This window comes from Lagenorhynchus albirostris, chromosome 18 (genome assembly GCF_949774975.1).
Source record: "Lagenorhynchus albirostris chromosome 18, mLagAlb1.1, whole genome shotgun sequence".
Classification (NCBI taxonomy): Eukaryota; Metazoa; Chordata; class Mammalia; order Artiodactyla; family Delphinidae; genus Lagenorhynchus; species Lagenorhynchus albirostris.
In genome coordinates, this window is record NC_083112.1 from 11,674,281 (window position 1) to 12,250,996 (window position 576,716).

Consider the following 576,716-nt stretch of genomic DNA (forward strand, 5'->3'; position numbering starts at 1 on the left):
TCAGGCCCCCATTCTGAACGTGACACACTGCAGTAGAAGCTCACCGGGGGAGACACAGGGCTAGGGAGAAAGATTTGGTAACAGGAGTAAAATACATGTGTCGGACAGGACTTGGCCCAAAGAGAGAAAACAGCATCTCCCTCTGGATGGCTAAAGACAGTGCTATAAAAAGGTCATCTTGGGCTTCCCTGGTGGCGCAGTGGTTGAGAGTCCGCCTGCCGATGCAGGGGACATGGGTTCGTGCCCTCGTCTGGGAAGATCCCACATGCCGCGGAGCGGCTGGGCCCATGAGCCATGGCCGTTGAGTCTGCGCGTCCGGAGCCTGTGCTCCGCAACGGGAGAGGCCACAACAGTGAGAGGCCTGCGTACCGCAAAAAAAAAAAAAAAAAGTCATCTTAGGGAGTGGAAGTTTTATCCTCAGGAATACCCTCTAGGTCTCCCATTCCTGTTCTCCCTGAGGTAACCAAAAGATGGTAACCCAAAGATGCACATGGAATTATCTTCCCAATGGTTTATTTCTTTAAAAACCATTTTGAGACTATTCTAGATTGTTTGCCCACTCTGCTTTCTCCTCGGCCATCTTGCAGAGCACCTGCCTCTGGGCCCCTATGACCCGGTGCTCCTCCTTTTTACGGATTCCATACTCTATGTGGATTGCACACTGAAGACTGAAATGCATGAAAAAGCAGGTGAGAAAAAGAACAGGATCTTGTTGCCTCTTTCTGTTTGACATTCCAGCCCTATAGAGCACCTGGCAATTTATTGCTCTTTTCCACCAGTTGTGTGTTTTGTTTGTTTTTTCCTGTAGAGGTCTCATACTGAGCAGGCAGACTCTCACTCACCAAACACAGGACAAGATATGGTGCCTTCCTGAGGGTCTGCGCTGGCAGTAGCAGCAGCTGAAGTGGAAGCAGCATTTCTGGGGCGTCATCAGCACATCTTCATATGGAGGCAATTTGGGGGTCAGGGCACCATCTATATCCTGGGTCAGGCTGTTGGTCACAGGCCCAAGTCCCTCCACTCAGGATGCAGGACTCAGGGCAGCTGACAGTTAGACCTCCAATGCAAAAAAAGCCCCTTTCTTAATAGGATTGTGAAGAGGAAAGAGGGGGTGCTGATGCTTAAGTTATAAACCTGCCATGTTCTAAACCCACAAAAAAGGACACGCAAGATATCATTCTAGACACTCTTCTTGTCTGGACATCTCAGCATCTAATAACAACCCCTTGATCTGCAGCAAAGTCAAGAAACATGTGTGTATAAATCCAAAGGCCTGAAAAATCCCCCAAGGTTCCCCATAAAATCCTATGCACTCAGAGGGTTAACAAGTGCTATGTTACATACTGCAGATCCTAGATTGACTGATGAAAACATTCATTGCTTCTATGTTTAAAAAAGTTGCAAAGTAGCCTTAACCCTTTGAGGACCCGATTAGCAGCAAGTTGCCATCTCCACCAACGACAAGTCACAGTCTCATTCAGCAAAGGGAAATCGCTACAAGGATACCAGAAAACACACTGTTCTGCTCGGCCATTCAAGCATTGAGTGCTAGGTAGATCAGATGAAACTGTTTTACATAAATTTGGAAAAACAAATCTCAGAGTCTCAAAGGGTTAAGCTAGGACTTTGAGTAAAAGGGTCTTGTTAAAAGGGCGAGTTTGGGGAGCGAACAGTCTCGGAGGAGCTCGGGGAGTAGTCTTCCGATTCCGAGTTGAGTTCGGGCGGAGCTGGCTGGGCCTTGTACCGGCTCCTCACATCCGGGTGGCGTCTTCGTCGGAAAACCTGCCTCTCCTTATCAAGAGCGGTGGTCTAGCAGGGGCATAAAATGAGAAAGAGGACAATTAGGCTGAAGGAAATGGCAAAAGGAACGATTTCTGGAACTTTCTGAGGTCAGAAAAATATGCTGGCTAAGTTAACCTGTCCACGATGACTCACTTTTGGTGACCACAGTCACCACTGCTGGGGTGCCCTCTGCTCCCCCACAAGCAGCTCCTAAGGGCACCTGGTCATGACATTGCAGGCACAGGCAGGATGGATGATGTTGTGGGTTCAACAGCTCCCTGGCCCTCCCCAGACCTCCGCTAGCACCACATCTAATACCCTCGGTGGCTCCCAGCCTAGCCAGAGACCCCCTGGTAAATGGGAGCCTCAGGCCTGTGTGTCTGACACGTGAGGACGCCAGGCATGTCTCGTTCATCAACATTCAGCTCCAGGCAGCTGTCTAATAAAGATGAGAGGTGATGAAGTTGTCAGACATGGAAACAGAGCCACAAGCTCGTCCTGTTATTTTAGCACCTCCTCATTCTAAATGATCTTATTATCTGTTGATGAGGGAGTATGGCTCAATCTCTGGCAAGGATGGGTTTAATCTGAATGAACCCAATGCCTGAAATTGAAAACTGCTTTGAATGCAGTTAAACCTGATGGAAACCTTCCCATGGATTTTCCTTTACAAAGTTCATTTTCATTGTAGTGTGTGGTAATTTACGAAACTGAAGTTCGATGTTGTAGGTATTCCAACTCTTGGGCCCTATGCCTCCTTTTCCTGAGGAAACCTCATATGATCTCCAGGATGTGCTCTCTAGCCATAACTCTGGAAGTTATTATGACATCAGGATTGGGAAGGGCATGACTTCATTACAGATTTAATGGGTGTGAGGAGGAACGGATCATTACAGAGAAACCTTACACAGAGGGCAGAAGAGCAGGTACAAAGCCTGAAGAAAAATGCAGAACACATATAAAAGTTGAAGGCATCCTTGTTTGAAAGTCCCTCTTTAAAAGGATGTAGCCTGGAGGTTATTCTGCTTTTAAGAGATTACTTTTCCTCTACAGGGATATATACCACCATTTTTCCTCTTGGAAATTTACTGTTAGCTTCTTCAAAGAACAGAGATAAATTTATAGCCAGCCGGCTTCTGAGAACAAAGTGAAAACTAAGCCCCTCATACAATTGCAGTGTAGCATTAGAGCAATCTCAGATCTAAAATGGGGCAATCAAAGTTCCAGAATGAAGTAATAAAGAAAGAGAGGCAGTGTGTAGAAACCAGTACAGTAAATGGCTTCATGAGGCTGAATTGTTCTGCTTTAAAAACTATCTGAATAACAGTGTTACAAATCAATGAGGAAGATAAACTTTAATAATTCACTTCTCGTTTCACTAGATTGTTAATACAATGATTCAATAACTGGTGTGTCGAAATGTCTACCTTTGATTCTTCGAAGTGTCGAATTTTTAAGGACCCTCAACTCAACTCACATACATAGTTCTTGGTCTTATACCCACCGATTTTATGATATTTTTCAGCATCATAAATCCAAATTCCTAACTTTATTTAAAACATTGTAAAGTTACAACACATGGTATTTTGCTTTCAAAGCAAACTGAAAATGCTCTGTTTGTGTAGAGTTGAATGTAAAAAACAGGCGTCTATTTAGTCTGACACATAAAAACCACTCTGTAGTTAATCCAAGAGTAATATAAACGCTTCTCTTGGTCATAAAAAATATTTTTATTTCTACCTTCTTGAGAAAGAAAACAGTCACTGGCATGGGACTAATACTGACTGACTAGTGGACTGAGGTTCTCTAGTGTCGGGGAGAAAATTGCACAGCGGGTTTGTAGTCAGAAATTTTGAGTCCTGTTCCGTCCACTGCTGACCATGGGAACCATTCACTCAGTTCTCAGTTAAATAAGGAGCAGAGATAACACCCTCCCACCCTCCAGAGTTGCTATATATAAAAATGGATGTGCAAATGCTTTCAAAATGGTGAAGACTCCCAGAAATGGAAGGTGGTGTTTTGTTTTGTTTTGTTTTTCTTTACAATGTAAGATATTGTTTTGAAATGAAGGAACTGCAGGTCAGAGGAAAACAATGCAAAACAAAGCTCTCATTAGAACTTACCTCAGAGTACCTTCCCTCCCTGCCTACTCTCACTGGCACCTTCTCCATATTTACCTCATCTCCCCATAATTGACTCAATTATTCCAAGTCACTCTCTTGGCTGTCAGCACTGAAATAAGCCATTTCTCCACCAATACTGTAATGCAGTTTATGCAGACGCTGGTGGCACTCATGGGCTTGGATGGTCCCATCCCCCTTATTTTCATGTTCATTTGTCCAGATGCTCATAAGGTCAGTCACATCCTCTTCCTTACTTGTCCCTCTGCCTGGACAGCCCTTGCTCTGTCCCATTTAAGCAGTCAGTCCTGGCCACTCCTGCCAGTTTCTCTAGTTAGCAGCTTTTAAATGCTGGCCTTTGTTGACGGGCCTTCATGCTCAAATGCTCCTGAGCTTTCAGTTGTGCTGATTCACCAGTAACTTCACAGCAGCTATTTTTGGAGACATAGCATGTCATGATCACAGGTCATGGAAAAGGGTGTGATGGTTCTTTCTGTTGGATGTATAGACTCTTAGAATTGAAAGAGCATTTATAAAGCATTCTTCGCCCAGGGCTTTGCCTTTACAGGCAGGGAAACTGAGGCCCAGGTATGTGGAGAGACTTGCCCGTTTCGCATCACTGACTAGGAATAGAACTCAGTTCTCCTCCCACGTGAGGCCCAGGCAATTTCTTCCCATTTAAAGTCTATTGAAACAGAACTCAAAGGAGCCACCGCACTCCAGTGGTTCCCTCCTCCGGTCCTAGCCAGGGTGAGCCAGGGAGGAGATAGCACGAGCAGCGTCAGAGGCCAAAAGACAAGAGCTTCACGTGCTGATGGCCCGAGAGCTCTCTCAGGGACAGCAAGCCAGCCTCTACCACGTGGACAATCCCATTCTAGGCCTGTAAACTCCTAGGGAGACCTGGGTCTGCTGATTGATAGACAGGCAGTTCCTGACTCACCCAGGTCCTTGCAACATTCTCAAATGCTACACAAGCAATGCTTAGTGCCCCCAACAGACTTGCTCCCAAAGATGACTGAGAGGGCATCACTGTCCACAGACCTCTCCTCCCAGGGCTCTTGCTTATTCTGCTTCTGGCTCTATGGACTGTGGTTCATTTTAAGAACCTCTCTGTGTTCCCATGAAGCCCAGTACAGCGATCACTGTGCATCCTGCCTGCAACGCAATCGACTCTGATGCACTGTCTTCCCTGCCACATTGTAGACTCTGTGGAGGGCAAGATCAAGTCTGGGCATCCTGTCTGTGTTCCCCACAGCTCTTAGCACACAGGAGATACTCTCTAAGTGCTGTGGCTTTAGAAATATGAGAAAGCACAACAGAGGTCGCATTATTTCCCTCTAGAGCAGCCAACCCCCAGCCCATCCTGCACACAGCAGGTCCAATTTGTTTACAATTCCTCATAAAGTTGGACTCCTTGTCCTAACAGTCACAATGTGCTTACAATAAAAACTTCCAGGGTCTAGTTCCTGTTATTACTCAAAGCGATCACTGTGATATCAGCAGACCTCATGTCCCCGTTAGTGGGCACAGCATCCATTTAGCTTACGGTTAACCACACCTCGGTTTCCCTTTGGAAATCCCCCGCTCACGTAATCTGTGGTTCCAGTGAAGGGGACCCTACCTCCATCTCTGAGGGTGGGGTGCAGATGGGTTTGTGACCCAGAAGCAAGCCTGTGCTGACTGTGTTCGCCAATACCCGTGATTGGTTCAGGATGGGCACCCGACCCAGTTCACGGGACATGAGGAGACTTTCACTGAGACTGCACATTCACAGTGAATCCCAACTGAGAGGATAGCAAGCCTGGAGCTGCTTCCCACATCCTGGTACCACGTGAAGTTCCAGACTAAAGCCGGCACGGGGAGGCAGAGTGGAGGGATGGAAAGAAACCAAGCCCTACCGAGTGCTGAATCCACACATCACTGAAGCCAGACCCAACCTTTGGACCTTTCAGATTATATAAAATCATACTACTTCTTTTTGCTGAAAGCCAGTTTGGTTTGGGTTTTCTTCCCTTGCAATCCACACAGTCCAAACTGATATCTCCCTGAAGGTATTTTAATCACGCTCACCTCTGCATCCTGGCTTACCGTGTTCACCAACCTGACATCACCTCTCCCACTTCCTGCCCACTCGCATTTCTCTATTTTCCAAGATTTGATCAAATTTTACCTTCTGCATCACACTTTTTCTTTCTAAATTCCTCAGGCAAGTATTGTCTTGACCAAACCTTTGACACTTACTGCACACAGGCCTATTACCTTTCCTGTGCATATTTCCCAAATCCCATGCAAGCTGCTCTAGGGTAGGATCTGAAACTTCTTTGCATTTTTCCAGAATGCCTAGCCAACTGTGACACACATATAAGGGACATATTAAATGTTTCTCAGTTAATACAGAATTAGATTATTTTAGGTGATTATGTACTTTCCGAATAGCAATGACAAAAGAAAACAGAACCCCGAACAACTCTATAATACAAAAGAGTAAGAAGTCAAAGGTATTATGAGTCCAATATTTAAGAGTGCAATTTGTTTTAGATATGATCAAATGCTTACATTAGATAACATTAATCACCTCATATATTTATCTACTCAACAACTACATATTGTGGTCCAATTCCTTTTCACAGTAAGCACTGTTATATATGATACCTTTAGAATTTTAAGTGTAGCTGTAAAATTAATTGCCTCTAAAATCTGTACAGTTAAAATTTTACAGTTTAATTCTGTGGCCCAACATGTAGTTCAAGACAGATGAATTCAGCAAAGAAATAGAAATAATAGGCCAACACATAATTTTTTAAAGTATTGCTATAAAAATATATATTATCCAACTGGTAATTTTATCCCCAGAAAACATTCAAAACATAACTTTCCCTCTGAAGCGCTGTATCATAGATTTAAATTCAGGGCCCTTTCAACCATTTCTGAAAGACTGCTTTCCTCTTTCTCAATCACAAAAATTTCCCAGATATCAAGGAAATTGGGTCTCTCCTCCCTAATGCCTATCTTTGTAAGGTAAGGTGGTCCTAAGTCTTGATGTTCCATTAAAACTTAAGACTTCTTAACGGATTTATTATTTTATTGGTTATTTTGCTCACGGTTTGCAGCTTTGTGGAACAGACATGAATGGACTTGCAGTAGAATTCCCAAGTGTTTCCTCAGTAAGTTATCACTTCATTAAAAGCTCGTAAGACAATCTGAAGCCTGCATTATCACATTTTGGTGCTAAGTATCACAGGTTAGAGGTGAGCAAGAAATCTCTTGAGATTCTGGAGCTGACCAGTAGTAACCAAATAGGAAGCTCTAATCTAGTTATTTAAAATATGTACCCAATAACAACGGCTATGTCGTGTGCGGGGCTATAGCCAGCTAACAGTGGACTGGGGGATCCTGACAGACCAAATAACTGACCAAATAAAATGATATGGAGAAACTAATATAAACCTGCTCTACATGAAAGAAACACTGCATATCCCTACCTCAGACCGCAAGCTCTTGGTGATCAGAGTGTCCTTAGGAGATGCTAGATGAAGTGTGAAAACCGAGGAACGGTAAGATCATGCCAGTTACCTCAGCAAATCTGGGGGCGACACACATAGCAGTTGGAGCTCTTAGAGAAATTCATATCCATCACGTTTTGGTGCCTGCCCTAACACCAAGCATGCGCGAATCAGAGACGGTGCTTGCCTAATACCCAGAAAATGTATTCCAACAACAGATAGATCTTTGGCCTTTTCTGTTAAAATAAAACAACACTGTCCTCCACACAGTACTCAGATATTTTAAATCTTCTCTCTGACATTAAATTTGGAAATCAGCATAAATACCTAGGAGGTACCCATCTGGCCTATCTTTGCAATGTTATAGGAAAAATACAGCATGGAGGTGGAAGGTCAGGAATGAAGTGAGAATATGAATTGGAGCATTACTTTGTTTTTGCAAGTCTGAGTCACCCACATCTGTGTAATGCTTGCCTTGTCTGGTAGCTTTAGCTTAATCCCCTTGGTAGCAGCAGCAGGGGGAAGTCAGGAGAACCAGCTTTTTGTCCTAGCTCAGCTGATTATGTGACCTTGGACACGTTTTCTAACCACATCAAGCCATTTCCCAGTCCACAGCCTGAGCTGAAGGACAGTGCCTCACTCCTAGGGAAACTTCCACCTATGAAATACCTGAATATGCTTAATATCACCCTCAATCTACTAAAATGGGTTATGTTTTTCTCTTCGTAAACAACAGGCCTTCCAGTCTATGGATCAAAAATATTTCTGTTCTGCACTATGTGCAGGACCCACAAGAGATGTACCTCGTTTAAGTTCGGAGGCAATGTTTCCTGTCGTGGCAGTAATTATTGGATTTAAGTAACTGCATTTTTCAGAGGCGAACGGTGACTGTTTTTCCTTCTTCGCTTTTCTTAATTTATTGCCAGCCATCCCAAACAGTCTTCATTTCATTAATAAAAGAACATTATCGTGCATGTTGCCTTTGAGCCCATCCATTATTCATACTACCTAGGAGACTGAGCCAGGGATGCAGCTGTTGGGGCATTAATCTCAGGAACGCTCTCTCCTTTGCTTGCCCTTACTCTGTAGGGACTGAGTTACGATTTGCTTGCCACTTTGGAAATGTTTTGCTTGATAGTAAAATTAAACTGACACCTAGATTGATATATCCACCCTTCTCATTTTTTTTTTTTTGGCTTGCTGTCATGCTTATTATGGTTCTGTTTCGTTTTGCTTTAACATCCCTTTGGGGTCTCGCCAGGCAGGAACTGCACAGTATCTGGGTCTAAGACACGGTATTTCCCTAAAGTGAAGGTGACCATTTAAATGGCAAAAGCAGGCTTCATGAAACCAGCGGCCTTCAAAGCTCCTTTCTAGGTACCCATCTCTTAAATGTGATTCCGCATTTCCTGGGGCAGCGCGGCCCCATGCTTCCCCACCACGTCATAAATATAGGCTCCTCCCGCTGATCTGGTTCTTAATAGAATCCCACATTGGTCCAACTCTGCAGAGGGTTGCTGATGGCCTCCCATCAGGGGGTTAAAATGACAGCCACTTGCTGAGGTCAGGTTTCTAGAGGGCAAAATTCACGTGTTTCTTCTGCCCTACGGCCCCTGATTTTCTCACAGAGGAAGCTAAGCTGAGCTGCCATGTTGTTTTTCCTTCATCATGCCAGTAAACTAAAGGACAGCTGTAGGCACAGTTTATCTTAAGAAAATCTGAAAATTTAGAACTTACTAAGCAGGTAGATTAAGGGGTAACTCCTTTTATTGCAAAAACAATTTTTTTAGCTTTGCCGAAGAATTACTCTTGGGTTGCTATAGTGGGATGCTACTGTAGAGCATCTCATATGTGATTTGATTGTCCAAACTCTTAAAAAAACACATTTATCTTCACAATCAAGGTTTCTCTATAGTAATGGTCCCTTCATGGGAAAATTCAATCGTTCATTAATTTAACAAATATTTATTGAAGTGCCTTCTATGTGCCCTGCATTCCACTAGCTGGTGGTGATACAGTTTTTAACAAGCCTGCCAGGTGGTGCTTTTTTTCTTTCTTTTTTTTTTTTTTTTTTTAATTTGGCCACGCCACACAGCTTGTGGGATCTTAGTTCCCTGACCAGGGATCGAACCAGGGCCGCAGCAGTGAAAGCGCCGAGTTCTAACCACTGGACCACCAGGGAACTCCCTGTCTTTTAATTTAGAAACATTTTTCTCCTACAACAGGAATTGAGAAACTTTTTCTGGGAAGACCAAGAGTTAATACTTTAGACTTTGTAGGCTATATGATTCTCTGACACAACTACTCAATTCTGCCCTTGTAGAGTAGAAGCAACCATAGGTAATTTATAAATGAATGGGTGTGGCTGTGTGCCAATAAAACTTTATTTAAAAACCAGGCAGTGAGCTAGATTTGGCCCATTGGCTGGCTGTAATTTGCCAACCCCTGCCCTAGAGGATAACTTTTTAAACTTACACTTCATCAGGATTTGGGGGGCTATAGAGTAAGTAAAATTTAATGCCCCAATTCATGAATAATCTAACATATAAGTTATTCAACAGTTTATCCCAATCAGAACATCAAAAAAGGTCACGGTTCTCCTTTAATTACAAATGCTTGGATCTGGAGAGAGATCAGTCTTCCCAGGAAAATCTGTCTCTCGTGTGGTGTGGAGTGGATGACTCTATCTTTTCTGGGCTCCTCATTTGGGCTGGGTCCATGGAGGTGCTTTTGCACAGGCCACTCATGTCATCTTCATGACAGATGTGGAAGGTTGGTTGATAATACTCGTCTCATTTTTATAGATGGGGAAATTAAGAATCAGAGGAGGAACGTGTACCTTGCCCAAGGTCACAACACAGTAAGTAGGACAGGCTGGATCCAAAACCAGGGCTTCCTGACACCAAAGCCACAAACTCTCCATGCAACTCTCCGTGCACAGAGCTGCCAATCTTTAATCAAGTTGGTTTCATTTCAATTTTCAAGACTTTTTAGTTTCTAGAAGTGTCATGTGTTTGACATGTATTTGAGAATTGTTTGACTTCAGCATATGGATATTTACACTCTTTCTTAATAGAATAACAGTGTGTCAATACTTATGATTAAGTTCTTTATGATTATTCTTTCCTACACATTTATACCTGATAAAACCTACATCCTATCCGTAAACATCACTGAGGAACATACGGAGGCAAAGTATGGCAGGAAAGAATACATAGAATAGAGTGTAGGCATCTTTTTAAATCATAAAGGGGGAAAGAGGTTCTGAAGCAAGATGAAAATAAATACGATACCGCAAAATTGTCCATCAATACCGAATCACCAGGAATCTCAGGAAAACATATACAGTTTACACCCAATCAGTAAGTCGTGGAATGCCATGGAAATTTCTCATTTCTAATAGCAAGTACGTTAAGTTTTAAAAAGGCAAATATATATATATATTGTTGGGACCTGCTCTTAAGGGGGCTCTGAAGGTAAAACGAAACAAAATAAAATCTCAAACAGCGAGCAACCTGTTGTTTGACTTGGTAGAATAACACAGATGTCTCCCTAGCCCTGTGTCTCTCTCTATGACCATTTGTGGAACTATAATACAAAGTACTGTGGCCCAGCTTTTGAGCCTCCTGGCCAATAACTCACTTTTTAGCATCACGGTACAGCTGCCCTACCAAACCTCATACCTCCCCTATACTTTTCTCTGCAATCACAGTTTGGATGGTTTTGAAGTTTAAATCTATGCCTCTTCTATGTGTTAAGTGCTGGGGTACGGAGGGTGGTTAATCCCTTCCTAGAACAGAGGCCCCTCTCCTTCCTTCCTGCAGCACTTTTTACACTCATGGAGCATGGGGAGACTTTTCTCGATGGCAGAGCAAGGCCAAGGCCACCATCCCTAAAGCAACCTGTGCCCTGCAACTTGCTGTGTGCCTTTGGAACCCTCTTCACACCACGTGGGGGGGTTCCTCTCTGGCTTTTGTGGGAACTTCCAAACCTGCGCCGAGCAAGATGCCTTTAACTGACCCCACTCCTTTTCACACCCGAGCACGACAGCATTTAATAGCCTTGCAAGGGCTGCGTACGGCTGCTGCCGCTCTGCCTCGTTACTCGCTGTTTCAGGACAGTGCTTGAATCTAGTCTGCACACGAGTCACGTCAGGCCTGACCTCAACCCCCCTTCTGTCCTAGCTCACCTCTGCGTTATCTCTCATTTGGCATTCTTAGCGCGTGTCTTGTTTTGGTATTTGTTTCATTTAATCAGGTTCTGGCTGTTGCCTTGTTCTGCGTGCAGAAGATGCAGGAATTCTTCTCCATGTGCTGCTGGTACAGTGCCTGCCACAGGGGCAGCTTCACTTGAGAGAGGCAGGGATGTGTGTGAGAGGGTGGAATGGCCCAGGCAGCTCATTCCTGGGAGGGGCTCACCTCCAGACTCGGGGGCACAGGAGCAAAAGGTCTCCCGGAAAAGGAAGCTATGCAGGATGCTGCTGCCCTGGCTACCGCTTGGAAGCATCCCTCTGTTCGAGGCAGGAGAATGAATGCAAGGAGGAGGCATGGCCCCCACCATGTCTCCAATCCCCAAAAAGCCTACTAAGAGGGACATGCCAATTCTGGGCACCCCGAAGAGCCGTTTCCCAAGCCTCTGCCCTGATGTGAGCTGCTTTACAAAACACAAGCTCCTCTCCCAGGCGTTCCGCTCAGAGCAGTGAAAACAGCCAGGAGCACTCGTAAACACAACAATTGGGAGTGGGGATGTTTCACCTGCAATGATTGCTTATGTTAAAAAGTTGGCTGCCACCATGGTTAGACAAATGCTCCCACTTCCAAGGAGATAAAAGGCGAGCATCTGTAATCAGTGAGGAGAGTGTGTTCGTTCCGGGCTAAATGGCATTATAAAACTTCCTAATTAAGCATATACGCCGATGAGTTTTTAGCATCATTTCTCCAATTTAGCTTTACATACTGGGTGTGCTGTTTAGTACAGCATTATCTATAAACGTTGTTGTTACTGCCCCCAGCTGGAAAGCAGAGCAGTTTATGTGGGAAAGAAAAAAGAGATTATCTTCCATCTGCTCCTGCCCATTATTCAGGGATGTGTCATTTTGTCTGCTGATGGGAACCATCGCTAGGATTTTAGTCAAATGACCTTTTTATACTTGGCTACGTTTATTAATTACTGTTTATTTGGTGTTTTGCACTCACCCCTAAGCCCACCAATTTAGTAATATAATTTTCTAGAGGTTTTTTTTTGAAATTTATGTGTAATTTGTGTTATACAAATATGCACAACTGTAATTAGACATGTTTGATGCCTATTTTTAATTGTATATCAACTAAACTCATAAATGTTTGGTTAATATGCCTGAGGTTAGGAGACATACAATTAAAAAAGGATGGAGCATGATTCGATTTATAGAAAGAACAAAACCAGGCAAAGCTAATTAATGCGGACAGACTGCAGGTCAGCATTTACCCTTAGGGCTACGTTGAGATGTGCACTCTTCAAAATGTGTATTATCTTTCAGGAAAAAGTAAAAGATGGATGGATCATCTTCCATGTAAAGAGTCTGCACAAAGGCAAATCATGATTGATTCACACACCCCCCCACAAAAGAAAGGTGAAAAATAAAAAAGTTCTTTCTGTATCTATAAAGCTATTTATTTAGGTAAATAAAAAGGTGAGTGTGCAACTCCTGTATGCAGATATGTATAGAAGATACAAACAGCCTTCTGTGTAAAACTGACTTTGATATTTATTGAAGTTTGGGTATTTTCTTGCTTTCAGCAGGCTTAGAAATATCATGATCTTAGATATTTGGAGAGTTTGTCAAAGGGTGGCCTTTTCTGCATCTCTAATGCCTTTGATTCTAGTGTCTAATTAGACTAAAACATTAGGAGTAATAATTGGGGGTTAAATTGTATATTATATATGTTATTCTTTCTTTTCTTTCCTTTTTTTTTTTAAACAACTTGGTCTATTCCATGAACAGCATAAGGCACCATTGTTTGGGGGAAATGCCAAACCCAGTGGAATTTTTTCTTAGCAAACGCTAAGATGTGGAGCTTTACCTGGAGATCATTTCAGAAACATTAAGATGGAGGAGAAAAGTTGCCTAGCACTTCTCAGAGTTCATTCCTCATATCATCAAAACTCATCCTGCCTGTGGATAACTTAAAGAGACACAAACAATGCCCCTTGAAGGAAATGCCAGTGCAGTTGACTGGAATAGAAAACGATTGGATAGAATTCTTAACCCAGTTAAAAAAAAATCGATACCTCCCATAGTCCCTTTTGCTTGAGCAGATAAGCCAGCTAAGTAATCTGACCGTTACAAAATATCGAAAAATAAATTCATGCAATAGCTAGTACATAAAGGGATTTCCAGGGGGAGAGAGGTAACAATAAAACAAAAACAAAATGAAACAAAAAGGTGGAGGATTTGAAAACACAAGCTTACCAACACACACAATGCATTCTATAGCTCACTGTGCTCGGAGGAGCTTCTATGACTAAGGTGTAAATGCATTGTTTCATCCATCTACTAAGGTTAAGGTCGGGCTTGATGATTTTAAAATGACAGTATATACTTCTATAGAACATATACTAAGGTACTATTGTTCTTCCATTTGTTAAGGGACAAAACACTAGAAATCATTGTTTTAATTAGCAACATCAGGCAAATGCTTTGACATTAACACTAAATATACTGTCCTTTTAACTGTAAGGAAAATTGATACTGAGCATGTGCAATGGAAAGAAAGCTGGCAAATGTCAGTGTGAATAATGGGGTGAAAAAAAAGAATGAGGGGGTGTGGCATCTCAATCAAGATTAAAATGAAACTGATAAAGCAGCATATGGACTGGATAACAAATCAAAAGCATGTTTATCCACTGAAGGAACTGGTTAATGGAGACTGCCAGCACGTTGCCATGGAAACACTGACTTGAGCTGCACCATCTCATACCTTATCCAATACATTCCTGGTTGTTGGTAGTAGTCCAAAGACCCTGATCTCTTGATGGTAAACCCGTGGTCCAGCTGAGCAGAGAGAAATGGGGGCAACTCAGTGGATCGACATTGTGCTAAAGTATTAAGACTCCAGACCAAGCTGTTCTTCATCGACTATATATGTATATAGAGTTACGATGCCTCTTCTGCAGGGTGACTAGCTAATATCCTAAATCTGCACATTGAAAATAAAAAAGGCGAGAAAAGACACTAATCCCCCATGAATATCTCGGAGGCCAATTTGTTAGAAAAGATCTAATTTGTCAAACAAGGTTTTGAATGCACACTTAATAATATCCTCTCAATTTCAAAAGATATAAACACGTCTTCATATTCTAGAGCAATGGAAAATGCTTTACAATAAAGTGCTGAAATCAGCTTTAGCCACCTAAGAGAAAGCAGATTGGACGCCCACCCCCCAAATCTTACCCCATGAAGCTTAAGTTTGAGGCCTTCATAAATATGAAATAAAAGAAGAAAAGAATCAAGTTTTGAATCCCCATAAATCACAGCAATTTGGATTTCTTTCTTTAAGAGTTAATCTTCAGAAGCAGAGCTGTTCTTAAAGGTGAATCAATTACATTTCTGAACTAAAAAGGTATGGTACAAAACAGTAAATTTTCTCCAAGAAAATAAAATGAAAAATAATTTTCGCTGTATATTAAAAACGCATATGTACAGTTAAGTGCTTATGATTAACAAAAGGTACAATAAATAGAAGACAGGATAAGTTCTCAAAGTTGTTCCTCCTGGAATAAGTTGTTAGCCTTTGGCTACCTAGGAATAAAAGATTCAGTCCCCAGATTTGAGAAACAATAATCATGCTGTATGCCCACTCCCCCATTCTGCCCATGAGAGGATGCAAGTTGACCACCTTTCTTTCTGGAGAGGCTCATGAATGCTTTCAAGTGTGGTACGGGCATGATGCTGATGACAGTTTCTACTACAAAATTCACAAAGGCATTTCAAAAACATGCCGGGGCACTTGTTCAAACTAAAAACTGCTCAGAAGATTCGGTATTCTGATTATAAACTAGGCTATCCCAGTGTTCACGGAACAGCAATGTGAGATTTTAATCTTTTTAAAAATGTACAGTTCGTTTTATTTAGAAAAAAAAATTGAAGTACACTTGCTGTTAGGAAGATGAAGGCCTGCATTTCTGTTTCAGCCCAGGGATGGCTACTCAGTAACTGGCTCTTTATTGCCATCTACAGGCAAAGTGCCCCATAACTCCGCATTTGGGAATGCCCCAGTGCAGAGGCCTCTCGCTTTAGAAGGAAGCTTCCCACTATCACAATTATTTGCCCATTGATTAGTATGGATTTGTTCAATTAGACTGAAATGCTCTATTTGCATGACCAAAATGCAAAAGAAGAACTCAAAAGCATTAGGAAAATTGTTGGTTAAAATAATAAACAGCATTAAATGAGGAAAAATAAATTGGAAGTGACATCTGAGTCATCGGTTCTTCATCAAGCTGAGCAAATCTAATAATGCCTCCCTCCCATCCCTCGGCTCTCAAGAAGTCCGCCGTTAAAATGTCATCTCTAATTCCATTTTATGTCTATAAATTGCATTTTAATAACCTTTTGTTTCCCTTTCTCTGCTCTGTTCTGGGTTTCTTTGGTTTGGTTTGGTTTGGTTTTAATCCCCCGACCACTGGGAAAGGCAGTGGAGGAACAATGGACGCAGACTGTTGTAGTTATAAGGACAGCAATGGGTTTCCACCTAATCATGTCACCTGACCTAAATGTCAGATACCTTTTCTCCTTCGAGAAGGGCTCTATGATGCCCGTGAGCCTCCAGCTGGTAATTACTCTCCCAGCCAACTCGAGGACCTTAATATAAAGTTATCATTTGTCCTCTCTTTGATCTTAATAATGTAGGGGGTGGGAGGAAGAGAAGAAAAAAATGACAACACGAACAGAAAACATTAAGGTTCAGAACCATGAATGCATGTTAAACTACACTCATGTCATAAATTACACCTGTGATTAGAGTCTGTTTGTTATGACAGTATGCTCTTTTCTCCTTTGTCATTCCGAGAAAGAAAAAGTGTCATGAATTCTTTTATGAGCAGATAGTGAGGTTTCTAACTAAGGAAAGAGAACTACCGGTTAAAGACCAATGATTTAATTGCTGATTTTCTGAAAAAAACAAGCTGATACTCTGTTCTAAACAGTATATATATATTTTAATTTTAAAGGGTGTATATAATTTACGAAAAAGCACTCCTATAATAGAGGCAGTTTAAAATAAAATACATCATTTGATAGCCTCTGGGGAAAGCATTCATGCCCATGGGAAAAAATTCTGTCTGCATGAAATCTATGCTGAAATCAGGTTTTTTTCCTATGTCTATCAAATAGAAGTCATAATAGTATTATATTAATTACAGAAATTTCTATCATGTGGGTGAATCAATTATATTCCATTATTAAATTGTCAAATGATCTTTGGAGAATGCACCATTTATGAAAGCTATTCCTTCAACCTCTCACATTCTGTCTCACAGCAGAAGATTGTTCCTTTGCAATTATACTTTAGCTTGAGTTGGGGATATTATTTAATGCCAGGGCTCCTTTATCTTGTGATGGTCCCCTGAGTCTAATTCTGTGCACTTTAAGAATGGGAACATGGTTATGAGGTATACATTGACTTATCCAGTGCTATTTTGAAAGTTAATAACAAAGGCAGCCAACCTGACTCGTTTCTATCTCCCAGCCCTGCCCTGCACCTAGTGACCTACCCCAGGTTCTTATGGAGGGTGTGGACATTTATGAGGAAAAAGCATTCTGGACAAGATGCATAAATGCATATATTATGGCCGGCCAGCTTCTCCTGAAATACCCCCTGAAATTTACAGCCATATTCTCTTTCATGTTTGAACTATTGATAGCGTTCAACATGTGAATTGCGCAACATTAGAATTGACAAGGCGCTTTTTCAGATATTTCTCCAAAATGTCAATTATTTTGAGCCTGAGTTGATTTTTTCCACAACTTTGTAGTGGATAAAGAGATTAAATAAGCTTGCAACTAATGCACAACTCAGCATCACACGGCCCATTTTACAATTTATATTAACCAGTTGGTACAGTCTCCACGGAAACATATTAGTGATGAACTGAGAAACTGATATTAAATTGCATTCAAAATGGTCCAGTCATAGAAAAAAAAAAATCAGTTGGACCTTGAATCTTCAAATACTAACTGAAGTTTTTTTTGGAGATCTACTTAGCTGATGTTTTAATAAACTCACATGGATTAGGTTTCAAAATTTATCCAGGTTTGATTAAAGTAGCATTTCCCCTCCCATCTGTGTTGTCTGTTCATTGGAGAATGACCCTGAAGTTCCTGCTCTCAGTCATTACAAGTCTCCCAGAATACCGTGAACAAAGCATTCTTGAGCAACCAAGGCAAACTAACCAAAGACTAGTTAAACTAAAAGACCACGAAAAACGAAACAAAACCCAAAATGACAGAGGTGGAAAAAGCACCCTCTCTAGCAGTTGTAAGCCCTCAGCAGGAGCAGAAAAGCAGTTCTTTTCATGGACAAGTGTGCTGGCAGTCCATTCCAAAAGAAAATTGTGGAAACAAACATTTTGGAATATACTTGTGTCTTACATGAATGATGAAAACAGAGGATAGAATGTCTGGTTTCCCTGAGAAGCACCATGAGATTGTTACTTTCAAAAATTACTGATTGAATATTAGCTGATAACAAAGAATGCTGACGATCGATGAAGACAGGAAGGACACTGCGCTTCTACACTGAATTTCCTTAGAAAGAACTAAAGAGAGAGAGGGCCAGAAGAATAACTTGCAATGTTAAATCCCCAGGAGCGCTGAGGAGCACGGGGAAAGAGTATGCATTCTACTTAGCGCTGTCAGTGTACTCCTGAACCAGTAACTCATACTTGTGTAACTCCCTGCTGAAAGGGTTCAATCAAAAAACATGAAATGCAACTAGTCCAGAAAAGTATATGCATGCGTTCGTGCCACCTGCCAATTCTGGAAACTCCTATTAAATATTTAGTAACCCAGATCTGGGATTGGTTGTATCAAATAGGTCACTTAGTTATCTTTTGCTTTACCTGGAGTTCTAGCACCACCAAAAAAGAAAAAGAGAAAGAAAAGAAAAACACCCATGGAAGTAGTTAAATATTCAGTATTGCTGACGAGCATGATGTATGTTTAGGAGCATAAATATTTTTAAAAATTCTAGATCATAGTGTCTAAGTTCTTTGTTTTAAGAAAGAAAAACAGCTCAAGTGATTTCACATTGAATATGCTGTAAAAATGTATGTACTCTGAAAAAAAAAGGAAATTATTTAAAACTCAAGTAATCTGGGACTTGAATATATTTACTCTAGAATATGACACTGGGAAGTATGAGGTTTCATTATTTCTCTGCCCAATTTAATCTTTGCCTAGAGCTGCTATCAAATTGCATGTAGTGTATGTCTGCATGTATGGAACAGGAAAAAAAAATTCTCCTGCAGCCACATCAACAAAATGGTAAATGTTAAAAGACTCTCCGCTTTGAAAACAGAAATTTCTAAGGAGCAAGAAATCCTGATTTCTTTGGGTGTTCACAGCAATTCAGTTTCACTGAAAATCTCACTGGGTAAGCGTCCTGCCACGTTTTTGGCTTTCGTTTACGGCTTGTACAAAGATCTATAGTGTTCCAGTCTCTCTCTGCCATGTCCTCTCTTTCAGCTCCCCTCCCCTCCCCTGCCAGGTCCTGGCAAAAGGACACTAGGAACTCTTTTTCTCAGAGCCCAGAAGTTTGCATTGGCACAGAGTCCAATGTGGGGGAGGTTTTCTGCTTTAACAAATAAATCATGAAATTAATATATACTGCAAGGCACCCTGGAGGTGTTGGATAATGATGTGACTCCCAGGGAAATGATCAGCAAAAACACATCATATATATAAGCCCCAGACCTCCCCCAGTGCTTTAAATGGTCGAGCTGTCTAAAGAAATGACCCATTCTGCTGTCTCTGGGTGGAATCTCCTGAGTAATGCCCATCTCTTAGAGGGAGTGCTTTGAAAAAGTTATAGGTAGATATTTCAGATGCTTACTGCTATGACAGAAACTCCAGCTGCTGTGCTATTCGGTTTCGGTCCTGTGTTGAAATGCTTCTTTATCTTTCCTGCTACTGACAGCTGATGTTCATTTTCTGGGAGGCCGTCATCCTGGAAAAAAAAATAAAAAATTTAAAAAAAGGAGTAGAAGAAAAAAATGAGATAAATAGAAAATGAGGCCAAGATATTCTAGTAACAGGCAGTAATCTTAAAATTCATAACATTTCAGGAAGAAACCAACCAATGTCCTCTCATTAAACACTGTTGTAGCAAGTACTGCTTCAAGGGCTCCTTCATTTCCACATTTGCTCTAAAATTAATTTGCTGTGTCTTCTTACCCTCTGACTTTGTCCCTAAATAAAAAATTTTATTTCTGTTTTTGGTTTCTAATAAAATTGATTTCAGCCATCGCTCTAGAAACATATGTCAAAGAGCAAGTTAATCTGGACAACCAAAAAAAAAAAATCAATCTAAACATTTTTTTTTCTAACCCCAAAGTTTTATCCTCTTAGCCCATCATACCGACCCAAAGCCAAGGGAAACTGACGGACCTGGGCTCAGGCAGGAGCCCGTAAATAAACTCAAGCTGGTGCCACAGCTACTCGATCATCCATTCTATAATCCCACACAACCTTCCAGGTGGAAAGTTCTTCCTTAAGTTTTAAATCCTCCTTGCTGCCATCATATCATCTGTTATTATGACATATTCTGCATTGGAGCTCATTTTAACTAAGGCTTCTGCTCTCCGCCTGAGCCATCTATGATGGAGACTGGACAGATTTCTCTCCTTTGCTAAATACTGTTAGAATAACAAGAATCGGAGGCATAAGTATGTAACACCACTTACTAGTGTGTGATGAAGAGACTGCATGATCCTTGAAGACAGAGAGTGTGTTTTGTTCACTACAGAATCCCCGGGTCTTAGCATGTACTTTGGCACATAGTAGATGCTTAATAAAATTTGTGGACTAAGTGAATGAATGAATAATTAAGTGTTTGTTACTATCTATTTAAACCAAAATTCCTGGCAAGACTTCAATGCCATTCATCATTTTCTTTCTCTCCTTCCTCTCCATGACTTTGCATGGAATTTCTTGGCTCCACCCAAGAAAATAAATTTGCTGCTTTCCAAGCACAGCATGCTTTGCTCTTTTACATAACCTGGTCTCTCCATATGGGATTTACTCTTTTTTTCAGCATTTGGCTGGACCAGGCACTACAGTAACTGATGGGGAAATAATAGTGGCCAAAAATACTCATGGGCTTTGCTCTTAAGGACCCTGTGGTCCCTCTTTTTCTTCCAAACTTGAGTCCAAATCACCTGTTCCAAAACATTTTCTGCCTATTAAGCACAATCCATTAAAATTGTTCTATAAACTCCTAATGCTTTTTTCATTATATATATTTGCACTATTTACATTCTTTTTGGTGTTAGGTGATTGTGTGTGTGTGTGTGTGTGTGTATATATATATAAAACTTATACACATGTTTATATATATATAAATGAACTCTTGCCCTTTTGTACCACATCTTCCACGTTTTCTGTAATCTTTAATATAAGCACTTGGCTCAGTGCCCTGCACACAGTGGATGCTCAGTTTATGATATTCTTGGGCTGATTTATTAATGGCTAGAAGAAGGAACAATTATTATGTTTATTGAGTCACATCTGAAACCAAATCTAAAAGAAGGAGGCTTTCCAATGATGCAGAGTATATTCAAAATTTAAAAAAAAAAATTGTGGAAACAGAAAATGAAGGTCAATTAGGGTACCAGTGGGATGATACTCGGAATGGAAACAGGGTCATCTGAAGTACCTACTATATGCAGGGCTGCATTGGGGATGGCAGGGTGGGGAGAAGAAATGATTGCTGTCTGCCAGACCCTCGCGGGCTAACTGGGAGACAAAGTTTGCACACCCCACGTCAAACAGTAAAACAGACCAATAAGATAAGAAAGACCTGTTACCAGGCAGTGTGCCACATGGCTCAGCTAGAAACACAGAACTTCAGAGGAGAGAGGACGTGTTTTCAGTTAGCGCAAACTTCACGAGGAATACGGGATTCCAGCAGGTCCTTGATGGTGGGAGTGCACTGACAGGTAGAGAGGGGGGAGGTGATGTTGGTGCACAGATGTGCCTGAGTGGGAAGCCACAAGGCATGTTTGCCAAACAATGAGTCAACCATTCCACCTCTAGTTAAGAGTTTCCATGGGAGAGTGATGGCGAGAAAGCTGAAAGAGCAGGAGAGAACTGGCCACAGAGGAGTCCCCAGAACATCTGGAGCTGGAAGCCTTGGTCTCAATTAGGAATAAAGCAGTACTCTTTAATAAGAGGGGTGTAGGGCTTCCCTGGTGGCGCGGTGGTTAAGAACCCGCCTGCCAATGCAGGGGACACAGGTTCATTCCCTGGTCTGGGAAGATCCCACATGCCGCAGAGCAACTAAGCCATGTGCCACAACTACTGAGCCTGCACTCTAGGGCCTGCGAGCCACAACTACTGAAGCCCATGCACTTAGAGCCCGTGCTCCGCAACAAGAGAAGCCACCGCCATGAGAAGCCTGCGCACCGCAACGAAGAGTAGCCCCCGCTCACCGCAACTAGAGAAAGCCCGCGCGCAGCAACAAAGACCCAACACAGCCAAAAATAAATAAATAAATAAATAAATAAATATTTAAAACATTTAAAAAAGTAAGAGGGATGTAAGTGCAGGAAGTGTGAAGGACCACCCTCCCTTTATTCACTTCCCGACTCTACAAGTGAAAGAGAAGTTGCAAGCCAACCACAGAGAATTAGGATTATACAGTCTAGAGTTTTAAACACAAGGGTGAATTCAATGGTGTATGTAAAACACTTTTTTATTTTTTTTTAAATGGTGTATGAAACAACAGCCCTTGGAATCTAAATTAGACTTTGGGGAGGAGTTAAACATTTGACAAGGGACGAACTGATGTGCCTTTAAGTGTCATATCTCGGGCATAATTTGGGGTCCTGCCTGAAGGAAAGGGGGGCAGCCGGATACAGTGGTGCCCAATTGGGCCTCACTCCCCAAATTATACAGGTACTTCTAGTCATCTCTTAATAGAGCTCCAGGCTACGCAAGGCAAAGCAATTTGTATGAGCTTTAGATTATAAAATAGTAAGGAGAGAAAAGGGTAAGGAGAGAAGCAGAGTTAAAAGACAAATGCACGGAGAGGAAGGTGACATGAGATAACCATTATGTGGCTCACAAGTTACATATATGATCTCCTTAGTCCTCAGATTACCTTCTACAACATGCACTGTTAGTCCCATTTTGAAGATGAGCAAACTGAGGCTCTGCAAGGTTAAAAAATTTGCTTAAGGTCACAGGGCTAGAAACTGGCTGAGTCAGGCCTGAAACAGGTTGGAACTCTGTGAGACCACACTGCATTGCACTGTCAAGGGCATCAGGGGCACTGGTTACTAAAAGAGGTCCAGAATTGTGAAATGGAAGGACACAATGAGTCATCTTTTCCACGATGAAAGTCACACGATGGTAAGGAGGGCTGCATTAGGGGCTGAAAGAAACAGAGAATATTTGGACAGGGCTTTAAGGGAGCCTGGGAAGCATCTGGAGAGAGGTCAGTAAAAGGGATGCTGAGCACTTCTGGGGCCACAGGAATGTAGTTAGAAATTAGGGACTTCTCTGCCCAGGAGACGCTGGGCATCCACTCATCTGGGATACGGGAACGCGGCCCATGAGGGCCGGGGCTCTGGAATCCTCTGCGGAGCAGGCAGTGCCAGAAGGCCTGGCTGACACAGGGTGACAGGAAGGTGCCCTGGGTCACAGTGTGGGCCTGTGACTGAATGAGGGCAGATATGGAGGAAACAAACAGTAGGGACCCCATCGGAGCAGCCTCTACTTAACTTGCTGAGGGAGAATCAGCCCTTACTGCAGTCCCATCTCCTCACACCCCCACCACTGCCATCTCTGCCAGAAATTCCCCTTTACCTGGCTTTTTTTTCCTGCCAGTCTTCCAGCTAAAAGCTGGCTCTCTCACCAACCTCACGATGGACTTTGTTACCATTTCCCAGCTCTGTCCTGGCCCTAATCTCCTGTCAGACTCCTAGCAACTCTTTCAGATGCTGGGGCCTGGGGGTTCAGGCCTCCAGCTTTAAATTCTAGTGAAGGTTTTAGCTTCCCATGGGTTATTAGTTCATGTTGAAGCAATGAAAGTAGTGAAACAATCCTTACAAGTTGCCAGGGATGCTTTTGACTGCATAAATCTTAAAACATTTCAGGATTTTTTTTCCCAATGAATTAAGGTGCCTCCGCCAGAGAAGGTAAAACACATATACACGAGTGTGCACACACACACAGACACATAGACACACACACACACACCAGCAACTAAAAAATCTGCAGTCTCTAACAATTTAGAAGGCTTTGAGCATAACTGGATTAAAAGACAAGCAACTGGCTTAGCAGGGCCCTAAGCTGTACCTGAGGCATCCAGATTGATGATAGAGATTTAGCTAACTTACTATCTTGCATCAATAAAATAAATAGGGCCATTAAAAGCGTACATTTTTATATATACATCTTCATTGCCACTATTGTGAATAGATTATGTGCCAAAAATGTGCTATGAATTTTCCAAACGTGACAAACCTGGCAGTAGGCTACAGATAGTTCTCGTATTATTACCATACATTCTGGTGTGGAGTCTCCGGGAGGAGTTTCTGAAGTCTGACGCGGGCTGGTTGTGGTTTGTTAGCGGTTTTTGGTTTAGAAATCCCCATCCACTCCTTGGCAGAGCGTTGCAACCGACAAGAACAAAACTAGTTTGCAAAATGGAAAATGAACCCTCCCAGCTGTCTGGGGGAGACCTAGCCTCCTGGTCCCCGCTCCTCTAGTGGATGTTGGGGAGGAGCCGTCAGGAGGGCTGGGGGGCTCGGTTGTGAAGTCATTCAGCAGAGTGAATTCCTCTCTTTCCTCCAGGAAGCCATTCCAGGGGTCATGCTTTAGGAAACCCTCCTCCCTTCATGGAGTTTCGTTTTTGAATCATGGATCTGGTTTTCAGTCTACTCATTGCCAGACTCTAGTAGTAATAATAGCTGTAAATTTATGGGAAGCATGGCAGTCTTGAGCAGTCTGATATTCACTACCAGGATATCCCGACTTCATTTTAAACAATCCCAGGTACATTATCACACTCTCCAGTAGCGGGTCCATTTCACAGGCCAGAGTGTGCCCCCTTGACTCTTGTTAACCTTCCCCAGTTGTGCAACATCCCAGGATTTCTGAATCTCTCAGCTTGGCCCTATGTATCCTTTATGTCTACAATTCACTCTGCTCTAGGGGAGAAAATGTAAAGTAAATTAAGATCCACCTTAGAGAAAGGAGAGGGTGAGATGCCCCAATGGAACGTGGAATTCCATGTCATCATTTACAACTTTATTTATAAGTTGTACATACAGATAGGTGGTTTTATTTATTATTACAGTATCATTGGGGATTCTCTTAATTTCTAACAACAGTTAGAGGAATGCTTATATATTTTTGTATGGGAAGCACTGATTTTTATGAGCATAGACTAAAAAGCATATTATCTAGGCTTTTGTTTTTTCTTCTTCCTCGGGTTCTTTATTTCTCGTTGAATATCTTGGCTTAGCAGTATCTTTTCAAAAGAGGCACGTGAGAAAAAGGAGGGAAAATAAAATTTAAAGGCCAGGAAGATGATAGTAAGTCTTGCACCAGCTAAGTAACTACACTTGACTTATTTAAACCAGTCCTTTCCAGTAGGACAGAGGTTCTCTATATTGGTCTCACATTATAGTCACCTGGGAGCTTTTAAAATTCCCAATGTCTAGATGCCAGTGCAGATCAGGATCAGAATCTCTAGAGGCAAAACCCAGGCATCGGACCTCATGCTAGAGACCCCACTGAGCTTCGTGCTAGAGACTTCTTTAAGCCTCATCTTCCTCATCAGGAAAAAAATTGAAGGTAAAACACAGATGGTATGAGGAGAATAACAATGGGATAAGGTAGGTCAAAACTTTGAAAATAAAAATCCAATAATAGTCATCTTTTTGAAATAGACTGCTGATAATTTAATCCTAATTACACAGCAAAAAAAAAAAAAAAACTTTGGAACTGTCATTTAAGCTTATGAACTTAATCACTAACCTGCATTTTCTACCAACAAAATATCATTTGGGGAGAAAGTGACTCAACCTTCTCCCTAATCCCTGGAATGATCCAGATATATTATTACTGCCTATTCCACTCTCATATGATATGAGCCTAAATCATATGGTTCTCCACTATATGAGTAATAAGGTAAATAAATTTAGCTAGGGAAATTCCTGTTGGTTCTTTGCAGCTACCTTAAGAGATGGCTGTGACACTGGAGAACGCAACAAGCTGTTCATCACATTATCTACGTGGAGTTCGGAGCACACAAACAGGATCATTTTTTTGGATGAGGGGCTTCCACCTTAATCAAGTTTCTCACACGCCAGCGTTGATCACAGTTTCCATTCCATCAGCTCGTAGCTACAGATGATGGAGTTTCGGCCTTCCTCAGACTCAAATTCACCAAATATTTACCAAGTACCTACGGTGTATGAGCACTTAAGACTGTCTGCTCAGGACTTTCAGATATAAAATCCTCTCTCTATCCTCATAACCTGAGAAGTTGATTCTCTTATCTCCCATTTCACAGACAGAAAAACAGGTTCAAAGGCGTGAAATGACTGTCCCAAGGTTACCCAAGGTGAGCTGGCGCTCCTTCCGGAGGTCTACATCCCTCTCCCAGACACCTGGCTGCACACGCTGATGCTGCCTTTGTCCTCTGGCTGGTTAGAACCATCCACTGAGAGGCCTCACTCATGGCTCTTCCGATTAACAGAGCAGAGGTCCAGGACACCAAAGGGCACTCAGAGTGTATAAAAAATAAATGGGGGCCTAGAGGAAGCACCTGGAGTAAGGTTAAAGCAAGTGACTTTTGCTGACTAGATTTTTCTATTCTGTTGCCCTCGCGCTCTGCTCTGTTTCATGAGACTGCCTTTTCAATTCCAAGTGCGCCAGGTGAAAAGGGCATCGTTTATGCGATAAGAGAAAATTAGGACAAATGGGAATGTGGGAAGAGCTTTCTGACGACTTCCTTAGGGCTCACACACTTATTATTACTTTTCCCCCCTTAGGTAGCACCCTCTGCAGTGATCAGATATAATCTGATTGCCAAATGCGACATGTCTTGTTAAATGGGCTTCCTTTTACATCCCTAATTTATTTATTCTGATTGCTGGGTTGTTCATTTATTGCACTCGGAGACCTCAACAAACACTAAATGCTGGTTGTGAATGCTTATATACATATTTTTTTCATTTGTTATTTTGAGATAAAGAAAATAATCAATTTTCTAACTTAGTTATTTACTATGTAATTTCAAAAATTAAGCAATCACTTTATATGTTAAGTTTTTTGCCAAAATTGCTATCTTTTTTCCCCTTAGAATCTAAGGTCTGTTATAATTATATTAAAGGGTATTTAAAATTTTTAAATCTCCTAGACAATGCCTTAAATGTTATCCTTGCTCTTAGAAAATGTTTTTAGGGAATCTGAGAGGGAAAACTAAAATGACAGCAGAAGTCCAAGGTCCAGAGGGAGCTGTGGAACCTAATTGTCAGCAAAGTGGGACCACGTGCACAAAGCAGGTTGAGAAGGAAGAAAGTTACCGCTGAGACATGTATACACTGCCCTAGGAAAATGAACAACCTAATTTTTCAAAGGCAACAGCCAGAAGTCGTCTTAATTTTGTGTCTCTACCCAACTGAGTTGGAATATATTGACATAGGGTCATTTGGTCTGGAATCAGGGTAAGGGATTATTTTGTTTCCAATAACACCCCAGGCCTCTCACATGTATAGACAAATGTGCTCACATTCACAGTTATCTTATAGCAAATATCCACATCCTGCCTGAGCTGGCCCTGCAGGACATCTCTTCCCAGCCTCCTCCAGGAAGAAGCTCTGGCATCTCCTCCTCTGGGAAGCCTCTTAGGGCACCCTCCCCACACAGGCCAGCTGGGGTGGCTCTTCTCTCACTGCCATGTGACTGTTGTATCAGACAGAGCTCCTGGAGAGCGGGCCCGACAGGGGGTGTCCTCTGATGAAAATGTATTTCAAACTCTAAAATGGCTATTTGTAATCTCTCTCCTCCACGGCTCTTTGTGAGCCTTCAAAGGCCGTGTTTCAAATTCGGATTTTCCACTGTATTCTGTGTGGTCACACTCTCAGTGTTTCCAGCGCTAACATGCAATTTGACAGTTTGTGGACTGTGGACTTCTAATCAGCATGTAGATCAGTCCAAACCAGCTGCTGCCACTAGGAGAGCCTGCAGCTGGCCTGTGCCTTTTCCACCCTGCACGTCTAAGGGAGAGGCACCACGACCCAGGTAAGTTACTTTGGAAAGACTGCGACCTTGTATGAATAATCATTATAACGATGCTGGTGTACATATAGTGCACTCTTCTGCACTATTCACAGTGCTTTCATGTATAACAGAGAGAGGGTGATGCAGTGTGGTGCACGGGACTTTAAAGGAAATGGGCTTGAAGTGCCTGCCTGCAAATTCTGGCTCAACCATAAGCACAGCTACTTTGGAAGAGTCATCCATCACAGCCTCAGTCTTTCCATTTGTAAAATGGGTACAATAATACCCACCCTGCTTCTCTTGTAGGCGTATTATTAGGCTTACATGAGATGCTTCCTAACCTTTCCAACTCCATAGAAAAGGATAACTTTTGTTCAGCACCGTAGGGTAAATGCGAAGGTTGTAAGGCTGGAGGTGACAGCTCCTGGACTCTGGCAGCCCTGCCTGACTATCCCAAGGGCTGCGGGGATTAATATCTTCACACATCTGTACACCAGTTGGGAAGCTCTGCTGTGTAAAAATATTTAACAAACCTTAGCTGTATACCTATACACGCTCGCATTCCTGTATATTCTCCTGTCATATGTATGTATGTATATATATATATATATATATATATATATATATATATATAAAAAACCTCCAAGTGGGGTGGGAGGAACCAGGTTCAGGCATGTAAAGTGCTGGAACCTAGGACCATGGGCATCAAGTGGCAGAACATGAACAAGATCCCAAGCTCTTGTCACCTCAGATGCAGTCTGTCTCAACACTGTGCTTTTAATCACACTTCATCCTCAGTCATTAGTTATCTTGGGAAAATACACTTGACTTATCACCGAAGTGATAATTCAGAGAAGTGGAACATTTTGTTGCCTTCACCTTACAGCCAGATCCCTCAAAGCAGCTGGCAAAATTCATACCAATGAGCTAACGATTTTATACCTGTCCCATGTCTGTACCTATATCCAAATCTATGTCTGCCTTCTATTCTGGTAGCAAGAACCATTAGACCCAGGTATGGAACTTCCACACATGCCAGCAGGGGTTCCAACAGCCCCTGGGTTATCAGTTAATGTATGTGAGGTACTTAAATGGTCCTGGGCAGACACTATAAGCTAAGCACTCTAAATATTTATTATTATTGTTATTCAAAACAAATCTTTTCAATCAGTTATAGAGAGAGAGAGTCAAAGAATAATGACTCTGCTCTGGAGAATCCTTTCATAGCTAAAGAAATTTCGTCAGACCTTGTACTCAGATAGCAGCAGCAGCATCTGGGAGCTTTTAGAAACTCAGAGCCTCACATCTACTACATTACAATCTGCACTTTAATAAGCCTCCCCCCACCCCCCCACCACATGACTTGTGAGCACAGGTAAGTTTGAGAAGTGCTGCACTGGAGAACTCCAGCACTGATGCGGGGACCCTTGGGTCACTGGTATATTTGGTAGAAATGATGCAAAAGCAGCACTGACTCAGAAAATCTGCTCTGTATTATTGATGGATGCAGCCCTAATCTGGACCATAGGATGCAGTTCCCCGGTAGAAGGCAGTCCCGTCTGAATCAAATGAAATGCTCTGTGCAAGGGACCGTGAGAACACATGTCAGCACAGATACATCAGAGGCCCTTGTGGAACAAGGCTGAGATCCTGTAACTGTTCTGGCATGTTTGAGAGAGAGGAACAGACACAAACACAACACTTTAAAAGGAGGCAACATCATTAGGAAAGCTGCAATTTGAGAAAGGAATGTTCGGAGTAAATACAGGGAAGGGAGGAAGTTACTTACATTAACCCAGGGATGTTCGAGGACCTGCACGGCTGAAAATCGCTGATCTACATCCACCAACAGCATCATGGTAATGAGCTCCTGTGAAAGGAAACATTCAATGCCATTTGTGTCTAACACTGAAGGTAAAAATCCGGGCGTTTTCAAGAGCAGAGGTTCTCTTTTCGTTTGGAAAACATCTGTAAAAGCTCTAAACCTTGAATATATCGACTCAACTTACCTATAGCTACCTAACACCGTTTAAAGGAAAGGCGAATTTTTGGAATTATAAATATATAGCTTGTAGTTGAGAGGGAAAAAATAAATATTAAAATCAATTTCATAAAAATATTTTTAGTATAAAGGAAATAAAGTATTTTGCACTTTAAAGACAGATTCCAAATTATTTAATATAGAAATCACATTTTAAAAACACTTTAAAATTTCACTTTGGCAGCTGAAGGGAAAAATGGATTTTTTTCCTCCTAACTGCAAGAGGGCATATTTTGGTTTGAAAGAAAGGAATGAGGAAAGACATACGGAATTGCCAACAGCTAGTTGGTAAAATAGAAACTATTCTTTAGTAGCCGAAGAATTCAGAGGAAATCTGTTGAAAATGATTCAAAAATTTCCAGATCAATCAATAAAAGTAAAATAGAACCATCATGAAGCAAATGATTAAATGGCTCTGAAATTTATTTGCACCAGAAAAGCATGGCTTTGGCTTTAATGATGAGTCTGTCAGACATCTGTCTACTTTGGATTAGAAGTTCCCGTGTAACAAAATGGTTAGGTGCGTGTTACCTGGTCCCTCCTAAGCATAGGCTCTGAGTACCGCTCCGTGACAGGGACGATTTATTTCCAATGATGTAGAGATTCTACCTTCACTTTCTAACTTGGGCCAGAATTCAATTAAAGCAACTACTATCTATGTGTGATGCTGTTTGCAGGCGCCATGGGGGTGCGGGAGATAGTCCTATCGGTCAGTGACTTTGAGCCCTTGAGTTATGAAGTGACAGCACTGAGACTTGGGACAGGTTCCTGAACTGTCTGCTCACAGGTGAAAACACCTCCAGCCCCACCTCTGTGGCTATATCATCCCATCTCCTTTTACTTTTGTGGCTTTGACACTTCTCCCAATTCCCCACATTTTCCTATGGCTAGAGGTAGATTCCTGGACAGTTGAAGAAAATGAGAGATTTGGGCCCAATATGCATCATTTTCCATGGAAAGTGGCCAGGCCTAAGGAGTCAGATTTTAAATTGAACTCATACTCAGGACACAGCAAAAGGAAAGGCATGTATATTGAATAATCAAAAGATAATTAGTTCTCAACATCAGTTTTCCAAAAATTTAAGTCAATGCTTGGAGACATAATTTTAAGGGATCAATTTAAAAGTTTTCATTTTTGATTTCAGGGTCTACTAATGTCTCTGTGCGAGATTTTTAGTTTTCTTAGAGATTGATCTTTTAGTTTAATGGGACAAAAACCATACGCTTTGTTCCCCTCTGCCTCTAAATCCTGGCTGTCTTTCAAGGTCCAAGTTACATCATAGCTTCCCCATGATGTCTTTCTTGATCATCTTAACCCATGTTGTGCTTTCTCCACTTTAATTGATTAACTGTTTAATTCACTCATTCATTTTTTCATTCATTCGTGCAATAGACGTTGAGCATCAGTTAGTTGCTGGTCACTATCTAGACACTGATGATACAGAAATGAATACAATAGACAAAAATCCTTGTCTTGATAGAAATTATACCCTAGTGAGGAGAGTTAGAAAATAAACTACATAAATACAATATATCCACCTATCTATATCCATCTAGATAAGCAACAGATACAGAGAGGTAGTTAGATGGTATACCAGATGGACACAAAGTGTAAGTGTTACAGAGAAAGATAAAGCAAAGGACGATAAGGTCAGCCAGGTAGGGGTTAAGAGCTGCAACTGGAAAAGCTTCACTAAGAAGATGACATTAAGTCAAGATCCGAGAGAGGTGAAGCAATAAGCTATACAGAAGTCTGAGGTGGGCTCAAGCCAGGTATGGGCGGGGCATAACTAGAGGCTACAGCAATACAGCTGGAATGGCCACAGGGAGGGATGAGCCAGGGAAGCAGAAGCAGTCGATGAGTTGGGATGGCTACGGACAGATGACTCTTTGAATGTGAGCTCTTGGGAAAGTTAGTAATTATGACTAAAATGCATACAGAAATCATATTTACGATACCATTTGTTTCTTTGATTCAGAATCAATAATTCCATTGAGACACACGCTATAAGGAAGAGGAAAGCATTGGAAACCTACCTTTGCAGAATCAGAAACGTTATCCCAGTATGGAGAAGGGAAGTCCACTTGCCCCATCAAAATCTGATCAAAAAGCACCTCCTGGTCATCACCGCTTCTGTTTAGATGAAGGACAACAACGAGGAATAAACAGCAGGAAAATGCCAACTCAGGGTGTATGTTTTCATTCTTATGCATTGAAGCCCTTCCTTTCCCCACAAATGTGTAAAATGTGTGTTTTTAAGCAATTCAAAATGTCAGTATGGAACTGTTTTGGCAAATTAAGAAAGAATGAGTTTTTAAATTATATGAGGAAGATTTATGGAAGGCATGTAAATTAGCGTGCACAACATGGAAAAAATAACAAGTTCTTATGCTCTTTTCCAGCTGTAGGCTCCTTTGTGCGGGGAGGCCGAATGGATCATTCAGAGAAGGGAGAAATGCTTTGTTGGTGCTGAATAAAAGATCGCTGCCCATACCCACGGAATGGAGGGAAACCACAGAGCAGGATGTAAGTGATTACACCAGCTGCCCAGATGTCCACCTTGAGGCCATATCTGAAAAAGTAAGTGATGTCAGAGTTAGCAAAGTCAGGCCAGGACAAATTACGGGGCACGGTAAAATAAATGACTCTTCTATCATAAACCAAAACCCAAACCAAACAGAATTTTAAAAACCCACAACAAACACTAAACTACAACCCACTGGCTTAACAGAATTCAAGAAAAGAATAATAATAAAAAGAAAAAACTATCTAAGGCACATGACTAAAAATAAAAATGCCTACTTCATATCTAAATATCAGTCAGTGAAGGGTTTCAGCAAAAATGTTTATTATAGTCATATCAATTTTCAGATAGAGATGGACCCCTGAGACTATTTCACTCCTGAATTTTAGAAATAATAATTACACAGAAGACATTTTCCAATTTATAAAGCACTGGCATACATTATCTGATTTTGTTTTCCCAACAACTCTGTAATTTGTACAGGATGAATATTACTGCCTGTTTTAAAGAATAGAAACCCGAGGTTCAGAGGGTAAATAATTTTGCTCAAGATCTCACAATTAGTGGCACAGCTGAGTTCCAGCCAAGGTTTTTCAAGAGCTGAACCAAATCCTCCTTCGACCCCACACCACCCCTTCGCAGCAGGCCATCAGAGCACCCAACAGAGATAACGGCATTGCCTCGAGGGAGGTCAGGCATGGCTATAGATTGTGGGCTCGCAATTGACTCAAATTTGATGAATAAAAAAGTGCTCATTACCTCACACCTCACTCTGGGGATTTCTCCTCTCATCTGTTCTGTATTTCTGCCTTTCTGGTCTATGGTACAAGCAGAAAAACTATCTCCACCTGTCACAGTGGAAGATACTACCTAGATTGTTAGGTTTGGGTTGGTGCCACTAATGGGAATAAATAGTCAGGCTGTCTGTCCTTGCTGTGGCCCAACCTTCTGTTTAAGGACAGTGCTTCAGAACCCTGCTGCTGATCCTTGGCAAGAAATGGGGCTCTTCACTGAAAGAGCCTTTTACTCACCTAGACCTGAGTTCAAATGCTGACTCAGCTACTATCTAGTCATGAGCTTCTAAGTCAATCATCAGAGACTGAGTTTATTCAGATGCAAAATGGGAATCATTTCATCTACTGGAAGAGTAAGAATTAAGTAAAGGAGCCTGGCATATAGTAGTAGGTCCTTAGTTAAGCATTAGGCCACCCCACAATCTCCCCCCATTCTAGAGATTTTCATTCATCTGTGTCCGCTGCACTCAGAAACCAGCCAGTTCCCAGGGGCCCTCAGATGTCTGAGGGTATCTGCACTCCACAGATAATCAACGGGCTGCCAAGAGGACCAAAATGGGACCGGAACTGGAGAATAAGGACAGCTGAGAGAAGTAACCACCGTAGACTGGACTCACTCACTGCACACAGCGATGTCTGTTTCTTTTTGCTCCAATAGCTAGTTAATTACCATCATAGTTAATTACTATGTTTCTTTGTTAGTCCAAACATTTTTTACTAAGGGGTTAATAATTGCCATTCTACCTTTAACAAAGGCCAAAAGGAAGCCTTAAACAAGATGGTAGTAACTGGCAACTTGATGGGGAAAACAGAGAAAATGGCTCCCACTTTCAAGTCAAAAAAAAAAAAGTGAAAAATATATGATAACTAGTTCTGTGTGGATGGGACAGAACACTCCTATTTCTTCTATCCTTGAAGCCAACTAGCTATTTTTCTTCTATCCTTGAAGCCAACTAGCTATTTTGAAGCCAACTAGCTTCTATCCTTGAAGCCAACTAGCCAAGCACAGTACTGCAGTAAATGCACAAGAAGTGTTTACCCGGTCTCTGCAATGATTTCAGGGGCCACATATGTCGGGGTGCCACACACGGTGTACAGGGGGCCGTCTACAATGGTGGCCAGTCCAAAGTCGCCCAGCTTCAGCGATTTGCTGCCGTCTTGGTGTTCGTACACCTAAAGTAAAAGTGAAATTGCCTTAAAACCAAGAGCTCAAAAGTTCTTTCCTGAAGAAAGGAAGGGCACTGTGGTTTAAATTTAATATATGTTGATCTAAAACAAACAGACTGCCAGATGTTTCTCTAGCAGAGATGGGTTTATCTGGGATCAGCACAGGATTGCAATTCGGGGTCTGCACCCATGGCAAGTCATGTCCAAGTCCCCACATGGCAAGGGAGGGAGATGCATTTACAAAGAGGTAAAGGAAGTTGGGAGGGTTGTAGAAAACAAGGAGTCCATGGCTTTTCATGGGTTGAGTCCTTGCCAGGAAAAAAGAGGAGTCTTTCTTCTTCCTGTTGGGCTCTGCTATGATCACAGGGAGTGAGAACGCCACTTCTGGTCTCCTGACTCTATTTAATTGAGGTTTTGGTATATTAATATTTTACCTGTATTTATTATAAAATAAAAAATCAGGCAATTATGGAAGGATATACATACATCTTTATATTACTGCAGAATTGAAAACATGGTGAAGAACCCGCAAATGGAAATTTGTTAAATACATTACGGTATGTTCATACAATGGGAGGCTACATGACCATTACAATGGTGATGTGGGTTTACATTTATTGAAATGAATCAAGTTTGGGAAGTGAGGACAGACTTCAGACTGGTTTTTATAAAATGTCTATTAAAGAAAAAAATATGTACAAAGAAAAATGTCTGGAAGAGCATCATATTGGTGTGTCTGTCTCTGGGTAGTAAGATTATAGGAGATTTTTCTTCCTTTTGCTTATCTGTGTTCGATGTTTGCTACAATTCAAATTGATTTGCAGAATACAACGAAATACAGCAAGTTTCTAGTGTAAAATCTCCAATTTATGAAAATAATTACCTCTTCATTTTAATATATCAGAAGCTTTAAAAATGCAATTCTTTAGTAAATTGAACAAAAAATCCACACATCTATTAAAATACCTTATTTTCAGTGCCCCACTTTTCCAACAAGATCTATTTACATTTTTTTATTAATAATTGAAAGGGATATTAACATTTCATTTCACCTGTGGCAATTTGGGAAGATTTATCCGGTGCAGAGTCAGCATTCTGTCCAGGTTTCCTTATTAAGGCAGTAAAAATCTCTAGTCTCTCACCCAACAAATCAAGAAAAGGATGCATGTGACCATAGGCAAGTACTTAAACTGCTTTAATTCTAGCCCACGATCAAACCAAATGGATCTGTTCTAAAAAGTATGCCAAACAACGTCTATTATTTCAAAGAAAAGATCAAAGGGCATTCAGAATTCTAATTCAGAGCCCTCCACTGGAATCAAGAGATACAGAAAAGAGAGCCACAGTAAAAGGCAGTTGCCAGGAGACGCCTCAAGGAAATGGTGAAGTTTTTCACGTACATCAAAATAATTCATCCAGCCAGTCGAGGCCTGCATTTTCTCCTGTTATCGCTCTATGATCATCTGTACTTGCTACAGCAGTTGGAACCTCACGCACAGCAAGGCACATCTCCACACATTAGGAACACCGCTACCGTTCACACACCATGTCTGCCTTCCTTTGGAAAAAGCAGATTTCACTTTTCAGTTCACTGCAGCCTCAAGTGCAGATGTTTGGCCAGCTAAGCTGCAGTATCAGCAATGATCATTTGGATCTCACTGTTTTGGCAGAAAAAAGGCAGTCAGATCCTCCTCTCTGGAGAGACTGTGTCATTTCTGGGCAGAAAATATTTGTTTACATTTTCTCCAAGTTCAGAACATGCAGTCCTCTCCCTGAGGGCTCAACCACGATCAAGTCTGGGCTGCCCTCAGGCAGGTATCCAGAGGCTTTCAGGGCCACCTGCACCTGGGTTGTCAGGGCAAGGACAGCTGTATGTCCCCCACAGATGTGGCTTTGCCCAGTTGTCCTCTGAGATGGACACTGTCCTCCCTAGTTTAATGAAGCAGCCAACCAGCCCTGGTCAGCATAAACAAGTTTGAATCATGGACTTTGAGGCCTCAGAGCTACAAAGCATAATATCCTCCCCAGTCTAAATGCTCTCAGGCAAAAGAAATCCCTAAACTGTAGTCTTAGCATGTCAGCCATTCAGGTCATTCAAAAGACACGCGAATGTTTTTCATGAAAAGAAATCTGAGCTGGAAATACCTAGTAGATCATCTAGTTTATTTCCCAGACAGAGCAGAATTGTTTACTTCCCTAATTCCATTTTGTTACCAATAACCTTTCTAAAATGCAGAATAACCTCTTGCTTTGATGTTCTGTTAGGTCCAAACGTTCATGGTGCGTGTTTTGTGAGGTGGTGCAGATTTCAAACTACACAGCTCCATTTATACAGGGATTCTGTGGCTTTTTTTCTAAACATACTATCCATAATCACCCAACTCTATTCCAAAGTTGGACAAAAGCAGATATTGGCAGATGCAGTCATAAGTCACATTTTAGTTCAGAATATGACCACGTAATTCTCCTCCATGTACCAAAGGCTTTCTTTTAAGCATCTACATTTTAATAGGAATTCCATCATACATATAGCCATATGCCAGTTATATTTAATATAGCTGAGCAATAAAGTTCAAAGTTTCAATAACTAAGAAAAAAAGCACTAAAAACTTACCTAAAGTAAAGAAAATGAAGATTATTTAACAGTAATAATTCTCTTAAAATAAACCAGCATCATTTAAATGAAATATGTAGAATCTATCATTTTAATGTTCTTTTCATCTCTCTTTACTCACTTCTACATATCCCCTTTTTTTTTTTTGCTTTGAAAACCATATAGTAGAATTTTCATGAACATATAAAGAGGTTAAAGTGATGCTTATGAGAGACAGTAAGAGCTAAGAGACAAAGGTCTAATCCACATAATTGAAAACATTTCTAGACCCAAGTACATTTGAAATGCTTCAGCAAAATGTTTTTGCAGGTGAATAAATGCCCAGGCCTCTCATTTGGAATTCTGTTTAACTTACTTACCGTCAGGCAGGGCAGGAAACAAGGTTGCTTTGGGTTTTTCTCTGTCAACACTTGGGGAGAAAGGTACAGAAGAATATATTGTAGTGTCTCCTCTCCTCCCCTGGGAGAGCGCCTTTCCTAAGTGCTGCAATGGGCCCACCTCACAACTGGACTCCCCAGAGCGCCTGCTGCCGCCTGAAGTGTACTCACTCTTATTTCTTACCAAGCCATTTACAGAGGGGCAGGATTGAGGCCATTTAAAAATGTAATTAAAACTTCGTTAAAAATCACAGATTGCTGAATACATGTGTTTCAAACGTGCACGTGCACGCACACACACATCCTCACAAAACCATCTCCAGAAAGTATTTTCCCAAATGGCAGCTATAAATTCACTTTGAACTAAGTTTTTAATTAAACGTTAGGAGTCGGAAAAGCTTCTAACACATTCGCATCCAAAACACAGAGTCCTTGGCTTCTCCCACTCTCTGAATCGACTTCCTTAGCTTGTCTCCTCCCCCTGACCTTCTTTCAGAAAGAACCTTAACAGGCTGCAAGTCTAAGCTTGGACAGGCTGACCCAGCAAGTGGGGTTCTGGTGTAAGAAGAAAGTTTTTGCTGTGACTGTATTTTAAAGCCGCCATAACATATGCGCCACACGTGAGGTGGGGTACGTTAATTGCCAAAGAGTATTCACAACATGAGATATAATTTTATGTTCATCCCACGCCCTTTAAATACTGTAGATGCTCCCCCCACGTTTTAAACAACGAGGGCTATTAAAGAGACGGGGATTAGTGCAAATTACCCAGTATGTACTGCTTTCACTGTTTTAACTAAGCAATAAAACTGTGTAATTGTACAACACTAATTGAATGCAGCTACACATAATTGTGGGCTGCCATATGTATCCTATTACCATAAAGACTGTCAGTATTTTGTAAGCTACTCTTGTGATCACTGCAGATGGCTACAGTCAGAAAAGTTGTTCTCTAGGGTTTATTATATGGCTATAAAGACATCCCATGATTTGACAGACTAAATGTGTTAAATGGCAACAATTATGAAAAAGGTTCCAATTAAAAGCTGAAGGCATGTCCTACCAAGAATAGATCTAGTGAAAGGTCAGGTACGTAGGTTTTTGGCATACTGGTATTTTACACAGGAATTTTCTTTTTTAAAGAAGAGTTTTATTTTTGTTTCTTTTTCGTTTATTTGGGGTTTCGCAGTGGCTGTAACTTGCTGAACAGTAGATGTTTGGGCATATGCCTGATTTCCCTTGGATCAGAAACTGAGACCATCTGAAAAAGTTATTTGAAAAAATAAAAGATTTAATATAGTCATAAAATGCAGCCGGTGGCCATAAAATAATGTGAAAATTCACAGATAACGTGAACCCAGTCAAATGGTTTCTGAGATTCCCATAATAGAGAACTAAGAGCTGACTAATATAACAGATGTGTTGGAACAAACACAATTCTCAATGATAGTATGAATTCAAGGAAAACCTCGTTGAAATGCTGGCTAATGAATTGTTAGTAACCACTGAAATAGTTTTCACAGAGGAGCTCAGGAGGTACTAAAAATTATTTCACCAAATAGAATTTAACAAAACTGGCATGAAATTGAAAAGCCATGAAAAAAAAGTGAATTTAGTTTTTAACAAATATGGTATCTTTTTAAAAAAGACATTGATTTTCTTCTAGCCAAGGTATTTGGCCTTTATGATGTTTCCTAAAACCAGTGGATTAAATTTAACCTTTAATCTTTAAGAAGTAAAGTGTAACAACATTTATGCAGGGAATTATTTTGCAAAATGCACTTTATAGTCTCCATACTTTGAATTAAACTTCCTGGAAAAAAAATTAACTCTTAAAAGAACCAAATTCAAAAAAAAAAAATTCATTTTATACCCACATGTAAAACCTTTATGAAACAAAAAATTAAATGAAATAATAAAAATAATAAAAGTTGTACAGAAGTCAGAAGCGGGGCAACGTTAGAAGAAAAAATAAAATAGCTTTTCAAAGTGTTACCCTAGAGATATCTGGGAAGATGGAGAAGTGAATAGAAACTCCAGGAAACCTGATTCTCATCCCTCCTTTAAAACAGTCTTGAAACTATCTAGAAAGGAGTTCTATGCAGCTGCAGTGAGATGCACAAAACATGCACATTCTGAATTCTGTAGTAATTGCACATCCCAGGATTTTGTTAAAATTGTGGGAACTCAGTGTCACTGCAATTCTTAAAAACTGTTACATTTTTGTCACACAAGGAATATCCAATATGTCATTGTAGGAAAATTAGAAAAGACAGACAATTACAGAAAGAAAGGAATTAAACTCACCCATAATCTTGACACCTAAAAATAGCCCCTGTTAACCTTTGGGGTATAAACTTCCAAGAGCTGTCTTTTTCTCCCTTTCCTGTTTTTCTCTTTTCACTGGACAATATATCCTGAATGTTTGCCCAAGTGAATAAGCGTATATTTACATCATGATTTCCAGTGGCTGCTGGATACTCCACTGTATGGATGCACCATAATAATAATAATCCCCCAAACTACCACCACTGCTGTTTATTGAGCCCCTGCCAGGCCTCCTGTTCAGGACTTCATGCTCAATATCCCATTTGATCTTCACAAAAATACCATGAAGTAATATTACTGCTATTTTGCAGATTAAAATATTGAGGATCAGAGATGTTACGTAACTTGACAAATGTTACACAGCTAATAAGTGGCAGAGCCAGAACTTAAGCTCAGGCATGTCCAAGTCCATTATTCTAACCAGGATGTCCGCCTGCCTCCATATCATGTCATTATTTAAAAAATCAGTGCCCTGACGTAAGTTGTTTCTATATATATATATATATTTTTTTTCTTTCCATACCAAAAGACACTGAGATGACCATCCCTATGTATGTATACGTATCTGACACTTTTTCTTTAGGTTATGTTTTTAGAAGTAGAATTACTTGGTCACAGGGTGCACATTATTTAAGGCTTTAGTTACATATTATCAAACTACCTTTCAGAAAGGTTCCATCAAGTTAATCTTGCACTGATCCATATGAGATGATTGGTATCCTCATAAATTTGCCAACCCAGTATATCATTATTAATCTTTGCTAGTCCAGTAAGGCCATGTCATTTTAAAATGAAGTGAATGAACACACCATGGTAAAGCAATTATACTCCAATAAAGATGTTTAAAAAAAAAATGAAGTGAATGATACTACTCAAGTCCTAAATGACAGAAGAAATGGCTAGCAGAGCAGACAGGTGCTGATCAATCCTGGGGACACACTACACTTTTAATTCCTGCCTTCTTCCCCCGATGCAATCACAGATCCTTGGAGAAGAGCCCTCAGTGAATGCTTAGTACAGTAACTGGCATATTATTCTATTAAATCATGTTCGGGGAAAGTGTTCTTTTTCTTCTATTTTCCCTCAACTTTTAACCAAATTCAGAGAGAAGAAATTCTTTTTCTAAACACCTATGAAAAATGATCATTCTGTTTCTGTTTGGACAGTTTCAATGACTACAAGTGACCTGTAATAAAAGCCATTGACTTTTCAAACAGTTGTAATTGTTAGAAAGTTGTTCCTCATATCAACCTCAAATCTGTCATTAATGTCTTCTCTTGAGTTTACTGCTCACATACACAGCACAAAAACGTTCTCCCATCTTACATGTGGCAACCTTTGATGAGAGCCACTCCGTTCCACTTTCACCATCCCTTCTCTGGGCTGAACCCAGGCCCCTGACCGTGATGTGTTGGGGTCCCTCCCACCTGGTGTCACATGGTATTAGCAGGGCAGGGACTCTCTTGATGGCGACACTCTTTCAGTGAAAGGAGCCTAAGGGCACGTTGGTATTTGTGGCAGTCATGTTACACTAAGACTCACGGTGAACTTATGGTCAGTGAATAGCCTTTAAACTGGGCCAAATTTTCCCATCACTGTTTTTCTGCAATGGTCCTTAAAACAACTGTACCAAAACCAACTTAGTCTATAGAGATTTATGTTTATCTCTTGTTAAATTTCATCTTACTGATTTGGGGCCTTTATGGAGCCAAAGATAGTTTTGGATCTCAAGTCTGTCATTTGATATATAGAATACATCTTCATCTCGGCCCACTGGCATGCTGATGAGGGCGGGGCTGGTGACAGACTCCTGTGAGACCTGCAGCTCCCTCCTCAGGGTGGTCCCCAATCCGTTCATCAACACTCTGGTGGCTCAAGTTCCTCATGCAGTGGACTGACTACAAATCTACTCAAATGTGTTTCTGTTTACAACCTCCAGCGCTCCATCTGTGGCACTGGCCTTATCTCCCAGTGTAGTTAGTGATCCTATCAGAAAATGGGTTTATTTGGGGATTAAGGGTCCTGGGATTAAGGCAGAAGGAAATCCATTATCTGGTGAGCTCCGTGTTGGCTTGAAGTGGAAACTAAGAAGAGCTGGAGCACAACCTACGGTCATCACTTGGGGGAAAACGAGATAATTTATTACTAGATTCGACCCATTTCATGAAAATGAGGGTCATTAGCTGCACATGCCATTTTGATGGGCAGCGAGGAACAGGCACAAACACCTCGACAGAGAGTCGCTAAAAGGAAATTTCCGACCAAGAGAAGCAGTAACCCTGAGAAACTGCTTTCTCCCAGACAGTATTAAGGAGTTTAGAAGCAAAACGTTTCTTGAACAGAAATTTTTATATCTCAAGAAAATTACTGTGTTTACTTCTGGAATCTAATAAAAACTAGTGATGTCAGTTATTTGTTGCCATAAAGACTTTAATTTTCCTAAGAAGGAGGTATCTGCATATACATTTTAAAAAGACCCTCCCAGCTCCCTGCAAAAAAACAGGCTGCTACTGATGATTTTTGCTGCCAAGGGTACAAGCTTGCCATCTAGTGGTGACTCATGTAAACTGAAAGCAGTTGATCTCAGACAATTTATGGGTTGTTGGTTTTTTTTTAAAGCAAAAGGTTCCTTTTTGTCATAAACCATCAGGGCACTCGCACCCACCCACCCCCACACAAAATGGTTCCATGCATAAGTGCAGCTGGGGAAGCACTGTAATCTCTCCCCCTACTCAGAGAGTTTTAGTCTGTGGCCTACGTAAGTCCTCAACGTAATAGATGAATTGAGAAATGACTAGGGCTTGTCACGGTGGGTCTGTCCTCTATTATGTGAAGTATCACCATTCACTCACTCTCTTATCTAATCCACCCTCTCATTCACCTGTCCCTCATCCATACGATCACTAAGCACCAGGCCTGACGATTAAAGCAGAAAGAATCACGTAAAATCACTGGCATGATTCACTCATTTAAGAAAAAAACCCTTAGTCACAATGCAATAATAAAATTAGAAGAGCTATTCGTATTGGGTCAGTTCCCAGTTTTTGCCTAAAATGTAGCTGGAAACATCACTGTAAGTCAAATTTTCTCATTAAAATGCTTTGACTTGATCAAATACTCAGACTTGAATAAATCATCCGTATGATTAATATAGATCCTTAAGGCCAAGCTACGATATTTGTATATTGTTCTATAAGAATTAAAAATAAAAAATGCTAAAAGTTCTGCATATGCAATGATGCTGTATAAAATGAAATCTATAGCTGAAATGTCTACATTTATAAATAATTCTTTGCTACTTATAATAAACATTAAACACTTAATTAGCAAAAATTTATCAGCAGTCTAACAATTTAGGGGTTTTTTGAGGTCTCTTAATAAAACAGTAATGCAAAGTGTGCAGTAAGGCCTTTTTTATTTCTTTCAGTTTCCCGTTAGAAAATGGATTGAAACTCTCTGCATTAAATTTATTATAGCATTTTTCCAAAAATAGTCTCTAGCTCTACATTCTGCCACAAGATGGCAAATCCATGCCTGGGAAGATAGTAACATTTTAAAAGCAATGTCAAAAAAGATGAAAAATGATTGTTACAACGTAACATTGTACTGTTAAACAGTTTTATTTTTAGGGATAATTTAATTTTCATTACAAATAAAAGGGGAATAAAAAAGAAGGGAGCTAATAGTCCCATGGTATCTCTTTATCTTCATACAGTCCCCTTAAAGGAGGCTCAAAGAAGTTAAGTATCTTGTTCAAGGTCAGAAGACTAGACAATGGAAGAGTGAAGCCCTTGGTTTTGAACTTCTGTCCATCTGACTATAAATCCTGAGTATGTGATTTTGTGCTTCCCATGACGATTCTCTCTTATTTCCACATAAAGGTCAACAGAATATGACGTTAATAGAAGTCTCAAGTGCAATTAGTGATGTCATTCTAATTTTGTTAAAATTATTCTATTCTTCTACCGATTTTATCCTATAGTAGATTTATCCCTGCAAACATCACCAATCCTTACCACTCTCCTATAGAAAGAAATTACTATACTGGAGAAGCAGAATTACTTTAGTTTTTCATATATATATTTTAAACCTGCATTATGAATGACTGTAATGGTGTGTGCGTTTGTTTTTGTCTATATATGTGTGTACACACACATATATATATATATGTGCATATATACATTTTTCACATTCTTAAATTAGAAAAGAAAGGGAGAGAACTTTTTTTCTTTTTGGGTAATTTAAACTAAAATATGTTCAAATGAGCACAGTACTTAAAAAGTACCCTGCAAATTGTCATTTTAGTAAAAGCACACTGCTATGTAACCATTTATGGCATTTATAGAAACAGTGCTCTGGTGAAAAGCAGGTTGAACAATGGGTACACAAAACTGAACTGCAAAAGCGGGAAGGAAAATGAAACTTTAATTTTCAATCACTGAATTTTTGGAGCTTAGAGAAATTTTTCAACAAAGGCTCAGTTGTAAGTCCGTTCCCATGAGACAATCCTACATATGTCAGGACACAGGAAGAATGAGTGCAGACAAGGCACTATGCAGAAGAGAATGTTTAGGCTACTGTGGAGATGTGGAATTTGAGGGGCAATTAAGTCAGAACTCCATCATTTGACCTCAACCACCTTCATTAGCCAGTAGCTACAAGATTACTAACTTAATTGCAATTAACTAATTGCTTGTGTATTTATTTCTTGAATGCCTACTTTTCCTACCTGAATGCCCCTCTGTGAAGGCATATGCCTCTCTGTTCCCTGGCACAGTCCATGGCACAGAGCAAGCACATAGAAAACCTCTCTCCCTAATTCACGGCTTTATGTAGTCTAGTGGTTAAAAGCTTGGGCTTTGGAGTAGGACATAGGTTGTGACCTTGGCCCTTCCACTTAAGAGCTGTGATTACCTCGAGGGGGTCTTTCGACTTCTAGGCACCCCGTTTCCTCACCTGTGAAATGGGACAGTAATAGACCTTACCCCGTATGGCTGTTGTGAGGATGGAATGAAATACCAAGAGTGAAGCCCTTAGCATGGGGTGAGCACAGGTGGTCTCCACAGAAGCAGGTCTTAACAGCCTTTATTGGTGGTGGGAGTTGGGCTGTTCATCTGCCGTTAAACTTGAGCGTTCATTCAGCTCACGTGGGGAGCTGGCTGCAATGCAGATCTGCACCCTGTCACCAGTCACCAGATTCTGATTTGGTGGGGCTGCAGGGAAGCTCAGAAATTTACATTTTTAACAGGCATCTGGGAGTAATTCTGATGCAGGGCGTCTTTGGACCACCGTTGGAGAAACACTGCTTTAGAAAAAGAATCCTCATTTCCCAGATTTCTGAAGAGATGGACAAACTAACAGTCACAGAATACATGACTCTTGGGGTTGGATAATGAAAGTAAAAGAAGAACTAGCATCTCGGGTGGGGGTGAGAAACTGAATATATTTCATTAAAATTCCATCCTGAATAGCCAACAAAATTTATGATACTCCCACATTCACTAGTTATAGCTCCCCGATGCCCAGCCTCTGTCTCCTGAATTCTTTCAATACTGTCCCCTTAACAATGGGATTAGGAGAGCATCCTCCTTTCCTTGCATGGAGAACTCTCAGTGTTTCCCCAGAGACACAAAGTTCATGAAAAGCAAACCAAACGGGCCTAAAGGGAGGACAAAATATCTCTGATCTTTAAATCTGTCTTCATCATGGTTATTTTTATGCTGAGGGGCTGGTGTCTTGAAAACTCACAATGATTTATTCTCTTAGCTCTGAGATCAGATTATTAGGATGTAAATTGGGAGATTAAGACAAAGTCTAAAAAGGCTTCCATCTTTTTTTTTTTTTCCCAAGTAGAAGTTTTCTAACACAGAAGTGCTGTTGATAAATAATGTAAGTGTAAATACTCCTCGTGACTGGCCTGGCCCGGCCCATGGTCTTAACCACAGCCCTAGATTTCTTGAGCTCTATTCCTGTCCCCCTGCCTTGGGTTTTTATTTGCTAATAAATTAAGTGCTCCTAACGGTACACTAACCCTGACAGATCAACTTAAAAGACTAGTTTCCAGCTAGTTACTGAAGGCCAGCTGGAAAACAGCCTCTACAGTCATTTTTGATTTTAAGAAAATGAAAAAGAAAAAAAGAGAGAAATGCTCATATTCACTCATGAATGCTTGGAACTCAAGACATCCTGCAGTTGGAATCCCTCTTACCAGCAGATTCTCTGGTTTGATGTCACGGTGGACGATGTTGACGCTGTGCAGGTATTTGATGGCGCTGGCCAGGTTGTACAGCATCCCACTGGCGTCTCGCTCAGTGTATTTGTTAGTGGAAGTGATGGCATCGAAGAGGTCTCCTCCCTGAGACAGAACAGCAGGAGGAGAAGCACATTAACAGATGGTCCAATGGCGCTGCCTGGAGAGGCGCGTGACACGCTATAAAGGGAGTGAAGGATGCGTTCAGGGTCTCTGGGTTCCAAGGGCTTCTCCTGCCACCTCTCTCTCAAAGGCCCGGAGACCTTATAGTGATTTCTCTCCCCACTGTGACAGCCAGTGACATTTCCTCCAGAGCTCAAAGGAAAGAGAGAGGATTCTCTGCCTTTAAACTCCCAGCCAGGGAGAGGAAGCGGAGCCAGGTCTCCAGGGCAGAGGCCTTGTGACACCTGGGAATCCTGGTGGCATGTGCTACCTGCCTCATGCCAACCGCCAGCAGAAGGTCAAACTCTTAATCCCAAATCTCCCAAAATGAGAAACAGTTAACACTGCAAACTGCACCCTTAACAAAATGCTCTGCTGCCTTGTGAAATTACCACCACACACACACACACACACACACACACACACACGCATGCACGCACATGCACGTGCGCGCACACACGCACACACACACACACGCACACACACACACACTTCTCTTCTTCTCTAGATTTAGGTCTCGTGGAGTGGGCGTAGTGTTTTCTTTTTCAATAATGTGCTTCTTTGTAAGAACAGAGAAAAGGACCAGAAACTGTCACTCCAAAGATGAAAGAGAAAGAGAGGGAGGAAGGTGGAGAAATTTCAAAGAAAGTTTTCTAGTACCATTATTCATCTGAACTTTTGTTTCCATTGTTCCTGGCTAATATATCGTTATTTGGTGAAACAAAGATTTTAGGCTCCAATTTTAGATTCATTTATTTGAAATGCTTTCAGCGAAGTTGGGTCTGATTTACTGACAATGTGTGCATCCTTCTTGCACACGAGGTCCCAGGGAGCTGAGCCCAGTGGCTGGCTGTGTTCATCTGTTACCTAATGGGCTAAGAGGTTCAATTTTTCTTTTTAAATAGCAAACGCAAAATAGAGCACTTGTAGGCCGACAATTTTCAAATCCTGACCTGGCCCTCTGTGACTCTGTATAATCTCTGCTCAGGGGAGGGGAGTGTCTCCCACTGACCCTTCAGCCGCAGCAGTTCCCAAGCTAAGCACGTACGTTTTGTTCCAAATGAACACTTTCCCTCTCAACATTCTGTCTCGCGCAAAGGCAAGGCTGCTATGTGCGGGTTTGCAGTTGTTTCCATACCACCTTGGGAGGTGGGGTTTTCACTGCGGTTCGCGTGAAAAGCACGCCGGACCCTGTGTAGGGCCGTATGGGGTCACCCTGCCAAGCCTCCACCATTGTCCTGGTTATCTAGGCTTCAGGCAGCCTGTAAACTCATTTCTTCTTCACCTTCTGCAAATCAGTCAACAGATCTTACCAGTCCTCCCTTTAAGGCGTGCCTCTGACACAGCCTTCTAGGCCGTCCCCCGGCTCTTTACGCAAAGCACTGTGTGCACGGACTGTCACCTTCCCACTCGACGTTTCTTTCTCTTGTCATGAAATCAGCGTTCCTTTCCCACGGCTCTCCCCGCTCTGCCCCCAACCTTCGTTCCAACTTGCTTAACCTCATCTCCTGCCTCTACCTAGACCAGTTACATTAATGCTCCAGGTAGGGTATGTCTTCCCTGGTCACCCGAACAGGTCACACTCCCTCCTCACTCCATACCCGTCCTCAGTAGAGCCGCTTCCTGCAGTGTCCCCTCTACTCCCTTTGTCTTTCTCACTCGTGATGATCCCTTAGCAACGGGCCCCAGGGCCACCCCGTCCACAGGCCTCCCTTCCTCTGAACACACAAGCACTGTGCACGTGTTTACGTCTGCAGCCAGAAGCCTGAAGTCCCGTTCTTGGTAATTATGGAATTTCACTCTTAAGAACTGTCACTTCACTGTTTTCTGGAACACAGGCCTCATTTATCCTACAGCTTCAGGCCCTCCTGGGCATCCTACTGGCCTCTCAGGGTTTGACAAGCACAGGCCAAGCGAAATTCCTCAGGGGGGATGTCGTGGGAGACTTTCAGGTCAAGCCTGGGGTTGGCCTTCACTTCTCGGGATGCTTTCAGACCTGGCCTCACGGTGGTTCTCGGTCAGACTAAACGTAAGGGTACGATACAGTGGCTCAACTGAGGAGTCCCAGCTCCCAGAGAGAATTCACAAAGGCTGTTAATGGACAGTGTTGGTAATTACCAAACTATATTTGGTCATTAAGTGCCAACATGAAAATCTTCTGAATAAATGAAATTGACCTTTCTTTATTGGAATAAACTGTTAGCATTTTTATCTCCCTTACTCTCAAACGTGACAGTAACCTGTGTTACTACAAACGAAAAAGCCCTCACCCTCAGAGAAACAAATCTTAACTTGAAGTAGAAAAAGAACAGGCTTCACCTATAAACATAAATAACCACTAAGTTAAAAAAGGCCAACAGAAGTAAAGCAAAGAAATTCTGAATAATGAAAGTTTACAGGCCCTAGAACGAACATTCTTCTATATAGTAACAGATTAGTTGATTAAATGCTTGCCTGGTCTTAAATCTTTACAAAAGGAAACCCCATATTCCAGGGTGCTGATTCCCACCACCAGCTCCGCTGAGCGATTCTAAACAGGGTTCCTGGAGCCCTAGCTGCTCGCTGGTACACTGCTGATGGAGAAGATGATGTGACTAACTTATATCACTTTACAACTAAAGTAGAAATTACTTATGCCTCCAGTTAGAGTAACCTAATAGAAAAGGCTTGAGAAAACTACGACTTCATGAAAATGAAACATTCAATTTTTAAAAACTTCTAATTAAGAAATTTTCAAGTATGGAAGTAGAGGGAACAAGGGGGTTACCTTTCACCTAGACTCAACCATCGTCAACATTTGGCCATTCCCATATTCTATGATTGAGTAGAATAACAACTTAATTTTATGTGACAGGGTGAGATTGTAACCTTCAGCGAAAGGTGGTAGACTCTTCACATTATTATTAAGATGGTGCTATTTTTCTATTATGGTCGTGTCTAAAAGTTTAAAGCCTGCTCTTATAATAATGATACTTCCGGATGTAGTTCCTGGAAAAGTGAACGACTTCTACCACAACAATAACCACAACTGTATTGGCATCTAATACTTTCTGTGTCACAGAAGCTGGTGAAAGACATCCCTCTTACCCTCACAATAGCATTCCTAGCCATTTTTTTCCCTAGCAATTATTATCCTCATTTTACATAGGAGAGAACCGAGGTACAGAGAGGTACGCCTAAGATCAGGGAGCTATTTAGGTCAAGGCTGGGACTTGAACTTTTGAGTATAATTCTGGTGCTAATACTCTTAACCATTATGCCAATGCACAGAAATAAGAGACTGGATGTTGGTGGGAGGAAATAAAGGAGAGCGCTCTATTATATAGAAGAGTGGGGCGCCTTGTACAGGTTTATCTCTTTCTCCAAAATACACACCTTTACTAATTCCATGACAAGATACAGCTCAGTTGGTACATCCATCTCTTCGATCAGAAGAACGATATTGGGGTGCTTCACTCTTCTTAGAATAGACACCTCGTTCTGGATCATGTGCTCCTGTTCAAGGCAAAAGTGACCTTAATCAAGATACACATCAAAATACATGAGGAGCGGACTCGAATGAACAAAACTATACTATTTGAAGATCAAGGGAGATGTATTTTGGGTAAAATATATGGAATCTATCTTAAATTCTGATATTCACATAGCCTAGAATTGCCAAGAGATGCTGAAGGTCCTGAGAAGATGTTTGTAATTTCAGAACCTACCATGTTAAGTATAACTGCATATAGAAGGATGAAATGAAACTTAGATCACAAAAGTAATAGAAGAAGTAAGCCAAGAGGCAAACACAGAGAAAGAACAGAAATAACATCCGATCATTCCAACTAACTTTTATTCCAGGAATATTTATAGAATAAAGTTATATCCTAATACATATACAACATTCTGTTCCACAGCTCCTAGCGTAAATTTATGTTTATTCGGGAGCTCATCTTTGTGTTTCGTTCTGCCTCCAAAACACTGCATTTTCATAAGAATAAACCTTATACATACTTTGCCTCGACACTTGCTTTTCTTGATAATTTTCAGAGCATACTCCCTAGCAGTCGACCTGCAAAGAGAGAGTTTAAAAAAAATAAAATAAAAACAACTTAATTTCAGATCTGTTGCATCATCCTGTTAAGGATTCATTTCTTACCGCATTGATCTTGCATTGTGGTGTAACTGTTTTGTAAAAAATTCTCTTTTCCTTTTTTAAATGAAATAAGTGAACTTTAAGGGGCTGACCAAGTGTAAGGACAACGGACATGCTAGCATAGAAACATTCACAAGCTGCTAACACTGTCATACTTGTAATAAAATTGCTGCCATTGCTAGTCCCACGCATAAGTCCCCCTGCAAGGTGGCTGTGCTCTGCCCCTCCCTCTGAAGTGGTGTGGTCAGGATGTGAGTTTCTGCCCGTCTTCTTCCCAGTCTCTCTTGAAGTTCTCTCTCCACGAAGTGAAGTGTAGCTGTGACAGTTTTCTGAATGGCTCTCACGGCCACACTGACAACTCTCAAGACGCAGTTCACACTCTTCAGACCTGAGTTGTCTGCACCCCTGTGTGTTCCACTGGAGAACTAGCGGATGAGGTGCTCAAGGAATATAGAAAGGGATACAGCCATTAACTGAGCATCCCGTGACCTCCTGGGCCTTTCATCGCTGTCTCATTTGATAGAAGTGAAATGGAGGTGACGACGAAAATGAACTCGCTTTGCCAAAGCCTCACGGCAGCACTAAGGTCAGAAATTGGAGCTCTTGGGGTCTCTGCTTCGCATGCAGCCCCGCCAACATTGCCCCTCCTCCGCGGGGGGTGTAGGAAGGAGGGCTTAGTCACACTGCAGCTGTAAACAGCTTCCTCATTTGTGTCACCATTTCCCAGACACTGCAGTGCCAACCACGACAGGTCCACCGTCAAAGGACACAACGCATACTTCATAATCGTCAGAAACCACTACTCCACAAGCACTGCCATTTCATATCTGCTGGGGAAACCAAGAGAGTCTAGCTTTTCACCTACAGATAAAGGCCAATTTTAGGGGTCCAAATGAATACAATGGGAGTGAAGGTGATCAAGAACGAAAGTTTAAAATAGGGTTTTAAACGCTCCAGTATGGGGCTTCCCTGGTGGCGCAGTGGTGGAGAGTCCGCCTGCCGATGCAGGGGTCACAGGTTCGTGCCCCAGTCCAGGAAGATCCCACATGCCGCGGAGCGGCTGGGCCTGTGAGCCACGGCCGCTGAGCCTGCGCGTCCGGAGCCTGTGCTCCGCAACGGAAGAGGCCACAACAGTGAAAGGCCCGCGTACCGCAAAAAAAAAAAAAAAAAAAAAAAAAGCTTCAGTATGGAGAATTTCCTAGGTGTACATTACGGCAAGAGCAAGAAAGTGATGAGCCTCCAAACAAATCATGAGGCCAGATATTAACAGTGTGTTTCAAGGGCATCTTAGAAACCATTCCTGTCATTTACTTCTAAAAATACTTCTTCCGCTATACCTCCAGGACCTTCAGGGTCCTAGCCTGCGGAAAACCGTAAACATTGACCAAGTTGTTATATATAATTGTACCTGAGGAATGAAACTACATTGAAACAATAATTTTGAAGCTGATTTTCTCCACTAGAGAGCGCTGTGGTTCGGATGCGAGGAGGTTAAACCCCTCTGCCTCAGGGCGGCTCCCCTGCCCGGGTGCAGGGTACCCAGCGCAACCCGAATTGCCTCAGCCTCGTGACGAAATGGACTGAGAGCCCCAAGTATGCCTCTGTTGATTCTTCAGGCCCCCGTGTGGGCAGAGAACATGATGGAGGAAGGCTGAGTCAGCCTTGGCTAAATGCAGGGCTTGGGGTGCTAGATGACCCCACATAAACGCCAGACCTTCAGCAAGGCTGTGGGTGTACTATGGGATGGGGGTGGAGGAAAAGTACTTCAGTTAGAGGGCCAACAAAATACTTCCCATTCGAAATTTAAAATGTACGCGCAAACAGATAAATGAGAACGTGAAATTACTCATCTACGAGGGGAATCCTCGCATCACAGAAGGAGCACAGGGTCCCTTTCAGTAACTCTTCTTAAGAGGCTTCTGAAGGGTCTGTTTGCAAATTTGAAAATATTTAATCGAGGAAAACTAAAAGCTGAAGTGTTTCTGGATTCTGCTTTTCGTGAATCACTAAAAATGATGACAAAGCAAATCTAAGACTGGAATACATGAGGAATTTCCTATCTAGTTTAAGATGTTTCATTTGATGGCAGGGAATCTGGACTCTTGGTCTGACAGCTTTGATAAAAGCCAGCAGTCCCAGGCAGGTACAGAGAGCTAGAATGAAACCGACACTTGGACTCAGTGCCTCCACAAAGGGGATGGATGTGGGATGGTGCTGGTCAGAAGATCCAGGAATTTCTTGGCTTTGTCCTCTCCATGGCTACCAATTGATCCTCTGTTTCCCTAGAATGAGTAACACTTCAGCCTTGCTACACTCAAAGCAAAGAGCTGGTGTGGGACCCAGGAAGGCTGAAAATCCTCCTCTACAGCCGGATAGACAAGGAACAGAATCCCCAGGGAACAAGAGGGTGTACTGGCTTCCAGGACACCAAACAATCAGGTTAGATGCTAAGCCTACAGCTGAGGGGAAAATGCAAGCAAACCTGTGCTGCAGTGGCCCTAGAGCTTACTAGGAAAAAGGACCTTGTGGGTTGACTACCCAGAACCTTACAAAATAGGATTAAACACTCAATTAGATTTACCCATATTTTATACCAGACAGTGAGCCCTGAGGAGGAGCACCAAAATTAATACTGAAAGGTTTCTTTCTGGATTCCTTGAGGACAGAACTATAAAGTCACAAGAAAATCCTTAATTACTAGAAGTGCATGTTTATAGGAAAGTAGCTGAATCTGGAAAATGAGACTAAAAACAGGTGCTAGGACTAAATGTACACCATAAGAATAAGAACTTCACCGCTTGCTTTAAGTTGGTAAATGAAAACATTTGGCAAGAAATAAAACCTCAAATAAAATACCTGCCTTCCTCCGTACCCTAAACTCTGAGGACCACTGCCCGCAGGTAATCGTTCAGCAAGCAGTCATGAGCATGGTTCTTTGGTGGCTACAGAGGTGATGGAGACCTGGTCTTTGACCTCAAGGAGTCTACAGTTCCGTGTGTTGAGAAGGAGAGAAGACACCTGGGTTGCTGTGGAACGTCCAGGCCATTTGCTTGTATGCTCCTGAAATTATATTCTTGACCTTTCATGAAATTACAGAAACCTCAAATGCCGCAGCCAAAGCGGCAACAGGAGAACAAGCTTTGTTTTCCTCCTTGTCTGCAGGAACTCAATTTGTAAAGTCACTTTCCTATTAAGTTTGACCCAAGGCTAGAGCTCCAACTACTAGGGAGAAATGTCTGAATTTTACAAACTTGGACTAAATCTACTTTTTCAGGTTTGTACTAAAAATGGTTTGGAGAAAGCTGTCTTGTTTAACTGAATGATTCTCAGCCCTGGGGCAGTCTTCTTCTCACCCTTGCTCTCAGCCCTGGAGGGCAGCAGAATGTTTATGAAAAGGGTGCTCTGGACCAACGGGCTTTTGGTTGTTTGCTCTGTTTTGAAGATTTTTATCAAGATCATGTGGAAAAGGAAATGTGGCTTCCCAGGCATTCCTCTGACATGGCATTTACTGAATTTCAAGGCAGTCCTTTGCTTACGCGTCAGGTTCTCAAGCAAAGGGGCCCCGTCTTGACTCTCTTTGTAGCCCTGGAGATGGCCCAGCATAGGCCTGAACTAGCAGGGGCTCCAAACATGTTGGTGGAGTTGTGAAAACTCCAGAGGCTGGTGGCAGTTAGGACAGTGACAGAAAGACCCTCTCCCCCAGGAAAGAGGGGTTGGTAAACAGCACCCTTTGTTTACCAATTAATCATAATAAGGCTAAATCTCAGGGCTTCCCTGGTGGCGCAGTGGTTGAGAGTCCGCCCGCCGACACAGGGGACACGGGTTCGTGCCCCGGTCCGGGAAGATCCCACATGCCGCGGAGCGGCTGGGCCCGTGAGCCATGGCCGCTGAGCCTGCGCGTCCGGAGCCTGTGCTCCGCGACGGGGGAGGCCGCAACAGTGAGAGGCCCGCGTACCGCAAAAAAAAAAAAAAGGCTAAATCTCAGCCTCCTCTGTAAAGCAGAAAACGGAGGCATCCCAGTGTCTTGTCCAACATCCGCAGAGTAGAGTTTTATTTTGAATTTGAACTTGGGCCCTACGGCTATCAGGTGCCAGAGCATCTTTAGGGAGGAAAGAGGAAGAACGCTGTCAGGTAGCTGAGGGATACTTAGAGTTCTTCATGCCGGTTCATCCTCCAAATCCCACTTCAGAAGGAAATGCTTTCCAACTATAGGTACCCGGTTCTTGAAAATTCTGAAGATTGTCTAGGTGGATGCAACCCATGTTGCTGACGCTGAAGTCTTAGCTCGTTCGGGTGGGTTTGGGCCTGCCTACCTTCACTGCCAGCGCTTTCGTTGTGTAGTTCTTTGGGTTTACAGGTGGAGGAGAGACAGAGGGAATCATGAGCAGCTCGAATTTTAATCCAGTTCTGATGCCTACGGTGCCAAGACGTGCAAGCAGTGCAGGTGGGGAGGAGGGCCAGGAGCCACCTGCGACACTGTCCCTGCTCACGACCGCATTGCCGGTACCCGTGGCTTGAATGGTAATTAGTCCACACAGAGCCAGGAAGCCAGGGATGAAGGGCATCTCATTGTGAGCCCCCTACCCGGGCTCGGATCTCTTCTTAGTGCTTTTCAGCTTCTTGAGTTTTCTTTGGGGCTTCGAAAGGCTCCGCCAGACAGCTTCAAAAGTCCACCGACATCCTTTAGCATGTCCTCGGGGCTCCTGAGGCCACTCGAGACTGCTATGGGGAGATAGGCAGAAATCGAAGCAGACCTGGCATCCCCTACGATGGGATGTGCTGGCATGGGACCAGGGGAGGGACGGCCTCTGCAGCAACGTTACTGCATCCATTATTGCAGGAAAACCTTCCCTGTGACAGCATATCATTAACGGAGGAGAGGCGTACTTGCCCTTTTTAATACATATTCCTCCTTTAAAATATGACAGAATGTACCCCCGCAAGCAATGTGTGCCATTCAAAACATTCTTAGTTCCCTTATATTTTCCTGGACCTCTGGAAAATATTAAAAGATTGTTTCGTGATACCTCTGGGGAGAGAGGGCAGATGCCATATGTCCTTGTTCCGCGGGAGCGGAATACTAACACTTTTGGGGGGCAATCTGGTGTTTAGACTCTGATGATTCGTATGAGACCCAAGATGTGAACTCATGCAAAACGCACACAATGCAAACCAGAAAGAAAGAAATTAATTCAGGATGGAGAAATGATAAATTTCTATCATGGGAAGACCAGGACTGTGGGACTGAGATGCTATCGTGATCCGAGGACGAGCACATGGCCACCACTCCAGACTCAACAGATGACGCACCCTGGCAAGGAACCAGGCCCCGCGGGGGAAGGGCACGGGGATCTGCTAGACACCGGGTTTTCTGCTGCAGAGGAAATTAAGTTTAAAAGGGCTGGGCTTGCTATCAGTAAAAGTATCAATGAAATATAAAATTATATAAACGCACACACGCCTCCACCCATTACTCTGGGGATGGCTTTCCCGACTTAACTTCTGTCTTCTTTGTACAGGGACAAGCGTGTTGTGTGTGACTTTGGCTCAGCGAAGCCACTTTCTTACGGAAGACCCCTGGTCCGAGGCAGGAGGCACTGGTGCAGAGCGGTCCAAAGGTGTGGGTTTTGGAGCTGAACTTGAATCCTTGCCTTGCTAAGTACTTACTAGCTGAGTACTTAACTTACTTGGGCATCTAGCTTCTCCGGGCGTTCTTTATATGAGATGGAAACAGTTTGGGATTATATATAATAATCCCATAACTATGGGATTATTATGATAATTAAATGAAGTATCGTAAGTTAAGGGCCTTGTACGTAGTTTATGCTCAGTAAACAGTGGCTGCTCCTGTTTGAGGAGGTGTGAGGCCCAGGAAAGTCACGGGAAAATTTCTATATTTCGCAGTCATGCAACAGATGGTCAAACTTCACGGTGGGAGTGGGGGAACGAGGGGGAGGGGAAAGCGGGGCAGCAGGATTAGCAAAGGGAATTTTCAAGCTGCCTGTCACTCATGCCCGACCCCGACACACAGCGGCTGCTCTAGGGGTCGCTGTCACCGTCCTCAGGAATGACTTGGCCCAGCTGCTATGTTGAGTGGGGCAAAGTCTGAGACCCACTGCTCCAGGGGAGCCTAAGGAGGGCTCCACTACCTTAGTCGGGCAAAGGGTGAAGGGAAGCAAACCAGTGGTCACTGGCCAAACTCAGGACCCTCACAGTGTCTGAGGCCCTGGGCAGACGTCCAGCTCTAATGTGGCACGGATCTTCATTTCTAAGTCAACGGACTTGGAGAAAAATAAGTTCTGGGTCTTGCAGACAGAGCCTCTAGTCTGAGACATCCTCTCTGAGTGGAGGTGGAGATTAAAGCATTCTTTCCACACAGGGTTGAGAACTCGGGCAGCGCATAGGGCCCTCTCCCAGGGAGTAGGCGAAAGGGGAGCAGAGAAGAGCAGTGGGGAAGGTGCTCACCCCAGACCAGCCCCCAGGGCGCCAGTGGACACACTCCCTGAAGGAACCAGGTGGGAGCCCCCGCCTTTCCAGCACTCTGCTCAGCAGCCCTGAGAGGAAGTTGCCGGCTGACCGGGTCTCCCGTAAGAAACGAACTCCAAATCTCACGCTGGGCTTAGGGTTTGAGGCGGTCTTGATCTGGGCTATGACTATTACTTGTCACTTCTCCAACCAGTAGCCCCAGCTACTGTCCTTGATTAGGTATCAAGGTCCCAGGGGTAAACCTTTCACTCCAAGTCCTTCCCTTTGGCCCACAAGAGTGCCTAGTTCATTCATTTTAAAACATTTGAATGTATTAAATGCTGTTTTTGTCAGGATCAGAACAGATATATTTTGAAGTTTTTTGAAGTTACTGTATTTAATTTTATGAAAGTTATATGTCAGAGATATACACCCCATATAAGAATGTTCTGACCTTTACAAAATGTCTCAAAACAGTGCCGAAAAAGCTATTCAATAGTTCTTTTTGTTTGTTTGTTTGTTTTAACAAAATAAAAGGACTTACCTGAAAGCTCTGGCAAAGTTTTGCTGAGTACATTAAAAAGAAAAATCAAAGTCCTTAATTTATAGATTGTCCCCAGGAATCACTACATTTTTCAAATCTGTTGTTAGATGGGCTTTTCTTTCTTTTAAATATTTTTTACATCTGGAGTTGAGACATTAACCTATTCCATATGTGCCACAGACCGCAAATAAAGACGCTGTCTTGGAAAACATAACGCCAAGTGCTTCCTTTAAAGCTCAATGCAAATGATATCCTTCTCACCTTTCTACACATTCCTTGACAACAGCAAAATTTCCATCTCCTATTGTCCTTCCGACTTTATATCGTTCTGTTATTGTGGCTGGAATCTGGAAGCCTTCCTCCAGCACTTCTGAAAGAATCATTAGTATGTTTTTATTGGTAGAAAAGGGAACACAGATGTTGCACAAAAGAGACGTTTAGAAGTATCATCTAATAGACTGGAACTGATTCAGCGTCAATATGTCATTTTCTGTATAGGGAGGCCAGTCCCCGACTCCCACCTCCTTGCCGACATTGCATCATCAACCATTATTACTAAGATGAATGATAAACTAAAAGGAAACGTAAAATGTATGGGGTCCACTGCCACCTAGGTAAATGCAACTTATGCTTTTTGCCGCAGTGGGGATTCTGAGGAGGAAGTTTCACTTTTCATTTCATGCCAATTTGATCAATAGCGTTTACTGCATACCCATGGTGTCCAGAAAAATGACATTCCTAGGTAGGGAGGAAGATGCGGTTCGTAAGGGACTCTGGGCCGCTTGACATTGTACAAGCATGAGAAATGCCTGCTGTTTGGACACTTAGCTTTACTACATCCTGAAATAGAGATCTCCGTAAAATTCCTTATGAACTAAGCACTGATTGCTACCCCTCCCCAGTATCAATGAGCAGATTTTAGACAAATTTCTCACCGGATGTTGCGTTAAAACTGCAATATCTATTATGTCTGTGAACAGAACAGTTTTGTAGTTTCAACTATGTTAGTGCCACTACACAACGCATTTTCCCCCTTAAAATGCATTTTGAAATATTTTACAAATGCCTAATAATGCTTTAAATATCTAAGGCCATAAAACTAAATAAGCCACACTTAGGTCACATAAATATAGTGGATAACCTTTAACATCCTAGGGGTATAAAAAGGCTTTTATAGCTGGGCTCTAAAATTTACATGCTTTAAAGTTATAAATCCTGGCTTCCCCACAGGCAACCAGAATACAAAATGTGATGGAAGCCTAGTGTGCTTTCTAAATGTGCTCCTTTCCTGACCTTTAATCATAAACTGAGACTAAACATTTCTTCTCAAAATAAAATTAAAACCGTAGGTGGCAAATGGGCTTTCTTGGTGATTTCCGTGTTCTCATTGAGTTTAGTCTGCAGGGTTGGGGAACAGGAAATGGAAACTCACAATCAGCAGATATCTGCTTTAGGACCCTTACTTATTCTGGTTTTGTGATCATGTCCAGTCTGCACCACTCTGGATTCTAGAGTGGAGCAAATTTCTGGAAAGTGTGCACAAATGTAGGACATTTTCTGCCACTGCTTTTGTCCTTGGCATTTCTGCAACCTCTTCACCTCTTTACAGGTGACATTTTACATTTAACCCACTAGAAGCTATCTCAGTGGTCTCCGGAATAAAGCGAGACCTGGGGACTTACCTCCACTCCCCCCCACCCCCCTCCATCTCACCCCAAAGAAGCCACAGTTTTGTCTCCGTTTGAAGGATTCAGACTGGGGATTTTCGTCTAGCCCATGGTTATCACAGAAAATGGTCAGAGGAGTTTCAAATCCACTGCAAAGCACCCGGATTTACAAAATATCTCTCGGATGACGCGGTCTTAAGGCTCTTCACTACACGGATAGTAAAAGTAACCGTCCTTAGCTGTCAGCGGCAACCCTGGCTTCAGATGGGAAATGTAGGGAGGTACTTCCATCCTTCCTTCCACTGGGCACCCATCCGGAGCACATGGCTTGGGATTTTTTTTCCTGACTATTGAAAAAAATGTATCTTTTAGGCTTTTGGCTAAGAAGAGTTAGCCAAAAAGGCTCCGTCAAGGACCATTTCATTTCATTAGGTAAATAAAACACATTGGAACAAAAGAGGCTTCTGAATTTCATACTTCTGGAAATACCAAAAAAGTCTGATATTGCATGGTAGTCAAGAAATAATCCTTGGGTAAGTCAGGTATCTCACATAACATAATAAAAATGTTTCCCCCTAACGGTACTTTATTGGAAAATTAAATCATATTATTTAAAACAAATAAGGGGTGCTGATTCTGGAACAGTGTCTTGATCATATCAGTTTTATACTTTAGTTTCGAAATACTTTCTCATAATTGATTTGAGCCTGATAATAACCCCCAGGGAGGAAATAGGCATATATTACATCTCCATTTCGTAGAAGAAAAACTGAGATGTGGAGAGCCGAAGAGGCTTATCTAAAACAATCCAGGAGTTAGCAAAAAAGTCTATTCTGGAATCCACATCACCTCACCACTTTCTGAAGGGAATTCACTTAAGGTCCAAAGAATATTTTTGCAATTGCCATCAATTCATTCTTTCTGTAAAGCCAGATTTTCACATGTTGACTTCACTTAAGTTAGAGTGCCTCTGCAGGGCTATCACAGTCAAGCAAAAGAGTCAAGATGTTGGGGCTTCCCTGGTGGCGCAGTGGTTGAGAGTCCGCCTGCCGATGCAGGGGACGTGGGTTCGTGCCCCGGTCCGGGAGGATCCCACGTGCCGCGGAGCGGCTGGGCCCGTGAGCCATGGCCGCTGAGCCTGCGCGTCCGGAGCCTGTGCCCCTCAACGGGAGAGGCCACGGCAGTGAGAGGCCCGCGTACCGCGCAAAAAAAAAAAAAAAAAAAAAGTAAAGATGTCTTTCTTGTTCCAGAAGTGAACAGAATTTGGAACAACAAAGGCAACAATTACCCCCTTTTATTTGCAAAGTGGGCAATAGCTGGCTTTGTTAGGGTGCTTATACCTTCACAGGATGGGAAACGTCTCCACATTAGGCTAACTCCCTCTTCCTGGCCCCCGAGAGTAGATGCCGTCCCCGGTGGGAGCCACGTTCAATCCTACCCCTTGCTACGAGCCTCTGAAGCTGCTTCAGGCTCATGCTGCTGGAGGAGTGACCGTTTCCTGGTGGGTGTAAAGTTAGCCAGCCTATCCTCTGCCCAAGCACAAGCTGAGCCTTCTCCTCAGACACCAAGTCCAAAACTCACCACCTTCTCCAGGTCCGTCGTTCTCGTCCATAGAGCTGCAGACTTTGGTGGATGCCAGTGAAGTGGAGGAGCCGCCATGCTGAGAGCTCTGCGGGGGGGGGGAAACAGAAACAGAGAATAAACATCCTCGGTCCCACTACCTGAGTCTCCAGGTGCTGTGTCCAGCCCAGAATCTCGGGAGGTAACCGTACCCACCACCAGGGAGTAATTGGTCTTAACACTCGGAAAGGGAGGCTCTTAGACTATTCATTTGGGACTACCTCCCCCCCCACCCTATTACCCAACAACAGATGGCGTTAACTGAGTCAGGCTCATCACCGTCCTTTGGATGTTCCGTGACTTTTTATTTCTTTTTCTCAACGTTAGCATCCTTTTGCGCACTGTTTAGGTTTGGCAGCTTTGAGATATCTCACCTCACTCTTCCACACTCTCATCTGCAAACAGGCTTCAGATAAGGGGTCATTCTGATCTCTTTTTTTTTTTTTTCTATTCTTACCATAGAAAAAAATGTTCTTCAGTTTGTTTTTTATGGAATATCCTTTAAAAAATATTCAGCTTTGCCACATCCTTGGAGAAAGGTTGAAGAGTGGGTTTCTTAATTCCATTTTGAGATAAAGGCATAGCACTAAGCAAGTTATTGATACGTTAAATGTTACATAGCAAGAAACATTGACTTATTATTACTTTTATTCCTGAGGCAAAGAGAGAACTGAAAGCCTAAGCCCGTGATTCCTTTGTAAATTTGGGGTGTATTCGGACCCAAGACCCATGAGAGCAAACAGGGTAACAACTATATTACAAAGCTCAGAGGATGAAACAATACCAAGTATTTAATACTGTGATCAGCCACGAGGCAGTACTTTAACAATGAATCCTTCCATCCCTCTATCTATTCCTTAAGAAAGCAATTTGCACATTTCAATGCTATTTTTAAACAGTGAACACAGCTTGTCCTAAAAGATCCTCCTTCTGTTTCCTTGGGTTTATCCACTTGGTTGGCCTGATGGGAGCCTGGAGGCGGTGAGGGGCGGCATGGGCTCATGGTGCCGGCTGTCTGTGGAGCAGAGAGAAGGGAGAGAGCGTCTGTAGTTGAATTAATAATGAAGAGGTGGCGAGAAGCAAAGTTGACCTACTTCTGCTCTGCTTACCTGTCTCCCTTCAACCTCCTCCCCATTCCATCCAGCCTTAACTGTGCACAAAGTAAGTAGGAAGAGAAGTTTTACGTACTGTCATTGTGCCCAACAGTATCTTGCCATTACGCCCAACAATATCAGGAAATTCAAAGATTTAAGTCTTCACCCAAAGGATGAACATAATCGGGCAAACGCTGCTTCAGTCACTGCAGCGCCATTTGAGTCAACTGCCATAGCACATCCTCCTGGGTCCGCTAAGATGACCACGTTCCATGGGACGAGTTCATCAAAGCTGACAGGTGACACGATGGGAATAAAAGTTAAATTCATGGCATTGATGCATCTGCTTCCTCACAGGACTTTCTAGAAGTTTTGTGGTGACTCTAGTACACCACATGCCTGAAGGTCACCTAGTCTGTGTGATGTGCCTTTTACTTTCCAGTATGGTAATAATCCCCCAATCCATCAGCCTGGTGACTTGAGCTGTTTCCATCCTTATATCTCATTCAATCTCCCTTTGTGACCAGAAGCACGCATTTGTCCTGTGGCAGGCCAGAAAGGATTCAGATTGCGACCCTGAAACAGAGTTTTTCTTGCTGGGACACTAACTGTGCTGTCATAACCAACTCTGTCGAAGGCACTATAAATGTACGAGCCTCTAAGTGTGCTCTTCTGACTTTTACGGATGTTTGTTTGTGAAAACCTGATATCTATAATATTGGAATACATGGCTGAGACAAGGCAGATTTACGATGTCGAGGTCTGGAGAAAAGAAACATTAACGCTACCGCATCTGAGGGGAAGGGTTGTGTTTTCCAGAACAGGGAGATCTTTTATCCCTTGTGTCATTGCTTGTGCTGTAGACAAACGGTGTTCCAAGCAGAAAAGCAGTAAGGAAATGTCTAAAATGTAGACTTTCTCTTCTGGGCCTTCTGATCCTTGAATTTCTTCCAGCAGCATCACAAATGGTGTTTAATAATGCAGACACACTGTGGTTTGGGATGGCAGGTGCTGTCCTGTCATACGGCGTTTTAGATTTTAGAATACAAAGACACATTCTTTCAGAATCAAGCATTCAAGTTAATAGACTAGTAGCGTATTTCCTAGCAAAGATGTCCACGACTTATGGACTCAATTCCAAAATCTTGTTCTTTTAATAAGAACGTCAGATACTCAATACAGAATTCTGACCCAAATAATACGAAAACATCTTTTAAACTATAATGTTTAATAAACTTGCTGGATATTATTCACTAAACTGCCTTATCAACTAATGAATTGCATTTTCAACAGCGCCACCAAGTGTCTGATGCCCTCCAAGCTGGCCGTACTGCCAGCTGTGTTTTCTCTGCCTTATGAACAAAAACCCCTCAGGTTTTTTAGGCTCTGGTTAAAAAAAAAAAAAAAAAGTAGGGTTAGCACAAGTCTGCTTATGTTTAAAATTGCTTATTTTCAACTTTAGGTTTGAAAATATACTCCAAGTCATTTCAAATTTCATACTGTCTGAAGGTAACAGACAACTGTAAGAGAAAAACATTTAATTACAAACACGGTACTCTGAAAATGGAAAGTTCTCATTTTATTTACTATGCTCAAATGATGTAAAATAAATGTATTAAATTTCTAACGGTGTTATCTCTTCTTTTCCCCCAAAGAAGTAAGATAGTTAACATTATACACTTTTCCAAGACAATGACTGTTCATGGATTCAACGAATTTCAGGGACTGAAATGGACCTTAAATATTACCTGTTCTACCCTACTTCCACTGAAAGACCAAATGCCCACTACAAAAATCCCGGGCATGTGGTCAAATGGCCTCTGTCCAAACACCTCCAATACTGAACACATTACTTCCTAAGGCAGCCCCCTAACTGTTAATGAGGCAAAGAAAGTTCTTCCTTAAGTTACGTTCAAATGATGCCCCTCTACATCTCCTATTTGTGGTTCTTAGCTCTCACCCAGTACAGTGCATTTCCCAATAGGACAATGTTTCCGATATTTGGAAAGAGATACTTCGCCCCTTCTGTGTCTTCTCTTTTTCAATTTCAATAATCCCAGTTTTCTGGGTTGTTAGTCATCAGACAGGGCCCCCTGACCCCTTGACCCTCCAGTGGTCGATTTCTCTGGTTAATGCTAGTGCTCAAAACAAATGCAATATTCTAGGTGTACCCTGACCAGCACAGAGAGAGAGAAGGGTAGAGCTTTCTTCCTTGTGAATAGAATATTAATGCACTTTAAGATCATACTGGCTTAACAGTAACAACATGACTTTTAAGCCTACACTGAACTCACAGTGTGTTAAGATATCCTTATTCTGTATTTGAGAGGTTGGCGTTTTGGATCAAGTCTAAGACTTCGCATTTACTCATGTTAATGTCATATTTATTACATTCATATCCTTCCAGCCCGTTATTTTTGGATTCTGATTTCGTCACTTAACATTTTTGCTGTCTCTCCCAGTTGAAGTCATTCAGTAATCACCACAGCCCTTTGAGTACCCTGGTAACTACTCCTAAATATACTACCTTAGACGGCGTAGGAACATTTTGATTATTGCCCATAAGTCTGATTGAAGGATTTTGAAAATACTAAAGGGAAAATGTGTAGGTTCTTGTTCTTTAGAATTAACCCAATGAGATGAATCAGCCTCTATCTATGACCTACAGAAGCTAAAAGGCCCACTTATATTTTTGCATGCTTATAAATGAAATCAATTTACTTATTTGGTTTTTCTGAGAAGATAAACCATTTTATAGGATACACGATGATAATATTTTGTGTTTGCTTCAGTCAGTATGCGAATTCCAAGGCATAGGGGTGTACAGTGCAAAACACAGTAATTTTAGAACTTAACGCAATTAGCTGCTCTAAGAGAGATTCTGACATTTGAAATGTCATTGCTTCCAGGCAGATTTAATGGGAACCAGGTGGACAGGTTGCTGGCACCTGGATGCTTTCATGGCACACCTTCATAAAAGCACTGGCCTCAGTAAGAACACACCCTAAGTGTAGCTTTGGATCATGTAACAGATGGAGAACATATCACACTTTTTTGAAGTAAGTGAGAAAGCTGACATAACAGTTCTAACCACATTTTACCAAGATGTATCTGATGACTATGTAGTAAAAAAACAGTTCATTTCAAACATAAAATGGTACGAGTTCCTCCTGCCACTTGTATTAATGGCATTCAGCTGGGGTCCACACCGAATAATGACTACAAAAATATCCAATTGATCCAACTGACGTAATCAAGGTAGAAAAACCTCACCAGATAACTTTAGCTTTGTCTGGATAATTACATTGTTTCCACTTCACATTCTGTCTCGGCATGCAGTTATTACTTTGTTAACATTTTTTTTGGAAAATGGCAGTAAAAGAATTTAGAAATCAACTGGATCAATTTTATAAAGGAAACACAACCAACAAATATTTAACCAACTCAAATAATTGTTTTGGTGATCCTGACTTGAGGCCTACAGAATGTCTAAAGATGATCTCATATAACAAAATTAAATCACAACCTTTGTGTAGAGAGCTTGAAATCCAAGGGACTCTGTGTATATAGAAAAAAACATATATTCATTTACTTTCCAAGTGGGTAGAGAACAATAAGTTGATGACAATCTACAATCACTACAATCTACAATAACAATCTACAATAACAATCTACAATAACTAATAAGGCTCCATTACTTGAAGCAAGGCACAAAAGTCATTCCTTTTTCCAAATTCCCTTGTCTGCATTCTCCACAGTACGCATAACCTAAAGTTTACGGCATAGCAAACACGTGCATAACTCAGAACGAATACTGAAATGCGTGAAAAGTTATAAACATTTGGTCAAAGTTTTAAAAGGACTGTAGAACTGTCATTCATAAAATAGGTTTACTCAGAGGAAGAGAAAATGAAAATGGGAATACTGAAATCTATGTTAGTGAAACCACGGAGCCAAGATATCAAAAATAAACACGTTTAGTTACGACTATGTTGTATGGGGCAGTCTGCTTTGCTGCTACCGTCTAATCACTACGCTCACTTAGAGCCAGGATCTGTACATTTAGAATCTCAACCATTTGTCTTGGAGGGCACCAGGTCTCCTCTTAGGAGTTCCTCACTGTGAAATCATAGTTTGGAAGGGGAATCTCCTCTCAATAAAATAACTCCCTCCATGATTTACTCCTCAGTTTGGATTCCCAGCACTACTCTTTCAGGCACCTGCTCCATTTCACTTTGAAGTCTATTATATTCAGAAAGTAGAAGCACAATTTGGAATTTTATAAACTTGTAAACATTCCTTCCAGCTGTACCATTATTGCTTTGAGTACTGACTATATTTAGGTTATCATGGAAATAATAAAGAGAACCAATTACAGCAAACTATAATTTTAAGGTTAAAATGAACCTAGTAAAAATGTTAGATTTAAAACCATAATTTTAGACTTCTATAATAATGTTAATGTAAAAATTTTTTTTCTAACTAGGCCAGTAGAATTTTCTATTCTCCCTTATATACCATATTAAGAATGAAACAGATTATGGGTCTTTGTTCTATATTAAAGTTGGGTAATCAAGTTTGTTATTATAGTTATTTATGATATATTTATTTATTTAGCACTTTAAAAATACCTTTCATACACACACATGCACCTATATACACATGCACATTTTTTCCCCCTGCAAGTTAGATGACTTTGGGAAAAATGCCTTCATGCCCAGGAGGAAGTTACTATGGTTAAAATTTCTTTTTTTCAACCAGTTGCCAATTTGTTTGACATATTCACCATTAATGCAACCCTGAGAGGCAAGTGTATTAGTGATTTTAATATAACCAACTAAAACAGAATTCTTCAACAAAATAGTCTTATTTCATTGTTATTGTCAGTATTTTATACTTTGGATGTCATGCGATGTCATTCTGCAGTATCTCAGGTATCATCTGCTGATGCTAATTACATCATAAAACACCATAAATATGATTATGAATGTAACCCTTACCCCACACAGTCATTTCAGTTTCAATGTCTACTTATCAAGTTTTCTGAAAGAAACTCACTGAACAACGTAGGTGGTTTTTCCTGTTTATTATAGTTATTTTTAAGGTGGTAAGTGTCACAACATTAACTTTGAGGGGAATAACATGGTCCAGTGTGAAACACAAGGTACAACATTTTACAGTGAAGCCACAGTACAAAGTGATGGAACTTTCAAAATTGGGTAGGTCAATGAAACATTTCGTCATTTCGCTCTGTAAAACTCTGCTGATGGCCTCAACTGATGGATTTTAAAACATGTTGCTGTTTAAAACATTTTAACACCAAATGCTTTTTTTAAGAGAATGCACATCCGAGCAACTCAAACTGTAAGCAGGAAATACGTCAACCTCTCTGCAAAAATTTTATCCAAATTTACAACATTCATAGTGTATTTCAAAGTAAAATGTCCTTAGAACAAATAAACTCAATTCCTTGCTTGCTGATGAATATAAACTCAAAGAAACACATCACAAGAAAATTAACTTTCACAGTTCTTTGCCTATGACCTTTCAGATACCTACTTCCCTGCCTTCAAAACCATTTTGTGGCCATATATAATACAAACACCCATGTATAACATGCATCATTTATACTATCTTGGAATTTATCCATCGTCTTTACTAAAATGAACCACATTTTAAAGACACTATATATCATGCACCCTGAAAAATTACAGCTAGGGCCTCAGATTTCCTATCTTTTCCACATGCATTACAGGCACAAAGTTACAAATATTTTTCAGCTGACAGTATAACAAACTGCATCAGGCAATTGGTATTTCAAATTCAATATATCTCTAATTTTCACACTATAATGCTGTGGGATATCATTGTCACTGACATGCACAGTTAGAGATGCTAGCCAGGCTAATGCAAATACGCATAAATAGGAAATGTACGTATATACAGTATTGGGTTGGCCGAAAAGTTCATTCCCAATATATTCGCTCAATTAACATTTTCAGGAGTGTGTATATTTGTTATACACACATACAGGAAGTATAGTAGGGTTACTACTGAAAATACATCAATACTTTAGAATCGTGTTTTGAAAGAACATACAAAACTGCCTTACAGGTTATCTGGCTTTGCAATTCAACTTACTTCAAATCAAACACAGTTTGGATTCTCTTCGATTTATGTTTCAATATAATTACTCACCCACTCACAACCCTATAAATCAATACTTCCTTTTCTTAGTGAATACTGACTGACAATCACCACGTCATACACATTAGAGAAACAACAGTGATAGTATATAATCATTTTAATAATAGAATATCAGGATATAACAATATAAGCATTAATGTATGCTTATATTTAACAGTTAACACAATATTGGATTTATCTGAATTTGAAATTTTTGTTTAACTGGATTCCAAATTGTTTAAAAGAAATCAGTACATCTGCCTATTATTTGGAACCGTTTTGCCATACGAGTTTAGAAAACTACTTTTGAAGTTAAATATGCCTCAATTAATATGTCATGGGTAATGATTTATGACATGAAAGGTTTTACATACAATTCCACAAGAGCCAGTAACTTATAAGGCTGTGTCACAAATACCATACTCTACCATTTATGGTCTATAAACATACACAAATACTTACATAAGCACACCCATATACACACTGGGCCCTGCAAATTTACGTAAACACCTACACACCTGGGTAGATATATGGCCACATATGAAAAATTTAGTAGTCTAATAGCTAAAATATATGGAATTATTTTTAAGGATATTATTCTATATATTCATTCATTTGTATTAAGAAATGTGGCTTTTAGATTTCATTACTTTTAAATGAAAAAAAAAAAAATCATGTACAGATCTGCAGTGGATGCAACCAAAATACCCCTGCTGGTTAACATAGGGAACACATGTAGCACATGAATTCTGGTTCAAAATGTTTTTAGAAGATAGTATTTGATACTTTTAATATTTAGATGAGCCAATATAAGAACACAGGGATGTGTATAGATGGGTGTGGACCTGCCACGTCTCACAAGTCTATGACAGTATGAAAACATTGGGAACTCCTGCCCCACCCCACGTAATTAAGCAAGACGAAGAAGAAACAAACCACGTGGCTTTCAGAACCAGTCTTTTGAGTTCACACTGAAGTTTATACTTGATATATAATTAGGTTTTGCACTTCTAAAATGCTAAAAGCAGGGATACGTTTATTGTATCGTTCTCTACGATGTCTAAAGGTGAAAATGTAAGTGCCAATGACCAAATTTTTCCTAGAGTACAATGTCTTCACAGAACATTTAAGGTCTACCATAAGGACAAAAATGCATTGCTTTTGCTGGAGGTCTCTTCTGCCCAGTAGAACAATTTAAAAATTCAGTGTCTAATTTTTTTTTTAAAAGAATTCTATAAGTAAGTAAATATTAAGTGCCTATAAATCATCAATTTGGTTCCACCAATAAACTGAAAACTTCTGGTTTGTTGCTAAGCATTTTTTTTTTTTTAATTTCTGCTTTAGTATAATGGAATTATGCTCTGCACAGGAAGAGATCTCAAAGTCTATAAATGGTGTGCTGTTTCAATCTCTGAGGGATTTTAGTTTCAAAAGTAAATGATATATATTGCCCCTGAACAGTCGTTTAATAAAAGTCATATGTTCCAAAGATTAAATGCTGTGGAATAGCATTTCCCTCGGAACTGCTTGGATGGAAAGCTGGCCATGATATCTATCGGCAATTAGTACAAGTCCAGTTTCTTTTTGCCATGTCTAAACAAAGCCCTGGGCTTCATATCAATTGGCAATATCTACCACTTACCCAGAACAAATAGCGTTTATTGGACCTTTCTAAGCAGTAGTTGTCCATAAGATTGACAGTTCAGGGAAGCTAAAATTATTGGAATTTATTTTTTGTTCTGGACCATCTGACCCTACCAGATTTAGGTTAACTGTTCCACTGCTTTCTCTGCATTTTTGACAGTTCAGTCAAATACATACTAATCTTTTATGGACTCAACTGTATTAAGTAATGCATCTTACAAAGACATAACTAGAACAGACACCAGCATAGGCAACCTCACAGATGTTTACTGTTTCAGCTAAAACAAAGCAGCCTTTTGATCTCAGCAGGAGTCTCTGTTCATTTCTATTGGAAACAGTTTTAAAATCTGAAGTCTGGAACAGGTATTATGAACTGTTCTTTCAAGATGGAATGGTTCAGTTTGCAGTTCTCAAATAACCTGCCAGAGAAGTGTCTTTCTCTGCAACAGACAGGATAATGAGGCACTAATTTTTATAAGGCTAAGTTTTCAAATGCTGTTAGGCTGCCTGTACTGTTTTTTTTTCTTCTTCTCCTTCTTATGGTTGGAATATTTTATTCACTTGGAAAGTGAGATAGTAACATATGTAACTATAAACCAGATGGTAAAATTTGATAGTTGAGCAATTTATCAAGGAGATAAATGGATAACATTTAAAACAGTATATGACAACTGAAATTCTCTCCATTTTGAATCAAACATTTTGTTTTTAAATTCAATCTTCAAGTAAAATTTGAAAAAGAAAACCCCAAGTAAAAGCCTCCAAGTGGCATCATACATTTTTAATTTATCACCTACTGAGATATGTCAAGCCTGTAAAATATCAAAACCATGCTACACAAGTCTTAAATTGTTAGTGTTTGAACTAGTAAAACTAAATGATCACTAGGGTATGGCTTAAATACAATAGACCATACACATTAAATTAGTTCTTAACATTCAGATTAAAAATAATTGTTTTATGTTTAAGCAAAGCTGACTATAATTTTTAAACAGAGGACTAGGAAAGCAGAATTAGTAGGTTAATGATTAACAATAGGTTATAATCATAGACTTGCTTAGTTTAACACAAAGGAGTTTTGCATATGAAAATTTCCAAAATACCAGTAAGATCCAGGATTTATCAGAGTAGAGATTTGGATATTTGGGACCTGATTTACGTAGCAACATTTAAAAGAATTTTGCTTTTCAAATTGGTTTTTTGGAATAAGTCCAGACACAATTTTTTAGGTCTGTATGTTTTAAAAAAAGCTTCCTAGCTTCAGCATTTACATATCTGAAAAATTATATATATGGTTACAGGGAGGAATTATATAATTTATAGCAATGCCATTGAAAAAATTCTTCATGTTTAAGCTACACTTAGGCTGTTTTCAATGAAAGATAAGTTTAAAAAGTAAAATTTACTTTTTACAACAAAAATAAGGGAAGTTCCTATGCTTAACAAGAGAGTCTTCATGAGCTATGTCTTTGACATGGGTGTTTTTCCTCACCTAGACTAACCCACAAAATGACAAGTAGCTCTGAATATTGTCTAGGAAGAAGAAGAAGAACCCTACTCGAATATTTTGATTATTTTGCAATAAAAGTACTTTAAAATCAGCAATGTAAAGTTTAAGAAGAATATAACTTGAAGAAAAAATGTCTGCTAGTGGCATTTTAATCTGCTTAGACAGAAAATCTGTACAGAATTGTACAGAAAATTTGTATCTACATGTTTACCTATGATCAAAATGAAAACCCCATCTACAGAAATTATGACTGTCTTGCTACACCGTTAGCCTGTTCTGAAACTAAGATCGGGCCCATACGTGAAATTCATCTAGAGCCAGGCCTGGCACAAAACCCTCACCAACTGAGCCAGTCTGTGTTCAAGCTCCCTCAGTCAAATCAACGTAGGCAATATAAAAAAATATCTCTTTCAAGGATTAATATAAAATACCTGGATATTTCCTTCTATATGATTTAGTCTTCATAATTTCAAGGTATGCAAAACTCTTTTGTGTATTTTGCTGTTAGACGTTTGCTTAGGAAACGTGAAACCTTCACCCAACCACAAACCATATACACTGCTCCATTGTCTCTTTTACACTGAGTCTCCTACTGAATCCAAATCATCTGAGGAGAGGGGGCGATACAGGTCCTGTAAGATGAAGGGCAGGTACAGATTTGTTTACTCGGCTTTCTTAGGTGCCCTGCGCTCTCTCAGGAGTGGAACAACACTGAATGGGCATCCTCGGTTTCTGAGGTCATTGAACCCTTTAGAGTCGTCAAATTTGGATAAGAGGGAAGATCATGAAAGCATCTAAATAGATGAAAAGGGTGCTTATTCTGCCTTATTGGCTTGATCTGCTCATGAGCTTTTGCCTTCCTCTGTGTCCAGTTGGGTTCTTGGGCCCTTGGGGTCTGTCAACACCAACTCTGCTACTAGGTATCTAGGCAATTCTTCCTTGAACGTTTCCTTTCCATTCTGGGTAGAAGAGGAAGGTGCTTACCTCAGGCAATAATTTATTAGGAGCCCCAGCTGGCATTCAGGAAATTCTGGCCCCAGAGCAGCAACTCAAGGGTTGCATTTGCACCCCGCATACACCCAATAAACATTGCCTTTTCAAAATGGTATGTTTGGAAGACGGAAAGAATGCGAACTTGACCTCCCTGCTCCCTTCCCAGTGTTTATCCCGGTTCCCCAACCGCTCACCCGTCACCTTCCCTCTTCTCCCCTCCGCCCTTTTCTGCTAAGAGATCCCTCTGCTGGTCACCAGGCAACGAGCTCAGATCTGCAGAGAGTGTCTAGAATCCTGGCTTCTCTTCTATTTTGAACCACCCACTCTTCACATCAACTGACTGATCAGATAATCTACAAAAGTCAGCCGTGTGGGAGTATCATGGGGAGATTCATCCCACCTACACAATAAAACACTTTTCTTCCTGATATATTAAGAAATAGGACCCCAGAAAGTTCATGGATGGAAAAGATCCTCCCGGATCTGCATCTGTGACCAAACGCTTCTAGACAGCAATTTAAATAACAGTGTTTTGGAAAAATAGGGCAGTTGCTTGGTACACTGCCATCAGCGCTTTCAAGAAGAAAAATATCTGGCATGCAGACTCCTATTGTATAGGACTATTCTAAAATACCAAAAGAGGTAACAAAAATATTAAGGGAAGGAAAAAAGCTGATTAAACCATCATAATTAACATAAATAAAAATATAGATTTTCTTGTTTGTGAAGAAGCGGTCAAATGTCTCAATATTCCTTAAAAAAGAAAAGCAGCTTATATTCCTGAGTTTCAAAATGAGGTAGGAAGTGTGAGTGTGTGTTGCAGGGAGAGGCAGCCCACTCATTTCCCTGGCCATGTTGCTAGGCAACACAGAAAGAAAAAGAGAAGTAGCTACTGTTTTCCAATTTGCAATAAAAAGAGTTAATTTATTCCTTGATGTGTCTTCTTTTAGCACTTGCCATCTTTCACTTATTTCAGTATTTCCTGCATAGGAGTAGAGCCATTTGAGAAGAATATTAACCAAATTTGAAACAGGATCAGTTTTCAGGGATATTCTAGGCTCATTTTAACTGGGAGGGATTATTTGATGCAGTTGCCTCCACACCAAGATGAAAGCTCCTCTCACTAAAGCAGCTGGGAATGTTTCTACTCACTGACATGGTACAGGGATGGAGGATGTTCATTTACGGCCTCAATTCAAAAGCCTGGAAACTGAACCATCTCTAAACTATCTGGTGCTCTGCTCACAACATGTGTTTAATAAATGTTTTCAGATGATGATAAACCTTTTGTCTCCTTAAAACAAACGAGATTGTTTTTCCCTGTCAAGTACGGAGCTTGCACTGGTAGTTTAAATGACAAAATGAAGAATCTACAAGAGAACCATCCCTTATAAGCATTTCCCAAGCGCTGGCAGTGTTAATTACATAAGCCACTGGCCACACAGCTGCTAGGAGCTGGATGGAAATTTTCTGCCTCAGTTGGACAAAATCATAGTGAAGTAGGAAATACACAGGGCAGAAGAAGCAAATTCTAGCCTCATTCTGCCAACAAAGGGAGAGCTGAGCCCAGAGCTTTACATCCCCAAGATGGAGTCTGCACCATAAGCCAGCAGGAGGGAAGCTCAGATCTGTAGCAGGGAGTCTCACTCATTCTAATCTAATCTCAACAACGAAGCATGAGCTAAATCCTGAACCTAATTTAATTAGCCCAAAGGATGAAGAGGGATTTCTATGCCAGGTGGAGTCTCCAAAGTATACACCTCAAAAGAGAGACTATTCTATGTAAGAGGGCCCTAATCTGTCCTATTTCTTTTTCTTTTTGTTTTTAAAGTCTTTATTGAATTTGTTACAATATTGCCTCTTTTATGTTTTGGTTTTCTGGCCACATGGCATGTGGGACCTTAATTCCCCAACTAGGGATCGAACCCATACCCCCTGCATTGGAAAGCAAAGAAAGTCTTAACCACTGGACCACCAGGGAAGTCCCCAATCTGCCCTATTTCTAATGGCTGCCTCTATAGATGGGGGCCTCACTGGGTAACATTTATAAGAAAAGCATCACTCACTCCACTAGCCCTTCCTCCACTCAACCATAGACATTTAGGAGATTAAATGAACTTGGCCCATTCTTCTAGCAGTTCACTAATGATTCCTGTACTTTAAAATGCCAGATTAGACTGTGGCCATGAAGAAACCATAGTGAACACACTCAGCTGGAACTGGAGTTGCATTATTGGGTTTTCTATCTGGAAAGAGCCTTTTATTTTGTTTTGTTTTGACTGAAGCCGGGAGAGGATAACAGACTTATCAAAGATAACACAGCCATTTAGTGGAGGAGCTGGTGTCCAGCTCCAGGCCTCATGCAATAATCAAAACCAGCTGGACCTGATGCCAGGCGGTTCAGTGGAGCGAGCAGGACAGTACAACCTGCTAAGTGGCAGGCCAGGCTGCAAAGGGGGCTGGGGACTGACTCATTCACCCTCCCCCCAGAGGGTGTGTGGACACAACCTCGGCAGGAGGCTTGCAAAGAGGAGCTTCCCTCTTGGAGGCAGTTTAAATGTACGGAACATAAAGTCTCTTTCTTTTTTTTCTTTTTTCGGTACGCGGGCCTCTCACTGCTGTGGCCTCCCCCGCTGCGGAGCACAGGCTCCGGACGTGCAGGCTCAGCGGCCATGGCTCACGGGCCCAGCCGCTCCGCGGCATGTGGGATCTTCCCGGACCGGGGCACGAACCCGTGTCCCCTGCATCGGCAGGCGGACTCTCAACCACTGCGCCACCAGGGAAGCCCTAAAGTCTCATTTTAAAGCACGTAGTACAAGAAATGAAATTCATGAATCCAATCTTTGAGTTGAAAAGCTGCCAAAGAGCCCTAGCTTCTTAAAATGTCCTGAAACCTCCCTCCGCACCTTGCCTTTGAAATCAGGCCACTGAAAGGCCTCCTGTTGCCTCCACTGCGCCATGCCCCTCCTCCCCGTCCCACTCCTGTGATTCTTGCCTTGGTCTTACTGGGAAAGACAAACCGCAGAGGTTGTGAGGCGTCCTGAACAGTCGTTCTTCCATCCTGAAAGAAAAGCTAATCCCACCCCCTTCCTTAGCATAGAGAAGCGAACACTGTTTCCGGTAACTTTTTTGACTTTGGTCTCCAAGCTCAATCAACTTCTCCATTATTACACAAGAAGCTCAAAGATAAATGCAGGTCATGATGAAAGAGAAGGTGCTCCGTGTGGGTTTCATTCACAAAAACACAGGTCACATGCGACCATCTCTGCAGCACAAACCCTCAGGGGCTCTGGACCACCATCCTTTGCCCTAAAGCAACTCCCACCAGGGCCCGCCCACCTCCAATCCAGGCACTTTTCCTTTTCTTTCTTAAGGAAGGCTGGTGACCAGTGATGATAAACTCATTTCAGCTAAGGAAGCTTACAATCCAGTGCCATTAACGTCTTTGTGCCCTCGAGACAGAAAGAGTGAGGTATTTCAAAGTGGAGCAGCAACTGTCTATTCTCCCTGGAATTAAGATCAGGACAAGTTTACAGGGAAATTTAAAGCCCCGAGTCGTAGCTAAGAGAAACCGCAGCCGTGATAAGTGACCCAAGGCCGGTCACCTCCTGTCCTCGCCTGGTTCTTCCTTAGAGACAAGCAGCGCTATCGCGAGAGGCCTATTTGCCGGCGCCTGTACCATCTGCACCGAGACACGGACAGGTCTTAAACAAGGAGCGCGCTCATTTCCTTACCCTCTGCTTCCGCAGGCTCCCAGGGCTGGTGGGTGATGGGCTTGGAGACTTGCCCGAGCGCGGAGTAGAGAGCTGACTCCCAGGGGTTCCATTAACTAGAAACACAGAGGATCACAGAGTGAAAAAGTGGCTTACTAAAGAATTCTCACGACAAATCATCTTCTCAGAGCAACAAACAATTGAAGAGGGACATTTGCTAAAATTCCAGATACTTTTTATCTATAGTGCTGAAAAATAGCTTCTGGGAGAAACCTTCTTCAGAAACTCACTGCTTTGCTAATCCAGTGTTGAATATAGCAGCAGGTTACATTAAAAAGAATAATAATGTACTTTGCACAACTTTCCTGATGAATTTATGAATGATGCTCTTAGCTGTGCCCACGGAGATTTTAGGCATGCGGTTCTGAGACATTTTCAATGGACTTCATGCTTCCTTCTTTAGTTTAGCTTCCCAGTACAACCCAGTGAGAGCAAATATTAGCACAGCTCACAAGTGATAGTCCCAGTGTCTTGTGAAAACAGATCACTGTCTTTTTAGAGTTAAGAACTCACTTCTAGAAGTTCCCACATCCACTTGCGCCCGATGCAACCCCCAGCCTAACTCAGAAGGACCTGCCTCCCACAAGACAAAGTAACTGGTACAGACACTCAGGAACTCCTCACCGTTAATCTGTATTGCTGTCGAAAATAAAAGCTGCTTTTCAATAAGTTTACATCACGAATCAACCTGACTCTCAAGACTTTTAAACATTATCCCTAAAAGGAATCAAAGCCACAGAACTCACGTAAGCCATTCTTTTCTCTGAGTAACAACACCTCTAAGAACTGATAAAACACTTAAAGACATGACTCTGTAAAGATGTATCAGATCGCCACTATTTTGCCTGTAAAAATGTCAGCATTTTTACATGTTTTACATCCACAGCAACGAAGTAGGATTAGCAATGAGACACACATGTCCTCCAGGGCACAAAATAAACATCTTTCCGTGAGGGAGAGGGATCATGCATTTAACTTACCTTCTATGAGTTCTAACATGGACACAGTCTCAGTGCCTAACCTGACAAGAGCAAGAGGCGAAATCCCTTCTGAGCACTAAGCCCAGCACCGCAGGGGAGGAGGGAAGCGGTTGGATTAGTTAACGATGGCTAAGGCTGCTCCCAGAGCAGGCTGAATGAGAAGCAGGATTCCTTAGCAGATGCCTTTTCTGCGTAAGGCTGACGTCTTCCGAGCAGCAGTGGGAGGTGCGGGTTCTGTCTTAGGCTACATCAAAGGTGTCAATTCAGCCTCATGCCAACGCAGAACCACTGCAGCCCTCATCCCGCCCCTAACTCCCGGAAGCCGAGTCCTTTCAGGGCTTTACACTGAATCATAATGAAGTGCCTCTGGGGGCAACAAACCCAGTGACTCATCTAAAAATCAAAATGACAAGAACTCTTCTAAAGCCTGGAGACTACCAGGTAACAGGGGTAATAAGTCGACCCTCACAAAATTCAGTGGTGAGGTGCATGTTTGGTGATTTTTCACACACAGTGTTTGCACCAAACCTTAGGGGCCATGGAACTGGGAAGCACCTTGTTTTGTCATCTTCTCCAAAGACCTTTACCAAATGTCACAGAACTCATGCTGCACTAATTTGTGTGTTGCCTTTGACATGTATTTGGTGACTCCCTCTAAAACACACACATGCACACACCTATGTTTTGTTTCTTTGTTTTTTGGGGGGCAGATTGAAGTAGGAAGCACTGAGAATGCTTTAATTTGCTTGCATTCTATGGCCCTGTCTTTGCTGAATGAGCCTGATGCCTGGGCCTCCTGGCACTGCACTGCCTCGCCAGTGCCTCTAATAGGAAGGGCTCTGAAGCAGGCAAGGACTAAAGAACTGTGGGCAGAGGCAGAATCCACAACTAATAAGGCATGGGATCCCCTAGGAGTTGACTGGAAAACAGGCTTTGTGAACATAATATTTTCTTCGCCCACTTTCTACATCACTTTACGTCTTTACATCACTCCTACAGGCTACGCAGATTGGGAAGAAAGGAGCAAATGGGAAAGCAAACACAGTACTCACAGTTTTACTTTTGGGACTCTAATCTTACCAAGCCAATGGCACATAAAGAAAAGGGGAAAGTGCACTCCCAGGAAAACAGCTGTAGCAATACTCAGCTTAAAAACAACAAAACAAAGCGACAACAAAAAGCTTGCGTTTACTAAGTATTCATTGCGCGTGCATCTCAGTTTATTGAAGACTTATTTTCTATGGACTAGTTAACGCACTTAAACCTTTTATACTGATATACTGGGTTGGCCAAAAAGTTCATTTGAGTTTTCCGTAACATCTTACAGGAAAACCCGAATGACCTTTTTGGCCAACCCAATATACACACATATATGCATATATATACACACACATATTATCTCATTTAACTCTCAGGATAACTCTGTGAGGCAAGCAGTATTAGTTTATAGATGAGGAGGCATAAAGATGATAAGCAACTTGACCAGCGAATACAGGGTGGAGGCCGAAATCTCTGCACTCCTTACCACCACTTTCCCTACTGCACCGGCCTTCTAACCTGCAGGGAAATCACACAACTCAACTAGTGATCACAACAGAGTATTCTGAGAGGGGAAGTACTGCATGTTGCTGTTGGAATCCTAACCACCTATGGGGTCAAGACTGGCCTACACCCTACAGAGAGGGTAAGAGGCAGTGAAGCCAGATCTTAAGGATTAGGAGGAGTTTGCCAGGGGAAGGAGGGTAGGGCACAGTGAGGGCAAGCGTTCCAAGGCAAGAGGACCACCTGCTTCATGGCTGGGCACGGAGGAGGGAGCAAGTGTGGTGCTTTGAAGGGACCTAAACAAGTTAGCATAGCAGCCAAGTGGAGTTGGAGGGAAGGACCTTACAAATGAGGATGGAGGAGGTGGCAGGGGTCACATAACGCAGGGTTTTGAAATTCAAGTTAAGGAGTTTGGGTTTTATCCAAAGCACATTGAGAAGCCACTGGATGATTTTAAGCTGGAACCCAGGGGATCAGATCTGCATTTTAAAAAGCTCTGAAGAGCTCCTACCCTGTCAAGAATGCTTGAGAGGGGAACAATAATGGCAGCAGGGACACCCCTTAGCCGAATGTCCAGGTAGAAGAGACAGGGGCACATTTAAAAGGTCCTGTGGCCAGAGAGATGGTGCGGCTCCACCTAGGGTAGTGCAGTGGAGATGGAGGGAAATGGAAACATTCCAGAGAGATTGAAGAGGTAAAAGCTACCAGATGTGGTTAACTGACTGACTGAAGAGGATTAAGGCTAGAGGTGCACTGTATGAAGAAAGAGAAAGAGAGAGAGAGAGAGAGAGAGAGAGAGAGAAAGAGAGAGAGAGAGAGAAAGAAAGAGAGAAAGAGAGAAGGAGTGAGAGAGAGAGAGAGAGAGAGAGAGAGAGAGAGAGAGAGAGAGAAAGAAAGAAAGAAAGAAAGAAAGAAAGAAAGAAAGAAAGAAAGAAAGAAAGAAAGGGAGGGAGGGAGGGAGGGAGGGAGGGAAGGAGGGAGGGAGGAAGGAGGGAGGGAGGGAGGGAGGGAGGGAGGGAGGAAGGAAGGGAGGAAGGAAGGAAGGAAGGAAGGAAGGAAGGAAGGAAGGAAGGAAGGGAGAGAGAGAAAGAGAGGGAGGGACGGAGAGAGAGAAAGAGAGAAAGAGAGAAAGAAAGAAAGAAAGGAAGGAAGGAAGAGAGAGAGAGAGAAAGAGAGGGAGGGATGGAGAGAGAGAGAGAGAAAGAGAGAAAGAGAGAAAGAGAGAGAGAAAGAAAGAAAGAAAGAAAGAAAGAGAGAGAGAGAAAGAGAAAGAAAGAAAGAGAGAGAGAAAGAAAGAGAGAGAGAAAGAAAGAAAGAGAGAGAGAAAGAGAGAGAGAAAGAAAGGGGGGGGAGGGAGGGAGGGAGGGAGAAAACTTGCATTGTAGGTTGATGTCATTTTTCCTGTTGGAGATGAGGAAACAGGTTCAGAGAGGTAACTTGCCCAAAGACGAACAGCTCAAAGGCAGCAGAGCCAGAACTGAGTCTCACTCACATCTGACTCAAAGAACTGCGCACTTTTCCCATGAGCGTCCTGTCCTGGCACCTCAGGAAATGTCAAGGACGCTTGCCCCTGTCTGGAGAGCTGAGGATGTGGAGGTTTCTCTCTCACTGGGGCCCTCCAACCCACCTCCTTTATTGACAGCCACTAGGCTCACAGCTCCTACCTGTGTTGCCGTCTCTGTGGAGAAATGAAGCTCGAGTTCCAAAAAGTCATCTACAATCAAACATTTTTCGAACATGATCTGCTTGTAAGTTGGGAACGACTGCATTCTTAAGGTCAGAGCTCTGTTCAGACTCTTCCTCTTGGCCACCTAAAAAGCATCCTCCTGGCAACTTCTTAAACTGGTTCTTGACCTCCAGAAAACACCATACACCTTACGGCTGGATCACTGCTGGAATAATTAATTTCTTTTCATAAGTAAGTTTGACACATGTACTGAGTTCAGTTGTGTTTTAATCCTGTAATACCAGAAGTCCCTGAGTGCCAGTAAAAAAGGGCTTTGTCACTTATTTAATAGAACTCATTAAAATTCAACTAATAAACGGTGTTATTTTACAGAGGCCTGTATTAAATAATTCTTTATTTTGAATGGGAAAAATTCAACTTCATATGGTTGTTTTTAAATGGCCAAGCAGGTCTAACAATTAGTTATCTTAATTGAAGTCACTGACATCTGAATTACCGAAGTACTCATCAGATCCACTGCCTTATACCCAGTTCTGGTTTCCTTTGCTCAGATCTGTCTGGGCACATTTTAAACCCTGTATCTTTTTCTCTGCTTGTTACCTCCTGAATGAGAAGTGCTAAACTTTAGGCTGGCTTATTCTCATATCCCGTGATGATCAATTACATAACCAGCCACCAAAGGGCTGTGGAAGAAATCTGTGGGGCTGACTTCCACCATCTTTAGTCCATGTCCCTCTCAGGGGCACCTCAGCCCATCAGGGACACTACAGCTTGCATCTGTCACAGCACATCACTCCCCATGAAAGATCCGACCTCACCTCATCCTTCATCATTTCAGATGCATGATCCTACTCTACTCACTGGAGCCATGAATTCAGGATTCTGTAATCAACCAGTCAGCACACACGGCATGAACTTACCACGTGCCTGACTCCGTGTAGTGTTCCCTGTCTCCCGAAACTTACAATTGAATATGAAAGTTACTAAAAAAAAACTCTAGAATTGGGAAATACTTGGCTTCCTTGTTAGAATTCATTGCTTCTTTTAAATGACTCTAAGCTCATGTGTATGTTATGTTAGCAAACCCTTGGTGAATTTAAAGGGTTTCTTCCCTTTACAGTTTTGTTGGTAACAGTCTCAGACGGCAAGTGAAAACTAAATGTTTAAACGCCTCAAACTGGTCCCAAAGTTAGAACAACCTCTACGCAAGGCTATCTCATTACAAGGTGACTAACCTTTTGGACTTGAAAACCCATCTTGCTGTTTCCCGATCTGCTTTTTGCACTTAAGATGGCTCATTTATTTATGCCACTGCACTTGCAGGCAGGGGAGGAGGGATCGAGTTTGCATGTCTATGGGTCTATGTATCCGACTGTGTGTTCAGGGGGCGGTGATTCAGGCATGCTGCCCAGGAGATCTGGCTGCTTGCCCCAGACTTTCCCTCTCTCCCTGATCGTGGAGGAGGCTGTAGATACTCTAAAATATGTTTTCCCAGCCCTTGTCCATTGCCTGCCACATTACTGAGAAGAAAACAAAAAAGAAAAAAAGCAGATGGAGTCAACTGAGGCAAAGAGAAAATAGACAAGCGTCTAATGGGTGGGGGAATGCTTGAGAATAAATGCTTGTTTCCTAATTTTATCTTCGTAGGTGCTCACCTCATAGGTGAGATGGAGCCCTAATTTTCTCCATTCGTCTGCATTCTCTTAAACTGAGACAATGGGTCCAATTCAAAGGGACTATCTTATCTAGTGAGAACAATGGCAAGTGGGGAGGTCAACAGAAAACAGTGGGGATGGAGAAAGGAACATGGCTCTATGAATTAATTATTTAATAAATATTTACAAAAAGGCCCTTGAACCTCAGCAAGTCTAAGCAACTTGAAAAGATCCTATTGTTCCTCAATTCACTCATCTGGTCAACATTTACTTAGTAGGGACCATGAACTTGAAGGCACTGTAGGATGTGAAAAGAACACATGCCCTCAGGAACCTTAAGACTTGGGAGGGTAATACAGCATGTCACCTGTAGCCCAGTAGCCAAATCAACTGTCACAGGTCTGGGGAGGTGGGAAAGACCCTCACAGAGGTCGGCGGGGCCAACCTGGTGGTGTGCGCTTTTGACCAGAAGTGACAAAGGAAGGCTTCTAGAAAGTGATAGGAATAAAGGTAGGAGGTGGAAAAGTCCAAGGAGTATCTGGTGGAAATTTAAGTTGGTGTATAGGCTGGAGCACAAGTCCAGAGAAGACATGGGAGATACAGCTGCAAAGGAAGACTGTGGCCAAATCAAGACAGGTCTTCATCTGAGAATAGAGTCCAGACTTTATGTAGCAGACGGTAAGTAACGGCAACAAGTCTGACATCAGTGAGCAGGGCAGATGTCAGGGGCAGAGGACAAAGACAGGGAGGAGGCCAGCTAGCAAGTGGCTTCTGCAGCTGTGAGAAAGCAGAGTCCCAGGACAGCAGAGGAAGAGCCACGAAGACTGGTGACCAACGAAACGTGGAAGAGGAGGGGGAAAAGGAGTCAAAGACGATTTCAGGGTAAAAGGAAAGAGATCTCTAATTCAACAATAAAACAGAATCATCTAGAGTCCTCTGATTTAAAATTATGAAAATGTGTCAACCGGGATCCCAGAATATGCCGTGGTTATTACGAGGGAATCAGGCACTTAAGGAAGCAAGGATCAGGGTGGATGAGGGTCCTGGGACTGATGGGCTCTGGGTACTCTGCCCACACCCTACAAGGTACTGATTGCAGGGCAGCCTCTCCTTGGAGTTTAGCCTGGGAGTCAGCCCCGGCTCAGTCCCATAATGACCCCCTGGGAAAACATGCCCCCAGAAATGGACCTTGCACAGGTCACCAGTGGTGTCCTCGCTGCCAAATCCTATGACCTAGCTCCAGTTCTCATGACCTCCCTTCAGTTTTCATGCTACTTGCCCTCTTAACATTTCTGCCTCTTCCTCCATCTCAATACTTTCTGCCCCTTTGACTTCTGCTACTGCATTCTCATTGTCCCCTTGTCTCTGCTGATGTGTTTTTCTTTTTTTTTGCAAGATAGACAAATGAGTTTTTTTTTTTACATCTTTATTGGAGTATAATTGCTTTATGATGTTGTCTTATTTTCTGATGTATAACAAAGTAAATCAGCTATATGTATACATATATATCCCCGTATCCCCTCCCTCTTGCGTCTCCCTACCTCCCACCCTCCCTATCCCACCCCTCTAGGCGATCACAAAGCACCGAGCTGATCTCCCTGTGCTATGTGGCTGCTTCCCACTAGCTATCTGTTTTACATTTGGTAGTGTATATATGTCCATGCCACTCTCTCACGTCGTCCCAGCTTACCCTTCCCCCTCCCCATGTCCTCAAGTACATTCTCTACATCTTTATTCCTGTCCTGCCCCTAGGTTCTTCAAAACCTTTATTTTTTTTAGATTCCATATATATATATATGTTAGCATACAGTATTTGTTTTTCTCTTTCTGACTGACTTCACTCTGTATGACAGACTCTAGGTCCATCCACCTCACTACAAATAACTCAATTTTGTTTCTTTTTATGGCTGAGTAATATTCCATTGTATATATGTGCCACATCTTCTTTATCCATTCATCTGTCGATGGACACTTAGGTTGCTTCCATGTCCTGGCTATTGTAAATAGTGCTGCAATGAACACTGTGGTACACGACTCTTTTTGAATTATGGTTTTCTCAGGAAATATGCCCTGTAGTGGGATTGCTGGGTCATATGGTAGTTCTATTTTTAGTTTTTCAAGGACACTCCATACTGTTCTCCATAGTGGCTGTATCAATTTACATTCCCACCAACAGAGCAAGAGGGTTCCCTTTTCTCCACACCCTCTCCAGCATTTATTGTTTGTAGATTTTTTGATGATGGCCATTCTGACCGGTGTGAGGTGATACCTCACTGCAGCTTTGATTTGCATTCCTCTAATGATTAGTGATGTTGAGCATCCTTTCATGCGTTTGTTGGCAATCTGTATACCTTCTTTGGAGAAATGTCTATTTAGGTCTTCTGCCCATTTTTGGATTGGGTTGTTTGTTTTTTTAATATTGAGCTGCCTGAGCTGCTTGTATATTTTGGAGATTAACCTTAGTCAGTTGCTTCGTTGGCAAATATTTTCTCCCATTCTGAGACTTGTCTTTTCATTGTGTTTATGGTTTCCTTTGCTGTGCAAAAGCTCTTAGGTTTCATTATGTCCCATTTGTTTATTTTTGTTTTTATTTCCATTTCTCTAGGAGGTGGGTCAAAAAGGATCTTGCTGTGATTTATGTCATAGAGTGTTCAGCCTCTGTTTTCCTCTAAGAGTTTTATAGTGTCTGGCCTTACATTTAGGTCTTTAAGCCATTGTGAGTTTACTTTTTGTATACAGTGTTAGGGAATGTTCTAATTTCAATCTTTTACATGTAGCTGTCCAATTTTCCCAGCACCATTTACTGAAGAAGCTGTCTTTTCTCCATTGTATATTCTTGCCTCCATTATCAAAGATAAGGTGACCATATGTGCATGGGTTTATCTCTGGGCTTTCTATACTGTTCCATTGATCTATATTTCTGTTTTTGTGCCAGTACCATACTGTTATCATTACTGTAGCTTTGTAGTATAGTCTGAAGTCAGGGAGCCTGATTCCTCCAGCTCCGTTTTTCTTTCTCAAGATTGCTTTGGCCATTCTGGGTCTTTTGTGTTTCCCTACAAATTGTGAAAAATTTTGTTCTATTTCTGCAAAAACATGCCATTGGTAGTTTGATAGGGATTGATTGAATCTGTAGACTGCTTTGGGTAGTAGAGTCATTTTCACAATGTTGATTCTTCCAATCCAAGGATATGGTATATCTCTCCATCTATTTGTGTTGTCTTTAATTTCTTTCATCAGTGTCTTCTGGTTTTATACATACAGATCTTTTGTCTCCTTAGGTAGGTTTATTCCTAGGTATTTTATTCTTTTTGTTGCAATGGTAAATGGGAGTGTTTCCTTAATTTCTCTTTCAGATTTTTCATCATTAGTGTATAGGAATGCAAAAGATTTCTGTGCATTAATTTTGTATCCTGCTACTTTAGCAAATTCATTGATTGGCTCCAGTAGTTTTCTGGTAGCATCTTTAGGATTCTCTATGTATGGTATCATGTCATCTGCAAACAGTGACAGCTTTACTGCTTCTTTTCCGATTTGGATTCCTTTTATTTATTTTATTCCTTTATTCCTTTTTTCTTTTCTTATTGCTGTGGATAAAACTTCCAAAACTATGTTGAATATTAATGGTGAGAGTGGACAACCTTCTCTTGTTCCTGATCTTAGAGGAAATGGTTTCAGTTTTTCACCATTGAGAACGATGTTGGCTGTGGGTTTGTCATATATTGCCTTTATTTATGATGAGGTAAGTTCCCTCTATTCCTACTTTCTGGAGGATTTTTATCATAAATGGGTGTTGAATTTTGTCGAAAGCTTTTTCTGCATCTATTGAGATGATCATATGGTTTTTCTCCTTCAGTTTTTTAAGACGGTTTATCACACTGATTGGTTTGCATATATTGAAGAATCCTTGCATTCCTGGGATAAACCCCACTTGATCATGGTGTATGATCCTTTTAATGTGCTGTTGGATTCTGCTTGCTAGTATTTTGTTGAGGATTTTTGCATCTATGTTCATCAGTGATACTGGCCTGCATTTTTTTTTCTTTGTGACATCTTTGTCTGATTTTGGTATCAGGGTGATGGTCGCCTCATAGAATGAGTTTGGGAGTGTTCCTCCCTCTGCTATATTTTGGAAAAGTTTGAGAAGGATAGGTGTTAGCTATTCTCTAAATGTTTGATAGAATTTGCCTGTGAAGCCATCTGGGTCCTCGGCTTTTGTCTGTTGGAAGATTTTTAATCACAGTTTCAATTTCAGTGTTTTTGATTGGTCTGTTTATATTTTCTATTTCTTCCTGGTTCAGTCTTCCAGGTTGTCCATTTTATTGGCATATAGTTGCTTGTAGTAATCTCTCATGATCCTTTGTATTTCTACAGTGTTAGTTGTTACTTTTTCATTTCTAATTCTGTTGATTTGAGCCTTCTCCCTTTTTTTCTTGATGAGTCTGGCTAATGGTTTATCAATTTTGTTTATCTTCGCAAAGAACCAGCTTTTAGTTTTACTGACCTTTGCTTACTGTTCCCTTCATTTCTTTTTCATTTATTGCTAATCTGATCTTTATGATTTCTTTCCTTCTGCTAACTTTGGGTTTTTTTCTGTTCTTCTTTCTCTATTTGCTTTAGATATAAGGTTAGGTTGTTTATTTGAGATTTCTCTTGTTTCTTGAGGTAGGACTGTATTGCTATAAACTTCCCTCTTAGAACTGCTTTTGCTGAATCCTATAGGTTATGGGTCATCATGTTTTCATTGTCACTTGTTTCTAATGACAAATGTCCTCTTTGATTTCTTCAGTGATCTCTTGGTTATTTAGTAATGTATTGTTTAGCCTCCATGTGTTTGTGTTTTTTTGTTTTTTTCCCTGTAACTGATTTCTTATCTCACAGCATTGTGGTCAGAAAAGATGCCTGATACGATTTCAATTTTCTTAAATTTACCAAGGCTTGATTTGTGCCCCAAGTTATGATCTATCCTGGAGAATGTTCCACGAGCACTTGAGAAGAAAGTGCATTCTGTTGTTTTTGGATGGAATGTCCTATAAACATCAATTAAGTCCATCTTGTTTAATGTATCACTTAAAACTTGTGTTTCCTTATATATTTTCATTTTGGATGATCTGTCCATTGGTGAAAATGGGGTGTTAAAGTCCCCTACTATGATTGTGTTACTGTCCATTTTCCCTTTTATGGCTGTATTTGCCTTATATATTGAGGTGCTCCTATGTTGGGTGCATAAATATTTACAATTGCTTTATCTTCTTCTTGGATCGATCCCTTGATCATTATGTAGTGTCCTTGTTTGTCTCTTCTAATAGTCTTTATTTTAAAGCCTATTTTGTCTGATATGAGAATTGCTACTCCAGCTTTCTTTCGATTTCCATTTGCATGGAATATCTTTTTCCATCCCGTCACTTTCAGTCTGTATGTGTCCATAGGTCTGAAGTGGGTCTCCTGTAGACAGCATATATACGGGTCTTGTTTTTGTAACCATTCAGTAAGCCTGTGTCTTTTGGTTGGAGCATTTAATCCATTCACGTTTAAGGTTATTATCAATATGTATGTTCCTATTACCATTTTCTTAATTGTTTTGGGTTTGTTTTTGTAGGTCCTTTTCTTCTCTTGTGTTTCCTGCCCAGAGAAATTCCTTTAGCATCTGTTGTAAAGCTGGTTTGGTGTTGCTGAATTCTCTTAGCTTTTGCTTGTCTGTAAAGGTTTTAATTTCTCCGTCAAATCTGAATGAGATCCTTGCTGGGTAGAGTAATCTTGGTTGGAGGTTTTTCCCCTTCATCACTTTAAATATGTCCTGCCCTGCCTTCTGGCTTGCAGAGTTTCTGCTGAAAGATCATCTGTTAACCTTACAGGGATTCCCTTGTATGTTATTTGTTTCTTTTCCCTTGCTGTTTTTAATATTTTTTCTTTGTATTTAATTTTTGGTTGTATTTAATTTAGCTTGATTAATATGTGTCTTGGCCTGTTTCTCCTTGGATTTATCCTGTATGGGACTCTCTGTGTTTCCTGGACTTGACTATCTCCTTTCCCATGTTAGGGAAGTTTTCAACTATAATCTCTTCAAATATTTTCTCAGACCCTTTCTTTTTCTCTTCTTCTTCTGGGACCCCTATAATTCGAATGTTCGTGCATTTAATGTTGTCCCCAAGGTCTCTGAGACTGTCCTCAATTCTTTTCTTTATTCTGCTCTGTGGTAGTTATTTCCACTATTTTATCTTCCAGGTCACTTATCCATTATCTGTCTCAGTTATTCTGTAATTGAGTCCTTCTAGAGAATTTTTAATTTCATTTATTGTGTTATTCATCATTGCTTGTTTGCTCTTTGGTTCTTTTAGGTCCTTGTTAATTCTTCCATTTTCTCCATTCTATTTCCACGATTTTGGATTATCTTTACTACCATTACTCTGAATTCTTTGTCAGGTAGACTGCCTATTTCCTCTTCATTTGTTTGGTCTGGTGGGTTTTTACCTTGCTTCTTCATCTGCTGCATATTTCTCTGTCTTCTCATTTTGTTTATGTTACTGTGTTTGGGGTCTCCTTTTCACAGGATGCAGGTGCGTAGTTCCCATTGTTTTTGGTGTGTGCCCCCAGTGGGTGAGGTTGGTTCAGTGGCTTGTGTAGGCTTCCCAGTGGAGGGGACTGGTGCCTGTGTTCCGGTGGGTGGGGCTGGATCTTGTCTTTCTAGTGGGCAGGGCTGTGTCTGGTGGTGTATTTTGGGGTATCTGTAAACTTAGTATGATTTTAGGCAGTCTCTCTGCTAATGGGTGGGGTTGTATTCCTGTCTTGCTAGTTGATTGGCATGGGGCATCCAGCACTGGAGCTTGCTGGTCGTTGGGTGGAGCTGGGTCTTAGCATTGAGATGGAGATCTCTGGGAGAGCTCTCACCAATTGATATTATGTGGGGCTGGGAGGTCTCTGGTGGTCCAATGTCCTGAACTCAGCTCTCCCACCTCAGAGGGTAAGGCCTGACACCAGACCAGAGCATCAAGACCCTGTCAGCCACACAGCTCAGAAGAAAAGGGAGAAAAAAAATAAAGAAAATAATAATAATAATAAATTTTTTAAATTATTAAAATAAAAAATTAAAAAAATAATAATAATAAAAAAGAAGATAGCAACCAAACCAATAAACAAAGCCACCAAGGATAACAAGTGCTAAAAACTATACTAAGATAAACGTAAAAATCAGAAAAAAATCAGTCACGGACAGCAAACCCCAAGTCTACAGTTGCTCCTAAAGTCCACTGTGTCTATTTTAGGAGGATTCGTTGTCTATTCAGGTATTCCAGAGATGCAGGGTACATCAAGCTGATTGTAGAGATTTAATCCACTTCTCCTGAGGCTGCTGGGAGAGATTTCCCTTTCTCTTCTTTGTTCGCACAGCTCCTGGGGCTCAGCTTTGGATCTGGCCCTGCCTCTTCGTGTAGGTCGCCTGAGGGCATCTGTTCTTTGCTCAGACAGAACGGGGTTAAAGCAGCGGCTGATTAGGGGGCTCTGGCTCACTCGTGCCGGGGGAGGGAGGAGTACAGTAGTTATAATTGTAATGCTGGATGAGTCTGTGGCGGCAGAGGCCAGTGTGTGTTCAGCCTGAGGCGTGCCGTGTGTTCTCCCAGGGAACTTGTCCTTGGATCACGGGACCCTGGCGGTGGCGTGTTGCACAGGTTCCCCGGGGGATGTGGAGAGTGACCTGTGCTTGCACACAGGATTCTTGGTGGCTGGAGCAGCAGTGTTAGCATTTCATGCCTATCTCTGGGTTCCAAGCTGATAGCTTCGATTCACGCCCATCTCTGGAGCTCATTTAGGTGGTGCTCTGCCTTCTGCAGGCAGACAGGGGAAGAATCCCCTCTCCTCGCGCACCCCGAAACAATGGTCTCTTGCCTCTTAGGCAGTTCCAGACTTTTCCCGGACTCCCTCCTGGCTAGCCGTGGCGCACTAACCCCCTTCAGGCTGTGTTCACGCCACCAACCCCAGTCCTCTCCCTGGGATCTGACCTCCGACGCTGGAGCCTCGGCTCCCAGCCCCCGCCCGCCCCAGCGGGGGAGCAGACAAGCCTCTTGGCCTGGTGAGTGCCGGTCAGCACCGATCCTCCGTGCGGGAATCTCTCCGCTTTGCCCTCCGCAACCCTGTTGCTGGGCTCTCCTCCGTGGCTCCGAAGCTTCCCCCTTGCCCACCCGACGTCTCCACCAGTGAAGGGGCTTCCTAGTGTGTGGAAACTTTTCCTCCTTCACAGTTCCCTCCCAGAGGTGCAGGTCCCGTCCCTATTCTTTTGTCTCTGTTTTTTCTTTTTTTTTTTCTTTTTTTGCCCTACCCAGGTATGTGGGGATTTTCTTGCCTTTTGGGAAGTCTGAGGTCTTCTGCCAGCGTTCAGTAGGTGTTCTGTAGGAGTTGTTCCACATTCAGATGTATTTTTGATGTACTTGTCAGGGGGAAGGTGATCTCCGCGTCTTACTCCTCCGCCATCTTGAAGGTCCTCCTGATGTGCTCGTATAACTGCAGATGTTCCCCGTGGTTCCATTTTCATCCTTATCCTTACAAATCTCTCCTTGGGTTGAGGGGAGAGGTATTTTACATTTCTATTATTTAAATCACTACTATATGCCAGGGTCTCTCAAATACGCATTGTCGGCTCACATCTGACTTACACACCGTCCCTCACTACTTGCCCACTGGTGCTTCCGAAGCATCTCACATGGGACAGGTCTAAAATGGGACCCCTTCCCTACCTCTCCTCCTCGATTGGCAAACCTGCTCCACATCTCTGATGCCTCTCTCTTCCTCTGGCCTCATATCCAGTGAAATTCCTGGTTTCATTTCCCTTTTGAAGTCTCCCCCATTTTCAGCGTTGTTGTTTCACTTCTGTCCTAACAATTCTTTCCAGGATGACTTCATGGAGCCTTCCTGGCTCTTGGCTCTTCACGTGTAGCCATCCCCCCTACCACTGTACCACTGTTTCCAAAATTCAGATAAAAATCAAATCATGGCCTTACTAAAAATCCCTTTTCACCCCCTAATACCTACAACAAAATTATGCCTTCATGGCCCTGTGCAATCTCAGTGCAACCAACTAGGCTACCACCATCTTCTCCCTTTCCTGTAATGCTACCATTCATTTTTATTGGACTAGCCACTGCTCCTTAAACATGCCATATACTTCCATGCCTTTGTGCCTTAACTCTCATTGTTTTCTCAGGTGGTGATGTCCTCCTGGCCCTTCTCCTGGCAAGATCCTTCATGTCCCAATTTATAAGTCTTTTTTCTCTGACCCTATTAATGAGATTTAGCCCCTTCTTTCTCTGGGCTGTCACAGCCCTTACTACACTATTATAGTGTTATATATGTTTGTTTCCCAACTTGAAGACAAGAACAGCGGTTTAATCATCTTTGTATCCTTACAAACTAACACAAGCCTGGCACACAGTAGATGCTCAGGAAATACTTATTTAACTAACATGGAGCATGAGCAGTGAGGACTTTACAACAGGAGTTGACATACAATGCTGCCCCCACAAAGACGGTGGGTCAAGATAACCGTTCAAAGTTTGAAGGACTATCTTTGGAAATACTCACCTGCTGAGAGTGAGAGCTAGGGGCAGTTGATGGGTACAGGGAAAGAGAATGGAAGGAGGATTCAGCATATATGCAGCAAAAAATTCTAAAAACACAGGGAATGAATCTTCAGCCCTCTTGATTTTCTTGGTGCATTTTGTTTTCAACAATTCTCTTGGAATGCCAAAGCAGAAAAGATCCTCTACAGAAAATACATGGCTGAAATCTCTACACTAAGGGAAAAAGACTGAGCTAAAAAATTAATAGCTAGCAATCTGTCTTTGAAGGTGTTTGATATAAATTTTAACAACTGACAAATTGGACCAGTAAGCTGATTAAAATTATCTTTGCTTCCCCAGCTTTGATTCTTATCTGCATATGTTGCATAAAATATTTTTATATAACTGTAAAAAAGTAAATTTTGACTAGCATAAATAAAAAGACTTCAGGATTTCAAGAGTCACATACAAGTAAGTTTTAAGCCTGGGAAATATGGAATGATGCTTCTGTCATGGTAGAAGGTCATTAACTAAGGCATCCAGATTTCCCTCTTTCAAATGTTCACTCTTGCAACTCTCACATCACTAGTCCATGGTGGGTTCTCAATGCATATTGAATGAATGAATGGTTGTTGCTATGAGTGTTTCTACCTTAGACCATAAGCTTCTGGAGGGCAAGAAAGTGCATCAGCTCATGCTTGGATTGATGAATGTAAGGCACGACGGGGCACTCAGTTATGTTTGTCATGGCTTGTATAGATAGAGATTCTAAACAGAAGGAGTCACTCTACAAAAAAAAAAAAAAAAAAAAAACGGCCGTCCATCTAAATGGGAACAAAACTAAAACAAACACACAAACCCATGTTTTTCTAAGGAATCCAAGAAGAGGTCAAAATTTTGAAATCTCTTAAGTTTTTAAGGAGGACTACAGTAATGAAAATTCAAGATAGGTAAATGTGGTTTTCTTATACTTTTAATATTAAGAAAACAATATAAAGTAAAATGAAACCTTATCCATTCTTACTGAAATTGAATAAGTGCACAGAATACTCTTATTTGGGGAGATACTTTGTTATAACTTCCCTATGCAGACAAAGGAATTTGTTGAAAAGAAATTCACTTTTAAATTACACATTTTATGAGATGTCTGTGTTCCAAAGACAGACACATGAATAAAGATTCAACCCATATTAAACTCTCTTTATGATGCTCTTATGTATTCTTGTTCCTTTAAGAAGCTAAAACCCGTTTTCCCCATTTCTTAGTGATACCTCATTCAATGGCTCTGCACACAATTGTCTGGGGGGCCCTTATTCTTCTATTGTTATTAAGACTTCTGGTTTCTTTTCTTCTAGCTCCAATTTGCCTTCTTTGGACCCTTACTGTTACAGAGACTAATAATAATTCAACAGCTGTATGAATTATGTTATCTATAAATTATTTAGGGGGCTTGCACTGTGTGCTTCTTGAGCGGAGGGGCTGTTTCTTTCATCTCTGCATTATTAGCGCCTAGCAAGTTCCTGACACTAGCAGGCCTGACCTGGATATTTCTGAATGTCTAAATGAATACCTTACATTAATAAAACACCTCTAACTTCTTCTAGTCCCAAGAAGAGAAATGAGTAAGGAGCAAAGACAAGATTTACCAAGCATTCTCATTCTTATTCTAAGACTGACTTACAAAGGAAAGTTTCTGCCTACCACTGACATACATCCTGAAGTCAGGGTGAATCACTTCACCCCCCAGAATGCTGGTGTCTGGGACTAACGCTCAGGCTTCTGTTGCAAAGGGTTACGGTGTTGTAAATTTCAATCTTAAACTAGGTGCTGCATCAGTTATTTCCTTAAGATCAAAATTTTAATAAGCAGACGTGAAGAAGCAGGTATCAAGAGTGGCCAGCCTGCTGCATCCAGAGCACTGGAAGCCCCAAGTGCCAGCTCTGAGTTGCCACTATTAATTCTGTGACTCTGGGCCAAGCAGTTCCCCCAGCTCTACGCCTGCTTCCTCATTTAAAAAATAGAGTATATGATTATATAACGAAGAATAATGTCTTGTCTTGCTTGTTGTTGGGAGATTGTTGGGAGGATCAAAATAGATCAAAGAGATAAAAGTTCTACGTAAACTCTGACGTTTCATTTAAATGTAAGCCAACAATATGACCACAAACAACACGGGAACCTACAAACCTTAACTCTATACGATGCTCCAATCTCCGTATCATGCAGGAAGACGAATATTGGAAGGAGAAGTTTTAAAACTGACGGAGAAATCATTTCAACCTTTAGGTACTTGTGTAAGAGGGAAAAACAAAGATTACTTAATGTTAAGTCAGGTTCATGGTGGAATGGGGCTTGGGACAATATCAATGTTTAAGGAGTATTCAAGGAAAATTGTTCACATTCCAGTCCTACGATTTATGGAAAACAATGAATAGGCTATTTTCAGAAAATTCGGATACAGTCAATATAGAGATAATTCACTGCTCCTTTCCACGGTTTCAAGAGACAAACCTGAGTAGAGACAGGAATCTTAGGCTAGTTCAGTGGAGGGGCACAAGGCAGGTGATCCCCTGACATCCAGCAACTGCACTTTCCCCGAAAAGATACATAAACACCACCGGACTTCCTAAACCCTGCGTTTAGGTCCTGGGGAGAGGGAGTGATCTTGGGGTCCCTGGCATAATCTACTCATTTGCGACCGGGTACTGCTGCTCTATAAACCCCCTCTAAATTAGAATCATCCAGAGGAAGGTGGGAAGATTTGACAGCAAGTCAGAATCAAGAGACAGTCATCACATATTATAAGCTCTTATATAACCAGGAAATGATTGTATGATATCTTCTAAATCAAAATGCAAGAAGTTGAAAACTTGATATGTGTCAAAGGCTTATATTAAAGAAAACGTGAGCAGGGCTTTTTAATTCATTTTGGCCTAAAAGTTAAAGATACCTTGACTGAAGTGTTAATTCTTCAAGAACATATTGATTTTAGAATGGATCTGGATTCCGCTTTCTGTATGGAAACGATAACTCCCAGGCATGGCATACCTATCACACATTACAAGTGATTGCCGGTCAAACCAACCAGGTTCTAACTATAGCGAAAAAGAGGTTCAGGGAAACAACAGAAAATAGAAATGATTGTTTGAACCCATCTATCAATTTTGAAGTAATGTATCCTGTGCATTTTAAACTTCTAAAGGGAATGGTTCCAAACGTTGGCGGTGACAAATACAAATACATTTAATACAGTTGCCTATCTCCTCTTTTGAGTTTCCAAAATTACTTTTGGTAAATGATATATTCATCTTTATTTATAAGATTATAATTAAATACATTTATAAGACTTATATAATCTTAAAAGATGGTGAATAGTAACTATGTGACCAATTAATTCCAAAGTGAAACAATTTCCTATATTCATTATTATCTTTTTAAGATCAGATTTATGATTCTTTTTTCTTAACTGAAATTTTAGCTTCCTTTTTGAAATAAAATAGGCTCTTCACTATTTACACGGTTATTTATTTCTGAGCTGCAAAAATGCTCTCTCCCTTTTTTTGCTCTGTATTACCATCTTCTCCTCCTGTAGGCCTCCATTCAATCTTGGCTGCCATGATTAGACAGTCAGAAAGGGACATGGCAGCTCATCGGTGCCAACACAGAGTGAGGAGAAGGTCTTTGCAGACCTGTCTAGGGAATAGCAGTAATTAGCAACGCCCCCAGGGGAAGGCGACTCTTAGAGAACTAACATGGGCCCGGTGGTCTAGCTCTCCAGCCAACTAAGAGTCCCTTCCGCCAAGACTGACTTCGGAGGTTTCAATTTTAGCTTTTACGAGGAAAGACAGTTTATAGCACCTCCAATTTTAAATAGGGAGGTTATAACTCACACTGGGCAGTGGTGCCAGAGGTAGGCCCTGTAGCCTCCAGCCTAGAGCTCTTTTCACATCCCTCTGGGATCACACTGCTGAGTACAAGAAGGCTTCAATATAGACCCTACAGGTCTTGGTCCCTATTTCTAAGAGCTTCCCTGCCTTCATAAAATCAGGTGACTGACAATCACTTTGATGTATGTATCATTTAATAATTCACATTCAACAGTTTATAGCATTTAATAAATAAGTCCCTTCCACCGTGAAGTAGACCTTATACCTAAGACCCAAACAGACAAACCGATTCATGTCAGTTTTTTTTTCAGATTTTTTTTTTTTTTTTGACGTGGACCATTTTTAAAGTCTTTATTGAATTTGTTACACTATTGCTTCTGTTTTATGTTTTGGGTTTTTGGCTGCGAGGCATGTGGGATCTTAGCTCCCCAACTAGGGATCGAACCCGCACCCCTTACACTGGAAGGCGAAGTCTTAACCACTGGATGGCCAGGGAAGTCCCAATTGATGTCAGATTTAAGACCAAAGAAGGAAAAGGTAGGTCTGAGGCGGTCATCCTATAAGTACACATCCTGCTCCAACACCAGCACTAGAGCACAAGGACAGACAGGTCACAGGCCCAGAGTCACTGCAGCTACCCCAGCACCAGTCTCTCCTCACGGCTTTTAGCCCCAGAGCCATGCTGGGGCCAGAGTAAAAAATGTGTTAAACAAAGGCTCAGCAAATATAAACTGTAAACTCCTCACCAGCCAGTCCCAAGAAGAACAAATGCTTTAACAGAGATTTCTCACGCTGGGGGCCTTTATCCTAAAATATAATTTTTGCAGCAGAAATGATGCAAGTCAGAAGAGTACTTCTATCTGTGGGCAAGTCTGGGTTTTCTGAATCTTTACTAAGTTTTCCCGAACCTGATGCTTTTTCTTACAGCCAACATGCTAGACTCTGGCAAATCTGTTCCACCACTTCAACATGTTCTAAAATTATAAACCGGAATCTACACTCTCTTGAAATCTCACGCTCTGGGCTTCACACACCCTCTGTTCATTGTGCGTCAGAAACAAGGCAGCCACTGCAGGCTCCTTTGCAGCTTTACCTGAGCTGGTTGATGCCGGGGATTTGCTGCGCCGGGAAGGTCCTGGGCTCTTGGTGGTGCTCCTGCGGGATGATGAAGCTATTTTGGTGTAAGAAGTGGACTTCACCACTCGACATTCTGGGGAAAGAAGAAAGGCCACACATCATTACAGGGTCACGCACATACCATTCGAAATGTATAATAAACCTGGAAGTAGAAATACACAGGCATCCTCAGTCACACGTGCTTTCTGCCAGCCCAGTATGTATCTATGACGACAGAACCAAAAAAAAAAAAAAAAAAAAAACCAGAAAGGGCACAGTGAGCATCTTAGACAACACAGTAAATACGGTTGTCCCTCTGTATCCACGGGGATTTGGTTACGGGACCACACACCCCCAGCCACCACCGCCATTGGCTGCTTGGGTCCTGCCCAGGTGGACCTGCAGGAGATGCCAATTTCTTTAAAAAAAAAAAAAAAAAAGAACAAAAACAAACTACACATCAGCACAAATTAAAAGGTAGAAGTAAGCAAGAAGCATAACATAATGATATCAGAAGACACGATCAGAACCACCATGTGAATAGTGCCTGAGAGGGTGTCTACGGAGGTTTTAATTCCCAAAACAGATCTTTGGACCATGTGAAGAGGACATCCACTTGGCTCAAGGCTCTGTCCCCACAACGGACAACACATCCTGGAGTTTGTCCCAGCCTTTGGACGTTGGTCTGGCCTTTCAGAAGTACATTAGCAACCAAATCAGACTGCTGTAATGCTGCCTGCCCACTGGCGTGCTTCCAGTTACTTTTTTTTTTTTTGCGGTACGCGGGACTCTCACTGTTGCGGCCTCTCCCGCTGCGGAGCACAGGCTCCGGACGCGCAGGCTCAGCGGCCATGGCTCACGGGCTCAGCCGCTCCGCGGCATGTGGGATCCTCCCGCACCGGGGCACGAACCCGCGTCCCCTGCATCGGCAGGCGGACTCTCAACCACTGCGCCACCTGGGAAGCCCCCCAGTTACACTTTTACCACATGTCTGCTCCATGCCAGGTGCTGAGTTCTGCAGGCACGACAGGGAACACACACGGTTTGGGAACTAGAAACACCGCCCACCTGGTAGTCCAGAGTGGAATCTTTTAACCAGCGAGGGCTCTTTTCTGCTAATTTTTATTTTGCGGACCTCATGTTTGAAAAATGTTGGCTTATGAAACAAATTGCATAAAGTAACAATACATTTCTCAGTTTAAACGAAAACCAGGACTTTATAACGAGGGCAAGATGACCAAGACTTTTGGTCCTAGGTCCTGAATGTTTACAGGTCACATAAATTTAAGATAATAATTTTAAAAGCTCGGTATCTTGTTAGCAGGGATGAATGGGTAAAAGAGAAAGCTACCAGATGGTGCACACTGGTAATAACACCCATCCGTGAGCTGCAACATGAGTTAAAAAGTTGACTTTAGGGTTTGTCGCAGGCTGTTTGCCACAGGAGGCAGAGCTGCTGGTTACGGACCCCACCTACCAGCCAGGGCTCGGGATCGGCAGAACAGAACCAATCTCTCCACACCAAGCTGACATTCTTCCAGCTCCCAGAAAGAAAGTCGGTATTTTCGTCAGGTGGCTAAGTCTTACCAGAGCAAATGTAGGCGTTTTATTTGATTTTCAGAGTATTGAAAAAAACCTTGTGGACCCATGCCATGCTTCTCCAGCTTCTCCAGCTTCTCTGGAGCTTAGTTCTCACCATACTATTAATCTACCAAAAGTATTCATTTACTCCTCTGCCTCCCCACCCCCTACTCCCCTGGGTACCACCTAGGCCTGGCATATGGAAAAGGACGGAATAGCTGCTCAGCAAGTATGGGCCCACATTGTTATTGACCTTGTTACTACTTGTGTGAACTCTTAGTATTCATTAGAGTAATCCAACCTCCCATTTTACAGATAAGGAAACTGAGTCTCCGAGAGGCTAAGTGACTTGCATCAGAATCGAAGTCTCTCGGTTTAGTGGCTTCCTCACCACCCCAGGATCTGATGTGGTGGCCTAAGCAGGCTGCTTCATTGTGAATCAAGGCTGGAAAATTGTTATCAGTGCCCATGGTCGAAGACTGACAAGTGGGTGATGGCGGACAATGGGAAGGACGGCAAACAACCAGTTCTCGTGTCAACATTAAATTAAAATTTAAATACTAAAGCTGCAATTCAATCAACGTGCTTATTGCATTCCCCCCAAAAAGAAACAATGAACTCTCTTTCAGAAGTGGGATCGTAGTGAAGCGATCGCTTGGGGGAATCATGGAGTCTGAAAGATAACTACAAGTATTACAAATCTCATACCACTTGCCTTCAGTATAAGAGCGAAGCTTCATGAGTCATACAGAGGATTAGGATAATTCTGAAAGGCTAGGGCTGAATACAGGAAAACAGAAACAAAACAATGATAGTAACTGCTTTTTTTCCCAAGGTCAAAATAAAACCAATCGAAGAAAATTGTACTGCCAAGCCATAAATTATAAAAAAAAGACTTCAACCATCTTTCCCATTAAAGTTTAGATTTTAAGTATTTTAATTAATTTAAATGGGAATGGTATTTTATGGTGATAAAAGATGCCGTGAAGGACAAATGCTTCATTCCTTTGAGAGAATGCCAAAATCTTTGTCAGCTTAAAACCACAATTTAGAAACATTGTGCGTAACATGATGTACACGGCCAGTAAAGTAGAAAACCTTATTTGTTCTCATGAAGGACATTTCAGAGAGTCTGGCAAGGAAGGAGACAGCACCCTGCACCCTCCCCCCTCTTCTGGGGTCATTTGCCTTTGAGGGCAATCCCTTCATCCTGGTATTTTTGGCACTCTCACATTAAGCGGGCTGCACTTCCTTTGGCTGTGGGGATACTGGACAACATGGACACTTCTTAAGGAGGATGAGATTGAAGGAAGCTTCAGGAGAGTAATTTCTCTTGCTACTGAAGATCGCAGCCTACCCAAGTACAGAAAATCAGATGAAGCACATGAACTGGGTCTCTGATAACTGACCCCCCCACCCCCCATAGCAAGCAAGTAAGCAAGCAAGCTCTGATTAAATCTCTGCTTCAGAAAGTCCCTGCAATCATAGCTCTATGAGGGGGAAAGTACCGTTCTCCATATGGTCTGTACTAATGTTAGCTTTACAGACGTTCTCAGGATTTGGTAAGACAGAAGTTACGACATTTCCCACCTTCACTCTGGACCCCAACTCAAGAAACAGGCCTTCTGTGATGGCCAGATTTAGAGACAACCCAGATGCGGATGTAGAGGCAGGAAACTGGAGAAGGAATACATTCTTTGGCCACGTTCCCAGTGGCATGAGAACCTCCACGTATGCAAATTCTCCCGACTCAGAAACAGGTGGTAGGTGGGCTGATGTATAACGAAAGGTGCTAAAGAATAGAAATGATTATAGAACTCTACTGGCGGCACCAGCAGTTCACCTGAGCTCACACAGCAGAGATGCTCATGCATTCAAAGGAGCCCACTAGTATCTTTTGGAGAATCTTGAAAGACAAAGGTGATGTCCCCTAAATGCCTAGGCAGCTTTAGTGACATTTGCAGGCTGGCTAGAGGATATCCTTTAAACAAGGAATTTTTTACTCCTGTAATATCTTTTTTTATATATAAATTTATTTTATTCATTTATTTTTGGCTGCGTTGGGTCTTCATTGCTGCACACGGGCTTTCTCTACTTGCGACGAGCGGGGGCTACTCTTCATTGCGGTGCGTGGGCTTCTCACTGTGGTGGCTTCTTGTTGCGGAGGATGGGCTCTAGGTGCACAGGCTTCAGTAGTTGTGGCATGTGGGCTCAGTAGTTGTGGCGCATGGGCTCTAGAGCGCAAGCTCAGTAGTTGTGGTGCACGGGCTTAGTTGCTCTGCGGCATGTGGGATCTTCCTGGACCAGGGATCGAACCCGTGTACCCTGCATTGGCTGTAATCTCTTTTTAAAACCAGCAGAATAAAATCACTGTCAGGCAGAGACCTCTCAGTGATCACAACTCTAAATTCAGTTGTTCTGAGCTATTCAGGAGATGGGCAAGTTCATCTAGAAGCATCCATTATCAGCAGTAGATGCTTTGTGCTTTCTTCCCCATCCTGATTACAAAGACAAGCTTCCTCTTAACTTGGCAAAGGTAAGAAGCTTCCAAATGCAACAATAGTCCTGTCTGTGGCTATGTGCAAAAGACAGCTAGGGAGCACATTTAGTTCCAGAGACTTTGTATAAATATGGCGCAAGCTTGGTCACCAAAAGAGAGAATCTGCAATTCCGGCTCTCTAACTGTCCAATGAGTAGCTCTCACATGTTCATATGCTCTGGGTTGGAAGGAACCCTCCAAGAATATCAAGGTTGTCAATGGTTACCCAATCAACTCTCTGCTCAATTCATGAATGTCCTCTCCAACCGTCTCGGTAAGGGGCTGGCCAGCTTCTTCTTGATCACCTCCGGTGCCTGGGGGATTCACCACCTTCTGCCTCAAGGTTTTTGAAGCTCTGACCATCCTGCTTAGCCTCCAGTTTTGTCAGCATGGGTGAGCTGAAAGACCAGTCCTGGTATGACCTAGGCCAAAGTTTACTTCCTATAGAAACATGATGATTCTTGAACTTCAGGGCAGTATTACAGGAAAATCCAAATGCTGGAAGGGTTGATCTGTATCTCCCAGGTGCAATGCTCTGATAAGGGCTGAGGTCCATCCTCTTGTTTCTGCACCACCTAGATTCGGAGCCAATCCTGACACTACAGTGAAACTCCCTTCCCTACTGGCAATGGGGTTTGGAACCAGTGTTACTTTCCTAAGCTCCAAATGCAGCAGGTCCAGAATAAAAGCAGTGGAGATCGAAACACTTGAAACCATAGTCTTTAAAAAATAAAGCCTGTAGCAGATTGAGCTGGAAGCAGACATCAGCTGGAGTGGCTTAGCTGGAGAACAAAGTCCCAGAAACTGAGATTTTTAAAGTACCTTCTAAAAATATAGCCACGCGTGTCTAAAGCCAGCACCTAGACTGGCCCACCGCTTTCACAACCCCCAGCTCAGGACTCCAGATGGCACACACGTGTTCCCACGCGGCAGGGCTGCTGGCTGTGAAACTGACACGAACCAGCTCTGAAGGCATTTGCTGGCTGAGCGCTGACCCTTTCCATAACCTCTGCAGAAGCTTTTCTGGGGCTGGGATGTTCCGTCCTGACATCTCAAGAGTCACCACTCAGATCTACTGTTTTAATAGCACGAGTGATTCTCTTCCCCAAATTACTTTCTTTTCTCCTGATAGTCAAATAAAAGTTAATTTTCCCTAAGTACGAGCTGAGTGTTACGTGGGAGCTGCTTTGCTCTAGGAGATCGCCTGGTAACCCAGGTTCCTGCTATCTTATGTCTGTCCCCCCTAAGTGTCTTCCTCTACATGGTCCCAGCCCGCCCATCGTGCAGTCTCCAAGTTTTAGCCCTTGGGGAAAAGAGGGAGGCTTCCAAACATTAGACAGGAAGAGCTGCTTTGTGCCTGCTCCACCAGATCCTCATTTCTTGACGCTGATCTATCTCATTCTTTCCTTTTTCCCACAACAACTGCACTGTTCGGTGCCAGTCGCTAGTTGGATCCCTGGTCTCTACCCACTGGATGCCAGTAGCACCTCTCTAGTTGTAAAGACCAAAAAATGTCTCCACACGTTGCCAAATGTCCCCTGGGGGGAATAACCCTTGGTTAAGAACCACTTTTGGATCTCTCCATTAGTGATCTTTCCAACGGTCTTCAATAAATTCTTCAATTCTTCCTTGAGGGTGTTAATGAAGCCATCGCCAACCACTAGCCTGGGGCCCTAAACAATGCATTCTGCACGTTATTGCTGTAGATGTGGCCAACATGAATTGACAGTTCCGGGCATCTGTGCATCCACTGCAGTGTAGATGATGTGACTGGCAGTGTTGAAAGCCTTCCAATTGTCTGTTAAAATCGGATCAGCATCGATTGTTTTTGCCATCTCTGAGAACACGGTGACATGGGGTCTTGAAACGCTGGTGGTTTCCTAGTTGAGAGTTTGGAAAATGGAGGAGGTCATGGGGGCACAGTGTAGAGAAAGAGGACTTGCATGCTGTGCTGAGCAAATCTGAGGGTTGCAGAAGGGCCAGGAGCATTGCCCCTAATCCATTGCACTCTCAGTCCAGTCCTCTCCCTTCCAAGTACCACTTAACCTCTGCAATGACACGTTTGGAACCAATCCCCAAATAGTGCTACCCAAGCCATTTTAGTTGAGTGCAAATACCCAGGCAGGAGATTTCGGTTCTTACCTATTGAGACTGGAAATTTGCAACTCTATTCATTAAGCCAGATAGCACTGCCTCAAAACAATGGAGTTATCCCTCTTCCTGCTTCCCCAGGCCAGCAATCAGGGCACACCTGAAGCCTTCCCCTTTTCCACTATAAAGCATTCCCACTCCTCTGCCTGCCTTTGGGTCTCTGCCAAAATGCAAATGATGGTGGCTGACTCCTTTGCTTTAACAAGCTCACAGTAAATAGCCTTCCCTGGTTCTCATTGGTTGCTCTTTATTTCCACAACATGCACGGCTCTCCCTCTTAAGCTGGCCATAAAACGAAGTAACTAACTTGACTTGAGCATCAGGTTGTATGAAACAGGCTTACCTTTCTTCATTAGTTATGACAGCATCCACAGGAGGAAACAGCACATGAACATCTCCCATCTCACACTTGACCTATGCTCACTGAGGCATGACGGTACACATCATCTGAATGATGACTTTTTTCTAAAGTGCATGTATTGATTTCCTGTGGCTGCCACAACAAATTACCAAAAATGTGTTGGCTTACAATGACCAAAATATACTCGCACATAGTTCTAGAGGCCAGAAATCTGAAATCAAGGTGTTGCAGGGCCACAGTCCCTTCGAAGGCTCTAGAGAATCTCTTTCTTGCCTCTTCCACCTTCTGGTGGTTCCAGGCATTCCTTGGCTTGTGGCCCCATCATGGAGATCTCTGCCTCCATCTTCACATGGACTTCCCCTAGGCGTGTCTGTGTTATCTGCTTTTGCCTCCTTCTTAGGTGGATATTTGCAATGGCATTTCAGGCTCAACTGGATGACCTAAGGTAATCTCATCTCAAGATCCTTCAATTAATTATATCTGCAAAGAAGCTTTTTCCAAGTAAGGTAACATTTACAAGTTGACATCTTGTGGCCTTTCAACCTGTCAGAGGTGTGTGTGACGCAACTTTAGGACAAGACTTTCTTGAAAACTTTTGTCAGGATTCTGTTGTTACTCCCCCGCTTAAAACCCTTCTATGACTCCTTGCTGCTCTTTGTGAACAGCCTTAGTGCAGCCTTTAAGGCCCCTGCCCACCTCAGCTCCTCTCTCTTCCTTCCTCTGAACACATTATTTTAGTTTCTGACAAACACTAAGTATCTTCCTGCCTCTGGGCTTTAGGACATTAATTTCCCTACGCAAGGAACAATTCCGCCCTTGTGCTAGCTCACTTCAGCTCATACTTCCCGGCTCAGCTTAAATTCATCCACCTTGCAAATATTTACCAAGTCCCTGCTGTTTAAGTGCCGATGCAGCAGTAAATCAGAAGACAGGGTACCTACTCTGATGGGAAGTTGAAATGGGCCTTAAAAACAAAAACAAGAACAAGAGCTGATTTTCTAAGTACTTTGCCAAGCGGTGAAAGGAGGCTGTGACAGCGCCTGGGTGAGTGGTTTCTCGATGGTGATGGTCAGAGAAGGTCTCTGGGTATAGAGGACATCAAAGGTGAGCTCCGAACATAGAAAGGAACCAGCCACGGGTAGATTACAGGAAAGAGGTAGGCGGGGCCCAGATCAAGTCAGGGTTGGGGAGACCAAATGAGGGGTTTGGATTTTACTCTAAGCAGGATGGGAAGTTATAGAAGGGCTTTAAGCAAAGGCATTGTTGTGTTCTGATCTGTGAGCCTAAAAGATCACTCTGGGGAGAATCTAGGAGAGGAAGGGTGGTGGCTTAGACCAGGATGCAGGTAATAGAAATGGATGGACGAGAATGACTTGAGATATGATGTGGAGGTCCAGTCCACAAAGCTTGAGGGTGGACTGGGCGGTGGTGGGGAGGGCTGGGCAGGACAGTCCCAGCTAACACGACCTTCGTCAGGTATACTTCTGAGACCTACTGACTGTTCTACACAATGCAGTGGCTTCAGGTGCCAAAGGCAGGAGAGACCAAGAGTTTACCAAGGCCCATGGTCTTCCTTCAGGGTAAAGGACAGACTTTCCCACTCTTTAAACATGCAGAATCGTTGTTCTTCTTTTGACCAACAGAATTAGAATCACTGGAGGTAGAACCTGAAGCGTTAAGAAAAATCCCCAGGTGACCCTGACGGTGTGAGTCCACAGACCAGCAACTTTTTGCCATTCTCTGGTATATAGATAAGAAAATGACTGAAGAAAATCCGGAGGTTCAGCATTTGAAGTCATTGTGCAATGTGGCGTCTGGAACAAAGGACTAAACTAACAGCCCGAGGAGATAGATTAGCAAGATAAATCGGTCTTGAAAAAACAACAAACATCCATCCTATTGAGATTTGGTCCCAACTCAAATTTTCAAAAACAACCAACTGTCATCCTGAGACTTAGCCTAAAGCAGACTTTGGAAGAGAACAAGAGTTCACATTTATTAACAACGCATGACCACCTGGCTTTCATTAGCTACGAGATGGAAACGATCTGAAAGATAGATAAGAAATAGATAAATTACCCAAGAACCAAAAGGAATAAAATGGGTACAAGTTTCTCCTAGAGAAAGGAAAAAGAAACAAAAGAAACCCAAAACAATAAAAAATCATAGAAGCATGAACTGAAAAAAACTTGATAGCTTTCTCCTTGAGTAAGGCTACTTTTATGCCTGACTTTATCCCGCTCCTGCAGAAACAAAGATAAGTGTACATTCTTGGTCCAGTGGGTCCAGCCCAGGCCCGAGTGGTTCAGGAGTCGGGAGGTCTGGAAGGGTCTCACTGGGAAAGGTATGGAGTTACAGGGCAGCCCACGTGATGAACGCTGAGAATGCCAGGCGTGTCATTCACTATGGGTAAGGCTCTGTTCTAAATTATCCTGTGCCCCCTTAATGAAATTAGGACTAGTCATAGCTTAGATGGGGTCCACTCTTCTCCCATCAAAACAGAGTCACAGGCTCTATGCTGTCCAACAGTTTGGGGCATTTTGCTTAGAGAAGTTCTCTAGCATCTTGTGCTAATGTGGTCCATGGGCAAGCAGCCTCAACATCGCCTGAGAGCTTGCAGACTCTCCGGTCCCACCCCAGACCTACTGAATCAGAATGTGCACTTTACCAACGTTCCTAGTAATTTGTATTCACATTAAAGCTTGAAAAGAACTGCTCTAGAACTATGGATGGACGCCCTTAGATCAGTGGCTCTGATCTAGGGGAGTATGTGAAAAACAACAGGTCCCTCGTTCCAGTCCCCAGAGATTCTGACCTCAAAGGCCAGGCATCTGCATCTTGGACGAGCACCTCAGCCGATTATGATTCTGCCACTCAAGGAATAATTTAAGAAACAGGGCCATAGATGGTAATAAGTAGGAATTAGTAACTGTAGGAAGGCATTAAATAACAGACATAGGGCTTCCCTGGTGGCGCAGTGGTTGAGAGTCCGCCTGCCGATGCAGGGGACGCGGGTTCGTGCCCGGGTCTGGGAAGATCCCACATGCCGCGGGGCGGCGGGGCCTGTGAGCCATGGCCGCTGAGCCTGCGCGTCCGGAGCCTGTGCTCTGCAACGGGAGACGCCACAGCAGTGAGAGGCCCGCGTACCGCAAAAAAATAAAAAATAAAAAAATAACAGACATAGTCTAACATCTTCTTGAGAGGGCAATATTTTACAGTAGTGTCTCTAGCTTCCCCTATGATAAGAATCACTTGGGGGTTATTGTTGAACATTCAACTTCCCAAACCCCTTCCCCAGATGCTTTGATGCAGTAGGTCTGGGATGAGGTTCTGGGAATCTATATTTTTAACAAGTACCTTGGGTGGTTCTGATAATTAAAGAGGTTTAGGAGAACTACTGTATTGGAAAATATCCCGTCCCGGCCAGCTCATTATCTGTCGGTTAAAGCAGAAGAACCAGGTTCTTGGTGGGGAGAGGGACTTGTGTACAAAAGAAGTTTCCAGAAAGTCATATACCCTCATCTAAATGTTCTGTGGAGTGGACCTCAGGCCTGATTAGGAACAGAGATTTTTCGCCAGCAAGAGGTTCCTGCATTTGAGGAATAATCAGCTGAGTCTCATCCTGAGAAAAGACACACAAACCTGCATCAACAGGGGGTAAATGAGATTTGGGGGTCCCTGCTTTCATGTCCTGAGGTAAAGGCAAGGCTTGGGAAGATAATTCTCCAATGTGTTTGAGCCTCTGAGTCTGCCCTGTCATCTCAAGGAGAATTAAAAAAAAAAAAAAAACAAAAACCCAATAGGGAAACTAAGGGGAAAAAACCCTTAACTATAAGACCAGGAATAAACACTCAGACTCTAGTGCAGAAGAAAGTAATCAGACAGAATGACTGTCATGATAAATGAGAAGCTGAAGTTACATGGTTATAAAGGGACTGAGTGATACTCAAGAATAACGATGCAAATCTACTTCTAAGCAGAGTCTCACTGGGAAAGAATTTTATTTAGAGGTTTTGCCTTTAAGGAATAGGGACAATCATGGGGGTTGACAAGACTCAGCTGCTTCAGGGAAGAAACAGGTAACACAAACGTGTGCATGTGGCAGAGCAGAAAAAAATCAGGACATAAAGGAAAGCTGCTAGATAATAAAGGTTGACTAGGTTCTTAAGAGAGCTTTCATTTCCTTCCAAGGAGATACTTAAAAGTACGGCAGCCATTCGTTTTCCTACAAGCAGTTAGATATTGTTCTAAATATCAACAGGTTTTAGAATGAATGACTTCTTGGGATATTACAGAAATACCTACCCTGAAAAAACAAAATATTTGTAAAAGTCCCCCATTGGTACCACACAAGCAATGCTTCTAAGAATGTTCTAAGAGTGCCACCAGGGAGATCCACTGGAGAAATTAAATTAAGTGCTGCATATAAATTAGTTTTCTGGGAATCAGTTCTGCCTGTGGATTTCTAGGGTACTCTTTGAAGATAGCAGCATGAGAGAACACAGGACACGGGGATGAAATACATTCTTTCCTTCTTTTCACAATCAGTACAGAAAACAGACAATGCCCCCAACAGGACAGCTTTTACAGTCTGTCAATAGCTTTCCTGACTGTTATACTGCTTCAGGGAAAACAGAAAGTCAAGTTATTTCATTTAGAGATTAAATAGGATAAAAAAAATTTAATTGATACAGCCACTATGGAGAACAGTATGGAGGTTCCTTAAAAAAAACTAAAAATAGAACTACCATATGATCCAGCAATCCCACTGCTGGGCATATACCCTGAGAAAACCATAATTCAAAAAGAGTCATGTACCAAAATATTCATTGCAGTTCTATTTACAATAGCTAGGACGTGGAAGCAACCTAAGTGTCCATCAAGAGATGAATGGATAAAGAAGATGTGGCACATATATACAATGGAATATTACTCAGCCATAAAAAGAAATGAAATTGAGTTATTTGTAGTGAGGTGGATGGACCTAGAGTCTGTCATACGGAGTGAATTAAGTCAGAAAGAGAAAAACAAATACCATATGCTAACACATATATATGGAATCTAAGGGAAAAAAAAAAAGGTCATAAAGAACCTAGAGGCAAGAAGGGAATAAAACAGACCTACTAGAGAATGGACTTGAGGATACAGGGAGGGGGAAGGGTAAGCAGGGACAAAGTGAGAGAGTGGCATGGACATATATAAACTACCAAACGTAAAATAGATAGCTAGTGGGAAGCAGCCGCATAGCACAAGGAGATCAGCTCGGTGCTTTGTGACCACCTAGAGGGGTGGGATAGGGAGGGTGGGGGGGGTGGGAGACGCAAGAGGGAAGAGATATGGGAACATATGTATATGTATAACTGATTCACTTTGTTATAAAGCAGAAACTAACACACTACTGTAAAGCAATTATACTCCAATAAAGATGTTTAGCTTTAAAGCCCAGAGACAAAACTGCACAGGTTTAATAGAAATAAGAGATACATTTCTAGGTGCTACACTTTCTAGGATCATTAATATAGTCTAAGCTTCTCCAGGGCCACTCCCTCTTCAGTCCTGCAACGTTTGCTGAGAAGGCAACTGTGTTTTCAGCCGGATGGCAATACAAATCGAAAGAAGAAATGTTCTGAGTTGCTTCTATTTTTGACAAACTGAAGAGTTCACCTCAGTAGATATATCCTGCTCTTCCACAGCTGGCAATCACTTAGGTGACACACTTGTCAAATATAGCTAATAAGGCTGCACGTTAAAAGCTTGGGGGAAATTACAGGTTGTCCAAGTTCCACAAGTGATCTGTTTGGGTGGGCAAGGAAGTGAAGGGAACACCTGAAAAAGGCACAGCCAATGTGCAGTGGGCATTTCCTGGTGAATCTCCTAGCTGTTGCTGGCACTGCCTTTTCAAGCAGTTCAGATGGGTCTTTCAGTTCAGGATGAAACAGTTAAAAGAAACAGTGCACAATCAGACAAGGTATTTGCCATCATTTTTGTGACCCACTGGATTTCTGGCTGCGTGATCTGGGTTGCTCACAGACCACAAAAGATGCTGTATTCGCTTCTCAACCCTTCCCTTTCACCTTGTTTCACATGAGTCATTTTTCCATGAGGGAGAAAGTCTATGGGAAAGAATGATAAGGAAATGGAATCTGGGAAGAGCAGATATTAATATCAGTTTTAAACAAAAATTCCCTGTTCCTAACTCTGTGAAAACCTGAGGAAGACCATTATCTAGGACCTGATCTCAAGGAGCACAACTTAATCCCTTATGTCTGGAAGCTAGGTTATTTGTTAAGGGCAGAGTTATAGCAACATGAATAGGATAGGAATGGATTTTCAAAGGGAAGTATGTCCACACATATATAGGGAACGTAAAGTTATGAATGACAGAGTTTTCCTGGACTAGACACATGTCTGAACAATGTCTTCTTTCTAACTTCTTTCACATTCATGCAACGTGAGGGAGATATTTTAAGAGTGAGTTAATTCTGTGGGTAATTCTCTGTATCCTGTTCCGAAAACTTAAGATTTCCTTTCCTCACTTTCGCCAAAAACTGTCATATTTATTATCCTGTTTCTCATGTTTCCTTGTTACTTGACTTTCCTTTTAATGAGAAGTATCCTTCACATTAACTGCCTAGTAAAATCCTTGGTTGTACAGTTTAATTTTCAAGTACCCTCTTCATGAGCCATTTATCTATTTTCCCTTCTATTCCAGATGACAGACATTAAATTACATCTCTGGGTAGATGTGATTAATCTTGTATCCCAAAGTGAAGAAAAGAAGAAAAAGGTTAGAAACCTTTAAAGCCTCTTTTCTTTTTTACTAGGAGAAGGCAGAATATGGGTTGAAAACTTGATTTATTCCCCTTAAACCTATTTGAAGATCACCTTTAAAACAAGGGGTCAGATGTGGCTTGAAATGAATTCCCTGTGCAGTACTTACGTAAGTCCCTGGGCTATAGTATTTCAAGGCTGATAAATATTGTAGTCATATGAAGGTAGCCATCTAATATGACAGTATATAGCATTTTGGAGGGATTGCGGTCTTTCAAGTAAAAGGGCCTGGTTAGAAAGGAGGCATTAGAGTTGACTTGCTGGAAAGCTGCCTGAAATCAGATGATAATTCTATCTGCATTTGGCCCTCAGCCATCAAACGAGTAAGTCATTATTGCAATCTACTAGGATAGTTATCTCTGGCCGAGGAGGTCACTGAATCACTTCAGCAGATACGTCTAGACTTAGCATTTTCAAGTATTTACCCAATAAACTGCAATGTCGAGCTAAGGTAAACTTGTATTTTTTATGGCAAATTTGGCTCTTCATTTCCAAAATAAAGAGGAAAGTGTCAAGCCATATTTAAAGACATTTGATTTCACATGGAGAGGATTTTGTTTTCCTTCCCAAAAATATTAGCAGAAATGTATTTAAATAATTTTTAGAAGTCTGTTTGAGTTAGAAAACAGATGAGTAATCTTGTTCTCCCCATCCTTCCTGGCACATCATGTACCCAATAATTTTTATATTTATTTATTTGTTCATTTACTGGCTGCGCTGGGTCTTTGTTGCTGTGTGCGGGCTTTCTCTAGCTGTGGTGAGCAGGGGCTCCTCTTCGTTGCAGTGCGCGGGCTTCTCGTTGTGGCATCTTCTCTTGTTGTGGAGCACAGGCTCTAAGCGCACGGGCTTCAGTAGTTGTGACGCATGGGCTTAGTCGCTCTGCGGCGTGTGGGATCTTCCCGGACCAGGGCTTGAACCCGCGTCCCCTGCACTGGCAGGTGGATCCTTAACCACTATGCCATCAAGGAAGTCCCAATTTTTATTTTTATTGTTTTAAAAATGTTTTTAAATTTTATTTATTTATTTTTGGCTATGTTGGGTCTTCGTTTCTATGCGAGGGCTTTCTCTAGTTGCGGCGAGCGGGGGCCACTCTTCATTGCGGTGCACAGGCCTCTCACTGTTGCGGCCTCTCTTGTTGTGGAGCATAAGCTCCAGACGCGCAGGCTTAGTAGTTGTGGCTCACGGGCCTAGCTGCTCCGCGGCATGTGGGATCCTCCCAGACCAGGGCTCGAACCCGTGTCCCCTGCATTGGCAGGCAGACTCTCAACCACTGCACCACCAGGGAAGCCCCCAATTTTTATTTTTAAAGAAACTTTTATATTATAAAAAATATTATTATAATTTTTTTATTATTTATTATTTATATTTATTTATTTATTATTTATATATTTTATTTTTTATTATTATTTATTATTATTATAATATTTCTTTATTATTTATTATTATATTATAAAAAATACTTTTATATTTTAAAGAAACTTAAAACATCATTTAGGCTAAAAGAGACGATATCTAACACAATGGTCTCTCAACAATCACAGGATTCTAGAGAGGTCTACCGGGCCCCACTTAATGGAGAAAATATGATTATACATAAAAGTTTCAACATTTAATGCATAATTTCATAATTTTTCTTTGAAAATAATCTACCAAAAATGGATTTATTATTTGTATAAAGATGACCTTTAACCATTATAAAAATTCCAACAGTACAAAAAAGTTAAAAGAAAGCAATAAATCATCCCAAACTAGGAGTCAGAAGCTATGCCATGCTCTGCATGCCTATGTCTTTCCTTGGCAACCACTTTTTTCTTTTTAATTTATTTTTTTATACAGCAGGTAGTGTATATATGTCAATCCCAATCTCCCAATTCATCCCACCACCACCACTTTCCCCCCTTGGTGTCCATACATTTGTTCTCTACATCTGTGTCTCAATTTCTGCCCTGTACCAGTTCATCTGTACCATTTTTCTAGGTTCCATATGTATGTGTTAATATATGATATTTTTTTTTCTCTTTCTGAGTTACTTCACTCTGTATGACAGTCTCTAGATCCATCCACGTCTCTACAAATGACCCAATTTTGTTCCTTCTTATGGCTGAGTAATATTCCATTGTATATATGTACCACATCTTCTTTATCCATTCGTCTGTCGATGGGCATTTAGGTTGCTTCCATGACCTGGCTATTGTAAATAGTGCTGCACTGAACATTGAGGTGCATGTGTCTTTTTGAATTATGGTTGTCTCTGGGTATATGCCCAGTAGTGGGATTGCTGGGTCATACGGTAATTCTATGTTTAGTTTGTTAAGGAACCTCCATACTGTTCTCCATAGTGGCTGTATCGATTTACATTCCCACCAAAAGTGCAAGAGGGTCCCCTTTTCTCCACACCCTCTCCAGCATTTGTTGTTTGTAGATTTTCTGATGATGCCCATTCTAACTGGTGTGAGGTGATACCTGACTGTAGTTTTGATCTGCATTTCTCTAATAATTAGTGATGTTGAGCAGCTTTTCATGTGCTTCTTGGCCATCCGTATGTCTTCTTTGGAGAAATGTCTGTTTAGGTCTTTAATTTTTTCTTTATATTTTTCTGCATTTCCAATTTTCTGTACTATACAGTGTTGCTCTTTAAGTGTGAAGATGTTCTGAAGCTTTACAAAATGTGAATTTTGATAAGTGAATCCAAACAGTGAAGAAAGGCATGAAATAAAACTGTCTCTCTCCCTCTTCCTCTCTCAGTTCAGCACCCAGAGGTAATCACTGCTAACAATTTCTTGGGAGTCTATCATAAAAATCAGTGCATATGCAAGTGTGCACATATATATGCATTTGTGTACATATATGTATGTATGTGTTCTTTTGTATTACAATAGAAAATAATACATAATATTGATACTCTGATGTTTTTCCCCCACTTAACAATACATATTGGACAAGTTACCATATTGGCCCATTTAGGTTGGCCTAATTCTTATTAGTGACAGCACAATATCCCAATAAATGAATATATCGTAATTTTTTTAGCCAGACCTCTGTTGATAGCATTTACCTTTTTCTCTAGATTTTTGTGGTTACAAATAAACTACAATAAACTTTATACATATACTTTTGTACACTTGTGCACAAAGTTTTCTAGAGACACATTGCTAGATCAATGATCAAAGACAGATGTGCCTTTAAAGTTCTTACAGATTGGTGCCGTTTGGCACTCTCCACTCTCTTATCAACTCTCTTTCTTATGAGAGTGTGTTTCTTCATATTTTCACAACACTTTCTTTACCTGTTAAGTAAAAATGGGATTTCACTGTTGTGTTCATTTACAGTTCGTTACTACTTAGTGAATTGAAAGCTTACTTCCCATATATTTGTAAGTCATTTGGATTTTCTCTCTTGTGAACTGCCTGTCCACATCCTTCATCATTTTTCTGTTGTTTGTCCTTTTCTTTACTGCTTGATAAATACTCTTTGTGTGTTGCAAAATTTAGTCCCTTAAAGGGTATGTTTTACAAAAGTAGTGTTTTTTAATTTGTCTCCTGACTTTAAAATTTCATAGTGTTAGGCCATACAGAATTAATTGTTTTGCATTATAATTGGATAATCTTTTCTTTTATAGGTTCTGGGAATTAATTATTGCAAAGAACCCATCCAATATGATATTTAAACAAAAGGTCACAAAGTGTTTTCAAGGAACGTTTTCATTAGCTGGGTGGCATTATAGGTTCTGGAAATGACCACAAATGTATGTAAACATAGACAGACTATACAGTGGAGTTCTGTCTCTAGGAAATAGCACAAAATGTTGAAGTTTATAATATTTGTAAAAAATCAAAATGTTCATAAAAAACCAAGCTGGAAAAATCTTCCAACCTTTTGAGTTACCATTTCCTTGTAAGAGCTATAACAATCATAGTTGCTTTATCCCCAATTATAACATTACTTTTGTCACACAAAAAGGACTATATTATAAACCTAGGTTTATAAATACAGGATTCTTCTCCTTCTGTTTGAATAAAAATGAACTGTGGGACTGTTCAGGGGTAGGGGGTTTATTTCCGTGGTGAAGAAAATGTTCTAACCTTGATCATGGTCATGGTTAGAATTGTTTACACAATTCTGCAAACACACTAAAAGCCACTGAATCGTACACTCTAAGTGGGTAGGTTGTATGGTATGTGAATCCTGTCTCAATGATGCTTCTAAGAAATATTAACTGTGGTGAGTTTTGAGTGCAGCTGTGTGCAAAATAAATTACTGTGTTTTGTCCCCTTACTGCCCACAGCATCTTCTGTACCAGCTAGGACACAACTTCATTTGGAAGCTGGTTTTCGGTGGGCTCACCTTTGGAGATTCCTTCCCTCATTGTTTATTCTCATCTGCCCTCTTCCCCTTTTCAAATTCTCACGACTGGGGTAGGAGCCAGAGCAGATGGAGGGGGATTTTCTGACCTTCTTTCCATGTTTTTGTTATTCCTCTGACCCCTGGGATTATCATTCTTCCTCAGTGTAGATGCTCTAGAACTTGACATGCCACAGGGTGGGTTAGCAGGAGGTAAGTAACCCTGGATGAGTCAGAGAAATTCAGCTTGGTTGGTACCAGCTGGAACATCATAAGGGATTTTCGTGCTCTAATGTGCTCTCATCTTACTGAGAGGAATGTGACCCAACACATTAAACAATTAGTTACACAATCACTGTTTCTTAGAGAATCTCTTTCGCCTCTCTCCTTAAATACCTACGATGATTATTCAGTGGTAGACTTTTTCTGCTTTTTGCATTTTTATTCTTTAAGACCTTTCATTAAAATACAATACAGAGAATAAAACTATAGGCATTATTACATTATTTCCAGTAGCTTTGGATGACTGTTACCTTCATCGTTAAATTCTGAACCTCCAGAGTATGAGTCAAAATCAAGGTAAATGGCCTTTCTCTCTGGCACAAATCTGCAATGAGTCAGTGATGAGCAAAAATCTCTACAACTAATTTAATTCCGTGGAATCATCCTTAACACACGTAACTGGGAAACACTGTCAAGTTTCTTGATTCCATTGACTAACATATTTGTGAGGTTTCTAGTGCCTTCGACTTAGGAAAATGTTAATCAGACAGATGTCAGTATCTAACAAACAAATTTTATCAAGTATTCTGGAAACCCCACAAAGGGTCCCAGATACAATCTGTGTCCTTACAAGTACGTCATCCATGATCATGGCTTTAGTCTACCTTGTCATATGAAGGTGTTCTATGGTACAGGAACAGTCAACTATTTTACTAACACAGGCAGCTGCTGCTTCAACCACATCTTATTTCTCTGTTCCATACACAGGAAACTGTCTGGTAGCCCCTCCTGCCAAACACCTCAGGAGCTCTGCCTGTTCATCTGGAGATTTTAGCATAGGGTAAATAGCCTTGGATGATTCAAGGAAATTTTTCGTGGCTGAAAAGATAAATGGAAAGCCCCTGATATCGTAGAAGAAGAAAGAGGCATAACTAAAATATGCTAAAACAGGAAAGTGCACGGACTCAGCTCCATACATAAAAACACAATCTATTTTCAGCAGCGGAAAAGTGGAACTTTGTTTTCAGATGGGAAGTTGTGTCTGGACACGTAGGAGGAGCCCAATAGTACTTGTTTAATGAATACTGAATGAATAAATGAGACTCCAAACAAGGACATCAACTCTATTCTGGTAGTTTCTTTCAAGGGGTCTGAACTGGGGGGCATCGGGACACCAGCAGGCAAAGAAACAGGTGAAAGGGGAAGGCAGCTTGTCCAGAAGAATATGAAATATTCCTGCTGTTCACTCACAACCCCCGCTCCAAACTTATTCATTAATTCATCCACGTGGCAAATATTTCTTGAGCATCTACTATGTGCCAGACACTGTAGCTATTCAAAGATTAAAACTCCATCTCTATCCTTAAAGAAAAAAGGTCAAAACATTAACAACTCTGACAAAGTCATTAATAGTTACGATTCACGGAGCACTTCTTGAATGCCAGGTAGGATGCTAATTCCTTTACATGTGCTATCTTATTCATGGCTACATGCTAGGTCCAAGTGCGACCGTTTTTACAGATGAAATCAAGGCTTATCAAGACAAGGGACTTACCAAGGGCCATACAGCCACACAGTGGCAGAGCCAGGACTTGAACTTGGTGCAGTCTGAGGCCAAAGCCCCAGTGTAACTGTCAACCTACCCTGGAAAGGGCTCTCATGGCAGAAAGGGAAGGCCTGGCAGCAAGGGGAGAAGAAAGCCATTGTGCACAGAGCACCTACCTCTGCTCTACATTCTCATCTTTGAGCTGGGCCTACGAGTAGGAGTAAGAGTTTCCTCCAGAAAGAGAGGAAGCAATAAGAGGGAAGACACAGGGCTTCCCTGGTGGCGCAGTGGTTGAGAGTCTGCCTGCCGATGCAGGGGACACAGGTTCGTGCCCCGGTCCGGGAGGATCTCATGTGCCGCGGAGCAGCTGGGCCCGTGAGCCGTGGCTGCTGGGCTTGCGCATCCGGAGCCTGTGCTCCGCAACGGGAGAGGTCACAGCAGTGAGGGGCCCGCGTACCGCAAAAAACCAAACCAAACCAAACCAAACCAAAACAAGAGGGAACACACAAAGGCACAAAAGTGCACAGGTCACTGACCGCACCAGAACGTAAGTGTTTAGGGGAGATGGGAGAAGAGCGCTGTGTAAAGAGAAGAGCGCTGTGCTTGAGAAGAGCGCTGTGTAAAAGCTGTGTGCCACGTTACTCATACGCTCAGATTCTTCCTCTGTGATTCTTCTTGCCTCCTAAGCCTGCCATGGATATGCGAGCAAGAGGAGTACAGGACAGAGAAGATGGCCAAGAACCCAGATTTCAGCAGCGTTTCATCTCCAAACACTCCCAGACAACCACCCTCATCTTCAAACATTTCAACACTGCAGTAATGATGAACAAAAAGAGTGATTCCAAAAGTCAATAATATTCAAGATTAAAGATACGCATATTTTTTTCATAGGGAGGAAAACTTCAGATGAAAATTCTTTGGAAGGGTTTGTAAATATGCTTTGATCATTCAGAATTATCCTTCACATACCTTTATAAATAATAACAGAAGACCAATTATGATTTGATGGTTCATGGTTCTTTGGGACAGCATTTAGTTTTAGATGAGCCCCATTTAAGTCACCATAGAGGTGTATTTTTTCTAAGCTGTATCTATTTTAAAGCACAGTGGGTCCTTAACGTACATACTACCCTTATTCCCACTTTCCTTGAGTAAACTGTCTTCCTTAAATGGTATCAAAGATGGTTAGTCACATCTTCATGTTCATAGCGTGAGGTTAGCTATCTCTATGAATTATTTTATGTCAAGACTGTGGAGAACACAAATAAAGCATCTATTTTATGAGAACATGTAACCATCTTACAGTAATCTTTATAGCTCAGTATCTATATAGTACAGCAAAAAATCAGGGATGAGTGAACCCATGTGCAAGCTGAACAGGACAACATTGCTCCAGCTGTGGTAAGCAGTCTCCATGATACATATTCTAGGAGAACTTTTTTCCTATCAAAGGCTATTAAACCAGAGAGGGGAAAATGAGAACTAGACACATTTTTAAAGTAGTACATCAACTAACTTTCATCATTAGTTAGTTGGGGAATTTTATTGGTGGTGATGGTAGGCAGTGGGCTAAGTCTTCCCTTCCCATGTAACCGAAACATAAAAATTCCAAATCCCCCACATAAAAATAAAACAAAACTGAGAACAACAATCAGCTTGATCTCAGGAAATACTATAAAAACATACACATCTAACAAAGAAGAGTGTAACTGATAAAACTGCATTTGATGTTCAAGAACCTAGAGAATCTGTTTACTATATTCTAAACATTTTCATTTTTCTCTTATTTTTTTGTGTTTGTATTAATTAAATTTCATTCCAAATTGAGAGATCATCTCCAAAAGCAACAGGCGAGAATATTAATTTGGTAGAGGCCTTCAAATATATATACATAAACATTAAACTACTGGATCGAAAATATATGCTCTGTAACAAGGCAAGCCACCCAGGGGGGCCAGATGTGGCTGGTTAACTCTTTTCTTTTAGCTTGTTTTTCTTTGTTTCCCTTCCATTATTGCTTCTAAAGGTCAATTCTGAACATACACTTAAAGCCTATGAAAGCTTAAGTAAGTTCCAATTACAGGTACAAGATTATTTCCTGGAACTACAAAATGCCTATAAATGTCTTACCCTATAAGAGTTGGCTACAGTAAGATACCTCTTCAACTGTCAGCTGAATAGTGGTCCCTGACTAGTTTTCCGGGAAAAGTTTTGCAAAAGACATGAATCATCCTTCTCAGTACCCCAAGTTCTTGAGAAGAAGTCTTGTGAGTATACGTGTACATAGAAATGTCTGGAAAGCTTGCTCTTACTAATGAGTGAGAGGAAACATGAGCAGGAAGCATTTCCTATACTACGAAGATTTCATTTGTAAATAACGAGAATCAAAAATTGGCTGGAGTCTTATTATCGTAGTATATTTGCAAGAACAGTGAAGGAGAAAAAACTCGTACAGCCTGGCTGCTTTAAAACAAACTGTGAATTATAATTTTAAAATGTGTCCAAGTGTGAAAGGGTGTCCAAGTGTCCAAGTGTGAAAGCACAAGACAGTCCTTGGTTGGTATGACCCTTGGGGCCATTTTGTTTGTGTGCTGCAGCCTAGTTACAGTTACAGTTCTTGTGCTTTAGAACGTGATGTTTTACTTCCTAAATTACAGGCAGAAAATGACGCCCTGCTTATGGGGAGACACACATATACAACGACCGACACTGAGGTACACCTTAGGTTCCAGTTCATGGCCTCCCTTTTCCTAAACAAGAACAATGATTTCAACCATATTCTCAAAATGATCAAAAGGAGAGATACTAGTGTCATCTCCCAATCATTTCCTTGTTCCTAATGTTCCCAAGCCCCCGGATAATAATATAAGAGAGGGGGCAGCTTAAGTACGCTACTGTTTCCTGTAATTATGTGTCAATGAGAAAAAGAGGTGTGTAGGGGTGTGTGTGTGTGTGTGTGTGTGTGTGTGTGTGTGTGTGTGTGTGTGTGTGTGTGTGTGTGTGTGTGTGTGTGTGTGTGTGTGTGTGTGTGTGTGTACGAAAGAGAAAAGACAAAGTGTACACAGTACTACACAAGAGAGAATGTCAACCAACACTGATTACAGACACTGGCAAACTAAGCAAGCGGGAAAAAAAAAACCCCAAAAACAACCTTATAAAAATGTGGTTTGGCTGTGCAGAAGGAATATTAATTACAGTAATTTCTCTGAACTGCTTACCACATGCCTAATTACCAGGCAGTGCAGTGATGAATATGTAAATCGTGAACTAGATGTCTGATTAACTTGTGCTCATTTTAACCGCAAGGTTGAACTTTGTCAATGTGCAGTCAATTTTCATAACTTCTTCATAATGTATCACTCCTCTAGGATGGTCAGTGGCCCATAACTTAAAATCGTGGAAGCTTTTAAGAAATGACAAAGTGAGGAACGAATCAAATGAATAGTTAAATAATAATTTTGAAAAAACGGCATATATAAATAAGAACAAGAAGGAGGCTATTGGTAAAAGACACACTGTTCTATATCACAGGCTATTTCTACATGAAATTTATTTTAGATGTATTGATAGTGTGGGGAAAATGGACCCATTGGAATAAAGATCTAGCAAATTTTATAATCAAATTCCTAAAAAACATTTGTCAGGTATTTTTTAAAATATAAAAACCATTAAAAATACCCTCAGCTTTCTCTAAACTCATACCTATGCTATAACAACTAGTAATAAACACATTTACTAAGTATTTTTCTTCATTAATCAGAATGCAACATTGTGGAAAAATATGTCACAAGAATTAAAACGAAGTACTATTAATATAAGACAGAAAGAATCACTGAATACTATCAATGGAAATATCTAGAAAACTGGGGTAACATAATATGGTTAAAGAAATGTGGTTACAGGGGACAGCATAAGCCAATCCTTTAGCTTTAAGAGACCTGAGGCTCAACTAAAAAAACATTTTACAGAAATTATTCACCAAGTTTTCTATATGGGCATTGTACAGATTTACCCTAATTTATAGCAGCGTTTCTTAACCTTGGCACTATGGATATTTTAGGCCAGGCAAGTCTTTATCGTGGAGGCTGCCCTGTGCATTGTAGGATGTTTAACAACATCCCTGGCCTCTCTCCACTAGATGCCAGTAGCACTACCTCCCACCCCTAGAAGTGACAAGCAAAGATGTCTCCACATATTGCAAAACTGACCCCTGATGGCAACTACTGCTTTATAAATGTGGAAAGATGTGCAGAAATTAAAAGTTCTGTTAATGCGGTCATAGTTTAAAGGCACCAGCCGAGTTCCCTATTTTAAATGAGAATTCCCTTTTTCTTTGATAAGAATTATCAAGCCACATCAAAAAATTAACTCAGCACAATGTGTTTTATTTTATTTTCTTAAGGTAGGTGTTGAGAGAGTGAGAAAGAAACAAGAAATAAGGAAATGTTCTCTCTTGCTTGTAAAATTAAGAACAGAGGACATAAAATTAATTCAGTAGACCCAGCAGATTATAAAAATATACTTCAGTTCTGTATTATGGTTGAAATAGGGAGATGAAAACTGAAAGATAAACCAGAGGAGACATAAGTAGGAAAAGACAGAATATATAAGATGGCGGAGGTGGGTTGGCAGCGGGGGTGGAAACGGGGTAGAACGTTTAGAGGAAAGAGAGACAGGCCAGTTGGTAGTTAAAAATGGAGCTTCTCTTGGCCCTCCCGCTCGGCTTTCTCTCAAGTCTCTCTCCTCTTAGACCCGGAGCTCAGCATTCCTCAACCCAGGCTGCCAACATCCTCCTCCCAAGGCTGGACCCGCTGCCCTTGTGCCTGTGAAGGAGGATGTTGGGATAGAGACTAGAAAGTAGGAGAGAATCACTACCAGGAAAGGAGCAATGACCCACAGAAGGCTGGGAATTGGTGAAATGCCAGGATCAACAACCAGCTTTATCACACGGAACAATTTTTTGTGAGGAAGCGTTTGTGTGTGGAAAATAGTAAAGAAGCTAACTGTTGAAGAGAAAGTTAATGAGAGCCTATGGTAGGTTAGGGCGCTGGCAGAAGAAACTGAACATAGTGGCACCAATGACATTGTGCATAATATTTTGAAGGGTAACACCTGTTATTTGTTCCTATAACAATCAACAACAAATTTAAATTTGCTTTATGCACAGGAAATATTTAATAAATACTGGTTCAGTTTAATTCGATTCAATTCATTTTAAATTAACCTATGATATCTATTTCAGTCATAAGGAAACTAAAGCCCAGTGAAGATAAATGACTTGCCTATGATGAAATGGTCAGTAAGTTTTGGAACCAAGCATGAAACTGGTCTCCTCAATTCCTAAATCCAAAATCCACTACACTAATTGCAACAAATCTGTGGCCTGTGTGCTCATTCTCTCCATTTCTTTACCACTGCAGGCACTGCTAATTGATTTCCTACCAAGAGCTTGGACATGGTCTCAGGATCCTTCTGAAGAAAGGGCTCCACAGAGCTACCCTGAATCAATTTTTCTGTATCTGCAACGCACCAAGGTACCCATCCAACAGAAAGGAAGAAGATAGGGTAGAGATGCTTTGCTGGCAGAACCATTATCACTCGGTAGCTGTGGGAATAGATCCAGGGATGCGGGGGGAAGGATACATGTACATTAAGAATGACTAAGGAGCTAAGTCTGGGTGACTAGCGGGACGATGACACTGTTTACAGAAGTTAATGGAGCTGGGAACAGCAGCAGAGCTGAAAGTAATATTGTGAATGAGATTTTAGACCTGTGAAATTCATAGCGAGGGAGGAGGCCATCACAGTCACAGTTGAAGGAGGCTGTTCAGAGGAAAAAAGTAGGGCCTCCTAACGGGTCTGGTGGTCTCAGCCTCACAAACAATGGAAACTGTGGATCCTAAAGCTACACGTCCAAAAGATACTGGCCTAACAGTTTTAGGGGAGCTGAAATAAGGACATTCCAAAGTCTTGATTCAAAGAACACTGCTGTGAATCATCTTGTAAGGTGAGAAGATTCTCCTATAATTCAAATAATCACCAAATAATAAAAATCGGAACTCCTATGTGCCAGGTTCATTTAAATGGGAGGAGGGGAGAAGAAAAGGACTCTTCAGCAACTTGTAATTCTCCATGAGAATGATAAACAAGTTCTGTAAAACTTCACAAACTAAATTAAGTATTAAACCTTACATGCTTAATCACAACAAGATGTTTTTATTTAGAGGGAGTCTGGATGAACTGCTTCTATAATTTGTCTTTCAGCATAAGATTAAAAATGCAAGGATTTCTATCAGCTCTGTGATGTGCCTTAAATTTTATTATGTCAGGCACACTTGGCAAATTAAACAGAACACCATGGAAAATGTCTGGTTATAACTAAGAGGCAGGAATACTGCTTATGGAAACCTCAATAGGTAACTTGTTGAACCATTTCCTAACCTCAAAACAGATGTGTTTTCTGTTATTTGGCATTTAATGTTTCATATTGGTCTTTCTTTTTTTTTTTTAATCTTCAGCTAGTTTCTTCCCGTTTCATTGCCATCCACTTTATGAATGTCTTGCTTAAGTTATAAAATCAAGCTATAATGATCCTATTTGGCACCATATGGCTAATGTCAGCCAAACAGTCTTCAATATTTTCTAAGTAACAGGATATTGTAGTTAATGCTCTCAGAACTAATTTCAATCTAAAAAATGTTGAAAGGCTATCCACACACACACAAATGTTCTAGAACGGAGACTGTCCACCCCCTCCAAAGCCAAGCTTTAATTAATAGCCTAAGAAAATAATACCAACAATCTGAATATGCTCTTGAGACAGACTACTAAAACCACAGACAACATCATTTCTATTCAAAAGCATAAAATCACTCATGTTCCATTTGCCAAAAACAAAACAACAAAACATCCCTCAAGTTCATCAACGGACCTACCAATATCAATTTTTCTCTTTACTTTAGTGAATTTTATATAAATAATATATATATATACACACACACATATATATATACATATATATGTGTGTGTGTATATATATATATAAAAGAATATTTTGATCTTAAGAATTCATCATACGGTTAGTTTCATTTCCAGTAAAGCAAAGATCAAACAGGGTCTCATATACTTATTGCTAGGTATAAATCCACAAAAGGGATCTCAATCATACATATTTTTGAAAAGTTTAAAGCTATGTGTATATGTGCTGAGTGAACAAAAAGCATCACAAAGCTATGGATATTCTAAACCAAACACTATTAAAATAGCCTTTCAAGCAGCTGAAAACATCATGCAACATTTCCAGTAATATGGAAGTTTCAATAAGCAGTACCTTCAGCAGGGAAACCTTCTAAAAGTTCTGTTCAGCAAGGATCTCTACTGAGCACTGCACATGCCCCTCTGACAAGAAAAAAGGGGAATGGGGAGGTGCTGGCTGCACGAGGGAGTACGGCTGCAGCTCTTGTTCTACTTCTTCTTCCTTTGTTTCTGTGCTTCCAAAAGAAGGGCTGGACCAAGAAGGGGAAACACTGGGAAGGTCAGGAAGGCTGATCTGGGTTAGCAGGGACTTTGAAGACCCGGCAGAATTGGGGGAAGCTCCCTTTGTGACTTTCCAGATTGGTCTGGACACCTCAGCTCAGGCACTGACAACCCCCTCTGGGTGGCAAGTCAGCCAATGCCCTCAGCAAAACTGCAAAGGGGCAAAGTTTGGGTTTTCGTCCTCCTCTTCTACTTTCCGAAATCTTGTCATCTTTTCTCAAGTACCCTTCTCCCATCTCTGCAAGTCATCGCCATTTCCTTCCTAACTCTTGTCACCATCTGAAATTATCTTGTTCACTGAATTTTTTGTTTGCTTGTCATTTCCTTCCTCAACTGACTCTAAGTTTCATGAGGGCAGGGACCTGGTCTGTGTTGTTCACCTCACAACCTAGCACCTGGACTAATGCCTGGCACACAGCAGTAACCAATAAGAGGTTGATGATGATAAACGAATCCCTTGCCTACTCCCTGCCTCTTCTCCCCGACTCCCAGGTACCATGACCTTGTGTTGTCCTCTGGTTGGTCAGCGTCTTCCCATCAGCCCTACCCTCCATCCTAGCCTGGGGTGGACACTGTTTGCCATGCCAATATCTGTATTGTCTGGGTGGGATCAATATCACCCCCAGTTCCAGAGGCAGGACTTGATTGGACGAAGCCAATCATAGTTTTCTCCTGGCACTGTGTAGAGGCAGACGTGTTATAATTTGGGGCAATCAGAGAGAAGCTCAGGAACTCTCTTCAATGTTTGGGGCAAAAGAAGGCTCCCACCTCCCCCTTCCTCCACAGGAGCCAGGAAATATGGAGCCCTGGGAGCCCCCAGTGGCCATCTCACTCCCATGAGGTCAAGGCTGGCGCACACACAGGATGACAAAGTCAAGAGCATTTCAAAGAAATCAAGCCACGTCCCTGAGACCCCGTTAATCTCTGGCTCAAATCCACCTGAGGGCCACCTCTGGATTTTCCACTTTGCTGAACTCATTCAGATTCTTGCTTTGAAGCCTGCCAGAGGTGGGACTCCCTAACTGCCAACTATCCCCGTCAGAAGTCCCATTTCCCATGATAAATCCCAGCAAAGTATCATTTGATTAACTGGAAAAAAGCACAGTACAAATTAGGTTAAACTCTCCCAAAGAGTATTTTTACTTAAAAATGGAAACAAACTAATACAAACGATTCATTGTCTTTTCCTCCCTAAACCACCATCATCGTTAGTTTCCAGGACCACGCTATCCATCCCAATTACCTGATAATCCAGCGAGGGAAACAGAACCGGCAACCACACAGCATTCATCCCTCCTTCGTCATCTTTATAATGGGATTTGTAAGAAATGAAGTCACTAATAAATTTAGGAAGTAGATGTTTTCTAATTTTCACTTCATTAGTCGGTCAAAAATCCCCACTTTTTGAAATCAAGGAACAAGAGAACTATAGCAACGTCTCGTGCTGTTAGAGTACAAAACTGAATGAAAACAATGCATAAGAGATATATTTAAAGGTTGGTGAGGTTTCTGACAAGAGAATGATTACCTCCGACTTGAAGGTTTTCCAAGACTTCACAGAGGTTGCATTTGTGCTGGATTCTGAAAGGATGGAAATGAGCAGCAGATAGAGAGATGAAGGGAAAGAACACAACCGTGAATTACACCTGATGAACTGGGGGTGGCCCAGTTGGGTATGAACGCAGGGAGGAAACTACTGATGAAGTCTAGAAAAGTGAGTTGGGAGCAGGCTGTGTAGGACTCGGAGAACCTCTCTCAGTTCAATCGTCTCTGGGAACTCAGTGAAGACTTTTTAGCAACACAGTGACATAACCAGGGTGGGGTGGTAGGAAAGACCGACTTGGCATTTGGTGGTAGCCTGAAGAATGGTCAAGGAAGAGGTCACACAGACCTAAACTAGAATGGGTGGGGAGGTTTTGTGGACACTAGCGAGGAGTTTGACTCCCCTCTACTCCCACCCCGCAACCGGGCCAGGGCTCAGAGGAGACCCGGACTCGGGTTCAGTGTAGGTTAAACAGTCTTCTGTGAGCCTCAGACCCTAACCATCACCTCTACTGGCATTCCTACGGAAAAACGTTTTTTCCCCCAAAGGAGCAGCCTAAAATCAAAATTGTAGGGGCTATCGGAATTACTAATTGGTATTATTATATAAATTATCTCTAAGTTTAAAAATAACGTTTCTAAGAACATAATATTTTTTCCCTATATTCTAGGACTGCTTTGAGATTTTAGTCTAGACAGATTCACACCCTTAAAAATAAGCTTTTGAGCTTAGGATCTTAAAATAGGACTGTGCTGACATTATAATACAACTCAGGGAGGAATAATGGTTGGGGTAAGCTTTGTTTCTCCTTTCCTGGTGAGGTTTGAATTAGTAGGAGATGGATAACATAGAACAGATAAATTATGGAAGGAAATAAAATGTTTTATAGGTATTAGTATAAAAGATCTAAGACATTTTGAATAAGGCATAGAAATTAGGAAATTTCAGCCAATACTATCTATCATTTCTCAATAGAAGATGAGAAATTTCTTATCATCCAAACAGGACAGGCCATTTTGTTATTCAAATCAAGTAGGAGAAAATGCTGGGTTCAGGACAAAGAAAAAGAATGTGGATTATACTAATTCTAAACTAGGTTAGACAATAGAGGCTCCTCAATTCACCCCTTCTGGTAGTATAATTTGTGGGGCCATGATGTACGTAATCACCTCCTATTGTTGATTTAGCACACAAAAAACCCCACTTCTTTTCCTTACAATTTTGTGCTAAGAGACAGTATTCAGACGCACAGATTTTCTTGCACAAGAAACCATAAAGCTTTTGCAATAAAAATACATATCTCTACAAAGTATTAAGAAATAGAAAACCTGTTCCCAGAAGTTTGCGTGACTCTAAGCAGAGGCAGGCTCCTGAGCCGTCAGGAGCGCTTGTCATAGAAAGTTCCTATTGTGTCGGCACCATACAGCCCACGTCCTCCATATCATACAGAAGCAGCTATTCAGGCTGCAGAAAAAGAAATAAGGCTGCAGGATGGACAATATAACTGTTGGCGTCTCCTCAGCCTGGCCCTCTCCAGCTCTTATTCCAAGACTGGCCTCCTGGACAGGGTTCCGGACCAAATATTCATGAACATGAGCCGGCCTATTTAAATACCTACAACTTCAAGTCAGAAAGAAAAAAGCAAATATCGTATAATATCACTTATATGTGGAATCTAGAAAAATGAAACAGATGAATTTATTTGCAAAGCAGATATAGAGGCACAGACGTAGAGAATAAACGTATGGATACCAAGGTGGGAAGAAGGGGTGGGATGAACTGGGAGATTGGGATTGACATGCATACATGACTATGTATAAAATAGATAATGAGAACCTACTGGTACAGCACAGGGAACTCTACTCAATGCTCTGGGGTGACCTAAATGGGAAGTAAATCCAAAAAAGAGGGGATATATGTATACGTATAGCTGATTCACTTTGCTGTACAGCAGAAACTAACACAACATTGTAAAGCAACTCTACTCCAATAAAAATTAATTAAAAAAAAAAAACCTACAACTTCTTCCTCTCAACCTCATCTCTCCCCAGAGAGGGTGTTAGAAATCAATATTTGAGATAAAACTGAAGACGGTATATACGTGTGAAAATCAACCTCCCCACCTTTACCACCCCGCTACACACACACAAGTTAAAAGCATGGGCCCTGGATCCAGACAGCCCTGCTGGGAATCCTGGCTCCCCACTTTGTGGCCCAAAGCAGCAACATATACGCCGCTCCACGGTTTCCTCATCTGTGAAGCAGGATAACTACGTTGCAGCATTTGGGGTAGGATTTACGAGATAATGTATGTAACGAGGCAATCCCTGGCACACTCTAAACCCTCACGAAACTCTGGCTATTAACTGCTATTGTTATTTTTTTCACAAAGAGAAAAGATACTCAAGGCTTCCTAGGGAGGCACCTGGCAGGGACCTTAAACTCAAGGGTGAAGGAGCACAAGGAAGCATTTTGGGTAAGAACTAGTCTATTCCTTAACTTCTGAGAAGAGTGAAATGACACAAACCACCCTAGACTTTATTACTCCTAAAAAGAAAACAAAATCTCCTCTGGGAATAAGGCCATGTCACTCCTGCCAGAAACAAGCTTGCTCTACTGCTCCACCGGGAGAAGCTTCCAGCGACCAGCCCGGCACTCCCTCTGCCCTCACTAATAAACGGGAATGCACTGAGACCCGACACAATGATAACAGATTATTCAGCAGAGACTGAGGAGACACTTTTACATCTTTAAAATCAATCTGGGGGACCTCCCTGGTGGGCCAGTGGTTAAGACTCTGCGCTTCCACTGCAGGGGGGTGGGTTCGATCCCTGGTCAGGGAACTAAGATCCCGCATGCTATGTAACTCGGCCAAAAAATTAAAAATAAAAGTGAAAATTAAATAAATCTGGGATCTGCCTCTTTACAGGAGATGCATGAAAAAGACAAAAGAATTTGATAAAAAACAGAGAGAACACTCAGCCTGAGGATATACACTTTATTGTCCTGCCAGTGACTGTTTAAAAGCAAATTATCGATTTTGTGCCGAATAGAAATGAGAGAGTATCCCCAAAATAATTTGAATATTTCTGTCCTTTTTCTCCTTCTTTTTCCTTCCATGCTGGAAATAGGAGAGGTTGACAAGCCTTCCTTAATACACAGAGTTCCTTAAAACAGACCATTTCTTGAAGGAACAAATTCCTTTCCAATCTCGCAGGTCTCTCTTGGACAGATTATAAAGAAAACTAAGGCTGTGCTGGCCTGCTGGGGGCCACCATGGTAGCATCCTCCTGGCACAGAAGGAGCACGGAAGACCCTAAAGTGGCAAAGAGTAGACCTCTAGGGAACAGGCCAGAAATTGTTGGATTGTGGGGGGGTGTGGGCTGATTAGGGGAGGAGGCAAAAAAGAAGAGTATAGTTCACACAAAAATGCTATCTCTGTTCCTTGTGCAATTAATCATTTTTAGAAATTAACACAAGAAGACACTGATTCATAATCTACTAATAGAATGATGTGAGAAGAGATGAAATTTTTCAAATCAAACTTCTCGAAACATCCCCAGTGGTTTCAAACCTTAGAGCACAGATCTACAGAGATTGCTCAGTTTTGCCAGCAATAGCCACCTTTTCCGAGGTAAACTCCTGTCCCTGGGAGAAAGGGAAGGTGTGTCACTCAACGGCCCTGACTTCCAGGGCCAACGCAGAAATGTCTGTTTTTGTGATTAGCAGTAATCTTTTTTTTTTTTGCGGTACGTGGGCCTCTCACTGTTGTGGCCTCTCCCGCTGCGGAGCACAGGCTCCGGACGCGCAGGCTCAGCGGCCCTGGCTCACGGGCCCAGCCGCTCCGCGGCATGTGGGATCCTCCCGGACCGGGGCACGAACCCGTGTCCCCTGCATCGGCAGGCGGACTCTCAACCACTGTGCCACCAGGGAAGCCCAGCAGTAATCTTTTGATGTTTGACTACATGTTTGCTTTTTTTTTTTTTCCCCAGCAGAAAACTCCTATACCAGAAAAATCCTGGTTCCTCCCTTACCTCTTTAGAGCAGTCCCTCAGAGCTCTCTGAGAGGCTGTCTCCTGGGCTATCTATAGTCCTCAGTAAGGTCTCTGAATAAAAGATAACTTTTAGGTTGTGTGGTTTTTCTTCAGTCGACAACTGTATATTCTTTCAGCAGAGCCTATATAAAATATATTTTTCCCTTAGGATACAGTATTCATGTGCTAAATTATTTCCTCTTGACTTCCCATCTTCATGAATACTTTCCTGAAACTGTCCAACCACAAATGCTGTAGCACTTTATCACTTGGCACCATCTATTATATGCCTTTGTTTGGTAAAGAATTTTAAAATATTTGTTTCATTTTTTTCTTCCTACCCCTCTTCTCAAATAAATTATCTTTAATGGAGATACACGGAAAAAGGTTAGATACACTGCCTCTTGCCTACCACTGTTTAAATTTTCCCACTCAGTCACTTTTTTCTTCTTATCTTAAAACTATGGCAGCCCAGACTCCCTTCACAATATGAAGCAGAAACAGGATAAAGATAATTCTTGTTATAAATTGTTGCTAAGTGGTTTTACCTAGCTAACCCTGTGTGTGAGAATTTTGGAAATGTTGAAAAAGTTAAGGCTTATGCTTCTAGAAAAATAAAGTCACAGAAAGATAGCACAATATAAGAATATGTTGGCAAGAACTTTGTAGCATTGAACTCAACTTGCAGTTGGCAGGTGACCAGAGGCTACACAGCTGATCCAACGGCATTGACCAGAAAAGATGATTAATTTTCCTTCAGTTCTAGGCTGCATCATTTTTATTCTGAGTTGGTGTTGTCAGTATAGGAAAGAGGAAGGAATACTGAGAGACCAGAAAGACACATTAGCAAAATGACTGTTAATGAAAGTATTAGCCTATTATTTTCTAAGGCTGCCAAATTCTGAGTTGATTATGAGTTATCTCACCAAGAAAACAAGAATTCTTTGAGGGCAAGAATCACAGCTTATTCATGGTCACGTGCCCAGCATCTAGTTTTGTGCCTGGCAGATAGTAAAATCTCTTAATTCAATCAAATAAACAGAAAGGAGATTACTTGAAAGATGAGCAGAAGATAACGGGAGACAGCCAATGATTTTAGGAATTGTTTTATGAGGCACTAAGTAGCAAATAAATACTGAAAAGAAACATTTACTGTTGCATTATGCTTTGGAATCTCTACTAATTGTACCTCAAATTTCCCATGAGGAAGTTAAGTGTTCTGTTCAGTGACTGAGAAAACATAAAAATAAGTTAAGCCTAAGTATAACAGTATCATACTAAGCACTGAAAACAATTAATTTGTTAATCCTTGGAACGTATCACTTTTTTGCAAATTGAAGAAACAGAAGGATTTTTTTTTTCAGAGTCACAGAAATCCAACAGTTCTAGGTCAACAATAAAACCATGCTGAAGGATGTAACTTGTGAGTGCTCGTCCACTGAGGTTCCTTTAACCCCAGCATCCCTAATGTCATTGATCACAGAGGCTGCAGATCCCCGATCAATGTTTACTATTTTTGACTCCTGGGGTTAGCCATTCAAAGCTAAATTCTGAAAGTTTGATTCGAAAAAAAGGCTAAAGAGCTTATTCAAAGCAAAGTAAGCTATGTGTTCATGGAAACGTTATTGTCTTACTTATGTTTTAATTTCTCACTAACCTAGGGAGGCTACAACCGAATAAACAGTGAGGGCAGCTTTTATTTAAAGCTAATTCAAACCCTCAGGCATATGTGTGGCATACACATTGCAAGGAAGAATAAGAATAAGTGTTTTAAAACAAGTAACCAAGCGAGCAAATCAAGGGAATTTGATTTTAATGACAGGAGTCCCTGGGGAGCTGCAGGTCAATGGGCTTTTTACTCTAAATCTAACCTTCAGGCTCTGGGAGATGAGGTGCCCATCACCTGCCAAAAAGACTTCAGGTCCCAGTTTGTAAATTAACTGACATCTATAGAGAAGCCCGCACTAGATTTCCAGAACACCAGGGAGCAAAGCCCTAAGAATCCCAAGAGCAAAAGGAAAATAAAACATCCATAACAAACACACACCATGAACAGCCTTTGCATTTGAACACAGAAACTGATCAGCTTCTTTCCAGCACAGAAAGCGCCAAGGAGCACTTCAAAGGGCCCTCATGAAATCCAGAGCCCTGACACACCACAGATAGAAAGCGTGGATAATACCACTTGGAAATTCCAGGCACAACCTCTGCTTCTCCAGGCAGCTCTCTACCCCTCTCAGACTCTCCCTTCTCCCCAGTGGCCCAGTTTATCTCCCTTAGTCCTGGTTTCCTTCCTCCTCCGTGTAAGATGCCCAGCCTCACCTTTTAACAAGGGCACAGAGCAGATGCTCCTTAAATTTTATCTTTCATCCTCTCATCCTACCCTTCTCCTTGTTCTTTTATCTCTTTCATCTCTTCTTCAGCAATGCCTCCCTCTTTCTATCCCTTTATGTCCCTCTAGACATCCTTTCCTTAAGTGGTCAAAATTTCAAACTAAAATTAAATTATATGTACAGTTGACCCTTAAACAACGCGAGGATTAGGGGCACCGACCCCGCTCAGTAGAAAATCCACATACAACTTTCGACTCTCCCAAAACTTAACTACTAATAGTCTACTGTTGACTGGAACACAAACAGTCGATTAACACATATTTTGCATGTTATACGTATAGCTACATATATTTTATGCATTCAAGACATATCATTTTATTTTTTGATGTTTCTAGGCTATGCAGTTTGCGAGTTTTCAAATTGTTGAACATCTCCAAAGAATTTTTCCTATATTTATTGAAAAAAAGCCACATATAAGTGGATCTGGGCAGTTGAACCCATGCTGTTGAAGGGTCAACTGTCCTATATATAAATGATAGTGAACATCTGTCCGTCCCTACCTTTAAAACATGATCAGTGGATCGCATATAACTAAACAGAGATGCTGGATTGAGGCAGGGTTTTTGTTGGGTTTCTTTGTTTGTCATGGTTGTGGCCCTTGGTTCCCTGTTCATGTGCCCACACCCCATGTGGAAGCTTTCAAACGATCCCGTCCCACCTCTTAACAAAACGCACCACCAGGAATTCAGGAGGTGGAGGGCAATGCTGCAAAGACAAAGAAAAGCCAAAAAGGAAGCCAGCTGAGACTGGTATGATTGTTTTCTCGTTGCGTTTCAAATTAAACACAAACTGAAAACAAAAAGAAAATGGAAGCTTATAAGAACGCGGAGACATACTTAATCTGAATCCCAGCGGCATGACCCTCCACCTACATGTTTCAAGCACCATGGTAACGTGGCATTTTTAAAGTCATTAGTTATCCTGAGAGTATTTTCAGCAGAGATTAGCACAGCATTTCCTGTGGGCAGCCACCAGCTGGGAGGCATCCTCTAGCTGGCTGGAGACTGCACAATTGGCCTGACACACATTTCAAAATTCGATGGATTTCCAGAGGGTGAGGCAGCCCAGAGACCCTGCCAGCTCACACTCCTTAAAGCCAGACAGATGAGAAAACAAATACAGACCACATCCAAAACCCTGCCACTGATCTTTATTCTCTTCTCTAAACATTCTCACAAACACTAGGCTTATTCTTAATAGGCACACAAAGATGTGATCATTTCGAGTGACAGGCAAAAAGAATGAATCCTTTCTATAGCCTCACATAACTCATATAGAACTATAAATGTTTTTACATTTCTTTCTCAAATGCATCAAATAATAGATTTGGAAAAATCAATATAGCAACTCACTCTATAACTTGCATCAAGGTTTATAATGAAAAGAACATATGACTGTTATAGGTGGCTGCAATGACAGCTAACACCTGGCAATCCATTGTCAAGGAGATGGCATAGCTTCAAACCTGAGATGTGGAGGAGTGAACTGTGTGAGGAGAGATTCTGCAAGGTTATGCAACAGAAGAGAGCATTCCAAACATTAAATTGATAGATGAAACACAATAGGTCAATTTGATTTCCAATGTTGTATTTATACCTCCTTGCGGTGGTGGTTTCCCGCGGACTGAATTCTTGCCATATTTTAGGGAGACAGGGATAATAAAACTAGACCCGATTTTGAAGAGCTTGATTCCAACTGTATCCCTTACTAGCTACATTCAATCACTCAATTTATTCAACAAACATTAGTTGAGCAACTATTATGTTCTGAGCACTGCAGACAGAGCAGTGAACAAGACAAGCAGCAATCCTGAGCAAATTGCCTAGACTTTCTGCATCTATCACTGGCACAGTGAAATGGACACTAATGGTGACTAACCTTACCTACCTCACAGGCAGTTGTAAGGCTCAAATAAGTACATTCATGAAAGCATTCTGAAAATGGAAAAGATTGATTATAATACAAGTTCTCCTATTTAATTAGTTGACTTCTAATTTGTCAAAAGGACCAAAAAGAAACTTTCCTCCCCAAGTTTCAAAACAAGTAAACAAATTTTGTCACTAATTTAAGTTTAAAAACATGTTTTCTTTGTGTTTTCAATCTGGAGCTAGCAGACTCATTTCTTTGGGGATAATAAATATCCCTTCCTTTGTCTCGGGAAGACTTCTCTAGGCTTGTAGCATCTAAGCAGTGCCTAGGACTAGCTCTATAGTACCTTCAACAAGCCAAACAACTGAAATCCTTGGACCCCGTGATTTCAGAGTTTTTTTTAACGGAGGATCCTTTCTTCAAATCTTACGTAGAGCCCAAATGTACAGACGGGTGCCAGAGGGGCTGCTCTGGCTGTGGGAAGGGCTTGTCCTCTTGGCTGCGGGCTCTCGGGCTCTTCCTGGAACCCGAGGGATCTCTGAATCAGTTTGAAAATCACTCTCCAGTCCTAGCACTCGCCTGGACTCTCTTGTTCTTCCAGAAGACACTACAGCATAATGGTTAAGAGGGTGAGCTCTCCTGTTAGGCAGGCTGGACCTGCATCTTGGTTCCACCTGTGAATAGTTTGCCTTCTTTAACCTCGCAATCCTGCTCTGCAAAACGCAGAGGCTGACTCTCCCAGGGTGTCTGTGAGAATCACGGAAATTCATCCATGTGAAGTGCTTAGCACAAAGCCCGGCAGATAAGATGAACTCATTATTAACAATTGTTTTCCTCTTCTGATCTACCCGTGTGGCACAGCCAGATTAATCTGTAGAAATGACTGCATTCCACGTGTCACCTCCCTGTTTTAAACCTTACAAGCCTTCCCCCTCAGCTATCACACACCAGATAAATAACCCCCTTATCCTAGTATGTACGTGTGTGCGTATGCACAGGTATGTATCGATCAATAGCTATAACTATACCCACATGTGCAGATCTCCTATCAAACTCTCCAACCTCACCTGCCTCATTTTCATTCCACAGACCTGCCCTTCACATGTCCATGCCTTGACAGCTCTGAAACATAGCCATGCACAGAGCACTGTGGAAGGGTCTAGCCAGTGTAGTACGTGATTTGGATTTCCTAAGTACATACCTGATTTGGATGTCCTAAGTAAATCAGAGAAGCAGAATACATAAAAGGAGAAAATCACAAGAGGGTCGGGTGCTGTGTTCCAAGTGCTAAATGAATAGCAAAAACAAAAACCTGAAGTAAATAGGCTGGGACAGTTGGTGAGAGTATGTTTGAGGAAAGGCCGAAACAAGATTGGAAAGAACATGAGCAACGGTGAGGAAAACGCATGGGCTTGTGGAGGAACCCAATGAACTTTATGCGGGAGGCTGAGGAGAGAAGGCTGAGACCACGGAGGGCAAGGATGACCATGGCTGCACACACGATGGTTCAATGAAAGCATCCTAAAAGGGGGAGGATGTGGTCCAAATGGAATTTGAGTACCACTGATCTGCAGGCTAGATGTAGAAGGAACTGGGGTGGGAAGAGGTAGGAGGAAGGACACCTGCTCTGAGGACACCTCTCCCGGGTGTCTCGCATCTCTCCCCAATGTCTCTGCATCTCTCCCCGATGTCTCTGCATCTCTCCCCGATGTCTCTGCATCTCTCCGCGATGTCTCTGTCCCCACACAAAGCTCAGTGTATTTCCTTTCACGTGCTCCACCCCCGCAGTCGGCAGCAGTGACCAGCACACACCCGAGAAGAGGCCCAAGCAATGGGACTGCCCGTCGTCCCTCACCCCTTCTCTCCCTCGCCCCCCACATTCCGTAAGTCACCATGACCTCTCACCTCTGCTTTTACACGTTTCTTTATCAAGACATCATTATCAAGACATGATTCACCGCGCTCCCAAGGCAGGGGGCCCGGGTTCGATCCCTGGTCAGGGAACTAGATCCCACACGCCACACGGTGCGGTCCAAAAAAAAAAGGTAAATTGGATCATGCCACACCCTGGTTCCTGTTGTTCCCAAAATGTCGCAAAGCCTTAAAATGGTTTCAGAAGATTCACCACAGCCTGACTCCAAGCTCATTTCCTGCCACTTTTCCTCTCCATCCCTCCACTCCAGTCTTTCTGGATTTCTTTCAGTTCCTCAACCGTGACACTGAACCACGCTTTCTCTCTCTATGAAATCACTCTGCTGTCAGCGCACCCCTGGAAGCCGCCAACGACACACCGCACCCACACACTCACTTATCCAAGCGCACCTCGGTGGCCTGGCTGACACCTCCTAACCCTTTGGGTTTCAGCTTAAACCCCACACCCTCAGAGAAGCTCTTTCTTAAACCTAAACACGTGGTCCACAAGGCATGGTCTCGTAGCCCCCATACTTCCTTTTCACAATACACGTCGTTCCTTCAATTATTCATTCACTCTGTACCTCACACTAGACTTTAAGTTCCATGAGGCAAGGACCATGTCTGTTTCATGTAATATGGTAGGAACACCTAGAACAGTGCCTGGCCAAAGTGAAATGTGTGTTGAATGAATGAAGAGAAGAAGAAGGTCACTTAAGGGGTGCCTGCAGTGACTCAGAGAATAAAAGAAGGATTTGGAGACAGTTGGGAAGACACACGGATGGGGCTGATGGCTGTGGGAAGGGGCGAGGGAAGCAGAGGGAAGACCGGAGGACAAAGCAGGAATAAAGATGCCACCTCAGGAGCTGGGAGAAAATGACATTAATGACAGAGCCAGATATCCAGTCTAGAAACTGGATTTTGGAATTTAACATGTTGGGTCAGAGGTAAAAATGAAGAGAGGAATATTGTGCCCGCCGTTCCGAGTGTTCCGCATGACCTTGTTCACGAAGACGAACTCTGTCCAACAAAAAGTGTATCAAGGCTAGAAGCCCTGCCCTGCCCTTGAAACACACAGCTGAGGGCTTGTTTCTGCTTTTGTAAACTATGACATGAGCTGAATCAAGCACCACTTTCAAACTCTGTTTCTCTTAAGCTCGTTCTGAAAACGTGACTGAAACACTGGACTGCGTTTTTAAAAGTAAATAATAGGCACTATAATTTCACAGTCATGCACATAGTTGGCGTCTAATAAATATCTCTCAGGGTGATGGCGTCTTGTTTTAAGTATGTTCTGCCTATCACCTCCCTCACTCCCACCACATCCTCCAAACCCTCTGCACAGCACCCAGCCTGGAGTTGAGCACGTACCAGATGAACAATAAAAATTCACTGATTGGCTGTTAGATACAGAATGGAGCATTAACAGAAAGGCAGATCCGGGTTCTGAATCAGTGTCTTCAGCTGTGCCACGGTACTCAGAGCCTCTATGTCTATACAAGGTGGTTGTGAGGACTGGAGGAAACAGCACACACAAAAGCACTGTGCACGCTGTGCAGAACATAGAACTGGATGCTTTCCATCATTATCAAGACAGTTTGGAATTTCGGCACTGGAAGGGGGATGGAAGGAAACTGACATATACCAGGCATCAACCCAGGTCAAGGAGTGAGCCAAACCCCTGGCACGTGTCATCTTTTTTTGTCCTCACAAAAACCCTACGAAGAAACAGGCTCTGAGCTGTGAGACACTCCCCCAAAGTCACCCAGCTTCAAGTGGCCCAATGGGTGCCAAAACGGATGTCTGACCTCAAAGCCCAGTGTCATCCGCCTGGGGCACCGCATAGCTCCAGTCAGGGCACCATTTGCTCTAGATCTAGAGAAGCAGAGGCCCAGAGAGCTGCTTCCAGGGACCAATGCACAGACACAGAGCTTGAAAACCACACCTCTTGAAATGGAAAGCCTGGTCCTCTTTCCTCTGTTCCAGACAATGCCTGGGCTTCCACACTGGCACCTTATGAACCGGAATAACTGCTGTGAACCAGGAACCGAAGGAAAGTGAAGAGGTCGATGAGCCAGTAAATTAACCAGTGCAAGAATGAAAAAGAGCCTGAGACAGGAAGGCAGCTTGAAAGGTCTCCCCAGATTCTGCCTTCAGATAAGGAAGAAATGAGAACCGATGAGGACAGCCGAAAGGGACCTTAGAAACCAGGGTCTCGGGACTCCTGGGAGAGGCATGAGATGCCCTGCCTGAGGTCACACTCTCCTCTGGCTCAGAAGAGAACGCAGACCCCTCCCGCAACTCTGGAGCTACATCCCAGGCGGCCCCAGGCTTCACTATCTCACCACCTTTCCCCTGAGCTGGGCAAAGGGTATCTTGAGTCACTGGGAAGACGGCCAGGACTTGGTGGGCTGCCCTGGGCCTAAGAAACACGATCCATCCTGTGGGTGTTGGGAGGCTTATGAGGGAGCAGTGGCGGGCAGAGAGGCTACAAGACAAATGATAACGCTGGTGGTACTAAACATAAAGGACACGGGCTGGCTCAGCCTCCCTGAGTCACCAGTGAGTCAGTCTGTGAGCAGGAAACACAGCCTCGAATTGTGTTTTGGAAAAGGCCAGGGAGCTATACTTTCAGAAGGTCTCTGCGTTCTGTTTTATCGTCAGAGCAGAAAGAGCAACCACCGCCAATGATCATTAAATAGAGGCCAGACTTTTACATTAATTAAAAGCCATGCTATATATAAATATATATATATATATATATATGCCAATTTTTACATCACTGAGAGCTGTACTGGCCCCAACAAGAGATGACCTCAAGGCAAAGATTAAAGTCCTGGGGGGTAGGGGGTGACAGCAGGCGGATCTGGGTTCATATTCCAGCTCTGCTCTGTACTAACTCTGTGATCTTGGGGAGGCTGTCTTGCCTCTCTGACCCTCCACTTCCTTATTCCTATTCTTCTTGAGAAAATTAGAGATACTGTAAATAAATGAATACACACTGCCTACACAATATTCAGTCAATAAAGGACAACCGCAATTTGATGATTAGTCGTACAGGAAGCAATGATATTTCCATGCTGTATATTTTTACACGTTGCAATTGCTGGGTTACAAGGCATCAGTGTATTAGACAGAAGTCTCCCATACCCGTCCCAGAAGGGCACCAGTTCTAGGAAGAATACCCTTGAAGGAAAGAAGAGATCCAGGAGTCTACCACTGCTTTAGGTTCATGAAGGTTTCAGTGTGTCTGGGGTTCACCTCCTTCTAGAATAAGCGGCCAGGCAGTTAGAGCTGGAGTACGCTGTTAGCAGTACACACCTGCCCTCTCCATTTGTGATGATGGAGTTCTGCTAAGAAACAGAACTCCAGAGGTACCAAATGCAAATTTACGCAGGATTAATAATAACAAGGAAGCGTCGATTGAGTCTTACTTTGACTTGACACTACTCTTTATGCAGTCTATTTAAGTCTTACAGTAAACCTATGAGATACAAACTATTGTTAGCCACAGCTTATAGAAGGGAAACAGAGGCACGGAGCTAGTAAGTCTCAGAGCTTGGACGGGCCGGAGCTGGGATTGAAACCAGGCAACCCCAAGCCCATGTGCTTAGCTGCTGCACTATTCTACTAGCTTCTGACCAGGGAGAAAAGCTTGTAGTATGAAGATACACACGCAAGCCTACCTGTCTGTCACAGACACTGAGTGACAGAGGGGCAATAAGCTCTCGAGACTGTGTCCATCTTATCCTGGTGGTACTCAGGTCATCTGGACACTAGAACAGCATCTGAGCTGCTGTCCATTCCTTTGAGGTCAAGCAGACTCAAGCAGGGAACCCCACCACAGCCAATCGGGTCCTCACGCTGCCAGTGCTTGGGCTACCTGCCACAGGACGTGCACACAATCACCACCCCACAGCCATCCCGTCTGGAATACTGACTCCCAAATCTCACCTCCTGTCTTGCTCAGGGAGCTGCACCACTTTGTCTTACAGAGGAGAGCATCACCAGGGGGCCACGACACAGGGGTCCTTGTGTGGGGAGACCCTGTCCCAGACACCTATTCAATAGGGTAGCACAGCCTCACTGCATGCACCTCAGTTCAGCACATTTCTCCTTATAACCCCCCAGAAATTGAAATGCCCATCACTTGCCTGTCCAGCCATTTGCTCCACTAACAGTGCCTGGGCTGTGTTGCTGCTGGTGGCCTCCTAAAGGGGACGCACAGCGATGAGAACAGTACAATCCAATGTGATCAGATCACACCCTTGGAGCAGACAGTGCCACAGTAACACAAGAAACAGCCATGAGCTCTACCTCAGGGCTGGAGTGGGGTGGTCCCAGGAGATTGCTCAGAGGTGGTGACAGCGCCCTGGCTCTCAAAGGATGACCAAGAGTCCCCCAGGTGGAGGCGGAGAGGGGAGCCGAGTGAGCTGCACGGGTGAGGGTACAGGATCCCCTGCAGAACGAGGGTCAGGTGTGTCTGGGAAGTTGGGTGCGGAGGGGAGCCTCGGGAAGGGGAAGCGAGGTGCAGAATAGTAGTGTCGGGCACTGGGGAGTGGAAAGAGTGTATAAAATACTAACCGCTGTCTTCAACAATATCACAATAAATTCAGGAACTCTTGACACTAACACCCATGAGACAATGAGAGAAAGATAGAAAGCAGAATGCATGTAGATGGGATTCTAGACCCCATTCTAGCAAAAAGAGAGGGTGCTGTGGGCCAGGATAGTCTAAGAGGGGTCTTAAGGAGGCGGGACTGCAGCCGTGTTCAAAATTATAGGCCTGTACCCAAGTCACCCACTGTTAAGTGTCATAAGCAACCTGCCACCGACCGCCATCTCTTCCCAAAGTCTGCTTCTCTGCCTTTACAACGTGTCCGTGGCTGTTTCCTTTGAAAGCCCCTTGACGTCCCCTCTAGTGCAAGCCTTCTGCGTCTCCATATAAACTGCAGAGTCTGAGTCTGTAGTTTCTGATGTGAAGTAAGTAGGACGAAAATCATCTCTTTTTTTCTTTTCTTTTTCTTCCTTTTAAAGAATGGCTGTCCCAGGGTATCCAGCACATCACTACAAAAGCTCTGCCAGGAAAACACCACCCAAACCAAGAGTTCTTAACCTGGATCCATGGACGAGTTTTGAGGATATATAAGTTCTTGAAACTGAAGGCGCGCGCGCGCGCGCGCGTGTGTGTGTGTACACCCACGTGCATGGATGCAGTGTATACATACCTGTGCATGAAAATGTTTATTTTTCTGGAGTAGCATCCGTACCTCTCATTAAGTTCTCATGAAGGAGCATATTCCCCAGAAGATTAAAAATCAATGATTCAGACCAGGGCTCAGCAAACTGGAGCCTGCAAGCCACACCTGGCCACAGCCTGATCTTACAAATAAAGTTTTATTAGAACACAGCCCCACTTGTGTGTTTCCGTATTGTCTGTGGCTGCTTCCACGCAACAACAGTAGAGCTGAGGGGTTGCAACAAAGACCATATGGCTTGTTAAACCTAAGATATTTACCATCTGCCTCTTTATGGAAGAAGGTGCTGATCCCCCATTTAGACAATATTTTTAGAATCATGCACGACACTTGGGCAGTTGCTTGAGAATAATTTACCATCCAAATCCAAAGGTGAGCAAACAGAATCAAAGTTTCCCTGCCCTGATTAGCAAGTTCATAGACTAGTTGATGTGCTATAGCCTGGCCCTCCTGTCCCCCTTAGAGGCCTACTAGGCAGAGGAGTGGCCAAGAGCAAGACGAGCGAGAATTCTTCCAAGGGGACCCTGCCACGGGCGGCCCGGGCCAAGCTTCCTTTGCAAACTGCTAGAGAAGAGACAGTTAAGCAAGAGAATCATCATCACTCTAAATAATTCAAAGACAGAGTCCTGCTGCTGGCTACAAACCAAAAATGAGAAATTATATAATTACCCGCAGTGCATTTAAAGGACTATATAAAATATGCTAACGCTCTCACCACGTTAAGGCCAAACTGCAGAAACGATGCCATCTATCAACTGGCCTATAAGATCAGTCCAAATAAAGAGAAACATCCTAAGGGTATTTTCTAATATAATACTATCAGTGAGTCTGATAGAAAACTTTTCTTGGGCCTCAGATTAAGAAAAAGTCTTACTCCGTTTCAATGTGTTTTAGGTTGCGTATTTCCATTTTCAATGCATTTTTATCTTAATTTAATTATCTTCAAGTCAAGAATCTTTTTTGTGTATTTTTGGTTGTTGTTCTGGATAGCTCTCATCACGCCGATCTATCTGCTGGCAGATCGCATTATGTATACGGACTTGAACACGTGCACTGAGCACAAAGCAAGCAGACGCCATATAAATACAACCACGCGTGAACCTCAAGTTACGCAGCCTCATTCTGTCAGTGTCTTCCATGCTTGAAACCCCAAGAACTATATGCCTTACCTAAACGTGCAGTTTGTATGGGAAGCTAGGTGTGTGGAGTTAGGAGAGAGAGCTACATAGGAGAGAGAGCTACTTTGTGTAGTCAGCTACACAAAGAGCTACACAAAGAGAGAGCTACACAAAGTCAGGCTCTTTCTTGCCCAGAGGGGGAGAAATATTTGCAAATCCAATCTTTTTTTCTTCTTTTTTTAATAGATCTTTATCGGAGTATAATGGCTTCACAATACTGTGTTAGTGTCTGTTGCACAACAAAGCGTATCAGTCATATGTATACACATGTCCCCTATATCCCCTCCCTCCTGAGCCTCCCTCCCACCCTCCCTATCCCACCCCTCTAGGTCATCGCAAAGCACGGAGCCGATCTCCCTGTGCTATGCTGCTGCTTTCATGTCAGGGACCCTCGGGAGCCTTATTCTACGCAGCAGGGCACCATGACACGCTGGAACTTCTGAGCCTTCCTCTTTGGGTTGCCATGTGGCCCTCATACCATTTTCCAATCTGAGTTGATTAAGCACTGCTGCCTACCATGGATGGCCTCTTTCTGTGAGTTGGTGGTGGCAAAACATTTCATCATAAATTAGTATCTCCTATATTCATTCACATATTGTTCAGATAAACGTCTGTGAAACAGTTCAAAATGAAGATCTAAAACCTGTTCCACTTTAATCAAGAGATGACGGTTTCTACGTACCTAATAATAATAGTATCAAATCGTAATATTTATCTATTACATTACAACTCTGCAACATGATTTTCACCCACATCATCTCATTTAATCCTCATGGCAACGTTTCACGACTGGCCCCACTTCTGTCTCCATCTGACCAGTGGACGCTGACTCAGAGAGGGTGAGTACTTTGTGCAGGGTCACACAGGTGACAAGGGCAGGAGCTGGTGGCGACCAGGACCCTCCTTCTCCAGGGCTGGTGCTCTTCTGAGGGGGACTTTGAGGCTGATGCGGACGCACTGCCAGACTGACTGCAAGCTCACATAACGGAACAAGCCCCGGACTGGCCACCAGCAAGCCGGCTTCAAGCCTCATCTCTAACACGAGCCTGCTGGTTGACTTTGGGCAGCTAACGTAATTCCCCTGGGCCTTGGCTTCCTCACATACAAAATCAAAGAACTGAGCAAGACGTTCCCGAAGTTCTTCCAACTCCAACAATTAGGAATTTTACTGAGTCAAAGTAGTCTCGTTCCCAAATGATCTGTCTGATGGGAATGTACGTGGTGTGAAACACGAAGTACACCCAACAAGCAGATGGAAGGGATTCTGCATGTGACGTGTTGTTAGGCGATTCGTGCCACAGGTCCCTCTCATTAGTACAGTTCACTAAGAGCTGACTGTCCGAACAGTTGTTAAAACATGTCTATGACCCCTGTGCAGAAATCAAATTTCAAGATGGGAGTGTGAAATGGCAGGAGCCAGCCTGCCTCTCCTGAGTTGGGGGCTAGTCAATTTGCCTTTCTCTGTTTGCAAAGAACCAAAGTCTTTGATAAACTCTTTTTTTCCTTCCTCTGCTTGTTTTCTCCTTATTATAAGTGGTTGGTATTGTTACTGTTACAGAATTAACATGGATCTTTTCCCAGGATCTGGACACAGCTCACGTTGTATAATAAAAAAAAAAAAAATGTATCTGGTCTTCTTCCTGGGCTCCTGGGAGGGAATCTCTAAACCCCAAGAATTTCCCAAGTGATAGGAGTGGCCCTGTCACTCTTGCCCCTTCGAATCACACCTGAGTTTATGCTAATGAGATGACTCAAGATGGGGGCTGGTCACACCAAGAAAACCAACCATGTGATTTGAGGGTGGGGACTTTGAGTCACGTGATATCTTCCTGATCTCCCAGGAGTGCGGAAGCTACACACTGAGTTCAATCAGGTGGCTGGTGACGCAACCAACCAGGTCTGCGTGATGAAACCCCAGTAAAAACTCTGTATATCAAGCTCAGTGGAGCTTCCGGGTTGGTGAACACACAAAAGTGCCGGGAAGGTTACATGTCCTGATTCCACAGGGAGAGGATGTGGAAGCTCTACCTGTGGGACCCTCCCAGACCTCACCCTATGTGCCTCTTCATTTGTCTGTTCTTGATTTATATCCTTTGTAATAAAACTGTAATCATAAGTATAGCACTTCCCTGAGTTCTGTGTGTTCCACCAAACTATTGAACCTGTGGGCAATTTAAGAACCCTTCAACTGGTAGTCAGTCGGAAGTGTGGGTGGCCTGGGGACCCCTGAATTGGCAGCTGGCATCTGAAATTAGGGTGACCTTTCTGGGGACTGTGCCCTTAACCTGTGAATTCTGTGCTAACTCCAGGTAGTAAGGTCAGAATTGCAGTGCAGTCCTGCAGCCCCCCTGCCACTACAGAGCTTGCAGGGCATCCATCAGGCACACGCCCACCCCAGGCTCTTTGCACTAACTGTCCCCTTAGGATGGAGCATCCTTCCTCTCAGATCTTCATGCCTGGCTCTGTCACCTCCTCCAAGTCTGCTCAAATGTCACCTTCCTACTGAAGTATTCTCAAGCCACAGCTGATCCTTGAACAACACGGATTTGACCTGCACGGGTTCACTTATACATGGATTTTTTTCAATAAACACAGTACTTGTATTTTCACTTTACAGATCTTTAAATTAACTAAGTGTGGGGAAAAGTTTGTGTCTGATTAGAGATCACAATATGCGGAATCAAAAGAACTAGAGTTTGAGTCCTGATTCTAACCAAACTGTTTCGGTGTCCCGCCCTTGGGTGAGTCAAATTTCAACTGCTTTGGTTTTGAGGCAGAGAAAGCAGTACACATATTTTCAGCCATGTAGGGGTTGGTGCCCTTGAGCCCCGTGTTGTTCAAGGTCAACTGTACATCATTTACAGTTGCGCCCCCATCCACATCCTCCCACACACCCCACACACTTCCTTCCCTTCCCTTCCCTACCTCATTCTTCTTCACAGCACTTACCTTCTGATACTCTACGCAATTCACTTATGATTTTGCTTATTATCAATAAATACCTTCCTCTCCCAGAATATAAACTCCATGTGGGCAAAAGTTTTTCTCTCTTTAGTTCACTGCTATATATCTACTGCTCAGAATGGGGCCTGGCACATAGTAGATATTCCCTAAATATTAGTAGAACCTATACCTATATGCATACACACATACATGATAAAGATCAAGATCCTTGACATAATAAATTGAATTCATATTAATTGTCTCTAAACCCTCCTACACTTAGTTTATTCACCTACCCTACATTTCATATTTGGGAAACCCATTGTATATAGAAAAATTTTACATCTCGCTTGAGGAAGAAGAAACGACAGGACTCATTTTTCCGTAGGTTTTTAAAGCTAATCATAATGTAAACTAATCTTCTGACTTCTAAGGGGACGCTCAGAATCATTCTGCTGAAAGGCAGTCAAGCGTGAATGAACAACAGAAAAGTTATAAAAACAAAGATTTAGCTACGGTTGAGGGGCAAACCTACAAAAGAAGACATTTTGTATTTTCCCGAGATAATCACCTCAAAAGCTTTACCACCTCAGTTCTCAGTAGTTGGGCAGGGAGTTCTGTGGTCCTACCAGAGAAACGACTCAGCTGTCATACTGGTGGGAAGCTCCACAGGTGAACAAGAGACCGTCACTGAACCAGTTGGCCCTGGTGTAAATTAACAACTAAACTAAAGGTAGAGATTGATGTTGTCTTAGATCAAAAGGATGCCAGCTTTCCCCCTGACCGTCTGACAATGAAGGGTTTTCCTTCATGCACTCCCCTTCCCTGCACTTAGAGGTGTGGATTCTTTTGGCTCCATTGCTGGCATTTCTTGACAAGGTTGCTGAGTTTTTTTGGCTTTGTTCTGATGATTTGACAAGATTATTATTATTATTTTTTTTGCGGTACGCGGGCCTCTCACTGCTGTGGCCTCTCCCGTTGTGGAGCACAGCCTCGTGCAGGCTCAGCAGCCATGGCTCACGGACCCAGCCGCTCCGCGGCATGTGGGATCTTCCCGGACCGGGGCACGAACCCGTGTCCCCTGCATCAGCAGGTGGACTCTCAACCACTGCGCCACCAGGGAAGCCCTTGACAAGATTCTTATGAATTTAGAGAAACCCTTCTTCAGATCTGTTCGAAGTCTCCAAGAAAAGAGGGACTCCTGATTTCACAATGACTCTGTCTATTGAAACATGAAGATAGGTCACTCACACAATCATTTTTTTGACTAAGAGCTTTATCCATTTGCTTATTTTCCAGATCCATTGAGACAGCTTTAGGCAGCAAAGAATCATATAATATCAGGATCTTATTATATTTTAGTTATTCCAAACACTTACAATAGTGAAAATCTGTAAAGACAACCTACACCCACACACATATCAAATTATTAGCCAATCTTGAAACTTGATTTTAGAATTACCTTCACATCAAGTATTTTTCCACAGTAATTTTCACTTCATCTGCTTTCTGGTAAGTAGATATTTAACTTCCCAGAACTTTCTGTGGTGAAACCCCAAGAATGCTTGACCCACAGAAGGCTCTTAATACACTCTTGGTGTGGGAACTGAATTGGCAGATTTCAAACAGGAACAAAAGCCTGAGTGCATATGCCCTGTGGACCCATGTTAAGAGGAAAGTCCTAACTATACCCTCCTGTACTCAGGGGTATGTGTGGGTCCAGTGCAGGGGACCAAAGAACCTGCTGTCCTTCTCTGCAGGACTGTTACCCGGCTTCAGGGAGACAGAGACCCTGCCAAAGCTGGACATGGGATCTGAGGCTGGCCTGCCATTGCCACCCCTGAGGAAACATATGAAGGTTACTGTAGCTTTTCATTTCTTTTTCTTTTTTTGTCTGAGAGTTTGCAGGCAGCTATGCTACTGGTGGTCTATAGCTAAAAAATCCCCTGGCAGCATAACGTAGTTGGGAAGAGCAGGGGCCTGGAAACCAGGAAGACCTTATTTCAACTCTGTCTTCTGCCATTATTTATCCGCAGGCAGAATTTGGATGTTGAAGGCCCTTAAATGGCCAGAATTAATGACTAACATTAATAAGATGTTGGCTGGCATGAATACAATTAAAGTACTGGACGGAGGTTCAAATATGCAATTAGCGAAGGAGAACGTGGCTGACATCACGTCAGAAGCCCCAGAGAATTCAGCCACAAGATAACCATGAGCCTGCACTGTCTGACAACTATTTAAAGAAACCATCATCGCTCTTAGGCTGCATCTGAACAAGTCTGATGCCTCTATTTAGTAAGTTTATATTCTCTACACTATTTGAAGCCCCCAACGACTACTGCTTTCAGTTCTGGATTTATTTTAAGGAGGATATGGCTGACCATGAAGTATCCAGAGAAATGTAACTAGGATGGTGGCATGGTCTTAAGAGAGCACTGCCTAAGAAACCTGGAAAAAACAGCTTTGGGGAAGTACTGCGTCTCAGTCCTCAAGTATCTGAAGGGTTGACAGGTGGAGCAGATTCCTACACAGATTCAACCAAATTTCTTGGGCACTTACTATATTCAGGACACTGTGATAGGTCCTGTGTTATAGAAATTCATGACACACAGGACCAGTCTGAAGGCACTTGCGATTAAGTAAGATGAAATGCAAAGAGTCTGGGATCCCCGGTTTTCATACCAATTCTGTTCCCCACTAAGTATGTGACTTTAAGCAGTTTCTTATCTTAACTCGGCATTTTTTATTCATAGAGCAACACCACAGAGTTTTTCTGACAATTAAATGAGATAAATATCGATAAAAAGAATGAGAACTCAGTAACTGATTGGAACCGAGTAGATGGGGGAAGGCTTTACAAAAAGAGGCAACTTGTAAAGTGAACCTCAAAGGACAAGAGGGAGTTAATTCTGGGTGATACGGGAGAAAAGGAAGACAAGCATTCCAGGTGGATGGGCCAGTATGAGCAAAGGCAGAGATGCTGAGAATAAACAATTCTTTGGGGAGACCAGAAAGTAATACTGTGGCTGGAGTACAGAGGAAGAGTAAAGTGATGGTAACAGCTGGAAAGATACAACACAGCTGACTTATGAAGGCCCTAGGACGCCATGCCAAGGGGACCTGGGCGGTGGAGTGTCAGTCAAGTGAATTTAGGAGGGTCAATCTGTGTTCAAACATGGCTGGAGCCAGGCAAGCAAGTTAAAGAATCTTTATAAGTCTAAGCAAGAGATTACAAGGAACTGACCCAAGATAATGGCAATGACACCGGAAATCAGGGGGGCAAACTGCTGGATGGGAGGAGTGAAGGTGAGGGGAAAGTGAAAGACAGCTCCATGACTCACAGCCTTGTTAAGGAGAATACCGATGCCATTAACTAGCACAGGAAACCCAGAAGGAGAATAAAGGTGACCAAGAAACTGATGAGTTCAGCTGTGGGCTGTGCTGAATTTCAGGTGGCTGTGGAATAATCGTAAGGATGTTCATGATAGTTGGAAATATGGTTCGGGAGCTCATGAGAGGAGTTGGGGTTAGAGATGTAGGCTTGAGAGGAGGTACACTTAAGGAGTGTGTTGTCAAACATAAACAAACTTGGATTTGAACTCTAGTTAGTGTGAAAGGCTAAGTTCACCAAATCTCCTTTAACTCTTCCGTCAAGAGTTAAAACTTGGGACTTCCCTGGTGGTCCAGTGGGTAAGACTCTGCATTCCCAATGCTGGGGGCCTGGGTTCAATCCCTGGTCGGGGAACTAGATCCCGCATGCATGCAGCAAGTAAGAAGTCCGCATGCCACGACTAAGATCCAGCGCAGCCAAAATAAATAAATAAATACATGTTAAAAAAAAAAAAAAAAAAAAACAGGGGCTTCCCTGGTGGCGCAGTGGTTGAGAGTCCGCCTGCCGAGGCAGGGGACACGGGTTCGTGCACTGGTCCAGGAAGATCCCACATGCCGTGTAGTGGCTGGGCCCGTGAGCCATGGCCGCTGAGCCTGCGCATCCGGAGCCTGTGCTCCGCAATGGAAGAGGCCACAACAGTGAGAGGCCTGTGTACCGCCAAAAAGAAAGAGGTAAAACTTGGGTTTTAACTCTTGACAGAAGAGTAAAGGAGATTTGGTGAACTTAGCCTTTCACACTAACAAGCTGTGTGGCCTTGGACAAATTATTTATCACCAGAGGCTTAATTTTCTTAATTGTAAAATTGGGAAAATTATACATACTTCAAAGGCTTTGCTTATTGCATACCATCTGGTTGTCATTTGTCACTGTCACTGTTTACCATAACCATCATTGCTGAAACCATTAAGGCAGATGAACTTGGCTAGGAATAGAGAGTAATTAAGTAGAAGAAAAAGAGTTGAGGAATGAATCTTAGGGGACAATTATTAAGGGATATATGGCAGAAGAACAGACTTGAAAGAAGCTCAGGAATAGTCATGGAGGTGGGCAGAAGACCAGGACAGACCATGAAGGACAAGGGGGGAATCATAGAAGATATCAAATCCTTCAAAAAAAATAGGGGAGGGAAAAAAAATGGAGAACATGGGATTTAGTGATGTGAAAGTTACCCTTGTTTAGCGAACTACTACGTAAGCGGAGTGGAGGCAGTTACGAATGTAACAGGATTCAGAATGGGATTTTCATCCAGATCCCAAAGGGATGTGTATCAGATACCGAAGTGAGCTGTGAGCTGGATCAGCTTCTGGAAATGTCAAAGTAGATGTAAGCAAACAATGACAGGCCTTAGTCTTCTTACCCACTTTCAAAGGTATAAAAGGCTTAAGTTATTAGAGAGAAAGGGAATTTGTGAGATGGATTTCTTTAGAGAGAGCTGTGCTGTGAATACCCTAATTCCAAAAGAGCTGCTTCCCTTCACCTCAGCTGGGGCTTCCCTGGGAGGACTGAAGAGCTTGGTCAGCGGCATCTGTGGATGGAGGGAAACAGCAGACTGGTGTTTGAGTGTCTGGCTTTCCCCCGAGAACTTCTGACAGAAGAGTAAAGGAGATTTGGTTGCAATGAATGGCTTATTGTTGGGGCAAAAGACATACGAGTGTTGCAATGGATCTGAGGGAGTGGGCTGGCATGAAGATAATTGAAATTCTTCCCTAGAGGCTCATCTGAGGCCAACAGGGAGAGCTTTGGAAAACAGGGACTGAGGGAGAAATATCCAAAGCTGGAAGAAACTGAACTGACCACATCAAAGAAGAGTTGAATGTTCCCAGTGAGTGTCCCTGAAGAACCCATGAAAACACCCATAAGAGAAGTTGGCTTCGTACAGCATCTGCTGGCCCCATCACGGCACAGCACAGTCATGTAGGAGCCTCCACCCCTTTCTCATCACGCTGCTCCTCTGCCCCCTTCCCTACTCCAACCCTGGAAGGAGCAATAACAACACGGGGGAGGAGAGTAAAGAGAAAGAAGGTTAGCAACCCCGATTTTTTTCCTTCAGAGAAAGAACTCCCTACATTGGGCCCCAGACAGGTAAGGACAAAGAACTCCAATGTGGAGTGACTACTGTGTGGGACTAGATATTTCCACTTCTGCGCTGAGATGGTGACTTGTAGCTAGGAGAGTCCATAACACTTTTTACTATCTTAGGAGGAAGCAGAAAAGTCTTGAGAGATCTGCCCAAGTGTCATTCAGTGGCAAGAGAAGAACTTTCACCACCATATAAATTTAAAAGATAGTGGAGGACAATTTTGTAAATGAAAGAATGAAAACATGATTCTTGTGTTTTCAGTGTACCATTTACCCAAAGGTGTAAAAAGTGAGTCAGGATGAGTCGATGGAGGCTTCAAGGACAGTGATACCTTTTAAGCAGTTTGGCAGAGACAGAAAGAGTACTGTGATTTGATGAGATGATGGACAGCTCTTTTAGGATGGGGGAAATTTAGGCATGGCCATGAGTTGAGGAGAAAGAGACTGAAAAGCCAGGGTAAAACAACAAATCTTCAAGAACAACAGGAAGGAAATGTTGATAAGGCAAAGTCATCAATAAGAGAAAAGACAAAGTCAAGAACACTATCATCCCCATTAGAAAGGAAGACTCTTCTTCCTTTGAAAGATGGGAGAAGGAGAGGAGAAGATGAGTGAAGAGTTAGGGACATTTTGGTCTGGAAGGAAAGGAAAATAAAATAGTTTACTGCGAATGACTTTGAACATCCTGATGGTCTAGAAGGAAAGCTCATCTTCTAAGAATGAAGGCAGTGGGTGGTTTTTATTGCTCTGGAGTGGGTGGTTTTTACTGCTCTGGAGGACAAAATTAAGACCACTGTTGCACAAGCTACAGTGAGATTTATTTGGGCTCAATATAACACAGAACTTATTAAAAATCAGCACTACTGGACCGTGGAACTGGCCTTCTTATAAAGGTGTAAGTTGCCGGAACAGAGGGTTCTAGCTGGAGGTGGATGAACAAGTGTAAGGAGGGAGGGTGAACTCACAGGGCTCCAGGACTCTTAATGTACAGGGTTTATTCTCAGTGTTATATTTTGTAGGTTTTCCCACGTGAACAAGTCAGGTATCACTGTTACTGAATACAATAAAGAGAAGTCCATGAGGACTGGAAGAGAAAGTATAAATAAAAGACTGCATATGTTTGTTATACAATGTCTTGCTTTCCTAAGGAGAAAATTATCTATTTGTAGCAAAGGAACTAGCTTGTACTTGAGTTAGAGTCTGTCTCCAAAGTATAATATGTCTCTATATGTCTCCAAAGTATCTATATGTCTCCACAGCTTGGCAGTGGGTTAAATTAGAAAACATCACTATGTTCCAGGAGACTTTATATTTATGCATGAGCTAAAATGTAGCCATGGTGGAGGAAGTCTCCAGAACCCCTTTAGTTTTCCCACAGCTAAGAGGCAAATGGGAACTTGCTGACAAGAGTAAAGCACGTTAGCCGATGGGCTCTCTGTTTGGAACTCATAAAAAACACACTAGATTTTCTATTCGAAAATGAAATGTCACAGAAACTTGGCAATTATTCAACAAGACAGTTATAATTTTTTTTAAATAAGAACTTTAAATTCCTAATGTCAACATCTACTGAACCAATAAAGTATTCCAGCATCAGGTGTCAGCATCTCAAAGAAATCTGCCCACAGATTCGATTTAAAGTAGCCACACTGTGCAATTAAAATTCAAATCTATAAAGAACTGTCAGTCTGTTGTGACCCATCAGATATTTCACCGCACTATTTCTCCAAAGAGATAAAATACACAAGAACAACAAGCAACAATTAATATTCTAAGTCAAAGTTCAGCATCTAAGATCCTTTGACATTTTTAGACATAAGCAATATTAAAAGTCATATGAGGGGGCTTCCCTGGTGGCGCAGTGGTTGAGGGTCCGCCTGACGAGGCAGTGAAAGGCCCGCGTACCGCAAAAGAAAAAGTCATATGAAGGTCCTATTTCACGGAAGTGTTACCGTCTACAATTACTGGTGCCTAGAGCACTGCCTGCCACATGGTAAGTTAGTTTAGCTTACTGAATAAATGAATGGATACATGAAAGAATGAATGAATTTTTTTTTTTTTTTTTTGCGGTACGCGGGCCTCTCACTGTTGTGGCCTCTCCCATTGCAGAGCACAGGCTCCGGACCCGCAGGCTCAGTGGCCATGGCTCACAGGCCCAGCCGCTCCGCGGCATGTGGGATCTTCCCGGACCGGGGCACGAACCCGTGTGCCCTGCATCGGCAGGCGGACTCTCAACCACTGCGCCACCAGGGAAGCCCAAGAATGAATGAATTTTGTTAGCAGTAGCTCAAAAGCCACTTTGTGAGGAGGTCTCATCAATCCAGACACTGAGCATCTTCCCGGTGTTCCCAACGACCTTGTGGTTTCTCAGCATCACCAGCCCCAGGACAGAGCAGCCGGGCCATTAAAATTCCTTTGACCCAAATCAATGTGGACCTAAGGCCTGAGACTCCTAAACATTGTCAGTTTCAGAAGTCTGACTGGTTCTAAATGTGGTTTGGTTTAATCTTCCAGAGATTCCCTCCAGAAAAGAGTGGATATCTTCAAAGGCCTCTTAATTCCCCCTTACCTCCATCACAGGAATAAAAGTTGAGAGTGGGAAAAAGCAAGAGAAAATCACTTTTCTTGTTCTAAAGAGCACCAAAAGCAAATCTTGGTGACATCTGCCTCCAATTAAGCCCAACCAATGCATCTACGTGGCTGAGTCCAGCTGCAGTCCACCAGGAGGTATATTTCAGCTGAGGTGTCACTCACTAACATTATTCACTAAGTAATAAGGAACACAGTTTTGAACGTGCTTTGACATTTATTATCTCATTTGAGGTCCATTACAACCCAGGGGGAAAAAAAAAGGTGTTTTACAGAATAGGAAGCAGGCTTGGAGATGTAGAGACCACACAGCAAGTAGGACACGGAGCTTGGACTAGACCTTTGTCTTCTAATCCAGGGGTCCCCAACCGCCGGGCCGTGGACCGGTAGCAGTCCGCGGCCTGCTAGGAACTGGGTCGCACAGCAGGAGGTGAGCGGCGGGCAAGCAATGGAAGCTCCATCTGCCGCTCCCCACTGCTCCCCACCGCTCCCCACCTCTCTCCACTGCTCCCCATCTCTCTCCACCGCTCCCCACCTCTCCCCACCGCTCCCCACCTCTTCCCACCGCTCCCCACCTCTCTCCACTGCTCCCCATGGCTCCCCACCGCTCCCCACCGCTCACATTACCACCTGAACCATCCCCCCCACCCCCTGTCCGTGGAAAAATTTTCTTCCACGAAACCAGTCCCTGGGGCCAAAAAGGTTGGGGACCGCTGTTCTAACCCTGTCCCAATACTGTTTCTACTATACTAGGTTCTAACCCTATTTTCCTATCACCCAGAGTTGGGGAAAGCAATCAGTGGTGCAGGGCGCTTCTGCTTCATCTCATTCAGGACATGAGCCCTTGGAAAGTGGGCAGGATGAAATATTTCTAGAAACATTTATCAAGTGGATTCTGGGTACCTGACACCATGGGGGTCCATAAGAGAGGAAATATCCCTTCTAGAATCACATACCCAAAAAGAACACTATACTCCAGGGGCGTCTTCCTATTGCAGGAAAAAGCTGGACTGGCATTCCCCAGAGACAGGACCTGGTGTGTGTGTGGACACACACACTCAGTCTCCCCAAAGTCTTAGTGCAGTTTGAAACTTTCATAACTTCAAAAGTAAAAACGCTACACACACACACACACACAAAAAGAAAAGTAAAAACGCTACAAACGTAACAACAAACATCATGTGGAAGCTTAGTTATTCACCTTTCTTCTGTACTTTTATGCTAGACTTACTATACTTCTATACTAATTCTTGTGAAATTTGAGTAACACTTTTAATTTTTGTTTCAGTCAACATTTGCGATCTTCAATCAGAGGGGCTCTATGGTTTAATAATACGTGATGTGCCTACAACAATACAGCAAATGAGCCACATCTCATTAAGAAGCCTGCAGTCCACTAAAAGCAATCTTCACATGTGCCCCTGTTGAAATACACAGCTCCTAACCAAGCTTGTAGCACTGGCTTGTTTTTAAATAAAAAAAAAAAATCTCAAAAGCTCTACTTCCTGTCTATGCCAATTCAACTTTATCTTCCTAGATACAACCCATCCTGTTAAAATTCTGTGGATCCTCACCTGTCTTCTACCATATTAGTTCCCCTCCCAGACGATTTCACCCACACACCATCAACTTTCTCCAATGGGCATCTCTAACGATGCTAAACTATACAGAATCCAAGGAAGAACCTTGGGGTGTGACTCTCAGCCGACAAACAGCCCCTCCCTTCAGGGACCTTATGGGGCCCATTCTAACAGAGATCTCTCCCAGCATATTCCACCTATACATCAGTATTGACACTTTCTGGACGAGGCCGTTCAAGCAGTTAAAAACACAACCACCTCTATCCTTCAGACCGTACATTTTCATCTTAGTCAAAGGGATTTCAAGAGGGGCTCTGTCAAGTCCATTGCTGAAATTCTCAGCCCATCCCTCTGGTCCCCCTGGTGAGCAATCCTACCTATGAAAGGTAAGGGGAGAGGCAGCCTTATCACAGCTCTGTTGTTTATGTATTCTAATTATGATAAAGCTATAACTGTGCAAATCGAAAGACAGGACAAAACAAACAAGGGAAAATGAGTTTACTTGTAACTCAAGTTCAAATAAAATCTGGACAACTCCAAACAATACTTGTCTCCCCGCAAAAAAGATATGTCAGAGACCTAACCCTGGTACCTGTGAATGTGACCTTATTCGAAATAGAATCTCTGCAGATGTAATCGTGTTAAGGTGAGGTCATACTGGATTAGGGTGAACCCTAATCCAATAACTGGTGTCCTGATAAGAAGAGGGACATTTGGACACACAGAGAAGCCCAAGTGAGGATGGAGGCAGAGGCGGGAGTGATGCTACAACAAGCCAGGGATACCAAGGATTAATGGCAACCATCCACAACTAGGAAGAGCACAGAAGGATTCTTCCCTAGAACCTTGGGGAGGAGCACAGCCCTTCCAATACTTTGATCTTGAACTTTTGGCCTCTGGAACTGTTAGAGAATCAATTTTTGTTGTTTTAAGCCACTGTGGTTCTTTGTTACAGCAGCCCTAGAAAGCAAATACAACACCTAAGCAAAAATATGTTAAGTTTGAAGTCATGCTTATTAACACTGGAATCAAGGACACTTGGGAATTGGTAAACAGAGAGGATGAACAGAAAGGACAAATACCATATGATCTCACTTATATGTGGAATCTAAAATATGACACAAATGAACTGATCTACGAAACGGAAACAGACTCACAGACATAGAGAACAGACTTGTGGTTGCCAAGGGGAAGGAGGGGGCGGGGGAGGGATGGAGTGGGAGTCTGGGATCAGCAGATGCAAGCTAGTATATAGAGAACGGATAAACACCAAGGTCCTACTGCATAGCACAGGGAACTATATTTAATATCCTGTGATAAACCATAATGAAAAAGAATATAAAAAAGAATGTATACACACACACACATATATATATATATAACTGAATCACTTTGCTGTACAGCAGAAATTAATACAACATTGTAAATCAACTATACTTCAATAAAAAAATTAAATTAAAATTTACAAAAAAGGACGGGTGAGGTTTAGATACCTGAGCAGGTGTCAGGCCTGGCAGGGGTGAAGTAAGTTGGTGAGGAAACTGGTCAGGTGAGTTTGAGGGTGTTGGATTTGAGGCTGGGGGGTGAACAGAAGGTGGCAGCCTGTGACAGGCTCCTCACCAAGGAGGTACTTATCCCTCCCAGGTAAGAGGTAGGCATTTCTCAACAAAATCCGCTCACTTTTTAATGGCAGCAAATCATAAATTCATCAGTTTATCATCAATATACAAGCAAAACCATGTGAAGCTTCCTGTCTCCAGTTTGGCATTTCCCCTGACTATGTTTCATCATTTCTAAATTAGACCACAAGCCACACAGGGGAAGGATCTGTTGGCCTGTCTTGTCTCTCTATATAGTGCTGCATCCACCATGGTAGAAGGTGCTAAGAATCCAGTGATTGATGACGATATTGCTAAAATGGTTACATTCGGAGCTGGAAGAAGGAAGGCATTTTTTTTTCCATGTGAAAACAGGGGAGGAAGGAGGCTCCCTTGCAGTTTCTCATATTGATCTGGCTCTACTGTAGCCCCATGAAATAAATGTCTGTCATGGCAGAACGCCTCACTGCAAAGACCTTAAGAGCCATCTCCAGAAGCCTTCCCAGCAGTAATTAGGGGGATGTATTATTGCTAATCCTGAACACACTGGGAGCTGGGTTAATTTTGAGAGATAAAATAAAAGTGCTGCCTTGTGGCAAAGGACCACTTCTTGGCGCCATTAAATCAAGCACAGCCCTGCGCCAGTCTTAATTCAGTAGACTCCTGGGCCCCCTGCTGACGCTCCTTTTAGGAAGCTACTATGGAAGAGGCCAAATGAAGCCTCAACGTGCAAATACCATTTAGCAAGCACAAATAAGCTGGGCTAAATCATGCTCAGAGCACGTAAGAAAAGATTCAAATGTTAATACATTAGCACCAGAACATGCCGTACAAGCAACAGGGAAATTGCAGTTGTCAACGTGTGAATTTAGTCTCAGGGTAGGTTCATCCAAGGAAGTAAAAATCTCAGTTTAGACTTCTTTCTACCCCCTCCCCCAATCCACGTGTTTCTCTGAGGATGGGGGAGGACACTGTTACTCAGCAAATGTATTTCACACCAAGAAATGCTTAGGGTATACTCATCTCAGGAAAGGATGTGAAGTTCTCACTTTCTCACTCAAATAGTTTGAAGTGGTCCTTCAAATGGCCAAGCCATATGTGATGGTCAATATCCCTTGATGCGTGTGTGTGCGTGCACACGTGTGCATGTGTGTGTATATATATATGCATTCCTATTAATAAGAAAGGTTTCTAAAGGGAGAGTACAGGGATTTTTCTGTTGTACTTTTCAGAAAGCCTGCCTGCCCACCATCGCAGATGAACACGAGTAGGCTGCAGCGTTCTGATTTGAGAGCACATTGTCAAGAGGGAAAGCCCAGCACAAGGCCACACCAAGCAAGGCAGGGTCGGGGAGAAGCCCCAAGTCTACCTGGGGGCTGGGTAGAGATGGAGGGCTAGGGAACCCCAGGCCAACTCTGCTGATTTGAAACTGAGCTGTATTCCTGTTCGAGTCTGACAGGCTGCTTTCCGTATCAAAGCAACAAATGAAACTCTCATTTCAGAACGCATCTGGTCTCTCAGACCATTCTATCAGAAACAGCTATTTTCTTTAAATCGAAAGTCAAGGCAGTTTATTTTTCTCAAAACTGTGCTGCCGGCTCTTCTGCCTGACTCCTAACATTCAGTTGTTTTGCACCATGGCAAAGCTGCCTCATCCTGAAGAAGGCCCTCCCAGAGGACATTATATGTGTGACAGGTGTACATAAATCTGTGCCCCCAAGGACAGTCTATCAGAGATAAAGATGGACGGTATTTAGAGGGAAAGAGACACCAAACCACTCTTCCAGTTAAGCCCTTTCAACCAAAATGACTTAAATCTCTTCAAGGGATATATCTATATAAACTTTTATTGGGCATTTAAAGTTTTTATGGTAAAGGGACAATCTCTCTTATTCTCATCCCTCCCTATATACCCTAAGTCACATTAAAATGACGAAATAATTGTAGTGTGTTTAAATACATGTAACTCTACGTGATACGTAGATACTCTACGTGAATGTACATCAGCTGTATTGGAGCCCCAGTATTTCCCAGCCACTCACTCAAAAACTCACTGATTTACATGCATTCATCTAAGCAAGAAATTCACTATCACGTCAAAAAGTATTTCCAACTAGCAACAGTTTGAATTGTCAATAAATATGTACTATGTCCCTAATTAAACCAGAAGTAATATGATCAGGGAAAGGTCTCTGTTCAGGGCAATAATCTTCCCTGTGATGCTGTTAAGATTCTGAGATGATTTATGGTATCAGAAAACATCATCCTTGAAGTTACAACCTTTCACATTCATATGCTAAGATGCACCTTTTCCTCTTTATCAACTGTTCCTCCTCTAACAAATGTAAAAAGAAAATCACATTCCATTTTCAATGGAAGGGAGCTTCCCTCCTCTCTTTTGATCCTTCATAGATTCTAATGACTACAAACTCTGAAGCATTTAAAGGAAAAGGACACGAAACCATCTTTCTCAGTTAGGACCTAAAGGATAAAGGAGGCCGTGTGAAAGCTGAGTCTAGACATATACTCAACAATTTTATGTTACACATCTTTCAACTACGCATTTTGACAAAAATATATAATTAAAAATGTAGAAATCGGCACCATGATTTTTCTATAGAACATCAATTTAGTTATGAAATGGTTATAAATTAGCCACTGGTAATTTACCCTTTAAATGATTTAACCTTCCCAATGATCATTTCATCTGTTTTCTATATTAAAAAAAAATCAAAGAAATTCAAGATATGGAAAAGCCATGTTGGTTGAGGATCTGAAACTGATTTGGTAGCTTTTGAGTTGACATAATCTTGGCCTGGTGCAGCTCATTTTGGAAAGCTGCCTCAAATTTCCCCTGGTTTTGAACTTTTTTTTTTTTTCCTTACCACTTTCATCTAGCAAGAAATCATCCTGGTAACGGAACTTCTCCGGTCCACATGCAATAAAAATGTCATCGTCACCAAAGAAGTCCTGAAGGCACATCACCTACAAGAGAAAAGCATGGCACTCAGCAAGGGGTCAGCAGAACAGCAATTACAACAGTGCATCCCTGCAAGTGGACATCTGCATAAAGCCACTTCCCATCTAATGGAATCAACAGGGCAGCTTCTCCAGAGGAATTTCAAAAGAAGGTTGCAAGCATCTGTTACTAGTAAGAAACTTGTTCCGTTTCAGTGGTGCAGGAAAACGGGATAAGGAAAACAGAACCGGTAACTGTCACATTTATTACTTGATATATCAATAGGATATGAGGTAAGAACCCTTTATTTTCGTAACAGAGAGGATGCAGCAACATGTGGAAAGAGGAGGGCTCCTTCACGCTTCCGAACGTAACAGTCCCTGATAGCAATAAAAGTCAGCATCTGATTTTAGCAACAAATACATTTTCTAGTAACTGATGCCATAGTTGCCATACACACGATGATCATTGGGGTAACAAACGGAGAAGAATAGTTATATCCTAACAAGAATACAACAATCTCCTTGAGACCCATTCTACCTCCAGCTAAAACAAAAATCGTACCCTTCATACAAGGAATAATAGAATACAGTAATAATAAACAAATAAATAATAGAAAAAGTCATTTCTGAGATTTAGATACGGAGGGACTGTATGCCCTGCACTCAAGCTGAGCTAAACTTTAACACTCCTGTGGGCTCCCCAGCTTGTAGTCACCCAAATGGAAAGTTTTTTAACAACTTTTTGATATTTATTCAATTTCTTCTCCAATATGAACTTTGAGAGCTAAATGCCGCTTTCCAAGTAAATGTGGTCCAGATGAATAATTTCAAGCTTATTGCTCTCTGTCTGTGGATACGTGGACGTGCGGTGTAATACTTTTTTTGTTCACAGTATGTATAATGCCAGCAGAAGGCACCGGAAACACTGCTGATTTCTATCTATTTTCAATTTTCTTTGACTGCTTGGAGCAGATTGTAAAGCGGTCAACTGAAGGCACCATTCAGAGCTGCATGAAATCGACTTTCTTATTTATCTATCGCACTTTCCCTCGGATATTTAAGGACCAGAGACAAGCTTCCCTGTGTCTGATATGTGAGATATTTTTGGTCTGTGTTTCCTACGAGCCCCTCCCTTATCTGTTGGTAGCTTCATCCACAGAGCACCTGTGGGGTTCTGTTCCTATCAGTTCCTGGAGCATGACCCTGACAAGTCAAAGATGCTGTAGGACTTCCAGAAATAAGTTGGGAGAACACTTTAGAGCCCCAAATGCAATGCTGTGCAGGCTTTACATACTTTTTCTTAAATAATCTCTCATTTCCAAATAATCGCTTGGCTGAAGTTTTAAGAATGATATTTCTCTAACAGTTTGATGGTAAGCATTAAGTATGAGTGAGGGACATTCATGGCTGTCAGTACTTATTCTGTCTGCAAAAGCTTTGAAAACACAGGTGACTTAAGGGGGACCTTGAAATCATCGAGGAAGACGGACCCAAGGTCTTAAGACTCGTGTCAGAAGCTCTGTCTACTTGGGTTAAAAACAGGCTCTTTGAATTCAGAACCCACTCTCCGTTTCACTCCTGTCAGATTCCAACCAAGACCGTGTTCATTTTTACCTTTATGACGCAGCACTCCTCACCCCAGCTTTCTTTATCAGCATGGGTATCATCCCAACCAACCCTACATAGGCCGTTGTCATTTTACGTGCAGAAGTCCATACTGTGCCGACTGTATGTCCATTAGCATACAGCACACATGCATACAAAAATGAGTAAGAATGGGAAACCGTGTCTTTTTCAGGCAAAATGTGAATTAACCCTAAAAAAGCAGTATTTCTTAAAGTGAGAATGATTAATAGCGTTTGTGCCCCAAATGGTCCCATAGCCAAAGAGATTTGGGGAATATTCAACCAGTAGAAACAGGTTTCTTTATTTCTGGTCTTCTCAAAACCCTTAGTGTGCTAATGTACACTGCAGCTCCAAAGAGGAGATGATAGAAGGATATAGTGTTTCCCAGACTCATGTGATTCTGGAACTCTTCTCACCCGCATTGGTATGGACTCCTGTCTGACAGGGTCCCTTTGGTACCGTGCTGACGGCCATAAGTGAAAAGAACACACAAAGGAAATAAGAGTTACTTACCCTACTCCTGAGCTGCCATATTTCTCTAGCTGATAAATATTTATTGGCTAATTTTTAAATCATTCAAACATTTATGCCGGGCCTACTCTGTGCCAGGCTTTGCGCCAAACTTTATGATGACAAAGCTCTGATGGATGAAAAGGACTGTTTTCCAAAAGAAACTGTCCTTTCTTTCCTCACAGTCCCATCATTTGCATTTTAGAGCATGAGATGGCCAACGAGAAGACATTCACCTACTGGTGCCTATTTTATGCCACTGCTAAGCAGACAAATAACTATCAAAACTACAGTGTGTTATGAACAGGTTGCCAGCCAACTCCCATCCATCATAATCCCATGACCAGCCTCCCAGAAGACTCAGAGAACGGAACAGACAATGCAGCCTGGACAGTTTAGGTATAATTCTGTTGGCAAGTGGGAACTGAAAAAGGATGAACTTTTGATGTTGTTTCCAACTCCAGGATTCCAAGAACGTAAAAGGAACGCAGTGATGATTAAGGAAAACTAACTGTCATCGCTCAGCACAAAAAAAGGGAAAAGTCCTTTCAATGCCAAGCAACATGTATTCATTTACGTCTCAATTTTCAGTGACTAAAATCAAGAATTTGTTCAACTGTCAGAAACTGTGATGTTTTCTGTGCTTTCTGCTCTGGTACCACTTAGCCATTTCCCTGCTCACAACCTGCCACCAGAGAAGGTGGGAACGGTCAGTAGATCAAATTCAAATTTATAAAACTGCTCCCTGTTAGAAGCCTTGGTAAAACAGTTGATAGCAGAGGCTTAAACACAAGGTTACAATAAATATGGATTCAGGATAATCTATGCCCTTCAATTATCCGTGCTCTCACTCTTTATCACTGATATTGAGGTAGCTGTAAATGTATTCCATCTAACAATAAAGAATAACAGAGTAAGATTTATAACCCTTTTCTCTAGGCCAATATACTTTGAGAACTTTCCTTTAGGCATTACTGTACATTCTGATATCAAAAGATTAGAAAAGATAGACAAATGTAAAACCAATGTTGTGCGTAATGATCTGATTTTATATATTTACACATTGTTATTCCTTTTTAAGTTTGAGGTTCTCAAAAGTCAGAGTGGTAACCAGCTTTGAGAAATAAGTTCCACTTATGGATTAAAAAAAAACATGCTCCTTGCTACAACAAGGTAGTGAGAGTTGACCTATTCTTTCATGAACTCTCTGGTTGGTAGGTATCAGATGTTGGAATCATCCATCAATATTAGATCCAGGGAAGATGCAAAGGCAGAGATAAGAAGTTTGAGAAAAGAAAGTCCAACCTGTTCCTGTTTAACCATTATTCTCTTGCCCCCAGAAGAGTTGGTATTGTCAGCATACACCCGCCTCCACTGTCTCCATGGCCACAGATGCTGCCTCTGTACCGTCTCCCAAGCCCAGGCCTTTCCTGCCCCTCCTCTTCACCCCCATCACCACATCAGTCCAGAGCTTAGCCTCTCACCTGTGGACCTTAGCATTTCCCTCTCATGGTTTTTCTCACTCCCATCTCCTTTCTCTCCCACCGGTCCTATTTAATTCTCCTAAGCTCCTTCTCCTCAGAAAACTTTCACCATCTCCCTCCATGGCTCAGAAAAGCATCAATGGTTTATCATCGAATTAAAGTTCATCTTTGAGCTTGGCGTTCCAGACTCCTCAAAATCTGGTTCCAACCTATCTTTCAAGTCTATGGTAGGTTTACCCATGGCATGGTGCCTGATACTCAATAAGCATTGGATGGATGGGTGGGTGGGTGGGTGGATGGGTGGATGGGTGGATGGGTGGATGGGTGGATGGGTGGATGGGTGGGTGGATGGGTGGGTGGGTGGATGGGTGGATGGATGGATGGGTGGGTGGATGGGTGGATGGGTGGGTGGGTGGATGGATGGATGGATGGATGGATGGATGGATGGATGGATGGATGGATGGATGGATGGATGGAGAGATAAACCTAAGTACTATGCTCCAACCTGAAACATGTTCCAGTTGATCTGCTTTACTGAGTCTCCTTGGAAAAGCGCTTTTTCTTTCCTATGCGTGTGTGGCTTTGGTATGATATTTTTTTTTCCCATTAGGTATCCCCTCCTATTAACTCTTTACCTATTCAAATCCCTCCTATGAGTCAAAGCTCAGTTGAAGATCCAAGCCTTACCTTCTCTATCCACTCCAATCCAAAGTGCCTCGCCCCTGCTCTGAACACCTAATCTTCACTCAATAAATGTTCATTGGGCACCTATTATTTGCCAGCCACCCTGCTAGGCCTTGAGAATACGACTGCCCTCATCCTTCCCCTATTCATTTCCAGCACATATGTGCACAGACGGACACTCCTAACACACTGTGGTGAATTAGTAATTCAGCAGAGAGTAACCTGCAATACCTTCCAGTGGTTTGTCATGGGTCTGGAGGCAGGCGGCTGGGGTGCAGCTCGTGCTCTGCCATTACCACTGACTTGAGCAAATCAGGAAACCCTGCTTCTAAAGATCCTAAACCTTGGGCAGAGGCAGTGCCTCCCTGAGTGCGATTCTGTGTCACAATGGGAACATCTGCTCCGGCACCATTTCCCAAGAGCACAGCCCTGTCGTCAAAGCCCGGGTTCTGCATTAACCCAGCTCTGCCCCGTAGATGCTATTCTCTCTGTGCCTCCGTTTATCATATTGGTGGTTTTAAGAATTCGACTGTGAATCTGAAGGGAATAAATCCTCAATAAATTTTAGCTATTTTTATTAGCCCAAATATAGTTTTCCTTCCAAATAAGTATAAATCAAATGTATACCTAATATAAACAAATAAAACGTTAAAAAAAAAACTTAGTACGTAACTCCTGGGCACAACAAACAGCCTTCTTCTCTAAGTAGATTTGGGTCAAATGTAGCATATGGGTGCCCCTTCTCACTTTGAGAACAGGGGTTCTACTGGTATAATTATCTTGGTGCAAAGCACACTTTGAATTAGTATCAGGGAATTGGTGCAAAGCTGGTAGAAGTTGCTAACAAGAAGTTGGGTTCATGCCTCTGATTTCCACCAAGTTTCCACTGATGAAGAACCTAGGGGTAAGACAGGAATAAAGACACAGACCTACTAGAGAATGGACTTGAGGATGTGGGGATCAGGAAGGGAGAGCTGTGACAAAGCAAGAGAGAGGCATGGACATATATACACTACCAAACATAGGGTGGATAGCTAGTGGGAAGCAGCCACATAGCACAGGGAGATCAGCTCGGTGCTTTGTGACCGCCTGGAGGGGTGGGATAGGGAGGGTGGGAGGGAGGGAGACGCAAGAGGGAAGAGATATGGGAACATATGTATATGTATAACTGATTCACTTTGTTATAAAGCAGAAACTAACACACCACTGTAAAGCAATGATACTCCAATAAAGACGTAAAAAAAAAAAAAGTTTCCACTGAAATGATGCTGTGACAGTCACCTGCAAATATGTTTACCTGCTTCCACACATATATATATAGTTCTATGAACCATTATCTTAATCAGGGCCTATCGGGGTCTGTCACCAACTTTTAGTTTTGTGGGAACTGGAGATTTGTATTCCTCTGCAAAAAGTGTCCTTTGTTGAAATGTCCCTATACTAGAAACGAAATTACAGATGTACTGCATACAATTCATAAAGGAGGTAGTTTATGGCACACAAGGCTTAATATTCCATCAATTAATTTGCAGTTCTTACCTAACACTTTGGTTACTATGTGAACATCTAATCCCAAATATAAACACCACTGTATCTGAAAAAACATGGACGATTATAATTGCCAGATGTGCTGGAAAAAGCCTTTGAATGAGGATCAGGATACACAGGTTCTGAGCACAGATTTGCCATAGTCATCGTATACACTTGGACCGGTTACTTAAATCCTCTTACTTATCGGTTTCTGTAATGGTTCTGTTTTACCACGGTAATTATGTGATGAAGATATAAAGAAAAGATGAAAATTCTCTTCTGGGTGTGATATAGCAACAAGAATATTTCTATATATATTACTATACTTAACCTTCAATATACATTATTACATTTAAGCCCCTCTGCTATGAAGGAGACACACTAGTAAACAATAGTTAGATGCTACTATTTTCCCTATTTTAAGATTTAAAAAAACGTAGCCAGATTAAACAGAAGATCAATAGGAATTTGAAACCAGGTCAGTTAGAATTCAGATGCAGGCTCTTAACTACCAAGTTTCAGGAAAACAAGTCTATTCAAATTCATAGAAACATGTACCCTTCCAATTTTGTATTATAAATTTCAGTTGATAAAACCATTTAGTTATCCCATATATTGTACATTAATAGCTTATAATAAAAAGTATTAAAGCAAGTATGAATTATTTCTTTGACTCGAGGAAAACATTATTCAGTTTTCTGACATTCTTTATGTGAAATCTGAATTCATCTCTTTCCCATTAACTTGTCTTTATGCACTCTCGTCCCAGGGGACCAAGCTGCTTACATGGAGGGGGGGGAAAAAATCACAGCAGACAAATATGGACTTCCTCTGCTCTGAGCTTCCGGTTTGAGTTGCTCTACAAGGGCAGAGATTCAAACAAAGGCAATAAAAGCATCTGCTATTTACACGTTTCCAAAGCAGGACTGTGGAATCCATTCCCCCTTACTGGAATGAGATCTCCATGGTGACGCTGACATCAGGGAACAGGGCGAGATTCTCAGCAGCGCCTGTATGATGAGATTTTCTTTACAAGAGTGACCTCTACCAACGAAATTAGGGATATCTCTGCAGCCATGGCCTCATATGTTTGAAGCCATACCAGCCACTGTGTCTTTATCAGGTGTCTCCTGGTATGTTAGAGACGCTAAAAATATTTCAGTCACCTATTTAATGTATTTTAAGTGAAATTACAAACCACCACAAAAAACAAAAGCCAAGAAATTCAGTCCATTTATTGGAATCATTGAGTATCCCTATCCTTTCTGTTTCAATTTTCTTTTTTTAAAAAAGGATATAATACTAATTATAATAATTTCTCATTCTTCTTGATACCAGTTAAAGAGGGTAGCTTTAAAGGTTCTGTTGTCCACATTTTGATGAGATAATCTTTACCAAAAAGGAATACTTAGACTTTTGAAAAAAAGTCCAGTCGCCTGTGTATCTAAGGCACCAGAATCAACAATCTCCTTTCTACACAACTCGTAATATGACCATTATAATTAGCTCTCAGTTAAAACTTGACAAACATAGGCCCCCTCCTCCTGTCAAAACTTAATTTTGAGAAGATTTCTCTTCCAATTTCATTCCATACTTCGCTTCATTTCTTAACTCTTAGCATTGAGCATTGTTATGACACATGATATTATAAGTCAACCACTGTGAATTTTCCTGTTCTATAATCATGTAATTCCATACATTTCTAGTTCTAAAATATGTCTACAATTAGCTTATAGCCAAATATTAGGAATATGTTATATTATTGTCACAAAAATACATTCTCCATTGTTCCTTTATCACTTTTTCATTTCTTTGATGACAAACTTATACAAATGGTAGTTTATTTTACAATTGCTCTTCTAGCTATAAATTCTAGTGGGAAGCTGCTGCATAGCACAGGGAGGTCAGCTTGGTGCTTTGTGACCACCTAGAGGGGTGGGATAGGGAGGGTGGGAGGGAGCCTCAAGAGGGAGGGGATGTGGGGATATATGTATACGTATAGCTGATTCACTTTGTTATACAGCAGAAACTAACACAGCACTGTAAAGCAATTATACCCCAATAAAGATGAAAAACAAAGAAATTTCTAATAAGGAAAAATATTTTCAAGAAACTATGGTTCTTCCCAGAAAAAGATATAACCAGTAAGAAAAGCAATACATTATTCTAATAATAGTAAAATAATAGTAACAGAGAGAAGAAAAGAAAGCTCCTCAAACTGCTTTTTACAAGTTTAAAGCTCTAGGATCTTTTTTTGCAAAAGTGGATAATATTGTTGAAATTCAGAATTGGCTCGGAGCTAACACTGGAATAACACGCTGATGCTTAAAAGAAATGGAAAAAAGAAATGTTCTCTTTTGAAATGCAAGCAATTTAATTTGCTGGGTCAACGAGAAAAAAAAATTCCAATAATTATGGAATGGAAAGTACATCTATTCCTTAAGTGTGTTCTCAGCCACTGGCTCACATGGACATCACCTAGGGAAGACCGCCATGGAGCATCCTCTCTGATGGAGCAATGCGCTCTTCATACAGGGTCACCATCCTTCATGGGACAGCAACCTCTTCTAAATGATGGTTCTTTCATTACTTATCCTATTTTTTAAATACTAACATCCTCTTCTTCTTCTTTTTTTTTTTAGGAGTAAAGTGACCCTCTAGTACCAAATACTGACAGGGGGCATTGGCTCTGCCACCTAATAGGTATGTGACCTTGGGCAGCTATTAAACGTCCTCAGCCTCAGTTTCTGCATCTGTAAAATGGGGCTTATTGTGCAGAGTTCCTTGAGAATTCAATGAATGAAGGTAGTTACAGCCCTCAGTAACTACTGGCCCACAGGGAAGGCACAGGGGGACGGGCAGCTGCTACTATTAGTGCTGGCACTGGTCAGGCATGGTAGGTCTCTGGGCCAGGCATCATGATGAGGAATCTGGGGCTACCATTTGAGAATGGAATACTAAAACCTTTGAACAACTGGGAAAGAGGAGTGTGGAGAACAGAGCTGACCTCAGAGGCCTCCAATTCTGCCCTCTTGACAAGTTAATGTAACCTCAATCCCACTGCTGTGTTTGCTTTCTCCTGAGACTTCCCTCCTGTTGGCTACCACATCGTTAAAATAGCTTATTCTAAGGGCTTCCCTGGTGGCACAGTGGTTAAGAATCAGCCTACCAATGCAGGGGACAGGGGCTGGAGCCCTAGTCTGGGAAGATCCCACATGCCGTGGAGCAACTAAGCCTGTGCGCCACAACTACTGAGCCTGCAAGCCACAACTACTGAGCCTGCGCTCTACAGCCCTCGAGCCACAACTACTGAGCCCGCATGCCACAACTACCGAAGGCTGCGCGCCTAGAGCCCGTGCTCCACAACAAGAGAAGCCACCACAATGAGAAGCTCACGCACCACAATGAAGAGTAGCCCCTGCTCGCCACAACTAGAGAAAGCCCGCGCACAGCAACGAAGACCCAACACAGCCATAAATAAATAAATAAATAAAATCTATTAAAAAGAAGTAGCTTAATCTACCTGCCACTCTTCACTTAAGGAGTTAAACCATAGTGCAAGAACGTGGAAACTGTCACACAGTCATCTCTTTAAAGAGGGCACAAATAATCTCTGATCTGAGCTCAGAAGCAAATGCATACCACTTACCTCAAGATGGATGCTACGGTCTGAATGTGTCCACCCAAATCTATATGCTGAAATCCTAGCCCCCAGTGTGATGGTATTGGAAAGTAGGGCCTCTGGGAGGTGATTAGGTCATGGGATTAGGGTCCTTATAAAAGAAGCCTGAGGGGATTCCTTTGCCCCTTCTGCCAGGTGAGTTTACAGCAAAAAGACAGCCATCTAGGAAGCAGGCTCTTACCAGACACTCAATCTTGGATTTCTCAGCCTCTAGGACGGTGAGAAATAAATCTGTTGTTTATGACCCACCCAGACTACAGTACTATTTTATTTTTATTTTTATTTATTTATATATTTATTTTATTTATTTGGCTGTGTTGGGTCTTCGTTGCTGCGCGTGGGCTTTCTCTAGTTGCGGCGAGCGGGGGCTACTCTTGGTTGTGGTGGCTTCTCTTGTCATGGAGCACGGGCTCTAGGGGCGCAGGCTTGAATAGCTGTGTCTCACGGACTCTATAGTGCATGGGCTTAGTTGCTCCGCGGCACGTGGGATCTTCCCGGACCAGGGCTCGAACCCACGTCCCCTGCATTGGCAAGCGGATTCTTAACTACTGCCGCCACCAGGGAAGTCCCACAGTATTGTGTTACAGCAGACCTAACGGACTAAGGCAAGGGACGTTCAAGCTGAGGGCTGCCACGCGCCCAAGAACAGGGTTATTTAACAAGCCTGATTCAAGTCATTCTTTTCAGGGCTAGAAAAAGAGTTAAACTTACATGCTGTTGCTGAGAGGATCTTCTAAAAGATCCATGTAAATAGGTAGTGGAGATTGTGACTCAGTTTCTAATTAGGCAGAAACATTATACTACGGTCACTGGAAAAAGAAGACATAAACTATTATGAGACACATGAAGCCAACGAATACGGAGCTTTTCAGAGCAGATGAGGAAAAACAATCCCCAAGGGGAAAATGTGGCACCGGGAGTTAATACTGAGCTGTCTGCTTAACATGTGAACAGAGGTGCTGGGCATAATGGTAGCTTCAAACAAGTCCGAGAAATACTTCAAGCTCTCACTGCCAATGCCGAGAGGTGCTCTGGCTGCCCTCGGTGAAAGTCGCCACACAGGTCCAGCCTGGGCTTGGCAGAGAAAACAGATGAGGGAGGCGGACCAGGCAAACTTCAGTGGTGACTGTAGCAAAAAGGATAATAAATGCCACGTCTAAAGCCAGCAGCACCAAGCGCTGTGTCACCCTGCAGTACTTTATGACTTCACATTTAAATAAGAATTGTTGTCAAATTTCATATCCCCCAACTTTAAAATATATATATATATATATATATATATATATATATATATATATATCTGCAACACCACATAAATAAATCCATACAAAAGGTTCTTCTGGGCTGCATTCAGTCCACGCAACTTTTGATCTAGAAACAACCATATAAAGCTCCTTGAAAATAATTACACCTTCCAAAAAGATTACGAAAGTGTGTTCTTTCATGCGTGTTTATTCCATTTGCTTGTGTTTGTGGCAGAGCAGGGTCACCGTTTGTCAATGTCAAGAGGAAGGACAAAAAAGTGATGCTCTGAGATGCTTCCACTAAATGTTCGTAAGCCTGGGAACCCTGAACAGGATAGGTGTGCGGCAAATCAAACTTAGAACACTGAAAAGCTGGCTTAAGGTGCTCTGCGACAGGGTTCCTGGAGTGCAGGTGAATTAGGAAGCGTGGATCACAAAGGTTGGGCTTCAAACCCAGAGGGCCAAACACAGCCCACAAAACCTGTGCAAGGCAGCACTCTCAGATACGGTTTCTCTGATCAGGAGTTAAAGATGTACTTAAAGCATTTAGCTCTCTTGCAATTTTACTGACTCTTATCTCTATGTGCACATGACCAGTGAATCAGTGCATGACTTATTTCCCCCTTGATGTTTCAGGAGCCCAAGACCAGTGCAAAGGCCTATGATGGGCCAGGCCCCAAAGAGAGACTTAACTAACATTACGTTGATTCCTCACAAGTACCCTTTGGTAAAACCTGATTTTTTAAAAAAGGTTCACAAGAAAATCACAATCCAAAGAATTGGTATCTATTTGAGGGATAAAAATATAAAGACAAACACTCTACTTTTTATATTCTTGTGCACTGGCTTGTCACTTGAGGTTACAGGCAAAAAATGATACTCCCAAACCCATGGAAGCATGCTTCTTCCAGGAAAATTTGTAAATTGCTTGACATTAAAGTATGGAGTTGGTTGTTTTCAATCTTTCTGTTTCTAATCTACTTGTCTGACTTTACAGCTTGACATTAAAAGGGATTTTTTTAATAAAGCAGAAACTAACACACCACTGTAAAGCAATTATACTCCAGTAAAGATGTTAAAAAAAGGGATTTTTTACACGATTCAAATTAGTCTTCTCAAGTAAATGATGACATTCCCATAAATCTGAGATCTCCAAAATGACTGTTACCACCATCACCACTGCCCCATGACCATCAACACCATGGCCACCATCACCGCTGGTACCACCATCATCACCATCAACACCTCCACAATGGGAGCGCTCCTAAAACATTGGATTTTTTAAATGAGCTGAGGATACAGCCTTTTGTCTCCTGTGTGTTATGTGTAACATATTGGTCAGTGTTCTGGCTGGTGGATGCTTAACCACTTCTAGTTGAGCATAATGATTCCAGTAGTATTCAGTCCAAATGCAACCGAAAATTACATTCTAAAATTATTATATGAAAAAATTACTTTTATTGTACCCCAACTCAAACGTTTGCAGCTAAGACAAACATTTATATAGCATCAAAAATATTACTGGAGAAAAAAATACTTATTCTTCCAAAAATGTATTTGAGAATAGGTTTTTTAAATTGCTAATGAAAACGTTCTCTAGAATTGTTTGGAGTTGTTTGAATGATAATACTGTTTTGCATAATTGTAGTGAGATCTAAGCAAAACTGACAAAAGGCTGAAAGACATGGCAATAGTAAGATAAAAAATTTTATGACGTCTAAAATGAAGGATTGGTTTCAAAACATTGTTTGTTTGTTTGTTTTTGCAGTACGCAGGCCTCTCACTGTTGTGGCCCCTCCCGTTGCGGAGCACAGGCTCCGGACGCGCAGGCTCAGTGGCCATGGCTCACGGGCCCAGCCGCTCCGCAGCATGTGGGCGGGATCTTCCCGGATCGGGGCACGAACCCGTGTCCCCTGCATCAGCAGGCGGACTCTCAACCACTGCGTCACCAGGGAAGCCCCAAAACATTGTTTTTATAAATAAAGGCTGATATGGGTATACAACGATGAACATATACTTGCAGATGTTCCTTATTCAATGGTCTTTAAAAAAATTATATATGGTGACCAAAACACTCCAGGCCAATATTTCTTCTTTGTCTTCATCCTATAGTATATATATTAGAGTTTCTATAATCCTTTTTATCTACATACAGAGTTCGGTAAATAACATGGGGCTGGTTGCCACTTCCCCACAATGCATGAGCTGTAGGTGTACAGCATCACGACTTCAAATGCTTACAGAGGCCTGGAGGGTAACACAAACAGTGAAGTGGGCCAAGCATCATAAAACCCAGCGCAAATGGGGTGGAAAACGGCAGTTAACACAGGCAGACAACAGGAAATTGGTGGGGCTGTTATAAACCGAAACCCTCCTCTCACCTAAAAGGGTCACCTCCTCAACACCTGTCCTGCAGGAAGGTTAGTCCAGTGTTGCTAGATTCATTGATTTCCTGAGAGAAAGTGAAATCAGGTTTTTATTTGAAAGTCCCTGATTCTTAAAAGTTGGCAATGCATTTTTTTTTTAAATAAAAAAACACTGTGCATTCCAAATAAAACACACCGGTATCCTGAATTCAACCCATGGACAGGCAGTTTCCAATCTCTGGGGGAGAATTCCATACTAAGTGGTCATTAGCCATGGTTCATGTGCATAAGGCCAGTCCCCGTGGCTGTACCTAAGGTCCAAGGGAGGCCCCCAGGCCTCCTGATACACTCCAACTCTAGCAATCTCCAAAGGCAGTCAAGGTAGCCTGCAGTCCAGACCCACCAATTCTGGAAATGGGAGCCCATGAACAATCAATACAGTTGATGCTGTATGTGTCTGTGCGTGTGGGCGTGAGCGTCCTCGTGTGCTTACTCTGGTACGCTGGGAAAAGGGTGGATTTCTCAACTGAGATTATTTTTTGAGTCCTTCTTCTCTTGCCCATCCCTGACCATGACTCTCTTTTCTCCCTTCCTGGGAGAAAAGAGGGGAGAAGCAGATGATATGGAGAATCTATAACAGGAAATTTCAGACCAAATATTACCAGCTCAGTAGAGATGGAACAAAATTAAACCCCTTCGATAAAGGCCAGAAGCACATTCTGCCTCTCTTTCCTGCCCCTCAAGTCATCCCCTGGTTATAAGGGCTAATCATGGTTTGAAAGGCTGCCAGTTTCACCTTCCAAGGGAAAGGTCTCTCTTAAAAATAAAAATCAATCATACACAGTATTTTTTTTGGTCACATCTGCTCTGCCCAAATGTGAAAATCACCAGGGCCATTAAAAACTATTACAAATGTTAGCTCTAGTTGGAAGGAAACAGTGTAAATAAAACTCAGCCATCTGGGGAAATAGATTTGGGGCCTAAGACATCAAAGTGAGAGGATAAAAATCAAAGCTTTTCATAAATCATTTCTAATGGTTGATTTTTATTTATTAGGTATTTCACTAGTGAGAAGTAAGTTGACATGATTCTTCTTTCTTTCAGAAACTAGTCTTACGGTATCGATGGCCTTCTGTCGTGATTAGCTCTGAACGTCCCTAATGGCACATAAAGGGTCAGTGCATTTATCTAGGGAACATCCAGCAAGGACCGGGAGATACTCTCAATGTTTGGATGAGGACACGTTTATGTTTCCACATGTTTATGGTCTAATTTTCATTTCATGAAACACCAATACAGGACAACATATAACAGTAGCTTTGGATGGCTGTCGTAGCTTTGAAAAGCTTCGAAGAGTGGCTCTGGAATCTGAGGACATCTGATTTAAAACTCAATTCCATTCATTACTAGCTGGGTGACCTGGGCCGATTACTCAACATTTAGAATGAGAGAGAATGAAAATACGATTTTCTTCATAGAGAGAATGAAAATACGATTGCATCCACCTCCCAAGATGGTAGAAAGAATTTGATAAGATAATGTATGGACATGTGTCAGGCACAGAACAAGTGTTTAGCAGAAGGCAAGTAATTGTATGCAGCCCTGGTAAAGCATAAACTTCTAAGATTACTCTCAGAAAAGCCAACAATCATGGCATAGAAGGCAAAACAAATCAGCAGTTTCCAGCTTCTCTTTCCCTTGTACTGTTTTCATACTGAAAATTATTCCATCTAATGGCTGTCAGGCTTTAGGCAACTGTAAGGCATTAGAACTGCAATCAACACTAACCAACGTACATGAAAATAACATTTACTTTCCGTCTGTGTATTATCCAGTTTTCTTTCCCATGTGAAGAATACAGTGCAGTAACTATATAAGCTATCTCCTTACAGCCCCTGAAAATCACATTCTTTTGAAATACCTGACAAGTAGACGAGTGAACATTCTCCCCATGCTGAAACATTTGTCCATGCCAATCATAACTTCCTTGATGTTAAAAGAAATGAAATGGAAGCATGAACTGCCACAACGAGCAGCCAATTAAAGCTTTAAAACCACAGAAAAGGCATAACCATTCACCGTAAATCTCAACACTGAGGTTCTCTCCTTGTCTGTCATTTAGACAACCTCAAGTTTCAATATTCAGTCTCTGCCTCTAACATTCAGTCTCATCAGATATCAGGTTAGAACTACCAGAAACAACAGCCATGCTTATAAAGTGTATTTAAATGAAACCATTATGATAATTCAATTTCTACAGTAATTGAGCCACAAACTTCTTTGTGCAGTATTTGTAGTGTTATACTGCCCTTCAGTGTTCAAACACATGAACGGTTAACCAAAATTTTTAAACTCGAGAAGTGTCTTTGTATAAACATTTACAGTGACCAAAATAGTTATTTTTTTGCAGTCTCTTGGTGAAGGGTGTGACTATGGCTTCAACTTTGCCCCACAAAATTCATACACTGAAATACTAATCCCCAGAGCATGACCTTGTTTGGAAACAGGGTGACTGCAGATGCAGTTAGTTAAGATGAGGTCATGTTAGAGTAGAAGGGGCCCCTAATCCAGTACGATGGTTGGCCTTATAAGAAGGGGAAATGTGGACACACACACACACACACAGGAAGGACGGCATGTGAAGATGAAGGGAAAGGTCAGGGTGATGCTTCTATAAGATAAGGAAGGCCAAAGATTGCCAGCAAACCACCAGAAGCTTAGGAGAGAGACAAGGGACAGATTCTCCTTCACAGACCCCGGAAAGAACCAACCCTGCTGACACCTTCAACTGAGACTTCTGGCCTCCAGAACTGTGAAGCAACACACTTCTGCTGTTTACACACCCCAGTCATGATACTTTGTTACCGCAGCTCTGGCAAACCAGTACAGGTGTGTATCTTTCATGCATACAAAAATAGAGAATAACATACAAATACTCCACAAAACACCTGTAATCTCACTTTAAAAGTAGAAGGAGGAAGGCTTGAAACATACCAGATTACTGTTAAACTTAAACCTGGAGGTTTTTTTTTTTTTCGTAGCATCAGCTGTTAGTGGCTTCATTTTTCCATTAACTTTGAGTTCTAGAGGGTTTTATTTTTTATAAATTTATCTATTTATTTATTTATTTTTGGCTGTGTTGGGTCTTCATCGTTGGGTCTTTGTTGCTTTCTCTAGTTCTGGCGAGCGGGGGCTACTCTTTGTTGCTGTGCGCAGGCTTCTCATTGTGGTGGCGGGCTCTAGGTGTGAGGGCTTCAGTAGTTATGGCACGTGGACTCAGTAGTTGTGGTGCACGGGCTATAGGGCATGTGGGCTTAAGTAGTTGTGGACTGTGGGCTCTAGAGCGCAGGCTCAGGAGTTGTGGTATATGGGCTTAGTTGCTCCACGGCACATGGGATCTTCTTGGACCAGGGCTCGAACCTGTGTCCCCTGCATTGTCAGGTGGATTCTTAACCACTGCGCCACCAGGGAAGTCCCTCTAGAGGGTTTTAGACAGAAACTCCGAAGCCTAGGACATTCTATTACAACACTATAGATGTTGTGCTAACCTGAAAAAGGGCAACACATGATTTTTACTCATTTCTCATTTATGCCAGTTATCACCTATGCCACAATGACCAATTCTTGATTGTATGACAGTTGTTTGTACAGATCCTGGATTAGCCAGGCTCTCTTATTTTCTCCTTGTCTTTGAAGCTCTGTTTATTATTACCCAGTTGTATTATATTATATATGCAGGACAGAGTATTAAGAACAGGAAAGCCTTTCTGGGACACCTCCTTGACTTCTTAGATAGAAACCGGGAGAGATTAGTCAAGACAATGCCTCCAGAACAAGTGGGCTCTGGACAGAACCCTGGCCATGATGAATCAGTAAAACTGGATTCTTCTAATCTTGACTGTAAATCGCTCTCAGTGGGATCCTAACATCTCTGAGCACCAGTTGCGTCTTCTCTAAAGTGAGCAATTACACTAAATGAGGCGAGGCAGTGCCTCTTGTGGCTCTTTTGCTCCGTGATTTACAAAGGAACACACGCAAGAGACAAACTAAGCAGGCAAATGTTTCCTGCAAGCCTCCCAGGCCTGAGGTCCTAAAGTAAAAGGCACCTTTCTCACCATAGCGAGGGGCTTCCATAGTCAGGAGAGTGCGGAACAGATATAATTAATTCTACAAATTATTAGATGCTCTTACTGGATGTTTGGTAGAACAGGACACCATGTTTTTGCCATGTTTTGTCAATGTAAAGACTGAGATGGTCAAGAACTGATTTTATGCTGAGAGGTTAGAGGTCATTACTAAATTTTTGGCATGTGCTAGTCAATAACATTAAAACTTCAATGTTCTACGTGTTTCTAGAACCATGAAATAGTTCAGTTATTACTGCAGTATTATAACAAGTTGGGAAAAACCATTTATTTTAGACAGAAAAAGGCTTCTAGAACCAGAAAATAGTAGTTAAATGCTTCCTGTTGCATTATAAAGTTAAACTTGGGGAAAACAATCTCTTTTGAGATTAAAAATACTGCTTAAAATGTAGTAAAATCCTCTTGTATTAAATGAGAACAAGATAATTGGGAATAATCAGGAACTATTATGGCTCCTTTTCCATGCAGAACTTCTGGAAACAAATTAAATTTAGAAGATAAGAAGGTGTATAAAATTGCAGAATTAAAGCCATTCAAAAGTAATGTGGCATGCGCGAAGTGGCTGGGCCCGTGAGCCATGGCTGCTGGGACTGTGCGTTCGGAGCCTGCGCTCCGTGGTGGGAGAGGCGCAGCGGTGAGAGGCCCGCGTACCGCAAAAAAAAAAAAAAAAAAAAGTAATGTGGCATGAAATGCCAGGTTTTGAGAATTTATAATATAGGGTTGTGAGAGGAAACAAAAAAAAAAAAAAAGAGAACTTTCATGAACAATGAAACTATAAGAATTCCAGGAGCAAACATTTTGTAGGGACTTCCCTGGTGGTGCAGTGGTTAAGAATCCGCCTGCCAATGCAGGGGACACAGGTTCAAGCCCTGGTCCAGGAAGATCCCACGTGCCGCAGAGCAACTAAGCCCGTGTGCCACAACTACTGAGCCTGCGCTCTAGAGCCCACGAGCCACAACTACTGAGCCCATGCACCTAGAGCCTGCGCTCCGCAACGAGAAGCCACAGCAATAAGAAGCCCACACGCCACAACGAAGAGTAGCCCCCGCTCGCTGCAACTAGAGAAAGCCCGCGTGCAGCAACAAAGACCCAATGCAGCCAAAAATAAATAAATAAATAAAATAAAAAGATGAGCAACCTCTATTAAGAAAACAACAACAACACATTTTGTAAGAGGAAATGAATGTGTAAACTGTACGCATGCATGACTTCAGAATTCACAGACAGTGCCAGGGTTTTAAAGTCCTCCATCCTCCTCTCCTAGTTGGCAGGCTCCCTTTGCTCCCTAAATCTCTGCCTTCTTGAAGCCATTAAATGTAACCAGCCAAATTACACTAAGGCAGGTGGCCAGAAATGCTTACTTTCATCTCTCACATTCAAATCTTCATGAGTAACTTGATAGAACATACTTTTAAATTTGCTTGCATCTGAGTTTTTCTACACATATGAAAACCTCAGCATCAAAATAAACATTCCCGGGGACTTCCCTGGTGGTCCAGTGGTTAAGACTCTGCCTTTCCAATGCAAGAGGCACGGGTTCAATCCCTGGTTGGGGAACTAAGATCCCACATGCTGCATGGCGGGGCCAAAAAAATAAATAAGAATAAATTTAAAAAAAAACAGCTGGATATTAAAAACATTGAAAAAAAATAATAAACATTCCTGGAAGCTCTGACTTCCGCGAGGTTCATAAACTGAGACTCAAATCTGGCCCTGCTGCCTGTTTTTGCACAGCCCGTGAGCTAAGAATGGCTTTTATATTCGAAAATGATTGAAGAAAAATCAGGAGAATAACATTCTGTGTCAGGTGAAACTGATACGAAATTCAAATTTCAGTGTCCACAAATACATTTTCACTGGAACACAGCCATGCTCACACGTTTCGGGGATTGTCTATGGTGTCTTTAGCGCTACAGTGGCAGAGGGCAGTAGGACCCACAATGCCTAAAATACTTTCTCGCTCTAACCCTTTTCAGAAAAAGCTTGCCGATCTCTGATTTAAGTCCTAACGTAAGTTGCTTTGACATGAAATCAGTAAGTTCCTTTACATCACGCAGTAGAAGACGCAGTTCCTAGGTCACCGGTGCTGTTTGTTAACCCTTCAAAACCTAGAGTCTCCTGGACACAGGACAGCTACTTCACAAATGTGTTGTTAATGATGCTAATAATTGTTCAAAATAAATGCACACAACTGTCTCTCCACAAGCATTACAGGAAAATTCCTGTGCATGCCAATAGCTCACTACTCTGTTCAGACCAATGGTCCAGACTAGGCAAGCACTGACCAACTGTAACCATATGACCAGTCTATCCAAAGGCCCAGTGCCACCCATTCTATGCTCTGACTCCAACTCAACTGAATTCACACCAGCGTCAGGAGCTTCTGTACTGGGTACACAGAGCCCTCATTCCATGTGATACTGATATGCTCTTTTTTAGCCAAATTTTACTCATTTGGTTGTTAAGTGATGTTTCCACATTTAAAAATATTTACTTTTTAAAGGGATCTCATTTTGCCTTCCAATGCAGGGGGTGAAGGTTCGATCCCTGGTCGGGGAGCTAAGAACCCACGTGCCTCGTGGCCAAAAAACCCAAACATTAAAAAAAAAAACAGAAGCACTATTGTAACTAATTCAATAAAGACTTTAAAAATGGTCCACATCAAAAAAAAATCTTAAAAAATAAAATAAAATAAAGGGATCTCAGTTTACGCACTGCTGTGCAAAGCACAGAAAGAGAAAAATTCTGCTCAGTAAAACCTAGAAACGTCCTACCATGAAGGAAAGTTCATTTGAAAGCAACTAAGGGCTGGTTAAGAAACCAACTGCTCTCTCTCTTTTTCCAAGACTGACTAGAAGCCACTGAGAATCAACCCACACTTAGTCCTCTGTTTCCACGGCCCATTCCACGGGCATGCGGTCGGGAAGAGCACTTGCTTTTTCTTTTCTTTTCTTTTCTCTTTTCTTCTCTTCTCTTCTCTTTTCTTTCCCTCCCTCCCTTCCTTCCTTTCTCTCTTTTTAAAACTGGGGTCTTCTGCACTGTGACTGATGTGGACAGGAAGGCCGCCTGCCATATCAGTAAACGTAGGGTGTTGGGGCCCTCAAGCCATCAGCCACTGCAGTCACTCTGACTGTGCACCTGGAAGGGATCCAGGATGGAGAAAAACAGGATCCTGGTCCTAGGTAGCTAAGGTGCATATCAAAGGAATGATTGCAATGAGCTCAGACTCTTGCATCTTCCCATACATAAAAAAGTGCTAAATTCATTGACTTGAGTTGCCTGGTTTTTCTTTAATTAACAGTAATCTTTCAGTGTTTGATGCTCCGACTTCCTGGTTTTTGTTGCAAAAACTCTCATATATCCTGGTTCCTCCCTTAGCTCTTCAGAGCAGTGCCTCGGAGCTCTCTAAGCGGCTGTCTTCCAGGCTTAAGTCCTCAGAAAGTCCACAGAATAAAACGTAATTCTCAACTTTTAGGTTGTGCATTTTTTTTCAGTCGACACTGACCTTAGAAATATTCTTCAGGGCCATATAAAAATAAGAATGACCAAAAGATTAAAAAAAAACAAGGGCAATAAATCAATGAGATTTGAACCTCTCATTCCAAAGAGAGGGGGGCCACAGGGCAAATTAATAGAGGTTTGAAATGGTATCATAGAAGTTAAGGAAAACTTTGCTTTTGTCAATACATATGTGAGAAACCGAGAGCTCAAAGTAAGGGGACAGTTTAAAAATGAATGTAAGAACTTTCTGAAAATACAATTCATTACAAAACTGAAATTGGTTCATACTCACTAGGGTGGCTATCATTTAAAGAAACAACAACAGAAAATAACAAGTGTTGGTAAAGATGTAGGGAGGTTGGACGCCTTCTGCATCACTGGTGGAATATAACATAGTGCAGTCTTTGTGGGAAACAGTCTGGTGGCTCCTCAAAAACTTAAACATAGAATTACCATATGATCCAGCAATTCCACTTCTGGGTATACACTCAAAAGAAGTGAGAGTGAGGATGTGAAAAGGTACTTGCACACCCATGTTCACAGCAGCATTATTCACAATAGCCAAAGGGTAGACTCGATCCAAGTGTCAAAGAATGAATGAACGTGGTCAAGACATACAATGGAATATTATTCGGCCTTAAGGAAGGAAATTCTGACATGTGCTACAGCATGGATGAACCATGAAGACATTATGCTAAGTGAAAGAAGTCAGTTACGAAAGAACAAATATTGCATGATTCCCGTTTTATGAGGTACCTAGAAGAGTCAAATTTTTAGACATGGAAAGTAGAATGGTGTTGCCAGGGGATCGGGGAGGGGGAAAAAGACAGCTATTGTTTAATGGGTACAGAGTTTCGGTTGGAAAAGACAAAAAAGTTCTGAAGTTGGATGCACAAGAATACGAAAGTATTTAATGCCACTGAATGGTAAACTTAAAAATGGTTAAGATAGTAAATTTTATGTTATCTATATTTTACAATTAAAAAAAAAAACCTAAAATTGGCCTCCAGGAAAGCACTGATACACCCGTCAGACAAAATAGTGGTTGAGTCCAGCAGCAATATATACATAAGGAAAAAGTTTCATGGATTCACTTATGCATTGAGAGAAAAAAAAATTGGAAAATTACGTTTGTTAAGATGGCGTATGTACTAGAGTGACCTACTTGCCCCGGTTTTTGCCTGGAGAGCAGCGGGTTACAGGTCTAAGCACTGAAAGTCCCCTACCCCAGGAAACCCTCAAGTCCCAGGCAAACCTAGATGGTCAGTCACAGCAAGTGAATTTAAAAAGAAACATAATTAATAAAATGCTTATAACAACTGTTGGGCTTTCCTCCCCTGAAGGTCTTGAGAAAAGGAAGGAAAGGAAGCATCGCCAGGTAAGCATCAGTGGGGTCAAGGGCACTGTGACGTTTCCTTTAATTCCCGCAACGTCTAACGCAGGTGTCAGCATCTGCTCATTAGAGAAAGAGACACTGAGAGTGTCTGCTGAGTCACACACTGATAAAGGGCAGAGCTGGGACCCAGGTGAGAGCGGGGACGAGGCTGGGAAGAGATGAAGAAGGGGGAGGGGTGGGGAGAGAGAGTAATGACTGGGCAGGAGCGGAGGGGAGGGGGGAGAAGGGGGGAGAAGGGGGAAGAGAGACCCCCGGGGGAGGGGCAAGTGCAGAGAGAAAACCTGGAGCGTGATCGTTGTGACTACTTCCCACACCAGTCCCGGGATGCCTACACCCCACCACAGCCAGGTTCTGAGGGACTTCTCTGTGGCTTAATCAGCTCCCTGTGGCTTGAGCTGGTGTGTGCAGGTTCCTGCTCGGGGCACCCCGAGATACTGGACAAGTTGGTGGGTCCCAGGCGTGCCGTGGTGACCTTCAGCAGAGCTGCAGCCCTGCTCACCTCGAATTTTCGTGCAGGCATCAGGGTCACCTCAAAGCCCCTTAGACTCCAGGTCTGTGAGTACATCACAAGCACCGATTCCGCTCTCGGGACAGGAAGTAGTCCTGGATGACCGGAGGGCAGAGGCCCACAGAATCTCCCGCGTTTCCTGGAACTGGGAGGGGGGCTGGTTACAGAGCTTTTTGACCTTTGCGCCTGATACAGTATGTCCTTTGTAGGTTTCTGCCAACCCCTGGCTGCCCCTTCCTCACCTCCAGGGCCTGTCCGCCCAGCACCCCTCCCACTGACGGCCTGGACATGTGACGTCCCCAGGGCTCCCCTCGGGCATGGCTCAGTCAGGGAAGGAGGGAGGAAAGGTGACTGGGGGCATTCATCCTCAACGTGATGTTCCTGCCCCCCAGGGCCCTCAGGTGTTAGCACTTTGGGGAGAGGAAGGTTACTAAGCTAAGCACATATTTCACTGTGAAAGTTTCCCAGGCAACAAGGTGACGTGGGGAGCTCTGGCTGTCCCCCAGTCCACTCCAGACCAGCTCCCCAGCGCCACGAAACTGGACCGCTTCTTCCTGCCACAGATTCTCTAAAATGCATATCACGTTTTCTGGATCCCTGGACAACGTCCACTTCCTGTGCCCTGTGCTACCAAGTCACCTGTGGGGTGGGGCCCGGGAACGGGCGGGTCGACCAGGTGTGTGTGTGTTGGGGGCGTGTCTTAGGCATAAAGGACATCAACCACTGCTCTGAGGTCAGGACCTTTTTTTACACGCAGGTCACAGAAGACTCCAGAAGGGAAAGCCACTGGCCCTGGGGTGGGCTCGGGGTCTCCTTCTCAGCATGATGTATCAAGTGCAGGCCAGCCAGAAGCTGCTAGAATATTGGATGTAGGTTTTGGACCCACTTGGAGACAACTTCTTCATGCCTCCACACGCTCCCTCTCTCTGCACTCACTACTCACTATTTTCGCTCTCTCTCTCTCACCCCACCCCCCCATATAAGTGTTCTGTGGTTTTTGTTTGTTTGTTTTTGGCTGCACTGCATGGCTTGTGGGATCTTAGTTCCCTGGACCACGGATCGAACCCGTGCGCCCTACAGTGGAAGCACAGAGTCCTAACCACTGGACCGCCAGGGAATCCCCTAATTGTTTTGTTTCATTTTTAGCCATGCTGTATTCCCGTCCTGTCATCAGAGACACATACAACATAAAATTTAGTGTACACAATCTTGAATCTGTAATCTATACTTTTACTTCAAAATCATTAACATATATGAATAACAGTCTGAGTAGTTTTCTCAATTATGATCTCTAACAAACTAGAAGTCTATGTACCCACAAAGCGTGTGTTTTGGAAACCACACACCCTCTGGTCCAGGCCTGGGGCTAAGTGGAAACTTGGTTTACACCTCTCCACGTTCTCATGAGAAACAGTTGTCTTACATGAAAAATAAAGAAAACAGATGCTTACACAGATTTGAATAATACAACTGGAACAAATACTAAACCACATGCAATATGGATGATAACAGAACATGTAAGATCTGGGCAATAAAACCCCAAGGTAAAAACTCAATAATGTAAAATCTTGACCTCAAAAGCAATTCCAGAACAAGAGTCAAAGCTGAGCAGTGAGTCCAAAAAAAAAAAGAAGTGTTGTTAAGGTTTTGTGTGTTTTTCAAAAAATATAGTTGTGGGGAATGAAACATTTTCTTTTTTTTTTTTTTTTTGCAGTACGTGGGCCTCTCACTGTTGTGGCCTCTCCCATTGCGGAGCACAGGCTCTGGACGCGCAGGCTCAGCGGCCATGGCTCACGGACCCAGCCGCTCTGCGGCATGTGGCATCTTCCCGGACCGAGGCACGAACCCGTGTCCCCTGCATCGGCAGGCGGACTCTCAACCACTGCGCCACCAGGGAAGCCTGAAACATATTCATTTAAATCTCAAAATTGAAAGCATCCTTTCTTCTCAGCCATCAGGCAAGACATTTGATGAACACCTCTCACAGTTCCCATAGTGGTGCCCCTGCTGGCCTGGAAGGGGTCAGCTTCAAGGGCAAGAAGTGGAGACAAAGCTCGATGGAGCAGAAGCCCAGGAGTCCAGTGGGGGACCTGGGGCCCCGAGCCTGCTGAGAGAGTCCCTTCATCCACCACCTCCTCCAGCAGAATCTCCCTCTGCTTCCCTGTCCTGAGCCAGATGAGGATGGTCCTGATGGCAGTGACTAGTTTCTACGGCATCCCTGCAGTGCTCAGGGGTATTTTACTTCTCCTGTTTCTATAAGGATTACAGTTTTGGAACCAATAGTCAGGACACATAATCTGAGTGTCTGAAGTCATGAGTCCATTGGTGTGTGTAGTGGGTTGAATGGTGGCCCCCCAAAAGATATGTCCAAAACCTAATCCCAGGTACTGTGAATGTGACACTATTTTTAAAAAGTTAAGGGTCTTAAGATCATCCTGGATTAACTGGGATTATTCACCCTGAATCCAGTGACAGGTGTCCTTACGGGAGACAGAAGAGGAGAAGAGAGGAGAAGGCCACATGAAGACAGAGGTAGAGATTGGAGTGAGATCTGGAGGCATCAGAAGCTGCAAGGGGCAAGAAAACTCTCTTCTAGAGCCTTTGGAGAACGTGTGGCTCTACCAACACCCTGATTGCAGACTTCTGGCCTCCAGAATCTGTAGAAGAATAAATTCATGTTGTTTAAGCCAAGTTTGTGGCACTTTATTGCAGCAGCCCTAGGTAGCCAATACATCGTGCTCACCAGACACTGCACGTCTCCTCACCTGGTCCCTCTTTGCTGCAAAAGTGCTTGTCTCCACCGAACACATACTCACTCGATTGTGAAATGAGCAAAATTGATAGTGACTTAGCTGTTTAGTTCTCTTACCATCTAAAGACCCCCTTCCTCCTTTCCTGCAGGAGACCAATCCCCTCCCTTTTTTTTTTTTTTTAAAGATGCTTATTAGTGTTCCTAGGCTTTGCTAACCTTCCTAGGCATTAAAAAATTTTCACCCATGGCCCTAGCCAGAAATTAGTTGTTGAGGGCAATATCAGATTAAAATAACCCACTCTCCCACATTTGACACCCTTCACTTCGCTTTGATGAACCAGGCCTCTAACAGTATTTGCATTTTTTTTAAAAGGTAAGATTTTCCTAGACAATCCTACTCCTAATATTCTGCCAAAAAAAAAAAAAAAGTTAACTTCATAGATATTTTGGCTAGGGGAGAAGTAGCAGAGTAGGAAAGCAGGAAGAGTAGCCTCATTTCAGTGCCCTAAATGTCACTGTCAGGGCTCAGTCTACACACAGGGCAGCGAAAGAGCAGAACTGAGACTGAGCAGCATGGGAACCTCCGAGGCCATGGAAATGATACCACAAGGAAAGGGCCCTCCGAGGAACAGGGAAACAAGCCACCTCCTTAGGAAGGTTACATCCTTGATAAAGAAGAGTAAATGCCCCAGGAACACACCCAGTTCAGTTCAAAAGAAAATTGGGTCAAATCCAGCTGGGCAGCATCATGAAGCTCAAAGGACCGAAGTTAAGAGATTTCTGCTCCTCCACAGTGCGATGGGCTGTATCCACAGTCCATGAAGTATAGTAGATTTACAGTGTTGTGTTAATTTCTGCTGTACAGCAAAGTGACTCAGTTATATATATATTCTTTTTCATATGGTTCATTTCATATTCATTTGTATTATGGTTTATCACAGGATAGTGAATATAGTTCCCTGGGCTATACAGTAGGGCCTTGTTGTTTATCCATCCTGTATATAATTGTTTGCATTAGCTGATCTCAGACTCCAGTCCTTCCCTCCCCCACCCCCCTTCCCCTTGCTAACCACAAGTCTGTTCTCTATGTCTGTGAGTCTGTGTCTGTTTCACAGATAAGTTTACCTGTGTCATATTTTAGATTCTACATATAAGTGAAACCAGACAGTATTTGTCTTTCTCTTTCTGATGTACTTTGCTTAGTATGATAATCTCTAGGTCCCATTATCTCTTGAACATTTCTTGGCAGTGAGGTGGGCAGAGAAAGATAGATTGACAGCCATGTAACTGGAGCAGAGGCCCAGAGCTGACATAGCTCGAGGCAGGAGACGGTGCTTGGACAGAGTCCGTGACGAAGGCACCCTCCCGGGGCCCGGCGCTGGGCTCTGGAGCCGATGAGATGACTCTGGGATGAAATCCCATCCCTGTATCTTGTTTTCATTTGGCAGCAAGACAGGGATGGAGGTACACCGACTCCTACCTTCTAACAACGAATAATCACCCCCCCCCGCCGTGGACTTCCTTTCTACGTCTAGACTAAACTCTTCCAGGCCTTCATTGACTGCGCTCCCAGAAGCGTCTCCTTCTGTGACCACAGAATTAAAGTTCTCGTCCCTAAGCTGCTGACGGCAGCCCTGGACGCCTCTCCCCTTCGCACATCTCAATTACTTCTTCAGCCTCTGCCCTCCATTCAGTTCAACAGCAACGCACCCTAACCCGATCCTGCCCGCATCCCGGGACACATTCCTCTCTGCTTTCTTTCTCTTAGGCTCTTTACGTGCTTCCCAAACAACTTGTAGTGAATTCTTCCCGCCTGTAGATTCCCCATCATGCAAATCTATTAACCGTGAGATACCGACTGCCTACTAAGTGCTCAGCCCACATGTGTGCAGTGAGACAGGGAGGGAGGGAGACCAACTCCTTACCCTCAGAACTACACACATCGTGCTGGATACACATTTCCTAATGAATTTACAAATTAATCATTAGGATGGGGCCAGACTGCGAAGGATCTCGGAAGCTCAGGAGAGGCATTCTGCCTCCGTACAGTGCAGGCTGTGAACGCACGGCAGGTGGCCAAACACAGAGACGTGGTCAGCGTGGGCACGTTCCGCATCCAAGGTTTCAACCAACCGTGGATGTGGACCCCACGGATACAGAGGGCCGACTGTGATGACCAATACTGCAGTTACGAGGGACGTGAGAAGGCACATCCGAAAGATGGCCGGAGCGTACAGACTACAGAACTTGGTGCTTGAGCAGGTGTGAGGGACAAAGAAAAGAGAGCTGAAAACCTCCACCTTTCGGGGCAGCCCTGCCCGTTCCTCTTCTCTCTTCTGTCCACTGAACGTCACCAGTCACGAAACTAACAGTCCCCACGCTGAACAAATGCATCACGGCTCCCACCTTCCAAAGCCTGCTCTTCCTCCCGTCTTTCCACGACATCGCTACTCACCCAGCTGCCCGAGTCAGCTCCCAGAACATGCTGGGGGCCGCAGCAGAGGGGCTTTCGTGAAGAAGACAGAGAAAGAAAGTTGGGAAAGGGATGAGGACCACCGGATGAGGGTGCGAGCGAGGGAGAAGTGCTGGGAGGAGAGGTGGTCAAGTAAGATAAAAACGCAACAAATCCTCTGGGACCCCATGAAAATCCTTTCAGTGGAGTGGCACCCGCTGAGGCTAGCAGGCTGAGCAGTAAATGGGAGCAAAGAAACTCTGTTCACCAGAGGAACCCAGGTCCTCTCGCTTACAAGGAAGACCTCCCCCATGCGCATGGCCCACCTAACCCCTCAGGACTCATGGGCTTCTCTTTCTGGAAAGCTCTCCCCAACGCCTCTGGCCATTCCCTGATGGGCTGGATGTGCCCACACACCCCCATGGGCTCCTTGGGCTTTCCTCTCCCAGGGCACGTACCTCAGGATATTGTGATGATCTATTTCCTTCCGGGTCGTGGGACAGTGGATGGGCATCTTCGTATCCCCAAAACCCAGCCCCGTGTCTGACAAAGGGAAGATGCCCCATGAACAAATAAATGAATGAGGAAAAGGAGAAAGTGGGATGTGGACTCTCCCTCAAAAGCTTGGATGAGAAGCAGAGGAGAGAGAGAGAAGGAGGCTGGGTCAAGGGAGCATGTCTACGTCAGGAGGAACACATTCAAGGGCTGCAGTGAAGGGGAAGACGTCATGAGGGGAAGATACAAGAGAAGAACAATTGCCGGCTGGGGGTCCAGGAGGAGAGGGGTCCAAGGGGGCCTAAGCGTAGGAATGAGTTTGTGGAGGGAGAGAGAAAACTCACCTTCTGAGACTGGAAGGAAGGGAGGAGATGTAGGCAAGGTTTTGGGGGGTTGGAGAATGGGGAACAGTCTGGAAGTTGAGTGAGTTTATGCCCTGGTACTTCATTTTTCAAAACAGCAGGAAAGGTCATATATCAGATAGCAAAGTATTTGGAGATAGAGATTTACAGAGGTAACTAAGTGGAAAAGAGGTCATTATAGTGGGCCCTACTCCACACTGACTGATGTCCTTCCTAAGAAGAGGAAATCTGGACAGAAGCATAGAGACAGACCATGTGAAGACACAGGGAGAAGACGGCCATCCACCAGCCAAGACGCGAGGCCTCAGAAAGAACCAACCCTGCCGACACCTGATCTGGGACTTCTCCCCTCCTGACTTATGAGACAAAAAATCTCTGCTGTTTAAGCCTCCAAGTCTCTGGTACTTTGTTACAGCTGCCCAAGCTCATTCATACATCAGGCAAGGTGCTAAGAACTTTAGCCCAATTATCTCATTTAAATCAACAGCCCTTTGAGGCAGATGCCACGGCTGTCCTCAGTCTGCAGGGACCAAGTGATGTCTCCAAGGACACAGCGCCAGCGTATGAGCACATCGGGCTGACCTCAGAGGCCCAAATCCTACGTACTCCATGTTCAAAGACTGGGTAAGGGCTTATCTCAATCCAACTGTGATTGAAAACCACAGCTTTGAAAGGCATCGGTCCCCACCATTAACTGTTTCTCTGGCATCACCGAGCTGCCAGGGACAAGAGCAGAGAAGGCAGGTGGGGCTCGTGGCGTGGACCAGGCAGAGGACGAAGGTGTGAGGGCTCAGAGTGTGCAGGTAGGAACACAAGAGCCATGGTGGAGAGTCAGAGGGGACGGAGAGGAGAGAGGGGCTCTGACCTGCATGGGGCTGGAGACCCCACTGCACTGTGCCGGCCCACCCGTCACGGCGCCAGCCTGCCACGCCAGAAGCACAGAGGTGCGGGCAGATGACATCAAGAGGCTTCTCACCCTTTCTGGACTAATCCAGGCAGTAAACGAAGGAGTGCCAGGACGCCTCCTCATCCACGTGTCGCCAGGGACACCTCCTGAGCTGGATGTCACTCCCACCCCGACCCCGATTTCTACCAGAATTTTGACACTGTCACTTTGTATTAAATGGTTCTGAAACTGAAACAAACAAACAAAAACAGAAAAAAAAAAAAAACAAAGCAAAACAAGGGAGGTCTGTAACCCCTAAGCAAGAGGATGAGTTAGCTTTTCAAAATCTTGAGTTTGAGCATCATACAGAACTGCTTGTGTTTTTTTCTCTTGATTTCTTCAAGGCTCTGTCCTAACTCACCTGAAAACACCTTGAGGATTCCTACAAGAACTTGGTGCAAACTTGATATTGAATGTCGTTTGGGCCAATCTTTCTCAGCCCTTCTTGTGTCAATCCACTAGGGTAGGGAGCCCTGCCCCCGCTCAAAGTCAGGGGCCATTTCCTTAGTATGATTCGGAAACTTCACAGTGGACCACCAGCCTCCAATCCAAAGCAGCACCTCCCCACAGTGTGTGAGGGGACACACCCGAGTTTCCCATCAGAGGAGCATATCGTTCTACATTGTCCCAATATTAAATTTTGCTGATTAAGGTATAGAAATGTGTGTGTTTAATACTGATCACCAGGTGTGTTTTGATGATCTATGTCTCTTCCACTCCCCCAGAACACCCTGAATAACAAGAGTGAGGACACACCTATGAGGTCAGAACACAGCCAGAGATGGGTGTTGCCATGACACGGAGAAAGAGGCCGAGAAGAAAAAATTACTGAGTTTAGGAAATCCCAGCTCACCAATACTAGTCCACTCTTCGGCAGCTAAGGTAATAATAAACCCATGTATACAATTCATGCCCAAGGACTAACCACTCCCAGATGTCATCCCAGCAGTGCAGAAAATGACGGAGAGGCGTTCTTTCCTCCATGAGGAAAGCCAAGGTGGGAAGAAAGTTCAGAAGCAATTCTGGGAACAGGACTAACCTACTCTACACTGCGGACCAATTACGCTGGTAGCAACTCTGTGAATGTTCAAATGCCAGCCCCACTGACAGACTGGGGTAGGTAATATGAAGCAAAATGGCACTGGCCCCTAATGCAATCTTCATATCTTGTTGCTAATGATTCATCATAAATTGGTATCAATTTCAAATGCATCACTGTATTGATGTGATACAAATAATACATGAAGAAAACACTCGCCCATTCAAGAAGAACTGACTTTCTGCTTTCTGTAATTCAGTGTTCCCTTTATTCAATAAGTCTACATGCACTACTTTTATAATCAGTTTTCCATTACTTAACCTTACTCCTTGAGACAAGAGTAATAATTATAATTAAGTGGGAAAACAGAGAAATGATACAGAGAATAATTTGCCATTTTAACAACGCAATGGAGTGCGAAAACTCAAAATAGCCAAGGTGTAATAACATAGTTGCCCACTTGGTGGCACTCGAACTCCAAGAAAGTCCCACACTCAGCCTGAGCAATTACATCAGACTTCTTTCTATACCTGTTTTTTTTTTCTTTCAATGCCCCCATTTCACGCAAAAATATTCCAAAATAAGAATGGCATGAATTAGAATAATGGGATTGTTTTCCAAAAGGGTGATAAACTCAGGTTAACTCCCAAACACTATACATACCTATGACACAAACTACTAGTAAGAGTAATAACCAGCATTTACTGAAGGCAAGGCACAGTGCTAAATGTTTTACACATATTGTCTCATCTAAGCCCTATAATACTACCTTACTTGAATGGTAGTTATACCTGTTTGTTTTTTAAAGCACATTTTTTTTTTGGTTGTGCCAGGTCTTAGTTGTGGCAGGTGGCTTGCCTGCTCCTTAGCTGTGGCATGTGTGTTCCTTCGTTGCAGCCGGCGGGCTCCTTAGTTGCAACTCTCCGTCTCCTTAGTTGTGGCATGCGCACTCTTAGTTGCGGCATGTGGGATCTAGTTCCCTGACCAGGGATCGAACCCGGGCCCCCTGCACTGGGAGTGTGGAGTCTCAACCACTGCACCACCAGTGAAGTCCCTACCTGTTTGTTTTTAAAGTGAGGGATCTGAGTCCTCCAGAGTTTAGTAACATCCCAAGCTGCCGCCAGTGACTTAGGCTCCAAAGGGAGTGGAGGAGGTGCCACATAGCTGCCTGGAGGACTAATATCCAGCTGGGAGATGGGCCTCACCCATGAAAAGGCAGCAGTCCAAAGGCTGTAAACTAAGTGCCAACTGGCTGTCCAACGACTGTTAAAGACCACATAATACAGCCTGTGAACCAGGAGACCTGAGGCTCATCTGAGGCTTCCTGGAAGACAGGGGACACCAGCCGGTCCTCACAGAGCGTTCAGAGCTAAGACAACCAGAAAGAGAACCTACGCACAGGTGAGGGGCGGAGAGCTTGTGAAGAGCCACTGCCCCTGCTTTGCAGATGTATCACAGCCAAGCCACAAGCGACACTGTTCTCAGAGCTCTCCTTTCCCGCTAGATCCCTAAAGGCCCGCCGATTTCTCCCTGCTTTCCACTCCCCCTGCCAAAGCTCTGACTCACAGCATTTGGGGCTAAAAGGGAACGGATTGGATTTTTTTCTTCTTCTTTTCAAAAGATGCTGAGTTGGCTTCTCAGTCAAATGATGATGATTCATCGGGAACAAATCCCGGTGGTGAAAGGCCAATCATGGTCATTTACCTCATTCAAATCTTAACAGCTGGAGAGCAGAGTGTTTCTGCAATGTGTTAGCCTGCTGGAGGGCTGAAAACGACCTTTGTCTCTATACAGGCAACCGTATGCAGGCGGCTGGTCCCCCTTCTCCGAGACGTGGAGGATTCTCTGAGCAACTCTGGCATCAAGTCAGCTGGATCGGAGCACACTGGTCCTTCTGTCATGCTAGCTAAACCCTATCAGAACTGCAAGTTTGCTATTGGAAATATAATGAAATTTCAAATACTTGAACAGTTGGACTAACTGGAGACACCCCTTCATGCATTTTTTTTAAACCCTGGTAAAATACACTAACATAAAATTTACCATCCTCATTAACCTTTTTCAAGCAAACAGCTGGGTAGTGTTAAGTACATACTATTATGCATCCATCTCCAAAACTCTTTCCGTCTTGCAAAACTGAAACCCTGGACCCATTAAATAATAACTCCCTGTTCCCCCCTCCCCCTGGAAACCATCAGTCTACTCTCTGTCTCCAGGAATTTTAATATTCGATCAGTAGATACTTCATACAAGTGGGGGAAAAAAGTATTTGTCTTTTTGTGACTGGCTTGTTTCACTTACCATAATGTCGTCAAGGTTCACCCATATCGCAGCGTATGTCAGAACTTCCTTCCTTTACAAGGCTGAAGAATATTCCACTGTATGTATACGCCCCATTTTGTTTATCTATTCTGCTGCTGATTGATACTTGGGCTGCTTCCACCTTTTGGCTACTGTGAGTAAGCTGCCATGAAACATGTGCGCACAGATATTTCTTTGAAATCCTACTTTTGGGCATACATTCAGAAGTGGAACTGCTGACTCACAAGGTAAATCTATTTTTAATTTTTTGAGTAATTACTGTACTGTTTTCCGTAACAGCTGCACCATTTTACATCCCCACCAACAGGGCACAAGGGTTCCAATTTCTCCACATTCTTGCCAACCCTTGTTATTTTCTGTTGTTGGGTTTTGTGTGTGTATGCATGTTTTTTTTTTCTTTATAGTAGCTATCCTAGTGGATGTGAGGTGAACCTTTTAAAACTCTTTCCAAGGCTGAAACTATGAAAAAGCCCTAATTGTATAACACTGCAGTAGTACTTAGGGTTAAAGGAATGCCCCACAGATTTAAGATTTAAATCGCTTCCTGCCTCTGGATCCCACCACACCACCTGGGAGGATGCTGGGTCAGAATGGAAGAGCACCGGTATGGGGTCCCAGCCCGCCCCCTCTCTGGTCAGCTCCTTTCTCAGGGGAAAGAAGGAACCAGGAATCTGACTGCCTACGTGAGGGCAAGCAATTTAAATGAATTCCAACTTACTGAAGTCAGAATTCAAAATTCCATTAATTGTTAAAGCCACAATGAGAGCCCAAATGTGAAGATCGACAAAACAAAACAAAAATGACTATCAGTAACTCCACACAAGTGAATGCTTTTCTGTCAGTCTTCAGATCTGGAATACGAGTTTTCAAAAACCTAAAAGCATTTTGCTTAAATCACATTCTTGGGGGGAGAAACAAATGATTCCAGAGTGTTCGGTTTCCCAAATCTATTCATTAGGGTGAATGGCTTTTTCATCTGCTTTATCTACCAAGCTTCCTGTAGGGTCCAGAGCTCTTGAAAAGTCAAGAGATACACAGGAACATCTCCAAGACTTCCTTTTCCAAGGTTGGTTGAGAGTTAATCTCTGGAAAGCACTTCTGCCAAGGAGCCAGCCATGGTCAAACTCATCCTGGGCCTGGTTACCACCTCTCGGTCCTTCCACTACCCCTTGACCTTTCATGAACAAGCCCATGAGTGGAGTCAAGTTCCACAGAGATTCCTCAGCCCTGAATCCTTCCATCAGGAAAGTAAGGGTTTGCATACAAGAGGAACTGGCCAATGCAGGAAACCAGTGACCTGCAATCTGGAAATCTGGTTCTGCCTTGACCTCCTTGACTGTGAGCAAATGGCTCAACCTCTTTGAGCCTCCACATTCTCAGCTGTAAAATGGGGTGGATACCACCTATCCATGGTGGTGCACATCTCGGTAGCACTTCTGGCATACTGTTGGTTGTTAATAAATCCTCAAAAATCGTCAGTTTTTACAACCAGAGACTAGCAGAATAATCCCCTAAAGTTGCCTTTTGGTCGCTGACCCCAAGGGTGGGTGTCTGTCTTTTAGCTGAGGGTTCAGTCAGTGCCCACAAAACAAATGCTAATATTACAGATTCTCTGGACACCCCCTCGAGGACTCTGACAGAGGGTTGTGCCCTTGTGAGACCCGGATGACGCCATCCTTTGCCTCGCATCCTTCACTCCCACTAGGATGAGGCCGCTCTGGGTGCTCTCCACCCCGGTGGCTGTTTCTGCCACAGTGCTGGGGAGACCAAGTCATGGCTTCACAGGTCCCCCAATCCTGCAGGGGTAAGAGAGAGCATTTCCCTCCTCTTCCTGGCACACTGAGGCTGGGGACAGCAAACCCTTGACCCTGGAGTTACAGAGACCCTGACACTCAAACCATCTGCACCGTCTGCCTCTGCCTGCTAAATTCGATTTCTCCCTTTCCCTTCTATGTGGGATAATCCTGCCACCATAAACCTTTCAAGGGAAAGAGAGAAATTCTCCATGTGCCCCTTGCTTTTCCCACCTGTATTCACTTTCCTCTATGATTTTCTAGAATCTCCCCGATCCAAAGTATGACCTTTCTGGCCTCCCCCAGGCCTCTCTCCCAGTTAATGCCCTTCCCGCCTATCTTACCTCCCAGCCCCTCCCTCCCGTGGCTCTCGACAGCCCCCACTCCCGCCCCAACACACACACGCACACACGCGCGCGCACACGCACACACACGCACACACACACACACACACACACACACACACTCGAGAAGCCTCCTGTGTGTCAGCGCCCTGGTCCCAGCGGCACCATAACCGTGTCTCTGCAGTGCTTCCCATCACCATGGAAACGAGTGTTTGCAGGCACTACAGACAGACACAGCCATTACTATGGCTAGTGCCTGTCAATCCACACCTGAGTGTGTGCGCTTAAAATAGAAGTTCTGCAAATAAAAACAGCAATTAGGGAAATGTGGCCATCTTTCCGACTACAGATTCATTGAGCCCTGCTGCCAGCTGACTTCCCTGTCACCCCATCTTTCGCTACGGTAGTTCCTAATCAAGGTGTGGAAAGCCAATAAGCCAGTTCTCCCTGGAAACAATGGCTCCTGCAAGGGGGATTAGCCATCCTTAGGGATTTTTAGGTAAGGAGGATCAAAAATGGCAGGTGTGGCACTGGCAGTCCTTTTAGAAAATCTGACACTGACCCCTGTTCTCTGCTTCCAAAAAAAATTAGGACCCATAAAATACAAAGTGGGAGAAGAAGGAGTATTCAGAAACCGATCAGTGAAATGTAATTCAAAAGGAGCGAAAACATAAATACCAGGAAAGTAAAGGAAGTTGGGAGAAACAGCAGGCTGCAGGGTCTGCTTAGTTTGCCATTAGCAGAGTGGGTAAGTGGCTACAAGGTCATTGACGGCTCTCCGGGCACTAGAACCGGTTACTGCAAGGAGAGGGCAGCTGGCCCCTGGGAGAGAGGGGCTTGGGGGCCTGCAGGTCGAGGATAGGCCGGTGACGGACCACCGTGCCCATGTTGCCTTCTCCAGGGCCTCTAATCTTCCCTTTCCAGAAGCTTCCTCCCCTCTGGCCAGATGGGAATGCCAACTAGCAGAACATTAAGGGGCTCACTTTAAAATTTATACTTGCCCCAAATAAAAATGTACTCTCATGGAAGAAACAGATATTTTATTGGGAAGAAATTCACATCCTCAGTACAGAGTATCCCTATTCCTGTTTATCCCCAGATTTAAGGAGAAGTAAAGAATCCAAATAACCATAATCAGAGAAGATATCAAGAGTTCATAAGGTCTAGCTGCACTTACCAAATGGAGAAAGTACATTATCCCCATTTTATAAGAGGCAAGGGAGGGCCAAGAAGTTGGGGATTTAGTCCCGAACTCAGCCTAGCAAGTGACCCCTTAAATCCTAGTGTGGTTTATTCCCATCACACCTTCTTATAGCTATATGTTGGGTATTCATTGTTGTATTTTGGCCTTCATACACACTTTTAATCAGATCTGACTAGCCAGATAAAGTCAAAAGCACATACTGAGGAGAGATGCAGGACTGATCACCACTTTCACAAAAACCGCAATTTTCGTCACTCGGTGGAGACAGCTTCTTGGGATGGTTTCTTGTGTGACTCACGGGCAGCTTTCTGCACCTATCACCCTCCTGGAAGTAAATGACTTGGGACGGGTGGGTGGAGAAATGCAGACACTGCTGGGACCCTGCTGATCTTAAGAGGCAGAGCAAGATCCTTCTGTAAGCAGCAGGCTACACTGGTAAGTAATCTACCCCTTGGTTTTCCAGCACGTAAACAAGGCAGTGACGGCTTGTTTGATGTGTGCAAGCACAGGACACGTGGAGGGGGGCACCTACAGAAGACAGGGAAACACGGTAGGAAGGCAGCATCTGTTGCCTCAAGGAAGTCTGGATGATAATTTTTTAAAAGGCATTGATGTTTGCACAGAGAAGGTTTAATGTTTTTGTGGAAGCTCCATTTTCCTAATGATATCTTGCATAGAAAAATCTCAAAATGACTTGCCCTTCCCTGTGCTCTCACTAACTGAGCAGAGGAAGGGGTGGAAAATGAGGCAAGTCAGAGCTGGAGGCTGGCTCAGAATGAAATACTGACGGTGACTTCTCCATAAGGCGGGACGTGCCCACAGATGGCCAACCAATGGCCTCTCACGCGACCACAGGAGACACACATCTCCAGGTGCCTGCGCCCCTAGGCAGCTGGGCCAAGACGCCCAGAAGGACTCGGGCGGGTCATCCAGAGGCTACGGCCAACCCAGCTGTGCAGCCGCCAAAGTGCCACGACATCCCTTCCTCCGCAAATGCGTTCCTGCAGGATCTGTTAGGTCCAGCCACCTCCTTCAGCAAACACGTTTCATCCCTTGCCCCACTTCTCTGGGGAGGGGGAGACTTGGGAGACAGTCTTAGCAAAGAGAAATGCTTTCCTTTTTCATTCATAGCAGTGAGATGCCAGGCACTGGGCTTCATCTTTTTATGCACGTTGTCTCATTTCATATTAAAAATGGCCCTGAGGAGGATCACTGCCCCTCCTTAGAGAGGAAGTGGAAAGAGGCTGAGAGGAGGCATCTCACCAGCCCTGAGGTGATGAGGCTATAAGCGGGGGAGCCAAGTTGGAATCCAAGTCTATAAAACTTGCTTATTCTCCCTCAGATTTTAGGTAACCCAATACTATATGCTTCCCAGGCCAAAAGTTGACTGTGTGGAGAGTTACTTTTCTAATTTATTTCCCATGTCTGAATATTACTAGAGCGTTTATGGTATGGTCTCCTCAATGTTTCCCACTTCTCCTCCACTAGGGCCAAGTGCGTCCCCCATCCTCAGGGGTCCCCAGGCTGGCCCGGCTGACTGCAGGCTGTGCTAATGATGCGAGGTCCAGCCTCTGCTGGACCGACTTCCAGGCCACACTTCTGGGCATTTCCTGCCTCTTCGCACCACTTCTCTTTCTCCTGGCGCCTCCCAGCTCAGCCAGCCCCTGTATTCCTCCCTCCGTCTATCAATGACTGGGGCACCACTGTCCTCAGGGCTCAGGCAGACCAGCCTGCCCTACATGCTGGCTGAGTGGCAGCAGAGGACCAGCCCCCGAGTGTGAGAGCCACAGGCTGACATCAGCATCAGCAGTGGGGACAAGGCACCCAGGCGGCAGGTGAGGCGTGTCACTCATGCATGAGGCTGGGGAGCCCGTTTGGTACCAGTGCTGTGTAGCCAGCTGCTCTTAGAGTTCCTACCACCAGTGCCAGCCCTCCCACTGCATCCCGGGAAAGCCACCTGGAAGATTCTTGAGCACGCCTTCACCACGCCGCCCACCCAGACGCCAAGTCAGACTTTCGGGGGAAAAAGTATTAACTCATTTTTTGATTCGCATCTCACAGCTTACTGTTTATTTTACCATCTATGAAAATCCCAAAGAATGGCCTAACAGAGCTTCTCCACCACATGCAGATGGCCTTCTCTTTACTCATTCTGTCTCAGTCTGTGGATTTCTCAACAGCTGACCCAAAGTTACAGAAACTGGTTACTGGTCACTGTCTTCTGAGGTACTAGCATGTCTTGATAAATAGCAGTTACCATGGAGATGACAAAGGACCATTACCCGTGTTGCAGTGCGCTTCTGACTGTATCCTGAACCATTAGCTTCCACCCACAGCTCATTCATTATTCATCTGCAGTGAGGAAATGGCTGCAGCCCAGAACATCTCAGAAGACCTGCATCAGCGCAGCTGCCCAGAACCACACCCAGGGCATCACCAGGGCACGGCCGGGAGGGATGCCAACTCCAGGATTAAGAGCCATCGGAAATTCCATACTAGCCCTCTCTTGTCTGGGAGCACATCTTCCACAATGAAAATCTGAATTTTCAAAGTATGATAAGTTAGGAATTTTACAAATTATCCCATGATCTAGAGGATAATAGGGTACAGCATCCATGCCATCTTCACTCCCTCCAATGCCCACTAAGTGCTGTTCTTCTCTGAAGTGATTTCCCCTGTCCCTCCCAGTAACAACTCCCTTATGATATGTGTGTGTACTGGAAAAGTCTATGTGAACTTCATTTCTGTAAAAGATACATACTTGGGAATTTCAAAACGTGACCCTTATAAGGACCCTTATAAGGTCTTTAAAGGACCCTTATAAGGACTTTTTCTCATATTTCACCTTTGAAGGAAATAATCTTTAATCTTTAAAAAATAGCTGATATATGATATAAATGGAGAGTTAATAAATGCCAGATATAATCATTGCAATAGGAAAGGGGAATGCCTAAGTCATAAATTACCTTTTTTTTTAAAGAAAGCACAACCCTGGGGTAGCACATCTTAATTATGTCCTTTTATATATGTCTAATAAAAATATGAAAATTCTATCCGAAGGCAGCACTGTTGTAAAAAGAGACCGTAATAAGCGTAGAAAATACATTTATGGTTCTAGGTCCTAACAATGTCTCCCTTTTAAAACCATGTGTTAATTGTCCCCCAGGATATAAAAATAGATTTAATATCAGAATACAATCTATACTAATACTAAATACCAAAATACAGGTCTTTTAAGAACTAGTATTTGTGTGTAATGTATTTTCTGATACTAAAACATTATGGCATGTATTCATTACCTATATTTTGAAACGTCAGAGCCCCACAGGCCCTACTCTTTATATTTTGAAACAATCCCTTCCACATCCTGCCCTGGAGAGTACTAAAGGCTGCACAGCTTTGAAAGGCAGGCTACGATTTTCCAGAGCTCAGCAGTTTTGTCAAGAAATCAAGGCTAGGGACCATTTCTGGGTAGTAAAGGGGTTTAGACTTCAGCAACATACTTTAAAAGTACTGAAAGAGAAAATATTTGGCAACAGGTAGGACAGGAAATGGGCCTCTGGTCCTACTGAGAGAGAAAGCACCTTTCACACCTGGCCAAGGTGGGAACGCTGCCAGCATCATCATGAAGCCTCCATATTTCCTAGAACTTTGGAAAACATCGCCTGCCACAGACGGGACACTCTTCAGTGCCCTTGAACATCGATCGAATCTGGCTCCTTGGCCCCCGCTCGCCGCTCTGCCTGGAGGGCCTCTCGCTGTCCGTCTTTCCACCTGCCTCAAGGCCCCCAGGTTCCGTCTCCACCCCAAGCCCTTCCTGGCCATTCCCCACCACGTGTTTCTGCCCTTGTTGGAACTGGTCTTACACTCCGAGGCAGAGGCTCTCACTGTCATAGACACCTTCCCCCCCTCCCACCTAGCTCCTAGACACAGAATCTATAGCCTCAGGTAAACGTGTTTTACTTTAAGCCAGGCTTGGAAATCTCTGGATCCCTCCCAGCTCCTGCGTGGAGCTGTCTACGCTCACTGACCACCCCTGATTAAGTCAGGGCAGATGGTTTCCAAGCTCATTTTGAATTCCAAGTAAGACTTCACAGGTTACTGGTTTTCGCTGATTTTTAAACAGATAACCAACGCTGGGAAACTTTTTGAGGGAGATATTTCTGAATAATTCAACCAAGTTATTTAGAATCTGATGGCTTCCCTTTTACATCATGTCTACCAAGTAGGCCTGGAGAATAAAAGGCTGACTATGGAGAATGACATTTTCAAATTCCTGGGAAGGGCAGTGACTGCCTCTGTTTTCCCCATGAATTAGGTTCCTGAGGGGGTGAGAGGATTGCCTTCTCCTTGGCAAATCCAGGTCTGGTTCAAGAACCTTCTGTGAGCTTGAAATTGCCTGCCCCCTTCTAACTTCATGTAACAGGCTATGTCATCTATTTGGAATGAAATCTAGGAAGATCTTAAACATAACACGGATAAAACTTTTATAAATGCCCGCAAAGTGCCACATAAATCACCCAAAAAACCCAAATGACATCTCTAACCATGAAAATTATGTTTCAGGATTTCACTAGCTTGAGTTTATCTTGGTTAAACTGCCACTCGGAGAATCTTCAAGGCCACCAATGACAAATGGCTAAATTCTTTCTAATTCACAACTAAATCACAGATGATCATTTGGTTCCCACACTCATACTTTTCTAGCCCACACTTCTTCCTCCTAAAAACCTCAGTGGTTAACAGGTGACAGCCAACATGCAATTCTGCTTTTCTGAAAGTCAAAGCAGTCTGAATCCACTTAGGAGACAAAGAATTCCCTTTGATGCGGGGAAAATGTGCACAGCCGTGCTTCCGCAAGCACCGCAAGCCAAAGACACGTTGATGATGAGTTCCTAGCAGTCCATCCAGGCTCAAGTTTCTGAAATGCAGAATTTCAGGGCAACGTGTCAGCAACACCAGGAAGATGGCATATTTCTTACTCTCTTGCTTTCTTCAAGAGAAAATGCTCCTTTAAAAGGTCTGGGGTCAAGGCGGAATGAAAGGTGAAATCAGAAGGATTTACAGACAACTTTTGTGCATTTCTCACTTTCCGCTGGAAGTGTAAGCCTGACATCACACTGTCATCTCAAAGCTTAGGAGCCCAGATCATGATCTTTTCCCCAAACTAAGTTTCCTTGCTGGCAATCCTTCTCTTGCCAGTGACACCATGACTGTCCCAGTCTCAGAACCTCAGCATCTTCTTTCTCAACTAGTATGATCATAGGTCCAGTTGGCCAGGGATGGTCCCAGTTTTTGCCTGTTTTGTCAGCATCCTGACCAGTTTAGCATTTTTCCTGGGAAGAGCTCCTGGTTGGACAATAAGTTACACGATCACTATTTTCATCCCCCCACCCAAACCTTGTTGCTTTTTCCTTTGTGATACTTGGTCATTCACTCCTTCATCTCAATTCCCCCATCTTTATCAACTGCACTCATAGGATACCACACCCCCGCCCCCCGTCTGTGATCTCCAATCTCTAATCAATTATACACATGAATCTGCTGCTCTAAAACCCTCAATGTCTTTGTACTATGCAATGGATAAAGTGCAAATTCAGGCATTCAAGATCTGCCACATTCTGGCCCTTATGCTGTGTTTCAAACCTTGTTTCTAATTACTTCCTTACATGGCACGTGAGTCTCACAGAACTGCTCACTCAGCTTTGCACTCCATCCTGTGCACCTGGTTTTGTGATCCCTTCTCTCAGGCAGCTCCTGCTCTCGCTTATATAAGACCTATTCTCTTTTCAAGACTCAGCTCAAGTCCCACTCCCTCCTTAAAGCTTCCTCTGCTGTCCCCTGCCTTCAGTCACCTCTCCTACAGGATATCCCTGCTGCAGGCATCCTCTGAACCACCCACTTAGCACCTCACATGGTCCACCTGACAGTCTTCTTTGTCATTTCATGTCTCTACTCAGTCTCTCGAAGGTGACCTTCTGTTCACCAAGAGCAGGGACCTTATCTTACAATTCTCTCTCTCCTCAACAGCCACCGAAGTCTGCTCACAGCAGGCAGGAGGCAACATGAAATATAGGAAAAGCACGGGACCTAGCTCCGTTTGTCTCAGATTTGTCGCTTACTAACTGTGAAACCTCAGGAAAGGAGTGGAGCCTGCCATCCTCAGTTTCCACATCTGTGCAGTGGGTATGATGGTGATGATGATAATGACACCCACCTTGTCTTCATGACCAGGTTGTTGTGAGGAACAGGTAAATGAATCTGTTATAAATTACAAAGTCCTACACACAAGAAGAATTAACCCACACTTTTGATAATGGTGATAATAATGATATCTAGCCATAATCTAATCAGAACTACATATCACATGACGCTTCAGAGACACAGCAGGAGGACCTGAACTGACTGCATCCTGGGCAGGTATCACAGGACTCAAATTCAGTTGCCTTCTCTGAATACTCACGAAACAGGAGCCAGGCAGTGAGTGAGACTTCAGGTCACCATATTTTTCATCCCCCCTTTTCAATGCTCTCGTGTTTTAACAGCTGACTGTGGAGTACGAAAGGTAGGAAGAAGGTGGTGGGGGACCAGCTAATGTGTCTAGTTCTTACAGCATTTCAGACTACTTTCAAGTCCTTTTCTCTCATCTGCAAAACATCCTTTTGAGATATTAGAACCGGTACTACGAGCCCTTTGAAAAGAAGAAAGAGGAAGAGGGTAGCATGTCACCTCCAAAAAAAAAAAAAAACCAAAACCCAAACCAAACCTAAACCATTTAGTGGGGACAGATTGAGGGTATGGTGATTTTGGAATGAACCACGTTTCACAATTTCACCTCCATGCTTAAGGTATTTCAGCTACCTAGCTGTTCTGGAACTTTCCATGTGGCAGAAATCTATGCATAGATAGATAGATGTTTGCGGCAGGAATCAAGCAAATTAGATCAAATACAAGCATGAAAGCAGGGAAGTCGTTCTTCTGAAGCTGCTTTTCTCTCTGTCAGCTCCGCATACTGCAGGACCATCAATCACATTATAGCCCACAAGAAAAAACTTGAAAGAATAGTGCTCAACTGACCTCAAGCCACATACTCTTAACTAATAAAACACCCCTGCATTATCTCACAAGGATAAAGATTCTCAGCTAATATAAGGTACCAATTTTGCAAGACAGCTCGCCCCTGGTAATTATACTAAAAATAAAAGAAGGCAGCCAACTGGTGGACTTGTCTGTTTCTTTAGAAAAAGTATTTCACGTTTCTTTGAGCTTCATTATCAATTAGTGGCTTAGATGAATAAGAGCCTTCCAGCAGCTTCTGCCCAAGTCCAGGCCCGACAAATGTGGCATCATTTTGGCAGGGCTCAAGCTCTGAATCAGTCTGCAAACGCCTGGCACTGTACCTGAGCTTCTGAACCTGACCTGAAGTAAGCAGCCACGTGTGACGGCACTGCTATCTCATCCACTGCCCCAAACCACAGTGCAGTTAGAGGGGTGGGCTAGGGAGGGTGGGAGGGAGTCGCAAGAGGGAGGAGATATGGGGATATATGTGTATGTATAGCTGATTCACTTTGTTATAAAGCAGAAGCTAACACACCATTGTAAAGCAATTATACTCCAATAAAGATGTTAAAAAAAAAAGGCAATTAACGTAAACCAGCAAAGAAAGACAAAGAGGATGGCGGTAAGAAATGGCTCGTCTTTAAGATCCGTTCAAAAGCATACAGGTTATACCTGTAGCACATTCAATTTGAAAAGGCAGATAAGCCACAAATTCAGAAAACTACGAAGAGCAATTTGTGACTTTCTATCAAATAGCATACGTTGTGAGCAATTTTTTTCCCCAAGTGTTTTCAGAGGCAGCTTGGAAGAGATAGGATTTCTTCCTTAAACCTCTGCCCCAGAAGAATAAGACCAAGAAGACAGAGCTTCTACATTTAATTATAACTATAAGGATTGTCTTTTTCATATCAAATTGCCAATACGCCCTCATTTTTCCAATATCATATTGAAAAGATAAAACCTAGGTGCCTTGCTTAAAAGGACTCAAAGCGGGAAATAACTCAATGTTCGACTGAACGAAGTTCATTTTATTACTAAATCTAATGCTATACATTTTTCATGTCCTGGTTAATATGGGACGATCATTTTAATGAGACAGACACACACCAAAATATAATAAAATAATGAAAAGAATTCAGGGAATGAAGAGGGGGAAACCAATTCTGGTAACTTTATTAGCAAAACCAGAATGAATAAGAACTTTTTTTTTTAAAAGAAAGCTCGTATTTTAATGTTTACTGTAGATAGGCTTCCACTTTTATTTATTTATTTATTTTTGGCTGTGTTGGGTCTTCGTTTCTGTGCGAGGGCTTTCTCTAGTTGTGGCAAGCGGGGGCCACTCTTCATCGCGGTGCGCAGGCCTCTCACTATCACGGCCTCTCTTGTGGAGCACAGGCTCCAGATGCCCATGCTCAGTAATTGTGGCGCACAGGCCCAGGTGCTCCGCAGCACGTGGGATCTTCCCAGACCAGGGCTCGAATCCATGTCCCCTGAATTGGCAGGCAGATTCTCAACCACTGGACCACCAGGGAAGCCCAAGAACATTTTAACTTGTATATAAGTGTTCCTTTATCTTCCTTTATTTTTACTGAGACCAAGTCAAACATTGAGGAACAGTCTGGAAGGCTCTTCAAGTTCATCAATGATTAACAGGAAATCATCATTCAGAATGAAAATTTTTCCTCTTCCTAAATCATTAGAATACACCGGCTTTTCTGACTAAATCCTAGGTGGGCAAATAATAGAAGATTGCTTATTTTTAGCGGCAGGCTATGATGGACAACCTGGAAGAATACCAATTAACCTAGGTATATGAGATCATACATATTTTCCATAAATCTGTGTTTCCTCGCTAGTATTGTAAATGCAAACCTAGCAGAAATGTTTCAAACACGAGCAACCAGATTAAAACGGTTTGCCCAAAATATCTTTTAAATTAGACTTTTCTGAATGTAAGGCTAATGGTATTTTTGATCTACTCTGATTTTAAGACAAGTTGTCAATGCTCGAAGTAGAAGAAACAGATGAAGGCTTCCTTTCCTTGGCATTCACTCCATTGTACCAGTACCACTAACAGCACCTTGGCAATGCCGTCTAGTTCCACCTGCTATGGTTAATTTTTTGAGTCAACTTGGCTGGGCCGTGGCATCCAGATATGTGGTCGAATACTCTTCTGGATGTTTCTGTGAGGGTGTTTGTGGATGAATTAACATTTAGATCAGTAACTTAGAATAAAACAGATTGCCCTGCATAATGCAAGTGGGCTTCATCCAATCAGAGGAAGGCATGAATAGAACAGAAGACTGACTTTCCCTGAGCAAGAGAGAACCCTGCCAGCAGATGGCTTTTAGACTTGAACTGCAGCACTGGCTCTTCCCCAGGCTTCCAACCTGCTGGCCCATCTTGAAGATGTTCGACTTACCAGCCTCCATAATCCTGTGAGCCAATACCTTAAAATAAATCTCTCTCTCTTTACACATACACATCCTATTGGTTCTGTTTCTCTGGGGAACCCTGAATAATACACTGATTATCTGTAGGGTTATTAATCACGCTGAATCATCCTCTGTACCCATCTTGCTTTCATCTATATGGATAGAAGAACTTTATTTCTGCACATTTAATATTGAGAGTAAGCATTTAATCTCTTGGCCACAACAGGCATTTACTTTGAGCTTTTTTTTTTTTTTAAACACTGATTCCTGTGCTATATATTTTGCATGCTTTTAAGTCCTTTAAAGCACTGTAACCACTTTTCTCTGCATTTGCACAAGGAAAATGGTCTCCCCCTCGCTAGGAAAGGAGTTTAACGAAGCTTTGAGTAAAAGGTGGGATGGAAAATGCCAGTTAGTTTCTAGAGTGGCTTCTCTCTCCTGGGGCTTTTAAATTTAAAATCTGTGAATTTAAATAAATTCTGAGATCAGACTCATTCATACACAAATGCAAAGCGAGGACAGTCCGTTTTCAATGATCTCATGATCCTCTCTATGAGAACATATTATCTGGATCAAGTTCCTTTCCACGATGAGGAAATATGAGACACTGTTGATGAAGACAGGCCCCAGTCCAACCAAAACCTCGACAGATACGATCACCTCCAATCTCTTCTCTCATCTCCCATTTCAAAGGCAAGGGGTGGGTGGAGGGTGGAAAATCACAGTGGAACAGAAGGTTGAAAGCTTGCTGTGGGGCCAAAGGACATTTTCAGGACGTGGCTCTAATTTCAAGGGCTGATTTCAATATGACAAAGGAAAACAGTTCAACAGCCAATCACATGTTTACATCTATCAGTAGTTTTTAATACCAACGGTCACAAGGTGGTGTTGGTCTGATTAGGTTCTTTGACTAGATTGAAAACGAGTGGTTTGGAGTTAAAACATCCCTTCTCATCCAGAAAGTTCCATAAGGTTATATAAATCAGGAGGCGAAACAAACAAACCAAAAAACAAAATTTGCTTCTCATGGACTAATTACTACAAATCACTTTGTTCCATTATACAGAAACACCTCAACTAATCAAATGCACAGGTTTGAGGTGTTCTGGTTAGTTTGGTCTAAAGTTTACCATTTTTGCATTGAGAGCTTTATTACTGAAAATGTATCTGAAATACAACCAGTCTGTTTTCCTGCTAAGTATGGTCAACAGTGTCTCTTATTCCAATCACGGTTTTAGACCTTTGTTCTGGTAGCATCACTCAATAAATTCTTCTTTTGACATCCTGTTCTCTCACCCTTACTTTCCTCAATAACTTTAGTTACTGACCCCCTTTTTGATATTTTTTTAATCCATTCAAATGCCTTAAAGTTAAAAAAATAAAATAAAATTTGAATAAAATTAAAAATTGTAGGAGTCTTAGAAAAAAAGTTGGCAAAAATGTCCTTAAGAGAAAGAAAAATATGACACAACATACTCCTACCATCATAAAATACTAAAAACCTTGATAAATATTCATTAAGGTGAAGTGCTTTGAACAGAATGATTGATAACATCCTTAACAAAGGGGCCCTTTAGTAAGTGTCTGGCCCTCCTCCCCACTCATCACCTGACTGTGGTCCAGCATCACCCCCACATGGATGGCTCTCCTACCTCCTCAGGTCCTAGTTTTCCAGCCCCCTCAACTCTACCACTCTTCCTTTCACTCCATTTCCACCACTCCGAATCATCACACTTATGAGATACCAAAACTCTGAGATCCTCTCTGACCACAGGCTTCCATATTTCCTCCTCCTTCAGCCCTGCCCACTGGTTCTTCTCATCCTTATCATGGCTTCATTACAGCTTCCATCCGCCCCATGACTGGCTGTTTTAATCATATGTTCCGTAGCAACCAGAGAATCCCTCATCTACTTAATTTTTTCATAACCTCCAGCTCTAGGTAAATGGCATCATCTCGAAATTTTGGTTGGGAACATTTTTCCTGGAAGAAGCCAAAACTGGATCTGCTCTCTGTTGCACATCTGGGAACCAAACTGCATCTCAGCTGGGCCCCCGTAGGCTTCGTCCCTGGGTGACAACAAATCACTGTTCAGCAGCCAGCACCTACCTATGACACCACTGTAAATATTCAGCCGAATCTTTTGCCTTTCCTCCCTCTAGAATTTCCTGGAGTTGCTGTTTATTTCCTGGAATTGTTCTCCTTCCTTCTGATTTTGGAAACCAGCACATCCTTCACCTTCCCAAGGTGAAATCCTCAATCTGCATCCTAGCTGTCCCTTTGTCTACCCATCAGGAGTCCTCTTGGTCTTTTCTTTCTCCCTTGGACAGTGAACTCACTTACATCTCCCTTATCTCAAAAAAAGAACTCTCCCCTCAACCTGCCTGGCCCCTCATGCTCCCTTCCATTTCCCCACCAAACCTGCAGAGCACACAGTCCATTCCACTCATCCACATCCCACCTCTCAACCTCTGAAAATATGCTTCCCCTGCACCACTTTTTCTGCACCTTTGTCAGCTGGGACCCTCATATCCAAGGAGCTAGTTGCACTGGGGCTGAAACCAGTTCCCCACCATGTGACAAAGGAAAGCATCTCCCTGACCCATTTCTTCCCACACCTCCCTCAGCATTCCTGGTACCTGCAGGGGATGTACCTGCTCCTTGACTTGCTTCTCACCAGCATTCTGTGATAATCAGAGACTTTACTCATAATTTGGGGGGTCAAGGAAGGGGCACCTCAACACTCCTCCTCCTCCTTTCTCTTCCTTGATCTTCCACAACCACAAACAATTCTTCCTTCTCTCTTTATCCTTTAGGCTATCGTTTTCCTCAACAGAAAGCAACCATACATGTGGCATACAGTCAATAAATATCTGCTGAACTAAAGTGGTAACAAGTGTATTTTTAGGATGTGGATTAAGGATCCTGTGGGGTGTACAACAAATTATGAACATTAAAAATGATGATACTACCAATGACATTCTTCACAGATTAGAACAAAAAATTTTACAATTTGTATGGAAACACAAAAGACCCCGAATAGCCAAAGCAATTTTGAGAAAGAAAAATGGAGCTGGAGAAATCAGGCTCCCCAACTTCAAAGTATACTACAAAGCTACAGTAAGCAAGACAGTATGGTACTGGCACAAAAGCAGAAATATAGATCAATGGAACAGGATAGAAAGCCCAGGGATAAACCCACGCACCTATGGTCAATTAATCTATGACAAAGGAGGAAAGAACATACAATGGAGAAAAGACAGCCTCTTCAATAAGTGGTGCTGGGAAAATTGGACAGCTACATATAAAAGAATGAAATTAGAACACTCACTAACACCATATACAAAAATAAACTTCAAATGGATTAAAGACCTAAATGTAAGACCGGACACTATCAAACTCTTAGAGGAAAACATAGGAAAAACACTCTTTGACATAAACTACAGCAGGATCTTTTTTGACCCACTTCCTAGAGTAATGAAAATAAAAACAAAAATAAACAAATGGGACCTAATGAAACTTAAAAGCTTTTGCACAGCAAAGGAAACCATAAACAAAACAAAAAGACAATGCTCAGAATGTGAGAAAATATTTACAAATGAAACAACGGACAAAGGATTAATCTCCAAAATATAAAAACAACTCATATAGTCCAATATCAAAAAAACAAACAACCCAATTAAAAACTGGGTGGAAGACCTAAATAGACATTTCACCAAAGAAGACATACAAATGGCCAAGAGACACATGAGAAGATGCTCAACATCACTAATTATTAGAAAAATGCAAATCAAAGCTACAATGAGGTATCATCTCACACCAGCTAGAACAGCCATTATTAAAAAATCTAGAAACAATAAATGCTGGAGAGGGTGTGGCAAAAAGGGAACCTTCCTGCACTGTTGGTGGGAATGTAAGTTGGTGCAGCCACTATGGAGAATAGTATGGAGGTTCCTTAAAAAACTAAAAAATAGAACTACCATATGACCCAGCAATCCTACTACTGGGCATATACCCTGAGAAAACCGTAATTAAAAAAGACACATGCACCCCAATGTTCACTGCAGCACTATTTACAATAGCCAGCACATGGAAGCAACCTAAATGCCCATCTACAGATGAATGGATAAAGAAGATGTGGCACATATATACAATGGAATATTACTCAGCCATAAAAAGAAATGAAATTGAGTTATTTGTAGTGAGGTGGATGGACCTAGAGTCTGCCATATAGAGTGAAGTCAGAAAGAGACAAACAAATACCATATGCTAACGCATATATATGCAATCTAAAAAAAAATAGGTTCTCATGAACCTAGTCGCAGGGCAGGAATAAAGATGCAGACATAGAGAATGGACTTGAGAACACAGGGTGGGAGGGGGAAGCTGGGGTGAGTGAGAGTGGCATGGACTTATATACACTACCGAATGTAAAACAGATAGCTATTGGGAAGCAGCCACATAGCACAGGGAGATCAGCTCGGTGCTGTGTGCCCACCTAGAGGGGTGGGATAGGGAGGGTGAGAGGGAGACGCAAGAGGGAGGAGATATGGAGATATATGTATACATATGGCTGATTCACTTTGTTGCACAACAGAATCTAGCACAGCACTGTGAAGCAATTATATTCAGCATTGTGAAGCATCTATATTAATAGATGTATTAAAAAATGATGATAGAATAGTATCACAGAGGGTTTAAGAAATTCACTGTGCTTCAGCACAACTCAGTGATTATACTGTGAGGGGCTTCTCACCTGCACCAGTCATACAGAACAGGACCTGAACAAATGAATGAATGAATGATACATTATCAAACTAGCTTTATAAGAAAATCTCTCATAAGGTTTTTTCTTACATCATTAATATTTTTATTAAAGGTGCAGTACCCAAACTGAGAGATTACTATTAATTTTTTATATAAGATAATGGTATACTGGTTATGCTTTAAAAGAAAAAGTGCCCTTATCTTTTAGAGGTATGCTACAAAATATTTCCAGATGAAATGAAAATGTGTCCTGCAGAAGGAGGTGCAGTCAATGAAGCTGCAATCACTCAAGGTTTTATTGAACATTCACTATTTTCTAGGCAGCAAATCCAAAAGTAGATGGGGATGAGATAAGTAATAATTTTAATGGTGATACAAGATTTTGATTTCCAGGTATGATTTTTAAATCCCCACAACAGATCCCAGCTACCAACACTAGCCTTGTTGGTGGACACCACATTCACTGAGCACGACCGAGGGCTTAGTGCCCACAGCTGTCACCATGGAGTCACCACGGCTTGACCAGAGAGCTGCACCCGGGCCTCCCAGGTCTCCCAAATGTCACCAACGATGGTTCTTAAAGTAAAAGTCATTGGTGGTATCGGTGGCGTCAGCCTTTTGCCCTTCTCTTCTTTTGCATCTCTCCCTTCAAGGACATTTTGAAATAGAAAAACACCACCCTTTCATCTCAGGCCCAGCATGAAACTGCTTTCTTCCACCTGACCAAGCAAGGCCTCCCTCATGCTGTCAGGGAGATGGAGGCTTTATCCTGATGCCTTGGACTTCCATTCTTTCTGGCTTTATTTTTCTTGTCATAAACAGAAAGCCAATATGAGGCTGGAATGTAAAAAACAGTAGTATGAAAATAAACTACATTCCTTTCTCCTTGCTACGGATACCTGGTGTGTTATTACGCGCGGGTACCAAACTCTTCTGTGAGGAAATTGGTAAAAGAAGACCCCTCCTCTCGGAAGGTGGCCTAGAATGATAATGCCTGGGGAGCCGGGGCCTCCAGTCAGCTGGTCCTAGACTGTTGTTTACAGAACAGTCTTTTACAGACTTCTGTACAAAAATAACAAACAATAACTGCTGAAATCTCCCAATCTACCCCAAAATGTCTTAAACTCCAGGGAGCAAAGCTTTTGCATCTGGGACAGTGATGCTTGGAAAAGTGGTGAGTTACCTGAAGTGGCTAGAAAAGGAAGGAAACTAGGTAATTGTTAGTCTCACGTGGAACAAGGTCTGTTCCCACTTCACTCCTAACCTTGACTACCATCCCTCCATTCGAACCATCTGGCCTGCCTCAGTTCTTCCACTTAATCCTCAAGGTGAACCTTAAACCACACACACTCCAAACGGCCTAATTAAGGATCCCACCCCTCCCCACCTCAGCGATGATGCCCTCCTCCTAAAGCCCTCCTTGGGCACTCTCTACAATCACTTTTCTCTCTGCCAGGGAGTCCTTAAGTTTCATAACTTAAGGGCAGAAGTAACTCAGCTTTCTATGGATCCCAAGCTCCTAGCACAGACTCTGGAACATGCCAGTTTATGGTGGTCCAAGGGATGGAGATGAAGAAAGCCAGGCTTCTGGTCTGGCTTGATCTGACTGAGCCAGACACTGGCAGCTATCAGCACTGCAGCATTGCAGGTTCCATAACCTGATGGCTGTTTGACTTGTAAGACCTCTCACTTGCAAAGCTGCATTAAGATAAAGATGCCTTAGACTGATATCTAAAAAGAACTCATCTTTAAATATCGTTATGTAAATTGGCATTATACTCCATTTATACGCCATTATATACCATTACTGAAAGTAATCTAACGTCAAAGTCTTTAAAAGGTCATCTGAAATATGTTATTGAGGAATTTAGACATCAAAAATAAAATGAAGCCATCTAGAATAATTACATCGTGTTAATCAAATTATGTTTTTCATAGAAAACAAACAAAAGCAAAACAAAAAAAACCCTGAATATCTTTTCCTACCTATAAATGTAGGGGATCATACATTATTTGATTTGATATTACCAGCAGTCAGTACAAAGCTGACATTCAGTACACGTTAGTTAACTGAATGAGTGAATATGAATTTTATTCACCTAACCCATATTTTCAATATGTTAAGTATGTATTCTACACATTGTTATAAAAGTATAGACATACATGAGTGATGCTGTAGTAGGAGAACAAAACACAATGTTAAAAGAAACATCTGATAGCAAAGAAGGAACTCTTCCAGCATCATCAAAGCAACAGAGTTTAATGGAAAAGAACTAGCTGTAATAGGAATCAGATCAGGTCCCAGTACCTTGACGGTTTATGTGATCCTGTGCTGGTCATTTCACTTCCCTGGGCCTCATTCTCCTCATCTGGTCCTCTCCATCTCTGACACTCTAGGTTATATGGCTCCTGTAGCAAACATCCCTTGCTTGCTAGAAGACATCTCATTGACTTTAGGTTTTTGTTTTTGTTTTTTTCTGTACGCGGGCCTCTCACTGTTGTGGCCTCTCCCGTTGCGGAGCACAGGCTCCGGACGCGCAGGCTCAGCGGCCATGGCTCACGGGCCCAGCCGCTCCGCGGCATGTGGGATCTTCCCGGACCGGGGCACAAACCTGTGTCCCCTGCATCGGCAGGCGGACTCTCAACCACTGCGCCACCAGGGAAGCCTTGACTTTGGGTTTTAAATGGAAAAGATGTGGGGCATGAAAAATTCTGTGTACTCCACAAATGCCCAAGTTACGAGACAGAGAAGAACGGATTTTAAGAAAACCAAAATAAAAAATATAAGACTCATCACCCTGGAGGATCTCTAAACAAAGCTTTCCTTTTAGTTTGTTTTGATTTGGTGCAGTAATTTTTTTTTTTTTCTTGGAAGATGAAAGGTCAGAACCCATGGTCTGGATCTGATTGAAACCCTCTTAATTAACTGGGAAAGAAAGCACATCATTGTATAAACCAAGCTACTTGGAAGCTTTGCTTGGTTTCTTTTCAGTGTCAGCTAGATAAAGCTTGGGTGCACTCTTGCCTTTTTGTTGTTGCACAAATAACCAGTTTAGCTTTGATTATCTACCTTATCCTCTTTTAGAAAGAAGTAGGATGAGGTTGGAGGGGGAAAAAAATCTCTTTCAAGACAATAGCTGTACTCACAAGGCAAAGCGTAATGTGTGAAAAAAAAAAATCCGATTTTCATTCTGGCAATGGCCAGCTCAAAGCTTAGTTTAGGCAAGAACCAAAATATATAAACATACGCTTTTTGGTCTTTTCAAGATGTGCCATTTCTTTAGCAAGTGAGGTGACAAATACGTATCTTCCAAAACAAGCACAGCGTAAGTCAATTACATGTACTGACAACCTTTAAATGTTTTAAATAGTTTTGAGTTCAATTTGGTACCATTCAACTTAAGTCAAAGGACTTCTTTAGTAAAACCTAGAAAAAAATATTTGCTAGAATAATATGTGCTAGAAACTTAAGTGAGTTTGAAACACATTTTAAAATAATCGGTAGAGCTAAGCTTATTCTTCAAAGTACCAACATACTCTTTCGAAGAGATTGCAAATTATTTTTTTTCAAGAACTGAAAAGTTATTGAAGTGCTAATGCCACATTAAATTTTTGTTTCTTCCAATGAAGCATTTTAAGCAATAAACAAATACGGAAAATTTCTGTGTAGTTCTCTATTGGGGCACACAAGGAAACTTATCCTTCCCTAGAGGATCAAGAATTACAAAATAAATATTGAGGTCAGTAGGAAAATGCCTTATTTTGCCTCATTTGCAAATGTGTGTGTGTGTGTGTGTGTGCGCGCGCGCAGGCATGTGTATGTGCGCACCTGTGTGTGTGCATGCACATGTGTTCTTTCAGGATTACTGCTCCTCTCAACGATCCAACATCCTTGCAGCAACTAACTGCATGATTTCATCCTCCACTGTTCTAAATCCTATGGAGAATGAACTGAATAAATTATACTTTCTAAACGATCCACAGTTCTTAAGAAATCAAAAAAGGAACAATTCCAAGCCTAAGGAAAGCACTAGCTGCATCCTGAGGGTCAGAGGAAGCTTCACTAGGACGGACCGCCGCTCTGCCCTCTGCTCCCTCACCTTCTCCTGGCCACGTGACCACGTGGCCAGAGCAGGTGCATGTGGTCCAGGGAGCAAGTGAAGGCTAGCACTGTGTCCTCAGCTATCTGCCCAGATTGTCTAAACAATCTGATCTCATCTGATACTGGAAAGCCACTTGTATAAACTATCGAATGAGCATTCTGATACCAAGCTGATTCCAGTCAATCCCATGTGACTTTGGTGACTATGAGCCCAATTTTCCAAGCTCTGAAAGTTCCTGGAGCTAAACCCTGGAGACCAGGGGGGAGAAACTGACCTTGAAGACTTTCGCTCTGTCACAGAGAGCCGTGAAGAAAGGATCCCAGGACTAGGAAAGGGATGATGAGAACTGCATTCCCAATTCTCTGTGTGTATATGTATTTGCCATTGCTCCAATTATTAAGGGTTTGGAGAAACATATTCTCATACATTTCTGGAGAAATGTAAATTTTTAAAATCTCTATAGAGAGCAATTTTATGATACATAACAAGAACCACAAAAGCTTATCCGATTTAACTTCTAATAGTTTGTCAGAAGGAAATATTTGAGGATATACAAAACATTTGCAAGGAGACTAGAATTCATGGCAAGATTGCTTATAAGAATGAAAAGGTGGAAATAAAGAGGTAGTAATATGGTACTGACAAACAAATTAGATGTATATAAAAAATATAAAGCCTGTAAAAATTATGTTAAGCATATTGATTGATGGCATGAAAAATTGCATAGTACAATGATAAGTGAAAAAGTTACAAAACCATATGAACACTATTCCATTTTTTTAAAAAAGATACATAGGTGCATTGAAAAGTTTGAAAGAATATAACAGAGATTTTATGTAAATAGTTATGATTTTTAAGATTTAATTATCTGCAGTTTCCAATGTTCCTAATTTTTTTCTAGTAGAGTACAATTGCTTTTGCAATTAAAACTTAAAGTTCTCTCATTAAAAAGCAATGAGGAATCAAATTTTATGTCTTTGTGTTAAGTTTATTATAGAGTGTTTTGTTTGTTCGAAAAACCAGTAGTTCTCAATTATTCCTCAATAAAGTTTTTAAAAATGATACTAATGGTTCTGAAAAGAAGCAAAACAACCCCCAAGGTTTAACTATGAAAATCACGTAATTGACAATAACAACAAAATAATATGTTTCCTGGATGCTTTGCCTTAATAATGAGTCCTTCTTTGATTACTGCAAGTGAGTCAGCATCACATGATCTTTTTTAAAAAATCTTATTTATTTATTTTTTGGCCATGCCCTGGGGCATGTGGGATCTTAGTTCCTGGACCAGGGATGGAATCCATACCCCCTGCAGTGGAAGCGCAGCGTCTTAACCACTGGACAGCCAGGGAAGTCCCAGCATCAGCTAATCTTTTAAAAAGTAAAATCACTATCTGAACCGTTTCTAATAATTCAGCACACAGTCACAAAACTATTCCATTATCTTTGGGCTTCCACAGACTACCTAACAATATAGCCCCTAGCATGTTATACAAAAACTTCTAAAAATTACGAAGATGAAAAAGTTACACGCACTGGTTCTAAAATATTAGCTCTATGAAAGCAGGGGCTTCATCATTCACTGGAGAATCTCCATATCCTAAAACAGGATTTGGAACATAGTAGGGGCTCAATAAATATTTGTTGAACAAAAGAAGGGATAAAGGGTAACGTGGTAAAAAGAAGAGATGAAGCTAAGATATACCAAGAAAACCAAAAATTTTCCTGTTCTCTTAAAGAGAACATAAAATACAGTCAGAGGGGAACAAAATTGTTCATAAACTTTAAATAGTAATAATGCTACCGTTTATCGTCTACTGTATGCAAGATGCTGTGCTTATTTTATCTAATATAATGGTCACAACAACTCCTTTAAGTATTAATATCTTTATAGACAATGAAAACTGTGGCACTGAAATACTGAAAACCAGCATAAAACTAGTACAAAGAGACTGTTAAGCCCAACTCAACTTAAGTGAAATACCACCATATATGATCCTTCCAATAGAACAACAGAATATACATTTCAAAAGCTACATTTATTTAGAAACTCTAAATAAGGTAATTTTCCTATGTGTCATAAAACCTATGTAAGAAGTCTGAATGCTTGCTAACTTTAATAGATGATAATTTAAAAGCACTTGCTAAGAGTAAGTATGGGAAAGGGTAACTGAATATGATGATAAAGGAAATCTGTTCTGAATGTAAAGAATAACACATACAAATTCACGTGCAAAAAGAAAAGAATTCCCGAAGGCAGCAATCACATCTTATCCCTCCCATTTCAAGAGGCCAGGAGAAAATGACATAGTGATGATCACATACAAGAAACTCAATACATATCCATGCGTCACAAGAAGCATATGTCAAACTATTATTAACTTATTTTTAAAGGTCAAAGATCAAAGCCTCTTTCAAAAATGATGTCAAAGTGCTAACAAACATGTAGGTACCGAGAACAGAGTAGTGGTTACCGGAGGGGAAGGCGCAGGGGTAAGATGGGTAAGGGGAGGTCAACTGTATGGTGATGGATGGAAATTAAAGTTTGGATGGTGAGCACACTGCAGTACATACAAAAGTTGAAATGTAATGCTTACACATGAAACTTACATAATGTCATAAACCAACGTTCCCTCAATTAGAAAAAGGATGGCCAGGGGCTGTTATAAAGATATCCACTAACACTTTGTAAGTAACTTTGGAAAACATTATAAAAGGATTCAAGAAAATACGCGATTCAAGAACAAAAGGTATAACGCTACAGGCTGTGTTATAGCAAAGAGCGGAAGTGACCCACGGCATAGCAGCATTCCTGTGTTGCTGGAGGAGGGGAAGGAAGTGTGGATTATCCAGAAACGTTTAGAGAAATCATGGGTTAAAGAAAAAGGAAGAAAGCCCAAACACAAGCACATTCTCCCAGAAGCTGTGATAAGGAACGGGGAGCCCAGTAAAGGCAGGGGTGGGGGTGATGAGGGGGGCCAGACTGACGGACATTCGGTTTAGAGAAATCCTATGGGAGCTCTGGTTTAAACTGAGAAATGAAACAAGGAAGGATCACAAAAGCCACATCTATGCATGCATATAGCTGATTCACTTTGCTGTGCAGCAGAAACTAACACAACATTGTAAAGCAATCATACTCCAATAAAGAGGTTAAAAAAAAAAAGCCACATCTACATGTGAGACTATATCAAATAAAGCAAGAAACACTACACCATGACATTAGCATATCTGCACCGACATTTACATTTATGTTTTAAACAATTTGTGGCCCTCTAGTGAAACCGTTTTTGCCTGCTGTGCAAAAACCACTTTGCAGCTTCCCATGAAGAAAAAGGCACTGGAGGTCAGGGCTTCCCAGGAGAGGGCAAAGGAAAGATCAGAGCCCTGAAAGCAGATGTCTTAGAAGAGAAGAAAATTACTTCACTTTGCTGTCTCAGAAATTGACTTTCAACCTCTTGGGCAAGAAACCTTCTATCTGAAGTGACCTGGATCCAGGAGCAATTACGGAAGATAAGAGTAGAAATTTTAAAGCCAGGGGGCCCCAGTCAACTAACTTACAGTCTCTGAGCTTACGTTTCTCCACCTGTGACGTGGAATAATGGTAATACTTTGAGAATCAGATAATTGTGTATATTTGAAAGAATATATTTCAGTACCTTTTGAATTTAAATATTTGTGAATATGGAAATGTCTGAATTGCTGTTCCCTGTGCTTAGATTCATAACAATTCTTTTCAACTTCCATAGTGGTATTTATTTGATTTGATGAAAAGTTAACACAAAGAAATCAAGTTTTTACCACTTAGGGAAAGAAAGGATGCCTGAGAATTGAGAAGACAGTGATACCTGGTATCCTGCAAGGGTCATGTGTCATCCCTGTGGCATGTCACTGCCCAGTAAAATCACGATTGACTGCCCACCATTCCAGTTGGGCCTCAAAGAAATTTCACATTACTATATATCACAAACCTTTGGGAACAGGTCCAAACACTAAAATCATGAATATCAAATCCATAAATGCCAAGAGTGCCTTCTTATCAATAAAGCTTAATGGAGACTTTATTATTTTACAGGCAGAAGCTTCAGCCAGCAAATGTAATTGCAATGTTCTAGAGTATGATTCCTGGGCTACATGGCTGTATTAACACACATTTGAAGGTAGAATCATCTGGTCTTGAATGTGCAAAATCTCTATCCAAGCCAGCTATGCGCCCAGCACAATCCCAGCCATATGCCTTCTGTGAGTCCTCATAACATAATGGGGTTGTGAGTAGAGATTAACATTGATACTGGAAGGGTCTAAATAGTCTTAAGAGCAGCAGTGAAGGCAGATGAGCTACCCAAAGGGAAGCGGAATATATTCCATACTGCAAGAGTACTGAATATATTCTACTCTCTACGATAAAGTTTCCTTTAAAATATTTTCCAAACCCACACTATTCATGGCTAAAGAAACTCTTGAAAAGAGAAAAAGCAACAACAAAAAAACCCAATGAAACTTAAAACTATGAGCAATTACTACCTTCAAATAACTAATGAAATAGATTTGTTCTGAATACCACGTGCATCCAAACACTTTTCGCGTAAGAGAAAATCTAATACAATACTTAACTGTGTCATATTCATTGTATTTTTGTCTGTCTTTGAATTCCAAGAAATCAGGAATAATTATTCTGAGTGTCATTTATAAACCCTGAATCTTCTACACTGTAAAGGCAATCCTTCATGAGTAATTAATAAAATCATTCTTTTGTAAAAATCCATGTACATATTCAGGTTCCTTCTGACAACTAAAATATTTCCAATTATACTTAATTGAAATTTTGATCAATTCCGATCACCTAATAACAAGATACTATTTATTTTTAATTAACATCTTTACTGGAGTATAATTGCTTTACAATGCTGTATTAGTTTCTGCTGTATAACAAAGTGAATCAGCTATACATGTACATAAATCCCCATATCCCCTCCCTCTTGCGCCTCGCTCCCACCCTCCCTAACTCACCCCTCTAGGTGGACACAAAGCACCGAGCTGATCTCCCTGTGCTATGCGGCTGCTTCCCACTAGCTATCTATTTTACATTTGGTAGTGCATATAAGTCCATGCCACTCTCTCACTTCATCCCAGCTTACCCTTCCCCCTCACCGTGTCCTCAAGTTCATTCTCCACGACTGCGTCTTTATTCCTGGCCTGCCCCTAGGTTCTTCAGAACCATTTTTTTGTTTTGTTTTGTAGATTCCATATATATATATATATATATATATATATATATGTTAGCATACAGTATTGGTTTTTCTCTTTCTGACTTACTTCACTCTGTATAACAGTCTCTAGGTCCATCCACCTCACTACAAATAACTCAATTTTATTTCTTTTTATGGTTAATATTCCACTGTATATATGTGCCACATCTTCTTTATCCATTCATCTGTCGATGGAAACTTAGGTTGCTTCCATGTCCTGGCTATTGTAAATAGAGCTGCAATGAACATTGTGGTACATGACTCCTTTTGAATTATGGTTTTCTCAGGATATATGCCCAGGAGTGGGACTGCTGGGTCATATGGTAGTTCTATTTTTAGTATTTTAAGGAACCTCCATACTGTTCTCCATAGTGGCTGTATCAATATACATTCCCACCAACAGTGCAAGAGGGTTCCCTTTTCTCCACACCCTCTCCAGCATTTACTGTTTGTAGACTTTTTGCTGATGGCCATTCTGACTGGTGTGAGGTGATACCTCATTGCACTTTTGATTTGCATTTCTCTAATGATTAGGGATGTTGAGCATCCTTTTGTTTGTTTGTTGGCAATCTACATATCTTCTTTGGAGAAATGTCTATTTAGGTCTTCTGCCCATTCTTGAATTGGGTTGTTTGTTTTTTGATATTGAGCTACATGAGCTGCTTGTATATTTTGGAGATTAACCCTTGGTCAGTTGCTTCGTTTGCAAATATTTTCTCCCATTCTGAGGGTTGTCTTTTGGTCTTGTTTATGGTTTCCTTTGCTGTGCAAAAGCTCTTAAGTTCCATTAGGTCCCATTTGTTTATTTTTATTTCCCTTTCTGTAGAAGCTGGGTCAAAAAGGATCTTGCTGTGATTTATGTCATAGAGTGCTCTGCCTATGTTTTCCTCTAAGAGTTTTATACATCTGGCCTTACATTTAGGTCTTTAATCCATTTTGAGTTTATTTTTGTGTATGGTGTTAGGGAGTGTTCTAATTTCATTCTTTTACATGTAGCTGTCCAGTTTTCCCAGCACCACTTACTGAAGAGACTGTCTTTTCTCCATTGTACATTCTTGCTTCCTTTATCAAAGATAAGTTGACCATATGTGCATGAGTTTTTCTCTGGGCTTTCTATCCTGTTCCATTGATCTATATTTTGGTTTTTGTGCCAGTACCATACTCTCTTGATTACTGTAGCTTTGTAGTATAGTCTGAAGTCAGGGAGCCTGATTCCTCCAGCTCCATTTTTCTTTGTCAAGATTGCTTTGGCTATTCGGGGTCTTTTGTGTCTCCATACAAATTGTGATTTTTTTTTGTTCTAGTTCTGTGAAAAATGCCATTGGTAGGTTGATAGGGATTGCAGTGAATCTGTAGATTGCTTTGGGTAGTATAGTCGTTTTCACAATGTTGATTCTTCCAATCCAAGTACATGGTATATCTCTCCATCTGTTTGTATCATCTTTAGATTCTTTCATCAGTGTCTTACAGTTTTTTGCATACACGTCTTTTGCTTCCTTAGGTAGGTGTATTCCTAAGTATTTTATTCTTTTTGTTGCAATGGTAAATGGGAGTGTTTCCTTAATTTCTTTTTCAGATTTTTCATCATTAGTGTATAGGAATGCAAGAGATTTCTGTGCATTAATTTTATATCCTGCTACTTTACCAAATTCATTGATTAGCTCTAGTAGTTTTCTGGTAGCATCTTTAGGATTCTCTATGTATAATATCACGTCATCTGCAAACAGTGACAGATTTACCTCTTCTTTATTGATTTGGATTCTTTTATTTCTTTTTCTTCTCTGATTGGTGTGGCTAAAACTTCCAAAACTATGTTGAATAACAGTGGTGAGAGTGGGCAACCTTGTCAGGTTCCTGATCTTAGCGGAAATAGTTTCAGTTTTTCACCAGAGAACGATGTTGGCTGTGGGTTTGTCATATATGGCCAGAATTATGTTGAGGTAAGTCCCCTCTATGCCTACTTTCTGGAGAGTTTTTATCATAAACTGGTGTTGAATTTTTTTGAAAGCTTTTTCTGCATCTATTGAGATGATCATATCGTTTTTCTCCTTCAATTTGTTAATAAGGTCTATCACATTGATTTGCGTATATTGAAGAATCCTTGCATTCCTAGGATAAACCCCACTTGATCATAGTGTATGATCGTTTTAATGTGCTGTTGGATTCTGTTTGCTAGTATTTTGTTGAGGATTTTTGCATCTATGTTCATCAGTGATACGGTTTTCTTTCTGTAGTTTTCTTTCTTTTGACTTCTTTGGTTTGGTATCAGGGTGATGGTGGCCTTGTAGAATGAGTTTGGGAGTGTTCCTCCCTCTGCTATATTTTGGAAGAGTTTGAGAAGGATGGGTGTTAGTTCTTCTCTAAATGTTTGATCGAATTCACCTGTGAAGCCATCTGATCTTGGGCTTTTGTTTGTTGGAAGACGTTTAATGACAGTTTCAATTTCAGTGCTTGTGATTGGTCTGTTTATATTTTCTATTTCTTCCTGGTTCAGTCTCTAAAGGTTGTGCTTTTCTAAAAATTTGTCCATTTCTTCCAGGTTGTCCATTTTATTGGCATATGTTTGCCTGTAGTACTCTCTCATGATCCTTTGTATTTCTTCAGTGTCAGTTGTCATATCTTTTTCATTTCTAATTCTATTGATTTGAGTCTTCTCCCTTTTTTTCTTGATGAGTCTGGCTAATGGTTTATCAATTTTATTTATCTTCTCAAAGATCTAGCTTTTAGTTTTATTGATGTTTGCTATCGTTTCCTTCATTTATTTCTGATCTGATCTTTATGATTTCTTTCCTTCTGCTAACTTTCAGGTTTTTTTGTTCTTCTTTCTCTAACTGCTTTAGGTGTAAGATTAGGTTGTTTATTTGAGTTGTTTCTTGTTTCCTGAGGTACACGGTATTGTTATAAACTTCCCTCTTAGAACTGCTTTTGCTGAATCCCATAGGTTTTGGGTCGTCGTATTTTCATTGTCATTTGTTTCTAGGTATTTTTTGATTTCCTCTTTGATTTCTTCAGTGGTCTCTTGGTTATTTAGTAGTGTATTGTTTAGCCTCCACGTGTTTGTATTTTTTAAATATTTTTTTTTCCTGTAATTGATAGCCAGCTTCATAGCATTCTGGTCGGAAAAGATACCTCATATGATTTCAACTTTCTTAAATTAACCAAGGCTTGATTTGTGCCCCAAGATATGATCTATCCTGGAGAATGTTCCATGAGCACTTGAGAAGGAAGTGTATTCTGTTGTTTTGGGTTGGAATGTCCTATAAATATCAATTAAGTCCATCTTGTTTAATGTATCATTTAAAGCTTGTGTTTCCTTATTTATTTTCATTTTGGATGATCTGTCCATTGGTGAAAATGGGGTGTTAAAGTCCCCTGCTATGATTGTGTTATTGTCAATTTCCCCTTTTATGGCTGTTAGCATTTGCTTTATGTACTGACGTGCTCCTATGTTGGGTACATAAATATTTACAATTGTAATATCTTCGTTTTGGATGATACCTTGATTATTAAGTAGTGTCCTTCTTTGTCTCTTGTAATAGTCTTTATTTTAAACTCTTTTTTGTCTGATATGAGACTTGCCACTCCAGCTTTCTTTCGATTTCCATTTGCATCGAATATCTTTTTCCATCTCCCCTCACTTTCAGTCTGTATGTGTCCATAGGTCTGAAGCGGGTCTCTTGTAGACAGCATATATACGGGTCTTGTTTTTGTATCCATTCAGCCAGTCTTGTCTTTTGGTTGGAGCATTTAATCCATTTACATTTAAGGTAATTATTGATATGTATACTCCTATTACCATTTTCTTAATTGTTTTGGGTTTGTTATTGTAGGTCTTTTCCTTCTCTTGTGTTTCCTGCCTAGAGAAGTTCCTTTAGCATTTGTTGTAAAGCTGGTTTGGTGGTGCTGAATTCTCTTAGCTTCTGCTTGTCTGTAAGGGTTTTAATTTCTCCATCAAATCTGAATGAGATTCTTGCTGGGTAGAGTAATCTTGGTTGTAGGTTTTTCCCTTTCATCACTTTAAATATGTCCTGACAGTCCCTTCTGGCTTGCAGATTTTCTGCTGAAAGATCAGCTTTTAACCTTATGGGGATGCCCTTCTATGTTATTTGTTGTTTTTCTCCTGCTACTTTTAATATTTTTTCTTTGTATTTAATTTTTGGTAGTTTGATTAATATGTGTCTTGGCGTGTTTCTCCTTGGATTTATCTTGTATGGGATTCTCTGTGCTTCCTGAACTTGACTATTTCCTTTCCCATATTAGGGAAGTTTTCAGCTATAATCTCTTCAAATATTTTCTCAGCCCATTTTTTTTCCTCTTCTTCTTCTGGGACCCCTATAATTCGAATGTTGGTGCGTTTAATGTTGTCTCAGAGGTCCCTGAAACTGTCCTCAATTCTTTTCATTCTTTTTTCTTTATTCTTCTCTGCAGTAGTTATTCCCACTATTTTATCTTCCAGCTCACTTATCTGTTCTTCTGCCTCAGTCATTCTGCTATTGATTCCATCTATAGAATTTTAAATTTCATTTATGTTGTTGCTCATCATTGTTTGTTTCCTCTTTAGTTCTTCTAGGTCCTTGTTAAACGTTTCTTGTATTTTCTCCATTCTATTTCCAAAATTTTGGGTCATCTTTACTATCATTACTCTGAATTCTTTTCCAGGTAGACTGCCTATTTCCTCTTCATTTGTCTGGCCTGGTAGGTTTTTACCTTGCTCATTATCTGCTGTGTATTCCTCTGTCTTCTTATTTTGCTTAACTTACTGTGTTTGGGGTCTCCTTTTCTCAGGCTGCAGGTTCATAGTTCCCGTTCTTTTTGGTGTGTGCCCCAGTGGGCAAGGTTCATTCAGTGGGTTGTGTAGGCTTCCTGGTGGAGCGGACTGGTGCCTGTGTTCTGGTGGATGAGGCTGGATCTTGTCTTTCTGGTGGGCAGGACAGTGTCCGGTGGTGTGTTTTGGGGTGTCTGTGAACTTATTATGAGTTTAGCAGCCTATCTGCTAATAGGTGGGGTTGTGTTCCTGTCTTGCTAGTTGTTTGCCGTAGCGTGTCCAGCACTGTAGCTTGCTGTCATTGAATGGAGCTGGGTCTTAGCATTGAGATGGAGATCTCTGGGAGAGCTCTCGCCGATTGATATTACAGGGCTGGGGGTTCTCTGATGGACCAATGTTCTGAACTCAGCTCTCCCACCTCAAAGGCACAGGCCTGACACCCAGCCGGAGCACCAAGACCCTGTCAGCCACACAGCCGGGTACGTGGGCAGTTTCTTGCCTTTTGGGAAGTCTGAGGTCTTCTGCCAGCGTTCAGTAGGTGTTCTGTAGGAGTTACTCCATATGTAAATGTATTTTGGATGTATTTGTAGGGAGGAAGATGATCTCCACGTCTTACTCCTCCACCATCTTGAAGGGCCCCCTCCCCAGGATTTTTTTTTTTTTTTTTTTGCGGTACGCAGGCCTCTCGCTGTTGTGGTCTCTCCCGTTGCGGAGCACAGACTCCAGACACACAGGCTCAGTGGCCATGGCTCACGGACCCAGCCACTCCACGGCATGTGGGATCTTCCTGGACCGGGGCACGAACCCGTGTCCCCTGCATCGGCAGGCGGACTCTCAACCGCCGCGCCACCAGGGAAGCCCAGGATACTATTTTTAACATCAGTCATCTCCCCAATATTTATAGAGAGCTGAAGATCATATAAACAAAAATACATGTTTGCAAGAATGAACAACTTTAATATTTGCTATTTGCAGGACTTCCCCATTCAAATAAAGCTTATTTTGCACTCTTCTTCAGAGCAGTGTGTTTCAGAAAACAACTATTTTGCTGCATTTATAATTTTAAATTACAGCTATAAGAGTAAATAATCTGTTTACCTTAATTTTGTCACACCTGAAATGCTTGTAACCTAGGACTGTAAGCTAACAATCTGTGAATGGCAAATGAATTTAATATAAATGAAGGCCCAATCCTGATAAACTGTTTTCAGAAAATTTATCTGTAGGAGAAATGTTATTAAAGCACTTGCAATCCTCTTGGAGTTGCTAGAAGACAAATAAAAGCAGCAGGTAAGTCAGGTAATAAACTGATTATAATTCTCAATCTTTTTACTATCCTGCAATAAAAAATTAGTCTTCCAGGGCTTCCCTGGTGACGCAGTGGTTGAGAGTCCGCCTGCCGATGCAGGGGACACGGGTTCGTGCCTCGGTCCGGGAAGATCCCACATGCCGCGGAGCAGCTGGGCCCGTGAGCCATGGCCGCTGAGCCTGCGCATCCGGAGCCTGTGCTCCGCAACAGGAGAGGCCACAACAGTGAGAGGCCCATGTACCGCAAAAAAAAAAAAAAAAAAAAAAAAAAAAAAAATTAGTCTTCCAGAAAGAACAAATATTATTGAGAAAAAAGAATTAAATTATTCAATATAATAGCATGTTTAGATCATTGATAATTTAAAAAGAAAATGTATGTTTATTTTTTAATTTTTTAAAAATAAATTTATTTATTTATTTTTGGCTGAATTGGGTCTTCATTGCTGCGAGCAGGCTTTCTCTAGTTGCAGCGAAGGGGCCTACTCTTCCTTGCAGTGTGCGGGCTTTTCATTGCAGTGGCTTCTCTTGTTGCAGAGCACGGGCTCTAGGTGCATGGGCTTCAGGAATCGTGGCTTGCAGGCTCCAGAGCGCAGGCTTGGTAGTTGTGGCGCATGGGCTTAGTTGCTCCACGGCATGTGGGATCTTCCTGGACCAGAGATTGAACCTGTGTCCCCTGCACTGGCAGGCAGATTCTTAACCACTGCACTACCAGGGAAGCCCAAAAATGGATGTTTAAATTTAAACTGCAGACTCATCAGGATGCTTCTTTCAAGTAAAACTCACAGGTTTTCAACCTTGTCCCTTTTCAATAACTCACAGAAGAATATCACATGGTTTTGTGAGCAGCTTCTCATCCTTCAGATCCTGGCTCAAACATCACTTCTTCCCACAACATTCTAATGTGCAGCTATTCATTCTCTCTCTCTCTCTCTCTCTCTCTCTCTCTCACACACACACACACACACACACACACACACACACACACACACTTCTTTATTTGATTGTATCTGATCCATGGGCCAGTGATGTCTGTTTCATTCAGTAATATACTCCCAGCCGTTAGCATGTAACAGAGACTCAATACATTAATGAAGATTAAAAACCACAATGCATACCTTTAGTATGGAGCTAAATCAGTACTTAAGGGAAATAAAATCGTAGCTGTAAAAGTGTACACTTAAAAAGAATAAAGATCTCAAATCAATAATCTAACACTCCACTTAAAGAAAATGGAAAAAAAAAGAGCAAACTAAACCCAAAACAAGCAGAAGGGATGCAACAATAAATCAGAGTGGACATAGATAAAATAGAGAATTTAAACAAATGGAGAAAAACAGTAAAACCAAGTTGATTCTTTGAAAAGATCAATACAACTGACAAACTTCTAGCTCGACATATCAAGAAAAAAACAAGAGAAGTCTCAAATTTCTAAAATTCAGGAATGAAAGAGAGGTCATCACTTCCAACTCTGGAGAAATAAAAGGACTATAACAGAATACTGAGAACAGTTTATGCCAATAAATTAGATAAGCTAAATAAAGTGCACAAATTCCTTGAAATCACGAACTACCAGAGAAATAGAAAATCAGATTAGACCTATAATAAGTAAAGATCATGGATTAGTAATCAAAAATTTTCCACAAGGAAATCTTAGGACCAGATGGTGTGACTAATTTAAAGAAATAACACCAATACTTCACAAGCTCATTCAAAAAAACAGAAAAGGAGTGGGCACTTCCCAACTCATTCTATGAAGTCGGTATTACCCTGATATCAAAGCAAGACATAGATATCACAAGAAAAGAAAACTACAGGCTAATATCCCTTGTGAATATAGAGATAATAATACTCAAGAAAATACTAGCAAACTAAATCCAGCAACATATAAAAAAGATTATAAACCATGACCCACTGGGATAATGCCAAGGAATGCAAGACTGATTTAATGCTCAAATATCAATAAATACCATATTATACCATAAATAATAATACCATATTAGTAGGATAAAGGAAAAAAAACGTACCTGACCATCTCAAAATACATGTGGAAAAAAAGCATTTGACAAAATCCAACACTCTTTCATGATAAATACAGTAAAAAGGACTAGAGGGTTTTTTTTCACAACCTGATAAAAAAGCATCTACCAAAAAAACAGTGAGAACATCATACTTATCAGTGAAAGGCTGAAAGCCTTCTCACTAAGATCAGGAACATGACAAAGGTATCTATCTGATCTTGCCATTTCTATTTACTGTTGGACTAGAGGTTCTAACCAGCCAATTAGGCAACAAAAACATACGATGGGCATCCAGATTGGAAAGGAAGAAATAAAACAATCTCTATTTGTAGATGACATGATTTTATATATTCTGTATAAAATTGTAAATCGGAAACCAGCTGTCTTTCTCTAAACTAGCAATAAACAATCCAAAACTGAATTTAGGGAAACAATTCCATTTACAGTAACGTGAAAAAGAATAAAATACTTAGGTATAAATTTAACCAAAGAAGTGCAAGGCTTGTACAATGAAAACTACTAGAAAACATTATTGAACAAAATTAAAGGAGACCTAAATAAGAGGAAAGACATCTTGTGTTCATGGATTTGAAGACTTAATATTGTTAGGATGGCTGTACTCCCTCAAACTGATCTACAGACTCAATGCAATATCCATAAAGTTAACTTTCATTTTGCAGAAACTTCAAACTAATTCTAAAATTCTTACGGCAATGCAAGGAACCTAGAATAGCCGAAACAATCTTGAAATACGAGAATAAAAGTAGAGACTCAAACTTCTCAATTTCTAAACTTACTACAAAGCTGCATCACTCAAGACCGTATAATACAGGCAGAGGACAGACATACCGATCGATGGAACAGAATTTAGTGTAAAGAAATAAACACATACATTTATGGTCAGTTGATTTACAAAAGGTTGCTGAGACAATTCAATGGAGGAAAGAACAATCTTTTCAATAAATGGTTCTGGGACAACTGGACATCCACATGCAAAAGAATGAAGGTATATTCCCAACAGAACTAAAACCTATGGCCATGCAAAAACATATACATGAATGTTCATGGTAGCACAATTCCTAATAGCTGAAAGGTGGAATCAACCCAAATGTCCATCAACTGATTAATGGATAAACAAAATGACATAAATTTATTCAAAGGAGTCTTATTTTGCCTTAAAAAGGAATGAAGTACAGATATACAACATGAACAAACTGTGAAAATATTATACTAAGTGAAAGAACCCAAAAGGCCACTTATGGCATGGTTTCATCTATATGAAATGCTCAGAAGAGGCAGAAGTTTGGCATGTTTGGTCAAGGTTAAGGCTAGAGCAGGCCATGCCTAGGATGATAAAGAGAATGGTATGGGAAAGACAGGTGGGGACAAGCTTTAAACACCATGGTTAAGGATTTTCTATGTTACTCTGAAGAATTTAAAAGTTTTAAAAATGTTTTTAAAAAGTCGAAACTAATGTGATCTAATCTGTGTTTCCAAAATATCATTCTGGCAGCAACATGGAGGAGAACAGAGAAAATTGTAAAAATTTAAAAGTCTAGGGGCTCCCCTGATGGTGCAGTGATTAAGGATCTACCTGCCAATGCAGGGGACACAGGTTCCAGCCGTGGTCCAGGAAGATCCCACATGCTGCGGAGCAGCTAAGCTTGTGAGCCACAACTACTGAGCCCGCATGCCACAACTACTGAGCCTGCGTGCCACAACTACTGAAGCCCACGTGCCTAGAGCCCATGCTCCGCATCAAGAGAAGCCACCGCAATAAGAAGCCCGTGCACCACAACGAAGAGTAGCTCCCGCTCGCCGCAACTAGAGAAAGTCCACATGCAGAAACAAAGACCCAACGCAGACAAAAATAAATAAAAAATTTTTTTTAAAAGACGTCTAAGTCGGAGATGATTTGGGCCTGAATCTGCTAGGGTGGCAGCAGAGCGAGAGCGAAGGAAATGAATTGGAATATGCAGCTTTCCTTTTGTAAACTCCCACCAATTCTATTTGATTGGTAAGTTTGCCTAGATATATATATATATATATATATACTTTTTTTTTTTTTTTTCCGGTATGCGGGCCTCTCATTACTGTGGCCTCTCCCGTTGCGGAGCACAGGCTCCGGACGCGCAGGCTCAGCGGCCATGGCTCACGGGCTCAGCCACTCCACAGCATGTGGGATCTTCCCGGACTGGGGCACAAACCCATGTCCCCTGCATCGGCAGGCGGACTCTCAACCACTGTGCCACCAGGGAAGCCCTAGTTTGCCTATATTTAAGCACTTTTAAATGAAACTATCATGTTACCTATACATCTGTTCATAAACATATATGATTACAGATAAAATAAGAAGCCTATTGGATTACGCTTGTGAACTAGGTATGATTTTGAGTTTTGTTTGATGACTTTAACATTGGGCAAGAAATAATGTGTTGGTCCTGCACTATTCAAGTTGGAAATAACCTGATACTTGTCAGCTCTTTTTTTTTATTTTTTAAAATTTGCCTAGAGCAGCAAATACTGAATACTAGCCATGCAAAAACATATTCAAATATGTCAAGAGATTTACATTAGCAAAGACTTCCTTCATAGATTATGCAACAATAAATTATAATTCAACCCACCTCCAATTCACTACACACAACACCTACAAATATCACTACACACTATTATATATTTATTTGTAGAGAAAGCGAAAGTCTAATAAATTCTTCATTAGCAGATCCATACCACATCTAAGATGTTAACTTTCAAAACTGTGGAGACATCCTAAAGATGAATCATTTACTTTGCACCATGTCAATGTTTGTCTGAAATACATTTTATGATGAGTTTATCAAGTTGAGTCATTTCTGCAAGAAATGTAAACCTCTTCTGATTGTTGCTTTATGGCTATGGGGGACATGTGAATTCACATTTTATAAGATTTGATTATTTTTGGCAAATATTTTTGCACTGATTTGGGTGCATCTTTTGCTGACAGTGAACTGGTTTCCTTGGAAACAAAACTGCTCAAAACTCAATATGAGCAGGACTATCCTCAGTCAACAGCGTCGCAGGCACTATTATCATAAACTAGGATAATTCATTCGATTGTTAGAAGTAATATGTTACTTATAACACATTAATATAACAGAAAATATATTAGCTTGCTCCACTGATCCCAAATAAGTTATGTTTATATACAGACTTACCTATTCTTGGGATAAGAATATAAAATATAGTTATTAAAAAACTTTAAAATGCATTAAAAATTTTTATTGGCTTTCTAATTTGAAATACTAACTAAAAATAAAGGCAAATATCTAAGGCTTCAAACTATTTTCACATAGTGAGAGTTTTCACTGCAGCATTACTTTCTGTGATAACATTAAATGTAATGAACTTGGACATGCATTGTTAAGACATGACCTCGGAAATATTACAGAGTTTTGGATAAGTGAACAAATTTTACAGCTTTAGTAGGTGTCTATTTGGAATGAATGTGTCAACTACTGACCCTCCAAGATGATTACCTGAGTTCTGGGGTCCATGTAAAACAGATGCGTTAAGTATTTAGAGTGCCACAAATTTCTATATGTGAAGAAAAACATTTCTTTACCTAGTACAATGGCTGGGCCATTCAACTACCTGTTTCCTATTGATGATGGTGGTGATCCAGATTCATATTTGATTTTTAAGTTAAGTTGATGTTTTCAAAGATTCAGTTTTCCAGGTTTTCTTCAATTATTATCAGATGTACTTTATTTCTTGTGGACTTACCTACTGACCATAGAAATAGCAGCTCAGTGGCTATTTGTAATGGATAAACCATACGCGATTCAGGTTTGATTTATCTAAACTCCAACTGCATGATGAAATTATTACTTAACACTTGGTTAAGTTCAAGACAGATACTTTGGGACTTCCCTGGTGGCGCAGTGGTTAAGAATCCACCTGCCAATGCAGGGGACACAGGTTCGATCCCTGGTCCGGGAAGATCCCACATTCCGTGAAGCAACTAAGTCCGCGAGCCACAACTACTGAAGCCCGCGTGCCACGACTACTGAAGCCCACGTGCCTAGAGCCCGTGCTCCGCAACAAGAGAAGCCACCGCAATGAGAAGCCCGCACGCCGCAACGAAGAGCAGACCCTGCTCGCCGCAACTAGAGAAAGCCCGTGTGCAGCAACGAAGACCTAATGCAGCAAAAAAAAAAAAAAAAAAAGACAGATGCTTTGCTTTGATTCTCCAAATAGTCCTAGTAGAGACTCCAGCTTGGTCTTCTGAAATACTGATCTGACCACATCACTCGTGGGCTTAAACACTCAATGGTTTCCCTTTGCTCCTTCACAGGGCCCCTTGCTGTGCAATCTCTGCCAAGCTCTCCAGCTTCACACGGGCCTCCTGCTCACCCTGCTGCACCCACACTGTTGCTTCTCTGTTCCTCCATTTGCCTTGCTTCCTCCTGCCTGTGTACATGCTGCTCCCTTGGCCTGGGAAACGCTCACCTTCCCTTCACCCAGGGGACACCTACCCTTTCTTCAGTCCTCAGCTCAGGAACCACTTCCCAATCTCCCCAGCCGAGTCACAAATCTCTGTTGCCTATTCTGACAGCACCAGATATATTTCCTTCACAACATCCATCACAGCTATAGTTATGCATTTATTTGTATGGCTATTTAGTGGATGTCTGTTTTCCCCAAGAAACTGTCAGCGCCACGACAGCAGAGTCTGGTGTGGAACTAGAAGACCATCAAATGAGAAAGCAAGTATGATTTATTCTGAGTTTGCTATATAGAAAGGGAGTCAGCCATGGTCACTTGTGTTTCAGCAGAAACTCAAAGGCAGGTTGAGGAATGGGGAAGTTTTAGAGTTGAAAAAAGGGAAGCTTTTCTCTGATGAACAAGGTAGCTTTGGAGTTTAATACTTTTAAAGAGGTACTTTCTCCTAAATGTAAACATATGAAAACGCTGATCCCCTTATGATTAAGTACTATCCATTCAGTTCGTTTGAAAGAAACGGGAAACAGAAACAAAGCAAAAACTTTGGGTTACTTAATAATTTTTAAGTTTGAACATGAACTCATATAGTGTGACACTATGGTTCAGACAGGTACATTCTTTTGATCTAGATAAGATGCTAAATAATGGAAAATCTAGGGATTAACTCTCTGCTTCAGTCAACAATTGCAAATTTCTGAATGGGTGAAGCTTCCTTTGGATATATTCCATCTTCAAGTACGTATAACTCAATGAAAGAACTCTTGGCCTCTGCATTTATAAATCTGGGTCAATGCCTTAGTTCAATGGAGTGCTAGCGGTGTTATCTTGGGCAAGTTACTAAACCTTTCTGGACCACATCTGTAAAACTAGGTTAATTATTTTCATCTCCCAGCTTATTGTGGGGATAACAGGAAATCTAACAATTTGTGTAAGCACATGACAACGCCGGCATGGAGGAGGTGTTCTGCCAATACTTCCTCAGTAAGAAAATGGAATGTAGCTATCACTAAACACACAAATGTCTAAAAATGTTATCTGAAATGCAAATTCTATCTAGCAACTCTTGTTCTTCTGTTGGCTTATACAATGGAAATAAACTTATAATCAAACTACAGTGGCCTCCAAATAGAGCTACGGCCTGCTAATAGCTCTCTCTCAATATGGTTATCTTACGCTTTTGCTTTTGTTATGGTTGTGTCTCAAAATCAGGTTCTTTGAGATAATTTGGATTCTGCCTATATCTCAAATAAAAGTAACATGCAGTTTCTTTTTCAGTAGAATCTAACGTTTACATTAAAAGAGGATTTAATTTACCTTGGCATAATGCTGATAAAATTTTTAAGGTAATGGGACAATACGTGAATGAATACACATATTCATTCAACAAATATTGCCTAGTTCAGGGCAAGACACTGGAAAATAAAAGGGAAAAAGTAAGATGGTCCCAGTGAAAGACTGACTATACAGACAATGGCTAGACCGTATATATAAATAGAATTCTTTTTTAAAATTAATTAATTAATTTTTTTTTTTTTTTGCCTGCATTGGGTCTTTGCTGCTGCAAGTGGGCTTTCTCTAGTTGAGGCGAGCAGGGGTTACTCTTCGTGGCGGCATGCGGGCTTCTCATTGCAGTGGCTTCTCTTGTTGTGGAGCACGGGTTCTAAGCGCACGGGCTTCAGTAGTTGCAGCACATGGGCTCAGTAGTTGCGGCACGTGAGCCCTAGAGAGCGTGGGCTTCAGTAGTTGTGGCGCACAGGCTTAGCTGCTCTGCAGCATGTGGGATCTTCCCAGACCAGAGATCGACTCCATGTCCCCTGCATTGGCAGGTGGATTCTTAATCACTGCGCCACCAGGGAAGTCCTATATAAATAGAATTCTGATCCACAACCTGCAGCGACCAGCCCAAGAAACCAAGTCCTTATCTGCAGTAAACAGCCCAGGCAGCCAGTCTGCTGCAGGTCAGAATTATACAAAGTCAGATTACCATCTTTAGTGACAATCTTTATGCCTCTTTTCTCAGACTTTCTGCTTGCAGCAGGTGCAGGTCCCAGGGCACCTCACCACCTAATCAGCTCGTCCTATTCATTCATTCATGCAATCTCACCACACCAAACTTCTTAGAACACCAGCCAGTGCCTTGTTACTTCAGACCTTGGTGTCTTTGGAGGTGCTGTTCCCTTAGTAGAAGACCAAATGTTACTCTGTGTTCTGCAAAAGCCATAGGACTTATTTCTAAACAACTTTTGAGCACAAACATTCCATGCTCTATACAAAACACTCAGCACCACACTTTCCCCAAGGCCACCATGAACGCTCAAACCTCATCTCTGGAGTCTTAGGCCTTCACAACCCAGGATAATTTCCTCAAGATCCTAAATAGTGGTGAGTCATCATCATTTGAATCTGAATTTGACTTTGGAAATTAGCCACAATTGAATTAGCAAATAATATGTGTGACTGGATAATTCCATTTAGGCTAAAAGAATAAAAACATAGAGTAATTTTCTTGTGAGGCTCAGGGACTGGCTCCAATATCAACCACCAAAAAAGGAGGAGCTTCAGAAAGAGTTTGTTTCCCTACAATGTGGCTGCAAGAAGCTTGAACTCTGCAGTGCTGACAGTTTCAAAGGGATCAGGGCTCACTTAAATATATATGTAGTTTCCACCTATTAGCGTGGCAGATGCAGCAGTTTTAAGACCAGTTCCCTGCACCTCAAAAGAATATAACTGTGATGGGAAGCAAGACTAACTTTGTTTTTGATTCGATGTCTTTTTTTCCACTTCTGTTAAGGTATAATTGACATATAATATTGTACAAGTTTAAGGTGTACAACATAATGATTTAATCTATGTGTATACTGCAAAATAATGAGCACACTAAATTCAGTTAACAGATATCACCTCTCTTCACAAGAAGCAAGACTAACTTTGAGAAAAACTTAATATATGATTGTTTACTTATTTAATAAGACAAATCCATCTTTGCATAAGAGTTTGAAAATCAGAGGCCCACAAACCCAGACTGTTATAAAGATGTTTCATTTGGCAAATGCTATGCCTTTGTTGTTGTTAAAATTGGGCCAACATTTCTAAATTGAGTAATAACAATTAAATGAAAATATTCATCTTTTCTGAAAATTTAGAGTATCTGTAAGTATTTGTACTATATTCCTGCGTGACAACAGCAATGTGGAGCTCAACAGTAGCTGTCCTTGTGCACAGGGCCCGGGTCCCTTCACCTCCCTAATACTCTACTTGCATGCTTTTCTCATTCCCTTATCTATCTGGCTCTGATTCCTTTTGATTTGATGATCTTTACTCTAAATGTTCTAAGAGACTCTAAAGAAGATAAATGTCAATAAAGACCCAAATCTTTTAGCTTTCCTAGCTTTTCTATCTGGCCATCTATTGTTACTTCACAAGTCGCCATTAGTTTATTTTTAAAAAATTACATTTTATGAAGATAATAAAATAATACAATTGCCAAGAAAAAAATATATATGTAGGTGTATATGTACACATATATATGAATTGCATGTATACAAAATATGTATTTTATATATATATATATATATATATATATATATGTATATATATCACCAAATTTGTTTTTCCTTAAGAGATCAGTCCTATGATTGAATTGCTACTAGGCCCTAAATTATTTCTTGGTAATAAATCTGATAATATAAAGAGGCTCTTTACTCTTATTAGACAGTTAAGAGTGTCAATTTGGTAAGCTGTACAGATGATTTCTGTCACCAAGGCCTCATTCATAGCAACACAAATAGATGATCATTTAATGGGGAGGGGCTGGTTACTGCGTGGCGTGAAACTTCAGAGCATCGACTGTTGGTTCCCTGGCAATCTTTTGTTGTTGTCCAAATATGTGACTGTCACCTCGATGGGGGTGATGAACGGCTTTGCACACAGCTTCTGCATAGCCTGGATGCGCTTCCCTGCTGACAGAACCAACCCACGGCTCCCTGCTGGGCCCACCTGTTAGACTTGAAGGCTCAGAAGCTGAGGATCAGGCGGCTGGATGTACAGCTCAGCAGGAGAGGCAGAAGCAGGAGAGAACAAAAGACAGGAGACAAGCCTGTGGGGGCAGACCCCTTCTACAACACTAATTAAACTTTCTCCTGCTGCTCCGGGTGGCTCAGCAGCCCACAGTGGGTTGTCAACTGGAAACAAGGTGCTATGTTTCTAAAACTCAGCCTTTCTTTTAAGCCCAAGCATTCACTGCTACTTTCATAATCAGAAAAAAAATCTGAAGACTCATAGCATGACATGCAGTTGTAACTCTCGTAACTGCTCATACAAACCCTTCCATCGGCTGGGCAGTTCTGAAGGATAAAGGCCAAATGGACTCCACCTTGGCCTTGTCATGCTCCCAGGGAGGGACAGTCCCCTTTTCCAGTGATCCCTTGAAGAACACCAGGCAAGGGAAGTGGGGCGGGGGGGCTCCTTGCAATTCAGCTCCACTGGGCGGGACACCCTCTCCCCAGACGCTCTTTCAGTGCCTTTTGCATTTTGTCCCTTTTGCACTTTCCTACGTCCTTTCATTGCAAATGCAAGGTGTAAACCTGGGTGACTAAAAGTTCCTTGGATGACAGAGAATTCTTTTTAAGTCGCTAAAAGTAATTCCTTGTAATAAAAACAAATGAACCAACAAAATGAATTGTCACCTTTTTCCTGAGGCTGGGGCCCAGGAATAGGAGGGTGGATGGCTGAGATCTGGGTATTCCCCAGAAACAACAGGACTGATGAATAGAACACACTCTGTGCCAAACACATTCTGACTGAATCAGGCAAACAGCAACTGAAGATTTTTTTCTTGGCCTACACTCTTGCTTCTGAAATATGAACCACTTGAAAACATGTATACGCAGTTTGTGTTCAATCCAGAAGAAGCTTTTATAAGCTTGAAATAATGTCCTATGAAAGTTTCACATTAAGTCAGATATGATGACCTCATTTTAATTTTGTTATTGTACTTACAATTTGGGCCATCTGGGAAGAAGCACTGGAAGAGGAGTCAGAAGACTTTCCTAGCTATCTGATTTTAAGTCACCTGTGGCCCCTAAGTCCTTTATAAAACATAACCTGTAAAGCAGTGATAATACCTGCTTTGCATTCTTCACAAGGTAATAAGAAGGGTAAAATCACATAATGTATGGTAGGCAGCCTGGTGGAGTGTAAAGAACTTAAGCTTTGGAATCAAACAGTTCAGACCACTTATACTTACTACTGGTGTAACCTGAGCAAGTAACTTTTCAGGGACTGGGAGAGGGCATAAATAATACCTACCATATGGGACTGCTGTGAAGTTTTAGAAGAACAAAGTATATAAAGTATAGGCCAGAGCTTATTAGAGTTGGCACTCAATTACTGTAAGTTCTATTTTAAAATATAAACATCTATCAAATACAAAGTATTCTGAACATTTCCTGAAAATAATATAAGCTTAACAAAATGGGCAACTGGCTATCTTTTAAATCACCGTGAGACATGACAGAAAAAGCAGAGAGCCAGGAGGTGAAGGTACTGGTCCAGACACGGCCACTAGTGAACAAGATATTTTAAAACTAACTCAAAATTTTATGATGAAGTCATGAATACACTTAAAACTAATCGAACTCCAGTCTAGAAAGAAGTGTCATGTATATTAATGCAATTGTAAGAATGAAAACAAATGAAGAATAGAAATTTCTCAGTTGTTTTTACCCAAAGTTGAATCGACAGTAATTAAATCAGAATTTTTAAGTTACTGTCTATCAAAATTTGCATTTTGAGTTTGATGTAAATATGAATAACTCCTTTTTTTGCTTTGAGGTATAACTGATATACAAAAAAATTGCACACATTTAACATATACAACTTGATAAGTTTGAATATATGAGTACACCTGTGATACCATCGCCACAACCAAGATACTAAGCATACCTGCACATCCAAATACATAAGAATAACTCTCATACAATGTACTTTTCTTGTAACTTAGTTTTTATCTCTGAAATAACAGAAGTCAGTTCTCAGTTTATCCAGTTTCCCGTGAAGTGATCTGGAAATGACGGTAAGTATGCCTTTAATGTTAAATACTAAATGCTTATGTTTGGGTCTTGGATTTACATACTGTTTTAAATTGTACAATTGGCCCAATGATCAATTCTATTCCCTAAATTTTGAAGGATCCAAGTCATGACATCAATTACACATATAAATGAGTAAGTAAACAAAATGAATTTTACGCAAATTTTATCCAGCCAAGCCCTGTCCAGGAGAAAAAAAAAGCTCTCATTTGCCAATTTCCTAGGTGTAAATATTCCCATTATGGCTGATTTCAAGCTACCACCAATTTAATGATCAGCTTGCAAAATTTCTGCGTATTTACCATGAGCCAGGGAGAGTGAAGCCCGGCATAGAACTGAAAGGTGTTGGTAAGATACATGGGCAGGAAGAGGGACACAGGGAAGGAACTAGTTGTAAAAGCAAAAAAAAAAAAAGCCCAGACACGTGAGGAACATCCCACCTGCAGCATATTTTGATCTGGGCCTCAAATCACTGTGGCTTCATCTTTTGCTGAAGCTCCCTCTCTTTTCTGACCATGAAAATATCAGCCAAATGTCAAGGGGCAGTGAAAAACCCTGCCACCTTCAACCACGTCTGCCCACCACTTCTCTGCCTCTTTTTCCATCACTGTATCTTTTCTCTGTGTGAATCTAGCTCCTTCCCTCTCTTTTGCTCTTTCCCCATCCATCTGTCCATATTCACTCCTTTCTCTCTCCGTCCACCTTTGGCTCTCTCTCCTCTCCCCTTCTACCTCTCTCTGTCTCTTGGTCTCTGTTTCTCTGTCCCTGTCTGTCTCTCTCAGCTTCTGTACTTTCTTTCCTGTCTTTCTACCCACATATCCCCATATCTCTGCCCCTCACTTCTGTTCTAATAACATCTCCTTGACAATGTTTTTAGAGTCATATTTTGAGTAATCTTCTTGGGTCTCTCTTGACCTCCCAAGAATGAGAATTTAACTTAGAACAGAAACCTTAGTCTTATTACCCACACATGAAACTCTTGATAACCAGCTTCTTCTTAATTAATCCTGCTCTTTTTCTCCCAGTGTTTTCCACTGATATGGCTATTAAGTAGATTGGGGATCCAAATAATTTAAAGATTGAATCTAATTGTTTATCAAATATTCAATCTGTGCTTTTATAATTTGGTTGCTAAAGGAAATTAGGTATCTATGCCACTGACTTTTTTTTTTTTTTTTTTGGGATGACCACAACAAAACCAACAATGATTGCAATTACCAAACACGAAACACTGACTATTTTTATGCGTCCTTTTAATTCCTAGAAAAGCAGTGGTTGATTATACTCAACATGGATTTCAGGGAAATCTGAGTTAGGTACTCCATAAAAGTGCTATAGAAAAAAATATGGATCACCTCTCTCCTTGGCCACATGCTGACACTTATCAAGAGAATAACATTATCCAAATAGATACTATTTCCCTGGGTACGATATGTTGTTTCTTAGAATGCCTGAATGGCAAATCTAATAATTTCTTGACTTTCTCCATAACATTACTCCATCCTCTGCTACCAATTATGAGTCCTGATATTTTATGTGCTTTTGAACCAAAAAGGGTGTGTGTGTTTGTATATATGTGTATAAAATCACATTTCATTTACATGTTAAGCTACCAGATTTCATAGATCTGGCGGGCAGCATGCCATGGCTTCACCCCTGCTCCCTGAGGCTGGTTCCGGGGCCATGGGATGGTTGAGTCTCCCAAACTGCGCGCTAAGTGGTCAAAGGAATGAGGCAGAGAATCCCAAGCTCCAAATCCAGTGACAAGCGCTCTAGAGCCGAGCTCTGGTCAGGAAATACTGAGGGCCTGTGGGACAGAGCTTTCTTGTAAGTCATGATCCAAAGAAGCACTGGCATTTCTTGGCACACACATTTTTTTCTTTTGGAGGCTTTTCTCATAGGCGTTCCTAAGCAACTGACGCACAGTTGATTGTTTAGAAGTCATATACTTGGTGGCACTATTCAGGTAGTTCCTGGCATGTTTTCTATAAATGTCATGATAATGAACATAGCTGACATTTACTTAATTTTTACTATGTGCTATGACCAACACTGTACAAAGTTACCTTGCTTAATACTAAAAACAGCTCTATGCATTAGTTGCTATTTTTTTCTTTTCGCTCTGCAGTTAAGGAAACTGAGGTGGAGGAAGTTATGGGGAAGATGCCCAAGTTCACATAGTCAGGACGTGGCAGGTTTGAGGCTTGAATGAAGTGTCCCTGGCTCCAGAGCCAAAAATCTCAGTCATCTGTTTTACGAAGTAACCCCCCAGGGGCAGAATTTATGTCTAACATCTTATGATTTGCAGCACCATATTCTATGAAGGAAGAAGGCAGTTTACATGACTTAGCAGTCATTAGTCAAGATGCCCAGAACAGAGAACTTTTTCAGATGTTCTAGAAAATACCGCTTTCAACTTTAAAAGTGACTTCATTAAAAAAAGATATAAATTTCTCACTTCGGGTAAGGAATGACTAGGGAATTGATTTAGGAACACAGAGAATCTCAAAAACATATAAGGCTTTAAAAGAAAACTCCAGAAATAACTCCTGGCCAACCGTGTATTTCTGAAGTGTGAAAATGCAACCATTGCCAGATCTTCTGAATAAAATCTGTGAAAATCAAAGGACATAATCTGGTAGGATTTCTTCTGGCATTATAGCTATACTGAGCTGCAGACAATTCTGGTGGAAATGCTTCACTCTTCCAAAAGGCAGCAGCTGGGCTCTGGTATAAAAAGCAAACTGGTGAATAAAATTCACACTCTTCAAAATGTGTGAACATTGGTGATTTTTTTTTTTTTTTAGCACTGCTTTCTTCTAAAGCTAAACCAGGGAGGGAAACACTGTCTTTTAAAAATTCCTTTTTAATTTAAAGTTCTGTCAATTTTCTTGGTGAAATGTTTTGTTTACAGTGTTGTATAGTCAAGCTTAGCATGTATGTGTGTACACACATATGTACACACACAAATACACTGCCCTTCTAGCTTCAAAACAAGTTACAAAGCCAAAAAATGATCTTTTGACTCAGTTAAACAAAGAACCTAATTTTATCACAAAATCCTGAAGGTATGACTAAGAGCCATAAATATACTGCTGCATGGACTGAATCATGTACTCAATGTCTTCTGAACTCAGTGTCTAATAATGCATACATTACTTGCTCTAAATTTAAAATTGAAATGGTCCCACTAAGTAGCAGACATTTATATAACACAAATAACTTCTAAGTTTATCATATCAATTAGATATCTAGAATGGATGTCCATCTATTGGAATCTATGGGATTTTCTATGTGGGATTTTCCCAATATTCTTGTTTATTATTGTTATCTTGAATATTCCCCAATATTAGCAGCTTTTCTAGTTTTAAACGAGAGAGAGTCTCAGATGTAAACTAAGTGTGTATACCCATTATTGATTGGTTTGATTTTTGCTATGAATATCCAAACACCTATCTTTTTCAAAAAATAAACTTCATTTTTAGAACAGTTTTAGATTTACAGAAAATAATGAAAAGATAGTACACAGCGTTCCTATATACTCCACTGCCAGCCTGCCCTAGTATTAATATCTTACATTAGTATTATGCCTTGAATCATATTACAATGAATGAGCCAATATTTTTAACTCAAGTTCATACTTTATTCAGATTCCTTTAACTTTTTTTTTTAAGTTTAACTAATTGTTTCTCTTCCAAGGTCTCGTCCATGATACCACATTATATTTAATCTTTGTGTCTCCTTAGGATTCTCTTGGCTATGGTAGCTCCTTAGACCTCCCTTGTTTTTGATGACCTTGACAGTTTTGATGAATGCTGGCCAGATATTTGTAGGATGTCCCTCAATTGGGATCTGTCTGGTGTCTCGGTAGACTGGGACTCTGGGTTTGGGGGAGGAAGACCACAGAGGTGAGATGCCATTCTCATCACATCATATCAAGAGTGCATACTATCAATGTGACTTATCACTGTTGATGTTGACCTCGATCATCTGGATGAGCTGGCATTTATCAGGTTTCTCAACCATAATATTAAGCTTTTATTCTCCTTCCCATGCTGTCCCCTGTGGAAGGAAGTCACACATGCAGCTCACTCTGAAGGACTACGGACTTATGCTCCATCTCTTTGGGGGCAGAATACCTACATAAATTTTTCAGAATTCTTTTGCATGGAAGATTTGTCTCTTCTCCCCCATTATTCATCTATTCAATGAATTATTTGTATCACTGTGGACTCATTCATTTTGTACCTTGGATTATAATCCAACACCACTTTATTTAATGTGTTGCTCAAATTGATCTAACTTGGCCACTGGGAGTTCTTTCAGTTGGCTCCTGTGTTCCTCTGACATACCTCCATCATTGTGGGTTTGTTTTGTTTTGTTTTGTTTTTCGAGCACTTCCTTACTTTCTGGCACTACAAGGTGCTCCAGGCTCATCATATATACTTCCTGCTCTAGTCTTAGAATCAGCCAGATTCTCCAAGGATCCTTGTTTCCTTTTATCAGAGGATGGTATTTAAAGACAAGATCTGAGCACTAGATGTATCATTGCTTCTGGGTTGTTGTTGCTTCTAGCCTTCTCCGCTGACAGGGTAAGGAAATATGTATGTGTATGCTAACCCATGTATATATACATATCTATAAATAGATCTATATGTAACCACCTGTATCTACACTAAACTCACCATGAGTTATACTGATGTCTCCAACTCTAATCTATAACCATCTGGGTCATTTTAGCCTTCTCCCCTTGTTTATCTGTAAAATTCTAGTCCAGCAGTGAGGAACCTGGCTCCCATCATTAGCCATCCATTCGTCTAAGTGTTCAGTTGCTATATATGTATCAGATTTTTAAACCCATACCACCATGGGAAACAACTTTATCAACTACAGGACAGTACTTATTGTAGTTTCCTTTGCCTTCAATCTTACAGACGCCACTCATTTCCAAAGTCACTTAGGGCAGCACTGTTTCCCCCCATCTCCTTTAGTGAGGATGTTTTATGTGTAACATAGTTAGATTGTTTTGTCACATCCATTGTACTTTAAAAAGAAAAGGAAATTAAATGTATTAAGCTGTGTTATCTTATTCTGAATTCCAGAATACTTAAAATAGAATTATATTTTATTCTAGGTGCCCAAGTATTTTGAACACTATGTTAATCCATATGGCCACTGAGTTTTTTCATGGTACTTATCCTGCTCTCCCCCTGCACACACCCATACTAAAATCCATTCACTATAATGAACTTTTATATAAATCCACCTGTGGAAACATTTCATAGTTTAGCTTCTGGTAGGATAAAGTGCAGCTTTAAGTAAAGTACTATTCATTAGAAAGAATATAAGAATATAAAGGTACTCTCTCAGAGATGACTCCAACTATAGGAATTTTAATTACTGTCTCTCCTCTTGTTTCCTCACTTCTTAAAATAGAAGCAAGGGAAATATCGCCTTGGCTACTCTGCTTCTTCCATTACTGGGACAATTCAAATTGAGCACTGGACAGACAGGGGCTGTGAACAAAGTGTAAAGCCAGAACTTTCTTTCAGTGGCTCAGGTCTTCAGTTCCCAAGGGGATGGTGACATACAAAAGAAGCATGGGCCACACATGGTGGGACATTTGGCATTCTGTCCCAGTTGTATACACTTATTGAAGACAGATTGTGTGACAGTGTCACAAGCTATTTCCAAGCATATCCAAAATTTCTCAAGCACAGATGTTAAATTATGTCTGTCTATACAGGTATGCCCTGCTTTTCAAAAGTTCACTGTATGCCACTTTGCTTTTATGAAAGATCGACATCAGTACCTGTTTTCACTAACAGAAAGAAAGCCGAAGAGGATTTTCGCTTTTATGAAGAAAGGCTAAAAGCGAAAGTAGCCTTTGGCATTTGTTTTGCAGCGAACCCTTACAGACGCAGCACACTCCCTGAGTAGTGATAGTGGCACTGCCAAGCTCCTTCCCTGGGAACTACACTCAGCATCTCAGCATCAAGCTGCCATAGCTTTGAACTGTATCTGTGAGTATCTGTGCTTTATCTTGATTTATTTTGTGCACCCATTAGCAGACTTGTCCTAAGGCAATTTCTTCTTCACTTTACTCCGTTTTGGCTTACAAAAGGTTTCATAGGAACCCTCTACTTCCAGATAGCAGGGGAAACTTGTATATGTCTCACAAAATAAAGAACGGATAAAATAATTTTCATGTTTCCTTTCTTTTTTATTGCAACCTGATTTAAAGAAAGGGTATCTGCTTATTAACGTGGCTTAGAAACTAGTGGCCAGATCTGTAACCACTACTTAGCCTTAGAAAATCAAAATTACCTACCCTCAATGACCTCTCTCTACCTCCCAACCAAGTACTATCCATTGTTCTTCTGTACATGAACTTACCTTTGACAAGAAATGCCAGTTAGGGTGACTCTAAGGCACTGAGGGGAGAGAATGTTCAAATAACAATGTTGTGATCAGGGTTTACCAAAGGGCGTGAACAGCCACGAATCCATAAAACACAACTAAATGTTAAGGACTACACTGCCAAGCCAGAGGCTCCCCTCATGAAAGAGGGATGAATTCCCTCATGAAAGAGGCCTCAAGTAGGCATCTAAAGAAGCCTCTAATATAAGCTGTGCTTCATGTGTTCTGCATCTTGAAGAAGCAAAAGAGATCATAATGAAACTAAGAGACATTCACTTTAAATAAAGTCAAAGCATGAAGTCAAAAGAAATGTTTTGTTTATACTATTCCATTTTCATTAGCTTTTTCTGTAAATGCGGTAAATCAGTTCTGGTGAGAAAACATTCAAAAACATTTAATATACATCTAATATTCAATTACTAAGATTAGTTATTATGCACTTTCTTCTGTAAAAGCATATTTTGGTAATTCAGATTAAATTGCGGTCAATGTAAAAATCAGATGGAGTAACATCCCACACGTAATATTTAGGTAGTTAAGTTTGTTTTACTCCGCAGCATGTGGTATCTTCCTGGACCAGGGCTTGAACCCGTGTCCCCTGCATTGGCAAGCTAATTCTTAACTACTGCGCCACCAGGTAAGTGCTGATATTCTATTTCTTAAGCTGAGTGGGGGGGGGTATTAATGATTTTTCCAAAACTGTATTTTGGAAAATTTCAAATACACAGTAAAGTTGAAAGAATTTTTACAGTGAACAGCCATCTACTCAACACTGAGATTTTGTCATTGACATTTCACCATACTGGTCTCATGAATATCCACCTACCCATTGTTCCATCTACCCGAGATCCATCCTCTTTTCTGATGCATTTCAAAGTAGACTGCAAATACCAGTATAAGTACTTCAGTATATACACATACATTTTTTTAGAAAATTTTTAAAGAAATAAAAAAATCAAGCAAATTAATGAGTAAAATACAAGTTAACAAGATTTCAATAAAGTACAAATCTTCTCAGTCAAAATTTGACTTTGCATATTTCAGTTTTAAAACTTTTCTCATCAAATAAATGTTCCTCAGAGTCGAGTTCAGTGCTCAATAAAGGAGGCTAGTAAATGTATATTAAAGTAAATGGAAATTTCCACTTTCTTCACACAGTTTAGGTTAATTTATGGCCCAATTCTAAAAGAGATGACTAGCTTCCATTTTGCAGTGTGGCCTTTCTAAATAAACCCTAAGTTTATAATTAAATAATAAGATTCCTCAAGCATTATTACAAAAACCTAAAGGTTGGTTTGATAAAAGGAGTTATCAGAACCGATTGGCATGAATATTTACTTTCTTTTCCAACAATTTTCCCTCCTTGCCTGGTATGCTTGCAGAAGCAAATGCATACTTTTTTGTGGCCTAACATTTAGCTAGAAACATGTGACTAGCTTGAATGTCACAATGCAAATTGCTAAGTAATTTTAATGGTACTTTATGGTTCTTTAATCATTCAACAGCATCTAAATTAATGCAAATTATAACATATGCAGCCAGAGTGCCTGAACAGTGATAATTTTATGACTGTGGTTTAACAGACAATGCTAAATCTAGCACATTTCTTTCTCCATGACTTTGTGGCAATGCCCAGATCCATAAATCACATCCTCAAAGAAGTCACAAAGTATATCAGTAGTTTGAAACTTCATTAACCCTTTGCTTCGAAATCTGCTGGCCGTGCCGGCACAGAGCACATGAGGAACAGGTGATGATGGCAAAGAAAATTAAGTGGGACGTTTCTACAAAGCGGCTGCATCACATGTTCTTAACGGAGAAATTCAAGGCTCAGAGCCCGTGGGGGAATGTGCGATAATCCCATTCCTTTCACATTAATGATTTTGCATGTCCTATTCTTAGTAACTCCTGACTTAAAATATATGAAAAAACTAGCTTCAGGGAGAAGGACTGGGACTAATGAGACCAGACCATCAGAATGAAGCTGAAACTGGAAACTCCAAACCCATAAACATGACACCAAAAGGCCAGCAATGGTGGTAAAGTGAGTAAAGCACGAAGTTCACATGCATGGAAATCAGCTGTCGGAACGAAAAGACAGCTGCATCTACCCACGAAGGGGACTGCCAGAACCACAGACATTTCTGCACAGACAGCTAAACCCCACGCTCCACTGCTAAACTCATGGTTTTCTCTGGCTAAATATTCTGTGGTAGCCGAGACGGAGCCAACTGATATATTCAGCACTGGATATGGGCTAAAACTGGGAATGATTAACCAGGGAGGAAGGCTTTACTGATAAAGTTCTTGAGACCCTTTTACATTTTAGTCCAAGAAATAAACAACTAAAAAATTATAAAATATTCTTTTCATATTGGTTGGGGAGCCAACAACTATTGCACTTCTTAATCTGTACTTGAAGATAATATTATTTTACTTTACGTGGAGTAATTTTTTTTTTTTAATTTTTATTGGGGTAGAGTTGATGTACAATGTTGTGTTAGTTTCAGGTGTACAGCAAAGTGAATCAGTTATACATATACATATATTCACTCTTTTTTAGATTCTTTCCCCATATAGGCCATTCCAGAGTGTGGAGTTCCCTGTGCTATACAGTCGGTCTCTATTAGTTATCTATTTTCTATATAGTAGTGTGTATCTGTCAATACCGTGGAGTAATTCTGCTTATATTTCCCTTTGCATGTTTATGGAATATAGATCACATTTCAACTGATCTCAGAATATTCCCCTGCTGATAAACACTGTATGTTCTCAGTCTTGTGTCTCCCTCACAGGAGTGGGGTTCTGAGCCCATAACAGCCATTTGGCAGAATGTCTTACTCAACTCAATAATAATTTCCAGGGCATCTGTAGACTTAAAACAAATGAGGCTGTACATTCAATTCAGTGATGTACAAGCACAAGACACTATAAGTAGCACTAAGTTGGGAAATAAGAGACTTTCGTTTCAGCTTTACTAGGAATGAGCTGTGTGCTCTTGGGAAAATCAACTCTCTTTCCTTGTCTGTGATGGTCAAAAGCCCTCACAGCGTTCGAGTTTACGACTGTATTATTCTTGAGCATTTGTAAGCCCGGGGTCACAGTACCAGTGGGCAATCACTTCAAAGTTCTCAGGACTCAGTTCTCTGCCTCCTTCCGCTGGGGAAATAGCCCTGGCTTCACAAATCTATTCAGTAGGATCATCAGGCTGGAAGTAGAGGGGGGGTGGGAGCAGTTTCATGTATTGTTTCCTACCGCAAGTTATTTACACTATCTCCTCTTACCGCGTTCTGTTTCTTCCCTCTCCCTTTCAACTCTATCTCATAACTTCCATGCACTTTCCATCTTATCCTCCTGCACACTACTTTCCAAAGACAAGAGCAAGCCCGAGTAAATGTAACAAAACACTGCAGAAAAAGGGAGCCATTGTTGTCTGGACTGGCTGATTACAAGATGCTGGCTTGAAGAGGCTGCATATTATTTTCAATTCTTTTGTTCTGCACCTGACCGTTTCAGGCAAGTACGGTTGCTTAAGAAACATGAGAATATTATGATTATTTTCTAAGAATTCGCCAATCCATCTCCAGACCCTAATGACCTGACCGAGTAGATGCTTATCTGAAAGCATCTAGCAAACTCTCAGGAGACATCTCACATTCCCACTGTGAGAATCTAGCTGTTGCTAGACCCCTTCCATTAAAGTATTACTTTCTAAAATAAACTTTCCAATTCTTTGTCCATTCTACTTTTTAATGCTCCAAGTCCTTTAACACAGCTCCCTGGCTGTCCCATGTGGTCTAACAGAACTCTGTGCCAGTTACTATTTTAGAAATTAAAAGAAAATTCATGTTTTCCTATCTTAATCATCTATTAACCTTTTATATTATTTTTGTGTATAACAGATTTCATTTCATGAAAACGTTATCTAAAGTTTAAGATAGCCCAAAAAAATCTGCTAAATTATTCAGTTCTACAATTTATTTAATTTTCCTTAGAATCTTATTTGTGGTTTTTAAAAAGTATTTTTCAAAACTTGCGTAAGTCTTGACACTTAAGAAACCGGTTATGGAAAGACAGCAAAAGTGGCAATAATCATAAATTTGTCATGACGAAAATAGAAAACAACCCCTCTAACATACTAGATTTAAAAATCATTTAATAAAAATAGGACTTACTGTCATTGGAGAGCTGGTAAATGTTTAACAACTGGCTTTCGGGGTGGGGATTGTGTGGAAGTCTTGATTTGTAGCAACTGCTCATTTCTGTGGTGTAAATACTCCCACCATGATATCTATGACCAATTTCAAGCTACCAACTGTTTAACAACTGGCTCAGAAAATTCTTGAAATTTTAACAATCAGCTCTAACAAGCTGGTTCAAGCCAGCTCCAGCACATAATTGGTACTTACTATGTTTAAAATATTGTTAAACTTTGGTTGTATAATTGAATATAAATTTACTACATCTCTGGTGTCATCATTAGACTCCTTTGGCCCATTAATAGTTGATTCTTTAATAATCTCTTTAAAATAATTATATCTATGGAGTAGAGAAAAATAGGATTTCTTAGTCAACCTCAAATATCTTGATTTACTACAAAGCTATCTGAGAGCAGACATGAGTTAAATAAGCACATCCAGGAACAGAAGAGTGTCCCAAGTCTGATGTTCACTGATGGGTATCACATTTTTGGTAGACTTAGATACCAACAATGATGTAGCAGAAATTAAACTCAACAGTGAAAATCAAGAAAAATTGATTTTAATTTTAACACTGCTTCTAACCCACTGAGTACTGACTGACCAACCTCAGAAGATGACAAAATAATAACCTGGTTCACAACCTTTAAAAATCCCAATGCCAATTCCTTTATCTGCCACGAAATCTACCCATTCAGGCAGTACTGACACGTGAGGATTAGACCCCGTTATTTCATTTGTTTTTTAAATGTGCTTTCCCTTTCCATCTAAGGATTAAGTTAATCCCTTCCTCCATTATGCATGAGGTTTGCGTTTTCCTTCAAATTATGGGATTTGCACTGGTGCACACCATCTTGACCACTGTCCCTTGTGATTAAACCGATCCAGCTCATTTCTACATTTACTGAGTGTCTTCTGCCTGTCAGGAACTATGTGAATCCCTGCAGATTCAAAGGTGACTGGGGACAGATACCCCTCTCTCTGGAAGTCTAGTGGATCAGGTAAGAGCCCAGCCCGTTAGAAAGAGGAGTGCCAGTAGGATCATGTAAAAAACAAAATGTTAGAACTCCAGACTCGGCACAGTGGCACTCCACAAGGCGTCCAGGACCACGGTACTTCAGTCAACTCGGGATGATGCTCTAGCAGCAGAAACACATTTCACTCCACCAAAAAGCTCAATGTGCTTAATGAGACAGTCAAGCTATTTCCTTCCATATTCTTTACTATAAAATAAATAAATAGCTATTTAAGGAATTGAGAAAATGGTGAAAAGATAATATCGTTTCCTTATCTATTAATCCTTCCAGCTCATGTTTGCATAATCTTTGAGCAAAGATTTCGTTTTTGACCTATCTGATCATCAACGTCCCTGGAGAATCCTCAGTTCTTCAACACACCAGAAAGAAAAGCACCAATGAATCCTCAATTGCCAAACTCACCAACCATCCCAACTGAATAACTAGCCTCAGATCACCTTACTGCTCAACCATATTCACACCTTCAAGTAGCAAAGGATTATTTCCCTTCAAGGACAAGTTAATGTTTTTTCTTTCATGACATTTGTCTCACTTGATTCCTGCCAGTTTAGATCATAAAAGCCTCTGTACCGTCTATTCATCTCCATCCCTAACCCCATGTGCACTCTCATTTGTTAGTAATCATGACAATTTCCTGAATTCACTGTTCTTTTAATTCTGTTCATTCATTCACTAAATCTCATCCAGCACATGACACTGGTTTTTCCTCTGAAATTGCTCAGACTCAAGCAGAAGAAAAGTAGCTTTAGAGAAAGTGAAAAATCAAGTTTCGTTGCGAACGAACAACAGTAAGGTACTATCCACCTTCATGTTTCTTGAGACTAAAAGCACAATGTCCCCTTTTTTCTCAAAAGCAGCTTTCTGAATTTCAATACTTTCCTTATTATAGTGATAGCCATCTAAAGAGCTATGCTTACTGATTAATAAAAAAAAAAAGAACCTTAGAAGGGAATTAACCTGTTCAAAAAGAGACTCCATCCTACATAAGAGGGAAAAGACCTTTAATAAAAGTTCCATTATCTCCACAGAATTAAAGGTTGCCATTCTCAGGAAGCCTGAGCCTCCCGGTGATTTAAAATACAATTCTACCTGGTATTCCATTCCTATCACTTTAGAGATAGTCAGTGTAACTGCTACTTAATTTTTAAAATATCCCCCCACCATCCATAGACTTTTTGAATGTCCTTGCTTGTTCTGAGAACAGAACCGTCCTTCTCTTAGAAAGGTGTTATTATTAGCAACAGCAAAACATCATCATCATCCTATAGGGATTCAAGGATGAATCTGTTTTAGGAGCAAAACAGGGGCGATAACATTGGGGAAAGGCAATATTTCTGGGTCACTCAGAAGGGTACACATAGCAAAAAAAGAGCCAAACAACTAGAGTATCAATAATATAGAAAAGACCAACCTCAGACTGATTATTCATTCATTCTATAAAAATCCAATGAACTTCAACTAAGACTCTAGGTCAGCTACTGGGAATAGGAATCTAAATAAGACATGGTTTTTATTCTTAATGGGTACACAGTTTCCTAGAAAGACAGACATGTAAGCCAATACTGAAATAAAAGGAGAGAAGTGTAAGATATATTTTCAAAATGTTGTAGGATTTAAAAAACAAAAGAACTGAAGCCCTACCCTAAAGGATGGAAAGGAAACTGTACCTTTAGACTCAGCATATGCTGCTCCAGATCATTACGTGATTGATGGGTAAATTACATGTACATAAAAGTCACAGAACCTATATTGTAGAAGGGACTTCCCTGAACCCCTAGTCAAACCACACCACACTCCCACATCCCGTCTGTACTTGAATCTGCTGCTTACCTTCTGCTAAGTAATCACCCAGCCTGAGTTCTGTGACTGAGCTTATGCAGGGATATGGTACTTACTATCTTTGAGGCAGTCAATGCCTTTGTAAAATTCCATTTGTTTGCCCTTATATTTAACCAAAATCACTTTTCCATCAGTTTCTACCAATTGGCACTGGTTATTTCCTCCAAATTCTGATGGAGAGTACATTCCAATTACCCAAGATGCAGAGCTAAGTAAACCAGTATCAAAAGGAGTGTGATATTTCAGGCTACTTGGTCTCTTCACTTACCATGAAATACTGTGCATGTATATTAAGTGTCTACCACATTAAAGCAAATGTGTGAGGTACTAAAAAGCTATTAGAATAAGAGAAAGCCTCTGTCCTCAACAAACTAACAGTCTAATGAAGAATAAACACCTATAATAAGAGGCAGAACAGGATCATCATCACGGAGAAGGACAAGTAAAGTAGAATTAAGGTTCAGCAGATCTGGTGATCACATCCCTCTTAGCAAACCTGGAAAGAGCCATGGAGAAGATGAAATACAAAACTAACTCACAAAATCGACCAATAGTTATTTACCATCTACTACGTACCAGGTACTGTTTAGGGGACTGAGGCTGTAGCAGAATATCAAACACCCAAAGCCTTTACTTCCAAGGAGCTTAGATTCTAGAAGGGGAAGACAGACCATAAACAAGTAAATATATGTCATAGAGTGATAATGATAAAGAGAGTGGCATTGCTGGGCGGGGCCAGGCTTCTATTTTAGATCAGAAAAAGACCTCACTACTAAGGGAGCACAGACCTCAAGGAAGCAAATGGGGAGACTATGCAGATATCTAGAGGAAAAGATGGATCTTAAAGATGAGATCAGGTTTTACCTGGGAGAGCTTAGAAGGAAAAGCATCTGTGAGGCGCAAAGCAAGGAAACTGGCATGTGCTGCAGTTTGGGGTAATACAGGATAAATGTAAGAGTCATGGAAGGTAAGTATAGAAGGACAGAATTAGGGTGCAATTCTCCATGACATTTCTACTTGCCTGGTGACAGCATGTGTCCTAAACTATCCTTGCAAAGATGAGTGTATAGCAAAATAGCCTTGGACAATAAAGGTGATATCTCTAATGAGGTAGAGGGCAGACTTGCTTCAGGATCCAGATAGTAAGTGGAATCTCTCTCTCTGAGACGAGGATTTGCTAACAGCCCTCTTAATAAGACTGGCGGTAAGTAGAGTAAAATCTCAGAATCCCACAGCATAGCTGGATCCTTATCGTAGCGAGAGCTGGACACTGAGCTGAGAAACTTTCATCCAGCTTGAGAGGGGCAACAGGAAGTCAGTGATCGTTTTAAGCAGAGCAATGTTTGGTAAGATAAAATTATCAGGGTGGCTTAGGATCAACCAGAGGAGAAAATGGTGATGGAGGCTGTGAAAGCTCACACTTTCTGGGCAGGCACTTTGATACATGATCTCATTTAATTCTCACAGGAGACTGTAATTTTATTTATTCATTCATCCAACATGCAATTATGGAGCACCAACTATCTTCCAAGAATTCTTTAGGCACTGAGATACAACCACGAACAAAATCACAGGCAAGGTTCCTGTGTCCATGGAACTCACATTCTAGGCGGGGGGCGGAATACAGACAACCAACCAACCAGTTGATAGAATGTCAGGTGGTCATAAATGTTTTAAAGACAAATAAAGCAAGGTAAAAGGACAGAGTGATACGGATGTTACTTTAGACAGGGCAGTCAGGGAAAACCTCTCTGAGGAGGTGAATGTAAGCGAGACCTGAAAAAAAAAAAATGAGGTGACTACTATTACCATGTCTATTTAAGAGCTGAGGGCACTGAAGCTAGAGAGACTCTATCTTACTGAGATCTCTGTCTTCACTAACGAGTAGTGGGATAGAGATACAGACCCAGGAATCTGACTGCAGCCCCAGCATTCCCACTGCCACACTATACTACACCTGGTGTGGTGACCAGGTGAGAGGCTACCCATCTCTGTAAGAGGTAATAAGGGCCAGGACCACGGGGAATGCAGGCGGAGTTAAGAGATGGGGCAGAAACCAAAGATAATGAGGGACCGGTTTCACAAAACTGGCCACTGGGTTCACTGGAAAGACAGAGAAAGAGGTTAGAAAGAAACTGAAGCCTTGGATGGCCAGGAGAACAACTGTTACCAGAAACAGGGGATCAAGGAAGAGGGCCAGGCTGGAGGGAGGACAGGTAAATGGAGAAACAGTGATTCGGCTTCTGTACAGCAAGTCTGATGCATTAGCAGAATTGGCTTTGAAATTTCATGTCAGGTTTGAGAGATCATGGACTTTGCTCCTCTGCCCTCTAAGGCTACTTTTATCTTCTTCAAACTCTAACTGTATCCCAGCCACTGGACCCTATTAGAAAACCAGCAGAAGAGAATTAACCATCCCACGCTGGGTGATCCTTATCAGCCAGCATCCTTTCTCTTAATGAACTAAGGTGTGAACTCAGCGTCTATTTTTTTCTTAATAGAGTTCACACTTTTCTTTTTTGAACTAAATAATAATAAGGGGAAGAGCCCATCATTTTCCCAGTGCTTCTTTCTCAGTGGCTTTCTAAAGAATACCAACGCACTGGTATTCAATTTATCTTGTCTACTTATATTAGGTAGAACAAAGTCAGACACCATACTGTCATAAATCCATGTCACATTTTATCCCTTGGTGTGAACTCTAGGACCACCTAACTTCATTCTAACTTCTTTAGAGCTTGCCAGATCACAATGGGGTTTTAAGGTCAGGTAAGAGGTCTTTTATTTCTATTTTAAAACAGTTCTAGTTTCTTGCAGAATTTTTTAAATAGGGAATATTAAAAACAAAGTGTGAACTTTAAAAAATTAACTGTAGAATAGGTAATAAAGTTAGATCATTCAAACACCAGAATGTACTCAAAAGTATGTAATAAAAGTATGTGTATATATGCTTACATACATGTATATGTATGTATGCATAACTGTGTGCGTATGTTCTCCTTTTCTACATAAATGGAAGCATATTATCCTGGAGGCATATTATCCTTTGATCCCTGAGGATCAAAACATGCTACTTTAGAACGACTTCCATGGACTCGCTCTTTCTAGGTAGAAACATGTACTCACATGTGCACAAACACTTACACAAAAACACACACACTCAAATACATGTGAAATTTGGTCGATATTTAAAATTTTAATATTGTTTAAAGTAGTTCTCTCTTGTTATATTTTATCATCATCATCACGATCCCTCCGTAAACCACAATCAGTGGTGTGTTTGCCAAATAAATCTGTCTTTTCTTGCAGCAACATAAATCAGAACCATGGACAGCAACATGACTTTTCCCGCCCCTTTTCCTTCACTTCAAAAGGATTTAATCTTCCAAACAAGTAACTTCACTCCAACCTCTGCTTTCCTAAAAAAACAAAACCCAGCAGGCACAGGCGTAGGTAAAGTTTTAAAAGCTCCAAAGGGCTGAATCCTGACAGATCCTGAAATATTAGCAATTGCTTACTCAAATGTGTGTATACCACACATTTATGTGCGTATACTATAACATTGGGAATGAGCAATATATAAGGCAGCCATCAATTATTAAATCAGGCTGGCAAGTAAGGAATAGAAATTCCACTGCAAAGTCTGTGGGACAGGGAAAATGTGCTGCAATATCTTCTGCTTTAAAGAGATCTAAATCTTTGTTCAAGCCTTGCTTTATGTGATGCACCCGTGAAAAAATTATTTGTACTTTTAGCCCATGCGGAGCTCAGATGAGGACCAGAATCAGGATACTGAATTCATGTAATGGATTAAAGTCATGCTCTTCGGCCAGCATGGGCTTCCAGCTGGCCGAATAAAGCTGGTACGGGTGAGGAGGACAAGGGAAGGGATTTCAAAGCTCTGTATTCAGGGTGAGTTTATCTTTCTTCCTATGACCACTTGGTTTTGAGAAGGATTTAGAAAGCCAGCCAGTCATGAATACCTCTCTGTTAAATGTACAGCCCTGTGATAAAATGCATAATATGGTTTCTGTCCTTCAGGTGATTATAGATTTGGGGGGGAGGGGTAAGATCAAGCTATATATAAATAGTAATTTGTGCTTAGACATATCTTAAACAATCACAGTAAATATGAAGAGAATAGGACAGTTCATAAGTGCTCTAGAAAGTATTCAGAAGAGAGAGGAAATCTGTGGGCTGGTGGGACCGAGAAACTTAATGGAGCAGGTGGGATTTGAACTAGGTTTAAAAGAAAGATGGAATTTAGACAAGCACACACGGGGTGGCAGCATCTCTGTGGAGGAGAATAGTGTCCAGTTCCCTTCACTGGACACAGCCAAACTCCTTGTAATACTGGCTACAAGTGTCTGAGCCAGGACAAGGTTCTGGGAGCCTGATGGACTGAGAAAGGGAACTTTTCCCAAAGTAACCAAGGGCAGGGCTGTGTGAGGAGCAAGAATGAATTTCAGTAGGAGATGAAACCAGAGACAAGTGCCAAAGGCAGTATCAAAACTGAAGGCTGACGGGGCTTCCCTGGTGGCGCAGTGGTTGGGAGTCCGCCTGCCGATGCAGGGGACACGGGTTCGTACCCCGGTCCGGGAAGATCCCACATGCCCCGGAGCGGCTGGGCCCGTGACTGAGCCTGCGCGTCCGGAGCCTGTGCTCCGCAACAGGAGAGGGCACAACAGTGAGAGGACTGTGTACCGCAAAAAAAAAAAAAAAAAAAAACACAAAAACTGAAGGTTGAGAGGGAGACACAACCAGAAGGCAAATTAAGAAATGTGAAGCTAACATCCACAAGATTAGTCTGGGGTGAAGCACTAATTGAGGAAGGGCAAAGCAATTCTAGACATAAGCAGAGAACAAGGTGAGAATGTCAGAGGTCCACAGGTATAAGATTATGGCAGCCAGGAGCGGCTTCTTAAGAGCATAAAATTAGACAGAGATTTTAGTATTTGAGCGACTATCTGGAGAAAAAGAAGAAGCAAGAATCATTTCAAGGACTTGAGGCTTAGAAGAATGAAAGCCCCACCGACAGGGAAGGCCACTGAGAGAACCTGACTAGTGACTGTGGCTTTGATTTTGTTTATGTTGAACGTGACCTTCAGGCCAACATTTAATTCAGTCAATCAAAGATACAGGGCTCTAACTCTCTGGAGAGATCAGGAATAAGGTCCAGCCTCCCTTATTATTCTCAGGAACAGGTTATTCATGATTAGGAAATCTAGATTTCTCAATTAGCACCCAGGGCCAGAGCGGGTAATAAGGTAATATTCGATTCCACTACTTTTCTAAAAAAATTCCCACCCCTAAATCTCTGCCTGCGTAGGACAACCACCCTGTGGATTTAGAATGGTTGGACTGACCTCTCCAAATGAGATGGCAAATCACGTTCTGCAAACACATCATCAAACTCCATCAGTCACGAAGGTATGGCCATTCAGCTTTGTTTGCTGATGAGAAACCAAATAAAATTAGGGGCTACGCCCGTAGACCATACCACTGTATGCTTGAGCTCATCTGCACAGAAATATTCTTTAGGTCAGACGAAGAGAAAAGCTAGGAACCCTCTCTCCTTCCAATTCCCAATAGCAATGCACCCCTTTCTCATTCACTCTCCCTTCACACAATAATACAAACACACCCTTTATTCCTGCACAGAGAAATCTTAATGTTAGAAACTTGGCATTTAAATAATACCTTTCTCCCAAGAAGTCAACAGCAGTTTATAAGCCAGCATTCTGTGAAATCATCTCAGTGGGCCTGGAAATAAAATCAAGGTCTTTGTTCCTCCAGGCAACTGTTTTCTCCACTAGACCCCGGTGGCCAGCTGCCAGCTTCAGGGAAAAGAAATCGAAACACAAAGAACAGCCACTCATCTAGAATACAGAAAGCTTGAATAACAGCAAATGGGGAGGAAGAACCATAGGTGGGTTCTGACACGTTAACCAGTGAAATCCTTAACTACACTCACCATAGGTCGCAGTTAATAGTCAGACTGCAAGTTAGAATAAGGGGGAAACTATCCTACTTCCACTGTTCTAGACCAGCTGCTCCCTTCTGAATTTTAGAACCCCACACATCCTGAAGAAGTACTCCACATGAGCACATAACGTTTTCCATAATAAAGATGCCTTAAAAATTGGGAGTAGGGGATTAAAAGGTACAAACTACTATGTATAAAACAAGCTACAAGGATAGATTATACGGCACAGGGAATAGACCCAATATTTATAATAACTATAAATGGAGTATAACCTTTAGAAATTGTGGATCACTATGTTGTACACCTGAAATCTGTATAGTATTACAAATCAACTGCTCCTTAACAAAATTTTTTTCAATATTCTCTCTAAAGGTAGAATATCAATATTCAGTTCACATGAGGAATCTGTACATTAACATGTGTTTCAGGTGAATTCTATTTTTAATATAATAAAATGCCTATTAGTCCACAATTCATTCAACCATTTCCTATTTACTCTGCATCAGATTACTCTGTCACAGCCCTACCATTGACTGTACCAAATTCCCACTTTCAGTGGTACAATGACCAGAAAGTATGCTTTTTCCTGTCATATCATCTTCATCATCAGAACAGTTCATCACTGTGCCCTCCTTGAGTATGCCAATAAAAGACTCCTAGATGTTCGTCCAACACAGACACTCCACGTTCTACTCGCGGGCATACGTGTAATCAGTAATTGTGAATTACATGCGACTCTGGGTGTGGCGACTGGCACAGATTTCTAAAAATCCTGTTCTTTTACACTGAAGTTTACACTCAGCAAGTGCATGGAGCAGCAAAATCACCAACACACAGTTGGTAACGGGAGAATTTAAAAGATGTCTGGTTTAAAACTAGACGGCAACGAACATTCCTTTCCCCCCAAGTTAGTGACATCAACTGGTAGAGACAGGACTTCAGTCAAAGAACTGCGCATCTGTAGCCACAGCGCAGGCAGCCGTGCAGGAAGGAAGGCGCACAGGGTGCTTATTCTCTGCCCCAAACCACCAGGATGCAGTGACTGCAGGAAATGGCAGAAATGGTCCATAGGACAGATAAGAAAGCAGTCATTATGCCAGCGGCGACGAATGCAACATCTGCTTAGGAATGACGTGTATGAGACCACACAAGGCCACAGAAGGGAGGAAGCATGTTGGATTGATTATAACACAATCAACATTTCAGATAAGAAATCTTTCAGGAGACCAAGAGAAAGCCTGTGAGGGTGGTAATCGTGGTGGTGGTGACAGAGGGGATGTGAGGCAACGAGGCTGGACAGAACTCTTAAAACTGAGGCCACCAGCACACAGCAACAGCAAATTCAGAGCAGTGGAGAACTAACTAATCCCACCCTGACTTTCTTAAACTGAGAACCGAAATTTCTTCTCATCTATGGCCAGTTGCAAGATCCAATCTTGAAATAAGTCCTTGCACATTAAAAAAACAAGTACCCTGTTATACATGTCTTTGTTATAATAAGTCTAGAGACATCTAAAGACAAATGCTTACTCCCTTCTGTGACATTAGGAGAGTAGATAGGTGGTTGTTCAGACCACATACATCTTCACTTCTGGTAACAGAGCACTAAAACTATAACCAAAACATTCATTTCTCCACAAATCTCCACTTTGATTTTTTTTTTTTATTTTAACTACTGTCTCTCCTTCCACAAAGAGTGACTCACAAATATTTCTAGTAGGGTGTATCAGTCCACAGGATGCTTAATAAGAATAATATTATATCTAGAAAAACTGGCAGAAATGGATTCTTGCTAAAATACCACAACCTAGATAGAAGTGAAGTGACGATGTGTGAACGTACGCTGGCTCAATTCAGTGCCTGACGGAGATCCTAACACATCAATATTCCAAACAACCAAACATTTAATAGAGTTACTTGCATCTACTCAAAACTAAGCGACAGCCAGACATTTTTCTGGCACTGAATCATACCGTAGTAAATTTCAATATCCTCCACAAATGCGTCACCTTTCATAAAATACCATTTAAGTCAGCACCTTGGAAGCCCCAAAGTCCTATTTTTCAGACGTTTCATCTATGAAGCAGCTGAGAACTGTGTAAATTTGGAACGCTTCTGTCAGGTACAATTCTGTTGGCGTTCTGGTTGTGATTCAGCTGAGCTCCCTATCATTATAAAATGTCATTCTTGTCTGGGAACACCCCGGTTCTTTCACCCCTCATTATTTATATAGTGACTTTGATGTTTAAGAAACACTGTACTTAATTCTGAGAAGCCCAAGGACTACAGAATTGTTTTTGGATGTCACTCATCAACAATTGGTTTAGAAAGACTGAGACAACCTTAACTCACATCCCCTTCCCCGAGGCTTCCAAAGGCTTACCAGACATTGCCTGGAATCCACTGGAATGTGCATAACCATAATGGGGTCAGGGACTTTCTGTCTTGGTTATGGTTCTGTTGCCAGTGCTGAGAACAAGGCCCAGGTAATCGCTGCTAAACGAATAAATAAATGAATCACCGCTACCTCCCAGACGAGTGGCCGGGGTTCACAACCAACCAAGTGGAGAGAAATACAGAGAGGCATGAGGGAGCCCTGTCTGTGCTAGAGTGACAGGGGCATGGGTGCTGAGGCCACACATTTTGAGTCTCAGCTTTACTTAATACGCAAGTTAAAACTACTGGTTGATTCTTAAAATGGAAATAATAAGACCTGACAGCAGAGCTTCTGTAAGAATTAGAGATAATTATATAAAGTGCCTGCCTGACACATAAATATACCCAAAGAATAGTTATGAGGATGCTGATGTTGATAGTGATGAATGGTGAACGCAAACTCTGGTGATACAGATTAAAAAAAAAAATAACAGAGGGCTTCCCTGGTGGCGCAGTGGTTAAGAATCCGCCTGCCAAGGCAGGGGACACGGGTTCGAGCCCTGGTCCAGGGAGACCCCACATGCCGCGGAGCAACTAAGCCCACGCGCCACAACTACTGAGCCTGTGCTCTGCAGCCACAACTACTGAAGCCCGCGCGCCTAGAGCCTGTGCTTAGCAACAAGAGAGGCCACCACAATGAGAAGCCTGTGCACCGCAACTTAAGAGTAGCCTCCGCTCGCCACAACTAGAGAAGGCCCGCGCATAGCAACGAAGACCCAACACAGCCAAAAATAAATAAATTAATTAATTTTTAAAAAAGAACAGAGGAGAGAACTGACCACAGGTAGGCGTCAACACGTAAACTTCTTTGAGACTAGTCTTGATCTATCTTAAATAAAAGTTGAGGATATAAACTGTCATTCAGATTTGATATTCCAATTTCATATGTTCAGGTCACACTGACATCTAATATCAAAAGGTCAGTGACCTTGACCCAGCTGTCATTTGCAAACTTAATGAGGATATTTCCTCCAATGACCACAAATAATGCAAGGCCTTCAATGCACTTGTTGGCTGATGTCTGCATCTGATGTCCTTCAGTTGCCTGTCTGGAACAATGCTACCCGAGGCCTCATGAGAACAGGGCCCACGTCTGTTTAATCTGACTTGCCTGGAGCTAATACATTACCACGTGCACATGGAAACAAAGCGATTCTGATATTGATCGTGATTGCCATCATCTAAGCTATGATAAAAATTATTAACTTTTAACAGAAAGGTCCTCCAAGTGTCACTAGGATACTGTGAAGTGCCTTTGGATTTGACTCTTAGATATGCTGGAAGGTTCTAGATGTCACCTTCTCAAGCTAGAGACCCAATGCCCCCAGATGTCCCAGGGACATTCCAAAGGATAGAAGAGGAAGGAGAAACCAGAGGGGATTCGGTATCTGCTGTCCTTCAAATGATTTCTCTGCCTTATTACAAAGTTAGGTCATTAGATCATGGCTTCAGTTAGACTCTGACCATTTTCAAAATATATGAAGAAAAAATATGCACAGTTACTTTGCTTCCCAGAAACTTCAATGCCCTCAGATTCTTATTTTTGGAGAAACCGTGGCATCGGTGACTTGGGAAAGGGGCAAGAAGGCCTAAGAAGAGTACAGGCATGCCCAGTATTTCAGAAATTATTACGCCAGCCACAGCGCCCACCACCTGCTAGACGGAGATTAGGGCAACAGTGTCAATGTAAGGGAATTTGTTGTTTTTCCCCTTAAGAGGAAAGGTCATGGGTACCCCTTCTGAGAAAAGATGAACAGAACCTCACAGAACTGTTCTCTCATTGAACTGTGGAAAGAGCCAAATGGAACTGTTCTCTTATTAAACGATAATATATAGTGAATTTTTCAGCGTATCTACTTAGAAATTCAACCTTTTAAAAAGGCTTTCAAATCACAGACTTGCTCATTAACATGTTCCCAGCACTCAGCTTGGCACATAAAAGACAGGCAGTAAATAGTTACTGCATGAATAAGTGAAATGATGAGTTGATGTTGAGACAAGCAATTCCCACAAAGAGTTTCATAAATCCATTAAACAAATGATTACATTTTTAAAGCATGACTTGCAGGGTAGGTTTGGGCACATTGACAGCTATAATTCATCTGTAATAATCAAGTAAAACGAAAAGTCATAAATGTATTCCAAACAGCTCTCACAAAAAAAAGTAAGAGGACAATGGGAAGAGTCCCGCCAAATTTGATGAATGCCATTCATACGTCACGTTCCTGCCACATGAACAAGACTCAGACTAGAGGCAGTCACTGGGTTTAACAAATAAGGTAGAAAGATGCATCCACTAACCTGAAAACTCACAAAGCTCTAAGTATCATGGAGTATATTGCAGCAGAGGAAGTGACTAGGAGGAAATATGTATAGCAAAGTGTTAATCATATATGTGTTCTTCTTCAACCCTGATGCCACTTAGCTGTAGATAAGACGAAGCTCCATTGATCTTAAGTTTATAAGAATGTAGAAGACAAAGAAGGAAAGGAGTAACTTCATCTTTACTCTTTACAGGGAATATCAGGGTCTATTATATCAGAAAAAAATGACAGAAATGAAATGTGACAATTCCATATAACATCTTCATATTTATCCCACAATAATGGTATCAGTCTCCTTTCATCAGACTTTTATTCTCAAGTAGAAACAGAATTACAATGTCGTTACTCTGAGTTCATTCTCTTCTCCCACACATGATTACATAAGGAAAGGCAGTAATGCGCTAACGATACGTGAGCTTCCTAAATAACGCTGGAAACGTTCTCCAAACACTCCCTCTTCTCTAAAAAGGTCCTTCTCTGGAATTCTTGACTTTAGACAGAGTGTAAATATGTATTGATAATAGCTGAACAAAATATACAGATCATGACAGGCTAATGAATGGTTTCTCAGCTGCCTGTGTCATGTAATGCCTAGGACTTCCCGAGAAATTAGCCAAGTGTAAACCCCAGCCTCCCCGCTCACTATGTGATCTTAACTAAGTTACTTAACCTCTGTGCGCCCGTTTACTCACTCATATAATGGGAATAATAACAGCACTTATCTTAGGTTACAATTACAATCTGACAATTACAGATATCAGATGTTGAACACGTACTGAGCACAGAATAAGCTCTCAATAAATGTTAGCTAGTATTCCTACAATCTGGAATTTGGGTTGTTCTTCCTATATAAGGATGAAAACAGGAAGGGAAGAATGGTTTGGAAAGACAACTTTTCAGTGACTGATGTGGAAACTCAAGGCCCCTCATCTTCTAAGAACCTATCTATAAGATTTAAGACAATTAGGCAGAGCAAAGACTCAGCTGAATAATTTGATACATCCTTTAAAAATTCTGCAAATCTAAACTGCCAACAATTAAATAACCACTGAAATTACATTGTAAAATGGAAAAATACATATACCATTATATTATGGAAAAGGAAGAAAGGATGCCAGATTGAATACAGAGAAGAATATCCATGTGCACTCTTAATCATTTATATAGGAATGTATCAAAACGCTAACAGCAGTAGTAAAGATCTGAGATATACAATTATGGGTGATTTTTAAATTTTCCTCTTTGCAGCAAATGCTGCATTTGCACAGGGAAAAAAAAACAACACAATATAAAAGGTAAGTCCCAGATATCAGAGTAACCACAGATTCATCACCTCTAATTTGAACAGCATTTTACAATCTGCCAAGGGTTATAATATACATGGCGTCATGTGCACCCCAAATAACTTCATGAAACGTGTTGAACACAAGACATTCCTGTCAGACCAAGCACCTGAAGTTTGGAAAGGTCAAGTTCTTTTCCACAAAATGTGGGGGGGCGGGTAATGGGAGGCACCTGAGGTCAACCCAGGGCTTTCCCACCTGGGGCACAGTTCTTCCCAGGAGGGCCTTCCAGACCAGACAGGATCAGGAATTGGAGGATCCACAGCAGTAGCTGCCTTGTTAATCACTGGGAACAACACCGTTTTCCTGGGCTGTAAAATGAGTCTAAATGACACTAGTTTCCCAAACAGATCTTGTCCAAATAAGAAACAAGATACCGTGCTAGCCTTTGAAGTAACAACTAGTACATTCCTCTTGGAAGTTTTCATTTTGCTTTGAGGTGCTGTAATGAACTGAGCATGGCCCAAATAAATCAGGCAGCTACATCCTCTTCCATCATAAACTCAGGGATCTAGAAAGAATCTGTGCCAATAATAAAGAAATCTGTTATTATTTTCTATCCTCCTTCCTTTGTTCCTTCCCTTCCTTCCTTTCCTTCCATCCTTCTTCTTTCATTCTGTTTCAAAACTTTCCTTCCTTCCATCCTCTCTTTCTTTTGTTCCTCCCTTCCTTCTTTTTCTCCTCCCTTTCTCTCTCCCTCCTCTCTTCCTTTTCTCTTTTTTTTGGCATCATATTTCAGAAATTAACACACTAAACAGCTCTGAGGAATGTGGGTTCTGGTACCACACCACATCCTTCAGGATAGTCACGGGGCAACTAAAATGCCAAGACCCTGTCCTTCCACGAGGCTTCCTATCTGTTTCTCTAATGCCATCCCTTTGCCCTCGGAGATGACAAGACATGGCGTGTTCCCTGCCACTGCCTCCAAAACCACTATATTAATGGAAAGCACTCCTTCCCACCAAAGAAAATAAATCAGTTCTGTTCTTTAGCCAGATGTTTTGCCAGGGTGCTGGACATCTGCTTTAGGTAGAAAACAAAAAGTTTTCCAGTCTAGACATTAAGGAGCCAAAAAGAACTGCTTATATATATATATATATATATATAAATATATATATAAGTATTCATATTTTTAAACTATAGGAAGAAAAAAATTAAGTACTCAGAACACAATTAGGAAATATGACCAAACTGATTAACAGTTTTAAAGTTTACACTACCAACTTTGAATGCCAGCATTTTATACTGTGATTCTTGAAAATTTATGGTTACAAAAAAACAAAGCCAAATGTGCTAAGCCTGTAAAAGCATGCTGTTCCTATTATCTTGGCAGTAGATGACCTGGCTAGTCTCATGCTGGGCAACAAAGATTAATTTCTCTGTGTTTAGTTAAAATGCTTTTGACACTGTACATCGTTTTGGCTGGTTACACTGTCTTGGTCTCGGGTTATAAATAAGAGGCCATGCAAATCAATCCTAAACTCTTTAAACAAAACCACAATAAAAAGAACTGCTTGATATTCAGTGAATATAAGCCTCTCTAAATAAATCTTAAAGTCAGCTTTGAATGACTTCTATGTAAAACCCATATAATACAGTTTTTACAGGCCAAAAATTAAATCCTCAGATTTTTAAAATTTTACTTTTATTATTTATTTTACTCTTATTATTTCTCTTTTTATTTGTCTGCATCTTGGTAGAGCACAGTCTCATACAAATTTTCATAATTATTTTACAAAGAAATCTCCAATATTTAATAATTAGTTTACTTGATCAACAAAGAAAGCTTTAAAAGAAACTTCTTGTGACAGGTCCTAAGACACAGTAATTCAAATTAAATAACATAACAACCTTCTAAAATGCTTTTTAAAAGATGCAGAGAAAAAATCCATAACTCATTTCACTAGTTTCAAAATAGGGCATTTCAAATCTTCTTTCCAAGAGCATGAGTGATGAATGCTATAAAGTACCTGGTTTTTCAAAACACACTAAACTAATCTGGATGAACTGAAAACTCCAGGATAATGTGAAGATAAGCCAAGACAAAAGGAAAACTTAATAATAAAATGCATGTTACAATTTCCAAATATAGTAATCATATAAAAGCTATGCCTATAGTCAAATATAAGTCATAGAGTCTTATATTTAAGAATATAATATCACGTTCGGTAGTCTAAAGCATCTTTCAGTGTACACAGTGTTCACATTACATCACAGTAATTAAATCTTCATAGTAAAACCACATGAGATACTTAGTATTAATTTCCATTTGCCAGAAGAGGAAACTGAGGATACGGTAGGAATTGAGCTGAGGAGAAAGAAACCACGCACAAGGTTTTGTTGGAAAAGTGGAGTCCAGAAAATAATGCTTGGGAAATATTACTTTGGACTAAATTTTAAATGGAGGAAAAAGCTTCAAGAGATCTTGATTCTTTTAAGAGGATCATGATTCCTCTTCCTGAATCCAAATATTAGATTAAGTTCAAATTAAGCTAACTAGCTTTGCCAACGTGCAACAGAAATAAAGAGAAGAAATGAAGAAATCAAGAATACTACTGGACTTCCCTGGTGGCACAGTTAAAAAGCCTTAGAATACTCAGGAACAAAAATATATAAAAGACATAATATCTGTACAGTGCTCACTGAAAATACTGCAGTGATAAACTAAAGAAAAACTAAATCATGCATCATATATAATTATGAATTAAAAGATCTATATTGTTAGGATGTCAGTTCTTGGGACTTCCCTGGTGGGGCAGTGGTTAAGAATCCGCCTGCCAATACAGGGCACACAGGTGGGAGCCCTGGTCCGGCAAGATCCCACATGCCGCGGAGCAGCTAAGCCCATGCACCACAATTACCGAGCCTGTGCTCTAGAGCCCACGAGCCACAACTACTGAAGCCCACGCTCCACGTGAGAAGCCACTGCAATGAGAAGCCCGCGCACCGCAACGAAGAGTAGCCCCCGCTCGCTGCAACTAGAGAAAGCCCACGCGCAGCAATGAAGACCCAACACAGCCAAAAATAAATTAATTAAAAATAAATAAATTGTAAAAAAAGAATACTACTAGTTATCACTCTTCCTTCAATGAGAACATGACTTAATTTGTTAAAATATATCATGGCTTTTACCCCAGGGCTCTAAGAATTAGGCCACGTGAAAGCAACAAAGCTTGCTCTAAAGCAACATTCGGTCACTAACTGACAGGAAATGACTGCTGCGTAACATCCACCAGGTTGGCATCACTTCCCCTTGCCAGCTCCACCGGCCCCACTGCCCTCCTTGTTCCCTTCCCCTGAAACGACCTTCACCCTCCTCTCCACCCATCAACCTCGACTCTCCCTCCCAGAGATGGGTCCAGCCTCTGTCCCTAAATCAGCCTCCTTTACCCACCATGATCTTTCATTCACTCGGGCTGTCACAACCTCAGTACTTATTTTTATGTTGCTGTGGGATTATCCCCTAGCTGTCTCTTGGACATCCCCATCACTCTCAGAGCAGCGTTATGTGTGTTCCATAGTGACCTGCCATGCACACGATCTAAAAATTTTAAATGTCAGAATTTGGTCTTATTCCTTTAAAAAACTGCTGAGCATTCTATCCAGCAGCAGCAATGAATTACAGTGACCACGAGCTGCAACGGAACACTGCAGTCGGCTAGTCAATAGAGAGTTCTTGACAACCAACCGTGTGTCTGGTGCAAAGAATGAGTTTAGATGTACTTTTGATTCAAGACGCTTGTGTTATTAAAAAAAATAATAAAATCCTCAGGTATCCAAAGAAGTTCAGAACTTTACAATTCACACTTGTTGCATAGTGCCTGAAAAGGTGGGAAAAAAAAACAAAACACCTTTCGTCCAACAACTTTGGGTCAGTCCCAGCTTTGATCCAAAGGTAATAATATAACCATAGAAACCAGTTTGTTTCTTCTTTTTATTTTTTAATTTTTAAATTTTTTTAAATTTATTTTTATTTTTGGCTGCGTTGGGTCTTTATTGCTGCGTGTGGGCTTTCTCTAGTTGCAGAGAGCTGGGGCTACTCTTCGTTGCCGTGCGCAGGCTTCTCATTGCAGTGGCTTCTCTTGTTGTGGAGCACGGGCTCTAGGCGCGCGGGCTTCGGTAGTTGTGGCTCGCGGGCTCTAGAGTGCAGGCTCGGTGACTGTGGTGCACGGGCTTAGCTGCTCCGCGGCATGTGGGATCTTCCAAGACCAGGGCTCGAACCTGTGTCCCCTGCACTGGCAGGCGGATTCTTAATGACTGTGCCACCAGGGAAGTCCTCGTTTCTTCTTAAAATGGACATGACCCTAGTTCCAAAACTGATCTCATGGGATTGTTCTGAGAATTACAGGCAACAAAGCCCAAGAAAGAGTGTTTGAAAAGATCTGAGTACTACATAAATATAAACTAGCAGTAACAGCACTAGTATTAGCTGTTCCACATCCTTAAAGGATGACCAAGTGGACTCAAAAGGGATTCGAGTCACTTCAGTTATGGGTCAGGGAATTTGTACAAGGTCAGGTTAGATTTTTATCGAACAAGGCCTAACCTCATTTTTTTCCCATTAGGTTATTCTTACTTGGAGGGTTTCCGAGATGATTGGCTGACCTCATTCCCCTTCATCTTTGTTTTTTTACCAGCTGTTATGTATCACTTCTCTCCATTTTTATAAAGAGACCTGAGGGATGTGGTGTTCTGGCAGAAAGATAAAAAGACACCTGCTTGGCACCAAGTAAGCTAGTTCACTTGAGCCAGTCCATATGGGAAAATATTTTTAATAACTGCATATATATATGATAGGGTCACATTTCTGTTCTTCTATTTTGTAGCATCTTTAACACTTCAAAAATTTTTACCAAAAATAATAATGTTAACAGATCTTCTCACACTGCCATTGGATAGCTTCATTCTCCTTGGAACCCAAACTTCCCATGAAATTAAACAGTTAAAACTGCAAAGGTGTGCTAAGATTTCTTGTTTCTTAGTACATAAATCTAATGGAAGAGATCAAATATATTTAAAAGAAAATCTCACTTTAAACAAATGAAATGAATATTTGTATGGCACTTTATAAGATACAATGTGATTTTATAAACATATCATTTAATCCTCTTTGTGTTAAGAATTACTACTATCAGGCTTCCCTGGTGGCACAGTGGTTGAGAGTCCGCCTGCCGATGCAGGGTACACGGGTTCGTGCCCCGATCCGGGAAGATCCCACATGCCGCAGAGTGGCTGGGCCCGTGAGCCATGGCCGCTGAGCCTGTGTGTGCTGAGCCTGTGCTCCGCAACGGGAGAGGCCACAACAATGAGAGGCCCGCGTACCGCAAAAAAAAAAAAAAAAAAAAAAGAATTACTACTATCTTCATTTGAGATATAAGGAAACAAATTCAGCAGTGTTAAGTAAGATGTAAAGACAGTGAGTGATGAAATGGAGTAGAAACCCAAGTACAGCCAATTTCCAATCCCATATTCTTTCTACTACACTATGTTACTTCGTGTCGAAATATAAATTAATAGTTACAATAACAGCTAAACTTTACTGGGAGTTTGCACAGGTCTTAGCGCTGGCCTCAACGTTTAAACTGTATTATTTCATTTAGGACTCACAACAACTTATGAAGTGAGAATTGCTACCACCCGTATTTTCTAGATGAGGAAACCAAGGCTCAGGAAAACTAAAAAAATTTCCCAGTTCACACGGCTAAGAAGGAGCAGGACTGAGACTGAGATCTCATCTGAATGACGTAAAGTGCATGGTCTTAACCACTAGACTATACTGCTTTTGGGCTGCAGGGGAAATATTTATGTTAATTAATCCATATACAACACAACTTAATTTTGTTACAGAAACTGACAACCTGCAAATCAAAACTCAAAAAATACTAATGATAATGGGCTATCAAGATAGGCACAACAAAGAAACTAAAATCTAAATCTATCCATATAGACCAAACGCTCAATGCTTAATAGATTCAAATATCTGATTAAAGCTATCCTTATTATCCTACTTCCTTCACCAGCTTCCTCCCCATTTCTTCCCGGAAGAGTTGTCTATGGTTGTTCCAATTTCTCCCCTCTCATATTTTCCTAAAGCCCTCACCTACATCAGGCTTTGGCGCCACTTTTCCACCATGCTGCTCCTGTCAAGATTGTCTATGGCCTCTAGGTTATTCCCTTCCATCAGTTCTCAGGGCATGTCTTACCTTAGCCATTAGCACAGGCCCCCTCTGTTCTCCTGGCTCTGCCTTCTCCTGGCTTCCAGGGTGCCCCACGCTGCTGACTTTCCCCCACCTAGCCTGTCATTCTTTCTCAGTCCTCTACACACTAACTTTTCTTTTCCTTGATCTGTTCTTTTTGGAGCACCCCAAAATTGAGGTTGGTCCAGGGAACTCTTCTCTTCTCTACTGACACTCATTTCCTTGCTGAGTTTATCCAGTTTCATGGCTTTAAATACTATCTATCTATGCAAATGTCCTCCTAATTTATATCTTCAGCCCAGATTTCTCATCTGAATTCCAGACTTGAATCAACTGCCTTGTCAGCATTTCAACCTGTATGACTAACAGAGACCTTACGCTTAGCACGCCTAAAACTGAACTCCTATATTCTTCACACATCTACCCCCAACATCCAGAAAAGTCACTAACACATATTACGTGCTCAATAAAATGGTTGAGTTGAATAAACAGATACAGCCCAGTCAGATGAACATGAGTCTCAAAAGCAGAATCACAGTGATATCTGCTCCAAGTACCAGCTCTAACTTCTTTAAAAGGGTTTGGTCTGAGTCAGGTATAAAACCACAAATGATTTTGCTACCCTCACAGTCATGAACATTCAAGGTTGCTACAGAACTGGAAGTCATATAATATCAGATAATCACAAAGAGTAACTATATTCGGTTGTATCATAAAATATACACACACAATAGGATCTCATTATAATTCATGCTCGTCATTACATGGATTCCGGGATATCCTGGCTTGAACAACATGCTCTAAGATATTACTAGTACATCAAAGATCGCCTATGAGAAGCCAGGTTTAATTTTCAATTATGGCTCCGTGAAGAAATTCCACTGTCAGAGAATATCGTTTACACAGACACACCTACTTATCCATTCACACCATGACATATTTTGCCCTATCAAAGTGACTTATTTTAAAGGTTAATAAACATTAGCTCAACTTGAAATACTTCCATTGTTCCCGCTACAGGATTAACATATTTGGAGAAATACAAACATACTCAAATTCACTGTTATAGGTGGGCATTAAAATTCATTCAGAAATTAATGTGCATACCATCTCCACTTAAATTACAATAAAACAATTTCAAATTAAGCAACAAATAATTTGATGAGAAAAGGAAAGGGAAAACACAGACCTGCTGCTACTTATAGCTACTACTTTTAGAAACAGCTTTACTGAGGTATAATTTACATGACAAACTTCACCCATTTTAAGTGTACGATGATTTTTAGTAAATATGCTTTTACTGAGGTATAATTTAGAAACAGCTTTACTGAGGTATAATTTACATGACAAAGTTCACCCATTTTAAGTGTACGATGATTTTTAGTAAATATATACAGAGTGTGCAACCACCAGCCCAATCCAGTTTCAGAACACATTCATCACCCAGAAAGATTCCTCACGCCAGTTATTCTCCAGCCCCACCTCTAGCCCCAGGCAACCACTAATCTATATCTATCTTTATAGATTTGCTTTGTCTAGAAAACAGATTCTATTTGTAAGGGCCTCTTAGGGCCTAGATACCTAACTAAATATTTCCCATACGTTATCTCACTTAGTCCTATAACAACCATATGAGGTATTATTACTTGCCCACTTTATAGATAATGAACATGAGGCTCAGAGAGGGTAAATAACCTGCCCAAGGAGGAACGTCAGCCTACTTAGTTATGTGGGCTTCCAAAAATAAACTGTCTGTATCTGATGATCTCCAAAGGATAATTAATACAAGATGATGAACTTGTAGAACGCCGCCATCCAAAACCAAGCAAGGAGGAGGAATGGTCCTCCATCATTCCATCAACACCCTCCATAACGCAAAGCAGCCCTCCAGGCTCGACAGCTGCAGAGGATGACTGTCGAGCCCACACCTGAGCTATGGAAGTGGCGCTTACACATGTCCTTAGCACCTATTTTGAAAACAAGGACCTTCTACCTCTTACCTCAAAGACTCATGTATCACTGACGTCCTCATGCAATATGCCCCCAAAACAAGCACATGGAACACGACAAATAGATCTGCACCCGAATTACTATGCTTATCACAGCTTATGAAGTCACATTCAAAGATATGCAGAAACCAAATAAAGAATGTATTTCTGTATGAACTGCAATATCTGTTACCTGTCAATACAGAAAAGGCTGGTCACAATTTGGGGGTTATTTTTTAATTGGACTGACCATTTGGTTGTGGTACAAGTTCATGAAAATCTCTACTTTCTCTAACTGGAATCCAACATCAGTGTCCTGCTCACACACTGATTTGCAAAGATGAATAGCTGGCTTCCTGTCTTGAGTGTCCCCTGCTACATTTAAGAAAAAAAGATAGGACAGCTTATGTGGTATCTTGTAACTATAGCAATAGATTCTCTTTTGTTGAGTAAGTCACTGACATCAGGTGATTGATGAAACAGATGCTCTGAAATGCTACACAATTGTCAGTTCCCATCAGCGCCTATACCTCAGCCTAACTGTCAGTATAATACAGGTCAGAAAAATCCATCAGAATCCTTCAGGCTTAAAATCAAGATGGAGGCATCACTTGAACAAGTACTAAGATCCCCACCGCCTGTCACTGCCAGGAATGAAGTCACCGGGTAGCAGACTGAGCTCCTGCTTTGTGTAGCCGAGGCTGCTCCTTAGCAACCAATGTCGACAATTGGGTTGCCAAGGAAACCAGAAAGCCCAATTTATAAAACTATGAAGCCAAGCAACTGTAAAGGCAACGTTAGACACAGAAGGTGACTCTATTATCATTGCTACTGAATTCCTGACAGCGAAGTGGTGCAAATATTTTATTTTAAATGTTCAAGGAAAAAATCTAATTTTTAAAGTATACCGCATTACCCCCTGTCCTTTGCATCTTTCTGCAAAAGGGTGGCAAGTGCATTTTTTCAGGTTCAAATAAGGAAGAGCATCAAAAACTTACGTTTTTAAAAAATAGATGGTTCATGGGCTTCCCTGGTGGCGCAGTGGTTGAGAGTCCGCCTGCCGATGCAGGGGACACAGGTTCGTGCCCCGGTCCGGGAAGATCCCACATGCCGCGGAGCGGCTGGGCCCGTGAGCCACGGCCGCTGAGACTGCGCGGCCGGAGCCTGTGCTCCGCAACGGGAGAGGCCACAACAGTGAGAGGCCCGCGTACCGCAAAAAAAAAAAAAAAAAAAAAAAAAAAAGATGGCTCTTGAAGATGAAGAATATTTTTAGAATCACCTGCAAAGTGTAAATTCCTTCCAATTCACAAGGAAAATTCTACTGACTTTATCCTGTATAAAACAAGTAGATATATTTGCCAGGTTCATTTCCATTAGCTCTTATATACTATTACTATAGCTTCCTGAATATCACATTTTTCGCATGTAGGGGGTAATTGATGGGAGCCCAAATTGAATGGAAAATACAAATGAGGACAGAACCAATAAAACATAGGGATTACTTATAAGCTACATCTGATTGACTTTATTGGGAAATCAAGCATATGTCATACGCCACCAACTGCCTTATAATTTAGAGCTCCCAAACAATTTTATAGAGGAGAGTGAATGAACCATTTCTACAAAAACTTTCTCTCTACCGTCTGCCTTTTAAGATAGATAATTTCCTTACTGCAGAGACTTGGGTGAGTTATTTAACCTGTGAACTTCAAGTCCTTTTACATAAAATGTGGATGAAATTAATGGGAATTAAATGAGATTGCATGAATAATAGTCGAAGCACAACTCAGGCGCTAAGTAAACGCGAGAGCTGTCCTATTGACCCCTCCCTTTAACACGTCTTGTATTTCTTATCCTCATCACACTTTTTTAATCCGTAAGACTACTTTCTCTTAAGAGTAAATAGAATAAATAAAAATTGTTGTATAGGAAAACAAAATCTTTAACAAAGAGAAAATTATGGTTCAAAATTTACACAAAGAAGTGCCGAATGAGGTAAGTATACCAATTCAGAAAGTTAAGAATGTAAAAGACGTTGTATTTTTCTTGTCTCCTTGGAATAGGCAGAACTTACACTAGCAATCACGGACACATGCAAAACTGTCACATACCTTAACTGCAAATATCATCTTTACCTCCCTAGTCTGCACTACTGAATGAAACCAGTTCCTCGAAACTGCTGACTGCCCAATTCTCACACACAGTCTGCAATTTAACGCAAACCGTCATTTGCTGAATCCTGAAAAAGCTCTGATTGCATCCGAGTTCTCCTTCCATCTCTACACTCAGGCACCATTTTGATTATGTCATCCTGACATAACGCTTCTTCTATGTATTCCGGCGGAAGAACGACTTTTCAAGCCTGGTTCTCCCTGGCCAGATATAAAGATTTCTGTTCTTGTAATTCCAGTAGTGAAATGATATTAATTCAGTGATTTGCTGACTCCTTGGGATCTGCACAGTGCCATTCCAAAGGCCAAGGAAGGAGAGGGACACGAGAATAGCATAATTTTAAATTTGGAAGGGACTTAGAGACATCTCGTACAATTGTCTCTCCCAGTGGGGAAATCCCTTCGTTCCAACCCCATTGGCTGCTATTCTCCTGACCCAGCTTCTGCAGGAACACGTATGGGAAATTCCTGACTTCAGCAGCAGCTCCAGCGTTACAAGTTCAGATCGCACCTGCCACCTCTATGTCTACCCAGCGGCCCTAGTTGTGCACCGTGAGGCAACACTCTAAGTCACCTCCCCCTTCTACATGACACCCTCTCAAATGTCTGAAGATGGTTATCCTGTCCAAGAAAGAATAATGGACTGACACCCAGATTATAGTTCCTTCTTTCACGTCTTGCTAAGAAATCTCAAACAAATCACTTAACCCTCTAAACTTATCTTCCTTGGCTATAAGATAGATGTAATAATCCTCCTATGGAGGGCAGGAGGCAAGGGGGGTGGAGAGAGAGGAAGGAGGAAAAGTAGCCAGAGGAGTAGAGAAAGTGGTGCCGCTTCCTGAACACTTAGTAGCAGCACTTCTCCAAGTGCTAACTGCTTCTCAACTAGCCAATGAGGGCCGCACCCTGTTCTAATTTACGAATAGATACACCTAGACCTTCCAAAGGCTGCACTGCTTTTAACTCTTAACCACTATGCTTTATCTTTTAGATAATCTCTTACTCTGTGTTCCTCAAACTGGATCACATAATGCAGACATAACTATTTTCCAGCCTAAACAATCCCAGTTCCATCAATTACTCCTTATGTAAAATGGATTCAGGAATTCTCAGCAATCTACTTGTCCTCCTCTGGATGCATGCTGGTTTGCCAACATCCCCCTAGAAATGGGTCACTGAGACAATTCAATAACTGTTTACTGACAGGATGTTAAATATAAACTACTGTGCTAGTACTGGAGAGAGTGGAGATGAGCAGACAGCCCTTGTCCTCTGGCAGCTAAAAGTCTATTAGGAGAAAAGACACATAAGTAGAAGAATAATAATAAAAAGATTACTATACTAAAGGCACAAGCAAGGTACAATGGAAGAAAGTGGAAAGAGGGCTAGATGGGGTCAGCATTGCAAACACAAACTGGTCCCTTGGAGGAATGCAGTAAGACCCCTCTTACACCCCCACTCTTCCCCCACCTCTCCCACCCCCCATACCCCTGCCACAAGGACTGCACATCTTGTTGCACATGTCCCTGCTCTATGTTTACCTTAACAAGTCCTAATACATGGTTGGCTCATTCTGGTTAACAAAAATCCATGTCATTTTCTCATGAATTAATAATGTCAAGCTATTGCCCTAGCCAATAATTACATAACTGATATTGGGAACAGAAATGGAGAACTTGCAATGCCACAAACACTAATATGATTGTGTGAGCTGTGACCAATGGTTTTAGTGAGCCCTAATCATCTGATTCTCTCACTAACTACTACATTAGTAAGATAAATTCTATGGATTGAATGTTGTATCTCCCCAAAATTCATATGTTGAATCCCTAATCCCCAATGTGATGGTATTTGGAGGAAGAGCCTTTGGGAGGTAATTAGGTTTAGATGAGGGGGTAAGTCCCCATGATGGGATTAGTGGCCTTTTTTTTTTTTTTTTTAGATTTTTTTGATGTGGACCATTTTTAAAGTCTTATTGAATTTGTTACAATATTGCTTCTGTTTTTTGGTTTTTTTGGCCACGAGGCATGTGGGATCTTAGCTTCCAGACCAGGAATAGAAACCACAGCCCCTGCGTTAGAAGGCGAAGTCTTAACCACTGGACTGCCAAGGAAGTCCCAGGTGATTAGTGCCCTTATAAGAAAAGAAAGAGACCCCAGAGCTTCCTCACTCTGCCAGGTGAGGGTATAGTGAGAAGGTGTACATCTGTGAGACAGGAAGCAGGCTCCCACCAGACACCAACCTGCCAGCACCTTGATCTTGGACTTCCCAGTCTCCAGAACTGTAAGAAATAAATGTTTGCTGTTTAAGCCACCCAGTCTATGGTATTTTGTTATAGCAGCCCAAACTGATGAAGACATTAAGCCTACCACTTATGTCTTCTTCTAACACACAGACCAAGGTGTGTTAAAAGCATCTAAACAATGCTCACAGGATTGAGAGTTGGTGTATGCAACTGAATCCCTCCAACTTGGCAGTGATCCGTTATCTGCACTAGTTGGTTAGAGTTCTTCAACTGTGTAGAAATATCTCACTAGTCTTTCATCTCAGCCACAAGAAAACCATGACCTTTTAAATCAAATTATCAATAAAAGTGGCCTACAAGTTGGATACACTGAAAAATTTGCAGGGTGTTCAGGAAGATGAGCTATCCATAAAATATCTGTGTACTGGAGCAAGTGGATGGTAAAACACTACAAATGACCTTACTTTATGTGATATACTGTGGTATAAAACATTAATAAGGTTGTCACTTTATGCATACAACTTTATATAATGTGAATCATTTCCTGTAAGAAAAATCAACCTTGAATTTCATGAATTTTTCATTTTTACTAGGTCTTCAGGACTGTATCCCTTCTATAAAATGTGGCTCGCACGTCGGGAAGGCTGTATGGAAAAGATGAAACTGCAGGCAACAATGGACACAGATTCTGAGAAAAGGGGCACTTAGGGAGAGAAAGTAAACAAAGGAACAGGACATGGTATCAAAACACACGACATTAAGCTGCCTATGTGCCTCACTAGAGCAGAAAAGCCCATTCTGGTTAACAAAATCCACAGCTAGAGATGAGGCCATGTGAGGGCAGTTGTGGAAATGCCCAGAATGTTACTCTGAAGAGTTGCAGTAGGTCCTTGAGAGAGGAAATGATACATGAGCTCTGCAGAACGGAGACTGATGCAGCATCAAGACTGATAGCACTGGTAGTGGTCACGGAATATTCCTGTGCATGAAGACCTAGAAAACCTTAGGAATTTAAGGGGAAGTAGAGAAAAGGAGACATCAGGCCAACTTCAAGTTTTAAAGACTGGAGTACTCAATACCCCACGAGACTATTAGGAATATTCTGTTTCTCCCAAAGGAAGGAAAATGAATTGCCGTAATTTTAAACAAAATTTTTTTAAGCAACAAAAGAATGTTCCATCGATAGCTGGAGATACACAAAAGGAAAGCAATTAGGAGGTCATTAATGGGGGGAGACGGTAAACATGTATGAAGGGAGTCAAAAGGTACATGCTTCCAGTTATAAGTCCTGGGGATTAACGTATAGCATGGTGACTAGAGTTAACAAAACTGTGTTGCATATTTGAAAGGTTCTAAGAGAGTAGACCTTAAAAGTTCTCATCACAAGGGAAAAAATACTGTAACTATACGTGGTGATGGCTGTTAACTAAACTTATGGCGGTAACCATTTCACAATATATACATATATCAAATCAATATGTTTGTACCCCTAAGACTAATACGTTACGAGTCAATTATATTTCAATTTAAAAAATACACTAGAGAATCCTATTTAAAGGGAGCTTAGTATGAATTCTTTTGTAAAATAATCACTAATTTTTCTTATGAGCATATTTGGATTTTCAGATACTAAATTTATATAAAATAGGGCACAAGTTTAAGTAAATTTGAAGAAAGGAGTCAGTTAAAAAAGAACTTATCCGGTTCTAGAATTTCAACTAAGCCTACGTTTATTGGAAGGATGTCTTTCTTTCTTAGCTTTTCAGGTGAAAGATGCTTTCGGTAAGCTTTGACTTGCACTTACTCCTTGGTAAATAAAATATCTTTTCTCATTTTGTGAATATCAATTCTTAATCATTTAAATGAGTCATACATCTCTAGTAAATTGCTTATCTGGTACTCTTTCATACTGTCTAATCCACATTTATTAATGGACCTATTAACCAAATCTTCCTTTATACTCATTCAAAGGATACTCTCCAAAATTAGTTTAGTGAGAGCCTGGTATGCAAAAAAAATTTTTTTTAATCATCAAAAGCTAATGATTTGTGATGTTCCACACAAAAGTAACACAGGCATACCTTATCCTATACGTGGGGAGCCAAATATGTTTGGGAATTCTGAATTTTTCAGATCTTAGAAAAATAGTCCAGTATATATATCACGCATTCCTTGTCCCTGCAGAGGTATCTGAAGCAGTTTCCGCGATCAGCACATTAATAATTCTGTAGTGACGTGTATATCTATTCAAATTAGGTGAGAGAACTGTGACTATAAAGTAGCTGTGCATCAGTAGGGTCAGGTTTTGCTAACTAGTGAGTAATGAAAAAGTTTGTTTCTATAGCTTTTGGGGGTTGGGAATAGCAGAGAAAGGACTGTGGGGCTGGACTGAAGGTGACTGAGAGTTAATGAAGAAGGAATAAAGAAGAGAGGCACCAGGACGTAAGAGCCCATGGGAGATAACCAGTGGTAGGGTGAAGAGGCATAAGAGAGGAAAACAAAAAGATCAAATTAACAGCATAAAAACCAAGAGAAAATGACATCATGGAAGATCAAAGTACAAGGAAAATCAAGATGAAAAACTATCTGCTAATGTAAAAAACAGAAATACAGGAATTGGATAGGAACTAAACAAGAAGCTTCAGTCTATCTGGATTCTCTTATGTAGGTCTGGGATACTATAAACACTCAGGAAATAGTCTTCAAGGTCAATAGCATTTCGAATCTGATATGTCAGTTTCCTTTAATCGCCTAGAATTCAACCAGCTTTTCCAGATGGTACTCCATATAGTATTTTAGTTTATATCAGTCTGGGTCTAGAAATACTCTATAAAGAAATAAAAAGTTTGATTCTTGTATTATTTGAATATTTAGCTTGACTTTTGATTTTGAGTTTTACTTAACCTCAGACATTGGTCTATAATATCATGTCCAGTGAGATTTCCACAGATACTTTTGCCCACACTGATTTTACTTTCATTCTCTTTTGCTAACATAAGGAGTCCCTTTCTATTACTGGGAAGAAAGGATGTAGGCTTTAAATCAGTGGTCCTCAACCAGGGATGATTTGATAATGTCTGGAGAAACTGCGGATTGCCATAACTGGGGCAGTGGGTGGGGTAGTGGTGGTTCTACTGGTATCTAGTAGGTAGAGGTTATGAATGCCGTCAATCATCCTACAGTGCACAGGAATCCTCCCTTCAACAAAGACTTATCTGGCCCCAAATGTCAATAGTGCAGCGTTGAGAAACAGTGCTTTAAATAATTACAGACTTTCGATAGAAGTTTTACCTCACTCATCACAAAATAACCATTTCAATGCATATGGAAATTTACTGCAACATTAATTAAAAGGTTTAAATGAAAGCAACTTTTAAGAGAATGTTAGAATTATTAATATAATGAAGCTAAGAACTCAATTTGATGGAAGTATATTTTCCCCCAAATTATTCCTTTTCCTAACACCTCATTAATATAGTCTAATATCATAAGGCTTTACAAAACTAATGTGAATTTTGAAGACACGATCGCATTACTTGATGCATTATTAAATAACATGTTGGTCAGATTATAAAAAGATCTAATGAAGCAGAAAAAAATTCAAAGTCACATATCAAAAATAATTAAGTATGCTTAAATATAACTTAAGACGACCATCCACAGTCCAAAAGAGTAGAGGGTGGTTAATGGTGGCTTTCAAATGCAGACTGTCATAGTTCCAATTTAAAAGTCATATGCAGAGGAGAGAGCAGGAAGATGGCGGAAGAGTAAGACGCGGAGATCACCTTCCTCCCCACAGATACACCAGAAATACATCTACGCGTGGAACAACTCCTCTGGAGCACCTACTGAACGCTGGCAGAAGACCTCAGACCTCCCAAAAGGCAAGGAACCCCCCACGTACCTGGTTAGGGCAAAAGAAAAAAAAGAATAAACAGAGACAAAAGGATAGGGACGGCACCTGCACCAGTGGGAGGGAGCTGTGAAGGAGGAAAAGTTTCCACACACTAGGAAGCCCCTTCGCGGGCGGAGACTGCGGGAGGCGGAGGGGGGAGCTTCGAAGCCGCGGAGGAGAGCACAGCAACGGGTGCGGAGGGCAAAGCAGGGAGATTCCCGCACAGAGGATCGGTGCCGACCGGCACTCACCAGCCCGAGAGGCTTGTCTGCTCCCCCGCCGGGGCGGGCGGGGCTGGGAGCTGAGGCTCCGGCTTCAGTCGGAGCGCTGGGAGAGGACTGGGGTTGGCGGCTTGAACATAGCCTGAAGGGGTCAGTGCACCACAGCTAGCCGGGAGGGAGTCCGGGGAAAAGTCTGCACCTGCCGAAGAGGCAAGAGACTTTTTCTTCCCTCTTTGTTTCCTGGTGCGTGAGGAGAGGGGTTTAAGAACGCTGCTTAAAGGAACTCCAGAGACGGGCGCGAGCCGCGGCTAAAAGCGCGAACCCCAGAGACGGGCGCGAGCCGCGGCTGAAAGCGCGGACCCCAGAGACGGGCGCGAGCCGCGGCTGAAAGCGCGGACCCCAGAGACGGGCGCGAGCCGCGGCTGAAAGCGCGGACCCCAGAGACGGGCGCGAGCCGCGGCTGAGGGCGCGGACTCCAGAGACGGGCGCAAGCCACGGCTGGAGGCGCGGACCCCAGAGGCGGGCGGGAGACGTTGGGGCTGCTGCTGCCGCCACCAAGGGGCCTGTGTGCGAGCGCAGGTCGCTCTCCACGCCCCTCTTCCGCGGAGCCTGTGCAGCCCGCCACTGCCGGGTTCCCGGGATCTGGGACGACTTCCCCGGGAGAGCGCACGGCGGGCCTCGGGCTGGTGCAGGGTCACGCCGGACTTTGCCGCCGCAGGCCCGCCCCGCATTCCGTGCCCCTCCCTCCCCGCCGGCCTCAGTACGCCAGAACCCCCGAATCAGCGGCTCCTTTAACCCCGTCCTGTCTGAGCAAAAAACAGACGCCCTCCAGCGACCTACACGCAGAGGCAGGGCCAAATCCAAAGCTGAGCCCCTGTGAGCTGTGAGAACAAAGAAGAGAAAGGGAAATCTCTCCCAGCAGCCTCAGAAGCAGCGGATTAAAGCTCCACAATCAACTTGATGTACCCTGCATCTGTGGAATACATGAATAGACAGCCAATCATCCCAAATTAAGGAAGTGGACTTTAGAGCAAGATCTATGATTTTTTTCCCTATTCCTCTTTGTGTGAATGTGTATGTGTATGCTTCTGTGTGAGATCTTGTCTGTATAGTCTTGCTTCCACCATTTGTCCTAGGGTTCTATCCGTCCATGGTTTTTTCTTAAAATTTTTTTCTTAATAATCAATTTTAATTTTAAGAACGTTATTATACTTTACCTTCGTCCTTTCTTTCTTTCTTTCTTTCTTTCCTTCCTTCCTTCCCTCCTTTAGACAACGAATCATCCCAAATTGAGGAGGTGGTCTCTGACAGCAAGATTTATGATTTTTCCCCCTTTACCTCTTTTAGTGAAGGTGTATGTGTACGCTTCTGTGTAAGATTTTGTCTGTATAGCTTTGCTTCCAACATTTGTCCTAAGGTTCTATCCGTCCCTTTTTTTTTTTTTCTAAATAAGATTTTTTTAATTCAATAACTTTATTATACTTTATTTTATTCTTACTGTATCTTCTTTCTTTCTGTTTTTCCTTCTTTCCCTCCTTCCTTCCTTCCTCCCTCCCTCCCTCCTTTCGATCCTTCTTGCCTCCTTTCCTTCTTTCTTTCTTCCTTCCTTCCTTCCTTCCCTCCTTCCTTCCCTCCTTTCCTTCTTTCTTTCCTCATACTTCTACTAATTCCCTCTACTTTTTCTCCCTTTTATTCTGAGCCGTGTGGATGAAAGGCTCTTGGTGCTCCAGCCAGGAGTCAGGGCTCTGCCTCTGAGGTAGGAGAGCCAACTTCAGGACACTGGTCCACAAGAGACCTCCCAGCTCCACATAATATCAAACGGCGAAAATCTCCCAGAGACCTCCATCTTAACACCAGCACCCAGCTTCACTCAACGACCAGCAAGCCACAGTGCTGGACAACCTGTGCCAAACAACTAGCAAAACAGGAACACAACCCCACCCATTAGCAGAGAGGCTGCCTAAAATCATAATAAGGCCACAGACACCCCAAAACACACCACCAGACGTGAACCTGCCCACTAGAGAGACAAGATCCAGCCTCATCCACCACAAGACAGGCACTAGTCCCCTCCACCAGGAAGCCTACACAACCCACTGAACCAACCTTAGCCACTGGAGACAGACATCAAAAACAGGAGGAACTACGAACCTGCAGCCTGCAAAAAGGAGACCCCAAACAGAGTAAGATAAGCAAAATGAGAAAACAGAAAAACACACAGCAGATAAAGGAACAAGATAAAAATGCACCAGACCTAACAAATGAAGAGGAAATAGGCAGTCTACCTGAAAAAGAATTCAGAATAATGATAGTAAGGTTGATCCGAAATCTTGGAGATAGAATGGACAATAGAATGGACAAAATGCAAGAATCAGTTAACAAGGACCTAGAAGAACTAAAGAGGAAACAAGCAACGATGAACAACACAATAAATGAAATTAAAAATACTCTAGATGGGATCAATAGCAGAATAACTGAGGCAGAAGAACAGATAAGTGACCTGGAAGATAAAATAGTGGAAATAACTACTGCAGAGCAGAATAAAGAAAAAAGAATGAAAAGAACTGAGGACAGTCTCAGAGACCTCTGGGACAACATTAAATGCACCAACATTCGAATTATAGGGGTTCCAGAAGAAGAAGAGAAAAAGAAAGGGACTGAAAAGATATTTGAAGAGATTATAGTTGAAAACTTCCCTAACATGGGAAAGGAAATAGTTAATCAAGTCCAGGAAGCACAGAGAGTCCCATACAGGATAAATACAAGGAGAAATACGCCAAGACACATATTAATCAAACTGTCAAAAATTAAATACAAAGAAAGCATATTAAAAGCAGCAAGGGAAAAACAACAAATAACACATAAGGGAATCCCCATAAGGTTAACAGCTGATCTCTCAGCAGAAACCCTACAAGCCAGAAGGGAGTGGCAGGACATACTGAAAGTGATGAAGGAGAAAAACCTGCAGCCAAGACTACTCTACCCAGCAAGGATCTCATTCAGATTTGATGGAGAAATTAAAACCTTTACAGACAAGCAAAAGCTGAGAGAGTTCAGCACCACCAAACCAGCTTTACAACAAATGCTAAAGGATCTTCTCTAGGCAAGAAACACAAGAGAAGGAAAAGACCTATAATAACGAACCCAAAACAATTTAGAAAATGGGAATAGGAACATACATATCGATAATTACCTTAAATGTAAATGGACTAAATGCTCCCACCAAAAGACACAGATTAGCTGAATGGATACAAAAACAAGACCCTTATATATGCTGTCTACAAGAGACCCACTTCAGACCTAGAGACACATACAGACTGAAAGTAAGGGGATGGAAAAAGATATTCCATGCAAATGGAAACCAAAAGAAAGCTGGAGTAGCAATTCTCATATCAGACAAAATAGACTTTAAAATAAGGACTATTAAAAGAGACAAAGAAGGACACTACATAATGATCAAGGGATCGATCCAAGAAGAAGATATAACAATTGTAAATATTTATGCACCCAACATAGGAGCACCTCAATACATAAGGCAAATACTAACAGCCATAAAAGGGGAAATCGACAGTAACACATTCATAGTAGGGGACTTAAACACCCCACTTTCACCCATGGACAGATCATCCAAAATGAAAATAAATAAGGAAACACAAGCTTTAAATGATACATTAAACAAGATGGACTTAATTGATATTTATAGGACACTCCATCCAAAAACAACAGAATACACATTTTTCTCAAGTGCTCATGGAACATTCTCCAGGATAGATCATATATTGGGCCACAAATCAAGCCTTGGTAAATTTAAGAAAATTGAAATTGTAGCAAGTATCTTTTCTGACCACAACGCCATGAGACTAGATATCAATTACAGGAAAAGATCTGTAAAAAATACAAACACATGGAGGCTAAACAATACACTACTTAATAATGAAGTGATCACTGAAGAAATCAAAGAGGAAATCAAAAAATACCTAGAAACAAATGACAATGGAGACACAACGACCCAAAACCTGTGGGATGCAGCAAAAGCAGTTCTAAGGGGGAAGTTTATAGCAATACAAGCCCACCTTAAGAAGCAGGAAACATCTAGAATAAACAACCTAACCTTGCACCTCAAGCAATTAGAGAAAGAAGAACAAAAAAACCCCAAAGCTAGCAGAAGGAAAGAAATCATAAAAATCAGATCAGAAATAAATGAAAAAGAAATGAAGGAAACAATAGCAAAGATCAATAAAACTAAAAGCTGGTTCTTTGAGAAGATAAACAAAATAGATAAACCACTAGCCAGACTCATCAAGAAAAAGAGGGAGAGGACTCAAATCAATAAAATTAGAAATGAAAAAGGAGAAGACACAACAGACACCGCAGAAATAAAAGAGATCATGAGAGATTACTACAAGCAACTCTATGCCAATAAAATGGACAATCTGGAAGAAATGGACAAATTCTTAGAAATGCACAACCTGCCAAGACTGAATCAGGAAGAAATAGAAAATATGAACAGACCAATCACAAGCACTGAAATTGAAACTGTGATTAAAAATCTTCCAACAAAGAAAAGCCCAGGACCAGATGGCTTCACAGGCGAATTCTATCAAACATTTAGAGAAGAGCTAACACCTATCCTTCTCAAACTCTTCCAAAATATAGCAGAGGGAGGAACACTCCCAAACTCCTTCTACGAGGCCACCATCACCTTGATACCAAAACCAGGCAAGGATGTCACAAAGAAAGAAAACTACAGGCCAATATCACTGATGAACATAGATGCAAAAATCCTCAACAAAATACTAGCAAACAGAATCCAACAGCACATTAAAAGGATCATACACCATGATCAAGTGGGGTTTATTCCAGGAATGCAAGGATTCTTCAATATACGCAAATCTATCAATGTGATAAACCATATTAACAAATTGAAGGAGAAAAACCATATGATCATCTCAATAGATGCAGAGAAAGCTTTTGACAAAATTCAACACCCATTTATGATAAAAACCCTGCAGAAAGTAGGCATAGAGGGAACTTTCCTCAACATAATAAAGGCCATATATGACAAGCCCACAGCAAACATCATCCTCAATGGTGAAAACTGAAAGCATTTCCACTAAGATCAGGAACAAGACAAGGGTGCCCACTCTCACCACTCTTATTCAACATAGTTTTGGAAGTTTTAGCCACAGCAATCAGAGAAGAGAAGGAAATAAAAGGAATCCAAATCGGAAAAGAAGAAGTAAAGCTGTCACTGTTTGCAGATGACATGATCCTATACATAGAGAATCCTAAAGATGCTACCAGAAAACTACTAGAGCTAATCAATGAATTTGGTAAAGTGGCAGGATACAAAATTAATGCACAGAAATCTCTGGCATTCCTATATACTAATGATGAAAAATCTGAAAGTGAAATCAAGAAAACACTCCCATTTACCATTGCAACAAAAAGAATAAAATATCTAGGAATAAACCTACCTAAGGAGACAAAAGACCTGTATGCAGAAAATTATAAGACACTGATGAAAGAAATTAAAGATGATACAAATAGATGGAGACATATACCAAGTTCTTGGATTGGAAGAATCAACATTGTGAAAATGACTCTACTACCCAAAGCAATCTACAGATTCAATGCAATCCCTATCAAACTACCACTGGCATTTTTCACAGAACTAGAACAAAAAATTTCGTAATTTGTATGGAAACACAAAAGACCCCGAATAGCCAAAGCAATCTTGAGAACAAAAAAAGGAACTGGAGGAATCAGGCTCCCTGACTTCAGACTATACTACAAAGCTACAGTTATCAAGACGGTATGGTATTGGCACAAAAACAGAAAGATAGATCAATGGAACAGGATAGAAAGCCCAGAGATAAACCCATGCACATATGGACACCTTATCTTTGATAAAGGTGGCAGGAATGTACAGTGGAGAAAGGACAGCCTCTTCAATAAGTGGTGCTGGGAAAACTGGACAGGTACATGTAAAAGTATGAGATCAGATCACTCCCTAACACCATACACAAAAATAAGCTCAAAATGGATTAAAGACCTAAATATAAGGCCAGAAACTATCAAACTCTTAGAGGAAAACATAGGCAGAACACTCTATGACATAAATCACAGCAAGATTCTTTCTGACCCACCTCCTAGAGTAATGGAAATAAAAACAAAAATAAACAAATGGGACCTAATGAAACTTCAAAGCTTTTGCACAGCAAAGCAAACCACAAACAAGACCAAAAGACAACCCTCAGAATGGGAGAAAATATTTGCAAGTGAAGCAACCGACAAAGGATTAATCTCCAAAATTTACAAGCAGCTCATACAGCTCAATAACAAAAAAACAAATAACCCAATCCAAAAATGGGCAGAAGACCTAAATAGACATTTCTCCAAAGAAGATATACAGACTGCCAACAAACACATGAAAGAATGCTCAACATCATTAATCATTAGAGAAATGCAAATCAAAACTACAATGAGATATCATCTCACACCAGTCAGAATGGCCATCATCAAAAAATCTAGAAACAATAAATGCTGGAGAGGGTGTGGAGAAAAGGGAACCCTCTTGCACTGCTGGTGGGAATGTGAATTGGTTCAGCCACTATGGAGAACAGTATGGAGGTTCCTTAAAAAACTACAAATAGAACTACCATATGACCCAGCAATCCCACTACTGGGCATATACCCTGAGAAAACCGAAATTCAAAAAGAGTCATGTACCAAAATGTTCATTGCAGCTCTATTTACAATAGCCCGGAGATGGAAACAACCTAAGTGCCCATCATCGGATGAATGGATAAAGAAGATGTGGCACATACATACAATGGAATATTACTCAGCCATAAAAAGAAACGAAATTGAGCTATTTCTAATGAGGTGGATAGACCTAAAGTCTGTCATACAGAGTGAAGTAAGTCAGAAAGAAAAAGACAAATACCGTATGCTAACACATATATATGGAATTTAAGAAAAAAAAATGTCATGAAGAACCTAGGGGTAAGGCAGGAATAAAGACGCAGACCTCCTAGAGAACGGACTTGAGGTTATGGGGAGGGGGAAGGGTGAGCAGTGACGGGGCGAGAGAGAGTCATGGACATATACACACTAACAAACGTAGTAAGGTAGATAGCTAGTGGGAAGCAGCCGCATGGCACAGGGATATTGGCTCAGCGCTTTGTGACAGCCTGGAGGGGTGGGATAGGGAGGGTGGGAGGGAGGGAGACGCAAGAGGGAAGAGATATGGGAACATATGTATATGTATAACTGATTCACTTTGTTATAAAGCAGAAACTAACACACCACTGTAAAGCAATTATACCCCAATAAAGATGTTAAAAAAAAAAGTCATATGCAGAAAATGGGGTCTTAAAAAGCAGGTACTCACTTCACAGCAGTTGCATTCTTGGAAAGTTACACTGTTTTGGTTTTTTTTTTTTCCTAGTTCATTCAATTTTATTGCTTGATAGTTTTCCCACTGTACGAATACACATAATTTATTTAATTTTTGACTCTTTTTTAACATCTTTACTGGAGTATAATTGCTTTACAATGGTGTGTTAGTTTCTGCTTTATAACAAAGTGAATCAGTTATACATATACATATGTTCCCATATCTCCTCCCTCTTGCATCTCCTTCCCTCCCACCCTCCCTATCCCACCCCTCTAGGTGGTCACAAAGCACCGAGCTGATCTCCCTGTGCTATGCGGCTGCTTCCCACTAGCTATCTGTTTTACATTTGGTTGTGTATATATGTCCATGCCACTCTCCCACTTCGTCCCAGCTTACCCTTTCCCCTCCCTGTGTCCTCAAGTCCATTCTCTAGTAGGTCTGTGTCTTTATTCCCGTCTTGCCCCTAGGTTCTTCATGACTTTTTTTTTCTTAGATTCCATGTATATGTGTTAGCATACGGTATTTGTTTTTCTCTTTCAGACTTACTTCACTCCGTATGACAGATTCTAGGTCCATCCACCACCTCACTACAAATAACTCAATTTTGTTTCTTTCTATGGCTGAGTAATATTCCATTGTATATATGTGCCACATCTTCTTTATCCATTCATCCGATGATGGACACTTAGGTTGCTTCCATCTCCTGGCTATTGTAAATAGAGCTGCAATGAACATTTTGGTACATGGCTCTTTTTGAATTATGGTTTTCTCAGGGTATATGCCCAGTAGTGGGATTGCTGGGCGGTATGGTAATTCTATTTGTAGTTTTTTAAGGAACCTCCATACTGTTCTCCATAGTGGCTGTATCAATCTACATTCCCACCAGCAGTGCTTGAATTGCACCCTGTGTGCCTGGGTAGAAAGCACTGGAAACCAACCACCATCTCTCCCTCCTGAGTCCACCCCAACCTCACAGGCACACAAAGCCTCACCATGAACAGAGGACTGCATCGAGCCACTGCTGGAATATGCTCTCACTTCTTCCAGGAAAAATCACAACATGTATTCAACTTAGGTAGAAAGCTTGTAGAAATTAAGCAGAAAGGCTGATTTACGTAGGCATTCTTTAGTGAAAACTTTATTTCCCTTTAACATTCCATTTGCTCTAGTCGACTGGAGTAAGGAACAGCAATGCTTTTAGATCAGAATGATTTGGAGAACTGGTGGCATCCCACCAACAGCAGGCACTGGCTGAGCACTAACTAAGGGGGATGGAGAGCATGCAACCTGTCCTCCTGAGATCTCCAGCATTGCTACTGTAGCAGTCACTTGGGCATGTCATTTGTCACTTAAACTCTCAAAAAAATGTGTACAAAGGAGCCATTTTCCCAGACGCACCGCATCAAAAAGCCCTGATGGACTCTCCAAGTGCCTCCTCTCCTGAAACATCAGTGGAAGACTTACAGTCCTTGGTTAGACCACCCTGTGAGAGCGTGGTTTCCAAACCTCACTGAAATGGAAGTTGGAAGAAAGCACTAAAGTCGCTTAAATATTTTCTTATAAAAAAACAGCCAAGGGGCTTCCCTGGTGGCGCAGTGGTTGAGAGTCCGCCTGCCGATGCAGAGTACACGGGTTCGTGCCCTGGTCCGGGAAGATCCCACATGCCGTGGAGCGGCTGGGCCCGTGAGCCCTGGCCGCTGAGCCTGCATGTCCCAAGCCTGTGCTCCGCAACAGGAGAGGCCACAGCAGTGAGAGCTCCACGTACCAAAAAAAAAAAAAAAAAGAGCCAAACCCATGCACTGGATTAGACAAACACCTGAGCCAGATGAACCCAGTTACCCATCTAGCATTTTCTCTGCTGCATCCCTCACTTTGCTTCCTTGCTCCCCTGTAGATAGGGAATATAAGCAAATGGCCACCATCAGAAAAAGGCAAGAGTTGCCTCAGAAACTCAATGTCTGATGAGTCAAAGTTATGGTAACAAGGAATAGGCTCTGACCACAAAATTTTCTTTAAAAACCCTTTGAGCACAAGAATCTCTAAAATCTCAGTTGAATTCCCCAACCACCCATTCAGTGTTAAACAATGGACTTACACACTCCACACTGATATTTTAAAAGTCCTTGTGGAAGGGCAGTTCGAAGAGTAAAGAATCCATTCTTCATTAGGCCGTAAGAAGAAAGCATCTTATTTAAGGAGGAAAAGGCTAGGTTATCTTAACAGATCAAGAGGGTGGCCTCAAGCCCTAAATGGTCTCTGTCAGAGCCTTTCAGCCCTAAATGATGTCAAAGGTCTAGGAAGTTCTCTAAAATATACTGGAAATTTCTAGTTTGCTTTTAACTGACCCCTGGGTTCGAGTCTCTGTAACTTCTCTTCCACTTTATGATTAATTACTCTGTGGGGTCCCTCGTCAGCTCAACTCCAGTCCCTCGTCTGGCAGATCAGCCTGTGGTGGTGGCATTCACCATCCAGATGATGATAATGAAAATGTAAATGGTAATGAAATATCCACTGCCTAGGCTGTCAACTAATACCCATGCAATCATCAAAACATGGATGCTATAACCATCATGAATGGGGCTCACCAGGATCAAACATGGAATAGATTCTAAGAAACATATAATTGTATTGTTCACATCCCAACCCATCTGAAAGATCACCATACAACAAATAAATGATATACAGAACTCCTCCAGAAACAATATTTTCCCTTGAGCTTCCCTGTTCATTTTTTAAAAATTCAACAAATATTTATTAAGAACCCACTGTGCGCCATCTCCTGTGGTACTTCTTATCCCTTCCCTTGATCCTCTAGGGTGGGGTTGGGAAACTTGTTTCTATAAGATACTCTGGTCATTCTATTAAAGCACAAGATTAGTGAATATATATATTTTATATATATATATAATATATATATGTGAGTATATATATGTAATATACATATATGTATATATATATATATATATATATGTCTCCAAGTCAACAGGTTCATTTCCTCTTGGATATTTCTAAATTTCTTTGTTGTTATTTTTGTAACATAATTAGAATGTGCAGAAAAGCACAGAGATGGGTCCAACTGAGACTTCCCTTTCTCAAACAACTGTTTTTATCAAAAGGAAGAAAACAAAATTTATTTGTCTCTTGGCATTAAAAATAGACCAGGGCACTGCGCGTCCAGAGCCTGTGCTCCGCAGCGGGAGAGGCCACAACGGTGACAGGCCCGCGTACCGCAAAAGAAAGAAAAAAAAAAAAAAAAAAAAAAAGACCAGGGCAGGGCTTCCCTGGTGGCGCAGTGGTTGAGAGTCCGCCTGCCGATGCAGGGGACACAGGATCGTGCCCCGGTCCGGGAAGATCCCACATGCCGCGGAGCGGCTGGGCCCGTGAGCCATGGCCGCTGAGCCTGCGCGTCCGGAGCCTGTGCTCCGCAACGGGAGAGGCCACAACAGTGAGAGACCCGTGTACCGCAAAAAAAAAAAAAAAAAAAAAATAGACCAGGGCAGATGGATATGTAGGGTTACACTATCACGAAGGAAAACTCAATTTCTGAGGCATAAAAACATATGCAGAAATGTCAGTAAGCATCCATGAATGCTTTTTCTCTGGCAGAATGAAAACAGTGAGGAAAAAGACAGGATTGCAGGGGTCACCAAACAGTCGCTAGATTCACCTTCTTCCATTGCCTTTCTCCCCAGACAGTTAATGATTCTTGGTTTAGAAACTGGACCCCAAGGGACAACAGCTGGATATCTGATTTTTCTAATGACTGATATGCATCACTGGGCACAGGGGTCAACCTTGCAGAAATCTTTCAAAAATTCTCATGCATAGTCTGCTGCAAGTTATGGCTAAAAAGGAGAGACACGAAACAAACCTGAAGTTTTGGAAGTCTTCTAGAAGAATCACTAAGCTGACAGCACACAAGTGGAAGGAACTTAGAAAGGCGGGGTATAAAAGCCCAGATCTGGAAATAGTTATTCTATTAGTTATTCTATGCTATTCTAGGTTAGTTACTCTATTTCCAGATCTGTCCTGCAGAACTGTATTTTATAAGAAGTTAATTACACGTGTGAAAGCTACAATCATTCTGCTATTATCTATGTTCCCACTAAATCCCTATTAGAAAGACTACCTACAAGCATCAGTATGTTACATTAAGAAAAGTGAAAACCCAGCAAGGTGTAAAAACTGATGTGAGAGTAACAACAAGCCAACGCCAAATGGTCTTCACCACTACTGGTACGTGGCACCTATTTCTGTTTTTTAAAAATCTACTCCTGGGATAGACTTACATAAACAGCTTTCCCATCAAAAACTAAATTATCATTCCATTTTCAAAAATATCACCTGACTATATAAATCAAGATGAGCCTTTGTGGGACTTCCCTGGTTGTCCAGTGGCTAAGACTCTGTGCTCCCAATGCAGGGACTGACCGGGTTCAATCCCTGGTCAGGGAACTAGATCCCACATGCCGCAACTAAGACCCGACGCAGCCAAATAAATATTTACCAAAAAAAAACCTCACAGACTTAGAGAATGAACTTATGGTTACCAGTGGGGGAAGGGTGGAGGGAAGGGATAGTTAGGGAGTTTGGGATTGACATGTACACACTGCTATATTTAAAAAGGATTACCAACAAGGACCAACCACATAGCACAGGGAACTCTGCTCAATGTTATGTGGCAGTCTGGATGGGAGCAGAGTCTGGGGGAGAATGGATACATGTATATGGATAGCTGAGTCGCTTTGCTGTGCACCTGAAACTATCACAACATTGTTAATCGGCTATACTCCAATGTAAAATAAAAAGTTTAAAAACAAAAAAAACCTACAAATAGATATCATCTGTGGAGGAAAACTAATGTCTTGTATCACCTTATTGACAAAGCTAAATTCTTAATAATTGATGTTTTCTTTAAGCATCCACTTTGAGATAAACTTAGATACTATAAATATGCCTGAGGACTCCCAAAGTAATATTTTATCAATATTTTAAAATAATGCTTTGATCTCAAAATTATATAAATAAATTATACTGATGCCCACCCCCAGGAGGAGCTTGAAACAGAAGCCTGCACTCTCTAAAAGCTGTCTTTGGATACTTTTACCTTTTATCTTTATACTTAAAATAGACTTACACTGTGAACAAATCCAATGATACAAAGGAAATGAACCCTTTATAGAGCCCAATCCTGCCGTCTTTCTCAGATGTAACATCTCATTAGTTTGTTGTGGTGTTTTCTAAACCTTTTTCCTTAATATATATAATCCATAGGTTGTTTTTGTTTTGTTTCGTTTTTTACTATGAAGGAAACCATACTGCACATATTTTGCAAATTGCTTTAGAAAAGGAAAAAATTACTAAGGGTAAACAAAGGCCAGGAGCCAGCTCTGTACTAGTGCCCCAGAGAGACAAGAGTCCATCTAGAATTATCTTTAAAGCTTCAACCATAAAGTTCCCATGACTGCTTACATTTGCTATAATTCACCCTAACACTGTTTATCAGAAATCAACCCCCTAAATTACTACACATTATCCTTTAAAACTGAGGAAACAACCACCAATATCCTGATGTTATCAAGTGAAATTACAGTTGGGATAAACCGAGAAAGCTACAATCTTCCATTAAGCACAGTACGCCTGCCAGCTGCTAGAGAAGATCTGAAAAGGGCAAACCCAAAGAGAGACAGACACGATGGGCATCTCAAGGGCACCACGGCACGAACTCCTGAAGCTGTCCTTCCCTTCATTCTTTCTTTGGACTCCTATTATCCTGGTGTCTGTGCAGCTTTGAATAGACAGGCAGGAACCCAAAATACAATATTTTATTTTCATATTGTGCATTTTCAATTAGCTTTCCAGTAAGAAAATACATTATCGTGTGAAGAAATACTTCAAGAAAAAATCTCTACCCAAACCAAATCTTGTGGCACTTGGCACAAGGTTGGATGCTTTTAATTTATTTATTTATAATTTATTTATTTTTTGGCTGCGTTGGGTCTTCGTTGCTGCCCGTGGGCTTCCTCTAGTTGTGGCGAGCAGGGGCTACTCTTCGTTGTGGTGCGCGGGCTTCTCATTGCGGTGGTTTCTCTTGTTGCAGAGCATGGGCTCTAGGCACGCGGGCTTCAGTAGTTGTGGCTCTCAGACTCAGCTGTCGTGGCGCACAGGCTTAGTTGCTCCGCAGCATGTGGGATCTTCCCGGACCATGAATCCAACCCGTGTCCCCTGCATTGGCAGGTGGATTCTTAATCACTGTGCCACCAGGGAAGTCCCAGGTGGGATGCTTTTAATAAAATATTCTACTGTTGCTCTATATATTGAACGCTCACCCTTGATCAGCTACAAGTAGATCCTCTTCCCCATTCAGCTCAGCAGCCAGTGTCACTGTTTATCCATCTGACATCACTGTTTGCCAGTTATCAGCATGACTTAATTAGTTCCTTGGACAGACCAAGTCAATGTCAGGAACTGCTTCTCTGCCTTAAAACACTCCCTGCACTAGCCCTCTGGAGTGCACTTCTGTACAACCTGGAATCTCCTGGGCTCCAGAACACCTCACCTGAACTCAGGTGTCTGGACAAAGCACATGGGGAGAGAGGATCAGTCCCCAGAGACGTCTGCATAGGACGACCTGAATGCCTCCCACTTCAGCTTCTGAAACACCCACAGTGACTGAGAGTGTTTGCATATCTTTGCAAGTGGGATGCAAAGTTTGCAACAAAAGACGGCACTGATCTTCGGCATGGGTGTTGCTACAAGGAAAATAAGCCTTTGTAAAGGGACCTGTGATCTCTTCACCCGTGGTGCAATTAACAGAGTTAGGAGGTGTTACGTATTACATTGCTAATCAATTCTAAGCATCTCATAGAGACAAGCATTGGTGGGCACAGAAACACGATGAGACCCATCCTCGGATTATAAGAAAACCTGTAGCTTAATGGCAGATACAGACGTGTAAAGATGGGGCTGGAAGACAAAGCCATGTGGACGTGGGCACACAGTGGGTGTCCAAGGATACTGATGCCTTTTTCCCATTAAGGAGCCCCCTGGACATTTGCCCCTGTCTCCTCCTCACTCCCTTCTGACAGGGAAGGGCTGGGTTGGGGGAGGCGAGGGTAAGTTTGGACCCTTAATACCAGGGACACCCGTCCTGCTGTGGACACACCGTCTCCCACGGCTCTGTCAGGGCTGATGACCAAGTTCCCCCAGGAAACAAGGAGAGGAAAATGAAGGTGGTCAGAGACCAGGGAGAAAGAGGCACAAAACCTGTGTTTTTGGTTTTTAGCACAAAACTTAGGGTAGCCTTTGGGCAGTACCGGAGTGCCCATGTATAAAGGATGCTTTGGCTGGGTCCAAACAACATGTTTTAAAACATGATGTGGGAAAATGGTAAAGTGCCAGTGGTTTTCCTGTTTCTTCCTAACTGAAGACTCAAATTCACCTTTGCAGACTGATCCTTTCTACTCAGAGACTTGGCTCTGGGGGCTGAGGCCTGAACCCAGGAGGGAACGAGCAGACAAGAAGACGAGCACCCCACTGTGGGCAGGTGAGCTGGCCACTGCCACGCTGCCAGAGAGGAACTTGACCTTGGCCTTCAAGAGCAGTCCTGGCTGAAGGCTTTTGCTGCAGCTTTTTTTGTTTTTTTTAATGTAAAAAGCTTCTGGAAAGTTTTGTTAAATATCACCTTTGGCCTTAGCTCTGCTGTGGGGAATGAAAGGCTAGCCCTCTTCCACGTTGAGGGAGAAGTGGTGCAAGGCAGGGAGCCACAGCCTGGGAAACAGGTGGTAACATGGTGAAGTGTGCCCTGCAGGGGGGCCAGGCAGCTTCAGCCCCAGCAGCCCAGCTGAGGGGGGACAGTCAGCCAGGTGGGGCTGCCGGACGGGCAGGGCCTCCCAGAGGCACATGGAGATTCTGAGGGAGCAGAATCTTAACGTCACTGCTAGGAAAGTATCTGTACCTCTTGACAAAGCGAAATACTTTATTCGACTGTTCAGAAGCCCCATGACAACCACACTTCCATTTATGTCTTAGCTTATAATAGCTCGAGACGGCTCACTATTCTTAGCCTCGCTGTCTTCTAGTGCAACCATTTTCTCAGCCTGTTACACTCCTCTCCCACCACTACTCTCTATTTCAAGGTTCCTATGGATTGTAATGTTTATGAATACTTTTAAAAATAGATGAAATATCAACAACCAGCAAAAAATTGATGAAATATCAATAACCAGGGGCTTCCCTGGTGGTGCAGTGGTTAAGAATCCGCCTGCCAATGCAGGGGACACGGGATCGAGCCCTGGTCGAGGAAGATCCCACATGCTGCGGAGCAACTAAGCCCACGCACCACAACTACTGAGCCTGAGCTCTAGAGCCCGCGAGCCACAACTACTGAGCCTGTGTGCCTAGAGCCCGTGCTCCGCCATGAGAGATGCCACCACAGTGAGAAGCCTGTACACCACAATAAAGAGCAGCCTCCGCTCGCCGCAACTAGAGAAAGCCCGCGCACAGCAACGAAGACCCAACGCAGCCAAAAATAAATAAATTAAATAAAGTCTTATTTTAAAAAAATCAATAACCAGTAAAAGAAATACACTTTTATTCTATATTTCTAAAGAACACTCTCAATCTGCTTACCATCATTGGTTCTATTTATGTAAGCAAGTTTGAGGGAGAAAAGTCTGAAATCATCTTAAAATGGCTTTTACCAGAATCACTCCTCTGCTTTCAGGAGCAGGTTTTAATTTTCCTATTTAGTATCTTCAATAGGCCTGATTTCTGGCCCACTTCAAATCGCTCCTCCTTTGTGTAATCTCATACATTTATGAATAATGTGTAAGCTCTTCCCTGCTTGACAAGAACACCTCACATCATAAACAGCTAGGTGACCCAGCAGGACAGGCCCAATGCCTGGGGACCCAGGGGGCCTGCCAGCTCTAGTAGAAACACAGGCCTTTCCCCAGTGTGCTTTGTGCAATTCATGGAAGTCTAACTACATTTGGAAAGAATCTTATTCCAAATCAGTCGGTATATGTTTCTTCCCAGTAAATCTCAATGCGTCCCCGCCCTCGTGACCTTCTCCACAGGACTGTTTGCCAACAGGAAGCCCAGACCGTCCATTTGTGAAAGGTTCCTAGTTGCCCCAAGTTCCCCATCTCCCTCCTCGTCTTTTCACCTCAACTCACTGGCAAAGACATCTTCTTTTTTCTTTTTCTTTTCCTTTTTTAAAATTTTATTTTATTTTATTTTATTGTTCTCTGTACAAAGAAACCTACAACAGGTAGTTCTGGTCACTGAATTTCCCTAACTCCCTTCTTTGTTTCGGAGGCACCGACTCTTTCCTCACACCAATAACGTTCAGCCCAGTTTGACTTCTTCTCTCCATGTTTCAAATATGAAACAAGACAAAATCTTGTTTCCTCTGGTATGAGAGTGACTCCAGCAATGCCTCCCGGGAAAGGCTGACGACACTTTGATCCCCACTTGGCGGCATGAGAGAACCAAAGCTTTTTACTCTGCTGGTGACGAATCACTACCGAGGTCCACTGGGGAGCATTAGCAAATGTTAGAAATCCAGACTGTGTGTGTTTGACTACCAGAGTCCCCAAGTGTGCCACACGCTTGGTAGGAGTAAGCGCTGGGTTGACAATCTATTACTATTTTTAAAATTTATTGCACTTTACCTTTGTAAAGTGTGAGATGCCCTACAACACACTATAAAAGAGTGCAAAAAGTCTCACAGCCTTGAGATGCTGAACCTATGGCCTGGTGGGGCTGCTCACTCTCCATTAACAGGGAAGATGCCTAAACGCTCCAGAGAAGGTGTCTTAGAAAGGAGCTCCCAGGAAGGCCAGACGGAGGGCACTTCATGCAGAGGGGATGGGACTACAACGACACTGGAGGTTAAAAAGCTGGGGCTTCCCTGGTGGCGCAGCGGTTGAGAGTCCGCCTGCCGATGCAGGGGACACGGGTTCGTGCCCCGGTCCGGGAAGATCCCACATGCCGCGGAGCGGCTGGGCCCGTGAGCCATGGCCGCTGAGCCTGCGCGCCCGGAGCCTGTGCTCCGCAACGGGAGAGGCCACAGCAGTGAGAGGCCCGCGTACCGGAAAAAAAAAAAAAAAAAAAAAAAAAAACAAAAAAACAGCAAGCTGTCTGGAGAACTGGGACTGAGGGCGTGCCTGGGGAAATGGCAAGAAATGAGGGTGGGCAGGGCGCAGGGGCGCATATCTTGAAGGCTGTGCCACGCTGGGACAAAATCAGCTCTGTCTTAGCGAGCACCCTCTGGAGGCAGCATGGAGGCCCGGGTGGAGGGGACACAGGCAGGAGGCCGAGACCAGCTAGGGAACTTCTGTGGCAGTCCAGGCCAAGAGTGAGAGCACAGAGAACGGGAACTGGATTCCCAAAGCATCCCTGGGGCACCCTGGGTGACTCACTGAGGGACCCGCTGGATATGGGGACAGTGCAGGGAAAGGAAGGATGTCCAGATGATGCTCAGGTTTCTAGTGAGGCAAGTGGAAACTCAGAAACAGAAGGGGAGGGCAGCAATGACTTGTGATCATATCTGCCTCGCTCCCCAGACTCCTCACCACCCCTGCCAATGGCCGGTCCCCTCTTCTGCTCTCACAGGACTCAGCACTTAGCACATGGCATGGAAACCCTTTCTTGAAATGCCTGTCTCCTGCCCTGTACTGCGAGTGTCTCGGGGCAGGTGCAGGACGTGACTCATCTTTGTATCTTCAATGGCTGGCACATGATGTCTTGTTAGGTGACAACGCCTGACCTTCAACCTTTAATCTACATTTGGCCACAAACGGAAAATGACAACCCAAACTTCAGAGAAGCATCATCTGTTTGCTTCTCTATATATTTACAAAGTTAGTCCACAAAATTTCTTTTAGTTATAACACCCCAGAGGTACAAACATATATGAGTCAAGGCAGATAAAGAAAACAGCGTGATGTGATTAGTAGCATCTGATACTGTTGGCTATACACAACTCCAAATCTGCTTCATTTTTCCCACTGGAAGACAACAGTGTATAAGAGTTCTGGCCTATTACTTATTTTCTAGCTGTGTTATTTTGAACATATTATACAATCCCTCTACATCTCAGTTTCCTTATCTGTAAAAGAGAAAAAACAGAACTTACCTCAAAGGGTTGGTGTGAGGAATAAATTTTAAAATGCATATAAAGTGGTTAATATATAACAACTGCTGAGTACGTGTCTGCAGTCATTACGCATATTGATTGTTTAACATTTAACGCCACCACTCCCCACCTTACTGCCCAAACACATCCCCCATTCATCTGAGATGCCTTTTCTTTCTTTTTCATTTTCTTCACTTTTCCCTCTCCTTCCCACATCCAATCAGACACTAAATTCTATACATTCTACCGTCTAAATATCCCATGCACACTGGTCAAGGGTTCAGACCACACAAAACAGTCTGAACTAAATAAAAGAGACTCTGAAAATAAGACAAGTCAAGGAAAAAAGTGGCTTCAGCGAGGAAGGCACTGTTCACGTCACTGATAATCGGGCCTCAGTAAGAGACAGGAGCAATAACGGTACTTCAAACTACTAACATAATGGGTCATTGAGATGTTCTTGAAATTCTCACTTCTATATCAGACCTTAAATATGTAATTGGTTTATGGGGGGGAGAGAGAGATTACAAAATAATTGGATCTCACCCAAGAAACAGACAAAGCACATGGAAAGCATACTTTAGTTATGAAAAAGCAAAAAGATACACAGCTTGAAATATGTTAATATAATTTGAAATCTAATCAGCCTATAAGTGGTATTTTTGGACTATAACAAAGAAAGTATCTCCAAATGGAGCACAGAGAAGGCAGGAGTAAAGAATATACGTCTGGAGAGCCCCTCTGGGGCATTAGAGGACAGTAATTGTTATTCCATCCTGCCATGAATGTTAAATATTTTTCCTCTTAGTTGTCTAGGTTTGGAATTAAATCAGAAATACCATATGTGTGTATTGCACTCTTTGCAAAGAGTGCAAAGACCACAAGTGGTTCACTGCACTGAAATGCTGCATCACCTTCTCTGCTCCAAGTTACTTAATAAAACCCAAGTGAGCGCCAGTGCTATTCAGCTGGAGAGGACGAAGATCACAGTAAAGGTTAAAGAAGGATATACTTAGTAAACCCCTATTATACAAATGACTGCAAAGGTAGAAAAAAAGCCTTTCCTATAAATGCATATAGAAGGATGGGGTCAGCATTTAAAAAGTGATGCAATTAAAAAGCAGATCAGTGGGACTTCCCTGGTGGCACAGTGGTTAAGAATCCACCTGCCAATGCAGGTGATATGGGTTCGAGCCCTGCTCTGGGAAGATCCCACATGCCGCGGAGCAACTAAGCCTGTGCACCACAACTACTGAAGCCCGCACGCCTCCGCAACAAGAGAAGCTACCGCGATGAGAGGCCCGGGCACCGCCATGAAGAGCAGACCCCGCTCGCCGCAACTAGAGAAAGCCTGCACACAGCAACAAAGACCCAACGCAGCCAAAAATAAATTAATTAATTAACAACAAAAAAAGGAGATCAGTGATTGCCGGTCTCGGGGCAAGAGTGGGGAACTTTCTGTGGTGCAAGTGTCCTAACACTGGATTGTGGTGATGGCTGCAAGCTCTATAAATGTATGAAATCATTGACTAGTACACTTAAAACAGGTAAAATTTATGTATGTAAATTATGCCTTAAGAAAGCTACAAAGCTTTTTTAAAGTTGACATGTTTTAAAATTCAACAATATTCCCTTTCTATAAAATGGCTGCATTTCTGGGTAATGGGTTCCATTAAGAATGTTATTTTTCCACTGTTAGGGATGGAAATCTTTGACAATTTTTTAAAAAGATTCTTAGGTGCTTTTTAAAATTACTCAAAATAAATTAATTTCATAACTAACAATCAAAATAGCAAGAAAAAGTTAGAAGAAATCAAAGCAAGACATTTCAGTAATAACCTTCTCAACAGTTACTATCCTTTTGGCAACCCACTCAAACTATAATATTGACAGATCCCCAAAATTTGATAAATTCAGAAGAAAAGTATTTTTAAACTCCAGTGGGTAAAGTAGATAAAACACAGCAATGAATCATGAACATTCTTACAAAAAATAAAAGATTCATGTGAATTTTATATACTCAAAACGTCAAACCACCATATAAAGCCAAGTATGGCACTGTGGTTAAGAATGTCTGTCTGCCTCGATCATATACTAATCAATTGGGTCAACCAGTTGTTTCCCTTGTTTCTGCATCTGTGAAATGGAGATAACAATAATATCTACCACATAATACTACTGAGGTGGTAAAAAAAGAACTCTTTAGTTAGTGCCTGGCATATGGTAAACATTCAAGAAATGCTAGCTGCTGTTGTGTTCGTACTGATGCCATCATCCCTGAGTTAGGTTCCATATACAGATGATCTTATTCTCGTTTCTACAAAGCCTCACACCCAGGGACAGCTCCAGGTCGTTACCTTCCTGAAAACTCAGTTACTCAGCAATGCTCATGCCAACCCTTTCCAGCTACTGCAATAGAAGGTATCTTCCAGCTTTCGATCCATTACACGGTGTGTTACCATTCATACGCTGGCATGGAGGTGGTGCCACACCCCCGAACCGGTCGGACACACTTTCTTCAGACTGTGTTAAACCAAACTATTAGGCAAACAGGACAAAGAAACAGTCAAATGAGCAGAATCCATTTACCATGGAGTCCCTTACAGTAAGGTCCTTCCAGAGCAACGAAGCATCCAAAATACAGACATGCAATAATTTAGATGCACAGGGTAAGGCTTCATTTTTCCCTTTGAAAAAAGTAATTTTAAAACCTTGAAAGAAGAACATTTATTACTGTTGCTGAACCTCAAAACCTATCAACATTTCCTCTAGCCCTTCCCCTCATTCTCTTGTGCCCAAAAATGTACATATGGGGGGTAAAAATTGCCAAAATCAGTTCTCATATATTCTGATATTCTTGTAAAATCTTGAAAATAACTTCCCTCTCACTTCAACTGATGCAAGGACAGGAACGGTGACTTTACAGGATCTGACTGCCAACATACCTCCCTGGGAAAGGGCAGGCTAGTGAAACCGAGGGCTGGTTCACTTACTACTTATTCTCAAGCCTTCCACAATATGCCACGAGCTTTGAGGACAGGGACTAATTTAAATGTAAAGTTATTTACTAGCATGCTGGTACACAGAAGTAGGCTTTCAATGTTACGCATATTCCAAATGTGCCAGAAGTGTTTATTAATTAAACTATAAAGTAGAACATGTTTTGTAGATATTTAAAATGAACCGTATTGTTAAGAGTGTCTTGACAGGCACATTTCCAAACAGCGCAAGGATACCCTCAAGCAAGGTTACCTATACTAATCACCTCCTAGTTTCGAACATAACAAAAATGAGAATGCAAATTTCCCTAGCAGTGAATCTACGGGGTCCTAAAGGGACTCCGCTGCTTAGGATTCCATTGTGAGGAATTCCTCCAAGTCCTCCCCCTACCCAGTGGAGGAATACTGAGATATTCCCAACTCCTGGCACAAGCCCATGCTCCATAGATGTCTACCGACCTAACAAATCTACGAGAACATGCACATTCTCAATATTAGAAGGCATGTGAATTAAGCAGCTAAAGCAGGACCATCTCAATAGAACCCACGTGAAATTCTTGATCCAATTTGGCAAAATCAAAGGTGACTCTGTGGATAGCCTGCTCAGCTGACAGACACTGGTACAGGTCTTTGTTTCTACGACAACGATCAACAATGGGCACCGCACAATAAAATAATGGGACTAGGTTCAATTTCCTCCACCTGAAAGTATACCAGAGGCATCAATACACAATATTCTTAGGTCCTTTCTTTTCCTATATGGTTTAATAACTGTTGCCAAATGCAAAAAAAAAAAAAAGAAAAAGTTTAATAAACAGACATACTTTTTAAATACACAGTAGCTAAAGTCTACCAATTCGCCATGAAATTTAAACAAAGGAGAAAAGGAATTTTTGCTATAAAAGCAAATGATGTTCCCAACCAAAAAATGGCCAGCATGCCCTTTATTCCTTTCCCAGCACACCAATCCCAGAAAAGGCCTGAGAAATACATAATTTTATTTTTTCCCAGGGCTATATCATCAACCAGTGACAAAAGTGAACATTCTATCGCTTCTGCGTATGCCACTTATTTCTAGAGCTTATTATTTTCTTTCCCAATTTGGAGCTATGATCCCAGAGATTTAAAAAGCCCCTGATGATGAGCTCCCGGGCACTGTGTGGCTGTTTGCAAAGTCACGTCTGCCCTACGTCGTGTGCGGTCATGGGCAGCGGACAGATGAATTAAGCAGGCTGCATCTCCCCAGTCTCTTAGCCTCCCAGGCTGCACTGTAAGAGAACCACTCCAATTCTGATTACTAGGTGATCACTGCACACCAGTTTACCCCTCCACTGTAGTTCTCAACAGCTGAGTCTGTGATACATAAGACTCTTGGCCACTAAATTCCTACATATACTAACTAGAAATTATTTTCAAAAGTTGCCCCTCCATTTCCTGCACACATTAAAAATGTCCCCGTGTTTTTCTGGACATCTTCCATGTTGAGAATTTTCTCATGCATAGGGACTCTGCCGGACAACAGTTGGAGATCTAAAACCAACTCTTGCTTAGTGACTTTCAGTCCTCCCCATGGAAGATATTCAGAAGGACCATGAGGAAAATATTAAATTTGTATGGCCTATCGAGGGGAGCATGCAGATAAACTTCCAACAGCATGCATATGGACTCTGCGGCAACCACGTACATTAAGCCCTTCATCAGGATCAGCATTTCCATGGTTATCATTCAGCCTTCCCTGCATCTCTTAACTTTCATTTATTCTCCAAACCGGAAGTCATCCATCATTACAGGAAGTCATCCATCGTTACAGGAAGTCATCCATCGTCCACACACAGGCAGCCCACTGAGGCCAAATTGCAGGGGGCACACTCTTCATGCTAATGGACTGGCTGCTATCCAGAACTCTGTTGATGGCAATCATACCTTGCCGTCTGATGTTAATACTGACACTGAGAAGATGCAAATAAAACTGCTAAAGTCAGCTAAAATTAATGTTTAAGTCCATCTACTGAGTAACAGCATGGGTTTATCGTCTTTAGGTCTTTGGATTCCGATGCTCCATTCATACTGTCCAGTATGATCTGTGCTTGATCTGTGCTTCCCCAGCTTTAATATGAATGTGGATCGTGTCAGGACCTTGTTAAAATGCAGGTTCTGATTCAGTAGTAGGTCTAGGGTGAGGCCTGAGCGTCTGCATTTCTACAAGCTCTCCAGTGGCATTACTGCTGCCATCTTCCGACTCCTCTTGGTAACAAGGTTTTAAAGAACATGGGTGGAATATATACCTGAGCATACAGGACTTTCTACAACTTATTTTGTTGTGTAACTAGTTACCAGTTCCCATAGTATTACTATGAAAAAGCATCGGGGTAAAATGTCTCTCCCTTTCTTTTTCAACATAATGCTTACCTTGAATTGTTTTCTTCCTAGGAGATTTTTTTTAAAGAAAATATTGATGTTATCCTTACTACCTGCCAAGGTAAGTTTAGTTTATGGTTTTCCAAGTAGAGAAGAAGAAAGAGTAGAAAGATCTCTCAGAGAGATCCTCCTAGTCCTACATTTATGTGATTCTACTTATCAGAATCTGAGCCACAAGTTAAAATCAAGAAACATCATTTAATAAATATTAAGCATCTAATAAGGGTAGCCAAGAATATAGAAGTCCATATAGTACTGTCTTCTTTCTCCAGGACATTCTGGTCTTACACAAGTTCACAAACAATTATAACACAAGCAGACGTGATTAGGCGCAGAAAGAGAATTACCTGGTGTTTCTCCCTCAGGGAGAGACTTGAAAAGCATCATGGTGATTGAGCGCCAACTGACCTAAAAAGCCTAAATTATCTGGTATTTATGAAACAATACTAGACTTAATCAGACAGGTTTTGAAATGCAATAATAATTTTTTTCCATGAAGATTCCCAGCAGAGCGAATGAAGTCTGAGACACTTTTAACCTCCAATAACCGACTACATTGAATAACATCTCAAGAGTCACTACTCCACATGATGTCTGCCTCTCAGTCTGCTTTTAGAACTCTGTAACTCAGCCATAAGTCAGAACTCAGCCAGGAGATGGTCCACTGATGAGTTACTAGAAGAGAAAGCAACGCTGGACAACTTGCCTTCCAAGGATCTTACACTGGGCAATAAAATAACACAATTAGAGAAGGAATGACAATAATTTCAAGACGTTTCCCACATGAATGTACACAGTAGCATGTGAGATTACAAGCAAGAAACCAAACTGGATTCAGAGTAGGATCTGAATTTTTTTTTTAAAGAAAAAAGCAAAAAATAGGCCAAAATATTAACAAGAGCCATCTTGTCAATGAGACTGTAGGTCATTTTAATTTATCTTAATATTTTCTCATTTGCTCCAAAATTCTTTACAACAATTATACATTCATCTTACCATGGAAAAAGCCAATTAGAACATAAATCTCCCATCTGTCCTTTTGTTTCTATGGCATGTTGTTTACAACACAGTTCAGGTTTAAAATTGGATTTTAAAATTTCCATTTAATTTCTGAAACTGCCTTCTTTCATTTAATGTAGTTTCAAGGATTTAAACTAATCAGAAAAATGTGCTGCAACATACTGTACTCAGCATCACAAACGCCCTTGAACACTGCAGGTCTGTGTCTGCAACAGTTGGGCCAGATGCTCTTCATGCCACCCTCTTATTGGCCTATCACCAATTTTCAAATCCATAAAATGTATTAATTAGCTCTCCTCTTTATGCACTGGATGGCAGAGGCAATGTCAGGAAGATTTTGAGCAATTCTCCTGACTCAGATGGTGAAAATTCTCTAGCAGAATAGCTATTGTTTCCCCATGGGATAAAAGTTCTTTCAATTGAGGAACTGCTCTAAAATTAGCAGATGAGTTTTTGTTTAATTATCCTAGAGCCTTTAACGAAGCAGGTGTCTGAGCTAGAAAACAAGCGCCATAATGAGCCGCTTACAATCTGCGGTTTCAGGGCAGAGAGCACCACTAGCATTGAGGGCTGCACACAAGCACAGCCCAGGTGACCAACCAGCTCCTAAATGGCCTTGACCTGCGCTTTGCAGAACACTGGAAGCAATGTGTTAGTACCAGAGGTGTAGGTCATGCAAACCGGTCAAAGGTCCAGTCATTTAGTCATTCAATCATTTCTTGAACAAGCATTTACCAGGTCACACCCTAGAGATTCAGAAGCCAGTAGGACACCTTCCCTAGCCTCATCCTATGAGTTCTGACGGGGGAGGCAGGCACATCATCTGTCAATAGGCCAGCATAACCAAGAATTGTGGGGTCATCTACAAAGGACTGAACAGAGCCCCCCAGGAGAGGGGGCTGTCAGTTGTACACGGGGAAGTCAGGAAATGTTTCACAGAGAGGCCACCTTTGAATTAATCTTGAGAAAGAATCAGCTTCTTGCTTTGCAGAGCTGTGGTGATGATTCAATGAGATGGATAGACATGTGGCAACTAGCCCATGGCACTGGGCACAGAGAAGGTGTTCAACCAATCATAGTAATAATAAGGTTAATATTACTATATTAGTGTAGTGGTTTGTGAAAAAGTTACTCGTAAGAAATGACTGGTATAATTAAAGAAGAAAGTGAAGAAAATAATATCTAGGCTACATTCACAACTGATTGACAATAAATGGAATGACAAAAATATAATCATTAGTCGTTTAGCTACAATACAGACAACGGAAACAATGCAAAATGACCAATTCTACATTGACAGCATTCTACAACCACGTGTCCTGTACTTTTAGGAAAGCCTGGAACTTGAAGACAGCAGGGAGAGGGACTAATAGTTATAGAGGACCTACCATATATCAAGCCAGGGCCTTTATGTACATATCTTCTCAATTAATCATCCCACCAACACTATGGGGTATGCTTTTTTATTGCCATTTTAAAGAGAAAACTGAGATTCAGAGAGTCTGACATGCCAAAGGCCACACAGCTAATGCGCGATAAAGTCAGGATTTGATCTTATAAGCATCTCATTTCAATTTCCACGCTCTTTTCATTATACCATGGAGCATTTTCATGTGAAAAGACACATTTACAAAGGTAGATATGATTAGTAATTATTAAAGGGTAACTTTAAATAGTGAGTTCCCTCAACACATTTAAAATATGACTGTTTTTCAAAAACAAAAAACAATTTACCCTTAGCTTTACAGGTATAAGAACTACCAATAGTTAAGTGCTTACCACAGTGCTAAATTCGTCACACAGATTGTTTCATTTAATCCTCATGACAACGTATAAAGCAAGCATTATCAGTCCCATTACACATACGAGAAAACGAAGGAGTATCAGAGAATTAAACTTCCCAGTGGGAGGGCAGATTTCACTGTGACCAGGGGGAGAGGACAGACTTGACCCCAAGTCTATCAGTTTAAAACCATGTGTTTGAAACTCATCTATAAAAACTAGTGTTTCTCTTCTGTACTATATCACTGCATATATCAATCCCTATGCTTACATTACAACAGATATAAGCAAATTTCCTCATTACAAGTAAATTCAATATACAGGATTTTTAAACTTCATCACTTAAGTGGGGAACTAAGGTTTCCAGGCCTGAATGAGAAACTGGATCAAGCTAGATTTTTCAGACTGAAACCTGAGCTCAGGCCCAGCTGACGTGAAAGTCCAAGTCTGTTCCTCATTCCAACGTGCTCCCTCAGGGCAGAGGAAGCTCACAGGCCAAATCAGGCTCCCAGCCTTTGTAAAAGCAGAAGTCAGCACCAGGAGATGATCCCAAAGCCCCCAACTGGGGAAAGTGCCCCAGCACCCGCGGCCCAGCAGAGGGAGGGTTTCAGCACATCTTCAGTTCAACAGGGGGCCACTGGGGAACTCAGAACTCATTTGACAGCAAATCAGAATTCAATTTCCAGAAAACTGACTTTTGCTGAGGCCAATCGAAACCTTAAAATACACGCCACTGCAGGCACCCATAATTAATTACATTGTCAGAGGCGCTAAGACTGGAAGACGAGGACTTAACTTTTCCCACCTTGGGGGAATGAAAACCTACATAAGGACAGGTGTAGCCGATAAATCCTGAGTATCAACCAAAGCTACATAATGTAAAATAACACACTCCATTCTGGGCACTTTAATATGTAGGAATGAAAACCTACATAAGGACAGGTGTAGCCGATAAATCCTGAGTATCAACCAAAGCTACATAATGTAAAATAACACACTCCATTCTGGGCACTTTAATTCCCGGAGTGAAGTATCGTAACGATTCTTAAGCTCCTTTTTCTCTGAAAACAGCTAAGATTTCCCAGCAATTCTGAGCTCTGGCAAATCATGAGAATGGCTGAACATGTGCTCTGAGCGTCTGCAGGAAATTTTAATTTGACATTTTAAAGTGAAAGCTAAATTATTTGTATCAACTGTTTTTTACATCAGTTGCAAACAAAACTAAAAAGTGTTACACGCACTTTCACAACATATATACCAAATCATAAGAGTAAAAATCTGTATAACAAGAATAAAGGTTTTAAATATGCTTAAAAAACTTAGAGCTGTCACAGAAGTTTTTATTTAAACACACACACACACACACACACACACACACACACCACTGTTACCAACAGCTACAGAAAAATCCTTTTCCAGTCCAACCAAACCCTTTCGCATCCTAAATTCCTTCTTTTTCATTCAGAAACCTTTGGTTTTCACATTTTCTATACTCATTAATTGCTACAGCCAAGGTCAGATGTAGTAGTAATATGTACCACTTCTTTAACTTGCATGGAGAACTATTCTAAGCTCTCTAAACTCAAGCGTGAACCAAATTATTTTTACTTCAGATTAGAATTAGGTATTAAAAACCAAAAGGAAAAAAACCAAAGGCCATTTTGTGACTTCTGATTGATAAATTCCTATGCATGGTATCACCATTTCCTGCATTCCAATAAACTCATAAACTACCTACCTAAAGTAAACGGCTGCAATTATTATGACTCATTTATAAGCATCTTTTGAGCTTTATGTTTGTAACAGGTGAGGGGACCAATGATCAAAAGATACTGAGAAGACATACTAACTAATATATTGACAGCAACTGGGATTTCCTTTACAAAGCAGCTGCTTTAGTCAGAATGTTTGTGTCCCCCAAAACCTCATATGTTGAAACCTAACCCCCAAGGTGACCGTATTAGGAGGCAGGGTGCTTTGGGAGGTGATTAGGTCTTGTGGGTGAAGCTCTCATGAATGGGATTAGTGCCCTTATAAAAGAGACCCCACAAACCTCCCTAGCCCCTTCTGCCATGTGAGAACACTGCAAAACCAGAAAGTGGGCTCTCACCAGACCAAACATGCTGGCACCTGGATACTGGACTTCCAGCCTGCAGGACTGGAAGAAATAAATTCATTTTGCATATAAGCCACCCAGTCTGTGGTATTTTGTTATTACAGCCCTAATGGACTAAGAGAGCAGCTATGATGCCTGTTCTCAGTTTACCATCTAAATCAGTTTATGAGTACCTTTACTTTAGCTGACTTAGTCCCAGTGTTTTTCCATATTACAAAGACAATAAGTTGTTTGCTCAAGCTAGCTTGCAGCAGTGGTGGATTTTACAAAGTGCATGACCTATGTGAAACGTCTATAAGATAAATACAATACCCCTGAGTGAGTTTTTCCTCTGATACTAAAGTATATTGTTATTTTATACAGATCTTCAACGTCAAAGACTAGATAAGATGGGATGTGAATACATCTTCTACTTAAAGAGCAATCTGGTTTCTCATGACTTACACTTCAGTTGGGAAATGGGGGATCGTTGCGAAGTGCCTCATCTATGATCTGCACAGTATAAATTGCCTGCTTAGGCACTAAGTGTTCTAAGACTTGCTGCTGTTTATGTTTCTAAGCAAGGATCCAGTAATCACAGATGCTGAAGACTAAGCAGTTCAAGACAGCCTGATTAGCTGTTCCAAAAAAGGTATTAGGAGATACACAAGTATATCTTTTCAGCAAATCTTGTATGTTTTGGGCTTATTTTAATCATTTAAAAATGAGTCACACTCCAAATGACCTCTGGGATTAGCTTCCTAGCAGGGTGAGTGAATAACCCACAGAAAAATTCCAACACCCAGAGCCTGGACTGGGACAAGAGGAAAAGACTCTCACACCCTGCAGAGCCACCCCTGAACATGGAGAAAGGGGATATGATTTTAACCTTCAACTAGAAAATGCCCTCTGTCCATCTTTGGGGGCCCTTAATCAGTGCCCAGATAAAAAATGCATCACTGAAAATAAGACGCGGCAAGAGCCTTGACCTCCTAAGCATGCCGGCAAAAGTGCCTGATCACCTGGTGAGCAGAGGCCCCCGACAGGGGAGAGGAGGGGGCAGCAAGGTTGCAGGAACCTTTAACCAAAGCTTCAATGCCACTGGATAAAGAATGGAGTTGAAATAATCAGAAAAGGTTCACTCACAAACAGCCCGCTCATGAACCACAACGGCCATCCAGGGAAACTGCATGTTCCTGCAAAATGTCTTCTATATGGTGCAGCACTTCCAATACGTTGATTTCCTCATCTCCGTCAAAACACCTCAAAAAAGCGCTGTATAATGACCTCATAGGCTAGGGCTTAAAGCAAAGCCAAGAGGCCGATGAGCAAGGAGGACGAGTGACAAGGGCACGTGGTCCACGTCCTCCAGCCCCCATCTCTGGGTACCATATGTAACAGCCGGCACGGGCTTGCACTGTTCCACCATCAGAAATCCCAGAGTCACCAGTTTCCTTCCCATGGATACCTCTGCAGGCAGCCCAAAGGCAATCTGAAAAGCCATTCCTGCTTGTATAGCTTCCTCTCTACCCATTCATCCAAAGCACTCAAACTGTTAATTATTTAAACAATTCTATTTCCTCAATACAAGAAATTACCTTTAAAAGCTTTATTGGCCTTTGGATTTTAATACAAGGGCTCAGTTACACTATTAAAAGAAAAAAGAGAGGCAGGCAAGTGATCTTAAGGGTGATGTCCTGTGGACAGCATGTGGACCCTGATGCCACAATGGGCTGGGTAAGATGGTGGCAGCATAGGGTGCCACCCTCCTATGGCAGAGTGTCACGTAACAGGAGGGCTTGGAGGGAAGTGATTTTTTCTCAGAGGCTTAGCAAGCCTTGGTCACAGCCCAAGCTGTCAAAGAATCCCTCTCACAAATGGCTTATGGGGGCAGATTTCTCTTTTGAACAGAAATGATTCTAAAGACTCCCGGGGTCCATGAGGAAGGAATCAAGCAGAAAGTCTTTATATTCTTTCTACTTAACCATCCAGTTCCTCTGCAGCTTTTTCCCACTCCTGCTATGAAGAGAATATGCCACAATTGAGGCAATGCCACGAAGGCGACCTGAATCAGCTCCACGAGAAAACAGCTGAATACAATAGTCAGGGGACTGACTGCAGGGGAAAAACTCATGGCAGAAAACCTTCAGATGATATTCCTTGTACCAATTACTGACTCGAAAATTCTTTTTCCGTACATTTGCATCTCTGGTGTTCTACTATAATCTGCTGTGTACAGTGGTCATGACCACAAGCTCTGGAGAGAGACTGGTTCAAATTCCAACTCTGCCGTTTATATCTGTGTGGCCTTGGACATGTTTTTTTATTAACAAGTTCTGTGTCTTAATATCCTCATCTGTTAAGTGGGGATAATAACTGAGCTGTTAGGATTAAACAAGCTACGACATGCAAAACATTCAGAATAATGCTCAATAAAGCTACGGTCGTTATTACTACAGTTCCAAATTGCTTTCACTTATTTATCAGAATTGCTCCCACAAGCACCCTGTGAAATAGTGGTGATCATTTCATCCATGTTTTTCTTATGAGTATAGTGAGACTCCGTTAAGTGATTTGCTAAAAATGTAAAAAACCTGTGGCTGAGCCAAGATCTGAATCCTGGTCTTCTGACATTAAACCTTGGACCTTTTCCATTACTTTGCATTATTTACATGTAAACCACAGCAAAAATGAAACCAAGCAGGACCCTGCAGGGCCTTTTGGGGACAGACCCCTGTGTCCCCTGACTCTTGTTTTTAGAAAAGTTTTAGCCTCCTAGGCCTTCTGCAAGTTCCAAAGGGAATTTAATCAGAGAAATGAGAAAACACAGAAACAAAGGAAGACAATCAAGCAAGACAAAATAACAATAATTTAGCCATAAAACAATGTCACAGACCTTTAGTCCCTCCTCAAGGGCTATAGATAATGACCTGAGACAGATACTAAAACCCCCATCAGGTTGAAGAAGTTAACTGCATGCTGACCACCAGCACATAGACCCCAGACCAGCTGGAACCAGAAGGTTGATGATGTTAGTTCCCAAAATACCACCCTGTTACCTCACCACCAACCAATTAGAGGGATGTACATGAGCTGATCATGCACCCTGAGACCTTGTCCCTCACCTTGCCTTTAAAAACACTTCCCTAAAAGCCACAGGTCTTTCGAGCATGAGCTGCCGGTTCTCCTTGCTTGGCCCTGCAATAAGTGCTACACCTTCCTTCACCACAACCTAATGTCAGTAGATTGGCTTTGCTTCACATCAGGTGATTGGACCTAAATTTGGTTCATAAACAAAAACAGCCATTATAAAATAGGGACACTAGATAAATTCCTAAAAGGACAAAAACCACTGACAACATCATAATATCTATTCTAGGAATTCATTCTTGGAATAAACAAATGATCAGTTGATGGCAATTTAGCTTACATAATTAAAGCCAATTTTTTAATTCAGTGTGTAGCAATTTGGAACCCCAAAATTCGGAAGCAAGGTGGGAGGAGGAGCATTTATCAATGCATATTCTTTGTTGTAAATTTTACTTTTTATGAAAACACGTAAAATCCCATCTTGAGAAAAATCACAAAAATGTAGAACTACAAGATGGTTGAGTAGTTCATTACAAAGGGAACCACTGAAGGGCTTAAGTGTTTAAATGTGAACCTTGCCATCTTATTGCTGCTGTAATTCACAAGGCAGCTACGGACTTTTTCATCACTGATATATTGGTGACATTCAGGCTACACCCTCTTAGATCTAGAAGACTGGAAATTTCCTAAGAATCCTTATCCACGTGACACTTAAGGGAAGTTTTATGAGACAAGCAGAAGGCAGGTGAATATAAATGAACTGGCAGATCTTCCGTTTTCTCCTAATGAATTTTATAATTTAGAGCATTTGAATGGATTCCCAGGGGAGGAATTCATCCCTATTTTTTTCATTACTAACACTCTCTAGTATTTGCATCTATTTCTAATTCATAAAGTTTGCATGTGTTAGCCTTCAAGAACCTGGATGAGTCTTCTACTTAATAAGATCAATCTTTTATGAATCTAGTTTTGATCTTTAATATGTACTCTATACACAAATCATTCAAATTATCCCTCAAAATAATTTCTAAAAAGTGGACAGATCCATGTTAAAAACAAAATTTCAAACAAATACAGTGTACTAAAAACTATAATCTGAAACCAAAAGACACTGGTAAACTCTGAATGACCAGCAAATTCCTCTGTCCATATATCAGTGTTCTTTTATTCAGCTCACCATCAGGGTTCTGTCAAATCTTTGCAAAAATCCACACAAGACTTCCTTTAAGTTCATCTGAGCAATGCACATTAAGATGTCCACTCACCCAAACTGACTGATGTACATTCCACAGTAAAGGAAAACCTTTTCATTGTAATTCTGAAATTACGTTTTTGATACAAGATGTATAATATTCTAGAAATATGCCTCTTAAAAGCCACCCAGATGGAAATATTTCATTCCTTAGATATGTACATAAAAATCTATAAAATGTAAATAAATCTCACTAGTGAGCATTACTGAGACATAAAACTATGAAATATTATTTAGGTCAAAGAAAGGACTCAGATTTTTCTCTACTGGTCAGAGTCTACCTCTATAGCTCGGTCCTGCTCAAGGTGATAAGACATTACTATATAAACAAATTGAAAACAGATGGCTGAAAAAGGCACCATTATGTTAAGCAATGAATGACGGGCAAAGTAGAAATCTCTGAGTAATCATTTAAGCTTCATAGGTCTATATTTGTACTTGATTTCAGTGGTTAATCCTGTGCTAACTCTATCCTTGAACTGGTTTGGGGGCAAAAGCTATGTATGCATTGACTAAACGACCCAAGTCCCTCAACATCAGTAAAATGTATGTTTCAGGTCTCCACCATATGCTGCACAAATCCCCCAACTCCCTGGTTCTTGCCCGTAAAGTCAAGGTCACAGCATGATACCTCCCTTACCTGCTTCCCATCCAGGGTGTAGAGGCGTTTCACCACTCCCGAGTCCAGCTTGATGGCATCGGTGATGTCAGTGAGAACCTGTTCAAAGGAGTGAGCCGTCTTCTTGTTCAGCAGAATCCTGACAGCTTTCCGCGGCTTCACTCCACTTCTGATGATGGTGACCAGCTTGGGCCGAATGAAATCCTTATTTTCCCGCACCTCCGAAGGGCTCCCTTTGGCGGTGGCCAGCGAGGACACTGCCCGCGAAGCAGAGGTGGTCTTGACATTCACGGACCAGTTGGGGTTCACGTTCTTGGTGTACTCCAGCTTCTTGAAGGGCTCTATTGAGCCACACACATAACTCTCTCCTAAGGAGGAGAGAAGCATATTTAAATTTACACTCAGGTAAATTCAATTCCTTTTTCCTACTCTCTGAATTTTCCTTTTCTACTTAGAAGCAAGCACTACTTGTGACTTTTTAAACAATGGCGGTATGATTAATAATTAATGAAAGAGAATTTTGCCTTCTTTTTTTAAAAATTCCTATTGGAGTACAGTTGATTTCCAGATTTTTGACTTCTAATCTGGCTCTGTCAGCAACAGATTGGTATTCTGGGGGAAGAAAAAAATCATCATTCTTCCCTTTCATCATCTTCAGTTTGGTGATAGAAATCCCGATATTGAATATAGCCCTCAGAGAGATATGAAATTGAATTCAAAATAGAAACTATTTGGGGGGATTCAGTTATATTTATATTTGCAGAAAACTTCAAAATTGGAGGCACCTACATTTGCCACCTGAGATAAAATAAAAACTGAAAATGGATCAGAAAACAGCTTCTAAAAATAGCTGTGTAATTTTTTTTTGACGGGAGTGTTTGCTTAACCCTTTGTAAAGTCAAGTAAAATTCCAAAAATAAGCAGAATAACTCCTTTCCTTTTCTTCCATCTTCACAGGGCCAAGCACAGTGATCCACACACACGTCACACTTGTTTATAGACAAAAACTTTTGAGAGTCGTCAACTTACAAACTTCATAAACTGACTTTAAAATAAATATAACTATATAAGATGAAAAAGAGCTGAGGATCTAATGTACAGCATGGTGATTACAGTTGATAACACTGTATATTTGATATATATTTCAACATAGTATAATTGAAATTCGCTAGGAGAATAGAACTTGAATGTTCTCACTAAAGAAAAAAGGAAAAAAAAAGAAAAATATTTGAGTTGACGAATGTGTCAGCTAGATAAGAGGAATCCTTCATATATATATGTAAAATTGTCATGAGGTACACTTTTTATATCTTACAATTTTGTCAATTATAATCCAATAAAGCTGAAAAAAAGAAAATATACAAAATTAAATTTTTTATTAAAAATGACTCCTTAACAGAGAATAATTTAATGAAGATACTCAAACTATATTTTTTTTTTTTGCAGGGTCTTCTACTGCCTTGTTCTCTGATATATGCCCAGCACACAGGACAGACCAGTGCCTGGCACCTCGGGGTACCCAATGTTTGTCGAATGAATAAAAGAATTACAGATACTCAGACTATTAAATAGATATGTATCACATAAAAAAGAAGGTAACACATGTACCATTAGTCATTATAAAATGATTAATCCTGCATACACATTTCCTAAACTTAAGTCAAAGCATTTTGAAATTAAAGATCTCATAATGGCTTTTTTTCTGTGTTAGTAAGTCTTTATAACTGGGAATAGGTAAAAATGCTAAAAAGCCTTCATAATTGCAGGTAAAGTAACCTAGGACTAATCCTACACAGCCCATTTACTTTTATCTAAATCCTTGTCCTATTTTTAAATTAATAGTGCAAATATCCAAGGCCATGGAATAGGTATTCACATAAAAATAACTGAACCAGGGTTTCAAAAATAGAAAAGCACAATTATATATGTTATCAAACATTTACTTTGCCAATGTTTTTAAAACATATTCCAATGTGTGTTTATGCATTATGTCTCACTAGAAGTGGTACAAATAGTAAGACTAGGGGACGTTTACCAGTTTAGGAAACCCCCTTTCTAGTCACTTAGCAGTTACTACTGGTCCCAACTATGCTTTTCTCAAGATCTATGTGGATATCAACAACACATCCATGGGGGCTGCAACAAGAGCGGTGTTTCTGAAGGCTTGGTGGAGAGACAGTGTGAATGTCATGGTGGGAAGAGAACTGGAACTCTGGGCTCAAGACCTGGCCTCTCAGCGTGTGACTTGGGCACGTCCCCTACTCTTCTCAGTGGTAGTTTATTCACCTGTCAGATGAAGGCTATGCCAGTGGCCACTTTCATCTCACCAGTTTTTTGTGACCATCAAATTAGACAGAAAAGGTCAAAGTGATCTCAAATGCAAAACTGCTACACAAGTGAAAATCACCAGAGGATGCACTGCACTAATTGTGCACTAAACAGGTATTAACGCTGTAAAGTGTTGTTTCTGTGGTTACCAGTAGACCACAGATCCACTCAACTTGGGATACACCACAATGTGAGAATGCCCCAAGCTTCCCCCAACAAGACACACAGGCCTTAGCTGACAAAACCAGACTTTGTCAGAATTCTGTGCTCATTGGAGATATGCCATTGTCTGATTATTTGGAAGTTTATATAATAAGATAATAACTTAAAACAAAAACATGGAGTGGTTTACACTTCAAAAAGGAAAATTTTTAACTTTAGGAATAAAAAATAATTTTAAAAGGGAGTAATTTTCAAGTATTCACATAACAGTATGGAATGGGTTTGTTGAAAGAGAAAATAAACACTTTTTTTTTTTTTTTTTTTTTTTACATCTTCTTAGACAAAGCACACTGAAAATTTCTGAAAGCATGACAACTTTGAGAAGATAATGCGGGCTTGGTTCAAGCAACAGCAGTGAGAGGAAACTTGTATTTTATCAGTACTATCACTTTGAAACTTCTCTGCCTCCTTTATCGAATTCAGAGACTGGAATAAAATCTTGGGGAAGGGTGTGAGACTCCCAACAAAGATGATATTGTGTTAAGAGGAAAGTGACACTAAAGTGAGAGAAAGGAGTGGTCACCAAATCCAAGATCACACACCAACCAGTGCTGTCATTTAGAATCTATTACACTATTCAGGAATTCAGGAAAAGCCAAGATGGCTTTCCATATGTTAATAAGCTTCTATTAAGCTGTAAAAATATATTTGCATTAAATCTACTTGACCCTCATTTTGACTACTTTTATTTTAATCATAATTCCAAACTTCTTCCCTCACAAGAGACGTAGCCTCTGTCATAACGCAGTTAAAGTTGATTGTGTTTTCTGATCTTGTAAAAATTAGCTTTTTAATTAATGTGTTAATAGCATTGATAATTGTAAATTAACAAATGTAATTGTTCTGAATGGGAAAAATACATAGCCTTGATTTGGTCAAATGGCTCTGGATAGCCAGGGTTTAATCTCGTCCTTAACTGGGCAGACAGTTAAGAGATAGGTTATGTTCTTGACTAGAGAATCATCGATAGGTTTTGTTCAAGACCTGACATGAGGTATGTGTGTTAAATTTCAGGCCATTCAAAAATAGCAAGATATTGGGGTGTATGCATCTTTTCGAATTATGGTTTTCCCCGAATATATGCCCAGGAGCGGGATGCATGCACCCCAATGTGCATTGCAGCACTATTTAGAATAGCCAATAAAAAAAAGAAAAAAGAAAAAAAAAAAGAAACTAGAATAGCCAAGACATGGAAGCAACCTAAATGTCCAACAACAGAGGAATGGATAAAGAAGATGTGGTATATTTATGTAATGGAATATTACTCAGCCATAAAAAAGAATGATAATGTCATCTGTAGCAACATGGATGGGCCTAGAGATTATCATAGCAAGTAAGCCAGACAAATACAAATATGATATCACTTATGTGTGGAATCTAAAAAAAAATGATACAAATGAACTTATATACAAAACAGAAATAAACCCACAGACATAAAAAACAAGCCTATGGTTACCAAAGGGGAAAACGGTTGGGAGGGATAAATTAGGACCTTGAGATTAACATATAAACACTGCTATACATAAAAGAGATAACCAACAAGGACCTACTGTATAGCACAGAGAACTATACTCAATGTTCTGTAATAGCCTATAAGGGAAAAGAATCTGAAAAAGAATAGATATATATGTATGTATAACTGAATCACTTTGCTGTACACCTGAAACAGAAAATTGCAAATCAACTATATTTCAATTAAAAAAATAAATTGATTAAATTAAATAGCAAGGTAAAGTAAAACTTCTCATTAGTACCATAACATGCTTCCTCTACACACTGAGCCATCCCAGAGTTTCGCGGTATAATTTCTACTACCACAGTGAAATAAAAGTTAATTTATCTAAATCAAAGTATATTTGAGCAAAATAGCCCAAAATGTGCTTTGAAACTTTTGGATTATTTACTATAGGTGAAATTAGACAAGGATGGCAAGATGGCAAAGATCATAGATGGTTTAAAGGAAATGGCATCAAAATTTAGGAGGTGGAGCTGGAAATCACTAAACATAATGACTTGCTCATTGGTTATCACACTGTCACAATTTTGTTCTAGTTTATTAGAGTCAAAAATTTTTATGTTAAGACTGACCCTTAATTTGAAATGTAATACTCTAGGTACCTAAGACGCCCCAACAAACAGCAGGAACTGCAGAAGCAGCATCTTTCTGAATTGCTGTGGCATTTAAAAAAGCCAAAAAACGAATACTTGCTGTGAAGCAAAGAAAGAAAGAAAACAACAGTTAAAACAAAACAAAAACAAACAAAATGAAAGAAGGTAAGAAAATGAAGCATGAAATTGTGTCTGGATCCAATCAATACCTCCCAAAATATCAGAATATAGTAACTTTTCCCTGAAAGGCTTAAATATTTGGGGGACTTTTGAAAATAGAATAATTTTGGTGTAAGCATATTAGATTATTTTAGAGGTACCAAAGAGTCCTTGTTTTTTTCCAAAAAATCACATATGCATTTTTAAATTATTAGATTTTCTGTTATTCTTTAAAGTATGGGAATAAATTTTCTCTAACAAAGTTTATTAGTAAAAAATCTGCAAAGTTAATGTTACTTGGCCACGGGCTCCCATTAAGAAATAAGAAAAAAAAAAAAGAAATTAGAGAATTTGCATTAAAAGAAATTCTCTTAGTCACTCTGGACAACTTCCAGTAATATGGTACCAGCTCCCTGGGTGACCAGGCCTGTGGAGTCAGCTAGGAAGGTACTCCTCCGCGAGATCTCATATTAGGAGATACTAGAAGTCTGCCCTGTTTTTCCTCATTGCTAGAGGTTTTTCATTGGCTAAGGGTTGAGACATGTAAATTCCAGCTGTGACATCACTTGACCTCGGTCTGAAAATGACCTAATCTCCATTCTTCACATTATTAAAGCTGCTTGCCCACCACCTATAGGATTCCTTTAAGCTCCAAATGTGGCATATTCAAAAGTGTCTTAAGTGAGGGCTTTGTGTAATATATCTCATTTTTCCAGAGTAAAGACTTTCTTATTGAAAACTCTGGAAATTAAAATTCACTACTGTGAGTTACAGTAAAAGCTGGGAAAGATTCAAATATATATTTAAATCTCTGAACTGAGTTAAATTACATGAAAGATATTATTTATGGAATAAAATGTCATAAACTGCCTTCTGGATATTATATTTTATGAGCCTATCTCAGTATACACAGCAACACTTCATAATCTACCTGGAAGGTGCTGGTTTAAGAAGACGATTTTGATAGTGCTATCAAAGGCAAGAAAAAGGATTCCCAAAGGCACTTATGGATATCATTCTTCCATGGAAGTCTTTCATTATATAATAGTACATAAAAATAAGCTTACTGAAAATAAAATGTGAATGTGTATTTTAGGTCTATGGAAAATGTCAACTTCTCAAATTTAAAGCAAGAGAAAAATAACATAAAGAAAAAATTGAAGGATCCAATTTTTTTTTTAATTCAAGACTGATATAACTGAAAACTAGAGAAACTAAAATAAGAAGGGGAAAACAGACAGACGACCTATAATACAACAGTGGTTTAATATAATGTACAAACCTATTATAATTTACAAAAATACAAGGGACTAAAATATGTGACAAAGGATAAAAACAAAATAAAATAGAAATAGAAAATGCCACTAGGGATACTATAAATTGCTATCAACCCTTTTGGAAAGCAACACGGCAAACTGTATTTGGAACCACGAAAATATTTATTCTCATTGCTAAAAATGTTTCCTAAGTAAATAACAGAGCAACAAATAACAACATTGCAACAAGTACAAACATACTTAGCCATGAAATCTAAAAATTTTAAGCAACCTCCTAAATTCTCAGTAACGGGTATAACACCTGAAAAGAATCTGAATCCGAATCCGAATCCTTTGACCTTCTCTTCAAAGAATTTAGAAAGCAAGATGTGTTTATGAAAAGATTCCACCACAAGATTAGTGATAATTGGTAAATAAGTGGTCCCAGCAATCCTAATTCAGAGGAGAAAAAAAAGTCATTTCCCACTTCCCACTGCGTGATCAAGGAAGAAAAAATGGAATTCATACTGGCCCTGGAAGTGAGGGTCAGATTTTCATTAGCAGAAAAGAGGACAGCATTTCAGATAAAAATAAAACACTAATATGCTCTAGTGAACAGTGCAGTAAAGGGATAGTCTGATTGATATTAATATGTCTTTCTCAAAAAACAAAAACGGTGCCAGGGACAAACAAGTTAAGAGTAAGACTGCAGTAGGCAACAAGGTCAAAGTGTTTATGCATGATCAGACCCAGGTTTTAGGAAGACCACACTGGCTGTAGTGTGAAGGCAGGGCTGAAGGCAGGACATGGGGAGACAGAGGTCAGGAAGCTACTTAGAAAGCTATTCTAATAGACCAGGAGAGGAGCTGAAGAACAAAAGTTCACACCTCCGCATTAGGAACAGAGAGAAACGGCTGCTCTGAGGAGTACTTAACAGAATCAACCGACTGGACTGAAGAACTGGCAATTGATTGGATGCAGCGCTCATGGCAATAGAGTCGACGACAACACTGAAATGATGGCATTGAAACCTGTTTGGGCCAACTTCCCATATACCACAACAGAACAAATGAGAAGGGAAACATGTTTGGATTAGATGGTAAGGAAGAAAATGAATTTGGTTGTGCACATAATGAATTTGAAGTTCCTAGGAGCCAGCCAGTTGGAGATTTTCCAGCAAGCAGTTACAAAATATGGGTCTGGGGTATGGGATGGAGATGCATGGGCTAGCTGCAGCTATGCGAACTGAAGAAAATGCTCAGAGAGACCCCACCCAGCTGGACAGGATGAAATCCAGGCAACAGCAGTACTGAGAGTGCCCAGAGGTGGAGGTGCCACTGAAGGAAACTGAGAGAAATCAGGTGCCTGGAGCCATGGAAACCAAGGGGTGGTGAGTACATGGCTGGGAAAGACCCAGACATCACCATCCGAGGCTCCAGGAACAGCAGCAAAGATAAGGTTTCCTAAGAAATCACTGGCCTGGCCATTAGGAGGCCACATGTGGCCTCGTAACAGCCACTTCAGTTGGATAATGATGTCAGACTGCTTTCGTTCATTCGTTTATCCGTTCATTCTCTCTTTCCTCTTTCTTCCAGTGATATTTATTGAGTCCTTGCTACTACCATGATAGACAGTGAGGACATCAATGGCTCCTGACTTCCAGAGACACTGATAGAAAATAAGCAAGTATATTACAGTGTAATGATGCTAATCGAGGGGCTGATGTATGATTGGAAGTTGAGGAAGTAGAGACAGCAAATGCAGATATTTCTCAGGTAGAAGAGCCAGGGGTTGAGAGGTAAGCAAGACAAAGGCGAGAACTGTTTAGATTGTGGGAGACTTGTTCCGTAGGCTGAAGGGACGAGACTGGAGATGCTATTGGTAGAACAGGTTAACTTAAGGTTTGCCATCAGTAGATCTTGTTGTAACCCATGCCATGCTACCTGTAATCCTCACCGCGACACTGTGAGCGAAGAACTAACAGACCTCTCCTCCCGGAGCACACTGACCCACGAGGAGCTAGGGAGCCTGCTCAGCGCCACCCAGCCAGGAGAGGTGGAAGAAGCATTCAGCTGCAGCTGGTCGGCCTGCGGAGCCAGGACTGCAGCATGAGGCCACCGTGCACCCTCAGGAGAACACCCATCTTACCCTCCTCCCAGAGACAAGGAGGCCCAGAGGTGGGGAAACACAAGGAAAGAGAGCAGCTGAGCCCAGTATCAATGGGTAACGGGAGACAAGCCAGAAAAGAAGGAAGGGGCAGGAGCAGGACCACTGAGAGAAACACGATAAAGATGGAGGGCTGTATCCTCTATGTTCGCGGGAGAGCCGTGGTGAAGCACAGGTGCGGTATGCGATGCTTTGTCAGTGGCCTGGTCTCTGTGCAGGAAAACTGGTTTGAAGCCCACTGTACAGGACAGGTGTCCTAAAGGACCTCATCTAAGAGAGGCTGTAACGGGAATGGAAAGCAGGGGCAAATACAGGTTCTATAAAAAGAAAAGAGAAAACAAGCTGAAAAAGGAAAACTAAGATACACAGTTTCAGCTTAGGAGACTATTACAACAATACAGGAAAGAGATGAGAACAGTCAAGGGACAGGGATATGAGGGGTCATTATTTAATTTTTTTAAACGTTTTTGCATCTTTCAAAATTTTCTATAACGCTCACTGTATAAAAATGTGCCACTCCTTCAGCCATAAAAAATAATGAAATAATGCCATCTGCAGCAACATGGATGGACCTAGAGATTATCATATTAAGTGAAGTAAGTCAGACAGAGAAAGACAAGTATCATATGATATCTCTTATGTGTGGAATCTAAAATGACACAAAGGAACTTATTTGCAAAACAGAAATCGACTCACAGACATAGAAAATAAACTTATGGTTACCAAAAGGGACAGCGGGAGTTGCGGGGGGGTGAGATAAACCAGGAGTTTGGAATTAACATATACACATTAGTATATATTAAATAGATATAAATAACAAGGACCTGCCATATAGCACGGGGAACTATATTCAATTTCTCATAGTAACCTATAATGGAAAAAAATCTGATAAAGAATAAATATATATGTATGTATAACTGAATCACTTTGCTGTGCCTGAAAGTAACACAACACTGTAAATTAATATACTTCCATTAATAAATGGTTAATAAAAAAAGTAATACTTTTAAAACAGTATTGAGGACTTGAAAACTATAATAATGGTGGTGAAAAGGAGCAAACAAACTGAAGAAATGTCTTAAGCAGAATCAACAGTAAGTTGTGACAGCTTGGATTTGCGGGATGAAGAGAAGGAGAAGCCAAAGGTGATGCTGAATTCAATGGTGACACCATTTAACAAGATGCAGAAGATGAGAAGAGGATTAAATTCGGGATAACCTAAGAGAATGGGTTCACATCTATACATGTTGAGATGAAATGACTCAGGATTAGAGTATACAGTGAATGTATCCAGGTGGCTGGAGCGCTGAAGGAAGGTCTGATCTGGGACTAATTGGCCTTAAAAGAGTGGTTAAAATAATGGAGTTGATGACGTCACAGTAGATGATCCCAAGACAGGAAAGTGAAGGGACCTGTGTATAAAGCTGAGGCAAGTAACGAGGAAAACAGAAAATCACCCTTTGGACACCTTCCTAATCACGGGTACAGGCAAAATCCAGCAAGAAATGCCAAAATTCATGGATGAAAGTTATTTGCATAGCCGCAAAGTTCCTCCTCAAAATATTTATTAATTACAGAGGGGGAAAGAGTAACTTTAGAGTGAAGATAACTGGCAGATACCTCCTTGGTTAAATGGGTCATAGTTAACCTCACCAGCAACAAGACATGGCAACAGCACATACTCCTGAAATGATGCCCTGAAAAGGATGCAACCTCGCTTCTGTGGAATCCTTGCCACAAATGCATAACTTCAACCTAATCACCGGGTTAAACCAAGTTGAGGGACATGCTACAAAATAACTGACCAGCACTCTTCCAACTGTCAAGTCATTAAAGACAAAGAGAGATTCAAGAACTGTCACAGCTTGGAGGAGATGGAGGAGATAGGACAGCTAAATGCAATGTGTGATTCTGGAACAGAAAAAAGGCCACTGGTGGAGAAACTGGTGAAAGCAAAATAAAGCCCATAGTTTAGTTGCTAGTATTGTTCTCAAGTTAGTTTTTACTTTTGATGATTAATACCATGTCTGTGTAAGTCATTCCCTCATGAGAATCTGGGTCAAGTATATGGGAACTTTCTATCTTTATGACACTTCTACTAAGTACAAATTAATTTCAAAATAAAAACTTTTTAAAATGAGGCAGGTAGCCTGGAAAAAATAGAACTGAATCCTTTCCTCAAAAATTATACTAATATGACTTTCATTAGAATATTTTTTAATGAAAACATAAAAACACTAGAAGAAAATAACAGCAACAATTTTATAATCTCAGGGTACAGAGGACCCAAGGGGCATGAAAATCAAACCATAAATGAAAAGACTGATTCATTTGATTATATAATTTTGTTAAATCCGGCAAAAAAAATAAAAAATAAAAAAATAAACAAAACCACTAAGGACAATCTGGAAAAAAATACTTGAAATTAGTATCACAAAGGGCTAATATATTTAAAAGAAAATCCTAGAAGTCAACCAAAAAAAGACCCCAACCTGGTAGAAAAATGGTCAAAAGCTATGAAGGGACAATACATATGGGAACATGAAAATTAAAACTATAAAAGGATACATGTTTTTCTTTCCTTAACAGATCGGCAAATGACAAAACATTTGGTAAAACATTGTCTTGTAGAAAAACAGCCACTCTCATATATTACTAATGGGGAGTACAAACTAGCACCACTTCTATGAAGGGAAATTTTGCAATGGCTCTTAAAAATTTAATGCTTGTACCTCTCTATCCAGCAATATTACTCCTAGGAATTGATCCTATGCATATTCTCCTACATGAGTGGAAAACTTAACATTCAAGGATATTCCCTGCAAAACTGTTTCTAATAACAAAGGATTGGACACAACCTAAAGGCCCATCAATAAAAGACTGGTTAAATAAAAAATGGTACATTTGTAAAAAGGGTTACTCTGAAGTCAGGAAAAAGATCACAGTGGTTCTAGACTTGTGTTATGCTATATTGTTAAGTGCACAAAGCAAGGTGCCAAACTGTAAGCACAGTATGTTAACTTACAGGCAACTGATACGTGTCTTCTTAACAAGCACTGGTATCTTTGAGGAGATGGATACTCAAAAAACTACTAGTAGACTGTTGGCCACTGTTGGCCGGGAATTTTAGAGAGGCATGTTTTATAGCTTTTCAAAACTTAATTAAAACAAAAAAAACTCAATGCAGCAGGGAGAGGCACAGAGTAAGCTAGTGAATTAGAGAAAAAAACTAGATGATACCACGTCAAGGGAAAGGAAAATTGCCAAGAGAGCTGGGGGCCCTGGAAATCATGGTTGGAGAGAGATTCCCTGACTGTAGGGTGAAGTCTGGGTTTATTCCCGAGAGGTTAATTCTGATGGGGACTTGGGAAAAGCCCTTATGCTGGGGCTCGGGAGTCAGGCAGTGTCCATGGTGGGGCGGGGGTGCGCCGGGGGTGGTCACAGCATGTGTGGGAGCCGAGGAAGAGAGGGGCCTGTTTCTAATACGTGCAGAGTTCATGTACCAATTAACTTACGTATAGCCGGAAGATAGCATCCTTGCATCATTTTTATCCTAAGGCTTAAAGGGAACGCTCTGGCCCTTTCAGACCTACATTCACACAAGATGTTAAAAGATGTTACTGAGACAGTAAAAAGATCAGTGGACGCCAGGGGTTAGGGGCAGGGTGGGATGAAGAGGCAGAACACAGAGGATTTTCAGGGCAATGAAACTATTCTGTGTGATACCACAGTCATGGATACATGTCATTATAACTCCGTCCAAACCCACAGAAGGTACGACACCAAGGATGAGCCCTCGTGTAAACTACGGACTTGGGGTGATAAATGACGTGTCGGTGCCAGCTCACTGACTGTAACAAGCGTCCCCCTCTGGTGACAGTGGGAGACGGTGTTCACGTGTGGGAGCAGGGGGACATGGGAAACCTCTGCATTTTCTGCTCAATTTTTCTGCCAACCTAAAACTGCACTAAAAAAAAGTCTGTTTACAAGTGTGGGGAAGGAGAATGCCTATTCTTCCACACACATCACTAACACCTGAGCAACCCACAGAGAAAAACCAATCAATCAGTTGCTGCTTGGTATGTAAATTACATCTTTTTCCTAATGGTTCAAAGGTTTTAAGTGTTACTCCTTCATTTATCCTCACAACATCTGCATAGCTACAGTGGAATACAAACAGTGTAAAACTGGGTAAAAAGAGGCAATATTGGGAAAATGAGGCCACGTCTCAAGATGAATCACCTGCAGAAATAGGCCTGCAATTCAACTTTCCTTATTGAGCAACACGGCTTTTTTTAAACATATAAAGGCCATTTTGAAAGTAAACAATTAGGAGTGTCATCCATGGTCTACTCTGAAGTGCATGCATGTACATGTGTGTGTATGTAAACATACACGCACAATCAAGCGCGCACACACACACACACACACCACTCATACAGTTATACTCCAGGCCAAGAGCTAGCTTTATCAACATTTTTAAGCCAAATTTAGGCATAATAATAATACAACAGTTAAAGTGACCAGCAGACCGTTATAAATAAAGAAACTCACATACATCATCGTCCGAATTTCTAGTCTGAGATAAGTGAGAATGCACAAACTCACAAAAAAACATTACAAGTCAGATATACTTGTCACAGCACTCGCTAAAAGGATTTAACTTAAAATGCAAACGTCATCATGTTGGAAGGGGAAATGAGAAGCTAATAACATGCACTGACGTTTACATAAAATTAGTATGTAAAGTGGAAGCTATGAACCTAATGATGAATGTGAAGCAACGGTTTGCATTTTATCAGACTAAGCAAAAAACATAATTGACAAAGAGGCAAATCTCAATGAATTCCCAGCTATTTCAACACTCAGTGCAGCTGCATGAGAACTGTCAATGTTATAAATGAAAAAAAAAATCTGTTTAAACTGAAAAAAAATTTTAAATGCAGCCAATGAGTGAACTTACCTACTTTACTGAAGTTACCATTTATTTAATCAGAAAAAGGTATTTTTTTCCAAAAAGGAATTTTTTAACATCAGAATATTCAATCTGCAGTTAACTTCTTATTGATCAAGGAGAAAGGTGTTTGGAGGCAAATGAAAATAGTAAAGTGTTTCTGGGAGCAGTATCTGTCATTCCTGGAATTAAGTCAAGGTTAAAAATATTTGTTTTCAAGAAGAAGCTAATACAATAAGATTTCATTTAAAAGCCACTAAGAATATATATATATATATATATCTTAATCACTTTGCTGTACACCAGAAATTAACACAATATTGTAAATCAACTATACTTCAATTTTAAAAAGCCACTAATACCACCCCACTCAGTATCTTATTAGTGGCAGTTATGAGCTCAAGTGCTGGTACCAGCGGGTTCAAATCTTAACTCTACTATTTCTTGTTGTGCGACTCTGGCAGATCACTTAACCACACTGTGCCTCACTTTTCTCATCTTACTATGAGGATGATAACAGTACCTACCTCCTAGGATCATTGTGAGAATGAAAAATGTTCATACATGCAAGACACATGCTCAATATCTGTGAGCTATCATTATCATCATCACTCAGGACAGTAGTCTCTCTCTCAGGGCAGGTGTTCTTTTGTGCTAAAAAACTGACAAAGAAGATGGTGGCGAGCATGCCAGGATTTTGCTGGTCCCTGGATATAAAGTACTGTCATTTCCCACCTCTCACACCTTCTCCTTGGCGGATGGGAATCATGGGAATATCTCTGCCACTTCTGAGTGAAGATCGATCCTGGGTGAGAAACTGACTGAAGTAGCCCTCCCCCCGCACAGATGTTGCACAAGTGACTCTAGACCAGAGAATGCCAAGCCCAGGATGTCTTAGAAGGTGCTTTGAGATCTTGGCATTTTTTCCCTACAACACCATCAGCCCTCAAAGGGACTGCTTGGTGACTGCTCATACACCTGACTTTGTACTTGATCTTTTCCCAGATCCTCTGGAATATCTCACCAAATTATTTATCCTGTATTTTCCAAGGTCATGAAAAGACAAGGCACAAAAATCAAAGCTGATACACAAATATGCTATGTTCATTCTTCCCCTTTAATTTACTGGAAGTTCCAGCATCTGAGAAGGAAAAAGGCCAAGTCTACAGGCTTCTTGGCAGGGTGATGAGTCATCGAAAAGAGATGTGAATTCCCACAAAATAAACATAACCAAACCCCTCCACACCCTCTCAAGTGCAGTCATACTGTGAGCGGACTGGCATCCCTGCCAAGGGATCAAGGGAAGAGAAATGGGAGAAAGACAGAGAAGCCCTCAGCCTTGAATCACATACAAACTCTGATTCCAAAGGAAGACCAGAGTGCTTGCCTGTGTGCAGTCAGGGCATGGCATTCGTCCAGGATCCAGACAGACTGCAGGGCCTGGGCAAATACATCTGGAGTAAAGATGAACTCGGGGTGAAATCAAGCTCTCCCCACATTCCCAACTTCCTTTCCCGTGTTGCTTTGCACTAATATTTCAGGAGGACCTTGAGACCTCCACTTAGAAAAATCTACTCTCCAAAGAGGATAGGCTACCCTCATTTACATCTCAGCATGAATTTAATCCCGGTTATTTTTCTCCCCAGTTATTTTACTTCAATTATGATTTCTAAGGTGATTAGAGACCTCACGCCCTGTTCAAACAGGGTCAGTCCTGAGACACATATATTCCAGAGGAGGCAACCTACTCTGCTTGCACGAGACACCAGGCCTCATCCGTGGACCCAAATAGTCCTATTTCCACATGAAATGTCTAAAATAGGTAATCACTATTAACCCACGTTAAACTTAACAAAAATAAACTGAGCAGATTAACTCCTCAAACACCACAGAAAGACAAGAATCCTTTTAAGCTTAAAATCAGTCAAACCTTAAAATAATTTTAAAATTGAAATGTGTCATATTGGAAAGAACAGGCAGCAAATCTAACTTTTGGTCCAGCAACAACACTATCTTACCATGTACGCACAGACACATGTCACTTGAATTTTGGGGCCTCAGTCTCCAGTGATTAAAATTAAAAGGTTTGATACCTATCTAAGATTCCTTAAAACTCAAAAATTTCATGATCTATTAGTTATTTTCAGTTCAAGTACTTTCACACATGTGGTAGCAAAAGTTCAATTTGCAGCTAGAAATAAATAAGAACTATGCGATTACAGATATAAAAATGGACTTTTAAAATTAGCACAGCACGGGTGTGAGAAACAATAGAGAGGATGCTGTACAATTAAGACACTTTTTCCCTCAGCCCATTATTACAAGCTACCTGATCCAATACCACTAGGTTTGTTGGGTTTTTTTCTTTTTACACTACTGTACAGACAAGGGAACTCTCCACCATGTGGAACAGTAAGGATCACAGCCACAAGGCTGAATGCTGTCTCTTAGAGATCAAGCAGAAGATGGTGAGAATAATATGGACCTGTGGGAACCGAAGCCATATGCCCTAGGGTCACTTGGGAGGTATCTCCCAGCTCTCACCTTCCAGCAGCTGGTCCAGGCTGGAAATCTTCTTGAGCCCATCGATGGTGTAGATTGTTCTCACCCCCTGGGGCAAATTCACGTTATCCGACAGAGTTCGGGTCAAATCAGCCAGCAGGGCCTCAAAAGATCGGAACCGGTCTGGGGAGATGGCATACACAATCCCTTTGAAGTATCGATCTCCGTTTCGATAGAAACGAACTTTCTTGGCCTTCTTCTCAGAGCTGAGGGTCTGCAGCGTGCGGGTTCGGTAGAAGCTGCAGTGGGCGCTGTGCGTGGGGCTGGGCAGCCCGTTCACCCGCGACCCTCGGCTGTATCTCTGCGCCTTATCCCTTTCATCGAAGTGCTCCAACTCCATGTCTCTGCCGAAGGACATGACGGAGTTAAAGTTGAACCTGGGAGGCACAGAAACACAAACAGCCACACAAATATGTTATTTTTGCACCCTGATTTGAAAGGCTCAGCTTGAGAGCAGCTGATGGAGATATTGCTATAATCGATGATACGTTTAATATGAATTATCAAGTTGGGAGAGAAAAGACAAACAAATAGAAGAGGCAGACCCAGTGGAAACAGCTTATTAATCAACCCCAGTTTTGTCAGAATACGGCTGTACGCATTGACCACCTAGCACGTCAGGTTTTGAACCGCTGTTATTTCCAACAGTCACAACAAACCTTTCAAAGTATTGTTAACCCGATTTACAGATGAAGAAACTGAGGCACAGAAAAATTTCTCCTAAATTTCTCCAAGTAATTCAGTTGAGAAATGCCTGAATCAAGAACTCTGCCCCAGGTTTGCCTGACTTCAAGGGTAGGTAGGAAATGAGCTTTCATTTCACTACAGGGCTAAAGATACAAGATATAGTGGTGGTGGTGAACCAGGAATCAAAAGAGGGCAGGTAGCATTTAAGAGTCAGATTGTAAACATTTTACCTAGTGTATGTACTCTCCATGGCTAGACCAAGAGCAAACAATCTGTAGATTCTACCAACTTAAAAGAGATTTTCCAGCAGATTCACATATTGAATTGAAATTTACTTAAAAAGTGGACTCACCATAACTCATTTACTTATATTTAATGCTTCAGATAAGGTGGATTAAAAAAAAAGAAGAAAAAGGAAGGTGGGGGAGGGAGGAGAAAGGAAAGGAGGCAGGGGCAGAAAAGAAGAAGGAAAAAGAGAAGCAGCACAGCAACAAGAACAAGAAGAAGGAATGGAAGTTACTTCTTTGGGACACTTGGCCTTTCCTTCCACTAAGGCTCTCTCTGTCTGTGGTTGAGAAAATCGAGATTTGAAGATGTTGACCGAGACTTGACCCCGTATGAGCTGCGTAACCTTGAGAAATCTACTTGTTCAACGTCTTTAAGCCTCGATTTCCTGAATCACACATGGAAAAGATAACAGTACCTACCTCATAGTTAACATCAGCTATTAAGTAAGTTAAAACACATAAGGCACTTAGGGTAATGTCTACCCTGTGATAAGTATTAATATTTTTATTAATAAAATCTGCCTTTCTGTTCCTGACTGTCACAAAACGACCTAGTAGGAACAGAATCTCTCCCTCCGGTAAGAGAGGCTCCAGGTGAGCTTCCCCCAGCCCCACCCCCGCCACAGATTTCCAGCTCATGACCTTCTAAAAGGTACACCTGTGCCCCTACGTCCCCATTTGACTTTCCATGGAGCCCTGTCATCAGCTGCTGCCTGTGGGATCAATTCATCCTTGCTCAGGGGTTAGCTGATAAGGGCTTGTGCTGTTGCCCCTCACAGGGGATCCGTGTTTTAAACAGGGCAATCTAGAAAGTGGGAAAACCTCAACATTCAAAGGAAAGAAGTTTCAAGGACAAAGTTTCAGGCATATTGAAATAAGAGTTTAAGGGAAATGGAAAACTGGGGGCAAGAACCTTACAAGTGCCCCCCAAAACCCACCACACAGACGATGTCACCTTTCCGAAGGTCAGTCCAAACCAGCCCAAAGTACTGCCAAGCTTCCCTGACCTTTCCCTCACCCTCAGTCAACTGACCTCTGAGCCATTCAGAATGGCTACAAATTCATGCTCAAAAGCTTCATGCACTGCTAGAGACTGTGCACACCTGAAATGAGTGGAGTGGAAAAAGCTCACATTTATTGAACGTCTATGACGTGCCTGACACTGTTACGTGGCGATCAACTGCTGTGTAACATGCTAAGAGCTCCCTCTAAACCTCCTGCCAGTCCAGTGAGGGAGGGGGTATTATTGTGACTGAGGATGAGTGCAGGATGTATCCAGGGTCCCAAAGACACAACTGAGGGCCTTGGGACTTGAACCCAGATTCACTCCAACTGCCCCTGAAGCTGGCACTCCCTCCTTTCCGACTTGTGCACTCTGTCCTAGAGGCCTAGACCCCCTGGGATTGGCCCATCATCACATGTAAAGTAAGGTGTTTAAAGCCCTCACTCCTCACTAGCTCTGTGACCTTGGGCAGCCACTTAACTGCCAAAGAAGTTGTGTGCACAGAGACCAGGCAGTGGTCTCCAGGCCATCAACGTTTTCACCTGCTCATGATTCTACAGCTGACCCTGCTGGGGGGAGGGAGCAGTGGGCTGGGATTCAATCTGGAGTGATTATTAGTTTTGTGTATTTTTTTTCCTCCAAATATGAAAACCGCCTCATGCCACTCAATAACTTCACTTTTAGTCTAAATTTGCATTTTCCAGTAAAAAATATACCATATATAGGTAGGTATGAAGTGGTTGCATTGATTTTGAAGTTAGATAACTTCAAAACAATTATTAGTTGATATCCAATCCTTCAGAGAGCTATTAATTAACAGAGCCAATATTTTGCTCATGATATCATAACTGCTCCTACTCTTTTTATCTGTTTTTAAAAGGAGTTCTTTTGTCTTCCAAAAGGGATGTGTGTGTTGGGGGGATGATGCTGCCAGTACTCAAAAACCCATGCCACCTCACTAGACTCTTCAAACTTCGTAAAGTATAAAGGTCAGATTGGCTGTTGAAGGTTTTGTTTTATTTCTTATATGCAGTGATCATTCTTCCAACCCTAGGCATTTCCTTCCAAATCCAAATAAACCAAAAGAAAACATGCAGGACATGCAGAAAGGAGGGCACAATTGTGTCACCAGAGTGCAAATCTAATTCCAAGGGGCTCTTGTTGATTCGCAATCTGCAAAGGTCAAATTATTTAGCAATTGTTGGAATTCCCTTGAGGGAACGGGCTTCTAGAACCAACAATTCCACCCCAATTGGGAAAAAAAAAAAAAAAAAGATCAATTTAAAATAGAGAAAAGTTGATTTTATTTGTATATTTCTCCAAACTGGATCATGTGTCCAACCACAGCAGGGCCCACATCTTTTACTTCCCTTCACTGAGTCTGCCCCAGAGTAGGCAACAATGTGGGTGACAAAGAAAAACCACACTCCAAGTGAAATCATTCTCAAGGCTACAGCTACCACTAAATGAATGCCGAAAACCACACCAGACAGCCTCGTGTTCCAGATATTATGTGTGGCTTCAAAATAGGTATTCTTTCCCTTGCTTGGCTGGCTCAGCAATTCCACTGGCTTAGTCATATATTCGAATCAAGAGCTCCTGAAGAAGATTCACTGGGCTTCCACAGGTCCCCACTTTCTGCAAGGAAGCTGGCTAAAGGGCACAGCCACGCGTTCACAGGCCATAGATGGCTAAGGCCCTGGGCACACATGTGTCCTGGGACCGAGAAGGTAACTGCACCACCTAAGCCACAGAGGTCCCAGAGGCTTGGGTGGGGAAGACCCGGCCTGGGTCTTATCAGAGATTTTCCTATAAACACTGCCAGGCCAAGAAATCAGCTTCTTCGACTGCTCTCTATGGGATTTCTCACCATTCTGAAGAAACTGTGTGTTCATCCTTCTCTAGATGAGCACACGAGTTCCTGTTTTGGAGATTACACACACACCAAGAAATAATTTGGCATAAACGCTACCACATCTAAATAGATGCTAGACCTGGAGGTCCCAAGGCACATTTTGCCAGTGGGATTAGGATGTAGGTGGATGGTCAGGCACGCACGAAGAGGCAAACACACCTTCAGTGTGCATGCACCACCCCGGACACAGATACCACAGGATGTGTGCATACCTTTTACACTGTTCCTACATATAACCTCTCTTAAATTCCTTCTGACCCGCATTCATATGACATTTCCTACTTAAAAGGCCGTCCTACTTTCCCGGCGAAAAGAGATATATTTAGGAACATTCATAAAACGTATTCATGGAACACCCTGCCGTGTGGCCGCTGAACGCGTGTGCACCAGAATCTGGACACATTCACAGAGGCGGGGAGAGCAAGCCGGCCTGAATGAAACCTTTCAACCGCTCCATCTCCTGCAAGCACCTCCTGGCCCAATGCAGCAGCGATTCCGAGCAGACCCGGTTTTCAGCAGCGGCCTCTTTTGTGGGGGGCCGTGCGGGGCTGGGCGTGCGTTTCCCCGCTAGGAGGGAAATGCCATTTCCTCTCCGCAGGCTGTTAGCCCTGCAGGTACTAATTTGCACACGGGGCAGCCACGCTGTCCCCAAGGGAACTCGAGGCCCCGCAAACGTGCTTGCAGCACCCACACTGCAGTCAGCCCCCGCGCACGGATCGCCCCGTCCTCAGGCACACACCACCCTCCCGGGCCCACGGGGAAGCACGCACACAATAAGAGGCCCGACCCGACCACTCCTTCTGGGCGCACACTTGGTCCTCACTCCGCGGCCAGTTCTGACAATGACAAACACCTGGCCCAGCTCCTCCGCCCTAGCTCTCCATCTCCACTAACAAGGCGGCCGAGAGAATGGGGGCCCCGCTCGCCCGACTCCCCGTTTTCAGCCCGGTGGCACCAGACAAAAGAGGCAGGTGCCAGCAGCCCCAGGGCCGCCTGCACACACCGCCCCCGGCCGCGGCCGGGCAGCTCCTTTCGAGGAACGGCGGGAAGGGCGGCGGCGGCCGAGGGGGCGCCCGCCTGCCCTCCGCGCCCGCGCTCCCCTGGACCCCGCGGTTGCGGGAGGAGTCGGCGCTGTCGGGCCCCCGGAGGGGCCTCCCGGCCGGCCCGCCCCTCGGCTCCCTTCCCCGGCGAAAGCAAACCACGCACCGGTCTGCGGAGAGACGCCGCCGGGGGTCTTTGTGGCCGCGCTCGGGGCCGCCTCCTGGTGCTGTCTTCGCGGGGCTGGGTGCGGCCTGACCGCGGGGCTGTGGGGCGGCGGCGGGGCCGGGACTGGGCGGCGGCCGCTGCTGGACCGCGGGCGTCTGGGCTGCAGCCGCTAGCGGAGGGACGCGCCTCGGCCGCTACTCATCGAAATGCGGCGCTTCGCACAGCCTCACTCCTGCCTCTCTCCGGAGGAGGGCGGCGGCGGCGGCTGCGGGCGCGCTCCCTGCTCTAGTGGCGCACTCGCTCCCCCGCCCACCCCCGCTCCCTCCGCCTCCTCCGCGTGCGCGCCCGGCGCCCCCGCCCCTCTGGGCAGAGCGCGCCCACCACGGCTGCGCCCCGGGCCTCCTCCTCCCCTCGCCCTCTGCAGCCGCCGCGACCTCAGTGCATCTGGCTGGAGCAAACCCCCTGACCTCCCCAGGCCCCGGGAGTGGTTGTCTGGAGATTGGGGCCGGTCGGTGGTGGACCTGGGGACAGGCAGAGAGAACGTGGACCGGGTCTGAACCAGGAAACGTGCAAGGCAGAGACGTGAGGTGTGGCCGAGCCGTGAGACCCCCTCCCTAAGGGGAAGCAAGGGAAACAGTTCCTCCCCCCCACCCCCCGCCACTGTACACACACTTCGATGTGACCTCATGGTTTGACACCTTTCCCAGAATCATGAAAGCCAACGTGATGGCCCTGTCATCACTTCTCACCCAGGACACATCCATGCAGCACCTCCTGGGAGGACCATCCCCAGACCCTCCCAACCTACCCGCACTAGTGTCACCCTCAGGCCCCCTAATTGGGATGGGCCAGATCTGCTCATAGATCCCGCCCATCATCTCCACTTGACCCCCAGACTTGAGTCACCCTTTGAAACAGTGATCTCTGCTTGGAGCTGAATATATGTCACAACAGGCCCTTGATAACTTAAAGGCCAAGTTTCGCTACTGGACCCCTCGTGCCTGCCAAGGCTGGCGGTCAGCGCTGGAAAGCCCCATGAGCTCACGTAAGCCTCCGCCACACACACACCCCAGGGGGCAGGAATGTTCTCAAAGCTCAGGCTGCTCACAGCTTCCGCCAGTTTTTGCACGGAAGTCCAAGAATCAAGTCGCAGACTTCTGGCGAACCTTAGCCTGGTTCAGTGGGCAGCCTGAATTTTGGTCCAGTTAACCTCCTGACTGTCCCTTGAGACATGTATTTGTCCCAAATACTGTACATACACAAATACACGTGCATCTCTCTCTTCCTGAGCTTACACTTTTCAATACAAAATCAAAATTTTTTCTCTTGTCAGCTGAGCCATTATGTATTTGACTAGTTATTATTAATAACAGCTATTCTGAAGTACTTTAAAAGTATTATGTAAATACTAACTACCCTTTGTTATAAAAGGCAGCTCAAAAGAGATGCATGTTACATATTCAACAAGTGCTGCAATATTTATTTTTGAACTACTGAATAGCCCAGGGATGAGAGTACAGAGAACTCACCAAATTAACTAAATGCAAAGTACTAAGCCTGTTCCTTCAAATTCTAATCAGAATGAGGGCCAAGGGGTAAGTGCAGAGAAAGAGGCCAAGGGTATTTTGAGAAGGGAAATCAAAGCTTCTGTTTATCTTTCCTGTGACAGATGCCAACTGATTTCTGCCAATATGCTAAACCAAGAAATATATTCCATCTCCTTGCCCCTATGGATATTCTGTCAGGGTCATTTCTTAAGCACTTTAAGTAGCTCAACTGTATCTTACCTCTTTCCTAGGTCTTCTCTCTGGGATATGCAGATACTGTCCAAAGAAACACCTTTGAGTTTGATTCTCCCAGCTGCAATGTGCTCTCACTAGAAATAGTTGGGCATCATTAACGCTTTCAGGACACCAAAGGGCAACTGATAACTAGGTGGGCACACTGAATAGTACCCACCAGCCAATATACCATGGTCATATCATTTAGCCAGGACAGGAGGATGGTAACAAATGGCTCCCAGTGACCTGACAGAAGTAACTACAGAAGTGCCTAAATTATTTGCAGGGTAGTCTTTGGCAAATCTAACTGCTATTCAATAATAATTCCTAATTGAAGTGAAATTTAATCAGGAAACTCCTAGTTCAAATAATTTTCAAAAACTGACGTTACTTCCAGTACATCACAAGGATACTGACCAGAGAAGTGACTGACCCTTTTCTCCATGAAAATCTGAAGGCAACAGAGGTCTCACTCTAACTCCCCAAAGCTAACTCTTTTTAAGCTGTGTACCCCAATTGCTGCTCGAAGCAGCTGCAGCTCTGCACCCTGCAAGATGACAACGGCTTGGACACTGTTCTGCCGGTGGCTCCTGTTAACTGAGCGCTTGCTTTTTGCTGTGCTGGGGGCTTTTGTACATTTTCTTATTTCATCCTTATAAGAACCATTCAAGGTAGGCATTACTATCCTCACCTAACAGATGAAGGAATTTAGGCAGAGGGAGGTTACCTCATTTGCCCATAGTCATGTAGCTAATAAATCTCGAGCCCAACTCCATTTCTTTAAATTCCTATGTTTTAAAATTCAAGTCACTGGGCTTCCCTGGTGGTGCAGTGGTTGAGAGTCTGCCTGCCGATGCAGGGGACACGGGTTCGTGCCCCGGTCCGGGAGGATCCCACATGCCGCGGAGCGGCTGGGCCTGTGAGCCGTGGCAGCTAAGCTTGCGCGTCCGGAGCCTGTGCTCCGCAACGAGACAGGCCACAACAGTGAGAGGCCCGCGTACCGCAAAAAAAAAAAAAAAAAAATTCAAGTCACTTTTCCAATTGCTATGCCCATATGCTTATAAAGCAATACCAAATTCTAATGTGAAATGTAATCTCTTTTGAAAAAATGCAGCCTTTTAACCAATGGATTTATTATTTCATAACAGTGAGAACAACTCTTGCTGTTGTGCTGTAGTGATGGTTACCATCAGGTGTGTCTGCTCTGAGCTAAATGTTTTCATGAGAACATTTGCACCTCATGCTCGTCCACAAAGTTGATGGACAATCTTATCTAAAGGGTGTTTTTTTCCCTGAAATTAAGTTTTCAGATAAAACCAGGGAAGATAAAGAAAACTAAAGAGTAATAATTTTTAGGAACTTCTCTGGTGGTCCGGTGGTTAAGACTCTGCCCTTCCAACCAGGGGGTGCAGGTTCGATCCCTGGTGGGGGAAATAAGATCCCACATGCCGCGAAGACAAAAATTAAAAAAAAAAAAATTTAATTCTTAAAGAAAAAAGAATAATAATTTTTAGTTGACCACATACCTCTTTTCAGGTGCCTTTATTGGCTTCTTCTTAGAACCTGTACTCAATTATGCAGATTCAAAGAGAATTACAGAATAAGGGATGTTAGCAGTAAGAGATGCACTTCCTGCTTTTCCCTCTAGGAGGGGGAATTTACTGTGTCCCGTCTCTTCAGTCCTCCTCTGGGACCAAGGGCATGCAGTGCTACTGGGCTAGAGTACCAAGCATATTTAGTGCCCACCACAACTGTGAGAAACAGTTTTATAGAATATGATTGTCATTTTAATTTTCCTTTGTATTTCTTCCCGTATGGTAAAGGCTCCTTATGGCATTTCCCACAGCATTTCCTAATTGCCTCTAATTACAGAACACTTCTGCCTTCTTCCAGAATGAAAGAAACTCCCTGATGAGGGCCCTTGCAACAGCCGGTCCAGTTTTCACCCCGTGTGTGAATCCCCGCCACCACAAGTGGCCTTTCAGCCTCCACTCTGCTGCTTCTGAAGGTGGCACATGTGACACAGTGAAGAGAAATGAGATTACCCTCTGAGAGTTAGGCTAGATCAGGGGATTCTAGAAATAGTGAACGAGATCTCTAAATTTTTAACTGGCCATTTCTCTCTGGCTTGGCATTCCAGACATGATGAGGGTCCAAACTACAAAAGGCTATGGACCTACACAAAGGAGCAAGGGACTCTACCATCCCAAGAGACCCTCCCTAAGCTGACAGAGAGCTTCCCAAAGCTCATTTCTCCTTCTCCTACGTGTGATTTCCTTTAGTAGAGAGGGACTCAGCACAGCCCAGTCCCCTGCCAAGCAGCGCTGCAAATTAAACCCAGAGCCACTTTCCTCAACCTTGCCTGGTGGTTCTGGCTCTTCTGTTTGGACCTACAGGGGACAAATCGAATGGCCCTGCCATCTCCTTGACAGCCCTATTGTATTCTACCAAATTCTACTCTGCATTTCCTAGGAACCCCCAGCCCTTCAGCTGCTTCTCATATGACACGGCTTGGAAATGTCAGTGGTGTGCAGCTGTCAAAACCTCCCTCAATATCTGCCTCTCAGAACTGGACCCGGAGGGCAACAGTGGTCTCACTGGGGAAGCTCCATGACTTCAATTGTCCTCAACACACTGCTTCTGTTAAAGGAACCGAACATCACATCAGCCTCCCTGGCAGGCATGCTGCACTATTGACTCATTCAGTCAATTAAAATCTCCATGCCTTTCACATGTTTGGCTCTTAAGACCCCTTATTCTGTATTTGTTCAATTAGATTTGTGGGGCCTAAGTTCAGTGCTCTGTATTTTCCTTCTTAAATTGTGTGTTGTTATTTGATCCACCTTTCTAACCTGCTGGGTGGGATCCCTTCAGACACGTTATGTCACCACGACACGGACACGAGAGCGATCCCTCCAGCCTCCTGTCAGTCTGATTAACACCACACCCTCATCTCATCTTGGTAGTGGATAAAAGCTTTCAATAGAACATGGTCACAGCAGGCCATGTTAGCTACAGCAAATAAAAAACATGTTCTCTAACGGCAAATAAATATCTAGAGATCCAGTGATCGCTGAAATTCACCTTTTTACATCTAGAATTATATCCTTGACTTTGTTGCTATTTCGAGCTCATAGGTATATTTATACTGATAGATCACTTTCAAGTTTTCATTCCTTCATCCATTCATCCAATAGATAATTTTCGAGTGTCTCCAATGTGCCAGGCACTGTGCTAGGCGGGAACAATACAGCCATGAGGTAGAATTGCAAATATCCTCTTCCCGTGGCATTGACAGTCTGTCGGGAGTAGGATGGCAAATGAAATTTACACAAATAATTACTTAATCCCAGTATCACTAAGTACCGTGAAGGAAAAGAACAAAGAGCTTCAGAGAGAGCTTGCCTTCCCTAAGGAAGTAACATTTAAGAAGAGACCTGAAGCTACCCAGCAGCAGGGTGGAAGAGTATGATTCCAAGCAGAAGAAATAGCCTTATGAAGACTGAGTGGGAAGCAGCTTGTTCAAGGAGCAAGAGATGGGCTAAGGACAGAGGAGGAAATTATTCTCTAAGAATTTAGATACACAAGTGGGGCCTCATGTAGGTTTGCAGCCTAAAGTCATACTTCCTGGGGGCCTCAAAAGCCTTCAAGTTCTCGATTCTCTTAAAAATGGTCCCCAGGAACTTAGGAGAAGTAAACTAAATCCTCAGTGAAGAAACCCATCTTTAACCTAGGCCTCAAAAGATCTCCACTTACAAACTTCCAAAGAATATAGGCTTATGGTTAAAAAAAAAATCACAAAATATATCAGTAAAGAAGGCATCATGAGTATGAACTAGAAAAAGAAGAAGAAAATAGGATCAGAATCAAAATGATTTCTGACAGTGGAGTTATCTAACATGGACTATAAAAAAATATATATGTATGGAAGAAAGGATACAGGTTGCAAGCAAAGAGTACGGTATTATTTTAAAAGAACCAAGAATATTTCAAAGAAAAGTAACAAGAATAAGTTATGAAAATTATAAATAAAATAACTGAAATTAAAATCTGAGTAAGGACTTCCCTGGTGGACCAGTGGGTAAGACTCTGTGCTCCCAGTGCAGGTGGCCGAGGTTCGATCCCTGGTCAGAGAACTAGATCCCACATGCAAGCTGCAACTAAGAGTCCACATGCCGCAACTAGGAACCCACATGCCACAACTAAAGAGCCCGCACGCCACAACGAAGATCCCATGTGCCACAACTAAGCCGAGCACAGCCTAAATAAATAATAAATAAATAAATATTTTTAAAAACCCAGAGCAATGGCTTGTTCAGCAAATTTGTACAACTACAGAAATATTTAACAAACTGGAAATTAGATCCAAAGAATTAACCCACAATGCAACATAGAGAAATGAAGAGATGAAAGATACTAATAGTTGAGTTATAAATAATAATTTAGTAAAAAGTTTTTAAAAATACATCTAAATAGAGGCTCAGAAAGAGAATGGGAAAGGGAATATTTGAAGAAGATATGGCTTAGCTTTTTAAAGAACTGATTAGAGGTATTAAGCCCAGATTTATGAAGCCGAAGGTGTCAAAAATGCAAATAAATGAAATCCACACATAAACTGCTACAGTGAAACTTCAGAGCAGCAAAACTGAAGCATAAGACTTTAAAAGAAAAAAGGACCAATTACAGTGGATCCCCGATGTTCAAGAATTCGTATTTGCAAATTCGCTTACTTGCTAAAATTTGTTTGTAACCCAAAATCAATATTTGCAGCACTTTCATGGTCACTTGTGGACATGCACAGAGTGGCAAAATATTTGAGTTTCTGCACACATGTTCCCAGCTGAAGTCAAGTAGAGTGACCCTCTGTCTAATTTTAGCTCTCATAGTGTAAACATGTGTCCTTTTCACAGTCTATTTATTGATAGTACCACATTTTCCTCATTTCTGTGCTTTCTGTTGGTGATTTTGCTGTTGAAAATGTCCCCCGAGCATAGTGCTTAAGTGCTGCCTAGTGTCCCTAAGTGCAAGAAGGCTGTGACGTGTCTTTGGATAAGAACCATGTGTTAAGTAGGCTTCATTCAGTCACGGGTTACAGTGCTGTTAGCTTGAATTCAATGTTAATGCTTCAACAGTATGTATTAAATAAGGTGTATTTTAACAGAAACACAAATAAAATAAGGTTATATATTGATCACTGATGGAAATGTTTTAGCTAAAAGTTTCTAGTGATGAAGAGTTCTTACACAGTGATAGAAGATTTAATTGATCAAGAACATACATTGGTTCCGAGTTGGTGTAAACAAAATAACATGATCTCAATAATATACGGCAAGAATTGACAGAATTATAATAAGAAAATGGAAAAAAAATTCACAAATTGCCAAGTATTGATATCATACAGTCAATATTCTCTTCTACAATGCGTTTAAGAAAGAAATGAGTAATTAAAGGGAAATTAATTTAAAAACTCATACTTTTTAAAATTTTCAAATATACTTTCAATAATACATTGTCCAAAGAAGAAATTATAATGGATTTTAGAAAATACATTAGAAAACCAATGAGCTAAACATCTAATACCAGAAGTTAAAAAGAAAACAACAAAATAAAACCAACATAAGTTTTTTAAAAGGTAAATACAAGAACCTCTCGGGAACTTCCCTGGTGGCACAGTGGTTAAGAATCTGCCTGCCAATGCAGGGGACACAGGTTCAGCCTTGGTCCGGGAAGATCCCACATGACGCAGAGCAACTAAGCATGTGCACCACAACTACTGAGCCTGCACTCTAGAGCCCGCGAGCCACAACTACTGAGCCCGTGTACCACGACTACGGAAGCCCGCACACCTAGAGCCCATGCTCCGCAACAAGAGAAGCCACCGTAATGAGAAGCCCGTGCACCGCAACGAAGAGTAGCCCCCACTAGCTGCAACTAGAGAAGGTCCACACGCAGCAACAAAGACCCATCGCAGCTAAAAATAAATAAAGTAAAAAATAAGTAATTTTTTTTAAAAAAAGAACTTCTGGTAGGAAAAATTCTAAGATGCGTCTCAAGATTTCTGCCTCTTTGTGTGCACACGCAATATAATTCCCACTTGTTGAGTGTGGGTTGGCTTGACCTAATCAGGTTAGCCCCTTTAAAAGAGTATGTAGAGGTCGTAGACAGAAGTCAAAGAGATCCAGAGCTTCAGCAGGGCTCTCCTCCTGGGCTGGAACAAAGCAAATAGCCATGTTGTGAACTGCCTATGGATCCACATGGCAAAGAACTGTGTTTGGCTTTTAAAGGCTGAGAGTGGTCCCCAGTCACCAGCTAGCAAGAAAATACGGACTTCATGTAACCACAGGAAATGTTCTGCCAAAACCAGTGAGCTTGTAACTGACTGTCAACAAAATAGCTACAGTAAGAGATGGTAAATAGAAGATTTCTAGTGGCTTGGGTGTCCAATTCAGATGTTCAATAAATGATGGATGAAGACACCTAGAATGATGCAATCATCTTGAATTTAGATTTAAAGTTATTGGGGGAGTGATCCCAGGAAGCAGGAGTGAAGGACTGGCAAAAGAATATGTTCTATTTCCACCCCACCTCCCAATTACGGAACATATAATACAAAAGTAAATGTCATGTTTCCCCTTTATGTTTTTTCATATTCAATATAATTGTACAAATATAACTAGGAAGGCATAATTCACCAACAGAGTGAACTGTGTTGGCTCCAAATCAGTCTACTTATACATTAAATTCTATATTTATGGGGCTTCCCTGGTGGCACAGTGGTTGAGAGTCTGCCTGCCAATGCAGGGGACATGGGTTCGAGCCCTGGTCTGGGAAGACCTCACATGCCGTGGAGCAACTAGGCCCGTGAGCCACAACTACTGAGCCTGCGCATCTGGAGCCTGTGCTCCGCAACAAGAGAGGCCGCGATAGTGAGAGGCCCGCGCACCGTGATGAAGAGTGGCCCCCGCTTGCCACAACTAGAGAAAGCCCTCGCACAGAAACGAAGACCCAACACAGCCAAAAATAAATAAATAAATAATAATAATAATAAAAATATTTGTAAAAAACCCATATAATCGTTTAAATAGACCCAGGAAAAACATCTGACAAAATCCAACACCCATTGATCCATGCTGTTTCTCACCATACTAGGAATAGATGAGAACCTCTTCAATATGGAAAAGGACACCTACACAAAACCTACAGTTATATTTAATGGTGAAAGACTGAATGCTTTCCCCCTAAGATCAGGAACAAAATAAGGATGTCAATTCTCACAACTTTTATTTAACATTGTTCTAGAGGTTTAGTTAACTGGCATAAGGCAACAAAAAGAAAGTTATCCAGATTGGAAAGGAAGAAGTAAAATGGCCTCTATTCACACACAACAAGATGTAGAGAATTTGATGAAATCTACAAAGAAGCTATTAATAAATTAGTTTAGGAGATCAATGCACAAAAATCACTTGCATTTCCATATATACTAGCAACAAACAAGCTAAAATTAAATAAAGTTACATTAAATTATTAGTAAAAATTATTATAAATAATAAAAGACTATGACAAGAGACAAAGAAGGACATTACATAATCATAAAAGGATTGATCCAAGAAGAAGACAAAATCTGGTGCTAGCACCAGATTTCTGGTGCTAACTTTCTTACTTTTATACAGGTAATGTGGTCTATTTGCTTGGAGGCCCTGAGGATTTTTCTTTGATTTACTAGGGTATGTATCACAGATAATCCTTTCAGGTCAAGTTCCAGGTACTTGGTCAGCCCTTTCAATACGCAGACAAGCTTTATTTGCAGAAAGATTTCTTATATTATAGCTTTAAATATTAGTTCTGTTTCATTATTTTGTTTTTCTTTTTTAGAGACTCTATTATTTATGTATTGGATCTTCTTTGCCTGTTGTTCACTCCTATCTCTTTTCCTCTAACAGTTTTTTTAATTCTTTCTGTCTCATTTTCATATTCTTTGTTGTTTTCCTGCCTAATGTCCATTACTACATTACTGTTTAACTTTGCTCTTTCTTGGCCTCTAATAACTTATTCTCAAATTCTTTGAGTTTAATCACATTTTATTGCATTTCTTCCTATTGTTTGTTTGTTTTGTCCAGTTTTAGTTTTAGAATTTTTTATTGTGAATAATTTTAGTATCTCAGAATGCTTATTAAAGAATATCTAGTTCAGTTTGGAGTGTTGTGTTACAGTTCTCTTCTGCTTCGTTGTCGGTTTTTGAGGAAGAATACTCATTAGCTGAAACGTTTTATCTTGAATTTTTAATTTTCCTTTTACAGAAGTTTTGTATGGAGTTGATTTGATGTCTTCCTATTCCTAGGCACTTTTTGGATAAGGTTTCTAGTTCTTCTCTGTCTGTAGAGTGAAGTGCAGTTTCTTTAATGTTGGTAGGAGGTAAGGTGTTGATGTGTCTTGTTTCTCTTACATTTATTATCTCATTCTTGGCCTGGCTGAGTACCTCACACTCACCCCTAACTTCCTACATGTGGCTGGTGGGACATGCGTTCTCTCTGGCAGGCTATTAAGAGTCCTTCAAAGGAGACCTTGACATAACGTGGCCTGATTTTGTTCCTAGAGTCCTAATCATTGAGCTGAGATCAGGTCGCTATGTTATGCCTCAGTCTCCAACTGGGTTCCAAGAATAGACGATATGATCCATCATGAAGCTGACTTTTTGAAACAGGCCTTTGGTTCTGTTAAATAATATTCAAACTGAGACGTGAATAAAAGTCTAAAGATTGCCTAAGTATTGATCAGAAGCAGCATTCAAATTTCAGTTAAAAGATTCTGATCTTAAATGAGAATTAAACTGTCCAGTGTCAATTACACGTATAACGTGTTCAAATCCCAGACTTACTGTTAGTAAAAAATTTAAGCAACTTCTAGGAATCTTGTTTTTTCTCATTTGTAAAATGACAATAATATTTCTCACACAGCTGTTGTATGCATTACATGAGGATATGCATGGAAAATATTTAATAGAAAAAAAAAAAGATGGTAAAAATTTTACTGAAATAGGTACCTGACAAATTGATCACAGTTAACTTTCCCTGACATTGAACAGGACATTGTCATGTGGAAATGGCAGATGGAATTGCTACTGATCTCAGTCTGAGAAACTTCGTCCATTTTTAGAGTCTGGTGGATGTTCAGAGCATTCAGCCTGTTAGTAGTAACTAGTGTGGCTGTCTCCCCAATATGGCTGGAATCGGCCACTACAGCCATACTTCTGTCATTGTCTACTTGGTCAGGAAAACAAAAAGAACAGAGAGAATGACACTACAGCCCAGGTGGCACGGAAAGAAATAATTCTTGCCTGGAGCATGGTTTACTGAGCTATAACACTCTACCCAAGCCCAGGGGCAGGAATTGAACATATGACTTTAATAACTGTTGGTTTCTAGATGCAAAAGTAGACTGTGAAGGGAATCTCCAGTCGGCTCACAGCCTGCTTTTCGAGCTGGGTTGTGTGCCTCCCGTGTGGATGGTGAACCCAATTACTGATCACTGGCCACCTATCCATGACAGCAGAGGTTGGAGGGGGGAGGGCTGGGAGCCGGGCTGTCAGGCCCAAGGGCAGAGGTCATGACAGGGTCTCCCCGGAGCAGGAGGGAGCTTTCAGTGTCAGCAGCGGTGCAGCCTGGTCCTGCCACTCCTCCCCACCCCCGCCCAGCACTGAGCTCTGCCAGCGGGGCTGCCCCAACACCCTGGCTGGTGGGAGGCGCTGTAATGACCACGTGCTGCACTTTCCCCCAGGCTCCCCACGTGGAAATGGCCTCTGTGCCCTCCCTCCATCCCCACCAGGACCTCTTCCAGGCCCCTTCTCACTCAGAACTGGGTTCATCAGACTCCACAACAGCTGCTCATCCCCCTTGAGATGCAAAAGTTCTGTGTGAGCACAAGAAGGGGATGCATATTCCATGCAGGAATTCACACCCCAGCATAATTTTCACCATGTGATTAAATTAGGTGAATACAAAATGCCCAAAGCCTCATAAATAAATAGCTCTGGGAGTTTAAACTGTCAAAATAAGCTATGACTTTCCCAACTCCACATAACATTGCACCTACCTATGTTTCAAAAAAGTGGGGAGGGACTCAGAAGAAATACAGGGCGCCCTCCCTGTCTCTGCAACGCTTAAAATGTTATTAAAGACTCCAAATATAAAGAGACAAAGGCCAATCTAATGTTAGCATTTCCTACGTCGCGGGCTGCTAGGTTTTACAGACCTGCCGTTACTTTTTCAGGGATGACCCCCCTGTCTTACAGCCTCCTTCCTCTGCTTCATCACACACACAGGAGCAGCAGAGATCACCAAAGTTATTGATTGGTGCCCCGAGCAGGCAAGGAATCACAAAGCAGCCTGAGAAAGAAGCAGTGGCAGTGGCTTATCTAGTAGGATTTGTGGGGAGGAGTCTATTGGCACAGATCTTATTTGCCCCCGCTGGCCTCCGATGGGAACCACAATAGCATCCTCACCACCAATAATAATAATACAGCTAACACATAATGCATGGTTCCCGTGTGCCAGGCCCATCCTCTCATTTAATTTTACCACAACCTTGAGAGGCAGCTTCTATGAACTCCTCATTTACACAGATGAGGGAAGCAAGGCATAGAGGGGGTAGGGTAAATCTGTTCATAGTCACCCATTGGTAAATGATGGAGGTTGGACTTCATGTGCAACCTGGCTTCAGACTCTCTTTGGAATCACTGTTCTTGGTCAGAAGATACTGGCAAAGGAACTCTCTTCAGTAGGATGGCAGAAAAAAATAAACATTCTGAGCAGTTGGTGTAGAGACACCACCACTCAGGCTTTTGGTTACCTTGATAAGACCATACTGGGGGCAATAGCTCGTAGAAGTGTGTTTAAGAGAGAATTAACGAGAGGAATTTGAGACAAAAAAACCTTTTTGAAGAGTTTTGCCCCAAAGGGGAGCATTTCCTCACAGGTGGTAGAAGCTGAGAGTAAAGTAAGCAAAAACAAAATCCCCAGATATATGCATTAGCAGGAAGTCTTTAACTGGTAGATAAGTGAGAAGATTATATTTGATACAACTCTAATCTTTAATGTTGCTAATATATGAGGCAGGCATCCAGGCTTCCCCACAAAAATATGCATCAGTGCCACTACCCTAGACAAATTACCAAATTGGACAAAGAAATGGTCTAGTATTATCTATTATGTTCCTTCATTTTGTTGATGGTTTCCTTTGCTGTGCAGAGTTTTTTAGTTTGATGTAGTCCTGCATGTTTATTTTTGCTTTCGTTGCCTTTGCTTTTGGGTCAAATCCAAACACTCGTTGCAAAGACCACTGTTGAGGCACTTACCCCCTAAGTATTCTTCTAGCACTTTTACAGTTTCAGGTCTTAGGTTCCAGTCACTAATGCATTTTGGGTAGATTTTGGTGCATGGTTTAAGATAGGGGTCTGTCATGTTCCTAGATTTAAAATCGACCAAGACCAGTTCCATTTTCTGCCCTGAGTGCTGTGAAAACCAACACAGAACCAAATATTTGGATCTAAGTAAAAGTGTTAAAACTTCCATTTCAAAAGCTGAGGATTCTCAGGACCAACCAAGAGAAAATGTGCAGTTATAGCTGAAAACCCAATCAGAGGTAATCCTTGGTTTGAACTAAGTCATTTAAAAACATCTGTCACCTAGAAAGCAAATCTTTGTGATACCATAAGTACTAAGAATAGCAAGAATAAATGGATTGGATGGGCCAAAAAGTTCGTTTGGGGTTTTCCATAACATTTTATGGGAAAACCCGAACGAACTTTTGGGCCAACCCTATAAATAATAGCAAAACCTTACAGATGGAGAATGTTTTACTATATCTCCAATTATGTATGTCCAGGCAATCCATAGCTTTAATACTGCCTATCAATCAGCTTTGATGAGTCATTACTATCCTGTCCTTCCCCCTTGGAGCTAAATTACATTGATTTTCTGGCCTTGAGTTTGTTTTCCATGTTTGATGAAATATTACTTTTAAGACCCACCGTTTCAAAATATTGACGCTTCTATTTATTCTCAGCCATAAATTACTCTATTTTAATTTTGAAAATTACAGTTGCTTCCAAAGGCTATTTGTTGTTGTGAAGGTGTTAATTATTTTCTGGGCCTAAATTGTGGTAGTTGGCCTAATTATTGCAGTACCAACACTGAACTCGGTTTATTATTACTTTGAGTCAGGTCCACTGAGGGACTGACCTAAAATGCCTTTTATTTTTAAAGCTGAAAAATTTAATAGCATTGATTGGATTGTTGCAATAACTTCCTAATCAGCCTCTCTGGTTTCATGTTCACCCTCCAGCCCACAGTCTGTTCTCAGGGTAGCAGCCAAGTGAACCTTTTAGAGCAAAAATCACGTCATGTCACTCCTCTGTTAAAACCTTCCAAGGGCTTCACTTCACTCAGAAAAAAATCCTTACCTGGACTTCTTAGGCCCTATGTGATCTAACCTCTGCTCCATACCACAACTTGAGCGAATCTCACAAATATAATGTTGGGCAAAAGAAAACACAACAAAGAAATACACATGGCATTATTCCAAAACACTTTTTAAAAACAGGCAAAAGAACGTGTTAAAAGTAATAATAGTCGTTATCTTGGAGGAGGAGGGAAGGGTAGCAAGTGGAGAAAGGAACAAGGTTTCTGGGATGTGGACAGTGTTCTCTATCTCTTGATCTGGGTGTTGGTACGCAGTTTTTTCACTTTATGATAATTCATTGAGTTGTATACCTATTTGTGCACCTCCCAGGAGGTTAATTATACTTCAGTAAAAACACTTGCCAGAGAGAGAGTAGGAGGTAAGGAAGTAAAGATGGAAAGCACGAAACAGTTCTTTTAAGACGCTTTCCTCTAATAGAGAACAGAGAAATGGAGCAGTAACTGAAAGTGAGGTCAGGTCAAAAGAAGGTTTTTATTTGGTTTGTTTTTTTAAAAAAATGAGAGATATTGAATTAAAGCATGTTTACTTTGCTATGGGACCTTTCCTGTGTAAAGGACTATCCAGGGTCCAAGAGGGAGAGGGGCAACTGATAGAGGAACTTCCTTGAGTCGTCGAGAGGGGATGAGACCCCGGACTGGAGTAAAGGGTGGGCCTGGAAAATAGCAGGGTACAAAGGATCCTGCTCATAATGGCTGAATTCTATAAGAAGAGCTTGGGTTCAGGGTTGGGGAGCGGCTGGGTCCAAATAGGAGACGTCAAAGAGCTATAATGGTGGGAAAGTAACACGAGAAGCTTAGACTTCTGGTAGCGACTGTATAAAAGGCATGGAAAGGCATGATGGGATTATTAGTCTCTGTGGGCTTTGAGGGGAAGATGCGCAATCACTTCTAATTATAACCTCTTTTGAGGGTTGGTTTCAATTTATAGAGGAGGGGCATTTTGTGGTAAGAGGAAGAAAACACAGTGCCCCTCTTATGGCCCGTGTGGCCCCTCTGGAGGAGGAGAAAGTCTTGAACTTACAGTAAATTCCTAGATATAGAATTGTGGAATTAAAGGTATATACATTTGACATTTTGATGGATATTGCCAAAGAGTAATGCAAATTCAAACTCCTTTCCACATGTATGAGTTTTCCCCCACCCCTTGGCCAGCACTGTGTTAACGTTTATAATCTTTGCCAAATCCAGTAGGTGAAAAATAGCTCATTGTTTTATCAATGATTATTGAAAACATCTTTCCATATATTCACTTCCCTTATATTTCTGCTTTATGAAATGCTGTTCATGACCTTTGCCCATTTTTCTCTCTGGCTATTTGTCTTTTCCTTACTGATTTAAAGAGTTCTTTGCATATTAAGGAAACAAGCCATTTGCCAGTCACAATAATTGAAAATACAGTGTGTGTGTGTGTGTGTGTTTAATCACATGTGTCTGGACCTCACTGTCACTCTTTAAAAGAAGTCATCACTTCAAGTTTATAGAAATATTTATCTGTTTTCTTTAATGAGTTTTTGGGTTTGTTTTTTCATTCCTAAATCTTTAATAGATCATGAATTAATTTTGTTGACTGAAGTAGGAATGCAGCTTAACTGCTGTTTTTTCTCCCAAATAGCGAGCAGTGGTCCCATCATTGTTTCTGGGATAATCTGCGTTCCCTTAACATACTTGAAATGCCAGCTTTATCCTCCCCAGTCTAGAAAGCACTCACCACTTAGCTCTAGAGGAGCTCATCTGGATCCAGTCACAGGCTATCAATCCAACGACTTCCCTTCCTCCTTCTCGGCACATGGAGTACTTGGCACTGACTCCACGGCTCTGAACTCTGAATCTGGGGTTACATTAATCTGAGTCTCTTACTGTGTTTCTGTGCCTTTCAGACATTAATTTCTGCTTATTGCTATTGAGTGGAAATAAACAAGATTAGCAAATAATTGAGTCTCCTTCCTACATTTGTTATTAAAATAGAAATTTATTACCTTAGGAAGACTTTGTTAACTCTCTGGAAATGGCTGATCTTTGAAAATATTGGCTGATGACAAATTTCTTCCTTAAAGTGCTCACACATTCTTTTTCTCATGGTCTCTCTCTGCGCATGTATTCTATTCAAGTACAATCTCCCTTAGCAACATGATTGAAGCTACTCAACTAACTGGCCATTAGAAAAAATCCTATCAAAATTTAAAAATAAAATGTATGCCTTACGTATTCATTTTCTGGAAGGTTCATATGAATGGGATTCTCAATTGCTGACAAAGCTGGATAACTGAGGCCTTCATGTAGTTACTGGTGAATGTATTCTCTCTATAACCTTGCATGATCACACTTCACTTTTCCACAAACGAGAAAGCACTCTCGTCATTACACCAATAACAGCACCCTCTCCAGTCTGGTGCTTGGATGCCAATGATTTTTGAACCACACAAGACCAAGACCTCGATCCACGGATCCCCCTTACAGTGCCCTCCTCGCCTTCCTTTGCAGCCAAGATTCTCTGGTTCTCTGGTTCTTTGTCGTAGTGACCCTTGCACATTCATTCCCTTGACTCCCCAGCCCCTACTTCTCTGTTGAAAGTGCCCAGTGAAACTCCAGTTAAATCTCTGCTACTCAAGCTGGCCTCCAGGCAGGTTCAGAAAAAACACACAAACACATGCTGACTGCCCTCACTTCAGATTCACGACTGTGTTCTTCAAGCGAGCTCTCATGTGCACAGCAGCCCCACACTGCAGGGTTTATTCCCTCTCCTGCTCTCCTAGCAAATCATTTCAAACTCCCTCCTCTTCTCCAACCTTCCATAACTCCCACCATCACCTGTCACCACTCCTGCCCCTGAGCCCCACGTGCTACCTCTTCCCCATTACCCACCGCGGGCTGCACCCCTCTCATCTGAACAACCCTCTGGCTACTCAGGAACATTTGCTCCAGCAATTACCTGTTATCTCTTTGCAGCGTAAATCTTTCCTCCTTTACAGCATCATTGTTATCAGTATACAGTCATGCAGAAATTTCCCGTCTTAAAAACATCCTATTCTAACTCCACATGCCCCCCGCAACTGCTCCAGCCCTCAACCCACCCTGTGGAGCAAAACTCCAATCAGAGCTGTCTGTTCTTGCTGTCGCTCCATCTTCTCCCCTCGTCTGCTCTTGTTCCCAGTCTCTGCTCTGCCCAGCAGCACTCAGACTGGTCCTTTCAAAATCCACATCAGGTCCCGTGCCTCCTCTGCTCTCTCTTCCATCGGGAAGAAACCGAAGTCCTAAGAGCGGCTTTTGAGGATCAACATCGTGTTGCTCCCCGTCCTCCCCTCCTTCAATCCACGCCAGCCTCACTGACCTCCTCGTGCTCTGCACGTACACCAAGCTCATTCCCACCCAGAGCCTTTGCCGTCCTTGTGCCTTTTACCTGGAACAGTTTCTTCCCAGATCACCAAATGGCTTGCTCTTATTTTAGTTAAGTTTCTTCCAAATGCCAACTTCTCAGAGAATCTCCCCTGACCTCCCCGCCTAAGATAGCATCCTAAATCTACCCTGCCCCTGCGTCCTTCCTTCCTTCAGGTATTTATCACAGCTGGTGGCTAGCGAACATGGCATTTTATATTTATTTATTTTACGTATTTCTGCCCCCGCACCCCTAGAACCTAAGCTCCTTGAAGTTAGGGAGTTTGCTAGAACAGTGTCCGTTACATAGAGGGTACTCAATAAATATTTGTTGGCTGAATGTATCATGCAGATATATTTCATAATTCTGCAGACACAACTGACATTTACTGTAATATTGTTTGTAAAAACAAAAAATTAAACATGGAGGAAAAAACCCCTAAATCCCTGTCATTGGGAAATAAGTCAAATATATTTTGAGGTAGCCTTAAAATAGAACACAATATCAGTTATTAAATAAAAAAAAAAAAAAGGATAAAAAACTGAAACCATTTCCACCAAGATCAGGAACAAGACAAGTTTGCCCACTCTCATCACTATTATTCAACATATTTTTGGAAGTTTTAGCCACAGCGACCAGAGAAGAAAAAGAAATAAAAGGAATCCAAATCAGAAAAGAAGAAGTAAAGTTGTCACTGTTTGCAGATGACACGATAATATATAGTTGGTTTAGAGAATCCTAAAGATGCTACCAGAAAACTACTAGAGCTAATCAATGAATTTGGTAAAGTAGCAGGATACAAAATTAATGCACAGAAATCTCTTGCATTCCTATACACTAATGATGAAAAATTTGAAAGTGAAATTAAGAAAACACTCCCATTTACCACTGCAACAAAAAGAATAAAATATCTAGGAATAAACCTACCTAAGGAGACAAAAGACCTGTATGCAGAAAACTGTAAGACACTGATGAAAGAAATTAAAGATGATACAAATAGATGGAGAGATATACCATGTTCTTGGACTGGAAGAATCAACATTGTGAAAATGACTCTACTACCCAAAGCAATCTACAGATTCAATGCAATCCCTATCAAACTACCACTGGCATTTTTCACAGAACTAGAACAAGAAGTTTCACAATTTGTATGGAAACACAAAAGACCCCGAATAGCCAAAGCAATCTTGAGAACGAAAAACGGAGCTGGAGGAATCAGGCGCCCTGACTTCAGACTATACTACAAAGGTACGGTAATCAAGACAGTATGGTACTGGCACAAAAACCAAAATATAGATCAATGGAACAGGATAGAAAGCCCAGAGATAAACCCACGCACATATGGTCACCTTATCTTTGATAAAGGAGGCAAGAATATACAATGGAGAAAAGACAGCCTCTTCAATAAGTGGTGCTGGGAAAACTGGACAGCTACATGTAAAAGAATGAAATTAGAACACTCCCTAACACCATACACAAAAATAAACTCAAAATGGATTAAAAACCTAAATGTAAGGCCAGACACTATAAAACTCTTAGAGGAAAACAGAGGCAGAACACTCTATGACATAAATCACAGCAAGATCCTTTGTGACCCACCTCCTAGAGAAATGGAAATAAAAACAAAAATAAACAAATGGGACCTAATAAAACTTGAAAGCTTTTTCACAGCAAAGGAAACCATAAACAAGACGAAAAGAAACCCTCAGAATGGGAGAAAATATTTGCAAATGAAGCAACTAACAAAGGATTAATCTCAAAAATTTACAAGCAGCTCAATATCAAAAAAACAAACAACCCAATCCAAAAATGGGCAGAAGATCTACACAGGCATTCTCCAAAGAAGATATACAGATTGCCAACAAACACATGAAAGAATGCTCAACATCATTAATCATTAGAGAAATGCAAATCAAAACTACAATGAGATATCATCTCACATCGGTCAGAATGCCCATCATCAAAAACTCTGCAAACAATAAATGCTGGAGAGGGTGTGGAGAAACGGGAACCCTCTTGCACTGCTGGTGGGAATGTAAATTGATACAGCCACTAGGGAGCACAGTATGGAGGTTCCTTAAAAAACTAAAAATAGAACTACCATATGACCCAGCAATTCCACTCCTGGGCATATACCCTGAGAAAACCATAATTCAAAAAGAGTTATGTACCACAATGTTCACTGCAGCTCTATTTACAATAGCCAGGACGTGGAAGCAACCTAAGTGTCCATCGACAGATGAATGGATAAAGAAGATGTGGCACCTATATACAATGGAATATTACTCAGCCATAAAAAGAAATGAGGGCTTCCCTGGTGGCGCAGTGGTTGAGAGTCCGCCTGCCGATGCAGGGGACACGGGTTCGTGCCCCGGTCCGGGAAGATCCCACATGCCGCGGAGCGGCTGGGCCCGTAAGCCATGGCCACTGAGCCTGCGCATCCGGAGCCTGTGCTCCGCAACGGGAGAGGCCACAACAGTGAGAGGCCCGCGTACCGGAAAAACAAAAGCAAAAACAAAAAAAACGAAATTGAGTTATTTGTAGTGAGGTGGATGGACTTAGTCTGTCATACAGAGTGAAGTAAGTCAGAAAGAGAAAAACAAATACCGTATGCTAAAACATATATATGGAATCTAAAGGAAAAAAAAAAGGTCACGAAGAACCCAGGGGCAAGACGGGAATAAAGATGCAGACTTTATTCCCGTCTACTAGAGGATGGACTTGAGGACACGGGGATGGGGAAGGGTAAGCTGGGACAAAGTGAGAGTGGCATGGACTTGAGGACACGGGGATGGGGAAGGGTTAAGCTGGGACAAAGTGAGAGTGGCATGGACTTATATACACTACCAAATGTAAAATAGATAGCTAGTGGGAAGCAGCCGCATAGCACAGGGAGATCAGCTTGGTGCTTTGTGACCACCTAGAGGGCTGGGATAGGGAGGGTGGGAGAGAGGGAGACGCAAGAGGGAGGAGTTATGGGGATATATGTATATGTATAACTGATTCACTTTGTTGTAAAGCAGAAACTAACACACCATTGCAAAGCAATTATACTCCAATAAAGATGTTTTAAAAAAATAAAAAATTAAAAAAAAATTAAAAAGGATGGAAGTCTTGACATTCAGATATAGAAAATATCCACAAATGAGTTAAGGGCCGGGGGGGTAAATGAGTGCAGAACAAGAGAACGATTCCCATGTTGTGAGAAATCTAAATGTCTCTCCATGTGCATAGCTTCTGTTCTTATATGCATAAATCCAGAAGGAAACTCACTCAATTTGTTCAGGGTGGTTACCACAAAACAGCAGGATCTCAAGGGAAGGGAGAGAGATGTTTACTCTATTTTATACAGTTTTGTTTTGTTTAAATTTTATAAGACCATATTACTTTTATACTCCAAATTAAAATATCTTTCAAAAGATACCAATGATTAATGTTTGTTGGTGGTGTCTGTGGGAGAGTTGGGAAAGCAAAAATTAGGGGGGAAAGATGAACAGTGGGACGCTGCCTGCTCTCAGCAAAGAAGGGACAGAGTAAAGCTTGTGCACAAAGAATAAGCAAGGATGATGAGCAATATATTTTATTTACTCCTACCGTAGGAAAGGTGCTATCCTTAGTGACAGGTCGCGTGCATGTTCTTGAATCCTCAGAACAAATTTGCTAGTTAGGTATTAGCTCCTTAGATGAGAAAAATGAGACTCAGAGAAACTGATTTTATTTCTCAAGAGCCCTGAGTAAAGCCCAGAAGCATTGGTACGGGGTTCAAATCGACTGCTGCCTCTCACACAGATGAGCCCCCCCAGCTGGGGCGTGGTGGCAGAAGGGAGACCCATGTCTGGAGATCACCAACCCGGGAGTAGGCTCCTTAGCGACCCTGGCGGCACGTGGAGAAGCCACACAAACTCTTATTCCCTCCCTGCTCCAAAAACGCTTCGCCTGAGGCTGGTGGGAAGAGGATGCTCAAGGTAACTGTTCCGCCCTGCCGGGTGGAGTGCCAGGACTTCACATGTCACCGTCAGGGCTAACGAATCCCAGCAGCTCACCGGAAGCCCAGCACCCTCACTGTTTAGGATCCTCCACAGCTGGGAGGAGTGCCATGAGATGCCAAGGAGAACGGAGATTCTCTCTCCTCCTGTGCGCGGCATCCTAGTGAGCCGAGGCTAGAGCGAGGGGCAGCGGCAAGATAATAGCAGCTACCTTTGGGCAGCTCTACAGTGGGCCAGGAACCTTGTAAACATTATCTTCCAGCCTCAGAACCTCAGTAAGTACAGGAATATTGTTACCTCCATTTTAGGGAAGAGGAAACAGGTGTAAGGAGGTAAATAATTTACGTAAACATGTGCAGCTAATGAGAGGCGGAACTGAGCTAGGACCGCCCCATTCGGGCTAACCTTGTGCTCTTTCCAAGACACCAGGCTGCCTCTCTGGGTGGCTGAGGGGCCCATGTGTAAGGTACTCAGTGCCCGGAGCATCAGGCATGGAGGAAGAGGAGGTAAGGGCCAGGGAGATGGCAGAGAGAGAGCGGCGTTAGGGCCGTGCTGCAGGAGGCCTGGACGGGCCACGGGGAGATCGCAATCACACAGGGCTCTGCCTTGCCTTTGTTTAAGTGGGAGCAGAATATCCACGTGTAGACAGTGAAAAATAATTTTCAGCTGGAAGCCTGCCGTGCCTGGCTTGGCCTGGCCAGTGGGACCTGATTAGTATTCTTGAACTTTCATTAGCATTGGACGGAAATACCCAAATGACACAAAGCCAATCCTAGTAGCTGAGAGTTAACATCTTAACCCAATTTCTCTAAGGCAGTTAAGCATCTCCTTTTTGCAAACTATTTTGTGCAATAAGCAAACCATTTATGCAATCACCCTCACATTCACCTCCCCGAAACCAGTCCAGAGGATGTGGCTCCTTGTAGAGTTAATTTACATCATTGGCTGCTGGGCTGGAGAAGTGGGAGTCTTTTCCCAGCCTTGGCTGGACCAGGGCCAAGGGTATAAGTGCAAATCCCTTCACATGATTTCCCTGGAACTGCCTCTTGGACTGACACGATCCCGCCCCTGAGAGCAGCATTTTACTGCATCCTTTGTTGTACGTTTTCCATTTTAGGGAGAATTGATAGCGAGACTAAGAATAAACACATTCTCTGCCAGTCAGATTCTGTGGCTAGGTTTTTAAAAAGGACCTGGCCAGCAATAACATTTATATTGAAACTCAGCTCTTGCTTCACAGGGTGAGGGCACTGATGGTCAAGAAAGGAATTCCCCTCCCCATATACAATTCTTCTCACATGTCTGGAGAAAGCAGGGGAGTACGTGCAGCTCAGAGTAAATCCTGCAGTAGCTTCTCGGTTGCCTAAGATTAGGATTAACCCTTTAAAGTCTTTTTATGCCAAGACAATACGTTCATATTCAAGTTTTTCAAAACTCAATTTTTTGCTTCTAAAGAAAAAAGATTACTTAATTGATATCTCACCTCTTTCCCGTTCCCTTAACTCCATCAAAGGCTTAGAGGCATTTTCGTCCAGGTCCTGACTCACTAACCCAATCGAAGAGTTTAACTTCTTGTTACACTGAAAAAAAGTCTGGAATGTCTCCTTTAGCAAGATATTTTAAATCATTATTTTACTAGTTAAATGTCATAAAGGGTAGTTCAATAATAGTGCTCCAGTAGGAGACAAAAATCAATGCTTCGACCACCATGGCCTCCTTTTTTATGATAGTAAATAAAATCTAAAAATACTAAAGAAAACAAGTAATCCCACAGGGAAGTGAATCTGATGGGTTTCTCCACACTCTTAACTGAATGCTTTAAAAACAACAGATTCAGGGGTATAAGAATACCACAACATGAGAGAACCAGTATTAGTCCAAAGCAGTAGGGGAAAAAACGAGTTTACTCTTGTTTCTGTGCACCTATCCTAACATACACATAAGCATGAGAGAGATTTTCTACTTCCCAATAGTTTCCAGTTCAACACTGAGATCCACTTTAGGTCTATAGGGAAAATAACCTGGAAGGAGTTTTCACAGTGTTTGCAAAGTTGACACCTGTTATCGGGGGTTTAAAAATGACATGGAGTCTTGTAAGTCCTAAGTCACAGAACTTTTTAAAATTTGGCTATTATTTTGAAGAACACAGGAAAATAGCCTGAGACAGGATACAGGAGGAGGAATTCAGTGTTGTAGAAAATACACCACTCCCAACACCCTCACATAGCCGATCTGGGGAAGAAAGAAGTGGAAAGGAGTATCCGTCTGCAAAGACGGTTTAGCAGACTCCGTTTCAGAACAAGTTTGTGCACTTTAGAAGCCTATTTCCCGGCCGTACTCAAGCCCACCTAGTTTACGATCTGACTTTTAGAAATGGGTGCTTTGAGCAAAAATGAAAAGTACTTTTTTCTAGGGTCAGATGAGTAAAATTCAGCAGCATCCGGCATACTATGTAATGTAATTGTGTGCGTGTGTTTGCATCTTCCTGTTTTCTTGTTTTCAGAAAGGATATTATTCTGGGATGTTAAATCCACCTGGAAAAATCGAGAGATAAGGGGTTTCTCTGTCTTCCACAGGGGTGTCATGTTTCCATGGTGATGAAAGCAGCTCTTGATACCTGATTAACCAAGGCGATCCCTGGGCTTCCTGCTTCCTCATTCCATGTAACAGGGAGACAGGCAAAGGGAAAGGGGCAAACAACAGCAGGCCAGAAAGTCAGAAAGCAAAGTGTGGGAGGCTTCGGTTTGGTCTCAGGAATTCTGTGATGATAGGTCAATGCCAAGTACTCAGAGAAATGACATATTTTCTGTAGTTTGTTATATTGCAAAAGTGGCTTTCTGCTTTTAACAACCCCTGTAATTCTACAAACATGAAAATTTAATAAACGTGAGAAAGCAACTCCCTTCATACACGTTTTTACTGCCATCTAGACAAAAGAAAGTGAGTGAGACAGACCTCATTTTCACGGTTTTCACTCTTTTCAGTTATTCCTGATGCAAACTCCCTGGGTCCTTTCCCACCTTTGAATTTCCCCACAGCTATACTCTGGGTGTGCAGTGTTTTTACCCAATCATCTAATCTTCTTACCAAAGCAGTTTCTGAAACTCACCTCCTCAGCAAAACCTTTCTCCATCACCCAGTGGGGCAGCAATGATCCTCTCCTGTGACCTGCGGAGATTTGGGAGGATATGCTCCCCCTGCTTCATCTCCTGACATCTGCTCTCAACACACACGTGATTAGCATGTTACGAATCTAACGGTGGCTCCAAAACCTGGCTGCACCTCGGAATCACTCTCTGCAGGTTACTGAGCCCCATCCTAGAATTACAGAATCACAATCTCTGAGACAGGAGCTCCCAAATGCATGGTTTTCATAAATCTACAAGGGCTTCAGGTCTGGAAGTCAATGACATACGGTTTTAGTTTTGCATCTATTCTGTTTTCGTGTCTCCTCTGGATATCTGCATCCATTTATGTGCACTGGGGGTTTTTAAGTAGGATAATCAGATGCCTGCCACACCTCGGGCAGTGTTTGTTAAAATGTGGATCCCCAGGTACCAGCTCAGCCAAACCTACCCATCTGACCCTGTGGGGCACGGCCTGGGAGTGTGCATTTTAACGTGCTGCCACTCTCCATCCCCCAAGTGATTCTCGTTGTAGGGGACAAACTGGAATACCTATAGGGACCAGGCAAAGTCACTTCAATGAAGGAGGCAAGCTGGGTGGGAACCTGACACCCCATACGTAGGGCTGGGTACTACTCACCTGAGCAATGTGTTGCTATTTTGCCTAAGTAGAAATAGAGCCAGTATTGTTGATGTTTTGAATTTTTCAGAAGCTAGAAATTCGGAGAAATTTAATTTCTCACAAGGGTTGGGGAGAGGGGGAATTGGATGAAGGTGGTTTCCAAAAGTACAAACTTCCGGTTATAAGTGTACGACTAGGGATATGATGCACAGCGTGATTAATATAACTAACCCTGCTGTACGTTATATAGGAAAGTTGTTAAAAGAGCAAATCCTAAGAGTTGTCATCACAGGGAAGAATATTTTTTCTTTGATTTTGTATCTATACGAGTTGATGAGCATTCACTAAATTTCCTGTGGTCATTGTTCCATGACGTACGTAAGTCAAGCCATGATGCTGCACACCTTAAACCTATACAGTGCTGTATGTCAACTATACCTCAATAAAACTGGAAGGAAAAATAAATTTAAAAAAAAAACAACAGTAAACAAACACAGCTGCCATGGGCAAGTTGTACCCTCTGCCTTAGAGGGCTCTACCCACGTGTCTCAAATCTCTGGTAACTTGCAGTGTCATGTGACATTGGGGGCCTGACCCAGTGACTTCTTATGATGAATGATAATAGAATTGCAGGGTCAGAAGGCCCTTGTGGATCATCCCATCATTTAATGACTGAATCACCCACTTCAACATTCCCCCACCCATAGCTGACGATGCCCTAAACTGCGTCATCTCTCACCCAGAGCCCCCACCTGTGCTGCACAGATCTTCGTGTGTTCTAGCTGCTTCCACTAGGCTACCCCCCACGCACCCAATGCAGCACGTTCCCAGGTGAAACTGTCATCATCCAGCGCCATCCCTCCAAATGCTCTTTTCCTTGTGCTCCCCCAGTGAACGTCAATATGATCTGTCCAGCAACCGAAGCCAGAAACCTGGGTGTTATCCTTACTACTTTGCCCTTATTCACCACCCCTGTATTGGATCATCTACCTACTCTTGCTAATTCTGCCCCCTTAATATCGACCAGATTTGCCTCTTCTCTTCATCCCCACAGCCAATGACATATTTCGGGCCATCTCTTGTCTGAATTACTGGAACAGCCACTCCTTCCCCCGAGGTGCTTTAAGCCCCCTTCGATTCATTCTGCCTTTAACTCACCAAAGCCAGAGTGCTCACCCTAAAATGCATATCTGATGATGTCAATACCATGACAGCAACAAAAGAACTGTTTAAAGTTCCAAGAGGGCAGTGTCACGTGGCCCTTGCCTGTCTCTCTCTGCTCCCGCCTATCTCCCCGCTCCATCCCTCCTCCACCCCACACCTGAACTCTCTGCACAGCCACGTGGAATTACCTTCACTTCTCCAAACGTGTTATGCTGTCCTTTCCTTCGTTCCTTTGCAAATACAGTTCTCTCTGCCTGAAAACTTATCTCCCTAAGCAGTCCCCAAATCTCCACCTCTTGGCTTAGTTTATGCCTACTGGTCCTTAAAATCTCAGCTTAATCACTGTTATAATTGTGGTGGCGATGATGATATGATGATGATAATGATAATAACGTGTATTAAATGCTTCCTATGTGCCAGACACTGTTCTAAGAGCTTTCACATGTATTATCTCATTTAATCTTCAAAACAACCTTAAGAGGCAGGTACTGTTACCACCAGTTTCAGAAATGAGGATAGCGCAGACGTCACTACCCCTAAAACCTCCCATGAATCCCCAGAATGGTGTGGGTGTTGCTTTTTAGTACTTCATATTTCTCCCTCTGCATAGCACTCACCAAACTCTACTGCAGTTCCAGCCTACCTGTCTCTCCCAGTAAACTTTAAGCTCTTAGACAAAAAAAGTTAAAAAGACGATGTCATATATATAGTTGTTTTCCCAGCATTTAAGACAATGCCTGCCAAATAGTTACTGAACAAATTAATAAATAACTGAATGATTTTTGAGGTGTTCAACATTTGCATGTTCTCCACTGAACACACAACAGTTTGTTTATAAACACTACCAATGACTGCCATTTCTGCTATGCTGGGAGACCATACAACTCATATATTAGAAAAGTATGGTGAGGGGTAGGAAATAAGTGTAAACAGAGTAGTGATATACTCTCAATAAAAACTACAGTGATAGATGGCCAAATATCTACTTCCACTCTTCCTTTCCTCTTGACCTCAAACGGGTCCCTAAGGGCTTGACCACGTCCCCCCCTTTCCCTTCTCATAATCATCACCCACGTTCAGACGCCTCCTTCCTCTTGGGTCCTCATTCCCCCAGGTACCCATCCAAGCACGTGTACATCCAGCCAGCCAGCCAGCAAGACGGCTGACAATGAGGGTCTGGAAACAAGTAAGGCCAAGTTCCTCTCCCTCGAGGATATGTCTCATAATTTGCCTAAGCCACAGAAAGGGCTCAATAAATATTTGCTTCTGCCCCTACTCCCTGTTTGGATAGGGACAGGGGCTGCTAGAACCACCAATGTGAAAACCGCAAGCTGCCAACTTTTCTAGACAAACTCTTTGCACCTTTTCATTGTGAAAACAACACTGCAACTGTCTCATGACCGGTCAACCTGATTTTACAAAGGAAAAGTGTGTTCTTCTTTACAGGCTGAGGCCCAACTAACCTTTCCTCCCCGGCTGAGAGCTGAACTGACCTGGCAGAGCATAATTTATTAAAACTAAAATTCTGGTATTAAAAATGAATTTGGACATTTGCATGAAGTTCAGGATCATGGGAACCAGCGCTGAAAAAAAAGACTGATCTGGTAGTCTCCTCTTCATGTTGAAAGGAAAAAGGGGATTGATAACAGCAGGTAGACAGGATCTGTGGGTCACCTCTCTAGGTAGAATTCCCAGCCACAGGCTGTGTCTCATGGTCCACGTGTGAATTTAGGAAAACACTGATGCAAAGAAAAAGTCCCAGTAGAAATTAAGACCAGCTGTGAACATACGAAGTCATCCCAAAATACTCAAAATACCTCAACAGGTTCTCCTACAATGTCAAAGCCATTACTACCCCCAAAGGCAAGAGTCGAGCACACATTTATAATAATAAGCATAGAATCTTAGTTGGAAACTTCTAGGTCCTTTATCAAGTTTGTCAAACATCTACAAATTCCATTACCATGCCATCCTCAAAGAAAAGTTATACAATTTAACATGAAAATTTGGCTATGCCGAAAGTAATTTTCCAAATCCTCAAAAATCTTGTAAAATTAAAGTCCCTACACAGTACTACTAAAAGAGGGAACACATATTTATTAAACAGAACAAAAATGGGTTACCGTTTTGAGGGTCAGAACTGAATATTTTCTTTAACAATAATACTTATACTATGCATAAGAACATTTTAGTGAAATATAAAACAAACATTTTTCTCCCCTTATTTTCAGCAATCTTTTCTGATACCCATAGGAAGAAGGAGATGAAAAACAAAGAAAGGCCTGCTTGTCTGTAACTAAAGAGCCAGAAAGAAAAATTTACCTATTAGCTACCATTTCACTCAAGGGATGGTGAAATGCAAAAACAAACATGTCAGTTTATTCATTAGTAGTCAGGTGAGGAGGTAAACACCTCTCTCAAACTATGGTATCTGAGTTTGAATAGTGAATAGCCAAGGAAGCTCTCTAAAATGTCAAATCTGGAAACGATACCACCTAGAAATAAGTGACAGTAATTCACAGTGATACTAAAAGTAAGAAGCAAGTTGCAACATCTGTACTCAGTGACACCAATGCACTGTACCCAGTCTACGTGGATCTTCTTTATCATGTACCTTTCGCATAAATTGTGGAATATTTTTTGAGAAAAAAAAAAAAGAGTCTAGCTCACCTAGGCCGTTTGTTCTTGTAGCACCTGGGTTGGGGGAGATCCAAGTATGTGTGAAGGTAAGTAAAAACCTATGGCTAGCACTTTTGCTGCCTGTCTTTCTGACTGCAGAAGCTTTTAGCACATTTATCAGAAGCCATACAATGCAAACCCTTTTGATAGTAGGTCTCCGGGTGTAGCTTTCAAGATCATTCTTTGTTCCATCCTTCTTGTATTGTCAAACGGCACCCAGTAGGTGGTCTAGAGTGTGAATTTCAAACATGTGCTATTAATACGCCCAAAACTGTTGCTGCAAAGGTGAAAAAAAAAAAAAACACATTAATTGAATCCTGGCCTGTTCTTACTCATAATGTCACAAATACATTTTCTATGTCCTCAAGCAATAGGAAATAATTTGTAAAACCATGAACTCCTCGGGTGAATACACTACAGGTTTTAAAATAGGTATTAGTCATAGTTACTAAAAGTAATTATACATTGTTGTAACAATTCTCCGGAAAAACTACATACAGTAAGGGTAGGTCACAATTAAAAAAATAATATTGCAATCTTTTTTTTTTTTTCATTTACTCTGGTTTTCCTGCTGGTATACTAATGACCATTAGTAACTGTATTATATCTGCCGATACTTCATATTTTAAAATTTCTAATGCTCTTTCAAACATTTTTCTCATACATGTTTTTTGGGAAAGTCACTATTATTCCCACTTTATAGATGTCCTATGGAAATAACGGTTCCTGCCTCAATGACTGTGTCAGGGACTCACTAGATCACCCACATTAAGTACGTAGGGTACCTGGCACATCACCTACTGAGTGCTCCAAACACGGTAACTATTATTAATATGCAAAAGTATCAATAATTATATTAAGGCTATCGGAGTCCATTTTAAGCAGGCCAGTCAAGTTCAGGTCTTCCTCTAGAATTGGACAATTCTTCCCAAAAATGAAGATACTACTGATCCATGCTGGAATGCTTTTCCCTTCCTCACTCCCAACTCCTAACCTCTCCACTGGGCTAATTCTTACTCTTTGGATCTCAGCTCACGCAGTACTTCCTCCAGGGGTAAGCAGTCCCAATCCTTGCCCACACCCGTATTACCCTATAGACACGAGGGTCTCCTCCCGTGCGCGCCAATGCGCATCACGACTGTCTGCTTCTATGCCCGCTTCCCTGTGAGACTCAGGCTTCATGAGGGCAGGGATTGTGGTCTATCTTTAGATACTACATGTCCGGTGGTTCGCACAATGCTAGAACACAGTGGGTGCTCAATAAGTATCTGTGCTATGAGGACACCTGGGATCTGAAATCGGCCTGGTTGGTGTCACAAGAACAGGCTGTCATAGGGTGTGTGACTGGTGCCGGCCTAAGAGAGAAATCAGCAGCGAGCCACGGAGCCGGTGGAGGGTGCGGCTGGTGGAATGGGAGGTGGCACCCTAGAAAGCGGGGTCGGGCAGGGGGAGCGAGGAGGGGCTCTAGCAGAGATTAGGTTCCGCCTGGTCACTTCCAGGCATAGCAGCGGAGCCACGTCCAGATTCACCAACTCTGGATATGGAGAGAGCAGTGGGGCGGCACGGGGAGCCAGGGCCTGGGCTGACTCCCCCGGTGCCAGGCGATGAGGTTTCTAACCAGAGCATGAACAACAAAACGCAGGCCAGGGGCTCCTGAGGGCTGGGATGAAAGAGCCCAGCCTGACCCACAGACCCCAGAAGACTTACCAGACAGTTGGGGTGTGCTGCGCACGCCTGGCCCAACACAGAATTGCAGTGCTGAGGAAGAAACTTCGAGACTTTGGGCACAGCTGTTGGAAAATGTACCGAAATGTTCTGATTTGTTACGGCAGCGGCATCGTAGGAAGGGACGACTTTAGAATAGTATCTGACAGCACGGAAGGAATTGAGAGAGTGAGCTGTGCTGGGGATTCGGGTTTTACACACGGCGCCAACAGTGTTCTCTGACGCAGAGCTCGACTGACCTTTAATAAAAATAAAGCAAGTATCCATCAGTAGATGCAAATCAGTAACCCTGAACTACCATATTTGAAATACATTGCCCTCTATTTCATTTCCTCACGGTACAAACTTAAGACTACTGCTATACTCAAATGCTGATGTAAAAACAAAGTGAACTTTCTGGTAGTGGCATTTAGAGCGATACACACACTATAAATTAGTGTTCACATGTCACTAAAAGACAGATTTTGGAGACGCATCATACCTCTATGCCATTGTGCGTGCGTGCGCATGTCTCGCCATCATAAAAACTGTGATCATCCCTATGAAGCATGGGAGAATGCTGGAAAGAAGAACTCCATCCAGCCACAACTCACTCACTGATTTTCTATGAGTGAAGTGGGTTATATTGTTATATAGCTATATTCTGTGCAGTAACTAGAAGGCAGAAAAAATTTTTTAATATATAATGAATGTTAACAATGTAATCTCAATATCAGGAATACCTTGTTTTGTTTTTAAACTTTCTGGCCGTGCTGTGAGGCTTGAGGGATCTCCCTGACCAGGGATCAAGCTCACGCCCCCTGCAGTGGAAGCACGGAGTCCAAACCACTGGACCACCAGTGACTTCCCTGAACACCTATTTATTTTCTTCTGGATACTGACAGGAATAAAGGCAAAGGAACATAGCTTTATGTCTACTTTAAATACAAATGTATCTGCAATATTTGTGAAAAATCATTTCGGCAAAAGTGTACAGAGACTTGTGAAAAAGGACAAGTAAAGGCAGCCTAAGGAAGTCTAATGTTGACCGATATCAGCACTTCTGGGTTACAGGTCAGATTTAGCACAGAAACCAGGGGACTTCAGGTGGCCATTTAACTTCTCCAGCCTTCAATTTACCGGCCTAGGTGGTGAAAGTGAAATCTGAAAGACTTATTAACTGATTTCAACTGAGCTAGTCCTCTTTCAAAAACCATTTGGCAACATGCGTGACCAGCTGTGCATGTGCTCACGTTCCCTAACTCACTCGTCACTCACTTCCAGGCATCCAGGCCAAGGAAAAAGTCCAAAATACAGAAAAATCTACAGGGAAATATTTACTATCATATTATGCATAAAATCACTCTCCCCACAAAACTGCAAACACTAAATGTAGCAACAGGAGGCCGACTAAGAAAACTATTCTATAAATCGTTTGATAAACTACTAAAACCATTACAATGGTGCTGAGGGCTGCATAATACAAAATTCAAGTGGACAGGACACAATGTTAAGTAAAACAGCCAGAGACAAAATTGGAGATCCAATATGATTACGACTGTAGTGTAGAAAAAGACTGTAGTGTAGAAAAAGACTTGAAGGGAATACATTTAAAAATGAATACAGTTATTATCTTAACTGGGTTTTAGTAAAGGACTAATACTGCTTTTCAAATGGAAAAATGTATGTAAATAAAATCGAAGTAAATAAAATCGAAGTAGGGGTTTTGACTCAGTGACCTTCAAGGTCTTGTCCAGTCTGAACCTGACATAAGCCTATGGTCCTAGTGGATTTGTTTCTTCCCAAGAACAGTCATTTTAGGTGATGCAAAACCAAGAGATCCTGCGACACAGAAAGGCCTGAACTCACTACCATCACAAGAGTGTTTCAGAGTTTCTGCAGGATATGAATAGTGAAAATGCAGAAGTAAGTACTGTGTGTATAAGAAGTAACACTGACAGGCATACACCTGTGGCCTGACCCCTATCTGATTTAATCTGGGCTGACTGAATCATTCTTTGTGACATTCAGCCATAGCTACTTTAAGTAGATTAACCATGGCTCATGGCTACTTTTTTTTCTATTCTCCTTCCCTCTCCCCTAAGTCAGGAAAAGAGTCTAAATTGACGAATAAATACCCTGAGGTTGATTACATGAACAAGGAGGGCAATGTCCTATTTGGACACCTTTCTCTTTTGACTTTAGACACCATCCCCCGTAACCTCGTTTGTTCCTGTTGTTTCCACAATGTCCCCATAATGTGCATGGTACCTCGACGACAGCACTTAAAATAACACACGAATCATATTTTGCTTTATGACCCTGTCTGCTGCTCATCTGCGAGCTAAGAACAAGAACTGCACCATGTCTGTCCTCGTGTCCCCATCTTTGAGGCAGAAACATTTAAGCTGAAACTAAGCGATGACTGGGGGTGAGCCAGGCAGAGCGTGGGAAAGGGCATTCCCAGCACAGGGAGGTGCTGACATGAGGCAGTGGAATCCCTTCGAGGAAACCAGTAGAAAGGTGACCTCAGACTCAGGCAGGGGGAGGAAATGGTAGGGCCTCTGGTCATCAGCACCTAACACGCAGGTTACATGCTCCATAACCTACTGGCTTCTCAGTGAAGAATAACCTTTGGGAATATGTACTAGAAGTCACAAGCTGGCAGCTGTGTGCTTTTACTCTGGCTCTGCTTTTTTTCCATCTTCTTATTTGTACAAGCACATGGGCATGCCTAGACTTTATAATACAAATAACAAAAATGCCTCCCAGTGGGTAAACATTGAATATTCACAATGGAATATTCATATAATGAATGTTTCTTGATCACCTACTGTGAGCTGGTCATTGTTCTAGGTACTAGAGATACAGCAATGAACAAAAGAGGCAAAAAAAAAAAAAAATCCCTGTCCTTGTGGAGTTGATATTCTAGTGGCAGAAGACAGGCAATAAAAAAATAGGCAAGAAAAGAATATTAGAAGGAGAACAGTGCTATGAAGACAAATACAGCAGAGGGAGTGGATAAGGAGTCCCACGTATTATGTGATGCTGGGAAGGAGTGTGCGGTTTTAATTGGGTGGTTGAGAAAGACTCACTGAGAAGGTGACAATTAAGCAAAGACACAAAGGAGGTAAATCAATTAATATGTTAAATGCTCAGTACAGGCAGACCTTGTTTTATTGCACTTTGCAGCCACTCTGTTTTTTTACAAATTGAAGGTGTGTGGCAACCCTACATCAAGTGAGTCTATTGGTGCCGTTTTTCCAACAGCATTTGCTCCCTTTATGTCTCTGTGTCACATGTTGCTAATTCCCACAATATCTTAAACCTTTTCATTATTAGCATATTTGTTACAGTGATCTGTGATCAGTGATCTTTTTTTTTTTTTTTTTGATTTCAGGTTGTAAGGAAATCACTTTGTTATTTCGGTTGTTTCAGGATTTTCAAAGGTATGCTTCAACCTTCCTAGGTGTGATGTGAATCCATGTTCCTTATTAAAAATATGTTTAATATTTTTATACAGGCATATCTAATTTTACTGTGCTTTGCTTTATTGTACTTCCATTGTGTTTTGAAGAGTTGTTTTTTTTTTTAAACAAATTGAAGGTTTGTGGCAACCTTGCATTGTCAGATGATGGTTAGAATTTTTTTTTAATCTTTATTGGAGTAGAATTGCTTTACAATGGTGTGTTAGTCTCTGCTTTATAACAAAGTGAATCAGCCACACATATACACATGTTCCCATATCTCTTCCCTCTTGCGTCTCCCTCCCTCCCACCCTCCCCATCCCACCCCTCCAGGCGGTCACAAAGCACCAGCTGGTGATCAGTGATCTTTGATGTTAAACTACTACTTGCTGGAGGCTCAGACGATGGCCAGCATTTTAAAGCAATGACATATTTTAAAATTAAGGCATGTACATTAATATTTGAGACATATGTATTACATACTTAATAGACTACGATAGTGTGTAAACATAACTTTTATATGCACTGAGAAACCAAAACACGTGTGACCCTATTGCGATATTCGCTTTATTGCAGTGGTCTGGAACAGGACTCACGGTATTTCTGAGGTCTGCCTGCACACTGTTAGCACTGAATTAATATGAATACTTCCCTCCCTTTAGATTCTGTTCAGTAATACACACAGTCATCAGTGTGCTCATCATCTATCATTAAGATGAGATTTCTGGTAATGAGAGTCAATTTTCAGCCCACTTTCTGGGGTAACATTATTTAAATGCCAGTGGCCAGCCGTGTCTTTCAAGCAGACAGCACCAAAGGACTCAGGGTGTAATCTTCCAGCTACGCTCCATCCCCTGGTTGCGGCAGTGCCTGCACAGAAGGTCCAGGGTGAGCAGGACACACACGCGAGCCCGTGCACACTACGGCTGCACAGCGCGGTGGGCGGAGCTCACCTCTCACAGCTTCATCCAAGGGAGCCCCGGAGGCAGGAACAGAGAACACGTTCAAGCGTTTATTAGCCAGGAATCTGATCCCTCTCACAGGTGAATAAGTGCTTGTCAACACACTGTTTTCTCTTAAAAAAACAAAACATTCTTTAGGCATTTCTCAAGGAAGATGATATGAACATTGCTGAGTTGAACTGCTCTTCTTACATTCAATTTCTAAAAAGCACAGACAGAGCCTACGCTCGGGATTAAATATAAGAACAAACTGTAGAAGAGGATTCATGATGGTTCTTTAGGATATGGAGGAATGGTTTACTTCTCCTTTAGAGTTTTTCTTCGTGTACACATTCTGATCAATTTAAACGAGGAAGCATTCATCTGGCCCGTCACCTATTATACTAGAAATGTCTTTAAGGACTCCCAGCTGAAAATGGGGCTGGACTGCCCTGGTGACAGAGGAATGCTAGAATCTATCGCATCCTGACTGCATTGTCAATCACCACAGGCACTACTCGTAAAGCCCCATGTTAAGAAACAACAAAAGAAGAAAGAGTGAGTCAAATGATGAAAGCATCATGGGCCTGAGAATATTACATATTTTATCACTGTAATTAAATGATACACATCAGCAATGGGAAAAGTTTACTGATTCTATTTTTTTAATAGACCTTTATTGGAATATAATTGCTTCACAATACCGTGTTAGTTTCTGTTGCACAACAAAGCGAATCAGCCATGTGCATACACATGTCCCTATATCCCCTCCCTCTTGAGCCTCCCTCCCACCCTCCCTATCCCACCCCTCTAGGTCATCACAAAGCACCAAGCTGATCTCCCTGTGCTATGCGGCTGCTTCCCACCAGCCAACTATTTTACATTCGGTAGTGTATATAAGTCGATGCTACTCTCACTTAGCCCCAGCTTCGCCCTCCCAGCCCACATCATCAAGTCCATTCTCTATGTCTACCTCTTTATTCCTGCCCTGCAGCTAGGTTCATCAGTACCATTTAGTTCTCATAATGGGTGGGTTCAGTGCCTGTCTCATTTCTAGCATTAGTACCAGAGGAAGATAACAAGGCGACCTCAGATTCACAAGATTCAGATGATCATACCTTTGTGCCATAATCGTGCCTGGGGTGGATAGCTGGATGGGCGTTTGTCGTTTCTTACAAAACCTCCTATTGATCTGAAGTACTTCAGTAATCTAAGAAATGAAGAGAGAAAGAGATTGAGATCTACTTAGATAGCTATAGCTATAGATTTTTTTCGTATACACACACACACACACACACACACACACACACACACACACACATTTCTAACTATAAAAAATAAAAGAAATAAAACTGTAGCATTAAAGCACTGTCTGCGAGAATAAATTTCAAGGGCTTGAGAGTTGACTACCTGGCCCATGATGGCTGGAGGGATTTTCTCCCGGACATACTTCATGTAGTCAACTGTTGCCTCGAGAATCGAAGCTGTGTCATTCTTTCTCTCCTTCACATACGGCAACAGGGTACGCAGCTGCTCACAGCAATACTTGATTCGCTCTCTGAGCAGAGAAATGTAATAAATAAGGAATGATTAGCCTGTTTTCTTCCTTGTGCACAAGGACAACCAATCCCTCCTCTGGGTTTGTTTATAAAGGAACCGGCCCCTGCCTTTCTAGTCTCCGTTTTAGAGGAGGGGCCATGTCCCCACAAGCCAGCAGTCTCCACAGCCCCTGGAATCACAGCTTTCTGGGGCACGGCTCACACTGCTGCCGAGTACAGTGTCTGTGCTGATGGCAGCCCAGCTCACTCTTCCCCGTGAGTGTGCAGGATGCCCAGACACTGAGGACACCAGAGAATACCCCTGCTGCCTATGGAAACCTACAGGCACGCATCCCTCAGAGGAGAGGATCACACACCATACACATGAATCCTTTTGTGATTCACACTAGAAGCCTGGAAGGCAAAGAAAGAGTCCTCAGGATATTCATGTCACTCTGACCTGGACCACATTTCCAACAATACACAATTAGCAACTTAGAATACATGGGCTTCACCTGTGTTCTGAGCCAAAGGAAAATCAGAAGCCTGCTTCCTTTACATGAGGTAGGTAGATGGACAGAACAAATAAACCAATATGCAAATGAGAACGTCATCCAGGCTCATATCAGAAAGAAACTAACCTAAGTCTTTCACAGTTCTGAAGGGAAATACATAGGAAACGTAACTCTAAATTGATCTCAGCCTTTGTGACCTTCAGTTATCCGTGTGTTCAGTTAGTAAGCATTCTTAAGCACGTTTTGCGCTGAATACTGCCTTGACATGTACGGGATCAAAGGGTGGCTCTGCCCATTACTGGCTGGGACCTCTGGCAACTTACTAAACCTCTCTGAACCTTAGAATGACAAAAATAAATGGATTTTTAAAAATCCACTTTGTCACATAGCCAGTGAATAACTCAAATATTCCAGATCAGTGGGTGGTATTTTAATTGGGCTTTGAGGAGCTTTGGGGGTTCTGTGGAGATGTCTCAGGCATCACTCTGTAAAAGGGATGGAAAAGTCAACAATTTGACATGTGTATGATGGGCTCTGAAACTTCATATACCCTTCCACATGGTACTTTCACTTACAAGGATCTCAAACACAGAACAAACTTCCTGTAAAATGACATCCATTAGTCTATCAGTAAAACAGGAAAAACAGTTTAAACACACAAAATGAGTGGATGCTTAAGTAAGCTCAGCAGAATATTATCTGGCAGTGGAAATATGTTATAAAGCTTACTGGGGGGGCTTCCCTGGTGGCGCAGTGGTTGAGAGTCCGCCTGCCGATGCAGGGGACACGGGTCCATGCCCCGGTCGGGGAAGATCCCACATGCCGCGGAGCGGCTGGGCCCGTGAGCCATGGCCGCTGAGCCTGCGCGTCCGGAGCCTGTGCTCCGCAACGGGGGAGGCCACAACAGTGAGAGGCCCGCGTACAGAAAAAAAAAAAGCTTACTGGGGAAAAAATAGTATATTTCTATAGGAGACAAGTATAAGATACAGGACAGCATATAAAATATGATCATAGCCATTAAAGAAAAAATAAGGCAAAAAAAAAGACAAAGCAAAAGCGTCAAGTAATCATTATTTCTGGATAGTTGGGCTATAGAAAATATTATTTCTTCCTTTAATTTTCTACATTTTCCAAATATCTTTGTGGGGCATATATCACTTTTATAATGAAAGATCACATTAAACATTTTTCCAACATTCATTACGAAAATGTTCAAACATACAGGAAGGTTGACAGAATTAAGATTTCTTAATTCTTAAAAGTTGAAAGAATTAAGAATTTGTACAGGGAACACTTATATACCCACTGCCTAGAGTCTATGGTGAACACTTACTGTCTATGCTTTGTCATGTATGAATCATCCCACTGGCCATATACATCAACCTATTTTATTGCACTGAAGCATTTCAAAGTAAGTTGTAGACTTCAGTACACTAAACCCCTAAACGTATAGCTACAGTTCGAATTATTTTATTTTCGGGTAAAAGTTACATAAAATAAAATGCACCAATCTTAAGGGTACTATTCTATGAGTTTTGACAAACGTACAAAACTATGTGACACAAACTACCTAATCAACATTCTCATAACCCCAGAAAGTTCCTTATGTTCCTTCTTGGTCAGTCTCATCCCCCATAAGAGGCAACCACATTTCTGATATTTTTCTATCTCACATTACTCTTGTCTCTCCTTAAACTACGTATAAATCAAATCTCACAGCACATGTCCTTTTATGTAAGGTTTCTTTCACTTGCATAATGTTTTTGAGATTTATCCATGGGGCTGCTTTGTTCCTTTTTATTGAGGAACAGTATTCCGTAGTATAAATACGCCACAGCTTATTTATCCATTCTCTTATCGATCAGCACTTCGGCTGTTTCTTATTTTTATCATTATGAATAAAACTGCAAGATCTTCTGTACATCTTTTTGTGAACGTATGTTTTTATTTCTCTTAGGTAAATGTCTAGGAATTGAATTGAAGGGTTATTTTACAAATTTAGAAGAAACTAGCAGAACTTTCCCCCAAACAGTACCAATTTACCCTCCCACCATCCATGTATGAGAATTCCTGTTGTTCCACATCTTGGATAGCATTTAATACTGTCAGTTTTAATTTTTAAATATTGGCCTTTCAGAGGTATGTGTGGTAGTATCTCATGCTTTAATTTGCATTTCCATGACAACAAAGTACGTTAAGCATTTTTTTCTGCTGCTTATTGGGCTTGTGTATTGCCTTCCTTTGTGAAGTGTCTATCTGAATACTTTACCTCCATTTTAATTGGACTGTAGGTCTATTATTGAACTTTAAGAGTTCTTTGTATATCCTAATATCAGTATTTTGTCAATATATTTGTTTTGCAAATATCTTCTCCCAGTCTGTAGTTTGCCTATTTATTTTCTTAGTGGTGTCTTATGAGAGAAAAAGCTGTAAATTTTGAAGAGTCTAATTCATCTACTCTTACTGTTGTAGTTATTGCTTTCTGTGTCATAAGGAACAGCTGCCTACCCTCAGCTAGCGAAAACATTCTCCTAGGCTTTTTTCTAGAACTGTAGTGTTCAGTACAGTAGCCATAAGCCACATGAGTCTATTTAAATATGAATTAATTAAAAATTAAACAAAAATTTGAATTCATTTCCTAAGTCACAATACCCACATTTCAAATACTCAATAATATGACTAGCAGCTTACCTTACTGGAGAGCAGATATAGGCCATTTCTAACACTGCAGAAAGTTCTACTGAACAGTCCTATTCTAGAAGCTTTATAGTTTTAGCTTTATATGATAGCCCTCTCTATACTTCATGTTGAATTAATTTTTATATGGTATGAGGAAGGGGTCAAGTTTCATTGTTTTTTCATATGGATATCCTGTTGTTCCAGCACCATTTATAGAAAAGACTTTTGTTTCCCAAGTTGTCTGCCCTGGTGATTTGCTGAAAATCAAGTGACCATAATGTGTGGGCTATTGTGTTTTATTATCTACTGGTCAACCTTCATGTTAGTAAAATCCTGATTAATGTAGCTGTATGCTAAGTCTTGAAGTCAGATAGCTTAAGTGCTCCAACTTTGTTGTACTTTTCCAGGATTGCTTTATTCTAAGTCCTTTTATATTCACAGTCCTTTCCACACAGTTTTGAATTAGACTGTCAATTTTTACCCAAAAAAGTCTATTTGAATTATTGTTTAGATTTAAATAAAGTTATATTTCAATTTAGCGAGAGCTGACATCTTTTTTCTTTTCTTTCAGTAAATTTATTTATTTTTTGGCTGCATTGGGCCTTTGCTGCACACACGCTTTCTCTAGTTGCAGCGAACAGGGGCTACTCTTTGTTGCCATGCACGTGCTTCTCATTGTGGTGGCTTCTCTTGTTGTGGAGCACGGGCTCTAGGCGTGCGGGCTCAGTAGTTGTGGCTCGCGGGCTCTACAGCACAGGCTCAGTAGTTGTGGCACAGTGGCTTAGTTGCTCCACGGCATGCAGGATCTCCCCGGACCGGGGATCAAACCTGTCCCATGCATTGGCAGGCAGATTCTTAACCACTGTACCACCAGGGAATTCCCAAGAACTGACATCTTAACAATATAAATCTTTTAATTCATAATTATGTATAATGCATGATTTAGTTTTTCTTTAGTTTATCACTGCAATATTTTGAGTGACCACTGTACAGATATTATGTCTTTTATATATTTTTGTTCCTAAGTATTCTAAGGCTTAACTCTATTTTCAATATAATTATTATTTTTCATTTTCCAATTGTTCACTGCTAATATAGAAAAATACAATTGATTTTTGTACACTGACCTTATATCCTATGACCTTGCTATATTCATCTTTTGGTTCTAGTAGTTATTTTGTAGGATCTTAGGACTTTATACATAAACAATCATGCCATCTATAAATGAGAGAGTTTTGTTTTTCTTTCTAAAAATAGGCAACCTTACTTTGTTCCAGATCTTTTTAAGGAACAAATGGTCAAAATCTCATCATTAAGTACAATGTTAGCTATAGGTTTTTCATAGATGCCCTTTAACAGATTCAGGAAATTCTCTTCCATATCTATTTTGCTGGAAGATTGTTTTTTTGTCTTTTAATCTTATGTTGTCAAATAAGTTTTCAGAATCTGTTAATCTATTGTTTTCTCCTTCATTGTGTTTAATGTGGTGAATTATATCGATTGATTTTTGAATGTTACATCAGCCTTGCTTTTCTAGGATAAACCCAGTGTGGTCACGACACATTGTATCTTTATCTATTACTTCATTCAATTTGTTAAAATTATGTTAAGTATTTTTATGTCTCTGTTCATGAGCGATACTGGCCTGTAATTTTCTTTTTTTATAATATCTTTATCAGGTTTAGGGTTATGTTGGCATCATGAAATGGGTTAGGAATTGTTCTCCCTCCATTTTCTGTAAAATTTAAGACTGGTTATTACCTCTTCTTTAGATTTTTAACAGAATTCATCAGTAAAACCATCTGAGTTTGGCGTTTTCTCTTTGGTACTTTTTTGTTTTCTAGTAAGTTCAATTTCTTTAATATAGAGGGCTATTCAGATCTTCTGCTTCATCTAGTATCAGTTTTGGTAAATTGTGTTTTTCAAAAATTTGTCCATTTCACCTAAGTTGTTGAACTTATTGGCATAAAATTAGTTAAAATATACCCTTTTATATTATATGTTTATTGGATATGTAGAGGTAATTCCTCTTTCATTCATGATATTGGTAAAATGTTTTGTCTCTCTCCTCACCTGCCCGCCTCCCTCCCCTTTCTGTTTACTTTGGATTTACTTCATTTTACTTTTTCTAGCCCCTTAAAATGGACCCTTAGGTCACTGATTTTTAGATCTTTTGCCTTTTCTAATATAAGCATTTAAAGCCCTAGTGTTGGGACTTCCCTGGCAATCCAGTGGTTAAGACTTCGACTTCCAAAGCAGGGGGTGCGGGTTTAATCCCTGGTCGGGGAACTAAGACCCCACATGCCTTGCAGCCGAAAAACCAAACGTAAGACAGAAGCAATATTGTAACAAAATCAATAAAGACTTTAAAAAAATAAAGCCAAAATGTTTGCCATAAGCTTTGCTTTAACTGCATCTCACAAATTTTGAAATATTCTATTATCATAATCATTCAATTTGCAATATTTTCTGATTTTTCTTGTGATTATTTTCTTTTACCCATGGATTATTTAGGAGTGTGTTCTTAAATTTCCAGATATTTGAGGTTTTTCTTTATATCAAATTCTTATTGGCTTCTAATTTAACTTAATTGTAGTCAAGGAACATACCCCTTGTGAATTCAACTTTTTTAAATGCACTGAAATGTACTATACCCCCCAGCATACAGTTTATCTAAGTGAATGTACCATACGCCTTTGAAAAGAATGGGTATTCTTTGCCGTGATGGGTATGGTGTTTTACATACATCTACCAGATCAAGCTGGTTAACAGGGCTCACACCTTCTGTATCTGACTGATTTTTGGTGTCCAGCTGTTGTATCAATTGCTGAGAGAGGGATGTGAAATCTCCAACAATGCTTGTCAATATGACCCTTTAATTTTGTGAATTTTTGCTTCAAATACAATATCTGTCCCTTTAATTTTGTGAATTTTTGCTTCAAATACATAATCACTTGCTACTTGTGATTATTACATCATTCTGATAAGTTGAACATTTTAAATACCAAAAGTATGCATTTATCTGACAGACCTGGAATGATTATGTCTGCTGCTAAGGTTTTCACTACAGGTGCAAAAGCAAAGTGTTCTTGTACTTTCTGTCTGATTGTGGCAGTCAAGATGAATGGAAGAGTACAGGAGAAAAACATGGTAATACAGAGAAAAACAGAGAATTTTTGCAACTCATAAATAACTTTGTAAACAGTGAAGAGCCTGTTTTACTCCCCCCCCAAAAAAAACCCCTAAAATTTGAGTTAAAACAACCAACAGTTACAGATATTTTAATCTGATATTGTCATCTAATTTTAGACTAAAAGAAGACACAGTTTGTTAATCCCAAACTCCTAAGTTATCTCTCCCCCTCTCCACTATCCCCTTTGGTAACCATAAGTTTGTTTTCTAAGCCTGTGAGTCTATTTCTGATTTGTAAATAAGTTCATTTGTATCATTATTTTAGATTCCACATATAAGTAATATCATATCTGTCTTTATCTGATTTACTTCACTTAATATGATAATCTCTAGGACCATCCATGTTGCTGCAAATGGCATTATTTCACTTTTTATAGCTGAGTAATATTCTACCATACACACACACACACACACACACACACACACACACACTCCACATCTTCTTTATCCATTCACCTGTTGATGGAAATTTAGGTTGCTTGCATGTCTTGGCTATTGTATATAGTGCTGCTATGAACACTGGGGTGCATGTATATTTTCAAAGTAGAGTTTTCTCCAGATATATGCCCAGGAATGGGACTGCTGAAACCTCCACACTGTTCTCCATAGTGGCTGCACCAACTTACATCCCCACCAACAGTGTAAGAGGGTTTCTTTTTTCTCCACGCCCTCTCCAGCATTTATTGTTTGTAAACTTTTTAATGATGGCCACTCTGACTGGTGTGAGGTGATACCTCATTGTAGTTTTGATTTGCATTTCTCTAATGATTAGGGATGTTGAGCATCTTTTCATGTGCCCGCTGGCCATCTGTTATGTCTTCTCTGGAGAAATGTCTATTTAGATCTTTTGTCTATTTTTTTGATTGGATTGTTTGTTTTTTTGATATTAAGCTGTATGAGCTGTTTGTATATTTTGGAAACTAACCCCTTGTCGGTAGCATCATTTGCAAATATTTTCTCTCAGTCCATAGGTGGTCTATTCATTTTGTATATGGTTTCCTTTGCTGTGCAAAAGCTTTTAAGTTTAATTAGGTCCCATTTGTTTATTTTTGTTTTTATTTCCCTTACTCTAGGAGACGGATCCCAAAAAACTAATGCTGTGATTTATGCCAAAGAGTGTTCTGCCTATGTTCTCCTCTAGGAGTTTTGTAGTATCCAGTCTTACATTTAGGCCTTTAAACCATTTTGAGTTTATTTTTGTATATGGTGTTAGAGAACCTTTGTGAAGGATGTTAATGTTGGCTCAAAAAAGTAGGATACCCAGCTCAGGGGCCCCACAGGGTCCTGCTGTTTTCTTTTTCCTTTGTGTATGGAAGCAGCAATAGGCAACAACAGGCAAAAATGTGTTTTGTTTCTGTCATCTACCACAGAAGCCAGCTTGGTTATGACCCAGTCCAAATAAATCAGGGAAAGAACCAGCTAAAAGTGATTCTAAGAGGCTGAATGGCATTTAAAGCCAAAGGTCTTGGTCCAAACTACGTCCTTGGTCTCTCCTCTGTACAAATGTGTCTCAGGCAATCAAGAACTCACAGAGAGAGGTCTCTTGGCCACATATGACTTAAGACCCTCTGAGAACTTTCTATTCTACCTTCCTTAAATTTCTAAGACTTGAAAAGTCTTTCCAGCCCTGGAAAAGCCTTCATTTGTGAGAAACTACAGCAAAACTCACTTTCACTTCAAGTGAGTGACATCCTGAAAATGATTAAACCGCCACCATTTTGGACTCACAGATACACAAACAAAATGAAGGTATCGCACTGCAAAGTATACACCTTACCAAGATAAAGACATATTTATATATTTAAAACATGCGTAATTAAAGGGATTTCATCAAGAATATTAGTATTAGCCAATTTTTATTAATCTGTTCTAATAAAAAAAAACAGAGATGGTAGAGTTGTTTAAAAAAGAAATTCCCAAATGCAAGTATTCAAAACCATCAGCTGGGATCATTATTTCCTCAACATTAGCAAATATCATGTTACCTATGCTGCTTAAAAACAAAAAAGAGCAAAACAAAGCAAAAAAGACAAAACCATAAGTAAAGCAGCTGACTGGGAGGAGGAGGAGAAAAAGGAAGAGAAATAGATTAGAAGCATCTATTTTAAGATTCACAGGCATAATCAGAAGGGTTAAGAAGAGGAAATAGCATAAAGTAATTAGGGACGGATTGTTACTTTCTGGTATCTCCCAAGCAAATCTCTAAGTGGAGGGGTCAGTTCCTGGTTACAGCTTTTCTTTCTGGGAAACAAAGATTTCTAGCCCTTTAAATAATGCAACAGGGGCGGACACCCCCCAAAGCATCTTTGTAGTCCTCTAGACTAGTGGTTCTCAGATTTTAGTTTTCATCAACCACTAAAATTAAAAAAGAAAAACAACACAGAACTTTGGGGGACCAATAAAGGATTGCCACATTCGATTCAGACATGAAAAATAATGAAAGAAAGGTACCATCTCCCAATAACATTTTGTTGCAAACCATTTACTAATATCACCATGATTTTAACATCAAATAAAGTATGGAAAACACAATCTTAGAATATGCTATATAAAATATAGCTTTAAAAATACTCATTGCACTGTATTTTTCTCATTTCACTGCAGATTAGTGAACTCTATAGGATAGCCTGGCCAGCTGGCCCTAAGTCTCCTCTTGGCTAAAGCAGCAGACATACGAGTGAAGGCCTTTTGGACCAGACTAGCCCATCTACCAGCCCATCTCATCAAGCCCAAAACCACACCATTTTCCCACTAATCTTCAGCAGACGATGGAGCACATTCGGCAGAAATGATCAACTTCCTCCTCCTTTCTGGCCCCATCAAAAGACTCATCTTTTCCCTCTTGCGTCATACGTGTATAGGTGTGGCTGATTCACTTTGTTATACAGCAGAAACTAACACACCATGGTAAAGCAATTATACTCCAATAAAGATGTTAAAAAAAAAAAGAAAGTCCAGGCCAGGCACCAGCTGGGAGTGGGAGAACACAAACACTCCAGAAGGGGACGGCTGGGGAAGGCAGAGGACACAGGGCACGAAAAAAACAAACAAAAAGACTCATCTTTATCCACACTTAGCTTTAACTCCTTCTCTCCATTTTCAGTGGAAGAGGTGTTCTTCCACCTGGTTCTAGATTCCAAAGCCTTCTGCCTCTTCAGGGATGTAAATCCATCGCCAGTGCCCCTCACTGCCTGAAGGGAACTAAAATTCTTTGACATTCCTCCCACTGAGAGGTGGGGTCTATATACCCTTCCCTTAGGCCTGGGTAGGCTCTGTGACTGCTCTGACCAAGAGCACATGGTAGAAGTGGCACTGGGCCAGTTTCTGGTCCCAGGCCGTGTGAGAGCACAGCTTCCTCTTCCTGCCCCCTGGAACACTCTCTCTAGGAGCCCTGGGCTGCCATGGAAGAAGTCTGACAACCCTGAGACTAGCAGGCTGGGGAGCCCCGGCTGCATTCAGCCTTCCAGCCATCCCTGCAAAGGCCCCAGACCCTCCTGACTGGATCATCCTCCAGCTGAAGGCTACCAAGTAACCCCAGTTAATGTCACATAGGCAGAAAAATTGCCTAGCTGAGTCCTGCTCGAACTGCTAACCCATAAAACCACGTATCAAGCCAATCAACTTCAGTCTCATTTTTTAAGCAGCCACAGATGACCAAAACATGAGTATCTTTAAGACCTCTGTCTCTCTTGCAGTTGTCTTCTTTTGGAAGATAAATATGAACATATTCAAGTCTGGCCCAGCCTTATCAAGATTTCTCATTCTCCCCTAAATTCCCTTTTATAGACCACACACCTTCCTTTCCTCCTTCCTTTCATCTGCATATTCCCACCTTTCATTCTCCATCTTTCTGCAACGGCACTTGTTCCCTAACCACGCCAAGGGAATTATTTTTGCCAAGGTCAGTGACATTTAGGTTTTGCTAAACACAGTCAACTGTCAGTTCTTCCCTTACTTAATCTCTGTGTCATGCGATATTGCTGAACACACACTCCTTTAGGAAACTCTCTCCTCCCCTGTTCTCCTCAATACCACTCCCTCCCGGTCTTCTTCTTATCTTCCTAGAAACTCTTTTTCCCCTGATCTCTTCTCGGCTGCCTGGACCTTAAATATTGAGGTTTTCCCCAAGGGCCTCTTCCCCACTTGTCTCTTCCCTACATGCTTTTCAAAGTCATTATATCCATCCTGCATCCACCGCTTCAAATAGATGCTGTATCCTGATAGCTCTCAAATCCCTGTTTCTAGCCTGGATCTTCTCTAGAACCTAAGGGCCAATTCCTTACTGGGAAGCTCCATATAAACGCAGCAAGAGCAAAACTCACCTCCCACCCCCAGCCTGCATTCCACTGTACTTCCCGGTCAGTCGGTGGCTCCACCATCAACTTGGAAGTTACACCTGACTTCTCCTTCAGCCACGTTCACGCTGATTCTACCTATTTCATATACTTAGAACTGGCTTACTTCTCACTATCCCATTTCTAACCCCACAGTTCAGGATTTCATCACTTCTTATTACAGACTCCCCGGCCTCCAGATTCAATTCACTCCCTAACATCCTGCTCAAGCGTTCATTCTAAGGTACAGATCTTATCATATCACACCTTTGCTAAAATCCTTTAGTGCAGGATGAACAGGTCAGGATGAAATTCAAATTCCTTAACAGGACATACCCAGCCCTTACCTACTACCTCTCATCTCTTGCCCCTTCCCACTTGCACCCTTATGGCCAACTCTATGAAAACACCTGCAGTTCCACAAATTCACTGTACTTTCTTACACTGCCGGCCTCTGTACCTGCTACTCCTGACATTTGAAACATCCTTCACTGATTTCTAAACCAAACTAAACCAATTTTTGTTTAAAGCTCAATTTAGCTATCGTCTTCTCAAGAAAGCCTTCCTGCCTCCTCATTCTGTCTTAGGTAACTTTCCTAGTGTCCTACTGTGTGTTCTTTTCTATCATGATATTTATTAAAACATAATTTCCTATTTAAGAGCCTACTTAGAAGTCTGTCTAAGCACTAGACTAAGACCTCCTTGAAGGCAACAATTTATTTTTTCCCTCAGTTCTCGAATCATATTCTGGCATATTAGACACTCACAGCTACTTGCTGAATGACTAAATGAATGAATGAGTGAGTAGCATGTATTGCAGGGACCAGTTCCAGACCTTCCCCAGCTGCTAGATTTACTAGTTTCGCACCGACTTTTGACAATATTATAAAAAGTTACGAAATTCATGGAAGCAATTTTTTTCCTACAAAGGAACGATGCTAAAAAGGGGGCTGTAACAAAATTCACCTTCTCAGCTTTTCCTTGCTTGAGTGAAGAACAGAAATCTTTTTGTTTTTCTCGAAATTTGACAACGGATCCTTTAATTCAAACCCAATGTCATTTCTTAGAGATTCAGAGCTAGAAACAAGAGAAAATCATACCATATAAAGAGGAAAATTGTCAGGCAATAGTAAACAATAAGCACCAATACACTAATCAAAGGATGCTTCTCTAAGTCCCTAGCTTTATACAAAGGTGCAGTAAATATCAAACCATTTTACCCTATGTATTTGGTACAGAATAGTTTATTTCAAAATTTCAAAAGAATTTATTGTCAAGGTCATCATAAATTCAATGACTGATCAAGATTCTAAAATATACTGATAGGGCTTCCCTGGTGGCGCAGTGGTTGAGAGTCTGCCTGCCGATGCAGGGGACACGAGTTCGTGCCCCAGTCCGGGAAGATCCCACATGCCCCGGAGCGGCTGGGCCCATGAGCCACAGCCGCTGAGCCTGCGCGTCCGGAGCCTGTGCTCCGCAATGGGAGAGGCCACAACAGTGAGAGGCCCACGTACCGCAAAAATAAATAAATAAATAAATAATAAAATAAAATATACTGATAAAGAATAACAGATACAAGCAGGACTAAAATATTCTAACCTCACTGAGTATGAGTATTCCAAATTACATGACTGTATCTAAAGGTACATTACAGGAAAAGCACGAGGGATTAGAGGGCCAAGATACACTACTGCAGCTTGATCAGCAACCGGCAGGTTATCTCCATGTAAAAAAATTGTCATTTAATGGACATTTTCTGGCTTGACCATTTTTCTAGAACTTCTCCAGGCATTTTCATTGACTTGATTAAAAAAAAAAATTTCCCTAAAAAACTTACAAACTAATATTATCTCCTTTATCACAAGGGATATAACTTGATTTGAAAATTGACTTTTAGTTATACTAGTAGGATTCTGAGGAAGAGCAAAGATACAAGATGAGTAGGGCTCAAAAATAAGTTGTAAGTAATACAAGAAAATCACAAGGCCTTCCAAAACCCTTCCCAACCCCATATCCCAGAAAAAGTTTAATACGGTAAATTTCTTTGAGGTTGAAATGCTAAATAAGATAAAGAAAGCTGTTGCTATCTCTGTACTACTTAAGTAAGTGCATCTTTGGTTTAACCATGCTTATTGGTTGCCAAGTCTCTTCCCTGTTCAAAATAAGTTGACGGTCACATTCTACAAATTCTGGAAGTGACTAACTCAAAATTCTCACCATCATCATCCATGTTCTCAACACTTGTGTCCATTCTTTATAGCCCTATGCTCTATTTAAAATCTCCTTGGAAATCAGCTTCAAGTGAAACAAAGAAATTCACTAAAATAGAATTTTTATAAGCATACAGTGTTAGAATTGAAAGGGTTTGAATGACCCCCAGTTCAATGCAGGTTTAAATGCTAGTTCTAATATCTCAAAGAGACCATCTTTAAGGGTTATTTTCAGTAATTGGTGGGGTAGGTTCATGAGTTCAAAAAAGACATTAGGGAGAAGCTTATTGGCAGATGGATAACAGCTTAGGATTCCATTGTTTTAAAAGTTTGAAACATCACTGCTTTTATTTAACCCAGTCTCTACTTTAACATGCCCAGTGATGGGTAACTTAGTACCTTACAGTTCAACCTGCTCCCCTGTGGTTATGAAGTGCTTCCTTATATTTAGCTGGATACTTCTGTAATGTGTCCCCACAGTGCTGGCTCAGGATTCTGAAATATAGTACAGGTTGCATTCCTCTTCCACAAAGTAGCTACTTTCTTTTGCATCACCCCCAGCACTTGAGCTGCTGTTGCACAATCAATAAGCCCTCCAGAAATGTTTTTTAATGAAATGTACACAGTAAAAATTGCTACTACGAAAAAGTGAAAAAAACTAACCGAGCAAATAGGTCAGTAGAAAAATATCTCAGGTGTTCACTGCAGGACTTCTGCAGGGGCAATTCAGGTTCTTCAGGCTTCACAGAAATTTCATTCTTAACTGCAAGTTTTAAAAGAGGAACCATTTCAATTATAAAGTCACTGGTGGGGATGATGTTAATCACGCATATAAACCCTAATCAAAAATAGCTGTCATGTTTCACTCAATACATTTTATAAAGCAGCATTTTTTAAATAAAAAGCAATTTTTATAGATTTCAATCTGTGAAGCATGGAACTACCCAGGTGAGAAAGCAAAATTAAAACACTACATACAAGTTACTCCACAGCATCCTCTTTCAACCAGATTCTACTAACTTTGTGATAGGTGTGCTTAAAAATGCATTCAACCGAGTTTACTTATTATTTACAGGTAAACGTCAGAGACAGAAAATGCGTATGAGTCTTCAGTAAGTAGCTGCATTGTCAAAGCATCTGATGGTTGTGTTGTTTTTTGGTGTGGGGTTTTTTTGGGTTTTTTTGCTTTTTGTTGTTGCTGTTGTTTTTGTTTGTTTGTTTTGCAGCTGCTCATCCTAAGAGCAGAGCTGAGATGACTGGATGAGACATGGTTAGGACCAATAAGAAGGGTGCTAGACAGGTGGTGATGAGCAGCTGCTCTATTTCCACTGAGAACCAAAATGAGAAGAGGCTGCAAAAGGACTCTGGTCCCAGACAGTTACACATTTCATTTCCAGGAAGAACTCTGACACCTGCAGGGGATGGGAGCCATTGGGATGTTACAAAACAGACTCACTCATGTTGCCTAGATACTGAAGAAGGACATTAAAAAAAAAGGAGGGGTGCACTGATCTTGTATCTTCTGGAGTATGAGCTTATCCATGATAATCCTGAAAGCGTCTTTCAGGTCCATTTTAAGAAAAATACCTTAATTTTAAAAGATTTCCTACTAGTAACCTGGGTCTAGAAAAATCATAAGTAGTCATTGACAAACAATGATTCCAGTAGAATTTAATTTCAGAAATTGGAGTCTGTCCTTTTACAAGGCAAATTAAAGCAATTTAATTATCTTAAGTGTTTAGATGCTGGCAATACACATAATACAATACAGGTGAAGAGTTTAGAAATGTGAGGTCTCATTGAAGCACTGACACTAATTATCTGTGTCTAAAAATCTAAAATAGAAAGGATAACCACTCTGTTAACTTAAAGAAGTGAAATAATTTATATGCAAGTGTTTTGCAAAGCACAAAAACTCAAGGTTAATGGCTCTGGCTTTTAGACAATCATACAGCACAAAGCATGAATAATTCCATTCAAGTGACTAAGAAGCTAGGCTACCAAAAAAAAACACCCCAAAACCAAAAAAAACCTGTGCTTAACCAAAACACTGCATTTGTCCCTTGTGCACATTTTAAACCTTTGAGGACAAGCTTTTTCTTCACAGGTATAGAACGTATGTTTCCCTTTATTTTATTCACACTTGTTTTCTTCACACTATGTTTAATAAGGATTACATGTATATAGCGTACAGTTAATCCTTAACAAATAAAAGGCATAAGTGGAAAACCAACATAAAAATGTATAAATACAACTTTTGTAGAATCTTAGAATTTTTCTAACCCTTGGAAACCTGCTTTTCACTCACCAGTATTTGAGAGACATGTTTTCCAGTATTTTATCACAACACTCATTTTTTCCATTGTCAGTGGTTCAGATAAAGTAATATCAGCTCCTTGACCTGAAAGACAACCTAAGAATCTTTGTATTAAATATTGACCTCATGATTTCTATTTGGGGAAAAAGCAGATAATATATCCAACAGGCACATACCTTTGAAGTTCTCAGGGATTATAAAAACAAAGAGCAAATGTGTATTTTTTTTCTTGCCAGATCTGAAAGGGAAAAAAAAAGTTTAAAATGAAGCAAAATCATCGTTCAAAAAATTGGGATTCAAACATTTAGCTCATTAGGAACGAACTACACTACAGTGACTTTCTTTATTTCATTAGAATTTAAAATGGTGGCATTAATATGGAAGTTTAGTGACAGTACCATCTCAAATCAGTGAGGGAAAAGATGGACTTTTTTTTTTTTTTTTTTTTACAGTTCATAAAAGAAGAGATTGTGTTTTTATTTCTTGCAGTTGCACGAAGAGGCTTCTGAAGTGTGTGGCTGGGGTGGACAGTACAATTACAGATTATTTGAAAAATAGGAGGGAGGGGAACATTCTCCCGAAACTGACGCTTGCTCTGTTTGAAGCTTTATTTATAATAGATGCTTTAGCTTCTCTATTTCCTTTTAATGGGTAAGAAAATCCAAAACTTGAGTCTTCAGTCAAACATACCCCTGGCTTCTCTGAGCAGGAGTGCAGTCTGTTAATAAGAACAGTCTTTTTATGGTTCATTTCTATGGCAACCACAAATGCCTGGCTCTCCACAACTGGGGAAGGGGTAAGTGAGAGAATAAGTGACTTTTTAAAAATAAACTTTAATTTTAGAATAATTTTGTATCTACAGGAAAAATATGAACATAGTGGAGTTCCCATGTATCCCAAACACAATTTCCCATACTGCTAACATCTTACATTAGTTTGGAATACTTCCAAATATTCCAAATTAATGAGCCAATATTGATACATTATTATTAAGTTCATTCTTTATTCTGATTTCCTTAGTTTTCCTTAATGTACTTTATTTTTCTATGCCAGGATCCAATCCAGGATCCTACATTACATTCAGTCATTATATCTCCCTTAGGCTACTCTACATTGTGACACTTTTGCTGACTTTGTTTCTGATGATCTTGACAGTTTTGAGAATACTGCTCAGGTATTAGGTAGAATGTAAGACGGATCACTTTTGTTCTTGGCTTTAAATGATCCAAAATCTTATCCAGATTCTTGATCTAACCACCAGTTTCAAGAAATTTAAGGAAAAGAGGAATATTTTTTTTTAAATGCTATGGGGATGAAATCAGAATGTGGGAAATTTTATAAAACAAATGACCAGGGCTTCCCTGGTGGCACAGTGGTTAAGAATCCACCTGCCAATGAAGGGGACATGGGTTCGAGCCCTGGTCTGGGAAGATCCCACACGCCACGGAGCAAACAAGCCCGTGCGCCACAACTACTGAGCCTGCGCTCTAGAGCCCGCGAGCCACAACTACTGAGCCCACATGCCACAACTACTGAAGCCCTCACGCCTAGAGCCCGTGCTCTGCAGCATGAGAAGCCACTGCAATGAGAAGCCCGCGCACTGCAACGAAGAATAGCCCCCGCTCGCCACAACTAGAGAAAGCCCGTGCGCAGCAACGAAGACCCAATACAGACATAAATAAATAAATAAATTTATTTAAAATATATATATAACTCAGAATATTTACTAAGTTAATTATGTCAAACAAGTATCAATAGGATATTACTAAAATGGGACAAATCACCCAATTGAGCTCTATTCAGGCTGTGTTCTATGAATTCTGAAAGAGAATTTGGGGTAAAAGAGAAGAGAGGAAAGAACACAATTTCTATGAGGAAATGAGAAGCTCAGGCAGAAGTACTGCCGTCAAAATAGGCACAAGTAGGAGGGAGGATGGGATCCGACAGGCAGACTCAAGTGGCAGTAAGGAAGGCCCCTTAGCACACGGTGGGGTGTGGACCGTGGAAGTGCGTAGGAGAGAATGACGCCTGTGTGTCAGTGTCCACAGTGTGAACCTTTCCCATTTATTTTGTAAGGGATGAAAAAGCGTGGGGTATAACAGGGGTATGAATAATGGGATGAGGTGGGAGGGACAAACAGACTGAATAGATAGAAACATATTGGGTAGTTCAGTCCAGCTTTTGAAATAAAAAATACTTTGTGGACTCACAAAAACAAGTTATCGTAAGTTAAAATATTCTAGAATTATAGAACTTTTTTAAAAACAGATTATTTGCTTTTGGAAATAATCCTGCGTCTATTTTTTTTAAAAATTGATCTTACTGACAGGGAAATAGGTTAGATTTGGATATATGGATTTTTATACCCCGATGACTTTCAAATTTCAAGCTTCACATCAGACAGAGTTGGAATTCCTGGACTTTTGTCATTAGCACAGAATCGATTACCAACCCAAACACTTCCTCTGTCAGTGAAGCCCGAATTGTGCAGGAACCCCAGCAATCAATAGAGTTCCCAGAATCCAACACTCTGGTCCAGAGCTCAGCTTCTCATCCACATTCTGTACAAATTAATAAGCTAACAGAGTTTCCAGTTTCCAGGATCACCAAAAAAGGTCCTCTTTCCAATGAATGAATGTTCCTTAAAACTAAGCAACACCAAAACACAACAAAAATCTCCTTTCTCCACCCCAACTAATACCACTTCTTTCATATACCAAAACTAAATTGCAGGTTCTGAGGCCTTAGAAACACCTTCTCAATTGAGGTCTCCAGAGTTTTAAAAATCTGCAGTTTGCTGGGGGGCAATTTATTTATCCTCCTGTTTCACGGCATACACTGTTTAAATGACATGATGGATCCTGAGACTACGCTCATACGAGATTGGATATTGATGTTCTAGTGTCCACTCCTAGCCTATGCCCAGTGGTCTCTGGAACTGGAGGCCGCCATAAGCTCAAACTGCAGCAGTGGCCATTCCCAGCCTTGTCTCCACCCCTAAGTCTGGTAGCTGGAAAAAAAAATCATATAAAAGTGTTTTGAACTGAATTGTACACTCTGATGATCAAAGAACCTCAGGAAAGATCTGGCTGGCCGCTGAAATCTGTCATCTAATAGGAGCACCAAAATGTTCTTATAAGTCCCTATGAAGCCGGGGGAAACCTCTAAAGGCACTTCCTTTATAGGCACAGGGACGTCAAAGGACAAAAGCCAGTGTCATTTTTGGGTTGCATCCTTCTTGAGTACGGTTATCCATCATGCAACCTTAGGCCCAAAGCAGCCAAATTAACTTGGTGTGGTCTATTTGGGACTTGTAACAAATAATATCCTTTATTAATTACTTAATGAATTAAAACAACCATTTTCAGTGAGAAAATTAAGAGTTTTACTGTAAATATGAAAACACTGAGTTCACTTGCTACTAACAGGGCACCTGTGATAAAAGGCAGTGAAGTTCTGAGTTGATTCTGGTCAATAGTGAAGGTTGGTGTGCCCCATCCCCACTATGCTTTTTGTCAGGAGAGTTTCTGCTGTGACCCTTCTAAGTCAGGTTCACCACATGACATGATGCTAGAAACAATAAACATCTAGAATGGCCCTCAGTTCCTATTTATAGAATAATGTTTTTAGTAAAACTACTTAGATGTTTTGTTGTTATAGTGTTTATGTCAAGTATTCAGGTAATGCAAACTGGCTGATCAGACTTACTGAGTAGCACTGTCAAGTCAAGGATGTTCTGGAATTGGGGACACGGCAGGACAACTTGTTAGACCCTTGTGGCTCACAAGATTGGGTTTTCTTGGTGACGCAATAAGTTAACTGATCAGACAAGCAAATCAACATGGGAAAAAATAAAATCAGATTCAAACTTGATTTGCCGACCGAGCAGACGGAACCACATTCTGCGTTCCTTTCCTATCGCTGCACTGCTCTGAGCTCACGAGAATTACAGGGTTTGAGGAACTGCAGACACAGTTCATGGACCAGAAAAATCACAATGGCAAACAGGATCCATACACTGTGGATGAGCTTGAAACATACTCTAATGTTCTGTATTAGCCTTTGTAAGGTAGTGCCAGGATGCATCTGAATTACCAAGTATCTACACTTTGAATGTGGTTCAGTTTTGAGAACTGACCTGAAAGAAGGGTCAAATACTCCTGAAATTCTGGAACCAAGCACATGAATCCTGAGACGATCTTAAAATATTTTACCACTGGGTGGTGTCTGAGTTCATCTGGCTCAATAAAAATGTGTTCATGAAATGAAATCAAATTAGGGAGTACTACCAGCAATGTCAACCTATAACTGAGATGTGCCGTAATTCTTGAGGATGTCAGGCTATAAGGTACCATTATTTTTACAAATGATTAAAACTGATTAATGATTAGCTCCAGGCTAAAACCACAGTTCTTCTATAAGAATAAATTTTAAAATCTTTTTAAGGAGCCTGCTTGCATTTTATCCTAAAAGAAGCTTAGTATGATAGCTGACACACTATACTTCATTCTTAGTTTCAATAAAAATCCGTATGTCTTACAGATATACATAGATTTGTGATCATGTGCTCTGATACTGAAAATCAACGTGGACCACTTTTATTCTACAGTGAGTTCTTCACTCACTGGCAGGGCATAAAAAGGGACCAGAGAGGAGTAAGGTAAATACTTGTATATTTTCCTGAACCTATCCAGATTTTGAGATATAACAAAACAACAAAGCTCTAAGGGGGGAAAAAATCTAAAATACAGCATTAAAAAGCTAAGCCAAAACTCTTCATATTGGCTTAGTCATTAAATATTAGCCCAAACTCAAAAGATAGAGTGCTGTAGGAAAGATAAAGGTTTAAATGCCTTATAAATAGGGCAAGATGTTCATGAGACTCATCATCCTAAGAAAAACTATAGCCTCAAAATATAAATATGCTCCATAAGGGTTTAAATAATTCGTAAGTCATCAACTCATAACAATTCTGAGGGCAAGAAAGGGAATTTCAGAGACATTTCTAGCCTCTAAGTCCAGTATCAGGAAAGGCAAAGCTTCCACAAAGAAAGCTCTGTCCCTTTTTCAGAGAGAAACGCAAAAGCTAGAACTCATGGTCTGCCCTAGAACAGCATGGTCGCCCACCCACACCTAGAGCAAAGTACTGAATACCTGCTATTAGTCAAGACGTATACCGGATACGTATAATGAGACCAAAAAAGAAAACCAGGTGTATTCAACGAATTATTCTTTTTTTCTTTTCAAAGAAATGCTTTTACAGCAAAACAACAGAATTACCATATGCCTGTCTGTACATTTATTTCCTTCATCTATCTTCTTCTCTCTGCTAACACATCTTAAGCTATGTTATTCAGGCAAAGAAAGCAGCCGTGGGGAGAATCCACAGAGGGGAGTGTCAGACAGAGGTTCTCTCCTCTACCCTCCCAACTGCTAACAACTGTGACTAGACATGAAGCTTGTTCTTAAACAGAACTTTAATCTTATCCTGTTCAAAATGTAGCCTCGATCATGAGCGAACACAAAGCCTTTACCACATTTGGGGAGGCACGGCTGGACTCCTGCTGCTGGAATGGAGAGAGGTCAGCCACAGCAGCTTGTCCACTGCTCCTCCAAAATGAAACCCTTAGGTTAAAGTAAGTCTGGCATCTATGGCATGTCCGAATTGTAAAAGGGGCTTCAATACAGAAGCCAAATGATTACAGACTTTTAGAAAGAACACGAAGGGAAGAGTGAAGAGTTCTAGTCTGAGTTTTGTGAAAACAAGCCATGTGGTCTCAGGCAAGTCACTTCAGCCTCAGGTTTCTAATCTGCCAAGTAGGAACGATGAACCCTGCCTTACCTCCCTCATAAAGGTGTTGTAAATTTTTTTTAAATATTAATACTATACAAATGAGATATTACTATAAGCCTCCAATCAGAGGTACTCTATCAATAGATTTTTTGAAAAGGTATATTAATAAAATAGGCATATCTTCAGAAGGAAGATCGTTCACAACAACATGTTTTGGAAGTGAAATCCTCTTTGGGGTAATTTGCCTGGTTTGTCTAGAGTTCATATTCCCAGTAGAAGGCCAAAGAAATGCAGAAGACCAACCGTTCTAAGAAACCCCAGGAGCAGTGTCTTTCTGTCTGTCTTTAACAAGTAACCCAGTGTCTCTGGCTTCTTCCCAGTCCCACCTGTCTTTTCCCCTAACATAATATTCTTGGTCCTTTCTATTCTGGAATCACAATATTTCTCTGAACTTTCTCCTTTGGTCTAGGAAGTCCTCTCCTCTAATTATGAGAAGTCCTTATATATTCCAATAGTGTCTACTATTACACTTCATCAAGTCTCACAGAAGGGAAACACATTCAATCTCACCTAACCCTGTTTAAAAACATCCTAAATGGCTCAAAATCCTATGTAAACAGGCACGGAAGAACCAAAATCTTTCACCTCTAGACTCCAGATCTCCAGAGTTGAGTGGGTCAAACAGCAGCATAACTTCTATGGAACTACCGGGTGAAACAAGAATAATGCATGTGGGCTTCCCTGGTGGTGCAGCAGTTAAGAATCCGCCTGCCAATGCAGGGGACATGGGTTCGAGCCCTAGTCTGGGAAGATCCCACATGCCACGGAGCAACTAAGCCCGTGCGCCACAACTACTGAGCCTGCGTGCTACAGCCCGTGAGCCACAACTGCTGAGCCCGTGAGCCACAACCACTGAAGCCCATGCGCCTAGAGCCTGTGCTCTGCAACAAGAGAAGCCCCTGCTCACTACAATTACAGAAAGCCTGTGCGTAGCAACGAAGACCCAATGCAGCCATAAATAAATAAATAAATAAATAAAATTTAAAGAAAAGAAAATAATAATGGACATGGTATTGACCTGGACTCAGCGGATCCAGAGAGCTTCATGGCTCTTTCACACATTAGGACATCTCTTGAAAGAGACACCTTCAGCCCAGAGCTATCATGACCCAGAGATACAAGTGCTCACCTGCTTTAGTGTCTACTATAAGAATTAATGAACTCTGAAACAATACGCCATGTTAATGACATAGTTATTAAAAAGGAATACCTACTGAATTATGGGAAGCATTATATACCAAATAAATTTCTATGACCAATTAATTCTTATATCCTCACCCACACCTATTACTTTTAAGTTAAAATGTTAATTCTTATAAAAGTAGGTCAAACTGGCAGGAAGAACAAAAACATATATAGAGATTCTGCCCTTGAAAATATCCGTCATCTTAAAAATTAAAGTAGAATTGTATCATCTTTTAAGAATTTTTATAGAAGCAGGTTTTAATAAAAACTATTCTAGGGACTTCCCTGGCGGTCCAGCGGTTAAGACTTCGCCTTCCAATGCAGAAGGTGCAGGTTCAATCCCTGGTTGGGGAGCTAAGGTCCCCTATGCCTCATGGCCAAAAAACCAAAACATAAAACATAAACAATATTGTAACGAAGACTTAAAAATGATCCACATCAAAAAAAAATCTTTAAAAAAAAAAACTATTCTAAAGATAATAGAGTCAAGATTTTGGAGTTTACCTAATTAATCTGACAGCTTCCAGCTCCTCGGCAGTTGGTAAAGAGGTCAACTTCAGAAAAACCATGTTGAACGTGCAATCATCCACAAGTGCTGCTACCGTCTTCACATCACTAATGATGACGGTGATTTTTGCTAAATTTGAAAAGAATTTCTGTACAATATCAGCCAGGTACTGAACAGTGACATCGCCAACTAATAAGAGGTCTATTTTTGTCTGAAAGAGAAGGAAAAAAGCAGAAGCATCACACAATTAATGTCTGGGCATAGAGAACATGCCGTCATGTATGAGAAGATAAAGGTTACAAATAGCCAATGACTGACTACTCCGCTATACTGAATGGTCAACTATAAGCATACCTCAAGGGCAGGAACTATTCATTTCATGTCCTTAGAACCTAGGGTAGTGAATGGATCTGAAAGTCATGCTATTTTTTAAAGTTCTGCCTACAAATACTATTCTACTGTGGTTTTCCTACAAGTTTCTTTCTCATCCTATTAACAATAGATAGGATTCTTTCTATAGGCCCAGTTTCCCAATCACCCATCCTGCTGGAAAACCTGTTGACTAATGAGAGAACCAAGCTGGTGACTCTCCCACATGATTTATTTTGATGAAACACATTCTGGAGAACAGAGAAAGATTTAAATTCCCTGAACCTAAGAAATACTCAAATCAAGTCCTTTCTTTGAATGGAATATACATGCTCTTCAAATCTGAACATTAGGAACCGAAGAGCCTCTTTATTTCCATTTGGGGATATTTTCAAGCACATTCGATTAGAAAAAATATAAGTTCCGTCTTCACCTTTTATTTCTCCACGTTTTATTCTGTACAGATATTAAACACAATCCACTTAAAATGACAAAGAACAGCATTACTGAATATGCCAAACTTCTCTTAGTAGTTTCAAATGCCATATATATGTATGTATGTATGTATATAAGTTTTAGGGAGCTTCAATCTGATCCATTGATTTATTTGCCTATTCCTGGTTAACAGCACACAGTCTAATTGCTAGCTCTTTATGCTTTGTATTTGCTAGAGCATGTGGTTCCCTCCTTGTTATTTTTCAGTTTGGTTCTTAGATATTTTCCCACAATGTTTCTTCCCACAGAATTTTATCAACAGCTTGTCAGGTTCCATAAGGAACCCTGTTAAAATTTTGATGACAGTTGCATTTATTTTAAAGATTAATTAGGGAATATCATTATGTATTACATCTCCCTATTTACGAAGTATGACTCAGAGAAATCAGATCTTATCTCCTTCAGTTTTATAGTTACTTGCATATAGATTTTGCAAGTGTCTTCACACATTGATTCCTAGATTTTTCAAGATTTCAGAGTCATTGTGAAGGGGATATAGTTTCTCACTATATTTTCTGATTGATTATAGCTGACATAGAGATGTACTGATTTCTGTATAAGGAATTTGCTCAAAGTACTTTTTGGTACTCTCTATTTAGTTCCAGTACTTTTTAGTTGATTCTTCTGAGTTTCCTAGATAGGTAATCATATGGTTTTCAAAAATGACATTTTTGTCCCCGTCTCCAGAATTTATTTATGCCTTTTACTTATTAACCTTAAAGCACTGGCTACGACATTCAAAACAACGGTAAATTGCAGGAGTGAAGTGGACATTCTTGCCTTGTTCCTGACTTTAGTGGGAATATTTCAAATGTTTTTACTACTACATGATAATGAAGGTCAATACCCTTTATCAAGTTAAAGAAGTTTCTTTCTATTTGGAAGCTAAGAATTTTAAATCAGAAATGGGTGTTAAAATTTACCAAATGCTTTTTCTGTATCAACATGATCACATTTTTTTTTCTCCTTTCATCTGTTAGGTAGTGAATTACATTAATAGATTTCCTAATGTCAAGCCATCATTGCATTACTGGGATAAACCCATACTTATTGCAAATAGATTCAGTTCATTCATATTATTTTAGATTTTTACATCTATATTCATAAGTAAAACTGGATAAAATTTTGTTTTATTGTACTGACTTATCTGGTTTGGGTGTCAAGGTTATGCCAGCCTTGAAGCAATAGAAAGCTTCTAAATTATTCTATGGTCTTGAATATTTTACAAAACATATAAATTATTGGCTTCTTGAAGTTTAGGTAAAACTTGTTTGTGAAATCTGAGCCTGAAGTCATTTATAAAGGTAGGTTTTAGACTACCTTTTACAGTTCCTTAATGCTTACTAGTAAAATAAGTGTTCTGCCTTTAAGTGAATTTTATTCATATATATATATTTTTTTAACATCTTTATTGGAGTATAATTGCTTTACAATGGTATGTTAGTTTCAGCTTCACAACAAAATGAATCAGTTATATATATACATATATTCCCATATCTCTTCCCGCTTGCGTCTCCCTCCCTCCCACCCTCCCTATCCCACCCCTCCAGGCGGTCACAAAGCACCGAGCTGATCTCCCTGTGCTATGCGGCTGCTTCCCACTAGCTAACTACCTTACTTTTGGTAGTGTATATATGTCCATGCCTCTTTATCGCTTTGTCACCGTTTACCCTTCCCCCTCCCCATAGCCTCAAGTCCATTCTCTAGTAAGTCTGTGTCTCTATTCCTGAGCTATTTGTAATGAGGTGGATAGACCTAGAGTCTGTCATACAGAGTGAAGTAAGTCAGAAAGAGAGAGACAAATACCGTATGCTAACACATATATATGGAATTTATTCATATATTTTTAAAAATCCATTTCTTTCCAAATGTATTAATTTTTAAATTTATACAACATTTATTACTTGTGTTGAGTTCATCTTGCTTGCTTTCCAACTACAGATTAAATTTATTTATTTAATTTATTTATTTTTGGCTGCGTTGGGTCTTTGTTGCTGCGTGTGGGCTTTCTCTAGTTGCGGTGAGCGGGGTCTACTCTTTGTTGCCGTGCACGGGCTATGCGGTGGCTTCTCTTGTTGCGGAGCACAGGCTCTAGGCACATGGGCTTCAGTAGTTGTGGCCTGCAGGCTCTAGAGCGCAGGCTCAGTAGTTGTGGCGCATGGGCTTAGTTGCTCCACGGCATGTGGGATCTTCCCGGACCAGGGCTCGAACCCGTGTCCCCTGCATTGGCAGGCAGATTCTTAACCACTGTGCCACCAGGGAAGCCCCAACTAGAGATTAATATATAATTAAATTTTTTTCTATCTTCTTTTTCTGGTAATGCTTTATTAGAGACTGTAGAACTATGTGGTCCAATATGTGGTGATTTAAATTTATGTTCATTACAATTAAAGTGTGAAATCAGTTCAGTTTCACCAGCCACATTTCAAGTGCTCAGTATCCACATATGGCAAGTGACTACCATTTCTGCATAATTATAGAAGAGTTTCATCATTGCAGAAAGTTCTATTGAATGACGCCGTCATCCAAGTGGCACTTTGTTGTACCCTATAAATTCTGATACATTGCGGTCATGTTCATTCATTGCTAGTTTATATAATTTCAGTTTATATTCCCATTTTAACCTAAGAGTTATATTAAACTCCTATATAAAGATGTTAATTTTCAAGTGGATAGTGTTTTGGTATTTAAAAATTTTTTTGGCTATTGACTCATTTCTTATTTCAGTGCATTGTCAACAGTGGATGCACACTATATGACTTCTACTTTTTAGAATTGGTTGATATTTTCTCTGTGACTTAATACACAATTTTTAATGTTCCATGGATACTTGAAAACAATGTGTATTTTCTGTTAGGCATACAGCCTCTACATAGCTTTCAGACTGAACTTGCTCGTTGCTTTCTTATTTTAGGTCTACTTGATCTTTCATTTTAAGAGGTAGATATATAAAACCTGCCCTCTCTAATTACGCTTTGTCAATTTACCAATTTCTCTAACTATAGACTCTATAAATAAACTATGGATTAGGTACATAAGGGTTCATAACAATTTTATATATTCATATAAATATATAATAATACTTAATATATACTATATAATGATCTACAATGTCTATGTAGTATATATTAACATATAAATATCATATAATTATAGAGAAAAAACTATATATAAAATATATCTTTGTCCTTTTTAATGTTTTTCACCTGAAATTTTATTTTTTTCTGATATACAACTTAGTTTTTTATACCTTTATTTTGAGGCTTTCTGTATCATTTTGATTTTGTATGAATTTTTTAAATAAAATATATTTGACTTTTTTAGGTTTCTTCCAATCTGAGATTTCAGTTTTTAATATAAGTAATTAATAAGCTTTTAATAAGTTATTACTTACATTAATGACACTAGCTAATGAACATTAAGGTAATCAATGTAATGTAATTAATTGTGAAATATTCATAACTTAACATGAAATGGTCTTATTCCCTTCATTTGTTATTTCAAGTTTCCCATTTACCATAATTCAGTTTCTTCTTTCCCACGCTTCCTGTTAAACTGATCAAATTGTCCTTTTTCCCTCCTGCTGCTCCTACAATACTTTGGGAGTTAAACTCCTTATTTATGTTCTTTAAGTGGCATTAGGGCTCACAATTCAGTGCTAGCTTTATAGTCAAAATACTCCTACAAGTCAAAATCTGTTTGTCTCTGACCTTTGAAGATACTGGGCCATTTTCTTCTCACAACCAGAGCTGGTGATGAAAAGAAAAAGCTGCCTTGTTTTTCTTTTAGTGCTTTTCTCTTATGCTGTGGATTCTAATCATTTCCTAGGATGTGTCTGGGGATGGACCTTACTCAGCCCACTTGGCTGAGTGGATCTTTGGCTCTGGAAATTTCCTTCTATTATTTCTTTGATTATTTCCTCCTCTGTTGCCTTTGTCTATCCTTGGAAACCTTCTATTAGATGCTGGACATCCTAAATTGATCCTTCAAGTCTCAACTTCTGCAAGACTTTCTTTTATTGTCCATATCACCAGCTCAGGCTTTAGTCCTTCTAAAGACTTTTACAATTTCAGTTAATTTAACATGAATTGCTCATTTCTAAGACTTTTTTCTCTTTTGATAATTTATCATAACCTGCTATTTTTAGGACATGATATCCCCTGTGAACATACAAATTAGAAATTTTAAGTTTTTTCTATCCCCTTTATAATCTGCCTCTGGAATAGTTGTCTGGTGATCCTTGGTTATCCAAACATAAATATGACTCAAGGACTCAGCTGACATTTATGAGCAGTTTCCCCTGCAGTTGGGGTGGTCTGCTTCCCCAGTCACTGTTTCCTCTAAACTGTGGGTTTGGTGTGAATGGTAGGGATGATGGAAGAAAGGCTGGAGAGCAAAGTGGCTGGGATCAGCTATTTGTCAAAATATAGGCAGGCTTTACCCTGAAAACCAATCACTTTGGTTTATTTCCCTCCTGGGCAGAGCTGCCTTTCCTTTCACCCTTGTCAGTTGTAGAGGTCTGGAAACTACCAATACCAGGAGCCCGTGTCCCACGTAGAGTTCATTTTCTTTAGAAAGAGCAGTGCCTGGGTTTGATTCTCTGGTTAAAAGTCCCATCGCTCTGGCTGTAGTAGGAGTGAAGGGGGAGAGCCCAGGGGTGAAGAAATCCAGGGCCCCAGCTGGCCCAGGGGTTCTGCCCACAGCTAATTCTTTACCAGGGAAGCACCCTCAGGCCCATTTCATCTTTGCTTCTGCTAACATTCTGCCTGCACTATCACTAGACTTGTTTTACTGGGGCATTTCTTCTCTATGTCTTTTATGCTGTGTTGTTTTTCTTTTTTTTTCCCCACTTTTGTTTTGGTAGCAATTTGACCCCATCTGCTTTCTAAATCTCAAGCTTTCCTGTGGATTTTTTTTTTTTTTTTTTTAATGTTCAGAGAGAGCTACTTTGTTCAAACCAAGATCCCATTAAGGACTATGAGTTGCACATGGTTGCTCTGTCTCCTGGGACTTTTAATTTAGAATGCCCCTCACTTGTTTTTTCTTTTCAATGATATTTACCTGCTGAAGGTATGGGCACACTGTTAAGTATCTCCTGCCAGGGAGACTGGGGTGGCTGGAACGTTGACAGGTGTGCTCAATTCATCATTGCCAGCCAATCCCACTCACCCACCCAACCCTATTTTAAACAGAAAATTCAAACTCCTTAGCATGGCCTTTCACAGCCTAACATCAACCCATGTCACCAGCCTCATGTCCTACATTCTAAGAAGACAGCATAACACCTTCAAATGACCTTTGAAATTTGGAATTTCTGCAGTAGAGAGTATACGGAACCTTCTAGAGTGCTTCCTTTTCATTTTATAAATTTTCCTCATTCCCAGTGGTACTTGGAGCAAGGCGGGACTCTAAACCGCTGTGACGCTTTTGAGTGAAGAGTGTTTGTGAATCTCTGCTACCACACAGGATTTCTTCTAGACAATTACACTGCCTTTGAAGCAAATGCCAAGCATTGAAACAGTCATTAACGAGTGGTCATAAAAGGAGTGATTATCTTTTTGTTTGTTTGTTTTGATTTTTGCAGTATGCGGCCCTCTCACTGTTGTGGCCTCTCCCGTTGCAGAGCACAGGGTCGGGACGCGCAGGCTCAGTGGCCATGGCTCATGGGCCCAGCCACTCTGCCGCATGTGGGATCTTCCCGGACCGGGGCACGAACCCGTGTCCCCTGCATCGGCAGGCGGACTCTCAACCACTGCGCCACCAGGGAAGCCCCATCTTTTTGTTTTTTAATTAACGAGGTTAACTGAAGCAACCTATGAATGTCCAAAAATAACCTCCTTCTACAGATAGGGTGACCATTTAATTTACCTTACAAACTGAGACACTTGAGAAAGGAGGTGCTATTAATAATTACACTAAAAAAAAACCCCATATAAACCAGGATATCCCGGGCTGTGAATCACTTGTAAACCTTTCTATTAGAAAAGTTTATTTTCTTTTTCCTTTAGAACCTCCTGCCACTTTTATGTATCTGCATAAATATGTGTGATGTCTATGTAGTCTTGCCATAGATATTTATTAAGCCCCTACAAGAGGGCAGATGCTGTGCTGGGAATTCAAAGTGAACAGACAAGCTCTCTGCCCTCATGGGGCTTACATTCCAGGAGTCTTTTTTTTTTTTTTTTTTCCTGCTGATAAAGTATGGCTTTCAGTCCTTGGAACACAGGGAAAACAGTGGATGAGCCCCAGTTCTACCAAAGCTATTACTGATCCTTTTTTTTAACAGTTTGATGCAGTGGGAAGAGGGCAAAGGCTTTCGAGGTATGCAGAACGGTGTCTGCCGCCTGTTCAGCGACTAACCAGCAGCTCTGAGTAAGATACTTATGTGATCCTCATCGCGGGGGGCGGGGGGGCAATACTACTTACATCACAAGACTGCTATAAGGAGTAACGTTTGTACAATGCCCTGTAGGTGGTAGTTATTGCCATGTGTTCTCAGGTAATACCAAACCCGAGCACAAAACCCATCAAATCAACCTGATGGGGAAGGGGAGATGGAGAGATAGAAATAAAAGGAAAGTATCTATGTCAGGCAGTGAAAACAGCCCTAAAAATCAAACTGCTCTCTGCATTACCTGAGCCACAGGGCTCGGGACACAGGGCCAACTGAGAAGCAAAGGTAAGTTTTGAACAACAGGCATCAGTCGCTAACTTGAGCCCTTTCCTGGATAGCACCTAGCGCTCCTGACCACATTCCCCTCAGAAGCCCAGTTCCCAAATTCTCCAGAATCGCTCAGCTAGTCTTCTGGAGAAAAGTCTAGAGCAAGCTTTGAAGGGCAGAACCCGGTACTGGGGAGAAACTGAGGAGAGAGGGAAAGAGATCCGGAAAGGGATGAGAAAGCCAAGTATCACTCACCGGTCCTTCTGTGCCGGAATCAAAGGTTTTGCAGTGCCTGGCAGCAGGACACAGAGGGCAGGAAATAAAGCAGCTCTGCAAAGAGCTGATTTGCTCTCCTGCCCAAGGCTTCCTTCCCTGCCCCACAAAATCATCACACTAGGAATGTTCCTAATCAGACAAATCAGAACACTGCCCTAGTCCACTATCCCCAAGTAATTCAAATTAACTGAATAGCTTCTAATCAACTTCAATTTGAATATTTATATAGTTAAAAATATCTTGTTGATGGTGTAATATGAGCACAGGTGATGAGAAGGATCCACAGATAAGAATAAAAGGAAAATGAATAAAAGGTTCTAGTACATTAGGCTCTGGAAAACTGCTTTTAGTACCTCTAAGATTTTCACCTGTGAGACCACGATTTGAACCAATGCTAGGCCTCCTTTGGTGGAAATTTTTTTCCTATGTGAATTGCCTACTGCACTCTTTTAACAAAAGCAATACATATTCATTGTGGAAGGTTGGAAAATTCAAAACAGTCTAAAGAGAAAATAAAAAGCAGCGAAGTCCAGCACTCAGGGATAAACACTACTACACCTTGCTGCAAATCTGTGAAGTGTGGGCAGTTTTTACCAGGCGACATCATCATCACCAGTGCTCTTCATCCACTCTGATTTCTGAGATTGGGGGAAGAGGCAGGGCACTCCAGTCTCTGCCATTTTAAAAACACTGGATTTCCATTTGCAATCTGTGGCTGGCTAAACCCTTAATTAGTAACAGCAGGTGCTGAAGTGCTTAAAGCAAATCACTCCTACATTTTAGTGAGCTGTTATTTATGTCACTCTTATCACTGGGAACAGCACTGACAACTAGCAGCAGCTGCAGGGCTGATGCCCTCATGGGGCAATTGTTGGCCTCCAGTTTCCCCAGGAGTCAAGGGATTTAAGCAGCTCTATCTGGAGAAACTGAGTGAGCTTCTCTCCCAGTGCAAACAAAAGGTTCAGTTGGGGCTTCAGACTACTAAGGGTGGGAAGCCACAGTTATTTATGTACTACTCGATAATATTTTATCCAGAGTTCCATTTTGTGCAGCTCTGCCTAATCCTGCACCCCCAAAATACTGAGTTTAAATAGGTACCTCCATTTTTAAATAATTAAGAAAAACCTCTTAAACTCGGTCCACTCCACGTGGTAGTGATTCGGTTCAGAACTCTTGTTCTTAAGGAGTGAGTATGCAGAACATTCTCAGGGGTAACAAAACTTAAGCAGCGCAAAAGGTTTCCCTCTCACATTTATCAAGACGTGAAATACTCAGAAGAAAGCCAACACCAGGTCACCTTGCTTTCTGGGGTCGGTGGGGTTTTGTTTATGCTTCCTTCCTAGTGGGCTGCTTTCATTTTTATCGAAAACAGTCACCAAAATGATTCTGTGCGTCTGCCGAGGGAGGGGATGATAAATAAGGTGCGTCCAAAAGAGGCCAGGGGGCCTTTTGACTTCCGGGCAGGGTGGGCGGATGTGTGAAGACGGCAGACGTGTCTTCCCGCCAACAGCACGGTCTCTACACACGTCTGCCTGTTTGAGGGTCAGCGCGGAGACGGCAGTACAAGGACACTCTGGACGCCACGGCAGTGAGCACAGCGAAAAAAGGCACCTAGAGCTGTTTAGACAAGAGAGCTGAAGATCAACTTCTCCATATTCAATATGTTGAATAAACTTTCCTACACTCAAACTGAAAAGTGTGAAATCAACTTTCCTATATTCAGGCTGAAACCAAAGTTGTCACTCCCGTTTTTATCCGGCCACCAGCCCGAAAATCTACCCTACGACGTCTTGCTCCCGCGTCGCCCCACCAACGGTCTGGGGCCGGAAGATGAGTTTGGGTTGGCGAGAGTCAAGAGCTCGAGGGAGTGACTCTGTGACAGTCCAGTCGCCCTCCCTCCTCGGGCCTCCGCTCCGTCCTCGAGGTGGGCAGGCGCCCGCCGTGGGGCCCCAGGAGCGAGCCGGGACGCCCAGGGAAGCGGCCGGGACTGGCTCGCGCCCCGCAGTGGCCCCCGGGCCGTCCGCAGACGTACTGGCCTGCGCCCAGCGTGGCTGTGCCGCCCGACTGGGTCGCCGCGCCGACCCGCGCGCCGTTTTAAACGCAGCTGCCTCCCCTTCCTCCTCCTCCGCCTCTTACCTGCTCAAGGGTTTGGCCGAGCTCCGGGCAGATAATTGAGTCCGCCATGGCCCGTTGCCCACGTGCGGCGGGAGGAGCTCGTAGCCAGTCCGTCGCGTCCGCCGCCCGCCGCGCGCCAATGGCTTCGTGCTCGCAGCTGGGGGGCGCCCGCCCCCGGCCCGCCCTTAAAGTGGCCCTGCAGCCAGCCGCTGCTCCGAGGGTCCCGGCTTCCGGGGGTGGGCGTACCCGGGGGGACGGGGATGGACGGCCCCAAGGTGCCCTGCAGGTCCTAAGGAGACCCCGTCACTGGTGCGCTGCCCACCCAAAGTTCCATTACACGTGACCCCGGGACATCACACAGCTCAGGCCCCGGGTGGAACTGCCACTCCCCGCCTTGGGGCGGGTGGCGGGGCGCAAGGGCTTGTCTAAAAGTCTTCAGAGTGTCTTATGGGAACGCTTTCAAGTTTAAATATTAGGAATTAGCAAACTGGATATTTTTCTTTTTCCAAGACAAACATATGAGAGGACAGGGAAGGTTGAGGACTGTTATGGTGCTTTCTTTCCAAACTACTAAGAAGCTAAAAATTTTAGAAGCATTTCATGTTGTCCTGTGAGTCAACAAATATTGTCCTCTTTTTCTCAAGTGAGAAATCTCCAGGTGGCGGCTGCTATGTAATCCGCTTTGTTCGGCCTTGCTAGACATTATTATTGAGATCCACGAAGTGCCAGGACCTGTAAGGGATCCTTCCTCTTGTCTTTACTACTGTTCCCATTGCTAAAAGTCGGTGGGGGTGACGGGGTGATGGTATCTTACGGTGTTTGTCACTCTGGATTTGCCTAGACTCTTGACCTTACTTGAACATGTAATATGCACATGCTCTACTTGAACCACCATCTCTGATCTCTGGGCAAGCCTCCTGTTTCCTGAGCAGGCGGCGGTGTGTTCTGATTTAGATCATGACAGCATGCAAAAATATAGTGGTTGTCTACGATTTTCATGGGAAGAAAAGCGCAGATAAATTTCTGGTGGGATCATTCTGCACTATTTTTGAAAGTAAATGTACACATTTTAATAGATACGAATTTTGGTTCTTGATTGCTTTTCCACCTAATCAGGAACTGAGAGTGTCTAGCTAAACATCTGTGAAGCAGTTAGTTTGCCCAACAATATCAGCAGAGGTGAAATCATGCCCAGGCATTGGGGTAGGGGTGAATTGAGGCAGCTTTGAGTACTTCCCCCAGTCTGGTAATCAGTTTTGCCTTGACCTAAAGGTCTAGATTAGCAAGTCTGATGCTAAAAGTGACAAAGACATTGTGGAAACTGACACAGACTCATTGCTTTTAAATTTGAGTGGACGATGCCCCTAAGCTTATGTGAGAGGAAGTAATCATTCCTGTGTTGGAGGAAGCAAAAAGATAATAGAGCTCTTCAGTATCAAGAATATAAGATCCAAGCTCCATAAGAACCAGATTAGATATTTAAATAGTTTTCAATCTCTTAAAAGAAAGAAAAAGAAGCTTACTTTGTAAATGAGCACGCATCTACTCTCATTGGGGGCGATTTTTGTCTCCCAAGGGACATTTTTTCATTGTCACAACAGGCATCTAGTGGGTAGAGGCCAAGGATGCTGCTAAACATCACACAATGCACAGAACTGCCTCCCAGAACAGAGAATTATCTGGCCCCAAATGTCATTAGCACTGAGGTTGAGAGGCTCTACTATAAACCTTCTGAATTACAGCATAGAATTATAAACCATTTAATTTCTTTATCACATTTAACATTCTTGAATCATACTCATTTTTATTATTGGAGACAAATGGGTAGATGGACTCTTTCTGTGGTTCCCTAGAGTAACAATATGCTACTTATATTCTTGATGGAAAACTGAATACCAAGAATCATAAAATATAACAAGAATAATTCTACATAGAGAAATATATTTAAAAATTTGCATTCAAAATTAACAATTCAAACTGCCTCTTAGAAAATGGTTTTCCAATCACTTAAAATTATTAGCATTCATAGCATATGCATTACATTATTTCCCCCAAAACTAAATTATAATTGTATATTTTTCACAATATGCAAATTACAATTAGATTTGTAAGTAATACAGTACACATGGTCTCTTCAGATGAACTCATGAAGAACCTATGCTTAAAATGTTTGGAAATTTTCTATCCAGCTGTTTTATAGGAACTGTTCTATATAAGCTATGTTCAGTATTGTTGTTTACCTGGCTTGTTCTCAGAATCACAGAAATTTAGAACTCAGTAAGAACCTAGAGATTACCTAATTGTCCTTTCCTTTCAAAGATGCTGAGGCCCAAATAATGTTCTCATAAGTAGGTAGGACTGTAACTACGGATGTTGAAAGCCAGAGAATTAACTAATTTCAATCATTTTTACTAATAATTTCTTACATTTACTAATGTACTGAACTCACTTTTAAAATGCATATACTTTCAAACACTATGCTTGCAATATTTTTGGAGTATTAAATCCAAGAGTCTACCATAACTTGACTAACCATTAAGTTCCATTATACAATTATAAACAGAGATATTTTCATAATGTTAACTGAGGAAGGTGATTTTTGCTTCCACTTTTGCCATCTTCCCCAATCTCCTTTCAGGCAGTTCATCATAGAATAACCAGAATAACTTTTTAAAATATGTCAGAATATTAACTCCCTTTCTCAAAACCCTCCTGTCAGAAAAAAATCTAAATTCTTTTCCATGTCTAACAAGGCTTTATACCATCTGACTTCACCAACTTTACCTCTCGCCATTGTTATGACCTCTCATCACACTGCCTTATTCTTCCTAAAATACCAGGTAAGTACAAAGCTAGAATACTTTGTGCTTGTTCTCCCTTCTGCTTGGAATGCTCTTCCCCAGATTTCTCCATTTCATGTAGATTTGTTATGTCACTTCCTTGGATACTCCTATCAGAATCTAACCCATCACTCTCTTTTTCTTTACATCATTTTTCTAATGTTATACAGCATATGTATTTGTTTTTATTTGTCTTTCTCCCCTCTCTAGAAGAGAAAATTTGTCTGTATTATCCACTACTACCACCTTGGCCTAGAAAAGTGCCTGGCTTCGTAGCAGGCACTAAAATATTTGAATGAATGAATGAAAGTCATTTCAGTAGCTGATTGGTGTATGCAGATTTGGGATTCTGGTCTTTCTGCCTCCAAGTCTACATTCTGTCCTTTATTTCATAATGCCACTCATTTCGTCATGGAAAGAAAAAGAGAAGGTCTGGAGGAAAGGGAGAAATATTGCAGGCACCAAAATGACAAGCTTGGTATCTCAGAGTTGGAATAGTGTCCATTATGTTGAGGGGGGGCACAGGAAAGATGGAAAGGTCGGTTTTAATCTCATCCCTTCCCCATTTAACGTGTGCAAGGCTCCTCTGCTTATCAAATTAAGTTCTCATTCCTCAGTGTGGCAGTAGGGCCCACATTATCTTGCCCTTATCTGGCTTTCTAGGTTCAGCTTTTAATCAAGTCAACTAGATTGAACTAGATCAAGTCAACAAGATTCCCGGATAGTGTCTTGGCATTCTCCCCAGTGTAAGATCCCCCCAAACAGACAGAGTAACCTCTTTCTTGAGACTTTAGTGCTGAAGGGATGAATCACCTGAAGCCTGGAGAAGCCCTGAACTACCTTCAAAGGATAAGACAGCATTGGCCAGCTACCCCCTGTGAGCACAGTTCACTAATTTGGGAACTGCCCCAGATATTTCCTCTGATCCTCCCCAGCTGCTAACTCATTTATCCCTTGGTCTTCTTTGGTTCCGATTTCAACCTAAAAACGTTCCCTGTTATCCCTGTATCAAAGAGGCTAGGACCTCTCCTGTTCACATGCCTCCTTTCTGACTCCGGGTCAGTTCTCCTAAGCTGAACGTTCAGCTCTGGTGACTGCATGGTGTAAGGTTTAGCACACTCACCCCTGAACATTCTCCTTCATCCTGGCTTGGGGTCTCTCCCACACTACCCTCCGACATGCACTTTCCTTTTGTGGTTAATTTGAGAAGATAACAGGAAAATTCCCAAGGCATTCCCAACTCCATCTCACATCTCTGCTTCAACAATTAGAATTCATTTTAAGTAGCGTGATAAGGCAGGGATTATTTTACTACACCTTGTATCCTAGTAGCCAGGACATAGAGGGTGATCAGTAAATATATGTTTTCCCAGTGAGTTAGGAACCATTGCCCGTAGGCAGTGATGAAGGTCAAAGAATAGTACCAACTTCTAATGATGCCCTGCAGCCGATTACACTAAGATGCGACAGTTTTCTCATCATCCAATATACCAATTCACTTTCAACAGGGTTTAGTTTTACTGAATTAAGATGAGGCAGATCTGCCTCATTTTAACCAAAAGTCTTTACTAGGAAATGTGGAGCTAAACCAAAGTGACTTTATAACTATGGATGAGGGAGGCTGTGTCACTCAAGGTCTAGAGCGAGGGTAGACACTGCCACGTTGATTAATTTTCTAGGCATCCTCCCAGGTAACCACACAACAGGACCATTAGAAGCAGCTCCCATGAAGTCATTGGTTACTACTGCTCTATTGCTTGAGGAGATCAGTAGTTACAAAGTCACTCATTCTCCTTTAGCCACAAAGACTGCTGACTTGAAGTCCTGTGGAATTTCTACATCACAAACAAGCCAGACAATCTTAAAGGAGAGAAGTCTGTGGTATGTGAAGGTGGGGATGAGGTGAAGGAGAAAAAATGATGTTCACACTTTCCTTGTAAATGCTTACATGTATACTAATATGATTTAAAGTCAGCTGGAGGAATTTTTATTTTTTTATTATGAAAGATTTCATACATACCCAAGAGTACATATATGAAAGATGTACAATATAAAGTATGAGTGTATATGTACCTATCACCCAGCCTAAGACACTATCAATAATTTTGAAATATTTTCCGCTCCCATTCCCAGTCTCCTTTCTCTTTCAAGGTATAAAGATTATTTATCCTTTTCTTTTAACTGCTGAACCTGAATGGATTGTATTGTGAGAGAGAATAAACCTCTGTGTGAAGCCTCTGAGGTCTGTTGTTTCTTATAGTTGTTTCTTATAGTCATAATGCAGATATTGATAACTTGAATTTAGGTGCTGCATTAACAAAATACTAAAACAAGTGGCATGGTGTTAACTTAGCAGGTCTGCAGTGGGAGGCAGGGACACAATGTGACAGTGGAAACCTGGAAGTCCCTATTATGTCACAGCAGAACAAGTGCTTAATAATAATAACGATGATGATGAAGATGATGTGTGCTTGATGTTACTGGCTGCCTTTGACAAGGCAGAAGAAAAAAATGAGCTTGGGATATAATCAGCCACTTTGTAAGGAAAAGGGAATAGAGAGAGTCTCAGGGAGAATCTAGAAATTTGGGGCATCAAAGGGCATAAGGGGCTGGAAAGGCCAACAACTCTGAGAGCCAAAAAGCAAGAGATAAGACCGAGAAGGGTTTTGAGCAACAAGAGGCCACTAAGACAGCCTGTGGCAAAGATCAGATTATGGGTGTTAACTTTATATCCTAACCTATTATTTCAAATAGCTGCAAGGCAGCTGCCATTAGGTAGAGAGAGAGGCCAAAGAAACAAATCATGCTCTAAAATTATCATTATTATACATGGAATTGACTACGATTTTGATGAAGCTATATTATCCAAGAAACCATAAACTTAGACTGAAAAGCTTTTGACTCCTTGAACTATGATGCCACCACCCATGGGAACCCAAGTTTGTTCTAACAGAAAATGAGCTCTAAAAGCTGTGCATCTCTAAATGAGGGTCTAACCTCCACTGCCTACTTCAAATATGAACCAGAAGACTGAAATGAAAGAAACTCCCAAGGAGTAGAGTTAGAGGTCATTAAGAAAAATAGAGAAGAACATTCCTACCAGGAAGCAGAATCAGGGCCTGATCAAGGAACCCACCCAATTCCCAGGGAAGAGGGCTTTCACCATGTCTGCCCAACAGGATTCCATAAATGCTATGGATCAGTGATGCTGTGCATTCTTCCTTTTCTGAGTGAAAGTGATTAAGGGTATCTTCCCCTCAGACCTGGATTGATACATTACACGGTTGTTTGGGCCCAGCCTCTGTTTGGCTTAGACTGTGCAGCATTTGTACAAGGCTTTAAAGAGCAGTATCCTAGAAACAAATTGATGAAAGAGCAAGAGATTCTGTTTAGTTAAAAAAAAAAAAAAAAAAATTATTCTGGTTATGTTCAGCAGACTGGAAAATACACTGAGTTAGAATCACTTTAAAAATATCAATTGAAATTCTAGATTCTGACTCAATGATGCAGGCAGGCCAGGGGCCATCACTATCAATGAATGGCTGAATTTATCTCTATGTAGTTGCAAAGAAAGATACCATTATCTACTGAAAACAATATCCAAAGACTTGTAAGTCTTACTAAAAATATTGTTTGATACTATATTAGTGAGCATAGGCTGCTTCAACAAGTAAAATCCAGATCTCAGTAACTTAACACACACACACACACACACACACACTCACTCACTCACAAAAAGGATTTACTTTTCACATACACCACGATCAAATGAGGGCTAGCCAGGTAAGAGAAATGGATTTGCTATATGTGATTTTAGTACTTATTTTTTATCACATTGAGATATCAGAATTGAAAACAAACTTATGGCTACCAGGGGGTAAGGGCGGAGAGGGATAAACTGGGAGTAGATTAGGATTGACATATACACACTACTGTATATAAAATAGATAACTAAAAAGGACCTACTGTATAGCACAGGGAACTCTACTCAACACTCTGTAATGACCTATGTGGGAAAAGAATCTAAAAAAGAGTGTATATATGTGTATGTATAACTGATTCACTTTGCTGTACACCTGAAACTAACACAACATTGTAAATCAACTGTACTCCAACAAAAATTTTAAAAAAATAAAGCAAATAAACTTTTTTTTTAAAAAAAAAGATATCAGAATTGTTTCAAATAAAAGGGTTTTCCAGCCCCCTCCCCTTCCCTATCACATACACATAAAGGTACCTTTGAAATCAATTAGTTCTATCTTCATTCTACAGAGTAGAAACTTAAGACAAGAAAGTTAAGTAAACACCCCTAAGTTAATTAGCTTGTTAAAACATGTTCCCTTCTAGTACTCCACAAGTTTCCTCTCTCCCTCTCCACCTATCTCTGAATAATCACTTGGAGCCTACCTCATCTTCCCCTGTAGAGCTGGACAGGAAATTTGTGTAACAGAACACATTTTTGGCACTATCAGTAGACTGAAGCCCTCTTTTTGTAGCCTCTCCTATATTTTTAAATCGTTAAAATCATATTTTATGTGTGACATTGTACATTGTGTTAACATTCTAACATTAAGTCCTCCCACGATCCTATAAACTCTTTTGCAAACATCCATTTAAGTTAAACAAAATGTATTAAGTGCCTGTCCTATGCTAGGTACTAAACTAGCTGGTGACAAATGATGAATAAGAGTGTTCATTACATTAAACTGCTGGAGATAAATTACACTGAAGTACTTCAGAACACAAGAAATACATGAGAAGAAAGAATTTTAGTATAAGATAGCAAATGCTAACTGCTGCATAATATTTAACCATGTGGATGAATCACAGTCTGCTTAAGCATCTCCCTATAATTGTGCATCGAGAGAGTATCCATTTTTGGGTATTATAAATAATACTGATAAAGTGATTGTCCTTGTATGTTTTCTATATGCAGGATTTTTCATTAGAATAGATTACTAGAAGTACAAATATTAAGTCAACATATTAACATTAAGGCTATTCAAGAATATAATAAAATTGTCTTCCAAAAGAATTATATGAATTAGTACTCCCACCTGCAGTATATTAGAACTTCTTAACTTCAGATCTATTAGCACTGAAAATTATCTTTTTGAAAACCACTGTTTATTTTATAGGTGAAAAATGGTATCTAATTTCAGTTTACATTTAACAAATGGACATTGATACTATTACACCTGATTTTGTTAGTTTTGGCTAGTGGTAAAGCAGCCCAGTTTTGAAAGTTCATATTTACAGCCTATACATACACAGCCTATATGATGCAACCAACATATATTTTAGGGAGTTATTTTTGGCTCTAGTTTCCCTATTGGATAAATGGGCAGGGAATCACAGTATCTTAGCATCAGAAGGGATATTGGCAGTCATTGAATCCAACTTCCACCCACTGCAGGAGTCCTTTCTATAACATCCCTGACAAAGGGACACCTAGCCACTGCTTGAACAGTTCCAATGATGATAATCTCACTGTTGGGTAGTTCTCTGATGATAATACTCTCTCTGTAACTGAGATAGAAATATGAAATTGCTTTATAAAGTTAAAAGGATGCTCTAAAAATTCAAGATTTTTCTAATTCATAGGTCAGATTAATCTGATGTTAACTTGTTTTGAAAATAGTGCCCTACTGTCAAAATCATATGATCTTGGGCTTCCCTGGTGGCGCAGTGGTTGAGAGTCCGCCTGCCGATGCAGGGGACACGGGTTCGTGCCCCGGTCCAGGAGGATCCCACATGTGGTGCAGTGGCTGGGCCCGTGAGCCATGGCTGCTGAGCCTGCGTGTCCGGAGCCTGTGCTCTGCAACGGGAGAGGCCACAACAGTGAGAGGCCCGCGTACCGGAAAAAAAAAAAAAAAAAAAGATATGATCTTGCATTTAAATAGTGCTTTATTATTTTAAAGATACTTTCATACCTCAATCACATTTAGTGATTTAATAGCAGTTTTTAGTATTCTGGTATACTTACCTCTCTTTAAATGCCAAAAATCCTAGCATCACTGTTGTCATAATTCTGTTTTTCTGGTATTAAAAAAATAAAAAATCTAAATTATTTACATCTTGAAATAACTATAATTCAATTACTCAATTTACTTAAAAAAATCACATATAATATGTGGTCTAGACAGGCTCCCACTTGGGCACACAGCAAAAAGAAACCAATTATTGCAAGAAATAATTCTTAGTCCAAAATAAAGTTTCTGGTCCAGTAGAATATGACTTTCAAAGTACTAAAATTGATATAAGTAACTCTGCACTGTAATCTCCAGCTATACATGATAAAACTAATGAAGATGATGAAAACTAGAAAAATTTTTTGAAACAAAAACTATATAGCTCTCTATAAATTAGAAAAAAAACCTAATCCTAGTCAAAAGTCAAAAGGTGCTTTATAAATATCTCTACAAGGTTATTAAACAAGAAATGGGATTATTCAAAAGAAGTCAAGGAAATACTGGGAAGTAGCATATAAGCTTCATTGTTCTTTTGACTAGCGTAGTATCTGAAACAGCTTCTTAGGTGGAAAATTATGCTAATAATATACTCTTGACTCAACAATGGCACTAACGACAATGCATTTTGATGTTTAAGATCATATTTTCTAAGATCAAATAATATTCCATTAAAATTTATCTGCGGGCTTCCCTGGCGGCGCAGTGGTTGGGAGTCTGCCTGCCGATGCAGGGGACGTGGGTTTGTGCCCCGGTCCAGGAGGATCCCACGTGCCGCAGAGCGGCTGGGCCCATGGGCCATGGCTGCTGGGCCTGCACGTCCGGAGCCTGTGCTCCACGATGGGAGAGGCCACAGCAGTGAGAGGCCCACGTACCACAAAAAAAAAAAAAAAAAAATTATCTTCCAGTTTATATTAAAAGGTTAACATATGTTTAACATTTTTTATAACAGCTTTATTGAGGTATAAATCATATAACATGCAATTAACCCATGTAAGGTGCTTTCCATGCTTTTTGGTTCATTCATGAAGTTGTACAACTATCACCATGATTAATTTTAGAACATTTTCATCACCCCCCCCAAGAAACCCTATACACATTAGCAGTCATTCTCCATCACCCACCCTTCCCCCAGCCCTGCCAGCCTTCAGCTACTACTATTAACCTATTTTCTGTCCATATGGATTTGTCTATTCTCGACATTTCATATAAATGGAATCATACAATATGTGATCTCTTGTGACTGGCTTCTTTCACTCAGGATAATGTTTTCAAGGTCCATCCATGTTGTAGCATATGTCAGTCCTTCATTCCTTTTTACTGCTGAATAATATTCCACTGTTTGGATATACCACAATTTGTTTACCCATTCATCAGTTGATGGCCATTTGGGTTGTTTCCACTTTTTAGCTATTATGAATAATGTTGCTCTAGACATTTGTGCACACATTTTTATGTGCACATAGGTTTTCATTTCTTAGGGCTGTACACAGAGGAGTGGAATTGCTGGGTCACATGGTAACTCTATGTTTAACCTTTTGAGGAACCAACAGACTGTTTTCAGAGTGATGGTGCTATTTTACAGCCCCACCAGCAGTGTAAGAGGGTTCCAATTTCTCCACATCATCATTAGTATTCATTAATATCTGTCTTTTTTATTATCACAACATCTGTTTTATAAATGGTACTTTTTAATATTTTGTAATAATTTAGACATTAAAATTGTTTTAATATATTAAATATTGTTTGCTGATTTTTGCTTTATGAATTCTGAACTCTTCAAATACTGATATTAATATATATTTCAGTATTAAACAAAACAGAGACCCTAAACTATCATTTTTGCACTGATTATTTCAATAAATAATTGCAAGTCCTCATAAAGCTTTACATGACAAATTACCTTCAGAGCTTAGTATTAGGTACAGCTTTTTCTCCACTTGTATATTTCCTTATACAAAAAAATGAGAGCTGTGTAACTCACTCTTTCTTTGTGCTGATTACTAGAAAGCTTAAAGATAGAACTTTTTCTTAGTTGGGAATCTTGCAAAACTTTAACTTTTATTTTAATCTTTTATCTTATGAGTCTTGTTTTTATATCTCTATGTTTAGTAAAAGGTAACACAATCCTTTTTAGAGAGAAAATAGGGTATAAAAAAGTAAACAAATACATATGTAGTATCTAGTAATTATTTAATAAAATGAGTCATGGTACCTGATATCTATAGTTAGCTTAAGAATGGGGGAGAGGGAGCTTCCCTGGTGGCACAGTGGTTGCGAGTCCGCCTGCCGATGCAGGGGACACGGGTTCGTGCCCTGGTCTGAGAAGATCCCACATGCCGCGGAGTGGCTGGGCCCGTGAGCCACGGCCGCTGAGCCTGCGTGTCCAAAGCCTGTGCTCCGCAACGGGAGAGGCCACAACAGTCAGAGGCCCGCGTACCGCAAAAAAAAAAAAAAAAGAATGGGGGAGAGGGGCTTCCCTGGTGGTGCAGTAGGTAAGACTCCACGCCCCCAATGCAGGGGGCCTGGGTTCGATCCCTGGTTGGGGAACTAGATCCCGCATGCATGCTGCAACCAGGAAGTCCACATGCTGCAACTAAATATCCCGCACACCGCAACGAAGGTCCTGCGTGCTGCAACTAAGACCTGGCGCAGCCAAACTAAATAAATAAGTAAATATTAAAAAAAAAATAGAAAGTTACTTTATATTTCTCTGCATTACTTTTTAAAGTCACATAAAAGAATTATTTGTCTATATGAAATTCATGCATTCTTCCTTAAAGAAAAAAAGTGAGTATCTATAAGTAGTTATAGAAATACATTTGGCATCCATTACTGGTGATACTGAATAGAATTTAGGTTTTTGGTGCCAGAAACTGTACTTACCTCTGAGTGATTTCTGTAAAGTTAAAAGTCCAATAATTTCACTTATTAAGTTAGGGGAAAAAATCATATGTACCTTCCAGACCTAGGTGACAGTAACAAAACAATCTAAACCAAATAGGAGAATTGAATAAAATTTTTAATACCTTAAAAGAACACTTCTTGGGCTTCCCTGGTCGCGCAGTGGTTGAGAGTCCGCCTGCCGATGCAGGGGACACGGGTTCGTGCCCCGGTCCGGGAAGATCCCACATGTCGAGGAGTGGCTGGGCCCGTGAGCCATGGCCACTGAGCCTGAGCGTCCGGAGCCTGTGCTCTGCAACGGGAGAGGCCACAACAGTGAGAGGCCTGCGTAGCGCAAAAAAAAAAAAAAAGAACACTTCTTGTACCCTCATTCTATTTCCACTCTATACTTGAGTATCATGAACACTTGGCAAAGTTTGGTCAAACTTGGCAAAGTTTGGCCATCACTATAAATTAATAAACATAAAGTTTGGTCCAAAGGGCCATCGCTATAAATTAATAAACATCACTAGGCCATAACTATAAATTAATAAACATCATAAAATGACTTAAATTACCATGTGCTAAGTGGCAGGACCTTGCAGTTGAGTAAGTATTAATTTTCCAGAATAGTAGGAAACCTTAGCAATTGTATAGTTTGCCTCAGTCATTTTACAGATGTGGGAAATGAAGATGAGGTGAAAGAACTTGCCCCAAATGTCCTAAGTTCACAGCAGGGTGGGAACTATACCCAAGCTGATTCCTGTTTCCACAATACCATGATAGTTCAAATCAAAGTTTAAAATGCATCTGATTTGCAGCTTTGTTTAAACCTTGAGTTTTAAAGAGCTGAACATGATATAGCGTAAAATAGCAAAAAGTTTTGATGCACGCACATTTTTAGCTAACAGCCAACTAGAATCCAAATAAAATAACAATGTTACTATCAGAGCAGATCATGGGCATATTATTAAAAGCAAGTGTAATGATGTCAACCTTAACGCTTTCTAGGATATTTTTAAAATCATAAGAATGCTATTAGATGGTATAGGGTCACTTGAGAAAATTACTTTCATACAGGCAAAGGAACAAACTTCTGGAAGAAGAGCTAAAGAGAAGTTCGATAGCTCTTTCTTATCTATTCCAATCCCTGAAAAGTGTGTGGAACACTAACTTCAGAAGTTGAAGATTACAGATGAAAAAAGGGAAGAAATAGTAAACCACACAGTCTGGAATCACAGATTGAGTTTTGGAAGATGGTTTGATCTTGAAATCTTTTTTACTGGTCCTCTCATGGTATTCATTGTCTTCTGATTAACTGAATTACATCTTCCCCTGAAATAAAATAAGTGTTAATCGTGACTTTTCATTCGTCGTTGTGTACAACAAAACGACATTGTATGGCACGTGGGGAGGACTGTATGTTTCACCTAGCTGACCCAGCTCACAGTCCTTCATAAAGAAATTTCCCTATGCAGATTTTCTGCTTACTGTATAATCCTAAACAGCAATATGTTACACCATATCATCTTGTCAAGCTAGAGAGGCAACTAGCTCAAGAGCAGATAATCCAAAGGCTTGGAAGCAGCCCATGAGGCGGCCTAATGTGGAGAGCTTTGTCCAAAGAGGGATGAGATCCCCAAGAGGGATGATACTTGCCTCTGGAAACGTAAATTAAAGCTAGGAAAATACATAGAGAGAGGCCATGAAGTAGAGCAGGGACAAGGTGGAAATAAGGATCCATGAGTAAACCAAAGATATGTGACCTAAAATTACAATAAAATTGAAACTCTGATATATACCAAGGTCTATGATATAAAAGTGATATAGAAAGTGAAGATAGCAGTTGGTAATGAGAAGAAAAATGAAGTGGAGAATAAACCAGGGGTCTATTATACTACAAATAGTAATAACACCATTTTTATAGCAGATAATCTGTGTCAGGGACTGTTCTAAATTTTATTTATTTATTTACTCGTATCAACTTCACAAAATCCCTATGGTGTAGACACTATCATTAGCCCTGTTAGATAGAAGAAAGAAACAAAGTTATATAGTTAGTAAGTAGATCTGTAATTTGAATTCAGGAAGTCAGAGTTCAAAGTCTGTGCCTTTAATTTCCATTCTATATGGCAAATCACTAAGGTGATGATCCATGAACATCTGCTAAGGTCTTTAAAGCTTCCCTGAATTCTAATTCTAATATCTGTGGGCCCAGTTATATTGGAATTCCTGTTCTTAGATTTCCATGGGATCACCTTTCCCTTACTGACTTATATATCTTTATAAAGCCAACTTCCCTGTATGCTCACTTGATGGAGTAAGAGCCAGCTTCAATTCCCTGCAAGGTGCTTTAAAAAATATTTTTCTCAGCGAGTGATGTCAGCAAAATGAGGGAATAGAGACCTCCAAAATTTATTTCCTCCATAAAAGCAATGAGAAAATCGGCAAAAATGGTCAGAAGCAACTTTTTCAGAAGTCTAAAAATTAACCAAAGGCTTGCAGCAATCCTGGAGAACTTAATACACACACACACACACACACACACACACACACACACACACACACACACACAAAACTGAAACTCTGCAAGAACACTGAGCATTGTAATATTTTAACTTGCCCTACCCTGCTTTCCTCAGCTCTGTGGTATTGCTGTGAAGAAATTGACAAACTAATCCTAAAATTCATATGGAAAATAAAGGGACTCCGAACAACCAAAACAATCTTGAAAAAGAAGAATAAATTTGAAGGACTCAGACTCACTGATTTCAAAACTTTCTGAAAAGCTAGAGTCATCAAGACAGCATGGTACTGGCATAAGGACAGACTTATAGATCAATGGAATAGAACTGAGAGTCTAGAAATAAACATATGTTTATGGTTAATTTTTTAAAAGGGTGCCAAGGCAATTCAACTGAGGAAGAATAGTCTTTTCAGCAAATGGTGTTAGGACAACTGAATAGACACATGCAAAAGACTGAAATTGGACCCTTATTTCACACCATATATAAAAATTAACTCAAAGTGGATCAAAAAGGAGCTAAAATTATCAAACTCTTGGAAGGAAACCTGTATAAATCCTTATGTTCTTGAATTAGGCAATGATTTCTTAGATATGATACCTAAAGCACAAGCAACCACTAAAGTGATCCTAGGAAGCCAATATCAATTGGACTTCATCATCATCAAAACTTTCAGTCTTCAAAGAACATCATCAAGAAAGAAAAAAAAACCCCAAAGTTGGAGAAATTATTTGCAAATCATATATCTGATAAAGTCTAGTAACCAGAATATATAAAGGACTCTTACAACACAACAAAATTAAGACAAACAACTTATCAGTAATTGAAAAATGCGCAAAGGACTTGAACAGATATTTCTCCAAAGATAATATACAAATGGCCAGCAAATGCATGGGCACTAAGTATCTAATGAGGGTCCCTGGAATACAAAACTTTATATGTTGTCACAACTCATTGCTGGAGGAACTAAGTCTTTTCCTATATGATTCCACTGGGGGACTTTTAGACACTTGTGCCTGGTTTCCTCCAAACTTCACCTCATACACCCTTTTCCTTTGATGATTTTGCTTTGTACCCTTTTGCAGTAATAAATCTTGGCTGCATGGGCACATAGATGCTGAGTCCTGTGAGTTGTTCTAGCGAATCATGCACGGGAGTGGTCTTGGGGCCCTCCCAACACAGAAGTATAGTAGTTTCCAGAGGGAAGTCCTTTTCCAGAATTTACTTTAATGTTTTAACTACACTGTATTTCCACTGATGAAAATGTACAAAGATAATGAATTATAATTTAAAGTATTTATGACTACTCAAGGAAGAATACTTATCAATCTAGCCAAATATCAAACAAAATGTTGCTTTCCCATGAATTTTCACCAAAGAAACTTGCTATATTGCATGCATCTAGAATGCCTGTATTTGAAAAGGATTCTGATCTATAGCTAATTTATATCTTCATTTACAATTTTTATATTGTTAAGTTATATATGAAAATCTTCCCTATGTGAGGTAAGGTTATAAAAGACAAGGATTGCCTGAGTAATTCTTCTGTACTTAGTACAGGACCAGGAAAATCCATGTGTAGATATAACCTCCTAAACTCATAAAATATTCCTCTGTTCTTTATTCATTCTTAATTGTTTTTGTTCACATAGGGAAACACAGTTTAAACTGTACTGGCATCTACATTTATTTCAGTGTCCATATTTCCTCACTACAAAGGTTAAGGCTGATAATTTAATTGGATTTATATCGTTGTTAATGGTGTAGTTGTATGCTCTACTTGGGAACAGTATTATTCTAGCTTGGAAACCAAGATCTTATCATGTTTGAGGACGAAAAGCATTCCTGGAACTTACAAAATATATATAAATAGTGAATGGAGAGAACAAACTTCTTTAAGTTCTCTTATCATCTGCTATTTTACATTGTTGCTATAAAATCTGGACGTTCAACATACAATGGACACCTGTTTTGTGAGTACCATTCACACGTGAATATAATTAATTAGAAAGGAAATATATAGTTAGACTTAAGTTTTCACTAGATTCTCTTTCATTCTAGGCAGTTGATCCATCTGTTGCCTTTTATTTATTTATTTTTAAAGGGATTAAAAAGAATTTAATTGAAGTATAGTCTACAAACACAAAAGTACACATATAATAAATGTATAGCTTGTTAAATTTTCATAAACTCAACACTTCCATGCAAGTAGCATCCAGATTAAGAAGTAGTACATTATCAATACCCCAGGGACGCCTTATTGTTTTTTTTTAACATCTTTATTGGAGTATAATTGCTTTACAATGGTGTGTTAGTTTCTGCTGTATAACAAAGTGAATCAGCTATACATATACATCTATCCCCATATCTCCTCCCTCTTGCGTCTCATCTGTTGCCTTTTAAAACTTGGTAGGAGCCAGAGAACTGAAATACAAATAGTTGAGCATTTATCCTCTTATTTCATGATTGCTTTCAGAGATAAGAGGAATGGTCAATTCCCAATTAACTCTTTCCTAGCCAGGTCCTTTTGTAGCATGACTAAGAGAAGCTGAAGAATAATGGGAAATTCTGGGCTTCTCCAGTATTATCAGGCTTCTAAAGATTCTGGAAACCCCTCTATCTGAACCCCATAGTCCATGCAATTTTTTAAATAAATATAGAGTAAATTATGAAAATCATATCATCCATTTGGTAAAGACCATTAAAAGTTTTTACAGACACTAAATATAAATAATATATGTACTCTGCCGTTAGGGTTGATAAGACAATAGGAGCTGTAGGTATCTTGAAATGGAAAGACAAGATCAGATTTTCATTTATTGTCTATTTTTAAATTCCTCCAGGATACAAAAGTGGACACACCTTGTGGGTGGTGTAAATATAATCTGCAATTCAGGAAAAATTGAGGCTGATGACCTTAGAGATGGTAACTGAAGCCATGAGTAAATGAGATCGTTTGTTAAGAGCACACAGAGAGGTAAGAGAGTCGGTGATATACACTTGGAAAAGAAACTTTTAAGGGATAGGAGAATCACTAAAGATAGGGCCACCATTTAAACAACAGGAAAACCCAGGAAAATATACTGGCATGGAAGTCAAGGGGGGTGGGTGATAGTTTTAAAAAGTGAGCACAGTTAGCAGTATGAAATGCCTCAGACATGTCTGCTACCAGGAGGCTTGATAAGGAGTCATTGTATTGTATTTGGCTATTAAGAGATAAACTGTGTCAGAACTCAGTGGTGGGGGCAGAAGGCAGCTGAAAGAGGTCGAGGAGTGAATAGCAAAGGCAGTGAGTGTATCCACTCTTTCATGAAGTTTAGCTGAGAAAAAGAAAGCTAAGGTAGTAGTTTTATGAGGATAGGGCAAAATAGAAGTTTGTTTTTGCTGTATTTTGGTGGAAGAGATGAGCATGCTGCAGACAAAGGACACACCACAGTCAGTGGAAGAGAGATTGGAAATATGAGAAAATAATTAGGAAATGAGTCCTAGAGGCAGCAGATAGACTTTGGAAGAAGTATGGGATCCTTTTACTTTAAGGCAGAAGGAGGAACGGGAAAGATTGATAAAGATGTGCATACATTTGAAGGCAAAAGGGAAGGCAGTTGGATTTCATACCTGAGGAACTCTTTGCTTTGTGAAGCAAAAATATTAACTAATTTTCTAAAAGTGACAACTTTGGACCAGAAGATGGAATTCATTCATTTATTCACTCAGCAGATGTTATTGAGCATCTTCTATGTGCCACCACTACATTAGGCACTGGGGTACAAGGACAAATTGCGGTTCTTACAATCTATTGGGGAAACAGCAAAATAAATAGATTGTACAATTAGCTGCCTTAGCAGAGGTTTGCATAGGTGCTTTGTAAGCATACAACAGATGCAACTAATTCTGGCTTTAGGGGGATCCACATGGAATAGTAGCCAATTAAGAACTAGGGAAAGGACATTCCAGACAGAGGGAGCAGCACAGGCGTCAAGGTATAAAGCAGATGATAGACACAGGAATCACATATATCATTGGTCTGGCTGCAGTACAGGGCGTAAGTAAGAACATAGCTGGAGAGGCAGGCACTGCGTGTCAGACAGGACCTTGTAAAACACACTGAGCAGCTTTGGTGAGATCCTTTGGACAATGCAAAGTCACTGAAATTTTATACACTGAAGTGTTCTTCACCTGTATTTCAGAATGATTGCTCAGAGAGCAGAGAAGAAAAATGAGTATGGTGAGGACAAGACTAACAGCTATGCTGTTGAGATTATATCTCAAGTCTACATTTAAACCTGGGAGCTCTATTTTCAAATGAACAATAACAAGATAGAGTTGTCGAAAAAGGCAACGAAACAGCTGGATAGTCTAGAACCTATGTCATGAGGAATGGCTAATGTAACTTAATATTTTAGCTTAGGTGGTAAAAAACGCTATGAGAAGACGGAGAGCTGTTTTCAAACCTTTGAAAAGCTGTCGTATAGAAAGAGTGTAGACTTCCTCTTCAGAGGATGGAACTAAAAGCAATGGGTTTTAAGGAAGTCTCAAAGAAAAAGAAGAAGGAACAGAAGTTTCAAGGAAGAAAAATAAGGAGTTGATGCTTTAACAAGCCTAAAAATTAGAATTGCCTTACAATCAAACAGAGCTGCCTCAGGTGCCTTATCTGGAAACGAAAGCATTATATTCAACAACTCTCAGATGCATTGCTAGAATTCTCTGTTTGTGGGAATAGAAGTTAAGTTTATTGTGTGTTTCAACAAGCTCTAGTCAGTCTTTCTGCCTGACTCTGAAGTATACAGTGCACTGTACAGGCATACCTTGCTTTACTGCACCTTGCTTTATTGCACTTTGCAAATAAATCTGTAGAAATTTTTCTACAAATTCGAGGTTTTGTGGCAACCCAACACTGAGCAAGTCTATCTGCACCATTTTTCCAATAGCACTTGCTCACTTCATGTCTCTGTGTCACATTTTGGTAATTCTTGAAAAATGTTTCAAACTTTTTCATTATTATTATTATATAATCTGAGAAAAGATTCCTTTCAAAATATTACTGCTCATTGACAATGCACCTGGTCACCTCAGAGCTCCAATGGAGATAGACAACAATTGGTTTTCGTGTCTACTAACACAACCCCCATTCTGCAGCCTATGGAGCAAGGAGTTATTTTGACTTTCAACTCTTACTACTTAAGAAATGCATTTCGTAAGGCTATGGGCTGCCATAGTGATTCCTTTCATGGATTTCGGCAAAGTAAATGGAAAACCTTCCGGAAAGGATTCACCATTTAGATGCCATTAAGAACATTCATGATTCATGGGAAGAGGTCAAAATATCAACATTAAGAGGAGTTTGGAAGAAGCTAATTCCAATCCTCGTGCATGACTTTGACAGGTTCAAGACTTCAGTAAAGGAAGTAACTTCCATCTGATGGAAGTAATGAGAGAACTAGAATTAGAAGTGGAGACTGAACATGTGACTGAATTGCAATCTTGCAATTGCAATTGTAATTACAATCTCATGATAAAACTTTCACAGATAAGGAGTTGCTTCATGTAGTTGAGCAAAGAGAAGTGGTTTCTTGAGATAGCATCTACTCCTGGTGAAGACTGCTGAAATGACAACAAAGGATTTAGAATAGTACATAGATTTAGTTGATAACAGTGTCAGGGACTGAGAGGATTGAGTCCAATTTTGAAAGAGGTTTTACTGTGGGTAAAATGCTTTCAAACACCATTGCATTCCACAGAGAAATCATTCGTGAAAGGCAGCGTCAATCCCTGTGGCAAACTTCACTGTGGTCGTATTTCAAGAAACTGTCACAGCCGCCCCACCTTCAGCACCCACCACCCTGATCGGTCAGCAGCCATCAACGTCGAAAGCAGACCCTCCACCAGCAAAACGATTCTGACCTGCTGGAGGCTCAGTGACGGTTAGCATTTTTTTAGCAATAAAGTATTTTAAAATTAAGGTACGGATATTGTTTTTTAGACATAATCCTCTTGCACTACAGTATAGTGTAAACATAAATGTAATATGCACTGGAAACCAAAAAATTCCCGTGACTTGCTTTACTGTAATATTTGTTTTATAGTGGTGGTCTGGAATCAAACCTGCAATATCTCTGAGGTATGCCTGTATATCCTTTTTTTAATCTTTCATTTTTAAAAACTGAAATATAATTGATGTACAATATTCTGTAAGTTATAGGCATATAATATAGAGATTGACAATTTTTAAAGGTTATACTCCATTTATAGTTATTATAAAATATTGGCTATATTGCTTGTATATTCTTAAAAAGCAATGTCTTATACACGGTGTAACTTAGAAGAATCCTGATATGTGGAAACTCAATTTCAGTCAAAACAGTGAAGCCAGCAGAAATATAAACAGCAGACTCAGCAAAAAGCTCTAGTTATCTACTAAAGAATCAATTATTTATGTATTCAGCATGGGAAGAACTGCAAATCATTCATTGACCTTTCCAGTCACCATAGTATCCACATGGTCAGAACCATTTTGACTATAAAGATTAACAATTCACTCTAGAGTGAAAATCCTTATTAACATTTACACAGGGAAACAGGATTAACATCTTCCTGGGAAGCTGTTAAAATAGGCTTTGATTGTATGTTCAGTGATCCTGTATAATCAAACTAGGAACTATTCCACCCAAATGATTTTTTCAGATAAACAAAGCTAAAGGAGGACGGCTAAGGCAAGTCCCTGTCGCAGAGAGAGGGGCTAGGGAGATCGGGAAAGAAACACAGGAAAATAATATTTACCATTTACTGGAATTTAGAACCAATTATGTGCCAAGCATTTCACTCAGCATTTTACTTACATTATATCTCTAAACCCTCACAAATCCCCTGCAAGATAACTACAGTACCACTGCTTCCCTTCTACAGAGGAAGAAAGAAATTGAGGCCCCAAAAGATTGAACCACAGTTAGGCACAAATGTGGTATTCAAATCCAAATTTGCAGTGACTCCAGAGTCTGTGGTCTTTCATCTCATCACGGCCTCTTAAGGGAGGTGGCATTTTGCTACATCTTGAAGGAGGCAGAACTGGAGTGTAAGAGAAACAATGTACTCCAAGTAGAGAACATGGTCTGAGGAAAGGAATGTGGGTGCCAGTGCTGCAGGGCTTCCAGCCAAGCACCCAGAACCATAAAGTTTGAAGTGATTGTCCATTTTCTGGATAAGAGACTACTGTGAGCGATGCTATTTTGTCTCAATTTCCTGCTTACCTTCATTGGCACTAGAAGTCCAAGCCTCCCTTTATCCCCTATTGCCCTGACTCTCATTCTCAAGTTGTTCTATGCATCCCCTTGTTGGCTCCAATCCCCAGTGCTAACTCCCTTCCTCTCAGTCCTTTCATTGAACCTCTGGAGACTCCAGATCAGTGATTAGCCGATTACCTTTATGGCAAAACCAGCCCTCAAGGTCCTCTACCTCCTCGCCTCACGTAGCTATGTCCTGACGACTCCAGCCCTCTTTCTGGCTCTTCTTCCCTTGACTATCGCTGTTGAAACTCTTCAGAGCTATATCTTAGACTATCTCTTCTTTTCACCCTGTGTATTCTCCCTGATGCATTTCATTCATTCACATGGTGTCATTTACCATCTCTGTGCTAATAAGTTCTAAATCCATATCTTCAATCCTGATCTTTTTTTTTCTTTCTGAGATTCATATATCCAATTGCTCTTTGGACACTTCCATTTGGATAATGCACACTGAAAATTGAATTTATATCCTAAACTTAAAACATATACCAAAATAAAGTTAATAAACATTAGATATTTAAATGTCAAATATTAAGCCATGTAAGTACTAAAGAGACGTGATGAATGTTATGAAACCCTGAGGTGAAGACAGTCTTTTAAACTATGACATAAGAAGCCATAAATAAAAGATAGGTCTGACAACATCAAAATAAACTCTATATACCAACATCATAAATAAAATGAAAAACCAAATGAAAAACTGGAAAATATGTGCATTGTCTTTCATAATTCACTGATCACTTTCCTGTCCTGTCATTTATAAGTATACACTTTCTAGCAATAGCAATGCTGGGTCTATCTTAGACTTCACCATGCATAACTATGAGGTAAAATGCCTTAAGTTTCATGACAGCAGAGGGATAACCACTTATTTGTTTGAATTCTAGCAATTACAAATCAAACTAAAAGAACAACTAAGGAAGCAAATATGCAAAATACACTCTTAATATGGGAAACATATCTCATTTTTACCTTTTTATTAAAGTTATATGTTTTCCTTTTCACCCTCCATATACAGAAACTTGGTACCTTTGTTTCCCATAATTCCAACAGCTGTTTCCCTACCAAGCCAAACCAATCAAAAACCTAGAAAAGTGAATAACATAATTTACAGTAAGAGGAAATTCTTAGAACTTGGAAGTAAAAAAAACAAAAGTTACCTGAGACCTTTCGGCAAGGTATGTACAGTGCTCACGGCTGGTCTTGTGGTAACCCTAGGTGAAAGATACAGAAGTAAAGAATCCAGCATCAGAGAAGATTTATAATACTAGCGAAACTACTGCTAAGTTAAGTTTATGTCGCTATGCTTTTTTAAAGTAATGTACAAAATAGTTTTGTAAGTATATTGTGAGAATTATATAGTAGGTTTGTAGATAACATACTAAAAATCATGGCAGTTCCAAAGGGACGTCTTAGTATAGAATAAAAACAAACCTTTGACTCTTGTTCCAGTCTCAGTGCAGAGTCTTTTACTTGATTTTCAAGACTCCTTTTTTCTTTCTCTAGTTGTTTAAGCAATGTATTTAAGGCTTCCTGAAAGTATAAACAGTAAATTTTTACATGTGCTCACATTCTAAATAACAATAAATATGACCACCAATTTCTTCATTGACAAATTCCCTCTCCTCTGTATCAGTCTGTGATTTCAGAAGTCTTTAATATGTACCTTTTCAGTAATAGTAATAGTAATAATTACAATATTCATTGAACCCTAGCAATATGCCATGTGCTAAGTGCTTTCCATAGATTATTTCACTTAATTCTTATTATAGCCATGGAGATGGCTAATATATTTATTTCCATTTTATTGTTGAGAAAACTGCTAGAGGTTAAATAACTTGCCCAAAGGCACAGAGCTAATAAATGGTAGAGCTGGAATTAGAATCCAGGTAATCTGACTCCGAAGACAACACACACTAACAATTATTGTATGTGTATTCATAAGATTGTTACCAGGGTAACAAAAGCAGAGTGTTAGAACAGGCGATAAGGTTGATAATGAGGGGAATTGTGAAAATATTGTACAGTAGGACAGTTCTGGAATCTAAGACATCAATCCATCACAAATACCCCTCATCACAAATAGCTGAAGCCGAGTAGAGAAGAAGGTCAGCCAAGTGCCAGAGCAATAATGCACTACACTGATTTGGTTTAAAATTTTAGATCCTAAACTAATAACTGATCTTTTCCAGTAACTCCAATTATTTCCCATATTCTTACATATTAGATTTTAAAATCGCCAAGTCAAATTCTACACAACTCCTGCTGGTCATGATCTAGGTCACCGAATTTATTTAAAAGACACATTCAAATAAAAATGGAAGCTGCCGATTTAAATCTCCACAGAGCAAACTGCAAGCTATTTTAGAACGCATCCCCTTCTCCTGAAACACAGCTCATTCTTGAAAAAAATTTGCTTATTCTCTCTTAGATACTTGTTAATAACTATTAGAAGTGTAAAAATTGTATTAATAGGAATAATTAGGTCAGCTGAAACAGGACAATTTCTAGTCTCTAAAAATAACAGCAGTGATAAAACAAAAATCCTTTGGAAGTGACAATTCTCCACTATGCATATGTGCATCCCTGTTAAAACATGATCAGTGATGTTTCTAAGGCAGGCATTATTTGTCTTCAAAAATTATGCACTGGCGTCCTGAATGGTTTTCAATCCCCCTCCCCCAAATACAAACTTGCTCCAGAAGAAAATCAATGAAAGCCCTGTAAATACAAGAGGATAAGCCGACTGAGTTCGCTATAAAAATCAAACCCTTATGAAATAAACCGATGCTCAAGGATGACAGTTTTTGAAGGGACAATCAGGGAGTGATGGATATAGTTCAAAATTTTGCTGCATAGACCCTTTCTCCAAGGATTCCAAGCTTAGCCTTCCATAGTAATATGCTTCACTTACATCATTTGTTAAATACATTTTTAGAGATGTACAATAGGATCTAATCATTTTTAATATTGAGTCAATGGGAAAATGCACTCCAAATTCTAAAAGGAATTAATTTACAAATAAACAACTGGAATAAAATTATTTTTATATTAATGAGATATGGTCCAAAACTGAAGGAGATATGGTCCAAAACTCTAGAAGCTCATACAAGAAATGTAGATAGGAAAGACATAAATTCAAGAGCTGAAGCAAAGTATTTGAGCAATAAATAAGAGGCAAGGTAAGATCACTAGGGAAGGCCTTGGTTAGCAAAGGCTTGGTGTATGCCAGTTTCGGGAGTCTACACACTGGGAGCTATTGAAAGTTATTAAAGAAGTGACATGATGAAAGCAGAGGTTTAGGAATATTAATCGAGTGGCAGTTTCTATGACAAAAGGATGATTTCTGTTACTTGTTGGTGTGGATTTGCAGTTTTAACCCTTGAGGTTTAAGCATTTTTAATCTGCTTTCTCTGTGTTAGAATATATCTTGCTGCTATTCCCATGCAGACTGGATTCCTTGTCTTGTCTCCTAATTTTACAATTCATTTATTTATTAAAAGATTTTCATCAAGCACCTCCTGTGTGTCAGGCATTGTGGTAGGGATACCACAGTGAGAATTACAAACCTAGGCCCTATCCGCACGAAGCTCAGAGTCTAATAGGGTGCCTATTAAACGACCAACGTGGTTTACATTGGTGAATGTTACACGTAAGCTGGAGAAGAATCTGTATCCTGCTGTTGTTGGATGGAATATTCTATAACTGTCAATAGACTGAGTTGATTGATAGTGATGTTCAGCTCAGCTATATCTTCATTGATTTTTCTGCCTTCTTGATTTATCAGTTGCTGACAGGAGGTGTTACGTCTCCAACTTTAATAATGGATTTGCCTGTTCTTCCTCCAGTAATTCATCACATTTACCATATAAGTGTTCCTATCAGTTTGTGTTTGCGGCAGCTTCTGTTCCAGGTTAAGCAGATCTCGGTAACTGTCTGGATTTGTCTATTCATACAGATTTTGGGGGGGGAATTTTTCCTGCAAATTCAGATTTCTAAGGAGTCAAGAAGAGTCATTGATTTTCAGGTTATCCACCTTTTTCTGTTATGACATGATTGATGACTCCCAAGCACTATACATATTGGAGCTGAAACCAGAAGTCACAAACTTCTTGAACCTCTTTTCTAATTGGAATGGAAAGAGTCATTCTCCAAATCAGTGGCTGCATACCTTATGTTGAAGACTTGTTAGTCTGCTCTAGCAGTGATACCACATCTGGCAAAACAGTTGGTGCTACCAATTGGTTAAGTCTGCAGTAGCCTACAGTCTCTCTCCAAGATACACCTAGTTTATACAGGGGTCAGACTGGCAAATTAAACAGAGCTATGTTAGGCCCTCTTCCTTGGGATAACAAATTGTTCTTGTTTTACAATTTTGGCCCTGGGTGGGGAAGGCACAATTTCTCACATTTCCATTAGGTTTTCTGCACCATGATAGCTTTTATTTCAGAGATGAGGGCCCAATGGAGGGTTAACTTCAACTGCCAAGTATATCTACTTCAATTACTTAGGGACTGGAAAAATTATCACTGTGGGAGTAGGGGAGTCCGTGGGCACATTGGGTCCAGTGTGATTTGGACTTCAAACACAGATTGCCATTCTGGGGATCAATGTCAACTCAGACCTCGAAATGTCTGGTTATTTCCTTTCCCACAGTGTGCAGTCACCTGTAAAAGTGGTCAGAGGTCTGTTCAGGGGAAGACTGGAGATATTGTCATGATATGTACTTGGACTGATGCTGTGGGGTCCTTCCTTTTAGGAACCCAGCCACTTCTTTGGTCTATGATTTCTGGATCGGAAAATTGGTTCAGGTCTGGGAAATGAGCAAACAACTATGTCTTCTATTGGGTTAACAGTCCTCAGCCTCTACTCCTCCATTCTTAATTTCTTTTAATTATAGCTGTTGAACAGCACCATCATGAATTGGTTTGGCAGCCAGGATTGGAGGTGGGGCAGCTCCTGAGGCTGGGGGGAACTGCTTGCCTTGCTGGAGAGAGGCCTGTCGAGCAGCTTCCAGGACAGTGAGTGCTCTAGCCCTTACTAGAGCTAGAGGTGGGCCACCTCTGCCCATCCAGAGGGTCCAGGTGGAGTTGTAGAGCTGACATCATCACGAGCATCCATCCAGCTGTCCTGTCACAGTTTTAGGATCCCTGGTTATCCCCATCAGGGCCCTGCCCTTCACATAACAGGCCTGCTTGGACTGGGTATTCAAATGCCTCTGGAGCTCTGCAACCCTCACAATCGGGTCTTCAGCCTCGCTGTTCTATTGTGGCTGCCCTTTCACTACTGGTACAGATGGCCTCTTTAGAAGCTACCACAAAGGCTCTCTGCTGTTCACTCTTAGATATTAAGTGCTTGCTAACTATTCTCAGCCTCTCATTATCCTTATGAAGGATGACAATACAATTGGGCAATAATCCCATATTTTCCAAATGCCTGCATCATGGCTTCTTCCACAGTATTTCCCTACATGAGAACATTTTCCAAGGTCACCATCAGTGAAATCTTTAGCAACGCAACAGCCGCACTGAGCCAGGATCTACTGGTGCCACATCTACTAATCAGGACAGCCCCTACTGCCTGCTACATAGTGGGCCAGTGCCAAAGCCCATCTAACCTCCTGTTTTCTCATGTCACTCCCAGTACCTCTAGTTGTAGATGTGGTCTTCTGAGAAGCAGATAACAAGATGGGGTTAAATGTGAGAAGATTCTATTATTAGAAATGTCTGTGTGAAAGGAAACAGGGAAGGAACAGGAGAGGGCTGGGAAAGTAGTCAACTGTAATGCAAGTCTGATCCCCAGTGAAGGGGAGAGGGAGAGAAGGTCCTGGAAGTGGAAGCATCCCAGGCTGGCATGCAGCCTAAGGAAAGTCTGGCAAAGCCAGCAGGGAATCCTTAAGCCAAAGTCACTGACAGTGGGGTCCCATATTTCCTAGGACTAGGTCTGCCTTTGTATCCCCACTGCACCTGATCATGAGCCTGGAACAGCCTATGGGAGGTGAGGTCTTGATGAAAAGCAGGGATGGATTTCGAGCCCAACACCAAGGGTCCTCAGTCAGTTAACCTTCCTGTCCTGGGAAGTCTGTGAGGTGCATTCTCTGAGTGGACAGACTGACTGCTTTTCTTAAGGGCATTTCAGTTTTTCAAATGAAGAATCCTCCAATCTCCTACTCTTTGAGGGTTAATCCTAGCTGCTGGTTTTCTGGGAGTAGGGCAAGTTGGAGAGAGCTGAGAGTTCCATTATCCAGATCACATATTTTCATTTAATTATATTATTTTAGACCTGTATCTCACTCTCACCCCCATCTGTGCCTGAAGGCCCAAAGTCCAAAGCTACTGCAGCTTAATTTTTTTCCAGAAAACAGACAACTGACTGAAGGAGAGTATCCTGGCACATGGGGTGGCAGAGGGGTCCCAGTAACTAACTGCTCCATGTACGTATATATGTTCAATTAATCTCTCAGTTTCCAGCTCCATCCTCACCTCCACCTTCTTCAGCACCTGGTGCTGCCAAGTTCTAAGGCACTAAGTGGGTCTGAAGAGTGACTGCTCTAATTTCACTGATATTCCTCTCGGCAGGCACTTTGCTGTTTCTTCCTCAACTCTAAGTCAATGACTATGCCTCCAACTGAGGCTCTTCTAAAATTTGTTAATACATTTGTCCAAACGCATAGAATGTACAACACCAAAAGTAAACCCTAGGGTAAACTATGGACTTCGGGTGATTATGATGGGTCAATTTAGGTTCATTTTGATGAATGATGTTGATAAGGGGAACAGCCATGCATGTGTGGGGTAGAGGGTATATGGGAAATCTCCATACCTTCCTCCCAATTTTGTTGTGAACCTAAAACTGCTCTAAAAAGTAAAGTGTTATGCAAGTAAATAATTTTAAAAATTGCCTAGAGAGAAAATAGAACACATTTTGGATTTTGCAAAACTACATTAGTCATTAAGTACCTTGGACCATTAAAAGCAATAGATTTGTGATTCCAATTATAAAATTATTATACACATCAGAAATCCTTTAAAAATTATAAAACCATACTATAATAACCTTAAGGTTCATTCTAGAGTTTGATTCTTTATTTTACTTACTTCAAAATAAACTAGTATTTAAAAACGATTTTATCATAGGCACATAGTCTTTCATCCCATCACTTCCAGTTCATTAGAAGACCCACAACTTAAAGTTCTTGGTCTTCCCAAGGAGCTGGTTTTATCTGATTATATAATCAGTCATCATGTACTAGAAAACTGCCTAAAAAGATATCCTAAAGCTACAGCTAAATTGAAGACACCACTAGAAACTACCCAGCCCACCCCAAATCACGCACACACAAAATTAATTCTTACTATCACGGAAAAGCTGTTCTGTTTTGTTTTTGAAACTAAACAGATCTTAGCATTCCAAACAGTATCATACTTCACCTATATTCATGTCTTAATTTGCCTGTAAAAAGTCACATTCCAACAGGAGATTGAAACAACAGGGAAAGAATAAGAAATTTCAGGATACTATTCACATACCTGAAATCAAATATACTTAGATTTTTGTAAAGTCCCTTTCATCTATACCAAGTGGAAAAGAAGCTCTATTAGCCACTTATTTTTTTAAAACAATCGCAATTACTATACTGAGGAACACATAAAAACTACAAGCTTAAAAAATCACTCTATTGAATGCTTACAAGAGAAAAACCTGAGAATACAATTAATCACAACTCCTAGATATGCTGTACCTCTTAGTGAAAGCAATTGCAACAATGAATGAGCACGGCGTTCTGCATGCTTAAATGACAAGCGCCCCCTGGTGGACAACATTGTTATTAGATTTATATATAAAATCTGTAACTTTTCTCTGATTTGAAGCTACACCTGTCTCCAAATTAACCATTCTGATCTTTGGGGAGAACACGAATCTGGTGATGCCTATAACATAATACCTCATATTGATTCTACAGACTTAGTTTTCAGCTAATTGAACCTTTCTTTAAATACCTTAAGATTATATTTATAAGGACGTAGTAAGGATTTGAATTTCGGCAAATTGGCTTTCTAGCAATTGATTCTCTACAAATTGACCAAGAGTCCTGCAGAGAACATTTGAGGTGAGACTAAATGTCTTCCCTCCCTTGTGCCTCCCCCCACCAGGCCGTCTTGTTGGCTTTAGGAGCGGGATCTCCTGTGCTCTAACCATCTGATTGACAGAGCATGTGTGCTGGTAAGAGGTTTCCTTGAAGGGTCCAAGTTGTCTGGATGTAGTGGAAAACAAAGGAGAGTACACTGATGGAAAAATTAGAAGCAGAGACAAATAGGGGTGCTATGGTCTGAATGTTTGTGCCCCTCCCCCAAATTCACATATTAAAATCCCAACGCCTGATGTGATGGTATCATGGGAGATGCTTAGGTTATGAGGTTTAAGCTCTCATGAATAGGATTAATGTTCTTATAAAATAGATCCCCCAGAGCTCCCTTACCCTTTCCACCATGTGAAGACACAGCAAGAAGGCGTTGTCTATGAACCAGAAAGCGAGCCCTTACCAAGCACTGAATCTGCTTGTGTCTTAATCCCGGACTTCTCAGCCTCCAGAACTGTGACAAATAAATTTCTGTTGCTTATAAACCACCCAGTCTGTAGTATTTTTTTTTTAACAGCCCAAACAGACTGAGATAAGGTGTCACTGATTTTGATTCCAGATGAGTCAAGGACCAAGACTCCCGCTGTCATAAAGTTGACCACAGGGAAATGGTGGAAGTTGGTGATAAAGACTTTATAGTAACTCTTGTCACAAGACATGCTGTCTTGCACATCTTTCTCTGAGGGATATAAATTCCTTAAATTGGTTTGTTTCTTTTTCCCAGATTGTGCTCTGTAATAGAACCTATTGAAATGCCTGCTAAAAAGACCAATGTTCAGGGCTTACCCTAGACCTACGAAATGAGGATCTCTGGGAGTAATGCCCAGAATGTATACTTTCAATAAATTATCCATGTGATTCTTATAGAGTTTGAAAATTAAAGAACCACTACTCGAAAGACTGACCAGCAGCTAAGGATGCAGCAGTGCTGGGCAGTAAAGGGAAGTTGGGAAGTAGAGGAGCCAACCCTCTTTCCTGTTTGTGGCACAGTATCAGAGATACTAAGCTTGACTTGGCCTGAACAAGCTAATCTAGGAAACAAGACATGCACTGCCAAATGTGAGTAGTGACAGTAAAGCACTGAAAGATTACTCAATTTATTGCTGGGGAACCCTCTGCAGGGCTGCACGGTGTGAGCCATCAAGCTCTGATAAAGAGCACAGTGCTCCCTTAGCTCTGTAACCTAACTACCTAACTAGAGATTAATGAAGAGGCCTGGAGGGCCAGGTCAGAACCTGAGAAATAGCTATTGCTCATCAGAGGTGAAACAGCCGGATTAGCCTTAACTTTTAGTTATTTGGTATGCTTAAAACAGATTCTAGCCTTCCAGAAAGGCTACAGATCTTTGCAGGACACACCTGGAAATTCCTGATACATTAGGGAGCCTCTACATTCTTTTTCTGGTGGACACAAACAGAAGGGGCTAGAAAATGTACACCCAGCTAGCCCAAGGGAAGTAAAGGTTCTGTGCTTTTTATTAGAAGCTTTAACCCCCTGCAGAAGCCCCTGCTTTCTGGGCAGGTACAAAGAACCACAAAATTCTGCGAGAGCTTTAAGAAGGTACCAGAAGATTCACAACTGTGTAACAGCAGAGCTAAATAAGTCAAACAGATTGCACATCTCTGGGCCTTACCCTTGCCCTTATTCCTTCCAAATAGATTAAGGTTAATCTCACAACAGACTTGTTTTAATGAAATTTTACTTCTCCTTTATCAAGGGAAGGAAGGAAGAGAACTAACACGCTGCTCACTCTGTCAGCCACTATGCTTTTGGCTTGACATATCTCTAGTAGTCTGCATGACAACCTTACAAGAGAGTTCAACTAACTCTATTTTACAGATGAGGAAATTAAGCCTCAGAGAGATGAACTAACTTCCTTAGTGTCCCATAGTTTGAATTTGAACCAGAACAGTTTAATTCCAGAAGCCATGTTTCCATGGCTTACACTCACTCCATTTTCTCACCCCTACTTTCCTCTGCACCACTTCTTTCCCCCAATATCCTCTCTTCTGGTTAGCACTTGCTTACGTCCTTCGCCTCTGAATAATTTGCCCAAACTATGGACCATGCGCTCTATCCTACCCTGCACCAGAAGTTTCCTGGAGAATATCCTTTTGCTGATCATTCATAAACCTTCTCCTCCCTTGGCTTCTGGGATGCCACTCTTGCCCACTTCTCCCCCTCATCCTTTTTCAATATTTTTCCTTCTCATTGATCTTCACTGAATTACCTTAAATGTTAGTATTTCCCAGGGTTCAATCCTCAATCCTATTTGTGAGACTATATATTTTTGCCTGAGCAATCTTTAAACTTTCATGACTTCAAGTGACACTGATGACTCCATGGCCTCTATTTCCAGAGAGACAACGTTCTGCAGTCTAAAACTATTTCCAGTTGCTGACTGACCACTGGTATCTGTGTAATACATACAAACCTAAGTCATTTCTTATTATCCCCACCAGTTCTGATTTCTAGAGCCCTGCTCCTTTTAATCCACAAAGTTATTCAAGCTTAACCATCCTCAAATCCTCTCCCACTCTCACCCGAGTATCTAGATACGTATAAAATCCACATTCCTCAACATCTCTTCAATCTGTCACCTCTGCTCCATCCCCATATACTACTGTCCAAGCTGAAAAACACCTTCCCTTAGATTATTACAAGAGCATCCTAACTGGTTTTCCTGCTTCAAGTCTCACCCATCCCTGGGGAGTCCTGGGGGGTGGGGTAGGAGATGACTTTAAAACTGTATACAAAATACTTCAGTAGCTTCCCATCACATATAAAAAGTTCACACTCCCTAACATGGATACAAAATCCTTTATTATGTAGTCCTTGCATGTATTTCCAAGCTCATCTCCCATCACCTCTCTTATTTATTCCTGACATACTGAGCTAACTGTAGACCTGGGGTGTCTTTAGATAGATCGATCCAGAGTGACGTTATCTTTATTTGAAAATTTGAATATGTGCATATCTCGTGATCTAACTCCGCTATAAGTGTGCTAGAGCAGTGGTTCTCAAACTTCTGTGTGTATTCGAGTTAGCTGGAGAACTAATAAAGACTGCAGAGGTAGCAAGCTGGATAAAGAATGGGGCTGAACTTTATATTTTTATGAAGTTCTCCAGGTGATTCTGTTACTATGGAAGTTTGAGGACCACTGCCCTAAAGCAAGAGCCAGCAAATTACAGCCTGGACACCAAATCTGGCTGCGGCCTGTTTTTGTAAAGGAAGATGTGTTAGAACACAGCAGTGAAAATGTGTAGTTGCAAGGGAGATGGGGTGACCTATAAAGCTGAAAATATTTACTCTCTAGCCTTTGCAGAAAAGTTAGCAAAGTCCAGAGGAACACTCTGTACTCAGAGACATTTATAAGGATGTTCACCTTGGCAATGTTTGTCATAGTGAGATTTTGAAAAGTCTTCAATGTACTGAAATAGAGGAATGAATATATAAATTAGGATATATACATCTAATGGAATACTATACAGCAGATAAAATTTACTAGATCTTTATGTATTAACATGGATAGAATAAAAAAATTAGAAGAATGCCACATACAGCATGATTTTTTTATATGAATGTTTAGACACAATATATGTAGAAAGGTATTTTATTATTTTTGTGTGTGTGTGGTATGCGGGCCTCTCACTGTTGAGGCCTCTCCTGTTGCGGAGCACAGGCTCCAGACGCGCAGGCTCAGCGGCCATGGCTCACGGGCCCAGCTGCTCCGCGGCATGTGGGATCTTCCCAGACCGGGGCACGGACCTGCGTCCCCTGCATCGGCAGGCGGACTCTCAACCACTGTGCCACCAGGGAAGCCCTAGAAAGGTATTTTAAAATAAACTGGAATGGCATATACTAAATCCAAGATCATCTTGCCTTGACTCTATAAAGTATTTTCATTAAAAAAGTTGAGGTCAAAAAGTGACAAAAATCCAAAGATTTGCAAATACTACAATATATTTTTTGCCATATTGTCCTCTGTGGGTTTTGTTGTATTTAAAATTGAAACCAGAAATACCCTAAACTATTTAACTATAGGGGAAAGTAATTGAACATTAATAATCCAATGCAATGGAATATAATGTAGCCCTTAAAAATGTACATGAAGAAAACATAAGAAATAATTGATTTAATTGTCCATGGTGAACATACCAATAGAATACAAAATTGTCCATGAAGTAAGGTTACAATTACATATTTTTTTTAAAAGTGCAGTCCTTTTTTTAATTCCTTTTTTCCCCTTTTGGTTGTCTTATCTATTGAGTTGTTCCTTTTAATCAATATATATACATACCAAAAATTACTAAGAAGACAACAGTTGATGTGTTTAACTTAATACTTTTCTTCTCTTTTATTTTCCAAATAATACTAAATAAATACATATTACCTTAAAATGAAATGTGGTGATAGAGCTTGTGTGTGGCAGATGGAACTGACTGCACATCCAATGTCCATCGTCCCCTTCGTCCTACTATGCTCAGTTAAAACACTACAAATCTCAGCCTTCCTTGCAAACATGGGTGGCCAGGTGATAAAGTTCTAACCAATGAGATGTACAGGGAAACTGCTGGGTGCAGCTCGTTAAGAGGAAGCTGACTTGACTAGCTTTCACCTTTCCCTTTTCCCTTCTCCTACGTCTTTCCTTGAATGAGACTGTGAAGCAAGTGAGAAGCCATCTTGTGAGCATGGGGACAAAGCCACTCATTAAAGGACGGCAGAGTGGAAAGTCAGGAGGAGTCTGGATTCCTGAAGGCATTATAGAGCCACTGCACCAACCCTGGACTGCATACCTTCCACCTTTCCTGTTACATGAGGAAAAGCTCCAAAATACCTTACTTGTTTAAGCCTTTCTCCTATATGCAGCCAAACATAACCCTTAACTGAGACATCTTGCTAAAATTAAAGTTTAACAAATTATATCACTGTAAGGCACTTTAAAGTTTATCTAAGCATACTGCCTTCAGATGAGAAAAGCAATCTTCAGAAAGGTTGAAGGCTTGAAGCCCATCTGTATCCAAACAAGGACTAGAACCCCACTCTCACTTAAGTAAATACTTTTTTCTAAAATATTAAAATCAAGTCCACTTTAGTGGTCCAGGTTGAAAATAACTTATTGGATGTTTCATATTTCTTTTTCTAATGAGAACATTTAAAGAAATTAGACATGCACAGGTCAAAAACCAGTGCTCATCCTTCTGTTGCTCATAAGCAAAGCTGCACTTTGAAGTTACTCAAAATCAGTATTCAAACTAACTGACATCAGTTTCTTAAGTATGTGGGTTCAGGTTACTCCTAAAGACTAAGCAATCTACAACAAGGATAGAGAGTCAGTAAATTTACAAATAGCATTTGAAGTCATACTCTGTCCCACAAAACAACTAATTTAGGCCCTTTTCTCTGATTATCAACCTAACAGAAAACCAAAAATGTTTGTATTACACAAATGGTACATGTCTGAATCTCACAAATATTGTCTCTGATATAAAGAATAAGACTATTGCTTTTGTCCTCGGAAAAGAGAGATTTCTTTCCTATCCTGGATATAGGATTTTTGGATCCCCAATGCTTTTTGCTCAGTAGTTGGCTACTTCCATCACCAACTCCCTGGTTAGATTCCTAATCCCTGCTCTTCAGACAAACGCCCCGTGGATTCCACTGTGTAAGAAAACCCAGGTACTCAGGGTATCTGCCCAGAGAATAGAGAGGACCAGCTCTTTAAGAGCCTGAACTTTCCTTCTGCTTAGTATGTGGCCCCACTCTTGGTTCTTCTAACATTTCTTTTGTTCTTTACTGAAGAGAAATGTAATTCTCTGCCTCCAGATCTAAACCTCTTAGAGAAAGACATTTTCTTCAAGAATAACACAAATTCATCAAGGGAAATAAGTGTATTTTTGTGAACATGAATAAATTACAGAGTCTGAGGTAGCAATGAGGAAACTGATTAAATGCTTCTTAGATATGCTACAGAGTCTTCTCCCATGTCACACCAGCACTTGTTGCTACCCTCCAGGAGGCTAGATACCCCGTTTCTTGAGCTATGACTGGGGGTAGGCTGTCAAGAAGCAGGAAGCCAGAATATATTATATTCTGTAGGTAGAACTTGACATTTTATATTCTGTAGGTAGTAATAAAATTCTACCTACAGTTAAGAAACACTAAGCTTAAAAGAGCCCTTGCAGCAATTTCTAAATACCACAAGATGGAGCTATGACTCCATGGCAGAGGACAAAACTTCACCACTTTTCCAACAACAAAAAAACACACGTTATTTTCCTGACTTTCCAACACACAGACATAAGGGTATTTCTGGGTTGTAAATAACAGAGAGGTCTGCAAAAAAGTTAATTTCTCCCTCAATTCATTAACAAAAATACAAGATTTTTCTATGTCTTTCAAGGTTTGCAGTTATTCAAAGAGCGCTCTCCATAAATGCCCAGGGCTTCTGTGAATACAGCAGGCAGCTTAGTGCTCTACCTACAGCTACTGAGAAACACATTATTTCTGATCAGCAGTATCAAACGGCTGTTGGTATAGCAGAGTTAAATGGCAGAGGTTTAAGAGGGAGAGACTCTGACTCCACATTTCCAGACTGTGTGAAACTGAGTAAATCATTCAATCTCTTTAAGCTTAGAATCACATGTATTAAAATAACAATATAAAATTGTATGTCATGGGGTTTGTTGCAAGACTGAAATAATGTACATAAGTTAATTTTCATATTACATATGTTTAATTTAGGACAAGTTATTATAATTATTAGTGTAATATTAAGTCCTGCCAATTTAGCTGAGTATTGTATTTTCATTTTCATGCAAAGTACCCTTGGTTTATTTATGAGATTTCCATGTTTTTCTGAGTATTCTTGAAATAAAAATTCAGAAAGAGTTCAACATAAGTCATGCTTTGGGCCTCCTCTACATTAAAAAAAATGTTAACAAATATTTGAATGAATGAAAAACAAATGAATACTCTTTGTAAAGTAGAAAACATAAATTCATTTATCGGAGATTTAAATTACTTCTCAAAAGAAGAAAGATGTCACTAGGGCAACCAAAAGAAAAAGTAGGTGAAGCAGCCCAGTGCGGTTACAGGGTAATTTATGGGTTCTAGGAACTAGAATGGAACTGCTTTAGATGGGTATGAGAGAGGTATTTCTGAGTTAAACAGGCTCTTTCAGGTTGTAAGGAATAGACACTCAGGTTTCCCCCCAGCCTGACCACTGAGATCCTTTCACTTCTATTTTGTTTGTACCTGCAACAGAATCCCTGCCCAGCTTTGTACAGGAGAGACCAAGCTGAAGGCCTTGTTTATAGGATTCTTTACATCACAGGAAAGCTCCACTGAACAAGATATTTTATTTGGACCTTGTCACAGTCTTTAAACTTTTGTTTGAAATCTGTCTGGGGAAAAGTACACATAATTTCCTTCAATTATTCCTTTTGTTTCAACATCTTTTACTCACCACTGGCATCCATTCATAGACACGAATAGAAGACAGTCTGTCTACAATAAAGCAAATATGAGCAACTGATGTTTTATCAATTTTAACTCCACTTATAAAACATATATATAGGCACTTCTGTACCTGAAGGATTTCCACAGATTTTTTCCATTTTCTCTTTGAGAGAAACAATCTGCTTTTCTAGTTGGTCATTCAATTCAAGTTGTGTCTCATAACGGGTTTTCCATTCACCACCTAAGTGAAGAGGTGGGGACGGTCAAGCTCACTTCACCACCTCTCATTTATTCATTAAAACATTAATTAGCTCAGTCCTACCCCATTACTATACTGGACTTTATTAGTAACACAGATGCACTGGAGGGAACTCATGTCTAAGCGTGCATTCTCCATTACACAGGATCTGTGCAGACACCAGACTCACCTATTCCCACCCAGCCGGCCTCACTGTCACTATTGTGATTCCTGGTCTTCTTACTCTCCACCCGCTTTTGTCTTTAGTTCCTTGTGTATCCTTATAAGGAATTCTATTAGAGGAAATATCAGGAACATGTTTCTTTCCTTGGAACTTGAAATATCCATATATTACAGCCTAAGGAGTACTAGCCTCCCGTCCAATGTCATATTCATTTTTTTCCTTTGCAAAAGAATTCTGAAGTCTGTTCAACAACTACCAATTATGTGTTTGCTGTGTTAAAAGCACACAATACCTTACACATATAAACTAATTTAATCCTCATTTACAAAAACTTACCCATTTTACAGATGAGAAAAACAAGGTTCAGAGATGTCAAATAACAGTATTAAGATGACAAAGTAATAAATGGGGAACTGGGGTTTCAACCAATTTGTTCTGACTTGAAAGTGTGTCCTCTTAACCGCTATGCTATGGTAACACTCTTTACCTTCGGCTACCTATTCAGGTATCTTCTCTTATCCGTAAGCAGTTTTCTTTCACTAAATCCCTTTGGCTACTGAGGCCAAAACATTTGTCTTCTTGCTCTGGGAGGAGGAGGAGGATGCAGCCTAGAATTAAAACCTCCTTTTCGGCTCCAAGGCCCAAAGCTAATTTTTTTTTTTTTTTTTGAGTCTTGAAAGTCACACTTTGTAGAGAGAAAAAATGGTGTTTCTAAACTTTAAATGCTCTTTGCACATATGGGGCAACTTCTGCTACACAATGGCTGATGGAGGAGTCTAAGCAGAAAGACTTACTAGCTCACACCACTGCCAACCTCCACAACCTTAACACAACCGTGCCCTCACTCTCATTTCTAATCAGATGTGGTCTACCAAAGAGAGGGACAGGAATGCCCTTCCAAACCGAAGTCCAAAGTCATTAATCCAAATGCTTAACAAGTGGATGGAGACCCACAAAACTGGAGATTGATAAAATTTTTGCTTTCTTTTCACATACCAGCATTGCCCCCCCACCCACAAATTTGGTCAGCTTCCTGCTGTCAACTGTTTTCTTTTTCTGAAAAAGGACCACACTGAGTTTGACTTTCCCTGCCACACTTTGTTCTGTGATAAGCCAGAAGTACTGATTTCATACTGAGGTTTGTAATTTTTACAAAATTTTTGAGAAATAGTTTTTCATCTGTCTTTAAAATGCAGTAATGTTTAAATTATGCTTTCAAGTGGGAATAAGATTAGCAATTCAAAATAGCAAGTTTCTGGAATAATCTTGATACTAAGGAATGTTCAGAGCCATCTAAAACCAGCCCAGGTAAGAGATGTGGTGCTCTCATTAGATGGTCACAATAAATGTGACCCTAAAAAAGATGATCCTTGACCTTGAGCACCACAGCAGCCAACCTATCAAGGCCTAAGATGTACTTAATTATCAAAATACAGATTGTGAGGATAAAAATTTAGCAGAAACATTTGTGTCTCTTGGGAGAAAAAATACCCTGAGCAGTAACTCCATGAAACCACTGCTTTTGCAGTAATTCTAAAAACAAACAAAAAACAAGCACTGTACCTTTGAAGGGAAAAATTAAATTGCTTTGCAGTCTCAAAGAGGGATCTTGGCTAGAATCACTACAGTGAAAAACAAAATCAAACCAAAAATTGAAAAATTCTAGAAATATGCTTCATGGTCAAAATTGACCTTAAAAGAGGAAGTTCATAAAGCAAGAGAATATTAGGTGGAGGCTCATATTTCAGATATGGACATTTTTTCCCAAAGAGAGATAGCACGTTAACAAAAACAAAACAAACAAAGCCCAACTAAACAACAATGCCAAATAATTATTTTTAAATTGTTAAGAAGAACACAGTTGAACTGATTGAAACTTGACCCTACATGGACATTCATGTTTGTGTTGTTCACTATATTTATGATTACAGTGATGGAGTTATATTAACTTGAAAAGACTTTGTAAAGTAAGAAAATGTTAACAAGGAAAGGAAAGAGACTACTATGTGGGACTGTATGAGGCACTAGGGATTCTAAAATAAAATAGACACAATTCCTGCCGTCAATCAGCAGTAGGAGAAGTTGGGAGGGGTGGGGAGTACAGAAACATAGCCAGAACATTTAAGAAATTTTTGGTTAATTGGTTGTAATGGTACACAAAGAAAGATATCCAATCTGGAAGGTGACAGAAGGGAATCAGAAATGGGGAGGTCAAGATTGAAGAGGGACAGAAAATGCTTCTTGGAGGGAATAACACCTGTTCTAAGCCAGAGAGGGTAAAAAAGAATATTCAAACAGCAAGAACTGCATGAACAAAAATGCCAACATGTACAAAAAGGGGGCACGGTGCAAAGACTATCTCTTTGAGTAAAGTTGCCCCCCAGCAAATTTTCAGAAGACTCCATGAGGAAAAACATCCCCAAATTAAGACAAGTGGGTTTAAGCCATGTCTCCACCAGTTTATTTCTGTGATCCTGAGCAAGTTACATTTCCTGTGCCTCAATTTCTCAACTGTAAAATAAGGATAATTAAAGTTCCTACACTATAGGATATTGACAGGATTAATTAAAACATGTGAAGGCTTAAAGCAGTGCAGGGCACACAGAAATTGCTATAAAACTTAGTTGTTTTTGTTATTATTATTTTTATCATCATAAGAAATTTACTGCAAAAATTTTTCCCCAAAGGGTAGTACTACACTGCTATCAGTAATGTATAAAGTTCCTATTTCACTTATAAAAAAAATCTCTACTTCTTTTATAGGCAACAAATTTCTTTGACTTAAAAACAAGTTGGATATTTTCCCATATTCACGAGTTGTCTCTGTGTCCTACTCATATTTATCTACTGGGAACTTAGTGTTTTCTAACTGAATTGCAGAGGACATAGATGTGGTGAAAATATAAACCTTTTGTCCATCATTTTGGCTACCAATGTCTTTCCCAGATTACTGTTTGACTTCTCATATTGGTCTTTTTTCCTTTAAATCAAGAGAAGCTATTTTCACAAGGGAAGTCAAACATAAACATGTTTTCCTCAGTGATTTATTGCTCTTTAAGAAAGGCCTTCTTTATCCATAAACAAATATACATTCATCTATATTTTCTTGGTTCATTTTAAAGTATTTAAATCTTTAAATTTTAAATATTTAATAATTTTAAATATTAAATCTATCTGCAAGGTTTTATTTTAGAGTAAGTTTTATTTATTTGGCTGCCCCAGGTCATAGTTGCGGCATGCGAACTCTTAGCTGCGGCATGTGGGCTCTGGTTCCCTGACCAGGGATGGAACCCGGGCCCCATGCATTAGGAGCACAGAGTCTTAGCCACTGGACCACCAGGGAAGTCCCCCCAGAAGTTTTGAGAATTAAGTATACAGTGAAGATCTAAAGGGATTATTTTTCTAAATATTATACCAATTTTCCAAATGGAATTTATTGAATAATTCATCACTTTAAAAGAAGCTCATGTTTTTTTCTCTTTTTTTGGCAGTGCCATGCAGCATGCAGAATCCTAGTTCCCTGACCAGGGATCAAACCCATGCCCCCTGCATTGGAAGCACGGAGTCTCAACCACTGGATGGCCAGGGAAGTCCCTCTTTTAGCTCTTTTAAAGCTCTGTGTGGTGACACAGATTCCAATAAAACATTACTGGTAATTGGCTCTTTGGTTCCAGTTCTCTGCCCAGAAGCCCTTTCCCAAACTTGGGCAGGCAGGCTAAAGTTGTTCTTTCTTGATGGTGGGAAGGGGAAGACAGTAATTAGAAAGTGATAGCTTCATGATTTTTATGGAATGTTTGTGTCCCTCTAAAATTCATATGTTGAAGCCCTAACCCCATGTGACTTTAGTTGGAGGTGGGGTCTGTGAGAAAGTGATAAAAGTTAAATGAGATCATAAGGGTGGGGCCATAATCCAATAGGGCTGCTGCCCTTATAAAAAAAGGAAGAGGCACCATAGCTTGTTCTGCCTGCCATGTGAGAACACAATGAGAAGGTTGTCATCTCCAAGGCAGGAAATGGGTCCGCACTAGAGGCCAAATCGGCTGGCACCTTGATCTTGGACTTCCAGGATCTAGAACTATAAGAAAATAAATTTCTGTTGTTTAAGCCACGCAGTCTTACAGTACTTTGTTATGACAGCCCGAGCAGACTAAAACAATGATCATTTGGTACTTTCCTATTTCAATGTCTGGTGCAGTTTTTGTAATAATCTATTTCCCACAAGTCTCATAAATGAAAATTATTTTCTCCTTTTTTTCATAGATAACTGAAAACATATTTTAATTAACTTAGTAACCTGGCCCTGAATTTCACACTAGTACAACGTTTTAATAAATTAGAATCTCTTTCTGTTATGGACTGAACTGTGTCTGCTTCCTCCCCCCAAATTCATATGTTGAAGTCCTATGCTCCCAGTACTCAGATGTGACTGTATTTAGAGATAGGACATTTAAAAAGCTCATTATGGTTAAATGAGATCATATGCTTAGCCCTAATCCAATATGACTGATTTCATTATAAGAAGAAATTAGGACACAAACAGGTACAGAGGAAGACCATGTGAAGACACAGAAAGAAAGCCCTCAGAAGAAACCAACCCTGTGAACATCACACCCTTGGACTTGTAGTCTCCAGAACTGTGAGAAAATAAGTTTCTGTGGTTCAACTCAGCCTGCCTGTGGTACATTGATATGGAAGCTCTAGCAAACTAATATACTACCTATTTTGTTTTACTGATTTGTTTTCAGTTTTAATGACTTTAGCTTTATTATATATTGTAGGAGTCCCGTCAACTCCCCAAAATTTCTTATCAGTTATCCCTGTCTATTTATTCATCTCATTAACTTTAGAGTCAGTTATTGAAGTTAAGAAAAAACAGCTCTGTGTTTTAATAAGAATTACATATCAATAAATTAATTTGAAAAGAATGAGCACATTTATAACACCCAATTCTCCTATATAGGAAAAGTCTACGTCCCCATTATAAAACCTTAATAATAAATTTCCCAATTTCATTTCACTTTAGGGTTTCTCTCCAGTATGAAATCCCTTATGTTGAACAAGGTGAGAATTCCGTTTTTTTCATTTTTTTTTAAAACATCTTTATTGGAGTATAATTGCTTTACAGTGGTGTGTTAGTTTCTGTTTTATAACAAAGTGAATCACTTATACATACACATATATCCCCATACCTCTTCCTCCTTGTGTCTCCCTCCCTCCCATCCTCCCTATCCCACCCCTCTAGGTGGTCACAAAGCACTGAGCTGACCTCCCTGTGCTATGTGGTTGCTTCCCACTAGCTATCTATTTTACATTTGGTAGTGTATATATGTCCATCCAACTCTCTCACTTTGTCCCAGCTTACCCTTCCCCCTCCCTGTATCCTCAAGTATATTCTCTTGTAGGTCTGCGTCTTTATTCCCATCTTGCTCCTAGGTTATTCATGACATTTTTTTTTTTTTTTTTTAGATTCCATATATATGTGTTAGCATACGGTACTGGTTTTTCTCTTTCTGACTTAATTCACTTTGTATGACAGACTCTAGGTCCATCCACCTCACTACAAATAAGTCAATTTCATTTCTTTTTATGACTAAGAAATATTCCATTGCACATATGTGCCACATCTTCTTTATCCATTCATCTGTCGATGGACACTTAGGTTGCTTCAATGTCCTGCCTATTGTAAATAGAGCTGCAATGAACATTGTGGTACATGATTCTTTTTGAATTATGGTTTTCTCAGGGTATATGCCCAGTAGTGGGATTGCTGGGTCCTATAGTAGTTCTATTTTTAGTATTTTAAGGAACCTCCATACTGTTCTCCATAGTGGCTGTATCAATTTACATTCCCACCAACAGTGCAAGAAGGTTCTCTTTTCTCCACACCCTCTCCAGCATTTACTGTTTCTAGATTTTTTGATGATGGACATTCTGACTGGTGTGAGATGATATGTCATTGTAGTTTTGATTTGCATTTCTCTAATGATTAATGATGTTGCGCATTCTTTCATGTGTTTGTTGGCAGTCTGTATATCTTCTTTGGAGAAATGTCTATTTAGGTCTTCTGCCCATTTTTGGATTGGGTTGTTTGTTTTTTTGATATTGAGCTGCATGAGCTGCTTGTAAATTTTGGAGATTAATCCTTTGTCAGTTGCTTCATTTGCAAATAATTTCTCCCATTCTGAGGGTTGTCTTTTCGTCTTGTTTATGGCTTCCTTTGCTGTACAAAAGCTTTGAAGTTTCATTAGGTCCCATTTGTTTATTTTTGTTTTTACTTCTGCTTCTCTAGGAGATGGGTCAAAAAGGATCTTGCTGTGATTTATGTCATAGAGTGTTCTGCCTACGTTTTCCTCTAACAGTTTGATAGTGTCTGGCCTTACATTTAGGTCTTTAATCCATTTTGAGTTTATTTTTGTGTATGGTGTTAGGGAGTGTTCTAATTTCATTCTTTTACATGTAGTTGTCCAGTTTTCCCAGCACCACTTATTGAAGAGGCTGTCTTTTCTCCACTGTATATTCTTACCTACTTTATCAAAGATAACGTGACCTTATGTGCATGGGTTTATCTCTGGGCTTTCTATCCTGTTCCATTGATCTATATTTCTGTTTCTGTGCCAGTATCATACTCTCTTGATTACTGTAGCTTTGTAGTATAGCCTGAAGTCAGGGAGCCTGATTCCTCCAGCTCCGTTTTTCTTTCTCAAAATTGCTTTGGCTATTCGGGGTCTTTTGTGTTTCCATATATATTGTGAAATTTTTTGTTCTAGTTCTGTGAAAAATGCCAGTGGTAGCTTGATAGGGATTGCACTGAGTCTGTAGATTGCTGTGGGTAGTATAGTTGTTTTCACAGTGTTGATTCTCCCAATCCAAGAACATGGTATATCTCTCCATCTATTTGTATCATTAATTTCTTTCATCAGTGTCTTATAATTTCCTGCATACGGGTCTTTTGTCTCCTTAGGTAGGTTTACTCCTAGGTATTTTATTCGTTTTGATGCAATGGTAAATGGGAGTGTTTCCTTAATTTCTCTTCCAGATTTTTCATCATTAGGGTATAAGAATGCAAAAGATTTCTGTGCATTAATTTTGTATACTGCTACTTTACTAAATTCATTGATTAGCTCTAGTAGTTTTCTGGTAGCATCTTTAGGATACTCTATGTATAGTATCATGTCATCTGCAAACAGTGACAGTTTACTTCTCCTTTTCCGATTTAGATTCCTTTTATTTCTTTTTCTTCTCTGATTGCTATGCCTAAAACTTCCAAAACTATTGAATAAGAGTGGTGAGAGTGGGCAACCTTGTCTTGTTCCTGATCTTAGTGGTCATGGTTTCAGTTTTTCACCATTGAGGACAATGTTGGCTGTGGGTTTGTCATATATGGCCTTTATTATGTTGAGGTAAGTTCCCTCTATGCCTACTTTCTGCAGGGTTTTTATCATAAATGGGTGTTGAATTTTGTCGAAAGCTTTCTCTGCATCTATTGAGATGATCATATGGTTTTTCTCCTTCAGTGTGTTAATATGGTGTATCACATTGATTGATTTGCATATATTGAAAAATCCTTGCATTCCTGGGATAAACCCCCCTTGATCATGGTGTATGATCCTTTTAATGTGCTGTTGGATTCTGTTTGCTAGTATTTTGTTGAGGATTTTTGCATCTATATTCATCAGTGATATTGGCCTGTAGTTTTCTTTCTTTGTGACATCCTTGTCTGGTTTTGGTATCAGGGTGATGGCAGCCTTGTAGAATGAGTTTGGGAGTGTTCCTCCCTCTGCTATATTTTGGAAGAGTTTGAGAAGGACAGCTGTTAGCTCTTCTCTAAATGTTTGATAGAATTCGCCTGTGAAGCACCATCTGGTCCTGGACTTTTATTTGTTGGAAGATTTTTATAATCAGTTTCAATTTCAGTGTTTGTGATTGGTCTGTTCATATTTTCTACTTCTTCCTGGTTCGGTCTCATAAGGTTGTGCATTTCTAAGAATTTGTCCATTTCTTCCAGGTTGTCCACTTTACGGGCATATAGTCGCTTGTAGTAATCTCTCATGATCCTTTGTACTTCTGCAGTGTCAGTTGTTACTTCTTTTTCATTTCTAATTCTACTGATTTGAGTCTTCTCCCTTTTTTTCTTGATGAGTCTGGCTAATGGTTTATCAATTTTGTTTATCTTCTCAAAGAACCAGCTTGTAGTTTTATTGATCTTTGCTGTCATTTCCTTCATTTCTTTTTCATTTATGTCTAATCTGATCTTTATGATTTCTTTCCTTCTGCTAATTTTGGAGGGTTTTTGTTCTTCTTTCTCTAATTGCTTTAGGTGTAAGGTTAGGTTGTTTATTTGAGATGTTTCTTCTTTCTTAAGGTAGGATTGTATTGCTATAAACTTCCCTCTTAGAACTGCTTTTGCTGCATCCCATAGGTTTTGGGTCATCGTGTTTTCATTGTCATTTGTTTCTAGGTATTTTTTGATTTCCTCTTTGATTTCTTCAGTGATCTCTTGGTTATTAAGTAGTGTATTGTTTAGCCTCCATGTGTTTGTATTTTTTACAGTTTTTTTCCTGTAATTGATATATAGTCTCATAGTGTTGTGGTTGGAAAAGATACTTCATAGGATATAAGTTTTCTTAAATTTACCAAGGCTTGATTTGTGACCCAAGATGTGATCTATCCTGGAGAATGTTCCATGAGCACTTGAGAAGAATGTGTATTTGGTTGTTTTTGGATGGAATGTCCTATAAATATCAATTAAGTCCATCTCGTTTAATGTATCATTTAAAGCTTGCGTTTCCTTATTTATTTTCATTTTGCATGATCTGTCCATTGGTGAAAGTCCCCTACTATGACTGTGTTACTGCCAATTTCCCCTTTTATGGCGGTTAGTATTTACCTTATGTATTGAGGTGCTCCTATGTTGGGTGCATAAATATTTACAATTGTTATATCTTCTTCTTGGATTGATGCCTTGATCATAATATAGTGTCCTTCTTTGTCTCTTCTAATAGTCCTTATTTTGAAGTCTATTTTGTCTGATATGAGAATTGCTACTCCAGCTTTCTTTTGATTTCCATGGAATATCTTTTTCCATCCCCTCACTTTCAGTCTGTATGTGTCCATAGGTCTGAAGTGGGTCTCTTGTAGCCAGCATATATACGGGTCTCGTTTTTGTATCCATTCAGCCAGTCTTGTCTTTTGGCTGGAGCATTTAATCCATTTACATTTAAGGTAATTATCGATATGTATGTTCCTATTACCATTTTCTTAACTGTTTTGAGTTTGTTATTGTAGGTCTTTTCCTTCTCTTTTGTTTCCTGCCTAGAGAAGTTCCTTTAGCATTTGTTGTAAAATTGGTTTGGTGGTGCTGAATTCTCTTAGCTTCTGCTTGTCTGTAAAGGTTTTAATTTCTCCATCAAATCTGAATGAGATTCTTGCTGGGTAGAGTAATCTTGGTTGTAGGTTTTTCTCCTTCATCACTTTAAATATGTCCTGCCACTCCCTTCTGGCTTGCAGAGTTTCTGCTGAAAGATCAGCTGTTAACCTTATGGGGATTCCCTTGTGTGTTATTTGTCGTTTTTCCCTTGTTGCTTTTAATATTTTTTCTTTGTATTTAATTTTTGATAGTTTGATTAATGTGTCTTGGTGTGTTTCTCCTTGGTTTATCCTGTATGGGACTCTCTGTGCTTCCTGGATTTGATTAACTATTTCCTTTCCCATATTATGGAAGTTTTCAACTATAATCTCTTCAAATATTTTCAGTCCCTTTTTCTCTTCTTCTTCTGGGACCCCTATAATTCGAATGTTAGTGCATTTAATGTTGTCCCAGAGGTCTCTGAGACTGTCCTCAATTCTTTTCATTCTTTTTTCTTTGTTGTGCTCTGCAGTAGTTATTTCCACTATTTTATCTTCCAGGTCACTTATCCGTTCTTCTGCCTTATTCTGCTATTGATACCTGCTAGAGAATTTTAAATTTCATTTATTGTGTTGTTCATCACTGTGTTTGCTCTTTAGTTCTTCTAGGTACTTGTTAAATGTTTCTTGTATTTTCTCCATTCTATTTCCAAGATTTTGGATCATCTTTACTATCATTATTCTGAATTCTTTTTCAGGTAGACTGCCTATTTCCTCTTCATTTATTAGGTCTCGTGGGTTTTTACCTTGCTCCTTCATCTGCTATGTGTTTTTCTGTCTTCTCATTTTGCTTAACTTACTGTGTTTGGGGTATCCTTTTCGCAGGCTGCAGGTTCGTAGTTCCCATTGTTTTTGGTGTCTGCTCCAACTGGCTAAGGTTGGTTCAGTGGGTTGTGTAGGCTTCCTGGTGGAGGGGACTAGTGCCTGTGTTCTGGTGGATGAGGCTGGATCTTGTCTTTCTGGTGGGCAGGTCCACGTCTGGTGGTGTGTTTTGGGGTGTCTGTGGCCTTATTATGATTTTAAGCAGCCTCTCTGCTAATGGGTAGGGTTGGGTTCCTTTATTTCTGGTTGTTTGGCATAGGGTGTCCAGCACTGTAGCTTGCTGGTCGTTGAGTGGAGCTGAGTCTTGGCATTGAGATGGAGATCTCTGGGAGATTTTTGCTGGTTGATATTACGTGGAGCTGGGAGGTCTCTTGTGGACCAATGTCCTGAACTTGGCTCACCCACCTCAGAGGCATACCCCTGATGCCTGGCTGGAGCACCAAGAGCCTGTCATCCACATGGCTCAGAATAAAAGGGATGAAAAAGAAAGGAAGAAAGAAAGAAGAAGATAAAATTAAATTAAAAAGTTATTAAAATAAAAAATAATTATTAAAAAAAATTTAAAATTAAAAAAAAGCAGCCAAACCAAAAAACAAATCCACCAATGATAACAAGTGCTAAAAACTATACTAAAAAAACAAAAACAAACAAACAAAAAAAAACGGATAGACCAAACCCTAGGACAAATGGTAAAAGCAAAACTATATAGACAAAATCACACACAGAAGTATACACATACACACTCACCAAAAGAGAAAAAGGGGAAAAAAAATATATATATATATTGTTGCTCCCAAATCCACGTCCTCAATTTGGGATGATTCATTGTCTATTCAGGTATCCCACAGATGCAGGGTACATCAAGTTTATTGCGGACAAGGATGAGAATTCTTGCTGAATGGTTATTATTCCATTATAGTCATAGTGTTCTGCTATCTCTTCATATAAGTCCTGAATATTTCTTATCAAGGGTATTGTCAGACATTTTATGATTCAGGCTGGAATTGTTGTGCAATCATTAAAAAAACCCTATTTTCTAACTGGCTATTGCTAGTGTCTTGGTTTTTTTTTAATAAAAATTTCTTCCACTTCTGTATCCAACCATTTTCTAATTTTTTAGTATATTATACATAATATATATATATATAAACTAATATATAATATATAATATACATATATAAACTAATATAGTAGTTTTTCAGTTGATCCTCTGGAAAGTTCTGGATATCAAATTATAAAAGTTAAAAATTATAATAATTTTATATCTTCCTAATAGCTATAATGCTTATTTCTGTTTCATATTTTATTGCTTGACTGGACCCTTCAAAACAATATTAAATTTTAATGGTGGCTGGAGGCATCTTTGCTTTTTTCCAGAAATGGTAATGCCTCTAATGTTTCATCATTAAGTGTTATTCCAGTTCAAGATAAATAGAAATATATTTTTTTAATAAAACATTGAATTTTATCAAAACCTTTTTTAGCATTTACTGAGACGAGTTTTAAAAAACTATTTGATCTACTAATACATTACTTAATAGCCAAAGAGTTTTTAACTAGAAACCAGCCTATAAATGAAGACTCAAAGGGAGCTTAAAGGAAAGGTCTGGGATGGAGATGTAAATCTGTATGTTATCAGTATACAGATGGCATTTCATACCATATGACCAGAGGGGATCTCCTAAATAGTGGGTGCATGTATCAAAGAAAAGTCAGAGGACTGAGCCCTGAGGCACTCCAAGTTTTTAGAACTCAGGAAGATGAAGAGAAGTGAGGAGTGGCCAGTAGGTATGAAGAAAACCAAGATAGCGTGGTGTCCCAGAAGCCAAGTGAGCAACGGGTTTCAATGATGAAGGTGATCAGTTCTGGCAGTGCTGCTAATGTCAAGATGAGTACTGAGAGATGACACTGGATTTTGCAAATTGAAAGTCACTGGTGACCTTGATAAGAGCAGTTTCAGTTGATCAGAGGCGAAACTTCTGATTGGAGTGAGTCCAAGAGAGAATAAGACAATCATGCTTGTGCTGGGCAAATCCCGCCCATTTCTATGCCTAGATGAGCAATGTCCCAGAACCTCAGTAAATCAAGGCTCTCTTCTCCAGATGAAAAAACTTTAGAAGCAAACTTAAGAAACTTAAGTGGAAAGACATAGAGGCTGAGTTTGGGATCTGATGGCAAAATGCCTGGATCCCAATTCCAGATCTATCCCTACCCACCTCTATAGCCTTGAGAAAGACATTCAGAATCCCTGAATCTCAGTTTTTCATCTATAAAATGAGGTGATACTGTTTTCAAAGGGTAGTGTGAGGTTTCAATTTTTTGAAATGCACTTAAACCCCTAGACCAATACTGATTCTTCTCACTTTTTTAGGTCTCCTGGACATTTTCTTTCCTGTTTTTTGTCTTGTGGCCAAGCTTTAAGATGGTAAAATTCAGATTTACTTAAAACATAAACCACTCGTTTTGAATATAGTTTCCTATGAATCCTAAAGGGCTTCAAAAGGCCACTATGCAAATGTGAAGCCCTTTGAAGTTTGTTCTGCTTGCTGCTTTGCCTAAAAATTAATCCTGTTACAAAACAGGTAGATTAAATATGAATAAACAGGTAAGAGTGTAAATAAAAAAACGATTCTGTTGAAATATTTTGCTGTACACAGAGCAGTGAAAAGTGAAAGGGGTTAATGGTAGAAGGGGAAACATGGGGCCAAAGAAGGGTTGCTATCTGTTTTTTAGATAAAATAAACTCGGCATGTTTGTGTGCTGTTAGAGATGATTCAGTGGAGCAGGGAAAACGGTGCAGCAAAGAGAGAGGACAATCAATTGCTGGAGTGATATCCTGGAGGAGGTGAGAGTAATGGCATCTGTTGTACAAGTGGAGGGATTGACATTAAATAGGAGTAACACAGAATATGCAGAGGAACAAGAGGGAAGTAAGAGGATGTGCAAAGATGCACGTATGTAGGTGGGTACCTTTCTTGGTAGAAACATGTGGAAATCCTCTTCTGATTGCTTCTTGGTTCTCCTTGAAAGAGGAAGGTAAGCTCATTCGCTGAGAGTGAGAAAGGAGAGAGGGGTAGCGAGATTTGAGTAGAGAGTGGAAAGTGTGAAAGAATTACCTAAACAGATGTATCCATGGTTATCACTTGTGCATTTATTTCTTTTATAATGTTAAACAATAATAAATTTATTTTAAAAACCCCTTTAATATTACCCCATTGCCTTCAGGATAAATACAAATTCATCAGAATCATATTAAAGACTATTCTTCATCTTCTTCATAAACTTTTATCTCATCTGTCACATTCCTGTTACAATCTATGTTCCACCCTTATCAGTTACTTAAGAGTTCTCCTCAAGAGGCATTATGTTTAATACTCCCTGTGGCAGACTATTTGCCAAAGATGACTGCAAGAATCCACTCCATTCCACATGTTCTTCTGCAATGTGACCTTGACAAGTAATTTTCTCCATTCCCTGAAATCTGTGACTGTTTTTTTTTTTTTTTTTTTTTTTGCAGTACACGGGCCCCTCTCACTGTTGTGGCCTCTCCTGTTGTGGAGCACAGGCTCCGGACGCACAGGCCCAGTGGCCGTGGCTCATGGGCCTAGCCGCTCCGCGGCACGTGGGATCTTCCTGGACCAGGGCACGAACCCATGTCCCCTGCATCGGCAGATGGACTCTCAACCACTGCACCACCAGGGAAGCCCATCTGTGACTGTTTTGACCAATAGAATATAATGGAAATGACGCTGCCAGTTCTGGGAGTAGCCCTTAACTGGACTGGCAGTTTCTGTCATGGTGTCTTTTGGAATGCTTGCTCTTGGGATACAGCCTCTTGGAACCCAGGCACCATGCTGTGAGAAGCAAAAGCTACAAAGCCATGTGTAGGTACTTCTGATGGGTGGTCCCAGCTGGGCTCCCAGCCAATACCCAGGATGAGTTACCAGCCATGTGGGTGAGTCATCTTGAAATGTCCAGCCCAGCTGAACCTTCAGATGACTGAGCACCAGACTACATCTGACTGCAATCACATGAGAGACCCCAATTAAGAACTGCCCAGATGAACCCAGTCAATCCACAGACTTGTGAGAGACAAATGTTATTTAGAACCCTAAACGATAGGCTGGTTGGCTATGCAGCAGTAGATAACCAGAACTACTGAGTGCCGATGTGGGGAGACAGCAGTTGTCATGGTAGTAGTGGTGGTGGGAGACAGGTGATTTAGGCTAAAATCATGGCTCTGCCACCCCCTGGCTCTGTGATCTTAGCAAGTTACTTAAATCCCTGAACTTCATTTTTCCATAAATGGGAATAATAATAACCACCTCACCTGACACAGTTCCTGGAGTTAGTTGATTCTGAAGAAGGGATAAAGGTTTCCGCCCTTCACCTTAGGTTTTAGCTTGGCCCACTGAGGAAAAACTTTCTCGCCTGCCATTTTACCTTATCTCTTTATACCCATATTCCAGCTCCTCCCCATGAGAAGAGCTGTTGATAATGCGACTTGCTGGGCTTACATTTTACTTGTGGGCATAGTTACTGCATTGTGTGTGTATCTGAGCATGATGTGTTTCGTCTGTAGTTAGATGGATGAGGAAATTCTAGCCAGCCTTGCCAGTGCAACTACTTGGTAAGTGTACTCACAGTCTGCCTCCACAGAGCCAGTTTATTAAGGATACAGACATGGAGACGTAGGAAGCTACTTCAGCCTTGGGACAAAGCAGTGTTCTCTAAGCAAGCTTTAACATAGCATTGGGTATTATGAAAAGTAGCATTATATTTGTCATATGGCTACTAATCCATTTTGTTCATGGCTTCCCCAACAGAAGAAAAGTATGAATGGGTTTAAGAAGCAAAGCCCACCCCCATAACCCTAATAAACTCCTACTGTTCTTTAGTAGTCAGTTCAACACTGCCTCCTCTGCCCTCATGCAAGGTGTGTTGGGTTCTGCTTACCTGAGTTGCCATTTCTCCTCATGCAGAACTTATATTACTTCTGCTCATATTTTAGTTTGACACTTCCTCCCAATAGTCAGTGAAACTCTTTAGAAAAGGGAAAAGAAAGGTCTTCCATTCAAAGTGTTGACATATGGCAGGATCTCAATCAATATTTGTGTAATAAATTAACATCTTACAGACATTATAAACTTTAAGGATATATGGGTATGTTCCTGTGTGTAGGTGTGTGTGATGAGTGTGTGTGTGCAACACTCGCCTGCCCCTCCCCCATTCTTTCAACACAAACAAATAGCCAAAACCTAGATAGGGATTTTAAGGTTATATCCCAAATCTAGCAGTTAAGATATAAAGGTTACTAATTGAGTTATATAGAAAACGTGTGATATTTTATTACTAAGGAAATAATGTATTTATCTCACATAACAAAGGTTTTGCTAATTGAAGAATGAACATTCCTAACTCGTAAGTAGACAAATAATTATAAAGCAATAGGTTTGACACTCTGAAATATGTTTTTAAAGCCTCTATATTAAATTATTATTAATGCTGCCAAAAAGCAATACGGAAATCTTGACACTATTATTCCAAATATGTAATTTAATGTACTATAGGTATCTTGGTAAAATGAACAATAGCTATACAGGAGTCATAAATAAAAATATTTACTTATATACCTTCATCGTCAGTATTGAGTTTGGCTTCCAGTTCCGCTATCTTGTGTCTTATTTCAAGCACTGAGCGTTGCACTGTATCCCTATTATTAAACACATTTTGTTAATTATGATTCAATTAAAAATAACATGAGAAAAATAATACACAGTAACCTACCACTACTTCAGGAACAACCTATCATGAAACATCACTTAGTGAAGGCCTGGTTGAGAATTAGTAATCAGGCGAACACAGGCTTCCGATTACCCGGGTCCAGAAGGACACCAAAATGCACTAAAGCTCAAAGCTCCCCATGTAACCACTTAAAACCCTTTATTCTTAAAGTTGGCCTCAAGAAGTCTGACAATTTTGGTTACCTGGTTTCTCAAAGCCCAGCAAAGGAGCTGCAAATTACTATAGACAGGAACAGCTAGGGCAACAGGTAACAACTGACAACCTGAAATAAAAAGGGAAAAAAAAGAAACACTAATAAAAAAAAAAAAACACATACACACACATAGCATTCCAGAGATTATCTATTTAGGACATCAGCAAGTGGCATAGTAGTTATCAAAATACGATGACAGAATCATTTATATTTCTGAATGCCTATTATGTTAAAGGCATTGTGCTAAGTACTGAAGATACTACGGTAAGTGAACAGAACAGTAATTGCAGCAGCTAACTTCCACTGAATGTTTATTACAAGCCAACGCTAAGTGCTTTACATACATTTCAGTCCTGGTACCAACCACATGATGTGTGAGATACCGATTTCTATGCCAGTCTTAGACTTGAGAAAACTGAGGCTTCAGAGGTTCATTAACTTGCGCAAGATCATGTACTTGCTGAGTGAGTGATAAGAGCTGGGATTTGAATTTGTGCAGGATTCCTCTAAAGGACTGGCTCCTACACTCTACTGCTTCAGGAAATACAGAACCTGTCCTCAGAGTGCTTACAGCTTAGTACCAGACCAAGAAATAACTGAGCAATTTAAAAAGTGTGGTTGGAGCTACGACAGAGGAAAGCACAGGAAGCTACAGGGTGACCCAAGAGAGCCTAGCCCTTCTGTGGCTTGCGGGTGGGGGTGGGGGTAGGGTATCTAAAAATATACTTAAAATGTTCCAAAGACTTAGTAAGAAGTACTGATATTGAGTACTTTAAGAAGTATATATAGTAGGGGCTTCATTTTTACCAAGTATCACCAATTCTTAAGCTCTTCTAAAGGGATGAAAAAGAAGCATAACTAAACGAAACCTTTGGAATTTGAAACAGAAACCCTGAACTTAGTGGAACATCACAAGCAAACACGTTTCAGAATTATAGTCTGTGCACACAGTACACTCCACCGGACTCGCTCCTGAAGGCAGAACCTCAAAACCTGCCTATTTATAATACCAAACGCAAGAGCTAAATGAATCTCTCCTATAAAGCACTGTTTTCAGATGTCACCAGTTCTGCCCGGGGATTAATGACACTGCAGGTGTCACCTCGGCCTCAGGGGCTTCGGCCTTGAGCCGCGGGGCTCACACAGGCGCAGGCCCTCGGCTTGGCGGCGCCGACGTGAACCCCACACCCGGCGGGGCGCGCGCCGCCCTCCGACTCACTTCAGGTGCCTTTCTTCCAGTAACTCCAGTTTAAGGCGGTCGGTGTTCATATCGTCGAAGGTGTCGCCTCTTCCTTCCTCCACCGTGTCAGATCAGAGGCCACCCACGCCCTTCCCTCACACGGCTTAGAACACGAGACCTGAGGGGACCCCCTGCAGCCGGGAGCGGTCAGGTTCTGTCAGCCGTAGTGGGGACGAACTGTCTCACGGTCCCTGCCTGGCGCCGTCCGGTGACGTCACAGGGCGGCGCCCGGGGGCGGGGCCAGGCTGGGACGCCCAGGGCCGCTCACACAGAAAGAGGGCTCTGTGCTGGGAAGTTTGGAATTGAATTAACTAGAAAGTAATGTAGTATCACGTTAGACCGACAGACTAATGTCCAAAAGAACCACCCAAATTTGTGGGCAAGAGATGATGTGAAGCATTCTGAGGAGTAAGTTCAATTAATAGCAATCGAGGGTTTATTTTATACAGAGTGATGTGTAAGAGATGCTAAGTACGTTCACTGCTTTCTGAGAACCTACGGTTTAACTGAAAAGTGATCTCTTGCCAGTGTGTCAGTAGTAACGTGGTGTGGCAAATCTTGTACTCCCAACTTTTGTGCCCAGCCTGAGGCAAGCTGTGGGGAGCAAGGTGCTGGTCACCTCTTAGACACTCACCGGTGTCTATTCTGTCTTGGTGGCTCCCTTCCTTCGTCCTCAGCGCGCGTTCTTAATTCTCTGATTGACTGGGGAGGTGGGGATGAGAGGGACCTGCGTGGCAGAGAGATAGTCATGCATTTTATATTCTCCCAAATCTTTCTGGTTCACACCTAAACCATAGCTTTTGAAATATCAAAAGCTAAGAACTGATGGTTTTGTTCTCTAGTTTCTCTGTAGAATCCCTGCTCCTTTAGGTCAGGAGGGTTAGGAATCCTCTCCACTTCTAATGCTGCTTCCAGGATCTCTACTCTTCCGTCCTCCTGTAAAAACTCACTCCTTATTTCATCTGGGTGTGACACCATCTACTTCTCCTTGCTTCACCCAGAGACTTAATAGTCACAACCTGTCTACTGACTTGGACAAAAAAAGTAGTTTTTCCACCATAGGTCTTATCTACAACCTCGCCCTTCAATATGCAACTCTCATCACTTTATCTCCACTCCACATCCACAGCTATATGCTGAACCCTGTCATCAGTGTGGCTTTAGTTCAAAAGCCTTAAATTTAAAAACTGCTGTATACCAAAGCCCCTTTTTCTGCTCCCAGCTCAGTTACTCCCTAAATAGCAACGTTTTAACTAGAGACATTATCTGTGGGGCTTCTTGAACATGCAAATGCTGGGACCCTATCCCTTATCTCAGTAATCTTGCTTCTTGGTAGCACTCTAGCAAGTTGCTTTTCAGCTGGCTAACTAAATTTGAACAAAACAGATTGGGTGGGATGCCGGGGGAGAGAGAACACTTTCCCCCACCCACTAGTCATTTTTTCCTCCAATGAATAGCCTCCAGGTTGATCAAACTGTTTCTTCACATATGACAACTTTTTGCATAGAATACATTTAAAGACATTATTTTGGGTTCCTATCTTTTATCTGACCTGTGTTCTTAAAAAAATTTTTTTTATTCATCTTTCTGGATCTTTAAAATATACTGTAAATAGAAAAAATGTCTTTGAAGAAAAGCTATTCAGAAATCAACAAAATATTCACTTTTAAGCAATTCTGTTGCTAAAGTAAACACAAAATAGCAAAATCCATTAGGAAGTCTGTTTAAAAATACCTAGTCTTAATTCTGGCAAGAACAGACCAGAGAACTAATTTATTTGAGCACAGCATTATAGACTTAACTGATGTCTGGCTTTTCTTAGCTTATCCTAGAACCCCTATGAAGACAGAGAAAAAGACTCACACTATCAGGTAGGTAGTGGTGATCTATTTTGCTAATCTAGGGCTGATGATCTATTTTGCTAATATCTCAAGAAAATTTCTACCAACTATTAAGCCAATAGAATTGTAACAAAAAATTAATTTGATAAGCAGCTGGAATCAGAGGAAATAAGACCATTTGTCTTTCCCCATCTACCTCTGTTTAAGAAAGACAAGATGCCCGGCCTAACAGGCCCTCCTTTTTGAAGCATGTGTGTGACCTCTTCTTTCATACTGTTCCCTTACATCTTGGGAAGGTTACTTCACCTCTCTATACCTCAGTGTCCTATTCTGTAAAATGAAGACTGTAATGGTATAACCTCATAAGAATATTGTGAGGTTAAAATGAGTTAGTCTGTGTAACAGCACTTAGAACATTTTAACACTACCTAAACATTAGCTATCATTATTTTTATAGCTAGTAGGTTCCTAGAGGCAATGCCAGAAAACTACCCAGTACAGCATGGGGGAATGACAGTCTGTAGAGGCAAAGTGAGGAAAAACCCTGGTAGCAGTAGATATTGAGAACTGTTTGTCAGACACTAGATCTGTTGCATCTCAAAAAGCCAAGAAAACCTAGGAGAAAGACCTCTAGAAAATAAAAACTGGGCTAAGAAGCTGTGATGGTTAATTTTATTGTCAGCTTAACTGGGCAACGGGGTGTGCAGACATTTGGCCAACTATCATTCGGGGTGTGTCTGTGAGGGTGTTTCTGGGTGAGATTAACATTTCAATCGGTAGACTGGGTAAAGCAGATTGCCCTCCTTAAAAGATGGGTGGACATCACCCAATCAGCTGAAGACCTGAATAGAACAAAAGGGCTGAATAAGAGGGAACTCTTCCTGTTTGACTGCTTTCATTGGTATATTGGTCTTTTCTGGCCTTCAGACTCAGACTGAAACATAAGCACTTTGGGGTCTCAGGCCTGCCTACCAGCTTTCAGACTGGAATATACATCATTGGTGCTCCTGATTCTCAGGCTTTCAGACCTGGACTGATACAGCACATCAACTCTCCTGGGTACCCAGCTCACTGACTGCAGATCTGCGGCTTCTCAGCCTCCATAGTTGCACGAGCCAATTCCTTATAATACATATTGGTTCTGTTTCTCTGGAGAACTGGAATATAGAAGCTATACTTACCAAAATTTTGTCTAGCTGTTGATCTGAAAAAGCAACCCACAAACAAGTGAACAGAGTAGAATGAAGTGAAATGGACAACTAGGTTCCCGTTGACAAGTCCAATTTTGCTGACCTCTGCTCTAAGGTAATTTTTTAAACTTTAGGCTCCACTATGTGTCATTCCATTTCTTAAACTTAAATAAGGCAGAGACCGACTGGAAGCTATTTACCAATTCAATTTTATTTCCATTTTAACTAGTACATTATCCTTGGCCCTAGGGAAAGGCTCCACCAATTCTGTGTCCCTGAAATACAAACCCATGAATACATTTGAGGCCAAGTAAATCAGACAGTTTATTCACAAAGTGCATTCTTTATATAGTTTCAAATAAAGCCTAATAAACTAAATAGCAATTGGAGTTTCAGAAATATTAAAATGGACTATACTAAGAAAACCAATACCAATCTTTTAAAATCATTAAATAAAAATAAAATGCCACTAGCTATTTTACTTACATATTTGTAGCTTATAGGTCTGTGAATATCCTCTCTTCTGCCAAAGTGGACACTGTTATGCCTAGCCACCATGGATTAAAGCCTAAAGTCTTCACATTCTTTACCTTAATTATGAGTAAAACCTTTCTAATAATTTAATTTATTGGCTTTTTAATATATAAAATTCCAATGACTGAATCCCAAAATAAAAATTATTTATCATACATAAACTCAACTGTTTATATTTTAGTTTTTACTAAATTTCAGCCTTTTGGCAAAACTTACAGAAGTAGACACGGTAAAGTGATTACATTTTTGTCCAATTAAGCTGATAATAATCACTTTGAATTTTGACACAATACCAACCATACCCCCAAATTTCCCAGGCTCCTAACAGATCAATAACAGGCTAAATCTAGAAGACTTAAAAATCTATTTGTATTCATTTAAAATCAAAAAGACCATTCCATTTCCTAACAAAGAGAGAAGCTACCAAATGATTTTATAGAACCTCATTTTATTTTTCATGATTAGTCTACTCCTTGTTTTGAAAAAGTCTTTTAAATGTTATACAAGAATTCTTTTCATTTAGGGTTACAGTTTTTGTTTAGCTTACACACTGAAAATTCTCACAAGCACCTAAAAAAAAATCCACAATTAGTGCAAAAAGAGGAAACAATGTTTAAAGCATTCATTCCCAGTACAAACATAACTAAGGTTACTAAATGCCAAATTTTAGGTAAATATATAATTTCCTACTTTGCTTTCTGAAAGACAGCAAATACAAAAATAGTTTAACGTTAGGTTTAATGAGATTTATAGCACATCTATTATTAGTCTTATTTTAACTGCAAAAATATTTTAGCCACATTTAGAAAAAAATCAACTCACAGAGAATGTAACTGTATTTCTAAAGGCCAGATGCAAGAATACTGATTCTTTTCCTTAGAAGTAGAATACATGACATAAAGCTTATGAAATAGTCACTTTGTAGGAATGAATACATTTTAAAAATCCTGGTTAATCTGTAGGGAATTCCACATTTGCCATTTAACAAAATTGCATCCATCTGTAAGGCTTTGGTATAGACAATTCATAGCACTTCCATCATTTATCTTTCTTCTTTGCCCCATCCTTCTCTAGTGCCTCTCTCTGTTCATCTTTCGCCTCTTTCATGTTTACACTTGCTCCTCCTCCTTGATTTTCCCCCTTAGAATTATCAACAATTTTATAGTCCTCAAGCAGCGTGTGTCCCGTTTGTTTTGCAGTTTTCTTCACCATTGCTTTGATGCCAACGTTGTCAATATTATAGGCAGTTACACCAACATTGATGGCAGAATCTACTGCATTGTGTGTAGCTTCTCCTGCGGTATGCCCATATCTTTAAAAGAAAGATTAGAGAAAATACAATGAAATTACAAATACAAATTAAGATCTTCTGAATTAGTATTAAATAGGTCACATGATTAGCATGTTATCCGAAAGCAAAATCAGAAGTTAGGTTTCAATTTAATTAATAACTTAAAACACAGTAAAGAATAAAATCACACTGTGCCAAGGCTGTTATTTTCTCCTTTAGCAAAAACACTGTGAAAATAAACTGAGGCTGAGATTAATGTAATAAAGACTGTTTATGCTGAAGAATAAAATGTAAATTATAATAAAGGTTGTTAATCAGTCAATATTTCCTTTTTTATCTTCTTCTGAAAATATAAGAGAATTCTAACTGAAACAACTATAGGTCACTATAAATGGTTTGAGTTCTACCTTAACTAGACTTTGGTTAAGTCTTTCAAACTACTGGAATCTGAGTTTGTCTCTAAGCAGAGATTCTACAACACTCTTCCTCACTCCACTCCACCCCACTGCAGACTCACTGGCCTTCTTGCTGTTCTTTGAACCCACCAAGCACACATGCGCTGCCCTATGACTTTCGTACTGGCTGGTATCTGCCTAGACTACTCTCACCCCAGGTATGCATGTGGCTAACTGCCTCACCCTCTTCAAGTCAGCTATTATCCTCTCAATATTTAACCTATTTTAATTGCCTTATCTCACATGTCCTACCCCACTGCCAATCAATCCCCCCCTTAAACTTCTCTTTCTTCTATAACTTAGTCTGCTACATACTATAGAACTTTTTTACACCCATTGTTTTTGTTTTGCTTATTGTTCGTCTCACTAGAATATTTTTTGTTTGGCTTATTGTTTGTCTCACTAGAATATAAACCCCATTAGAGAAAGATCTCTTTACTTTGTTCATTAATGTATCTTAAGTACTTAGAACAGTGCCTGACATCTAATATTTGTTGAATGAATTAAATGAGGAAGTCCTGCCCTATCCATCTAAGAGTTTCTTGAATTCATATGTATAGCAAAGGGCTTGGGAAATTACAAAGCATTACACAAAAGTAGCTATTCCTGACCGTAATCAATACCGCTGATGGTGTTTAATACCATTTCCATAAGAAAATAATACAACTTGAGGTCTTAAGCAAGGACACTAAAACTTATCCTACTTCTTGTTTTACTCTTTACCTTTTTTTTAAGTACCAGGCTTTTAAAGCTTTTCTTGTCCATACACTTCCCCAAGTAGAGGATTGCTTAAACAACATACAAGAACAAAGAGGCAAAATTTTACAATTTTCTCCAGGACACACTGAAGTTTCCTAGATGCATTGAGACCCAATATCTGGACATTTTTTCTAACACCGGATCTGTCCTCTGAATTAACAAGTACTCTATTACTATTAGCCTGGCCTAAAACAGTGGCTTGTGAGCCTATTGGCTTATTGATGCTTGTCTTTTTTTTCAACTTCAGTGTAGAAATATGAAATAATCTTATTATGCTTCTGAATGATATCTCATTCTGTCCTTTGCCTAATGTTAATCAGAGCCAGGGCACAGCAGAGCCTACAATCTGTCAAACCTTATGTCTATACCACTCTTGATTGGGGCTATTTCAACAGTTACCCAACAGAAAAGCTTCTGACTGCTTTCTGCCTGTTCCGGTTGCTTTGCAACCCCCACAGCACTCCATAGGATTGCTGATGTTGCAGAAGACATTGGGCCTTCTCAGTCAACCAAGTCAACCAAGCCCCAGTCACAAAAGCTATTGTCAGGTGGAATGCTCAGGCTCAATGAGGAGAAAGGGGCGGCAGCAGTTTCAGCAATGGAAGTGTGCCCGTAACTCCTGGTTGAGCAGGTTTCTCTCAGGGCTTCTCTCTCCAGGCCTGTGTTAGCTACAATGAAGTGACAACGATAACTTAAGAATGTGGCCGTATTAGTGTTTTCGAGCACAGTAAATCCTCCAGACTCATAAACTTCCACTTCTGAGTATTTTGCATGTTCCCTATTCTCCTGATGCAGTTTGATACCTCAAATTGCACTTATGATATTTCTATATGCAATACAATTCTAAAGACTACATTTAAAAAAAAATAATATACTGAAAAAGAAGTCTGTGTTGGTCCCCTGATGATTTTTCTTGTTCTTCCATGCTGTCTCCACCTTAGCAGCAACTCCTGTTAATCTGGAGGGAAGTACCAAACTGGGAGCCAGAAAACTAGATTCTAATACCGACCATGCCAACAACCAGCTGCATGACCCTGGTGAAGTCTCAGCCTCTTTGCATCTCATCAATTTCCTCTCCTTTATCTTATAAAATGAGATGTATATGTTAAAGCACTTTGAAAATTCCATAGTACTAAACATACAGTTATCTTCAAAGACCCTATACAATAGTTTTTCAGCAGTTGTGTTTATTTTTTAAGTATATCCTCACTTATTACCTCTGCTTCCCAATATGCCCTAAAACCAGGATTCCTGGCAGGCACCTACTCTCTTCTCTTGCTTGATAAATAACTGTTCAGTTCTTTTCTTTATTCAGATTCAAACTACACAGTTAAAGACTCCTAGAAAGCCTATCTCTAGCAAACATTTAAAAAAATAAAGCTTAACTTTTATTCTTACTTTTTAAAAAGTTAACTATAATTAGAGCTTATTAAATTACATTTTATATACTGAGTAACACTACCAATTTAAGAATAAAAATGAATATAAAGAATGCTCTAAATAAGTCAATGGGATTCAATTTTCAATTTGAATAAGACTTTTCTGAAATTTCTCCAGTGCATTCAGTAATGTATAGCAAAACAGCATACTGGCAGTGATTCCAGATTTCACTAATTAGAGCAAAATTTCAGTCACAACTTTCTAATAAATCTGCCTAAAATTCAATTTACATGCAACCTTCAAAACTATTCTTAGAAATATTAACCTTAAATATTTAAAATAGACATAGCTTCTTCTTAGTCTATCCATCAAAGGCAGATGGGTTATGAAGGACCTTGTAGGTGAAGCTAAGGAGTTTAAACTTTATCTTGAAATCAATGGGAATGGCATGACCAAATTTATGTTTTAGAAAGATCTAATACAGGTTGCACTGTGAACTGTAAGGGTTTAAGACTGAGGAACAAGTTAGGAAACAAGTTGTGAGCTGGATGAAAAACGAAGAAAATCTATTCTAAGGTAGTGCTGATGAGGCTGAAGCAAAAGGGATGAATATATAGAACAACAAGACTCAGGGACTGAATGGCTGTAGTGGTATGTAGTTGCGATGTATGAGCCTGAAGATTAAAAGTTAAGAGGAAACATAGATTTGAGAGTTGCTGAAATACAGGTGGTAATTGTAGCCACAGATATAGATGATATCCACAAAGAGCAGAAAAGGGAGTATAGAGTAACTCCTTAGACAGAACCAATATTTAATGAATGGGTGTGGAAGACAACCATGCTAAGAAGTATCTAATAAGACAAAACTGAAAGATGAGAAATGACAATACTGTTAGGAGATCTGTAGACAGCTGACCCACCAATCTCACTAAGCATTAGATCTTGGAGAAAGATCAGTCAGGAGGAAAGGCTACAGTAAGCATGTGAATAGATTTTATCCACAAAAAATTGTGGAAAATATCTAAGATGTAAAGAAGACATGTCTTTCAAATCTGCAGGTAACACAAAATGGAAGGCTAATATGACATACATCAAAATCTGAAGCAAAAATTATAGATTTAATGATGGGTCAAAATCAACAAAGTGCAATTAAGCAAGAATAAATGTAAACTTTTTACTTAGGTACAAATATCAATTGTCCAAAAACAAGACAAAGGTCCAGATTTTAAATAAAAGGTTCATTTTTAAAAAACCCAAGTTTGGACAGAGGTCCTGAACCAATATGGCGGAGTAGAAGGACATGCTCTCACTCCCTCTTGTGAGAACACCAGAATTACAACTAGCTGCTGGACAATCATCAACAGGAAGACACTGGAACTCACCAAAAAAGATACCTCACATCCAAAGACAAAGGAGAAGCCACAATGAGACAGTAGGAGAGGTGCAATCACAGTAAAATCAAATCCCGTAACTGCTGGGTGGGTGACTCACAGACTGGAGAACAATTATACCACAGAAGTCCACCCACTGGAGTGAAGGTTCTGAGCCCCACGTCAGGCTTCCCAACCTGGAGGTCCAGCAACGGGAGGAGAAACTTCTAGAGAATCAGATTTCTAATGCTAGTGGGATTTGATTGCAGGACTTCGACCGGACTGGGGGAAACAGAGACTCCACCCTTGGAGGGCACACACAAAGTAGTGTGCGTGTCGGGACACAGGGGAAGGAGCAGTGACCTCAGGGGAGACTGAACCAGACCTACCTGCTAATGTTGGAGGGTCTCCTGCAGAGGCGGGGGCTGGCTCTGTTTCACTGTGGGGACAAGGACACTGGCAGCAGAAGTTATGGGAAGTACTCCTTGGCGTGAGCCCTCCCAGAGTCCTCCATTAGCCGCACCAAAGAATGGGCAGGTTCCAGTGCTGGGTCCCAGCAGGCCAAACACCAACAGGGAGGGAACCCAGCCCCACACATCAGCAGACAAGCAGATTAAAGTTTTACTGAGCTCTGCCCACCAGAAAAACAGTCAGCTCTACCCACCACCAGTCCCTCCCGTCAGGAAACTTGCACAAGTCCCTTAGATAGCCTCATCCACCAGAGGGCAGACAGGAGAAACCAAAAGAACTACAATCCTGCAGTCTGTGGAACAAAAAACACATTCACAGAAAGATAGACAAGATGAAAAGGCAGAGGGCTATGTACCAGATGAAGGAACAAGATAAAACCCCAGAAAAAAAACTAAATGAAGTGGAGATAGGCAACCTTCCAAAAAAAGAATTCAGAACATTGATAGTGAAGATGATCCAGGACCTCGGAAAAAGAATGGAGGCAAAGATTGAGAAGATGTAAGAAATGTTTAACAAAGACCTAGAAGAATTAAAGAACAAACAAACAGAGATGAACAATACAATAACTGAAACGAAAACTAGACTAGAAGGAATCAATAGCAGAATAACTGAGGCAGAAGAACGGATAAGTGACCTGGAAGACAGAATGGTGGAATTCACTGCTGCGAAACAGAATAAAGAAAAAAGAATGAAAAGAAATGAAGACAGCCTAAGAGACCTCTGGGACAACATTAAACACAACAACATTCGCGTTATAGGGGTCCCAGAAGGAGAAGATTGAAAGGACCCAAGAAAATATTTGAAGAGATTATAGTCGAAAACTTCCCTAACATGGGAAAGGAAATAGCCACCCAAGTCCAGGAAACACAGAGTCCCATACAGGATAAACCCAAGGAGAAAACACCGAGAAACATAGCAATCAAATTGGCAAAAATTAAAGACAAAGAAAAATTATTGAAAGCAGCAAGGGAAAAATGACAAATAATATACAAAGGAACTCCCATAAGGTTAAGAGCTGATTTCTCAGCAGAAACTCTACAAGCCAGAAGGGAGTGGCATGATATACTTAAACTGATGAAAGGGAAGAACCTACAACCAATATTACTCTACGCAGCAAGGATCTCATTCAGATTTGATGGAGAAATCGAAAGCTTTACAGAAAAGAAAAGCTAAGAGGATTCAGCACCACCAAACCAGCTCTACAACAAGTGCTAAAGGAACTTCTTAAGTGGGAAACACAAGAGAAGAAAAGGACCTACAAAAACAAACCCAAAACAATTAAGAAAATGGTCATAGGAACATACATATCGATATTACCTAAACATGAATGGATTAAATGCTCCAACCAAAAGACACAGGCTTGCTGAATGGATACAAAAACAAGACCCAGGGGAAGCTTCCCTGGTGGCGCAGTGGTTGAGAGTCCGCCTGCCAATGCAGGGGACACGGGTTTGTGCCCCGGTCCGGGAAGATCCCACATGCCATGGAGCGGCTAGGCCCATGAGCCACGGCTGCTGAGCCTGTGCGTCCGGAGCCTGTGCTCCACAACGGGAGAGGCCACAACAGTGAGAGGCCCATGTACCGCAAAAAAAACAAAAAAAACCGAAGACCCATATACATGCTGTCTACAAGAGACCCACTTCAGACCTAGAGACACATACAGACTGAAAGTGAGGGGATGGAAAAAGATATTCCATGCAAATGGAAATCAAAAGAAAGCTGGAGTAGCAATACTCATATCAGATGAAATAGACTTTAAAATAAAGAATGTTACAAGAGACAAGGAGGGACACTACATAATGATCAAGGGATCGATCCAAGAAGAAGATATAACAATTATAAATAGATATGCACCCAACATAGGAGCACCTCAATACATAAGGCAACTGCTAACAGCTATAAAAGAGGCAATCGACAGTGACACAATAATAGTGGGGGACTTTAACACCTCAGTTACACCAATGGACAGATAATCCAAAATGAAAATAAATAAGGAAACAGAAGCTTTAAATGACACAACAGACCAGATAGATTTAATTAGTATTTATAGGACATTCCATCCAAAAACAGCAGATTACACTTTCTTCTCAAGGGCGCACAGTGAATATTCTCCAGGATAGATCACACCTTGGGTCACAAATCAAGACTCAGTAAATTTAAGAAAACTGAAATTATATCAAGCATCTTTTCTGACCACAATGCTATGAGATTAGAAATGATTTACAGGGGAAAAAAACATAAAAAACACAAACACATGAAGGCTAAACAATACATTGCTAAATAACCAAGAGATCATAGAAGAAATCAAAGAGTAAATCAAAAAATACCTAGAGACAAATGACAATGAAAACATGATGATCCAAAACCTACAGGATGCAGCAAAAGCAGTTCTAAGAGAGAAGTTTATAGCTATACAAGCCTACCTCAAGAAACAAGAAAAATCTCAAATAAACCACCTAAAGGAACTAGAGGAAGAAGAACAAACAAAACCCAAAGATAAAAGAAGGAAAGAAATCATAAAGATCAGAGCAGAAATAAATGAAATAGAAACAAAGAAAACAATAGCAAAGATCAGTAACACTAAAAGCTGGTTCTTTGAGAAGATAAACAAAATTGACAAACCATTAGCCAGACTCATCAAGAAAAAGAGGGAGAGGACTCAAATCAATAAAATTAGAAATGAAAAAGGAGAAGACACAACAGACACCGCAGAAATACAAAGCATCCTAAGAGACTACTACAAGGAACTCTATGCCAATAAAATGAACAACCTGGAAGAAATGGACAAATTCTTAGAAAGGTATAACCTTCTAAGACTGAACCAGGAAGAAACAGAAAATATGAACCGACCAATCACAAGTAATGAAATAGAAACTGTGATTAAAAATCTTCCAACAAACAAAAGTCCAGGACCAGATGGCTTCACAGGTGAATTCTATCAAACATTCAGAGAAGAGCTAACAACCATCATTCTCAAACGCTTCCAAAAAATTGCAGAGGAAGGAACACTCCCTAACTCATTCTATGAGGCCACCATCACCCTGATACCAAAACCAGACAAAGATACTACAAAAAAAGAAAATTACAGACCAATATCACTGATGAATATAGATGGAAAAATCCTCAACAAAATACTAGCAAACAGAATCCAACAACATATTAAAGGGATCATACACCATGATCAAGCGGGATTTATCCCAGGGATGCAAGGATTCTTCAATATATGCAAATCAATCAATGTGATAAACCATATTAACAAATTGAAGAATAAAAACCATATGATCACCTCAACAGATGCAGAAAAAACTTTTGACAAAATTCAACACCCATTTATGATAAAAACTCTCCAGAAAGTGGGCATAGAGGGAACCTACCTCACCATAATAAAGGCCATATATGACAAACCCACAGCAGACATCATTCTCAATGGTAAAAAACTGAAAGCATTTCTTCTAAGATCAGGAACAAGACAAGGATGCCCACTCTCACCACTCTTATTCAACATAGTTTTGGAAGTTTTAGCCACAGCAATCAGAGAAGAAAAGGAAATAAAAGGAATCCAAATTGGAAAAGAAGAAGTAAAACTGTCACTGTTTGCAGATGACATGATACTATACATAGAGAATCCTAAAGATGCCACCAGAAAACTACTAGAGCTAATCAATGAATCTGGTAAAGTTGCAGGATACAAAATTAATGCACAGAAATCTCTTGCATTCCTATACACTAATGATGAAAAATCTGAAAGAGAAATTAAGGAAACACTCCCATTTACCACTGCAACAAAAAGAATAAAATATCTAGGAATAAACCTACCTAAGGAGACAAAAGACCTGTATGCAGAAAACTGTAAGACACTGATGAAAGAAATTAAAGATGATAAAAACAGAGGAAGAGATATACCATGTTCTTGGATTGGAAGAATCAATATTGTGAAAATGACTGTACTACCCAAAGCAATCTACAGATTCCATGAAATCCCTATCAAACTATCACTGGCATTTTTCACAAAACTAGAACAAAAAATCTTAAAATTTGTATGGAGACACAAAAGACCCCGAATAGACAAAGCAGTCTTGAGGGAAAAAAACGGAGCTGGAGAAATCAGACTCCCTGACTTCAGACTATACTACAAACCTACAGTAATCAAGACAATATGGTATGGCACAAAACCAGAAATACAGATCAATGGAACAGGATAGAAAGCCCAGAGATAAACTCATGCACCTATGGTCAACTAACCTATGACAAAGGAGGCAAGGATATACAATGGAGAAAAGACAGTCTTTTTACTAAGTGGTTTTGGGAAAACTGGATAGCTAAATGTAAAAGAATGAAATTAGAACACTCCCTAACACCATACACAAAAATAAACTCAAAATGGATTAAAGACCTAATAAAGACCAGACACTATAAAACTCTTAGAGGAAAACATAGGAAGAACACTCTTTGACATAAATCACAGCAAGATCTTTTTTGATCCACCTCCTAGAGTAATGGAATAAAAACAAAAATAAACAAATGGGACCTAATGAAACTTCAAAGCCTTTTCACAGCAAAGGAAACCATAAACAACATGAAAAGACAACCCTCAGAATGGGAGAAAATATTTGCAAATGAGTCAACAGACAAAGGATTAATCTCCAAAATATATTAACAGCTCATGCAGCTCAATATCAAAAAAACAAACAACCCAATCCAAAAATGGGCAGAAGACCTAAATAGACATTTCTGCAAAGAAGACATACAGATGGCCAAGAAGCACATGAAAAGCTGCTCAACATCATTAATTATTAGAGAAATGCAAATCAAAACTACAATGAGGTATCACCTCACACAAGTTAGAATGGGCATCATCAGAAAATCTACAAACAACAAATGCTGGAGAGGGTGTGGAGAAAAGGGAACCCTCTTGCACTGTTGGTGGGAATATAAATTGATACAGCCACTATGGAGAACAGTATGGAGGTTCCTTAAAAAACTAAAAATAGAATTACCATATGACCCAGAAATCCCACTACTGGGAATATACCCAGAGAAAACCATAATTCAAAAAGACACATGCACACCAATGTTCACTGCAGCACTATTTACAATAGCCAGGTCATGGAAGCAACCTAAATGTCCATAGACAGATGAATGGATAAAGAAGATGTGGTACATATATACAATGGAATATTACTCAGCCATAAAAAGGAACGAAATTGGGTCATTCTTTGAGACGTGGATGGATCTAGAGACTGTCATACAGAGTGAAGTAAGTCAGAAAAAGAAAAACAAATATTGTATATTAACGCATATATGTGGAACCTAGAAAAATGGTACGGATGAACCGGTTTGCAGGGCAGAAATTGAGACACAGATGTAGAGAACAAACGTATGGACACCAAGGGGGGGAAGGCCGCAGCGGGGTGGTGGTGGTGGGGGTGGTGTGATGAATTGGGCGATTGGGATTGACATGTATACACTAATATGTATAAAATGGATAACTAATAAGAACCTGCTGTATAAAAATAAATAAAAGTGAAAAAAAAAACCCATGTTTGATATGGGCCAATAAAGTAACAGCTACTATAAAGATATACTCTTTGTTTTCTGTGCCACGTTTATCACACGCTAAATATGACCAAAACAAGAGAGGCAACCGTACTGTATTTAATCTGGTCACAAGACCTTTGGAATATTAGATTCAATTCTGGGTTCCATATTTTGAGAACAACACTGATGAAGGAAGGATCTGGAATTCAAACTATATATGGAATTGTTAAACTGGGAGTATTTAGTAAAGAAAAAATAACTTAAGATACAATGATTGTGTTTAAATATTTGTATAGTTACCATATTGAAAAGAGAAGACTGATCCTATATAACTCCTGAGTAGATGTTATATAGAATTCATTTTGGGTAACATGACATCTGCCAAAGGAGATACCCTCAAATGGATTTGAATTTGCCCCTTCACCCAGTGCAAATTTAAGGGGAATTTTAATTAAAATTCATTAAATAAACCAATAAAATACTATACCTTATAAGAGTAAATTCTTATAGGAAAATATTTTCACTAAGCTTATTCTTCACAAATGTGTTCTAAGATAAAATATTACTGAGGGGAAACGAAAAATGCACCTAACTTACTGAAGTTATATTATTTTCCTCTAAACAATTTAAAGTGGAAAAAAAGGAGCTTAAAGGTGAACTTTAGAAGCTATGTAGAAGAGTGATGAATTATTTAATAGATACTATACTGCAATTAAATATAGCAGGTTTAAAGTTACTTAATTGCTTTTCATTGTTCTTGTAGGTCTTCATGTTCCTAAATCTAAAATAGGACAAAAGTATTAATGTAACCAAAAAAATAAAGTCTTAATAAATATTTCTTATACATTTACCTTAAAAATTTAGGAGAGTAAATAATTATATAGATCTTTAGGTAAATCATTCTTAATCAATGATCTTTAGGTAAATCATTCATAATCAATGAACACAGTCCTGAATCATAATCAAAACCATAAAAGGCATAGAGAATATACTTCTCTAATACAAACTGCCTTTAAATAGCCTAGATTAAAAAAATAATCCTCTGCATTGGCTAATACTACCAGAAATCAGATAAAGAAGTTTATATAATACTGGGTTGGCCAAAAAGTTCGTTTGAGTTTTTCCATAAAATGTTACATGACTACTTGGGGAAATAATTTCTCACAGACAATAAGAATACACATTTTCCAAAAATAATACGTTTTCTTTACTATACAACCATCAGTTGGATGAGAGCAGAAAAACACAAATGCTCACTCTATCAGATAATTTTCACAGTGTAAATAAATGTAAACTCATAAATGTAAATAAATGTAAATTTATGTAAATTATCGAGAACTAAATTAAATGAAAGAACAACTAGCTTTTCCAATTCTTGAGTGATAAATATCACTGAGTTATTACTGGTTTAATACTTGCAGTTTCTTCCCCTAAAAAGCAATTTCTACTTCTAAGCTAGATTATTCATAAGTGAGAAAACAGTATTACTTGGACAAAACCTGTTATTCCCCACTGTCCCTCCCATCTTTCCAAGTTTTCTAATTAAGTTACTGCTAAGACTAAAGTACCCTTATAACTGGAAATACAAACCTACTTAACTAAATTCTCACCTACTTTTTTTCACTCCATGAATCTTTGGAGGAAAGGATAAAACTAGCAATGTACACCATAACAGAAATAAATTAGCTCAGAACCACTGTTAAAATACCCTATTTATCATATTAAGTTCTCCTCACTAAGGACAAGAAATACAAAATCTACACCAAAACCTGTACTTCCTCATTATGTGAATCTCAAACCTTTTAACAGGGCTCCACTTAACTGTACTTAGGTAAGCATTTTTTTTTTCATTAAAGTAGGAAATGGGCAAACCCAATAAAGCACTTCCTACTTAATCATATGATTGCCTATTTATCTGTGCTAACATATGATAATCTGAAAATAACCCACTTTTGGTCTAAAAGACACTCTGACTTTCTCCTACTCTTGCAACAAAAGAAGAAACCATTTTCCTAATTATGACTCATCCATCAAAGTAACCTGAAAGGCATAACAAAAAAGAGTGTTAGAGGTCAATGCCACAAGTAGCAGGAAGTGAGCTGGGAGACTTGAGTTTTACATCTCCACCAAAATTTCAGATCTACTCTGCATTTTCTTTTCCAAATCCTTTGGTAAAATCGGCACTCCAAGATGATATGGCTGTATTGCTTTGATTCTATGGTATGCATGCCCCAGACTGAGCAGATAAAATCAACTCAGGCTGGAAATTAAGTTAGTATTTCCTAAACCAAAGGTAATTTATTGTGGTGGGAGGGAGTCTAAACACATGCTAGGTAGTGTTAGAAAATAACTCTAGATACTAAACTCGCAGAGATATCCCATTAAGGGCAGTGTTGGCCCAGCACTGTTCTCTGATACTGCATGACAGGGGGACCTGGCTTACATCCCAGCTCTACCACTTACTAGGGGGGTACAATCCTTAACAAGTATTTAAGGCTCAAAAGCATTTGGTTTCTTCATCTGTAAAATGGAGATAATAGTGTTAAAGATTAAATAATACACATGGAAAGCACTGAACACAATGTCTGATATATAAGTATTAACTCAAATGCTGTCAGTGAGTAAATAATTAACACAAATAACCAAGAGTTGAGAACACCATTATTTTTTTTCTTCGAAATAAAATTAAATATTAAGATCTAAACTAATTCAAAGCTAAGAAAGCAACTCAGGTCCTTCATACTAAATTTAAGTTTAGCCCTCTAGTACTTATAAAGACAGAATAAAGAGCTAAAATCAGAAAATCCTGTTCTTAAGTCTTATCTTTAATACCACTTATCAGATAAGCTTGAATAAATCATTCATTTCTATGTTTGTCTATTTCTTAATGGTAGGTCTTCTCATACCATCTGTCTATTCCAATACAGATGCACAGTGGTAGATTCATAAGGTGTGAAAATTTAACATTCTTTGTATATAGAAGGGGCTAGTATTAACAAAGTATAACAGTTTAATTATAATTCAAGTTTTCCCCTTCAAAACTATAGGCAAACATCACCCATCAAGAACATGCAGTTAATAAGGCATACAGAAATTCCAGGCATTAAAAAAAAAAACTTAAACCTATTCTTTCCATTAATGATGAACAAGTATTTATAATAGTAATATAAAGGCAAAGTCACAGTAATACTATTAATTTGCTAAAACTTTATTTTTCTCCCTACTTAAAAATAGCAAGTGAAAAAAACTGTTTTATCAGATATTTAATAAAAATAACTACACAATCATTTTAACTGTCCTAGAGTTTTACAAATGCTACAAGAGATTTCATCATTAAAATGATAAAATTCAACTTACTTGTATCTGACAGTTTGTACAGTTTCTACTGAAACGTTATTAACAATGCATTTAGCTGCACATTCCAATCCTTGCCAGACAGTTGAAAATCCTGCAAATATATTTAAAAGTAAGTAAAACCAGCCCTCAGCAAAAAGATCTTCCTAAAGTTTTAGACCTTTATGTTACCTTGAACACTGCTTGCTGCTACAACCATAGCACCATCCAGGGTAGACTTCCCATTTTTGTCTTTTTTAAGAGATTCTGGAACAAGTTTGCTTCCATGCTTCTTGACATGTGGAGCTAATTCCTTTCCAACACAATTTGCTACAGTACAAACTCCGTCAACTAATATAACCATAAAAAAACAAAAACAAAAAAACTTAGCAAAAAATGTATTCTTCCCTTGATTTTACCACTCTCACTTAGCAAAAGTCTTCCATGAGCATCTAAAGTTGTTTTACTGTATAATGTTACCATTCCTATTTAAAAAAGAATGAAAACAGGGCTGGTTACTTTTTAAACAAAGGCTATTGCTTAGTTTAAGGATGTGTTTGCAGAGATTATTGACTCTTAAATATAAAGTTCTTTTTGGCAATTTGCTTAGAAGAGAACCATCCACCTTTTCTATCTGCAATGCAAGACTGGTAGGTCCAACTTCCATGTTTTCCAGCTAAGCGTATTCATACTTTTTCTCCCTATCAGCAAATACTCACTGAAATAGTAATAAAGTATTTAAGTCTATGTAAAAGTAAACAAACCAAAAATCTGACTCCAAAGAATACCAAATACCAAAAAGATAATCTTACTAAATTTTATGACAATCCTCTAAGGAGCTATCTGACCATTTTAAAATACCAAACTTTAGAGCTGTGATCCTCAAAGGAGAGGGGTTTAGAGGCATATTACTAGGGAAGGCTGACACCAGAATCACTAAGTCAGCTTTATTCAAGACAATACATCCCTCACTCTTGACTCTCAACTGCTTATGCAGTGAGTTGTCCTTAAAAGAATGTGTCATATTCAAGGATAGCAAATACATTCCTTTTCAAATGCACACACACTCCCCTCTCCAACACAACAAAACCACCCCTAACCAGTGTTTCTCAGACTTTAATATGCAAATAAGAATCACCTAGAGATCTTATAAAAATGGAGATATTGAATCAGTAGGTGTGTCAAGTGCCTGAAATATTTCTAAGGCTCTCAGGTTGATGTTGCTGGATTACTGATTCTACCCTGAGTAGAAAGGCAAAACTGCTTTGTCCTAATTCTTTACTCTTAAATTTAAAACATCTAAATGAGATTTAGATTAACCTGGACTAAGAGATTATTTTTATTTAACTGAAAAAAAGTAAAGGAATCTAAAGTTACTTTACCCAGGAACTGACTGACTTTCGCTGCTCCTCCGGTAGCCTGTTTTGCTATATAAAGTCCCTTGGTCACAGTTGGACTAACTTCCACTGGTTTTTCTTCTGGTTGAATCCGTTCTCGGAGTTTAGAAGCGCCTTTCTGGATGGCTTTGCCAGTAAACTCAGCACCTTTGACCAAACCCCAACTCACCCAGGAAGCACCTTTTTAAAGGAAATTTTTGAATTGCACAAAATTAGGACTGATTATACCTTTGAGCCCTTTAACAAATAACTGATCAACAGGAAAAAAAAAACCAAGGAGTTCAATATTCAAATCCCAAACATGCCATAAATTTTCAAGCCAACTTTGTAATTGTAGTGTTCTGCCTGTAATATATACCTTTTCTAAGTAAATTTGTCTTTCAATACTTAGGTCATATATCACTCAACAACAGTTCTGTATTACTCTATGCTGTCACTACAACTTGTAGGCATCTCTATATATTACTTACCACAGTATACTACTGTTAGGGACTAATTTGGGGTCTTGGTGCCATTACGATGCTATTTGGCTAGAAGACCCAGTATCCTTGTTCTTTTTGCCTTAGTCCAGGCACCACTTTTCCCCCACATAGCCTTGAAGCTGACAGATACACCAACAACCTGTATCTCAAACACCAAGGCAGAACTTTTGCTTGTTTGCTTTGGGCTAAAGACATAAGGCAGGGGGTTCTGCTCCTTCCTCAATCCCAAATCCCTTGATCTCAGCACCTTTTAATTTGCACTTTAAACCGAACGACAAAGCCATGAGAACTCCCAAAAAATTCAGGAGAAGAAAAACTCTAAAAGAAAAGAAGATCGAGCTATTTCTAGCTATTTCTCATGAGACTAGGCCCTAGCCTTTTGCTTTGCTCATGCTTCTTGCAGCAAGAATGAAAGAAGCAGAGATTGTCAGAGAGAAAGCAGGGTGACAGAGACTTCTCTAGTGAAAAGAAAAGGCCTTGAGCTAGACAGCATGTGGGAAGAGGAGAAGTGGGAAGGAGATGGGAGAACCAAGAAAACAAACACAAGGGGAACAGTTTTCCCTAAGAGGGGGGAGGAAAGTGTTACCCTCCCCTGGGGAGAGTTACAATTTTAAATATCTCCTTTTTGGCTATACCCTGAAACAATGAGCTTTTAAAAATACTTAAGTATGTTTTCCAAGATCTGTGCCATGGTTTTTACATAATTACTTCAGCCCATTAGTAAGCAGGCATCCAATGATGTGAAAATCATACCCATTTAAAAATGTGAATGAAAAGTACCAAGTAGTAACTGACTGGAAAAATTGATGTGTTCCTCTTCCTGTTTCAGACAACATGTCCACCTCCGGCTCCAACCCTATCCCCACTGTCCTACCCTTGGTGGAGGATCAGGGCTCAAACCCAGGCAAACAGGTTCCAGCCAGGAGTTCACACAACAATAAAGGGACTGAAGATGTCTAGTCAAGAAAAAAATTATATGTTTTTAGAGTTAACTGATAGATTGAAAAGTATTAGGTTAAAAACAGCTGAACTTGAAGTTAAGGAAAACTAATAAATCATAAAATGACAATGAACAAAGGAGAGCTCAAGTAGACTATAATCCTACAAAGAAACTATATCAAACAAGGGGGATAGAGTCCATCGATGACTTTCAGAAAAATAAGTGGAAGTGAGATAAATGAAGTCACAGGACTAATAAAGAGAAAAACTAGATGTTAATTATAAACAAGATATCACCATGGAAGAGATAATTAAAACTGTAGAGGCTGCAATAGAAGATACGGAAATACAGTATTTCATTGGTAGCTATTAAGATCTTTTAAATGGCATGTGTAATGCCAGATATAGATTTATTCTATCCATGTCTGCATCCTACACACCCAGTTAATGCTGAGAGACAGCAGGCAATGAATGAATGTTGAATAAATGAGAGGTTGGCAGATGACATAAAATGACCTAATTCAAACCTAACCCAATGGGGGCTCTATTCAGTCTACTGCCACCAATCTTCTACCTCCTCCCAAATTAGCTTATTAGACTCTACTCCATCTAAAATGTTTGGCAGCTGCCTTCTTAAAGTGTAATGTAAGTCTAAGCTTCTCACACCAATTTTCTACATGTGTAAATTTTAAGCATTGTTTTTTCACCTCTTACATTCATAAAGTATAAGACTATAGCTTTTACTGATCTTTACTCATCATTGGGCTAAGGTGAATGAGCTCAATTTAGATCCCTGGTTACTCATCTTTGTACAGAACCTACATGAGTCAGGTAGAAATAGTTTCTTGACAGATCAGATAATTTTTTCTGGAGTAAATTTTGGATATTTCTTACACCTTTCTCTGTAACTCGTACCTTAAGTATTCAGTGAGCTAGTTGTTTTTCATGCTACCTATTAAAAAGTATATAAGGAGACAGGTATTCTGATTGGCAGTTAAATAGTTTTAATGTCATTATTAGGGCTATTGCTAAAACTCTAGCCCTGAGGATACAGGATGAAAAGGAAGAGAGTTACAAGCCTGAAGACTAAAGTCCCAAGTAGTAAAGAAGGTCTCTAAGTGTTACTAGAAGGTAGTTTTGGCTCATTTTCAAATGATGCACTGCTAACAGTTCTTTTGAAATCTATGAAGAGATCTCTCCTCAGCATTAGCTGGCTCTCAGGATGATCTACTCCTTCGAATAGAACCAGTATGTGGAATCTGTATGGTACCTAGGAGTCCTAAGATTTTGTGGCCCATGGTATTTTCCAAAGATGGTCAAAAACAGTATCTCCTGTTCCACATGTTCTTTCAACATGACCTTGACATTCTTCCCATTGAGAAGTGGGGTCTATGTCACATTCCCTTGAATCTGGGCAGGCTTGTTACTTGCTTATAACTAATGATGCTGGAAATTTCCAAGAGTATGTCAGAAATGGTAATGCAGCTTCTGCTTATTTGGTGGACCATTCACACTTGAACCCTGAGCTACTACACAGATGCCAGATGAGCTTAAGGCTACCCTGCTGTGAGGAAGTCAAGAGGCATGGAGAGGTCATGTGTAGGCAGTCCTAGATCTTGAGCTCTCCTAACCCAGATGCCAACTTCAGTGTGACTGAAGGAGCCTTCAAATGATTCCAGCCCCCAGCTACTGAGTCACTAGTCGGCCTTTGAGTCTTCCTAGCTGAGGCCCTGACATCATGAAGCAGATACAAGCCATCCCTGATATGACCTTTTGGAATACCTGGCCCACAGAATTCCTAAGCGTAAACAAATTGTTGTTTCACATCATTAAGTTTGGCATGGTTTGTTACACATGGATACTATACAGTCTTATAGCAGTATAAACTCAAAAACTTAATTACCTTTGAATTTAGTTATCTACATATGTGTGGATAAGGGCTAATTTTCTGAACACTGACCTAATTAACAACTTAGCAGCCTGTAAAGTTTAGGGTGCAAGGTAGTAAGAGTGAAGGTTTTTCTTTACAACTTTTGTTTTTTTGATGTGCACCATTTTTAAAGTCTTTATTGAATTTGTTACAATATTGCTTCTGTTTTACATTTTTATTTTTTTGGCCGGGAGCCATGTGGGATCTTTGCTCTCCAACCAGGGATTGAACTTGCACCCCCTGCATTGGAAGGCAAAGTCTTAACCACTGGACCACCAGGGAAGTCACTTTACAACTTCTTTAAAAATCTCTTTCAAGGATAAATTTTAACTGTTACACATATATTTGAAAATTTGGCTTTATCTTTTCTACTTGTCTCAAGCAGCTCTTTGACATTAGGCAAAATATTTTGTTTGCTCCTAGCTACTTAATCATTTTTCACTTATTTTAGTTTGTTGGTTTTTCATGTTAAAGATTTCCTCTGCTTTAGACACCTCCATTATTTTAATGAGTTTAAACCTATAAACCAGAGATGGAAACCTATATTGATAGTCTATTAAATAACTAGTCAAGATCCCCTTACTGGGTCATGAATTTGACTTACTGAATAATAATGACTGGCAATGTTTTTTAAAAAACAAAATATAAGGTCTCAATCTGAGAGCTACTGCAGTTAAACTGTTAACCAATTAAAGTATAAACACATGTGTCAGTAATGATTATTTTGTTTTTAAAATAAATAATCTGAAGCCCTTTCTATCCATAATTAAACAGTAGGGTCTACTTCCCAAACAGCTTGGCTATAATTCTCAGGTCTCCTCATGCCTGTATTGCCATAAAGTTAGGCGAGTGCTACTTTGCTTCCAAAGACGGATGAATGTCATTTTTTTGGTGGAGAAGGAGGAAGGAGAGGGGAGAAAAAAAGATTAAGGGGGAATTTCAAAGGGGAAAGGAAAATAACTAATTTTATGTTCAGAGCTATTCTGAAAGTTTGGAGATTCTTGAAGCTTTCCACTACCAATTTTCCCAAGAGTAAAACAGAGAATAATATATCAAGAAGAACTTACACCAATATGACAATATGTGACATTCAAAGAGACTAGTTCCTTCTATTTTTAAATATTTATAAACTGATCATTTAAAACCAAAACATAAAATAGTATCTTTCCAAGTATTCTCTAATGGGATTCAAAGGTTTCACATTATGCAGGCAAAAAAGTTAACATTACTATAATACCTGACAAAATGTTTTGAGCCACTTTCTCACTCCATTCAGGTAATTCCTTTGCTTTTTCTTCTGAAACTGGCTCATAAGGTACAATGTGACTCAGATTAACTTCTTCACTTGAAGTACCTTTGGTCTAAACAGTAAAAATATTTCAAAATGTGAAATAAATACTAAGAGGAGGAAAAATCATAAGCATTTTGTAATAAAATATTAAGCCAACAAATACTAATTAATGAAAATATTTCCAGGCAACCTAGTTATAAGTACATTTTATTACATAAAGTGCAATACCATAACCACCGTGAAGGTGAAAACTGTTCTGGTCTTATGTTAGGTACCATTGGTAAGTAAGATTTAAATACCAACATACCTCCAATACAGCATTTATCAAATTATATTTAAATTGATTAATTTTTTTCTTTCTTTGACCACTCTGAGTTCCTTCATAGAGCTATCACCCCCTAGATATTGGTATGTATGCATACAGTACTCAGTAAGGTTAAAAGATTTCTGTTAAATGACTCAGTCAGTAAGGAAGAATGTATCCAAATAAACTGGTTTTGACAGAAATCAAGTAAAAGTAAATAGAAGTATATAAACACAGAATCTACCATTCCATTTGAATGGAAATGGGAAACAGAAATACTTGTACTTTGCTAATTTAACAGCTAGGGCCAACATTCAAAATCTCAAAGCTAAATTTGTTTTCATTCTAAAAACTTAGGAGTAGGCTAACTCAGACCTCATTATAATTTGCAACTTCTATCTTTGACAATGTGCCAATGTCCCTAATATATAAAGAGCTCCTAGAAATTGTGAAGAAAAGGACTAACAACCCAGTAATAAAAATGGACAAAGAACATAACTAGACATCACACAGAAAACAAAATTCAAGTTACCCTTATGCATTTGCTCAACTCACTCATAATAAAATCGATGCAAATTAATATATTCCAATATATTTCTCTCAGCATCGGATTGCCAAAAAATAGACCACCCACTCTGTTGAGCAGGCTGTGGGGAGACAGGTATGCTCCAACAGCTACTGGTGCAGTGCTGAATAGTATACTCCTTAGGGAGGGCAATGTAGCAAAATCTATCAGAATTACAAATGCATTTACCTGTTGACACAGTAACCCCATCTCTAAGAATTTATTTGATGAATTACCTGCAGATGTATGCATCAATGGCTCTACAAAGTCATTCATTGAAGCACTGCTTGTAATACCAAACAATCACACCAAACACCCCTCAATAAGAGACTGATTAAAGAAACTATGATATATTCATACAATGAAATATAAGGTAAAAAAGACTGAGGAAGTTCTCTATTTACCCCAGACTTTATTATCAAAAAAAAAATATATATAGGACACTCTATATGATGTTCCCTTATGTACAAGAAAGGGAGAGAAATAATTACAGATTTTGTTTGCTTTTATCTGCCTCAAAAAACCCAGGAAAGAAACACAAGATCCTAATAAAAGTAATTACCGACAGTGGCAGGAGGAATGGTGTAGACAGGGACAAAGGTGGGAGTAAAGGTTTCCAAAAGTATATATATATATTTTAATATAATTGGATTTTTTTTAAACCAAGAAATTAAATTTTTAAAAATGAAGTTCTAACTTCCATTTTGGACTCCCAATGTCCTCATAAAGCTGGTCTAAGATGCTCAACATAACCCACAGTGACGGTTGGCAAGTAAAAGTAGAATCCATATCACATGAATATCCATGTGATATTCATTAATTCCAAAGACAATTACTGAGCACTTATAATATGGAATACAACAAAGAACAGTACGAAACTGTTTACAATTCAATACTCACACAGCGTTACTTTCTTTCACCATAGGTTTGCTTATTTCACCTTCGGGACTCATCTTAGCCATAGTGCCTTCCAGGAGGAGCCTCCTTAACTGCTTCCCACACCACTCATCTATGTGGAAGGTATAACCTAGCGTTCTAGACAACTTATGTACTTTCATCTAATGATCACATTGGGTAGAAATTATCTCTTTGCTAATCTGTCCTCCCCACTAGATGGTAAATATTTTGAGATGAGAAATTAAAAATTTTTCCCACTATGCTCATCTTTCTAGCACTCAATAAATATTTCCTAAACTCTAATCCAAATTTACCATTTGGAACATATCACAAAATCTAAGAAATGAAAGAAGAAACTACTAAGTGTATTTTTTTAAAAGCCCATTTTCTCTGTTCTGTTGACTATTAATGAAGAAATAAGGAACTGAATACAAATGGTAGTGTAAGGAAATGCATACCTAGCCCCAAGATCTTGGTGTATATAGGAAGGTGGAGAATAACACAAAACAAAAAAGCATACACGTCATTAACGTAATTATAAAAATCTTTCAAATAGTTGCAAAAAACTATCCCCCCAAACGTAGATTACCTTTTAAAACAGTTTAAATAACAAATACTTGGAAAGGGAGATATTAAAGCTGATTATAATTATTTTACCAGTGATAACTTTGTGAATCTGCAAGTTGCTCTGCTTCAGTAAATGGGGATCTTATAAATAATTTAAACTGGTGAAAGCTACCATTAGAATAGAACACACACTCATACCTTGTTGATCTTTCACTTACTCTACTAACCTTTTTCCCCCGTTTTCCCTTATGACGCACATCCTTACTGCCTGGGTCCAACTGTCTCACATCAGTGCCACTGGCTTCCTTCAATTGGTTAGAGGGGTATCTTGATCTTCCAGGGATTTGGAATTCATTTTCTCCTTCTGCCCGGTCCCAGTTGGCCTAGGGAGTAAAGGCCTAAGCTTAGCTCAAATTCAAATTTCCTCTAAGCTACAGTACACCATGCTCCAATAATATACCTATTCAAATGACAGTGTTTTACAACTACTTTTACTAGTTTTTCTCTATACTTTTATCTCATCACCAAACCTCAAACGTTTGAGTTCTTTGGCTCACAGGATATGGCCTAAAGCAAATTTCAAAAAAACAAAGTACAAGAGATAAATTTATAGCAGTAGTTGGTACAAGTGATCGTTAAATCAGATGCAGCTACATTTGAATTTAGTTAAACAATAAATTATAAGTTTCAGAAAACACATACAAGACTAAATGAGTTTAAAGGCAATTAACAATTGGGAGATTGGGATTGACATATATACACTAATATGTATAAAATGGATAACTAATAAGAACCTAATGTATAAAAAAGTAAATTAAATTCAAAATTTCAAAAATAAATAAATAAAGGCAATTAACAAACCTCATGTCCAGTTTAACTACTCTGCATTGTTGGAAGGCTGATTTTGTTTTTCCATTTTTGCACTCAACACTAAAGATAATCTGCTTGCGTACACTTTGCTGAATGAATGCTTAAGAGTAAAGGCAAATCAAAAGTATAGCTAGTAACTAGCTTTTGTTTACTGTTGGAGTTCTAGGACAATACAGAAAACTAAAAATAACATTCAACCAAAAAAATAAAACTGAACAGAGGAAGTAAATATATAACCTAAAGGTCAGTTTAATTTCTTTCCTAGAGTCCAGTAATACAGGCCAAATGAATGTAGGGGTAAAGGGAGAAACAGCTCCATAAAAGGTCTGGAATACTTAGGGAATGTCACTTCATTCAGCTAGTAAACAGCAAAGCTTATTAGACTTAAACCCATATCCATTTGACCATGTTGCTGCTTTTGTAAACTCCTCTCCTAAGCACATCGAGGCTACACAGACTTCTGAATGGGGGTCATGGGTTTTGTTAACGCAGCTTAAATATCTAGTATTTAAGAACATGTTGATCACCAGGTCATTCTCATATATAGTTCTTACAATGTAATGCTGAGATGACTCTCCGACCTTTCACTTAGCTGGTGATCTGCTCCCACCACCTCTGATCTTAAATTTTTAATACAGGTATGGATTAAAAGTGTATTCTATTTCCTCAGAAAAAAGGAACCAATCTTTCATGACTGAACTCAAAGGAAACTATTTTGTGAAATCCTCCCAGACCTCCTTTCACTTTTATTTCCATCACCTTTCATACTGTACTGTGGTTATTCAACAGACTGTAAGGTGCTCAAGAATAAGAGCTGTTATATATGTATCTTTATAGCCTCCTCTGTTCTTTCTTCCCACCCCATCATTTAACATAGAACCAGGTTAAATAATGAATTCTAAGTATCTGCTGACTGAAAGAGAAAATAAAAGATTACACTACCATGCTGTCAATCTCCTTCAACCTCAGATAACTGTCAGTATTCACAATCAAACATATTTTCCCCCTCTTGTCCTACATTAGGATGGGCAAGAACACTTAAAAAAAATATCTCCATTATACTCTATTTCAACTCCCTATAACAGATCAGCATGTGGGCAGAGGAAATGGGCTTTATAAATAAGGCAAGTTCACAGGATGACCAACCGTATTTTAAATCACATTTTATTTTGCCTTCGTTCATCATGAGAACAAAGACAATTCCCTCAAACAAAACATGTTCCTCAAGTCATACCCCTAAAATGTCCAATATTACCCAGATACTAATGCTGAAATTACCGTCACTTCACCATTTAGTCCCATTGGCCCACTTTCCCAACTGAGAAGTAAGACAGTGTTCATAACAAAAGCAAATATTCACAGAACATTACTACTTGCTAGCACTGATGTAAGTGCCTTAATGTATTAACTTTTAATCTTCATCACAGCCCAATGAAGTGGATGTTACCATTATCCTGACTTTATGATAAAGAAACTAAACTATAAAGAAGATCAACAGCTTGAGTTAAACAGCTATTAAGCGGAAGAGTTCAAATTCAAACAGAGGCAATCTGACTCCAGAGACCACAATCTTAATCACTATTTACAGGCAATTCCCAACTTGTATTTGTGAATACGCAAGCAAATTATATACTCTCAGTTTCCTAACTCTGATCACATTAGAGCTTATTACAGTTTCTTTAAAAGCAGAAGTGCTTACGTTACAGTAGGTTTACATCCTGAAGGTGATCGCACAAGTTACCTGGAGCCGAAGGTCAGACATTTGTCTTAAAAGATCCTCAAAGAGTTCTCTATCATCTTCTGGTAATTCAGAAGACAAGACGACCCCCACAAAGCATCCTGATGCTTGTAACATTGTATCAGGAAACATGTAGGCTCCTATAGTACATTTAAGAACTGGAGATCTATCCGGAACTAGAGGATACAACCAGTCACAAACCTGAAAAGGTTAATTTAAAACAAATCAATTAATAGAACTAGGTTTTCACCGAGGTTTTAAATATTGTTATACTAGCAAACACACATTTTAAAGTTTGAAATGCATTTTACAAGGCTTTCTAGAACCATTAGCATCGACAAACCCCCAATAAAAATCAGCCATTTGCTAGTCTGATCTCCCTGCAAAACACTCACAGGAACTGTGCTAAAAATGTTATTGCTCCACTAATTATAGTCTTAAAACTGGTGCCCTTAAACAGCCCACTGTTAACCAATAATGAGTCTAGCTTTAAATAAATGGTCAAAGTAAATTAAGGTTTTCTTTATTATTCAAATTAGACATCCCTTTGTGGAAAAAAATAAAATCAAACTGTTTCCAAGTACTCCAAATGTATTTACTGATTTAATCCTCTTGGTTAGTGTTGTCATTTTAACTACAAGAAAACTGAGGCACAGAGAGGTTAAGTTGCTCAGAGTCAACAACCAAAAAGTGGGGCTAGGGTTTAAGCACATGCTATCTGCCATGGGAGAAACTAAACAATTATTTTAATTAGAAACCCAGCATTCAAAATGTTGAATTTTCTTTTAACTAAACCCAACCTGATCTGACAGAGCAAGAAGATTAAGTTACATTTATGGGTTCACTATCTATTGTGAAGTTAAATCAAAATGGCACAAAGCTGCCCTGCAACGTCATCTGGCGACGTCAGATTATCACAATAAGATTTAATTAAGCTCACCTCCTAGAGTTCTAAATTCAGAAGAAACTAAGTTTAAATCAGAATACCCAAATTATTCATTTCCATTATTCTTTGAGTGACCACAATATAACTTCACCCCTCACCCAGGACACTCTCTTCCTAATATTAAGAAACTTGGGAGAACAATAGATTATCAAAATACTGCGCAATAAACATGAGTCAATGGGATTAAATATTTCATATAAACGATGGAAAATCCTGGTATACTATCATCATCTCTGACCAACAGAATACGAATGTGCAGGGATCAAGCACTCAAGTCTGACTCTTTCCTAGAAAGTGCTTAACAAACATTTTCAAATTCTTTTTTTTTTAATGGATTCTCTCTTTTTTTAGTCATCTCAAAAGCCACTCTCCAACTTTTATAAAAGTCAAACTTCAGACAAGTTACAATAAAACTGATTACTGTATTTTCCAAAGTATGATATATAACCATCTGTGGTATACAAAATGACTTCAAGTAATATACAAACTAAAGTTGAGTAGCAACATATTTTAAAATGTATTAGGGAAAAATACGGTATCTTTCCCTCAATTTCACAGTTGTTATTGTTTAGGAAAAAATTAACAAATGAGACATTTAAATAAAAATATGAATAACAAGTGTTGGATTTAACAAAAAAAAATCGTAATGGTTATACTTAAATGACTAAAGACTGGGAAAGGTTTCTTTTACTATGCCATGATTTCTCTAAGATTAACTACAATTCTGGTCACCTTGACTGAAATGGAGTATCCTCAAATCTTCTCAAATAAAACTTTATAGACCTTTCTCAGGGTAGATTATTACAGATTGGTGAGCTCATCCACCAAGGCTGACTTCTCCCAGTTTCACTTTCAGAGGGCAATCTCATGTCCAAGTTCCCTATGAACTGACTATAAATTTAACAGGTTTAAAAAGTATATTAAAACTAAAGTCAAGAGAAAAATAGTTTTTAGAAGCCACAGAATTCTAGTCTGCCTATTTAAAACCAAATTAATTTCTAATTTCCTAAATAAAGCAATAGTGATTTTTTTGCAGCATAAAAAATTACATCTAGGGCTTCCCTGGTGGCGCAGTGGTTGAGAGTCTGCCTGCCGATGCAGGGCACACGGGTTCATGCCCCGGTCTGGGAAGATCCCACATGCCGCGGAGCGGCTGGGCCGGTGAGCCACGGCCGGTGAGCCTGCCCGTCCGGAGCCTGTGCTCCGCAACGGGAGAGGCCACAACAGTGAAAGGCCCGCGTACCGCAAACAAAAACAAAAACAAAAACAAAAAACAACAACAAAAAAATTACATCTAACTTCTAATACTTAGCTGTTTCAATGTTTGTTTTTTAGAACAAAAAAATTCAGTAAACACCTGGTTACTCTCTTTAAGGACACTGCTACAAATATCCGAATACATGTAAATGAGAGCCCCTTAAAAAGACTCAAACTTTGGGTACAATTTTACGTTTTATTTAGGACTCAAAATAGGAGATGTTGGAAAGGTTAAAAACAAAATTAAAAGAACTAAGACAGAACAAATTTTTACTAGAGAACAAGTCATTTTAATGGTTGAGCTCATGAGCTCATTCTACATGTAGCAGAATGTTTCTGATGTTCATTCCCCGCACCTCCAGTAGCCCAGGCCCCAAAGGTTTTTTAAATTCCACTTTTACTCTATTACCAGATCAGCAGAAAGTATTATATCTTTTATCAGCCCCCTCCCAATGCCAGTCAAAAAGCCTACTCTTTTTAACCTCAAGGCTTCTTTTTTAAAATAACTTATGGGATTCACACTATTCTTCCTGTCCATTAATGAAGTTTTCCTTTCAACAATGCCCCAAAATATCTCCTTCATACATCCCTAGTAAGTCTCCAACTATCTTTAAACAACCTTCAAGTTGACTCCATGTATAAGCTGCATAAGAACTGAAAATAGAATATACCAAGAGAGAAAATAAATCTGGATAACTAGTACTGTAACTAAACCACATCATCTGGACTCTGGATAAAAGCACCTGCCTTGCTCAAATAGTCATCTCCCTTACACGCAAACCCTTTTGTTATACCCAATGTACACTGAATCCTTACTTCTAGAACCCCATCTTCCTGTGCCAATGTCCACTCTTTTAAAAACAGATTGATATTGGACCATCACCTTCAGAATACCTTACAAATTCCACAAGTTTCCTAACAACAACTTTTATTTAGCACCAGTCTTTGTTCTTGGACCAAGGGCATCCTGGTAAATTTATGTGCTTGGAAAGTTAGAACTGCATCTTAGGTGATCGTCACAGTCTCTACTTGTAGACCAGGGTTTCTCAACCTTGGCATGACTGAAATTTTCAGTTAATTTTTTTATTGATGAGAGCGATCCTGTTTAGATGTTTAGCAGTACACCTGGCCTCTACCCACCATATATGCCAGTAACAATAGCACACTCCCCAGTCCCAGTTGTGACGACCAAAAATGTCCCCAACTACTGCCAAAATATCCCACGATGGGGTGACTGGGGGTGGCGGGTATTCCTACTAGTTGAGCACCACTATTCCAGACACTGGATCTAGCCCAGTTCAGCCCCTCAGCTGGGGCTTGACATGTATAGAAATTTACAGTTATACATTCACACATGAGTTACATAAATCCCTTTTGAAATCAAAGTTATTACGTTTCTTCTTCAGATAAAAAATTACAAGTTAAGGATGAATATTCTGATTTCCCTCAGGTCCTGTATTCACAAATTCAGTACTAAAACAAGAGTTTACATCTAAAGAAAAGGAAAAAGAAAGGCTATCAAACACAAACATAGATGCTCAAGGCTCATAAATTTCATGAAATATATTTAAAAAGGAACTAGAATTTATAATAATCTTTTTGCACTTACTGTCTTGGACACATTATAAATATTTACAAATAAAAATAATATATTCTACACATATTTCAAATTATGTTTACATTTTTCTTTGGCTTACCTGAAGAAACCCAGGAGGACGGTTTAGAACTGTATCAAGAGAATTATCCAAGAACCTCACGATTCGAAGGTACCCAGGATATGAAGGTGCACTAACCTCCCCTGCAGGATTTACAAAAAAAATCTGTACTCCATTTGGTATCAAAATCAACTCATCTGCATCTAGCCCTAAGGTCTCAAGAGGAGGTGGCTGAGAATGATTCCTATAAAAGTTTTCCCCAACTGATGAGAACTCCCCAGATTCTGTTCCATAGGATACAGTGTAGTGACCCTCAGCAGCCTGAGGAGTATAAGCAGGAGGTGCTTCTGATGGATGACTTTGAGATGGTGAGGAAAAAGTACTAGGTGTAGAAACTGATTCTGTACTTGTAGTTGAAGTGTTTCCATTTACTTCATTGTGCTGAGGAAGTGAATTAAAGGACTGAGGCTCCAGTGACTTTTCGGACATATCTTTAGGCGGAAATTCTGGATATAACTTGGGCACCTCCTGAAGATCATTCCGTAGAGAAGTGGCAAGACCCTTCTCTAGAATTTCCAACCTGGTACGTACATTCTGTAGCGTTTCTTTCATTTTCTGTTGCATCTGTCTAGCAGATTCCCACCCAGGACCTATGTGTTCGGGATCTGCTGATGAAATGCTGATTCCTCTGAGCAAGTGCCCTATTCCTTGCTTATAGTAGTTCTTTGCTTCTTCTTTCTGACCTAATTCATCTGTATTCAGTCCTTTATTAACAAATAAAAAGGCCTTCTTGTATGCTTCCTTGATGATCTTAATTTCAGCAGGTTCTCCGTCTTGTGGCTCTTGTTCCATTTCTGCAAAACAGGAAATACATCTTTAATTACCTTATTTAGCTCTTTGTTTACTTATTATCAGTTTCTCCTACCCGAATATATTTCAGAGGATTGGAGCCTTGCTTGTCTGTCCTGTTCACTGATGTATTCCCTAAGCCTATTATTAGATCTGACAATAGAGAAAGCACTCAATATGTATTTGTTGAATGGATAAATAAATAATACTCTTGGTCCTAAATATCTTTTTTTTAAACATCTTTATTGGAGTATAGCTGTTTTACAATGGTGTTAGTTTCTGATAAATATCTTTTTAATTAAAAAACATAAGAGAATAAGCCAGAACACATCTGTTGAATAATTTTCTTGTTCTAGTTTCTTACAAGAAATAAAAGTTCCCTGTACCTTTAAGGTCAGAACAAAAAAGTCTTACTCTAAAATTCATTATAATTCCAGATTATAGTAGCTAATTAAAAATGAGGTTGAATCGTACATTGGAGAGGACAGAAATGAGAAAAAAAAATGATCTGAGTGAAGCTTGAAAGTACCCAACTTCCACTTAAAGGCAGCAGGTTACTGACATGCAGTTAGCCCTGTTCCCTCCCAAAACTCCATTAAAATGACTTACAAGGTTATGAAAAAAGCATAAGCATTCTTTTCAATGAGAAAAAGGCATGAACAGGTACTTCACAGAAGAGGATATTTAAATGACATGTGAAAAGGTGTTCAACACATGATTCCCTCAGGGAAATGAAACTAAAATCCATAATATGACTACAGCTGACCCTTGAACAATAGGGGATCCACTTATACAAGGATTTTTTCAGTAAATACAGTACTGTATTTTCATTTTACAGCTCTTTAAATTAACTAAGTATGGGGGAAAGCGTGTTTGATTAGAGATCACATTACATGGAATCAAAAGAACTGGGGTCTGCATCCTGCTTCTATCCAAACTGTTTCAGCTTCCTGCCCTTGGATGAGTCATGTATCGATTCCTTTGTGTTTGAGGCAGAGACAGCAGCAGAGGGACTGCTGATCGTGTGGGGACTGGTGCCCCTTATCCCCTGTTGTTCAAGGGTCAGCTATATATACTTATCAGGAAGCTGAAACTGAAGACTGACGAGCGTTAGAGAAGATGGCAGCTGGAACTCTCATATACTTTGCTGGTGGAAGTGAAAAATGCTACAGCCACTATGGAAATTTGGCATTTCTACCAAAGCTACATTCACCCACTCTATGACCCAGCAATTCCGTTTAGAGGTATATAACCAAGAGAAATGAATGAATATATACACCAAAAACATGTACAATCATATTCACAGCAGATTTATTCACAAAACCCAAAAAATCCAAACAACCCAAATGCCCACCCACAGGAGAAGGGATAAATAGTGGCATATTTATATTATACGGTAATACGTAGGATTTTTTTTTAAATTGATGCCTGTAACACTGATGAATCTCACCAACTGCACAAAAGAAGCCACATACAAAAGACTTCATATTGAGACTACTATACTATACTATATGATTTTACAGGTAAAGTTGAGGAACAAGCAAAACTAGTCTATTATGATAGAAACAAAAATAATGATTACAGGTGTTGGTATAGACTTGGAAGGGACACGAGGGTACCTTACAGCGTATGAAAATGCTCTCTATCTTGATCTGAGTGATTACATGGGTGTATACATACATAAAAAAATCTGTAAATCTAAGATCAGTGCACTATATTGCACCTTATTATATCCTTTTATAAAACAAATAACAAAGCCGTAACTCACAAAGAGGGAGGATGAAGAGTCCACAGGGCTTTGTTTCTGAAAAAGGAGGAAGACAAGTAGTAACTCACAAAACAGATTTGAGAAAGCTGAAGCCTACACTGTCAATTGGGAAACCAGAGAAACAGCCCCGTTTATATCTCATCACAGAACCTCCGAAAGGCACAGGAACTGATGGGATTCAATCTTCCTCTGGAAGAGGGAGTAGAGGTAGAGCTGAAAAAAGGACTGATTCAAAGCTAATTTACAAAGTAGACCTTTAGATCTCTCCTATACCAAGCACCCCAAAACACTATTTCTCTTCAGCCCTGAAAGAAGACTGGATATTTTAATTCAAAAGAGCATAAAATAAAATGTCTCAGGACAGGAACTATCAGACATGATTAAGGGTAAGTATCAAAAGCAGGACGATGAAAAATTAGATACTGAATACTGAGACCTTCAACCTTTTCTCCCCAACTTGGGTCTTAGAGTTCAGGCAGATAGGTACCACTCCAGAAAAAAGATTATAGTGTCTTCTCTGAGAAATCTGACCACCACCAAGAGGAAAAACCTAAAGAAAGTGACACTGAGAGTTCCCGCAGGAACTGTCCAAGCAACTAACTCTTCAGAGAAGCCATGGTTGATAGGCTCTACCCCAGAGTCTCCAATTAACATTTTAGTGCCCCAATCTTATACATAAGCAGAGAGCTAAGAATCAGAAAACTGGTGAGGAAAACATCTAATACGAAAGAAAAGAAAAATAAGAACAATGCAATTTGGTTGAAATGGATAATATGCAGGGAGAAGAACACTTCCAAAAACCTTTGTATCAACATAAAGAAATAAAAACAGGATATACACATACAAAAAAGGACAAAGAACTAAAGGAGCTTTTAAAAATTGTATACAAAATAGCTGGAAAGAAAAACTCAGTAGAGGGATGAGGATATAAGGTTAAAAAATTATAGAAAATTTCTGCAAAGCAGAGCAAAAAGACAAAGAGATGAAAAATAGGAAAGAACAGACAAGAAAATTAGAAAGAACTCAGTCTAGAAGGTCTGACATCTGAATAACAAAATTTCCAGAAATAGAGAATAGATAAAAAAAAATATCAGGGATAGAAGAGCTGAAGAAACAATTCAAAGAATTTCCCAGAACTGGAAAGCACAAAATCCCAGATTAAAAAGACGCATGAACAAAGGATGAAAAAAACCCCACAACCATGAAATTTCAGAACATTAGGCTCAAAGGTACCATCTTAAAAGGGCTTATCCATAAAAATAAATAAATAAATAAATAGAGAAATAAGATTGCTAAGAAACTTCTTAAACCCAACAGAAGTTAGAAGAAAATAGTATAATTAATTCATGACTCTGAGTGAAAATAACTTCCAAACCCAGCCAAGTGATTGCTCAGATATTACGCCTTCTTTTTCTTGGATTCTCTGTTTGATGAAAGGAATCACAAGTCTGATGACAGCAGTTCACAGATGACAATTACGCAACCAGTTCTTACTGGAGTAGAAGACAGAACTCCAGAGATGTCTTCAAGCAACTAAAATTGATAGAATACCTAATGTGTTCTTAAGTTTTGAGAAGAGATCTATTAGGTTGGCCAAAAAATGCCTCTGGTTTTTAAGTAAAAATAAAACACACATTTTTCATTTTCACCAAGAACTTTATTGAACAACATATTCACCCTTTTGTTCCACTACCTTCTGCCATTTTTCAGGCAATTTCGTAATTACATCTTCCCAAAACTTTTTATCCTTTTGAGCAAAGAACTGTTCCAGGTGTCTTTTACAGTCTTCCAGGGAACTGAAGTTTTTTCCATTATGAGATAAAGACAGAAATGAATGGAAATCCGAAGGTGCAACATCTGGTGAATACGGCAGATGAATCAGAACTTCCCAGCCAAGCTGTGACAGTTTTTGCCTGGTCATCAAAGAAACATGCCGTCTTGTGTTATCCTGATAGAAGATTATGTGTTTTCTGTTGACTAATTCTGGACACTTTTCTTCGAGTGCTGCTTTCAGTTGGTCTAATTAGGAGCGGTACTTGTTGGAATTAATCATTTGGTTTTCCAGACGGAGCTCATAATAGAGGGCTCCCTTCCAATCCCACCATATACACAACATCACCTTCTTTGGATGAAGACCAGCCTTTGGTGTGGGTGGTGCTGGTTCATTTTGTCTGCCCCATGATCTCTTCCTTTCCACATTATTGTACAGTATCCGCTTTTCATCACCTGTCACAATTTGTTTTTTAAAAAGGAATGTTTTCATTACGTTTAAGTAGAGAATCTCATGCGGAAATACGATCAAGAAGGTTTTTTTCTCTTAACTTATGTGGAACCCAAACATCAAAATGATGAACGTAACCAAGCTGGTGCAAATGATTTTCAACGCTTGATTTGGATATTTTGAGTATGTCAGCTATCTCCTGCGTGGTAATAATGTTGATTGTTCTCCATTAATGTCTCGATTTGATCGTTATGAACTTCAACTGGTCTACCCGACTGTGGAGCGTTGTCCAGCGAGAAATCTCCAGCACGAAACTTCGCAAACCACTTTTGACATGTTCGATCAGTCACAGCACCTTCTCCATACAGTGCACAAATCTTTTTGTGTGTTTCCATTGCGTTTTTACCTTTCTTAAAATAATAACCATAATATGCCAAAAATGTTGCTTTTTTTCTCCCATCTTCAATATTAAAATTCACCAATTTTGATGTCTTTTTTAAAATGCACGCTGATATGACAGCTGTCACATACAATCTAACAAAATTGTTTTGAATGAAGTTAAAGACAACTAAGTGCTGCTAGAGCCATCTTACTGAAAAAACCAAACTAACCTTTTGGCCAACCCAATAAATAACTGTGGGAGGACTCAGGGTTTAATCAGTGATAAGTACATGGTAAACTAAGGAAATAAAAATCAAGACAATTATTAACTCCAGGGAAAACAATATGCTGAGCTAGAAAGAAAAGTAATCATGTATAGCATGTTTCAGTTTTGATTAATGTCATAATAATGTAAATAATGAATCTTGATACAAGCAAAATTATAATACAACCATATTGAGAAGATGGGAAGATGGATGGATAGAAAGTTTCTGTGCCTGTGGTACAGGACGGAAGACCTGAAATTTCATCTTTCCTACTAGGAAATTAATGGACAATGCCTAAAACTGAAAAATAAAATAAAGTAGCAATATAAGCATCCTGTTCACAGATTTAGACACAAAGACCAAAAGAATTGGTAAGAAAATTGAAACATGCTACCTTTGGGAGTAAGGGATGAGGCTGGGAGGGTGGGACCTCTGATTTTCACTGCAAGTCTTGTAAAAATATCTAATTCTTAATAATATGTACAGGATAAAAAATTAATTACTAATTTTTAAAAAGTAAACTGAAGATTTAGAGCAGATTGTCTAACAGAATTATAATGTTAACTGCATATGTAATTTAAAATATTCTAATAGCCACATTTAAAAAGTAAAAAGAAATCTCAGTGATGCTATTTATTTATCCAAATACAGCCAAAATATTATTCCAACATATACCCAATATGCAAATTATTAATGAGATAGTTTACCTTATTTTTTGGCATTAAGTCTTTGAAACTTAGTGTGTATTTTATGCTTGAAGCAGATCTCAATTCCAGGAACCTTCATCTCAAGCGCTCAATACCCACATGTGCCTACTGTGGATACTGCAGTTTTAGAGACTGTCTTCCTGTGATCTCATTAAAAATTATAATAACAGAATAAGGCTGTTTTTGCAACAATTTACATTATAAAGGCATCACCAAAACTGGCCTAACCATACTTTCTAACCTGAAAAAGAAACAAACCATTGGTTAGCTTTATCATGCAGTGACTTCATAGTAGTCGAGAGAATATATATATTCAGTCTCCAATTTAGAAAACATCATATACAATTGACCATAATCAGACCTCACTTGCCCTACCTTGAATCCCCTATCAAAATCAAATTTCCTTTCCCTGGAATTCCGTCTTTAGAATAGAATGTCAGTAGATCTTCCCTTAGAAACCAGGGGACAGGAATTCTGCACTCCACGTCCCTTAGGGTACAAGGAGGCTCAGAGTTCAGAAAGCAAGACAACAGAGGTTAAACAGGCTTTTGTGAGCTGATCTGGGAATTTAACCAGCATTTTTAAGTTTGTCAAATTGACTTGAATAGGGTCTTGAACAACACTGTGACCTGGCACCCACTTTTTTGCTACTTGCTACAGGATACCACTACCACCAATGCACAATTTACGGAGCATTTAATGTGTGCTGGAGACTATGCTAGATGTTTATCTCATTTAATCCTTACAAACAACTCCTGAGGCATTGTTACTATCAATAGTACTTTGCAGAGGGAAAAAAATTGAGGTTTGAAGGCAGTAACTGCCTTAGATCACATGTTCCTGAAAGACCTTGGAGCTAATAATTATATTCACATTTTTAAAGGGTTATAAAAACAAGGATATGCAACAGAGATCATACGTGTCCCACAAACCTAAAATATTTTACTATCTACTGTCTGGCACTTTACAAAAAAAGTTTACTAACCCACTGCCCTAGGTTATAGAGTTAAATAGTCTGATTCCAAAACTAATCCTCTAAACCAGGGCTTCTCAACCTCGGTTTGATTGACATTTTGGGCTGGAAAATTCTTTGTTATGGAAAGCTGTCCTGATCACTGTAGGATGTTTAATCACACTCTGATCTCTATCTACTAGCTGCCAGAAGCAGCACACCCTCCACCCGCCATGTGACAGATCAAAAATGTGTCCAGACATTGCCAAATGTACCCTGGCAGCAAAATCATCCCCGGTTGATAACCACTGCTCAAATGGTCTTTAAATTAGGGAATGTGTACCCCTAGGGCACGTGAAGATTTGTCAAGGAACATGTTGCAACAACATATATAATCCTAAGAAAAAGGCTTCCAGATCCCTGTACTTCCATTTAGTACTCCTCACTAAAACTGACCTCCCTGGGAATATGCCTGCAGTTCAGCTATCATACTGTTGTTTTTCCTCTTCCAAGCTCCTTTCAATCTTCCCACTTTACAAAACTTTACCAAAAATACCTCTCACTCATTCCTATTTTTACTATGGTGTATTCCCCAGAATGGAAAGGCATGGTACTATGAAACAGCCCAAAAAAGTCAGAGGTGTCAATTTCAACTGAGGCACCACTCCAACTATCAATCTCGTTAAGATATAAATTTCCACTAAACTTCCATTTTTCATATTTATTCTTTGTCAAAATCCATCAGGTATTACACTGTTCTGACCAACTATTACTACTTGTAATAATTCAATCCAGAAGAAAAATAACTCCTAGAGTTACAGTTAAAGGAAATTTTTAAAACTTAGTTTCAACTTACACAAATATTTTTATTAAAGACATGTATGACAGAATAAAAAGCTGTCAGGCATAAATAAATTAAGATAATATCCAGTGGGGGTGGGTAAAAATCAAAGTACAATTTCAAGAAAAAGGAACTGTGTAAAATACCACGTATTGGGCTTCCCTGGTGGCGCAGTGGTTGAGAGTCCGCCTGCCGATGCAGGGGACACGGGTTCGTGCCCCGGTCTGGGAAGATTCCACATGCCGCGGAGCGGCTGGGCCCGTGAGCCATGGGCGCTGAGCCTGCGCGCCCGGAGCCTGTGCTCCGCAACGGGAGAGGCCACAGCAGTGAGAGGCCCGCGTACGGGGAAAAAAAAAAAAACAAAAAAAACCCCATGTATTTTTAAAACTGATGGTGATGGCTATAAAAGTGCAATGTGATACTCCTTGAGATACAGTTGAGTGATGTATCAATTTTATATTGAAATGTCAGTATCTATACCACGTGGGAAACTGCGTCCTTTCCAACTACCTGAAAGTATGATGTAAAACATTATAAAACAACCTATCGTGTGCAAGGGGGATAGTTTTACAAAAATTATTTTGGGGGTTCGCAAGCAAATTAAAAACACTGTTCTAAAGCCACTCACTATTATATTGCAAACACAAAATAAACATGGTCTGTGGCGCTTAGAAGCACCGTAATTCACTACCTCTTATTAAGCTCTTTGGATGTGCTTGGCACTGTTCTACGCTCCATTTACTCCTCATATCCTTGGAGGTTTGATCTGATTTAGAAAATCTTTTACAAATATTGAGCAGCTTGCTCAAGAACTAGTAAATGAACTAGTAAATGGAAGAGACAGATTCAAAGAGACAGGCTCAATAGATATTTGTCAAGAAAATGAAATGAAATGTCTGATTCCAAAGCTAAACCTCCTGCTATGCTTACAAGTTAGAGTGAGGGAGGTGTGAAAGGTACTTGGAGTGCTTCATGGTAGACTTACCTCTTAAGCCTTAAAAAAACAGATAACATTTAAAGGCAGAAAGAAGGCACAATAAAGGAACCCTAGGTAGAAGCAGTATGACCTTGCATATATCTTTATTTCAAAGCTTATTTCACATAGTGTGCTGAAAGATTTCCTAAATAATGTGTCACTGAAGGAAATGGGAGAGCTATTCAAAGGGAAGGCAGGCATGTGTGTGCACACACGTGTGTGCATGGGGGTGGGGGTGTGTGATTCCATGGGTCAGCTGCTGCTGAACAGCCTTCCTTGCTGGGCATCTCTACTCTGAAGAGAAAAAAATTTAGCAGGGAGAAGAGCCTGTGTATCTTTCCCGTGAAATGCAGTTGGGAATCTCAACACAGAAAGAAAAAAGTCTGTACTAAAATATTATATTTTTATTTTGTCGTTGTTCTGGGATTTGCTTTATTATCAGTAGCCTCTGAGAAAATGCATTTCACTGGAATAGGACTATACGATGGTGACTTTAGAAAAAAACAATGTCTATCATATCCTTAACCATATTTAAGTGTTTATCAAGTGTCTTGAAAAGATAAAAGCTATTATTACATGATTTGACGCTTGAATTTTGAAAGTTGGGGACAGAAAAAGTCTTTGAAATGTCAATCTGAAGTATTAAATAAAACAGTACCTACACCACTATAACCATCTTCAATCACAACCAAAAGCTGTCTCCAGATACCAATGGCACATTTAAGTTATTTTTTAAACGTTCTAATAAAAGAAGTAAAATATATTTGTTTCAAATATAACCGTGTGTGCGCGCGCGCTTTAAAAAAAATACTGAGGAGCAAAGGTTAAATTCTGAACCAAACCCTTGGACTTAGTTCAATCCCATAAACACTGAAAGTAATAACAATCATGTTAACGGTCAACATTACTAGTAGTCTTTAATAATACAGCTACTCATCTCCCTAGAAGGAGCATCAGAAGTTGCTCTAATGCCCGCCCATCTGGCCCTTTACAAAACAAAACAAAAAAAAAAGGAGCGGGAATTTCTTCCAAAGACCTGTCTGTAACTGCCTCCTGTAGCATCCCACCCTACTCTGGCTTGCTAGAGGAACTACACACAATGACGTTTCAGAAAGCCCCACAGGTTAAGAGACGACACACATAAAAGCTTCCTATTTCAAACACGTTTCATGTAAAGTCACCAAATGAGGTCCTTTAATGTGAACGAGAGCGAATAAAAAAATAGTTCCATTTATAATGGGGGGGCTTTCTTATATTACCTTTTTTTGACTTGCTTTTGGAAATTTCAAAGAAAACTGCTGAATCCCTATATATTTAAGGCAACGTAATTTCACAGGCAACAACAACAATCTTGAAGGCAAATCCGTTAAATTACAATACACTAAGGCAAATCTCGAGCATTCTCAAGAGTCAGAGTAAAGCAATTCATTACAATTAGAGACTGCAGAACTGTGCCAGGCCTACGGGAACGCAATAATGCCGTGTCACGAACCTGCGCATTCCAAGAGAAACTTCTTCCAGACACAGAAATGAAGTCGGAGGGACCTGCTGCAGTGCTCAATCCCTAATAAACACGAACAATCGTATTCGAAGGAGTAAAATCGCGAGCTATCCGTTCCTAATGTTGACCTTTGTGGAAAGAAAGACTATCGAACTTTCACGAAGCTGTAAGCGCTGGGTGAGGGTGAATAATCGATTCTCAGAGCCAACATAAACACCGGGGGTGGGGCAGCAAAAACTGATCAATAGAGATGCGTCGGGAGGGCTGCGACCGAAGCGAGAAAGGCGGCGCTCTGCGACAAAACAGTAAATAGAGGAGAGGAAGTAGGGAGTGCGAAGGTTCCATAAACCTATGCGATGGGGGCTAACTAAGAACAACTTCTCAGACTATTCTCTCCCAAAATTGCTCCCTTCCCGGAAAGTTTCATCTCCCAGACTTGGATTCGGGGCCGCGGCCTTCTCGCCCGGCCAGCCCGCGGGCTCGGGACGCTCGCACAAACCCGCCCGCCTTGGAGGCCCGCGCAGGGGCGTCCCTCCCGCCGGCCGCAGCCCCACCTGTGCCTTCCAGACCTCGGGCGCTTCGGCACCGGCCGAAGAGCTCCCCGGCCGCAGCCCAGCGCCCGCTCCCTCAGACGCGGCACAGCCGCCGCCGAGCGCTCAGCCGGGACCAGCCCGCCGTTCCGCGGTTTCCTGCGCCCCGCACACTGGCGCCCGCACGCCGGAACTGACAAAGCCTCCGGAGCCGCGCCCCACGTCACGCTGCCGCGCCGCCCGGCCCGCCAGCCCGGCTCCCGCGTGACCCGAGCGCGAGCGCGCAGCCCGCGCAACTCGGCTTTCACGGGAGGCCCACTCGGGCTTTTGCCCGGGTGACTCGTCCCCGCCTGCCCAGCCTAAATTCTGTCCACTCTGACCTTCTCAATGGTCTCTGTGGAGACGTCAGTCCACTTCGAACCCCTGAGTCCCGTAAAACTCTAGGGCGAGAAAAGGCTGGAGGGCGGAAGGCCCGGAGACAACCACTTGAGCCAGCGGCTCAGCGCAGACCCCCAACCATGGTCTCCCGGCCACGTCGACGGCCCCGCGCTTGCGCAGTCTCTTGCTCTCCGCGGACCCCAGGCGGCTGGGGGGAGTGGGCGAGAGCGGTGGGCCGTGAGCGCTCTGACGGCTAGGGGGAGCCGTGTGCGCCAGAAGTCTGTAGCAGCACGGCAAAAAATGTTAAATTCCTGATTCCTAAGGTTAAATAGCAAGTGTGCCGATACCATTTATGATTATGGAAAGCTAACAGGGGAAGATCAGATTAAACATACTCTACTTTTCTTCAGAAGTTCTTTAAAAGTAGTAAGATAGCATAGCTGTGTGGACAGGGAATGCTACCTGCTTTTCCGGTCCTACAAGGATCAAGCCAGAGCAACAGCCCCTGCCCCCGCCCATAAGCCCTGAGGGGAGTTTAGGATGGAGAAAAATCGAAAGCGGTCTATGCTTTGGATACTGGCCCTAGATAGTAAAGATGCATATCTATGGAATAATGAGCCCAGACTCTTGCATCTTCCCATATAGAGAGAAGCACTAAGATCATGAACTTTAGACGTCTGTTCTTTGTGATTAGCGGTAATCTTTTGATGTTCTACCACAGTTTTAAAGCAAAAAAAAAAAAAAAAAAAAAAAAAAAACCCCAAAACCAAAACCAGAAAGCCCCACAGAACTCCTACATATCCTGGTTCCTCCCTTATCTCTTCAGAGCAGTTCCTCAGAGTTATCTGAGAGGCTGTGTCCCAGGCAACTGTCCTTAGTAAGAGCCCTGAATAAAACTTAATCTTGAAACTTTTAGGTTGTATGTTTTTCTTCAGTCAAAAGATGTCAGATTTTATACTCTTGAATAGACCTGCCTTAAAAAACTATATACATATGTATACATACATATATATGATGTGCCCTGAGCTCTTAAGACTAAGTGACTTTTTTAAGGATGGCAGAGACTTAATTCCAGATGAATTGTTACTCCCCTCAATCAAAATTAATTAATGATGGGGAATATTGGATGACTACTGGGGGGGAGGCTTTTAAATTTAAAATCTGGTAGTGCCACTTGGTAGTTCTCTGGAGTCTCAGAAAGATAACAGCCAGCCATCCCAAAGAGAAAAACCTCTAAGGGTTGTATACATTAACACAGTGGTTTTAGATGATTTTGCTCTTACACACCTTAAAAAGAATTCTGAAAAACTGTGACTCTGTACCTTCTCCCTCATTTTTAGATGGAGCATCAAAATTTTTCATCTCACTTAGAGAGTTGCAAGGGATGCAAATTGTTTTATTGTAAATTGACATTCTAAAATGAAACAGTTACGTAACTTTGAATTGTAGCCAGTGGAACCTAAATACCAGATAATTTTATATCCATCATCAGTTTTTAAAACTATATTAACAAGCTTTTCTTTAATAGGAGGAAATTTTACATCATTCCTTTTCTTCTTAAACTCATATCTCCATATCACTTGATGAAATTTTATCCCAATATTTATTTATTCTGGTTAGATATGGCCCCCCAAAATATAATCAATAAAAGAAAAAAAATGGTAAATTGTACATCATCAGAATTAAAACCATTTTCTCTTCAAAAGACACCATCAAGAAATTGAAAATACAACCTATAAACTATGAGAATATATTTTCAAATCATCATATTTTACATGTATTTCAAACATACAAAGAACACTTATAACCTAATAATTAACAAGATAAGTAATATAATTTTAAGTGGGCAAAAGATTTGAATAGGCAATTCTCTGAAGACATACAAATATCCAGAAAGCACATGAAAAGATTCTCAGTGTCATTAGTCTTTAGGGAAATGCAAATCAAAAACACAGTGAGATGTCATTACTTACCCACTAGAATGTTTGTAATAAACAAGATAGATATTAACTGGTGTTGTACAAAGATGTGGAGAAATTCAAACCCTCATGCATTACTGGTAGCAATGTAAAATGATGCAGTCACTTTTTGATAAACAATTTGTTTCTTGAAAAGTTATACATAGACTTGCTATATGACCTAGCAACTCCTCTCATAGGTGGGACTGTGTAGACATATGTTTTCATTTTACTTGGTTCAAAACATCAAGTGATGATGCTGTTATAAAACTCTTTTCACTCCTATTTATTTAGTTTGTTTAGGTGGATAGAGTTTCTCAGTTTTCACATCTATAAATATTAAAATTGAAATAGAATGGATGCTGAATTCTGTCTTGTTCTGGAAATAGAGTACATATAATACAAACAATAATACAAATACTTGTATACACAAAGTGCACAAGTGTACTTGATAGAGATGTTCATAGCAACATCATTTAAAACAGGCAAAAAGTGAAAATAATCCAAATATCAATCAACCAATGAAAGGATCTTTGAAAATGTGGTATGTCCATACAATGGAATATTGCTCTATCCCCAAAATGAATGAAATAGTGATATATACCACAACATGGATGAACCTCAAAAACACTATGCTCGGTGAAAGAAGCCAGACAAAGATATATATTTCTGTTTCAATGATTTTTTTTTTAAAGAGACAGAAAGTAGATTATTGGTTGCCTAGGTCTGGAGTTAGTAATGGAATCGACTGTAAATGGGCACAAGGTTTTCTTTTTAGGGTGATGAAAATGTTCTAAAATTAGATTGTGATGATGGTTGTACAGCTCTGTAAGTATAATAGAATTCATTGAATTGCACACTTAAAATGAGTGAATTTTATGATATATAAATTATATTTTAAACAGTTTAAAAAATATCTCCTGCATTGACTATGATAATTATTTATATGTATTCTACATTTGGATAAATATTTATTGAAGAAACAGTACATATTTATTGGAAATATATCTTGATGAGGTGAAAGCAACTCTTTTTCTCAATTAATTCATCTATTTGCAGATGATTATCATTTATTTCTAGAATGGGACAGAATTCAGCATCAATTCTATTCTATTTTTAATATTTAAAAATGTAAAGCCTGAGGAACTCTGTCCACATTAAAAAAAAACAGAAGTAACAGAAGGAATTTTATAAGTGCATTGTCACTCAATTCTTCGAACTACTTCCAAATCATATGCCCTGAATCACTTTACAATATATCATTCAAATTTGTTTTTTAATCCAATAGATCCTTCTTCCATTCTTTTTTAAATTAAAGAATTGGAAATCACTTGATTGCAAAAATATCTGTCACCAAGTGGGTATAGTTATTTACTTCCTCAGTTTCTGGGAAGAACACCAAAAAGACTTTACTAAGATTGACCATCTGGTACCACTGAGGCCCCAGCATCCTTAGTGGTGCCACACTCAAGGTAGTGACTGCATCCCGCTAGTGGTGGCTGGGCACAAGAAGGGAGCCTCCACCTCTCTGCCACACACCCAGAACTTAGCTTCAGCAATAGGTCGCTGGAGGCAGGAGGAGATATGCTGGTGCCCTGCCCCTCCCAGGCAAACAGCCCTCCCACTGCTAGCTGTGGCACAAGGGAGCCCTGTGTTCTGTGCTGTACCAGTCTGGAGAGGAGTTTCTGCCTCGCTGAGCTGGGAGGGTAGAGGGAGGGAATGGCTCTTGCTAATACCACAGACTCTCACTGTTCTTACGGAGTTTTAGATCTTTTGAGGAGTGGTCTGCAGAGCGCGTCATGCTGTTATGCCAGAATTGGAATTCTCAATAAGCTGTTTTAATCGTCTTACTGAAACTGCACAAAAATCTAAAATCATGTTGAAGTTTTCATCTCTGTGTTTTATCCTCTATAACTTGATTAATTTGGCACCCCCTGGAAAACATTACCCCTGTATTTTAAATGATCACCATAATGTGTGTTACTTGGTTAATTGTCAGGCTCCTTTACTTGCGTAGGCTCCTTCCAAGGCAGCCCTTGAAATGTGCTCACTTATATGTTTCAGTAAAACTCACAGAAAGAAAAAAGATTTTATCAACAATCAGTTAAGACTGCTGACTCTTTACACTTGAATTCCCTTCCTGTCCTTGGTGTTGACATGGCTGTAGCACTTCTGGGATGTGGGTAAGGAGAAGTTGAGTTGGTTGTACATATAATTATGAGATATGTTTATAGTCAATTCTGTGTATGATTAAATTATCGCTAGCCATCCTGTTGTAGTACTGACTTCCAGGAAAATTCCTGCTCTGCTGGCTTACCTGTTGCCCTAACATAAAGATGCCAGCTCAGGGTCATATTGCTCTGTGAATGTATCCTACAGCACACTGCATCAAAAGACAGGTGGAGGAGAAACAGCGTTTGAAATACATGGGGCCAGAAGCTAATCTATTTAAAATTATTCCAGTCATCAGACTTGTAAAAGTATAAGCAAATAATTTCGGTCTCATCAATGACTAGTCAGAAACCTATATTAGTAGCTCTTATAAACTTGACAATTGTAAAAAATTATGACAGTATCAATATTGAATTGTGAAGATGAAATAACTTTCCTTTACTATATTTTTAAAACTTATCCTAATAAACCATGCCCGAGGAAAAAAACGAATTCTCTATTTTTTTTATGGAACGTATTACAAAATCATTTTCATATGAAGAAGTAATGAGTATAGAGCCAAGAAAAGAAAAAAAGAATCACGAGATATGTTAAATACTTAATAAAAGATTTATATTATTTTTTCCGGATTTTGTGATGTCTGGACAATTTGTCAGCTTTTTCAAATTTGTAATTTTGGTGTAAAATTTGTAATTTTGGTGATTTATTTTTCATATTCTTAATAAATACTCACCTTTGTTCCTAATTTTGTTTTTTCTTACAGAAGTCCACCCAAATTATAAAAACAGCAAGCATCACATAACTGGATCTTCCCCTGCTCCTAAGGCTGAAGAGGTACTTGAGATTAGCAGAAAATAATTGTTTTTATTTTATTATATCTTGCTGAGATAAAAATAAAAAGGGTCAGAGAGTCAAAACAGACTGATGAGAATCAGAGCTTTTATCTAGTATTAAACTTTACTATTATAATAATTTAAAAGAATACAAGTGACTATGAGACACAAGCAAATAATGGAGATTTCCGAAACCACCAACCCAGTCCCCCGGGTTTTCCCACATCACCTAGGAACACACCCCCGGGGCCCAGATCTACCCTTTGAGATCACCAAGTAAGGTATGCCAGGTATCACATAAAGGGAACTATTTCCGTTACGAACTATCTCAAGTTTATACTTAGATAATTATATGGCTGACACTGACATTGCCCAGTGGGCCATTCCATGGACAGCCATAAATTCCAGGTTTACTTACCTTAAACCATCTGCACGTACCATTTCATAGGCGGGACTTTCCACTGTCTTTGCACCACCGTATACCTTGGCCCAATTAGCATGTTTGCATGATTTGATTTGGTCATTTTCACCTGGGCATCCAAAGTTAGAAACAATTGGCAGCTAGAAGCAATTCTAGCTGCTAATACATAACTTCTAATTGATTTCCCCTGTCTTTTGTTCTCACCAGATTCTTCTCAAAAGTCATGCATTCTCGGGGGATTTCCCTGGTGGTGCAGTGGTTAAGACTCCATGTTCCTGATGCAGGGGGCCTGGGTTGGATTCCCGGTCAGGGAAGTAGATCCCACATGCACGCTGCAGCCGAGCGTTCTCATGCCGCAACTAAGAGTTTGCATGCCACAACTAAGGAGCCCACCTGTCACAACTAAGACCCAGCACAACCAAAATAAATAAATAAATGTTAAAAAAAAAAAGTCATTCATTCTCTAACAATAGTGAAGAATTGGAAGAGGCAGGTGAGGTCTTTAAATGAAACTACCATTTTTTTCACACACTCTACACTATATCTGATTTAATAACATCCCCCCCGCCCCCGCCAAATACTCCTCCTTTTCTAAGGCCTTTACCTGAAATATGGATGTCTAAGACAGGGAAAGATGGGAAGCCCTAAGGTTGGTTTAGGATGGTTTAAAGGCGATTTCTCCTCAAAGAGTATTTTGACTTGTCCTTTTATTTGGCATTCTTGAGATTTTTACACGCTGGGCAATGCCGGAATAAGATTTGGGGAGGTGAGAGCTGTGTGTTTTTTTATGCAAAGTAGGAGGAGTTTGTTTTGTTTTGTTGAGAAGTTCTAATATGAAAGTTTGATATAAAAGTAGGAAAAGAGATGTTAGGAAATAACACATAAGAAATTAAAATCTGGAAATTGATTATCTGGAGACTCCTTTATCCTTGTAAAGTCTTTGTGTGCCTCGAGTGGTGTGCCTGCCCCACTTTAAAGATGGTGATACATATCATGTACTTGTAGCTGAGTGCCTAGGACCACTAGTTCTGGAATCCGAGTGCCTGGGCTGAAAGCAACCTTCATGTCACAGTTGTTATTACTTAATCACTCTGAGCCTGTTTTCTCATCTGTAATATGGAGGTTTGATAATAGGACCTACCTCAGAGGGTAGTTATCTAAAGTAACTGAAATAACTTATTTATAGTTGTGCTCAATAAATATATATATATTTTTTCTTTTTGCGGTACGCGGGCCTCTCACTGTCGTGGCCTCTCCCGTTGTGGAGCACAGGCTCTGGACGCACAGGCTCAGCGGCCATGGCTCACGGGCCTAGCCGCTCCGCGGCATGTGGGATCCTCCCGGACTGGGGCACGAACCCGTGTCCCCTGTATCAGCAGGCAGACTCTCAACCACTGCGCCACCAGGGAAGCCCTGAATAATTTTTTAAAATGTAATTTTATCTTCATTAAGAGTGAAGTTATTTTCTTTCAATCAAGAATTTGTTTCAGAGGGAAGGAAGGAAGGAAGGAAGGAAGGAAGGAAGACCTGGAGGGAAAGAGAGGCAGGGAAGGAAAAGAGGGAGAATAGGGATCGGGGAAGGTAGTGTTGGAAAGGGGGAAAGTTAAATAGAATTTTAGGAAAATCACTTAGGTATAAATTCTAAAAAAAAAAAAAAAAAAGGGAAATGTGAATACTATTTTAACTCTGTCACAGTGCCACTAATAAAAGCAATAATATTACATAGAATTATTTTGATAACACAAGTGTTCTCAGAAGGAAAATCTATCGATACTTGTTAGTGAATTTTAGGAATGATGTATGCCTATTTAAGTATTTAGGCATGTCATAGCCACTATAATTACAATTCCTGGGTGATAATGTAAAAGACTTAAGTAGAAGCCAGCATTTTAGTTGGATGAATGTGCTAAAAGTTTTATAAATTATAATAGATTCAATTTCATCCAGGTTGTCCAGCTTGTTTTATCCACATGCTGAAAATATATTGTATTTTTCTCTTCATCTATTATATGATATTGTCAAGGGGGTTAGAAAACCCAAAGAGTGTATCACATAATTATGAATATCATTAAAAGGAAAAGTGTCCAAATTACTTTAGACATGAAGTGAGTTAGTTATTAGTGCATCCTTCTCATGAACTGATCTAGCTTATCACTGGTGATATAACCTAATTGGTCCAAGCTCATGTTGAAATCAATAGGATGACTCAGTATAAAATAAAACTCCTGGTAAGTGCATTATGTTGAGGACTAATGTGATAATATTCTAAAAGTTCTACATGAGGCTAGGTCTATGATATTATATTTTCCTTTGTTAAACTGTTCATCTATGAAAAGCATGCATTTGATGAAAGATCAATAACTGTGATGTTCTTAGTACAGTATAATTTTCCTCTTGCAGACCAAATAGTGGGTGATGGACAAATGCATCATTTTAAAAATTGAATAATAAGTAAATAAAAGTAATTTCTTACCCATAGAGTTAGAGATACATATGTAGTCTTTGTAAATTCCATATTTCCATATAAAGTATACAGTCTGTTCTTTAGCAAATACATAAATAGCCTTTAAAAAAATCTATTAATTAAACTAGGGAAAACAATTCCTTTAACATTTCTTACTAACCTGATTTGGCTTAGTTCTGGTCAAATTGATACTTTTTATATTATAAAGAGGCTAATGACTTGCTCAGTAAACTACCTTATTTCCTATATACTTGTACTCATATTAGGTGGAGTTTAACACCAGACACGAAAGGTCTTATTCTGCCTGGCTTCAGGAAACATAAGCCACTTATAGTCAAGGTGAGTCCCAGAGGACACAGGCAAATGAGACGAATAAATGAAAGAATACTCACAGCATTTTGTAATACTGTTACTGTATTAGAAATGAGCAAAGATTGGCAACAAGTGGAGTGAGGAATGAGAAGCAGTGCACACTGAGAAGAGAGAAGACAGGCAACCTGGTACATTGACAAAAAACTCAGAAGAAAAAAGTTGCCTCCTTTTGCATTTGAAGCTGTTTTTGCTATTGTGATGTACGAAGGCTAAATTTCCTCAGTCCTTTAGTGCAGTTTGCCCAAAAATCCATTGTGTTTTGTTTTTGTTTAATTTGGGCTAGAAATTTTGGAAAGAGCCTCAGTATGTCTTGCTTACATGGTCCAGAAGAAGATAAATATGCGAATGACGCTGAACTGAACTAAATTAGGGAAAGCAAAGGCTCAGAAACAGGGTGTCCTTAAGACTGTAACCCCTTGGGAATGTCTGGACATTTGGATGAGAGCATCAGATTTTCTACAAGAGGTGGAGATGGAGACTCAAAGAAAATGGCAATGCCCTTCAGTCAAAGACTAGCAAGAATACACCTGAAATCTGAATTTCTGTTTCAACACTGCTTGACTTTTTGTAGGAGAAACCTGTAAGTGGAATGTGAAAGAACCCCTTGATAAAACAGCAAAGCAGTTTCATTTTCTGCATTATTAAAATGGTGATTATATTTACGTATCCCATGTATACTTGTAAAGGTTTTCCAAGTTCTGTGTAATTAGGGATTACAAGCATCAAGGGAAGAGGATATCTTTAGTGCTGGTTGGCTAGTTAGACGTGGCTCCCTTCCCCTTCTTGAGTATATCACCTATGGGGAAGCTAAGAAGAAAAATATGTGATGAATTGCTGGTAAAAACCACTGAACACCAGGAATTCATTGTTGGACAGCCTCGATTGTCTTGGGGGGATTCCCCTTCCAGAACAGCTAATTCTTTTCTGGCATATTCAGGCAATTTGGATAGAAAGATCTAGGTCCAGAAATTCCATTCTCAGCACTCTCCGTACTTGGGGCTGACGCATCCCAGCCTGATGGTCCCCAAAACTGATGTTACAGCAGATGACACAATACTTGACACAGATCTGAATGCATCAGTTCATAGAGAGTTCAGAAGCAGAGATGCTATTCATGGAAAAAAAAAGAAAAGTCTGCTATTTTATGAAACTTTGCAAAAATACACCAAGGGTTACATTTTACAGTTAAAAATTTCAAACAGTTCTCTCCAGAAATTCTTTCTTTGTTGTTCAGTCATATTTATTTCCTGAACAGTCTGTGTTTCTTAGTCTTTTTTGCATGTTTGGATTGCTAACTGATGATGTTGCTTTAAAAATAAAGTCTCTTTTCCTAAAGTAATACAAACTTTAAGCAATATTATTTTCCTAATAGAGCTACAAATACTTGGTGCCATAACTAATATATGAAGATGAGAAATCTAATAAATTTGAATTTATTTTTTTCTAGAGTCCCAGTTTGTCTGGAACACTTAAGTATTGTTATTACCAACAAAAAAAGTTATTGGCTATTAAAAAAATCACATTCAGGACAGAAGTAGATCTTGAGAATGCCTATTTCTTTTAAAAGCCAGTTCTGCCATCCAAAAAATTTATTTATTTTAATTTACATATAGACAAGTCCCGTGGTGTCAAAACACAGCATAACTAAGCATCACTGAACTTTATTTAGTCGCAAGGCTTGATTGTAACAGTGGGGTGCTTCTTATGCAGTTCTGAAGTGACAGAAATTAAAATGCTAACAAAATCAAGTTTAAAACAGCCCACAGAAAACTGTGTATATACTAAGCCTACTCTCAGAGTCTCTAAATTACTCCATCAGAGTAAGTTAAGTAAGGACTTTTGGAATTTGTTTAATTCTTTTAGATAAAAAGTTTGTATTAAATTTTTTGAAAAAATAAATTTGGGGCGATAGTAATAAATAGCATTTTTGTGAAGCCCAACTCTGTGGAAGGTCCTCTGCTGGCCATTTTATTTCAACCCCACCTCCCCAACAATGAATCAACAAGGAGGCAATTGTCAGATGAAGAAATGAAAGCTCAGAAGGTTTATGTAATGTATTCTAAACCACACAGCAAGTATCTGACAAAGTCAAGATTCCCAAAGATTTTCAGAATTATTTTGTTGAAATTAACATTTTGTTGAATAACTACTACTGTATGTCCAGTATGAGTAGTTTCCATATAATATCTTTGAATTCCTCCAAAAGCCATATGGAATGAGGTTTATTTACATTCAGTAACATGATCAAAATCTCATGGCTAGTAAGTGGTAGAGCTATAATTTTTTTTTCTTTTTTTTTTTTTTTGCGGTATGCGGGCCTCTCACTGTTGTGGCCTCTCCCGTTGTGGAGCACAGGCTCAGCGGCCATGGCTCACGGGTCCAGCCGCTCTGCAGCATGTGGGATCTTCCCGGACCGGGGCACGAACCCGCGTCCCCTGCATCGGCAGGTGGACTGTCAACCACTGCGCCACCAGAGAAGCCCTAGACCTATAATTTAAACTGGAATCTTTGACTTTAAAACGTCAGCATTTCCTACTATAACACAGCGTCCTGTTGGTTATCTAGTTCCCAAGAGGTGACATCCTTTGGAAGAATCTGAAACATCCTACTAAAGAAAATTTTACCAAGACTAGAAATTTGGTGGTTTCTTCGATTTAGTTCCAAAAATAAACATATACTTGAATCATGAACTCTCAAATGGGCTCATGTTAGAATCCTTACCACTATTACCTGCTACCTACATAAACTTGGGCAATTTACCCTCAAAGCTTCAGTTCTCACCTTTATGTAATTGGGATAACAATAACTACTTTGGAGGACTGTGCTAGCCATCAAATAAGATAATGTACGCAACACTCTGTACCCTACAAAGAGGCAGCAGTTTGGAGTGGTTAAGAGCAGAGACCCTAAAACCAGCTGCCTGAGTTCAAGTTCTGAGTCTGTCATGTTGGCTCTGTGATCTTAGGCAAATTTACTTTACCCATCTGTATCACCATTTCCTCACTGGTAAAACGAGGTAATGATAATAACTGCTTCATGGGTTAGTATGTGTAAAGTGCTTAGGAAAAATTGTTCCATTAAATTAAATGTGCCTGGCATACTGTAAGCACTATTTAAGACGCTGTTAAATTTTAAAAATACATTGAACATAGTAGATGCTGAATATGTAGATGCAGAGTAGCTACTTTGCAGTTACTTGGGTGATTTGAATATTATATATATATAAAATATTATAATGGGACTTCCCTGGTGGTCCAGTGGTTAAGAATCTGCCTTCTAATGCAGGGGACTCGGGTTCGATCCCTGCTCGGAGAACTAAGATCCCACATGCTGCAGGGCAACTAAGCCCGTGTGCCACAACTACTGAGCATGTGAGCCACAACTAGAGAGCCTGAGCCACAGCTAGAGAGAGAAGCCCGCACACCGCAATGAAAGATCCCGCACGCCACGACAAAGATCCCGCGTGCCACAACTGAGACTCAATGCAGCCAAAAATAAATAAGTAAATAAATAAATAAATATTAGAAAAAGCAAATTTTAAAATGTTACAATATATAATACATATTATAATATTACATATATTATATATTTAATATATATATTATATTAAATTAACATTAATTAACATTAACATTTTTGATCTTTGGAGAAGATTCCTTTATTGCTATTAAAGGAACATGTAAAACTAAACCAGCAGCCCCAGAATGATTAGTCTTGTAGCTACCTTAATAAGTTCCCTGGAGTTGGGGAGTGGGGAGGAGAGGTGGAGAGGAAGGAATTAAGCATATTTTTCAGATTTGGGGGTTAAGCAACTGATTGTGCCTCTAAGTGCTATTTACTGAGATGGGAGACACTGGAGAAGGACTGCACACAAGAGAACGAACAACTGTTTAGTGTCTCCCAGGTACCGAGCATTGTGCTAGGCACTTTGTATACATATTGCATCATTTCACTCTCAGCATCACCCTATGGGTATTACTCTCTCCATTTTATAGACCTGTGAAAATCTTTGAAGAAGTGAGTTGTGCCATACAGGCAAGTGAATCAACTTGTCAAATAAAAGAGTTTTTTACGTGAAGTGGTAAGAATCCCCCACCCCACCCCACAACCTCCTCCCCTGCCCTTAAGTTCTGAAATTTACATTTATATTTATTTTGTTGTGTTGGAATAGTCACTACTGAAACCCAAAGAGACCCTTTCCTATTATCCCTGTAGTCCTTTATTTAATACCTCCATAGACAAAGAAACTTTTGAGATGTGATGCAGGCTATAAAACTTCAGTAATAACTTGGAAATCTGTAGTTAGATTACTCTGCTCAGAAATGTCATGGGAGTTGCTGTATTTCTCTAATACTTGCTTTAGGCACAGACATACTAACATGGAGCTAAAATTCACCGTGTAATAATATTGCACATTCACTTAGTAATGTTACCTGTATCAATTTCAACATTAATATAATGTAATTGGTTGCAGCTGAAAGCAAATCAAAGTATATGTTTCTACTCCAATCTTCTGAATAATGCATGCCATCTGCATTACCTCAAACATTTGGGAACAAAATGCATTAAAGTAAGCAGAACCTCAAATGGTCAAAAGAATTTGTCTTTCTGAGGGTGATACTTCTTAACTTTCTAACAAAAAAGACATCCTGAATCAGAACCCTGATGTTTTCAAACAAAAGCACCACTAGAGGAAATTGTCCTTCGTTTTAAAAATTTATTATAGTGCAAATATTAGGTAGAACCACACGAAGCACTGATACAAGCACTTTCATATGGTTCCACCTAATAGATCATAAAGAGTATAGTTCATAAATCTCAGGGAACATTAACTCCCATAGTTATTTTTTAAATCCTTGCATCCTTCAAAAGTCCTCTTTCATTCTGATGGAAAACCAAAACTGAAAGCTTTCTAAACTTTACTATTTATTGCTACTATTTACTTTTTAAATTATATTACAATATTCTTATAATCAAGCTATACTGATTACAATAGATATATTTACAATCAATATATTTGTTCTTTGATTTTAAGATCAATTCTTGATATCATGAATATCAGTAATAACTATATTTTATGCTGTGTGATGCTCCACGGTGTCAGCATGCTTGGGCAGATATCACCTTGTGCGGTCCCTACGACCCTTCATTTTAGGTGGCTGTTATTATCACTCCAGCCCTCACAGCAGACGCGTGGCAAATACTACCCACATCTTAGGGAAGAGGAAACAGAGGCTCAGTGAGGTGACCTGCCATGAAGGGGCTTGGCTAACCCAGATCTCAGGAGTCATAGCTCCTGAGTGCAATATATTTGCTACTTCTCTGTTAAACAACCTGTCCAGCAGTGACTCAGTTATTGGGGGAAAAAAAATGGATTCCAACACCACAGTCTGAAGGAGGCACTGCTGTCAGACAGGACACATCCCAGGATGTAGAATCCCTGACTCCTCTCTCCCCTCTGGGCTCTTTCTGTGCTCCAGCCCCCTTCGGGCAGCTTCCCCACCAAAGTCAAGAGGAAGCTCATGGCCATGGCCAGGTGGAAGCTGCAGGGGCCATAGGGGGAGCCCTTCCCTTGCCCACAGGGGTTGCCTGGTGCCTGACAATGCTCCAGAGCCTGCTGCCTCTCAGCTGCTAACCCAAAGTCAGCAGCAGGAAAGCAGACCATAATGTGGAAGAGGAAGACTTTTTTTGAAAATGTGATTTTGTTCCTGGGGAATTTAAAAATTAATTTTATTCCCACTGCTCTTTTTGTGTATGGGAGGTTATCTTCCCATGTGCTGGCGCGAAGTGACCTCTTTATTAATTTTCTGGTGATGATTATGAAGGTGGTAGAAGGGCAGGATTGGCTGGACCAGGGCTCTGCATTCTTCAATGTGCATACACGTCCTCTGAAGGCTTTAAAAAACAGATTCAGATTCCATAGGTCTGGGGTGGGGCCTGAGATTCTGCATTTCTGGCAAGCCCCCAGGGAATGCCAGTGGTTCTGGTCCACAGACCACATTTTGAGTAGCACGGCACTAAATCACTTCAAACGATCCTTATATCCTGAAGGATCTATGAGAACAGGCTACATCTAAAGATTATTAATGATTTTTATGTTTTCTGGAAGCAACAACAACCAAAAAGAAAAACTAGCTGATTTTACTTTTCCTTTGTTAATTTTTCTATGGAAGTGTCTGAATGCAATAGAATTCTTTTTCCTAGTGTCTGGGAATAAACCAGGTGTTGGGTCGAACAGGTGTTTCTCTCTTAGATACCCAGAGCCACAGAGAAATGCAGGGGCTACTTCCTCTTGTTTCAACCCCTCCTAGAATTTTCCCTTCTAGTCTTCTCTGCCTCTGCCTGATTCTTTTCTTTGTTCCTGTAAAGATTTAGGGTTGTTATTGGCTGGAGACCGACTGTAGCAGGAATGTCACAGTTGTTTTAGCTTGTGCAGTTGGCTGCATTCTTTTGAAATTAGCCTGCAATTAGATCGCTGCTCAAGAGAAGCATGAAATACCAGCACACAATATCTTACTCCAAGTTATCCAGCAACTTTGGGTCAGCCCTGTCTAGATGGGCATGTCCAGGGCTATCCACAGTGATTCTGCTGCAGCCTCGTTTTTAAAAAATAAAAAACTTTTTTATTTTGAAATAAAGACAAAGATGCAAAAATACTGGTTTGTGGACTCTTCACCCAGCTTTCCCCCAAAATAACATCTTACATAACCATAGTACTTTATCAAAAATGAAATTTATACCAGTACAGTACTATGAACTCAACTACAGACCTTACTTGGATTTCACCAGTTTTTACATGCACTCTTATGGGGGGAAGGGCAGTGTACAGTACTATGAAATTATATAGATTCATGTAACCACCATCACAATCTGACTCATTGTTAAATATTGGTATCCCTCAGAATTTTGTTCCGAGCCCTTTCCAGTTTTCATTTTTCACATGCTCCCTGGACCTTCTCATCCATAATTGTGACGTTAACTGTCTTTTGTATTTGGATAATTTTCAAATTGATAACCCTAACCTCTCTCTTGAGCTCCCTACCTAACCATTTCATGGCCTACTTCTGGACTCTCACTCAATGTTTTATCTGCACTTTAAACTTCACCATATCCAAAACTGAACCAGTATTCCTTCATTTTAAAATGCAATAGTCCCTATATGGGCAGATAGCACCCTGTAGCCCAGCCAGAACACCCAGGGATCAGGCTAGATGCATCCATCATCCATGTTCCACCTCCACATAATAAAAGCAGTTGACACTCCTATGGCAGGTACCAACCAAAACTGATTAGCTTATTTCATCCTGAGAGCAATCCTAAGCCTTGTCGGAAATGTCTCCAAGCTTCCTGAGGCCTGAAACTTGTACGGTTTTAGGGGTTCTTGTAAAGTAAAAGGACAAAAAAGTGTAAGCATCAAGAAACGCTGCAATATGGTACAACATGGATGAACCCTGAAGAAAGACATTATTATGCTAAGTGGAATGAACCAGTCACAGAAGGACAAATACTGCATGATTCCACTGATATGAGATACCTGAGATAGTCAAACTCATAGAATCAGAGAGTAGAATGACGGTTACAAGGGGCTGGCAGGAGGGGGAAATGGGGAGGTGCTAATCAACAGGTATAAAGTTTCAATTATGCAAGATGAGTAAATTCTAAAGATCGGCTGTAGAACATTGTGCCTATATGGTTAACAGTACTGTATTGTACACTTAAAATTTTGTTAAGAGGATAGATCTCATGTTAAGTGTTCTTACCACAAGAAAATAAAATTTAAAAAAAAGAAAGAAAATTACAAATACCAAAATTAGTACTTACAAAGTAAATACTTGGACTGGTGCAAGTGAGGGGTCCTGAAAACTGACCTTCATTAGTTGTTTCATGATGAATCCCCCTTTGAGGCAGTTGCTATTATTATTTGCACTTTACAGACAAAAGCTGAGGAACAGAAAGGCTGCACAATTAACTTGACCAGGGTCCTCATGTCGTGGGAGGTCTCATCACCTCTTGGCCTCCTACGTGATCTCCCAGCCACTAACCAAGCCCCTTCAGTGCATTTTCCATGCTGACCCTAAGTGGACCTGTGCATGGTCCAGGTCTCTCTCCTGACTGGAAGCTGTACCTAGTTCCCTATTACCTTTAGGCTTAGTGCTAAACTCTTCCGGGCTGTCTTGCACTTGATGTTTTGTGATGCTGAACTGATAGTGACTCGCTCCATACTCCAAGCTTCCAACTCCTTTCCACTTGCCCTTCCCTCTCCCATGCCCTCTACTATCTATCAATGCTCTTTATCATTTTTTCCAAAGTAGAAATAATAGCATTATTAGTTATTTTTAGCCTATAGGAGTAATACATAGTTTTAAAAAAATTTAAATTATACAGTACAGGGACTTCCCTGGTGGCACAGTGGTTAAGAATCCTCCTGCCAATGCAGGGGACATGGGTTTGAGCCCTGGTCCGGGAAGATCCCACATGCCACGGAGCAACTAAGCCCAAGCGCCACAATTACTGAGCCTGCACTCTAGAGCCCATGAGCCACAACTACTGAGCCCTCGTGTCACCACTACTGAAGCCCACGCGTAGAACCCGTGCTCCGCAACAAGAGAAGCCACTGCGATGAGAAGCCCGCTCACCGTGACAAAGAGTAGCCCCCGCTCACCACAACTAGAGAAAACCCGCGCGCAGCTATGATGATCCAACGCAGGCAAAAAAAAAAAAAAAAAAATTTTTTAAATTAAAAAAAATTTAACGAAATCTAAAAAAGTAAATAAAATTATACAGTACAAAAAAAGCACAAGGAATTAAATAAAAGCCACCAGACCATAACCTCATTATCTGAGAAGAACCACTATAAACAAGTATAATGTATACAATTTTCATATTTCCTACACGTTAGTGTGTGAGTGTGTGTGTGTGTGTGTGTGTGTGTATACGTGTGTGCACTAGTCTATAAAACTGGGATATGTTACTGTGGTATTATTATTCTTTTCTATTTTTATCAATCTGCCAGACTCTCCCCCCAAATGTTTTTGTTGTTGTTTTAATGGACATCTCATTAATCACTAAGAAAGCCAAGCATCTCTTCACGTGTTTCTTCTCCTGAGAATTGCCTGTTAATATCTACCTACTTTTATCTCTGCAGCACCAGAATCTAGTACAATGCCTGCAATAGAATAGGTGGTTGATGAATATTTGTGGAATGAATGAGTGCACTAAAGACACATCACCTTGCTTTTGAGTGCCCATTGTGTTGGGGGTAAGGTCTCATCCTCTGATTTCCTTACTCCTTTCACAGAACCAACAGCCAAATCCTGTGAATTCTACCTTTGAAATGTCTTTAAACCTCCCACAACTTCTGCCCTAGTTCAGACTGTTGTCATTTCTTACCAGGATTTTTGCAATAGCCTCCTCTCTCCAGTCTCTCTAACCTAATTCTTTCTCTACCTATGACCAGAGTTTTCTAAAGCGCAATTTGTTCATTTCACTCTCCTGCTTAAAACCTTTAATATTGCCTGGAGAATAAATCTAAACTCTTGACAAAGACACCCAAGACCTTCCATAAAATGTGGTCTGACTTTCCAACTCATCCTCAGCCCTCTTCCTTCCCTCTTTTTACATCTGTGCTCCAGCCACACCACACTTTCAGCTGTTCTGGAACAGACTCTGCATTCCACAATTGTTTGCTTCTTAGATCTATTTCAAATGCCACAAGTACCATGGAAGCTCATCCTATCCCTTCAACAAATTTATCACACTACTATCACAGCCATCAGGACTACCACCACCACTAACACCCTTGTCTTATGCCCCACCCTGGAAGCCTCTACACTTCTTCATTATTTCAAAGATAATTTTATATTTCTCTTCTCAATCCAACTTCCTGCCTGCATAGGAATTCTGGATCAGCAATTTTAAAGCATCAGTCAAATATTTGAGTATCTGTTACATGTAAAGTACTGACTCCATTTATGATATGCAACTCAGTTTCCAGCTGAAATTTTGAATGCAGCTGAGTTCTGAAAATATATTATTTATAAAAGCCTGAGAACTTACATGCACTTTTTTTGCTGTTTTAAAATAGTGTAATTTGAGTTCCTCTTAGATCATGGGATCTGAGAGCAAAGGGGGAGTTAGATGTCAGTGTTTGCTCAGCCTTGTTAGCTAAGCAGGCAAAGGAGAAGCTTCTGGTTCCCTGGTGACATCTTCTGACTCACAGTGTGATGGTATAGTCATTAGGTGTAGCGGTCTATTCCAATTAAATATATACTAAAGAATTTTTGGCCCAAACACAATAGACGCAAATATAAAAATTATTTTAAGATTAACAAAAATACATTCTCTGAATAAGCATGAATAATCATATGCCTCTGCAAATTTACAGTGCATAAATTGTTAGTGCATTCCCTATTCTTGTTGCAACATGGTTTAAGTTTAAACATCATAAACAAGAAAAAGATTCAATATATTATACATATATTACTATTCATAAACCCTGACCACTAGTCAATGACTGTGGCTGTAAAACTTTAAGGCTTATTGCTTTTCTTTCAAGGAAATGACCAGTCAGGATATTTTAGACATGTCAACAGAAAGTATTCTTTCTTTTATCCCTTTCTTTCTCCAACTTGCATTGTACTGACATGCATCAGGAACTACATTAGCTGCTGAGGATACAGGAATAAACAACACAGACATATCCCCTGCCCTCACTGGGCTTATATGAGCTTCCAAATAAACAAAAACCAATCTGGAAATCAAAGAGGAAGAAGGGCCATCAGAAAAAGGAAGAGAGAATTTCAGCATTCAGATCATGTTTATCAATCCCTGCCTGAAACAGAATGCTACCAAGCAAGGGCTCGTGTGCCCACGGTGCAGAAAGCCAAACTCTGACAGTGGGTGTTTGCAGCAAAGTAAGGGCTTATTTGCAGGGTGTCAAGCAAGGAGAACAGGCAACTCATGTTCAAAACACCCAAGCTCCCCTATAGCTTTCAGGCAAGGGTTTTTAAAGACAGTGAAAGGGGAGAGGGTTGTAGGATGTGTGACCAGCTCATGGACCCTCTTCTGATTGGTTGGTAACAGGGTCATGTTTCCAGAATCTCGATCACCAACCTTCTGGTTCCAACCAGTCTGGGGTCTACAGGCTTGTGATCAGCATGTAGTCGCCATCCTCCACCTGGATGGGGGTCTTAGCTTCTCCAGAACAACTCAAAGTATGCATCAGATTGTTATCTATATTCCTTTAGGACAAACTAGGACGTCTTGTGACTCTATTTTTCTAGTCATTAACGGTGTGAGTCTGCTCTTTGGAACTAGGGGAAGGCCTAGGAAACTAAAGCCTTTTTTCTACAAACAGGAAATGGGGGACATGGAGAAGCTTTTGTACTGGGAAAGCCCCAGAGGGTCCTGCTTGGTTTCAATCCCCCCTGCCCCCATCCTTTGATACTTCAGTCCTGAGGGGAACAAGGGCAGGACAGGAAAGAGAATACAGTTTTGGATTAAGAGGTTACTCATAAACTCAGTTTTAGGAGGACTCAGTTTCAAGAAAATTACTTCCCCACAATCTCCATGATTCCCAGCCAAGATATTTTTATTTGTCCTTACTTTAAAAAAATTGCCCACAGGAAGTTATTTCTAATGTCATTTATATGGCTTTCCTAATAGATTTGCAAACCAAAGTGTTAGAACTTAAAACATCTTGTCAGGGGGCTTCCCTGGTGGCGCAGTGGTTGAGAGTCCGCCTGCTGATGCAGGGGACACGGGTTCGTGCCCCGGTCCGCGAAGATCCCACATGCCGTGGAGCAGCTGGGCCTGTAAGCCATGGCCGCAACATCTTGTCAAGATAATCAGTTGGTTACTATGTGTCACATGTAATATTTAGAGAAGTCCAAGCTATTAATATATTAAAGATATTTGTTTTACATTTTCTAATCAGTTATTACTGAAGCTAACATATAAAATCTTGATATATTGCACTGTAAGTTTTTTGAGCACAAGTATAATGATTAAAAAATAAATTGCAGTACAGTGGAGAAAGGACAGCCTCTTCAATAAGTGGTGCTGGGAAAACTGGACAGGTACATGTAGAAGTGTGAGATTAGATCACTCCCTAACACCATACACAAAAGTAAGCTCAAAATGGATTAAAGACCTAAATGTAAGGCCAGACACTATCAAACTCTTAGAGGAAAACATAGGCAGAACACTCTATGACATAAATCACAGCAAGATCCTTTTTGACCCACCTCCTAGAGAAATGGAAATAAAAACAAAAATAAACAAATGGAACGTAATGAAACTTCAAACCTTTTGCACAGCAAAGGAAACCATAAACAAGACCAAAAGACAACCCTCAGAATGGAAGAAAATATTTGCAAATGAAGCAACTGACAAAGGATTAATCTCCAAAATTTACAAGCAGCTCATGCAGCTCAATAACAAAAAAACAAACAATCCAATCCAAAAATGGGCAGAAGACCTAAATAGACATTTCTCCAAAGAAGATATACAGACTGCCAACAAACACATGAAAGAATGCTCAACATCATTAATCATTAGAGAAATGCAAATCAAAACTACAATGAGATATCATCTCACACCAGTCAGAATGGCCATCATCAAAAAATCTAGAAACAGTAAATGCTGGAGAGGGTGTGGAGAAAAGGGAATTCTCTTGCACTGCTGGTGGGAATGTGAATTGGTACAGCCACTATGGAGAACAGTATGGAGGGTCCTTAAAAAACTACAAATACAACTACCATATAACCCAGCAATCCCACTCCTGGGCATATACCCTGAGAAAACCGTAATTCAAAAAGAGTCATGTACCAAAATGTTCATTGCAGCTCTATTTACAATAGCCAGGAGATGGAAACAACCTAAGTGTCCATCATCGGATGAATGGGTAAAGAAGATGTGGCATATATATACAATGGAATATTACTCAGCCATAAAAAGAAATGAAATTGAGCTATTTGTAATGAGGTGGATGGACCTAGAGTCTGTCATACAGAGTGAAGTAAGTTAGAAAGAGAAAGACAAATACCATATGCTAACACATATACATGGAATTTAAGAAAAAAAAATGTCATGAAGAACCTAAGGGTAAGACAGGAATAAAGACACAGACCTACTAGAGAATGGACTTGAGGATATGGGGAGGGGGAAGGATAAGCTGTGACAAAGTGAGAGAGTGGCATGGACATATACACACTACCAAACGTAAGGGAGATAGCTAGTGGGAAGCAGCCGCGTAGCACAGGGAGATCAGCTCAGTGCTTTGTGACCACCTAGAGGGGTGGGATAGGGAGGGTGCGAGGGAGGGAGACGCAAGAGGGAAGAGATATGGGAACATATGTATATGTATAACTGATTCACTTTGTTATAAAGCAGAAACTAACACACCATTGTAAAGCAATTATACTCCAATAAAGATGTCAAAAAAATATAAATAAATTGCAGATTTTTTAATTTAAATAGTTGTAATTTTTTCTAAATTAAATCAGCTATTGATTTGCTTCCAAAGTCATTTGCCTCCCATCTTTTTTTTCTCCCAACGATCAACATCTTGTCTACCTCACTGTTTATTAAGACTTTAAATAGCAAGAGGCCCAGGCAGAATGGAAAAAAAAATCATATTAATTCATTTAGTCACTTGAAAGCTATCATAGAAGTTGTAGTAGGAAAAATAACACAATTATCAGGAGTGCTGCAATGGACAGTTTATCTGACACTTGAGTTTTATACTCCTCAGTATAATAGGTATTGAGCTTTCATACTATTAGCAGACGCCTCATATGTTATATGATGGCATATAACATAATTTGTCTCCAAATGTTATTGTGATCTCACCATTGCTTTTTTTGTTAGCTCTGAGTTTTCATTTTCAATTGGAACCATAACTCATCCCAATTGTGAAGATTGCCTGGACTGTGGCTTGGAACATTTCCAAACCCAAGGTACCTTCCTCCCTGAAAATGTGGAAGATCTCTTCACCCAGATGCAGAGACACATAAGGATCTGGTTTGTCATGCTTTACTTCAGGGTGATCCTAACGTGACTTTATGTACTCTTATTATCTTTACTCCTAAAGGTAAAAAACAAAGGATTCAACTCTTAGGAACTATCCCTGTCATCTGACAAATGGGAAAATTTCTGTATGCTTTCCACTGCCAAGTTACCTCATTCCTCTCTCACATTCACTCAGTAATTCACCAAATATTCATGGATCCCTTATTCTGTGCAAGGCAGTGAACTCATCACTGTAGGAAGGACTGAGACATGGGTCCAGGTCTGACTCTCCATCCCCTTGGTTTGTGAAGATGTTGAGGTCTGGTAGCAGATGGGACAGATACCCAGCCCTTAAAAACAAAGCCCCCCCTTAAATACCTTATGAAAGAAGGAGGGATATCGTGCATAAATAAAATAATAATGGTTAATAATTATAATAAAGTTTATTCCTTTACTCACTCAAGAGCAATCCTCTCTGGGCAAGTTCCTTGAGATTTCCTTCCGGATTTGAAGTGTGCATTTACAGAAGGGAGGTGAGGGCTGTTGCTGGTGCTCTGCCTGTCATGGAGGAGGGAAGAAGCAGGGAGTGAAAAGGCTCTTCCATTCCCTTGGCAAAGGCAGCGCTGCAACTGGGGCCACGGTCTGCTCTGCTGATCGATGGCCTCCCGAGAGAGCATGTGTTCCTCTGAAGATCTCAGTCTTAGCCACCAGCCTCTGGCAGCAGCCAGCAGATGGGGAAGACAGTTAAATGAACCACTTAATTTCATAGAATGAGGGTAAATATTTTATTTTTCTTCCAAATCAAGAATGTCTACTCAATTTAAACTTTTACCTGCCGTCTCTCTTCCTCAGAACCTGGATTGTGAATTTCTGTTTAACAAGTGTGTCAGAAACTCCTTACACCATCAGGTTCCTCAGCTGTAAAATGAGAAGGTAACAGATGTTCCTAAGACTCTTTCCAACTGAAAATAAATATGATTTTTAAATCAATAGAATTTCAAGGGACTCACAATTGACTGTTAAGAAAATGAATATAAAAAAAGCAGTTTGCATATTTTCCTATTGACCTTTTTTCTATCATTTTAAGGTTACTTATTGTTATTTTTATTATTTTTTATTTTTTAATTTTTTTTGCGGTACGTGGGCCTCTCACTGCCGTGGCCTCTCCCGTTGCGGAGCACAGGCTCCAGACGCGCAGGCTCAGCGGCCATGGCTCACAGGCCCAGCCGCTCCGCGGCATGCGGGATCTTCGCGGACCGGGGCACGAACCCGTGTCCCCTGCATCAGCAGGCGGACTCTCAACCACTGCGCCACCAGAGAAGTCCTGTTAGTTATTGATCCCACTTTTTAGTTTATTACTCCCGCCACTGGCATCCCTGGATTAAAACAAGCAAAAATTTAGAGGTTAATATCCTCTTCTAAAGTTTAAACACACACACACACACACACACACACACACACACACACACACACAAACTATGGGTGATACAATATGGAAATGAAAGCCCTACCAAAACGTAACTCCAGTGTTTCTCAAACTTTAGCAAGTATTAGAATCATCTACCTAGGTAGGTAAAGCAGAGCCCTAGAATGGATGTTCCTAAGAACTTCCAGGTGATACTGCTGCTACTGGTCTGGGACCACACTTTGAGAACCACTGCTGTTTAGCACAATTCCCTTGGAGACACAGCCCCAGTGTCTGTTCTCTTCAAATCTCTTAAAGTCATGATGTATCTCAGGCAATCGTTTCTCCCTCTATTTGTCAATTGTCAGTGAGTCCTGAGGATGATGGTGTTTTTTTTTTTTTTCATGTCAAAGCACTTTCCATCTATTCCTAATCGATTGTGGGCTGATTTCTCTGTTCCCTTGAGTATTTCCTTGAAAGGATTTCAAGTCACTGTAAAGCTTGCATTTTAATATCTAGCATGAAGCTTTCCCTTTGTTTTTTTTTTTTTGCAGCAGATTAAGAACTGCCACTAGCAAGCATATCCATTTTTAATCCCTCAGCCATCGTGGTCCAAAGCTTTTAACTCCTGTGCTTCCCAGAACAGGAAATAAATGGAAGGATGAGAGGCCACTCAAACCAGGGTAGTGAGGCAGAGTGTTTGTAGTGCATTTAGCTCATGTTCCTAGAGGTACAGTGTCTCTTGTATCAAGTTTCCACCTTTGCTTTAAGCAGGATAGGAGCCCAAGATTGTAGAAGGAAGGATTCTGTTTAAAAAATTTATTTTGTGGTATTTGGGTAGATAGTCCTTACTAACATAGAAGCAGTTTTATACCTACAGGACTAACTAAAGGAAAAGCTCTTCAATTAATCCTTCTTTGTAATGAATGTTCTCAGTCCCTGTCTTCTAAGAGGGATCTAGAGAATAAATTACCCTGGGAAGTTTGTGGTATAGCACAGAAGGAGGAAGAAAGGGTGCTTATTTGCGTGAAATAAAACCCATAATTTTTTTAAAAAGTACTTAGATGACTTAATTTCTTAAAAAGCTGATACCGTATGCTAGAGATATGGGTACATATCTTATTCTCTTTTCATCTGCCAATATAAGCAATCAAGGCTGATGTCTTGTTAGAGTGCAAGCATTTCAACAAAACGAAACAAGACAATTCTAGGGGCTTATTTAGCAGCCCTCTTTCAAGATGATAAAGCAAGGTCCACTCCTCTGTTATATGCCCCTTTCCCCACTTCCCTTCCTGCCCATAAGAGGGTCTTGGCAGGAAGAGGAGTGACTCAGGAGGAGGCCAATGGGAACAGAGAGAGCAGAGGGCTGCTGGTGCTGATTGCATGGGCTGGGATGATTTCACCCTAGTTCTAAAAAGAGCCAAGTTTTATTTGCAAACAAGCTTGCTGAAGCCAGCCGCTCATCACAGGCTTTCCAAGTTCAGGCCACCCAGTGGGTCTCCCAGGCACTAAAACATTTCTCTCCCATTCATGGTTGTCAATGACATATTTAAAAACCTGCATGTATGTTCGCAGTACGTGGTGGTGGTGGTGGTGGTGGTGGTGTGTCCGGGTAAGGGTGACTATGCTTCAGGATTCACTATCTTCTGTTGCCCTCTATCTTCGGCTTCCAAAATTCTTTTCTTCTAAAAAAGTTCTGATTAGAACTTTCTGTCAAATTTAATCTATTCAACAGAACTTCAAGCCTCCCTTTAAAATGACTTAAATATGTCAAATAATTGTTTTTTTAAAGCCACTCACTTCATGACATCCTTGACATTTCACATTTCCAGAAACATTTATCGTATCTTACTAAAGAGATTCCAATGTCACACAAAACTTATTCAACACATTGCCTTGGCTCTAGTGGCTGCGTTGTGAATTATTGCTGTGGTCAGAAGGTATAGTATGTCTCCATGACTTTTATCAGTATTGATTGACCAAAACATTAATTTTTCTATATTTCTTATATTTTATTTTATTCTTTAATTAGAATGAGGTACTAGAGTGGCCAGTCCTTTTGTAAGTGTGAATATCCTCATTTCTATTGCCATTTATAATGCAAAGATAGATGTTTCCTATTTATTTACTCCGGCCAGGGGCATTATTTATTTATAGAGCTGATAATGTTACATGACTCTTGTGAACTGATCTGTATCAGGGTTTTGCTGTTGTTCTAAATGTTGCTTTCCATTTAATTGCAACCTTGAGCTAATACAGATGTCCTTTGCTTTTAGCTTTTCATTAGGTATTCAGGTCAAGAAGATAACAGATCTCCTGTTTGTTTGAACCCTGTGTGAAAGCAGAACTCCTCTGAGGAGTTTCTAAGAATTGTATCTCTTCGAGGCTGAAGCTGCTGTTCTCATCAGTTTGATTTGATTTTTTGATCTAGGTTTGATTTTTTTGCGATTTGTGATGTAGTTGTGTACACATACTGAGGAGTTGCTGAGACAGTGAACATAAAGGATTGGCCTCTACGATATGACTACCAGAGGGCCAGGAAGGGGGCTGGGGAGAGAACAGCTGTCAAGGGCTTGTTTTGCCTTTGCTGCTTGTGAAAAACTATAGCCTTCTCTTGTTGCCTCCCTTCTCCCCAAAGATTCTGTGAGTCTCATCACCGGAAAGCCCTGACACATACTCAGAGACCGATGCTTGATGACCAATGTACCTCAAACAGCTTCAGGCCCTGGCACATAAGAAGACTGATTCTTTTGAAGGGGAGCCAAACCAGTGTAAACCAGAGCAGTCTTTCTAAACAGAAAAATGTTATTAGTCATGAAAGTGATTTTACCCCTTCATCCTGTAATCTCAAGTCTACAAATAAATACTGATGATAATGGTGAGGTGGATGATGATGACTTAATTCCTATATATCTAGGGATCCACATTGCTTATTTTCAGAACAAAGACATTCCAGAGGCAGAATTTAGCAGCAAGGAAGTTTTTTTTTTCTTTAACCTCTTTTTTGGAGTATAATTGCTTTACAATGGTGTGTTAGTTTCTGCTTTATAACAAAGTGAATCAACAGCAAGGAAACTTTAAAAAGTGATTACGTTCTTTGCTTTTATTCATTGAAGAACATTAGATGGATATGATTTATAACACGGGATATCACCATTTAAAAGCCCCTTCTGGGACTTCCCTGGTGGCGCAGTGGTTAAGAATCCACCTGCCAATGCAGGGGACATGGGTTCGAGCCCTGGTCCAGGAAGATCCCACATGCCATGGAGAAACTAACCCCATGCACCACAGCTACCGAGCCCATGTGCCACAACTACTGAAGCCCGCCGCCTAGAGCCCGTGCTCCGCAACAAGAGAAGCCACTGCAATGAGAAGCCCGTGCACTGCAAAGAAGAGTAGCCTCCGCTCGCTGCAACTAGAGAAAGCCCACATGGAGCAACAAAGACCCAGTGCAGCCAAAAATAAATAAATTAAAAAAAAAAAAGCCCCTTCCTCCATCCTCCACTTTTCCTGTGCTCCAGGATCTCTCCTATGTCAGTGCTCTAAAACTGTCCCTCCAGCTCTGCCCTATATTGAACTTTTTTTCTTCTTTCCTGCTCTTGTTGTGGGAGGTACCTTGGCTTCTATTCCAGAAATCCAAAAAAAAAAAAGAGAAAAAAAAGGTCTTCTTTAAGGAGAAGAGAGAAGGGGACGCCTGGGCAGGCATTGTTTTTACTGGATTCCTGGATTTGGTTTTGGAAGTTGAGGACCAGGAAAGGCATCCTACTTAATAATTTTGATAGTTAATAATTTTTGCTGCAGCACAATAGCCACTTTTGATTATGCTATTACCACAATGCAACCACGTGTCAGATGCTGTATTTGTGTTTTATCATTTAAGTTTTACTAGCCCCATTACAAAGAAGAGACGTCTGAGCTTTTGAAAGGATAATTAATATTCACAGAGCACATTGCCTAAATGCAGGTAAGTCAAGATCTGAATTCAAACATTTCTTCCTCCAAATTTTGTGCATCTGCCACTAGTCACTATTTCTGTTATCTTAAAGAATTAATTCAAACGGAAACAAAACATTCATGTATGTCATTTAGATTAAATGCTGGTCAAGGTGTCAAGGTACAAAACTATGATTAAGTAAATCATTATCCAGCAACTTAACAGACCTATGGAGCCTTTGAAACTTACAAAATAATGATTGATAAAAAAATTAAATGATGTTTATAATACATACAATTATAACCATTTAAAACTAAGCATGCACAGAATTAAAATTCATAGTCATAAAGATGCAAAATTTGTCTATTTAGGGGAAGGGAAAAGGGTTATATTTTTCTCTAAGACGATTTTAACTTTATATGACTTTTGTTTGTCGTTTGATGAAAGAGTGTCATTCCTGGGATTGTACTGATTCTGCTGACTACAAGCTTTGCAAATTCCAATCAAGCTGGCAAAGCAAAACTCCCATTATTTTGGTGGATTTAGACAATTCCTGTTTCTACCAAAATGTACTTGAAGGTAGCAAAGCCTAACAAAAACAAACAAAACAACCCAACAAAAAAAAAAAAACCCAAATCCCGGCTCTTCTGCCCTGCAGGGAGCACTGTGGGCTTGTTTACATCCAAGACTCCCAGTGCCAGCCCCAAGCAAAGTGGTAAATTAGCGAAGTCTGACCTCAGCCTGCCTTGAGGCCCTTTCCTCTGATGTCAGACTCTAGCTTTCCCTGGTCCACCTGGCCACTCAGATAGTCATCCTAGTATAAAAGACTGGTGTCATCTCAAGTGTGACTTCTCTTGGGGTATTTGTGTCAAATCTCAAAGCCTCACTCTCCAAAGGAAATGAAGACTCTAAGCTAAACTGAATGGAGGCATTGTTAGGAAGGCAGGAAAGATACACTTAAAGCCAGGCTCATTCTGCTGCCCCAAATCACCTTTTTTGCTGGTGGTAAGACACCCTTCCTGAGGGTTGTATCTTCAGAGGAAAATGTTCTCTTTTTTATTTTTCTTTTTAATAGCAATTCTGCTGTTCATAACTTTCATGAAAGTGTGATGTTTGAAAGGGAGACTTATCAGAGTATATAAAATAGCTTTCTGTGCTCATATGTCAATTCATGCATTTTCTCTAAAGAAGTACCTCTTTTTTTTCTGAAGGTGCATGTGGATTCTCTCTTACTAGACAACTGGTATGAAAGTTCAAGATTCAACAGCTCTACCATTCTCTTGAGCCGATCTACTTTAAATTCATGTTCTTTTTTCTTTTATAATTTACCATAGATGCCTCACTTTGCTCCAAATGTCAGGCTTTGTTCAGACTCTGAGCTTCTAGCAGGCAAAGCATTCTGTGTTCCAGGTGAGAACTTGTGGTTGATGGTGTGTGATTCAAGAAGGTATTTCATAAGCAGAAACATTTCATCTTCTGCTACTCTCATTGTACCTACTGCATTTTTATGCCCATTGTATTCAAGAAGGTGCCTAATATCAAAGAGTCAACAATTCCATTCTTCCATCCCATTGCTTGTAGCTTCTACTTTATTTCAAGTATTTGACTATGCACAGAGCCCTGTGGCATGGTTCCAGGTCCACGCTGTGCACTAAATAACAGCTTAGAGATATTTTTCTTGAAGAAGAACGCTGGTCTATAGTCCAGAACACTGGACTACACACATGGAATTTAAATCGGGGAAACTTTAACTCTGTATAAATCTGGAAGATAATACAAAATCATATTTTACTGTCCTTACTCTCAGCATGACATTGTTCAAGGAACAAACTAAAATGAATTACTCTTCTATACGAAGAAGCTTGACTAAGAACGACTCTTTGACTTCCTGTGTTTCTGGTGCAGCACAAACTCTCAGTTCCAGACAGGCTGCTGTGGTCTAGAAAGAACTTTTCACTGGGCTTCTGGAGAAACAGAATAGAGTTCCCCTCTAGAACTCATTAGCTATACCAGGATCTTGAGCAATTCTCTTAATCATTCCAAATCTTATATGCAACGTTGTGCTAACAATAGTTATGAAAAAGGTGTTTTCTGTAGTGGCTGCACAACTTTATATTCCCGCCAAGCCTTCCCTTTTCTCCACATCCTCGCCAACACTTGTCATTTCTTATCTTTTTGGTACTAGCTACTCTAACACGTGTGAGGTTATATCTTTCATGTGGTTTTGATTTGTATTTACCCGAAGATTAGTGATGTCGAACACCTTTTCATCTACCTATTGGCCATTTATGAGTCTTGTTTGGAAAAGTGTCTATTCAGATCTTCTGCCCATTTTTAAATCACATTTGTTTTGCTATGGAGTTGTATGAGGGTTTTTTTTTAACACATTTTGGATAGTAACCCTTTATCAGATATATGATCTGCATATATTTTCTCCCATTTTGCAGGTTGCCTTTTGATTTTGTTGATGTCTTCCTTTGCTGTGCCAAAGCTTTTTAGTTTGATGTAGTCCCACTGGCTTATTTTTGTTTTTGTTGCCTTTGTTTTGGGTGTCAAATCATTGTGAATGATCTTAATACCACTGAATTATACACTTAAAATAGTTCGAACGGTAAATTTTATGTTATGCCTGTTCTACCACAATAAAAAAAAATCACAAACCAAGGTTAACCTTGAATGTGTCTTTCTATGGATCCGCTTGCCATTTCCACACCTAAAATGTCCTTTCTGATATTTGTTGTCAATTTCTTTGCCTCTGTTTTGAACTCTACATACCCATCTGACCATGCATGAGCCAGAATCATGCTTGAGCCGATAACAGCCTGACCATCAGGCTCCCTCTCTTTTAATCTGGCTTCATCTAAGTGCCTGAAATGGTACCTTGCCTAATACTTGCACGCTCCAATTATGTCCCTAACTTTTCCTCTGCTTGTGATTGGGGGATTGTATATCATGCTCTATTCTCTCCCACTGGCTTAGCTCTCCTTCCTATAGGGGCTCAACTTTGCTGCCCTGTTTGTTCACCGTCAACAGTGAGGGCTGACAGAACAGATGAGAGTGCAACACACATCCTCTGCCTCATTACTATCCCCAGATCCCAGCACACATTTGTTACATCTGTCAAGTCTGGCTGGGGCGGTTCTTGAAATAGCATTCTCTTTTTTTTCAATAGATTGAGACTTTTATAGAAATATTGATACTTAAAATTTAGAAGGAAGTTATATATTTACCATATTCTTCATCTATACCAAATGCTAATTAAAAATCTCAACTCATTTATGATAAAGAACACTACATGACATATATTGGTTGGAAATAACTATATCCCCATTGTGGTGACACATCTCTACTGCAAGGAAACTGCTGGATCCAGATACTCTCCTCTTTCCCCTCCTAGACCATTGAGTCTGCAATGCAGTCTGAAAAATAACTGGCTATTATGAAACATACCAAGCCACAATGTGACTCTTCATTACTAAAGAACAACAAATTATTATATGCTCAGCTGAAGAAGGCATTGCTTTGAGAGGAAAATCTTTTGATAATGAAAGTATTCGTGACTTGATAATATATCCTGACAACTCAAAAATGTTTTTAGAGTGATTGTGACTCCACAAGGAGTAAATAAGCTTGGTGCCATTTGGACATGTCATTAGTTATTAGAAAACTATTCAAGGAAGCAACCCCTTTCGTATTCATGCACCCATGCACTCATGCATGCGTTCCACAAACACTACTGCGTGTCTACCACCAGTCAAGCACTGTTCTAGGACCTATGGGTATAGTGACAAACATATGAGGGTAAGTATGAGGTTCTCTTCCTTTCCTTTCTATTCTTGGAGTTTATATTTGATTTTCATTTAAGTTCTTTTTGACCCCAGGCTCTCCAAAATCTTTAATTTTCTGGAAGTTTGTGAGGATGGCCACCAAGGCCAGACACAATGGAACCTCCTCCACCCTCAGTCCAAACAGCCCTATTTCTCTTTCTTAGGAGGTTTCTCTGACTCCTGAGACAACTTCCCACATCCATCCTGAACAATGTCCATAGGTAAAGTCTTGTGAAAAAAAATCACCTTCTTTAAACTGTAACACAAAGTTGTCTGCCCCCTAAAATAGAATTGGCTGCTCTTTTCACTTTCTGAAACTCTATCAGGAAACCCAAGTAATCACTGGAATTCTGAAATTTGAATATATTCAAATTTAATATTTAATTTAATATTTTTAACTTTGGCTTATGTGACTCATAAAGCATTAGAGATATTAGCTTTACAATCTTCCATGCAGAAAAAAGTTCAATTTTCTTCTGGTCTCAGCTGTATAAATTGGAAATTGGCTGAAGGGATTTTAGCAAAAGGCAAATCTACCATTATCACATTAGGATGTATTAGAGGCAAAAATGGGACCATTAGTAAGAAACTACAACATAGACTATATTTTGGTTGTTTATACTTTCGGTGAAACTGTGTAAAACAAGATAATCCCTCCTGGAAATAAGATTTTAGAGAAACAGGATAATTTCAGGATCTATCGAGTCCATCCCACTTGAGGTTTTTTAAAAAATAATTTTTATGAAATTCAATCATCATTAATATAGGAACGCTAATTTGTCAAGGAGTAATTAAAAATTTGTCCAAGCCCAAAGAGATTGCCTATTCAGTAACTGAAAACTGAGAAATTTCCCTTTGTGGCTATGACTTTGGAAAGAAAATTTCTAAACCATTTAGTTTGCAAAGACATCTTGCATTCTCTTCAGGAAAAGACTGGGACTTGATATAAGATCTACCTGATGATGTAAAAACTTTGAGATTTTTCAGCAAGACGACAATAGTACAAGCTCCATAAAGCGCTGAGTAGCAGGCATACCAGTCCTACCCCGGCACTGAAAACACCAGACAGGAAGATTTCCTAAGTATATTCGTTATCTTGTTGCTACTATAACAACAAATTACCACAAATTGTGTGGCTTGAAATAGCACACATTTATCCTCTCACAGTTCTGGAGCTCAAAAGCCCCAAATGAGGCTTACAGGGCTCAAATCAAGGTGTCCACAGGGCTGGTTCCTTCCGGATCCTCCAGGGGAAAATCCATTCCTTGCCTCTCCAGCTTTTAGAGGCTCCCCACATTCCTTGGTTCATAACCATTTCCTCCCAGTCACTCCAGTCTCTTACAACCCTCACCATCTTCTGATCTCTCTTGTAAGGGCCCCTGTGATTCCATCAGGCCCACCCAGATAATCCAGGATAATCTCTCCATCTCAAGATCTTTACCTTAATCACATCCATGAAGTCCCTTTTACCATGTAAGGTCCCTTTGACTATTCACAGGTTCCAGGGATTAGGGTGTGGACATCTTTGGTGCATCACAATTTGGCCTACCACAACCTCAGGTCAGTTGTTTAACTTCTGCAAACCTCTCAAGTGGAGAAAAAGATGAAATAAAGAAGATATTGGGTTGGCCAAAAAGTTCGTTCGGGTCTTCCATAACATAAGATGTATTGGCCAGCCCAGTATTTTGTAAACTCTAGGAGGATGATACCCATGTTAGTAGTTAATGCCATTTCTGCTCTGTAGATCTCTGAAAATCTCACCCCAATCAGAAGAGCTGCATTACTCTTTAGTTTTTTCAACTTTACTGAGGTATAATTGACAATAAATTATACATATTTAAAATGTACAACATGATTATTTGACATACATATACTTTGTGAAATGATTACCACAATCAGGTTAATTTACACATCTATTTCCTCATATAGCTACATTTTTTCCTTTCTTTCTTTCTTTTTTTCTTTTTGGTGAGAATGCTTAAGGTATATTCTCCTAGCAAAGTTCAAAACACAGTATCATTAATTATTGTCACATGCTGTACATTCAATCCCCAGAGCTCATTCACTTTGTAACTGAAGGCTTGTAACTTTGACCAGCATTTCCCCATCTCCCCAACTCCTCAGCAACTAGTAACCACCATCCTACTGTCTGTTTCTGTGAGTTCGACTTTGTTGTTTTAAGATTCCACATATAAGTGAGGTCATACGGTATTTGTCTTTCTCTGCCTGGCTAGTTTCACTTAGCCTAATGCCCTCTAGATTCATTCATGTTGTTGCAAAGGGCAGGTATTGCTTGTACAGCAACTCCTTCTCAGCTGCAGAGTATCCTGACACTCTTAATCAGTTATAACCAAGGGAGTGAGTTGGGGTGGGTGTGGGCCTGTGCTTGATCTTAAAAAGATAAGCTAGCATCTCACTGCCCAGAATGACAGGACAAGCTGCACAGAGAAGGAGGCTTGAAGTTGAATGGAATTGCACACCACTTGCTCTTATTATCATCTTCTGCTTGTCTACAACTAAGCCCTGTCCTATGGGGGAGTCAAGGTATCAGGGGTAAGAAATCACTACGATTATAAGATGTGGTTGGAGCAGGAAAAATATCCTTTCACTTCTACTTAAACCACAACATGTTTAGATATCCCAGAAGAAATTTTGTTCTCACCTTTACAATATGCCAACTGTTCTAAAATCAGTAGCACTTGACCCAGTTTGGAAATATGAGGGTGGATGTAACAGAATGGGACAAAAGGACATGTAGGTAGGGGAGTGAGTATTGAAAATGGTATGTGGGCTGGAGAAGGAATTAAAGGATAACGAGGTATTGATCAACTATGCAGTTGCTATTTGCTAATTAATACTATAGCTGTGAAATAAGAAAAGAAGTAAAAAATGTGATATCAAGTTAGTGATTATTTCAGGATGAAGTTATTACTAGAATAATTACTAGTATGATAATTATTTGTTTTAAGCATTGGTTTTTACACAAAATCATGCTCATTAACAACTTTAAAAAGTGACATGATTCAAGTACAGTCCGAAGCTGATAATTGATAATATAAATATCTTGTAACATAACTAAAAAGAAATGTGGATTTAGCTATAGAAATGTAATTACACATAAAGGTTGCAACTTCTTTTGAGAGATTGGTATTTGAAATGCTTCCAATTATTTTAAAATCTGTTTTCTGTTATATGACAAATTTGAGGAAATTTAAAAGTAATATTAAAATACTTAAAGTTAATGGAAATTCTAAAACTGCCTCATAAACATTTTATTAAAATCTGTGGAATGCTAATGTATTTTAGCATTTTATGGTTTTAAAGCCCTCAGATCCAAAGCCCACAGATCCAAAATATATACCTGTAAAAATCTCCCAGTGTGTTATAAAATCTCACCAAGGGTTCCTTGCGTAAAAGGCACCTAGCTGTTCAACCAATCAAAATTTGAGCACAGTACTTTAGGAACAGAAATTCAGAGATCTACCTCTTCATGCTTTTCTTTATGCTGCAGAGTTGGACATGGCCTGGAGGATCTCAGAGGAGGATGGATGTTTCTTAGGACATTAGATAATCATACCTATTATTGCAATAGAAATATTGCCAAGGAGAAATATTGCTGGCAGGTGAGAATTATCTTGGATGAATCCATAGTCCTCACCTTTGTTAGGCTGAGAAAAATAAATATAATCAGTGGGTTTGAAGTTGATGGAATTCTAGGGGGTTGATTTATTCAAGACAAAAGGGAGACTCATAAACCTAAAAATTAAGGTATTAACTTACAATGGGAGCAATAACTGGCAGGATAATTTGGTACCTGCCATTTGTTAAGGGCACTCTGTCCTGAAATCTGCTCAGAGGAGTAAATAGGAGGCTGAACGCAGAGGTGGAATAAAGGGAATGAGGGGTTGACCAACAATGAATGCTCTTTGCAACACTGGAGACACAGTTATCCAGATACTGGCTCCTTTTCATCGATCTGCTGTTATCTTAGGTAGCTAAAGGGCTGTCTGGTCTCCGCAATACATGTACATTATATCTCTAGTAAGCTCATTTGGCTGATGATATATATTTAAAATATTTTGAGGTTGGCTGATCTCTTTAGCATTTTGTTAGTTCTCTACGTTTTTCATGTTGGATGGCCATATTTTCTGATATTATCCCTAATGTTTTAGATGTTTTCTTGTACTGCTCTACAGACTGGTGTTCAATTGTATCTTCATCTTCAATTGGAAATCCCATCTTATGATTAACCTGCCACACAGATGGCACAAGATATATCTAAAAGGCAAATCTAACCATGTAACTGCCCAGCTTAAAAACACTTCAGTAATTTCCTGCTGTCCATGTACTAAAGCCTAAACTTCTTAGCATGCCTGACCAAGTGCTTCCTGAGCTGACCCGTGCCTTTCTCTCAAGCCCTGTCTTTAGCAGTGGCCCCAGCCCCACTTTTTTTCATGCTAAGGCCATGTGAAACTTTTTTGCGGTTCCTCTAACATGTTATATGATTTCACACGGATCCTCTCTGCACACACATGCATCTTTCCCCCTGGCACGCCCTTGATTCCCCTGCTGGCTTGGAAATACTTTTTCTATGAAGTCTTCTCCAGTCTCCTTGGGTTTCAGAATCAATCACTCCCTCCTTTGTTCTCCTAAGTGTCTAGAATATTTCAATCCCAGCATCTCTAACATCGTGCTTCCTGTACTTATTCATATATCGGTCCAGATAGCAAGCCAATTTTTATCTCCAGTGTCTGGCACAACCCCTGGCGCAAAGCAAGTAATCAATGTTTGCTGAAAACATGAATAAAAGTCTTAAATTTATGAATTTTCAGCCTACAGTATTGAAAGAGACAAAAAAAAAGGGAGGGAGAAAGAGGGAGGCCACATGTTAAAATCTTTGAAGGATGAAGCCAAGGACTGTTCTCATATAGGCTGATTCCCATGACAGGAGAAAGTAATATGATGGAGGAGAAATTTATGAAGGAGATTAAATGCTTTGATAACTCTGCCAAATTGTATCCCCTAAATTATGATGTTATAATATTTATATAGATTTATCCATATTTGCAAAGTTCTTTGTTTTACTATTCCTTCTTTTATCTCAGTTCTTCCTTGTGGAATAATTTTACTTCTTTCTGAAGTAAGGAAAATGTCTTTCTTTTGTTCACATTCTTGAGTCACATTTTAGCTTAGGTAAAGTACTCTACTTTGATGTTATTGTCTCTCAGCACCTTGAGGATATTATACTTTTCACCCTATTCTGACTTCCATTGTTACTTTAAGAGGTCAGCTGATTGTCAATGTTTCAGAGATAATCTGTGTTTCTCTCCAATTGTACATTTCTTTTTACTTACTATAAAAAGTACTTTTTATAGTAAGTACTTACTTTTTACTATCCCTACTTGGGATATAGCGTGCTTTCTGAGTCTGACATATATACACATACATATATATGTTAAGATATGTATCATATATATTAAATTTCTTATACATATAAGAAATTATATATATGTTAAGAAGTACATATTAAAATAATTTATTGAGATGAAATTCATGTAGCAAAATTAACCATTTGAAAGTGAACAATTTAGTGCCCTAACTCATATATTAGAATATCATTTCTGCCCTATTCTGTTTATTCTCTTTCAGGAACTCCAAGTTATCTTCAATTTTTTTTTTTAATTTATTTATTTTTGGCTGCATTGGGTCTTTGTTGCTGCGTGCACAGACTTTCTTTAGTTGTAGCAAGTGGGGGCTACTCTTTGCTGAGGTGTGTGGGCTTCTCATTGCAGTGGCTTCTCTTGTTGCGGAGCACGGGCTGTAGGCATGCAGGCTTCAGTAGTTGTGGCACATGGGCTCAGTAGTTGTGGCTCGCAGGCTCTAGAGCACAGGCTCAGTAGTTGTGGCCCACGGGCTTAGTTGCTCCAGGGTATGTGGTATCTTCCCAGACCAGGGCTCGAACTCATGTCCCCTGCAGTGGCAGGACGATTCTTAACCACTGCACCACCAGGGAAGCCCTACCTTCAATTTTTTAAATTGTATTGTCTATGATTCTGATCTCTCTTTCATTTTCTCTCTTTGTGCTATATCATGTGTAATTTCTTTAGTTCTATCTTTGACTTCAATGTCTCTTCAGCTGTGACTATTTTGCTGTAGATAATATTTTTTCTTGTGATGAGAAATTTTAAGATCTACTTTCTTAGCAACTTTCAAATATGCAATACTGTATCATTAACTATAGTCCCCATGCTGTATATTACACCCCCATGACTTATTTATTTTATAACTGGAAGTTTGTACCTTTTGACCCCCTTTACCCACTTCATTTACCCCCTCCCCCATTCTGGCAACCACCAATCTATTCTCTGTATCTGAGTTCATTTTTTTTTTTAAGATTCCACATATAAGTAAGATTATACAATATTTGTCTTTCTCTGCCTGACTAATTTCACTTAGCATAATGCCCTCAAGTTCCATGTTGTTAAAAATGGCAAGACTTCCTTCTTTTTTATGGTTGAATAACACTCCATTACACACACACACACACACACACACACACATATATGTGTGTACACATCTTATTTATCCATTTATCTATCCATGGACACGTAGGTTGCTTTCATCAATGATGATATTTTTAATTTTTGGAAGTTATATTTGGTTCTTTTCCAAACTTCCTGGTCATTTATGATACTCTGCTGTTCTTTACTCGTATTTTTGGTACCTTTAGAGGAACTGCATTGAAACTGACAGCTGGCCTCTGTAAGCACTTATTTTATATTACCCATGTGATAATGTCAATATCTGAAATCCTTTGGTATCTTATTCAGCCATGACTTTTTGCTCATGGTGGCTTATTTCCTCATTTTTTTTTTTTTTTTCCATTTTATGTTGGTGTCACCAGCAAAGCCCATTAACAATTCCTGGGGAATAAAAATAGAATCTGGGTAATAAAATAAAGTCTAACCTTTCTTTCCCTTGTGCTTAGTCTAGTTTCACTTTCTCATAGGTGCTGCGCCTTGAACCTGGCACATCAGACCCGAGGTCCTGGTGCCAAAGACTGCGCAGGCACCTCAGCTCTCTGGGTAGAAGCGCAGCTATGACACTCAATCCAAGATGGCGGTGGGGGCGTGGGCAGAGACGCTGTGCCCACCCAGCACTGTGATCTGGAGCCTGAGCTGCACAGCTGCCCCCAGCCCCCCAGGAACCCCACCCCCTCCCCGAGATCCCTATAAAGCAGTCCTGCCCACGGCGTGTTGGGAGACCATGTCCTCTAGAGCCAGAGCTCACACCTCTCCATTCTTTGAACGAAGACTAAAGCCTTCCTTTGCTTCTGAACCTAACTCAGTCTCGTTCTATTGGCTCCAACAACACTGGGCAGGAGGACCCTTGCTGGGGGCCGACTTGGGAGGGCTGGTAACATTGGGAGCTCACATTTGGCTAATTTGGGGAATCCTAAGTTCTGAGCTGAGGGTATATATCTCCAGAGAAGGCCTGTATTTGCTTCTGCCAAGTGCTCCAAGACACTGCCAACCTTTAAATGTTTGGTGCTTCCTGGATGCTGTAGGTAGTATGATTTGAAACACAAATCCAAGTGAAAGGGCCAAAGTTAAAAATTCTCAGGTGAGAATTCCTGCGTTTTATATTACTTTTTTACCCGGAGCAGGAGTCAGAATACAAAGTTTCCTGGTTTTCTCCCTTTTCCCAGGGGCAAAAAAAAAAAAAATTTTTTTTTCTAGTTCACCATTTTAATGAGGGGGAAGTCTTTTGAGTGCACTAGTGTCTTCCGGGGCCTGGATTCTAACTCTGCTTTGCTCAGGTCTAAGGCCTTCCTTCTTATTCCAGAACAATCATTAAAACCCAAGGTTCTTTTTACTATACTTGAGATGTTTTTGTGGGAGAATAGTTAACTTTGCAGTACGTGCTATATCACTGAAAGGAACTACAGACTTTGACAGTGGACACACCTCCTGGACCATTTCATATTAAATATGTAAAGAAATCAGGAATTATGACTTAAGAACCATATAAAGTCTGGCAATAATTTTCTTAGCATTTTTTGATAAAGAACAAAAATATCAGCTAGTTGATATATGACAAAAGTTGATGTATGTAATGAAATTCTGAGAAGAATTTTATTTTAGGATAATACAGATATTATGTTTATTCTAACATGATAGCCACAAGACTACTAGTGCAATTTGGTACTTACTAATGAATATCATTACTTGGTTGAGGTGTTCAGGTTTTTAGGTTTAGCACCCTAAAAATGTATCTTTTTATATATTGTTAAAGGAAATTGGCTTTGATCCATGAGTATATATGTATACACTGAGAGTAGTTCACAGTAGAACTGTTAGTTTAAACCATGTGAAGCTAATATATGTCTTCCTTGACAAGAATTCCACTAAAAAGGAGCCAACTGTGCCTTACAGGTCATTTAGTACAAGATCCATCTAATATCAAATTTGTGGTGTTTCATACAAATTCCATTCTTACCAATAGATTGGTGAACGTATGCTACTTTTTAGATTTTGACACTTTTTGCAGATTGTTATTAAATGGAGGAAAACTAGCCACTTCTCATGTTAATATTCTAGGAGTTCTCCATCAGTTTCTAGTCCAGCGGTAGATTAACCAGAACATCTCTTAAAGATATCTAGTTTAGATTTACTCTGGGGAACCACTAACTCATTCATATTGAGCCAAAGGGAAGCTGGGAACAGACAGACTCAGGAGCCAACTTCTCTATTTCAGTATTTGTAGAACTCACCAGGGAGTTATGGGGAGTCCTCACACAGCCTGGGGGGAAGCTCCTTCTCTGTAAACATGAAAGCTGAAACACATGTAGATTGTTAGGGTGCTTATTAATAAATGAATGCAGTGGAATAATAATGATGATGATGATGATGATGATGATTAAAGAAATAAGGCTGTAGTTCCCTGCTGTTCAGATTATCTTGAGGTCAGCTGAGGTCTTGTAGCTAGATTAGCTTTCAAATATTAGTCCCTTCTTTATGTAAGATACCTAGGTATTCTCTTATTTTGTATGTTCTCAGGTATACATTTTATTCTTGCCAACCTGAGGATTATAACCCAGGAGACAGTCTTTTTTTTTTTTTTCTTATCTTTTGGCTGCACCACGTGGCATGTGGGATCTTAGTTCCCCGACCAGGGATTGAACTTGCACCCCCTGCATTGGAAGCGTGGAGTCTTAACCACTGGACCACCGGGAAGTTCCTCGGATATATATTTTAAATAATTTTTAAAATTTAATTAATTTATTTATTTTTGGCTGCGTTGGGTCTCCGTTGCTGCACGTGAGCTTTTCTCTAGTTGTGGCGAGTGAGGGTTACTCTTCGTTGCAGTGCGCGGGCTTCTCATTGCGGTGGCTTCTCTTGTTGTGGAGCACGGGCTCTAGGTGCACGGGCTTCAGTAGTTGTGGCACAGCGGGCTTCAGTAGTTGTGGCACACAGGCTTCAGTAGTTGTGGCACATGGGCTTCAGTAGTTGTGGTGCGTGGTCTTAGTTGCTCTGCGGCATGTGTGATCTTCCCAGACCAGGGCTTAAACTCGTGTCCCCTGCATTGGCAGGCAGATTCTCAACCACTGCGCCACCAAGGAAGCCCCTTTTAAATAATTTTTGTGAAATGTATCTGGCGTCTAGGTGTTCTGCTGCAGGAGGATTTAAAAACACCTGTCTACCCTCTTGCCAGAAGCAGACTATCCTAGCCATCTTGTATCCCTTATTTTTGATTCTTAGTAGGTAACTGTCATGTTTTTGTTAAATGCAATAATAAGCACATTCCTCAGATCACTGTTAAAAACAAAACTCAGAGAGATACTATCAGCTTCATTTCTGAGCAGTAGTTTATCCCACATATATGTGTTTTCTCAGCTGACCTTTTTGTTCATTGTTTGACTTTGGAATTTCAAGAAAACAATATAAGCAAGAGAAATAACATCAAAACAGCCCTTTTAATTTTCTTTCCAAAGCAACTTTAGATAATGCATTGCCATTTGTAACTTGGTCCTTTTTCTGGAGTGGTTTTCTTTGTCTTAGCAAACAAATAGCAACAACAACAACAACAAAAATCTCTGACATCTCTAAATACTCTATTTTTCCTAGAGCTTCTATGATATCTCTGTAGTGTAAGTAAATCTGAAAAGCTTTGTGGATAAATGTTTGAAAATGAATTTTATATCATTTCTAAAATCTGGCAGGGGAAATTATCTCTAAAGATATCAATCTCATTGACTCGGCAGCTTAATTAAACCTTAATCACCTTTTCAATATTTTCATTGTTGAGGAGTGCATGTTCCCATAAGGTAAAGAGTCAGCCATCTAGAACTTGAAAGATAAATAAATAATTTTCATAAAGGTCCTGAAATCCTTAGACACTGGTTGAGCAATAACACAGAATTAAATAGAATTGTCAGCACTGAATCTATCAGTGAGACTGAGAGTCATAGCCAGTGACCTGTGCTCCAGAGGGAGGAGCCTGGACCCTTGTGCAAGAGAGGGTATTTGAAAATGTCACTGTTTTAAATCTAGAGTTTAATACAGAATTTAAAACAATTGGTAAGATCGATTCACAGCCACTATTAGAAAAGTAGGGAGTAGATTATAAATTCTGAGGACAGGAACCCATGTCTCTCTTGTGTACTGTTGCATTCCCAATACCTAAGAAAGTTCCTGCCACAGAGTAGGTGCCCAATAAATGTTTGCTGGAAAATAGATGGGATGAATACAGAAACAGGAAGGGACAATAAAGCTTTATAGTTTTATGTACAGTTTGGATTCTCAGCTGAGAGCCTTCTCATGAATCCAAACTCTGCCCATTTACAGCTTAACAGTAGGAGAAGACTGTAAGATTGTTAGAGAGAAAATAGCAATCATTATTTCACTTTCATTCTAAATATGTTCTAAAAAATACTTATATAGACACCCAGCATGGATAAATATCAGGTTAATTTTTAGAAATCAGATATAAAAACATAAACTAAAATGTTTGGTAATACTTATTATTTTGTGAAACATCCTAACAACTGCAAAAATATAATCAATTGATAAATTACAAGTCAAACTTATCATGGTAAGGTATTATATGAAAGAATATATTCATTCAAACTTTTTAAAAGTTCTACGAATATGTTAAATCAAAGGTAGCAGTAGGGGCTGGATTTGAGAGTATTTTAGAGGCATATCTAGAAAGCTACTAAGGAAATCAGAATTTGGGAGTTATGCCTATTTCTGTTCTGAGAAACAGTATTTCATAATAGTAAAATAATTCCTATTTATTATATGTAAAATATAATGAATTTCAGTTCTTAAATTATAAGCTTTTTCCAAAGGTAACATGCAGTGTATGTTTTTTTTCCCCAAAAGAACATAAGAATGTTCAGAAAAAAAATTGGTGTGCAATTTTGTTTTTACATAATTCAGATCCCTATCTCTCCCCAAAAGTATACTTTCAAAGTGGAAAATGAAGAGAGCAGCTCATAGGAAAAAATGATTAAACAAAGTCTTTTTGATTAATGACTTAAATCAGAATTTGAATGGATATGTTTAAATCAGTTCCACCCTGAAACACCCTTAGAATACTTTGCTACAGATTATTAATTTATTCAAATGGGTTAGAATTTGCATTCTATTTGTCACATAGAAATCACTGCTATTGTTGAGCTGACAGATGGTCAATCCTCAACAGATTGCAGTTTATTAGAAGGAAAGAGGAACATTACACCCCAACATATCTGCGGAACATGCCCAGCCCTGTTCCTCCAGCTTCAGAAGCTTTTCTCCTTTATTTCTCCCAGTGGGATTCAATTCTTTTGCAGTGTTCCTTCCTCATGACTGCTTTGGTCTCTGCTTGAAATCAACAGAACCTTTAATCTGAAGGTCAGAAGTTTTCATTTTGCTTATTCCTCTTGTCTTAGCAACACAAGAAATTTGTTTTTTTCTGTATTTCTTCAGTAAAAGGATACAAAGCCAGCTTCCTACAAAACGCAGACAACTTAAAAATGGTTCAGTTCTAGTGGGATAAAATACTGACTGTGGATTCAGAGTAAACAAAAAGAAACAAAGAAAATATCTACTATTTTCATCACCTCGGCTATTGCTCAGAGTATTATTTCCAAATCCCATTTATAAAGTACACATTACGTTATCACTGTTTATTTGAACTTGTTTTCATTAACTGGGTAAATAAATTTCCTGGTTATTTTCCCAAAGGGCTGGCATAGCAACACTTGGTTAGACTGATCTCTCTAACTCCCTAGCTTCCTGTCTCCCTCCAGCCTGAATTACAAACTCTCCATTTCTCTCTTTTTAGCACCTGTTTCTGCCACCTTCAGTAAAAATTTGTAGTTTGTTCTAAATGAACTCTCTTGGGTTTGAAAGCCAAAAATAACTCATAACTCTAGCTATATATCATCTATATTCATTGAAATTGTAAAGATTTCTCCCAGAAAATTTCTACTTGAAAAACCTATATAATCTTAATAATGTTCCTGTTATTCCCAGCACATCTCTAGAATTTTTAATCACTATAGTGTTCTTGCTTTATCAAGTAAATTAATATACAAAGGAAGGCGCTATGGAATCTATTAAAAAATAATCCTACTCAATTAAGGAAACTACAGAAAGAAATGATTTGTTTCCCATAATATCAAGAAGCATAGTTGTGAGCACACTGCTGCATAAATTAACTCTTCTTATCTTCTGGAAAGCAGAAGATCATTCCTACAGATAAAGTGTTTCCTTCCATCAGGAAGCAAGAAACAAAACAATAGATCCCAAATAAGGAGGTATCTTGGGTGCTGATGAAATACTGGTAGAGAGATGAAGATTTCACAAACACTGGTACCAATCTGAGAGGTGAGTTCTCAAATCAAGGAAGGAGGGTATGAATTTGGTCACAAAATTCAACATACAATTTTAGTAACAAAAATAAAACTTAAGCTGAAATTTATATAAACTATTATATAAGTCCAGCATTCAGCAAATCCAAGTAAATAGTTACAGCTATAAAATGAAATGGCGAAGGTTTAATTCACCAGGTGAACAGAATCCAACTTGATCTTTCAGTTGTGCTGGTTTTATCTCTGGATTATTGCCTGATCGGGGAAAAGGATGAACTTTTCATTTTAACAAGGAAAAATGCAATTTCTGGATGAATTTTCCTTGTTCATTTATAAATGGGTCTTCTTTATGAATCACATGGTGAAGTCAATTCTTCTCATAGAACCTACACTGAATAGATGGTTTTGTGTCAGTATTTATTCGTGTACTTTATCCCAAATTATGGCATAAGAATAACTTAGGAGGAAGCTAGACAAGATATACTTTCACATTTGCATATACAGTAGAATTAGACTGTTCATGATGCCTCAGTGCTCTGTGACTGTTCTCAACCATCAAATATTCTAATCCTGCATTGACCAATATGGTAGCTGCTAGCTAGACATAACTATGTAAACTAAGGTAAAAATTCAGTTCTTCAGTTGAACTGGCTACATTTCAACAGTCAATCGCTATACTTGGCCACTCATTATTATATTGGACAGTGAGGATATAGAACATTTCCGTCATTGCAGAAAGTTCTATTGGACAGTGCTGTTGATCTGATCCTGTGACTCACCCGGATAATTTACTTCGTTAATAATGATTTTTTTCTTATTCAGCAATTAATATTGTTTATTATAGGAAATTCAAAAACTATAGATATGCCAAATGAATTTACTTATAATCAGCTAATTCTATGATGCACAGATAACTACTAAATACTTGGTATTTATTGTTGCTTTTTCTAAGCGTATAAAAAATTTTTTTAAATGCAACATACTAAACACTTTTTATACTTTTATATCTCCTAAAATTATGAACATTTCTGTATGTTATTTTAAAAATCTACATTATTTTACATGGCTGCATAATAGTTATTCAGACTACTGCTATCTTTGAAGCTATTTATGATCACTTCCTTAGGTAAATCCTGGAATTAGAAGTCATGTGTGTTCATTTATTTCTGAAACTTCACTTTCAGGAGCTGAATTTTGAAAGAGAGAGAAGTCTGAACCCAAGTGTCCTCATCTGTGTAAAACAAGATTTAATGAAATAACTTCCATCCCCTTCCAGCTTTCCAAGTCTAAGAATGTTTTCAATGAGTGCCAAAATCTGAAGTTACTAAAAAGGAAAAAAGAAACAAACACATAGGCTTGAGAAAGCAAATTTAAGAAATCAGTGTGTTTTCTCTCTTGAACACATACAGTATTGCGTGAGTTCAGGGATTTGGGAGAGCAGGGAAAAGATATGACCACAGGGTGGCAGTAGCACACAATGAGCTTTATTTTGGTGCTGCTTTGAGAGGTTTGCATGGGGGGGGTGGTTGGAGGGGTAGATAGGAAGTTCCACCAACCATGAGACCTTCAGCAAACAATGGTGTGGGGTCACCACCCAAAAGAAAAAGAGAACAAGGGCATTCCTGTGTGAGAGAGGAAACGGAGAGGGAAGTTACATGTCCAGGGGTGTCACTCTGCAGCACGATGAGTCTCTGGGTCAGAGAGCTCCAAAGGGCAGCAGGGACTTGGGGGCTTTTAAAGTCCCAGGGTTTGTTTATCTAAGTCTAACAGATGTTGGGTACAGTTTCATAGGAAATGCAAAGCAGGCAGGCTCTAAATGACTAAAACCTATGCTTATTGGGGGTATATTTAAAACAATTGGATGTGTCAGAATCTGAGTTTAGGACTGGCCGGCTTTTGAGCTAATGGTCCTGGCCTGCTGTGAACAAATTAACAACATTGGGCCAACATACACAGGCCATCTTTGGCTCATTTATGTAACAAGTGTAAATTACATCTTATTATTCAGTCATTTAATCTGCAAACATTAAATGCCTACTCTGTTCTGGGCACTGTGCCAGGACATCCTACAAAGTTGAATAAGATGCAGTCCTTGACCTCAGGGGATTTATGGTCCTGGAAGAGGCCCTCTTGAATGGAAGAGTGGTACCCTGAAACAGCAAATGGGAAGCTGCGGATCTTTTATTCTTCATGGGTTTTCCTGGTATAACCATGTAACTGCTAATTACAATGGGGATACTAGACAAACACTTGAAAAATGTGTTACAATCTCCATTACCTCCATCCCCATCATCACCCCCTGAAAACAGGTGCAATTCAGTATTATCATAATTCATATATACCTAGGGATGGAGATGGAGGGTCCTGGACAGGTATTAGGAAAGACTTCTATCATTATGATGTACAAAATTAAACTTGTTCTTCACTTCCTTTTTCCTCTGAAACCAGTTAATCTGGCATTCCTACTTCTGTCAACCTTACTATTGCTCCATCAACCTGACCTAGAAATTGCAAAATTATGTTTGCCTCCATCTTCTCCTTCAAAAAAAACATACAGTCAGTTGCTAAGACATGTGGATTCCACACTCATGGTGACTTTATTGAGCCTGTTTTCCTTTCTGTGCCCACAGCATGGTCCTGGTTCAGGTGTTCATTTCCTCCAGCAATTGTTTCCTAACGCATCTCCTACTCCCAAATCCTGGGCTATTCATTGCTCTCAGATTGTTTTCCTATAAATATAGTCCTAATGTTGTCATTCCTCTGTTCAAAAGTCTCACAGCAAACTCCTCACTCTGGCACTCAGGACCCTACATGATGATCCCAATGTTCCTGATTGTCTACTATCACCAACCTGTATTCTATATTATAAACTCAGGTGCCACAAAGCACCAGCATTCCCCAGAACTTGTTTTGCAATTTCTTTCTCAGTGTCTTTACTCATGCAATATTTTCTTCCCAAAACAATCAATCCAAACCCTGCTTATCAAAACCGGATCTAAATTTCAAGGCTAAACACAAAAGCGCCATCTTCAGGAAAACTTTCCTGATTTTCTTAATTAACTGAAAACTCACCTGGACTTTAACCAGAACTTTCTCTGGACTTCTTAGACAACAGCCTCACTCTACCTTGTGGGTAATCATTTGTGTATATGTCTTCTTCCTCTATAAGACTGAACTTTGAGCAAGACTATTATTCACTTATGTAACCCCTATGTCTATCACAACAATTAAAATGTGTTGCACTCTTCATTATAGAACACAATGCACTTCATATGGACACAGTGGTTTTGACTGACTGTTCACTACGCAAAAGGTTCATTAATGATAAAAATTAATTCTGGTAATATGGACAAAAACACTAAGCTGCCTCATTTCATATATTAGATGCCTTAAAAAGAACACATATACACGCAGTCAACTTTATGACTCGTTGCTATAAGGAAAAGTGTTTGAGATATTTTTTATCTAGATAGAATTTTCATATAGTGAGGGCTATATGAATTCTTTAGGCTAGGTAGTCCTGATAGTAATAAAAAAGGCATAAGAAGCCTGCAACAAGATTTTGATTTTTTTGGTCTTTAGCATGAAAAATTTTGTTTTGCTAAAAATCTAAGTTTGGAATGGGAACCAATCTCATTTGTTGCGACCACTGTTGATATTAATTTACAGATGAGCAATAAAAGAACTGAGGCAATGCAAAACAAATTTTACAAATATTCTGTGATTTACCGGCAGGAGGATTTAATTAACAAAAATATTAATATGCAGAAAATATTAATAAATGATTACTGGAGTGAACAGGACATGAGCCTGTTTTCAGATATGGTATTCATCCAGACAAAGTCACAGACAGGTGATGTGAAGATTCCATAATGTTTTCAATTAGAGATTCAGAGAATTAGAGATAAATGTAAAACACAGGAAATCTATTTTATAGAATTAACTGTCATAGAACTGATGGTAAAATAATTGATTTTCACAGAAAAACTGGTATAAGCAGTACTATAAGCAGTACTATAAACTAAAAAGATATAGCCATATTTCCAAGATAGGCTCTAGGAACAAACATTGCACTGGCTCCTTTAATGATGCAATGACCTCACATGGGTCATATGGGTCATCAGATGAATTTTAGATCTAGGAAAGGTTGGGTAAAATCCAGGTTCTTGACTTCCTCTAATAATAAACTGATTTTCAGTAAAGATCTGGCAACTCAAAACTTTTCAAATTATTTAAACCACAATGGCTCCATCGTCCCACTGAAACTTATTTTTCCCTTGGTACAGAGTTTTGGGGAGGCTACTGCCAGAGGTCTCAAGTCTGCAGTGATGGGTATCTAATTTTAATAGTGCACCTCTAGGTGAGCACATTACTGGGGGCTGACTCATGGTTACTAAAGTCACCAGAACCAGCTTCCTCTCACCCAAGTTGCTGGGAAGTGGACTTCTTCATGAGATAGTTGCTGTGGAGTCTGCCCCAGAACCAGGACAGACAGTCTTGAGGGGTATTTTGAGACACCACAGTTTATTGCTTTCCCTTGGGAGACTGGGAATAAACACTGCTGACAATTCTTGTCCTTTGGGTTTCCCCTTTCTAGAATAAATGTAGACTATACCATCTGTCCTGCAAAAAAACTGATTATTCTAATCATCTTTATTAGCAGATCTGGATACTGCTTCCAAATCTCCACAGCAACATGCATTCTTCCTTTTCGCTAAGTTCTTACTGCTCTCTGTTCATACATCTGTGTAGTCCATGATGAAATAAACACTAATTATGCGGCACCTTATATAACAATCTATTTACCTTCTCCTTGTCTGAACAAAAAGCTCCTTGAGGGCAGGGATCCTTTTTAATTGTCCCATATCCAGCTACTGCCTGGTATAAGATGGATGCTCAAAAAAATATTTGTAAAATGAGTGAATGAATAGTAGACTTTGGTCACTATCATGTATGTATTCAAACTATTTTCATTCAAAGAAAGTGACTTTACAAACTTCAATGAAAACTAACTTCACCTGCTACGTATTAAGGGCTCCACTTTGCACCACCCAAGGATATAAGCTTCCTAAGGAGGTACATTTTTTGGCTGCTTCTCAAACTGGACTCACTGGATCCTTTGGTCAAGTGGGCTAAAATGTCACAAATCGCCTGCCATCCCCAGCATCTGTCCCTCATCTTACCACATAGTTATGTTCTAAATTTAAATGTATATTGAGAACAGCAGAGGCATGTCCATGAACAGGCAAAATAAGTCCCTAAAAGGGACAGAGGTCCTTAAAAAAAAAATAGCTCTTCTACTTTTTCATCCCTATGCTGAAAATCAACTTGATTTCATACAAATGAATGAAAACTGAAATGTTTGAACAGAAAGTTAATTACTAGCTACAATGAGCAAATGGAAGAGAAGTAATAACAGCTTCTGAACTGCCAGGTAATTGCCGGCAAACAGAAAAGACTGTCTTTGAATTGAAGTTTGGAGGGGGGAGGAATCAGTTTTAACAGGACTTGGGGATTTAAAAATCCCTAGTAAAGAATTCAGCTGTCATCCTTATCATGGAAATTAATCCTAGCATCAAAACTAGCCGAGCACTGAATATCAGGCTGGAAATGCTGACCAAGTAAATTTTTATACTAAGAAATTGTTATGTTAGCATATAAGTTATACCAAATATTTTAGACATTAAAGATGTATTTGTAATAAAATGTGTTGTTTACTTCTCAATATATTAATAGTTTAATTATTCAGACATTGAAAATCTACTCAACTTTGAGTCCTAATCCTGATTTTGTTACACTAATAGCAAAATTATTGATATAATTATGAATCTCACTAAAACTGCATAATTTGTGAGAAAGTCCTTTCTATTCTCTCTTCTCCTATTTTTCCTAATTATAAGGCCAAGTTTTCCAGCACTTAGTTGCTCCGAGGCATATGCACCTATTTATTAGTTGAGTTTGTTTTTATGCCATCAATCATTACTTGTTCAAATATTTAGTGACGATTTTTTAAAAAAACTCTGGAAATCCATAAGTATTGCACAGGCTATATAAATATCTGAATTTATATGCATGCACATATAAAAAATACATAAAAGTTCACCTGAATTACTCTCCAATTTAAGATCTGAGCAGAGGACTTCAATGATTTAATACTGAATTCTAAGGCAGCACAGCAATAAACTCATAAGCCACATATCATTTCCCTTTGCCAAGTTTAACAAAGTGGATGGAGAAAGAAGAAAGATGGTAACATGTAATGATAATAATAATATTTCATATTCATTAAGGCCGGATTAGGCTGCAGCTATTCACATGAGAGAGGGTAGGGGAAAATGGGTATGAAATAATCCAAGGGTCCCATCTGGTTAAGAGTTGTTTTCTTTTTAAAAGGTATTTTTCAGACTAAAGACAGCTGAGAGGCTCCAGACACCTTAGTAGCCTCCTCTTCTGGTCCTGACCAGATTTGAGTCAGGACACCCAGCTTCAAAGAGCTGCCTCTCCAGGAGGCCGGCTCTACCCTTTCCTTGCTTGAGCTTCAATCTCAGAAAAGAGGATCAAGATAGGCTCTAGGAACAAACATTGCACTGGCTCCTTTGTTTTGGAAGAAAGGCAGAGTATGAGGTTCTCGGTCACTTTTGTCAAGGAAATCAGATCAAAAGGGATGTACAGAGGGTCAGGTCACGGTGAGTGCACGAACTCTAGTCCTGCCAAAGCATCTCCGGATCTTGGCAAAACTTGCTCCTGAGTCCAAAGTGGATCCCCACCACTGAGGCCTTCAGCGTCCCCAGAAATCACAACAGTGTTATCAGGTGGAGGAGGGGTCCCAAGAAGACTTCCAAAAGCAGCGCTAGGCGGGAAGGGAGCAGAAAGGCTCTTTTCCTCCACCAGAGAGCAGTACCTTTTTGCAAAGCCCAGCATTTGGTGCTTGCCTACATCTGTTGTCACAATCAAGATGTTACCAGAGTTCCCGTGTTGCCTTCATATTCAGAGGCATAGGAATTGCAGGGTGCAAAGGGATCGGATCGCTGCCTCCCAATGAAAGTTGGTGATAAACGTATAGAAGTTAGTTTCATATTAAACAAAATCCATTTCTGCTCTCCTCCTGCATCCAGCACTGATTTCCAAGATGCTTCCCAACTGCCTCTTAACATCTGACTCAAACAAACACTTTCATCCTCACTTTCTGTAGAATACTTCAATTTTCCCATTAAATTAATGCATACCCAGCTCACTGGGTGAACACATTAATAAATACTTAAGAAAAAATTTTTGGTAAGATTAACAATCATTTCCATTCAAAATAAGGTGATAACTAACCAGTTCTTAAAATGGCCATTTGAATGGTTTTAGTGGTCTGCTTTAGAAACTTTGGGATGGGTGTTTAAAAAAATAAAGAGACAAAAGCAGTAACATATGTAATATGTGTGTGTGCACGCGCGTACGCACACACGAATATTTTCAAAAAATAAAGATTCTTCTACCTGGCTTGCCAGTTACCTCTGCAGGTGCCAGGCCTCCCTAGTTTCCAAAGACTTCTCTTCCCTTCCTGAGTGGGCAGGGCCCCTTCTCCCTACCCTCACCTCTACCCCAAATTAGGCCCCCTGCTTCCTCCTCACCTTGCCATGGACCCCTACCCAAGGATTCCCTCCCCACGTGGCCAGGCCCCCCACCCAGCCCCTAGTTCCGAGCCTCACCACTGTCCCCCTCAACGTCCCAGGCCCCATTGCTGCCATCCGCGTTCCTTCCTCTTCCTGGGCCACTATCTCCGCGTTCCTGGACCAGTTTCACGCTATGGCTGCCGAACCCGTCGCGGAAAACCTCTCGTGGGGACTGCGAGCACCACGTGTGACCCTAAAACTCCAGATCTCCTCTCCCGCCCTGCCAAGTTACATGCACCAAACCCGGGCCAGCCAGGCGCGGCCTCTGTTACGCAAGGACCCAAAATGACCGAGGACACGCCGCCACCACGAATTAAGAGGCCCCGGAGCAAACCTGGTGCCAACTCGCTGCTACTTGGCCTCTCTCTGGGAGGAGGTGTAGGTGTGTGAGCCGGGGAAGGGGAGCGAGCCGCGCTCTCAGGCGGGCGCTGTCAAGGCGCCGTGGCCTGCGCAGCCCCGAGGGCCCTGCGTCGCTCTCCCGAGCCAAGGTTCTCAGGAGCGGGCCGCGGAAAAGACGTTAGCGGGAGGAGTTAGCGGCTGTTGGGAGAACGGGTTCAAGGAAACAGTCCCTTCCAAACCCCGGCCATCGCGGGGTGGGCCTCCTTCCTCCCTCCCAAACATCTGCCACAAGAGGCGCAGGTACCCACGGCGACCGCCCGCCCAGGCACGCCCAAGCACGCCCGAGCAGGTCCGGGTAGGACGAGCCGGGGCCCGTCGCCGGTTGGCCCCACCCGGCTCTGAACGCCCAGGGGACGCCTGCGTCCGCCCGGAACATGCCAGGTGAGCGGACGCCATAGCGATGCGGCCTCAGAGCGCGCACGCCCCCGCGGTTGGCATGGAAACGGCCCCGCGAGGCCCAGGAGCTCCGCTGATTGGCCGATTTAACAGACGCGGGGAGGAGGTGTTGAAAGTAAATAGCTCCGAGCGCTGGGCCACCAAAGCTGGGACTCTGGCTCCGTGACTGGAATCTATTAACATCTCTGTCTCCTTCCGCCCCGCCCCCTTCGGCGGCTCCTCATTCCCAGTCTTCGTGTGCACTTGCTAATTGTTTGAGACAGATGCATAAAGATATAAGACGGAGAAGAGCGAGGCCCGCTGTGGGTTCCAAGCAGGTTTTGGGGACTTCTGACTTGTGGGAGGAGGGCCGCGGAAGAGCACCCTGCTTATCACTTGGGAAAGGGACGTACTTTCCCACAGTGATGTATCCTGGGTCATTTGTTTGCAGGCAGGGGGTTGGTGGGGTGACGAATAAGCATAATAGCCCGGAAAGACACGGGCTTGTAGATTTGGACTCCCAATTAACGTGGGGCTTAGCGTCTCGGCTTGGAGGTTTGTCAGACGTCTCTCTCTCTCCTACCAGCTGTCAGCCAGATCTTGGAAGAAAGCCTGGAGAGATTCAAATCACTGTTTTGGTTCAAAGCAGCTTTGATCGCTCGCACGGTGGCTTAGGCCCTTTCAGCCCTAATAATTGCAGGGAAGATATCTGTCACAGTGCTCTCTCTTCTGGAGATTCACTGCATCCTTGGAGCCCCTGGTGGAAGAGGTTGACTAACCAGCTTGTCTGTTTCTCCTTCCTTGCTAGCAGTAGCCTGTGGAGACTGAGGCTATGCATCTCAGCAGCTCCAAGAGTGGAGTAGTGCTGGCTCCAGTGTCCCGAGGTCCTGATGCCTGTCAGATGATAACCAGAGCCCAGCTTGGCCAGGATCCGCCACAAAGAACAGTACTAGGGGTGCTAACTGAGAATGGGCAGTACAGGAGGACCTGTGGCCAGGTAATGCCTGAGAAGAGCCGGGAAGGCTGCTCGCTGAGAAGGGCTCTCATGTCTTGGTGGGAGGTGGGTTTCTCTTGAAATTTTACCTCCAAACTCTTCTTGAGTATTCAACCATGGAATCTGGACTATAGGGACATTTTTTTTTTTTTTAAAGATCACATTGTCAGGTCCCTTTTCCAGCTAGAAACATGAATAATTTTCTTTCTTATTTTGCCAATATCAAGGAAATAACACGTACTGTTTAGGTCAAGTATGTGTAAAGTCAGTTAAGTTCTGGGCTAAAAGGAAATGTGAATGCCCCAAAATAAACTACGGAACTGGGGATCTTCCAGATTGGAGTGGTATTCAGATTGATCTAGGCTGTGCCTGAAGCATCCTGGATAACCTTTGTTAAGCTCATTGGTGATGGTGTTAGAATCAGGATTGGATCAGCTATACTAGATTACCTCCAAATGCATGCGTCAAAAGTCGGCTTCTCCTCGGGACAAAGGACAGTTAGGCAAACGGATCATGGGCCATCTGATATCAGTTGCTTGTGCTTAACTGATCAAAGGTACCTCCCTTAACAGACTGTAAACAAATTCAGACACTTAAAATGCGAATGAGGAGTTTGGATCCTTAAGAATGAATTTTGAAATTAAAAAAAATATTCCTCAAGTATGTTATTAAGCAAGCTTCTCATAACTGTGCCTTAAGCCTGTACTGCACATCTATAGTGGAATGAAGTTGGCAATAGTACAGTGGAATAGGTGGGCAGGTATTCTTTCCATTGTATAGGTGAGAAAATTTGAGAGGTTTAAGAACCCCCCACCCCCCAAAAAAAGCCATGATGGAGGCCAGGTCAGAAGCCTCATCTACTGACTCATCTACTGACTGTTCAAGGCATCTGTGTTTTGGTGGCATCTAGTTATGGGAGAAAATTACCCAAAGTAATCTGTTACAAGCTTTGGAAAAAACTGAGTAAAGGTGGTTTTAACAAACTTAATTTGCTTAGCGATGTTTACTTCTTTAAACTTGAAGTCTAAAACCTCTCATGAATTGGTAGTTACTCCTATGCTCACTTTAAATTCATAACCGTTAGCTAACCTCTATGTTGCCAGGCACTACCTCTACATTTCCCGGTTCTATTCCTCTAAAACCTTCTTCTAGAAACCGTCTTATACTTTCCCTTCTCTCTATCCTCCAAAGCCTCTATCTCCATCCTTCCTCTCAGCTAATAACTTTATATCCTATTTTCCTAGAAATATAGATGCACCCAGAAGAGAATTTCCACATGCTCCCATGTATCATATACTCTGCCATCCCCCTCCTGCTTCGTGACCCATGTGTCCCTGCTCTCATGTAAGGTGAACCCCCATGTGTGCAGCACACCTGATGCCCTCTTGCCTCTTCAAGGATATCATTCCATCAGCTCTTCTTTCTCAGTTTTCTTTTCTCTACTGGGTCAAACCCAGAAGCATGCAAATATATTGTGATTTTTTTTTTTCAGTCTTAAAAACCTTTCAGCTACAAAGCTCTTGGCAGCAACTGTCCCATTCACGACAAACTCTTGAGAGTTTGCCTACTGTAAACTCCATCAGGATGAGGATTTTGCACATCAGGTTTTGTGCTGTATTTCCAGTGTTTAGAATAGTGCCTGGACAGGGTAGCATGCAAGTGTTTGTTGAATGAATACTCTGTCTCAAATTCTTCTCTTGTTGTCTTTGACTCAATTCTTAATCCTTTCCTTACTTGACTGATTGGCGGCATTTGACACTATTGATCACTCTTTATTCCTTGAAATAGTTTCTTCTCTCTCAGCCTGGAAAACACAGCTTTCTCCTGGTTTCCCACCTAGCTCACTGGCCACACCTCCTCAATATCTTGGTTCTTCCTCATCCAATATCTAAAAGCTAGAGTGTGCCAGGGCTTAGTATTTGATCTCAATCTGCACGCACTCCCTTAGCAATCTCTTCAAGTCTCCTGGCATTAAATACCATCTATCTGTTGATGACTCCTTCTTCTATCTCCAGTCTGGACCTCTCAGCTATGTTGCAGGCTCACATGGTGAGCTGCCTACTTGATGTTTCCATTTGGATCATGCAGTAGGCATCTCAAACTTAGGCGAAACCAAACACCAACACTGGCCCCAGACTGCTCTTCCCAGAGTCTTCCTCATCTCAGTAAATGGAATATCCATCCTTCCTGTAATTCAACCCCAAAACCTTTGTCATCCTTGACCCTTCTTTTTCTTCCACCCCACATCTAATTTGCTGAGAAAATACTATTGGCTGTATTTAAAAAATGTCCAGAACCTCATGTATTATTCTCATTATGTCATATAATAAGGTTCTACATCTTATAGGAGAATTTATGCATAGTATGCATTTCTAAAATCATCATGTTTCTAAGTAACTAGGTTTAAATGGGACCTTTACAGGAGCCTGTTGACTAAAAGTTAACTATTTAAGGAGGACAATAGGAACTCAGTAACTATGTGTCAAGAACCTTGCTGGGTTGGTATAAAAGCCTGTCATGCTACAAGCACAAAAACTGATTTACAATTTTCCATCCACATATGGTACCTAGTTCACTTTGGAGGAGAGCTATAGTTTTTCTTTTTTTTCTATAATCTTGAGTTCCCTTTGATAAATACATGAGGAAGATGACAAATTTTAGGTAGCTCCTTTCCCAAATGTCAAATGTAGACGAAGATAAGGGCAAAGTCATCCTTGGGAAGCTTCATTTTCTGAAATTCAATTGCAGACATAGATATTTCAATTTAAGATTCCTCTCATCTTTCCAGCCTGCTGGTTTGAGTCACATGGGTTCTTAGCACCTATGAGGGCTACGGGGTGGCCTCTAACAAGAAACTTAACCCTTTTCTAGGGGATCACAGCACTCAGGTTTTTCTCTGGGTCAGAAAATGTCTTCCCTCCAGCTGGAAAGAAAGCGCTGTCTGCCAGCGGGGTTCAGGGGCCAGCCAAGCAAGGATTTGACATGTACATGGACAAGCCTGAGCAAGGCGACAGAGACAGCTGCACAGGGCGAGAGGGGATGGCATTTGAGGATGCCTATGAAGTAGACACCAGAACACTCAAGTCAGACCTTCACTTCCTGCTGGATTTTAACACAGGTAATGGGACTCATCTGTGGCTGATGGTACCCTGTCTTTGTAATCATCTGCAGCATTTAGTAGCATATAACTAGCAAGAGAACACCCTGAGTAGTAACTATTTTCACAACTGCCTGTAGAGGGTTAGTGGATGGAACTAGTTTTTAAATTAAATGTTCTTACCTGATACTGTTGAACCCCCTGCAGTTTCCCCTATGCTGGTAGATTCATCTCTCTACTCCCAGTCTGAAGATGCATCAGATTTTGGTACAGATGTGATAAATGTGACTGAATATGCTGAAGAAATTCATCAGTACCTTAGAGAAGCTGAAGTGAGTTTTCCCAACTTCTCCTTCAATTGCCAGCACCCCAAGCACTTCATATTAAGATAGTTATACACTCTTGGCCATAACCATTAGTGAATGGCATTCTTGTGACATCTAAACATGAGAACATTTATGAAAAATAATAGTTGTGAGGTGAGTAGCAGTTATTTGGACTATTTCTCTTTGACTCAAAGGGTTTGTATGGGGCTTCCCTGGTGGCGCAGTGGTTGAGAGTCCGCCTGCCGATGCAGGGGACGCGGGTTCGTGCCCCGGTCTGGGAAGATCCCACATGCCACTGAGAGGCTGGGCCCGTGAGCCATGGCCGCTGAGCCTGCGCGTTCGGAGCCTGTGCTCTGCAACAGGAGAGGCCACAGCAGTGAGAGGCCCGCGTACCGCCAAAAAAAAAAAAAAAAAAAAGGGTTTGTATGTTAAGTATTTCACTCTTGGGGATAATGATTATTGCCATTTTTCCCCTCCTTTAAGTCATCTGTTAACTAATTGCATTACAGAACCAGAATTTCTCACTTTCTTCCATATCATGGTAAAGATTTATCTGGCTCTTGACTGAGTTTCCTGCTAACCTTTGCTCATGAGATTTTTTAAAATAGCAACTGTTCTGTGGTGTAATCTTTCTAACATAGCAACTATTTGAATATCAAAACTCTTTCCCCAAACAGATAAGACACATGCCCAAAGTGCACTACATGAGGAAACAACCAGACATCACAGAAGGCATGCGAACAATTCTGGTGGACTGGCTGGTTGAGGTGGGAGAAGAATATAAGCTTCGGGCAGAGACTCTCTACCTGGCCGTCAACTTCCTGGACAGGTTTCTTTCCTGCATGTCTGTTCTGAGAGGGAAACTGCAGCTTGTAGGAACAGCAGCTCTTCTCCTGGCTTCGTAAGTGTTCTTCAGCTCAAATAATGTGAAACTTCAGCCTGTCAAAACACTTGATTTCCGTTCCCATTTATTGGAGGAATGCAGTGCTCGATAAGTAAAACTTATTCATGCCTCCTTTGATAGAATGTCATCATTTTTACAGTGTTTACTGAGAATCTGAGTCTTACCATATGTTCACTTTTCCATTTGGATGTTTAAGATCCTCTTAACAAGAAGTTCAATATCATGACTAAGGCAGCCATCAGCTCAAATTCAGGATCCAATTTAACTATTTTGTGGTGTAGTCTTTTGGCTGTATTCTAGTATGAGTAAATGTCCTATTATAAGAGATTTTGGTTACATAAAAGTCTTCTCTTCATGATCTAGCAAGTGACTCATAATAACACAGTTTATTTGGTTATAGTGAATAAGCTATTTTAGCTGGTCCCTGTTACTATCAATCATTCATAACAATATCTAATTGTGTAGAAAAGGGCTAGGTTGTGGCTAATATTCTTTTAAATAAGTGATCTGCTAGTGAATGGTAGTTTCCTTTCTATTCTTCTGGTCTCAGACATAATACTTATTAATGCCTAAAATATTGCAAACATTTCCCTACAGAAAGGAGAAACAAAACCAAAGAATCGATAACTGTGAAATTGTATCATTATCTATCTCTTGGATACATAGCATCTTTTGCTAATTCAATAGAGAAAACTGAACATGATCTTTCAAAAAAATCTAAGACCAAAGGAGTTTTTTCCTACCATTGTGTTCAACATAACATTCTTTTCCAAAAGATGATTTGGGGCTTCCCTGGTGGTGCAGTGGTTGAGAGTCCGCCTGCTGATGCAGGGGACATGGGTTTGTGCCCCAGTCCGGGAAGATCCCACATGCCGCGGAGCGGCTGGGCCCGTGAGCCATGGCTGCTGAGCCTGCGCGTCCAGAGCCTGTGCTCTGCAACGGGAGAGGCCACAACAGTGAGAGGCCCACGTACCGCAAAAACAAAAACAAAAGATGATTTGAAGCCTATAGAATTAAGAGGAATTCACCCACATGTCTGTCATTCAGAATCTTTCAGCATACCAGAAGCCAAAACCTAAAACTCCCAGTTGGAAATTGTTTCTTTACTATCTCGTAGCAGTAAGTACGACATATCCTTGTCATACTCATGTTCTTGTTCTGGAAACAAGCTCCTCCTCTTTTCACACCTGTACCATTTCGTGATTTGTAAGTGATATTTAAGTCTGCAAGGGCCATGTGACAGGCATGGTTGTGACAGCACAAGAGGGAGAGCACAGGGTCGAAGCTTTACTTCCCCAAACTCTTTCCCTTTTGTAGGAAATATGAAGAAATATATCCACCTGGAATAGATGAGTTTGTCTTTATAACTGATGATACCTACACAAAACAACAACTGCTGAGAATGGAACACCTGCTCCTGAAGGTCCTGGCTTTTGACCTGACAGTGCCAACCACCAACCAGTTTCTCCTTCAGTACTTAAGGAGGCAAGGGGTGTGTGTCAGGACTGAGAACCTGGCCAAGGTAGGCCACATGACTTCCAAGAACTTCAGTGCCAAATGGATAAAAAAAGCAGCCTCCTTCAGTTCTTCCTTCCTTTTCAGTTCTTTGCCTTGGGCCCAGAAAAGCTTTTTGGCAACTGGAAGAGAACTAATTCTAAGAACATGACTTTTGCTTACGAGACATTGCTATTAATCGTGTTTGGCAGACACGGGTTGTCTAATCACCCAGGTCTTAGAAAAAATTTAAGCTTGGAAACTGTTCTCTTGTTATATACAGACCACATACAAGCAATACCTCTTAGGTTTACAGAATGGGAACAAGATAAATATGGCTCTATTTGGCTCTAATGTAATCCTAACTTGTTAAGTAATGAAGCACTATTTGGTCATTTGGAGTTCTAAACTTTAGTTGAAGGCACTAAAGTATTGGTTTGGAAAACTTGGTTTCCATCCATAATGATCTAATATATCTGGTATTTATATGCCATGCAAAGAGTAATAAGGATGTCTCTATAAATTTCCCAATATGTTTCTTTTAATTTGATAAGTTCCCACTGGTACTGTTCTAGCCTATGAACTGCATGTATTTGCCTGATAAATTAATAGCTTTAACATGGACATATTTTTGCCTTTGGCTGAAGGCTCTAGTCTGCTCCAGTGGCCAGAGCAATGCTACTTGACCAGCATAAACCTGCACTACTATAGTATAAGTAACCCATCACGTATACTGTATGGTTAGGCCAAATACTTGCCTATCCGTTTTGAAATTTACTTGAAATTCATTACAACGTAAATGTTATTCTGGTTATGGACAGGCATAGCAATTACTAACCCAGTGAATAATTTTGAGCATCTATTTCTGCGCTCATCACTAGATGCACACTGAACAAAGATGACACAGTTTGTCCCCTTGACATTTCTAGGTTTGCTTGTAACCTTAGTCAAATTCCTAATTCCAATGAGATTTTCTCTCTTGTGCTTAGTATGTAGCAGAACTGAGTCTCCTTGAAGCTGACCCGTTCTTGAAATACCTTCCTTCACTGATCGCTGCAGCTGCTTACTGCCTGGCAAACTATACTGTGAACAGGTACTTCTGGGTAAGTGCTTGTTGCTTCTTTCTAGATGAACCTCAAGGCCTATCTAAAGTCTGCTCAGTAACCCTGAAGGCTTAGAATGGGCTGGCCTCTTGTGAAGGAGAGTTAGTTTAATAAGGAACTGGTTGCCTTGCCAGCAGACTACAACGTGCCGCTGAGTACTGCAGGTCAGTCTTCATGGCTTGGACTCAGTGGCTTAGCTCACTGGGGAGCAGAGGTTGCAGGAAGTCAAGGGGATGGTGGTGGCAAGCTCATTGAATGGAAGCAGGTCTGGAAACCTCAACACCCACCTTTATGCAAGGAGGGCTGTTGTAGTATAAGCATTGACCACTTCAAGGCAAAAGATGTTGACTTTTCCCCTCTGTGTAAAATAACCTGGGTCCAGTTAGGATGGTCAGAGGTTGTATCAGGCTTTCAAAGGAACAGGGCAGTTAGCATTGCTTCTTGGCTTGTGACGGTTGGCAAGATTAGAGATGGGCCCCTTAGATTTGGTTCTGAAGGCTCACTTTGTGCTACAAGAGTGGGGCATCTACTTTTATTTTTCTAGAATTCTTAGTTTTTATTCTGAATTGGGCTAAGACTCATTCATATGCTATTTAAATAGAGTGTACAGGTAAGTCGAGGCCCTTTAGAGGCCAGTAAAAAATCCTGCTCATGAGAGAATAAACTGTCCCCAAATTGAGCATTATAATTGTACAATGTGAGCAAATTTAGAATTCTGTTTTTCCTAATATCTTATTTCTAAAGACTCTGAGGAAGGATTACAGTTTCTTTTGAGATGAACATGGATACTCACTAAGTGATTAATCTCCTTTATTTCACCGTTTTATCTTCAGATTTCTGATATCTTATAAAGCTGTATGATGCAATTTTCTTCTTTTGTCTTTTGTTTTGATTAGCCAGAAACCCTTGCTACGTTTACAGGCTATTCATTAAGTGAAATTGTGCCTTGCCTGAGTGAGCTACATAAAGTGTGCCTGGGTATTCCCCACCGACCTCAGCAAGCAATTAGGGAGAAGTACAAGGCTTCAAAGTAAGCTCCTGAGATTCTCTTACCTGGGCTCACTATTTAAAGCTTTAACGAGTGATAGTAATTTCAGAATTAAAAACACAACAAATTGCATATCTGGTGCGAGGATGGAAGAGTAAGGTTTCATGTCAAATCAAGAAAATCAGTTTGGAGGGGCCTAGATTTATAACTTGTCAGCATTGTAGTACATCTAGTCAGCCAGCTCCTTCCTTTCTGTTAAAACTACTAGAAAGTTTTCTGTGGCCCACATGAGATTTTATGAAACCAAAGTCCTTGGCTTGTGCTGAACTTGCTTTGGGTCTTATTTCAGGTACATGCACGTGTCTCTCGTGGAACCACCCGCAGTCCTTCCTCTGCGATAAGTTTCAGAACCGAAGCGCTTTCAGAACTTAATCTCCAGATCAACAGAATTGGTCTTGATTTTTATAGGTTTCTGCAGGTTGGGTCAAACTAGTGTTGCTATGATATAGATGACATATTTTTTAGAATGTAAATGTATTGGGGTTCTCTTAGACATTGGTAGCTTGTAATATAGTCTAAACTTCCTAAAGAATAAACAACTTGCCTTCTGACCACGTGTTAGGCTTATTTACTGATTTCCATGGCTGACACACCTGCCTGGAATTTTAGTTGAGAGTATTACAAATGTCATCTTTATTTCAAGAACGCTTCTGTGTTGGTTTTATAAATCTGGCATGCTATTAGGATGAAGTGTTCTGAGGAATCCAGAGACTTTCATGTGTGGTAAATAGCTACTCGGAGACTCTTTCCTTCCTGTCTTTTTACTCCTCATGTAGGTCTCCATAAGTTGGCAAGGGATGAACTCCAAGCCTAAACAGATTAGTGAAGGGATGTAAACAAGCACGGTCTATTCTAGTTTCTCTATTGGACCCTAGGCAGTAAAGACAGTGGGTTGAGGACTGAATTGGTCGGGTAACTCTGAGAGGTAATTTACATTTAATTCTAAGTCAGGGAAATGATGCTTACTTTGTAAAGGGATACCATTATGTCAACGTCCAGTTTTGATTTAGTCACTCATCAAGCATATATTTTAGCCCTAGAAGATGCTCAGAGAGGTAGAAAAAGAAAATTTTACCAGAGGATGGGACCTCAGAATAATTAAGCTAATCTCTCATATTCATCCCTTGGGAGATATCCACGCTAAATGCAGCTCAAACTCAAATCATTCAGGATCCTACAGTTCAACTCACTACATATTCATATATGGCTCCTTTCAGCAGCACTTACATAGTACACAAGATAAGGAAAACTGAAGCAAAAACACACTGTTTGAACTTTCTTTTAAAGATTGGTAGGCAAATCAAGAATAGACTTGGCCTTGAGGGAGAGTGGTGCTTACTGGGGATTGAATAGAAATTTTGTTAATCTCCAGATTAGTAGCCCTGGATCAGTAGGCCCTGGAGGCACACTGGCCTTCTGGCGGTGTGTGTTCTGCTTCACAGAAAGGGGTGATGTGGATTTAGGCCTTTAAAATAATGGCATAGCATCTCATTTCAGCCTTATTTTTCCTCTCTTTTCCTCCCCGGCGAGCACTGAAAGCAAGAGCCAGGGAAGTGGGAAGATTGACGTATCTGTTTGGAGTGGACAATTTGATGTGGCAGTTCTGACATTTAGGGCTAGAGAAGGGCTGGGAAAGATGCATAACGTTGAGATGATACGTCAAAGTAGAATGTCTCACAGAAAGAAAACGTAATAGGGGTTATTTTCCCGATGCCTGAATCCATCTCTGTCCTCGTGCTCCGGCTGTCACTGCCTTGGCTTCGTTCCCGTCATTTCTCATATGCACCCCTCACTGTAGCAACCTCCTGATGGCTCTTCAGTTTCCTTTTCCCTGTTTCCAGGGTTTTCTGAAATGAAGTTGATGGCATCTCTTTCCTGCGTCGAATTCTTCAATTCCGCATCACCACCGGGATAAGATAGGGGGCATGCAGGCTCTTGAATGAGCCAGACCCTGCCCACTCCGATCTAACAGCTTCTGCTTTAGTTAACCGTGCCGAGTCCCTTCTAGTTCCCTGATCGCCTTGTTCCCCCTTCCTTTACTCCCTCCCACACGCTGATCTCTCTCTCTAAACATTTCCCACTTCCCTTTACTGCTTGGCAACCTCCGAGGTGATTCTTTAGATCTAGCCTTTGGCCTCACAACCCCATCAGCCTCAGGGTAAATGTCTCTCATGATAACTGGCTTCTACTTGTCTTGTCTCCCCTCCTAGAGCACACATTTCATCCCTGTCCTCCTAGCATCTGGCTTCATCCTAGAGATTCAATAATATTTTGTTGAATGAATGAATGGATTATACCTTTTATAGGCAATCACTAGCCCTCAAGTTAATCAAATCTAAAGTGATATTGCTGGGAAGCATAAAGCTTTTCAAAGTACATTTGGATAAAATGAGTTTAAAAGGAAAAAATCGCAATTGGAGGTAAGAGTATATGGTATCCACGTATTGTACAAAGTTCACTCTCTTCATAATTCTTACATTCATTTCAGTATAAGAAACCAGATGATACAGGAAAACTGTCATTAGGGTCTTGAAACAAAAGGCATGTCTTAGATGAGAATGGGGAACACAGTGGCTGTTTTGAGAGGCACATCCAGGGCTCTGCTGTCTTTACATAGTCCTCCATCTGCCTTAGAGGATTCACAAGAGAGGTCTCCTAAACACCCTTCTGAACACTTTCTTAGCACCGTACCATAGTCAGGGTCTCTTCATATGCAGCCCTCCTTTCTCCCTTCTCTCCTTCACAGGCGTCGGACCAGCATCGTGATCGGGAGGCTCTCCCTTCCTCCTCCAGTTCCTCCCCTTTTTATCTCATAGGTGGTGTGTTCCCCCAATAAATTTCTTGCACATCTACTCCTGTCTTGATGTCTGTTTTGGGGAGGCCCCAGACTCACCCAGAAGCCTAAGAGGTAGGAATAAACAGTATTTCCCAAATGTACTTGACTAGAGAAAATGTTCTTTACACAAACCTGTCAATGTTTAAAAGGACACTAATGTTTCAAGGAACACGGATCGGAAATGCTGTCCTAGGGAAAAAGGATTAATTAATGTTTACCCAAGCTGATCTACATTTTAATTTCTATGTTATTTATAATTTGATTTGTACAGCTATGTTTAAATTATCTGTTAGTAAATTTTGTATAAGTTTTTCATAGTCTTATCCAATTATTTCAGTGTTCTGAACTTAAAGAATCCTTCAGATTATATTAAGCAAGATTCCTAACTGCTTAGATGCAATTGATATTATAGCTGTTGCCCTGGTACCCAGACAGAGGAGGGGTCACCCAGGCAAGCAACAGCTGTCTTCCTTGGGTCCCCTGTGGGTAAGCTGTTAAATGCCATTAATGCAAATCACCAAGATAGTGACTGACTATATATTAAATATTGACACAAGAGGGATTTCTGGAATACTTAAAAATGTCTGAGATGTTATTAGGCTTTTAGTGATTCTATTATCACATTCAAGAGAAACTAAAGTTCTGATTACTAACGTCTGACAGTATAGAATGCTAAAAATTTATAACCCTTTGGCACTGGGTTTTTGAGAGGAATTGAGACCCCAAGGTAAATATAAGTATTATATATAGGAGAATCCTTTGGGCATTGTGTTTTGAAAATTATTCAAAGGTTCTTAAAATTATCTGTCCATTGACAAATACTGAATGAATGGATAAAGAAAATGTAGTACATACATACAATGGAATATTACTCAACCTTAAAAAGAAAGGAAACTCTGACACATGATACAACATGGATTAACCTTGAGGATATTATGCCAAGGTTATGAAATAAGCCCATCACATGAAGACAAATACTGTATGATTCCACTTCTGTGAAGTATCTAGAGTCGTCACATTCATAGAAACAGAAAGTAGAATAGGAGTTGCCATGGGCTTGGTAAGGGGAAATGGGGGAGTTGTTGTTCAACAAATATAGAGCTTCAGTTCTGCAAGATGAAAAGGTTCTAGAGATTGGTTGCGCAACAATATAAATATACTTAACACTACTGAACTGTACACTTAAATATGGTTAAGATGGTAAATTTTATGTTATATATATTTTTCCATAATTTAAAAAATATAATCTGAGAAGTTTCACACTGGTATTTTTAAGCATTAATATAAGAATAGTCTATCTTGTAGGAAAATACCAGCTCCTTAAGAGCAGAGATATTATTTTATTGGTTTTTGCATCCCCTACTGTTTTGCTGCTCAAAGTGTGGTCCATGGGTCAGCAACATCAGCATCATCTGGGGAGCTTGTTAGAGATGCACAACCTTGGACCCCACAGCAGATTTACTGAATCTAAACTTGAATTTTAATAAGACGCCCAGGTGATTCACATGCACATTAAAGTTTGAAAGGCACTGCCCTACAGCACCTAACTCAGAAATATAAGAGTTTATTCTGTTGTTTGCAGACTAGACTCTACAAGATTTGATAAATGCATTCAACTTCTTTGCTCTAAGAGTTGCTGTCAACTCTAGACCTCACAATTACGTATCTGCTAGAAATAAGCAGTGAGCCAAGATTTATATACATTTAAGGTGGGATTTTAAAAAAGTAATATTCTATTTGATTCTCCATCCTGCCTCTGGAACAAACACTGAACTTGAAGACGGAGCCAACTGCCACCCTCCCACTCTCTCTCTTTTTTTTTGTTTTTTTTGCGGTACGCGGGCCTCTCACTGTTGTGGCCTTTCCCGTTGCGGAGCACAGGCTCCGGACACGCAGGCTCAGCGGCCATGGCTCACAGGCCCAGCCGCTCCGCGGCACGTGGGATCTTCCCGGACCGGGGCACGAACCCGTGTCCCCCGCGTTGGCAGGCGAACTCTCAACCACTGCGCCACCAGGGAAGCCCCCCACTCTCTTTTGACCACTTAATGATGTCTATGTGGCAGTATAACTCTGAGAATGTACAGAAAGTCAGCATTTAAACTCTAGATATCATTCCTGTGCTCTGAAATGTTCATCCCACAACCACGTAGCAGAAGAAGACCATGGGTGAGGCCTTTGCTTATGGGGGGAGGCCCTCAAAGCTTTTCTCTCCTCCTTCCCTTCCTCTCTCTCGTTAACTCAAGAAGCCAAGCATCCCAGATCTGGCCATATCATGGTATTATATACTTGACTGCCCCCTACTTCAACCTAGGATGCTTAATGAGAAAGGAACTCCACAAACTGAAAAGCTCAAGCTCAGGATCCAGGAGCTCTCATGGCTCCTTCTCCTGGAGCAGCCCTGCGCTTGGGTCTAAGGGGGTGGGCGGATGGATAGGCCTCAGATGGAATTCTCCAGCAAGCCTTCTCCTTGAGCAACACCTCGTGGTGTGCCCGGTAACTACTATGAGCCCCAGGTGTTACAGTATTTGCAATAGTGAGAGTGGAGGATCTAGGCAAGAATGGTTTGTGTCCACAGATATGTGTGCAGTGGTTGGAGGCATCAGCAATTGGTACATTCTCTGACTGTTAAACATGCTGACCTCTCACACAGAGCTTTTGTAGCTCTGGGCTGGAGAGACTAACCACTGCATATGTTAACGGGGTGACAGTGCCTGAGAATTCAATGCTACACTGGCTGGAAAAAGAATTACTATCTTGCATTTTTATTGTATATACACTTTTCAAATCACTTTCAACTATGCCATCTCATTTGATCCTCACAAGATTTTGCGAGCTTAAATAGGACAGGCATTATTAACCCCATTTTACAGAAATCTAACCCAGGTCTTGGCAAGTTTAGAGTTAAGTCTGCAATGGTAGTTGACAGCAGTGGCTCAAACCCACTCACTTCACTCATTCCTTAACCACAAGCAAATAACTTAATGCTTCTGGGATGCAGTTTTCTTATCTATAAACAGTAATGAAAATATTTGGGTCTCGCCCACAATGTAGATGATACACCTGACGTCCATAGCATAGTGGCTGCCTGCACACAGTAAGAGGTGGTACCTGTTAGCTACTGTGATTCCTGCCAGAGATCCCACAGCTAATGTGCAATTACATTAGAACTGGGACTCAAACCATCTTCTTCTGGTTCTAAGTCCAGCAGTCTTCCCATTATGCATCAGTGTGAGAGATTTTAGACACAGGCTTCATCTCCTTCAAGATGTATTCTCTATCCCATTGCATTTCTGGCCACATGTCCCACCGCTCTTTCCTAGTTGCATTCTGTACATCACTAGCTCACCACACTGTGTATAAATCTCCTAGATTCTAAGCTCCCTCAGGACTGGGACCATGTCTCATTTGTCTTGGTATCACCAGAGCTAGATCATTGCCAGAACATAGTAAGCACAGTCAATGTTTGTTAACTTTAACTCAAGGATGGCACCCTGATAGGAATTTTGATAGGAAGCAGTCTCCTGTACAACACTTGCCACAGAGACCACACTGTATCCCTCTGCCTGTGTTTCTTTGTTCTGTTTGACCCCCTTTTGTCTTTTTTTCCCCACTTTTGTCTTTTATCTCTTCTCATAGAGATCTATTTATTAGCTATGCCTATAATTCTCCAATTCTCATGCAGTGTTTGAATAAAATCACAGTTTAGCTCCAGCTGTGTAGATTTCTGCAACCCAATATGAAGCTCCTGCCTGCTGCTGAGAAAACACACAGATGTGATTTATAATCAGATTTCAGGGGAATGTGGCATGTTGTCAAGGTTTCATTTCTGGCCAAACAGGAGGGAGGAACTGAAAATTGGGCTGCCAGAAGATGAAAATGTCAGGTAGCATGAAACTCAAGACTCTAAACAATTGGAGGAGGCGATGATTGTCTTTGTTGCTGCTGTTGTTTTGGCTTTATTTGTCTAATTCAAGAAAAGTGAATTATACTTGAGCAAAACAAAGTCACTGCAGATTATACATATGAATGCATATCTATAAATATACAGAGATATACATGCATATATGGAGGTATATGTACATATGTCTTTGTTTTCTGGAATTAGAAATTTCCATCCTATATAGCAAAGCCTTGATATACAAGCCCATCTTCTTATTTAATCAGTGTTATTAATATTAATAAATTATTCAAAATGCTTACTATGAGATAATAAAAGTCATAATCATAACCCATTGTCAAGCATTAGCTATTGTATACAACGCATTGAATGATGTGACCATTAGCCATTTACTAAATGGAGCTCCATTCTAATAAATTAAACGGTTTTAAGGAGGAATTTCATAAGCTTAGGGGAGCATTTCAAGGCAACAATTCATTAACTAAACATAATCAATCTATCTTTTCCTTCCATATTAGAAATCTTATCGCTTTGGACGATGTATTGGAAAAACATGAGAAGGAAAACATAGTAACTGCTTAACTTCCAAACTTCCAAAAGGATGTAATAAAATGTTTAGTGCTACTTTAATATGTGAAATACACGAATAAGAGCTCTTTAGATTGGTACAACTATTTTTAAGCTCTTCTATCCTTAAGAGAATAACAACCCTGCTTAATTTAAAACATTACACTCCCTGTATTTCCTTGGTTTGAGAAAATGTAAGCAGATTTGACTTCACATTGTTTTGGTAAGAGCATGGTCAGCTGATGAAAGGTGGGTGTTAGTCAATGACAGCCTGAGCTAACCAGGAGATGGTCAGGGTAGTTTTAAAATCAGTTGGTAACACAGTCTCATGGTAAAGTCAAGGGATGCTTTTTTTCAGACGCCTAATGTTGCAAAAAAGCCACGCTATTAATTTTTATTATAGTTGTAATTTAAACTGGCTCTCCAATTTTGAAATGATTACATAAAAGCATTGATTGGTGCCTAAAACACATTTGCTCAGGGGAAGTGAGCAGTTTTTAAATAAACAGCTTACATTTCCCTCATTTAGAAAATAATGAGAGAATACAGTGTTCTACGCATTCAAAGCTTTGATGCATTTGCCTTCATGGTAATATAGTATCACTTAGTTTCTGATGATGGATTAGCTGTGCCATAAGGAAAAAAATAGTATTTTCTGTGAGTGACCTCAACGACCTCGCTTCAGAAGAAGAAATGATGAAAGCATTAACACCCATCTTCTGCATTGAATGGCCTTGAACAGGTCCTGCTTTCACTGCCTGGTTAGAAAAACTTGGCTGAGAGCAAGAAGTGCCTGTAATCCTTTTAGTTGTCTTTTACCTACTGTTTGCCCGAGGCTAGGTTTAATTTGAGTGATGGCTCCTGCGGTCTCAGTTTATGTAACTTTGATTGAGGTTAAGGAAAGAAGGAAGAAGCATTCCACCAGGCAGGTTTAGGAGGAGATGTCTAAGCTTTAAGTCACCTGCGAGATGTTAGAACACAAAACTTCAACAGAGGGTAAGATAACTTTGAAGATCTAATTGGGTTTATACAGTGATTCATGAATCGGGGAGCATCCCATCTAGCAAGTAGAGAGATACTCCCAGGAGTCGTACAGAGTGAGAGGCTTTCAGAGGCAGAAGGAGGGTGGGGCAAGGAAGTTAGCAAAGAAAAGAGAATTATTTTAAGCCTGGACATCTTGGAGGGGAGGAAATGTAAGTGGTCTTACCTTGCAGACTACCTTGCTAGTGCTAATCAAAATTTCTGATTGACTATAAAGGTCATAATCTCGAAAGAGGCTGAAACTGCAACGAAGTCTTGGTGTGCTGTCCGTGGGAGCAAAGGATTCTGTTTGCGGCTTGTTAATTTTTCTTGTAACAGGGACTATCACCAGAGTTCTATGTTTTAGGAGTCCTGAAAGGCAGGATTCCAGGCTAATTTAGAGAAAGGAGAATGTGGAAAGAAAAAAGGGATTCCAAGAGAAAATAATCTAAGCCAAAAACTCTGATGAGAAGCCAAGGGTACAGTTCAGAAATTCTGTTTAAAGTATGAATAATAGGCTGTTTTAAGGCCCAGTCTTCAGGAAAAAACTCTCAGAGGAGCCCTGACCCAATCTTTATTTTAGACTCATCCTGTCCCTAGATCTCTGAGTTGCTGTCATTGTACATTGTAGAATATCAGGATGATATTGCTACAGAAGAAATGGTCAACGTCTCACTGAATCAACTGGGAGTTTCTCATTTCTAGGGGAGGTAAGAACATGATGAGGTTAGGAAAGGAATTTAGCCAGTGATGTGCTAAATGTTCACAACTATATATATATATATATATATATACACACACACACATATATTTATTATAAATTGTACAAATGTAAAGAATATGTAGTACACAATTTATGAATATATAATAATAGAATATATAATACTCTTCACTCTATATCCCATATAGCTAAATGATTCTTATAGAATACTTTTGTTGATTTTTGCCAAACTCTTACATCCATGGCCAATCTATAGTTGCAATTGAGAAATGGATATAGCTCTTACCTGAATGTTGGTAGATATTTTCATTTAAGTCAATGAATAAGATTACATAAAACAAGAAAGATGTATGTTGGAACTCACTTGTCAATGACTTTGAGTACTGGAAGAATAGTTCTTCAGTTTTTTATACTATTCACGATGCAATGGCCAAACATATGACACATTTAAAAAGTTTAATCTGGATTATTTACATTGTCTCTATCACTTTCTTAAGTGCAAACCAGGGATTGGCCAACTTTTTCTGCTAAGGGCCAGATAGTAACTGTTTCAAGCTTTGCGGACCATATGGTCTCTATTTCAGCTATCTCTTTCTATACAATTCTGCCATTGTAGTATGAAGGCAGCCATAGACATGTTGACCTGAAACAAACAGACTACAAGATATTTCTCTAGCAAAAATGGGTTTATGCAGAATTGGCAGATAATTGCAATCTGGGGTCTGCAAGCTAGCCAAGTACAAGTCCCTGCACGGACTTACACCACATTTCAAGCACTCAATAACCACATGTGGCTAGTGGTTGCCACACTGAACAATGAAGCTGTATAATATACATAGTACGTTGCACTAAAGGAGTATTAAATAACATAATATGTGGTGAAACTCAATAAGAGGTTGCCTTTGCCACGTTTCATTCATTCATTCACTCATTTATCTGATATTGGCTGAGCACCTAGTTCACAAGCAAGTGTAGGGATAGAAGGAAAACTAATCCATGGTCCATGCTTTCAGGGAATTCAGAGTCAAGCAGAAGAGATAAGAAAATTGACAAATAAAAATAATTAGGATGGGGAAAGTTAAAAGTGCCACAAGAGAAGCACAGAGAGAGAAAATGCCATGGGGCTTCCTCAGAGGGAGAGGCTCTATCTAGCTAGAAGATCAAGGAAATTTGGGGTCATTTAAACTGAAAGAAAAAAGAAAAAAAGATGGGTAAAGAGTAGGCGTTCAGAGTTATGGAGAAGGGCACTCCAGGCAGAGGAAACAGCTTGAACAAAGGCATGGAGGTGAGCCAAGCATGGAGTGTCCGTGAAAGGTTCTGTAAGCTTGGAGCTTAAGGTGAGTGAAGAGAAGGAAGGTGAAAGGCTTGAGGGGAAGGCAGTGGACAGTCATTACAGCCTATGAGCTAGGGACAGATGCCATCTTCTGAAGTTTACTCTAGCAATGCTGTACATAATTTGAAAGAAATATTGAGAGATGGTGCTGGGACTTCTGGAATCCTTTGGGTGAGAGGTACTGAAGTCATGAACTAGAAGAAGGAAAATGAAAATAAAAAGGAGAGGACGGGGCTTCCCTGGTGGTGCAGTGGTTTAGAATCCGCCTGCCAATGTAGGGGACATGGGTTCAAGCCCTGACCCTGGAAGATCCCACATGCCGTGGAGCAACTAAGCCGTGTGCCACAAGTACTAAGTCTGGGCTCTAGAGCCCATGAGCCACAACTACTGAGCCCGCGTGCCTAGAGCCTGTGCTCTGCAACAAGAGAAGCCACCACAATGAGAAGCCCACGTGCTGCAACGAAGAGTAACCCCCGCTCACCGCAACTAGAGAAAGCCTGCGCGCAGCAACAAAGACAAAAGGAAGGACGGTGCAAGAAATACTATTAGAGGTTGAATGAATATGATTCGCAACTGCATGGAATGAGGAGAGAAAAGAGTTGGAGACGCTGGGGTGTCTAGTGTAGTATTGATGCACTAACAACAGCAAACAAAGGAAATCTGGGAGGGAAGATGATGACCCAGTTAGGGACATACTGAATTTCGTTGATAAATTTTTATTGGAGAAATAAGTAATAAAGATATTTGATCTTCTTAAGTACACACGTAGAGAGGAAATAAACTAGTGTTTAGGAAAGTTGGGACACTTTCCCCTCAGCATCTATGATTTTAGGCAAGCAGCCCCACATCTCTGTGCATCACCGCACTGACCAGTACTGATCATTTTTTGAGGTCAGATCTATATTTCTTTCTATTATCCATTAATCTTGCTTTAAGTCTTTAATAGAAATGTTGCTCCTCTGCCAAAAGGAGGAATGTATCAGGGAGGGTACATTCCCTGGGGTCCCTAGCTAGAATACATGAGAAATGCAACTGCTAACCTGAAAAAAAGAGGGAATTCAGAGTCCTTAGTCCTGCATACATTTTCAGGGTCTGGTTCCAAATGCATGTAAGTAAATTGAGGCATGCCTCCCTGGAGAAAAGAGACATTCCCATCCACCATGTTGCATAACCTGAGGGCATCAATTCACATCACATAGTATACTATGTTGTACACCTGGGGTACAATGTGAACGGTCCTTCCTGGTCCTCTCCAACACTGCAATATTGGAGAGCTTACTGTTGTTCTCACTGGTATCACATGATTAATGGGGTTGGGCGGGAGTAGAAAGGAATCATGTTACCCTTTGTTCTCCATTTTAGGCAAGACTAGGAACCTAGGTTTTTAGGTCCTTAAAGATTGCAGGGTACTTATCAAAGAAGTAAAAGTAATATCAGTGCTACAGATACATTCCAACATTATTTTCAAAACAGATATT

General features: G+C 40.7%; 4 protein-coding genes across 20 annotated transcripts; 1 reads left to right on the forward strand and 3 right to left on the reverse strand.

Moving 5' to 3' along the window:
* Positions 1 to 365: 365 nt before the first annotated feature.
* DCLK1 (doublecortin like kinase 1) lies at positions 366 to 334,400 on the reverse strand. Of its 2 annotated transcripts, XM_060129142.1 has the most exons (17): positions 334,283 to 334,400; positions 329,167 to 329,561; positions 313,450 to 313,796; positions 158,569 to 158,668; positions 96,184 to 96,300; positions 75,753 to 75,847; positions 60,553 to 60,640; positions 57,566 to 57,674; positions 50,154 to 50,211; positions 49,533 to 49,652; positions 45,954 to 46,100; positions 34,299 to 34,432; positions 32,436 to 32,513; positions 31,978 to 32,074; positions 29,689 to 29,769; positions 19,498 to 19,611; positions 366 to 1,809 (listed from the first exon to the last, which is right to left on the reverse strand). In XM_060129142.1, exons 2-17 carry the CDS (start codon positions 329,540 to 329,542, stop codon positions 1,645 to 1,647), a joined length of 2,226 nt encoding a protein of 741 aa, XP_059985125.1. In that variant the 5' UTR covers positions 329,543 to 329,561; positions 334,283 to 334,400; the 3' UTR covers positions 366 to 1,644. The 2 variants fall into 2 exon arrangements, with proteins under 2 accessions (XP_059985125.1, XP_059985126.1); XM_060129143.1 differs by lacking the exons at positions 366 to 1,809; positions 19,498 to 19,611; positions 29,689 to 29,769; ... (6 more) ...; positions 57,566 to 57,674; positions 60,553 to 60,640 and adding an exon at positions 70,956 to 71,657.
* A 28,339-nt stretch (positions 334,401 to 362,739) lies between these two features.
* Positions 362,740 to 459,025, reverse strand: SOHLH2 (spermatogenesis and oogenesis specific basic helix-loop-helix 2). Of its 6 annotated transcripts, XM_060129297.1 has the most exons (17): positions 458,814 to 459,025; positions 457,584 to 457,663; positions 457,230 to 457,309; positions 440,955 to 440,995; positions 436,872 to 436,917; positions 426,780 to 426,878; positions 426,506 to 426,559; positions 393,929 to 394,143; positions 386,562 to 386,623; positions 386,377 to 386,481; positions 384,732 to 384,831; positions 382,825 to 382,935; positions 371,011 to 371,158; positions 370,719 to 370,810; positions 369,613 to 369,734; positions 365,196 to 365,452; positions 362,740 to 363,765 (listed from the first exon to the last, which is right to left on the reverse strand). In XM_060129297.1, exons 3-17 carry the CDS (start codon positions 457,233 to 457,235, stop codon positions 363,745 to 363,747), a joined length of 1,479 nt encoding a protein of 492 aa, XP_059985280.1. In that variant the 5' UTR covers positions 457,236 to 457,309; positions 457,584 to 457,663; positions 458,814 to 459,025; the 3' UTR covers positions 362,740 to 363,744. The 6 variants fall into 6 exon arrangements, 5 of the variants coding, with proteins under 5 accessions (XP_059985280.1, XP_059985281.1, XP_059985282.1 ...); XM_060129298.1 differs by lacking the exon at positions 436,872 to 436,917; XR_009536803.1 differs by lacking the exon at positions 362,740 to 363,765 and having other exon boundaries at positions 365,314 to 365,452; positions 369,613 to 369,732.
* Positions 459,026 to 462,051: 3,026 nt separating this feature from the next.
* SPART (spartin) lies at positions 462,052 to 503,367 on the reverse strand. 8 transcript variants are annotated; one of them, XR_009536757.1, is made up of 11 exons: positions 502,851 to 503,007; positions 491,877 to 492,688; positions 487,980 to 488,177; positions 485,596 to 485,751; positions 482,982 to 483,105; positions 478,379 to 478,573; positions 477,189 to 477,347; positions 477,021 to 477,111; positions 465,914 to 465,987; positions 464,869 to 464,933; positions 463,594 to 463,711 (listed from the first exon to the last, which is right to left on the reverse strand). XR_009536757.1 is itself a non-coding variant. In XM_060129120.1 (9 exons), the coding sequence occupies exons 2-9, from the start codon at positions 492,684 to 492,686 to the stop codon at positions 463,438 to 463,440; spliced, it is 2,007 nt and encodes a 668-aa protein (XP_059985103.1). In that variant the 5' UTR covers positions 492,687 to 492,688; positions 503,207 to 503,367; the 3' UTR covers positions 462,052 to 463,437. The 8 variants fall into 8 exon arrangements, 6 of the variants coding, with proteins under 6 accessions (XP_059985103.1, XP_059985102.1, XP_059985105.1 ...); XR_009536756.1 differs by lacking the exon at positions 464,869 to 464,933 and having other exon boundaries at positions 463,583 to 463,711; XM_060129120.1 differs by lacking the exons at positions 464,869 to 464,933; positions 465,914 to 465,987; positions 502,851 to 503,007 and adding an exon at positions 503,207 to 503,367 and having other exon boundaries at positions 462,052 to 463,711.
* A 52,446-nt stretch (positions 503,368 to 555,813) lies between these two features.
* CCNA1 (cyclin A1) lies at positions 555,814 to 565,340 on the forward strand. 4 transcript variants are annotated; one of them, XM_060129005.1, is made up of 9 exons: positions 555,814 to 555,903; positions 556,709 to 556,894; positions 559,763 to 560,009; positions 560,196 to 560,320; positions 560,992 to 561,215; positions 562,536 to 562,740; positions 563,702 to 563,815; positions 564,712 to 564,845; positions 565,153 to 565,340. In XM_060129005.1, the coding sequence occupies exons 2-9, from the start codon at positions 556,730 to 556,732 to the stop codon at positions 565,202 to 565,204; spliced, it is 1,266 nt and encodes a 421-aa protein (XP_059984988.1). In that variant the 5' UTR covers positions 555,814 to 555,903; positions 556,709 to 556,729; the 3' UTR covers positions 565,205 to 565,340. The 4 variants fall into 4 exon arrangements, with proteins under 4 accessions (XP_059984988.1, XP_059984987.1, XP_059984990.1 ...); XM_060129004.1 differs by lacking the exon at positions 555,814 to 555,903 and adding an exon at positions 556,057 to 556,220; XM_060129006.1 differs by lacking the exon at positions 555,814 to 555,903 and adding an exon at positions 556,441 to 556,452.
* The last annotated feature ends 11,376 nt before the right edge of the window (positions 565,341 to 576,716 follow it).

Bases quoted from the DNA above. Each gene is read 5' to 3' on its own strand.
- SPART (XM_060129120.1), bottom strand. From the start codon at position 492,686: ATGGAACAAGAGCCACAAGACGGAGAACCTGCTGAAATTAAGATCATC. The intron at 485,752-487,979 runs GTAACTTGTGCG...TTTACTCCCTAG, and splicing joins TGTCTGACCTTCGGCTCCAG to GCCAACTGGGACCGGGCAGA. The intron at 477,112-477,188 runs GTAACATAAAGG...ATATATTTGCAG, and splicing joins AGCAGCAAGCAGTGTTCAAG to GATTTTCAACTGTCTGGCAA.
- CCNA1 (XM_060129005.1), top strand. From the start codon at position 556,730: ATGCATCTCAGCAGCTCCAAGAGTGGAGTAGTGCTGGCTCCAGTGTCC. The intron at 556,895-559,762 runs GTAATGCCTGAG...ACCCTTTTCTAG, and splicing joins ACAGGAGGACCTGTGGCCAG to GGGATCACAGCACTCAGGTT. The intron at 564,846-565,152 runs GTAAGCTCCTGA...GTCTTATTTCAG, and splicing joins GAGAAGTACAAGGCTTCAAA to GTACATGCACGTGTCTCTCG.
- SOHLH2 (XM_060129297.1), bottom strand. The intron at 369,735-370,718 runs GTATGATCATCT...TGTTTTTTTAAG, and splicing joins GGCACGATTATGGCACAAAG to AGAAAACAGTGTGTTGACAA. The intron at 363,766-365,195 runs GTAAGTCTTCTG...TCACCTTTGCAG, and splicing joins CAGCACACCCCAACTGTCTG to CAACAGTTTTGGGCGTATTA.
- DCLK1 (XM_060129142.1), bottom strand. From the start codon at position 329,542: ATGTCCTTCGGCAGAGACATGGAGTTGGAGCACTTCGATGAAAGGGAT. The intron at 49,653-50,153 runs GTATGTATAAGG...TGCCTTGAACAG, and splicing joins AAAGCAAGTGTCGAGGCAAA to GAGCACATGATCCAGAACGA. The intron at 32,514-34,298 runs GTAAACACTTCT...TTACTTTTTCAG, and splicing joins GAAATCATTGCAGAGACCGG to ATATGGCCTCAAGGTGGACA.